The sequence below is a fragment of the Triturus cristatus genome, chromosome 2_2 (assembly GCF_964204655.1).
Source record: "Triturus cristatus chromosome 2_2, aTriCri1.1, whole genome shotgun sequence".
Classification (NCBI taxonomy): Eukaryota; Metazoa; Chordata; class Amphibia; order Caudata; family Salamandridae; genus Triturus; species Triturus cristatus.
The window spans coordinates 1234676474-1235253189 of NC_140582.1; the positions used below are offsets into that span (position 1 = coordinate 1234676474).

General features: G+C 50.9%; 2 protein-coding genes across 5 annotated transcripts in view; both read left to right on the plus strand.

The window, feature by feature from the left end:
• Nucleotides 1-88600, plus strand: part of LOC146863473 (uncharacterized) — a 336901-nt gene extending 248301 nt beyond the window's left edge. For all 3 annotated transcript variants that reach the window (XM_085642897.1, XM_085642899.1, XM_085642898.1), the window contains exons 12-13: nucleotides 75226-75300; nucleotides 86369-88600. In XM_085642897.1, coding sequence (XP_085499023.1) covers nucleotides 75226-75300; nucleotides 86369-86422 — 129 coding nt within the window. In that variant the 3' untranslated portion in view covers nucleotides 86423-88600. The remainder of the gene's footprint in view (nucleotides 1-75225; nucleotides 75301-86368) is intronic.
• Nucleotides 88601-154650: 66050 nt separating this feature from the next.
• Nucleotides 154651-393647, plus strand: LOC146863474 (fibroblast growth factor 18-like). Of its 2 annotated transcripts, none has more exons than XM_085643377.1 (5): nucleotides 154651-154799; nucleotides 340668-340698; nucleotides 360603-360780; nucleotides 366072-366178; nucleotides 393168-393647. In XM_085643377.1, the coding sequence occupies exons 1-5, from the start codon at nucleotides 154735-154737 to the stop codon at nucleotides 393465-393467; spliced, it is 681 nt and encodes a 226-aa protein (XP_085499503.1). In that variant the 5' UTR covers nucleotides 154651-154734; the 3' UTR covers nucleotides 393468-393647. The 2 variants fall into 2 exon arrangements, with proteins under 2 accessions (XP_085499503.1, XP_085499504.1); XM_085643378.1 differs by lacking the exon at nucleotides 154651-154799 and adding an exon at nucleotides 187448-189312.
• Nucleotides 393648-576716: the final 183069 nt, after the last annotated feature.

Consider the following 576716-nt stretch of genomic DNA (forward strand, 5'->3'; position numbering starts at 1 on the left):
AGGTCTCCCCAGGGGTCCTACCTTGCTATATTACTGTGTCGGCCTAAGGATGATGTCGGGAATGAACTTTGTACATCAATTTTTTACAGGAGATGGCAGTCCTGCTGTGCTTCCAAGAACCCTCATGCATAATGTATGAGATTTTGAACCAGGGAAAACCCGCGTCCTGAATGCAGTGTAATATTTAGGTAAAAGGTCAGTCCCTGTAAACCATGACAGGTGTAATGTAGGGAGTGAATATAGGTGAAGGGTAGCAAATTTACTGAGGCCTATATTATAGTACCTATATGGAATAAAACACTATTTCCCCTTGTTAAAGCCAGTCTACTCATGAAAGAGTAGGTTCTCTCCAGTTGCCACGTTTCCCCAGAAACATTTATTTTTTTGGTTTGCTAATAACTTTGGCACCGTTTGACAAATCTTAACAAAACTGTCCCCAAAAAAGGCTCATCCATCAGCTACTTCCTGGAAAGTTTTAGGGTGATCTATCAAGTTGGGGCCGGGAACAAAGCGGGGGTCTCAAAACATGTTTTTCGTATGCAATTTTCTATAGGAAAATAGAAGGGCAATACAAAAACGAAAAAAAGATGAACTAAATTACACAAAATTTGGCCAAAAGCTAGATCTTTACCCAGAAAGTGGAGGAGCTGCGGTAAAATAACAAAAACCAATGTGCTCTTACCCTTTTTAAATGCCTTTTGAGGTGTTCTAGGGCTCCGGGCCGGAGGCAGGGGGGTCTCACATTGTTTTTTGGGGGGAGATGGGGGCCTGTGGCCCCAAGCCATACAGTGACTCCTTCCCTGGCACTGTAGTTTGCTCCAGCTGAGACTGAAAGAAAAGCAGTTTTGAGCCGGGCAGTAGCAAACACTAGATTGCCCTCACCCGTAAGGAGCAAAAGAAAAGCTTCTCCCAGGTGGGAACAAACTAGTGAAGCTGGCTCCTGGGATGGGTGCTGGATGGGGGGGGGGGCACGGTGGCCATGGGCCTCCCCCGGTGGCCCCAAGGGCAGTAAAGCTTGTGGTTGCTCTGGATGATACTGGGCCACTCACTTAAAAAAAAAAAAAAAGGTTGCCAGCTCCTGCCACACCCTGGATAGATGTTGGCAGAGTGCTACAGTTCCATAAAAACATTTTATTAAAAATCTGGCAGTAAGTCGCCTGGGTCATTGAATACTTGACCCCCAGGAGAGCTTCCAATATATTTAAAACACTCCTAACTGAAGTTGGGGTATCAAATCCAAAAAAACAAGCTAGATGGAATGCTTTAATTAATCTCAGCCACTGACAATCGCTCAGGCAGCATCCCGGATCATTGTATTTTGCTCACCATGGATCCAGCCATATGCAAATCAATTTTGACCCTGCTCCTCGTGGGAACAGTCTAGCCCGAACTGTGAGGCCAGGCCCACCCTGTTCACAAGCAACCCAGGACCAGTTTTGTACTTATTAGAGCTCTTTTGTCAGGTATATCTTGTTTGCAATGGGTCAGTGAGCTCAGGACCCAAGACCTGTGTGGGCCCCACTCCCATTTAAAAAATACACTTCCCTGGGGGATGGGGTCCCTCCTCCCCTTCTTAGGATGCTTTCGCCCCCTGGGTAGGCTCCCTGGGGCCTATAATGTCTTGGGGAGGTGGGCCAGTGGTGCACGTTGCCCCTTCAACTTTAAATTAAATAAATAGCCCTGGGTGATGGGGTTCCCAGGGTCATAATAGACTAGGTGGCCCCCTTATCTTTAAAAAACAGCCTTTAGGGGATGGGATCCCTAGGACCTAAAGAGGAACCTTCCACTTTAATATATATATTGCCCTGGGGATGGGGTCCTCAGGGCCATAATAGGCATAATTAACCTTTTGGTTTTTTTCATCGAAACCTTCCAAAAAAGGCCTACTTTTTGCCTAATTTGGAAAGTTTTGGTGGAACCATCAAGTGGGGGCTGATAAAAAGGAGTCATCTCAAAACACGTTTTCCACATTAATGTTTTGGGGATTTTCCTAGAAGGGGCAGGGACAGCAGAAACGCACAAAAAACTGTAAGTGTTCCGGGTCATTGAAACCATGACCCCAGAAGAACTTAGCATATTTTTTTAAAGCATTTTGTAACCTGGAGCTTTTGTTCTACAGCTGGGACTGCAGTGCCACCTAGGAGCCGGTTGTATGGATGCATTTTATGTGATAGTGTATCCCATAAACTACAAGCACTTTATGTGGTCATTTTTGTGATTGCATTTTTTTTTGTGTAAAATGTTGAAAGGAAGACAGAGACCTACATGTTTTATATTTTGTTTCTTAAAGAACATAATAATACATCTCTGACTAATTATTTTACCATTTTTCACCGCCAAAATACAATAATAAAAACTATGTAAAAAGAAAGAGTCGGAGACGTAGTTTAATTAAACTTTTGTAAATACTTTTTATGTAATACATAATTGTAAACATTGCATTGTGTGCATTATTGAAATATACATTTGATTAAAATAATTGGTAATCTTTGGAGAAATATGATGTATATGGTATTGGATGCGAAGGGGGGGGGGGGAGGATTTGTCTGCCTGCGAGGGTGGGGACAGTAGGCCACGCACTGCTAATTATCTCACATATTACATTACTGATGACATCTTATATGACAACAATAATAATATCACTGCAACATTTGCAATAAAATTATTGATGAGAAAACCCGCATGGGTTGGGGTTGCGAGTTATAGTTATCTTAGGGCATGTATATAGTTTCTTGAGAAGTTTGACTGGTGAATTTCTATGGTTTGTAGGTTTGTAGTTGCGTTTCTACTGAACATTTCACCTAACTATAACGTAACTGTGAAAAAGTGCCTCTTTTGCATGGTTAGCCCCCCAATTTTTTGCCTGGTTTTGATGTAGTTTCAAATATAGTGCACAGGGATCCTGCCTACCAGGGCCCCTGTGCCAGTGCTTCTTCCCTAAAAGCAAACCCCCAATGGGCACTTCTACCCTCTGTAAGTCCCTAGTAAATGGTACCCTGAGCACCTAGGGCTTGGAGCTGTAGGGGGTCCCTTAGGACCCCGCCCTCACTGGGACCGTGCCACTGCCATTGAAGTTTGTCCTTTTTCGCCTTTACAGGGGCATTCAAAGTCAACATGGCACTCTGCATGGGTGCCATCCCAACTAAACACTGCCTGGAGGCATTTGTAAGTCACCCCTCTAGGAGGCCTCATGGCCCTAAGGCATAGCGCACTATACCACAGGTGAGGGTTGTAATGAATGTGCTTTTCGCTAAAAGGACACACCCAAACCCTGCACTCCCACTTTTGAGGCAAATATACCACTGCCCCTTTAAATAATGCATTTTGAGCAGCACTCCCTAAAGACGAGGAAAGGACGCAGCACTCCCTTTAGGCGCGACAAGAAAACAAATTCAGGTGCATTTAAAATAACACACACATGTTTATTAATGTAGAATGGTAATTGCAGACTCCCAAATGTCAAGTGACTAGAATTTACAATTAGAATAAAATTCAGTATATACAAGTAGCAAAGAGTAGAAAATATATACAAAATGCTTAGGAACACCTCACCGATTAAATTTGCATCATCCTTGCCAACTCAAGCTGGGGAAGCCCTTCAACAGCCCAGGAAGGAGTTCAATCAGGACTCCAGGTCCATCACCTCTACAGCAATAAGTCTATTCTGTGGTGAGCTTCCACCTGGCCCTCGAATGTTCCCAGCTTAAATACCATTACTAAACGTGAGGCGAAGCTTCTAGAAAACCTCGCCCCCTTCTCATTAGAAAAGAACCGAGCTGGCTGTACCAGTCTACATCGAGGCCAAGATAGAGGCTGGCCAAGCTCCCGTATTTTGACTCCGAGACAGAGTTGTACATTCTCACATCTTCCAGCCTCTATCTTGACGAAGCTTCCACAAGGCCTTCCAGAGTACATTAAACAAAAGCAATCACTCAGAAAAACAGAGACCTTGAATGTGAATAACCCAAACAACTTGCAAGCACTGTTGTGCATGCAGAAAAACTGCAGCAAGGCAAAGCCAGGGAAAAAAGATTACATGAGGCCATGTCAAAGCCAATAGTAAGCACTTATAATCCTCATAACCCAAACAACTCGCAAGCACTGCTGTGCACACAGAAAGACTGCAGCAAGGCAAAGCCAGGAAAAAAGGATGACATGAGGCCATGTCAAAGCCAATAGTAAGACCTTCATAATTCTCACCAATGTACAACACAATGCACATTTCCGCACAACTGCTTATAGCATCACATACTTTATCTCTCAATGTCCTATAGCATCACACACTTTATCTCTCAATATACAACACCGAGCACGTGTGCACCACCGCTCACAACACTGCACTTCGAGACCGAAAAGAACATTCCACACCTCTCTCTTCCTCTCACGCTTTCAAATGCACATCCCACACCTTCTATTCTTGGCAAGACTATTCTACTCAGTGACAGCTCCCACTGAAAGACAGCACAATTACAAGAAAGAGGAGGAGCAGGCATATGCAGGACCGTCTCATATATTCAGGCTAGGCTAAAATAACACACTAAAGTCAGTTAAAATGATGGTAGTCGAAGGTCATCATAGGGTGCCAAATCACAAGAGTGCTTCTTTCACTACAAGGGTATATCTGTCTGCGCAGTTATGCCTCTACAATATTGGGGCCCATTTCCTAATATTGTAAGTGCCAGTGAAGCCATAGAAGTTACATGGGCTGGAAACTCAACATCTCTATTTCCCCAGTACCATAAGGGCTTTGCTTGAACATAGGAGTGTTTAGTACCAGTCTACTCCTTACAATAACCCCACACTGGTGCCAGTATTAGATTTATTGTACCATGTACTCAGAGGGCCCCTGAACACCTATCAACCCTGGTGTAGTCAGCCAGCCACCACCAGACATGTTTCTGCACCACTGGATAGAGACCCCCTGCTCTCTGGGACCAGAAACAATGCACACCCTGAGCAGAGGTGCTATGCCTCCTCTCCCAGGATGGACCAGTAGTGGAGTAGTGTGGCTCACTGGTTAGAGGCAGCAGACCCGGAAGCAGAGGACGGCCCGGGACCAGGGTTCAATTCCCGACGCGGCAGGGTCGTGGACCAGGGCCAGCGGACCGATAATTCTCGCCTCGGTGCCTACTCTAACCAGGGATCACACTCTGCAACTCTGGGCATTAGCTTGCCTCATCTCCACAACGGCCCCCCACATTCGTCGGGGATGCCTGGTTTCACCTTGGAGATACCCAGGAGGGACCATCTCACAGGGATAGCCAGGACGGGTTCCCCAGCGGTCTACAGCGCCACGACGCCTCGGCAGCAGTGCGCTTTACAAAAAACACATACATTTACATACACACATACATACCAGTGCTCAAAGAAGGGAGTTTCAAAGGCCTGCTTCCTTTGTAATGCGACCCCCAGCCTCTCTGCTAGCAGCAGATTGCATTCCCTAGTTTACACCCCCACCTTGGGCGAGAAAATCGTCAGGAAACATTCAAAAGAATAGTAGGTGTGCCCACCCCTAAGGTGGGGGAGGCGAGGTGAAGCACAACTTTCAGTCCCTTCCATCTTGAAGATGGGGAGACCCCCTCCAATCAGGGCTAGGTCTATGCCCTCTTTCCACAGGAGGGTGGAATTATAGAGGGTGTAGTCACTCCAGGTAAGGTGCCCATTGGCCCTACCTGCTACTCCCCTTAAACGCCTCCTAAATAAATATAGTATTTAGGTGGCACCTCCAGACCTAGAAACTAGATCTGCGATGACGTAAGAAGAAAAGACGACCTTGCTAAGAAAACTGAATATGCCGACTACTCCGGATCAAGGCGGATCCGCGACTCCTGTCCACTCTGCACCCGATGCTCACAACCCAAATCTGAGTAGCCCACCTGTGCAGTAAAGTCTCCCCGGCAATCCTGACCTCATGTCCAGTATTGGCTGACCTCTTCTGCCCTCCACAACGGCACCTGCAATCCCGAGGCTCCCCCCGACCGCGACCGACTCCAGTAAGAAGACTCCGACATCGAGAGGCACCCCTGCACCCAAACCCCCTGGGTCATGGTGAGCTGAACAGACGGTGCCCCTCTGACCCCCTACATCCTAATTTACCTCTGCTGTCATTGGCCTTCCTTCTGCAACCTCCCCTTGCCAGAAGAAGAAACCCCATTGAAACGCATTAGGTGCTCAGCATCAAAATTGCACCCGGCCGCCGCTGGTGGTGTGTGTTTGGTACTGTTCCCCCACCCCTGTGCTTACCCAACTCCCAAAGCCTGGCCCCTGCTAAGGATCTACATACCTGCAAGCAGTGTGGCTCCAGGCACCTCCTGTCTCCATTGGAAATCATTGGGTCGAACTCAGATTTTGACCTCTGCACCCAGCCTCCTCTGTGCCTCTAGTGGTGCAGTCTTGGTACTTACCTGACCCCTGGCTCTTGCTGTCTTTTGGCTCTGTAGACTGGGATTGTACACTTACCTGTTTTATCACTATATTGTTGTTCCCATAGTATAACCTTGGGCTGTGTTGAAAAGTTTCTAAGTGTCAATTTTTGAAAGTGAAAATTGTTTTAATTGAAAACGTACTTACATGTTTATGAAGACCTTGGTCTTAAAATAAAATACAAAGTATAATTTTCTAAAATTGGTCTGGATCTCCTTCTTGAGTCGTGTGTCCATTATGGATCACTGTTGTGCAATATGTCTTACTCTCCTCTGTGCAAGACCACTGACTCATTGTCAGTGAAATTGCTCTCCCTCGCTCGCAGCTCCACCATTAAGTGAGGCCTTCCCCCGAGCCCCTGCACTCTCGAGTGTTGGTGTTCGAGGCCCTCCTCCACCCGCAGGTTTCACCTGCGCCTCATCCCTGGTGGTCCAGTGGACCTCTGTCTCCATTCTCTCGCTCCGCTTTTTCTGTTCTTTTTCACTAGTTTTTTTCCCTCACTTCTATGTCACCCCCCTTCACTCTCCTTCTGTGTCTTTCCTCCGTTTTTCATTCGTTTTTTACCCTCATCTCAATCTCCTCCTTTCACTCTCCTTCTGTGTCCTCTGTCTCTTTCCTCAACTCTTTGTTGCACTTTTGCTGCCTTATTTGCACTTTTCTCTCTTTTTGCCTTTTTCCTTTTGCCTTTTTCAGCCTGTTTTTCCCCACTGCTGCTGCCCCCGCGGCCCTTCCCCCCCCCCCCAGCATGACTAGTGCAATCGGCCCAATCCAGCTCCCCTCCCTACTCCGGCCTCCCAGCTGTCCAGCCCTCCCCGACCCCTACTTATTGGCTGCCAATGTGCGGCCGAGCCACCGGCGCTTCAAAGGCAAGCCCGTCTGCGCCCCGACTTTGACCAGCGCCAGGAATCTTGGATCTCTGCACCGCCAACACTACGACCCAGCGGCACTCCGCGCTCTCAACCCAGGCTGCAACAACAACTGCAAGCTAGCATCCCCAGCTGACACCCATGGACCCTTCAGCTGTCACCGCTGCCGGCACACATGCAGCACCGCCAAGACCAAGGAGCCAGCGCAATCCGCCTGTAAGAACACAACCGAACCGAAGACCCTGCAATGTATCCTCAATGTCCGATCCCTCCACAAACACGCCACCGAAATCTGGGACCTCCTCAACAGCACCACCGCGGATGTAGCATTCTTTACGGAAACCTGGACCAACACCACCTCTGGACTGGACATCGCCATTCCCAAGGAAACAAAATCTCCAGGAAGGACTGCCCGGGAGGAGGTATCGCCATTGTACAGAAATCCACCCTCCGCCTGAGCACACTCCCCGAAGAGCCCACAGACCTGATGGAACACCATCACTTCAAGATACTGGCCAGCCCTACCTCCACCCTCCGAGGAACCCTCATCTACTGACCCGTGGACTTTTCGCCAACTCCTTCACGGATATCATCAACCTGCATGCCATCGCGTCCACCAACTACACCCTACTGGGAGACCTCAACTTCCACCTCGACAACCAACTCGACCCCAGCACCACATCCCTCCTGGACAACCTCCACAACATTGGACTCTGCCAGATCGTGACCGAACCCACGCACTCAGCAGGACACACCCTCGACCCCCTCTTCACAACAGGAAACTCCATCACCTTCAGCCACGCTACCGAACTCCCATGGACTGACCATCGATGCGTCCACTTCACCTTCAGAACACCCACCATCCACAGACACCAGCACCTGCTCCCACGAAGAAACTGGACCAGAATCACCGACAACCAGATAACCTCATCACTCAGCACCTCCACCCCAACCATTGCGGAAAACGGCGACCCCAGCACCACAGCCCGAACCCTGCACAGATGGATCTCCGACAGCGCCAACACCATTTCCCCCCTCAAGAAAAACAACAACACCCACGCCAAGAAAGCTAGATAGTTTACCACCGAACTTCGAGAGTCCAGACGCACTTGCCGCCACCTCGAAAAGGCCTGGAGGAACACCGAATCCACAGAACCCCACAGCAGCTTCAGAGCTGCCACCAAAGCCCACCACCAACTCATCAGAAAAACGAGGAAAAAAGCGATTGAAGACAGAATCTCCACTCATACACACAGCAGCAAAAAACTCTTCCAACATCATCAAGGAGTTCGCCCAACCCACCAGCGAGTCCACCGACATCCCTCCCTCACAAGACCTCTGCGACAAACTCAGCACCTTTTTCCACCACAAAATCAAGAGCATCTACAATCACTTCGACGAAGATAACCAACACATTGAACCCTCACCAACCACCCCCGACACCCTGAAGCCAGCGATCGACCACTGGACAGCCCTCACCACCGAAGACACACTGAAGACGATGAAGTCAATCTACCCCGTGGCCCCCACGGACCCCTGCCCCAACCACATTTTTAACAGAGAAGCCGACACCATCGCACCCATGCTCTGCCTCACCATCAACCACTCCCTGGCAACCGCCTCGTTCCCCGATGACTGGAAACGCGCTGAGATCAACCCCCTCCTGAAGAAACCCTCAGCGGACCCCACCGACCTCAAAAACTACAGACCCATCTCCCTGCTCCCGTTCCCAGCTAAAGTCATCGAGAAAGCCATCAACAGCCAACTCGTCGCATTCATCGAGCACAACATCCTCGACTCCTCCCAATCCGAATTCAGAAAACACCACAGTATGGAAACCGCCCTCCTCGCCGCAACAGATGACATCCGCACCTTACTGGACAAAGGCGAAACAGCAGCCCTCATCCTCCTCGATCTCTCAGCGGTGTTTGACACAGTCTCTCACTGCACTCTAATACGCAGACTCCACGACGCAGGGATCCTAGACAAGATTGTTGTGGAGAGTGCCAGCGCTTTGAAATCCCGGCTTCCTGTTCGCTGGGGACTTCAGGGGGCGGAGCAGGGTTGCTTACATAAGTCACATACCTTATTCGACGTGCAGCGGACGCGTTCATTCACCAGTCAGACAGTGATCCTGACTCTGCCTCTGGAGTGTTTTTAAAACTACTTGCACAATCCTTGCTTTCTGTTTTGCTTTTACGATTTCTTTTGCTTTTAAAATTGTGTGCTGTGGATCCCCTACCTGCACTTGTACCTCAGCTGGTTTGTTGTTTCCGCGCCGCACTCCGGTCTACCACGTAGTTTCCCCGATTGTTTTGGAGAGTGCTGGCGCTTTGAAATTCCAGCTTCCTGTTCGCTTGGGACTGCTGGGGGCGTAGCCGGGCTGCCTACATAAGTCACATGCCTTATTCGACACGCAGCGGGCCCACCGAAGGTAAGCCCGTCCGCGCCCGGCAGACCGGGGCTACGGGCCAGTCATTATGCCCGTTTCACTACTTATTGGGCTGCTGAACTGAGACAATTACAGGGGACTTGGACTTTAGATCCTAAGACTGACTACCCTTCACAAATTAGGGATTTCGGCACATGGGGATACAATGTTAGGCGTCACCTATGGTGGGGAAACTCATACATACAACAATCCCTTCAGTTACTGAGGCGATGGATATCACAATTAGCTATTTGAACACTCGTTCAATGGTGAAACATCAGCTCGAATTATTTCAGCTTATCGACTCTGATAAACCTAATATCCTCCCACTCTCAGAAACTTGGCTCTCTGATGAATCTGCCCCCGACATCTTAGCAGCAGTTCCCGATAATTATTACATTCTTCAGTCAAACAGGCCCGCAGGTAAAGCTGGGGGAGGGGTCGCAGCTATTATACATCAGAAACTTCAGTTTACTGTACTGGGGATTGCAGGTATCCCTTCAGTTGACAGTTTAATACTGAAATTTTAATCATCCCAGTCTCCTTTTATCTGCTGCTTATTTTATAGACCTCCCTATAATATGCCCAGATTCCCTCAACTGTTGAATGAAATGATCTCACACTTAGCCATAAACCATGCCAGACTCCTAATAATTGGAGATTTTAATTATTGGCCCAGCGATGTACGGTAAAGCACTGATTTCCAGAAAGTCACTGACCTCCTTTCTGGAATGAACTGCATCCAACATATAAAGGTATCCACCCACATAAAGGGGCATATTTTAGATCAAGCCTGGTCCTCTAACCTAGAAATTTCCAAGCCTACAATGTCCCCAAGCACCTGGTCGAACCACCAAATTATCTCATTCACGATATCTAGTATTTCCCCTCCTAAAAATCTACAGGAAAGAAATCACTTTGCCAGAAACTGGAACTGCGTCCACATTAGCGACTCTGTTCACTACTAACTGCCTTTACGGCACAGGAATCCTTAGACACTCAGCCTAAAAACATCGAGACGTGGCTCGAATCCGCAAGCTATCAACTCGCCCCTCCTTAAGAAAATCAGAATAAAGCGACCTCATGATGCCCAAGGTTGGTTTTCCATTGATTTGAAATATTAAAAAACGGCATTACGGCAAGCCAAACGTCAGTGGAGGCAAGATTATTCCCTAGATAAAAAAGCTCTTTATATAACTCAACTAAAAGTATATAAAAAAGCCATTCTCCGGACTAAAGTACACTATTTCTCCTTAAAAATCACTTCGGCCAACAAGTCCAAAGATATCTTCTCTATAGTGGACAAACTCACCAATCCATGTGACTCTCTCAATTCTTATTTCATTGAACAATTCTTCACTCTACTTAAGAGTCAGTTCTGGCTCCCCTACTGACTGCTGCCCGCCTCATATCCTACGTGAAGCTTTTCTTACCTCCCCTTTTATTTCCCAACACCGCCCGCAAATTCTGTATTGTCCCCGGCACTCTTAAAACTGCTGAAATTGTTCCCATCCTGAAGAAACCCAATTCGGATCCTTTGGTCCTCAGCAATTATCGTCCCATTTCTTTGTTGCCTTACTTAGGTAAAATCTTAGAAGCCCACGTGACAGACTGCCTTTGTTCCTTTATCGAACAATCTCACTTTCTTTACTCTCGCCAGGCGGGATTTAGACCTGCCCACTCAACAGAGTCAGTCATCCTTGCCGTCATGGATGAGCTCAGAGGGGGAGCTGACAAGGGCCTCACCTAGGCTCTGGTACACCAGGATCTATCGGCCACGTTTGACGCGGTCGATCATGGTCTCCTGATCGACCGTGTCAGTAACGCCGGGATCCAGGACCTGGAACTAAAGTGGATCTCTTCCTACCTCAGCGACCGATTCCAAGCAGTTCGCCTCGCTCGTTTTTCCTCTCACAAAAGGAAATTGACTTGTGGGGTTCCCCAAGGGTCTTCCCTTCCGCCCCTTTTATTTAACTTGTACCTTTTGCCTCTGATTCGGTCCTTACGTGGAAAAATTGTCGAAACTTTTAATTACGCTGACGACCTACAGTTAGTGTTTGAGATTAACTCTTCCGCCTCCTCAGTGTTTAATTTCCAATCTATCATGAGTTTTATCAGTGTTTGGATGAATGATAATCACCTGAAATTAAACCTTGATAAAACTGAGCTTATTCTTACAGGTGGAACTGCCAACCCATGGAATTCCAACTTTTGGCCCTCTATACCGGCATTCCCCCACTCCCTGGTAGGTCTGTCAAGAGCCTGGGTGTTTTGATCAGCAGCGATTTATCCATCAAGGCCCAAATCAGCACGGTGGTCTCCTCTTGTTTTTACCACCTTCGAAGAATCCGCAAGATCAGTAGATTCTTGACCACTGTGGCCTTGACTCTGGTCATGTTAGCACTGGTAATCTCACGCATCGACTATGCTAACTCACTATATGCCGGTATTCCGGCTTACCAACTGCATCGCTTACAGTTCGTGCAAAATCAGTCAGCAAGGCTGATAGCCCGTCAGCCTATGCGACATCATGTCAAACCCCTTATAAAGAGTCTACACTGGCTCTCGGTGGCCAAACACTGTACCTTCAAGCTAGGATGTACCATCTTTAATGCCTTAGCCGGGAATGACCCAGATTTCATTTCCTCTAGGATCCAGCACCATGCTCCTTCCGGCAATTTACGCTCCTCCAACTCAAATTTCCTGATCACCCCCTCATTTAAACGTAAAAAACATGGAGGGATCAGATTTGCGGTCCTGGCCCAGCAATTTTGGAACTTGCTCCCTATGGAAGTGAGGCTGGCAACCCCTTATGTGCATTTCAGAAAATTGCTGAAGATCTTTTTATTTTCTCAGTCATATCAGTAAGCCTTCCGTGCTGTAAATGCCGCTTTGTAAATGCCGATTGACCTCAGCGCCATGAAACTGCCTGGTGTACTTGCGCTTTATAAGCAGTTTTAGCATAACATAACAAGGCCCTCGACTGGAACCGCTCCTTCCTCTCTGGCAGAACGCAGCGGGTCTGACCCCCCCCCCCTTTTCCTCTTGGACCCTACACTTACCACCTGCGGAGTCCCCCAGGGGTCCTCCCTCAGCCCTACTCTCTTCAACATCTACATGGCTCCGCTCGCCTCATCGTCAGAACCTACGGACTCAACATTGTGTCATACGCAGACGACACCCAACTCATCCTCTCCCTATCCAACGAACCCAACACCGCCAGACACAACTTTCGAGAAGGCATGGAAGCCGTCACCAAATGGATGAAAAACCGCTTCCTACAACTAAACACCAACAAAACGGAAGTACTCATCATGGGCCCAAACCCCGATGCTTGGGATGACACCTGGTGGCTCCCCGCTCTCGGAAGCCCGCCCACCCCGACGGACCACACACGCAACCTGGGAATCATCCTGGACTTAGAGCTCAAAATGGACCGCCAGATCAATTCCGTCTCGTCCTCCTGCTTCCACACCCTCCGCCTCCTACGTAAGACCTTCAAATGGATCCCCCTCGAACGCAGAAAGACAGTCACTCACGCCCTAGTCACCAGCAGGCTCAACTACGGCAACACACTCTATGCCGGAATAAACCAAAACCTCACATGCAAGCTACAGAACATCCAAAACGCCGCCGCAAGACTGGTCCTCAACCTGCCAAGACACTGCCACATCTCCCAGCACCAGCTCACACTCCACTGGCTCCCCATCGAAGCTAGAGTCACCTTCAAGATGCTAACCCACACTCAAAAGGCCCTCCACAACACCGGACCAGATACCTGAACAGCCGACTCAAATTCCATGCACCCCAAAAGACCCTACGATCAACCCACCCCTTCTACGCTGTGGTTCCCCGCACCAGAAAGACCAGATCGGGAGGCTGATCCTTCTCCTTCCGCGCGGCCTGGAATGACCTTCCGCTCCACCTCAGACATCGCTCCCCATCTTTGCAAGAAAGCTCAAAACCTGGCTCTGCAACAGATCCCCTCCTTGATGGACGGGAACCTGCGACCCCCCCCCCCCCCCCCCTACCCCCAGTGCCTTGAGACCATTACGGTTGAGTAGTCGCGCTTAACAAACACCTGATTGATTGATTGATTGTGTTAGGCCTAAGGCTGCTTGCCCACACTACCACTAATAGAGCACTTTGGGTTTTACATTGAGCCTGGTACACTTTTGGGTAAACCCTGGAGTCTCTGCACAGTATTACCGCTTAGTGGCAACATCATATACAGAGACAGCTTTCTACAGTTACTTTATCCTTTGTTTTTTTTCAGTGAAAATATATATTCATATGCATACATATGCACTTTAAAAATATGGTTATATGAGCATGTCAGTTACAACATAACATGTTAACCTAAAAAAAAAAACAACACTGAAATTCACTAGTTATGGTTAACTGAAATAACTATAACTCGAGCCCCTGCCATGCACATGGTTGTCATGAATGATATAATTTCTGATATCATCAGTGATGTTATAAATACTGTTATTGAACATGCCATGATTTATGTAATATGTGAGGGTATAAGCAGTGTATGGCGAGACCGCGGGGTATAGTTACTTCATGGTGTGAGTTAGTTACTTCAGTTAACTATAACTAGTAAATTTCAGTGTTTTGTTTCAGTTAAAATCTTATGTTCTATACCACATTTACACATCGCTAAAACAACACTTTAACCTTTTTTCCAGTGAATTTTAGTTTACATTTTTTTTTAATGTAAAGTAGGATGCAATTTCATTACCTTTAACCCAAAGTAGCAATATAAAAGCTGTCATTTTAATTAAAGCAGACCTACTAACTTCCAAAGGGTTAAAAGTTCAAAATCTAAATGACTGGCCTATGGCTTTATCAGGAGATCAGCACATCAACATATATAAACCAGACCTATTGCCTTTGTCATTAAATCACCACAATAAATTGTTAACCATTATAATCCAATGCATTCCCATGTACATACTTATTGTTTTTCAAAAATAATTTACATAAATCATTCTAACCCAAATAGGCTATAAACTTGTCTTGCAGTCTTACTTTCACACTCTTCAGGCCCCAAAATGCATCAATACAGCGAACTGCAAGGGTCCCTGTACTCTGGCCGAAAAGCATACAGCTGCAGCTCAAAGTGCTTTATATAAATATGGTAAACTCTCCTGGGGTCATATATTTTATAACCCTAGAGACTTCCTACAACGTTTTTTATAAACCTTTCTACGGGACTGCTGCACTACCTGCAGCCCCAATCAATATTTAAAAAAATGCTGGTACCCCTGCCCCTTTTAGCGGCACCAGGAGGCTCACATTATGCAGATATACTGATATACAGCCCTCGCAGGATGGTGGGGCAATGAATGTGAAATGATCGAGCTTTTTTCGCAGCTTTCTGTTTTTTAAATGTTTTATTACATCTATTTTTATATTCTGGTGTCCCACCCAGGGCGCTCAACAACTTAAAATTGTTGTGGGCTGCGGTTGGAGGCCCATAGCCCTCACTGCACAGTTTGCTCCCCTGCCAGCAGCCTCCTGGGTGCCAGGGGGAGCCGACAATTTTCTTTTTTTACAGGGTGCTTCAGTCCCATGCGGGGCAGGCACACAACATTGCCAGGTCTAGTGCTGTGCGGGGAGACCCATGTCCCCGCCAGCCAGTACTCATCCAGGTTGCCATTGTAAGCCGGCTTCACTGGTTTGCTCCCACCCGGCTTGGGGCAGGTCTTTTTTCTGCTCCCGCCTGGCAGGAGCAATCTACAGTGTCCTGAGCATATGGTCCCAGGGCACACTCCCTCATGGAGCCCCAGGGAATGGTTCTCCTGGGCCGTTGTATGACTCAGACAGGAGGGCTCCACGCCGCCTCTCATAAATAAGACATTAATCCCAAGGGATGGGGTCTCCGGGTCTTTTAAAAGGCTTGGAGAGGGCGACCACATACACCTATCCATATAAATTATATCTGCTCAGAGAGTGGGGTCCCTGGGGCCTTCAAAGGGTTCAGGGGGGAGCAGGCCACACACCCCTCTCATGGTGTCCCTCCATTGCTACTATATGGTTTTTTAATATATTTTTCAGGATGGGGAGGGACTGATACTCCGAGTCCTAAAATGGCTGCTACAACATCCTTGTTTGTTTTGGCAGCCTATCAGATCTCATCTTTTGATCAGCCAGGTCATGGATCCTCTGCTGCTTGAAATATACTTAAATTTTAACCTTAATTTCTCAAAAAATATTGAACCGATTTACGCCATTCCCAAAAAAGTATGCTTTCTGGGTAAATATGTAGCCACATTTTGTGTCCTCCTATTCAGCTGTTTTAGCTGTAGTTGCTTCCACAGTTCGTATGGGAAATTGCACAGGGAAAATGCGTTTTGTGAGCCCATCCCCTCCTCAGCCCCATTCGACAAATTACCCCAAAACTTTCCTGGAAGGAGCTGAGGTGGATGAGACTTTTTAAAATAAAGTTTCTGTCAGGTCACCCATTCGGTTGAAGTCACGGCCGATTGCCAACTCCCCATTTTGAAAAGATGCCTTAGCTATTGTAGCAAGTATATTAAGAACATATATTGGCCTGTTTCTGGTGCATATTAGTGGGGTATGGTTTCTGGTACATATATGTGGGGTATTGTCATCTTGTGCTTCCTATGCTCTAGTTGCGTCAAGACATATATGCCTTTGCTTTTTTTTTTTTTACAATATTACTTTGATTGGCATAGTATATTTAGGCAAGAGTGCCACTCCTGCTGTTTGAGAGCCTGCTGGTTAATCGATTTTTATTGGGTAATTTCTGTGCCTCAGTCTCTTCCAATCTCCTACTGTCCAATTTGTTTCCTGTAAAATAATGAGGCCTAGTTGGATGTCTTTTATATGATTCTGCAGTCACCGACACTTATTCGGTGTGTTTAGGCCCTCACATTAATTGAAAATATTGTAGACATATCTTACCTTGGTTTTATAAAGTGTTGTTAATTTAATGCCAGTTCTCAGCGATGGCAGCCATCATTTTGGTTTCTTCAGCTACTCCTTTTCTTCGAATCTTTTGCTATACTCACTGCACCATTTGGTCATCTCTGATGTTGATTAAGGTTAGGGAATTGTTTGCTAGTTTTATTGATTGTGCTGATTTGGGAGGCATTTTTCAGTTGTGTTTTAAAGAGCGTTGCCTCTGAGATTTTACTGTGACTCCATCTTGGCTTCTACTCCCCCTGTGTATTTTAAAGCAGAGTTGTCCAAAGATAATCTGTGATGTGTCGATATATGTGGTGTTTCTCCAATGTTGTATCTTTCATAGATTCACATGCTTGTATCTTTCATAAATTCATATGAGGAATCATGTCCGTGTTCAAGCTAGGAATCCGACTGCAACATTACAACAGCAGCTTCATTTTAAATATAGCCCGAAAGCTATAAGGAATATGCTACTTACCAGTATGCATCTGTTCTTGGCATGTAGAGCTGCAGAGTCACACACTGAGGATAAGATCGCCATCTGGTGTTGGGCTCGGATGATTGCAGGTTGTTGTGGTCTTCGGAGAAGTCTTTGGTCACGAGGTTGGTGACTCCTCCCCTGGACAACAGTGCGCATGGGCATCCACTCCATCGGCAGATTGTTTTTCGCCATGATGGGAAAAGATGGAGTATATAGAAAAGAAAGAAAGGATGTCCATGTGTAATGTCTAAGTAAGACGGATGCTGGAACAGATACAGGTCCCGGGGAGGCGGGCGGGCGTGTGTGACTCTGCAGCTCTACATGCCAAGAACAGATGCATACTGGTAAGTAGCATATTCCGTTCGAGGCATATGAGCTGCAGATCACACACTGAGGATAGATTATACAGCAGTGCTCCCCTTAGCGGTGGTCGCCTGTATCCGTTGCAGCAGTTTGAAATAAATTTTTTAGGACAGCCTGGCCCACGGAGGCCTGTTGTTTGGCCTGCACGTCAACACAATAGTGTTTAGTGAAGGTATGCGTGGTAGACCATGTGGCTGCCTTGCAAATGTCTTCTAAGGGAATATTGCCTAAGAAGGCCATAGAAGCCCCTATTTTACGCGTGGAGTGCGCCCTAGGGGGAACTGTGAGTGTACGTTTAGCCTTGAGGTAGCATATTTGGATGCATTTAACTATCCACCTGGCTATTACTGATTTGGAGATCGGGTTGCCTTTGTGTGGTGGCGCGAAAGCAACAAAGAGTTGTTTTGTCTTTCGAAAAGGTTTTGTTCTGTCGATGTAATAAAGCAATGCTCTTTTAACATCTAGGGTATGTAGGGCCCTTTCAGCTACCGAGTCTGGATTTGGGAAAAAGACCGGTAGTTCTACTGATTGGTTAAGGTGGAAAGGGGAAATCACTTTTGGAAGAAATTTAGGGTTTGTCCTAAGAACCACTTTGTTACGGTGTAGTTGTAAGAAAGGTTCTTCAAGTGTAAGGGCTTGTATTTCACTTACTCTGCGCAGGGAAGTGATTGCGATAAGGAAGGCTACCTTCCATGTTAGGAATTGCAATTCACATTTGTGCATAGGTTCAAATGGGGGGCCCATGAGTCTTGTTAGAACCACATTGAGATTCCACACTGGGGCAGGTGGCAATCTTGGGGGAAGAATCCTTTTGAGACCTTCCATAAACGCTTTGATGGCTGGTACCTTAAAAAGGGACAGGTGTTGCCTATTTTGCAAGTAGGCTGCCAAGGCTGCTAGGTGTAATCGTATAGAGGAATACGCTAGATTGCATCTTTGCAAGTGTAGTAGATAGCAAATGATGTTTTGGATGGAAGCATCCAATGGATGTATGTCATTATTAGCGCAGTAGATGGCAAATCGTTTCCATTTAGCGGCATAACACGCTCTAGTAGTAGGGCGTCTGGCTTCTTTTATGATATTCATACAGTCTGGAGGGAGATTGAGGTAACCGAACTCTAAGACCTCAGGAGCCAGATCGCTAGGTTCAGTGTTTGAGGATCTGGGTGTCTGATTTCTCCATGGTTCTGGGTTAACAGATCCGGGGAGAGGCGTAGCTTTTGATGTGGAACTAAAGATAGTTCCAGAAGTGTGGTGAACCACGGTTGACGTGCCCAAGTGGGAGCCACTAGTATTAGTGTTAGTGACTGTTGTTTCAGTTTGCGTACCACAAATGGAACTAGTGGGAGAGGCGGAAAGGCGTACGCAAATCTGCCTGACCAGTTCATCCATAGGGCATTGCCCTTCGACTGTGGGTGTGGAAACCTGGCGGCGAAGGTTGGGCATTTTGTGTTTTCGGGAGTGGCGAACAGGTCTATGTCTGGTTGTCCCCACTTTTGGAAGAAGGGGAGTAGAACCTTGGGGTGTAGTTCCCATTCGTGGATCTGTTGTGTGTGGCGACTTAGGAGGTCGGCCACTTGATTGTGGATCCCTGGGAGATGTTCTGCTAACAGGTAGATGTTTTGGGGAATTGCCCATCTCCAGATTTGCTGTGCCAGTTGGGACAGTTGGAGAGAGTGTGTCCCTCCCTGTTTCTGTATATAATACATTGTCGTCATGTTGTCTGTGCGTATGAGGACAGTTTTGTTCTTTAGGTGAATTTGAAAGGATTTTAGTGCTAGGAACACTGCTAAGAGTTCTAGGTGGTTGATGTGGAGCAGTTTTTGTTGACTGGTCCATCTGCCCTGAGTGGTATGGTGAAGGAGGTGGGCTCCCCACCCCGTGAGAGATGCGTCTGTAGTTAGCACAACTTGTGGAAGAGGCTCTAAGAACGGTCTCCCTTTGGACAGGTTGATGGTGTTCCACCATTTCAGTGATCGAAGTGAGCGACTGTCCACCAACACCAGATCGGTAAGTTGTCCGTGAGCTTGGTTCCACTGTTGTGCTAAGCATTCTTGTAAGGGACGCATTTGAAGTCGTGCGTGTGGGACTATGGAGATGCACGACGCCATCATGCCTAGGAGCTGCATGAACACTCTTGCTGGAAGAGATGGATGAGTTTGAAATTGAGAGATGAGATTTTGTATATTGGCTATCCTGGCTGTGCTGGGATAGGCAATGGCTTTGGATGTATCTATGGTTGCTCCTAGATACTGATGTAAGTGGGAAGGTTGTAGGTGGGATTTGGGGTAGTTGATAGTGAATCCCAAATCGTGGAGAGTTTGAATCGTGCGATGAGTGTGGAGAACGCATTTTTGGTATGTATTGGCTTTTATGAGCCAATCGTCCAGATAGGGGAAGACATGGATCTGTTGTCTTCTGAGATGCGCTGCCACGACTGCTAGGCACTTGGTGAACACTCTGGGTGCTGTTGTTACTCCGAATGGGAGAACTGTAAATTGATAGTGTTGCCCATCTACCACAAATCGTAGATATTTTCTGTGAGCGGGATGCATAGGGATGTGAAAGTATGCGTCCTTGAGGTCCAATGTGGCGAGGAAGTCTCCCTGTTGTAAAAGTGGGAGGACTTGTTGGAGAGTGGTCATGTGAAAATGATCCGAATGTATATACTGGTTTAGTAGTCTGAGATCCAGTATGGGCCTTAGTGTTTTGTCCTTTTTGGGAATGAGGAAGTATAGAGAATATACCCCTTTTCCCTGATGTTGAAGGGGGACTGGTTCTATCGCATGTTTTTGTAACAGGGATTGAACTTCTTGTTTGAGGAGAGAGAGATGATGCGAGGACATTGGACGTTGTTTGGGCGGTATGTTTGGGGGGGATTGTATGAGTTCGAGGCAGTAGCCAGACTGGATAATTTGTCTTACCCACCTGTCTGTGGTGATGGAAGTCCAGACAGGCAGGAATTGTTGGAGTCGCCCCCCGACCGGAGTGGAATGGTCTGGGGGGAGTGGTGGCAAGTCACTGTTTGGTGGCTGGTGAGGTGCGGGTGTTGTTGTTGTTGCCCCGTCCTCGACCTTTGTTATTGTTTCCCCTATAACCTCCCCGGAAGTAACCTCTGTTAGGGGATGTTTGTCCAGAATTTTTAAAGGTGGACGTGGTCTCAGTTGATGTGTTTTTGGAGCCTCCTCTATAAAAGGAGCGACGAAAGGAACCCCGGTTTTGATGAGACTGCAGTGCTCCCATAGACTTGGCAGTTTCATTATCCTTTTTCATTTTTTCTAATGCAGTATCCACTGCAGGGCCAAATAGCTGCTCTTGGTTGAAAGGTTGAGCTAGAATTGCGGTTTGAACCTCCGGTTTAAAACCGGAAATACGGAGCCAGGCATGTCGTCTGAGTAAGACGCCAGTATTGACCGCTCTAGAAGCAGTGTCTGCTGCATCTAAGGCGCATTTAATGGAGGCATTAGATATTAATTTGCCTTCTTGGATGAGGTCAGAGGCCTGGGACTTAAAAGGTTCAGGCAGATGTTGCATAAGGTCCTCAAGTTGGTCATAATGCGCTCTATCATACCTGGCTAACAGGGCCTGGGTATTCGCAATACGCCAATGGTTAGCCGCCTGCGCGGCGACCCGTTTGCCCGAGGCTTCTAAAAGCTTAGACTCCTTGTCTGGGGGAGGCGTTTCTCCAGTTGTCTGTGAGTTAGCGCGCTTCCTGGCATTTGATACGACTAGGGAGTCTAAAGGGAGCTGGGCCTTAATGTATGCAGGGTCTTGCGGGGCTGGTCGGTACTTTTTTTCGATGCGTGGGTTGAGAACCCTAGCTCGAACAGGGTCCTTAAAGACTTCAGTAGCATGCTTTATGACCCCTTTGATCATGGGCAGTATGTGAACAGTCTTTTGTGACTGCTCAAAGGTATCAAGGAGGAAGTCCTCTTCAATGGCGTCTGTGTGCATAGTAACGCCGTGGAATGTTGCTGCCCTATTTATAAGTTGGCCGTACCCTAGGTGGTCATCAGGAGGGGAGGGCTTGGAAGGGTAGGTAGTGGGGTCAGGCATGTCAGGTATAGGATAAGACCAGTCATCCATGGGTGCTGGGTCTGGGAACGTAAAAGGGTCGTTTGGGTCAACAGGATCATCAAATAAATCAGGGTCCGCCCCTCCCCCTAAGTCATCATTATCATCCTGTGGAGGAGGTGAATGATAGGGAGATGGTAAAGGTAAAGGTAAAGGTAAAGGAGAATCAGGAGGAGGAGGGGGGGACGGGTTAGGAGGTAAAACAGGAGAGGAAGGACGAAGTGGTGAAGTAGCACAGTCCTTTTTCCGTATGGGAGCTGGGGGAGGTGTAGTGTCCAGCTTCCGCTTTTTATATGGGATGGCAGTCACATGTCCCGTTTTAGGATTGATATAGATCCGCTTCTGAGTAGGATCTGGTCGAAAAAGATCATCTGGCTCCGAAGGTGGTGTCTGTGACGTCCGCTTCGGGTCTTTATGAGCTTGTTTCGGCGGGGACGCAGTTTTCGGCTCCGATGATTTTTTCGGTGTCGACTGATTTTTCGGTGCCGACTGATTTTTCGGTGCCGACTGATTTTTCGGTGCCGACTGATTTTTCGGTGCCGACTGATTTTTCGGTGCCGACTGAGGTTTCGGTGCCGACTGAGGTTTCGGTGCCGATGGACTTTCAGGCATCGATGTTGAAGAACGTTTCGGTGCCGGTGGAGACTTCGGTGCCGAGGAACGTTTCTGTGCCGAAGGAGATTTCGGTCTTGGAGCCTGTTTCGGTGCCGACAATGGGTGTTTGGGTGCCGAGGGTGTTAAAGGCACAATTAGGTGAGGTTTGCTCGAGCCCGAGCCACCCACAGGCTTAGTTGTGTTCGGAGCCGGGCCCGAGGGCGGGGCTTCTGAAGAGGATTTCCGGTCGCGACTGGGCCCAACTGGCGGAGTCTTGACCAATGCTTTTTTGGATGGGGCAGGGGCAGGGGGGGTGGTACTCACACGCTGCCCTGGAGTGATGAGGTCATCGGAATCGTCGGCTTCGGACACGATCTCGAGATCTTCGGTGTCGTCTTCGGGAACATCTTGAGCAAAGATGTCCTCCGGTTCTGGAGCTGGTTTGGCCATAATATGGCGTCGAGCTCTTCGGTCCCGGAGGGTCTTCTTCGAACGGAAAGCGGAACAAGCTGGACAGGTGGACTCGTTGTGTTCCGGCGACAGGCAGAGGTTGCAAACCTCGTGGTGGTCACTGTGGGGGAACTTCGCTCCACACTGGGGGCATTTTTTGAAGGGTGTCCTGTCCATCAGCCGCTTCCGGAACCGGTCCGAGTTGATGTCGACGTCGATGAAATGAAGATTAAAGAGTTAAATTGATTGCTGGAAGTTTTCTGCTGGAGCGGAAAAAAGTTCATCCGAACCCAATGGCGGAAAAAAACAATCTGCCGATGGAGTGGATGCCCATGCGCACTGTTGTCCAGGGGAGGAGTCACCAACCTCGTGACCAAAGACTTCTCCGAAGACAACAACAACCTGCAATCATCCGAGCCCAACACCAGATGGCGATCTTATCCTCAGTGTGTGATCTGCAGCTCATATGCCTCGAACTAGCTCTTTAGTTGCCTAGTCACATGATTTAAATTGAACTAAACTTCACCAATCAGAAACAATCATTGACAGATGACCATCCTTCATATCTCTTCTCCACGTCGCGCGTGAAGTCCTCCTGAGCTCTGCTCAGTTCTCCTCAGATAAGACCTTTGTTTCATTTGTCTCTGTTCTAACTGGTTGTTAGCTGTAGTTGCTAAAGAAGCTTTCATCCTCTGTCATATTTCAGCATGTCAAATACCACCAAAAAAGTATTTTTAGACCCTTTAGCTGTTGTGGCAGAAAGCGACTACATTCAGATGATCCTCGGAAGTATTATATTTATCGCCTCCATCCGCACTGCTTATCTCTGAGAGAAGCTGCGTCTGTTCCCATTTACCTCATGGGCGGCTGAGGAACCTTGGTGGCTTCAAGTCCTTTGGAAGAAATCACTGGGCTGGCATCTTGATAGCTGATTTACGCCCAAAGACTGACGCTGGCCTGCACTACATCGTAACCTTTCCGGTGCCTACTCCTGGGTTTATACTACCAGTTCCCCTTTGAAAGATTGGGAGTAGATTGCTTACCTTCATAACTCGCACTGCTACAGCACATCCACCCCCCCCCCGCACTTGGTTTTTAGCCTTTTTTTCTGACGTCGTAGCGCTCCCCCGCGACAAGATGGGGCGCAGTGGGGCCTTAAGCAGCGCCAGCTCTACTTTGATACGGAAACGGCGCCTCGGTGTGAGGAGAGTGACCCTTCGCGTGGCGACCCACTGGGTCATGCTGTGGCGGAGCCCTCTCCCTCGGATGGCACCACAGCCATTATGGCAGAGCTGCGAGCTGGTTTCAAGATTCGACATATTGGCTGCACGTCTGGATGACACGTGTGGTCGCATTAAGCAGCATGAGACCCGTATTGAGGCCACCGAACAGCGCTTGTCTGAACTGGAGGATGCCCACCCTGCTGTGGCCAAGAGATTCGAACAAGCTACTTATGAAAACGGTTGCCGCCAAGGCGGAGGACTTGGAGGCGCGGTCACGCCGGAATAATATCCGTATAGCCAGAGTGGCGGAATCCACCAACACGGGCTCCATAGGTGCCTATGTAGAACAGCTCCTGGAGGATTTGTTTGGCAGGGATGCTTTTTCATCGACATTTGCAGTTAAGGGTGCCCATAGATCACTTGTCCCGAGGTTGGCTCCTGGCACCCCTCCACGATTGATCATAGCCCGGCTCCTCAATTACCACGATCGAGACATCGCTCTTCACCTGGCACGAGAGAAAGGGCATGACACTCACCTTCTTCCCAGACTTCTCTCCCCTTGTGCAGGATGTGGTAAATAAAATACCGGACTGAATTTCATACGGAATCTTAAAATAAAGTAAATAGCTCAAAATAACAAGAGGCAGAATCCGTGGTATAAGAGGTTTTCTAAATGGGCTTTATTCCATTCAAAATGGCCGACTCGAGTCGCGGCCTTCAGGTTCCGTCACCACGAGGGTTCAGGAAGTGAAGTACAATAATTTATTGACAGACATGTATTTTTATAATAAGTACATTACAATGAAACGAATGTAGAAGGCGTAACATTTGATAAGGAAAGTGACAAAACAGGTACGTAATCGAAACTAGGCGTAATAAGGAATAAAAGAAACATGATTGGTTAGGATTATCAGACATAGGTGGATCTATAAGATAATACTTGGCATAGATGCGCGCGCAGCAGTATGACGTGTAATTGACGTGCAACTAGGGGGTGAAGGGGACTTGACATTTAGCTCTACATGTGGAGACGAGAAGTCTGAGGGGTCAAGTCAACCTAATCCCAAATCATATCTAACATCCTATGTTTAAAGAACTATGTTATCCACAAGGAAGGACTCTCGGACAGAATCTATTCTATACTAACTGTGTGTGCGTGTACAAGCGTCTGAGTGTCTATATGAGATGCGAGGGGCAGAAAACTTTCCATGGCAGCAGGGCTATGAATCACTTGCAGGAGGACGGAAAGGCTGAGTCCTTTGCTTGTGAGCTAAAGGAAATGTTTACCTAAATCACTAGACAGGAATGCATCGGCTGAAGAGCAAAATAGATAATTCGAAGGTGAAATACAGCTTCTTGGCAGGCAGGCGTAAACTGGCCGAGGCAGGCACCGTTAGCTGCACAGGGAGTAGGACAAAGTTCATGGATACAGATGCGAGCTCAAGCTGAAGCTGTCAAAGACAGAGAGCAGGGAAAGGCTTTGAGGACAGAATCGGGCCTACTTGCCTGAACTGTAAAAATGAAGTAACTTAGCCATATAAAGTCGGTGACCTTTCATACCTAGGAATCGAATATCCAGCCCATCGATGGCGGATCTGACAGAGAACATGTCGACGGTAGACACACATATGTTTGCGTCTTAGAAACTTGAACTGGAGGGAACATACATGTACTTGTAACATGCATATAGAACCGTTGGGGTCCAAGATAGGGGACATAACTGACCAGGAAAATCCACATTTCCACATTCCCTCCTTGTCCCCTACTTGCCCTTCAAGAGATATCAATCTTCATCATTCCATCGATTTGCTCATGGAGCATCATTTCTTCTTCCTTCTTCTTCCGGCATTTTGAACGAGAACTGTGATATGGAATGCATGATGTGGCACACAGACCACAAATCGCTGGTCCACATTGTAGGCATAAACAACAACTGAAGAGCATAAGAAGGCCAATACCTAGGAAGGATAGAACTCTCCATCCCCAGGCTGATATCACACTCCAAAACCACCCGGACCACGTCCAAGTGCCTGGATTCTCGTGTATCTGGCTTACAATCTTATGAAGGCGTGTTATAGCTTTATATACAGATGGCGAATTTTCTGGTATGAATATGCAGCAGCTGGATCCGATGACCCTGCAAGCTCCGCCCCTATCGGCCAGGATGACGTCAAGGACAAGACGATTCTGGAGAACAACAATTCTCATCACTGATTGTTCCTCTGTCAGATTGCCTAGGGCGGCTATAGTCTCGTTTACTACAGCTTCAAGAGTCTTGGTGAGTCTGCGTATCAGCTTACTATTTGATATAGTACCTATATAGGGAAAGATACCTTTATTGAAATCTACATACTTGTCCCATGCCGTCTCAGTATAATCGACAACTGGGAGATCTCTCCGCTCTCTTTTGTGTACTAAATGAACATTTCGATAATAATCAGGAGGAGCTAGGAAAACAGGTGGCAAAAGGAATGCTATGTAACAGGTACCATCCCAATCTAGAGGCAGACGCATATATGCCGTCTGACCACATATAAAGTAAGAATGGCGAGAAGCTCTAAATGAAGATTTACCTTGATCACTATATTCTACTACAGTAACGCATTGGCTATGGCCCATATGTATGGAACCAACTTTTCTCACACATAATTCACCCTTTACTGGAAATACTGACATAGTAGGCAGAATTAGTTCAACTTCGGATTTGACATTTAAAATCATAAGATTAGGCGTAAAATTACCTAATTTATACACTTCATTTTCTAAATCAGTTCCTGTTCTACTGGGGTGACCCTCCTTATTAGGGTGACAGACTTTGAATAAAACTATATTCAGATTTCCCCATATCCAATGTTGTTGATAAACGGCTGTGTCTGGGTCTATGGAATTTAATAAACTAAACCATGCTCCACAGGAGCCATTGTGTGTGAACGGATGTGGAAAGAAAGGCAGAACTCCTTTGTTATTCTGATAGGGAGGAAGTCGGCCACACACCCAACAATTGGTGGCATTACTAGTCTGATGGGAATGATGTAACATACTAATGAATGTGTTATTACGCAGCGCAAGTCTATAGGACAACTCATGTGGGGGTAAGTCACTAAAAGAATGTTCATCAGTTATATTGAAAGCACGTTTAGAAACAGGATAATACATATGCAACAATATACTTGCAGTAACTATTAAACTCAAGGAAAACAAAATTAATAAAGTCACAATACAATGGTTACGCAGTAATTTACAATAAGCATGTCGTTTCACTATGATTCTGGACTCTACATCATTCAGACCTAAGGGATACATGTCGGGACAGATTCAACCGCTTCACCTTGGAGAGGACTTAAACAATCAAATCGTCCGACAGCTTGGATCTGGACCTGAGTTTCTGTTTATAGAGTTCGGTGCTACTGGCCTCAGCCAAGGGTAGCTTTGAGTCAATGGGGAAAGACACACGGGAAGTACTGTTTGTGTCAGGAGGAAGTCCATGAAATTTCTTTATATGGCTGGAATGCACCCATCCTTTTCTTCCTTCGATCTTCACAGCTGTTCTGGTCGTCAGCAGGACCAACTTAGGAAGCCTCCACCTTGGCTCCAGTTGGGTTTTCCGATCAAAATTCCTGACGAGGACATAATCACCGGGAATTACGTCATGAGGTTTCACCTCGGTGTTGTCGGGAAAAGCTGCGACTACCTGTGAACGACAAGATTGTAGTGCAGACATCAAGGAAGCCAGGTAATCTGTCAGCATATTACAGTCAACATCAGTTATTTTACGGGGTATAGGCGTCCCCCACATATTCGGTGGTCTACCAAAGATCACTTCATAAGGGGATAGCCCTGTTCGAGAGTGTGCTACCATTCTCATGTAGAATAGCGCAACTGGTAAGGCTACTATCCAGTCCACACCTTTTTCCTGACATATTTTAGACAATCTGATTTTTAAAAGTTGATTATGTCGTTCCACGAGACCTGCTGCCTCGGGGTGTCGGACACAGTGGAATTTCCACTGATATCCCAACAAAAGTGAGACATGTTTCATTAATTCGGATGAGAAAGGCTGGCCGTTATCTGAATATACAACACGTGGTAAACCGTACCGTGGGAAGAATTCTCGAACTAGCTGCTTGGCAGTAGTCGGGGCCGTGTAATCTGATACGGGATACGCCTCTGTCCAACGGGAGAGAGCGCAAACAACTACAAGAACATATTTGAATCCTCGACAACGTTCCATCTGAATATAATCCATCTGGAGAACTTCAAAAGGATGGTCAGGAGGCTGAAATCCACCCTGCTCTACGGGAACACTCTTTCCTGGATTAAACTGACAACATATCATACAGGTACGAACTTTTTGTTTAGCTGCTGCTCGTAAATGTTTGTTGAACCAAATGTGCTGAATGCTGTCTAGCATAGCCTTCTCTCCTAAATGTGCTGGACTGTGAACTGTAGCTATAATGGCTTGAACCATGGAATCAGGGAGAAACCATACAGATTTCTCCTTCGTCATCCATCCTTGATCTGTCTGGATCCCTCCTAGTTCAGTCCACTTCTTTATTTCTTCTGCTGTGGCATGTGTCTGTATGTCAATTACGTCAAGTGCGGGATCCTTAATTGTCATACACTGTGTTGGTGTCTGAACTATTGGCTTTGTCATGTCTAATGTGCGATTCTGAGCAGTCTGTTTAGCTGTTCTGTCAGCTAAATCATTGCCTTGAGAAATGGTATCAGTAACCTTCGTGTGTGCTTTACATTTCATAATCGATATAGCAGTGGGTAGATGTATTGCGTCTAACAAGGCATGAATGAGGGGTCCGTGCTGAATGTGGGCACCATGGGACGTTAAATAACCTCTCTCTCGCCACAGCACGCCGAAGTCGTGTACAACTCCGAATGCATAACGTGAGTCAGTGTATACATTAACTTTCTTATTTGTGGCTTGAATACAGGCTTGCGTTAGAGCAATAAGTTCTGCTGCTTGGGCTGACAGAGTATCTATATAATGTGTCTCAATAACTTCAGTGTCTGTTGTGACTGCATACGCGGCCACTAAATCTCCTGTACTTGTTCTCATGCACGATCCGTCTACATACAACGTCAGGTCTGGATCTAACAATGGAACGTCTGTCAAGTCTTGTCTAGGTTTCGTCTTTATTTCAATGATTTCAACACAATCATGAGCTAGTGGGTCTGTTCCAATTACAGGTAATAGTGTAGCAGGATTCAATGTATTACACCGTCGGATCTCTATGTGTGGTTGAAACAATGTCAGTTCATAACCGGTAAGTCTTGCTATGGTCAAGTGTTGTGTTTGTGTTCGGTTCACAAGAACCTCTACTGCATGTGGTACTTGTACTGTCAATGGGTGTCCTAATACTATGGCATCGCTTTGTCTGATTGCTAAAGCTGTCGCTGCCACTGATTTCAGGCATGCAGGCAAAGCCTGAGCTACGGGATCTAATGTACTGGAAAAATAAGCACATGGCTTGCGTGATCCTGCTTGATCCTGAGTGAGTACTGACAAGGCAGTACCTTCGCGTTCTGTAACAAAGAGTGTAAAATGTTTGCTATAACATGGTGTTGCTAAAACAGGTGCTTGACATAAAGCTTTCTTTAGGCTTTCAAAGGCTTGTGTATGTTCCTGAGTCCAAGGGAGAACAGTCGATGTGGCTGCCTCCTGTGTGGTTAACTGAATGAGTGGTTTTGCTAGAAATGCGTACTGAGGGATCCACTGCCTACAATATGAAGTGAGGCCTATGAAAGCCCGCACCTCCTTCTGTGTCTGGGGTATTGACATGTTAGCAATTAACTGGATGCGATCTGGTGTAAGCTGCCTTCCCTCCTTGGACAGCGAGTGACCAAGATAAATAACTCGCTGGACACAGAATTGCAGCTTAGAAGGAGACACCTTGTGCCCCTTGTCGGCTAGAAAATGTAAAACTGTCAGAGAAGCTTTTTCACATTCTGGCTCGCTTCTCGCGGTGATCAGCAGATCATCGACATATTGAAGCAGTGCTGTATTGACTGGCATGTGGATACTGTCAAGTTCTCGTTTCAGTGCTTGGCTGTAGATGCTGGGGCTTTCTGTGAATCCTTGGGGAGCGCGTGAGAATTTAAAGCTGCGCCCATTTAAACTGAATCCGAACAAGTATTGGCTTTCCGGATCTATTGGGACGCTGAAAAAGGCATTCTTGAGATCAATTACAGTAAAGAATGTTGCTTCGGAATCAATTGCTGTCAATAATGATGATATATCAGGGACCACAGGGAATTGTGGTACAATGCACTTGTTTAGTTCACGCAAATCAATAACCAATCGGTACACTGGTGGGGCAGTAGGATCAGTTCGTTTAAGAATCGGAATTATCGGTGAATTACATACATTGGAGTCTGTTTCTATAACTACTCCCTGGGCAATCAGCTCATCAATGATTTTCAACAAAGCCACTACAGCATCATGCGGTAACTTGTATTGTCGCATTCGTGGTAGTACCACTCCTGTTTTTAGTGTGACTCGATAGGGTGTAATGTTCATGCAGCCAACATCCGTAGGGCCTTGTGCCCATAGATGTACTGGTAAAGTCTGTAGTCGGGGATCCATGTCTCTAGACACATAGTGACCTTTAAAATCACGCAAAAACAACCTTACTCCTTCCGGAGAACAACATATTATGGCTCCTAGTGCTTTCAGAGTTTTAATTCCTAACAGATTTTCTGGGCATGATTTAGTAAGCAATAAATCTGTAGTTCGTGTCAAAGGTCCTATCGTAAGTGGTAGAGGCTGTGATACTTCATTAACAATAGGTTTTCCCGAAAAACCAAGGGAAACATTTTGAGAGCCTGAGAGGGGTGCCCCTGGAACTTCACTACGTTTTATGGTTGTTCGACTTGCCCCTGTATCGAGTAAGAATTTTCTATTTTGACCTAATAATTCACTATGTACATAAGGTCCTTCTTGATCTACAGGAATCTCGATGAGCGGTAAGTCAACTTCCCTCTCTAGGCTGGTTCATGCGTAATGCTGATATTCAGGGTATTCATACTGTGCAGTCTGATACATTTGTCGTGTTGTGGTTTGTGTGGCAGTAGCAGGCAACGGTGGTGCAGCTGGCACAAACTGTATGGGTTGCTGTGAGGCTGGCATGGACTGTTGCTGAACTGGCATGGACTGTCCATGCTGCATCGCTCCTTGTTCATTCTGATCTTGTCTAACTAATCGTGGTCTCTCTTTTGCCATACCTGTAGCTATATTACGTTTCAGGACTGGACAATCATGTACATAATGGCCTAGTTGTTTACAGTAATTGCAGGTTCCTTTTACAGGAACTGCAGAATCACCAGAATGTGTCACACCCTTTTTGTGACCATCTGCTGGTACTGTCTGAGAAACTAGCATTTTCATTTTTGTATCCTTCATGCGTCTATGCTCGTGTTCTTGTTCATCCCTAATTCTATTGTGATGATACTGTAACATTTGTAGCATTTGCGACGGAGTGTTACTTTGCCAGGTACTCTCGAATTTCAATATTCTATTCTTCACTGGGGGCAATGCATTTTCCACTAATTTTGTCACAAATAGATGTGGATATGAGTCACTACTTGCTTTTATACCACTATTTATACCAAAACATTTTTCAAATCGAGCATAATAATCGCTTGTGTCTTCATCTTGCTTTTGTTTACAGGCTGTGATTGCACCCCAATCTTCCTTTTTTGTAGTTAATAAACGTGGCAGTACCTGTACTAGTAAACCTGGTAACAGTTTAACTTTATCCCCGAGCCCCGAACCTGCAGTTCGGCTCCTTTCTTCCTCTGCTAATGCTGTCCAGTCTATCTTTTGGTCTCCTACTTCCCACTCTTTTTCTTTCAGTTTTTCATAAATGCCAGCAGGCAAAAGCACCTTTAATATCGTCATAATATCAGGAAAGGTGTACTCTCCCATCAGTAACATGTCTTTAATTTCTCGGTGGAAACCCGCTGGGTCTTTGTCATGACTAGGTACTACTTTCTTCATTTCTAATAATTCCATTTTTGATATGGGTGTGTAAACAAATACACGGTGAAACTCATTGTCTTCGTCTTTTATTGGGTGCACTTCTCGTAAAGGATTTTGTCTATCCATATAGTACGGTGCTCTTTCTCTGCGGGGCAGGGAGAGAGAATCTGGATTTACAAAAAGGACATACTGCTTACGTGACACTAATATCTCTTTAATTAGCTTGTTACTAGAACCTCTCCATCTGTTTGTGAGTAGTTCCGTTAATATATCAGGTAAAGGACCAGGGTCAGCATGTTGGCTCTTATATAATATGAGGAGTTGCTGAATCATATAGATTCCAGCTAAGCGTTGTTCATCTGTACTGAGATTAAAAAACGTGTGTGCTACGGTCTCATCACCGTATTTTTCAGGACTGTCAATCCAGTGAACGGCTGATCTGGCTAATTCTTGCTCATTCATGGAATCGAGGAGGTGGTAACCCCTTCGTTCTCGTAGTATCTTATCTGCGGCTTGAAACAAATGTTCAGGAGATTTCAGATTTATTACAGGCGTCGGATACGTTCTGCTATTATTTGGGTATACAGAGTGTATTGGATCAGAAAAACATCTAGTATTTTCACAGGATCTTCCTCTGCCTACATAGGCTATGGTCTCTGACTGTCTTGCGGAATTCCCTGATTCGAACACTTCATCTTGCTCAAACTCGTCTGTTCCCAATCTTTCTTCATGAATACGCTCTATTTCTTTACGTATTTTTCGGCACATGGCTATTATACAATTTTGTTTATCGTGTCTCCCTTCCGATATATTCTGACTCCATCTTGTAAGAATAAGCATTGCATTCGGGTCTACCCCCGGACGATCTTGATTTCTGATCACACAGTTTATGAGGAAACGTAACAGTTCCCCCTGTATTTCTACTTTCTGGAATTCCATAGCTCTGTTAATACATCCTGGATCTCGTCCTGTTTGAACAAAATGATATATGTTATCCAGATGCGTAGTCATTCCTGGTAACCTTGCTAAATACTCTGCGGCTCGTCTGATACGTAATGATGCCAGGACCATTTCGTCCTCTTTACCGACCACGGGGTCATATCTACAATTAACAAGGAGTTCCTTAAGCGTACGTTCATTTACGAATTTTGGTGTACGTGAATGTGCTGACTCTTGAAAGACAAGTTTATTTATTCTAGGTGGTGTAAAAGTACTGCTAGCACCTCCCGTGGCCCTATCTGGGGCGTCGGGTGTGAATGGGTTCGTTGAACGTGACACAGCAACTATGGGTGTCGATACCTCTGTAGAGTCGACTGCGGAGACAGATGCGGAAACAGATGTGCTTGCCGACGCTTGTGTCGGAACTTGCTGTTGCACGGGGACAGATACCTGATCCTGACGTTGAACCCCTCCGCCAGACGGTCTATGTGGTGTGGCGTTAGCATACTCGGGGGCTGCATCGTCTAGATATGAGGAAAGAAAAACATCTTCTGCGGTTCTGGGATGCCCTTTTGGATGTACCTTAATTGGAAATAATGGGGGTGGCAAGTCTTTTGGCATCTGGCGAGCAGCCTTAGGTAGTCCTTCGGCTAGAAGGGGATACATACCATTCATAAGAGCATTTCTTTGTCTATTTACTTGTTCTGATTTCACTCGGATACCTTCCTCAATTAATAGATTTTCTTGAACTTTATTTGAACTTTCTTTACTCCTCTCTTCTTGTCTACGTGCTTTTTCTGTTCGTCTATGAGATTCTTTACGCCATAACTCAACAGCGTCTTTCTGTGACTGTCTGACCTTTCTTTTCCATAACTCTTCCTCCACTTTCATGATGCACTCTGCATCCCAGGTTCCCGCTACGGGCCACCTTTGACTTTCCGGCAATCCCTTGGTATAATCTACCCATAGATCAAGAAACAATATGGCATCTAAGCCATGTTTATGGTACATAAAATGCCCTGGGGTGTCCCTAGGAGGAATAGGAACTGCTTCTTCAAGCACCCCTTTTCTAGTAGTAATCTGTCTTAACTTCGAGAAGAGCGGCATATTTACAACTGATCTGATGCTTACTCTTGAATTTTCTTAATACGAAAAACACAATAAATGAACAGTGAACAATGAACAGTCATTCATACCACAATATGCAAGACATTTCTGAATACTTTAAACATTAAACATTAAACATTATAACAATGATCGACAATGATGACAGTCTGCCTAACTAATCACCACGCTGAATTCTTGACAATAACTGAATACTTCGGAATACTTGATATACTGCTAAACAGTACATATACACTGCTAAACAGTGCAGACCGGATTTGTGTACCCAAATCCGTCTTGACCGGCACAACCTATGTGCGCGTCAACACGCCTCCCCGGCGATGGTACTCACCGAGTAGCTCCTTGAAACGAAAGGCCTCAGAGAATGGACAGGACTCGATAACTGCGGACAGCGGACCCTCTGGACGTCGGGATTTCGGAAAACCTGGTGGGCCTCAGTATACCTCGGATCTTGCTCTCTCAGCTAGGCTCTGGTCGGGATACTTCGCACTTCTCACCGCCTCGTCTGGGTTGATCGCAGCCTCAGTCGCCCCCGCTTGACCGGAGGGAGCTTACAGGAAATCCTGCTGGTACGCGTTTATGGTCCGTCCAGCTGTGGCAGGAGACCGGGCCTGCAACGCACCGCCGGCGCGTGAGATGAGAAAGTGTCCCTGTTCGGGCGCCATTATGTGGTAAATAAAATACCGGACTGAATTTCATACGGAATCTTAAAATAAAGTAAATAGCTCAAAATAACAAGAGGCAGAATCCGTGGTATAAGAGGTTTTCTAAATGGGCTTTATTCCATTCAAAATGGCCGACTCGAGTCGCGGCCTTCAGGTTCCGTCACCACGAGGGTTCAGGAAGTGAAGTACAATAATTTATTGACAGACATGTATTTTTATAATAAGTACATTACAATGAAACGAATGTAGAAGGCGTAACATTTGATAAGGAAAGTGACAAAACAGGTACGTAATCGAAACTAGGCGTAATAAGGAATAAAAGAAACATGATTGGTTAGGATTATCAGACATAGGTGGATCTATAAGATAATACTTGGCATAGATGCGCGCGCAGCAGTATGACGTGTAATTGACGTGCAACTAGGGGGTGAAGGGGACTTGACATTTAGCTCTACATGTGGAGACGAGAAGTCTGAGGGGTCAAGTCAACCTAATCCCAAATCATATCTAACATCCTATGTTTAAAGAACTATGTTATCCACAAGGAAGGACTCTCGGACAGAATCTATTCTATACTAACTGTGTGTGCGTGTACAAGCGTCTGAGTGTCTATATGAGATGCGAGGGGCAGAAAACTTTCCATGGCAGCAGGGCTATGAATCACTTGCAGGAGGACGGAAAGGCTGAGTCCTTTGCTTGTGAGCTAAAGGAAATGTTTACCTAAATCACTAGACAGGAATGCATCGGCTGAAGAGCAAAATAGATAATTCGAAGGTGAAATACAGCTTCTTGGCAGGCAGGCGTAAACTGGCCGAGGCAGGCACCGTTAGCTGCACAGGGAGTAGGACAAAGTTCATGGATACAGATGCGAGCTCAAGCTGAAGCTGTCAAAGACAGAGAGCAGGGAAAGGCTTTGAGGACAGAATCGGGCCTACTTGCCTGAACTGTAAAAATGAAGTAACTTAGCCATATAAAGTCGGTGACCTTTCATACCTAGGAATCGAATATCCAGCCCATCGATGGCGGATCTGACAGAGAACATGTCGACGGTAGACACACATATGTTTGCGTCTTAGAAACTTGAACTGGAGGGAACATACATGTACTTGTAACATGCATATAGAACCGTTGGGGTCCAAGATAGGGGACATAACTGACCAGGAAAATCCACATTTCCACAAGGAGGCTCGCCGCAAATTCCTGGACAGAAAGCGAACATTGAAAAGGCAAACGTCCGATATGCGATGCTTTACCTGGCGCGGTTATGCATTCACCTAAATGGCAAAAATCATGTTTTCGACTTGCCCACTGATGCAGCTAACTTTTGGAGGCAGCATCAACTCGTTTCGGTTTGCCTTATGGATGGAAGGGCAGCTGCCTCCTCACAGACTCCCCACAGACTCATAAACGCTAAATAACGCTTTAACCACTGTTGTTTTCCCTTCTCTCTTCTTACCGCTGGACTGTTTACCACCTTTCATGTTAAATGTCCATTGATTGACGCTGTGCTCTCTTGTTGTAAAATGTGGGATCCTCCATCGTACCCTTTTAGTATTTTGATAGATTTTATCTAAAGCTACAAGTGTTTTTTGGTGGTCTCTTTTAAGCGTTACCTCTCCCCAAGGAGTTCTCCTACTGTTTGATGGGAAAATTATGGGATTCACGGGAGACTGGTTGGTTTATCTGATGTGGGTGGAGGGCTTTGGGTTGTTTTGTGTTTCATGCTTAGTGATTGTTTTATAGAGGGCATTGATTATCCTATTGTTCGGCTTGGGGCTCTTCTGTGCACTGTTCCACGTTCACACATCTATCCATGGTCCCAATGACAATGCCAGTTAAGGACACTGGGGCGATGGAGCTGAAATGTATTCAATGGAATGTGAGAGGGCTGTCCAACCCACGAAAGGGACATGTGTTATCTTACCTTGCCCGACATACTGTCCAAGTGTCATTTGTACAAGAGACTCACTACGCCCCGAATTCAACATATCGGCTTGCATCAAATCGGGGAGCTAATCGTTATTTTGCAAATTATTGTACTTACTCCTGAGTTGTGTGTATCCTGGTCCACAAAGCAGTACCATTTCAAGTACACAATGTTAACCCTGGGCGTAGTTCGCGAAGTAGCACTTCGAGAAGCTACGCAAAGTGCAGTTCGCACTACGCGAGCTACGCGTAGCACTTCGCGAACTGCGTAGTACCTTGTTCGCACTGTGCCAGATGTCGTTTTCAATGATTGCACAGTGCGGACAAGCAACTGGCACTGTGCAATCATTGAAAATGGCATCTTGCACAGTGCGAGCTGTAGTTTTCTGCACTATCCGGACCCGGCAGCAAGAGGCTGTTTAGGCATATCGCGGGTTGAGAGCAGCAAGGGCGGTGTGCCATTTTGCTCCCACCCCCCTACCGGGATCCATGAGGCTTCTAACGGACAGGCCTCGCCAGTAAACTCGTTCCTCTCCCCATATTTAATTATTTTATTTGGCGGAGTTCACACTACTCAGTGTATTTTGATTTTTTCACACATTAGCCCTCGGTTGGGTGGACCTTAGCGAGTGCACACCACCGGGGCTACGCACATCCCCCTCTGGTCCTGACGAATGCCCGATTAACAATCCATGAGGCAGAAACATGTTGACCGCCACGGAGTGAACCAGGTCTTTTATTTTTTTGACCCTCACTCCTTTTTACTTCTTTCCATTTAAGCAAAATTAATAAAGTTTCTTTTTGACTTGATTGGTTATTTTAAATTCACTTTCCCCACACAACCAACCCAGCTCCGCAGTAACCTGGCGTCGCAGCACACTGGGATGACATTCGGTCGTCCCAGTGGAAGCCCAATGATGAAGCATGTCACAAACCAGGTTGGTGAGTGAGGGCTTTTTTCATACCCACTGGGTATTGTTCCAAAGTGGCCAAGCTTACTTCCTATGAACATAACGGTTCACAGGGAATCTGAGGCTCGTTGCTCGATTGATTGATGTATTACATTGACTAGAGTGCCCCCTACTTCATATTGTTGTACACTGGCTTCATTGTTTATTGATATTCTACTGAGGGGACTAGCCGTGTTGATCCCTTCCTCTCCTGTTGTTTTTGATGATTTGTACAAGAGACTCACTACGCCCCGAATTCAACATATCGGCTTGCATCAAATCGGGGAGCTAATCGTTATTTTGCAAATTATTGTACTTACTCCTGAGTTGTGTGTATCCTGGTCCACAAAGCAGTACCATTTCAAGTACACAATGTTAACCCTGGGCGTAGTTCGCGAAGTAGCACTTCGCGAAGCTACGCAAAGTGCAGTTCGCACTACGCGAGCTACGCGTAGCACTTCGCGAACTGCGTAGTACCTTGTTCGCACTGTGCCAGATGTCGTTTTCAATGATTGCACAGTGCGGACAAGCAACTGGCACTGTGCAATCATTGAAAATGGCATCTTGCACAGTGCGAGCTGTAGTTTTCTGCTGCTCGAGTAGATTTTTACTCGAGCGGCAGCTTTCTCAACGCGAACTGGTAGTTTCTCATCGCGAGCATACGCGACCACTCGCAATGAGAAACCTGACCTCCTCGCGTTGGGAATCTCGCCGGGATGTCATTTTGCTTGCTCGCGGTCGCCAACTTGACGTTGAGGACCGCGAGCAAGCAAAAAATGACCGCAGCACTACGCAACACTACGCTACGCGTGTTCGCACTGTGCTACGTGCAGTTCGCGTAGTGCGAAGTAGCTCGAACTTCGCAAACTACGCGAGCGTAGCGTAGTGCTTTGCCCAGGCTTACACAATGTGGTTGCGGACCCTAAAGGCCAATATCTACTAGTGGCCAGTGTCCTTGTTACCTAGAGCTCCTGGTTAACATTTATGCACCAAATGCAAACTCACCAGAGTTTGTACCTAGCATAGTCACACATCTCTCAACTTTCAGTCGATACTGTTTTAGTGGTGGCGATTTCAATCTTACAATAAACCCAACTCTAGACACAAGGGGCTCTGGACAGGCCACCGAACCTCACTCTGCGAAGGCTCGCGCTACTCTTTTGCAATCCTTTATCCTCGCGGATGCTTGGCGTACTCAACCCACCCTTGCTAGGGAATATTCTGTCTACTCAGCCCCACATGGTACTTGGTCACATATAGAGCACTGGTATCTTTCCCCAAAACTTTTGTTAACTGTTCTCTCTATGGAACATCTCCCCTGTACTCTATCAGATCACTCGCCGGTGCGGTCTCTGTTCCCAGGGCTACACGATCATGAGCACCTTGGTGCGTCCCAGTGGAAGCTCTGCTAGATAGCATGTTCAGAAGCGAGGTTAGGGACGCCTAGAGGAATACTTTCAGTTAAAAACCGGCATGGTGTCTGATTAGGCCATACTTTGGGAGGCTTTTAAAGTTTATATAAGGGGGAATATATATTGCTAAACATTCTGGGGTCCTTCGTTCCATCCGCCGGGAGCTCAAGACTGCTGAAACTGCACTGAAGGAGCTTGATGCATGTGCTCTGACAGACAACCCCCCTCCTCCGTTGCACCAGAGGGCGAAGCTTCTCTCAGATTTTCAAGAACTCGCTGCTCTCAAGGTCAACTATCTCGGTAAACATGCACAAGCACGGATATATGGCAATGGCGAGAGACCGGGTCGAACATTAGCTAGGCTGCTTCGCCCTCCTTACCAGTCCTCTTTCATCACACAGCTTCAATTAGACGACTGTACGTTGTAGGAGAGTAGGATCTGCACTTATGTTGCCCCCACTTTTTTTCTGATGTATACACTGGTTTCTGACTCTAGTCTAGCTCGGTCCCTGCTAATCAGGGCCCCAGTCTCACTGATCTCTCTAAAACAACTTAGTGTGCATATTAGATGCACTAGTGATTGGATACTGTGGTACCTTATGAGCCCCTAGTATATGGTACCTTAGGTACCTAGGGCATTGGTACTTCACAGGCCTACCAGGGGCTGCAGCATGTATTATGCCACCTCTGGGAAGCATTCACAATCTGACACCAGGTATAGGTTCCTATATCTCACCATACACACACATATAAACCTATCCGTCACCCCTCTTGCAGGCCCGAACAATCCTGAGGGCAGGGTGCTTGGTTTACTATGTGAGAGGGTGCTTCTGCCTGAGCAGGACCCCTCTGCAGCTGGCAGAGTCTATTCTCTGCTGCTGTTTGTGGATGCGGTTAAACCATATACTCTTAAGTGCATTATAACCTCGCGGTAAATGCTAACTTTGGAATGACTGCATCAAAACATGTTGTGTTTGGTGTCAAACAACTTGGAATCATACCCCCACACCAGTAACTGGTGTGGGAGTATGATCCCACCCTTCTAGAGGGGACGACATGTACCCACTGTACTAAACGGTAGAAATCTTCTAGAGCCCTGGCATCACAAAATGGATGCCACCAGCACAGACACCGGGCTGCCCTCCTGCTGCTGACCGAAACTCGCAGTGGAGGAAGCCCAACAAAAGGTATCCTGTCACAGGGAGGTGATACCACCTCCCAGACAGGATTTAGTGTATTGGAGCTGGGTGGGTGCACTCTTAAAGTGCTTTGAAGTCCTGCACTGGGGGAGCAGTAGGCTCCTCTGTGCATATGCCAGCTCAAACCGGTTCAGGGGCTACCTGCCCCTGCTCTGGCGTGAAACTGGACAAAGGGAAGTGGGTGTAACCACCCACTACCCTGAACCTCCTAGAGGAGTGGTCATAGAGCTAGTCCCTCCCCTATCTTCACTATAAGATACCAAGCATTGCCAATGCAATTCAGATTATCCCTGGACGACGCTCTACAAAGAAGAATCCTGGCCCTTCGACGTTCCACTATCTCTGGAAGACTGAAGAATCTCCCTTGGAGTCAAGGAGTGACTCCCCTGCTTGGCAGGCACCAGTAACTTGATCAACGGTTGCAAACTTCACCGCTCCCGCCGGAGTCCGAAGTCCCTGCGTCCCTTGAAGCGGATTTCCTGACCTCTCGACGGCCATTTTGAGTCCCCAGCGAAGCTGTGGCATCTGGACCCCACGAGTGACGAGGAACAGCAATACCAGGGAACCGTGCACTGATTTCGAGTGCAAACCCTAAACAACGTTCTACAAACTTGTGCTTTGGACCATCTGTAGTCCAAGTCCCTAGCAGGTCTGGTACCGAAAATCAGCGGCCTACCCCGTCCCGAGTGACCGTGGGCTCCTGTGGAACTTTTCCTGCAAAGGCGTCTTCGTGGTTGCTTGCCCGTTGGCTAGTGACTCACCCGAAGACTTTCTCATCGACTTCAAGGGCTCTCCTGGTTGCTCCGGGTCTGCCCTCACTTACCCTCGCTGGGTAAGTCCATCAGACCTTGCTGGTCTGCATCACCGTCAATCTTCACTCCACACGAGGCTTGCAGTTGCCAAGGTTTGTTGGCTCCAATCCGGTTGCCGACACCGTCATCAGCTGCAGACGTCGTGGGACCCTCCGAAAACCAGCTGCTGGTCATCGTCGATCCCTCCTGGACCTCGTGAGCGAAGAGACAAATCACCGTTGACGACCTGAAGCGACGCGACATCAGTGGTCATCCATCCTGCTGGCCACCGGTCACTGGCAAGTGACTTTGAACTCTGTCCCCTCAATTTTCAGGTCCTCTTCAACTCCAATCCATCTTCGGATTCCAGCGGACACCTCTCCAGTCGTCACAAGCAGCAAGTCTTCAGTGATCTCCATTGAAAACAGCATCGCGACCCAACACCAAAAGACACCTATGCACCCGGCTTCCGTGGGTGAGGTAACTCGTGCACTCCGGTGTCCAAGTGTGTGTCGGCCCTCGAAATACTTACCCTGTAAGTGGCTTGCTTGTTGACTTCTTCGAAGTGCCCTAAAACTTTAAATTACAAACCGCGACTTGTGCCATTGAAACCAATAGGAAACCCGCAGCTGTGTTTAGACACTGCACGCGTCTCCCGTGGGCTGATTACTTACCTGCTAACACTGCAGAAGTGAAGCCCCAGCGATGCCCTAGGCCTTTTCATTTTGCAAGTCGAGTTTGTTAAACCATTTTCTTAGTATATGGTCTGGTACGCCCCTAGGGCTCCAGCCATATTTGTGCTTAATTTATTGAGAAGTGTTGACATTTGAATGTGTATCTGGGTTCTAATCTCATAAGATTAGTAGAGTGTATCTAAGAATAAATACATATATATTTGATATATATACCTGTGTGGTGTCCTTTTCATTTGGTAATTCAAGAGATTATAAGGTAAAACAAGCTGCTTTACATTCCTCAGAGACTTAGCCTGAAGGCTGCTCTCCACAACTACCACTAGGATAGCTTTCTTTAAAAGGTTGCCTTAAACCTATCTACCATAAGAGTCGAATTGGATTGGTGCAAGTTGGCCACTATAACTAGTGACCCGCATATGCCAGGCCAACTTCTCACATACGTCGATCACCCGCAGTGCTTATATTACTTTTGCCTTTCTCTCCTACTATTCTCGCGTGTATGCCACTTGTTCTCCCCCCTCCGATGACGTCCTTGCCGATTATCTCTCTGAAGTAGCTATGGTCTGGCTTGAGGATGGTCAGCGGGAGGTCTTGGACGCACCCATTATTGCGGATGAGGTTTCTCAGGCCATAGACTGCCTTAGCTGGACCCGTGCCCCTGGCATGGACGGGCTATCCAGAATATTCTACAAAACATACAAGCCATTACTAGTTCCTTATCTGTTGGAGGTATATGCAGAATCGAGAGAGAGCGGATCGCTCCCTCTTACGATACAGGGCAAACCCTCTTGTGGATGTGCCTCCTACAGACCCTTGTCTCTGCTAAATCAGGACTATAAGATCTTAGCTAAGGTCCTTGTGACTCGTATTTCGCTCCTGGTGGACAAAATAATATCCCCGTTTCAAACTGAGTTTGTCCTGAATTGATCTAGATCCGTAAACGTTTGCACGGTGTTTGCGATTATTAACCAAATTACTCCTGAATATTCCGCCGCTGCGATATTGACGCTGAAAAAGCCTTTGATCCACTAGAATGTTCTTTTTTTTTTATATGCCACATTACAGAAATTGGGTACTAACTGACGGCATGGCTCCCTTCACTCTAGACTGCTGTCTGCACTGCTGCGACGATCCCTCCCCCTCCCCCCTCAATCTCTCTCTGATAACTGACTCCGAAATAAGCCCTTCCCCATTAATGTCTTTGTTAGGTTATGTTCAATCATTGAGTGCTAGTGTTCGTCGATTCGCTCCCATTGCTTTGCTCCTTGCTAAGCGGCAAGTCTCTAAACACTGGGGCGCATCCACCGTCCTAAGAGTTGAGGCTTGGATGAAGGATTTAATGCACTGTGACACTACTAACTACACGTACGCTGTATTGCAACCACCCACCTCCAGACCCAAACAAAATTATTTGACAGCCATTTCGATTTTATTTGCTACTTTACCCTGAGGAGACGGAGTTAACGGATGATGTCTCGACCTGTTGTGTTGGCCCGTATATACATGTTAAAGAAGAGTATTGTTCAAGCTATGAAATGCCACGCTTATACTGTATGACGTGATAATTCTGCTTTGATACACACTCCTTCCTTCATTGGTTATGTCTCCTGGCTTGTCCTCGCCTCTCTATTCTTGTAGAATCACCTCTATGCTGACAGTGATGTGATTTGGACGAGTAATGGCACCACAGTTGATGCACTAAAGTGACATTTTAGATATCCCTGTATGTTTTTTTCTTTGTTTCCCCTCCCTTTCTTTTGTTGTTCCTCACCTGTTATTTGTTGGGAAAATTCAATAAATCAAATGGAAAATATATATATTTGTATTGCCTCCACCAGTCTCACAAGCATGAAGACTGCAAGATACACTGAATGTTTCCGGCAAAAACCTTAACCCCTTCTGTGCCCATGACGAGATGGCGCACTACGTTTAGGACCCTTGCCTGTTGAGGCGCACTACGTTTTGGACCCTTGCCTGTCGCGGGTACTTGGGCCTCCCACACAAGTGAGGCACCATTTTTATCGGGAGACCCGGGGGAACGCTGGGTGGTAGGAAATTTGTGTCAGCCCGGTGATGCCACAACTTTGCCACACAAAAATGTGTGAAAAAGGTGATTTTTTTTTTCAGCTAAATTTGAGGTTTGCAGGGCATTCTGGGTAAGGAAACGTTGGGGGATCCACGCAAGCCATACCTCCCTGGAATCCCCCGGGTGTCTAGTTTTCAAAAATGTGTGGGTTTGGTAGGTTTCCCTAGGTGGCCGCCGAGCACCGGGCCAAAAACCCAAGTGACCCCTCTTGCAAAACCAGGTCGTTTTGAGATAGGCAATTTTCATGTCGCCTCACTACGTTTTGGGTCCTTGCCTGTCGCGGGTACTTGGGCCTCCCACACGAGTGAGGCACCGTTTTTATTTGGAGACCCGGGGGAACGCTGGGTGGTAGGAAATTTGTGTCAGCCCGGTGATGACACAACTTTCTCACACAAAAATGTATGAAAAATGTGATTTTTTTTCAGCTAAATTTGAGGTTTGCAGGGCATTCTGGGTAAGGGAACGTTGGGGGATCCACGGAAGCCATACCTCCCTGGAATCCCCCGGGTGTCTAGTTTTCAGAAATGTGTGGGTTTGGTAGGTTTCCCTAGATAGCCGCCAAGCCCGGGGCCAAAAACTCATGGGACCCCCTTTGCAAAACCAAGTTGTTTTGTGATGGGTAATTTTGATGTCTCCTCAATTGGTTTTGGGCCCTTGCCTGACGCGGACACTAGGCCTACCCACGCAAGTGAGGTACCATTTTTCTCGTAAGACTTTGGGGAACGCGAGGTGGGTGGAAATTTGTGGATCCACGCAGATTCCGGAACTTTCCACCACAGAAATGTGGGGAAAATGTGTTTCTTTTGACAATTTTTTAGGTTTGCAAGGGATTCTGGGTAACAGACCCTGGTGGGAGGCAGTCAAGTCACCCCATCCTGGATTCCCCTGGGTGTCTAGTTTTCAAAAATGTATAGGTTTGATAGGTTTCCCAAGGTGCCCGCAGAGCTAGGGTTCAAAAACTACAGCTAGACATTTTGCCAAAAAAGGGTCATTTTTCACTGCGAAATTGAGGTGTGACCACGTTGCGTTTTGCGCCGTTTCCTGTCGCGGGCACTAGGCCGACCCACACAAGTGAGGTACCGTTTTTCTCGTAAGACTTTGGGGAACGCGGGGTGGGTGGAAATTTGTGGATCCACGCAGATTCCGGAACTTTCCACCACAGAAATGTGGGGAAAATGTGTTTTTTTTGACAATTTTTTAGGTTTGCAAGGTATTCTGGGTAACAGACCCTGGTGGGAGGCAGTCAAGTCACCCCATCCTGGATTCCCCTGGGTGTCTAGTTTTCAAAAATGTATAGGTTTGCTAGGTTTCCCAAGGTGCCCGCAGAGCTAGGGTTCAAAAACTAGAGCTAGGCACTTTGCCAAAAAAGGGTAAATTTTCACTGAGATATTGAGTTGTGACCATGTTGCGTTTTGCGCCGTTTCCTGTCGCGGGCACTATGCCTACCCACACAAGTGAGGTACCATTTTTATCGGGAGACTTAGGGTAATTCAGATTTGTAAAGGAACTGTTATTATCTATTGACTTTCGATGCATTTCTGCCTTCCAAATGAAAGATATTGTGTAGAAAAGAAGTCATTCTAAAAAATGACTGATAATTCTCATGCTAGTATGAGTATTCCCAGTTTCAGAAATGTGCAAATATCTATTGTTTCTAAACTCTATATTTTGTTCCCATTTCAGAAATACATAGGTGTCTTTCATACCGATTTTTCCATGTACACATTTTTACAGAATAATTGCTATATACCCGGTACATAATAAAAAACCATTGCAAGTTGCTGCTCAGTTTTTGGCTCTGGGTTCGTCGGGTTCTTGGTGAACCTACAAGTCCTATATATCCCCACAACCAGTAATGTCCAGCGGATGTAATGGTATATTGCTTTCAAAGAGCTGTCATAATTAGACGAAGTTACAGGTGAAAACGTTGACACAAAATGCTGTTTTTTTCAACTAATTTTCAATTTATCCTATATTTAACTGTTAGTTTCTATAAGAAAACCTTGATGGATCTACACAAATGACCCCTTGCTGAATTCAGAATGTTGTCTTCTTTTTGAAAATGTATAGCTTTCCAGGATCCATTATTGCTTTTGTACCCATTTCTGCCATTAACTGGAAGGAGGTCAAAAGCAGAAAAAATAGCAAAAATAGGCTGTGTCCCAGAAAAATGCCAAAACTGTGTAAAAAATGTTGGGTTTCTGACAAAAGTCTGGTATACCCGAAAAGCTGGGAAAATGGTGATTTCAACCCCACAAACCCTTTTTTGATAACATTTGCACGGAAAAACCCAGATGCTTTCATTTGCAGCCCGTTTTTCCCATTTTTCCGAAAATAAACAAAGTTTTGCTGTATTTTGGCTCATTTCTGTAACCCCTCTAGGAGAATCCACAAACCCTGAGTACCTTTAGAATCCCCATGATGTTGGAAGAAAAGGACGCAAATTTGGCGTGGATACCTAATGTGGTCAAAAAGTTACAGGGGCCTAAGCGTGCACTACCCCAAATAGCCAAAAAAAGGCTTGGCACAGGAGGGGGAAAAGGCCTGGCAGCGAAAGGGTTAAAGAACAGGAAGGCAAGGCTCTTGTTATAGCTTCAAAAATTGAGAGGAACGTTCCTCAGATGAGAAATCAAGCTGCCCTTCAAAGACATCAGAAAAGGTCCATAAGAGATCTCACTCTAGGGAAACAACTGTCTGAAATGGTTCAAAGAGCAGAAGATCCATCATCTACCTCAAAGCAAGCTATGAAGGAATCCAAGAAGCGCAGCGACTCTCCGAGGGTAACTCGGAGACACAAGAAGCCTAAGCGTCAACTACAGTAGTCTTTTCAAAGGAAGATGTATACTCATTCAAAAGTTCTGTTTCCAAAGCCTCAGAACAGACAGTTTTTGTGTTTATCTTTCCTCTCACCTTCATTGAGAAGCATAGCCCCAAGGAAGGTACACTGGTCAATGACAACTGTGCTGTCAACGACCAGAAAGCATCCACCATCGACGTCTCCATCGACAGCAATGGCATCGACTAAGCAATTAAAAGGGAAGGCCAAAGAAAAGTCTACAGCAACAAAACCTCCTGTCAAGAAAACAGGATAGTTGTTGGGATATTGTCCGATGACCTCTTCACAGAGAACTCTGTTGCCTTTACAATTGACAAGACACTCATTACCTGCACGCCCGATTGCGATGCCTCTGTTGGCAACATTTCCATTGACGATGGTAAAATCTTAGACTCCGTTCGAAGAGAAGAATCTATAAGCCGCTAAAGAAACCCCCAAATCTTTGATATCTTGCGAGAAATTTTCCTCCTTCTTCTCCGACAAGATCATTGCCCTAGGAAATGAACTTAGATCCACCACTCGCTCCCAAACCCCACCGGCTCTGCCTCTGCTCTCCGCGTTGACGCCCCAGGCATCACCCAAAAACTAAGCGCATTGGTCGAACTTCAAAGGTTACGACGAACATTCCGTCTCAAATTCTATCCTCCCTTAACCCGAACAACCACATCAATGACCCTCTCCCCTCCAACTGCTTAGCCGCCGCCTCTCAGGCCATCATCCCTTCTTGGACTGCAATAATCAACACCTCCCTCCTACAAGGATCGATACCTGACTCTTAAAGCCGGCCAAGTCACCCGCATCTTAAAAAAAAAAAAAAAACCTACGCTGGATCCTGCTTCCCCTGTCAACTATAGACCTATATCTAATATCCCACTCCTTGCTAAAGTTCTGGAGAAATTTGTTCAATAGCAGATGAGCCAGCACATCACCAACTTCCACTTACTGGACGACTTCCAATCCGGGTTCAGACCTGGTCACAGCACTGAAACCACCCTCCTCCACATCGTGGATGATGCTCTCGAAGCCCTTGACCAAGGCAAAACCTGTCTCCTGATCCTCTCCTCCTAGACCTATCCTCGGCTTTCGATACGGTCAACCATGAAAATCTCCTTGAACACCTCAAAACCAGGATGGGACTGGATGGCCCTGTTCTTGAATGGTTTAGGTCCTTCCTCCAGAATCGCTCTGAGATTGCTATCAACGGCACCCTACCCGCTCCCTCTCCGATCACGGTTGGGGTCCCCCATGGATCAACCCTGTCCCCCACCCTCTTCAATCTCTACCTTGAACCGCTTTCAGAAGTACTACACACCACCAATATCTCCTACCACATGTATGCCGACGACACCCAGATCTACATAAAATCTCTTCTCTCAAGGACATTCTTTCCCTGAATGAGGCCTTGAAGATGACTGTCCATTGGCTCACCTTCAACCAGCTCAAGCTTAACGCAAATAAAAACTGAATTTCTTTTAATCTCCCCACCTAAAACCAACCGTGACATCCAGGAATGGATCAAGGCGATCTCAGCGCTCAACTGCCCACCAACCATTGTGGACTGTGCTAAATCTCTTGGTATTACCCTAGACTGCAGCTTGAACATGGGCGGCCACATTTACTCGATGGCCAAAACAGCCAGATATCACCTGAGCTACCTCAGAAACCTAAAACCTTTCCTTGACACTCCTGATCTGAAAATGGTAATCCAGGCTCTAGTCATCTCCAGACTGGAATATGGATGCTCTACCCTCGCAGGTCTACCCAAGACCTCCTGGCACCATTTAACCCCATCGCTGCTAGGCCTTTTCCCCCCTGTGCTAAGCCTTTTTTTGGCTATTTGGGGTAGTTTGCGCTTAGGCCCCTGTAACGTTTTGACCACATAAGGTATCCACGCCAAATTTGCATCCTTTTTTCCCAACATCATGGGGATTCTAAAGGTACCCAGGGTTTGTGGATTCCCCTGGAGGGGACCCAAATATTAGCCTAAATACAGCTAAATTTTGTTTTTTGGGGGGGAAAAATCCGAAAAAAGGGCTACAGATGAAAGCGTCTGGTTTTATTCCCTGCAAATGGAATTAAAAAAGGGGTTGTGGTGCTGAAATCACCATCTTCCCTGCTTTCAGGGACAAGCAGACTTTTGTCAGAAAACCAAAAAATTTTACACAGTTTTGGCTTTTTCTGGTACATTGCCTATTTTCGCTATTTTTGGTGCTTTCAACCTCCTTACAGTTAATGGTAGAAATGGGTATGAAAGCAATGATGGATCCAGGAAAGCTATACATTTTGGATAAGTAGACAAAATTCTGAATTCAGTAAGGGGTCATTTGTGTAGATCCTTCAAGATTTCTTTATAGAAACTAACAGTTAAATATAGGAAAAATTGAAAATTAGTTGAAAAAAACAGCCTTTTGTGTCAACGTTTTCACATGTAACTTCTTCTAATTATGACAACTGTTTGAAAGCAATATGCCGTTACACCCGTTGGACCTTCCTGGTTTTGGGGATATATAGGACACGTAGGTTCACCAAGAACCCGACGAACCCAGAGCCAAAAACTGAGCAGCGACTTGCAATGGTTTTTTATTATGTACCGGGTATATAGCAATTATTCTGGGAAAATGTATACATGGAAAAATCGGTATGAAAGACACCTATGTATTTCTGAAATGGGAACAAAATATAGAGTTTAGAAACAGTATATATTTGCACATTTCCGAAATTGGGAATACTCATACTAGCATGAGAATTATCGATCATTTTTCAAAATTACTTCTTTTTTACACATGGTCTTTCATTTGGAAGGCAGAAATGTATCGAAAGTCAATAGGTAATCACAGTTGCTTTACAAATCTGAATTACCCTAAATCTTCCGAGAAAAACTGTACCTCACTTGTGTGGGTAGGCCTAGTGCCCGCGACAGGAAACGGCGCAAAACGCAACGTAGACACACCACAATTTCACAGTGAAAAATGACCCTTTTTTGGCAAAGTGCCTAGCTGTAGTTTTTGAACCCTAGCTCTGCTGGCACCTAGGGAAACCTAGCAAACCTATACATTTTTGAAAACTATACACCCAGAGGAATACAGGATGGTGTGACTTGACTGCCTCTCACCAGATTCTGTTACCCAGAATCCCTTGCAAACCTAAAGAATTGTCAAAAAAAACACATTTTCCTCACCTTTCTGTGGTGCAAGGTTCTGGAATCTGCGTGGATCCACAAATTTACACTCACCGCGTTCCCCAAAGTCTTCTGAGAAAAATGGTACCTCACTTGGTGGGTCAGGGACCCGTGACAGGCAAGGGCCCAAAACCTATTGAGGCGACATCAAAATTACCCATCACAAACCAGCCTGGTTTTGGAAGGGGGGGTCCCATGAGTTTTTGGCCCTGGGCTCGGCGACTATCTAGGGAAACCTACCAAACCCACACATTTCTGGAAACTAGACACCCGGGGGAGTCCAGCAAGGTATGGCTTGCGTGGGTCCCCTAACGTTTTCCTACCCAGAATCCCCTGCAAACCTCAAATTTAGCTGAAAAAAGCACTTTTTTTTGGTCAAATTTCAGTGTGGGAAAGTTCTGGATTCTACGTGGATCCACAAATTTCCTCCCACCCAGTGTTCCCCCAGGTCTCCCGATAAAAATGATACCTCACTCGCGTGGGTGGGTAAAGTACCCGCGACAGGCAAGGGCCCAAAACCTATTGAGGCAACATCAAAATTACCCTTCACAAAACAACCTAGTTTTGCAAGGGGTTTCCCATGAGTTTTTGCCCCGGGCTCCGCTGCCATCTTGGAAAACTACCAAACCCAAACATTTCTGAAAACTAGACACCTGGGGGAGTCCAGCGAGGTATGACTTACGTGGATCCCCCAACGTTTTCCTACCCAGAATCCCCTGCAAACCTCAAATTTAGCTGAAAAAATCACTTTTTCCATACATTTTTGCGTGGGATCACAGTGCCCAACGTTCCCCTTGTTCTCCCGAGTAAAATGATACCTCACTTATGTGGGTGGGCCAAAGGCCTGTGGCTAGGAAGAGCCCAAAACATAGGGATTTGGAGTATAGCACCGAGAATTCTAAGTGCAATATTTTTTTTAAAAACACGTTTTTAGCCAGTTCTGCTTTGGACACCAACACAAGTGAGGTATCATTCTACTCGGGAGAACAAGGGGAACGCTGGGTGGTAGGACATTTGTGCCAGCACGGTGATTCTACGCAAAAATGGGACATACTCTTTATGGGCAGCCCCTCCCTAATAAAGTATGCGGCAAAAAATAAAATCCCTGACGTCTAGTGAGCTTTTTGTCCCCCCCGCCCCCCCACACCGCCTCCCCCCCAGGGGGGGCAAAAAGACTAAATCACACCAAATAAATTTGGGGGGGGAGCAAAAGCCCTTGCCCAAGGGGCCGCTCCCCCCTCCCTGGTGTCTAGTGAGTGGATCCCTGCTTGGGGATCAGCCTCCTAGGGCGATCCCCAAGCAGGGATCCACTGGGGAGGGGTACCATTGGGAAAGGGAGATTCTCCCCTTTTCAATGATACCTCTCCCGTCTTTCTACGTGCCGGGGGGGGGGGGGGCTGAGATAGCCCCCTGAGCACATAGAAAGTGAAACAGTTTCGGTTTCTGTGCAATGGCGACAGCGCGACGTGCACAGAAACCAGGGAGGAGGCTTGGGGAGCTCGGGAAGCTCTTCCCCAGCTCCCGAGGCTTTGGGGGAGAGAAGGAAATCCCTCTGCTGTCTGTAGCAGAGGTATTTCCTGCCCCTGTCCTCATGACGGAATGGTTCTGTCATGAGCACAGGGGCACCGATGCTCATGACGGAACCATTCCGTCATGAGCATCGAAGGGGTTAAAGCCTGCCTCAAAGCTGCCGCCAGACTCCTAACAGGCTCAAAGAAATTAGACCACATATCCCCTCACCTTAAAACGCTCAACTGGCTTCCGTTCGAGGCCAGAATCAAACTTGCGCTGGCTTGCATCACTCACAAGGCGCTACACTCGAACTCACTGGCATTCCTCGCCCAAACACCTGTAGTATACGGAGGAGCCAGAATGTCCCGATCCACCAGAGACCTTTTGCTCCAACCTGCACGATTGCGGGGGGAAAAAAACGTACAATCGGGCCTTCTCCGGGGCCGCACCAAGAATTTGGAATTCACTTCCGCCCGCCATTTCGAAAAATTCCGTCCCTGGCACGCTTTAAAATGGAGGCCAAAACTTTCCTTATGGGCAAATTCCTCTCCTACCGCTTCATCACAATCACCTCAGCCACTTTGTGCTACCCTCCTGTTGGCTCTCATGATGTCCGGATGACACCCACCTGACCCTTCTGGACATCCCACCCTGGATCTGAGACCGCCTGTCTCTTGCAAAATGTATCTACCTGTTTTATCCTAACTGTTTCATCTGTTATCCCAAATGTATCCACCTTCTAAGTCCCTTGTATACTACCTGTCATTCCTGTAAAGCGCTCTGATACCCTTACGGGTCTGGTTCGCGCTTTATCAAACACTAAATAAAATAAATAGAAGCAGTGCCACAGCCCACATCTCCACTCAAGATATAATAACCTACACCTTCCAGGCTGCTAGATTCTGATGGTTCTGCTGATGGTCACTGATTCTTCTCGACCTCTCTGCCACTTTTGATACAGTGAGTCACTCACTGTTAATCAGCTGGCTAGAGGGGATCAGGGTTTAGAGGCGCAGCCCTTGCCATTCTTAGTTCCTTTCTTTCAGGAGGAAAACATAGCTTGGCCTGCAGTGATTTTACCTCTGCTCCTTTTAATGTGCCATGTGGGGTGCCTCAGGGCTCCTCAATATCCCCTACACTCTCCAACATCTGTGTCACTCCATTGGCTAAACTTATTAGATCTTACGGCTTTGACATTGTGTCATATGCAGATGACACGCACATTGCAGTGTCCATCTCCTGTGATGTTGATGCTCTATCCTCCAAGTTTAAGGATTGCCTGTCCAAAATTGTCACGTGGATGTAAGGAAATTGTCTAAAACTGAATTCTGAAAAAAACTGAAGTCAAACTCTTTGGTTCTAATAACTCCTTTTGGAATTCGTCTTGGTGGCCTCCTACCTTAGGCACCCCTGTCTGTCCAGTCCAAAATGTAAAAACTCTTGGGGTGTGGTTTGATGAACAGCTCTGTTTTTCAGACCAAATAAATAACGTTACATCTTCCTACTTACAACTTCTTAGGATACTGAAGAAAGACTTTCCTTTTATTCCTGTAGCTATGCAGAAGTTGGTTATTGTTGCATTTGTTCTTTCTCGTATTGACTACTGCAGTGCCCTATATATGACCATACAGAAAATGTTGCAGTGGAAACTTCAGTCATTTCAAAATGCGGCTGTACGTCTGCTTCTGAAGATTCCTAAGTTTGATCCAATTTCCAAGGGCTTTCATGACCTTCACTGGTTGCTGGTGACCAAAAGAGTCAAATTTGTGGCCCTTTGTATTATCCTCAAAGCTTTGTACAGTGGAGGTCCGGCATTTTTTCGGAAATCGTTCTCTTGGCATGTGCCTAACCGGAATTTAAGATCTGGCACTGCAAAGCCAATAGTTGTACCCAAAATCGGGAAAGCAAGATGGGGAGGGTGAAGCTTCTCTTTTCTGTCCTGCAAGCTGTGGAACTCCTTGCCCCTTGTGCTGAGATCTCAATCTAATATATCCTCCTTTAGAAAACTGTAGAAGATGCTACCTTTTTTCATTCATCTTTAATAGATTGTATTTTTGGCTCTTTTTTCTGTGGCAGGAACTCAAGCGATAAGACGCCTTAGTAAAAGCTAGCTTTAAAAAAAATCTTACTTACTATATAGCCCTGGTCAGTTAAGGGTTGAATGCCAAGAATATGATGATAATCGGAAGTATACTGTCGCTGAGCCTCTTGATTGACCAGGTGATGAGTCGGTTCAGCCAAGGGGTTTTGAACTCTTTGGTAAAAATTCACAAGTACCTCATTTGCAATCACACCAAGATTATGAACCCTACTGTAGAGACCATCACTATTCTAGTCAAAAGCTGATTCAAATCCCAGAGCATTGGTGAGAGTCTTAAGATTAATGATGGTGAACTATAACCAGTGATTTCCAGATAAGAATCAACCACAAGGTACTTCACGTCAGACTCCGTAAACGGCAATAGCTAGTTCTCAACTGACTGAGCCAGTTGCACGTGTCATATCTGCAGCTAAAATACCTCATCCTTCTGCTTTGGCTCTTATACCTACCCACACAAGTTTCACATCAGATGATGGCCAGGAAGACGCAAGACACTCCTCACCAAGAACAGATGAATAAAATGATTATGTGGCTCCGTCTTTCTCATAAAAAGAAGAGACAAGGGAATGAGCCTTCTCTGACTCCCCTACCAAAACTGCAACTCACTCAGAAGAGAGGGACTGAAAGTAACAAAGTGGCACCCACAGAGGAAGGGGAAGGAAATCCGTCCATTGTTAGACCTTCCAATAGGATAACTACAAAATTAAATATAAGATGCAAAAGGGGAAGGAAAAGACATATCTTTTCTTAATACTGCCTTCACACACTTTACAGTGTCACGCTTCCTCATAGGGCTGCATCAAACGTCCAGGCGCAGACCAACACACTGGATGGAGCATGTTTGTTTTTATGAAGAAGAGTGGTGAGGGAAGTAAGTGAGAAAGGAGAAAGGATACAAAACAGAGGAAAAAGTATTCCCTCAAGAAGGGACCAAAAGGTGCAGATGCATATGGTTAAAACTATCTAAGGGGATAACCACAATTTGCCTTTATTCATGTGTCCCCTTGATAGGATTAAAACATTAGAATTGGGATATTCAGTGGAGGGAAGTGCCTCTATATCCCCACTGCAGGAACCAATATGTTTTGGCCAGTGCTACGTGCCCATCCGGGTCATAATGGCCTTCATCAGGGTAGGGATCCCTTATCTTTCTGGTCTTCACTCCTGCTCGGGTGTTTACCTCAATTAAAAGATGGAAATTCTCCAGTTACTTGCTCTCCAATAATTGCAGAGAGGAATCCTTTTTACGAGTTCAAAAGTACTTCTCTGAACCCGGGACCTTTGTGGAAACGTGGTCTTGTAGTCACACTTACTCCAAAGAACCACCAATGGCCGTTTCCGCACGTCATCCATCAAAGTGGCTCAGTCGCCTGTTTCTCCAACTACACCACCTGTGGACATTCCACCTGCCATTTCATGCCATTATCGAAAAAGCCTTTAAACAATTTGATTTGCCACTACCTTTGAAATATGTAGGCTGTTTTCTGTGCGACTTCACTGATACACCTACAAAGTCAATGAGATCAATTCTTTTTATCAGTCATACATGGAATGAAAGCCTTAAAGTTATGCAGATTCCAGCTGCACTATCAGCAATGGTCCCTAGATTGGACAAGAAATACAAAGCACCAGACCTTACACTGCGCTGAATGTTTAATAGGACATCCTGAAGTGGACTCGCTAGTAGTGCAAGCAGCACAAAGAAGGTTGAGAAAATCTTCCACAGCCCCCCTGAAGGAGAAACTATACAATATTGGGGAAAGAGTTCCTGTTACAGCCGCGACAACCATCAGAGCTGAAAATGCCCTTGCAATTTTAGGTTGCTTTGACAGATAGATTTGGTCTGACCTAGCCCCGATTACCACAGGCACTAAGTATTCTGAGAGCTTGAGAACAAACATCAGTTGCAATTATAGATGCGTCTATGAACTTAGCAGCTGGGACAAGGAGAGCTATTGAATAAGAAGCAAGCAAATGAGTGACCGTAATGCCAACCAATGATAAGTGATGGGTGGGCTATAAGCCCCCTAAATTCTTGATAATCGCAGAATAGGTCTTTGCAAACGGACAACTTATGTTTTCTGGTAGGCCTCGACCTAAAATACAGAATACTAAATGCCATGCACACCATATGTATTTGGTAGGGTGTGGCAGGGTGATACCTCATGGAGGTATATCTAATTTACAAATTAGACGTAGGATTTGCGGTATTCAACTGCTGCAAACTAAAGACTCCCATAGAGAGGAAAAAGATGAGTTTGATTTTTGTTTTGGCAATTTAATGAATGTATACCTCATGTATTTTGTTGGACAATTAGTGTAAAAAATAAGTCTTATAAATAGGAATGCTGAAATGGCACACCCTAAGAAATGGAAAAATTACAAACACGTATAATATCCAATAGGACAATCTAGGAAGTATGTGGAGAGAAACAAAGCAAAAAACCCCAAAAGTATTTTGTAAGGATACATGCGGTAACTTGGAAGGAAGTTTTCCATCCAGATGTTCACTGTAGGAGACTGGCTTAGTGTATGGTGCACACTTTTTCAAGTGGTGCACCTTGCACTAACCCAGCCAACCCTTATGGTGGTTTTAGTGGTCTTAGATAACCATAGAAAGCTCTCGAAGTGGTAGCTGTGGAGAGCAGCCTTCAGGCTTATCTTGAAGGAGTGTGAAGCAGCTTGTTTTACCAATTTAACCTTTAGTGTAAGTTAGATGAAAGGAAACCACACGGTGTTTAGCAAAAATAAGTCTATTTATTACAACTGTCAGGCTCCTCAGTTCTTCGGGGTCGTGCTGATGCTCAATGGGGGCCCACCTCTGAACCGCCCCAAGTCTGGAATATATATATGCACACAGACTATTGGGGCAATTGAGCGGGGGAAGGAAAGGGAAGGAACTGCGGGGAGGGAGATCTGTGAAGGAGAAAAAGACAATGTGAAGTCTCTATTGTCTACTCCCCTTACAGCCGTAACATACATCTACACATTTCGCCCCTCTATACTTCAACCCCTACCTGAAACAAATAAAGGTGAAGAGAAGACCTCAGAAGAGAGCAGAGGGCGGTGGCACGTTCAGATCATTGCTCTATCGAGAAATACAAAACGGGAGAGACCACATGAGGGAAGACTTCTGGTTACCCCTGACCCTCACTGAACGCTCTACGTGGCCATTGAAAACACCTACCAAGGATGCTTGTCATGTACACTGTGCTTTGCCAGGTTGTGCCTTCAGAACCCCCTCTAAGCGACCTCTCTCCTGGGATAAAAAGAAGAAAGAATAACCAAAAACGTGTAAGAGTTTTCTCTGGACCCTGGAACAATGAGTCTATTCCTGAACCATAAGCATGGGTTGCTAGGATCCATTACTAGTCACAATGCCCCCAGCAACCATTCAAATTATAGTGCTAGTCTTGTCGTGGGTTTAAGCAGCGATTAACACAGCCAGGTATTGGCCTGTGTAGTGCTTCAAAACATCACTCCAAGTACAAACAAAAGCAAGGTGTCTCTCGATACTCCAGCGGTATTACTTAAAATGACCGGGACCTATCGCGGGTGCTTTACATCTACCTGTATGAAACCGGAACGGTCCCTCGGTTTCTCCAACAGGGAGAGAGCAATCCCAAGCGCCTCAAAGGGCACATAAGCTCCTCTGCAAGAGACAGCGAAGACTGCGTGTCTCATCCAACAGAGGAGTCTCGAGGAAATAGTGAACCCGTCACCTTTCCTGAGCAGCAAATGGCGGTTCGTAAGGGTTGTGCTCTCGCACTCTTACCGCCCAACGATTAGGAGGTTGTCGGAGGGGTCCAACTTCAGCGATTCTGGTCGAATAATCGGCAGGGCTATCAGGCTTCCTTCGCTCTTATTTCCTTCTCCGGCGTTGCGTCCGAGTCACGTGATGCGTGACTCGCGTTGCACGCCGGTATGTGTAGTTCTGGCGTGGTACTCTTTATTTGGATTCGCGCAAGGAGGGCAGATAGGGTGCAACCGGCTGCATCCCGACAACAACACAATCACTAATCATATTGGTATATCTCATACCAAGAGATATCAATACAATACACAAACATACCTCAAAGGCAATCGGGTATATAGCACACAATACAGTGGTCTCCGGGGGAGACCAAACCATATATGAAGAAAGTGGAATGCAAACCGCTGACAGTCGGACTTGAACCAGAAGACTTCAAGGAACTGGCGACACCAGGATCCACCCAAGGTAAGTACCCAGGAACCCCACAGAGGCAATGTGCAAAGTGGAAACACAGCCGCATGTCTAATAGAAGTAAACGGAGAAGTTGCAGTTTGGAAGAAAAAGGACCCTTTCCAGAGGAACCCGAAGAAACCCTGTGGAAAACAGAAGGTTGGAGAGTCACCTCACCTGTGGATTCCCAAGGAACCAGGTTACCTACACTAGGGAAGCCGGGTGCATGGGGGTGAAGTGACGTCCGAACCTGCCGTAGACAGTAGTGGATGACTTTGTGGAAGATGCCTCTGGAGAAGACTGTAAAAGTGTCCGCTGGAATCCAAGAGTGGACTCTGGAGGTGAACAACCTGCAAGCAGAGGGGACAGAGTCTATACCAATCGGAGGTGACCACGAGGCACGGAGACACAATGCCTACAGATGTTGAGAGGGTCTGGAGAGACAATGGTGACCTTGTCCAGCAGCTGTGAGAGCAGGCGACGCGGGGGTAGACCGGGAGCCGTGTTCAAGCTGTCCCACGTTGCATGTCGGTGACTAGGTTGTCCGTGTCCGGCGGGAGCACCAACAAGAGTTGGAAGCCGCAACTGGCATAGAAGACGAAAAAGGAGCAACGTTGGGGCCAGCAAGGTCCAAGGGACACACCAACAACAGGAGTCAGAGAAGGCCCTGAGCAAGCAGGGGGGCCCATTGAAGCAAGATAAGACCCTCAGCAGGATCCACAGGTCGAAGACATAAGAGTCGCAAGAGGACCTCAAGCAGCTCACCAAAGAAGACGGCCCACAGTGCAGGGGATGCAGTGAGGATGCTGTTCTTGGAGGTAATTCATTCTGGAGGCTGGAGCTTCTTGTAGCCTGAAGATCTGTGGAGAGCAGAGCCAACAAGCCTTGGCAACGGCAAGTTGACACTGTGCACAGGGGTTTGGTCCCATCGGATCCGATAAGGGATGCTGGCCTCAACTTTGCAGAGAGGACAGGTCAGGCCTCAAGGGAGTTGCAGAACCACCACCTGTGTTGCTGGGCCTCAGGATGTCCGCAGGACCAGCAGACTGGTCAGCTTTGTTGCGGTGACTGAAGATGCTGGGGAGTGACTCCTTCACTTCAAGTGACATTACTTCGGGTGTCCTTGATGCCTACAGGTCAGTTTAAGAACCTGGATGGAGCACAGAAGACTGAAAAGACTTGAAGAACAGCCCGCCCAGGAGCAGCAGGAGTCTTCCGGTTGCAGTCTCTGTTGTAGTCGAAGTCAAACAAAATCCAAGTGTCCAGACGATCGAAGAGCGACGTAGATTCAGGGTTGAGTCTTGTCCCATGACTAATCTGAGGTAATACCCACAGGTAAGACCTTAGATACCCTAAGGAGGAGCTGGACAGAGGGGAGGATACTCCTGTGTGTCCAGTTTCGCACCAGAGCAGGAGCGCAGGGCTCCCAGAACTGGTTCCAACTGGAGTATGCTAGGAGGGTACCAAATGTGACATTCAAAGCAGTCTGGTGGCATTTGCAAGAGCCCCGCCCCAGCTCAATACACTAAGTCTTGTCTGGGAGGTGGTCCCACCTTCCTGTGACAGGAAACCTATGGTTGTACCTTACCCTGCTCGAGCTTAGCTCAGCCGCAGGAGGGCAGAACCCTGGCCTTTATTCTGCAACAGCACTAGCTTGCTGGCAGACCCTGAAAGGCTGTTACTGGAAGTACAGGGGGCACCCATGGGAGCCCCCAGTACATGGGATCATACTTCCAACACTGGAATCGGTGTGGGGATAGGATTCCAACATGTTTGATACCAAACCGGACCGGGTTTGGTGCAGCCACTATGCAGCTAGACATCTAGTAATGACTGATGCCCACTATATGTCTAAAAATGGCTGACTGCACTTACAAAGCCTGGAGAATCGACTCCAGGGTTTGTAGGGGTGTCCAGCTCATGCAGGGACACCCCCACACTCATAACAAAGCATGACTGAAGAGCTTGCCATAGGGGTGACTTAGAGGTTCTAAGTGCAGTTATCTCGGATATAAGGAAACATTTATCTGTCATGAGAGGTGCAAGCACCAACTCACACAGGCTGCTGCAGTGGCAGGCCTGTAGTCACAGTTTAAGTGGGCCTCCCATCAGTGGCACAATACACGCTGCTGCCTATGGGGGACCCCTGGTGTACCTATGCCCTGGGTACCTCAGTACCATATACTAGGGGCTTAAATGGGGACACCAGCAGCAAATTGTAGAGGTACCAAAGCTCTTACCAGAGCCAATTTAGGAAAGAGAGCACAGTTGCTGGTTAGCAGGATCCCAGCAGGCCACGTCAAAAGCACACTGACACCCGGCAAAAAGTGGGGGTGACCTACTTTCCTACAGCCCCCTTGACTTTTCCTTGAAACTTTAAGAGCAACAGATAAAGGATGCTTTCCATGAAAGCCAGATGTAAGATTTTCCAGATGAAGAGAATCATGAGAAGGTGGAGCTGTGTTTATGACTACTGACAGGATTACTGCATAAATATTAGGGGAACTCTTCTACATCTGATTTTCTTGAACACAAAGAGATCAACAATCAAAGATTGAAGCATCCTAAGCAGGGGCTCTGGATGTGTAAGAGCTGGGGACCTTGCTGATAGCAGTGAACTATCGCGATACACCAGCCAGAGTCACACTTAGTGAACTTTTCAACACATCCAACTATGTAAACATTTAGGACCAGTTATTGGTAATAGACCTTCCACTTTGGAATAACATGGGGCTCACATTGAAATGAGGGGGAGGTGGGGAGTGAAGGGAGAGCACATTATCCTTTATCAGAGCTCCTTATTCTGAGAACTGTTTGCACTGTGCACTCGGCATCTAACCGCCCGCGCCTGTCCTTGCGAACATTTAATTGACAGCCTCTTCCTACTTCATATTTCCAGCTCTTAAAATACGTGATTTTATTTTATTTTTAATCGTATTACTGTATTATGGTGTCTTATCTTTTGTAATGTACGACGTTCTGCAGGAATACTGATGTAGATAGTGTCAAATATACAAAATGTTATATATTGCTGCACCCACGTAGGTTGATTCAGAGGGCAAAACAAATCATGGTGGTCCTTTAGTCATGAGAAGTTTCTAAATAAATATATAAATGCAGGATTCACAAGACTGACGGATACAAGACATGTACCAGTTTCAAAGTCTAAAACTCCCCTCTAAACCATGTAGGATTTTGTTTCCGCGAAGCACCATCAATGTGGAAATGAGCAACAAAGTTGCCTATGTAGGTTTTACTATGGCGGTCCTTCAATTCTGTTTTGTTGTAACCCGGTTAAGCCAAGCCTTTGATACCAAAACAGTACCCAACTTTTGGGTGGTGTTCTCATACCATTTCTACAAAACGTAATCAAATATAGCATACCTAAGGGATTTCGGTCGGTAGACCCCTCTTTAAACCAGTGTGAATGAAAACAAAGCAGGGCACTAAAGGGACAGAATTAAAATGGCATGTCAACGCTACAGCAATATTCTGTTCTTAGAAGCATTTCAAAATAGCATGTCCAGCTCCAATTAAAACGTACTGCCTACATGTCAGCAATCAGTGCCTCAAGCCACCTTCTGCTCGTCTCCCCTAAATGCATTGGACAGGGTGAGTATTTGGGGAATGGAAGCAGGAAAATAACAAAAGCCTGTCCCTTCAAACAAAGTGCAGGGGCTTCTTTTCTATTCACATTTTTCTCTTCACGTAAACGTAGAGAGAAACCCAAACCAGTGTGGAAAGAAGGGTTGGGTCGAAAGGCAGTGAATAAAGAGCTCAGGTTGGTTGGCTCACCAGCCTCGCTGCCGTCAACAGAGGCCAGCTACAAAATGCCGAATGCCTCAGCCGCAGGCCCAGCTGTGTTTTTTAGGAGACTGGTGATAGGAAAAATCTTTGTTCGTGGCATGTGTGGCTGTAGATACACATGCTGTACACACTCCTGCCTTTTAGTGTTGGGCTTCGATATTTACAACTTGGTTTTCGAGTGACAAGATCCAGGGACGATTGTTATTTGAGGTAATGTGTTTATTCATTGGTTCCATCTTCAGATTGCTTTTCTCTGCCATTGGGCTTGGATGTGTGCAACAAAGCTTGCTCTCAGCGCCCTTTGTTGATGCCTTCTTTACCCGGAAAAGCTGACGCCGTCATCTATAATTCACCCCAAGCCTCGGCTAAGACAATGGTGATAAGTCTTCGAAGAACCGTCTTGACGACCTCTTTGCACCTTCCTTCCGGAGCAGAGAATGTTTTAGGAGGGGTGATAGAACAGACCCCGTTTCAGAGGTGCCCTCAGTGCAATGCCAAACAGCCACACAACGTTCAACACCTGGTCTTCAACTTGTATCTTACACTGTAACACAACGACCAGGACTGTACTGTGTCAACAGTTAAAATCAAAAAGACTTTAAAATACCGTCAGGCACGACGACTTGCCCACAGTACGAGACCACCACTGAATAGAAGGTTTCAGAGTGAGAAGAGATCATAAACGCTGACGAAGAGGGCGAGTATGTGGGAGATGAGTGGACAGGTACCCTAGACTACGTCTTATCTGGAGACTCTGAGGTAACACTAGAGCCAGCTATGACGAGGGACAGTCATCGGTCTCCTTCCGAAGGGATCCGACAAGCTCTCATTTTAGAGGAACTGTTCTTTCAAATACATCAGGACGGAGTAGTCCTAAGACCCAATGCAAACTTTTTGGCCCAATTTGTGTCGTCCTTTCATCCCAGCCAGACTATTGAGCTGTTAGTTTTCTTTCCCAATCTGGAATCCCTAGCTGAAAGGACACTTCACACTTTATATGTTAAAAGAGCACTATTATACTACAGTGACCGAACTAAATCACTCAGGAAAACACAGCACCTGTCCTTAGGGTTTTCCAACCATAGAAAGGGTTGCACTATACCAAAGCAGTGATTGCTAGATGGATTGTCAGGTGCATTCAAACTTGCTTTGCCAAAGCCAAGAGGACCTTAATCCCACCTCACCCCAATCCCCTTTGTTAGCTAAGAAATTACAACTCTTGACCAAAGAGATAATGCAAATCGCCACCCGCTCCAAAGAGGACAGATCATTAACTATACAGAAAAGGTATCTCTAAGAATTTGTTGAGACCTCAATTTTCTAGGTGTAAAATGCTCTGCGTGTGTTGCGTATATGCTTATGATAGTGTTTAAGCTCCGCTTTATACTTAATCTTACTTTTGGCGCTGTACTCCTTCCACCATAACCGCTCCAGGCGTTTAGAAGACTTCAAAAGTACCAACTCATCGTTAAGTCATATCGCAGTTGGTAGCGCATGTGTCACCCATATCTGGGCCCTATGTGCCACTCTATCCAGGGCTGCAATTATCCAACTCTCAATGCCAGCGTTGACCGTATCCACATCTTTGCTTGCCACTGGTTCAGTTAGCAAGAGTGCGTTCGTAAGGCGTTAGATGATATTTTGGCCCAGTTGCGAGATTCAAAGGATGCTTTTCCTTTAAACACAGTAGCAGGCTTTGATAGAAGTACTCGGAATGGTATGATAAAATGATCCGACCAGATGACGGGAATGGGATCTTTCACAGTATTTGAGGCAAAGTTTGAAATAAAACAGGTTCAAAGTGAGCCCTGACCGATGAGGGGGCCACCAACTAACTGGGTCAATTTTAATGACCCCGATCCTCAAGAGTTAGCCATACTACAAGCTTGTTATCTAAGTGCAAATTAAAATCATCTAACACTAATAAGTGTTTCTATCGTAGTGAAAAAGACTAGAAGATCTGCTAGTGCCGAAATAAAATTCATGGCTCTAAGAAACCAGCTACAATAAAATACTGGACAGGGTAAGAGTAACAAGAGGCTCTTCATAGTCGGCTACTTCCATATCCATAAGTAAACACTGGAAAGATGGTTTAAAAATAATTGCCATTCTGTCACCTCTCTGAACGACACAGTTGCATCCGACTATCCCATACCCCATGAGAATAACATTTAGAATATCGGGAGCCAAAATGTCGGAAAGCCAAGTTCCGATTAAAGATAACTGGTCTGGTGTCTGTTCGGAGAGGCAGTCAATGATCCCCATCTTGTGTTTAGGCTGCGAGCTGCAATTTTTTGCCAAATAATGCAACGCTTGCGCTGCCAGCCCACTTACTCCTTCATTTGAAAGGCCTGTGAGCGGTCCCTTCAAGTGGCAAAAAACAATTTGTAGATGTCCGAACCCAAAACTAGATGACATGTGTGCACAGCATGTGAATCTACAGCACTACATGCAACAAATAGATGCTTAAAAAGAAAGTAACATAATCCTTGTTCATGCTGTACGGCACTAGCAAAAGAAAAGAAAAAAAGACAGTGACACAGCCATGGTCACCATGTTTTGACGTGTATGCACATGTATGTGCCACTTCTGCCATTTTAGTTCTTTATTATTTGTATAAAAATATTAAAGACAATTAAATATTGTACTGCAGTGGTGAGAATAGTGGAGGAATGGAGGGCAAGGGACAGCAGGGAGTCAACAAGAGAGGGGAAAAAACAATATGGGAGACCCATGGTAGAAGCATACAAGTGAGACAGCATCATGAAGCATGGAAGTGGAAGGGGGTGGGCACATGGGCGAGAGAGAGAAACATTGTGAGTACACAGATAACAACACAGAGCGCACGAGGGAGACAGCTGGAAAACACATATAGTTTAATGAACTGTTAAATCAAAAAGAAAAAAGAAGTGCATGAAAAGTAACCAGTGGAAGTACTTAAGCAATAAGGCTATGCTCTAGTGGCCGGAGAAAGAAAAGAAGAGGAAGGAAAACTTACACAAGTTAACAAATAAAGATCAAGCAAAAGAAAGTGACAATAAACCCAATCGATGGTAATCAGTGGTCAACATCTAATCCCACTCTAAGCTGGCAATAGGTTTTTCGCAACCACACAGCTTGTGCTGTGTGATACTAAAGACCTAAAAAGGGTGCGCTAGAAAGAGTTCCCAAATCCCAGCAAAATTTTGGATTCTATTCACATTTTATTTTAATCCGGAAAATTCAGGCGAATGGAGGGAAGTTTTAGATCTACAGCAGCTTAATGCTTTGCTCAGTAACCAAAATGTGAGAATAATCTCCCTGCAGGAAACTGCAGCTGTTAAGAGAATCAGAATTTATGACCATCTTAGACCTGCAAGTTCACTTTTTCCAGAATGCTGTTCATCTCAGCCAGCGGAAATATCTGTGTTTCTAGGTGGCTGGTTGCCAGTATCAGTTCAAGTCATCAGCACCAAGGATCTTTACAAAGTGCATGGCACCAACCTCAGTACATTAAAGCACACACAGCAATCAAGCTTTCCCATATTTGGACAACTGGCTATATAATACACCGTATAATTTGGTCTAAAAATACGTTTGAGCTTATTGTAAAAATTAGGGCTGACTGTCAACATGCAGAAGTCCTAATAGATTCTTGTACCAAAGTTAATTTCTGAGTTTTGAATGTAAGAAAAGGTAAATAATTCCCCTCAAAGGAAAGGTTACACAAATTACAAAACCTAGGGACAGAAGGCCGTTTTGTAGTGTAGTTCCTATATCCTTGATAGGCTCTGCGCATTGGAATAATATACACTATAGTTTTGACATAGGACTGAGGTCAGTATGTCTCGATCGAGTACATTAAACTTAATTACTTGTGTGTGCCAGCTAACTCAGAGGTCACTAGAAACTTCTTGAATAAACAAGAAGGGATTAGTTTCTGACAACCGCATAAACATGACAACTTTGTTTCCCTTAGAATCGGAACAATCTTAGAACCATGGAAACAATAGATAACTTTCACTCAGTCAATCGTGCATGCTTCGTTTCTACAGAGTTGCACAGAAATGGAGAGACTGGCGTTGCAATAAAAAGGGTTTATTGCGCAGTCTTATTTCTGGTGCAAGAGATATGAACTGCTACAATCGTAAGACAGGCTGCGAAGTACAATATGTACAGAGTTAGCAGTAAGATAAAATAACACTGCAATAGCATGGTTTGTAGCTATGGCATATATTAATTAAAATACATACATAAATAACACAGGCTAAAATGTGAATACTCATCTGATGCTTCTAAATAGTTCTACTCCAGTGTACCTAACCTAAGTGTAGTACGAGGTAAGAAGTAGGTGCTGTTTTCTAAAGTATAGCTAGCTATAGTTTAGTTTTGCCAAGAGTTGCCAAAAGTTTCTCTAAGTTCTAGACTGCTCCATACCTTAGAATGTGCGAGGTTGGAATCTCTTTCTGGGACTCGATATCTAAGGGGGTCAGAAACACTGGAGCTGGATTCTTTGTGAGGAGGATGACCGCATCTGGTCAGTGCATCAGGCTGGAACTGGATCTCCTTCTGAACTTGCCGTGGCGAACCGCAAGTAGGCGGTCGAGCTGGATCATACCGGAACCGTGGTTTGCCAGGGCAAGTGCAGGTATATTTATACCTTGAAGGTGTTTAGGAATGCCTGTATTGAGTTGGGCATCGGAACGTCATGAATGAACCCCTAAGGAATAGATGTTCATGCATAATAATGAGTTCTTGGAGAAATCAATATCCAAGCAAGGTAAATTCCTGAAGGCTTAAGAGTCTGGTTTTCCAAGAACTCGTTGTGACTTTTTAATTATCGCCTCTTGAGTACCGGATCTTTTCCTAGGACAAGGAGAGTACCGGTACTCATGGGGGCGCCTTACCTTGACACAGGTGGTGCGCTTCATGGTCTCGTGCCTCGGCAGTACTTTAAACACTCAGCTCTGATTTTGAAATCCTGAGCTGAGTTCGCACAGCAGCGCCAGAACAGCAGCTCTTCTCACCTTGACACTCTGCAATCTTGTCATGCGTCTCTGCAATTCCTCCAGCAGGGGTGAGGCGGCTGGGTGTTTTGTTTACCCTTTGATCCTGCACAGTAGGAGTTGGGTCGACCATAATTCTAGTGGAGATGGTGTGGGGCGTATTCTTCAGGGCAGTACAGCGTTTCAGCATGCCATTGTTTTAAATGACTTTAAATGTTAGTTCATAAGCAATTTAAATTATGCATTTTCACTTGAATGCACATCCCTGCCCTTGCCGCCAATTTTCTGATTACTCTCAAACAAAAAACACTTTAAAGGCAACATAATTTTTTTTTGGGTTTGGTGCATTTAAACTGCTTGTCTTGTATGGGAAACCACGTTTAACCCAAATGCGAGAGACAGCTCCATGGAATGCTTTAGACTTTCAGACAGTTATGGATTTTAGCTCGCAATGCTTTTGCATGCTGGGACTTGTAGTTCTCCTTTCTCATTATAAGTAAGGGTTTCTAAAAATTCCAGCATGCAAAGCTTTGATGGCAAAATTCAGAGACCGTTTTGAACCTACCCTTATTATTAGGGCCATAACCATAGGACAGATACTTCAGATTTTTTTTACTTTGCACTTGGATTTCTTGCATATAAAGTTTGGCAAGGTTGAAAACCTAGTCCTGCCCCTGGCTCCGCCCCTAGTCCCGCCCCATACTCCTCCCCCCAGTCCACCGCACCTTTTGGTGAGTACCTGCACTTTTTTTTTTCCATTTAAAGCACTGGTTGGCATGGACAATGCCTAAATAAGGACTGGATTTTTTCTATGCCTAAATAAGGGAAATATGAATTGTACCTATATATGGGCATAAATCGGGAAACCTATATACGGAATCTGAATCTACACACAACAGTTTGTAGAGGTGTAGCTTCAGGTGGAGTTTTGGGGCGTTACACCCCCTGAAACATGTATTCTGTAGTAAATAGTTGGGTACAACTACTTTCTGTTGCACAATGTGCAGTCTGTTGAATTTCACCTGGGATTTTTACATGCCCATACCGACAAAAAAAGCACACACTCTCTTTTGTCTATGTTTTGAAGGCCTTAAACATTTTGATGTGTTTGGAAAATATTGCATTTTATGTACCCCTAACAATCCTCACTCCTCTTTCTTTCCACTGCCCCTTAAGTCCCCTTCATTTCCTACTTCTCATACAATGTGTTTTTATCAAGAAATACCCCTGTGATTGTTGGGAAATCTAAACCTCACCCCCACTCTGTCACCCCCAATCAAATTAACCGAGCTACAACCCTGGCCGTTTGCGACTATGTTCAAATTGAGATTCGATAAATTGTTACCAAATCACAATTTCTATTTGGGATTCGCTATTTGGAAAGGGTGTGTTTTGGGCATCTCTTCCAAAACGGTATGGTATGTATTACTGTTTTGCGACAGAATCCTGGACGCAAAACAGTACTACTTTACCACCAGTTTAAAACTGGTAGTAGCTAAACTGGTAGTAGCCCGTTTGCAAAGGGAAAGGGCTCCCAGTGGGGTCCTCTTCCCCTTTGAGAATGTTAAAAAATGAAACTTCAAATTTGAATATTTTCTTTTTTTTTTTTTTTTAAACCTATGACGTTCTCCTTTAAGGAAACTGGCCTGCATTTATAATTTATTGAACGAAAGAAGACAGTTTTCTTTATTAAAAGCAATCGCATACATGATGGTCTGCTAACCTCAGCAGGCCACCATCCCTGTAAAGCTGCGATTCCTATTAGGTTGCAGATTGTGATCTACCTCATTAATATTCATGAGTTAGGTTGATTTGTGACCTACTGTGAAGCGATATTTAGAAATAAAATATTTTATACATTAGGAATACTGATTTCCTAATTGTAATTCAGATATAATCGCAATTAGGTTATGGGTATTCCTAATGTTAGTACATTGGCCCTTAGTGACTCAAATACAATCCAAGAGACAGATTATGGTTTGACATGTCAATTGTATTTTGGGCATGGTCTCCTCCTGGGTACCATTCCATTCTGTTAGCATATGAGACCGCTCCAGGAAAAATTGAGCCATCAATGAAATCAGAGAGATGGGCACTTCAAGGACAAGATCGAAATAACAGCAAAGATTAAAGATGGATTGACGAGGTGGAAGAAAAGGTCCAACAAATGGAAGAGCCTCAGTTTCCAGATAGAGCCAGCAAATCTTGTTATGATGGCGGACATGTCCATCGAAGGATGGAGACCATGAAAGGATTGGAACCTCTTCTCTAGGAGTTAGCTAATAATGGCAAGTGGATCCAGGAAGAAAGTCGCCTGCGTATAAACTTGCTAGAGTTTCGACCAGTGCGATTAGATCTTCAGCCCTTCCACATGATGTTGTATATAGTGAAGCCAGGAAGAACCAGATTACAGGTGTTTCCGAAGGAAACACAGGCCCCGTGGAACTGGGCAATATGCAGAACACGTACAGGTGTAGGAGAAGGAGTTTGCTGATTCCCTCAGTTGCTGTGCACATCATTGTCACAAATGAGGATTAAATCATTCCCAGATTGACAAGGTGTTTGGAATGTCGGGCGAACCTAAGATTGATCTTTTTGCAAAAGATGCAATTTGAAAATGCCAATTCAACCTAGGCTGGTGTAGGTTACTAGGGTCAAGGGTCCCTTAATTCTGCAGGTGCTAAGGAAAATGAGAATGGACCCTTGTCGGCTAAGTCTAATTGCACCAGCATGGCCAAGACCATTTTGGTTCGCGTATCTTTTTCTGCTCTCCGATGTCCTGAAAATTCAGTTGATGCTGCTGCACGACCTCCTAATCAGAGCCCGTGCTCCGACGCATCATTCAGACTCGCATCCCTGAAGCTTTATGCTTGGCTCCTGAACACATTGAATTTTCAGACATCCCAAAAGAATGCATAGAACTTCTGGTGCAGGCAACTGCATCAACTAATAAGACTTTGCCAAATGGCAGAGGTTTTGTAACTGGTATCCACAACAAAGTTTGCCATGTCAGATCTTTCCTCGCTTTTAACTCTTGCTCACTCTGGGTTAGCCAATGCCTTGATTAAAGTTCATATGGCTATAATCTCCTGTTCCAGAAAGAACTCCACATTTTCCTTTTGTAGTAGAGGGATAATAAAAGAATTCATAAAAGTCCTGCTCAGGTCTTTTTCCTCGGTAGGAAAGACCCCAAGTGGTTTGGCAGATCAATGTAGTTCTGTCACAGCTTATGCAAGCATCATTTGAGCTATTTCATGGGCCTGCGATAAGGTTAGTCTTCTGGAAGGTAACCAATTTCTCTAGTTTGACAGCGACAGAGTAATATTGAGAACTAAACTGAAATGTATACCTTAAGTATCTTCACACCTCCACCTGAATGAGGCAATTATAAAGACATATCTTTTTCTAAATCAAACAACTGCTCCAGAGCGATCCTTGCATGTTTCTGATAGAAGATGTTTGATAATCTGCCTGGGCAGAACAGAGTTTTAGGAAGTTGGATCAGCTTTTGGTCACCATTGGCAACCTACATATCGAAGCTATTTCTGAGCAGGGCACAGCCCGATCGTTTGCCGCTGTAATTTCATTTTGCCACATAATCTTGGTCAAGCCACGACAAAGCAAAGTGACTTCTCATTCTGCCGTAATGGAGTGGAGGTGTGTCCAGTTGAACTGCTGTACTATCTTGAGTGTTATTGCCGAACATATAGAAAGAGGCAACGTGGAGGAATGCACACATCTTTACATCACATTACTGACTAGCATAGACAGTACAAAAGGTTGTGTCAGTGAACCAGGCACTGTTACATCAGATTTAATAAGGTGAGCCACTCTGAGGTTTTTTTCTCTCCTCCGTCTGCCGTGTTCTTTCAGTGGTGCATGATGGATACTGCAGTTTTTCTGGTTTAAGCATGTGAATCTATAAAAGATCCCATACTAGAGAAGAATAAAGTGGCTTGTCTATAATTGTGGTTCTTTACTATTGGTGTCTTGCGTAGATTCTCTTCTGACCCACTGTCGTCCCTGCGAGAAGCCCGTCTACTTGTATTATTGCTTCAACATGTGTGGTAAACCAAATGGGAAGGATGGTGGCCTCTCAGGCTGCGGTCTTCAGGCTGATTGCCTCCGGTTGCTTGAAGTTTGTTCATTTTAAATGATTTAACTAGGCTACTAAAGACCCAATGTTCTAGCTTTAATGCTGTGTTTAAAATGGAACTGCTCTTGTAATGTTTTTGTGGAACTCACAGCTCGAAGACAGGAAAGGAAAAATGTAAGCATGGGATTATATGAAAGATAGCAATACTGGAGAACAACTTTTACAGGCAGGTAACTTTTTCCTTCTGCAGAGTGAACGTAACAAAAAGGCAGTGCAGCCTGTAAAGAAACAAAGCATAAACACTGCCATGTTAGAGACCATATTGGTGCGCTGCAAGGTAGTCGCGTACGTGTCCTGCACAGTAACATAGGCGTATACATGCTGTTGGGTAACAGACAATGCATTCTGTGAGGTAACTGTAGTGTAACAAGAGCATATGCACTGTAGGGTAACAGAGTATATGCGCTGTAAGATATAAGGTGGTTTGTGTTGTGACGTAGCAGTATGTTTGCAGCATGTGCTTCTGTAGTGTCATGCCATCTAGAGTTGGGTTCGGATAAGGACTGCTTGTTTTTCTTCGATTTGCTTAGTGGGGAGTCGTGATACATTTTCTAAACCAGGGACCTCTAACCTTTTCTTTAATAAGCGTTACATGTATTAAATGAGCTACTTTTGTCATTAGCGATGTAGTAGTTACCATATCAGACTGGATCACATTAGTGGCCGCTATGTGTAGATTATTAGCAGTGATCACCTTCATGCATCGGGCTCGGTTGCCAGCAGTAATGTGAAGAGGTTTTATTGAGTTGGAATGCTTGCACGTGGGTAATCTATAACCGCCATAGCTGCAGTGCCCTTGGCACCAAGTTAATAATATTAGTAACAGTCTCCCCAACAGCATTACATTTGCTCTTTCGTGGAGGAACTTAACTTTCCTGACCCCAACCACGTGGACTTTCAGCCGACCCATTCCACTGAGACAGTTCTTTTCACTGTGTTGGACAATTTACGTGAGGCAGTCGACAGGGACACGAACCGGGCACTGGTGCTTCTTGACCTGTCGGCGGCGTTTGCCTTGGTCGACCACGACATCCTGGTGGACTGAGCCAAGGCTTCGGGCCTTCAGGGCTCTGCACAGGACTTAATCATTTCTTTTTTGAAAGATCGGTCCCAGGCAGTTAGGCTCTCCGCCTTCTGCTCCCCTAAGGTTAGGTTGTCCTGTGGTGTCCCTCAGGGATCTTCTCTGTCCCCATACCTTTTTCACCTATAAATTCGTCCAGTGGTGCATTCCCTGAACCAAATGAAAGTCAAAGTTTTTAATTATGCAGATGATTTGCAATTGATCTTCACTATATACAACTTCCGCGAATGCAAACTCTCTTTTCAAAACACAATGTTATTGATCCGCGCCTGGATGAATGACAACCAACTTAAATTGAATTCTGACAAGACGGAGATTGTCATCACCAGAGATAAACATGGCCTGTGGAGGTCTACACTCTCACCATGGGTTCTCCCCCATGCCCAAGAACTCAGTTAAGAAAACTTGGAGAACTGATCGATGCCAAATTATCTATGAAACCTTAATTAGAAACTGTAATCTCCTTGTGCTATCTACAGTTCTGAAAAAAATAAAAAAAGATCTGTAAATTCCTTTCCTTTGAGGCTATTATTGCTTTGGTCACCTCGAGGTTAGACTGTGTAATCCCTCTATTTGGGCCTTCCTAAATGTCTGCCCTGAAGACTCCAAGTGGTTCAAAATCAAACCGTCAGATTACTGTACCAACAACCTCGAAGCTGTCACACCACTCTCCTGCTGAAGAGATTACACTGGCTGCCCAGAGAACAGCGCTCTATTTTTAAGGCTGTCTCCCTCATTTCTAAATCTCTGCAGACTGGTAATCCTGGTTTTATCTCTGCTTGAATAAAAAAAATACATCCTCTCGCAATCTGGGGTCTGTGTACTTGAATTTACTCATCATTCCTACTTTTAAAAATACGACTCTTTGCAGTTCCAGATTCTCGATACTTGCCCCCTGCATCTACGCCCCGTCACTCTTGTGTTCAGAAAACCTTTACAGGCTTTTCTGGCAAGCATATGTGTAATGATCAGTTGCGAACTATGTTTCTGCTATTTTAGCGCCATGAAACCGCTTTGGGAATGTGCGCTGTAGAAATGCACGTAACATAACATCACTCCAATATCCGCTTTAAATGTATTTTGGGAATCCTACCGTTTTTCTCCACACGTCAGCTTATGAATTCTGAAAATACACACCTTTTCATTTCAAATATACATGTTTGAAATTAGGTATTCGTATATTAATTCAAACAAGTGGGTCTTCTAATCTGGTAGCCTGGGCTGCACAGAGAAGAGCTCATTACAAGTAGCTGGGGGGGTACCAGTAGCTCACGCACTACTTATTGGGGAATACTGCCGTGAATCCATAACGCACCGAGGCACAGACTCCCCATCAGCCCACCAACCCCCAGCCCACCCATCTACACAGCCACATCCCGGGTGAATGTATGTGCAGAGATGCTAAGCATAAGGAAGTCTGGGCCTTATTTATATCAGGCAGATTGCATACTCCGTCATGAGTATGGGCCCTACACCATGAGTGCGGGCCTCTCCAATGAGTGCGGGGCTACGCCACGAGTGCGGACCTCCCCAACGAGTGCCAGGCCTATGCAACGAGTGCGTGGCCTCCCCAACGAGTGCAGGCCCTATGCCATGAGCTCGGGCCTCCCCAACAAGTGCGGGGCGTAAGCCACAAGCGTGAGGCCTTCCCAATGAGTGCAGGCCCTACGCCATGAGTGTGGGGCCTCCCCAATGAGCGTGGGGCCTACGCCACGAGTGTGGTGGCCCTTTGTGAATCAGGCCCTTGGTGTGTAACTTGTCACTCATGAGATCAGACGAACGGTGTGTGAGACTATAGATGTTTTATTCCAGGACTTCACGGCAGGCTCTGGTGATGCTCAGGTCCACACACCGGAATGCCCTTCATGTGCACCCATCAGTCACCCTCCTGCACTGGTTGGCCACGTTGCAGTAAAAATGTGTGATTTCTGTTAAACTGTTGTCTTGTGTCTGCGGAACGTGTTGGGCGGCTTTGCCCCAGTGGTTCTGCAGTCTAGACGCAGGTGCTGCCTCTTTTTGTTGTTCATTCTTAGCTGAGACATGTGAGCTGCTTTCTAGGTGTTGGATTTTCAGTGCTCTCTGCAGTGTTGTCTTCTGCGGCTGATATTAGTAGTTACTTTACAAGTCCTACTCTCCTGCTTACTGTTTCTCTTATACATGAGGTGCCCCTACAGTGGCAGCTTTACCGACTCCGTGCATCCCACCCTAGGGGACGGATCCTTTCCCATCGCATTCATTGTAAGCATGACCTTGGCTTGTACAACAAACAGCCTGAAGACAGTCATTGGCTTTATTCTCCTTGTTTCACCAAGCTCCTCGTCTTTTAATTTTGCCTGTTTGGCATTCGTTTCCGCCTTTGTATTCTTATTACTAGATAGATTGTGCCATTTAAAACGCACAAATGTATAATATTCTCAGCATTGTTCAAGAGAAGCAGTTGAATAAAACACATACTCCTAACACTTTTATGAAAGGTAAGTAACAAACACGCGGTGCCAAGAAGGGGAGTATGGTCAGTCTTCATTGCTGTCTGGTGAAGTGATAGCCGCACTTCATAAACTCTGAGAGGATTAGAAGCCGGCCTCGGTTGCACAACCACAGTGTGCAGTAACACCCACCCGCTGAGAAAGCCACGCCAGGGTGCTCAGTGGACCGATTTGAAAGCCTCATCTATGTCTGTCGGCTGCACCCTCTTCCCATAAAGCTCCTAGCAGCACCACCCTGTGTCATGTGTGGGTCTGTCCACTGTGTTGCAGTCTCCGTTTCGCAGAGCCTGGAGCACAAGCAGGTTCCTTGATCTCCAGCGTTTGCAGCTCCTCTGCTCGGCACTTCACAACTTGTCTGAGAAGAACAGGATCCTGTTATTGTCTTGCGGTAACTCTTTAACAAATGGCGTTTTCAAGAGTTCATTCCTCTTTCATTCTTCTTGTAGAGGACTCAACATTCTTCCTAGCTTACCTGTCCTATTTCCTCTCTTATGACTAAAATATTCATAAATTATTTTTGTGGTTTTCACAGTTTATTGAAATGGAACTTTGCCAGTCTAGTTTATTTGTCTGACTTTCTCAAACTTTTTTGTCACAGACACCTAGTTGGGTTTTCTTTTTCCATTGAGTTGAATATTGTCATGTGCCTTATCTGCAGTTCAGGCTATACCCATTTCTTCTCTGTTCCTATACCCTGATGTATAGTACCAGAGTATCAAATATATATGCACAGATACATGGATGAGGCGTTAAGATTGATAAAGTTATGCTTTCCTTTATATATTTAGCTTGGCACTATTTTTGTTGTCGAACTTTGTGTAGCACAGTTGTCTTATGAGTGATTTCTTGACATGCAATCTTCCCTGAAGCCCCAGGAAAATGTACCCCATTTGTTTGATACAAATTGAGAGCACATGGTGCCCGGCTTGTTATTTCAGATTCTGCAGGGAGGCACTTAGGTCACACCATCCTATTACATGTTTACAAGATAATATCTTCTCTACTCCCTCGTTAGGATTTGTAGGACCCAAAGATTACTGTAGCACAGAGAACAGAAAAGCTGCTTAGGTTTTTCTAAATCATACCTTCTGTCTAGCCCTCAGTGGTTTCATTCAGGGCGGACTCTCCCTGACTACTGGTGTTTACTGGTGCCTGGCTGCTAGCATGAGTGTATTTATGTTTGCTGCATCACAACTGAAAACCTGAAGGGACTGAACAGAGCAAAGCTTTTTACACTTTATTCCTTGTTTTCAGAGTGAACCAGTACCAGATACCTTTCCAGCATTCAGAATGTTCTTGTGGAATTCCTACAACTTGAAAGATAAAGCGGTAACTAACCTACATTTTTATTTTATTTCATCAAATGTACTTTTTGTTATTTAATATGCTGTCTAATTTGCCATGCTTATCCTACTGGCCATCATTTAAATTACCAAATGGACTAAGCAACATTGATACTGCCTCACCTCTCCTGCCTTCATTGCGGTGCCTAATTTGTGAAAACGTTAGTGCAAGGGCCCATAATTCTTCTCGGGAGCTTGTCGGAGCTACAGCCAAATGCTATGGTGTGAATTACTAGGCTTTCTAGTTTTTATTCAACTTTGTACTTTTTTCTTGCACTACCCTACTTATCCTGTCTCTTGGTCTCACTCTTGCAGATGCTGTCATACCTATTAAATATAGTTGCCACAATTCTCCTGTCTTTCGCTGCCTCTTCCTTTCTCCTTTTTCTGCCTTTCTTACTTGCTCTAAGTCTCTTGAGGAATAAAAAGGAATGGCCTTACCCACCATGTGCAACCACTATCATAAATCGGGCAGCCACTGCTACTGATCAGTCAATTAACCTCTCTCATTGCGCGATTGCTCGTGTTACGAATACCATTATTTGTCACTCATTCTGCCTTCGTTAAAACAACCAACTACACGGTCTCCTTCACTGCTAACCAATGACACTGCCTCAGCCAGGCTCTCACTGCTGCGGTCAGTCCTGCTCCCTCTAATACTGCCTCTGAATAGCACTCCTTGCGGATAACGTTACTTCTATTTATAGTCTTGAATCATAGGGCCTGATTACAATCTCTCTCTGTTACAAACCTGACGACTGTCCCATCCACCAAATTACCATTCCATTATATTCTGTGGAACTTGTAATTTTGCGGACGGTTAATTCTTCACGTTTGTGACAGAGTATCCCATCCACCAAGATCTTAATTGTGCTCTTAGTCTAATTCCCCTCTGAATGTTGGGCTCTTGAAGCACTAAAGCCGTATAACTTAATTGCAAATTAGGTGCAGTTTTCCGTGAGAGTGGGGACATCATAACACCTTAAAGGCACAGGCTGCCTATTCATTCTCCCTGAGCTCTGATAATGTTTGGCCTACCAGGCCTCCTTTTCCCTTTAATTGTTCATACTTAAGCAGCTATTTCTGGCCAGCTGCAGTGCTACAGTTTGCAAAAGGGTTAACATTGGATTTTTTTTCATTAAAGGAATAAATCTGGCCTGTGATGCACTAAGGAAGGTGCTTTATATCATTAATGATGCTGATTCTTTGCAATGAAGTGATGCGGCTTTAGTGCTTCAAGAGCCCAACATGATGTTCAGCAGGAGCACTAAGTGTAGTGTGGTTTTCAGACCATTTTGGGGTTTTGTGCAGTTCATCCTTGTTTATCTTCATCCAATGTCTCCTGTGACAGTGTAACAAAATCGGGCGTCTCTTCATTTGTCTTCTCTAGCCAGATTTGTACAGTCAGGATGACGGCCTCATTTGTAATGTGCCCTTCTTATCATAGGAAGGAAGCAGCATCCGGCTCTCATCCGGTGGTGTGCCGTCCCGACTCTCATTCCATGAAGGAAAGGTGGATTCTGCTCCAAAATATCCAACCCCCCCACTTCAATGATCAAGAGGGCATCAGGTTAAGAGAAATTATGTCTCTAGAGAAGCATCTGTCTCCACTAGGATGTCTCCATGACTCCAAAGGACTCTCACAGAAAGAGCAAGAGATCAAAGCAGAGAAGGTTGAGGAAAGGAATAGGCACCACCATTCGAGCCATGCCACACCTGCCTAACATCGAAAGTGTCAGTGTTGGCAAAGGGGAATGCACTTATCTTCTAGAAGCACGAAGAGTCAGTGGTGAAATAATCCAGCTATTCAGGGAAGTTATAGATATTGAAGCATTCCCACTAGTGTCACTCAACGTCAAAACATAATTTTGCTTAGAAGCATTCAGTGTCACGTCACTCGACGTTAAACTAGTTCGATCATCGCTCGATGTTGTAGAGATCAATGTGATGGAGACTAATGCAGGGATGCTGTTCAGTGAATGAATTCTCTGCTAAAAAGGGATTACATCACTTTCTTCACCGGTAGGCTCTGCTGTGTAGGAGATCCTGCCATTCGAATTCTCACCCGCTCGAGTCAGCACCCTGACGCCCAAGGGTCTGGGTGTGGGGGGTGACAGTCAGTAGCCAGGGCAGAGCGGCTGCAGAGCAGGGAGGACTACCTAGCTCCCACTGTCTCTGGGGCTAGGAGTGGCAGGAGGTCAGCCCTGCGTGAAAGGGGGGCCAAGATGGAGCTGGAGCTCCTGGAGAGCTTGTAGAAGCCCTGAGCAAGGGACGCTTGGGCCCGGTCTGAGATGGTGCGACTTGCAGATGTCCCACGCCGCCCAGGGGGGTCCACCGGGGCCCGGGGAGGCTCTCCCCAGCCTGGCTAGGGTTCAGAAGCTGGGACGGGGCCCGGGGCTTGAGTTCCATCCAGCGGGCCCCGGGGTGAGGGAGCCACCAGTCCTGCAAGCCAGCCGAGGGTCCGGGTGCTGTGGACTGTTCTCCATCTGGGCTCTCCCCAGCCTGGCTATGGTTCGGAAGCTGGGACCAGGCCCAGGGCTTGACATCCAGCTGGCCTGGCCCCGGGGTGTAGGAGCCCCCCGTCCTGCAAGCCAGCCAAGGGTCCAGATGCTGGGGACAGGGGGTCCATCGGGGCCCGGGGAGGCTGTCCCTGGCCTGGCTAGGGTTTGGAAGCTGGGACCGATCCCGGGGCTTGAGCACTGTCCCGCGGGCCCCGGGGTGCGGGAGCTCCCTGTCCTACAAGCCAGCCGAGGGTCCGAGCGCTGAGGACAGGGGTCCATCAGGGCCCGGGGAGGCTCTCCCCGCCCTGGCTAGGGTTCGGAAGCTGGGACCGGGCCCGGGGCTTGAGTCCTGTCTGGCGGGCCCTGGGGTACGGGAGCCCCCCGGTCCTGCAAGCCATCTGGGGGCCGGGCGCTGTGGACGCGGGTCCATAGGGGCCAGGGCAGACTCACCCGACCTGGCTGGGTTCAGAAGCAGGGACCGGGCCAGGGGGTGGGGGTGGATGGCTAACTCCGCTCCGCTGGTGGAGCAGAGTTCTCTGCCCACCCCTATTTTAGATGTTTGGCTTACCCATTCTGGGTTGCACCATAAGAGCGTCTCCTTTTACCTAGGACAATTGTCTCTCCTACTTCAGTGGATCCAACTATTTGGTCCTGCAGTGACCAAAGAAGTTACCTCTGATGCCCTGGTGTTCAAGGTCAAGTGACTGTTGGATACCGAGCATATTTATAATTTAATCAGAGTTGTCACAGAGGTGCCTTCAAAGGTCCAGTTTTCGACTGGAAACGCATGTCTTATTTGATGCTGATCCTCTGTTAACATCACAAATAGAAGTCTCTTACACCTCCTGGACTCGGATCTTTGTGCCGCGAACTCTGCCAACGTCCATAAGTTCTTTTTGGCTCATATGAGGTCCTTTGTAGAGGCCTCAACCAATAGCAGCAGCAAGCATTTGTCTTCTACATCAAACACTTCTTTCTGCCTTTAGCCCATGTTGGTCCATCTAGAAGAGAAAGAAGATGGGTATATCCATACTAGTGTTGGTCTATGCTCTCATTTTGTGCTACAGAATTGTACAGCCGTTGCGCCTAATCCTTGATGAAATGTCAGACTGTTGCTAGACATGTGAATGACATGCTATCCTCGTCAAATCAATAGGCAAAAGTTTCAGACTCCATTGAATGACTGAGCTGTATGTGGGATCACCGATCTTGTAAAGATGCAACTGGGGAAGCCGACTGATGTGATAGGTAAGACATTTTACTGGAACTCAGCATCTGCCTCGTGCCAACTCAACACTTGAGCTATTTAGCAAGCTGCTTTTTCCCAGGTATTTTTAACTTGCACATCCTCAAAGATTGCATCTCCCAAGCACAGCAGATTGTTTGTTAACTGGTTGTTAGATGTAATGTGCCATATTTTCAGCAAGGTAGCAATAACCGATGTTGTATTACTTTAAGTCTCAATACCTAACGCCAGACATACTTCAGGTGTGTCCGTGCATTAGGGTTGTGGGCTTACCGTTTGATGGCTAGTTCCTCATCCGTCCGACCATGAAACAAGTTCTTGTTCAATGTAGCATGAATGGGAGAAAGTCAGTGTCTGAGTGAATCATCACTGTTAAAATGCCCAGGAAGCCCCTACTTGTTTACCTTGTTTCTTTTTTCCAGAATGGGGGCAACCATGTTATAGTTGTTCAGACCTTTTCAGAAGGGATTTGAAGCATAAATGTTTCTCCGGTGGACCCTCAGTTTACTAAGGGGGACTTTTTTCTATTCATATTTTCGTATATCCCAAAAAAGCAAAACTGAATACATAATCAGTCGGAGATTTATATATTCCTGTCTGGAAGTACTGGACACAGGGATTGCAATTTGAGTAGACCTATCAATTCTGTCTGTGATGAAACATGGATTCACATCTCCGTATTTCCTTTTCCCAGTTTTTATTTGTATTACTATCTGCACAAGATGAACATATTAAGCACATGTGTTAAGTAACTCTGCATTCTTTCATGGGAAGTATGTATTCATACAAGGTCATCGGCACATTAGCCACCCTGTGTAAGGTCATCACTCCAACGAGTTCCGAATCCCTTCACAGCAAATGTTAGCCTTCCTCATAAGGTGTATCATGCATACTCCTAGACTGCGATTGGCAGTCTTCTCAGTCCATTTTGATTTCATGCATACTCCTAGACTGCGATTGGCAGTCTTCTCAGTCCATTTTGATTTCATGCATACTCCTAGACTGCGATTGGCAGACTTCTCAGTCCTTTTTGATTTCATGCATACTCCTAGACCCGATTGGGAGTCTTCTCAGTCCTTTTTGATTTCATGCATACTCCTAGACTGCGATTGGCATGCTTCTCAGTCCATTTTGATTTCATGCATACTCCTAGACTGCGATTGGCATGCTTCTCAGTCCATTTTGATTTCATGCATACTCCTAGACTGCGATTGGCAGTCTTCTTAGTCCTTTTTGATTTCATGCATACTCCTAGACTGCGATTGGCAGTCTTCTCAGTCCTTTTTGATTTCATGCATACTCCTAGACTGCGATTGGCAGTCTTCTCAGTCCTTTTTGATTTCATGCATACTCCTAGACTGCGATTGGCAGTCTTCTCAGTCCATTTTGATTTCATGCATACTCCTAGACTGCGATTGGCAGTCTTCTCAGTCCTTTTTGATTTCATGCATACTCCTAGACTGCGATTGGCAGTCTTCTCAGTCCTTTTTGATTTCATGCATACTCCTAGACTGCGATTGGCAGTCTTCTCAGTCCTTTTTGATTTCATGCATACTCCTAGACTGTGAGTGGCAGTTTTCTTAGTCCTTTTTCTCCCAGGTTCTCTTGGTCAGGCCTCATGTGGGGAATATTTCAGTATAATGTTCATGAAAGTAAGCGATCTACTTCATTGTGCCAACATGTTCTTTGCAGAAATGGATTTGTCTATGGTTATCCATTGGAGACATCTGTTCAGTGACTTCCTTTCGGTGATTTGGAAACCAAAGTGGAAAGACTCACAGATTTTTCAAACTGCAGTAGAGCACATTTTGCCTCTATGAAGTATCCCGGCCAGCCATCATCAAAGGGAGCTTCTCTGTGCCAGTGCTCTGGCACTCAGGGCAGTATGTTTGACAAGGCCTTTATGTGCCCTTCAGGGAAGAGGACGTTTTGATGTACAGGAACTTTACAGTGATGTTTGGGGGCGCACAAGAGCCCAGCAGCAAGAGGGGCCACCACATAGTGAGACTCTGCCAGCCGAAGGTGGTTATCTGGCACTTGTCCACTTAATTTGGGGCATCGTATCGGGGTGCATCTACGGGGGTTTGAGCTGCCCTTTTTTAGGGCTGTTGGCAGCAACTTTTATTTTTGACATTGCAGCACTGCACATTTTAACCCCCATACGTGCTTCTTTAAGGCTAGCGGCGTGATTCAGCCTGCCTCGTGGACGCGGCCTGCCTGGTGCGGGGTGGTGTCTTGCTGGCGAGCTGGAATCCTGCTACCCTACATGGGAGACGTGAACGCCCAGACCTGGCTGTGATGTGATGTGGTGGGTGGGGGTGCCCATCCCCCACATCCCCCGGTGACCTCTGTGATCAGTGGATGGGCCCGCGCGGGATACGAGAAGGGAGGCCTGCTACAAAGAGGTGGTCCTCGAGCATACACTGGGCTCATGCCATGTTTTTACGGTGGCATGATTGGTTGGCCTGATTTGAGTTGTGGGAGGAGGGGTCAGCGTGGGTGGAGGGAGGTGTATTGGGAGGTTGCTAATTTACAGTTCTGCGCGTTACATTTTTCATCCCCCCCTTAATCTCCCTGTTCTCTGCACTCAGACTAACTTAGACTGTTGCATCTATTCATGAAGGCAATTAGGTGTTTCACGTGGAATGTTTGGGGCTCAACCATGCGCCCAAAGCGAGGCACGTTTTTGTTCATCTGCAGCACCACAGTGTAGCCATATGTTTGCTCCAAGAGATTTACCTTACCAAGGGTGATTCAGCTGCACGTGTGGTCGTTGGGGAATAGTTACGCAGCTTGTTACTCTAATTATGCTTGCGGAATGGCTATTATTGTGCTGAAAGGGCTACCCTGGTTTACTCGTCGGGTATTGTGCGACAATCGGGGCCCCTATGTGTTGCTGGCTGGTACCCTATGCGGACATCCTCTCCGGATATGGCCCGAACCAGATAGTCCTGACTTTTTCTCCATTCTCTAGTGGCTGGTTGGTAAACTTGGACCTCGTGCTATTTTATGGACTGGGAGATTTCAATGTGTTCTTGGACGCTAGGTTGGATCAGTGCAGCAATGCTAGGCAACCTAATCCTGGTGCGGCTGAGCAGCTATGTGTTATCATGATACATACCCAGCTGACAGACTTGTGGTGTACCCGCCATGGGGCAGGCACATAGGGCACCTTTATAACACCTATGACCAATACTCGGTCTTGCAGAGATGATTGATTTGCTACGCAGGACGTTGACTCATGGATCCTTAGCAATGACCACCTGCCTTTCAGATCACTCCCCAGTTCTTTTGGTACTGCGCCCTCCGGAGGCAGTCCTGTGTGCCTTCACTTGATGTTTCCCTGCTGGAGCTCTAAGGAATCAGGTATTCCAGAAAGAGATTAGGGAAGCCATAGTTGCCTACTCTGAGCACAGCATGTCATCTTCACAGGCCCCCTCCACACTCTTGGAAGCTTTTAAGGCTGTTATCAGAAATGTTTGCATGGTGAAACAGGCCAGGATTTTGGCTTGTGCTGCTTGTGCTGTGAAAGGACCTTGCTGATCTGCAATCTGAGATGCGTGAGCTGGAACAGCAGCACTATGCAAATGGTGATCTCTCCACTCTTATAGATATTTGAATTAAACTCTGTGAATATGACGAGGCAGCGCAAAGGGAAGTACATTTTCTAGGAAATGAAGTCTAGAAGATGTGGGGAGGGCGTAATAGCTTGGAAAATCCTTGGACATCTCTGGCTCAAACCATGGGCTGGCGATTACATTGTTGAATTAGAGGATGATGAGGCACAAGTCCGTACTGGGATGGAGGCTGTGCAGCTCGATGACTAGTTTCTTCTCACTCTACACCTTGGCATATTCTAGGCTCCCCGAAGCCTACACGGTCCATTTCAACACAATTCAATTAGTTTGGCTAGAAGATGGCCATTGGTGATTCTTGGATGAGCGCTTTACTCTTGAGGAAATAGTGCAGGTGATTCATGCTCTGCCCTGCGATATGGCACCAGGACTAGATTGCTTTAGAGCGGCCTTTTCCAAGGAATATGCACCCTGGCTAGCCCCCATCTGCTTAAAATGTTTGCTGAGTCCCTGGAGCTGGGACTCCTTCCAACGTGCATTCGCGAGGCTTTGCTTGTTACCTTCCTGAAACCAGGTAAAGATCCTTGCAAATGTGAATCGTATCAGCCCCTATCAATGATTACTATTGACAATAAACTTTGAGCAAAATGTATTTCTTCTCGGTTGCTGCCTCTCTTGCCAGCCATCGTGCGGCCCAACCAGTCCGGTTTCATCCCTGGTAGGTCGACCGCACATAACCTGTGTATTTTTTTTGATGTGATGCAGGAGATAGACCCGACCCTGCCTGCCGTGGTGGTGTTTCTTGACGCCACCAAGGCGTTCGATTCGCTTGAATGCCCTTACCTTTTTGCTTTGCTGACGTGCCTCGGTCTGAGTCCTGGGTTCCTTCGTCTCGTTGGTTTATTGTATGCGGAACCTGTTGCTCACCTGCGCTTGAATGGCACGATCTCCGCTCCAGTCTCAGTGACGAGGTGCAACTGCCGGGTGTGTCCTCTCACCTATAGTGTTTGCTATTGCGATGAAACTCTTAGCGGGAAGGTTACAACAACACCATTCTCATAGGTGGCTGGGGTTTTTGCCGTGGACAATGTTGGTCCCCATGTATGCAGACAATGTCACACTATATGTAAAGCACCCCCAGGAGAACTCAGGCTTTCTGATACAGGAATTTATTTGATTTGGGGCCTGTCTGGGATTACAATAAATTGGGCCAAATTTGTACACAGCAACTTCCGCAGTTACGTTGGTATACATTCTATCCCAGGTGGACACCCTGAAGATCTGCATTGCACACAGCAGTTTCAGCAGTTACGTGGATATACATTCTATCCCAGGTGGACATCCTGAAGATCTGCATTGCACACAGCACCTTCAGCAGCTGCGTGGGTATACATTCTATCCCAGGTGGACATCCTGAAGATCTGCATTCAACACAGCACCTTCAGCAGTTGCGTGGGTATACATTCTATCCCAGGTGGACATCCTGAAGATCTGCATTGCACACAGCACCTTCAGCAGTTGCGTGGGTATACATTCTATCCCAGGTGGACATCCTGAAGATCTGCATTGCACACAGCACCTTCAGCAGTTGCGTGGGTATACATTTTATCCCAGGTGGACATCCTGAAGATCTGCATTCAACACAGCACCTTCAGCAGTTACGTGGGTATACATTCTATCCCAGGTGGACATCCTGAAGATCTGCATTGCACACAGCAGTTTCAGCAGTTACGTGGTATACATTCTATCCCAGTTACACATCCTGAAGATCTGCATTGCACACAGCACCTTCAGCAGTTACGTGGGTATACATTCTATCCCAGGTAGACATCCTGAAGATCTGCATTGCACACAGCACCTTCAGCAGTTACGTGGGTATACATTCTATCCCAGGTGGACATCCTGAAGATCTGCATTGCACACAGCACCTTCAGCAGTTACGTGGGTATACATTCTATCCCAGGTGGACATCCTGAAGATCTGCATTGCACACAGCACCTTCAGCAGTTGCGTGGGTATACATTTTATCCCAGGTGGATATCCTGAAGATCTGCATTGCACACAGCACCTTCAGCAGTTGCGTGGGTATACATTTTATCCCAGGTGGACATCCTGAAGATCTGCATTCAACACAGCACCTTCAGCAGTTACGTGGGTATACATTCTATCCCAGGTGGACATCCTGAAGATCTGCATTGCACACAGCAGTTTCAGCAGTTACGTGGTATACATTCTATCCCAGTTACACATCCTGAAGATCTGCATTGCACACAGCACCTTCAGCAGTTACGTGGGTATACATTCTATCCCAGGTAGACATCCTGAAGATCTGCATTGCACACAGCACCTTCAGCAGTTACGTGGGTATACATTCTATCCCAGGTGGACATCCTGAAGATCTGCATTGCACACAGCACCTTCAGCAGTTACGTGGGTATACATTCTATCCCAGGTGGACATCCTGAAGATCTGCATTGCACACAGCACCTTCAGCAGTTGCGTGGGTATACATTCTATCCCAGGTGGACATCCTGAAGATCTGCATTGCACACAGCACCTTCAGCAGTTACGTGGGTATACATTCTTTCCCAGGTGGACATCCTGAAGATCTGCATTGCACACAGCACCTTCAGCAGTTATGTGGGTATACATTCTATGGTAGGTGGACATCCTGCTTGGGTGAAAGCCTGTGGTAAACCAGTACTTCTTTGCATTTTAAGTCCGAGCTGCCATGGCTGACCCCGCTCACTCATCGATCATACAGCGTGGGGCTGCAGTCTCTTTTTTTTTGCCTCGAGAAAGCGCAGCCTCACACAAAGTCAACCGTTTTTGGTTACCACAATACTTTTGAGGGGGAAAAACTGGCCACTTTTTAAATCTCCCGTTTTTGGGTGTGAGCGAGAACCGCCACAAGAAATGTATCCGCATGGTCTAGCCCGCCATGTGACTTTTCTTGAATAAGTCTGTCGTTATGTTTTTTAGTGACCAAAAAGAAAATGAATTCAAATAATCGGGTGTCTTGGTTACCTTCTTTGAATTGTGCTTCTGTTCCCGAGCAGTGTTACAGGGATGTTGACACCTCATGGATGTGCAGTGGGCAGCTCTATGTTTTTGTACCTGGACCGAATGTGGCCAGTTTGTTGAACAGGCACAGAGTGAGCTCATGCCTTGCATACCTTCTAATGTGTGTGGTTGTGCTCAATCTTTTCCAACTTTTTGTGACAAAAGCTCTCCAAGTGGGTCTCTTGGAAATTGTACTCTTGGGTCCGCCCTCCCAACCAATCTCCCAACACATGTGACAAAATGTAAGGGGGATACCGTAATATTTTACAACTGGTGTCTCTTTAATGTGATAGTACTTATGGTAACAATATTATTAAATTGTTTTATTGCTAACCATTGTATTTCTTATTAACAGTAAAAGAACTGATGACGCCTCTGTGCTATGTGTATAAAAGAAGTGCAACTGCCACATCTGCAGTACATACACACACATACACACACCACATATTCTCTCACACACACACCACTCACACTCACCACACACACATCTTAACACGCCACACACACACCACACAGATCTGCGCACACACACTCGCTCACACACACACACCAGACACACACACACACCGTTCCCCCAGCTTTTACAAATATCTGACATTGATCTATGCTGCACCTGTAGTTGTTTTGAATGTGAGCACTTACTATCACCATCTTTTGCTTCTATTTCAGACTGTGACTCAGCTGTGGCACTACAAAGAACATTTAAGTAAACTGGTTCGGTAAATTGATTTTCCTCGAGGACTGAGACTTCCTTGCGAAGTATCCTACGCCCTGGAAGAAGCGTTGTTCAATACCATGTACTCTACGTATGCCCAGAATCTGTCATCTGATGACTGGATCTGTCCTCTGGTCCATGATCTTGGATCGGTCGCTTACACAGCTCTTCATCTGTGTCTTGTCCTCTCTCAGGCATACTCCTAACCATAGCCTCCATCGCAGGATTCATTCTTTGACCTTCAGGGTTGGGTGATTGTCCCACTACCCACAGATGCTCGAGTGGCCCACTCACTTTGGAAACCGCCTACAGACTTGTAGAACTTAGAATTGATTATTAAATAGTAACATAAGGGTTTGTCCCCTCTGAACAACCCTTTAGAGCTTCTCAGTTTGGCAAGACTTTTTCTCCTCTTTCTTTTTCTTATACCTCTCTACTTACAGCAATCACTCGTTTTTCTTTGATTGTCATTTTTTTTAAACGTTTGCAGTTCACCTGAACTCTGCCCTCTTTGCTATTATCTTGATTTTTTAAATTGTTTAACAGTAGTAGTAGTCTGTACTGTAATAATAAATACAGGCTACAGTTCCCATGTCACAAGACCGACGGCTTTCCCTCAACGGTAACTCTAGGCAACGTCTCGGTCAGCGACATGTCCTCGGAATTGTAGCTAGTTATATTGCTCACCATAGGCATGATTACGATGTGGTGGATGGGATGCTCCTCACAAACGTGACGGGTATACCCTCTGCTGTATCACATGTTCCATAGGATATAATGGAATTGTAATTGAGCAGATGAGAGATGTCACGTTTGTGATGGAGTAACCCTGTCTCCAAACTCGTAATCAGACCCTATATCCCCACATATGTAACATGAGACGGAGGTGAATGTTGAGCGTTCCTCCTGTTGTATATTCCCTCTTTTGCTAAGCTCCTATTACGGGATATCTTCTGTTGGGTGCTTGTGTTTTCTCACTGCCTCTTACGATGGTCCTTTTACAGCCAGGAAGCAGCTTCCCTTCCATCCTGGTGCGTCTCACTTGCATGTGGAAGGTGTCTGCAGCATTAAAAAGCTGCCCCCTTCATTGTGGTCTGCAGAACCATTCCGCTCCTGGTTGGTACTTCACCCTAGCTCCTCTGGCTTTCGTGCCATTCACATGTCAAAGGCTCTGAATATATGTTGTCTCTTTGAGAGTCTGGTGGGAGCCAATATAAGTCTTAAAGATTGCACTATTATTCGATCCAAGGTGCATTGTAAAAGTTGCAACGCACATCCTGCTTTACATCCTCACACAGGTCATTGCAAACCAGACGCATCGTGCCATATGTCCAAAACATCACAATGCACGGTTGCCTTCTCGTACACCATGGATAAACGTTGGACTCCTCCAGGACAGGCTCCGACTCTGCTCTACTCAGTGAACGTATAGGGAATATGTTTGAAAAGGTGCCACTCTACTGCTAGCAGCAAGATGTACTAGAAATTCAGTTTACATTACCACTGTGCAAAGACTTGCTTATCAAAAACTTAAATTCAAAGACTTCAAAGGGGCATTCCAGAAAAATAAGATGGCCGCTCCCAGAAACATAAGGATTCCTTGGTTTCATGTGACGCTCTTTAGATGCACAAAAGGTAGGGCACTTTGGCAGGAAAGGGACGTTTTTCTCCATACTGAACTGTGGTGAGGAGGCTGTGTGTGCCTTTGAAGGAACAGCACCAGCCATGTGGGAAGGAAGTACAAGTTATTATGTGCATAGAAGGTGAGAGGATGGGAAACCGCAGAAACAAAGTGTTAAAATGGAGCTTTCTAGGTGATGGTGGGAGGTGGTAGTTCCTCTGCAAAAGGTAAATACGTCAATAATAGGGTACACTATAACCCCCTCTCCCCCAACCCCCCATTTAAAAAAACAAAACATTCTGAGGTTTTGTAACTGAATGCCTTGCTGTTTTCTGGTTGCCCTAATTTTCATATGTAGGCTGTGCCAAATGCCACCATACCAGAAATGTGTCCAAGAGAGGGCTTCCTGTAAACAGTCCCTTCGCGGCAAGCATTTCATGCAGGCAGTTCACAGGGAGCCTCTGTCCTCTGACGACACTGAGAAAATGGAAGGAGTCCTTCTCACTGTTTCTTTAGATACTTTAATATGACATTTTAAATAAAATAGTGTTTTGGGTTGATGGTACTGGGCTCCTGTCTGCTGTGCTGGATGGTATGTGACAAGTGCTAGTTTTGTGCGTTTTCCATCAGTCGCGGAAGGCTCAGAATGGGACGAAGAGACCGGACACCACATCAGCGCATGCCCTCTTGCTGCACACGACACCGCTTACTCCCCACGCCTGCGAAGCGAGTCAACCCACACGTCTTGAAAAGATGGTAAATCACTGATAATGTTGCAATGATGAAAATGTACACCGCCGACCTCCTGCCGCCCAGCTCTTGGATTTGTAGGAGGCCAAGAGAAGGTGGCCACAGCTGTGGTTATTTGTGGCACTGAGCTCACCAGACCTCTTTCCCCATCGTTCATTGTTAGCCATCAGTGGCTCATACACTTAGGCCACGGTGGATCTGGTGTGCTGGAGGGCTTCGATTAGGATGTTGTGAGAAAGCACCACTTGCTTGGTGTTTAAACAGATTTATGGATTTAATGTTGTCATTTGCATTATTTCGTACACTCTTTTCAGTTTTCTTAATGTATGCCCGTTTTCTTGTTTTTAGTTTCTTTCTTTCATGGATTTCTGCTGTGCCTGGTTTTAGGTTTACCCTCAAAGTCATCTCCACTGGTTAGGAAGAAGGGGGCGCTGTGCCTCAAGTGTGGAGTGCCCAGAGCCTGGATAGAAATGGTCATTGACATTGCACTAGTAGAGACAGTTTGTAACTGACGCACCCTGCCCTGGTGGAGTCAGCAGCAGCACCCCTCTACAATGTACGGAATTTACCATTGATGCAACCTTACTCTTCATACTGGTAGCGTAGAGCCACTGAATGAAGCGGTGTTGTTAAGTACAGCTTCGAAATCTACATTCTGGTCGTGCTGCTGCTGGCTTCTATCTGCTATCTTGTGGGGTGGGTCTGTCGGGCACCCCTAGTCTGTCCTTTGATCGCTGGAAGCATTCAGGGCTCTCTCCATGTTTTATGTAGGTTAGATTAGTTTGGTCCACCTCTTACTGTCCTCTGACACCCGACAAGGGTCTGAACTGGTTGCTACAGGTACCATTCCAAGATACACCGGTGACCATTACTGGAACGGCTGTGGCATCTCGGAGGCGGCCCTGCGGGCTTGGCTCACTCCTGAGAGCGAGTGTTTCTTGGAAAGTGGCACCGATGAATCATTAGGGGAGCAGAGCTCGCACCCCCGGGTTTCACTGCCTGACTTTACTTCTTCATGCTGGGCCTGGTGTTTTCTGGGTCATGACTGACCCTAAGGAAGCCTAGTGTCAAGGTGGCCAAGAAATCTACCTAGCTTACATGTCACCAAAGTACACCCCAGCATCTGGAGCCATCTATCAGCACCAACCCACTGGCTGCCATTTTCTTGCCTTACTTGCATGTTTGCCAGTTTGCCTTTTTCCGTTACTTGCAGGTGCGCTCCAGTTACTGTATGCTACTCTAGCTGTTTTTTCCACATCCAGTATTAACAGTTCCTCATTAGTAATTAAATCTTAATTTATTTTTCACTAATCGTGTTAGCTTCTTGCTGGATGGAGCCTGGTGAGACGCTGCTGGTATTTTCCGTGTGCTTCCAACTCCTCCAGTGCACGGAGAACACAGATTATTTGTGTGTGGCATGATGTGGACCAGTCTTGTTGGACCAGGAGGGACACCCAAAGCTCATAGTGGTGAAAGGCCGCTGCCTTTGCCAAGTAACAGGAGCGAGGTGGTGGCAGCATACTGTGTACAGAGCAGTAGAAGTGAACAGGCGTTTTTACCTGTGCTGCTAGAGTCAGACCTACAGGCTCAGTCATGTAAAGTTCCGTTGCTGTGTGCTCAACACACCCTGCGTCTACATCAAGTTAGTATGCATCGCTGTGCAGCATGCGTGAGTTGTGTGCATGTGTTGTGTGTTTGAATGCCTGTAAATGGTACAGTACGTGGAAGATTCTACCTTCCATTTTAGGAGACCAAGGACTGACTAGAGGGTCATGAGGAAGTAAAGGAATCCCCCCAAACATATTTGTGGATTGCTGCATTCCTGGGAGCTGATTGGCACACACACAGAAAGGAGAGCCAGGCTCTTCGGTACACTTCAGAGGGTGCTCTTTGATTCAGAGATAGGTCACTGGAGAGGGGCCCGGGCACATCTCAGGAAGGAAATGGGCTTGATAAGAGTCATAAAGAATAGGCTGGGGCCATGGGTCAACCTTTTGACGCACATACCACTGTGGCTGACATGCAGGTGTGAACCTCTACCACTCCCATGGCCTGTATTTTGGGGCCACCAGATTTGGAGTCGCTCCTGCTGTGACAGACTGCTTTTTAGAAGAGATGCAGGGCAGTGGCGATTCAAACCTTAAATCACATTTGGTGTCTGGGAATGGACTATAAGACGGGGAGCTCAAGAGCCCAAAATGGTCTTCTGTCCAGCAGCCAGATGAGCAGTGTGAGGAGGAGAAGCGATGCAAGACTTCTGTCGGTGACCAGTAGTGGGGCTGAAAACTGCCAGTCTTCCAGCTGGATGAGATGATATCACTTATGCAAATCCAATACCACCTGCCCCTGAGCATCAGTGCCTGCCTGCTTGCCAAGACCAGTGTGCCCTGTGAGGAAGTAAGGAGCGTTTGGTGGGAGTGCGGCACAGTGGGGGGAATTCTGGTGAATGGAAACCTGTGGCTTGGTGTGAGGAAACAGCTGCTGGACCGATTGAGGCATCGCCCGTTTGCAGGTTCAAGTCTGCGACCAAATATGTAAAAGGTGATCCCTGTGAAGTTAACCATGGTTGGCTCTAGCCGGTGTGTGAAGTGACGTCAGAGACCCTGTATGCTAGAGGGAGCTGCCGTGAAGGTTAGCGCCATGCTGATCAGGATGTAGCTTATGTGCGAAGTGAAGACGGCCACCCCATATGTCAGGGGTCAGCCATGAAGGGGACGTTACTGCTGTGCCAATCAGGCCGCTGCCCATCTGCGGAGTAAGATCGATGACCCCATATGCCAGAGAGGGCCACCGGAAAGGACAAGGACTGTTGCTTGGTTTAAGCGGTCTTACACAAGAGCCCCGACCTCGGGACTGTGTGTTTCGTTTGTGTATGCCGTATTTTACTTTGTGTTTGTATAGAATTACTCCTTTTTTTTTCATATAAGCAATTATTTGACAGGACAATCATTTATTGCTGCTAATGAACCTGTTTTGAGTTGTGAGCCTGTGTTCACCCCTCTGTATCTACCTCCTGCTTTGCTCGGGACCCATAGTAGATCGGGCTCCGGACATCAGAAGTAAAAGGCTTCCAACCTATGGGTGGGCCCGGTAGCTTCTGCTTGGCCTGTTGCCCTCTGAAAGGGGCTCTGACAATGTGATTGGAGAGCACACCCCACATGGAATGTTTGGAGTGATGCCGTCTCTTATGTATCCAAGTGTGGGATGTGTTGGGAATGTTTGGAGTGATGCCGTCTCTTGTGTATCCTAGTGTGGGATGTGTTTGGGAATGTTTGGAGTGATGTTGTCTCTTGTGTATCCTAGTGTGGGATGTGTTTGGGAATGTTTGGAGTGATGCTGTCTCTTATGTATCCTAGTGTGGGATGTGTTTGGGAATGTTTGGAGTGATGTTGTCTCTTGTGTATCCTAGTGTGGGATGTGTTTGGGAATGTTTGGAGTGATGCTGTCTCTTATGTATCCTAGTGTGGGATGTGTTTGGGAATGTTTGGAGTGATGCTGTCTCTTCTGTATCCTAGTGTGGGATGTGTTTGGAGTGATGCTGTCTCTTGTGTATCCTAGTGTAGGATGTGTTTGGAGTGATGCTGTCTCTTGTGTATCCTAGTGTAGGATGTGTTTGGGAATGTTTGTAGTGATGCCGTCTCTTATGTATCCTAGTGTGGGATGTGTTTGGGAATGTTTGTAGTGATGCCGTCTCTTATGTATCCTAGAGAGGGATGTGGAGTGATGCTTTCTCTTCTGTATCCTAGTGTGGGATGTGTTTGGGAATGTTTGGAGTGATGCCGTCTCTTGTTTATCCTAGTGTGGAATGTGTTTAGGAATGTTTGGAGTGATGCTGTCTCTTATGTATCCTACTGTGGGATGTGTTTGAGAATGTTTGGAATGCTGCTGTCTCTTGTGTATCCTAGTGTAGGATGTGTTTGGGAATGTTTGTAGTGATGCTGTCTCTTATGTATCCTAGTGTGAGATGTGTTTGGAGTGATGCTGTCTCTTCTGTATCCTAGTGTGGGATGTGTTTGGGAATGTTTGGAGTGATGCTGTCTCTTGTGTATCCTATTGTGGGATGTGTTTGGGAATGTTTGGAGTGATGCTGTCTCTTGTGTATCCTAGTGTGGGATGTGTTTGGGGATGTTTGGAGTGATGCTGTCTCTTGTGTATCCTAGTGTGGGATGTGTTTGGGAATGTTTGGAGTGATGCTGTCTCTTCTGTATCCTAGTGTGGGATGTGTTTGGGGATGTTTGGCGTGATGCTGTCTCTTGTGTATCCTAGTGTGGGATGTGTTTGGGAATGTTTGGAGTGATGTTGTCTCTTGTGTATCCTAGTGTGGGATGTGTTTGGGAATGTTTGGAGTGATGCTGTCTCTTCTGTATCCTAGTGTAGGATGTGTTTGGGAATGTTTGGAGTGATGCTGTCTCTTATGTATCCTAGTGTGGGATGTGTTTGGGGATGTTTGGAGTGATGCTGTCTCTTGTGTATCCTAGTGTGGGATGTGTTTGGGGATGTTTGGAGTGATGCTGTCTCTTGTGTATCCTAGTGTGGGGTGTGTTTGGAGTGATGCTGTCTCTCATGTATCCTAGTGTGGGGTGTGTTTGGAGTGATGCTGTCTCTTGTGTATCCTAGTGTGGGATGTGTTTGGGGATGTTTGGAGTGATGCTGTCTCTTGTGTATCCTAGTGTGGGATGTGTTTGGGAATGTTTGGAGTGATGCTGTCTCTTATGTATCCTAGTGTGGGATGTGTTTGGGGATGTTTGGAGTGATGCTGTCTCTTGTGTATCCTAGTGTGGGATGTGTTTGGGGATGTTTGGAGTGATGCTGTCTCTTGTGTATCCTAGTGTGGGGTGTGTTTGGAGTGATGCTGTGTCTTGTGTATCCTAGTGTGGGGTGTGTTTGGAGTGATGCTGTCTCTCATGTATCCTAGTGTGGGGTGTGTTTGGAGTGATGCTGTCTCTTGTGTATCCTAGTGTGGGGTGTGTTTGGAGTGATGCTGTCTCTCATGTATCCTAGTGTGGGGTGTGTTTGGAGTGATGCTGTCTCTCATGTATCCTAGTGTGGGGTGTGTTTGGAGTGATGCTGTCTCTTATGTATCCTAGTGTAGGATGTGTTGGGGAATGTTTGGAGTGATGCTGTCTCTTATGTATCCTAGTGTGGGGTGTGTTTGGAGTGATGCTGTGTCTTGTGTATCCTAGTGTGGGGTGTGTTTGGAGTGATGCGGTCTCTTGTGTATCCTAGTGTGGGGTGTGTTTGGAGTGATGCTGTCTCTCATGTATCCTAGTGTGGGGTGTGTTTGGAGTGATGCTGTCTCTCATGTATCCTAGTGTGGGATGTGTTTGGAGTGATGTTGTCTCTTGTGTATCCTAGTGTGGGATGTGTTTGGGAATGTTTGGAGTGATGCTGTCTCTTCTGTATCCTAGTGTAGGATGTGTTTGGGAATGTTTGGAGTGATGCTGTCTCTTATGTATCCTAGTGTGGGATGTGTTTGGGGATGTTTGGAGTGATGCTGTCTCTTGTGTATCCTAGTGTGGGATGTGTTTGGGGATGTTTGGAGTGATGCTGTCTCTTGTGTATCCTAGTGTGGGGTGTGTTTGGAGTGATGCTGTCTCTCATGTATCCTAGTGTGGGGTGTGTTTGGAGTGATGCTGTCTCTTGTGTATCCTAGTGTGGGATGTGTTTGGGGATGTTTGGAGTGATGCTGTCTCTTGTGTATCCTAGTGTGGGATGTGTTTGGGAATGTTTGGAGTGATGCTGTCTCTTATGTATCCTAGTGTGGGATGTGTTTGGGGATGTTTGGAGTGATGCTGTCTCTTGTGTATCCTAGTGTGGGATGTGTTTGGGGATGTTTGGAGTGATGCTGTCTCTTGTGTATCCTAGTGTGGGGTGTGTTTGGAGTGATGCTGTGTCTTGTGTATCCTAGTGTGGGGTGTGTTTGGAGTGATGCTGTCTCTCATGTATCCTAGTGTGGGGTGTGTTTGGAGTGATGCTGTCTCTTGTGTATCCTAGTGTGGGGTGTGTTTGGAGTGATGCTGTCTCTCATGTATCCTAGTGTGGGGTGTGTTTGGAGTGATGCTGTCTCTTATGTATCCTAGTGTGGGGTGTGTTTGGAGTGATGCTGTGTCTTGTGTATCCTAGTGTGGGGTGTGTTTGGAGTGATGCGGTCTCTTGTGTATCCTAGTGTGGGGTGTGTTTGGAGTGATGCTGTCTCTCATGTATCCTAGTGTGGGATGTGTTTGGAGTGATGCTGTCTCTTGTGTATCCTAGTGTGGGGTGTGTTTGGAGTGATGCTGTCTCTTGTGTATCCTAGTGTGGGGTGTGTTTGGAGTGATGCTGTCTCTTGTGTATCCTAGTGTGGGATGTGTTTGGGGATGTTTGGAGTGATGCTGTCTCTTGTGTATCCTAGTGTGGGATGTGTTTGGGAATGTTTGGAGTGATGCTGTCTCTTATGTATCCTAGTGTGGGATGTGTTTGGGGATGTTTGGAGTGATGCTGTCTCTTGTGTATCCTAGTGTGGGATGTGTTTGGGGATGTTTGGAGTGATGCTGTCTCTTGTGTATCCTAGTGTGGGGTGTGTTTGGAGTGATGCTGTGTCTTGTGTATCCTAGTGTGGGGTGTGTTTGGAGTGATGCTGTCTCTTGTGTATCCTAGTGTGGGGTGTGTTTGGAGTGATGCTGTCTCTCATGTATCCTAGTGTGGGGTGTGTTTGGAGTGATGCTGTCTCTTGTGTATCCTAGTGTGGGGTGTGTTTGGAGTGATGCTGTCTCTCATGTATCCTAGTGTGGGGTGTGTTTGGAGTGATGCTGTCTCTTGTGTATCCTAGTGTGGGGTGTGTTTGGAGTGATGCTGTCTCTCATGTATCCTAGTGTGGGGTGTGTTTGGAGTGATGCGGTCTCTTGTGTATCCTAGTGTGGGGTGTGTTTGGAGTGATGCTGTCTCTCATGTATCCTAGTGTGGGATGTGTTTGGAGTGATGCTGTCTCTTGTGTATCCTAGTGTGGGGTGTGTTTGGAGTGATGCTGTCTCTTGTGTATCCTAGTTTGGGAATGTTTAGCTTTAGGATTAGGCAGGAGACGCTGATGGGGCTGTGAAGAAGGCTAGCCTGCTGTAGGTATCAGTGAAGGACATACCTCAATCTATGAGTGGTTTCCTTTTAATATCTACCCCAGAAATGTGCGGCGAACATCTTTGCTGAGGCTCCCCGTTTAGGAGAAAGGACAACTGTAGGGAAAAATAACATTTGCCATAAAATAATGTAGAAGTGACTGTATGATCATGATGCAAGCCCTTTAAAGGCCAAAAATGCACTCATTGTGGTATGTGACCAACCTCAACTCCTCTGATGCAGGTAACATGCTCGATGACATACTGAAGACATGCCACAGATACCTCACACATGACATCATCAGTAACTATGTAGGTGCATTGTGGGCATCTGGTTCATCATGTGTGAGGTGCTGAGCACTGCACCGGGGTGCATTCTGGGGGCAAGTGGGATGAAACGTCACTGGATAAAGAGACCGGGATTAAGTAAAAAATGGTAATGTGAGAACAGGACAGTAAGAAAAAGAGAAAATACTCTTCTTTCTCAAAAGCATCCATGTCCCTGCTCGGATGAAGTGAGAGGTGGAGGGGAGGGGCACTTAGATTAGCGAGGCTGGAGGAGAGGAGTGCGGGGTACGGAGTGAGATGGGGAGAGAGGTATGAGAGGCGCAGGGTACGGAGTGAGATGGGGAGAGAGGTATGAGGGGTGCAGGGTACGGAGTGAGATGGGGAGAGAGGTATGAGGGGTGCAGGGTACGGAGTGAGATGGGGAGAGAGGTATGAGAGGTGCAGGGAGTGTCCACAGGTGAAACATGAAACTGGTCCAGTGAGGACAGGTGGGAGGTGAAATACACTCGCAAGTGCATGAAACAATATAGTGCCCGCGAGTACGCATCACAAGTAGCTATTGACTATTGGATAGAAATTCAGCTTTATTCATTGTTCATAGTTTAGATGAGGGCGGCCCTCCTTGTTGGTGGCACTTAGCACTGTCAGCCCTTCCCTTCTCAGGTTTTTACATGGTTCTGTCCTCTTTCTTCCCACCCATTAGGTGAATCCAAGTGGACTCCGCAGCCAGTGTTATAGATGGGATGCGCTGTCCCCGTTAGCTAGGTCCGTCTGGGGCAAATGGGGGCGGATCACAGTATTCCCGCTGCTGTGCTCCTCTTGGGGTCGGCGTAAACCCGCGCTCCCACCAGGGCAGCGCGTTGGTGAAAGGCGGAGCGGCTCTTTCAAGCAGCGGGTCCACCTTTCATGGTGCAGACGGCACTTCACACGGAGGGAAGAGATCGCCCTGCAGACGGGTGCAGCGACCTGTTTGTGGTGCGCAGTCAGCGCGCCACCTTACGGCCGCTTTACCTCTGCAGATGGGTGCAGTGACCTGTTTGTGGTGCACAGTCAGCGCGCCACGTTACGGCTGCTTTACCTCTGCAGACAGGTGCAGTGACCTGTTTGTGGTCCAATCAGCTTGCCAACATACGTCCGCTTTACCTCTGCAGACGGGTGCAGTGACCGCCACCTTACGGCCGCTTTACCTCTGCAGACAGGTGCAGTGGCCGCCACCTTATGTCCGCTTTAGCTCTGCAGACGGGTGCAGTGACCTGTTTGTGGTGCGCAGTCAGCGCGCCACCTTACGGCCGCTTTACCTCTGCAGACGGGTGCAGTGACCGCCACCTTACGGCTGCTTTACCTCTGCAGACAGGTGCAGTGACCGCCACCTTATGTCCGCTTTACCTCTGCAGACGGGTGCAGTGACCTGTTTGTGGTGCACAGTCAGCGTGCCACCTTACGGCCGATTTACCTCTGCAGACGGGTGCAGTGACCTGTTTGTGGTGCACAGTCAGTGCGCCACCTTACGGCCGATTTACCTCTGCAGATGGGTGCAGTGACCTGTTTGTGGTGCACAGTCAGTGCGCCACCTTACGGCCGATTTACCTCTGCAGACTGGTGCAGTGACCGCCACCTTACGGCTGCTTTACCTCTGCAGACAGGTGCAGTGACCTGTTTGTGGTGCGCAGTCAGCGCGCCACCTTACGGCCGCTATACCTCTGCAGACGGGTGCAGTGACCGCCACCTTAATAATATAATAATAATAATACTGGATTTTGTAAAGCGCGAACAGCTACCTCACGAGGAGGTGTCCCGGCGCTAGAGGAACCACAGAAGTCCTGGGGCGGAGATAGAAGACCTAGCGTGGCTGGGAGAAGAGCCAGGTCTTAAGCATCTTCTTAAAGCAGGGTTCAGATGGAACCTGCTGGATTGCTTGAGGGAGAGAGTTCCACAGAACGGAGACGTTTGCTGAGAAGGTACGACCGCCAAGGCGGGCCTTTTTTGCTCGTGGGACAGCCAATAGGACACGGTCATTAGACCGTAATGCACGGCTTTGGGAATATCTTGGAAGGCGTTCTTTTAGATAAAGTGGGCAGGAGCCATGCAAAGATCTGAACGCAAGCGTCAGAGCTTTGAATTTTATCCGGTTGACCACGGGAAGCCAGTGCAGGGTTCGAAGATGCGGAGAGACTGACTGCTTGAAAGGAATTCGCAGTAGCAGCCTCGCAGCCGCGTTTTGAACTACCTGCAGTTTATGGGTTAGGAATTTTGGGAGGCCCAGGTAAAGACCATTAGCATAGTCAAGCCGTGAGGTGACCGTTGCATGGACTACCATTTTTCTACAGCTCTCTGGCAGAAGTTTAAGAAATTTTCGGAGGTTTCTGAGTTTACTTAAACAGCAACCAGCCACTTGTTGGATATGGGAAATGAAAGACATTTTATTATCCCATCTCACTCCAAGGTTTTTTGCCGAGTGACTGGGCAAAGGGGGGGGGCCCATCTCCACCGGCCACCATAGCTCTGGGGCGGGGGTGGGACCCTTACTGAAAAAGATAACTTCGGTTTTATTGGCATTTAGTTTTAGTTTGTTAATATTCATCCAGTGAGCAATGTCCTGGAGACAGCCTTTAAAGTTTGCGAAGGATTCCTGTGTCATCTCAGAGTATGGAAATACCAACTGGGTGTCGTCGGCATAAGAAATTGCCTTAACACCCCAGTTGGCAATTAGCGTAAAAAGGGGGGCCAGATAGATATTGAACAAGAGAGGGCTGACGTCCGCTTTACCTCTGCAGACGGGTGCGGTGACCTGTTTGGGGTCCTCAGTCAGCGCGCCACCTTACGGCCGCTTTACCTCTGCAGACGGGTGCAGTGACCGCCACATTACGGCCGCTTTACCTCTGCAGACGGGTGCGGTGACCTGTTTGGGGTCCTCATTCAGCTTGCCAACGTACGTCCGCTTTACCTCTGCAGATGGGTGCAGTGACCGCCACCTTACGGCCGCTTTACCTCTGCAGACGGGTGCGGTGGCCTGTTTGGGGTCCTCGGTCAGCGTGCCACCTTACGGCCGCTTTACCTCTGCAGACAGGTGCAGTGACCGCCACCTTATATCCGCTTTAGCTCTGCAGACAGGTGCAGTGACCTGTTTGTGGTCCAGTCAGCGTGCCACCTTACGGCTGCTTTACCTCTGCAGATGGGTGCAGTGACCTGTTTGTTGTCCAGTCAGCTTGCCAACGTACGTCCGCTTTACCTCTGCAGACTGGTGTAGTGACCTGTTTGTGGTGCACAGTCAGCGTGCCACCTTATGGCCGCTTTACCTCTGCAGACAGGTGCAGTGACCTGTTTGTGGTGCGCAGTCAGTGCGCCACCTTACGGCCGCTTTACCTCTGCAGACGGGTGCAGTGACCGCCACCTTACGGCCGCTTCACCTCTGCAGACGGGTGCGGTGACCTGTTTGGGGTCCTCAGTCAGCGCGCCACCTTACGGCCGCTTTACCTCTGCAGACAGGTGCAGTGACCGCCACCTTACGGCCGCTTTACCTCTGCAGACGGGTGCGGTGACCTGTTTGGGGTCCTCAGTCAGCGCGCCACCTTATGGCCGCTTTACCTCTGCAGACAGGTGCAGTGACCGCCACCTTACGGCTGCTTTACCTCTGCAGACAGGTGCAGTGACCGCCACCTTATGTCCGCTTTAGCTCTGCAGACGGGTGCAGTGACCTGTTTGTGGTGCACAGTCAGCGTGCCACCTTACGGCTGCTTTACCTCTGCAGATGGGTGCAGTGACCTGTTTGTGGTGCGCAGTCAGCGCGCCACCTTACGGCTGCTTTACCTCTGCAGATGGGTGCAGTGACGTGTTTGTGGTGTGCAGTCAGCGCGCCACCTTACGGCCGCTTTACCTCTGCAGATGGGTGCAGTGACCTGTTTGTTGTCCAGTCAGCTTGCCAACGTATGTCCGCTTTACCTCTGCAGATGGGTGCAGTGACCTGTTTGTGGTGCACAGTCAGCGCACCACCTTATGGCCACTTTACCTCTGCAGACAGGTGCAGTGACCTGTTTGTGGTCCAGTCAGCTTGCCAACGTACGTCCGCTTTACCTCTGCAGATGGGTGTAGTGACCTGTTTGTGGTGCACAGTCAGCGTGCCACCTTACGGCCGCTTTACCTCTGCAGATGGGTGCAGTGACCTGTTTGTGGTGCACAGTCAGCGCGCCACGTTACGGCTGCTTTACCTCTGCGGACAGGTGCAGTGGCCTGTTTGTGGTCCAGTCAGCTTGCCACCTTACGTCCGCTTTACCTCTGCAGACGGGTGCAGTGACCTGTTTGTGGTGCACAGTCAGCGCACCACCTTGCGGCCGCTTTACCTCTGCAGATGGGTGCAGTGACCTGTTTGTGGTGCGCAGTCAGCGCGCCACCTTACGGCCGCTTTACCTCTGCAGACGGGTGCACTGACCGGTTTGTGGTGCACAGTCAGCGCACCACCTTACGGCCGCTTTACCTCTGCAGATGGGTGCAGTGACCTGTTTGTGGTGCGCAGTCAGCGCGCCACCTTACGGCCACTTTACCTCTGCAGATGGGTGCAGTGACCTGTTTGTGGTGCACAGTCAGCGCACCACCTTACGGCCGCTTTACCTCTGCAGACAGGTGCAGTGACCTGTTTGTGGTCCAGTCAGCTTGCCAACGTACGTCCGCTTTACCTCTGCAGACGGGTGCAGTGACCTGTTTGTGGTGCACAGTCAGCGTGCCACCTTACGGCCGCTTTACCTCTGCAGACGGGTGCGGTGACCTGTTTGGGGTGCACAGCCAGTGTGCCACCTTACGGCCGCTTTACCTCTGCAGACGGGTGCAGTGACCGCCACCTTACGGCTCCTTTACCTCTGCAGACGGGTGCAGTGACCGCCACCTTACGGCTGCTTTACCTCTGCAGACAGGTGCAGTGACCTGTTTGTGGTCCAGTCAGCGTGCCACCTTACGTCGCTTTACCTCTGCAGACGGGTGCAGTGACCTGTTTGTGGTGCACAGTCAACGCACCACCTTACGGCCGCTTTACCTCTGCAGACAGGTGCAGTGACCTGTTTGTGGTCCAATCAGCTTGCCAACGTACGTCCGCTTTACCTCTGCAGACGGGTGCAGTGACCGCCACCTTACGGCTGCTTTACCTCTGCAGAGAGGTGCAGTGACCGCCACCTTATGTCCGCTTTACCTCTGCAGACGGGTGCAGTGACCTGTTTGTGGTGCACAGTCAGCGTGTCACCTTACGGCCGCTTTACCTCTGCAGACAGGTGCAGTGACCTGTTTGTGGTGCACAGTCAGCGCGCCACCTTACGGCCGCTTTACCTCTGCAGACAGGTGCATTGACTGCCACCTTACGGCTGCTTTACCTCTGCAGACAGGTGAAGTGACCGCCACCTTATGTCCGCTTTACCTCTGCAGACGGGTGCAGTGACTGCCACCTTACGGCTGCTTTATCTCTGCAGACAGGTGCAGTGACCTGTTTGTGGTCCAGTCAGCGTGCCACCTTACGTCCGCTTTACCTCTGCAGACAGGTGCAGTGACCAGTTTGTGGTCCAGTCAGCTTGCCAACGTACGTCCGCTTTACCTCTGCAGATGGGTGCAGTGACCGCCACCTTACGGCCGCTTTACCTCTGCAGACGGGTGCGGTGACCTGTTTGGGGTCCTCAGTCAGCGCGCCAGCTTACGGCCGCTTTACCTCTGCAGACAGGTGCAGTGACCGCCACCTTACGGCCGCTTTACCTCTGCAGACGGGTGCGGTGACCTGTTTGGGGTCCTCAGTCAGCGCGCCACCTTACGGCCGCTTTAGCTCTGCAGACGGGTGCAGTGACCGCCACATTACGGCCGCTTTACCTCTGCAGACGGGTGCGGTGACCTGTTTGGGGTCCTCATTCAGCGCGCCACCTTACGGCCGCTTTACCTCTGCAGACAGGTGCAGTGACCGCCACCTTACGGCCGCTTTACCTCTGCAGACGGGTGCGGTGACCTGTTTGGGGTCCTCAGTCAGCGTGCCACCTTACGGCCGCTTTACCTCTGCAGACAGGTGCAGTGACCGCCACCTTATATCCGCTTTAGCTCTGCAGACAGGTGCAGTGACCTGTTTGTGGTCCAGTCAGCGTGCCACCTTACGTCCGCTTTACCTCTGCAGACAGGTGCAGTGACCTGTTTGTGGTGCACAGTCAGCGTGCCACCTTACGGCTGCTTTACCTCTGCAGATGGGTGCAGTGACCTGTTTGTTGTCCAGTCAGCTTGCCAACGTACGTCCGCTTTACCTCTGCAGACTGGTGTAGTGACCTGTTTGTGGTGCACAGTCAGCGTGCCACCTTATGGCCGCTTTACCTCTGCAGACAGGTGCAGTGACCTGTTTGTGGTGCGCAGTCAGCGCGCCACCTTACAGCCGCTTTACCTCTGCAGACGGGTGCAGTGACCGCCACCTTACGGCCGCTTTACCTCTGCAGACGGGTGCGGTGACCTGTTTGGGGTCCTCAGTCAGCGCGCCACCTTACGGCCGCTTTACCTCTGCAGACAGGTGCAGTGACCGCCACCTTACGGCCGCTTTACCTCTGCAGACGGGTGCGGTGACCTGTTTGGGGTCCTCAGTCAGCGCGCCACCTTACGGCCGCTTTACCTCTGCAGACAGGTGCAGTGACCGCCACCTTACGGCTGCTTTACCTCTGCAGACAGGTGCAGTGACCGCCACCTTACGTCCGCTTTACCTCTGCAGACGGGTGCAGGGACCTGTTTGTGGTGCACAGTCAGCGTGCCACCTTACGGCTGCTTTACCTCTGCAGATGGGTGCAGTGACCTGTTTGTGGTGCGCAGTCAGCGCGCCACCTTACGGCTGCTTTACCTCTGCAGATGGGTGCAGTGACGTGTTTGTGGTGTGCAGTCAGCGTGCCACCTTACGGCCGCTTTACCTCTGCAGATGGGTGCAGTGACCTGTTTGTTGTCCAGTCAGCTTGCCAACGTACGTCCGCTTTACCTCTGCAGATGGGTGTAGTGACCTGTTTGTGGTGCACAGTCAGCGTGCCACCTTACGGCCGCTTTACCTCTGCAGATGGGTGCAGTGACCTGTTTGTGGTGCACAGTCAGCGCGCCACGTTACGGCTGCTTTACCTCTGCGGACAGGTGCAGTGACCTGTTTGTGGTCCAGTCAGCGCGCCACCTTACGGCTGCTTTAGCTCTGCAGACAGGTGCAGTGACCGCCACCTTACGGCCGCTTTACCTCTGCAGATGGGTGCAGTGACCTGTTTGTGGTGCGCAGTCAGCGCGCCACCTTACGGCCACTTTACCTCTGCAGATGGGTGCAGTGACCTGTTTGTGGTCCAGTCAGCTTGCCAACGTACGTCCGCTTTACCTCTGCAGACGGGTGCAGTGACCTGTTTGTGGTGCACAGTCAGCGTGCCACCTTACGGCCGCTTTACCTCTGCAGACGGGTGCGGTGACCTGTTTGGGTTGCACAGCCAGTGTGCCACCTTACGGCCGCTTTACCTCTGCAGACGGGTGCAGTGACCGCCATCTTACGGCTGCTTTACCTCTGCAGACGGGTGCAGTGACCGCCACCTTACGGCTGCTTTACCTCTGCAGACAGGTGCAGTGACCTGTTTGTGGTCCAGTCAGCGTGCCACCTTACGTCGCTTTACCTCTGCAGACGGGTGCAGTGACCTGTTTGTGGTGCACAGTCAGCGCACCACCTTACGGCCGCTTTACCTCTGCAGACAGGTGCAGTGACCTGTTTGTGGTCCAATCAGCTTGCCAACGTACGTCCGCTTTACCTCTGCAGACGGGTGCAGTGACCGCCACCTTACGGCTGCTTTACCTCTGCAGACAGGTGCAGTGACTGCCACCTTATGTCCGCTTTACCTCTGCAGACGGGTGCAGTGACCTGTTTGTGGTGCACAGTCAGCGTGCCACCTTACGGCCGCTTTACCTCTGCAGACAGGTGCAGTGACCTGTTTGTGGTGCACAGTCAGCGCGCCACCTTACGGCCGCTTTACCTCTGCAGACAGGTGCATTGACTGCCACCATACGGCTGCTTTACCTCTGCAGACAGGTGCAGTGACCGCCACCTTATGTCCGCTTTACCTCTGCAGACGGGTGCAGTGACCGCCACCTTACGGCTGCTTTACCTCTGCAGACAGGTGCAGTGACCTGTTTGTGGTCCAGTCAGCGTGCCACCTTACGTCCGCTTTACCTCTGCAGACGGGTGCAGTGACCTGTTTGTGGTGCACAGTCAACGCGCCACCTTACGCCCGCTTTACCTCTGCAGACAGGTGCAGTGACCAGTTTGTGGTCCAGTCAGCTTGCCAACGTACGTCCGCTTTACCTCTGCAGATGGGTGCAGTGACCGCCACCTTACGGCCGCTTTACCTCTGCAGACGGGTGCGGTGACCTGTTTGGGGTCCTCAGTCAGCGCGCCACCTTACGGCCGCTTTACCTCTGCAGACAGGTGCAGTGACCGCCACCTTACGGCCGCTTTACCTCTGCAGACGGGTGCGGTGACCTGTTTGGGGTCCTCAGTCAGCGCGCCACCTTACGGCCGCTTTACCTCTGCAGACAGGTGCAGTGACTGCCACCTTACGGCTGCTTTACCTCTGCAGTCAGGTGCAGTGACCGCCACCTTATGTCCGCTTTAGCTCTGCAGACGGGTGCAGTGACCTGTTTGTGGTGCACAGTCAGCGTGCCACCTTACGGCTGCTTTACCTCTGCAGATGGGTGCAGTGACCTGTTTGTTGTGCGCAGTCAGCGCGCCACCTTACGGCTGCTTTACCTCTGCAGATGGGTGCAGTGACCTGTTTGTGGTCCAGTCAGCGCGCCACCTTACGGCCGCTTTAGCTCTGCAGACGGGTGCAGTGACCTGTTTGTGGTGCACAGTCAGCGCACCACCTTGCGGCCGCTTTACCTCTGCAGATGGGTGCAGTGACCTGTTTGTGGTGCGCAGTCAGCGCGCCACCTTACGGCCGCTTTACCTCTGCAGACGGGTGCACTGACCGGTTTGTGGTGCACAGTCAGCGCACCACCTTACGGCCGCTTTACCTCTGCAGATGGGTGCAGTGACCTGTTTGTGGTGCGCAGTCAGCGCGCCACCTTACGGCCACTTTACCTCTGCAGATGGGTGCAGTGACCTGTTTGTGGTGCACAGTCAGCGCACCACCTTACGGCCGCTTTACCTCTGCAGACAGGTGCAGTGACCTGTTTGTGGTCCAGTCAGCTTGCCAACGTACGTCCGCTTTACCTCTGCAGACGGGTGCAGTGACCTGTTTGTGGTGCACAGTCAGCGTGCCACCTTATGGCCGCTTTACCTCTGCAGACGGGTGCGGTGACCTGTTTGGGGTGCACAGCCAGTGTGCCACCTTACGGCCGCTTTACCTCTGCAGACGGGTGCAGTGACCGCCACCTTACGGCTGCTTTACCTCTGCAGACGAGTGCAGTGACCGCCACCTTACGGCTGCTTTACCTCTGCAGACAGGTGCAGTGACCTGTTTGTGGTCCAGTCAGCGTGCCACCTTACGTCGCTTTACCTATGTTAGAAAGGCTAGACGGACCTGGAGGGTCGGCCGGGGTCAGGAGGAGAGGTCTCCGGGGAGAGCCGTCTCCAGCGATCGTACAGATAAGTAACTCCCCCCCCCCCCCACAGACAGATACCACACAAGGATAAGGTTCAGTGTTCTTTATAAGCACTTCTTATGGTACGGTCGAATGGTACAAGGAGGTCTGGACTCCGGGGTCCCCTCGATTCAAGTCTCTCAAAGCAGGGTAAGGGGTAGCGGGACAGTCTGTCTACCAGTCAGGTAGTTTGGATGAGATGATGATTAGCTCACAATCCTCGAGCTTAGTTGGTGCGGGCCGCGGCAGCGCCAGCAGGTCCCGGAACGATGGTCGATGTACGGTCCGCGGCGGCGCCAGCAGGTCCCGGTGAGGGTGGTCGTTACAACGGGCCGCGGCAGCGCCAGCAGGTCCCGACGAGGATGGTCGTTACAACGGGCCGCGGCAGCGCCAGCAGGTCCCGACGAGGATGGATGTTGTAGAAGGCCGCGGCAGCGCCAGCAGGCAGGACGATGGTTCACAAGAGTGGGCTACGGCAGCGCCAGTAGTCCGTCAAGGCTGAGTTCTCTCGGTGTCTCTCGACTCCAGGATACAACTGCCTTCCTGCTCCGGAGTTGCCCCAGTTATAGGGCAGGCGCCCTTTGATGTCCGGACCCTCGCACTTGGAGGTCGGAGGGCCCGGGATGAAGGTGTCCAGACACCCAGCAGGGGGTGGAGCCAGCGCCTGGGGGAGCTGGGGGCGATCGACACCTGGCGGGGGAAGAGCTCTTGACACTGCGTCCTCCCATTGACCTGCCAAGTGGTCCGCTCACCTCCTGGGTGGATGGTGGTGCCGGGATGTCGGGGCCGGTCAGGCCCGGGGTTAGGGTCGGGGTGAGGCCACGCGGCCTCGTGGTGCAGGGCCCAAGATGGCGGCTTGAACCGGCCGGGGAAGCCGGTGGGGCTGGGCCTCGTGATGAGCAGAGGTCCGAGGGCAGAAGATCCGTCGGGAGACGGGGTACGGGTGCTTTTCGTGGGTTATACCTGGTGGGCCGGAGCTCGGGCCCTGTCGTGCGGGGAGGGAGCAAGCCCTTCGTGTGGCCTGTCCAACACCTCTGCAGACGGGTGCAGTGACCTGTTTGTGGTGCACAGTCAGCGCACCACCTTACGGCCGCTTTACCTCTGCAGACAGGTGCAGTGACCTGTTTGTGGTCCAATCAGCTTGCCAACGTACGTCCGCTTTACCTCTGCAGACGGGTGCAGTGACCGCCACCTTACGGCTGCTTTACCTCTGCAGACAGGTGCAGTGACCGCCACCTTATGTCCGCTTTACCTCTGCAGACGGGTGCAGTGACCTGTTTGTGGTGCACAGTCAGCGTGCCACCTTGCGGCCGCTTTACCTCTGCAGACAGGTGCAGTGACCTGTTTGTGGTGCACAGTCAGCGCGCCACCTTACGGCCGCTTTACCTCTGCAGACAGGTGCATTGACTGCCACCTTACGGCTGCTTTACCTCTGCAGACAGGTGCAGTGACCGCCACCTTATGTCAGCTTTACCTCTGCAGACGGGTGCAGTGACCGCCACCTTACGGCTGCTTTACCTCTGCAGACAGGTGCAGTGACCTGTTTGTGGTCCAGTCAGCGTGCCACCTTACGTCCGCTTTACCTCTGCAGACAGGTGCAGTGACCTGTTTGTGGTGCACAGTCAGCGCGCCACCTTACTGCCGCTTTACCTCTGCAGACGGGTGCAGTGACCTGTTTGTGGTGCACAGTCAGCGTGCCACCTTATGGCCGCTTTACCTCTGCAGACGGGTGCATTGACCGCCACCTTACGGCTGCTTTACCTCTGCAGACAGGTGCAGTGACCTGTTTGTGGTCCAGTCAGCGTGCCACCTTACGTCCGCTTTACCTCTGCAGACGGGTGCAGTGACCTGTTTGTGGTGCACAGTCAGCGCACCACCTTACGGCCGCTTTACCTCTGCAGACAGGTGCAGTGACCAGTTTGTGGTCCAGTCAGCTTGCCAACGTACGTCCGCTTTACCTCTGCAGATGGGTGCAGTGACCGCCACCTTACGGCCGCTTTACCTCTGCAGACGGGTGCGGTGACCTGTTTGGGGTCCTCAGTCAGCGCGCCACCTTACGGCCGCTTTACCTCTGCAGACAGGTGCAGTGACTGCCACCTTACGGCTGCTTTACCTCTGCAGACAGGTGCAGTGACCGCCACCTTATGTCCGCTTTAGCTCTGCAGACGGGTGCAGTGACCTGTTTGTGGTGCACAGTCAGCGTGCCACCTTACAGCTGCTTTACCTCTGCAGATGGGTGCAGTGACCTGTTTGTTGTGCGCAGTCAGCGCGCCACCTTACGGCTGCTTTACCTCTGCAGATGGGTGCAGTGACGTGTTTGTGGTGTGCAGTCAGCGCGCCACCTTACGGCCGCTTTACCTCTGCAGATGGGTGCAGTGACCTGTTTGTGGTCCAGTCAGCTTGCCAACGTACGTCCGCTTTACCTCTGCAGATGGGTGCAGTGACCTGTTTGTGGTGCACAGTCAGCGCACAACCTTACGGCCGCTTTACCTCTGCAGACAGGTGCAGTGACCTGTTTGTGGTCCAGTCAGCTTGCCAACCTACGTCCGCTTTACCTCTGCAGATGGGTGTAGTGACCTGTTTGTGGTGCACAGTTAGCGTGCCACCTCACGGCCGCTTTACCTCTGCAGATGGGTGCAGTGACCTGTTTGTGGTGCACAGTCAGCGCACCACGTTACGGCTGCTTTACCTCTGCGGACAGGTGCAGTGACCTGTTTGTGGTCCAGTCAGCTTGCCACCTTACGTCCGCTTTACCTCTGCAGACGGGTGCAGTGACCTGTTTGCGGTGCACAGTCAGCGCGCCACCTTACGGCTCCTTTAACTCTGCGGACAGGTGCAGTGACCTGTTTGTGGTGCACAGTCAGCGCACCACCTTGCGGCCGCTTTACCTCTCCAGATGGGTGCAGTGACCTGTTTGTGGTGCGCAGTCAGCGCGCCACCTTACGGCCGCTTTACCTCTGCAGACGGGTGCACTGACCTGTTTGTGGTGCACAGTCAGCGCACCACCTTAAGGCCGCTTTACCTCTGCAGATGGGTGCAGTGACCTGTTTGTGGTGCGCAGTCAGCGTGCCACCTTACGGCCACTTTACCTCTGCAGATGGGTGCAGTGACCTGTTTGTGGTCCAGTCAGCGCACCACCTTACGGCCGCTTTACCTCTGCAGACAGGTGCAGTGACCTGTTTGTGGTCCAGTCAGCTTGCCAACGTACGTCCGCTTTACCTCTGCAGACGGGTGTAGTGACCTGTTTGTGGTGCACAGTCAGCGTGCCACCTTACGGCCGCTTTACCTCTGCAGACGGGTGCGGTGACCTGTTTGGGGTGCACAGCCAGTGTGCCACCTTACGGCCGCATTACCTCTGCAGATGGGTGCAGTGACCGCCACCTTACGGCTGCTTTACCTCTGCAGACAGGTGCAGTGACCGCCACATTATGTCCGCTTTACCTCTGCAGACGGGTGCAGTGACCTGTTTGTGGTGCACAGTCAGCGTACCACCTTACGGCCGCTTTACCTCTGCAGACAGGTGCAGTGACCTGTTTGTGGTGCACAGTCTGCGTGCCACCTTACGGCCGCTTTACCTCTGCAGACGGGTGCGGTGACCTGTTTGGGGTCCTCAGTCAGCGCGGCACCTTACGGCCGCTTTACCTCTGCAGACAGGTGCATTGACTGCCACCTTACGGCTGCTTTACCTCTGAAGACAGGTGCAGTGACCGCCACCTTATGTCCCCTTTACCTCTGCAGACGGGTGCAGTGACCGCCACCTTACGGCTGCTTTACCTCTGCAGACAGGTGCAGTGACCTGTTTGTGGTCCAGTCAGCGTGCCACCTTACATCCGCTTTACCTCTGCAGACAGGTGCAGTGACCTGTTTGTGGTGCACAGTCAGCGTGCCACCTTACGGCCGCTTTACCTCTGCAGACGGGTGCAGTGACCTGTTTGTGGTGCACAGTCAGCGTGCCACCTTACGTCCGCTTTACCACTGCAGACGGGTGCAGTGACCTGTTTGTGGTGCACAGTCAGCGCACCACCTTACGGCCGCTTTACCTCTGCAGACAGGTGCAGTGACCTGTTTGTGGTCCAGTCAGCTTGCCAACGTACGTCCGCTTTACCTCTGCAGATGGGTGTAGTGACCGGTTTGTGGTGCACAGTCAGCGTGCCACCTTACGGCCGCTTTACCTCTGCAGATGGGTGCAGTGACCTGTTTGTGGTGCACAGTCAGCGCGCCACGTTACGGCTGCTTTACCTCTGCGGACAGGTGCAGTGACCTGTTTGTGGTCCAGTCAGCTTGCCACCTTACGTCCGCTTTACCTCTGCAGACGGGTGCCGTGACCTGTTTGGGGTCCTCAGTCAGCGCGGCACCTTACGGCCGCTTTACTTCTGCAGACAGGTGCATTGACTGCCACCTTACGGCTGCTTTACCTCTGAAGACAGGTGCAGTGACCGCCACCTTATGTCCCCTTTACCTCTGCAGACGGGTGCAGTGACCGCCACCTTACGGCTGCTTTACCTCTGCAGACAGGTGCAGTAACCTGTTTGTGGTCCAGTCAGCGTGCCACCTTACATCCGCTTTACCTCTGCAGACAGGTGCAGTGACCTGTTTGTGGTGCACAGTCAGCGTGCCACCTTACGGCCGCTTTACCTCTGCAGACGGGTGCAGTGACCTGTTTGTGGTGCACAGTCAGCGTGCCACCTTACGTCCGCTTTACCACTGCAGACGGGTGCAGTGACCTGTTTGTGGTGCACAGTCAGCGCACCACCTTACGGCCGCTTTACCTCTGCAGACAGGTGCAGTGACCTGTTTGTGGTCCAGTCAGCTTGCCAACGTACGTCCGCTTTACCTCTGCAGATGGGTGTAGTGACCGGTTTGTGGTGCACAGTCAGCGTGCCACCTTACGGCCGCTTTACCTCTGCAGATGGGTTCAGTGACCTGTTTGTGGTGCACAGTCAGCGCACCACCTTACGGCCACTTTACCTCTGCAGACAGGTGCAGTGACCTGTTTGTGGTCCAGTCAGCTTGCCAACGTACGTCCGCTTTACCTCTGCAGATGGGTGTAGTGACCTGTTTGTGGTGCACAGTCAGCGTGCCACCTTACGGCCGCTTTACCTCTGCAGATGGGTGCAGTGACCTGTTTGTGGTGCACAGTCAGCGCGCCACGTTACGGCTGCTTTACCTCTGCGGACAGGTGCAGTGGCCTGTTTGTGGTCCAGTCAGCTTGCCACCTTACGTCCGCTTTACCTCTGCAGACGGGTGCAGTGACCTGTTTGCGGTGCACAGTCAGCGCGCCACCTTACGGCTCCTTTAACTCTGCGGACAGGTGCAGTGACCTGTTTGTGGTCCAGTCAGCGCGCCACCTTACGGCCGCTTTAGCTCTGCAGACGGGTGCAGTGACCTGTTTGTGGTGCACAGTCAGCGCACCACCTTGCGGCCGCTTTACCTCTGCAGATGGGTGCAGTGACCTGTTTGTGGTGCGCAGTCAGCGCGCCACCTTACGGCCGCTTTACCTCTGCAGACGGGTGCACTGACCGGTTTGTGGTGCACAGTCAGCGCACCACCTTACGGCCGCTTTACCTCTGCAGATGGGTGCAGTGACCTGTTTGTGGGGCGCAGTCAGCGCGCCACCTTACGGCCACTTTACCTCTGCAGATGGGTGCAGTGACCTGTTTGTGGTCCAGTCAGCTTGCCAACGTACGTCCGCTTTACCTCTGCAGACGGGTGCAGTGACCTGTTTGTGGTGCACAGTCAGCGTGCCACCTTACGGCCGCTTTACCTCTGCAGACGGGTGCGGTGACCTGTTTGGGGTGCACAGCCAGTGTGCCACCTTACGGCCGCTTTACCTCTGCAGACGGGTGCAGTGATTGCCATCTTACGGCTGCTTTACCTCTGCAGACGGGTGCAGTGACCGCCACCTTACGGCTGCTTTACCTCTGCAGACAGGTGCAGTGACCTGTTTGTGGTCCAGTCAGCGTGCCACCTTACGTCGCTTTACCTCTGCAGACGGGTGCAGTGACCTGTTTGTGGTGCACAGTCAGCGCACCACCTTACGGCCGCTTTACCTCTGCAGACAGGTGCAGTGACCTGTTTGTGGTCCAATCAGCTTGCCAACGTACGTCCGCTTTACCTCTGCAGACGGGTGCAGTGACCGCCACCTTACGGCTGCTTTACCTCTGCAGACAGGTGCAGTGACCGCCACCTTATGTCCGCTTTACCTCTGCAGACGGGTGCAGTGACCTGTTTGTGGTGCACAGTCAGCGTGCCACCTTACGGCCGCTTTACCTCTGCAGACAGGTGCAGTGACCTGTTTGTGGTGCACAGTCAGCGCGCCACCTTACGGCCGCTTTACCTCTGCAGACAGGTGCATTGACTGCCACCATACGGCTGCTTTACCTCTGCAGACAGGTGCAGTGACCGCCACCTTATGTCCGCTTTACCTCTGCAGACGGGTGCAGTGACCGCCACCTTACGGCTGCTTTACCTCTGCAGACAGGTGCAGTGACCTGTTTGTGGTCCAGTCAGCGTGCCACCTTACGGCCGCTTTACCTCTGCAGACAGGTGCAGTGACCAGTTTGTGGTCCAGTCAGCTTGCCAACGTACGTCCGCTTTACCTCTGCAGATGGGTGCAGTGACCGCCACCTTACGGCCGCTTTACCTCTGCAGACGGGTGCGGTGACCTGTTTGGGGTCCTCAGTCAGCGCGCCACCTTACGGCCGCTTTACCTCTGCAGACAGGTGCAGTGACCGCCACCTTACGGCCGCTTTACCTCTGCAGACGGGTGCGGTGACCTGTTTGGGGTCCTCAGTCAGCGCGCCACCTTGCGGCCGCTTTACCTCTGCAGACAGGTGCAGTGACTGCCACCTTACGGCTGCTTTACCTCTGCAGTCAGGTGCAGTGACCGCCACCTTATGTCCGCTTTAGCTCTGCAGACGGGTGCAGTGACCTGTTTGTGGTGCACAGTCAGCGTGCCACCTTACGGCTGCTTTACCTCTGCAGATGGGTGCAGTGACCTGTTTGTTGTGCGCAGTCAGCGCGCCACCTTACGGCTGCTTTACCTCTGCAGATGGGTGCAGTGACCTGTTTGTGGTCCAGTCAGCGCGCCACCTTACGGCCGCTTTAGCTCTGCAGACGGGTGCAGTGACCTGTTTGTGGTGCACAGTCAGCGCACCACCTTGCGGCCGCTTTACCTCTGCAGATGGGTGCAGTGACCTGTTTGTGGTGCGCAGTCAGCGCGCCACCTTACGGCCGCTTTACCTCTGCAGACGGGTGCACTGACCGGTTTGTGGTGCACAGTCAGCGCACCACCTTACGGCCGCTTTACCTCTGCAGATGGGTGCAGTGACCTTGTTAGGAAGGATAGACGGACCGGGAGGGTCGGCCGGGGTCAGGAAGAGAGGTCTCCGGGGAGAGCCGTCTCCAGCGATCGTACAGACAAGTAACTTCCCCCCCACAGACAGATACCACACACGGATAAGGTTCAGTGTTCTTTATAAGCACTTCTTAAGGTACGGTTGAATGGTACAAGGAGGTCTGGACTCAGGGGTCCCCTCGATTCAAGTCTCTCAAAGCAGGGTAAGGGGTAGCGGGACAGTCTGTCTACCAGTCAGGTAGTTTGGATGAGATGATGATTAGCTCACAATCCTCGAGCTTAGTTGGTACGGGCCGCGGCAGCGCCAGCAGGTCCCGGAAAGATGGTCGATGTACGGTCCGCGGCAGCGCCAGCAGGTCCCGGTGAGGATGGTCGTTACAACGGGCCGCGGCAGCGCCAGCAGGTCCCGGAAAGATGGTCGATGTACGGTCCGCGGCAGCGCCAGCAGGTCCCGGTGAGGATGGTCGTTACAACGGGCCGCGGCAGCGCCAGCAGGTCCCGACGAGGATGGATGTTGTAGAAGGCCGCGGCAGCGCCAGCAGGCAGGACGATGGTTCACAAGAGCGGGCTACGGCAGCGCCAGTAGTCCGTCAAGGCTGAGTTCTCTCGGTGTCTCTCGACTCCAGGATACAACTGCCTTCCTGCTCCGGAGTTGCCCCAGTTATAGGGCAGGCGCCCTTTGATGTCCGGACCCTCGCACTTGGAGGTCGGAGGGCCCGGGATGAAGGTGTCCAGACACCCAGCAGGGGGTTGGAGCCAGCGCCTGGGGGAGCTGGGGGCGATCGGCACCTGGCGGGGGAAGAGCTCTTGACACTTCGTCCTCCCATTGACCTGCCAAGTGGTCCGCTCACCTCCCGGGTGGATGGTGGTGCCGGGATGTCGGGGCCGGCCAGGCCCGGGGTTAGGGTCGGGGCGAGGCCACGCGGCCTCGTGGTGCAGGGCCCAAGATGGCGGCTTGAACCGGCCGGGGGAGCCGGTGGGGCTGGGCCCCGTGATGAGTAGAGGTCCGAGGGCAGAAGATCCGTCGGGAGACGGGGTACAGGTGCTTTTCGTGGATTATGCCTGGTGGGCCGGAGCTCGGGCCCTGTCGTGCGGGGAGGGAGCAAGCCCTTCGTGTGGCCTGTCCAACATGCGTCCCCCCCAGCTGAAGGCGGGGAGAGTCACCCATCTCCTTGGGGACTCTCTTCGTCGAGGCGGAAAAAGCGGGACAGGCCATCAGCGTTGGCGTGGTCTTGGCCTGGTCGGTGCTCCACAGTGAAGTCCATTCCCTGCAGGGAAATGGACCAGCGCAAGAGTTTTGGGTTCTCCCCCCGCATCTGCATCAGCCACTGCAGGGGTCGATGGTCGGTTTGTACCCGGAAGTGGGTACCGAAGAGATAGGGCCGGAGCTTTTTGAGGGCCCACACCACTGCGAAGGCCTCCCTCTCGATGGTGCTCCAGCGCTGTTCTCGGGCCAGGAGACGTCGACTTATGAAGGCCACCGGCTGGTCATGACCTTCGGGGTTTAACTGAGAAAGGACGGCTCCGATGCCGTGGTCGGAGGCGTCGGTCTGTACCACGAATTCCCGACCGTAATCGGGGGCCTGGAGCACAGGGGCGGTGCACAGGGCGGCCTTCAGCTTCTCGAAGGCCGCTTGACAATCGGGGGTCCAGTTAATCCGCTTCGGTTGGTTCTTGGACGTGAGACCCGTGAGGGGCCCCACGATGCTGCCGTAGTCCTTCACGAACCGCCGGTAGTAGCCGGTGAGCCCCAAGAAGGCTCGGACCTCGGTCTGGGTGACGGGGGGCTGCCAGGACTGGATGGCAGCAATCTTAAGTTGTAGCGGGGCCACCAGCCCGCTTCCCACTTGGTGCCCAAGGTAGGTCACAGACCCTTGGCCAATTTGGCACTTGCCGGCCTTAATCTTGAGGCCGGCCCGCTGGAGGGCCTGTAGGACCTCTTGGAGGTGACGGAGGTGGTCGGGCCAGTGGCGGCTGTATACAGCGATATCGTCCAGGTAGGCAGCGCTGAACTCTTCGAGCCCCGCCAAGACCTGGTTCACGAGGCGTTGAAACGTGGCGGGGGCATTCTTCATGCCGAAGGGCATGACCTTGAATTGGTAGTGGCCATCGGGGGTAGAGAAGGCTGACCGTTCCTGAGCCCTGGGTGTGAGGCCGATCTGCCAGTAGCCCGCTGTTAGGTCGAAGATACTGAGGTAGCGGGCGGCCCCCAGCCGGTCGATCAGCTCGTCTGCTCGGGGGATCGGATGAGCGTCGGTCCGGGTGACAGCGTTCAAGCCCCGGTAGTCGACGCAGAATCTCAGTTCAGGTGCGGTGCCGGGGGCAGCGGCTTTGGGGACCAATACAACCGGACTGGCCCAGGGACTGTCCGAGGGCTCGATGACCCCGATTGTGAGCATCTTGGCCACCTCCTCCTGTATGCAGGCCCGTACCCGATCTGGTACGCGGTAGGCCCGGTGTCGGACAGGGGGACTGTCCCCGGTGTCCACGTCGTGCAAACACCAAGGGGTGACCCCGGGGGTGAGGGAGAACAGGGTAGCGAACTGCAGCAGGAGGTTCCGGCAGCCCTGGCGTTGCTCCGAAGTGAGGCGTCAGAGAGCCGGACCCCGTCCACGGAGCCGTCATTCTCCTGAGTCTTCAGAAGATCCGGGAGGGGTTCGGAGTCTTCCTCTGCCCCACTGTCCGTAGCCATCAGGAGGCTGAGTTCTGAGCGCACAAAGTGTGGTTTGAGTCGGTTGGTGTGGAAGGATAGACGGACCGGGAGGGTCGGCCGGGGTCAGGAGGAGAGGTCTCCGGGGAGAGCCGTCTCCAGCGATCGTACAGACAAGTAACTTCCCCCCCACAGACAGATACCACACACGGATAAGGTTCAGTGTTCTTTATAAGCACTTCTTAAGGTACGGTTGAATGGTACAAGGAGGTCTGGACTCAGGGGTCCCCTCGATTCAAGTCTCTCAAAGCAGGGTAAGGGGTAGCGGGACAGTCTGTCTACCAGTCAGGTAGTTTGGATGAGATGATGATTAGCTCACAATCCTCGAGCTTAGTTGGTACGGGCCGCGGCAGCGCCAGCAGGTCCCGGAAAGATGGTCGATGTACGGTCCGCGGCAGCGCCAGCAGGTCCCGGTGAGGATGGTCGTTACAACGGGCCGCGGCAGCGCCAGCAGGTCCCGGAAAGATGGTCGATGTACGGTCCGCGGCAGCGCCAGCAGGTCCCGGTGAGGATGGTCGTTACAACGGGCCGCGGCAGCGCCAGCAGGTCCCGACGAGGATGGATGTTGTAGAAGGCCGCGGCAGCGCCAGCAGGCAGGACGATGGTTCACAAGAGCGGGCTACGGCAGCGCCAGTAGTCCGTCAAGGCTGAGTTCTCTCGGTGTCTCTCGACTCCAGGATACAACTGCCTTCCTGCTCCGGAGTTGCCCCAGTTATAGGGCAGGCGCCCTTTGATGTCCGGACCCTCGCACTTGGAGGTCGGAGGGCCCGGGATGAAGGTGTCCAGACACCCAGCAGGGGGTTGGAGCCAGCGCCTGGGGGAGCTGGGGGCGATCGGCACCTGGCGGGGGAAGAGCTCTTGACACTTCGTCCTCCCATTGACCTGCCAAGTGGTCCGCTCACCTCCCGGGTGGATGGTGGTGCCGGGATGTCGGGGCCGGCCAGGCCCGGGGATAGGGTCGGGGCGAGGCCACGCGGCCTCGTGGTGCAGGGCCCAAGATGGCGGCTTGAACCGGCCGGGGGAGCCGGTGGGGCTGGGCCCCGTGATGAGTAGAGGTCCGAGGGCAGAAGATCCGTCGGGAGACGGGGTACAGGTGCTTTTCGTGGATTATGCCTGGTGGGCCGGAGCTCGGGCCCTGTCGTGCGGGGAGGGAGCAAGCCCTTCGTGTGGCCTGTCCAACAGACCTGTTTGTGGTGCGCAGTCAGCGCGCCACCTTACGGCCACTTTACCTCTGCAGATGGGTGCAGTGACCTGTTTGTGGTGCACAGTCAGCGCACCACCTTACGGCCGCTTTACCTCTGCAGACAGGTGCAGTGACCTGTTTGTGGTCCAGTCAGCTTGCCAACGTACGTCCGCTTTACCTCTGCAGACGGGTGCAGTGACCTGTTTGTGGTGCACAGTCAGTGTGCCACCTTACGGCCGCTTTACCTCTGCAGACGGGTGCAGTGACCGCCACCTTACGGCTGCTTTACCTCTGCAGACGGGTGCAGTGACCGCCACCTTACGGCCGCTTTACCTCTGCAGACGGGTGCGGTGACCTGTTTGGGGTGCACAGCCAGTGTGCCACCTTACGGCCGCATTACCTCTGCAGACGGGTGCAGTGACCGCCACCTTACGGCTGCTTTACCTCTGCAGACAGGTGCAGTGACCGCCACATTATGTCCGCTTTACCTCTGCAGACGGGTGCAGTGACCTGTTTGTGGTGCACAGTCAGCGTGCCACCTTACGGCCGCTTTACCTCTGCAGACCGGTGCAGTGACCTGTTTGTGGTGCACAGTCTGCGTGCCACCTTACGGCCGCTTTACCTCTGCAGACGGGTGCGGTGACCTGTTTGGGGTCCTCAGTCAGCGTGCCACCTTACGGCCGCTTTACCTCTGCAGACAGGTGCGGTGACCTGTTTGGGGTGCACAGCCAGTGTGCCACCTTACGGCCGCATTACCTCTGCAGACGGGTGCAGTGACCGCCACCTTATGTCCCCTTTACCTCTGCAGACGGGTGCAGTGACCGCCACCTTACGGCTGCTTTACCTCTGCAGACAGGTGCAGTGACCTGTTTGTGGTGCACAGTCAACGTGCCACCTTACGGCCGCTTTACTTCTGCAGACAGGTGCATTGACTGCCACCTTACGGCTGCTTTACCTCTGAAGACAGGTGCAGTGACCGCCACCTTATGTCCCCTTTACCTCTGCAGACGGGTGCAGTGACCGCCACCTTACGGCTGCTTTACCTCTGCAGACAGGTGCAGTGACCTGTTTGTGGTCCAGTCAGCGTGCCACCTTACATCCGCTTTACCTCTGCAGACAGGTGCAGTGACCTGTTTGTGGTGCACAGTCAACGTGCCACCTTACGGCCGCTTTACCTCTGCAGACGGGTGCAGTGACCTGTTTGTGGTGCACAGTCAGCGCACCACCTTACGGCCGCTTTACCTCTGCAGACAGGTGCAGTGACCTGTTTGTGGTCCAGTCAGCTTGCCAACGTACGTCCGCTTTACCTCTGCAGATGGGTGTAGTGACCGGTTTGTGGTGCACAGTCAGCGTGCCACCTTATGGCCGCTTTACCTCTGCAGATGGGTGCAGTGACCTGTTTGTGGTGCACAGTCAGCGCGCCACGTTACGGCTGCTTTAACTCTGCGGACAGGTGCAGTGACCTGTTTGTGGTCCAGTCAGCTTGCCACCTTACGTCCGCTTCGCCTCTGCAGACGGGTGCCGTGACCTGTTTGCGGTGCACAGTCAGCGCGCCACCTTACGGCTCTGCAGACGGGTGCAGTGACCTGTTTGTGGTGCACAGTCAGCGCACCACCTTACGGCTGCTTTACCTCTGCAGACGGGTGCACTGACCTGTTTGTGGTGCACAGTCAGCGTGCCACCTTACGGCCGCTTTACCTCTGCAGACGGGTGCGGTGACCTGTTTGGGGTGCACAGCCAGTGTGCCACCTTACGGCCGCTTTACCTCTGCAGACGGGTTCAGTGACCGCCACCTTATGGCTGCTTTACCTCTGCAGACTGGTGCAGTGACCCCACCTTATGTCCGCTTTACCTCTGCAGACGGGTGCAGTGACCTGTTTGTGGTGCACAGCCAGTGTGCCACCTTACGGCCGCTTTACCTCTGCAGACGGGTTCAGTGACCGCCACCTTACGGCTGCTTTACCTCTGCAGACAGGTGCAGTGACCGCCACCTTATGTCCGCTTTACCTCTGCAGACGGGTGCAGTGACCGCCACCTTACGGCTGCTTTACCTCTGCAGACAGGTGCAGTGACCTATTTGTGGTCCAGTCAGCGTGCCACCTTACGTCCGCTTTACCTCTGCAGACAGGTGCAGTGACCTGTTTGTGGTGCACAGTCAGCGCGCCACCTTACGGCTGCTTTACCTCTGCAGACGGGTGCAGTGACCTGTTTGTGGTGCACAGTCAGCGTGCCACCTTATGGCCGCTTTACCTCTGCAGACGGGTGCAGTGACCGCCACCTTACGGCTGCTTTACCTCTGAAGACAGGTGCAGTGACCTGTTTGTGGTCCAGTTAGCGTGCCACCTTACGTCCGCTTTACCTCTGCAGACAGGTGCAGTGACCTGTTTGTGGTGCACAGTCAGCGAGCCGCCTTACGGCCGCTTTACCTCTGCAGACAGGTGCAGTGACCTGTTTGTCGTCCAGTCAGCGTGCCACCTTACGTCCGCTTTACCTCTGCAGACCGGTGCAGTGACCTGTTTGTGGTGCACAGTTAGTGCGCCACCTTACGGCCGCTTTACCTCTGCAGACGGGTGCAGTGACCTTTTTGTGGTGCACAGTCAGCGTGCCACCTTACGGCCGCTTTACCTCTGCAGACGGGTGCGGTGACCTGTTTGGGGTCCTCAGTCAGCGCGCCACTTTACGGCCGCTTTACCTCTGCAGACAGGTGCATTGACCGCCACCTTACGGCCGCTTTACCTCTGCAGACAGGTGCAGTGACTGCCAACTTATGTCCGCTTTACCTCTGCAGACGGGTGCAGTGACCGCCACCTTACGGCTGCTTTACCTCTGCAGACAGGTGCAGTGACCTGTTTGTGGTGCACAGTCAGCGTGCCACCTTATGGCCGCTTTACCTCTGCAGACGGGTGCAGTGACCGCCACCTTACGGCTGCTTTACCTCTGAAGACAGGTGCAGTGACCTGTTTGTGGTGCACAGTCAGCGCGCCACCTTACGGCCGCTTTACCTCTGCAGACGGGTGCAGTGACCTGTTTGTGCTGCACAGTCAGCGTGCCACCTTACGTCCGCTCTACCTCTGCAGACAGGACCTGTTTGTGGTCCAGTCAGCGTGCCACCTTACGTCCGCTTTACCTCTGCAGACAGGACCTGTTTGTGGTCCAGTCAGCGTGCCACCTTACGTCCGCTTTACCTCTGCAGACAGGTGCAGTGACCTGTTTGTGGTGTACAGTCAGTGCGCCACCTTACGGCCGATTTACCTCTGCAGACGGGTGCAGTGACCTGTTTGTGGCGCACAGTCAGCGCGCCACCTTACGGCTGCTTTACCTCTGCAGACGGGTGCAGTGACCTGTTTGTGGTGCACAGTCAGCGCGCCACCTTATGGCCGCTTTACCTCTGCATATGGGTGCAGTGACCAGTTTGTGGTGTGCAGTTAGCACGCCACCTTACGGCCGCTTTAACTCTGCAGACGGGGCTGTAGGAGAGTAGGATCTGCACTTATGTTGCCCCCAATTTTTTTCTGATGTTAACACTGGTTTCTGGCTATAGTCTGGCTGGGTCCCTGCTAATCAGGGCCCCAGTCTCTCTGTTCTCTCTAAACGACTTGGAGTGCATATTAGATGCACTAGTGATTGGATACTGTGGTACCTTATGAGCCCCTAGTATATTGTACCTTAGGTACCAAGGGCATAGGTACTTCACAGGCCTACCAGGGGCTGAAGCATGTATTATGCCACCCCTGGGAAGCAGACTAAATCTGACACCACAGGCCTGCTACTGCAGCCTGGGTGAGGTAGTGTAAGCACTCCTCACTGAGATATAGGTCCCCTATATATCACCTTGCACACACATATAAGCCAATCAGTCACCCCTAAGGCAGGCCCTACCAATCCTGAGGGCAGGGTGCTTGGTTTCCATGTGAGGGGGTGCCCCTGCCTGAGCAGGGCCTCTCTACAGCTGGCAGAGTCTATTCTCTGTGGCTGTTTGTGGATGCGGTTAAACCATATACTCTTAAGTGCATTATAACCTATCTGTAAATGCTAACTTTGGGATGGCTGCATCAAAACATGTCGTGTTTGGTGTCAACCGCCTTGGAATCATACCCCCACACCAGTAACTGGTGTGGGTGTATTATGCCACCCTTCTAGAGGGGAAGACATGTACCTACTGTGGAAACACGGTAGAATCCTGAAAGAGCCCTGGCATCACAAAATGGATGCCACCAGCACAGACACTGGGCTGCCCTCCTGCTGCTGACCGAAACTCACAGTGGAGGAGGCCCAACAATGGGCATCCTGTCACAGGGAGGTGTCACCACCTTCCAGACAGGATTTAGTGTATTGGGGCTGGGTGGGTGCACTCCTAGAGTGCTTTGAAGTCCTGCACTGGGGGAGCAGTAGGCTCATCTGTGCACATGCCAGCTCAAACCGGTTCAGGGGCTACCTGCCCCTGCGCTGGCATGAAACTGGACAAAGGGAAGTGGGTGTAACCACCCACTCCCCTGACCCTCCCATAGGAGTGGTCATAGACCTAGTCCCTCCCTTTCCTTTAGTATAAGATAGGGAACCCTTGCCATTGCAAACTAGATATCCCTGGACGACGCTCTACAAGAAGAATCCTGGATCTTCGGTGTTCCACTACCTTTGGAAGACTGAAGAATCTCCCTTGGAGTCAAGGAGTGACTCCCCTGCTTGGCAGGCACCAAAACTTTGAATCAACGGTCGCAAACTTTCCCGCTCCCGCCGGAGTCTGAAGTCCCTGCAGCCCCGGAAGTGGATTTCCTGACTTCTCGACGGCCATCATGAATCCCCAGTAGAGCTGAGGCGAGTGGACCCCACGAGTGACGAGGAACAGTAATACCTGGGTACCGTGCACTATTTTCGAGTGCAATCCCTTTACGACGTTCTACGAACTTGTACATTGGACCACGTGTGGTCCAAGCCTCCAGCAGGATTTCCACCGAAGATCAGAGGCCTACCTCGTCCCGAGTGACCGTGAGCTCCTGTGAAGTGCATCCTCCCGAGGCGTCTTCGCGATCCCTTGCCGGCTGGCTTGTGCGTCCTCTGAAGACTTTTCTATTGAACCAAAGGGCTCCCCTGGTTGCTCCAGGCCTGCCCTGACTTACCCTTGCTGGGTGAGTCCCTCAGACTTTCTTCACTTCCCATGAGACTTGCTGTTGCCAAGGCTTGTTGGCTCCAATCCGGTTGCCGACACTTCAGTAAGCTGCAGACATCGTGGGACACTCCGAATCCATCTCCCGGTCGTCGTCGACGCCTCCTGGACCCCGTGGCTGAAGAGTCAAGACACCCGCGAATCACCTGAAATCACCCGACTACCGTGGCCATCCATCTTCCTGGCCCCGGGTCACTGGCAAGTGACTGTGAACACTGTCCTTTCTGCTTTCAGGTCTTTCTTCTTCTGAATCCAGCCTTGGATTCCACCGGACACTTCTCCAGTCTTCACAGGCAGCAAATCTTCTTTGGCTCCCATTGAAAACGACGCAGCGACCCGACACCAAAAGACACCTATGCACCCGGCTTCCCTGGGTGAGGTAACTCGTGCACTCCAGTGCTCCTGTGTGTGTTGGCCCTCGTACTACTTACCTTGTAAGTGACTTGCTTGTAGACTCTCCCGAAGTACCCTAGAACTCTAAAATTCTAACCGCGACTTACTCCATTGAAGTCAATAGGGAACCCGCGGCTGTGTTCTAACACTGAACGCGTCTCCCGTGGATCCTTTACTTACCAGCCTTGGGTGGATTAGTGAGGCCCCAGCGATTCTGAAGGCCCTAGGCCTTGTCCCCTTGCAAGTCGATATTCCTAAACCTCTTTTTTAGTATATGGTCTGGTACGCCCTAGTGTCACGATTCCGTCCCAGTCCAACACTCCTCAGGATTCGAGCGATGCTATAGGGGGTCCACCTCTTGACATCCCCAACTCCTGCACTTATGGCACGGAAGGTTAGGGCGATCAAGTGAGGGAAGGGAAGGAAGGGAACAGCGGGGAGTAGAACCTGTAAAAGAAAGACACACCAAAACAACGAAACAATTAAACATGTAAGGCTGCACTCATTAATTCTCGCTAGGACTAATGCTCCTTATGACTTGCCCTTAGAAACATCACTCCTTCTACATATCTTATTTCTCGTGCAACCTTCCTGGATGCCCCTAGAAGCTAGATTCAACCAACGCAACACACAAACACACCCTTCAGGTGAGTGAGGGAAGTAAACACTTCTCCCCCCAAAACAGAGCACTGATAGTGTGGTCGTTAGTCGTGTAGTAAACCCCAGACACTCTATCGTCTTGGTTTATTCGTGATGGGCTGAGTACTGACTTAATACAAGTCTCGGGAGAGGGCTCCTCTCCTAATGCTAACTGTAGCTTCCTATTGTCTTTCTGCGGTAATTCACCGCTGAGGGGACACTGGGTCTCCTAGTTCGTATCAATCAGTGTTGGCGGGGCTCCAGCGGTTCCATCACCGCTTCTTGGCCAGCATACCCCTCCACACTGGGACTAGATTGTTAAGGCGGGCTCCCACGGTTACTTCACCGCTTGCAGACTACAAAGCCCCACACAAAGTCAAGAATTCCCTCGGAACCCGTGCTCTCCTCTTCTGAGTTACTGGAGAGTCCGGAGGGAGACCGAAACAACAACGCTCATTACACGCCCACACTCGTACCAAGGACACAGCACTTAACTTGCCGCTGAAGCTCACGGCCTCGGAGTGCTCCTGTCGTCTTCCTCTGGCTGCCGAACACCTGCGGCTTCGGTTGGGGAGAGTCTCAGCGTCACCCGTTGTCTAACGGCTCGCGTGTATATCCGCTGCGTGCTTCGGATCATCGGAACGCTTCCTGCTATGGATGAACATAGATGACGGACTAGGTCTAGGAATTACGCATGTCTTGCTGTGCGTTGCGCGTCGTCTTATACTCGCGGCTCCTCCTCTAGTCCCGTGGCCTACTGGGAGCTGTGGTACTGGTAGGCGCACAAACCTGATTCCTGACACCTAGGGCCCCAGCCATATTTGTGCTTAACTTCTTGTGAAACGTTGATGTTTGCATATGTTCCTGACTTCTAATCTCATAAAGAGATTAGTAGAGTGTGTTAGTAATAAATAAATATATATTTTATATATATACCTGTGTGGTGTCCTTTCGTTTGGTAATTCAAGAGATTATAAGGTAAAACAAGCTACTTTACATTCCTCAGAGACTTAGCCTGAAGGCTGCTCTCCACAGCTACCACTAGGATAGCTTTCTTTAAAAGGTTGTCTTAAACCTATCTACCATAAGAGTCGAATTGGACTGGTGCAAGGTGGCCACTATAACTAGTGACCAGCATATGCCAGGCCAGCTTCTCACATTGGTGGGCAGCGTGTGGGATTACAGCTTGCCATTGTTTTACCAGAAAATCTCTTTTGAATTACTAACTGAAAACCACTAAAGGTACTCATGGTACATATAAAGTCAAGCTTAGTATCAATAAGTTCTACTGAACTTAGAGCTGTGAGTGAAGGGATAGCACACCCTTGCTACAGCTCAAGCTAGGATCAGTAGGCCACAAACTAGTGCATGTAGTACAACACTGGAATGTCCTCAAAGGGTGGACCCAGTGGGTCAACTCAGTTTCAGTATAAGGACATGACCTTCTTTGACCTGAAGGCCATGTGTGTTGCAAGGCACCTGAAGCTAGGACAGAGTCCCTCCACACTAGGCCTGATAGATCTGCTGACAGCAGATGATCTGAGGTTGGCCCTAGGAACTAACAGATCTGAATCAGGGGGTGGGTCAATTACAGTGTCTGGGTCAGATGATGAGAATCAAGATGACCTGGACTCTGTGGTTCAAGGGCCAGACCCACATGGGTCTGAAAAGGACAGAGGAATTCTCCCTAAGAGAACTGACAGAGTGGTGGAGAGACCTAGGTCCCTTTCTAGGGAATCTGACCACTCATATCACTCTGGCAGGGAATCTGTCCAGCAGAGGAGCTCATACTTTAATAGAAGAGAGACCTCCACTGAAAGAATGTACAAACTTCTGCAGTATGAGGAAGCAAGAGTTGCCCTCAAGGCCAAACAGTTGGCATTAGACAAAGAAGCCTTTGAGCTCCAGAGAGCCTCTAGAAGAGAGGGCTTAGAAACCCCTGGTGGCAGCAACAGTGTCCCTAGAGTCAGAGATTACATTCCAGACCATAGGAACCTGTCCAAGGTTGTTCCTCCCTACCAGAGTGGGGATGATATCCACAAATGGATAACTGCTATGGAGAGGGCCTGTAGAGTACAACAGGTCCCCCAGAAGCAGAGGGCAGCAATCTTGTGGCTCTCCATTTTTGATAAAGGTAGGGACAAGCTCCTCACTGTTAGAGACGAGGATGCTGATGACTATGAAGTCCTGAAGAGTGCACTGATAGATGGGTTTGGCTTAACCACTGAGCAGTACAGGTTGAAGTTCAGAGACACCCAGAAAGCAGACTCAGGACTGGACAGACTTTGTAGATTGTGCAACCAAGGCTCTGGAGGGTTGGCTGGTTGGTAGTAGAGTTACTGATTTTAAGGGATTGTATAATCTGATGATGAGAGAACCGATCCTTAATAATTGTCAAAACCAGTTGTTGCATTAATACTTGGTAGACTCTGATCTGACCTCTCCCCAAGAATTGAAGGCAGACAAATGGGTCAGAACCAGGGTGAGGCAGAAAACCCAGAACCAAGGGGGTGACACTAAGAAGCAGGATCCTAAAGGCCCAGAGAAAGGTGGGCATAAGACAAAAGACCAGAAGTCTTCACAAGGGCCCCATAAATCTGCATCTGGTGGGGATTCACAGTCTAACAAGGGAAAAGACCAAAAGAAGCCCTGGTGCAAATTCTGTAAACAGAAAGGGCACTGGACCTCTGACTGTAACAAGTCCAAAGACCAAACCACCACCACTCCTGCCCCTAAGGCAACTGTTCCCCCTAGTACAGCTACTGGTGGAGGTGGTAACCAGAATAAGGGTGTAGTAGGGTTGACCCTGGGTTCTGAAGTGGACTTTGGCCTAGTAAGAGTAACCACTTAGGCATTGCTGATTTGTGATGGAGACATTGATATGTCCTTCCTAGTGAGCCCCAGTAATCTGGGCAAATACAAACAGCAGCCAGTAATAAATGGCAAACAGGCTTGGCATTTAGGGACACAGGTGCTAGTGTCACCATGGTGGCAGAGGATCTTGTGGACCCTGGACAGATCATCCTGGGTGAAATGTACCAGGTTACCAATGCAAGCAATGTCAGGACCAACCATAGTCTGGCAGTTGTGAATTTCTCCTGGGGAGGGGTAACTGGCCTTAAGAAGGTTGTAGTCAGTGCAGACCTCCCTGTCGAATGTCTATTGGGCAATGATCTACAGACTTCAGCCTGGTCTGAAGTAGAGTTATGGACTCATGCTGAGATGTTGGGCATACCTGCAGATGTATTTGCTGTGACCAAGTCACAGGCCAAAATGCATAACACTGAACAAGCTCTGGATCCTGAAAGTATGGACTAGGGGCTACCCAAGAGGAGGAGCAGTAGGGTTAAGGCAGTGCCTTCCCCTCTGTCTCAGATCTCAGATTCCCCTCCTGAGGGAGGAGAAGCAGATCCTGAAGAAGGAACTGCCCCAGAGGTACTTGAGCCTGATCAGGTTGAGTTCTTGGGGGCAGGGGGACCTTCCAGGGAAGATCTGAGTAAGGAGCAACAGTGCTGCCCCTCTCTTGAACCCCTCAGACAGCAGGCTGCTGCTGAGGCTGCTGGGAGTGCTAGTGGGTCCCATAAAGTTTATTGGGATGAGGGTCTCCTATATTCTGAGGCTAGAGATCCTACCCATGGAGCCACCAGGAGGTTGGTAATACCTCAGAAGTTTAGGGGGTTCCGCTTGACCCTAGCACATGACATCCCTTTAGTAGGACACTTGGGCCAAAACAAGACCTGGGATAGGCTTGTTCAACATTTTCATTGGCCACATATGTCAGAGGAGACCAAGGAGTTTTGTCGCTCCTGTGTCACTTGCCAAGCCAGTGGCAAGTCAGGTGGCACAACAAAGGCCCCCCTGATATCACTACCTGTGCTGGGGGCTCCCTTTGAAAGGGTAGGGATTAACATTGTTGGTCCCCTTGACCCTCCAACAGCATCTGGGCACAGGTTTATCCTGGTGGTAGTGTATCATGCCATCAGGTACCCAGAGGCAATTCCCCTCAGGACCACCACAGCCCCTGTGGTGGCAAGAGCCCTCATTGGAGTTTTCTCCAGAGTGGGTTTCCCTAAGGAGGTTATATCTGACAGAGACACAGACTTCATATCAGGGTATCTAAAAGCAATGTGGAAGGAGTGTGGTGTAAACTACAAATTCACTACTCCCTATTACCCACAATGGAATGGGTTAGTTGAAAGGTTCAACTAGACCCTAAAGGGAATGATTAAAGGCCTCCCAGAAAAGCTTAGGCGAAAATGGGACCTTTTACTTCGCTGCCTTCTGTTTGCATACAGGGAGGTTCCACAGAAGGGGGTTGGCTACAGCCCTTTTGAACTTCTGTTTGGGCACCCTGTAAGAGGTCTCTTATGTTTGGTGAAGAAGGGCTGGGAGTTACCTCTCAAACCTCCCAAACAGAATGTGATGGACTATGTGCTTGGTCTCCGCTCCTGGATGTCCGAATACATGAAGAAGGCAACCAAAAACCTTGAGGCTAGCCAAGAATTACAAAAAGCTTGGCATGACCAAAAGGCTGTCCTGACTGTTTATCAGCCAGGCCAGAAAGTGTGGGTGTTGGAGCCTGTGGCCCGAGCAGCTCTCCAAGACAAGTGGAGTGGCCCCCATACAATTGTTGAGCAAAAGGGAGAAGTCACCTATTTGGTGAATCTTGGAACTCCCAGGAGCCCCATTAGGTTGCTTCATGTCAACAGATTAAAGCCATATGTTGACAGGGCTGACATGGGCTTGCTCATGGCAACTGATGAGGAACAGGAGGAGGAGAGTGACCTTCTCCCTGACCTGCTCTCACAGAACCCTGATGATGGGTCAGTTGATGGTGTTGCTTTGGCAAGCTGCCTCACTGATCATCAGCAAACTGAATGCAGACAAGTTCTGCAACAGTTCAGACATATGTTTAGCCTGACCCCTAGTCAGACTACCTGGTGCACCCATGAGGTGGACACTGGGGACAGTCTGCCTGTCAAGAGTAAAATCTACCGGCAACCTGACTGTAGGAGAGTAGGATCTGCACTTATGTTGCCCCCACTTTTTTCTGATGTTAACACTGGTTTCTGGCTATAGTCTGGCTGGGTCCCTGCTAATCAGGGCCCCAGTCTCTCTGTTCTCTCTAAACAACTTGGAGTGCATATTAGATGCACTAGTGATTGGATACTGTGGTACCTTATGAGCCCCTAGAATATTGTACCTTAGGTACCTAGGGCATAGGTACTTCACAGGCCTACCTGGGGCTGAAGCATGTATTATGCGACCCCTGGGAAGCAGACTAAATCTGACACCACAGGCCTGCTACTGCAGCCTGGGTGAGGTAGTGTTAGCACTCCTCACGGAGGTATAGGTTCCCTATATCTCACCTTACACACACATATAAACCTATCAGTCACCCCTAAGGCAGGCCCTATCAATCCTGAGGGCAGGGTGCTTGGTTTCTATGTGAGGGGGTGCCTCTGCCTGAGCAGGGCCCCTCTGCAGCTGGCAGAGTCTATTCTTTGTGGTTGTTTGTGGATGCAGTTAAACCATATACTCTTAAGTGCATTATAAGCTTGCGGTAAATGCTAACTCTTGCATGGCTGCATCAAAACATGTCATGTTTGATGTCAAACGCTTTGGAATCATACCCCCACACCAGTAACTGCTGTGGGAGTATGATCCCACCCTTCTAGAGGGATAGACATGTCCCCACTGTGGAAACACGGTAGAAATCTGAAGGAGCCTGTCATCACAAAATGGATGCCACCAGCACAGACACTGGGCTGCGCTCCTGCTGCTGACCGAAACTTGCAGTGGAGGAGGCCCAACAATAGGCATCCTGTCACAGGGAGGTGTAACCTCCTCCAAGACAGGATTTAGTGTCTTGGGGCTGGGTGGGTGCATTCCTAGAGTGCTTTGAAGTCCTGCACTGGGGGAGCAGTAGGCTCCTCTGTGCATATGCCAGCTCAAACCGGTTCAGGGGCTACCTGCCCCTGCTCTGGCGCGAAACTGGACAAAGGGAAGTGGGTGTAGCCACCCACTCCCCTGACCCTCCCGTAGGTGGGGTCATAGAGCTAGTCCCTCCCTTCCTTGTAGTATAAGTTAGGGAACCGTTGCCATTGCAAACTAGATATCCCTGGACGACGCTCTGAAGAAGAATCCTGGACCTTCGACGTTCCACTACCTCTGGAAGACTGCAGAATCTCCCTTGGAGTCAAGGAGTGACTCTCCTGCTTGGCAGGCACCAAAACTTTGAATCAACGGTCGCAAACTTTCCCGCCGGAGTCCGAAGTCCCTGCAGCCCTGGAAGTGGATTTCCTGACTTCTCCAAGGCCATCGTGAGTCCCCAGCGACGCTGAGGCAAGTGGACCCCACGAGTGACGAGGAACTGCAATACCTGGGTACCGTGCACTATTGTCGAGTGCAATCCCTTCACGACGTTCTACGAACTTGTGCATTGGACCACGTGTGGTCCAACCTTCCAGCAGGACTTCCTCTGAAGATCAGAGGCCTACCACGTCCCGAGTGACCGTGGGCTCCTGGTGAGTGAATCCTCCTGAGGCGTCTTCGCGATCCCTTGCTGGCTGGCTTGTGAGTCCCCAGAAGACTTTTCTACAAATCCAAAGGGCTCCCCTGGTTGCTCCAGGCCTGCCCTGACTTACCCTCGCTGGGTGAGTCCCTCAGACCTTGCTGGTCTGCACCGCTGATTTTTTATCCTTTCTTTGAGACTTGCTGTTACCAAGGCTTGTTGGCTCCAATCTGGTCACCGACACTGCACTAAGCTGCAGACTTCGTGGGACACGCTGAATGCAGCTCCTGGTTGTCGTCGATGCCTCCTGGACCTCTTGGCTGAAGAGTCAAGACACCCGCGAATCACCTGAAATCACCCAACGACTGTGGGCATCCATCTTCCTTGCCCCGGGTCACTGGCAAGTGACTTTGAACACGGTCTCCTCTGCTTTCATGTCTTCCTTCTCCTGAATTCCACCGGACACTTCTCCTGTCTTCACAAGCAGCAAGTCTTCTTTGGCTGCCATTGAAAACGACGCCGCGACCCGACACCAAAAGACACATATGCACCTGGCTTCCCTGGGTGAGGTAACTCTAGCACTACGGTGCTCCTGTGTGTGTTGGCTCTAGAACTACTTACCCTGTAAGTGACTTGCTTGTAGACTCTCCCGGAGTATCCTAAAACTCTAAAATTCCAACCGCGACTTGCTCCATTGAAGTCAATTGGGATCCGCGGCTGTGTTCTCACACTGCATGCTTCTCCCGTGGGTCCTTTACTTACCTGCCTTGGGTGGATTAGTGAGGCCCCAGCGCTTCTGAAGGCCCTAGGCATTGTCCCTTCTCAAGTCGTTATTCCTAAGTCTCTTTTTTAGCATATGGTCTGGTACGCCCCTAGGGCCCCAGCCATATAAGTGCTTAACTTGTTGTGAAATGTTGATTTGTGCATATGTTCCTGACAAGACGGAACTTATGTTTTTAGGAAACCACTCTCCTTGTACAATAGCCTCTTCCTGGCCTAATTGTCTCGGTCTCCCACCCACTCCCAAAGTGGAAATTAAGAGTCTGGGAGTGTGGGTAGACCATAACCTGGACTTTAAGAAGCAGGCGAGTAAGGTAGCCGCTGGCTGCTATGGAGTACTTAGAATGCTTAGGAAGATCCTCCCCTGCTCCCATTTACTGTAAGAAGAGTATTGGTCCAGGCACTTATTCTTTCACGCCTGGACTATAGGCCAATGCCCTTTATCTGGGAGCTCCCCTGGCAGCTATTATGAGGCTCCAGGTCATTCAGAATTGTGCAGCATGGTTACTTACTAACTCTTCTAAGCGCATTTCAGCTAAACCGTCGCTTTCAGCACTTCGTTGGCTGCCGATCTCCCAAAGAGTTCATTTTAAGGCATTGTGCATTACTCATAAAGCCTTTTCTAACAAAAGTCCCCTTATTATCAGATCTCTTATCCAGCCCTACTGCCCGGCCAGATCGCTTAGATCGGATAAAAAGCAACTAGCTATAGTTCCGATTATAAAGCGAATGCGCAGCGGAGGACGCTGTTTTGGGTACAATGCTGCGAAACTTTGGAATAACTTGCCACTATCGATCCGTTGTGAATCAAACTATCTTTCGTTTCGTAAGCTTTTAAATACCTTTTTGTGCCCTTAAGTCCTCTACCTGCTCAAAGGGTTGCTGTAGCGCTGGGATGCTCTCGGGTAGGTATACGCTCTAGAAATGCCTTTTCAATTCAATTCAATTCAACTCCTAATCTCATAAAGAGATTAGTAGAGTGTGTTAGTAATAAATAAATATATATTTTATATATATACCTGTGTGGTGTCCTTTCATTTAGTAATTCAGGAGATTATAAGTTAAAACAAGCTGCTTTACATTCCTCTAAAGACTTAGCCTGAAGGCTGCTCTCAACAGCTACCACTAGGATAGCTTTCTTTAAAAGGTTGTCTTAAACCTATCTACCATAGGAGTCGAATTGTACTGGTGCAAGGTGGCCACTTTAACTAGTGACCAGCATATACCAGGCCAACTTCTCACACAGGACATCAGGTATTACCGCAATAGATGGAACACCATGTGTTGTAGTATAGATGGCAGCAAAGATTGTGCCCCAAGAGGTGCAGTCTTCCAGATGTGGTGTGATCCCATTGGTAAACAGATTGTTAGGATTCTGTGTTTCCCATAAGGGCTTGTATTAGGAAATACTGCTTCGATTTGAGTAATTTTTTGAGCGATCCAGAATGGAATTTGTTCATGTTTAGTGGGCATTTTACCCATGACTATGTGTAACGTCTGTAGAGTAATTTTTAGTGTATTCCCCTGATGAGGGGTTTGGTTTGGAATGGTTATTGGTGGTTGGACTGTAAAAGTACGTATGACATATTGTACTAACTGTCTGTAAATTTTTATCAACTCTTTGAGTTGAGTGAGAAATTTATCGTCTGACATTGCTTCAATGTCAGGATGTGTTGTGTAGCCGGCTAAAATCGGCCATGTTGCTCCTGGTCTACCTAGTGGACCGAGCCTGGTAATGTGATTGTAATGTTTTAGGGCGCCTTTAAACCAGAGCTGATGCTCCTGGTATGTGAGTGGAATTTCAGCATCCTCGAAGGGAATGTATTCCCCAGGTGGTTCATCTTCTTGGAAGAAGTGAAACATTTTTGTTACTGGATTTGATTCTGGGAATACAATCCATCAATAGAATACCTCTGTCTAAAAAGATTCATGTGCCTCTATCACAAACACTGCTCTACCACCTCTTGGTGTTAGGTCATGTTTTATAAGTTTTAGAGTGATGGCTCTCCTTAAATTTGGATGGATGTTTATAACACCCTCATCAGTTTCATTTAAACCTGTAGTATCAAAGGTTGCTACAACTTGGTCAGCCGCAGCCTCTGTATCAGACATTTTGTTTCATGAAAAATGTAGAACAAGTTTCATGGAAACAAAGATAAGGTGCACAATATTTTGGAACACTGTATCCTTCAACGTTGAATAATCCAAACAGCTAATACATAGGATTTTCGTCCTACTCAGCTATGGCGGATATTATCCCTACCCACTCCAGACGTCTCATGGATTGTTATGAGTAGGGGTCTCTGAGAAAAGCACAACTGAGTTACTTCAGTATCTAGCGTTAAATTAGTGTCTTACCAAACGTTGGGCGCCATGTAGTGTAGTTCCTATTTCCCTTATAGGCTCTGCACATTGGAATAATATACACTATAGTTTTTGCATAGGACTAAGGTCAGTATGGTCCTATCAAGTACATTAAACTTAATTAATTGTGTGTGCTAGCTAACTCAGAGGTCACTAGGAAACTTCTTGAATGAACAATAAGGGATTCGTTTCTGACAACCGCATAAACATGACAACTTTGTTTCCCTTAGAATCGGAACGTGTCTCGGAATCGTGGAATCAATAGATAACAGTTTCACTGCTTAGTTTCTCCAGAGTTACACAGAAATAGATAGATGGGCGTTTCGATAAAAGGATTTATTGAACTGTCTTGTTTCTCGTGTAAGAGATATGAGCTATTACAATCATTAGACAGTAAGCAAGATATAATATGCACAGTGTAAGCAGTAAGAAGAAATAATACTGCAATAGCATTGTCTTCTATCTATGACATATTTTCATATATACATACATAAATAACACTGGCTAAAAAGTGAATACTCGTCTGATGCTTCTAAATAGTTCTACCCCAGTGTACCTAACCTAAGTGTAGTACGAGGTAAGAAGTAGGTGCTGTTTTCTATAGTATGGTATATACTAAGTTTATAAGCCAAGAGTCCCTCTAGGTTCTAGTTAGCTCCATACCTTAGAATGAGAGAGGTGGGAATCTCTTTCCGGGTCTCAAACTCCAACACCCCGCGAAGGGAGTCAGAACACTGGAAGCTGGATTCTCTGCGAGCAGGGATGACAGCGTCTGGTCAGTGCGTCAGGCCGGGATATGGTCTCTGCCGAACTTGCCGTGGCGAACCGTGCAGTCAAGTCGTGCTGAGTTGTGCCGTGGTTTGCCATGGTAAGGGAAGGTATATTTATACCTGGAAGGTGCTTAGGAATGCTAGCATTGACGTAAAGTCGGGCAGAGGAGGACGCCATGGATGAACCCCTAGGGAATAGTCGTTCATGCATAATAGATGAGTTCTTGGAGAAATCAATAATCCTAGCTAGGGAAAGTCCCGTCGGCTTAAGGGTCTGGTTTCTAAGAACTAGTTGTGACGTGGGATGGACGGATGTAGGTGACCATGCCTGTATTTAGATAGCATGTCCAATGCTTAAATAAGGACTGGGATTCTTATGCCTAAATAAGGGCAATACGAATTGTGCCTATATAAGGACATGATGCAGGGAACCCTAGATATACGGGTCTCTAAATTGAAACACAACAGTGACAGCACTCTATGGGGGGCAGGCGATAGCACTCCATGGTGGCAGGTGACAGCACTCCATCGGGGTGCAGGCGACTACACTCCATGGGGGTGCAGGTGACAGCACTCCATGGGTGGGCAGGTGACAGCACTCCATGGGGGGCAGGTGACAGCACTCCATGGGGGGCAGGTGACAACACTCCAATGGGGGGCAGGTGACAGCACTCCAATGGGGGGCAGGTGACAGCACTCCGTGGGAGCAAAGGTGACAGCACTCCATGAAAGGACAGGTGACAGCCCTCCATGGGGGGCAGGTGACAGCACTCTATCAGGGTAGGACAGGTGACAGCACTCAGTGGGAGGGCAGGTGACAGAACTCCATGGGAGGGCAGGTGACAGCACTCCATAGGGGGGCAGGTGACAGCACTCCATGGGGGCAGGTGATCGCACTCCATGGGGCAGGTGACAGCACTCCATGGGGGAGGGCAGGTGAAAGCACTCCGTGAGGGGAGGGCAGGTGACAGCACTCCATGGGGGGCAGGTGACAGCACTCCACGGGGGCAGGTGACATGGTGGGCAGGTGATGACACTCCATGGGGGGGTGCTGGTGACAGCCTCCATGGGGGACAGGTGACAGCACTCCATGGGGGACAGGTGACAGCACTCCATGGTAGGGCAGGTGATAGCACTCCATGGGGGCAGGTGACAGCACTCCATGGGGGGCAGGTGACAGCACTCCATGGGGGGCAGGTGACAGCACTCCATGGGGGCAGGTGACAGCACTCCATGGAGGGGAGATGACAGCACTCCATGGAGGGCAGGTGACAGCACTCCATGGGGGGCAGGTGACAGCACTCCATGGGGGGCAGGTGACAGCACTCCATGGGGGGCAGGTGACAGCACTCCATGGGGGAGGGCAGGTGACAGCACTCCATGAGAGGGCAGGTGACAGCACTCCATGAGAGGGCAGGTGACAGCACTCAGTGGGAGGGCAGATGACAGCACTGCCTGAGGGGGCAGGTGACAGCACTCCGGGGCGGGCACATGACAGCACTCCATGGGGGGCAGTTGACAGCACTCCATGGGGGGCATTTGACAGCACTCCATGGGGAGGGCAGGTGACAGCACTCCATAAGAGGGCAGGTGACAGCACTCCATGAGAGGGCAGGTGATAGCACTGCATGGGGGTAGGTGACAGCACTCCATGGGGGTAGGTGACAGCACTCCATGGGGGGGGCACATCACAGCACTCCATGGGGGGGCAGGTGACCGCACTCCATGAGGGGGGCAGGTGACAACACTCCATGGGTGGTCAAGTGACAGCACTCCATGGGGTAGGTGACAGCACTCCATGGGTGGCATGTGACAGCACTCTATGAGGGGCAGGTGACAGCACTCCATGGGGGCAAGTGACAGCACTCCATGGGGGTCAAGTGACAGCACTCCATGGGGGTCAAGTGACAACACTCCATGGGTGGTCAAGTGACAGCACTCCATGGGGGCAGGTGACAGCACTCTATGGAGTGGCAGGTGACAACACTCCATGGTGGGAAGGTGACAGCGCTCCATGGGGGCAGGTGACAGCACTCTATGGAGGGGCAGGTGACAGCACTCCATGGGGGCAGGTGACAGCACTCCATGGGGGTGTTGGAGAGAGATATTTGAAGGGTCAAGAGGGCAGGGGGCTGAGCACAGGGCTCAGGGAACCTTCACCGTATGATCGAGGGAGGGAGTTAGGGACTAAAGGGGCACCTTAATTTGAGCTGGGGTGTCTGGGAACGCTCGCTCTAAAAATGAAGGAAACAGATATGTGAGCCATGGAAACTGAGGCTGAAAGTTTAACAGTTTTAATAAGAAGATGCAACTTCAAGAAACTTTCATAAAAAGACATAAAAATCAAAAATACAAATATAGTGACCTTGCATGAATCAGAAGGCATTGAACTCGTTTGGAGAGAGACACTTCAGAAAACCTCAAAGACACATTTATAAATGCATTATGAAAAACATGAGTTAAATCAAGGAAAATGTTCTCAGAATGCAAAACACACTTGATCTAAAATACTGAGAATATTCACGTACCTACCTAAAACCAAAAAGAAAGGAGCCTTGCAAATGTAATGCAAGCTTTAAATTGTCAATAAGAAAACACCAATTTAGAGACAACATAGCATAGAAAAATAGCATACATAGCATATACAGCAAATATTTTGGCAAGTAAATTGTATCTTAAAAACAAAAAACAAGAGCTCTTGGGGAGCACCCACACCCACCTGCCATCTACTAACAGACGGGTGGGGTAGTCCGCCGAGGACTGTGTGAGCTCCCTTTTTATACTGTTTTAGGCTATGAGAAGCGCCTACAGTAACCTCATCTCACGCCACTTCTACCTACGTCAATTACTTAAAGCTTGGTCTGCAACTTTTATCAGACGTGTCGTGTCTATCCCACTAAATGCGGAACGTAGACTACGTGAAAGGTTATTTTCTCAGACCAAGCGCTCGTCGTAAATTGCATAGCGCTAGCAGAAAATATGAAATGCAACGGAATAATACATATATATATATATATATATATATATGTGTCTGGGTTGCCACATTCATCACGCCGGTCTGACGGGGCCGACGGTTGCTGCGGTGGGAACTTCTCTATTTCTCATGTACAGACCCAGGATGTGATGTGCTATATGTCGACAGAATAGAGAAACGGTGAACTCCGCGCTAGTGAACTTCGCACACGGGTAGGGTGGGGGCTCTATTGTTTGGAGCAGGAGGCCTCACAGAGAGAGAGGCTGGCAGTGATTTTTGGTCAGACAAGCCTAGGGCCTGCTGTTCAGTAAAGATGGGTGCAGGACTTTGGTCAACTTAACAGAAGGCCTACAAATTGGGCTGGCAGGGCCTACATAGGGGTTCATGCTTTGCTGAGTGACAAGGATGGCCCAGGGTATTTGTTATATAGTAACACAGGACCCTCCGGTCAATTTAACACGGCCTACAAATTAGTCTGGCAGGGCAAGGACAAGGGTCTTATACCTCAGGTGTGGACAGAACGGGCCTAGGGTACCCTATGATAAAAAATAGACCCTCTCTCAGGGGCAGGTGACAGCACTCCATGGGGGCAGGTGACAGCACTCCATGAGAGGGCAGGAGACGGCACTCCATGGGGGGGGCAGGTGACAGCACTCCATGAGAGTGCAGGTGACGGCACTCCATGGCGTTGTAGGTGACAGCACTCAGTGGGGGGGCAGGTGACAGCACTCCATGAGAGGGGCAGGTGACAGCACTCCAAGGGAGGGCAGGTGACAGCACTCCATCAGGGAGGCAGGTGACAGCACTCCATGAGGGGCAGGTGACAGCACTCCATGGGGGGCAAGTGACAGCACTCCATGGGGGGGGCAAGTGACAGCACTACATGGAGGGGCAGGTGACAGCACTCCATAGTGGCAGGTGACAGCACCCCATGGGGGCAGATGACAGCACTCCATGGGGGGCAAGTGACAGCACTCCATGGGGGGGCAAGTGACAGCACTACATGGAGGGGCAGGTGACAGCACTCCATAGTGGCAGGTGACAGCACCCCATGGGGGCAGATGACAACACTCCATGGGGGAAGGTGACAGCACTCCATGGAGGGGCAGGTGACAGCACTCCATGGAGGGGCAAGGGACAAAACTCCATGGTGGGCAGGTGACAGCACTGCATGGTGGCAGGTGACAGAACTCCATGGGGGGCAGGTGACAGAACTCCATGGAGGGGCAGGTGAAAACACTGAATGGGAGGGCAGGTGACAGCAATCTATGGTGGCAGGTGACAGCACTCCATGGGGGGCAGGTGACAACACTCCATGGGGGCAGGTGAAAGCACTCCATGGGGGCCGGGGGCAGGTAACAGCACTCCATGGTGGGACAGGTGACAGCACTCCATGAGGGGCAGGTGACAGCACTCCATGGGGGGCAGGAGAAAGAAGTACATGGAGGGGCAGGTGACAGCACTCCGTGGTGGTAGGTGACAGCACCCCATGGGGGCAGATGACAACCCTCCACACACGGGTAGGTTGGGGGCTCTATTGTTTGGAGCAGGAGGCCTCGCAGAGAGAGAGGCTGGCAGAGATTTTTGGTCAGACAAGCCTAGGGCCTGCTGTTCAGTAAAGATGGGTGCAGGACTTTGGTCAACTTAACAGAAGGCCTACAAATTGGGATGGCAGGGCCTACGTAGGGGTTCATGCTTTGCTGAATGACAAGGATGGCCCAGGGTATTTGTTATATAGTAACACAGGACCCTCCGGTCAATTTAACGCGGCCTACAAATTAGTCTAGCAGGCCAAGGACAAGGGTCTCATACCTCAGGTGTGGACTGAACGGGCCTGGGATACCCTATGATAAAAAATAGACCCTCTCTCAGGGGCAGGTGATAGCACTCCATTGTGGCAGGTGATAGCACTCCATTGTGGCAGGTGACAGAACTCCATGGAGGGGCAGGTGAAAACACTGAATGGGAGGGCAGGTGACAGCAATCCATGGTGGCAGGTGACAGCACTCCATGGGGGCAGGTGACAGCACTCCATGGGGGCCGGGGGGGGGCAGGTGACAGCACTCCATGGTGGGACAGGTGACAGCACTCCATGAGGGGCAGGTGACAGCACTCCATGGGGGGCAATTGACAGCACTACATGGAGGGGCAGGTGACAGCACTCCATGGTGGCAGGTGACAGCACCCCATGGGGCAGCTGACAGCACTCCATGGGGGCAGCTGACAGCACTCCATGGAGGGGCAGGTGACAGCACTCCATGGAGGGGCAGGTGACAACACTCCATGGTGGGCAGCTGACAGCACTCCATGGTGGGCAGCTGACAGCACTCCATGGCGGCAGGTGACAGCACTCCATGGGGGGCAGCTGACAGCACTCCATTGTGTCAGGTGACCTCACTCCATGGGGGGCAGGTGACAGAACTCCTTGGAGGGGCAGGCGAAAACACTGAATGGGAGGGCAGGTGACAGCACTCCATGGGGGCTGGGGGGGGGGCAGGTGACAGCACTCCATAGTGGGACAGGTGACAGCACTCCATGAGGGGCAGTTGACAGCACTCCATGGGGCAAGTGAAAGCACTCCATGGGGGGGCAAGTGACAGCAGTACATGGAGGGGCAGGTGACAGCACTCCATGGTGCCAGGTGACAGCACCCCATGGGGCAGATAACCACACTCCATGGGGGCAGCTGACAGCACTCCATGGAGGGGCAGGTGACAGCACTCCATGAAGGGGCAGGTGACAGCACTCCATGGTGGGCAGTTGGCAGCACTCCATGGTGGCAGGTGATAGCACTCCATTGTGGCAGGTGACAGCACTCCATGGGGGCAGCTGACAGCACTCCATGGGGGCAGCTGACAGCACTCCATGGAGGGGCAGGTGACAGCACTCCATGGAGGGGCAGGTGACAACACTCCATGGTGGGCAGCTGACAGCACTCCATGGTGGGCAGCTGACAGCACTCCATGGCGGCAGGTGACAGCACTCCATGGGGGGCAGCTGACAGCACTCCATTGTGTCAGGTGACCTCACTCCATGGGGGGCAGGTGACAGAACTCCTTGGAGGGGCAGGTGAAAACACTGAATGGGAGGGCAGGTGACAGCACTCCATGGGGGCTGGGGGGGGCAGGTGACAGCACTCCATAGTGGGACAGGTGACAGCACTCCATGAGGGGCAGTTGACAGCACTCCATGGGGCAAGTGAAAGCACTCCATGGGGGGGCAAGTGACAGCAGTACATGGAGGGGCAGGTGACAGCACTCCATGGTGCCAGGTGACAGCACCCCAGGGGGCAGATAACCACACTCCATGGGGGCAGCTGACAGCACTCCATGGAGGGGCAGGTGACAGCACTCCATGAAGGGGCAGGTGACAGCACTCCATGGTGGGCAGTTGGCAGCACTCCATGGTGGCAGGTGATAGCACTCCATTGTGGCAGGTGACAGCACTCCATGGGGGCAGGTGACAGAACTCCATGGAGGGGCAGGTGACAGCACTCCATGGGGGGCAGGTGAAAGAACTCCATGGAGGGGCAGGTGACAACACTCCATGGTGGGCAGCTGACAGCACTCCATGGTGGGCAGCTGACAGCACTCCATGGTGGCAGGTGATAGCACTCCATTGTGGCAGGTGACAGCACTCCATGGGGGGCAGGTGACAGAATTCCATGGAGGGGCAGGTGACAACACTCCATGGTGGGCAGCTGACAGCACTCCATGGTGGGCAGCTGACAGCACTCCATGGTGGCAGGTGATAGCACTCCATTGTGGCAGGTGACAACACTCCATGGTGGGCAGCTGACAGCACTCCATTGTGGCAGGTGACCTCACTCCATGGGGGGCAGGTGACAGCACTCCATGGTGGGCAGCTGACAACACTCCATGGTGGGCAGCTGACAGCACTCCATGGTGGGCAGCTGACAGCACTCCATGGTGGCAGGTGATAGCACTCCATGGGGGGCAGCTGACAGCACTCCATTGTGGCAGGTGACAGCACTCCATGGGGGGCAGCTGACAGCACTCCATTGTGTCAGGTGACCTCACTCCATGGGGGGCAGGTGACAGAACTCCTTGGAGGGGCAGGTGAAAACACTGAATGGGAGGGCAGGTGACAGCACTCCATGGGGGCTGGGGGGGGCAGGTGACAGCACTCCATAGTGGGACAGGTGACAGCACTCCATGAGGGGCAGTTGACAGCACTCCATGGGGCAAGTGAAAGCACTCCATGGGGGGGCAAGTGACAGCAGTACATGGAGGGGCAGGTGACAGCATTCCATGGTGCCAGGTGACAGCACCCCATGGGGCAGATAACCACACTCCATGGGGGCAGCTGACAGCACTCCATGGAGGGGCAGGTGACAGCACTCCATGAGGGGCAGTTGACAGCACTCCATGGGGCAAGTGAAAGCACTCCATGGGGGGGCAAGTGACAGCAGTACATGGAGGGGCAGGTGACAGCACTCCATGGTGCCAGGTGACAGCACCCCATGGGGCAGATAACCACACTCCATGGGGGCAGCTGACAGCACTCCATGGAGGGGCAGGTGACAACACTCCATGGTGGGCAGCTGACAGCACTCCATGGTGGGCAGCTGACAGCACTCCATGGTGGCAGGTGATAGCACTCCATTGTGGCAGGTGACAGCACTCCATGGGGGGCAGGTGACAGAATTCCATGGAGGGGCAGGTGACAACACTCCATGGTGGGCAGCTGACAGCACTCCATGGTGGGCAGCTGACAGCACTCCATGGTGGCAGGTGATAGCACTCCATTGTGGCAGGTGACAACACTCCATGGTGGGCAGCTGACAGCACTCCATTGTGGCAGGTGACCTCACTCCATGGGGGGCAGGTGACAGAACTCTTTGGAGGGGCAGGTGAAAACACTGAATGGGAGGGCAGGTGACAGCAATCCATGGTGGCAGGTGACAGCACTCCATGGGGGCAGGTGACAGCACTCCATGGGGGCTGGGGGGGCAGGTGACAGCACTCCATAGTGGGACAGGTGACAGCACTCCATGAGGGGCAGTTGACAGCACTCCATGGGGCAAGTGAAAGCACTCCATGGGGGGGCAAGTGACAGCAGTACATGGTGGGGCAGGTGACAGCACTCCATGGTTCCAGGTGACAGCCCCCCATGGGGCAGATAACCACACTCCATGGGGGCAGCTGACAGCACTCCATGGAGGGGCAGGTGACAGCACTCCATGAAGGGGCAGGTGACAGCACTCCATGGTGGGCAGTTGGCAGCACTCCATGGTGGCAGGTGATAGCACTCCATTGTGGCAGGTGACAGCACTCCGTGGGGGGGCAGGTGACAGAACTCCATGGAGGGGCAGGTGACAGCACTCCATGGGGGGCAGGTGACAGCACTCCATGGGGGGGCAGGTGACAGCACTCCATAGGGAGGGCTGGTGACAGCACTCCATAGGGGGGGGCAGGTGACAGCACTCCATGGTGGGACAGGTGACAGCACTCCATGGTGGGACAGGTGACAGCACTCCATGGGGGGCAAGGGACAGCACTCCATGGGGGCCGGGGGGGCAGGTGACAGCACTCCATGGTGGGACAGGTGACAGCACTCCATGAGGGGCAGATGACAACCCTCCACACACGGGTAGGTTGGGGGCTCTATTGTTTGGAGCAGGAGGCCTCGCAGAGAGAGAGGCTGGCAGAGATTTCTGGTCAGACAAGTCTAGGGCCTGCTGTTCAGTAAAGATGGGTGCAGGACTTTGGTCAACTTAACAGAAGGCCTACAAATTGGGCAGGCAGGGCCTACGTAGGGGTTCATGCTTTGCTGAGTGACAAGGATGGCCCAGGGTATTTGTTATATAGTAACACAGGACCCTCCGGTCAATTTAACACGGCCTACAAATTAGGCTGGCAGGGCAAGGACAAGGGTCTCATACCTCAGGTGTGGACAGAACGGACCCTGGGTACCCTATGATAAAAAATAGACCCTCTCTCAGGGGCAGGTGACAGCACTCCATGGGGGCAGGTGACAGCACTCCATGGGGGCAAGCGACAGCACTCCATGGGGGGCAAGGGACAGCAGTACATGGAGGGGCAGCTGACAGCACTCCATGGTGCCAGGTGATAGCACTCCATGGCGGTGCAGGTGACAGCACTCCATGGCGGTGCAGGTGACAGCACTCCATGGCGGTGCAGGTGACAGCACTCCATGGGGGCAGGTGACAGCACTCCATGGGGGCAGGTGACAGCACTCCATGGCGGTGCAGGTGACAGCACTCCATGGCGGTGCAGGTGACAGCACTCCATGGGGGCAGGTGACAGCACTCCATGGGGAGGGCAGGTGACAGCACTCCATGGGGAGGGTAGGTGACAGCACTCCATGGGGGCCGGGGGGCAGGTGACAGCACTCCATGGGGGGGCAGGTGACAGCACTCTATGGGAGGGTGCCCAGGTAACAGCACTCCATGGGGGTAACAGCACTCCATGGGAGAGAGGGGCAGGTGACAGCACTATGGTGGGCAGGTGTCAGCACCCCATGGGTCCGGGGTAGGTGACCGCACCCCATGGGGGGGCAAGTGACAGCACCCCATGGGGGGCAAGTGACAGCACTACATGGAGGGGCAGGTGACAGCACTCCATGGTGGCAGGTGACAGCACTCCATGGGGGCAGTAGACAGCACTCCATGGGGGCAGTAGACAGCACTCCATGGAGGGCAGGTGACAGTACTCCATGGAGGGGCAGGTGACAGCACTCCATGGAGGGGCAGGTGACAGCACTCCATGAGGGGCAGGTGACAGCACTCCATGAGGGGCAGGTGACAGCACTCCATGGGGGGCAAGTGACAGCACTCCATGGGGGGGCAAGGGACAGCAGTACATGGGGGGGCAGGTGACAGCACTCCATGAGGGGCAGGTGACAGCACTCCATGAGGGGCAGGTGACAGCACTCCATGGGGGGCAAGTGACAGCACTCCATGGGGGGGCAAGGGACAGCAGTACATGGGGGGGCAGGTGACAGCACTCCATGAGGGGCAGGTGACAGCACTCCGTGGTGGTAGGTGACAGCACCCCATGGGGGCAGATGACAACCCTCCACACACGGGTAGGTTGGGGGCTCTATTGTTTGGAGCAGGAGGCCTCGCAGAGAGAGAGGCTGGCAGAGATTTCTGGTCAGACAAGTCTAGGGCCTGCTGTTCAGTAAAGATGGGTGCAGGACTTTGGTCAACTTAACAGAAGGCCTACAAATTGGGCAGGCAGGGCCTACGTAGGGGTTCATGCTTTGCTGAGTGACAAGGATGGCCCAGGGTATTTGTTATATAGTAACACAGGACCCTCCGGTCAATTTAACACGGCCTACAAATTAGGCTGGCAGGGCAAGGACAAGGGTCTCATACCTCAGGTGTGGACAGAACGGACCCTGGGTACCCTATGATAAAAAATAGACCCTCTCTCAGGGGCAGGTGACAGCACTCCATGGGGGCAGGTGACAGCACTCCATGGGGGCAAGCGACAGCACTCCATGGGGGGCAAGGGACAGCAGTACATGGAGGGGCAGCTGACAGCACTCCATGGTGCCAGGTGATAGCACTCCATGGCGGTGCAGGTGACAGCACTCCATGGCGGTGCAGGTGACAGCACTCCATGGCGGTGCAGGTGACAGCACTCCATGGGGGCAGGTGACAGCACTCCATGGGGGCAGGTGACAGCACTCCATGGCGGTGCAGGTGACAGCACTCCATGGCGGTGCAGGTGACAGCACTCCATGGGGGCAGGTGACAGCACTCCATGGGGAGGGCAGGTGACAGCACTCCATGGGGAGGGTAGGTGACAGCACTCCATGGGGGCCGGGGGGCAGGTGACAGCACTCCATGGGGGGGCAGGTGACAGCACTCTATGGGAGGGTGCCCAGGTAACAGCACTCCATGGGGGTAACAGCACTCCATGGGAGAGAGGGGCAGGTGACAGCACTATGGTGGGCAGGTGTCAGCACCCCATGGGTCCGGGGTAGGTGACCGCACCCCATGGGGGGCAAGTGACAGCACCCCATGGGGGCAAGTGACAGCACTACATGGAGGGGCAGGTGACAGCACTCCATGGTGGCAGGTGACAGCACTCCATGGGGGCAGTAGACAGCACTCCATGGGGGCAGTAGACAGCACTCCATGGAGGGCAGGTGACAGTACTCCATGGAGGGGCAGGTGACAGCACTCCGTGGGGGGGCAGGTGACAGAACTCCATGGAGGGGCAGGTGACAGCACTCCATGGGGGGCAGGTGACAGCACTCCATGGGGGGCAGGTGACAGCACTCCATAGGGAGGGCTGGTGACAGCACTCCATAGGGGGGGGCAGGTGACAGCACTCCATGGTGGGACAGGTGACAGCACTCCATGGTGGGACAGGTGACAGCACTCCATGGGGGGCAAGGGACAGCACTCCATGGGGGCCGGGGGGGCAGGTGACAGCACTCCATGGTGGGACAGGTGACAGCACTCCATGAGGGGCAGGTGAAAACACTGAATGGGAGGGCAGGTGACAGCAATCTATGGTGGCAGGTGATAGCACTCCATGGGGGGCAGGTGACAACACTCCATGGGGGGCAGGTGAAAGCACTCCATGAGGGGCAGGTGACAGCACTCCATGAGGGGCAGGTGACAGCACTCCATGGGGGGCAAGTGACAGCACTCCATGGGGGGGCAAGGGACAGCAGTACATGGGGGGGCAGGTGACAGCACTCCATGAGGGGCAGGTGACAGCACTCCGTGGTGGTAGGTGACAGCACCCCATGGGGGCAGATGACAACCCTCCACACACGGGTAGGTTGGGGGCTCTATTGTTTGGAGCAGGAGGCCTCGCAGAGAGAGAGGCTGGCAGAGATTTCTGGTCAGACAAGTCTAGGGCCTGCTGTTCAGTAAAGATGGGTGCAGGACTTTGGTCAACTTAACAGAAGGCCTACAAATTGGGCAGGCAGGGCCTACGTAGGGGTTCATGCTTTGCTGAGTGACAAGGATGGCCCAGGGTATTTGTTATATAGTAACACAGGACCCTCCGGTCAATTTAACACGGCCTACAAATTAGGCTGGCAGGGCAAGGACAAGGGTCTCATACCTCAGGTGTGGACAGAACGGACCCTGGGTACCCTATGATAAAAAATAGACCCTCTCTCAGGGGCAGGTGACAGCACTCCATGGGGGCAGGTGACAGCACTCCATGGGGGCAAGCGACAGCACTCCATGGGGGCAAGGGACAGCAGTACATGGAGGGGCAGCTGACAGCACTCCATGGTGCCAGGTGATAGCACTCCATGGCGGTGCAGGTGACAGCACTCCATGGCGGTGCAGGTGACAGCACTCCATGGCGGTGCAGGTGACAGCACTCCATGGCGGTGCAGGTGACAGCACTCCATGGGGGCAGGTGACAGCACTCCATGGGGGCAGGTGACAGCACTCCATGGCGGTGCAGGTGACAGCACTCCATGGCGGTGCAGGTGACAGCACTCCATGGGGGCAGGTGACAGCACTCCATGGGGAGGGCAGGTGACAGCACTCCATGGGGAGGGTAGGTGACAGCACTCCATGGGGGCCGGGGGGCAGGTGACAGCACTCCATGGGGGGGCAGGTGACAGCACTCTATGGGAGGGTGCCCAGGTAACAGCACTCCATGGGGGTAACAGCACTCCATGGGAGAGAGGGGCAGGTGACAGCACTATGGTGGGCAGGTGTCAGCACCCCATGGGTCCGGGGTAGGTGACCGCACCCCATGGGGGGGCAAGTGACAGCACCCCATGGGGGGCAAGTGACAGCACTACATGGAGGGGCAGGTGACAGCACTCCATGGTGGCAGGTGACAGCACTCCATGGGGGCAGTAGACAGCACTCCATGGGGGCAGTAGACAGCACTCCATGGAGGGCAGGTGACAGTACTCCATGGAGGGGCAGGTGACAGCACTCCATGGAGGGGCAGGTGACAGCACTCCATGGTGGGCAGCTGACAGCACTCCATGGTGGCAGGTGACAGCATTCCATGAAGGGGCAGGTGAAAGCAATCGATGGTGGCAGTTGACAACACTTCATGGGGGCAGGTGACAGCACTCCATGGGGGCCGGGGGGCAGGTGACAGCACTCCATGGTGGGACAGGTGACAGCACTCCATGAGGGGCAGGTGACAGCACTCCATGGGGGGGCAAGTGACAGCACTACATGGAGGGGCAGGTGACAGAACCCCATGGTGGCAGGTGACAGCACCCCATGGGGGCAGATGACAACACTCCATGGAGGGGCAGCTGACAGCACTCCATGGAGGGGCAGGTGGCAGCACTCCATGGAGGGGCAGGTGACAACCCTCCATGGTGGGCAGCTGACAGCACTCCATTGTGGCAGGTGACCTCACTCCATGGGGGGCAGGTGACAGAACTCCATGGAGGGGCAGGTGAAAACACTGAATGGGAGGGCAGGTGACAGCACTCCATGGGGGGCAGGTGACAGCACTACATGGAGGGGCAGGTGCCAGCACTCCATGGTGACAGATGACAGCACCCCATGGGGGCAGATGACCACACTCCATGGGGGCAGCTGACAGCACTCCATGGAGGGGCAGGTGACAGCACTCCATGAAGGGGCAGGTGACCGCACTCCATGAGGGCAGGTCACAGCACTCCATGGTGGCAGGTGACAGCACTCCAGGGGGGGCAAGTGACAGCACTACATGGAGGGGCAGGTGACAGCACTCCATGGTGACAGGTGACAGCACCCCATGGGGGCAGCTGACAGCACTCCATGGAGGGGCAGGTGACAGCACTCCATGGTGGCAGGTGATAGCACTCCATGGTGGCAGGTGACAGCACTCCATGGGGGGCAGGTGACAGCACTCCATGGGGAGGGCAAGTGACACTCCATGGGGGCCGGGGGCAGGTGACAGCACTCCATGGGGGCAAGTGACAGCACTCCATGGGGGCATGTGACAGCACTACATGGAGGGGCAGGTGACAGCACTCCATGGTGGCAGGTGACAGCACTCCATGGTGGCAGCTGACAGCACTCCATGGAGGGGCAGGTGACAGCACTCCATGGAGGGGCAGGTGACAGCACTCCATGGAGGGGCAGGTGACAGCACTCCATGGAAGGGCAGGTGACAACACTCCATGGTGGGCAGCTGACAGCACTCCATGGTGGCAGGTGACAGAACTCCATGGAGGGGCAGGTGAAAACACTGAATGGGAGGGCAGGTGACAGCAATCCATGGTGGCAGGTGACAGCACTCCATGGGGAGGGCAAGTGACAGCACTCCATGGGGGCCGGGGGGGCAGGTGACAGCACTCCATGGGGGGCAAGTGACAGCACTACATGGAGGGGCAGGTGACAGCACTACATGGAGGGGCAGGTGACAGCACTGCATGGTGGCAGGTGACAGCACCCCATGGGGGCAGATGACAACACTCCATGGGGGCAGCTGACAGCACTCCATAGTGGCAGGTGATAGCACTCCATGGGGGCAACTGACAGCACTCCATGGGGGGCAGGTGACAGCGCTCCATGGGGGCAGGTGACAGCACTCCATGGTGGCAGGTGACAGCACTCCAGGGGGGGCAAGTGACAGCACTACATGGAGGGGCAGGTGACAGCACTCCATGGTGACAGGTGACAGCACCCCATGGGGGCAGCTGACAGCACTCCATGGAGGGGCAGGTGACAGCACTCCATGGTGGCAGGTGATAGCACTCCATGGTGGCAGGTGACAGCACTCCATGGGGGGCAGGTGACAGCACTCCATGGGGAGGGCAAGTGACACTCCATGGAGGCCGCGGGCAGGTGACAGCACTCCATGGGGGCAAGTGACAGCACTCCATGGGGGCATGTGTCAGCACTACATGGAGGGGCAGGTGACAGCACTCCATGGTGGCAGGTGACAGCACTCCATGGTGGCAGCTGACAGCACTCCATGGAGGGGCAGGTGACAGCACTCCATGGAGGGGCAGGTGACAGCACTCCATGGAGGGGCAGGTGACAGCACTCCATGGAAGGGCAGGTGACAACACTCCATGGTGGGCAGCTGACAGCACTCCATGGTGGCAGGTGACAGAACTCCATGGAGGGGCAGGTGAAAACACTGAATGGGAGGGCAGGTGACAGCAATCCATGGTGGCAGGTGACAGCACTCCATGGGGAGGGCAAGTGACAGCACTCCATGGGGGCCGGGGGGGCAGGTGACAGCACTCCATGAGGGGCAAGTGACAGCACTCCATGGGGGGCAAGGGACAGCAGTACATGGAGGGGCAGGTGACAGCACTCCATGGTGGTAGGTGACAGCACCCCATGGGGGCAGATGACAGAACTCCATGGAGGGGCAGGTGAAATCACTGAATGGGAGGGCAGGTGACAGCACTCCATGGGGAGGGCAGGTGACAGCACTCCATGGGGAGGGCAGGTGACAGCACTCCATGGGGAGGGCAGATGACAGCACTCCATGGGGAGGGCAGGTGACAGCACTCCATGGGGAGGGCAAGTGACAGCACTTCATGGGGGGCAGGTGACAATTCCTTTTTTTTTTTAAACAATGTCCGATGTGAAATGATACCGCCTGTGCTTTTGTGGTGACGCGTGCGCACATGTTCGTCATCACGCTGTGGCTTTTCTTTGCTGATACCCTTCTGAACTGGCAGACCGGCATGTCTTGGCCTCCTTGTTCTCTGTGCGAGCTGGAGAGCGCATCCATGGCCAGACTCAGTCCGCTCTTTTATCCCTCTTTACCATCAAGTTTCCAGTGCTTGACATTTTACATAAATAATAAAAAACAGATTTACAACGCCAATAGCTCTAACTCGCACTTTATAATCACTCCACTGCAAACAAAAAAAAGCATAAGTAAAAAAATGGTCATTTACAACGCTACTAGCTCTCGCTTGTTTGGTTTTGGGTCTTGGCTGACAGGAGGCTGTCCACTCCACCCCACCTTCCTGCTGACACAGCTAGAAAAAGATTATGGCTGGACCAGTCTGGGGGAAATGCGCCGAAGGGATGAGCTGCTTGCCAGCAGCCCCAGAGTGGAGCCTTGGCATACTGAGCCCCTGTCTGCAGGTGTGGGGCAGACACTACCAGCCAGTGTAGCGGGATTCCTCTACCAGGTTCCAGGGTCCCACAGAGGTGGTGACTGAGAGACTCTTTGGTGTCCTGGGACTGTTTTATTTCCCTTCACCAGGCTCAGGACCAGGCACCTGGGAAGCTCTACAGCCTGCCAGGCAGAGATGCTGTGTGCCTGACTTTAAGGCACGAGCTGACTGCCCACTTACTAAGGGGGCTGGAAGTGCCCGTGCATGAGGAGGATAGCGTCTAGAAGAGGAGTCTTCAAGGTGCGGAGTTACAATGGACAGAAGCTCCCAGCTGCGACTAGTGGGAGGGCCGGCATCGCTAGCCGTAGTGTGAAGTTTTGGAGCTCAATTTTGCCCGTGTGGTGCTCAGAAGTGCTTGTGACTGTTTAGTGCTGAGAAACTGTGACGGCTGTTGTGTAGGCACTAACCTTTTGCAGTTTTAAATAGCACAGACTTGACCCAAGGGTATTGGAGCGGTTCACATGAGCACCACTTACATTAATTACACAAGGAAATATTAATTCCTTGTAGGCACGGAGAGATTACGTGATTTGTCCAGAATCACAAGATGTTGAAACAACGCTGAGACTCAAATCCTCCCCAGTTCCAAAGTTGGCAGCTCTGACCATTAAGCCACATCCTTTCCTTTCACAACTGGATCTTCGCTACAACTTTCGGTGGGGCTGTCGCTACATCCCGCGGCTGAGCTGTCGCTACATCCCACGGGGCGGCTGACGCTACATCCCACAGTGGGGCTGTCGCTACATCCCACGGCAAGATCCGCCGGTCCACAAGTGGTGTGGCTCGCCGGCTGCTTCTTCTCGGCTGGTGCTAGGATTGCATCCAGCAGATCATGCCCACTAGACTCAGACCGGTGCAGCGTCGGACTCGTATTGTGCAACTGTTCGATACCTGTCCTAGGGTGCAGCGAGTGTCTTCCACTCCACAGTGATTGCTACCATGGTACATGTGTGCCTGTGTAAGTGCCCTCTGTGGATTAGATACAATATGGTGGTGGTGAGGGAAAGAACCCTGGCTGGGCCCGTGGTATTCATTCATTTCGGATGGTTCGTTGAGTTCTGAGATTATGACCCGCACCACCTCCCGGAGTAAGTCTTGGACTTCTTGGCCTCACTTGCCTGAGGGTCGAGGGTGAAAGCGGTGTACTTGGGGCTCAGTTTTGGGCTCAATAGTAGGGTAAAGCTCCAGACCTCAGTAGTAAAAGGCTGTAGTTGCTGTGTAAGTCCATTAACCCCGGTCTACCCTGGATCTCCTGAATAGGTTCCTCCACTCCCTGTGCCTTCATCGAATGCAGCCTAGAGCCTGAGACCACCATGGAGAAAACATGCTCCGGATGTGTGGTCTCTAAAAGTGCATTGAGGTGCGGTTCAGTAGGTGATAATGTGCCCCCATATACAATACCAATACTGGCCATATATACAGCGCACACTGCAAACACCTCGTGCTTCACTCTTGGCAGTTTTCGTCAGAGCATTGGACGTGGGGGACCGTTCATGTTTGAGCTATCCGTATTAATACATGTCCATTCAGTGCTGTAATTGAAGGTACTAAAGTGAAACACAGGCGTTCAAGAAATGACTTGTTTATGTCTCGCCTGTGAAATCAAATGCGATGCATGCCCCCTCGCTTGGGATACACACATTTACACCAAAGGGCTTGAAGCCCGCCCATTGCTTATCATTTGCTGGCTTCACTGTCACTCTTCTTTGCTGCCTCCACATTGGCCAATGCAGGCCAGGGGTCACTTCTGTTCCTTTCTGTGGACCATGGACCAAGCACAGGCCAAGTGTCACTTAAGCACAGGCCAAGTGTCACTTCTGTTACTGTCTGTGGAGCATGGACCAAGCACAGGCCAGGCTTCACTTCTGTTCCTGTCTGTGGAGCATGGACCAAGCACAGGCCAGGCATCACTTCTGTTCCTGTCTGTGGAGCATGGACCAAGCACACGCCAAGCTTTACTTCTGTTCCTTTCTGTGGAGCATGGACCAAGCACAGGCCAAGCTTCACTTCTGTTCCTGTCTGTGGAGCATGGACCAAGCACAGGCCAGGCGTCACTTCTGTTCCTGTCTGTGGAGCATGGACCAAGCACAGGCCAGGCGTCACTTCTGTTCCTTTCTGTGGAGCATGGACCAAGCACAGGCTATGCATCACTTCTGTTCCTGTCTGTGGAGCATGGACCAAGCACAGGCCAAGCTTCACTTCTGTTCCTTTCTGTGGAGCATGGACCAAGCACAGGCCAAGCTTCACTTCTGTTCCTGTCTGTGGAGCATGGACCAAGCACAGGCCAGGCGTCACTTCTGTTCCTGTCTGTGGAGCATGGACCAAGCACAGGCCAGGCGTCACTTCTGTTCCTTTCTGTGGAGCATGGACCAAACACAGGATTTGCATCACTTCTGTTCCTGTCTGTGGAGCATGGACCAAGCACAGGACAAGCTTCACTTCTGTTCCTTTCTGTGGAGCATGGATCAAGCACAGGTGGATTCAACTTAGTTCCCCTCTGCTGCTCACTCTGTGATTGAGGCACTATTTCTTCTTCCCCCTCCCACCCATTCCTTCTCCGTGTTGCAGCCCCATCTGGTCCTCACTCCTATTTGTTGCTTCTTCCATCTCCTGTTGTTGCTACTGCCTCCCTCCTCCCCTGCACCCCTTCTTTTCACTGCGCCTTTCTCGTGTTGCTACTCCCACTCCGTGCCCCTTCCCCAGCTTTTTGTAACATGTTGCACAGCAGCTATGACACAGTCAATGCTGGCCGAGTCATAGCTCTTTTTTTTTTCTTGACTTCAAGCCATCTTGCACAAAAGCTTGTGGTGCTGTGCAACATGTCTAAAAAACATTGAGAAATCCAATTGATCTTATATAGGTGAGACCTATTGGCTTTACCAATGCTTGTTTTAATCTGAAAGACTCTTTAGCTTGTTTTGAAGAGAACTTTCTGTACCATTAACATGCTCCATTTCGGATGGCTCGGCTCATGTCAGGCCTCTGGCTCTAAGCTGGCTCGGCTTTCTCTCCCTATGAATTCCCGACTAACCCGCCTCTTTGAACCCGCTGTTTCCTGATGTGACAAACAGTATCTTGAAGACCCTTAAATAAAAATGTTTGCCTCCTGACAGTCTGCAAAAAACAGCCATCCAGGCCTTGGTTATGTCCAGGCTGGAGTACTGTAATGTCCTTACCTGGGAGTGTCTAAACCCAGCGGAAAAGACTTCAGCGAGTGCAGAATCCAAAAACAGCAAGACGGGCAGCAGACAAGAGGCTGCACTGTGGGCGGGGGAAGGTATTTGGAACCCTTGACCTCCCCCACCACGGCCGGAAGTGATGCGGCCGACTGACCCCCTGGTCCCTAGACCGGGGGCACTAGTGTGCTGACTAGTGTGCCTTCCTGTGGCACTAAGGCGGCCGCCCTGTTGGAGGGTCCCCTTCGTGGCCCCCCGGGCAACCTTGGCATTCTCTAAACTTCACTGGTTGCCACCGAAACATAGAGGGTCGGATGTAGATCTCGAAGGGGGTTACTCTGTCACAACAGGGACTTAGATCTCGGCGGAGGGGTTACTCTGTCACAACAGGGACTTAGATCTCGGCGGATGGGTTACTCTGTCACAACAGGGACTTAGATCCCGGCGGATGGGTTACTCTGTCACAACAGGGACTTCGATCTCGGCGGAGGGGTTACTCCGTCACAACGGGGATGGATATCCCAAATGCTGAAATACAAATCCCATTGTATGCTTTGGGATTTATATCTACACCCGGCCCTGGGCCTCCTTCAAAGCCCCGTGCATCTGCTATAGGCCTTTGACAAACAAGGGTCCTCGCTTTACACTCCCTCATCGAGCCTTGCCTCCCAGCCAGGGGTCTCGATTCTTTGGGGCTTTACTGGCCGCGATCCCCACTGTATCAGGGGCTCCTCGTTTAGTTACTTATCGCCTAAGCTGTGGCACTCCCGCCCCTGCGGCTCGGGCAGGCCCAGCCGGACTCTCTTTCATGACATGTTTCCAAAGTACCCTTCCTGTTTCGCTTGGGCTGATTTTAGGCTACATCAGATGTGCTCTGGACCCCAGCGCTGCGACGCTTCGCCTGAAGTAGCCAGGCGCTTTATAAGTCACATCAGGCGCGCAACACCCATTGGACTCAAAGGGCTTCAGCCCCCCCCCCCCCCGTCGTGTGTGGCAGCCCGGGATGAGACAGCTTCCCGGGCAGCCACACAGCCGCACCCGAGCACTTCACAGGTCTTTAAAAGACCATTTGCATGTTAATGAGGCCTCGCTGTTGTTTCACCCCTTCTAAGAGCCCCTGCAGCTCCACTCTGCCAATTGCTTAAAGATTCAGCCCCCCCCCCCCAATTTTTTTCTTAGCACCCCCCCCCCCCCCCCCGAAATGTGGTTCTAGTTGCGCCTCTGAGTCACATTGTTATTATTATTATCTGAAGCTACCCGCCTACTTCACGACGAGCTCCGCCGGACTGTGGTCCCTCAGGGAGAGGCCTCTCCTGAGCCGCATCTGAAGCCATCAGTGTCAGCATTAGCCAATCACATCCCTTCTCACTTGTCTGTCTTCCCCCCTCACTTTCAGGAATATTTTATTATAATTATCTCTTTTAATATAGTTCATCCTAGTTTACGATGTAACTTCTAAGGTTTCTTGTAAAGCCTCAAATATGTTAAATAAAATAAAAAAAACATAAAACATATTTTAAAATGTGTTCTTCTGCATTTCTTCTTTCAGGCGCGATGCTACTCTCTTTTCCACTATGCAGATGTTTCAGCCAGCGCCTTGAGGCACGCTGAACTAGGCTCTGCAAGGTCCTCGATTAATGTGGTCATTGAATTTAAATGACATTACAAAGGTGCTTAGCACTGAACTGTAGACTGCAATCAATCCCCCTCCCCCTCAGACACGCCCCCCCGGATGAGGGCCAGGCTCCGGGCTCGAGGCGGCCCGCTAATTACAGAGCTAGACGCTAATTGGAAGAGGGCTTCCTGTCTGGAGGGGCGGGTCTGCTCAGGTGTGCAGTGCAGGCGGGAGGGCTCGGCACTGCAGATGAAAGGCGTACACACTTAGGAATGGACGGCGACGGGGCTTTCATCCTCACCTGCCCCCCACTTCCGTTCTGTGAACGCACACATAGGTGAGATAGCTCAGCGGGCTGAACACCTGCGATTCCAGTGCGGCAAAATACCTCTCTGTAGAATATATCGACTGCTGCGCTGACGTGAGCACGTCCTGCAGGGTCCAGAGCCCCCTGGGGTCATGGGACTGCTGCTCGGTGGTGCAATCCCAGTGAGGTACCTCGGTGGGTTCATGCAAGTAACTGATCTGTGTGTTAGCTGAAGAAGGCACGTTCAGCTGCCGCTTTCATCCTTCAACTTTACATGCTTCCCCCCGCCCCGTCATGTCCTGGTTTCAGACATATGGACAGCGCTCACTCGGTACTGTTTGTTCCCTGGGCGGTAGGTTTGCTCCGGGGACTCACTTGCTGCTCTCAGTTCTGACCTTGGAGTGAGTATCGTCAGTCGAGGACAGGCTTGCCAAGCTAATGCCATTGAGGGTTAGCCCAGCCCCATGGCTTTAACAACACTTCCGACCATTCACTCATCCTGTAGAACCAAGAATTCATAGAGGGCCAGGACACAGGAGTTTGGGCTCCAAGGAAGTGTAGACTCGATGTAATATTCACTCTTCTGCAGTCCCAAGCATTCATGGAGGGTCAGGTCACAGGAGGAGGACTGGGAGACGAGGGAGTCTAGAGTCAATGTAATATTCACTCATCCTGTAGTACCAAGCATTCATGAAGGGTCAAGCCACAGGAGGAGAACTGGGAGAAGAGGAAGTCTAGAGTCAATGTAATATTCACTCATCCTTTAGTACCAAGTATTCATGGAGGGTCAAGCCACAGGAGGAAGGACCCCAAAGACTGGGAGACGAGGAAGTCTATAGTCAATGTAAAATTCACTCATCCTGTAGAGCCAACCATTCATGGAGGGTCAAGCCACAGGAGCAGGACTGGAAGACAAGGAAGTCTAGAGTCAATGTACTATTCACTCATCCTGTAGTACCAAGCATTCATTGAGGGTCAAGCCACAGGAGGAAGGGCCCCAAAGACTGGGAGCCGAGGCAGTCTATAGTCAATGTAAAATTCACTCATCCTGTAGAGCCAACCATTCATGGAGGGTCGAGCCACAGGAGCTGGACTGGAAGACAAGGAAGTCTAGAGTCAATGTACTATTCACTCATCCTGTAGTACCAAGCATTCATGGAGGGTCGAGCCACAGGAGCAGGACTGGAAGACAAGGAAGTCTAGAGTCAATGTACTATTCACTCATCCTGTAGTACCAAGCATTCATGGAGGGTCAAGCCACAGGAGGAGAACTGGGAGTCGAGGAAGTCTATAGTCAATGTAATTTTCACTCATCCTGTAGAACCAACCATTCATGGAGGGTTAAGTTACAGGACGAGGGGCCCAAAAGACTGGGTAATGAGGAAGTCTATAGTCAATGTAAAATTCACTCATCCTGTAGTACCAAGCATTCATGAAGGGTCAAGCCACAGGAGGAGGACTGGGAGGCGAGAAAGTCTAGAGTCAATGTAATATTCACTCATCCTTTAGTACCAAGTATTCATGGAGGGTCAAGCCACAGGAGGAGGGACCCCAAAGACTGGGAGATGAGGAAGTCTATAGTCAATGTAAAATTAACTCATCCTGTAGAGCCAACCATTCATGGAGGGTCAAGCCACAGGAGCAGAACTGGGAGATGAGGAAGTCTATAGTCAATGTAATATTCACTCATCCTGTAGTACCATGCATTCATGGAGGGTCAAGCCCCACAGGAGGAGGACTGGGAGACAAATAAGTTGAGAGTCGTTGTAATATTCACTCACCCTGTAATGCCAAGCATTCATGGTGGCTCAAGTCCTAGGAGGTTGAGGTACAAAGACTGTGGCAAGGAAGTCTAGAGTAGATGTAATATTCACTCATCCCGTAGTTCCAACCATTCATGGAGGGTCAAGCCACAGGAGTAGGACTGGGAGACGAGGAAGTCCATAGTCCATGTAATATTCACTCATCCTGTAGTACCAAGCATTCATGAAGGGTCAAGCCACAAGAGGAGTACTGGGAGACGAGGAAGTCTATAGTCAATGTAATGTAATATTCACTCATCCTTTAGTACCAAGCCTTCATGAAGGGTCAAGCCACAGGAAGAGGACTGGGAGACGAGGAAGCCTAGAGTCAATGTAATATTCACTCATCCTGTAGTACCAAGCATTCATGGAGGGTCAAGTCACAGGACGAGGGGCTCCAAAGACTATGATGAGGAAGTGTGGAGTCGATGTAATATTCACTCATCCCGTAGACCCAACCATTCATGGAAGCTCAAGCCACAGGTGGAGGACTGGGAGACGAAGAAGCCTAGACTTGATGTAATATTCACTCATACTGCAGTACCAGTCATTCATGAAGTGTCAAGCCACAGGAGGAAGAGCTCCAAAGACTATGATGAGGAAGTGTGGAGTTGATGTAATATTCACTCATCCTGTAGAGCCAACCATTCATGAAGGGTCGAGCCACGGGAGGAGGACTGGGAGACGAGGAAGTCTAGAGTCAATGTAATACTCACTCATCCTGTAGAGCCAACCATTCATGAAGGGTCGAGCCACAGGAGGAGGACTGTCAGATGAGGAAGTCTAGAGTCAATGTAATACTCACTCATCCTGTAGAGCAAACCATTCATGAAGGGTCGAGCCACAGGAGGAGTACTGGGAGACGAGGAAGTCTATAGTCAATGTAATATTCACTCATCCTGTAGTACCAAGCCTTCATGAAGGGTCAAGCCACAGGAAGAGGACTGGGAGACGAGGAAGTCTAGAGTCAATGTAATATTCACTCATCCTGTAGTACGAAGCATTCATGGAGGGTCAAGTCACAGGACCAGGGTCTCCAAAGACTATGGTGAGGAAGTCTATAATCAATGTAATGTAATATTCACTCATCCTTTAGTACCAAGCCTTCATGAAGGGTCAAGCCACAGGAAGAGGACTGGGAGACGAGGAAGTCTAGAGTCAATGTAATATTCACTCATCCTGTAGTACCAAGCATTCATGGAGGGTCGAGCCACAGGAGGAGGACTGGGAGACGAGGAAGTCTAGAGTCAATGTACTATTCCCTCATCCTGTAGTACCAAGCATTCATGGAGGGTCAAGCCTCAGGAAGAGGACTGGGAGACGAGGAATTCTAGAGTCAATGTAACATTCACTCATCCTGTAGTACCAAGCCTTCATGGAGGGTCAAGTCACAGGAACAGGGTCTCCAAATACTATGGTGAGGAAGTCTATAGTCAATGTAATGTAATATTCACTCATCCTTTAGTACCAAGCCTTCATGAAGGGTCAAGCCACAGGAGGAGGACTGGGAGACGAGGAAGTCTAGAGTCAATGTAATACTCACTCATCCTGTAGTACCAAGTATTCATGGAGGGTCAAGCCACAGGAGGAGGACTGGGAGACGAGGAAGTCTAGAGTAGATGTAATACTCACTCATCCTGTAGTACCAAGCATTCATGGAGGGTCAAGCCACAGTAGGAGGACTGGGAGACGAGGAAGTCTAGAGTCAATGTAATATTCACTCATCCCGTAGAGCCACGTGTTCATGGAGGGTCAAGTCCCAGAAGGTTGGGCTCTAAAGACTGTGACGAGGAAGCCTAGCCAGGCAGTCTATGCCGGATAACCGAAGAAACACAGAGTGCGAGGGGCGGTACAGAAGAAAAACAAAAGATAAAAAGTGCACCGGTCGAGCGCTCCCTTTAAGAACTAGTACATAAGTCGGCTCAGTGCATCTGCAGTAATTGCATAAAGCACTAAGTGCCTTCCCGGCGCTATCTCCACACAAACAGGCATTTTGACATTTACCAAACCCAAATCGCGATTCAGTCAGTATTGGGAAGAGCGTGTTGAGGGCGTCCCTTCCTAATACTGAATCGCAGTGTTATGTATGAAGGTTTCACGACCAAAGTGCGGTCGCAAACCATTTGAGGTTACCACCAAATTCAATTTGGTGGTAAACCATTTTCAAATGAGAATTGGTCCTCAGGGGACCCCTTCACCTTTTTGAATGGTGCACAAATGTTTGTTAAGAGCAGGTGGTGATCCCACATACCACTACCTGTTCTCAAAAAATGAAAATAAAACTTTTCATTGTTTTCCTTTAGGGAAAATGGGATGCATTTAAAAAACAGAAAGAGTTGCTTTATTTAAAAGCAAACACAGACTTCGTGGTCTGCTGTCCCCAGCAGGCCACCATCCATGTGTTTTTAGTGATTCCTAATGTGTCGCAAATTGTCACCTGCCTCGTGAATATTAATGAGGTAGGTCAAGTGCGGCCCACTGGGAATCACAAACAGTGAAAAACAGATTGTTTTACATAGGTGTGTCCAATTTCCTAATAACAAATTGCAAAAATATGCTATTAGGTAATCGCAAACGGAAGTCTATGTACATCTACCCCAAGTCCTTAACTTTAAGACAAGTGACTGGAGAAATCTGCTGAAACGTGTCGCACCAGCGGGAGGACCAGTTCAGTGCATGAACTAATGGGTGGGGTCACACCGAATGTTCTCAGCCCCAGGCTTAACTTCTTGGCCACTAGGGCCACGAACATAACAAATCGAATGTTTAGGAGGGTATTGCCAGGGTTCATCTGTGGATGTGCCCTTTGTGAAAGAGCAGAATGCTGTCACTCACAGTGAAGATAGCCAATGGCTGAAGTGGGCTTGACTCTATGCCGTACGCTGAGGTGGGCGGAAGACAAATGTGAATGACACAAAAACTGACCAATGGATGAAGGGGGCTGGTAGCCCCTGTGAACAAGTATAGAATGTATATCATTTTAGTGAAAAGGACTGCTCTAATGCCAGACCTGGAAATGGCCTTTCGTGGTATTTGGCACCTGTCGCTGGTGCCATCCTAAGGCGGTTGTCTTGCCTCCCTTTATGAGGCGCTGACCCTGGAGGGGGACCGATGGACAATGGGGTTGGAACACATTACTTGGGCAGCAGTGGTTGTGCCCAGTAGGACTGGAGCAGAGGGTGACGTTTTCAGAGGTGTCTGACATCCCTTGCCCGGGTAGTATGCTGGCACACGCATTCCGCAGCCTTCCTGCCTCCATGAACAAGTTCTGCACCCTCCTTCCCTCAATTCCTCCCAAAGGGTGCCACGTTTTGCAAATGATATAAACCAGGCACAGAGAGGAGCGATGGCTTCCGTCCTCGTCAGACATCGGACATGCTTAAGACATTTTTTTAAGTAACCAACAAGCTACCCATCGCCTCCTATTCCTAGGCTAGCATTGGGCCCCTAGGGAACCGTGCCCAAGTGTTGCACGCCCCAGAGGCGCAGGAACAGAATTATACGTACATTTTTTATGTGAAAAATGATTTACACCAATGATGGTCGTGATCTTCCACCAGACTGATGACGTGACAGCGCCGACGGCAGCAGTGAGAGCTGTGTGAACAGAGTGCCGTGTCCCTCCATCAGCCTGGTCTGTGCATTGGTGAAGTCTGTGAAGCATCTGCCTGTTCCACGGAAGTCCACAAGATGGCGCCAAGACATAAGCTTCTTCACTCCGGGGTTCTCCAGCGTGGTGCGATCACGGATGCAATCCCGAGGCCCTTCAACCCTTTTATACACTTTTCATTTGTCTTTCCCTTTGCTTTTTTTAGCAATAGTTTTTCATTTTTTCATTTTTTATTTCCATTATTTTTGGAGCCACTATTTCCTCATGTTCTTCCGTCTTCCCCCTCCCATGAACACTTACTCCACGTTAAATGGAGATCACCTTTAGCTACGTCAGTGAGTTAATACCCGTCGCTGTCATCTGTTGTGAGCCACATCTCTGCAGGGCCAACTCAAGCTTTCATCGTCCCAAAGTCATTTGAATGAGTCCCATTGCAATGGGTAACAGGAACGTCTGTCATTAGCAGAAACAGATCAGAAACAGCGGTTTAGCATGATCCGCCAACAATATCGATATTTTTGGTGCTAAATTAAGGTACCAGTCAGTATGGGGGGGCGGAGTGGGGACAGCGAATTAGTCACCTCAACTAGAATATGTAGTGCGCCCCTTCTCTCACTCAAAGATGGTGAGACTCTCAGACATAAGATAAAAGAATCCTTTATTATTCGATTAATTAAAATAATTACATATTTCCATCCTAATTACAATCCAATAAACCCATACAGTGTTTTTTTGTTGTAAGATTAGATAGACGTAAAAAATGGATTGGGGTAAATCGTAAAAGGGAGGAAAGCAGTAGCTAGCTACCTTACTCCAAAAATGTTAGTAAAGTGATGCAAGTTTATTCCAGGTGTGAAGTGGCCATTCATGCTTGAGATTGGAATGTGTCCAGAATAGCACAGACATGAGTCGAGGTCCGGCTGTCATATAATGTTGCCCTCTGCTCCAGTCCCGGTAGCTGCTGCCCTCGTGAGTTCCAGAAGCTCGCCGCTCGCCTGGGTCTGGTGGCCCTCCAGACTCTGCAGCTGTGAGTCTCCGGTGTTTGTAGACCTGGTCGGAGACTCAAAGATCTACGAGCCCCGGGCATGTACACAGAGTGTGCAGTATTGTTCCTTTAGGTCTCGGCAGGACAGGGGCATACGATGTCTCCAAGAGCTGTGTTGTGTTCTATCTGTGGGCTTACAGGCCGCCCATCCCTACCATTGGTAAACCTCCGCGTCACTCTCCTTTTCTTTGATGCCATTCGTCATGGCATGCACGCGTCATGTCCTCTTCCTGTGTTTGGCCCTCCCATAGCGCCTGGACAAAGTACATGCCTCCTTACACTACTCCCGGTTTGCGCAGTTATTTTTTTCTTTGTTTTCAAGCACTCCACAGGAGTACTTATCTTTTCAGGCCGTCTCCCTTGCACAGATGCACACATACCACTAACATGCATGTGTATGTACATAAACAAATGCATTTCTTAAAAAATTGTTAAAACACCAACAGCGCTTGTTTATTCTTTGTGCATGTTCCGTCCTCTGTCTTGCCATAGCGTGAACACAAGCCAATGACATTGGAGTGATTCCTCCCGCCCTCTCCCGTCGTTGTTTGTCCGTCTCTCCATCCCCTCCTGCTGTCCTTCTTGACCCATCTTCCCACTATCTCCCTCGTCACTGCTGCCTTTATTTATTTTTTTGCACGATCCAATGGTATCGGAGCGCTTGTTCCCTCCTCCATCTTGACATAGTGATAACACAGGTCGATGGTATTGGAGATCTTTAAGTGCTCACCAGTTACATTACACAATGACGCATCCGTCGTCCTAGGCAGAGGGAAGCGTAAGTGATTTGCACAGAATCACCAATTGTTCAACCGACCCAGAGATTCGAACCTGGTTCCCCAGTTCCCCTGTTGGCAGCTCTGGCCATTATGCCACATCCTCACATTGACTTCAGAGTTTCTCAATATCACTTCCACATTTGTTCAGCAAGACCACGTCAACACCGAACAAGCATTGGCAAAGCCAATAGATCTTGGCAATGCCAGAGCTAATCGCCTTATTAATGTGAATGTCTTTTAGCCATGTTGTCTTCGTCACGCCTGCTGTGCAGCTTGGCTGAAAGTCACTGGAAAAAGTGCTGTGATAGGCCAGCACATGCCAGAGCTCTTTGTGTTAGGAAGGGCAGGACAATAAACTCAACATGGGGGTGAAGAGGCTCAGCATCGGCTCAACATCCTGTGATTCTGGGCTTTCAGTAGCTTTCAGGCATGATGAACAGCAGATGTGCAGCTAGACAACATGGCTAATAGGCATTCACATTGAGGAGGCCAATAGCTCGGGCATGGCGGACGACCTTTACAACGCGGTCAGTACACAGTGATAAATTTACATCGCGGTCATTACAACGCAAGTCGTTACAATGACTTGCGCTGGATGGCGCTGTACATTAAGGAATAGTATGATTTACTATTCCAACACCTTCCATTCTGTTACGTAGGCTGGAGTTGGAATAGTAAATCACACTATTCCTAAGTCCAGTGCCCTCCAGCGCAAGTCGTTGTACCGACTTGCATTGTAATAACTGCGACGTAACGTACCGCGTTGTAACGACCACCGTTGTAACGTCACATATTCCTCGGGCATTGCTTAGACCTATTGGCTTTGCCAATGCTTGTTTTTATCGCCACAGGGTTAACACGTTTTAGTTGCCCAGGTCTGTTCCCATTCTGGGGTTAGACATTTGGTGGGGGAGATGCCCCCAGCTAGAAACTTCAGTCTGAAATGTTCAGATCATCAAGTCCTCAGGTGAGCTCGCAGCCGAATCTCTTTGTACATGTTTATCTCCTCCAGGCGTGCGGCTCTTCAGCACATTCATCTGTGTCTTGCAGATGTGATATTAAGTTCACTGTTTTGTTAACTAATCTTTTAAATTCTGCTCTTATAGTTGTGAATGCTCACAGATCATGTTATTGGAGTTTATCTAAAGCTGCTTTTACATTCTTGCGCCATGCATTGTTTCACTTGGGTCCAATCATTTCTTGCCAAATTAGGTCAATTAGTGTATTTTTGGAGGCCTCGTTCAGTTTCTTATTTAGTGTGATGAATGCTAGTTGCTGTGTCTTCAAGCCAAATTCGATTTGAATGTGTGACTGTGGCGTGTATTTACAAAGCTTGGATATATTTCTTGTTTTTTATCCCATATTCTGCCTTCTTTCCCACATAAAATCTCTGTTCCATGTGGCCATTTTGATTTTACAAAAGACACACAATTGATGGACGGAATGCAGAACAAATCAAAACATTCACCCCCAGTCAAGAGATCTGGGTTAAATCCATCATTCTTTTTCTCACCATGCCACCCCAGCTTAGACCTGGCCATATGCAAATCAGTCTTGACCCACATTTTGATTTTACATCCTTTAAAAGTGCTTTAAATGATAGCGGCCAGTTTTACTCTTTGTGATGTGGTTTTAAAGCCTTATGTAAACATGAAGCTCTACTACATTTATATGAAAAACAGAAACACATTGGTAAGGAGGTCCTTCTTTCCTTGCTCTTCAAATCCCTCGTACCTTAAATCATGTGGGGGCTCATCTATGAGAGCCCTGCGCCACTTTTGCCCCAACTAAAAGTGGTCCATGCGTGATGCAGGGCTCTCGATCCGATTTATGAGGCCACGCAAAGCCACTCTGCATGGCTTTGAGTGGCCTCATAAATCATGAACAAAGCGACACTGCGCAAACACTGCGCTGCTTTATTCTGCGCCCAGGAGGTGTTCCATGGGCGTTGCGGTGGGGTTTCCCACGCAAAACCCGTGGACTTTGATGCTGCCCCAGATTTACACAATCATGTAACGGTGAGGTGAGGCATAGCAAGGAGAAATATGTTTATTCCTCCCATTTTTTTCCTCTTTTGATATTCAGCAGCACACATAGAAAGAGGAAATTGCCTTGTCGGATTGTTTTTGTGCAGAAAGTTGCCCCTTCCTGCACAAAAACAATCCTGCCTGCAACCAGGGCACCCTTACCCCATGGCACAAGGGTGCCCACATTGGGGCTAGGTTGCCAAAACGGCACCAACGCAGGAGAAAGGACAGGAATGCATAATATTGCTTAAACACGGTGCATTGCTGCCCTTTCACTTTGCCTTAGGGCAGCGCAGCAAAGTGCCTCGCTGCGCTGCCCTACACCAAAGCGCCATAAATGAGGCGCGGGCTGACTGTTTACTTGTTATTAATTGTGTCCCAAGCATTTAGATGTTGCTTAAAAATAAAAGATGCAGCCTCACTCCTGGCTTCACATCCTGTATTAAAAGCCCTGCTGAAAACATTATAAACAATCTTTTCATTCTAATTTAGTGTATTAGTAACACATTTAGTTTTCTGGAGTGCTTGTGTGGGAGTCACTGAAGGTCTTGTGGGTTCATGGTGGGGTGTGGAGAAGTTGGGTTTTTGCAGCAGTTCTTCCAAGAAGGGGCGTGTCTTCTTTGTACGCATGCACCATTGTGTTATGTTATGTTAGTTTATTTTTATAATGCGCGCAGCTACCCAAAAAGGGTTTCCCAGCGCAAAGCTAAAAAGGGAACTCAGAAAAAGAAAAGCACAACAGATTAGGCAGATTATTGATTACACAGCCAGGTTTTTAGCTGTTTACGAAAATTTAAATACAAAGATTCCTTGCGCATCGACAAAGGGAGAGAATTCCAAAGACGTGGGCCCAGATAGGAAAAGGAGCGACCACCCATTCTTTCAAGCTTGATCCGAGGAATCTCGAAAAATTCCTGGACATAGGAGCGCAACAAGCGAGCCGGTTGGTAGAGGTGTACCAGGTCTAGCAAATATTTAGGTGCCAGTCCGTTATTGATTTTAAACATGTAGCTCAGGGCCTTGAACTTTGTTCGATTTTCCATCCTGAGCCAATGCAAGTCTCTCAAGGCCTTAGAGACAGAAGACATTCTAGGAATTTGGCAAAGCAGTCGAGCAGCAGCATTCTGCACCGTTTGAAGCTTGCGCATTATATCCTTGTTGATGCCCAAATAAAGGATGTTTCCATAATCCAGGCGTGAAATTACCAGTGCCTGGACTACAGTCTTCTGGGCATCAGCAGGGAGCATCTAAATTATTTTTCTTAACCACTTTAAAATGGTAAAGCATGTGGCAGCAGTTTTTACTACATGTTGTCTCATTGATAATTTATTGTCAATGATAAAACCAAGATTATGGACGTGGGAAGAGGGTACAGGTAGGGGTCCCATTTCAACAGGCCAGTGTTGGGTGCCCCAGAGGTCTGCATTTTTGCCAAAAATAAGAACCTCCGGTTTTTCCCCGTTAAGTTTTAGCAATTTAGATTGCATCCAGGTTGCTATTTTGCGCAAGCCCGCCTGCAGGGTAGATGGTCCAGAACTACTTTCAGTCGCTAAGGAAAAGATGATCTGAGTATCATCGGCATAAGAGAACAATGACAGCTCCGCTTCTTCTGCAATTGCTGCCAAAGGTTGTTCATAAATATTAAAGAGAAGCGGGCTCAGAACAGAACCCAGTGTCCAGTGGCGGAGCAGACAGTGAGATGAGTGCGCCTGCTGGTGGACATGCAGTATAAGCCATAAACATTTTAGATTCATGCCTCTCCATCTCCTACAATGGTTTTAGATATATCTGGGAGGGAGAGGATGAGGGGGGGCTGATGCCCCCAGGACACTGCAACGCTGCTCTTAGCAAGCAGGGGCACCAGAAGGGCTTAATTTGAATGAAAAAAAAAAAGTAAATAAGTGACGGGGCTCTCGTCAGGAGGCCACAGCAGCCTGCACCTCACATTATCCCTGGCGTGCTACCAATGATAGTAACAACACAACTACTAACCATCACACTCCTACAAGTGTGACAATTCGGACTGTCGCAGGCCCCTAAGCTATAAATGGCTTGGGCGGGATATGATAGACATTTTGAATGTATAATTGAACTAATAATTAATTGTTGTTGTGGTCATCTCTAAATTAGCCAGACAGCGCCACCTTGTGGCAGACGTTCCAGACGTGTCTCAAGTGCCAGTGTTGACAATTAATTGCCGTGTCCGAGCACCACAAACACCGGCTCAAATTAAGCACTGGTGCCAGGTCTGCAAATTTAAAGTCGCCATATGAATTGCATAGCGAGATATTAGGCAAAGAAGATTTTTTTTATCATTCCAATGCATACAAATATAGACATAGAGCATTGTTAGGACAGTGCTGCGATGCCCTCTGTGCCAGGTGCCTGCAGGGCTCTGTTAGGACAGTGCTGCAATGCCCTCTGTTCCAGGAGCCTGCATGGCTCTGTTAGGACAGTCCTGCGATGCCCTCCATGCCAGAAGCCCGCACAGCTCTGTTAGGACAGTGCTGTGATGCCGTCTGTGCCAGGAGCCTGCAGGGCATTGTTAGGACAGTACTGTGATGCCCTCTCTGCAAGGAGCCGTCAGGGTTCAGTTAGGACAGTGCTGCGATGCCATCTGTGCCAGGATCCTGCAGGGCTCTGTTAGGACAGTGCTGCGATGCCGTCTATGCCAGGAACCTGCCGAGCTCTGTTAGGACAGTACTGCGATGCCCTCTCCGCCTGGAGCCTGCATGGCTATGTTAGGACAGTGCTGCGATGCCCTCTCTGCCAGGAGCCTGCAGGGCTCTGTTAGGACAGTGCTGCGATGCTGTCTGTGCCAGTAGCCTGTAGAGTTCTGTTAGGACAGTGCTGCAGTGCCCTCTGTGCCAGGAGCTTGCAGGGCTCTTTTAGGACATTGCTGCGGAGCCTGCATGGCTCTGTTAGGACAGTGCTGCAGAGCCTGCATGGCTCTGTTAGGACAGTGTTGCGGTGCCCTCTGTGCCAGGAGCTTGCAGTGCTGTGTTAGGACAGTGCTGCGGTGCCCTCTGTGCCAAGAGCCTGCAGGGCTCTGTTAGGACAGTGCTGAGATGCCCTCCATGCCAGAAGCCCGCACAGCTCTGTTAGGATAGTGCTGTGATGCCCTCTGTGCCAGGAGCCTGCAGGGCTCTGTTAGGTCAGTGCTGCGGTGCCCCCAGTGCGAAGAGCCCGTAGGGCTCTGTTAGGACAGTGCTGCGATGCCGTCTGTGCCAGGAGCCTGCACGGCTTTGTTAGGACAGTGCTGTGATGCCCTCTGTGCCAGGAGCCTTCTGGGCTCTGGTAGGACAGTACTGCGGAGCCTGCAGGGCTCTGTTAGGACAGTGCTGCAGAGCCTGCATGGCTCTGTTAGGACAGTGCTGCGAAGCCTGCAGGGCTCTTTTAGGACAGTGCTGCAGAGCCCTGTGTGCCAGGAGCCCGCAGGGCTCTGTTAGGACAGTGCTGCAGTGGTCTCTGTGCCAAGACCCTGCAGGGCTCTGTTAGGACAGTGCTGAGATGCCCTATGTGCCAAGAGCCTCCAGGGCTTTGTATGGACAGTGCTGCGATGCCCTCTGTGCCAGGAGCCCGCAGGGCTCTGTTAGGTCAGTGCTGCGGTGCCCCCAGTGCGAAGAGCCCGTAGGGCTCTGTTAGGACAGTGCTGCCGTGCCCTCTGTGCCAGGAGCCTGCAGGGCTCTGTTAGGACAGTGCTGTGATGCCCTCTGTGCCAGGAGCCTGAAGGGTTCTGTTAGGACAGTGCTGCGATGCAGTCTGTGCCAGGAGCCTGCAGATCTCTGTTAGGACAGTGCTGCGATGCCCTCTGTGCCATGAGCCTGAACGGCTCTGTTAGGACAGTGCTGTTGAGTCTGCAGGGCTCTGTTAGGACAGTGCTGCGGAGCCTGCATGGCTCTGTTAGGACAGTGCTGCGGAGCCTGCATGGCTCTGTTAGGACAGTGCTGCGATGCCCTCCTTGCCAGGAGGCTGCCTGGCTATGTTAGGACAGTGCTGTTATGTCTTCTGTGCCAGGAGCTTGCAGGGCTCTGTTGGGACAGTGCTGCGGTGCCCTCTGAGCCAAGAGCCCATAGGGCATTGTTAGGACAGTGCTGCGATGCCCTCTGTGCCAGGAGCCTGCAGGGCTCTGTTAGGACAGTGCTGCGATGACCTCTGTGCCAGGAGCCAGCAGGGCTCTGTTAGGACAGTGCTGCGATGCCCTCTGTGCCAGGAGCCTGCAGGGCTCTTTTAGGACAGTGCTGCAATGCCCTCTGTGCCAGGAGCTTGCTGGGCTCTGTTAGGCCAGTGCTGTGATGACCTCTGTGCCAGGAGGCTGCTGGGCTCTGTTAGGACAGTGCTGCGATGCCCTCTGTGCCAGGAGCCTGCAGGGCTCTTTTAGGACAGTGCTGCAATGCCCTCTGTGCCAGGAGCCTGCTGGGCTCTGTTAGGACAGTGCTACGGTGGTCTCTGTGCCAGGAGCTTGCAGGGCTCTGTTAGGACAGTGCTGTGGTGCCCTCTGTGCCAAGAGCCTGCAGGGCTCTGTTAGGACAGTGCTGCGATGCCCTCTGTGCCAGGAGCCTGCAGGGCTCTGTTAGGACAGTGCTACGGTGGTCTCTGTGCCAGGAGCTTGCAGGGCTCTGTTAGGACAGTGCTGCGGTGCCCTCTGTGCCAAGAGCCTGCAGGGCTCTGTTAGGACAGTGCTGCGATGCCATCTGTGCCAGGAGCCTGCACTGCTCTGTTAGGACAGTGTTGCGATGCCTTCTGTTTTTCGACCTTAGTCTGGCTGTGGCCCTGCTAATCAGGACCCCAGCCTAGCTGCTTCCTCTCTAAAATGGTTTGCATGTACATTAGGTACATACCTGTGAGAAGTTAGCCTGGTATCTGCTGGTCACTGGTTAAAGTGGCCACCTTGCACCAGCACAATTCGACTCTTATGGTAGATAGGTTTAAGACAACCTTTTAAAGAAAGCTATCCTAGTGGTAGCTGTGGAGAGCAGCCTTCAGGCTAAGTCTCAGAGGAAGGTAAAGCAGCTTGTTTTACCTTATAATCTCTTGAATCACTAAATGAAAGGACACCACACAGGTATATATATCAAATATATATGTATTTATTTCTAACACACACTACTAATCCCTTTATGAGATTAGAAGTCAGGAACATGTGCACAAATCAATGTTTCACAACAAATTAAGCACTTATATGGCTGGGGCCCTAGGGGCGTACCATACCCTATACTAAAAAAGAGGTATATGAAGAACGACTTGAGAGGGAAAAGGCCTAGAGCCTTCAGAAGCGCTGGGGCCTCACTAATCCACCCAAGGCAGGTAAGTAAAGGACCCACGGGAGACGCATGCAGTGTGAGAACACAGACGCGGATCCCAATAGACTTCAATGGAGCAAGTCGCGGTTGGAATTTTAAAGTTTTAGGATACTTCGGGAGAGTGTACAAGCAAGTCACTTACAGGGTAAGTAGTTCTAGAGCCAACACACACAGGAGCACCGTAGTGCACGAGTTACCTCACCCAGGGAAGCCGGGTGCATAGGTGTCTTTTGGTGTCGGGTCGCGGCATCGATTTCAATGGAAGCCAAAGACGACTTGCTGCTTGTGAAGACAGGAGAAGTGTCTTGTGGAATCCAAGGCTGGATTCAGAAGAAAGAAGACCTGAAAGCAGAGGAGACAGTGTTCAAAGTCACTTGCCAGTGACCCGGGGCCAGGAAGCTGGATGCCCACAGTAGTCAGGTGATTTCAGGTGATCACGGGTGTCTTGACTCTTCAGCCACGAGGTCCAGGAGGCGTCAACGACAACCAGGAGCTGGATTCGGTGTGTCCCACAAAGTCTGCAGCTTACTGCAGTGTTGGCACTCGGATTGGAGCCAACAAGCTTTGGTAACAGCAAGTCTTGTGAAGAGTGTGAAAAGTCAGCGGTGCAGACCAGCAAGGTCTGAGGGACTCACCCAGCAAGGGTAAGTCAGGGGAGGCCTGGAGCAACCAGGGGAGCCCTTTGGTTCTATAGAAAAGTCTTCTGGGGACCCACAAGCCAGCCGGCAAGGGATCGCGAAGACGCCTCGGGAGGATTCACTCACCAGGAGCCCACGGTCAATTGGGACAAGGTAGGCCTCTGATCTTTGGAGGAATTCCTGCTGGAGGCTTGGACCATATGTGGCCCAATGCACAAGTTTGTAGAACATCGTGAAGGGACTGCACTCCACAATTGTGAACGGTACCCGGGTATTGCTGTTCCTCGTCACTCGTGGGGTCCACTTGCCTCAGCTTCGCTGGGGACTCAGGATGGCTTTGGAGAAGTCAGGAAATCTACTTCCGGGGCTGCAGGGACTTCGGACTCCGGCAGGAGAGGTAAAGTTTGCGACTGTTGATTCAAAGTTTTGGTGCCAGGGGAGTCACTCCTTGACTCCAAGGGAGATTCTTCAGTCTTCCAGAGGTAGTGGAACGTCGAAGGTCCAGGATTCTTCTTCAGAGCGTCGTCCAGGGATATCTAGTTTGCAATGGCAAGGGTTCCCTAACTTATACTACAAGGAAGGGAGGGACTAGCTCTATGACCCCTCCTATGGGAGGGTCAGGGGAGTGGGTGGCTACACCCACGTCCCTTTGTCTAGTTTCATGCCAGAGAAGGGGCAGGTATCCCCTGAACCGGTTTGAGCTGGTATATGCACAGAGGAGCCTACTGCTCCCCCAGTGCAGGACTTCAAAGCACTCCATGAGTGCACCCTCCCAGCCCCAATAAACTAAATCCTGTCTGGGAGGTGGTTACACCTCCCTGTGACAGGATGCCTATTGTTGGGCCTCCTCCTCTGCGAGTTTCAGTCAGCAGCAGGAGGGCAGCCCAGTGTCTGTGCTGGTGGCATCCATTTTGTGATGCCAGGGCTCTTTCAGGATTCTACCGTGTTTCCACAGTAGGTACATGTTTACCCCTCTAGAAGGGTGGGATCATACTCCCACACCAGTTACTGGTGTGGGGTTATGATTCCAAAGCGTTTGACACCAAAAACGACATGTTTTGATGCAGTCATCCCAGAGTTAGCATTTACCGCGAGGTTATAATACTCTTAAGAGTATATGTTTTAACCGCATCCACATACAGCCACAGAGAATAGACTCTGAGAGCTGCAGAGGGGCCCTGCTCAGGCAGAGGCACCCCCTCACATGGAAACCAAGCACCCTGCCCTCAGGATTGATAGGGCCTGCCTTAGGGGTAACTGATTTATATGTGTGTGTAAGGTGAGATATAGGGGACCTATATCTCAGTGAGGATTGCTAACACTACCTCACCCAGGCTGCAGTAGCAGGCCTGTGGTGTCAGATTTAGTCTGCTTCCCAGGGGTGGCATAATACATGCTTCAGCCCCTGGTAGGCCTGTGAAGTACCTATGCCCTTGGTACCTAAGGTACCATATACTAGGGGCTCATAAGGTACCACAGTATCCAACCACTAGTGCATCTAATATGCACTCCAAGTTGTTTAGAGAGAACAGAGAGACTGGGTCCCTGATTAGCAGAGACCCAGCCAGACTATAGTCAGAAACCAGTGTTAACATCAGAAAAAAAGTGGGGGCAACATAAGGTGCAGATCCAACTCTCCTACAATATCTAATTGGATTCTGGAGTGCCTTATAAGCCCCTAGTATATGGTATACTATGTACCTAGGGCATAGGTACCTCAGAGGCCTACCAGGGGCTGCAGCATGTATTATGCCACCCCTGGGAAGCACTCCAAAATGGCACCACAGGTCTGCTACTGCAGCCTGGGTAAGGGTGTGCTTGCACCCCTTACAGTGGTATAGGCTACCTATATCTCTACCCTATACAGACACATATAAACCTATAAGCCATTCCTATGGCAGGCCTTAACAATCCTGAATGCAGAGTACTTGGTTTTATGTGAGAGGGTGCCCAAGCATGAGCTGAGCCCCTCTGCAGCATTCGGAAATACTTCCTTATGGCTGTTCTGTGATACAGTCATACCATATGCTCTTAAGTGCATTATAACCTCGCGGTAAATGCTAACTTTGGAATGGCTGCATCAAAACATGTGGTGTTTGGTGTCAAACGCTTTGGAATGCTAACCCCCCGCCAGTCCTGGCAGCGGGGGTAGCATTCTACCCTTCTAGAGGGAGAGACATATTCACACTGGCTCAACTCGGTTAAATCCTTTCAAAGCCCTGTCATCACAAAATGGATGCCACTGCCACAGACACGGGTCTGGCTTCCTGCTGCTGGGGGAAACTCTGGCAGGGGAGGCCTGGACAATAGGTTTCCTGTCACAGGGAGGTGTAACCACCTCCCCAGACAGGCAGATGTGTATTGGGGCAGGGTGGGTGGCCTCGAGCCGTCGCACTGGAAGCTGGCCCACGGGTCACTCGTGGAATGGAAGCCAACAATCTTCGGTGCAGGAGGTGCTCAAGGCTGGGGCTACTCAGAGCCCAAAGCACAACTTCGAGGATGACCAGGAAAGTGTTGTTGCTGCAAAAGTTCACAGTGTCCAGGGGTCACTGTTCCACATTACCCACGATAGCCACGGGTCTCAGCTTTGCTGTGGACTCAGGGTAGCCTCGGGGAAGTCTGGAAATCCACCTCTGGGGATGCAGAGACTTCGGTGTCCAGTGGGAGCTTCAGTAATGCAGACCGGTCAGTTGCTTCTTTGGTGCCTGCCAAGCAGGGGAGTCACTCCTTGACCCCCAAGGGAGATCTCTTCAGTCTTCTCGTCAGGATAGAACGTCGAAGGTCCAGGATGTACGTTGCAGAGTTTTGCCCAGGGTAATCTAAAGTCCTAGGGACTGGATTCCTTTACTTATACTAAGTTTAGGGGATAAACTAACTCTAAGGCCCCACCTTTGGGTGGGCCAGGAAAGAGGGCTGGTTACACCCATTTCCTTTGTCCAGTTTCGCGCTAGAATAGGGGCAGGTAGCCCCTGCAACCGGTTTGAACTGAAGTATGCACAGGCACACCAAGTGTGCCCCCAGTGCATGACTTCAAAGCACCAGAGAGTGCTCCCGCCCAGCCCCAATACACATCAGCCTGTCTGGGGAGGTGGGGACACCTCCCCTCGACAGGAAACCTATTGTCCAGGCCTCCCCTGCCAGAGTTTCGGTCAGCAGCAGGAGGCCAGACCCGTGTCTGTGGCAGAGGCATCCATTTTGTGATGCCAGGGCTCAGGAAAGTCCTACCGGGTTTAGCCAGTGTGAACATGTCTCCCCCTCTAGAAGGGTGGAATGCTACCCCCGCCACCAGAACTGGCGGGGGGGGGGCTAGTATTCCAAAGCGTTTGACACCAAACACAACATGTTTTGATGCAGCCATTCCAAAGTTAGCATTTACCGCAAGGTTATAATGCACTTAAGAGTATATGGTATGGCTGTATCACAGAACAGCCATAAGGAAGTATTTCCGAAAGCTGCAGAGGGGCGCAGTCCGTGCTTGGGCACCCTCTCACATAAAACCAAGCAATCTGCCTTCAGGATTGTCAAGGCCTGCCATAGGAATGGCTTATAGGTTTAGATGTGTCTGTATATAGGTGTGGATATAGGTAGCCTATACCACTGTAAGGGGTGCAAGCACACCCTTACCCAGGCTGCAATAGCAGACCTGCGGTGCCATTTTGAGTGCTTCCCAGGGGTGGCATAATATATGCTGCAGCCCCTGGTAGGCCTCTGAGGTACCTATGCCCTAGGTACATAGTATACCATATGCTAGGGGCTTATAAGGCACTCCAGAATCCAATTAGATATGTACCTAATGTACATAAATACCATTATAGAGAGGAAGCAGCTAGGCTGTGGTCCTGATTAGCAGGGCCACAGCCAGACTAATGTCGAAAAACAGTGAAACACCAGCAAAAAGTGGGGGTACCCATGTGAAGCAGATCCTACTCTTCTACAGTCTCTGTTCCAGAAGCCTGCATGGGTCATCTATACTTTCACCTTCCATATCTTCCTCACTTCTGTCAGGGCCTTGAATCCTCAGAGTCGTACGATGCTCGACTTGGGTTCCGCCCCTTGATAGCCCCAAGGTCTGAGTGAACTAACAGACTCGTTGAAGTGATCAAGTGAGGGAAGGAAAGGAAGGGGACAGCGGGGAGGGAGACCTGTAACGAGAGTAAAAGCACTATGAATATACACCACTCAATCTACAACACAGGGAAACTGCAATATATGTATATCCATATGTAACTGTAAGCTACGCCTTGCGCTATACCTGTAAAGGAAAAGAACAGCGCGGATATCCGTGATCCGCAATACCAGTGGAGAGTGCAGCACCTAGCCACCTATAAAGGAACATGTACGTTAGGGAACAGTTTGCAACATCTCTCTCAGCTAGTACTGTAGCGGAACCTTAGATCTCATATACCTATGTGCTCAAAGGTGGTGTTAAAATAGGGGAGGAGGCGCAGAGTGACCAACTGGACCTGCTACGCTTTTCCCCTGATGTGAAATACAAAAGAAAACAAGCCACCGCAATGACACTTCACTACATGCAGAACATGAACCTTTTTGACATGCGCCATCTGAGTTACGGTTTACCAACAATGGCTTGATCCATACATAGGTGTGTTGTCACACGAAGACGTTTGGTGCACCCAAAGGACATAACATTACTAGCACTCTTAACCTCACAGGCAAAGGACAAGTGAAGCTTCGCACAAAAGAAAACAAGAAGTTCTCCACCCCAAGGAGGCCAATGTTCCCCCCTTCGATTAACAATGTCAAGCAGAGGCAATGAGGCTTGTCGGAGGTTTTTTCCCAGCAGCCTCTGGGTATTGTAGCGCCCGGGGCTTGGGAGCGGAGTTATCGCAGTGGGCAAAGCCGCTGCGAAACGACAGTCAATAGTAATGAACACAGTCTCAACACGTCACTTGGAACGCCCCATAAGAGCCGAATCGGCTCGTCCAACAGGGCGTAGTTCATGACCATTACTTCCTTACACCCTCCTTTTATATTTCCACATTCCCTTTCTTCCTCCATCTCTCCTTCCTTTCTTCCTTCTATACTTCCACATTCCCTTACTGCTTCAATATTTCCCTCTCCTATATTCCCACATTCCATTTCTTCTGAACTCACTCCTGCGTTCTATGCCTCCTCATTCGCGCTGGTGAATTTCTTCTCTATTTGAGGCATTTCCCTTGACTTTAACTTTCTCTGCCTGGGTCGCGGACTGCCCTACTTCACTCTTGCTGCCGGAGTGACTTCCCCTGTGCCCACTTCCTGGTGGGACTCGGAGTCCCAGGGTGCATCACACCATCCTAATCACCACCAGCTGCCATGGGGGGAGGCGTGACCATCGCGCTATAAAGCGCTGCCTAAACCCCCGCGGCACGGGACGCGCCCTGGTGAAGCCCGGGCAAAGGGCGGGCCCGTCTGTGCCCGTCAGGGACCGACAGAGGCCGGGCCAAGCAACCCCCCCTAAGAACTGGGCCACAAGGACACTCATGTGTGTTGTAGCGCTTGTTTGGCGTTGTCTGGTTAACATTATATTGCTTTGACTACACACCGCTACCATGAGTAAATGCACTTTCTGTATAGGCAAGGGTGTTGTAGGGAGGTTAGATGCCTTCTTACTGAGGGCAGAATCGGCCCTCATTAATGAGATTAAGCTTACAGAACGAAGGCTTTCTCTCGAGCCACTACCCTCTCAGAACAGACTTTCTTTGACCCCTGCACCCACTGGGCAGAAAGTCACATTTGAGTTGGCTCGTAGCACCGAACCTCCACTAAACAAAAGAAAGAGCAGAGGGGTACAAAAGCAGAATAAACCCGCCCAAAGAACAAATGGGAAGAAAGCGTAATCAGCCTTAATTGTAAATGCACCTAACGAGGGTCCAATTAATCCACCCCCCCCCCCCCCCCCATCACGCCAGAGAAGCTTGCCGATAGTGTACAACAGGGGAATTTTTAGGGTAGACTTGAAACCCTGATGTCAACACTGCTGGAACCCATTTTGCAAAAAATGAGTACTGTTGAAACTAGACTGAGCAAACTGGGGGATCTGATTAGTCGTAACTTATCAGCCATCCCGGCAATGAATCCTAAAAACAATGTAGAACGGCCAAATATCATGAGGACGGACACGAGGGCCGGCCACCCAGTTCGCATTATTGGAAATAGGCAGGCACAAGGTAAGAGCGGTTCGGATACCACTACACCTAGTGAAATAAATATACCTACTTGTACTGGTCAGATTTCCCCCGGTGCAGGACTTTCACCGATGAAAACTAATAACATGGCCAGCTCTAAGAGAGGTGCTCCAGGGGCTGGAATACAGGGAAGAAACGAGGAGCGGGAGAGAGGACAAACACCCTTGAACAACCAGATAAGTCTCCTAATTCCCCACGTTATTTAAATCTGCCCCCAGAAGCAGCCCCAGATACCGTCGTTTTGGCTAATGTCCCTTCCCTGCCCCGCAATGCTTTCGAACATTGGTCGACTTTAAGGAACAAATCATTACACTATCTAAGTACAAAGACCGGCATCCAGAACTCCCTTTTCTCAGAATTTAAAATAGCACGGAGAATAGGGTGGGTGGGCACCTCACTTAAATCACTCCTCGGTGATTGTGTAGTTTTAACGTTTAGCTCCCCCTTTTTGGTGCACAGAATCTTAGAGAGGGGAAATAATGGGTACATTAACTTTAACGAGATAAACGTACTTCCACTCGGTTATTTTTATCAACCACTTAATCCCCCCAATCTCCCAGGTCACTTGTACACAGGAGGCAACTCCATGAGCACCAGAGAGCTTAGATTTTCGGTCCCCGTGCGTAACCGTTTCGATGTCCTGAATCCCTTGGAAGACATCGATTGACTAAATTTAAAGATGTTTGCTTGCCCCTGCCCTGAAGCTAGCAGGCCAAATGATGAGGGCCACTCTGGACTGACCTTAACTGATAATGCCGATCTATTGCCAATATACTATAGTAACAGAGATACAGATGAGGACCCTAAGACATCCGACCTAGAGTTGGCAGCTTACGCTGTACCCCTAGATCAACTAACTAATTCATCTGCACAATGCAATATAATTTGGGCTGGCTCATTAATTGTTCCTTCCCCATGCAGCAATGTAATCGAGGAGCCATTCGGGACCGTATCCACTACTAGCTCTTTGGATACTGGCAAGCCCGCCCTTTGTAAATTAGTTTCATGGAATATTGCAGGTATCTCCTCCAAATTAGGCAGCTACCAATGGCGGGATTTTATTTCGAGGTACGACGTTATGTGTTTTCAAGAAACATAGACCAAGGAGGCCACCCATCTAAATGGGTTCAGGACGTTCCGTACCCCAGCAATTGATGGTCTGAGCGGTAGGGCTAAGGGTGGATTGAGCACATATATATCGTGCTCCATGAATGTAAAATCATATCGTTGCTTGCTAGCGAACATTATTTCCAACTAGTCAGATTGGATATTGATGCTAAACACGCTATTGTCTTGACCAACTTTTATAGTAACATTCCGGCAGAGCAAATAGGAATTGTTGTTCATAATATGTTGCAGTTGCTGAAATCTGTGGGGAGCAATTTGGTACGAGACACTATGTTAATATTAGCAGGGGACTTTAACTGTGCGCAATGCGCCAATGCCGGGGATGTGGAGCTGTAAATGTAGAAGGGGCATGTGTTTCACACTTTCGGCACACAACTTTAGGGGAGCATTTTAATGAATTAATTTTTAGTCTTGATCTGGGTTTTGCCAACGAACTATGCCCAGCACCTATCCCTATGCCCTGGACATTCAATGGCAGAGGTTTTTACTCGACAATCGATTATGTTTTAATATCTAGTTGTCAAGCACATAGGCTATTCTCCTTTTACCTCTCAGATAATTCGCTCAGTGATCATTTTCCCCTATGCTTGGCCATCAAACTACCCTCCGGCAAAATAAATGTGTCTAAAAATAGGGATCAATTGTTAGAAAGCTTAGCAATTGGGAGTGTTAATGGGTATTCCCTGCGCTGGAACACGACAGATCAAGCCGCATTAATCTCGAGAGTGGTGGGTAAGTGTAAACCAGCCATAGAGACTTGTCTGAGTGAAACAGCCGCACCAGCTCACATGTTAGCCTCTTTCTCTAGGATCCAAAGGGATGGTTTGACTCTGGGTGTACTCACGCCTACTCCCACCTAAAGAAAGAATTGCACGAGATCCCGAGAAATCTGACTGCGATAAGGTTGGCCAGAGTGCAATATAAGCAAGCAATCGGGGACAGAAAAACCACGCTGAAAAAGGAGGCGTGGGAGGCATTACACACGGCCTCTTTGGCCAAAGACAGCGCTGCCTTTTGGAAAGCTGTCAAGGCACCACTTCTGCCTAGTGAGGAGGGCCCCTCCTTGACATTGCTATTAGTGAGGAACTATGGATTAATCATTTCTCACGAGTATATACGGGTGAGGTAAACCCGGGAGAGATGGATAACCATATTAGTGAGGTTAATAGCTTGGAGTCCTCACCCCAACATCACAACCTACTGTTTACTCTGGATGAGGTGGAGCGGGCACTTTCCGTCAGCAAAGGGGGCAAGGCCCCTGGACCAGACGGAATCCCGGTAGACTTGCTCAAACCAAATTCTTCTCTGTGGGGGCCTTTTATAGTTCAGCTGCTTGACGCTAACTGTAGCACTGCTTTTTACCTACCTGGGTTGAATATACGATTATCGCCATTTTTAAAAAGGGGGATAGACAGGACCCGGGCTGCTATAGGCCAATATCCCTATTAGATGCGATAACTAAGGTAGCGGGCCGAATAATTTTAGAACGCCTCCAGGATTGGGCCGAGGAGAACTCTGTTCTTTCTGACCTCCAATATGGCTTTCGAGCCGGATTGGGGACGGTGCAGCAGGGTTTAAACCTGTCCATCCTGGTGGGGAAATACACGAGGGCTAAAAAGGGGAACCTGTTTTTAGCATTTGTTGACCTTACGGCCGTGTTTGACTGCGTGGCCCATAGTAAGCTCTGGTCAATTTTAGATGATGTGGGAGTTGATGCTCAGATTATTATTTTTTTTAACGGTTTTATAGTGATGCCAAGGCACGCGTGCGCTGTGGCCTGAAGGGTGAGTGCTCGGCCACCTTTCCGATCAGGAGGGGAGTCAGGCAAGGCTGTGTCCTGGCTCCGTTCCTTTTTAACCTTTATATTAATGGTTTGGGGGAGGCCCTTCTGCAGGATAACCACCACTCCCCCAAGTGGCCGGACGCCCAATACCTGCACTCCTGTATTCGGACGGCGCGGTGCTGATGCCCCGCACACAAGTAGGCCTTCAGAGAGTGCTTGATAGTTTTTCCTTATTCATGAATGATCTTGGTTTAAGGATAAATTCCTCCCAGACTTTCATTATGCGTTGTGGCCCCGAAATCAAAAAATCTAGAGATATGTTTGTGTCAGGACAGAAGATTGGGGTAACCAAGAGGCTTTCATATCTGGTATCTTGTTTGCCCACAATGATAAATGGGCTCACACAGTTGCAGCTAAAAAACTAGCACTCCTACGTTCAAAATCAGCCATTACTACCTTTGCCAGGAAACTGGGTAAAAGACCACCGGAGTAGCTCATTGATATTTATAAGGCAAGGTGTGTCTCAGTGGTAGTGCTAGGGGCAGGAGTCTGGGGGTTCGCTGACTCGCTCCCTATGCCACGAGCAGAAAACTCTTTCCTAAGACGCATTCTTACCGTTCCTAATGGTACTTCAGCGAGTATCTGCCATGCGGAGTCGGGGCTCCCCTTCATCTCTGATTTAATTACACTTGAGCCCGTGCGGTTATGGCACAGGCTCTGGACCAAAGAAGAGGCAAACTTGAACAGAGATATCCTCCTGGAAACTCTGAAACTAGAAGGGGCTTTGAAGATTCCCATGGATGAGCTATGTCCGCAACTTTTTGAAAAGACTTCGGCTATCTTGAGTATTTTACTAATCCGAGTACCATTCGGTCAATAACTAGGAAGGGATTAAGAAAAGAGGGTATTCTGCTGCTGGACTCCATTAGAATGTCAACTGAAATATTAAAACCCACAGTCCTGCACAACCAACTGATTTTAACTTCATTTAACATTCAACCCTTTTTAATCTTTGTACCAGGAGCTCACGACAGGTTCCTATTAACCCGATTTAGGTTGGGGTTTTTCACAGACTAGTTACCCATCCTAAGATGAACGACTGGGCCCATGATCTCCAACCATGCCCCTGCGATAATATTTCTGCCCAATCTACGATTCGTGTTGTCCTTTTTTGTAAATGTTATTCCCACATGAGGAGTATCTATTTAGTACCCATCTTAAAGTGGTTCGGTCTTCGGCAGTGTCGACCTGCTTTTTTGGCACTACAACATTTGGACAATGAGCAGAGCGTTTTTAGGGTAGCAACTTTCTTGAGAAAAGTGCTGAGTCAAAGGAAATGTCTGCTCAGCTAATGTTATATGAAAGAGGGCTATGTGAGCTTATCGCGTCCCAATTCATATTTTTATTGAACTGCGTGTAGCGAAAAAATGCATTTTGAATTTCCGTGATGCGCTTTAAGATTGTCAGCTACGAGGAAAAGGATGAGCAAAAGGAAATTCACGCTAATTTAATTGTTCTATATGAAAGAGGGCTCTGTTAGTTTAATACTGTTTTAATTAATATCTTAACTGAATTTTATATCGAATGTAACAAAAAATGTTTCTTTTATTTTTAACTTGCTTTTATGATTTTCTGTCATAGCAATCGAATAAAGCCTTCTTTTGACTTTGGCTTCCTCATTCCCTTTCTTCCTCCATCTCTCCCTTTCTGCCTTCTGTATTTCCACATTTCCCTCCCTCCCTCTTTTCTTCTCTTCTATACTTCCACATTACCTCCCTCTCCCTCTTTTCCTCCTGTGTATACTTCCACATTCCCTCCATTTTTTCCCTCTTCTTTACTTCCACATTCCCTCCCTTCCTCTTTTACTCTCTTCTGTACTTACACATTCCCCCCTCCCTCTTTTCCTCCTGTGTATACTTCCACATTCCCTCCATTTTTTCTCTCTTCTTTACTTCCACATTCCCTCCCTTCCTCTTTTACTCTCTTCTGTACTTACACATTCCCTCCCTCCCTCTTTTCCTCTCTTCTGTACTTACACATTCCCCCCTCCCTCTTTTCCTCTCTTCTGTACTTACACATTCCCTCCCTTCTGTTCTTACACATTCCCTCCCTCCCTCTTTACCTCTACCCTGTTCTTTCACATTCCCTCCCTCCCTCTTTTCCTCTAGTCTGTACTTGCACATTCCCTCCCTTCTGTACTTACACATTCCCTCCCTCCCTCTTTTCCTCTCTTCTGTTCTTTCACATTCCCTCCCTTCCTCTTTTACTCTCTTCTGTACTTACACATTCCCTCCCTCCCTCCCTTCCTCTCTTCTGTACTTACACATTCCCTCCCTCCCTCTTTTCCTCTCGTCTGTACTTACACATTCCCTCCCTCCCTTCCTCTCTGCTGTACTAACACATTCCCTCCCTTCCTCTTTTCCTCTCCTCTGTTCTTACACATTCCCTCCCTTCTGTACTTACACATTCCCTCCCTCCCTCTTTACCTCTACCCTGTTCTTTCACATTCCCTCCCTCCCTCTTTTCCTCTCTTCTGTTCTTACACATTCCTTTTCTTCATATTTTCCTCTCTTCTATCCTTACACATTTACTCCCTCTCTCTTGTCTTCTCTTCTATATTTCCACACTTCATCCCTCTCTCCTTCTTTTCCTCTCTTCTATACTTGCACATTCCCTCTCTCCCCCTCCCTTTTTTATTTCTTCTTTCATTTCTGTATTCCTTCGTTTCCTCCTTCTGTGTTTCTTACTTTCAGTGTGATTCTCTCTTTCTATTTTCTGTGTATTTTCCTTCTGTTTTTCCTGTTCCCCTCCTCCTTCCCACCTCTCTCGCCCACTGGTCTGTTCACCCTCCCTTTACCCATCTCGTTTCCTCCCTCTCCCCTTTCATCACCCACCGTCCAAATTACAGGCTGCCCCGTGGCTCGGAAGACCCTGGCAGGAAGTCGGAAGACACACACACCTTGGAGCCTTGCACCTGCCCACCACTGGGCACTGCCACATGAAAGCTGGGAGGGGACCGAGCCAGTGAAGGGGAAGTGAACTCCCAGGGGGCAGACAGCATCAAGTGCCTGGGATGACCCAGGGAAGAGGCGCGGCGCCATAGGTGGACAGCCCGGGTGCCTGGCATGGCAACCAGGAGCCCTCCCCCAGCTGGGATCGGAGAGGATTCCCCAGGCAGAGGCTGGCACTTAAAGAGATTCCTGCTGGCTCAGACAGAGTCAGGGAGAGGCCTGGAGCTGTGCAGGCGAGGAGAGAGGCCGGTGCCCTGCAGGGAGAGAGGCTGGTGCCCACATTGCAGAAAGAGAGACGCGAGCCTGCTCTCCACACTGAGGTGGAGGACTGTTCCCTGCAGGGAGAGAGACTGGTGCCCTGCAGGGAGAGAGGTGCTGTCCACAATGCAGTGAGAGGACTGCGCCCCTCCAGGAGAGAGCCTGGTGCTGCCCACATCGAAGGACAGGACGGTGCCCAGACAGCAGGGTGAGCGGACGGTGCCCACAGTGCAGGAGGAGGGCACGGCAACCACTCTACAGGCAGACGACAGTGCGTCCTCAGCAGAGAGGCCTGGTGCTCGTCGGGGAGAGAGGCCTGGTGCCCACTCTGCAGGTGAAGAGGACGGCGCCCACTCTGCAGAGAGACACTGCTGGTGTTCATATTTCAGGAGGAGAGGCGGGTTCCCATTCGGTGGAGAAAGTTTGATGCCCTGCAAGGAAGCTGGCACCCACACTGCATGCCCAGTGCCCACGACCCATCCGTGCCCACACGGCAGGAGGTGTGCAGGGAGATACACCCATGCCCACACCGCAGGACGAGTGCAAGGAGTACCACCTGTGCCCACACCGCAGGAGGAGTGCAGGGAGTACCACCCGTGCCCACACTGCAGGGGGAGTGCATTGAGACCCACACCGCAGGGGGAGTGGACGGGGCACTGGTGTCCAGTCTGCTGGGAGACCCATCCGTGACAACACCGCAGGAGGAGTGCAGTGAGACCCACCTGTGCCCAGGCTGCAGGTGGAGTGCAGTGAGACCCACCCGTGCCCAGGCTGCAGGTGGAGTGCAGTGAGACCCACCCGTGCCCAGGCTGCAGGTGGAGTGCAGTGAGACCCACCCGTGCCCACACCGCAGGAGGATGGCAGGGAGATCCACCCATGACAACACCGCAATAAGATTGTAAGGAAACCCACTTGTGCCCACACCGCAGGAGGAGTGCACGGGGCACTGGTCTCCAAACTGCAGAGGTACCCACGTGCCCACTCTGCTTATAGCTGAGCCGGGATACCGACAGTTCAAACGCTGCAAGCTGCCCAGCGTACAGCAGAGCAGGGATACCCAACGTGCCCACACTGCAAGGATATTCAACCGTGCCCGCCTCAGAGGCAGAGCCACCGGTGCCAACAATGGTAAAGCCACAGATGCCCGCACTGGAGTAAAGTGAAAGGATGGCCGGGGCAGAGTTTCCTTTTTATGGGCGCCCTGGCTTCCACTGGCCCGGAGGGATGGAGGGCTGCGATGCCTGCACCTGAGAGGGCTGCACCCTCTCAGCTCGAGGGGACTGTGCCCACTGGTACCAAGGGACGGGGAAGAGACCTGAGGGTTTAGCAGGGAGAGGGCAAGCATCTCTCCTCTCCTGCCCCATGCTGTGATACTCGACCTCTCCATCGACTGAGATACCCGACAAGTGCCCTCTCCCCCACCTGTCCTCCCACTTAGATACCCGACAAGTACCCTCTCCCCCACCTGTCTTCCCGCTTAGATACCCGACAAGTACCCTCTCCCCCACCTGTCCTCCCGCTTAGATACCTGACAAGTACCCTCTACCCCACCTGTTCTCCCGCTTAGATACCCGACAAGTACCCTCTCCCCACCTGTCCTTCCACTTAGATACCTGACAAGTACCCTCTACCCCACCTGTTCTCCCGCTTAGATACCCGACAAGTACCCTCTCCCCCACCTGTCCTCCCACTTAGATACCCAACAAGTACCCTCTACCCCACCTGTCCTCCCGCTTAGATACCTGACAAGTACCCTCTCCCCCACCTGTCCTCCCGCTTAGATACCCGACAAGTACCCTCTCCCCCACCTGTCCTCCCGCTTAGATACCCGACAAGTACCCTCTACCCCACCTGTCCTCCCGCTTAGATACCCGACAAGTACCCTCTCCCCCACCTGTCCTCCCGCTTAGATTCCTGACAAGTACCCTCCCCCGCCTGTCCTCCCGCTTAGATACCCGACAAGTACCCTCTACCCCACCTGTCCTCCCACTTAGATACCCGACAAGTACCCTCTCCCCCACCTGTCCTCCCGCTTAGATACCCGACAAGTACCCTCTCCCCCACCTGTCCTCCCACTTAGATACCTGACAAGTACCCTCTACCCCACCTGTCCTCCCTCTTAGATACCTGACAAGTACCCTCTACCCCACCTGTCCTCCCGCTTAGATACCCGACAAGTACCCTCTACCCCACCTGTCCTACCGCTTAGATACCCGACAAGTACCCTCCCCCGCCTGTCCTCCCGCTTAAATACCTGGCAAGTACCCTCTCCCCCAGCTGTCCTCCCGCTTAGATACCTGACAAGTACCCTCTACCCCACCTGTCCTCCCACTTAGATACCCGGCAAGTACCCTTTACCCCACCTTTCCTCCTGCTTAGATACCCGACAAGTACCCTCTACCCCACCTGTCCTCCCGCTTAGATACCCGACAAGTACCCTCTCCCCCAACTGTCCTCCCGCTTAGATACCTGACAAGTACCCTCCCCCGCCTGTCCTCCCGCTTAAGTACCTGGCAAGTACCCTCTCCCCCAACTGTCCTCCCGCTTAGATACCTGACAAGTACCCTCGCTTCCACCTGTTCTACCACTTAGATACCTGACAAGTACCCTCCCTCTTCACTTGTGCTCCCGCTTAGATACCTGGCAAGTACCCTCAACCCCACCTGTCCTCCTGCTTGGATACCTGACAAGTACCTTCTCTGCACCTGTCCTCCCGCTTAGATACCTGAGAAGTACCCTCTCCCCCACCTGTCCTTCCGCTTAGATACCTGACAAGTACCCTCTACCCCACCTGTTCTCCCGCTTAGATATCTGACAAGTACCCTCTACCCCACCTGTCCTCCCACTTAGATACCTGACAATTACCCTCGCTCCCAACTGTTCTACCACTTAGATACCTGACAAGTACTTTCTCCCCCACCTGTTCTACCACTTAGATACCTAACAAGTACCCTCTACCCCACCTGTCCTCCCACTTAGATACCCGACAAGTACCCTCTCACCCACCTGTCCTCCCGCTTAGATACTTGGCAAGTACCCTCTACCCCACCTGTCCTCCTGCTTGGATACCTGACAAATACTCTCTCCCCCACCTGTCCTCCCGCTTAGATACCTGACAAGTACTCTCCCCCCACCTGTCCTCCCGCTTAGATACCTGACAAGTACTCTCTCCCCAACCTGTTCTCCCGCTTAGATACCTGGCAAGTACTGTCTCCCCCACCTGTCTTACCGCTTAAATACCCAACCGGTACCCTCTACCCCATGTCTCCTGTCACTGAGATACTTGACAAGAACCTTCTACTCCACCTGTTCTCCCACTTAGATACCTGACAAGTACCCTCGCTCCCACCTGTTCTACCACTTAGATACCTGACAAGTACCCTCTCCCCCACCTGTCCTCCTGCTTAGATACCTGACAAGCACCCTCTACCCCACCTGTCTTCCTGCTTAGATACCTGACAAGTATCCTCTCCCCCACCTGTCCTCCCACTTAGATACCTGGCAAGTACCCTTTCCCCCACCTGTCCTACCGCTTAGATGCCCAACCGGTACCCTCTACCCCATGTCTCCTGTCACTGAGATACTTCACAAGTACCCTCTACTCCACCTGTTCTCCCTCTTAAATACCTGACAAATACCCTCTACCCCACCTATCCTCCCACTTAGATACCTGACAAGTAACCTCTACCCCCACCTGTCCTGTCACTTAGATACCTGACTGAAAAGTTCCCTCTACCCCACCTTTCCTCCCACGTAGATACCTGACAAGCACCTTCTCTCCCACCTGTCCTCCCGCTTAGATACATGACAAGTACCCTCTACCCCACCTGTCCTCCCGCTTAGATACCCGATCGGTACCCTCAACCCCATCACACCTGTCGCTGAGATACCTGACAAGTACCCTCTACCCCCACTGTCCTCCCGCTGAGATACCTGACAAGTACCCTCTCCTTTACCTGACTTCCCATTTAGATACCTAGCAATTACCCTCTACCCCACCTGTCTTCCTGCTTAGATACCCGACAAGTACCCTCTCTCCCACCTCTTCTCCCACTAAGACACCTGACAAGTACTCTCTATCCCACCTGTCCTCCTGCTTAGATTCCTGACAAGTACCCTCTACCCCACCTGTCCTGCCACTTAGACACCTGACAAGTACTCTCTCCCCCACATGTACTCTAGCTTAGATACCTGGCAAGTACCCTCTCCCCCACCTGTCCTCCCGCTTAGATACCTGACAAGTACTCTCTACCCCACCTGTCCTCCCGCTTAGATACCTGACAAGTACCATCTACCCCACCTGTCCTCCCGCTTAGATTCCTGACAAGTACCCTCTACCCCACCTGTCCTTCCGCTTAGATACCACCTGACAAGTACCCTCTACCCCACCTCTCCTCCCGCTTAGATACCGGACAACTACCTTCTACCCCACCTCTCCTCTTATTGAGATACCTGGCAAGTACCCTCTCCCGCACCTATCCTCCCACTTAGATACCTGACAAGTACTCTCTACCCCACCTGTCCTCCCGCTTAGATACCTGACAAGTACCATCTACCCCACCTGTTCTCCTGCTTAGATACCTGACAAGTACCCTCTACCCCACCTGTCCTTCCGCTTAGATACCACCTGACAAGTACCCTCTACCCCACCTCTCCTCCCGCTTAGATACCGGACAACTACCTTCTACCCCACCTCTCCTCTTATTGAGATACCTGACAAGTACCCTCTCTCCCACCTGTCCTACTGCTAAGATACCTAGCAAGTACTATTTCCCCCACCTGTCCTACCGCTGAGATACCTGGCAAGTACCCTCTCCCCCACCTGTCCTACCGCTGAGATACCTGGCATGTACCCTCTCCCCCACCTGTCCTACCACTGAGATACCTGGCAAGTACCCTCCCCCGCCTGTCCTCTCGCTGAGATACCTGGCAATTGCTGCGGTACCTCACAAGTGTTCTCTCTCCTCACGTCCCCCCCCCCCCCCTGTGCTACCGGCCAAGTACTCTCTCCCCTCAACTATCCACGCAGTGAGGTACCCGAGAAGTGCCCTCTCGCCTCCCCTGTCCTCCTGTTTAGATACCTGACAAGTACCCTCTCCCCTCACTTGTCATCTCACTGAGATACCTGACAAGTACCCTCTCCCCTCACTTGTCATCTCACTGAGATACCTGACAAGTACCTCTCTCCTTACCTGCCCTCCTGCTTAGATACCTGGCAAGTATCCTCCCCGTTAACTAACCCTCCGCACTGATACCTGCCAAGGGGCGCCTCTCCTTACATGACCTCTTGGTGTGGTACTTGACAAGTTACTGCCCTCTCCCCTCACTGCAACTCCCTCGCCGTCTGTCATGTACTCTCCCTCGCGGTGATACCTGTCGAACACTCCCACACCTCACCCTCCATCCCTCTGTGATATGTGGCTAGCACTCTCTCTCGCGTGAAACCTGCCGCTCTCTCCCCTCATATCTAAAACGGACTCTCTGCGCCCCGCCTTCCTGCTGCGACTGTATTTACCTTTATACCTCACCTTGCTGCTGAGATACTCACCGCGTTTCTCCTCCTCGTCTACTTTTGTTGCATGTGCCATTACCTGTCTGACCAAGGGGCAGGCTGTCTCTCAATTACCTGTCTGACCCAGGGGCAGGCTGTCTCTCAATTACCTGTCTGACCCAGGGGCAGGCTGTCTCTCTTTCACCAGTCTGACGCCAAGGGCAAGTTTTCTCTCAATCCACCTGTCTGACAGGTTCCTGTCCACACGAGGCAGGTTTCTGTCCTCAGTAGGAGGTCTCTTGTCCTATTCTAATGAGTCACAGAAGATTCTCATCAGAACTAGAGAATTTGCCCTGATTAAAACCCCAATAAGTCCCTACTCGCCCCCTCCCAGCCCACCTGCCTTCTTCTTCCGTGAGTTTGCACCTGAGAACCGTGGACGCTGCCAACAGATTCCGTTTGCCCTGTACTTTAGTCACACGCCTTTAGGGGTCTCCAACGTTACCTTTAATGTCTGCCCATGTTCTGTCCACTAAAGTTTGATCGTAGAAAGTGACAGCAGATTCATTCTGCCCACGCTTTGCCTGCTCTTTACTCTCACATCCTATGGGGTCTCCAACTTTACCTTTAAAGTCTGTCTATATTCTTCTCCACTAAAGTTTTATCTTCGAATCATAGACATTGGCAACAGAATCGCTTTACCCTACTGTGTCCGCTCTTTGCCCACACGCCTGGCATGGTCCGCAGCTTTACCTCGTCTGCGGCTTCATTTCTGCCTATTTTTGTGAAACATTACTGACGTTTCACGTAAGTAAAACAGACTTGGGCTTCCGGGCCCCCCAAACAGGTGCACTCTGCCCCCTTTCCTACCTGACATTTACTCCCAGTTTATACATGGTCTCCAGCCTTACACCAACCCTCTTTCTCCTCTGCCACCCTTCCTCGTGGCAGGCATGGCCGCCCAAGCCTCGCCGTGCCCTCTAGGCTGAGGTGATACCCCTCAGGTGCCCCCCCCCCCCCCGCGGAACTGGGACAGCTGACATCCTCCTTGAAGACTGGGCAGTAGTGGGCAGGCGCTCTCAGAACAAGCTGCCGGCTGGCACGGACTCCTCGCCGTGCCCTCAAGGCTAAGGTGAGGCCTGCAGCCCTCACCTGGTACCCCTGAACCCCTCCTCCCCCCTCCGGATCTGGGACAGCTGACATCCTCCTTGAAGAGCGGGCAGTAGTGGGCAAGCGCTCTCAGAACAGGCTGCTGGCTGGCACGCACTTCTCGCCATGCCCTCAAGGCCTGCAGCCTTCACCTGGTACCCCTGAGTTGCCCCCCAGAGCTGGGACAGCTGACATATAACTTGAAGACTGAGCATTGGGCAGGCGGTGCCCAGGTTCTCTCCGGACAGGCTGCCGGCTGGCACGGACTCCTCTCCGCTGGACCTAGAGCCGGGCACAGGATGCAGCTGCGGACGTCCCCCCTCCTCGGCATGTAAGCTTTTCCACTTCAGCCTTTTTCCCTCTGGTGTAAGTGTGAGTTGGAGTTTGTCTAATCGAGGTGACATGTGCGCCCCTCCCTCTTGGGCACGGCAGCGCTGCCAGTCTGGGGGCAGTCTGGGCGTTGGGGGTCTTGCTCTGCCCCGTCCTGTGGCACAGAGCAGTGGTCTGTAGTCCCCCCCGCCCCTCCCCGGTCAGCTTCCTCCTCTTGGGGATTTTGTGTGGGTAATGCACCTGCCTCAGGTGTTTGTCTGCAGCCTGGTGGCGCAGGGTCCGGCCCCTGATCCTAGCTGGCACCTAGGGGGCGCTGTGCCTGCCTGTGACCTGCAGACCTGAGGCTCTGATCCTAGCTGGCACCTAGGGGGCGCTGTGCCTGCCTGTGACCCGCAGGCTCGAGGCTCTGATTTTAGCTGGCACCTAGTGGGCGCTGTGCCTGCCTGTGAGATCTGCATGTGACGGTGACCTGCAGGCCCGGGGCTCTGATCCTAGCTGATACCTTGGGGGAGCTGTGCCTGCTTGTGAGACCCGCCTGTGACCTGCAGGCCCGGGGCTCTGATCCTAGCTGGCACTTAGGGGACGCTGTGCCTGCCTGTGAGACCCACCTGTGACCTGCAGGCCAGAGGCTCTGATCCTAGCTGACACCTTGGGGGCGTTGTGTCTGCCTGTGAGATCCGTCTGTGACCTGCAGGCCTGAGGTTCCGATCCTAGCTGGCACCTAGGGGGCGCTGTGTCTGCCTGTGAGACCCACCTGTGACTTGCAGGCCAGAGGCTCTGATCTTAGCTGGCACCTAGGGTGCGCTGTGTCTGCCTGTGAGATTTGCCTGTGACCTGCAGGCCCGAGGCTTCGATTCTAGCTGGCACCTAGGGGGCGTTTTGTCTGCCTGTGACCTGCAGGCCTGAGGCTCTGATCCTAGCTGGTACCTAGGGGGCGCTGTTATCGTTTGTGTGCAGTAAAACTGTGTGTATATATGTTTAAATGTAATGGGCATTTCAACTGAAAATGCGTTGTCTGTAATAGCAGTGCGCTACCATACCAAGCATAATCCACACTACGCCACTCCACTTTACAACACTCGACTCCACTCTATGCTCTCCCACTCTACGCCACCCCATTCCGTGCTACCACGCTCTGTTCCACTGTATAACATGCCATTCCCTTCTCTTCACGCTCCACTCTGACACGCCACTCCTCTCTAAAACACTCAACTCCTCTCTACGCCCCTCCACTCTACACCACTCAACTCTACAACCCTCGACTCCACTCTATGCCCTTCCACTCTACGCCAGGCCACTCTGCACCCCTCCACTCTAAAACACTCTACAACATGCCACTCAACTCCACTCCACACCACTTTACTCTACACCCCTCATCTCTTCACCCCTCCTCTCTACGCCCCTCCACTCTACACCACTCAACTCTACAACCCTCAACTCCACTCTATGCCCTTCCACTCTACGCCATGCCACTCTGCACCCCTCCACTCTAAAACACTCTACAACATGCCACTCAACTCCACTCCACACCACTTTACTCTACACCCCTCATCTCTTCACCCCTCCTCTCTGCGCCCCTCCACTCTACACCACTCGACTCTACAACCCTCAACTCCAGTCTATGCCCTTCCACTCTCTGCCACTCCACGCCACACCACACCACACCACACCACACCACCCACTCCATTCTACAGCACTCCACTCCATGAAATTCCACTCCACCCTAAGACACTCTGCTCCCCTCTCTAAGGGCCTGATTACGACTTTGGCGGTGTGGCGCCAGCTCCTCTCTGCTGCAGTGTCAAAGCCGCGGTTAGACCGCCTGCCAGATTAGGAGTCTTCTCCTGTCTGGCGGTGTTTGTTTTTGACGTTCCCACGACAGTGCCCTGAAAATAGGCAATGCAAAGTCCAAAAACAGTCCCTGCATGGCATGGACTGAAATGTCCATGCCGTTCAAGAGCTGTTGTGCAAGCACACAGGGGGGCACATGATGAGCCTTTGTGCATCCACAGGGCGTGAAGCACCAGGGGGGCCCCCTTTGTTTTCTCTCTGCCACAGTTTTCTTGGCGGTTCCACTGCCAAGAAAACCATGGTGGAGAGGAAACTTGTAATATGCTTGGCAGGACCGCAGTGGTCCCACCAAGCATAATACTACCTCCTGACTTCTGCAACACTGCCAGGGAACCGCTATTCTGCGGCAGGGCTGTGACCATCCCACTGCCTATATTGTAATAGAGCGGTCAGAAGACTGCCACCGCCGCGTCCCCGCGACTCTTATGATCCGTGGACTGCCAGACTCATAATCGGGGTCTAAGACTTTCTGAGCCCCTCCACTTTAAGACACTCTGCGCCCCTCCACTCTAAGACACTCGACTCCACGCCACTTTACTCTACACCTCTCCTCTCTACGCCCCTTCACTCTACACCAATCTACCCCACTCGACTCTACCCCAATCTACCCCACTCTACTCCAGTCTACCCCAATCAATCCCATTCTGTTCCAGTATAACCCACTCCACTCCAGCACTTTTTGGTTTTTTGCACACTTTATTAATCAGCGAGAACACATTTTTGACTTCCTCTTCTGCGCTCATGCAGTTTCAGCTCTTTTCAGTAAGGTTTTAGATTTTGCCAGCACTTGGACTTGCCAGAGATTTGCCATGCTGTTAGCAGCTTCATCAGAGGGTCACTTAATATCAGAAAAAGATTTTAGTTGGGGTGGGTTTTGGTCTTGGCGTTGGGATCTTCTATTGTCATTGATATTTCTAACCCATGTTCTATATGTTGAGATTTTAAATGTTTTTACTTGTTTACCTTATGAAATTTAACTGTGTTTGTAATATGCTTGTAATTTGTCCTTTCAGGGTTTTTCTATGTCAAATAACATTTTCTGACTGACTGTGGGTGTCGGTGGTGTCAGCACTGTCTGTTCTTGTGGGTGACGGTGGTGTGAGGATCGTCTGTTCTTATGGGTGTCAGTGGTGTGAGGACCGTCTGATTTTGTGGGTGTCAGGGTGTGAGCACCATGTGTTCTTGTGGGTGTTGGTGATGTCCTGACCGTATGTTCTTGTGGATGTCAGAGGTGTGAGCACCTAGTTTTCTTGCGGGTGTCATTTGTGTGCATGTCAGTGGTGTGAGTTCTGTGTGTTCTTGTGGGTGTTGTTGGTGTGGTCACCGTCTTTTCTTGTTGGTGTCAGTGGTGTGAGCACCATCTGTTCTTGTGGGCGTTGGTGGTGTGAGGACCGTCTGTTCTTGTGGGTGTTGGTGGTGTGAGAACCGTGTGTTTTTTTGGGTGTCGGTGGTGTGAGCACAGTCTGTATTTTGGGAGGCGGTGGTGTGAGCACTTGTGGTCTTGTGGGTGGCAGTGGTGTGAGCACTGTGTGTTCTTGTAGGTGATGGTGGTGTGAGCACCATGCATTCTTGTGGGTGTCCGTGGTGTGAGCACAATGTCATACATGCCAACATTTCAGAGGAGCAAAGTGGGAGATTTAAAAAAAAAAAAAAAGCGGGAGAATGGGACCTTCAATCGGGTTTCTGTCATGTATGGGCTTTGGAAGTGGCTGCTGCAGGATCGGACATTTGAAAGCAAATTCACGTGTTTTTTTTTATCACCTTTCAGAAGCATGGAGCGCAATGGCAGGCAGAGAAAGAGGGGGATGCAAGAGTTGGTCACTGGCCTGGCAGGTTGCGGTCAGTGCATACAACCCCCCTCCCTCCCCCGTCAGCCCGGGCTGAAACAGCTTCCGGGCACACACACAGCCGCCCCCCTCCCCCCAGTACTTCACAGGTGTTTAAAAGACCATTCGGATGTTAATGGGGCTTTGTTGGTTTTTCACCCCTTCTAGAGCCCCTGCACCGCCATTCTGACTATTGCTGGAAGAATTAGCACGTTACACATTACCAAGCCCTGTCAGCTGGAACCCCGAGGAATCGGGTTTTTGCTTGCAGGAATCGGGAGGCGGGAGACTAGCCTTCAAATCGGTAGTCTCACGCCGGAATCGGGAGTGTTGGCATGTATGCAATGTGTTCTTGTGGGTGTCAGTGGTGTGAGCACAGTGTGTTCCTGTGGGTGTCGGTGATGGGAGCACCGCGTGTTCTTGTGAGTTTTGGTTGTGTGAGCACCATTTGTTCTTGTTAGTGTCGGGGTGTGAGCACCGTGTGTTCTTGTGGGTGATGTTGATGCCTCGACCGTATGTTCTTGTGGGTGTCAGTGGTGTGAGCACTGTGTGTTCTTGTGGGTGATGGTGGTGTGAGCACCATGTGTTCCTGTGGGTGTCGGTGGTGTGAGTACCGTCTGTTCTTGTGGGTGTCATTGGTGTGAATACCGTCTGTTCTTGTGGGTGTCGGTCGTGTGAATACCGTCTGTTCTTGTGGGTGTCGGTCGTGTGAGGATCGTCTGTTCTTGTGGGTGTCAGTCATGTGAGGATCGTCTGTTCTTGTGGGTGTCAGTGCTGTGAGGACCGTCTGTTCTTGTGGGGGTCAGTGGTGTGAGCACCATGTGTTATTGTGGGTGTCAGTGGTATGTGCACCATGTGTTCGTGTGGTTTTCGGTAGTGAGCACCATGTATTCTTTTAGGTGTCGATGGTGTAAGGACCATCTGTTATTGTGGGTGTCAGTAGTGTGAGCACTGTTTGTTCTTGCGGGTGTCGGCGGTGTGAGGACCGTTTGTTTATTTGTGATACTCTGTGTATTTTACCTCACTCTTGAAACATCTTTAGCACCCTTGGCACCTGAACAGCGGTAGCGCTGCAACGAAACCCCCCAAAACTTCTTTGCCATTTTCGAGGGCGAGGCGCGTCCTGAGACACGCCCCCTCTGCTGGCCACGCCCCCCTACAGGCATATAAATAAAGCGCCGTCGCTTTACTTCACATGACATCGGTCTCCTGAGGCGGAAGCCGGGAGCGCCAAGACGTAATTTTTTTAAAAAACTTTATTTGTGATACTCTGTGTATTTTACCTCACTCTTGAAACATCTTTAGCACCCTTGGCACCTGAACAGCGGTAGCGCTGCAACGAAATCCCCCAAAACTTCTTTGCCATTTTCGAGGGCGAGGCGCGTCCTGAGACACGCCCCCTCTGCTGGCCACGCCCCCCTACAGGCATATAAATAAAGCGCCGTCGCTTTACTTCACATGACATCGGTCTCCTGAGGCGGAAGCCGGGAGCGCCAAGACGTAATTTTTTTAAAAAACTTTATTTGTGATACTCTGTGTATTTTACCTCACTCTTGAAACATCTTTAGCACCCTTGGCACCTGAACAGCGGTAGCGCTGCAACGAAATCCCCCAAAACTTCTTTGCCATTTTCGAGGGCGAGGCGCGTCCTGAGACACGCCCCCTCTGCTGGCCACGCCCCCCTACAGGCATATAAATAAAGCGCCGTCGCTTTACTTCACATGACATCGGTCTCCTGAGGCGGAAGCCGGGAGCGCCAAGACGTAATTTTTTTAAAAAACTTTATTTGTGATACTCTGTGTATTTTACCTCACTCTTGAAACATCTTTAGCACCCTTGGCACCTGAACAGCGGTAGCGCTGCAACGAAATCCCCCAAAACTTCTTTGCCATTTTCGAGGGCGAGGCGCGTCCTGAGACACGCCCCCTCTGCTGGCCACGCCCCCCTACAGGCATATAAATAAAGCGCCGTCGCTTTACTTCACATGACATCGGTCTCCTGAGGCGGAAGCCGGGAGCGCCAAGACGTAATTTTTTTAAAAAACTTTATTTGTGATACTCTGTGTATTTTACCTCACTCTTGAAACATCTTTAGCACCCTTGGCACCTGAACAGCGGTAGCGCTGCAACGAAATCCCCCAAAACTTCTTTGCCATTTTCGAGGGCGAGGCGCGTCCTGAGACACGCCCCCTCTGCTGGCCACGCCCCCCTACAGGCATATAAATAAAGCGCCGTCGCTTTACTTCACATGACATCGGTCTCCTGAGGCGGAAGCCGGGAGCGCCAAGACGTAATTTTTTTAAAAAACTTTATTTGTGATACTCTGTGTATTTTACCTCACTCTTGAAACATCTTTAGCACCCTTGGCACCTGAACAGCGGTAGCGCTGCAACGAAATCCCCCAAAACTTCTTTGCCATTTTCGAGGGCGAGGCGCGTCCTGAGACACGCCCCCTCTGCTGGCCACGCCCCCTCAACGCCTTGACTCCCCTGTACAAAGCATGTGCCTGGGTAGGACGCGCAGCGGACGAGCGCAGCGGGAGCGCCGTTTGCGCGCCGAAGGCGCGACTAAGGCAAGCCCGTCTGTGCCCGTCCGTGCCACGGCCGGGCCCAGGGCCGGACACGCTGCCCAACCGAAGGTACGTACTGATTTACCATCTACCTATACCCGAGCTGATTTGCTTGCTCTAAATCACAACAATAAGAACTGCCTCAACATTATTAAGGCTGAGACATGGTTAGGACCCGTATGCTGTCACTACTGCAGGACCCTTCTTACCCCGGTAAAACAGTTACCAAACAGGATTAACGCAACATCGCCTCGAGGAGCCTTGATCAATGCAAGGTCCATGTGCAAGAATAGCGAGCACATTCATGATCTCATTACGGAGAATGACTTGGACATGCTCTTCATAACTGAAACATGGCTTAAACCATGGTGCAACCCGATCATTGCCCAAACTGTCCCCCAAGGATACCTCATTCAGAGGATCGACAGACAAGAAATTAGAGGTGGTGGATTGGCCATCATCCATCGAGACTCACTGAAATGTACCATCACCGAACTCCCGGACGTAAAAGGGGCAGAAAGCATGGCTTTCTGCATCCAATTAACCGAGGAAACTACCTTTGCGGGAGCCCTCATTTACCGCCCCCCAGGACCCCAAAACGGTTTCTTCGAAAGCTTCGAAGAGGCTCTCAGCACGCTCACTCTAAAATATGCAAACTTCACCGTCTTGGGTGACCTAAATTTCCACCTAGATAACCCAACGACCCCAACACCATGTGGCTCAACGAGCTGACAAGCATTCTAGGAATGAAAATACTGACCAAACTGCCCACGCATAAAGCAGGCCACATATTGGACTGCATCTGCACCAATACCCAAACCTTAACCGTCGAAGACCCACTGATCCAAACATGGACCGACCACTGTCTAATCCCTTTTTCTCTAACCACCAATAACAAAAGGTCTAACTCCGTCAATCAAAAAATCGTAGTCCCTATGCAAAGAGACTGGAAAAAGCTTGCGAACTCACCAAATCTCCTGCTTACCGCAGAAAAATCTACACCTTCACTGTCTGGAGACACAGAATCCGATTATAAATTATTTTGCAACTGGATCTCGGAGTGCTGTGGTACGGCCAACTCAGAGAAAGTCAGGAAAAAGCAGAACAGAAAATCAGCACCCTGGTTCTCCCCCGAAATTAAAGCAAAACGTACAGAGATCAGATCTCTCGAAAAGAAATGGCGTTGTAACTATGATCCAAAGGAAGCTCTAACCTATAAAACCGCGAGGAAAATATACCACTCTATGATAAAAAACGCCAAAAAAGACCACTTTCTTCAAAGAATTAACCGGTCCAACAATAACCAGAAACAAATCTTTAAAATTGTTGACGAATTCATGAACCCCAGAATCCTCAGGCAAGAAATACCACCCTCTCTAGCTCTCTGTAACGATATAGCTGATTATTTCGAACAAAAAATACTTAAACTCACCGCAGACTTCCCTGACCTTTCTGAACATCCCCCCTACTATGAAACATTACGAACCAACAACAAACCCCAGCTGAAAAATTTCACTCCTATCAGTCTCGATGAAACCCGACAAGCTATCCTCTCAAATAAATCTGGTTCCCCGTTCGATCCATGCCCCCCAATGCTGCTCCACTCTCTGGTGGACACGGTAAATCCTACCATAAACTCCATTATAAATTCCTCCCTATCTACTGCAGCCATTCCGGCTGAATGGAAGCTCGCGGCAGTCAAGCCTCTGCAGAAGAAACCCCTACCTGACCCCACCACGCTCTCCAACCTTCGCCCCATATCACTGCTCCCGCTACTGTTTAAATTGACCGAAGCGGCAGTCAATAAACAGTTGACAAAACATCTAGAGGAAAACCACCTACTCCACCCCAACCAGGCTGGTTTTAGGGCAAAACACTCCACAGAGTCAGCCCTCCTACATACTGTAGAAACCCTCAAGATGGCACTGGACCACGGGAAAAAGGCCGTCCTGATCCTACTTGACATGTCGGCGGCCTTCGACACGGTCTCACACGCCGTGTTGATAGGCCGCCTGACAGAGTCAGGATTAGCAGGAACCACCCTCGAATGGCTGAAAAACTTTTTAAGCCATAGGAGACAAGTAACCGTGCTAGGAAACTACTGCTCGGATGAAAAAACGATAAAAACAGGGGTACCGCAAGGCTCAAGCTTGCGCCCGGTGTTGTTCAACCTCTATATGACCCCCCTGATATAACTCATCACATCCTTTAACATCAGCACGATATCTTACGCTGACGACACCCAGCTTATCCTAGTACTGGATAACAACTCCTCTATAGCAGAGGAAAACTTACGAAACTGCCTGACGGCAACCTTTGACTGGATGCGAACAAACCACCTCAAATGTAACTCAGGTAAAACTGAAATCCTCCCGTTCGGCCAAAACAACCTTTTTTCCCCCTCAAACTGGTGGCCTCAAGACGCCGAAGTTCCCCCCAACACCATCACGTCGGCGCGTAATCTAGGCATAAGGTTCGATGAAGCACTATCTTTTAAGCAACAAGCAGGTACTGTGGCAGGGTCCTGTTTTAATATCATTAAAAGTCTTAGAAGATTTTTTGATTTCCTTCCCCTAACAGCTAGAAAGACTGTGGCAGTAGCCCTTATCACATCTCGCTTAGACTACTGCAACAGCATCTATGCAGGCGCAAACAGAGCTATTCTGCACAAATTACAGATAGTTCAAAACGCCGCTGCTCGCCTGGTGCTACGACTACCCAGGAAATCATCTGCTTCAAAAGCACTCAAAACCCTGCACTGGTTGCCCATCCACAAAAGAGTGCTATTTAAAATCCTGCTCATTACGTTCAGAGCCTACCACCAATCAGGACCGATATACCTGTCCCAAAGGTTTGGAAGATACACTCCCTCACGATCACTCAGATCATCCAACCTCAACCTACTTGCAGTCCCCAAATTCAGACTAACCACAAAAGGTGGAAAATCCATCGGAGTACTGGGAGCTAAGGCTTGGAATAAGCTCCCATCACAAATGCGCCTGATTCAGTCCGAAAAACTGTTTCGTAAAATGCTCAAAACCTGGATTTTCAACACCGAAGATTCAATCTGCTTAGCGCTAGTATAAATCCACTCTCTTACTCACTGACCAGGATCTATGAGTAGGATCTACCTTAGCAGCTGCCCTATTCTTTCTCTGTCGAGACAGTGATGTCTAGCGCCAAGATGCTCCTTGGAGTGTAAGCGCGCTCTACAAAAGCCCATTCACATTCACATTGTTCATGTGGGTGTCGGAGGTGTGAGGACCATCAGTTCCTGTGGGTGTTGTTGGTGTGAGCTCCTGTCTGTTCTTGTGGGTGTCGCTAGTGTGGGCACTGTGTGTTCTTCTGAGTGTTAGTGGTGTGAGCACCTTCTGTTCTTGTGGGTGTCGTTGGTGTGAGGACCATCTGTTCTTGTTGGTGTCAGTGGTGTGAGCACCGTCTGTGCTTATGGGTCTTCTGGTGTGAGCACTATCTGTTCTTGTGGGTGTTAGTGGTGTGCACACTGTGTGTTCTTGTTGGTGTCGGTGGTGAGAGCACACTGTGTTCTTGTGAGTGTCTGTGGTGTGAGCACTGTCTGCTGTTGTGGGGTGTCGGTGGTGTGGGAACCGTCAGTTGTTATGGGTGTCGGTGGTTTGAGCTCTGTGCGTTGCTGTGGGGGTCGGATGTGTGAGCATTGTGTGTTCTTGTGAGTGTTGTGTGAAGAAAGTGTGTTCTTGTGGGTGTCGGTGGTGTGAGAACCGTTTGTTCATGTGGGTGTCGGAGGTGTGAGGACCATCAGTTCCTGTGAGTGTTGTTGGTGTGAGCTCCTGTCTGTTCTTGTGGGTGTCGCTAGTGTGGGCACTGTGTGTTCTTCTGAATGTTAGTGGTGTGAGCACCTTCTGTTCTTGTGGGTGTCATTGGGGTGAGGACCATCTGTTCTTGTTGGTGTCAGTGGTGTGAGCACCGTCTGTTCTTATGGGTCTTCTGGTGTGAGCACTATCTGTTCTTGTGGGTGTTAGTGGTGTGCACACTGTGTGTTCTTGTGTGTGTGGGTGATGTGAGGACCATGTGTTCTTGTGGGTGTCCATGGTGTGAGCACTGTCTGTTCTTCTGGGTGTCAGTGGTGTGGGCACCGTCTGTTCATGTGGGTGTCTGTGGTGTGAGCACTTTGTGTTCTTGTTGGTGTCGGTGGTGAGAGCACACTGTGTTCTTGTGAGTGTCTGTGGTGTGAGCACTGTCTGTTGCTGTGGGGTGTCGGTGGTGTGGGAACCGTCAGTTGTTGTGGGTGTCGGTGGTTTGAGCTCTGTGCGTTGCTGTGGGGGTCGGATGTGTGAGCATTGTGTGTTCTTGTGAGTGTTGTGTGAAGAAAGTGTGTTCTTGTGGGTGTCGGTGGTGTGAGCACCTTCTGTTCTTGTGGGTGTCGGTGGTGCGAGGACTGTCTGTTCTTGTGGATGTTGGTGGTGGGAGCACCGTGTGTTCTTGTGGGTGTTGTTTGTGTGGTCACTGTCTGTTCTTGTGTGTTGGACCCGGCCTCGTGGCGTGGTCCTTAAACCCCTGGATTGTGCCCGTTCCCCGCCCCGGCCGTCACGGGCCACCCGTCTGAACTGCACCAAGGCCCTTCACCCGGAGCTGCACGTGGTCGCATGCTCCTCATGGCTCCGCCATCTTGTTGGCATCTACGTCACCCCGTACACCAGCCGGCGTGAACCCCGCTCAACCCGGCCTCGACCCCAGCGAAGCCCCGACATCGAGGCACCACGAACTGGCCAGGGGGTGCCGCAGGAACCATTCATCGCCCCCGGCGGAGGACAGTATCGATGGGACCCCCAACTGTCCTCCCCTCTCGAGGTGTGATCGCCCTGCAACTCCCTTGGGCCTGGCGCCTCTCCTGCTGGGCGTCTGGCCACCTCCACCCGGCCACTCCGCCCCCTCGGGCGCAAGGGTCCGGACATCAAAGGGCTCCAGACCTATATCTGGGGCGACCCCACCACAGCTCGGCAGTTGTATCCCGGAGTCCAGAGCCCTGCTGATCGAATCGCGGCTGACCCTACGGAGAAGAACTCTTGTCGGAACCATCACGAGCCCTGCTGACTGCGTCGCGGCTCCCTCTTGTGAACCTTTCCTGAACCACCTGGAACATCGGAGCCCTGCTGACGCCGTCGCGGCCCAACCTCGCTGAAACCTCCCTCGGAGCCCTGCTGACGACGTCGCGGCTCGAGCTGAGCAGAAACCATCTTGAGAGCCCTGCTGATTGAATCGCGGCTCTCCACGAACTGTACGCCGGAGCCCTGCTGACGCCGTCGCGGCTCGACCCCTCCGAGATCGGAGGTCCTCCAGCTTGAGGATAAGAACTGGGCCCCAGGTACCCTCGTACCACATTCCTACCAAAGACTGTCCCGCTACCCCTACCCTTCCAAAGAGACATTGAGACTTTTGGTGGATCCCTCGATCCCTTCGTGTAAATATTGAACTCGTAACCTTTTATTGATGATAAAGAATTGCTTGTCTTGAGACAACCCCCTTGAGTCCGGTGTGGTGGTGTTACTGTGCTAGTACGTGATAGGAGAAGGATCTCTCAGGAGACTTCTCGGCAGCGCTCGGCTACTTCGTGCAGTGCGAGGGCCCCCCCCTTGGTGGTCTCACCGACTCCTCGGGGTTCGCCTTCCAACATTTTGGTGGCCAGCGACGGGATCCGAGCCGAACGCAGTACGTACCAGCCAGTACCCACTAGCTACCCATCCAAACGAATAGCATCATGAGCAGCCAGGAAAACAACGCGACAATGGAGTTCCAGCCCGAACGGCTGGAAGAATATACGCACAAGGAATTAAAACAGTTCTGCAGAGACAAAGGCATTGCAACCACCAGCCTCGGTACCAAGGAAGAGATGCAGAAAGCTCTGAGGACATGGCTGGAGGCCAGGGCAGGCCCCTCCCAGGAAGAAGGGCCCTTGCCCCTGACGGAGACCACAGCAACCGCACTGACCCCGGCAACCGAAGGACGAAAGAGCCTAGAAACCGGCCTCTCCGAAGAAGAAATACGAGAGCGGGAAAAGGTCCGGAGCCACGAGCTAGAGCTCGCCCGACTGCGACTGGACGGCGAACTCCAGCTGGCAGAAAAGAAACTGGCCCTCGAGCAGCTACGCCTTCAAGAAGAGATAGAAGAGAAGAGACGACACCGGGAGTTGGAGGAAAAGAAGCTCACCCTGGAGCACGAGCGCAGCCTCAAGGAGCTCGAGATCAAGGCCAAGAACGGAGGGACCAACACCCCCAGTACGAGAGACACTCTACCGCCTGCAGAGGCCAAAGTACATATCCCGAAGGAGGTCGTCAAGGAGTATTACAAAAATGACGATATCCAACAATGGTTCAAGGCCTATGAGGTGGCCATGACCTCCCATCGAGTGCCCCGAAAAGACTGGGGCGCAGGCCTGTGGGGGCGATTCCTGAGTGAAGGGCGGGACACGCTGCTCCAGCTACCGGAGGAGGTGATGACCTCCTACGATCACATGAAGGAGGCCCTGCTCACCCGCTACGGGCTAACAGCGGAGATGTACCGCCAGCGGTTCCGAGACTGCAAGAAAATCCCGGGTACCACATGGGTGGAATATGTGGACTTTTTTAGTCGGGCCCTAGAAGGGTGGATCAAAGGCAGCAAAGTAACCACCTACGGGCAGCTGGTCGACCTCATCGTGTGGGAACATCTTTCCAACAATTGCTTCGTGGAGCTGAGACAGCACCTCCTCGACAGCAAAATGACCGACCCGCGGAAACTGGCCGTCGAGGCCGATCGATGGGTCAACTCCCGGGTCCCCCGGAGCTCAATGAGGGAGTACCAGAGGAACCCCAGCGGACCCCCACGCCAGCGCGGTGGGGGGGGAGGGCCGAACAGGAACCGAGACCCTCCCGCTGGGGCCCCCAGGAGCCCCCCTCGAGGGCCACCGCAGCCACATCTCTCCCCGAGCCTAGCACGAAGGGTGGGCCCGGCCCGACCCGGACCACGGCCACCAGTGACCTGCTATGGCTGCCAACAAACCGGACACTTTGCCAGCGACCCGGCCTGCCCTCTGAACCGAAGAAACGGGGCCGGCGGGCCCCCGCCCCGGCAGCTGACAGCCGCCGCCTTGGGGGGAGGAGAAGAGGAAGAAGAGGCCCTCGACCGAGAAAACACTGAGTGGGAGCCGGCAGCCATGTCCCTGGTCTGCCTGGGTAGCCGGGAGATGGTACCCTGCACCCCCATCCCAACCAACACCCAGAAGTACCGGCAGCAGGTCACGGTCAACGGACAACGGGCCGAAGCCCTTCGCGACACCGGCGCCAGTATCACCGCTGTCCGCTGCCACCTGGTGACCCCTGAACAGATTCTCCCGAATGTGCTGTGCCCTGTCCGGACGGCCGACAACAGTGAAAGCCTATGCCAGATGGCCCTGGTCCCCTTCGAGTGGGGAGGGGTGACGGGCCTGCTGAAGGTGACAGTGCGCGACGACGCCCCGGTCGACTGCCTCCTGGGGAACGACTTGGAGAGTTCCCCCTGGGCTCAAGTAGAACGACGAGAGCACCTCCGAATGTTGGGACTGGCTGATTGGGCCTGCGCCATCACCCGGTCCATGACCGCCCAGGCCCCCCGCTCATCCTCGACCTCCGGGACCGGCCGACCCGAGGGGCTCACACCCCCTCCCGCCAGCAGCGAGGAGGAGGCGGACACCGACCCTGGGTCCAGCGAATCCTCCCCCGAAGAGATGACTTCTCCGAGCGCCCTACCAGAGCTGACGCAATGGCAACCCGAAGGGGGCCCCACCCGAGAGCAGTTCCAGCAAGAGCAACAGTCCTGTCCCTCTCTCGAAGGGGTCCGGCAGCAGGCGACCGCGCAAGCCAACGGTGACCAGACCGGCACCCACTGGATCTACTGGGCCGAGGGCCTGTTGTACAGTGAACAGAAAGTAGCAGAACTCGGGGCCAGCCGCGTGTTGGTGGTCCCCCTCCGCTTCCGGGAGTTTCTTCTCAACCTGGCCCATGATGTGCCCCTCGCCGGACACTTGGGGCAAGACAAAACGTACAGTCGTCTGGTGACCCACTTCTACTGGCCCCGGATGCGGAGAGATGTGGACAACCACTGCCGGTCCTGCCAGACCTGCCAAGCCAGCGGAAAGACGGGGGGTCGGGTCAAGGCCCCCCTCCAGCCCTTTCCCGCCGTCAGCACCCCGTTTGAACGGGTCGGAATCGACATTGTGGGACCCCTGGACCCTCAAACCGCCCTGGGCCACCGCTTCATCCTGGTCCTCGTGGACCACGCCACCAGGTACCCGGAGGCGGTCCCGCTCAGAACCATAACGGCCCCTGTGGTAGGCCGGGCCTTGATGGGGATCTTCTCCCGAGTGGGATTCCCCAGCGAAGTGGTGAGCGACCGCGGTACGAACTTTATCTCCAGGTACATGCGGTCCCTGTGGCAACAGTGCGGGGTCACATACAAGTTCACGACCCCATATCACCCTCAGGGGAACGGACTGGTTGAGCGATTCAACCGAACATTGAAAGGGATGATCCAGGGCCTAGAAGAACCACTCCGGCGGAAATGGGATGTCCTGCTGCCCTGCCTCCTGTTCGCCTATCGGGAGGTCCCGCAGAAATCCCTGGGGTTCAGCCCGTTTGAACTATTGTATGGACACCCGGTCCGCGGACCGCTCAGTCTGGTCAAGGAGGGCTGGGAGATGAAGCCCCGAGGCGGCCCTCCTGACGTCTACCGATACCTCCTGACCCTCCGAAACCAGACCCGCAAGTTCCGAGCCCTTGCCGAAGCCAACCTCGAGGCCAGCCAGGAGGACATGAAGCGGTGGTACGATCGCAACACTTCTACCGTAGAATTCGAGCCAGGTCAGAAAGTATGGGTCATGGCCCCGGTCAAACCCGGCGCCCTCCAGGACAAGTGGACCGGGCCCTTCAAGGTGGTGGAGAAGAAAAGTCCCGTCACCTACTTGGTCGATCTGGAGTCCCCCCGGAACCCCCTCCGGGTCCTACATGCTAACAGGCTAAAACCCCACTTCGCCCGGACCGAACTGAGCCTGCTGCTGGCGACCGACGAGGGGGGCGAGGACGACTCCGAGCCCCTGCCCGACCTCTTGCAAGCCAACATTCACGATGGATCGATCGAAGGGGTCCAACTCGCCTCGTCCCTGACCCCGGAACAGCGCAACGACTGCCAGCGATTACTGCGGGACTACGCAGCCCTCTTCTCTCTCACCCCGGGGGTGACCCACTGGTGCGTCCACGACGTCGACACCGGGGAGAACCCCCCCATACGACACAGAGCCTACCGGGTGCCTGACCGAGTGCGGGCCTGCATCCAGGCCGAAGTAGCGAAGATGCTGGCCCTGGGGGTCATCGAGCCTTCCGACAGCCCGTGGGCCAGCCCTGTCGTCCTGGTGCCCAAGGCCGCAGCTCCCGGCCACCCCCCGGAGTTGCGATTCTGCGTGGACTACCGAGCCCTGAATGTAGTAACCAAGACGGACGCACACCCGATACCCCGGGCCGACGAACTCATCGACCGCCTAGGGGCCGCTCGCTACCTGAGCACGCTGGACCTCACCGCCGGGTACTGGCAAATCCAGCTCACCCCCGGCGCCCAAGAAAGATCCGCCTTTTCGACTCCGGATGGGCATTACCACTTTCGGGTGATGCCCTTCGGAATGAAGAACGCCCCGGCCACCTTCCAGCGACTGGTGAACAAAGTTTTGGCCGGGCTTGAGGCCTTCAGCGCGGCCTACTTAGATGACATTGCCGTGTACAGCAACCACTGGGCCGAGCACCTCCTCCACCTAAAGGCCGTCCTGGCCGCCCTCCAGCGGGCCGGGCTCACAATCAAGGCCAGCAAATGCCAAATCGGCCACGGATCCGTGACCTACCTGGGCCATCAAGTGGGGAGCGGGCAGGTGGCCCCCCTCCAAGCAAAGATAGAGGCCATCCAGACCTGGGAACCCCCCACTACCCAGACCGCTGTCCGGGCCTTCCTGGGCCTCACCGGATACTACCGACGGTTTATCCGGGACTATGGGAGCATTGTCGGCCCCCTCACAGAGTTAACGTCCAAAAAGCAGCCCAAGAAGGTACACTGGACACCCCGCTGCCAAAAAGCCTTCGACACCCTCAAAACGGCCATGTGTACTGCTCCGGTGCTGCAGGCCCCGGACTACCAGAAGGAGTTCGTGGTACAGACGGACGCCTCCGAGTATGGGATCGGGGCCGTTCTCTCCCAAACTGACGAAAAGGGGCTCGACCGACCAGTGGCCTTCATCAGCCGGCGACTACTGCCCCGGGAGCAACGCTGGAGCACTATTGAGCGCGAGGCCTTCGCTGTGGTGTGGGCCCTCAAGAAGCTCCGGCCCTACCTCTTTGGCGCCCACTTCCGGGTCCAGACCGACCACCGGCCCTTGCAATGGTTAATGCGAATGCGGGGCGAGAACCCCAAACTGCTGCGATGGTCCATCTCGCTACAAGGGATGGACTTTGACGTCGAACACCGGCCCGGCAATGACCACGCCAACGCCGACGGCCTGTCCCGCTTCTTCCGCCTTGACGAGGAGAATCCCCAAGGAGATGGGTGACTCTCCATGCCTTCGGCTGGGGGGGACGCCTGTTGGACCCGGCCTCGTGGCGTGGTCCTTAAACCCCTGGATTGTGCCCGTTCCCCGCCCCGGCCGTCACGGGCCACCCGTCTGAACTGCACCAAGGCCCTTCACCCGGAGCTGCACGTGGTCGCATGCTCCTCATGGCTCCGCCATCTTGTTGGCATCTACGTCACCCCGTACACCAGCCGGCGTGAACCCCGCTCAACCCGGCCTCGACCCCAGCGAAGCCCCGACATCGAGGCACCACGAACTGGCCAGGGGGTGCCGCAGGAACCATTCATCGCCCCCGGCGGAGGACAGTATCGATGGGACCCCCAACTGTCCTCCCCTCTCGAGGTGTGATCGCCCTGCAACTCCCTTGGGCCTGGCGCCTCTCCTGCTGGGCGTCTGGCCACCTCCACCCGGCCACTCCGCCCCCTCGGGCGCAAGGGTCCGGACATCAAAGGGCTCCAGACCTATATCTGGGGCGACCCCACCACAGCTCGGCAGTTGTATCCCGGAGTCCAGAGCCCTGCTGATCGAATCGCGGCTGACCCTACGGAGAAGAACTCTTGTCGGAACCATCACGAGCCCTGCTGACTGCGTCGCGGCTCCCTCTTGTGAACCTTTCCTGAACCACCTGGAACATCGGAGCCCTGCTGACGCCGTCGCGGCCCAACCTCGCTGAAACCTCCCTCGGAGCCCTGCTGACGACGTCGCGGCTCGAGCTGAGCAGAAACCATCTTGAGAGCCCTGCTGATTGAATCGCGGCTCTCCACGAACTGTACGCCGGAGCCCTGCTGACGCCGTCGCGGCTCGACCCCTCCGAGATCGGAGGTCCTCCAGCTTGAGGATAAGAACTGGGCCCCAGGTACCCTCGTACCACATTCCTACCAAAGACTGTCCCGCTACCCCTACCCTTCCAAAGAGACATTGAGACTTTTGGTGGATCCCTCGATCCCTTCGTGTAAATATTGAACTCGTAACCTTTTATTGATGATAAAGAATTGCTTGTCTTGAGACAACCCCCTTGAGTCCGGTGTGGTGGTGTTACTGTGCTAGTACGTGATAGGAGAAGGATCTCTCAGGAGACTTCTCGGCAGCGCTCGGCTACTTCGTGCAGTGCGAGGGCCCCCCCCTTGGTGGTCTCACCGACTCCTCGGGGTTCGCCTTCCAACATTGTGGGTGTTGGTGGTTTGAGCACCGTCTGTTCTTGTGGGTGTCGGTGGTCTGAGCACCATCTGTTCTTATGTGTGTCGGTGGTGTGGGCACCACATGTTCTTGTAGGTGTCAGTGGTATGTGGATTGTCTCTTCTTGTTGGTGTCGGTGGTGTGAGGACCGTATGTTCTTGTGGGTGTCAGTGGTGTGAGGATTGTCTGGTCTTGTGGTCTTGTGGGTGTCGGTGGTGTGAGCACCGTCTGTTCTTGTGGGTGTCAGTGGTGTGAGCACCGTCTGTTCTTATGGGTCTTCGGGTGTGAGCACTATCTGTTCTTGTGGGTGTTAGTGGTGTGCACACTGTGTGTTCTTGTGTGTGTGGGTGATATGAGGACCGTGTGTTCTTGTGGGTGTCCATGGTGTGAGCACTGTCTGTTCTTCTCGGTGTCAGTGGTGTGGGCACCGTCTGTTCTTGTGGGTGTCTGTGGTGTGAGCACTTTGTGTTCTTGTTGGTGTCGGTGGTGAGAGCACACTGTGTTCTAGTGAGTGTCTGTGGTGTGAGCACTGTCTGTTGTTGTGGGGTGTCGGTGGTGTGGGAACCGTCAGTTGTTATGGGTGTCGGTGGTTTGAGCTCTGTGCGTTGCTGTGGGGGTCGGATGTGTGAGCATTGTGTGTTCTTGTGAGTGTTGTGTGAAGAAAGTGTGTTCTTGTGGGTGTCGGTGGTGTGAGGATCATTTGTTCATGCGGGTGTCGGAGGTGTGAGGACCATCAGTTCCTGTGGGTGTTGTTTGTGTGAGCTCCTGTCTGTTCTTGTGGGTGTCGCCAGTGTGGGCACTGTGTGTTAGTGGTGTGAGCACCTTCTGTTCTTGTGGGTGTCCTTGGTGTGAGGACCATCTGTTCTTGTTGGTGTCAGTGGTGTGAGCACCGTCTGTTCTTATGGGTCTTCTGGTGTGAGCACTATCTGTTCTTGTGGGTGTTAGTGGTGTGCACACTGTGTGTTCTTGTGTGTGTGGGTGATGTGAGGACCGTGTGTTCTTGTGGGTGTCCATGGTGTGAGCAGTGTCTGTTCATCTGGGTGTCAGTAGTGTGGGCACCGTCTGTTCTTGTGGGTGTCTGTGGTGTGAGCACTTTGTGTTCTTGTTGGTGTCGGTGGTGAGAGCACACTGTGTTCTTGTGAGTGTCTGTGGTGTGAGCACTGTCTGTTGTTGTGGGGTGTCGGTGGTGTGAGAACCGTCAGTTGTTATGGGTGTCGGTGGTTTGAGCTCTGTGCGTTGCTGTGGGGGTCGGATGTGTGAGCATTGTGTGTTCTTGTGAGTGTTGTGTGAAGAAAGTGTGTTCTTGTGGGTGTCGGTGGTGTGAGGACCGTTTGTTCATGTGGGTGTCGGAGGTGTGAGGACCATCAGTTCCTGTGGGTGTTGTTGGTGTGAGCTCCTGTCTGTTCTTGTGGGTGTCGCTAGTGTGGGCACTGTGTGTTCTTCTGAGTGTTAGTGGTGTGAGCACCTTCTGTTCTTGTGGGTGTCGTTGGAATGAGGACCATCTGTTCTTGTTGGTGTCAGTGGTGTGAGCACCGTCTGTTCTTATGGGTCTTCTGGTGTGAACACTATCTGTTCTTGTGGGTGTTAGTGGTGTGCACACTGTGTGTTCTTGTGTGTGTGGGTGATGTGAGGACCGTGTGTTCTTGTGGGTGTCCATGGTGTGAGCACTGTCTGTTCTTCTGGGTGTCAGTGGTGTGGGCACCGTCTGTTCATGTGGGTGTCTGTGGTGTGAGCACTTTGTGTTCTTGTTGGTGTCGGTGGTGAGAGCACACTGTGTTCTTGTGAGTGTCTGTGGTGTGAGCACTGTCTGTTGTTGTGGGGTGTCGGTGGTGTGGGAACCGTCAGTTGTTGTGGGTGTCGGTGGTTTGAGCTCTGTGCGTTGCTGTGGGGGTCGGATGTGTGAGCATTGTGTGTTCTTGTGAGTGTTGTGTGAAGAAAGTGTGTTCTTGTGGGTGTCGGTGGTGTGAGCACCTTCTGTTCTTGTGGGTGTCAGTGGTGCGATGACTGTCTGTTCTTGTGGATGTTGGTGGTGGGAGCACCATGTGTTCTTGTGGGTGTTGTTTGTGTGGTCACTGTCTGTTCTTGTGGGTGTTGGTGGTTTGAGCACCGTCTGTTCTTGTGGGTGTCGGTGGTCTGAGCACCATCTGTTCTTATGTGTGTCGGTGGTGTGGGCACCACGTGTTCTTGTAGGTGTCAGTGGTATGTGGATCGTCTCTTCTTGTTGGTGTCGGTGGTGTGAGGACCGTATGTTCTTGTGGGTGTCAGTGGTGTGAGGATTGTCTGGTCTTGTGGTCTTGTGGGTGTCGGTGGTGTGAGCACCGTCTGTTCTTGTGGGTGTCAGTGGTGTGAGCACCGTCTGTTCTTGTGTGTGTCAGTGGTGTGAGCTCCGTGTGTTCTTTTGGGTGTCAATGGTGTGATCACCTAGTGCTCTTGTGGGTGTCGGTGGTGTGAACACTGTCTGTTCTTGTGAGTGTCGGTGTTGTGAGGACCGTTTGTTCTTGTGGGTGTCAGTGCTGTGAGGACCGTCTGTTCTTGTGGGTGTCAGTGTTATGAGCACCGTGTGTTCTTGTGGTTTTCTGTGGTGAGCACCATGTAATTTTTAGGTGTCGATGGTGTAAGGATAATCTGTTATTGTGGGTGTCAGTGGTGTGAGCACTGTTTGTTCTTGTGGGTGTCGGTGGTGTGAGGACCGTTTGTTCATGTAGGTGTCGGTGGTTTGAGGACAATCAGTTCCTGTGGGTGTTGTTGGTGTGAGCTCCTGTCTGTTCTTGCAGGTGTCGATGGTGTGAGGACCATCTGTTCTTGTGGGTGTCGGTAATGTGGGCACTGTTTGTTCTTCTGGGTGTTAGTGGTGTGAGCACATTCTGTTCTTGTGGGTGTCGATGGTTTGAGCACCGTGTGTACTTGTGGGTTTTGGTGGTGTGATGATGAACGGTTCTTAAGGATGTCATGGTGTGAGCACTGTGTGCTTGTGGGTGTCGTTGGTGTGAGCAGTGTGTATTCTTGTGGGTGTCAGTAGTGTGAGGACCATCGGTTCTTGTGGGTGTCAGTGGTGTGAGCACCGTCTATTCTTTTGGGTCTTCTGGTGTGAGCACTATCTGTTCTTGTGTTTGTCGGTGGTGTGAGGACCGTGTGTTCTTGTGTTTGTCGGTGGTGTGCGGACCGTGTGTTCTTGTGGGTGTCGGTAGTGTGGGCACCGTCTGATCTTCTGGGTGTTAGTGGTGTGAGCACTTTCTGTTTTTGTGGGGAGCGTTGGTGTGAGGACCATCTGTTCTTGTTGGTGTCAGTGGTGTGAGCACCGTCTGTTCTTATGGGTCTTCTGGTGTGAGCACTATCTGTTCTTGTGGGTGTTAGTGGTGTGCACACTGTGTGTTCTTGTGTGTGTGGGTGATGTGAGGACCATGTGTTCTTGTGGGTGTCCATGGTGTGAGCACTGTCTGTTCTTCTGGGTGTCAGTGGAGTGGGCACCGTCTGTTCTTGTGGGTGTCTGTGGTGTGAGCACTTTGTGTTCTTGTTGGTGTCGGTGGTGAGAGCACAGTGTGTTCTTGTGAGTGTCTGTGGTGTGAGCACTGTCTGTTGTTGTGGGGTGTCGGTGGTGTGGGAACCGTCTGTTGTTGTGGGTGTTGGTGGTTTGAGCTCTGTGCGTTGCTGTGGGGGTCAGATGTGTGAGCATTGTGTGTTCTTGTGAGTGTTGTGTGAAGAAAGTGTGTTCTTGTGGATGTTGGTGGTGGGAGCACCGTGTGTTCTTGTGGGTGTTGTTTGTGTGGTCACTGTCTGTTCTTGTGGGTGTTGGTAGTTTGAGCACCGTCTGTTCTTGTGGGTGTCGGTGGTCTGAGCACCATCTGTTCTTATGTGTGTCTGTGGTGTGGGCACCACGTATTCTTGAAGGTGTCAGTGGTATGAAGATCGTCTCTTCATGTTGGTGTCGGTGGTGTGAGGACCGTCTGTTCTTGTGGGTGTCAGTGGTGTGAGGATTGTCTGGTCTTGTGGTCTTGTGGGTGTCGGTGGTGTGAGCACCGTCCGTTCTTGTGGGTGTCAGTGGTGTGAGCACCGTGTGTTCTTTTGCGTGTCAATGGTGTGATCACCTAGTGTTCTTGTGGGTGTCAGTGGTGTGAGCTCCGTGTGTTCTTTTGGGTGTCAATGGTGTGATCACCTAGTGTTCTTGTGGGTGTCGGTGGTGTGAACACTGTCTGTTCTTGTGGATGTCGGTGTTGTGAGGAGCGTTTGTTCTTGTGGGTGCCAGTGCTGTGAGGACCGTCTGTTCTTGTGGGTGTCAGTGTTATGAGCACCGTGTGTTCTTGTGGTTTTCTGTGGTGAGCACCATGTAATCTTTTAGGTGTCGATGGTGTAAGGATCATCTGTTATTGTGGGTGTCAGTGGTGTGAGCACTGTTTGTTCTTGTGGGTGTCGGTGGTGTGAGGACCGTTTGTTCATGTAGGTGTCGGTGGTTTGAGGACCATCAGTTCCTGTGGGTGTTGTTGGTGTTAGCTCCTGTCTGTTCTTGCGGGTGTCGGTGGTGTGAGGACCATCTGTTCTTGTGGGTGTCGGTAATATGGGTACTGTTTGTTCTTCTGGGTGTTAGTGGTGTGAGCACCTTCTGTTTTTGTGGGTGTCGTTGGTGTGAGGACCATCTGTTCTTGTTGGTGTCAGTGGTGTGAGCTCCGTCTGTTCTTATGGGTCTTCTGGTGTGAGCACTATCTGTTCTTGTGGGTGTTAGTGGTGTGCACACTGTGTGTTCTTGTGTGTGTGGGTGATGTGAGGACCATGTGTTCTTGTGGGTGTCCATGGTGTGAGCACTGTCTGTTCTTCTGGGTGTCAGTGGTGTGGGCACCGTCTGTTCTTGTGGGTGTCTCTGGTGTGAGCACTTAGTGTTCTTGTTGATGTCGGTGGTGAGAGCACACTGTGTTCTTGTGAGTGTCTGTGGTGTGAGCACTGTCTGTTGTTGTGGGGTGTCGGTGGTGTGGGAACCATCTGTTGTTGTGGGTGTCGGTGGTTTGAGCTCTGTGCGTTGCTGTGGTGGTCGGATGTGTGAGCATTGTGTGTTCTTGTGAGTGTTGTGTGAAGAAAGTGTGTTCTTGTGGATGTTGGTGGTGGGAGCACCGTGTGTTCTTGTGGGTGTTGTTTGTGTGGTCACTGTCTGTTCTTGTGGGTGTTGGTAGTTTGAGCACCGTCTGTTCTTGTGGGTGTCGGTGGTCTGAGAAGCATCTGTTCTTATGTGTGTCTGTGGTGTGGGCACCACGTGTTCTTGTAGGTGTCAGTGGTATGAAGATCGTCTCTTCTTGTTGGTGTCGGTAGTCACTGGGTGACCGTCTGTTCTTGTGGGTGTCAGTGGTGTGAGGATTGTCTGGTCTTGTGGTCTTGTGGGTGTCGGTGGTGTGAGCACCGTCCGTTCTTGTGGGTGTCAGTGGTGTGAGCACCGTATGTTCTTTTGGGTGTCAATGGTGTGATCACCTAGTGTTCTTGTGGGTGTCAGTGGTGTGAGCTCCGTGTGTTCTTTTGGGTGTCAATGGTGTGATCACCTAGTGTTCTTGTGGGTGTCGGTGGTGTGAACACTGTCTGTTCTTGTGGATGTCGGTGTTGTGAGGAGCGTTTGTTCTTGTGGGTGTCAGTGCTGTGAGGACCGTCTGTTCTTGTGGGTGTCAGTGTTATGAGCACCATGTGTTCTTGTGGTTTTCTGTGGTGAGCACCATAAAATCTTTTAGGTGTCGATGGTGTAAGGATCATCTGTTATTGTGGGTGTCAGTGGTGTGAGCACTGTTTGTTCTTGTGGGTGTCGGTGGTGTGAGGACCGTTTGTTCATGTAGGTGTCGGTGGTTTGAGGACCATCAGTTCCTGTGGGTGTTGTTGGTGTTAGCTCCTGTCTGTTCTTGCGGGTGTCGGTGGTGTGACGACCATCTGTTCTTGTGGGTGTCGGTAATGTCGGTACTGTTTGTTCTTCTGGGTGTTAGTGGTGTGAGCACCTTCTGTTCTTGTGGGTGTCGATGGTTTGAGCACCGTGTGTACTTGTGGGTTTTGGTGGTGTGATGACTAACGGTTCTATTGGATGTCGTGGTGTGAGCACTGTGTGCTTGTGGGTGTCGCTGGTGTGAGCAGTGTGTATTCTTGTGGGTGTCAGTGGTGTGAGGACCATCGGTTCTTGCGGGTGTCAGTGGTGTGAGCACCGTCTATTCTTTTGGGTCTTCTGGTGTGAGCACTATCTGTTCTTGTGTTTGTCGGTGGTTTGAGGACCATCAGTTCCTGTGGGTGTTGTTGGTGTGAGCTCCTGTCTGTTCTTGCGGGTGTCAGTCGTTTGAGGACCATCTGTTCTTGTGAGTGTCGGTAATGTGGGCACTGTTTGTTTTTCTGGGTGTCAGTGGTGTGAGCACCGTGTGTTCTTGTGGGTGTCTGTGTTGTGAGCACTGTCTGTTCTTGTGGGGTGTCGGTGGTGTGGGCACCGTCTGTTGTTGTGTGTGTCGGTGGTTTGAGCACTGTGTGTTGTTGTGGGAGTCAGATGTGTGAGCATTGTGTGTTCTTGTGGATGTTGTTGGTGTGAGGAAAGTGTGTTCTTGTGGGTGTCATTGGTGTGAGGACCGTGTGTTCTTGTGGGTGTTGGGGGTGTGAACACCGTGTGTTCTTGTGGGTGTCAGTGGTGTGAGCACCGTGTGTTCTTGTGGGTGTCGGTGGCTTGAGCAGCATGTTTTCTTGTGGGGGTCGGATGTGTGAGAATTGTGTGTTCTTGTGGGTGGCGTTGGTGTGAGGACCGTGTGTTCTTGTGGGTGTCGTTGGTGTGGGCACCGTGTGTTCTTGTGGGTGTCGGTGGTGTGAGGACTGTGTGTTCTTGTGGGTGTCCATGGTTTGAGCGCTGTCTGTTCTTGTGGGTGTCAGCGGTGTGGTCACCGTCTGTTCTTGTGGGTGTCAGTGGTGTGGGTACTGTCTGTTCTTGTGGGGGTCGGATGTGTGAGCATTGTTTGTTCTTGTGGGTGTCTTTGGTGTGAGGACCATGTGTTCTTGTTGGTGTCAGTGGTGTGAGCACCGTCTGTTCTTATGGGTCTTCTTGTGTGAGCACTATCTGTTCTTGTGGGTGTTGGTGGTGTGCACACTGTGTGTTCTATTGTGTGTGGGTGATGTGAGGACCGTGTGTTCTTGTGGGTGTCCATGGTGTGAGCACTGTCTGTTCTTCTGGGTGTCAGTGGTGTGGGCACCGTCTGTTCTTGTGGGTGTCTGTGGTGTGAGCCCTTTGTGTTCTTGTTGGTGGCGGTGGTGAGAGCACACTGTGTTCTTGTGAGTGTCTGTGGTGTGAGCACTGTCTGTTGTTGTGGGGTGTCGGTGGTGTGGGAACCGTCTGTTGTTGTGGGTGTCGGTGGTTTGAGCTCTGTGCGTTGCTGTGGGGGTCGGATGTGTGAGCATTGTGTGTTCTTGTGAGTGTTGTGTGAAGAAAGTGTGTTCTTGTGGGTGTCGGTGGTGTGAGCATCTTCTGTTCTTGTGGGTGTCGGTGGTGCGAGGACTGTCTGTTCTTGTGGATGTTGGTGGTGGGAGCACCGTGTGTTCTTGTGGGTGTTGTTTGTGTGGTCACTGTCTGTTCTTGTGGGTGTTGGTAGTTTGAGCACCGTTTGTTCTTGTGGGTGTCGGTGGTCCGAGCACCATCTGTTCTTATGTGTGTCGGTGGTGTCGGCACCACGTGTTCTTTTAGGTGTCAGTGGTATGAGGATCGTCTCTTCTTGTTGGTGTCGGTGGTGTGAGGACCGTCTGTTCTTGTGGGTGTCAGTGGTGTGAGGATTGTCTGGTCTTGTGGTCTTGTGGGTGTCGGTGGTGTGAGCACCGTCCGTTCTTGTGGGTGTCAGTGGTGTGAGCACCGTGTGTTCCTTTGGGTGTCAATGGTGTGATCACCTAGTGTTCTTGTGGGTGTCAGTGGTGTGAGCTCTGTGTGTTCTTTTGGGTGTCAATGGTGTGATCACCTAGTGTTCTTGTGGGTGTCGGTGGTTTGAACACTGTCTGTTCTTGTGGATGTCGGTGTTGTGAGGAGCGTTTGTTCTTGTGGGTGTCAGTGCTGTGAGGACCGTCTGTTCTTGTGGGTGTCAGTGTTATGAGCACCGTGTGTTCTTGTGGTTTTCTGTGGTGAGCACCATGTAATCTTTTAGGTGTCGATGGTGTAAGGATCATCTGTTATTGTGGGTGTCAGTGGTGTGAGCACTGTTCGTTCTTGTGGGTGTCGGTGGTGTGAGGACCGTTTGTTCATGTAGGTGTCGGTGGTTTGAGGACCATCAGTTCCTGTGGGTGTTGTTGATGTTAGCTCCTGTCTGTTCTTGCGGGTGTCGGTGGTGTGAGGACCATCTGTTCTTGTGGGTGTCGGTAATGTGGGCACTGTTTGTTCTTCTGGGTGTTAGTGGTGTGAGCACCTTCTGTTCTTGTGGGTGTCGATGGTTTGAGCACCGTGTGTACTTGTGGGTTTTGGTGGTGTGATGACTAACGGTTCTTGTGGATGTCGTGGTGTGAGCACTGTGTGCTTGTGGGTGTCGTTGGTGTGAGCAGTGTGTATTCTTGTGGGTGTCAGTGGTGTGAGGACTATCGGTTCTTGTGGGTGTCAGTGGTGTGAGCACCGTCTATTCTTTTGGGTCTTCTGGTGTGAGCACTATCTGTTCTTGTGTTTGTCGGTGGTTTGAGGACCATCAGTTCCTGTGGGTGTTGTTGGTGTGAGCTCCTGTCTGTTCTTGCGGGTGTCGGTGGTGTAAGGACCATCTGTTCTTGTGGGTGTCGGTAATGTGGGCACTGTTTGTTCTTCTGGGTGTCAGTGGTGTGAGCACCGTGTGTTCTTGTGGGTGTCTGTGTTGTGAGCACTGTCTGTTCTTGTGGGGTGTCGGTGGTGTGGGCACCGTCTGTTGTTGTGTGTGTCAGTGGTTGGAGCACTGTGTGTTGTTGTGGGAGTCAGATGTGTGAGCATTGTGTGTTCTTGTGGATGTTGTTGGTGTGAGGAAAGTGTGTTCATGTGGGTGTCGTTGGTGTGAGGACCGTGTGTTCTTGTGGGTGTTGGTGGTGTGAACACCGTGTGTTCTTGTGGGTGTCAGTGGTGTGAGCACCGTGTGTTCTTGTGGGTGTCGGTGGCTTGAGTAGCGTGTTTTCTTGTGGGGGTCGGATGTGTGAGCATTGTGTGTTCTTGTGGGTGGCGTTGGTGTGAGGACCATGTGTTCTTGTGGGTATCGGTGGTGTGAGGACTGTGTGTTCTTGTGGGTGTCCATGGTTTGAGCGCTGTCTGTTCTTGTGGGTGTCAGCGGTGTGGTCACCGTCTGTTCTTGTGGGTTTCAGTGGTGTGGGTACTGTCTGTTCGTGTGGGGGTTGGATGTGTGAGCATTGTTTGTTCTTATGGGTGTCTTTGGTGTGAGGACCGTGTGTTCTTGTGGGTGTCGGTGGTGTGGGCACCGTCTGTTCTTGTGGGTGTCGGTGGTGTGAGCACTTTGTGTTCTTGTTGGTGTCGGTGGTGTGGTGAGAGCACAGTGTGTTCTTGTGAGTGTCTGTGGTGTGAGCACTGTCTGTTGTTGTGGGGTGTCGGTGGTGTGGGAACCGTCTGTTGTTGTGGGTGTCGGTGGTTTGAGCTCTGTGCATTGCTGTGGGGGTCGGATGTGTGAGCATTGTGTGTTCTTGTGAGTGTTGTGTGAAGAAAGTGTGTTCTTGTGGGTGTTGGTGGTGTGAGCACCTTCTGTTCTTGTGGGTGTCGGTGGTGCGAGGACTGTGTTCTTGTGGATGTTGGTGGTGGGAGCACCGTGTGTTCTTGTGGGTGTTGTTTGTGTGGTCACTGTCTTTTCTTGTGGGTGTTGGTGGTTTGAGCACCGTCTGTTCTTATGTGTGTCGGTGATGTGGGCACCACGTGTTCTTGTAGGTGTCAGTGGTATGAGGATCGTCTCTTCTAGTTGGTGTCGGTGGTGTGAGGACCGTCTGTTGTTGTGGATGTCAGTGGTGTGAGGATTGTCTGGTCTTGTGGTCTTGTGGGTGTCGGTGGTGTGAGCACCATCCGTTCTTGTGGGTGTCAGTGGTGTGAGCAGGGTCTGTTCTTGTGGGTGTCAGTGGTGTGAGCTCCATGTGTTCTTTTGGGTGTCAATGGTGTGATCACCTAGTGCTCTTGTGGGTGTCGGTGGTGTGAACACTGTCTGTTCTTGTGGGTGTCGGTGTTGTGAGGAGCGTTTGTTCTTGTGGGTGTCAGTGTTATGAGCACCGTGTTTTCTTGTGGTTTTCTGTGGTGAGCATCATGTAATCTTTTAGGTGTCAATGGTGTAAGGATCATCTGTTATTGTGGGTGTCAGTGGTATGAGCACTGTTTGTTCTTGTGGGTGTCGGTGGTGTGAGGACCGTTTGTTCATGTAGGTGCCAGTGGTTTGAGGGCCATCAGTTCCTGTGGGTGTTGTTGGTGTGAGCTCCTGTCTGTTCTTGCGGGTGTCGGTGGTGTGAGGACCATCTGTTCTTGTGGGTGTCTGTAATGTGGGCACTGTTTGTTCTTCTGGGTGTTAGTGGTGTGAGCACCTTCTGTTCTTGTGGGTGTCGATGGTTTGAGCACCGTGTGTACTTGTGGGTTTTGGTGGTGTGATGACTAACGGTTCTTGTGGATGTCGTGATGTGAGCACTGTGTGCTTGTGGGTGTCGTTGGTGTGAGCAGTGTGTATTCTTGTGGGTGTCAGTGGTGTGAGGACCATCGGTTCTTGTGGGTGTCAGTGGTGTGAGCACAGTCTATTCTTTTGGGTCTTCTGGTGAGAGCACTATCTGTTCTTGTATTTGTCGGTGGTGTGAGGACCGTGTGTTCTTGTGTTTGTCGGTGGTGTGAGGACCGTGTGTTCTTGTGGGTGTCGGTAGTGTGGGCACCGTGTGATCACCTGGGGGTGTTAGTGGTGTGAGCACCTTCTGTTCTTGTGGGTGTCGTTGGTGTGAGGACCATCTGTTCATGTTGGTGTCAGTGGTGTGAACACCGTCTGTTCTTATGGGTCTTCTGGTGTGAGCACTATCTGTTCTTGTGGGTGTTAGTGGTGTGCACACTGTGTGTTCTTGTGTGTTTGGGTGATGTGAGGACTGTGTGTTCTTGTGGGTGTCCATGGTGTGAGCACTGTCTGTTCTTCTGGGAGTCAGTGGTGTGGGCACCGTCTGTTCTTGTGGGTGTCTGTGGTGTGAGCACTTTGTGTTCTTGTTGGTGTCGGTGGTGAGAGCACACTGTGTTCTTGTGAGTGTCTGTGGTGTGAGCACTGTCTGTTGTTGTGGGGTGTCGGTGGTGTGGGAACCATCTGTTGTTGTGGGTGTCGGTGGTTTGAGCACTGTGCATTGCTGTGGGGGTCGGATGTGTGAGCATTGTGTGTTCTTGTGAGTGTTGTGTGAAGAATTTGTGTTCTTGTGGGTGTCCGTGGTGTGAGCACCTTCTGTTCTTGTGGGTGTCGGTGGTGCGAGGACTGTCTGTTCTTGTGGATGTTGGCGGTGGGAGCACCGTGTGTTCTTGTGGGTTTTGTTTGTGTGGTCACTGTCTGTTCTTGTGGGTGTTGGTGGTTTGAGCACCGTCTGTTCTTGTGGGTGTCGGTGGTCTGAGCACCATCTGTTCTTATGTGTGTCGGGGGTGTGGGCACCATGTGTTCTTGTAGGTGTCAGTGGTATGAGGATCGTCTCTTCTTGTTGGTGTCGGTGGTGTGAGGACCGTCCGTTCTTGTGGGTGTCAGTGGTGTGAGCACTGTTTGTTCTTTTGGGTATCAGTGGTGTGAGCTCCGTGTGTTCTTTTGGGTGTCAATGGTGTGATCACCTAGTGTTCTTGTGGGTGTCGGTGGTGTGAACACTGTCTGTACTTGTGGGTGTCGGTGTTGTGAGGAGCGTTTGTTCTTATGGGTGTCAGTGCTGTGAGGACTGTCTGTTCTTGTGGGTGTCAGTGTTATGAGCACCGTGTGTTCTTGTGGTTTTCTGTGGTGAGCACTGTTGGACCTGGCCCATCTGGCAGGTCCGCCCCTGAAGTTTTTATGCTATATGTAACCTGGGGATGGTGATTCCCCCTCTGAGTGAGTGTGAGGAGAGAGCGACCTCCCCTTCCATAGGAATACATGGGGAATGGATGAGTCCTCAGTAGTTCCCGGTGCGTAGGGTGTGCAGGGTCAAGTCTGGTATGGATGAACTCGGGAGGTTGAATGCTGCGCAACGGTATATGAGGTATGAGTGTGTCTAGTGCAGAAGTCCCTCTTTTGGAAGTTGGCATATTTGTGGAATATGTGCCTGGCGTATGATTGGCCGGGGCTGGCTGGTGAGCCTGGCTCCCAGGATCTGGGAGGGTCTGCCCGGTGGTGAATGGGGTGTTTAGCATACTGATGTGAGGGGAGGAGTGAGCCTGGGTCTGCTTGTGGATTGACCGTCTGGTTTGAGTGTCATGAATGAGGCTGGGTTTTCCCCAGACACTGCTGGCTCCACCCCCTGGGGTGCGGCTGATGTTCCTAGCCTGGCCAGTGTAAAGAATCCCCCATAACCAGTTCCAGCTGGTTCTCCCCCTGCCTGCCCCTTCAGACCAAGAATGTGTGTATAAAAAGGGTGCTGGGACACCCTGGACTTGTTCTTGTTCTCCAACTTGAATCTACCCGGAGCTGCTGCTGCTGGGGCTCAGGGGTGGCGTGCCTCCCTGGGCCCTGCCCTACTCCTGGACTAAGGATGGCCCCTTCCCCTCTTTGGCGCTGTTGGGCCCCCCTGAGGTCCTGGACTACCGACGGACTTTGGTAGCCTGCATCTAGCGCTGGGGGAGCGCTGTCCCTTCTGCCCAGCGCCTGGAAGCGCTGCTCCCTGCCCCTGCCGCTTTGGGGTCCTTCACTCCTGCACCAGCGCTGGTAGCGCTACATTCAACGAGCCGGTGCCCACCCGGCGTCTACCCCGTGCTCCCAGTGTTCGATACCCCCAGCGAGTGCCTACCTCGCTTTATTCTCTGCCCGTGTGCCTTACGAGGGAGCCCACTCCTCGTCGATTTCTCCCCGAGTTCACCGCCGCCGCCCGGGACCCTAGTGACGTCATCCCCGGGCCGCGCTGGTATTGGCTGCCGGCCCGGGATTCCCCACTGGCGTCATCCCCCAGGCCGCGCCGTGATTGGCTGCCGGCCCGGGAGAAGGAGGAGAGGCCGGCCGAAGGAAAACGACGTAGCAGGAGCGGCGGGAGCTCACTCCGCGCCCCTGCGATACCCCCGTGAAACTGCTGACCTTCCCCGGGGCTCCCGAGAGAGAGAGAGCCCCGGAGCACAAGGAGAAGGCTGGCGCAGCGAAGGAGACCGGCGCACCAAAACCGGTGAGTGCTGCTGCGAGCCCCAGGGAGGAGGGGCGTCGGGACACGTTGTCGGTGTCCGCCCCCCCCCTCGAGTGAATCTCCGGTTGTGCCCGAGGCCCAGGAGGCCTCCCACGAAGCCCAGTCCCCCGAGAGGGACTCCGCGTGCCCCCCAATGGTCTGAGCCCTGCGAGGCTCCACCTGTGGCATTGCCCCCAGAGCCCAAGAGGCTCCACCGTATCATTGCCCCCAGAGCCCGAGTGGCCCCACCCGTTGGCACCCTTTTCCCCAGGGCCGGTAAGGCTCCCACGGGGTCCCTCAGTGGCCCAGCACTTAGTGGGCCACTGCTACGTTTAGCTTTGCCCCGGGCTCCCTGCCATGAACATCGAGACACTTGGGCACCTTGCCCCAGAAAGGCCCGCTGGCCTGTGGATTGCCATGGACCAGGTCTAATGTGATCCCTACACGTATTCTGTGTTGCACCTCTACGGGTGCTCCTGTTGTTGTGTACCTTGTCCTATTTTCCCCCCTTGAATACCAGATGTCCCCTATGTGATTCCTGGCCGTGGTCCCTTGGCCCTGTGCTGTACCTTCTTCCCCGAAGCCCCTACCCGTGCCCCTGGCACCTTGTACGATGTGTGTTCCTATGTGTCCTGCTTAATACAGAATCTATTTTTCATATATATATACTTGGTGTGGAGTTCCTTTGTGGGAGGCCCGGGAGGTTGTTGTTGGTGGGTGCGTGCGCAAATGCTTCACACGTCCTCCGAGATAGGCCTGGCTGCCCGCGCCGCGTTGCCTAGAGGGCGAGCAGGGGTCGACCTTTCATAGGAGTGGTGGTCTCTGACTGGCTGTGGCGCAAGCCCTGGCCGGCCGGGGGTCCCATTTCCTACACTGGTGTCAGAAGTGGGATCCGGACTTGTGTTTGCGCAGTACCCCAACGATAACTGGCCTCCCTGCAAAACTCTGTATTGTACATGGTCGCAAAGAAAGGAGATTATTGTTTTAAGGGGTTACGTAAATGTCCTCTCTGTGAAAGATGTGTTCGAGTCAGGTGTCCCCCCCGTACCCCGCTGAATATGGTTTAGGCGTCAGGTGTCGCCCTGGCTGAATTGACGTTACCCCGCTGAATGTGTTGGAGGCATCATGTGTTCCGTGCACCGCTGAATGTGTCTGATGCGTCAGGTGTCCTTCCTTACCCCGCTGAATGTGTTGGAGGCATCATGTGTTCCGTGCACCGCTGAATGTGTCTGATGCGTCAGGTGTCCCCCCCGTACCCCGCTGAATATGGTTTAGGCGTCAGGTGTCGCCCTGGCTGAATTTACGTTACCGCGCTGAATGTGTTGGAGGCATCATGTGTTCCGTGCACCGCTGAATGTGTCTGATGCGTCAGGGTCCTTCCTTACCCCGCTGAATGTGTTGGAGGCATCATGTGTTCCGTGCACCGCTGAATGTGTCTGATGCGTCAGGTGTCCCCCCCGTACCCCGCTGAATATGGTTTAGGCGTCAGGTGTCGCCCTGGCTGAATTTACGTTAAGTTGTATCCTGGACAAGGAAGACCTGCTGGCTCGGCCGCGGCTTGCCTTGGGGAGAGCTGAACATTGAGACCTGCTGGCGCTGCCGCGGCTCGTTTTGTGAAAGTTATGGTAGTTGTATCCCGGACAAGGAAGCCCTGCTGGCTCGGCCGCGGCTTGCCTTGGGGAGAGCTGAACCTTGAGACCTGCTGGCGCTGCCGCGGCTCGTTTTGTGAAAGTTATGGTAGTTGTATCCCGGACAAGGAAGACCTGCTGGCTCGGCCGCGGCTTGCCTTGGGGAGAGCTGAACCTTGAGACCGGCTAGTGCTGCCGCGGCTCGTTTTATTGAATTTATGTTAAGTTGTATCCTGGACAAGGGAGACCGCTGGCGCTGCTGCGGCTTGCCTTGGGGAGAGCTGAACGCTTAGTTCCCAGGTGGAAGACCAGTGGAGGGAGGAAGTTCCAAAACTGATAGGAAGGTGTGTTCTGAGGGTGTTCCCCCTGGGAGGACGCGGAACCTCAGAAGTAGAGGTAGGGTGGGGCATTCTTGCCCGTGACCTCTGGCAAGCCTGAGGGTGCGGACCCTAGGTGGAAGGAACAGTGGTAGGCGTGGCTACCCTGAGAAAGGGAGTGGAGAAGGGCTATTGTGGGCCCGGGGTTACCACCCCCCACTCCGGATTAGCAGGGACCAGTGGTATCTGGGGAGCCCAGGGCCTGGTCCTAGTCACAGACAACTAAGGCGTACCAGTAGGATAGCCTGGTTGGGCCTATGTCTTTATTGTTTTTCATTTTTTTCACATTTTTAGCCTGTGTGTGTCTATCGGTCCAGGTAGGCGTTGAACTGGAGGGTGGCTCGGTAGCGCGGGCCACGTCCATGTTCTATCGCCCTGCAAGCAGGGAAGTCCATCACGGTAGTGATTGGTCTACCCTGCCTTTGGGCTGGGAGGGACGTGTGTTGGACCTGGCCCATCTGGCAGGTCCGCCCCTGAAGTTTTTATGCTATATGTAACCTGGGGATGGTGATTCCCCCTCTGAGTGAGTGTGAGGAGAGAGCGACCTCCCCTTCCATAGGAATACATGGGGAATGGATGAGTCCTCAGTAGTTCCCGGTGCGTAGGGTGTGCAGGGTCAAGTCTGGTATGGATGAACTCGGGAGGTTGAATGCTGCGCAACGGTATATGAGGTATGAGTGTGTCTAGTGCAGAAGTCCCTCTTTTGGAAGTTGGCATATTTGTGGAATATGTGCCTGGCGTATGATTGGCCGGGGCTGGCTGGTGAGCCTGGCTCCCAGGATCTGGGAGGGTCTGCCCGGTGGTGAATGGGGTGTTTAGCATACTGATGTGAGGGGAGGAGTGAGCCTGGGTCTGCTTGTGGATTGACCGTCTGGTTTGAGTGTCATGAATGAGGCTGGGTTTTCCCCAGACACTGCTGGCTCCACCCCCTGGGGTGCGGCTGATGTTCCTAGCCTGGCCAGTGTAAAGAATCCCCCATAACCAGTTCCAGCTGGTTCTCCCCCTGCCTGCCCCTTCAGACCAAGAATGTGTGTATAAAAAGGGTGCTGGGACACCCTGGACTTGTTCTTGTTCTCCAACTTGAATCTACCCGGAGCTGCTGCTGCTGGGGCTCAGGGGTGGCGTGCCTCCCTGGGCCCTGCCCTACTCCTGGACTAAGGATGGCCCCTTCCCCTCTTTGGCGCTGTTGGGCCCCCCTGAGGTCCTGGACTACCGACGGACTTTGGTAGCCTTCATCTAGCGCTGGGGGAGCGCTGTCCCTTCTGCCCAGCGCCTGGAAGCGCTGCTCCCTGCCCCTGCCGCTTTGGGGTCCTTCACTCCTGCACCAGCGCTGGTAGCGCTACATTCAACGAGCCGGTGCCCACCCGGCGTCTACCCCGTGCTCCCAGTGTTCGATACCCCCAGCGAGTGCCTACCTCGCTTTATTCTCTGCCCGTGTGCCTTACGAGGGAGCCCACTCCTCGTCGATTTCTCCCCGAGTTCACCGCCGCCGCCCGGGACCCTAGTGATGTCATCCCCGGGCCGCGCTGGTATTGGCTGCCGGCCCGGGATTCCCCACTGGCGTCATCCCCCAGGCCGCGCCGTGATTGGCTGCCGGCCCGGGAGAAGGAGGAGAGGCCGGCCGAAGGAAAACGACGTAGCAGGAGCGGCGGGAGCTCACTCCGCGCCCCTGCGATACCCCCGTGAAACTGCTGACCTTCCCCGGGGCTCCCGAGAGAGAGAGAGCCCCGGAGCACAAGGAGAAGGCTGGCGCAGCGAAGGAGACCGGCGCACCAAAACCGGTGAGTGCTGCTGCGAGCCCCAGGGAGGAGGGGCGTCGGGACACGTTGTCGGTGTCCGCCCCCCCCCTCGAGTGAATCTCCGGTTGTGCCCGAGGCCCAGGAGGCCTCCCACGAAGCCCAGTCCCCCGAGAGGGACTCCGCGTGCCCCCCAATGGTCTGAGCCCTGCGAGGCTCCACCTGTGGCATTGCCCCCAGAGCCCAAGAGGCTCCACCGTATCATTGCCCCCAGAGCCCGAGTGGCCCCACCCGTTGGCACCCTTTTCCCCAGGGCCGGTAAGGCTCCCACGGGGTCCCTCAGTGGCCCAGCACTTAGTGGGCCACTGCTACGTTTAGCTTTGCCCCGGGCTCCCTGCCATGAACATCGAGACACTTGGGCACCTTGCCCCAGAAAGGCCCGCTGGCCTGTGGATTGCCATGGACCAGGTCTAATGTGATCCCTACACGTATTCTGTGTTGCACCTCTACGGGTGCTCCTGTTGTTGTGTACCTTGTCCTATTTTCCCCCCTTGAATACCAGATGTCCCCTATGTGATTCCTGGCCGTGGTCCCTTGGCCCTGTGCTGTACCTTCTTCCCCGAAGCCCCTACCCGTGCCCCTGGCACCTTGTACGATGTGTGTTCCTATGTGTCCTGCTTAATACAGAATCTATTTTTCATATATATATACTTGGTGTGGAGTTCCTTTGTGGGAGGCCCGGGAGGTTGTTGTTGGTGGGTGCGTGCGCAAATGCTTCACACGTCCTCCGAGATAGGCCTGGCTGCCCGCGCCGCGTTGCCTAGAGGGCGAGCAGGGGTCGACCTTTCATAGGAGTGGTGGTCTCTGACTGGCTGTGGCGCAAGCCCTGGCCGGCCGGGGGTCCCATTTCCTACAAGCACCATGTAATCTTTTAGGTGTCGATGGTGTAAGGATCATCTGTTATTGTGGGTGTCAGTGGTGTGAGCACTGTTTGTTCTTGTGGGTGTCGGTGGTGTGAGGACCGTTTGTTCATGTAGGTGTCGGTGGTTTGAGGACCATCAGTTCCTGTGAGTGTTGTTGGTGTTCGCTCCTGTCTGTTCTTGCGGGTGTCGGTGGTGTGAGGACCAACTGTTCTTGTGGCTGTCGGTAATGTGGGCACTGTTTGTTCTTCTGGGTGTTAGTGGTGTGAGCACTTTCTGTTCTTGTGGGTGTCGATGGTTTGAGCACCGTGTGTACTTGTGGGTTTTGGTGGTGTGATGACTAACGGTTCTTGTGGATTTCGTGGTGTGAGCACTGTGTGCTTGTGGGTGTCGTTGGTGTGAGCAGTGTGTATTCTTGTGGGTGTCAGTGGTGTGAGGACCATCGGTTCTTGTGGGTGCCAGTGGTGTGAGCACCGTCTATTCTTTTGGGTCTACTGGTGTGAGCACTGTCTGTTCTTGTGGGTGTCAGTGGTGTGCACACTGTGTGTTCTTGTGTTTGTCGGTGGTGTGAGGACCGTGTGTTCTTGTGGGTGTCGGTGGTGTGGGCACCGTCTGTTTTTGTGTGTGTCTGTGGTTTGAGCACCTTGTGTTCTTGTGGGAGTCTTTGTTGTGAGCACTGTCTGTTCTTGTGAGGTGTCGGTGGTGTGGGCACCGTATGTTGTTGTGTGTGTTGGTGGTTTGAGCACTGTGTGTTGTTGTGGGAGTCAGATGTGTGAGCATTTTGTGTTCTTGTGAATATTGTTGGTGTGAGGAAAGTGTGTTCTTGTGGGTGTCGTTGGTGTGGGGACCGTTTGTTCTTGTGGGTGTTGGTGGTGTGAACACCGTGTGTTCTTGTGGGTGTCAGTGGTGTGAGCACCGTGTGTTCTTGTGGGTGTCGGTGGCTTGAGCAGCGTGTTTTCTTGTGGGGGTCGGATTTGTGAGCATTTTGTGTTCTTGCGGGTGGCGTTGGTGTGAGGACCGTGTGTTCTTGTGGGTGTCGTTGGTGTGGGCACCGTGTTTTCTTGTGGGTGTCGGTGGTGTGAGGACTGTGTGTTCTTGTGGGTGTACATGGTTTGAGCGCTGTCTGTTCTTGTGGGTGTCAGCGGTGTGGTCACCGTCTGTTCTTGTGGGTGTCAGTGGTGTGGGTACCGTCTGTTCTTGTGGGGGTCGGATGTGTGAACATTGTTTGTTCTTGTGGGTGTCTTTGGTGTGAGGACCGTGTGTTCTTGTGGGTGTCAGTGGTGTGGGCATCGTCTGTTCTTGTGGGTGTCGGTGGTTTTAGCACTGTGTATTGTTGTGGGGGTCGGATGTGTTAACCTTGTATGTTCTTGTGGGTGTCGTCAGTGTGAAGACCGTGTGTTCTTGTGGGTGACGGTGGTGTGGGCACTGTCTGTTCTTGTGGGTGTTGGTGGTTTGAGCACTGCGTGTTGTTGTGGGGGTTGGAGGTGTGAACATTGTGTGTTCTTGTGGGTGTCGGTGGTGTGGGGACCGTGTCTTCTTGTGGGTGTCGTTGTTGTGAGCATTGTGTGTTCTTGTGGGTGTCGGTAGTGTGGGCACCGTGTGTTCTTGTGGGCGTCGGTGGTGTGGGCACCGTGTGCCACTGATGGGGCAGGAGAAGGTCTCAAGTACATGTCTAGGTTTCTCTGTTGTGGTCGTGAGTGTGTGGGGTGGTTTGGTGCACACATTCAGTTGTTTGTGTGTGTGTGAAGAGTGTACGCCAAGTGTGCTGTGATGGTATGGCGTCAGTTCTTGTCCAACCGCTTGGCTCGGGTGCCATGTGCACGCAAGGATGGGGCCTGGTCTGTGTAACATGTTCAGCTTGTTTTCAGAATCACACGTGTGTCATGGGTGGCGGGGGCACAACGGGCTAACGAGTTGCAAAGGCGGGGGGGGAGGGGGGGCGGGTGACATCAGCAAACTTCACTTAAAGGAGAGGTTTTCCGCTCACAGCACTACTTGTGCTGGTACATTTCTTGTCACAACGTTTGGCCTGGCAATTCTTATTTTAAACGCCGGCTGGGACGTTTTTGGAACTTTTTCTTCCATTTTGTTCAGACCGTTGCAAACATTAAGTTATTTCCAGAAGTTGCAGTTGAAAAAAGCCTCCTGTCGACCACCCTGTTAGAGTTAAATAATGCATGTGAGCTCTTGCTTTGCGAAACAGCGTGTTAGGGGACACTGTACGCCATGTTGTGTTACACTATAACTAAGACTGCCAGTTTTCCATTTTTACTGGTCTTTACAGAGAAATACTGACAGAAAAACATCTATTTTCCTGATTATATTTATTTTTAGGTCTCGCCTGACCCAGCGCATGCGCTGGTCTGGCGAGACTTATTGAGAGGGCTCCAAAAAGTGCTACCAGGCCAGCCTAGAGCTACAGTGCATGTGCGCGGGTGCGCGCGCCTGCTTTACCGCGATTACTTTCACTATCGCGGCCGCACGGCCGCTTTGATGTTTGATCGTGATCGCGATCACTATTGCATAGCCAATAGGTCTCGCTTTTGGGACCTTATAAGTATTTAGTTATGCAATTGTTGCATAGCTGAACACTTATAAGGTCCCAAAGGCGAGACCTATTGGCTATGCCAATGCTTGTTCAATTTGTAAAAAGCCCGTAGAATATGTCTTCGTTTGGACGATGATCACGGCTGTCAATCATGGGCGGCAGGCCAGTGCGTGCACAGTGACAGGCAGTCAACCATGGGCGGCAGGCCAGTGCGTGCACAGTGACAGGCAGTCAATCATGGGCGGCAGGCCAGTGCGTGCACAGTGACAGGCAGTCAATGATGGGCGGCAGGCCAGTATGTGCACAGTGACAGGCAGTCAATCATCGGCGGCAGGCCAGTGCGTGCACAGTGACAGGCAGTCAATCATGGACGGCAGGCCAGTATGTGCACAGTGACAGGCTGTCAACCATGGGCGGCAGGCCAGTGCGTACACAGTGACAGGCAGTCAATCATGGGCGGCAGGCCAGTATGTGCACAGTGACAGGCAGTCAATCATGGGCGGCAGGCCGGTGCGTGCACAGTGACAGGCAGTCAATCATGGGCGGCAGGCCAGTATGTGCACAGTGACAGGCTGTCAACCATGGGCGGCAGTCCAGTGCGGGGACAGTGACAGGCAGTCAATCATGGGCGGCAGGCCAGTATGTGCACAGTGACAGGCAGTCAATCATGGGCGGCAGGCCGGTGCGTGCACAGTGACAGGCAGTCAATCATGGGCGGCAGGCCAGTGCGTGCACAGTGACAGGCAGTCAATGATGGGCGGCAGGCCAGTGCGTGCACAGTGACAGGCAGTCAATCATGGGCGGCAGGCCAGTATGTGCACAGTGACAGGCTGTCGACCATGGACGGCAGGCCACTGCGTGCACAGTGACAGGCAGTCAATCACGGGCGGCAGGCCAGTGCGTGCACAGTGACAGGCAGTCAACCATGGGCGGCAGGCCAGTGCGTGCACAGTGACAGGCAGTCAATCATGGGCGGCAGGCCAGTGTGTGCACAGTGACAGGCAGTGGAGTTACAAAAGAACAGAGATTCCCTAATGGAGATTAAATGTTTGTTGATGTGTCGATTATTTTCACTATTCTGCAATGTAAATGGTTTAAGGGGATTGCATTGTACTGGAAATGGTTAAAACCTGCAACATTCAAACATGAGTATATATTTACTGGTTAAATAAACGGTGAAATATACCAATTGCGGTTTCATTACAAAATAAATATAAATAAATACATATAAAATGATCAAAAAAGAAACATGGATAACTACAAACGGAAAAATCGAAAAAATAAACACCATAAAACCGGGAGCCCCACATATAATTCATTATTGTCGCATATGATAGTTCGTTGTGCGTGAGGGGTTGAATCTGGAAACTGTTGCTGACCAATACCCCTCGCGCGTGACATCGGGTTGCTCCATTTGGTTCCGCATGACGTCGTCGGCATCGTTAGCATTGGTTATGATGTCGCAGTGCTAACATAGGAGCCACTCAGTTCTTTTCTTTCCGCGCCAGTTAAGCGCCGATCTGGGAAGAGCTACTGCTCTGTCGCTTTTTGGTAGACTTTTTCTTGCAGTCTTTTGGATTTTTTGAGTTTGTGTGCGAGGGATGTCTTCGAGGAAGAAAGGTTTCAAGCTGTGCGTGACTTGTTCCCACATGATGTCACTCACCGATCCCCACCGCGTATGTCTGTGGTGTCCCGAGTGCTACCACAATACGAAGTCGTGCTCCAACTGTCGGACGATGGCTTCGAAGACCTTGAGGGAGCAGGCGATGAAGTTACACATGGCCGGCAGTCGACACCGTCAAGCGAGACTGCAAGGAGGTCACGGTCCAGATCGAAGAAGAGGAGGTTGCGGGACTGCTAACGGAGCCCTAAGTCCTCTTACTCCCATTCAAGGTCCTCTGGACACTCGGGTAAGAGGCATAAGAAGAAGAAGAAGTCCAAGCGGACTTCGTCTTCACCTCAACTGGCATCTGTCGTCAAGAGGGGTAAGGAGCACCAAAGCTCTATGCACGGTTCTGCGGAGTTGGAGTCTAGGTCGACTGCGCGTCTCCCCCCTTTCCGGGAGCCGGAGCGACTCCTGCTCACATAAAACAATTGTACGAGGCCATGCACCATGTATTTGAGCGGAACGACCCCGCTGGCAAGCCTGCGAGCCCCGCAGAGTTGGAAGGGGCCCCACTGGGTTGGTGCTATCCACGACGCCTGTGGGGCCTCAGGGATCCAATCCCGGATCCGGTTTGATGCCAGTCGTGCCAACGTGACCTTCCCCGGCATCGACTCCAAAGTCAGTGCCTGCGACGTCACCGATGTCCGTCCGTGGTGCAAGCCCCATCCTCATTGCCAATGACACGGAGCCGGAACGACATCAACAGAATCCAGAGGTTCTATGTTGTCCCCTGAGCACTTTGAGAATGTGCTAGGCTCAGGAGAGGAATGGAAGGTGTCTGGGGACCCTCTTGAAGACGAGAAAGTCTCTGAGGAGAATTTGGACTGATATGAGGAACCTGGAGAGGTCAGTGGTCTGGATACTTCTCCAGATACTGGCATGCTCTCCCTGCCAACAGTGGCTAAGGAGGAGGTAGCATCCTATGCCGTGGTGGTTAAGAGTATAGTAAACGACAACAGGAGTATAACCCATAGACCAGGTTGAGATCTGGGTAAGTAAGTGTAATTTACAACAATGTCTCAACCGGATTCAATGAGGAAGGCAGATACATATGTATGTACACGACATTACAAGGCAGAAGCAAAAAGGGGAGACCCCGGTATTCTTTCAAAAGTGCTCATGGCATCATAGATTTAAAATCTCGGTTTATACAAAACAGTTATAGCGGCACTGTGAGCATAAATTGCGAAGGCAACCCAAAAGGACTTTGTGCACGTTGTGCTCGTGATGCAACGAGTGACTGCGCAAGTGACAAGTGAAAAACACAGCGAAAGACGCAAGGTGATGAAAAAATATGTACAAGGATCAATGGTTCAATAGATTTAGTTCTTTTCAGTAATTAGACAAGATATATATCTTTTTATGAACCAAAGTTGAGAATGCGCCGTGAGTTGCTCTGTAAGATCGGTCCACGGCATTTCAATCCTATTTAGTCAGGATCATCTTCAGGACCGGGTTGCCAAATTTTTGGGAGCTCCGTAAGAGAGGAAAGGAAGAGTTCAGGGAGGGAACAGAGAAAGGGAAGTAGCGCAGGGGCAAGGATATTAGTGGGGTTGGAGGAAACCAGCCTACCTGTACGGTGACAAGGAGAGGCTGACAGGTATGTCCACTGGTTGGTCAATGGACTCGTGTGGAAGGTGGCACCGTGCATACGGTATGTCCGAGGTCAGTAGAGGCTGAGTACAATCCTATGAATTAAAACGAATGATCAAGAAGGGTGGAGGGGAGACGAACGGGCTGAAGTGCTGGCAAAGATCGAGGAAAACTCACATCGAGTGGGGGGTATGCCGACATGAAAGAGAGGAAATCACAGGTCCAGTGTGGCATCAAGGCGCGTCTGCTATATTGAATCGAATAGCCTGAAAGGAAGAAGGGAGAGGGGTGTGGGAAGGGGGTTAGGTGGGAGACAGGGAAGGATGTCAGCGGAATAAAGTAGCACGTGATAGCTGAATGCGCGCCGGAGAGAAGTGAACTCACGTGGTGTCCTCTGCAGTGGAGCGCAAGGAAGTTGGTGGCAGGGTCAGGTCCCCGATCCACTGCGCAGGTCCTGGAGAGGGTACCTGGGTGTAGGGGAAGGCACGCGTTGGAGCTGGCAGGCTCCTGGTGTGACGGCAAGGCGGCCGTAGTCATGATCAAAGCGATTGTGAGTTTACCTTGATAGAGAAGGATGTGGGTGGCAGGGTCCGGACCCCGATCCACTGCACTGGTCCCGGAGAGGGTACCCGGAAGTAGGGGAATGCATGCATTAGAGCTGTGGGGCTCGGGATGTGATGGCATCAGCGGCAGTTGTCAAGATCAAGGCGATCGAGAGTTTACCTTAGAGGAGAAGGAATCAGTCCAGGGAATGAATCCAGAGGTCGCAGAGACGTGGTGATTAGGTCCTGGCCGCCACGGTCGTGTGCGGTCTCGGCCGGTAATTCGAGTGGGAGCCGATCAGGGTGGAAATGCCATGCTCAAGGGGGCGGGGCCTGTGCATATCACGTGACCGAGAGGGCATGGTGGTTAAGAGGGCAGCTGAGGTCCTTGGACTGGAGCTTCCCTCGGTGCAGGTCAGGACTAATGTCCTGATTGAGGTGCTTCAACCTGGGGCTTCCACGTCCAAACCCCTGTTGCGCTTTAATAAGGCACTTACAGATGTCCTTCTAGGGACATGGTCCAAACCTAGCACAGGGGCTCCTGTGAATAGGACGATTGCACGCTGCCATCAACCAGCTCCTAGTGACCCAAAGTTCCTCAGCCAACCCCCACCCCAGAGAATTTATTGGTGCAGACCACTACGTCCCAAGGCACATTCCCTTTTGCCCCTACGAATAGGGAATCCAAGAGGTTGGATTTATTCAGAAAGAAGCTGTTTTCTTCCTCCAGCCAGGCATTGTGGTTGGTGAATACCGCATGCTTATTGGGCCGTTTCTCCCATCCCTTTGGGAGACGGTTGCGCAAGTGCTGCCATAGGTCCCAGAGGAGGCCCAGGCTGTGCTCTACCAAGCTGTAAAGAATAGGAGAGACGCAGCAAAATTCACCATACGGTGTGGCCTAAATATGACCGGTTCGCTGGGCAGATCGATTTCAACAACGGTTGCCTTGAGACACCACACCTGGCTTCGTACAACTGGCTTCTCGGACGATATCCAAGCCAATCTGATGGACTTGCTCTTTGATGGAACCCGCCTTTTTGGGGAAAAGGCAGACTCGGCCTTGGTCAGGTTCAAGGACTCTTGAGCTACAGCCAGATTCTTGGGCCTCTCCTCCACCCCTCATGGCCAGTCTTCCTTTCGCCCCTTTAGTGTCAACGGAAGGGGTTTCCAGCCGCATCGCCATATCACAGCCACCGTCCTGCCCAGACTGTACAAGCCCTGCAAGGTCGAAGATGCGGTGCATTATGATCTCGGAATGGAGGGCAAAAGTTATCGACCACACTGCCCCCAGGAGCCGCAGCCTCCAAGCGCCCCTAGGCTGATTCTGCAGGACCACACTACTCCAGCTGGTAGGGGTCAGGTTTTTCCCGATGGAATCCTCAGGATTGTGCTTATGCTTAATGGGGTCCACCTCTCGACTGCCCCAAGTCCGGAAAAATATCCACACGGACTAGTGAGATAGTCAAGCGAGGGAAGGAAAGGGTAGGACCAGCAGGGAGCGAGATCTGAGGATGACACAATAGGAGCACTGAAAGTATGCGGTCCCTCACTAAATAACACAGACAGTTTCTATGGTACTAATCATTGAAGTAGTAGGACTGACTGTTTCACACTACCTGTAAAGGAAAGAAGGAGTTGTATCAGGAGAGAGAAGAGGGTGTTTTGCTGATTCCCAACACAAATACTAATATAAAGAGAAAACAATCAAGGTGAGTTCTGTATGCAAAAATAATTTGCTTACCAAAGAAAAGAGGTATAAGACATATTCCCACCTACCCATCTAGGTGTTGAAAAGCCTGGTGTGCAAAGGCAGTTATCTTCCTGGACACCCTCTACTAAACTCTCCTACAATCAAATAAATAAAAAGACCGTGTAAAAGAAAAGACCAAAGCGCAATCTCCTTCTTGCACTTCTACCAATATAATGAGAATTTGTCTGCATTCCTGTTCCATGACACAGGAGAAGGGATGATTCATACGATATGCCTTATGTACATATACTCAGTCAAAAGATTGCCTGGTTAGAATTCAGCCTTCCACTCTTGGTGGCATCACAGGATGATAACTGGTCTGTAGGGCAAGGTAAACACACGAATTCAGTGAAACCTGATGTACAGCTCACCACATGAACAACAAGCGTATCCGGAAGGCTTCCCTAGATACTTGACGCAGACCAAGCAGTAATGCCTGCCCTATACCAAGAAGACTGGATGGTAGTGTTGGCCCTGCAGGACACGTATTTTCATTTTCCCATTCTGCCGGGCCACAGGCGTTACCTGCAGTTCAAGGTAGGCCGTGAGCAATTTCAGTTTACCTTGCTCCCCTTCAGCCATACCGTGCCCCTCTGGTGTTCACCAAGGTGATGGCGGTGGTCACAGCTCATCCGCGCAGGTTAGGCGTGCCAGTCACACCTACCTCACCAACTGGCTGTTGAAGGTGACCTTGCCCCAGGCTGTCGTCTCCCACCTCCAGACTGCAGCAAACCTTCTGCACTCGCTGGGGTTCTCTATCAACGTGCTGAAGACACTCCTGAGTCCTTCTCAGATGCTCCATTTCATAGGAGCTGTACTGGACGCAGTGCAGTTTTTGGTTTATCCTTCCGATCAGCGAGTCCAGAATGTTCAGGCTATGATTCTGATGTATCAGCCTCTATCCTGGATTTTGGTGAGACTGACTCAGAGGTTATTGGGCCTCATGGCCCCCTGCACCCTGTTGGTAAAGCATGCCAGGTGGCGTATGCAGGCTCTGCAGTGGGGCTTGAAGTTCCAATGGGCACAGCATTGGGGAAATCTCACCGATGTGGTTCAGATCTCAGACGGAACTGCAAAATATCAGCAGTGGTGGTTAAAGAATGCGATTGGGTCAACGGTAGACCCCTCTTCCTTCCCCAACCAGATCTCACAGTCGCGACAGATGCACCGTTTCTGGGATGTGGCGGCCACCTGGGAGAGGTGGAGATCAGGGGTCACTGGTCTCCGGTGGAGACAGGGCTCCACATAAATTTGTTGGAGCTTCGAGGGATTCGGTTGGCACTGAAGGCATTTCTTCCCTCTGTCAAAGGGAGGCTAGTGCAGGTGTTCATGGACTGCAACAAGCAGGGCGGGGTGGGGTCGTGGCCCCTTTGTCGCGAGGCCCTGCGTCTCTAAACATGGCTGCAACAGCAGGGCATTGACCTGGTGGTTCAACACCTGGCAGGTTCCCTGAACCAGATAATGCTGGAGCCTTGTCAGGTTCCCTGAACACCAAGGCAGATGAACTCAGCCGTCTATGCCTAGCGGATCATGAATGGCGTCTCTAGTCGGAGGTGGCGCAAGGTTTCTTAAAGCAGTAGGGAGAACCTTGGTTACATTTGTTTGCCTCTGAAGAGAATGCACAGTGCCAGCGGTACTGCACGTTGGAGTTTCCGAGGCGCATAATGCTCTGCGACGCTTTTTGTCGTGAGTGGAGCTCAGGCCTGTTGTACACGTTTCGGCCCATACCTCTCCCGCCCTGGGTCCTGAAGAAGAGCAGGAGCAACCGGGCCCAAGTCATTCTTGTGGCTCTGGACTGAGCGTGGAGAGTCTGTTATCCAGAGCTTCTGAGAATGAGTGTTGATCCTCCGATCAAGCGGCCCCTTCGGGAGGATCTTCTGTCGCAGCAGCAGGGGAGGGTTCTCCACCCGAACCTTTCGACTCTGCCCCTCCATGCATGGAGATTGAGCGGCAACAGTTAATAGCTTTTGACCTTCCTCCTGAAGTTTGCAACGTTATTTTGGCAGCTAGGTGGCCCTACACTAAAACGATATACGCCTGCTGTTGGCAGAAATTTGAATTATACTGTACAGGAAAGTCCATTGAACCTCTTACTGCTTCTCTTTCTACAGTCCTTTTATTCACTCTAACTCTTGCCCAGCAGGGCTCTGCTTTGGGAACTCTCAAGGGTTACCTCTCTGCTCTGTCTGCTCTTTTGCAGCTGCCAGACCAGCCCTCACTGTTCAAGTCTCCCATTGTAAATAGACTTCTAAAAGGGCTGCCTCAGTTGTTTCCACCGACGCCCTTTGTTATGCCACAGTGGGACCTTAATTTGGTCCCTACCTATCTAATGTGCGCTCCCTTTGAGCCTTTTCACAATTGTCCCCTCCGGCTGTTGACTATCAAAACAGCCTTCTTCTTGGCGATTACATCTGCCTGGTGGGTGAGTAAGTTGCAGGCGTTATCTTGCTCGACTTCTTATCTTATGTCCTCTCCGGACAAGGTGGTGCTTTGCACCAGGGCATCCTTCTTGCCAAAGGTTGTGACCCCATTCCATCTGGGTCAGTCCATCACTTTGCCCACCTTCTTTGCTCCCCCACATCCCTCTAAGGGAGAGGTGCGTCTCCACCGCATGGTCCCTAAAATAGCATTGTCATTCTACCTTGACCACACAAAAGAGTTCTGGGTGGATGACCAACTCTTTGTGGGGTACGGGGGGGGCAAAGAAGGGAAGGGCAGTGCAGAAAAGGACCATCTCTCGCTGGGTCGTTCTCTGCATCAAGATTTGTTATGCCTTGGCCAAGAAGCAGCCCACTGGCGGATTAAGGGCCCATTCCACCCGGGGAAAGGCTGCTACTACGGCCTTGGCGTGGGGTGTCCCAGCCCAAGACATCTGTCAGGCAGCGACGTGGGCTTCTTTGCACACGTTCGCAAAACATGAGTGGCTTGGTGGTCAGGTGCACAGGGACGGACATTTTGCCTATTCAGTCCTGCAAGACATCTTATTTTAAGATGTGAATCCGCAACCCACCGCCGGGATGGTATGGCTTGGGTATCTGATTCAAAGGTAAGGAATCTGCAGCTAGAAGTCTCTATCAGAGGAACAAGTTACCTACCTTCAGTAACGCATTATCTGGTAGAGACTCTATATAGCTGCAGATTCCTTACAGCCCCACCTATGCCTCCCCGCGTTGCGGACTGATATTGTAGGGCTAGGGTTACTCCCCTTTTCAGGGTCCTCGTTTGCACACACCTACGTCAGTTACTTTGTGGCTCTGCTCTTCTGGCATGGAAAAAAACGAAGAGTACTGACATACGCGCACCTGGGTGGCGCCTATATAGGTACCGCGACGTGATAACCGATGCTAACGACCCCGACAAAGTTACGCGGAGCCGAATGGAGCCATCAGATGTCACGCCCAAGGGATATTGCTCAGCAAAAGTTTCCGGATCCAGCCTGACGCCTGGGAAATTCAAAGGTAAGGAATCTGCAGCTAGTTAGAGTCTCTACCAGATAATGCTTTACCGATGGTAAGTAACTTGTTCCTTTTTACCATTTTGAGCGTGTTCACACCTCTGCCAATGGGCTTTTGATCTCCCTAGGAAAATGCATATGGAAAATTATTAAAGTTTATTAATTCTTTAAAAAACATAGTTTAAAAAAATGTAATTTTAAATTAATTTAAAATAATTATTACTAACCTAAAACAAATACAATAAAATGTTACCGCATTTTAAAATATGCTAAACATCTTATCCTGTGGGATGATCACATCATTCACTGCACTCACCCCCCCCCTCCCCCCCCACTCCCAGAGCCGGTACCCAACAGGACTGTGGTCAGATATATCTGAAGCCTTTTTATTTCTCCAACTTGAGTCAAAAATCACCATCAATGAAAAAGTAAAGACAAGACTATTGAACGCAGAAGAGTAATCAACATATTTCAAACCTGATGTGATTTGAGCAGGATTTATAGAGCGCGACAAATGCCCGTAGGCGTCAAGGCGCTAGAGCCTGCGTAAAGCGATTCAGCCAAAAAGCGGTTTAACAAGTTCCAAAGTGAGCTGGTGGACGGGATCCCTGTAAGCGTTCATCTTTGTAAAAGCAGAGTTAAAGGCAATCCGATCTTACTGGGATCAAAGTATTTACTATTTCGATGCCGATGTGGTTTAAAAAGCACAGTTGGTCACTGTGGAAGCGTTCTGCAGAAACAAACGGTCCAAAAAGCGCTCTTCGGCAGCGCTCTATGGAGCCTGGACATTGGCTGCGAGGGCAAACTGCGAATGTATTTATTCTCGGTTTGGAGCCGAGACACAGCCGTCTGATGAGCGCTGTCGAGGACTTTGGTTCACTGATGAATTGTTAAAAAGACTTTTAACTATGGAATTTTACCAATATCATGGAACATTACCATGAAGTTTCGGCCGTGCCAAAGATTGTTTCTGCAGAATCATGTTTGCATAATCACATTGCGTTTCTGAGTTCAACAGTCATCAGTAAATGTAAATTGATACTTGTATAGCGCACTACTCACCCGCAAGGGTCTCAAGGCGCTTGTACGAATACCGCTGTGGAACCCATCCTGGGTTTCCCTGTGAGGCGTCCACTCCTGGGCACCCCCAAGGTGGAGGCCAGGCATCCTTAGCGTTGTGGGGGCCGTTGTGGAGATTAAGCAAGCTATTGCCCAGAGTTGCAGAGTGGGACTCCATGATTGGAATGGCACCGAGGCGAGAATTATCAGGTCCGTGGAATTTTTGACCCCAAGACCCACCGAGGCGGGGAATTGAACCCTGGTCCCGGGCTAGACCTCTGCATCAGGGTCTGCCTCTCTAATCATTGAGCCACACTTCTCCACTCAAATCCAAATCAGTGAATTTGGAGAAATAAAAAGGCTTAAACACATCTGGGCGGCCTGGTCCTTTCGGATTCCTCCCTCCGGGCTCTGAGTGCAGCCCAGACCTGATTATCTGGGAGGATGGGGCGTTGCGGACACTTGCTTTGTGGTTTCCCCTGATCCACAGCTCTCGCTGCCCCCCCCCTTCGAATCCTTGGTAATACCAGAAGGGGGCGCACTGCTAACCCAGTGCAGACATATGGGTTTCTCGGTTTTAAAGACATTTATATTCATAATAATGTATTTTATAAATATTTAATCAAAATTAAAAACACATTCCCTAGCATTTTAATTTTAATATTTATTACATTGAACTAAAAGTTATGTTTATAACATTTATTTGAAATTATTTACATTTACATCTCCATGCCACTGGAATCAAGCTATCCTGGCTGAAGAGGGGTGAAACCCCGAAACTGGTCCTTGGATGCTTGTTTCCAGTCCAGGGAGGACCTGGCCTGGCAGTTCGGGCTGGACTGTTCCCATTGGGCACGGGGTCAAGACTGATTTGCATATGGCTGGGTCCAAACTGGAATGGCATGGTAAGCAATAAAACGATGAATTTAGGCCCAGATCTCTGTACTGGGGTGAATGTATGACAATGTTCTGCATTCTGTCCATCAATTATTGTTTTTGCATTTTTGTTAAAGGGACATTTAAAAAAAATCTTTTTATGACTAACAATTCAATCACGATCAAGAAACACAATGGACCGCTGTGCACTTTTGTTTCCGTAAACTGCTGTTCCCCCTCAATGTTCATCTTTCACTGTGCCCCCTTCCCCTCTGGCTGTAATGTCATTGACATTAGAATCCAAACCAGATTGATTAGGGATCGATACCTCATGGCCAATGTGAGTGAGAAGAGGTCAAGGATCGCCTCTGTATTCATTCCACTTCCCCCAGATCTTCGCCCACCTTTGGGGGCGCCACAACCTTCATCAATCACCTTCTCAGCCAACATGCACCGGTCCATGTCCCACTCCCATCTCCCAGCTGTGGTGTCTGCTCCGCCCTCACAGTCCTGCAATGTTTCGCTAGGCTACCACCAGTCCCAGGGTCATCCGTGTATGGCTCATGCGGTTTAGATCTGTCTCGTCCCAGATGTTCATTGAGTTCCACTTTGCAGAGGTGCTCATTTTGCTCCCGCCAGCTCATTCATACAAGTGACCACTGAGTCCCAGAACCGTTGTTCCTCCGGATAGTCCCATATAATATAAAAGAACTTGGCCGCACTGTCTTGCACTTCTCAGTTTCCTTACCAATTCCTCCATAGTAGTCTGAGCATAATCGGAACGGGGAGAATTTGTAGCTTCATTAAGCGGCACCCGTCTGTATAGCCACCTCTCTTGGAGACACCAGGGCTTCAGGCCATTCACCATCGTCTAGGCCCTTGAGGTCTTGCACCCACTGTACGCGTAAATGCTGCAGCCCATCTAGTGAGTTGTTTATTAGTTTTTGATATGTGAGGGATGTGGCCTTCTGGGGCACATGTTCATCCGGCAATCTGTCCTCCAGGGGCGAAGCCTCAGGGAGCTCCGTACCCTTTGGCAGTGCCGCTTGGAGTGTGTGGCGCATCCGTAAATGATGGTATGTTTTGGTGGGGGCTAGCTGGTATTCGTGTTCTAAATCTGCAAGGGGGGTCACATCTCCTTCTGTCCATGGAGCTCCTACTGGAGAGGCTCTTGAGGTCCCATTCATCAAACCCTGGTTGCGTTCTAGTGTACCCAGTTTTGCCATGTCCCATAGGGGGGTGGCCTCTGTTATCTCGATCCCGCAGCTGAGTGCATGTGCAGCTGTGTGCCAGCCGTTGAACGTTACTGCTGTTGTACCTCAAAGCTTTGTGTGCCTGGTTCCGCCGTATATGGCCCAAGGTGTCCCCTGGCTGCAAGTCCTGCCTATTTATCCAGAATGCAGGTTCTCTCGGGTGAGAAAGATCCAGTTGTTAATGGCGGTTAGTTGCGCCACCCAGTAGTATTTCTGGATGTCAGGTAGGGCTATCCCTCCGTCAGACCACACATTCGTGAGTTTATGTATTGCTATGTGCGTCCTCCCACTGGGTTTTTTTTATAGGCCAGGCTTTATACAACCCTTACGGGATAACTGTAATTTTCCAATAATTCCCGTTAGGTTAGATAAGCCGATTGTGCCCTTTAATCGTTTCGAAATTCTTTCTACATTGGAGGATAATGATTGACATATGGATGGTTCCTTACACATCTCAGTGCCTGCTCCAGGGTTGATGGGTCCGATTTGTCATCTGAGCCAGGATATTATCATTATGACACCCTCCCCTAAAGATCGCTTCTGTTTGATTAATTCATCTGGTCTTAACTTGCTACCATCTGTTGAAACGATCGTCCCCCAGTCTGTCCCAGGTCAATCAGCTGAAACCAGGGCTGAAAAGTCTTTACTAAAAATGGGCTCCTGGAACATAGCAGGGCTGGGGGTCAAGGCTTGATATTCCTGATTGGGCTGACTTTGTTGATGAGTTTGGGCACTGTCTCCCCACTTTCGTACAGGGTTCCTGAACTTCTACAAACCTGCTATTAAGAGTCACAGAGGCAGACCCATGGGGGGCCTAACCACCTGGGTCCGTCAATGCGAAGGTGTCACTGTGACAGAGGTTCCAATTGATAGTCCTGATATTCTGATTATTAGGGTTAAATCCCGTAGCGGCCTCAACCTCCTTATTATTAATATCTATGTAAGAGGTCTTCCGGGAGGCAAATGCTTTCCCACATGCCATCTATTGGAGAATTATTTAGAGACCGCTCCTATGTTCACTAATAAGATTGTGGCCGGAGATTTTAATGTTTGTTTCGAGCCTTTGGGGGTCGACTATGGGGACTTCACCGAGGAAGAAGACTCAACTTGGGGTGTTCCCATGTTGGAGTTGGAACCAGTAAGCAAATGGTCTCATGCTGCCCTTTTCATGAAGGGCTTATGTTTAAATCAGGGCATGAGAGCAGTCAATGGTCGAACCAAATCCGATAGGATGGGGAAGATGACTTTTGACAATGGGAGATAAGGGAGCCGAATTGACTACATATTAGTCGGTTTGGATTTGTGGCCGCTCATAGACGACATGGAGGTAGTAAGCAGAGTCGAGAGCGACCACAACCCCCTTGTACTGTGTATCAAGGATAACAGCTTTGCAGCCTCCCCCACCTCCTCTGATGGTTGTTCCCCTATAGATGTCATCCTTACCAATGATCTCAGAAGGGTGAGATGGCCGAAAATCGCCACTTGTGAACTTTCACGAGCGGCCATTAGAAAATTAATTAATAGTACCCTGGCCTCACTTAATCAAATGGAATCTCAAAATCTGATCAAGGATAATATCTGGGACACCCACAACAAACTCTTTGCTGAGCTTAAATCCTTTTTCGTGAAAAGTCTTCCCGCCTCTGGCAGGGGTAAAGAGTTGAGGCCTTGTACATGGTACAACAAGGATTGTAGATTGGCCCAATGTGCTCTGAAAGAGGCCATTAAATCTAGCTCTCTTTCTACCATCCAAAAATGTAGACTTGCTTACAAAACCGCCCAATCCAAGGCCAAGCAAAACTGGGATGAAGATCGTTGGAGGGACTTATATCAAGCATGCCACGACCATAACATGGTCCAATTTTGGCACCTCCTTAAATGGGGTAATTCCCCCTCAGATATTCGCCCCTCTAATGAAGTAGAACCACAACAGTGGGTAGCGTATTTTGAGGAACAGTTTAAGGTTGGTACTCCGTCGGACAAGCAGATCTTCTGTCCTCCAGGTGTTGAAAACACATTAAAATTCTCCCCTGGTGAAGTTAAGCTAGTCTTACGATCAATCAAGAGCGCCAAAGCCCCAGGACCAGACTGTATCCCTGCCGATTTATTTATTCAGGAGCAAGATGCATGGATCCCATATCTGACCCTGCTGGCTAATGCCCTTGCGGGTGGTGCTGCTGTCCCTGATTCGTGGCTCGGGGCAGAGATACTGCCGATCTATAAGAAAGGCGATCGCTCTGCCCCGGGCAATTATAGACCTATTAGTTTAATAGACGCAGTACAAAAAATTATAGCCCGACTTGTTCTGGGTCGTATCCAAATCTGGATGTCCGATTCGGATGTGTTGTCTCCTCTTCAGGCAGGTTTTCGGTCACATACTGGGACCCTGGACCAAGTATTCAGGGTAGTACATCTGTACTGGAAGGTTGTTTTTCTGGGGGGAGGCAAGCTGTATGCGTTTGACCTTGTGCCGAGGGACAAGCTATGGAAAGTACTCTTGGATATGGGCATGCCAAAAGAACTGGTTTCTTTTCTGGTCACCATTCACAAAAATACGTACGCCCGTGTCCGCTGGGGTAAACCCGGGGAGCTGACTGACAGATTTAAAGTATCCAAAGGTGTACGACAAGGGTGTGTACTCGCACCCACCCTGTTTTCATTATTTATCAATGGGGTTGTAGATTACTTCTTAAATAGCCCTACTGATGCACCTACCTTGGCAGGAATGAAGATTCCCCTGCTCATGTTCGCGGATGACACCCTTTTGGTCTCGAAGACGAGACAGGGTCTGCAGTTGGCCCTGTCTCGCTTCGAGACCTTTTGCCGCGAGCATGAGCTGGAGATAAACGTTGGGAAGACCAAGTTTATGGTGTTTCGCGGCCCCCGGCGGGTTAAGGCGGAGGTGTGTCTGGGTGATGTCAACTTATCCCAAACGGCAGTGTTTACTTATCTTGGGGTCACTTTTAGCGAGACATGCAGCTGGTCCCACCAGCTGGATCTCCTCGCTCTCAAGCATGCTCAATTGGGAGGAGCTTTGCTGAAAGAGCACAAACACTCATTAACAAAACCAATAGCTCCTCTCATGAAGATTTATGGCTCGAAGATTTTACCTGCAATTTTATATGGAGCCGAGATTTGGGGTTTCAATAACTTGTCTAAGCTGATGACCGCCCAGAATAAATTCCTTTGGTCAGCTATCGGGCTTCCCCAATCTACCCCGCGCATCCCCCTATTATATGATCTGGGAATTCAACCTATAGAGGATTGGGCAGGGTATAGACCCCTGGCGTTTTGGCGTCGTCTGTGGACGACACCAGAACTAACTAACTATGCAAAAGCCCTCCTGGAGATCAAAGGGTTGGAGGGGTCGCATAGGATTCCCTGGTTGTCTAGCATCAAAACTCTGTTGTTTGATCTCGGGATGCGTGACCTATGGGCTAACCCCGAGACAGAAGTCTTCCCGGCAAAAAAGGTCCTTAAGGATGCGTACTGGAATTATATTAAGAACAGGAGATGTGCTTCCCCTATAGGTTCCACGATGACTGTTACTTTCCTAGCTTTTAAGGACGAGTCTGTCTACGAAAGCTACTGGGATACTATCCTGAAGTTTCTCGATCGTAAACTGTATCACCAGTTCAGAGTGGGTGCCCTACCACTGCGAGGACTCACCAAAAGTTGGAGTCCTCTTGGTAGTGACAAATGCCCCTTTTGTCCAGACATGACGGAAACTATGGATCACTTCCTTTTCTGTTGCCCAATTTACCATCTCCCCAGACGTATCTGGCTTCGACCTGTCTGCAGATTAATGAGTACCCGTTCTGCACAGGTTGCTAGTAGAATCTTGAAAACAGATACTTCAAAACCTATAGTAATTGGTGTTGCCAAATTTATCAGTTGGGCATGGATCCTTAGGGCCAGGAAACTTAAATCGTGAACTGCGTTGTTAGCTGTCATAAATTAGCATTCTCTTTGGTCCTTGGGCTAAAAGGCGCGTCCCTATTTGCATTTTATTGTATTTTTTAACTTGCAGCGATTATTTTTAGTGTATTATTTTATGTAACATTTTAAAGGTTTTATAGTCTGTTTTGTATTGTATATGAATTGTATTGTAGTTGAAATTTTTTAATATGTGTAGAATGTCTTTTATGATGTGAATCGAATAAAGACTTTTTTGACTGACTGACTGACTGCTATGTGCGTCGGGCACCCATCCCAGAGCAATGTCCTAATTTCGCCTTCGATTGCTTTGAAGTATGAATTGTGGATCGGATAGGGTGTGTTTTGCAGGGTGTAGAGGTAGGGAGGCAAGGACATTATTTTAAGCGAGCACCTCTGCCGAGGAGTGATAGTCGCAGGGACTTCCAAACATTTTGTTTCAATCTTTCCAGTGCCAGATTACTGCTATAGAACAAGTCAGGGTCATATAGATTCCGAGACAGCAGAACCCACCCTTGGCGTTTGTTGCCTCACAGTTGCCGGGCAGTCATGGTATATGTCCGTATAGGATAAATATAAGGCATTACCGCCAGTTGATGGTGTAGCCCGAGTAACGGCTGAGCAGGGTAAGTATTCGCATTCGTCTATCTAATGTAAAGATGGGGTCTGTCACGTAGAGCGGAATGTCATCTGCATAAAGCAATATTACGTCGTCCCAGTGCTCGGTCCAGTGCAGGCTGTGGACCTAAAAGGCCAATTTAATTATTTCTTTTTAAAAAGTTTAATTATCCTAAAGTAATTATTCCCCGTTTTCTAACTATTACACCTTGTTCCTCGCACATTTACACCTAATATCAGGATTACGTCCACCGGATCTCCGGCACTATGGCAGAGATGGGTGCTTAAGGGCAAGACGAAGGTCTTCACATATATTGTTTTACATTTTTTTACATTTTAAAACGTTTTATATAGCGCGAACATGACCCTAGTGGGTATCAGAGCGCTTTACATACGAGTTGAGTAACACATAGGTAGATAACTGTGGCAGAAAAGCAATGATATACATCAAGAACAGCGGGCACAAAATGACACAAGAGAGGCAGGCAATGGGGCCATACAGTTGCCAAGTAGGCCATTAATCATCGGTACATGATAGGAGACAAGAGGACAAACGTTTCTAGCTCAGTGCCGTGTTCATCAGTAAAGTTTTCACTTTCCTTTTGAAGGCAAGTGTAGAAGGAATCAGTCTAGTGTCCGGAGGAAGGGAGTTCCAGATTTTTGGGGCAATACCTGAGAGTGTATGATTGTGTTAAATGTAGGTTTGTGAATAGCGTTTTCTCGTACTGCAATGCCGCTTGTGAACAGACCCCACAGACTGGAGGTCGGCAATGGTTAACTGATGGGAAATGATTCTTAGAATGAGGTCCAGGCTTCTATTTTCCCAAAAAGGGCCTCTGGGAAACTGCATGCCACAGGTTAAAATTTTAGTAATACATGCAAAGGGTTTACGGACCTTATTTAGGTCGAGCCTGGAGTCAGCGCGCATGCGCTGCTCTGCAGGACTTATTGTAGAGGAGTACGGAATAGAAGCCCCACCCACTCTCCACCCATATTTGCCATTGGCTTGTGTCATTGCCCTTTGTAAATGCTGGCTTCTGATTTGTCAATGGGTTTGTTAGTCCCTCCTTAGTACCGCCTTCTCTGCATTTGTCACCTCACATGGCGACTGGCCCCTTTTCTTCGGTTGTTACACAGTACCTGTTATTTGGACTGTGAGCACTATTTTATTTAATGAGATTCTCCTACTGCACCCAGGACATGCTTTGCTGCCTTCTTTCCCCTGCCCCGCCCTCCCTCCCATTGTCCGTGCCACGCATGAATGCGAGACCTATTGCATTGCAAATGCTTGTTTTTTATATAGCGCTGTTCTACCCCAAGGGTTGTCAGTGCACTTTACAATCAGCAATAACCAAGGTTCGCAGCCTCAATAAATATTTAGAACTTGGTGAAAGCAGCAAGAAAGCATGAACCCTTTGAGAGAATTAAAACAATATGGATGGAGGAGATGAGGAGGGTAAGGGAAGGAGACAGGAATAAAGGCAAGAGGAAAGTGAGAGAGACACATGGAAGTGCCGAGGGGGAGACGGGCTGGCTAATACATGGAGATGGTGTCCTTCCACGAGTGTGACTGTCCTGATCGCGCGCAGTCCGTGGAGGCTGTGATGATTGTGGCACATCTAAAACATGATGCCGCAGCAGTCAGAATTTATGAAATGAAAACATTAACTCCTATTTCTAGTCAAAATGCAGCATGACGTGCAGTCTGTGGAGCTCTGAGCGCTAAACTCGGCATTTACCCGCATGTACCCGGAGTTTTTCCCAGTAAATTGCAGAGTAGGTAGTAATTACCACAGAACTCGTACTTGTGATCCCTGTGCAAACAGGATTTGGTGCTGTGGCCCAGAAAAGAAAGGGCCACTGGAAACGAGGGCCTTTGAGGGGAGCTGAGGGTTCAGCTGGGTGCCGAGGGCAGCGTTACGAGGTGTTTAAAGGCAGGTCGGGTGGAGAGAGAGCCAGAGAGGAGGCAGCCACGGCTCAGAGGGATTTGAAATATGGATTCACCAATTCTACGCTCATAGAGGTAGCCCGAGGGGTTAATGTCCGTGATGCAGAGATTGTGTGTAAGCTGCAGGAACAGTTTTCAAGTGCAGCTGGCCAGCCTCCGGCGCCTGTACGCCACACTCATGGCCTCTGTTCGTTGTTGTGTTTAGTGATGAATTACTTCCAGGCTGGTGTAGACACCCGTCTGCAGATGGCTTTGGAGGGCACATGTAGGAGAGTAGGGTCTGCTATCCTATGGTCACCCCAAATTTTTGCTTTTTGCTTCACTGGTTTTTGACATATTGAGGCTGTGGGCCTGCTAATCAGACCCCCAGCCTGCTGTTGTCTCTACTAAATTGACACTATGCACTCTAGGTGCATAACCAATTGGAATTGGATCACCCTGTGAGCCCCTGTACCAGTGTACACTAGGTACCCAGGGCATTGGTGTATCTAAGGCCTACCAGGGGCTGAAGCATGTATTGTGCCACCCCTGGCCTGGCCTAGCAATTTGACACAACTGGCTGATCACTCAGCTGGGGTAAGTTGGTGTAACCACCTCTTACTTAGGTGTAGTATACCTATACCTAACCTTAAATGGGACACATGTTAACCTATGAGTCACTCCTATGGCAGGCCTTAACAATCCTGAAGGCAGAGTGCTTGGTTCCATGTGAGATGGTGCTCTGGCATGAGCTGAGCCTGTCTGCAGTGGTCGGAACAACTTCCTTCTACCGTTTCCAGATATCGCCATACCATATACTCTTAAGTACATTATGAACCTCGCGGTTAAATGCTATCTTTGGTTTGGCTTTATCAAAACATGTCGAGTAAGGTGTCATACGAATTGGAATACTAACCCCTCGCCAATTCTGGCGACGGGGTTAGCATTCCACCCTTCTAGAGGGACACGACATGTACAGATCCTGAAACCCGGGTAAAATCAGATATAGCCTCAGCTCCACAAAATGGACGCTGCCACCACAGACACAAGTCTGCCCTCCTGCTGCTGGGAGTCCTTCCAGCTTGGGAGACGTGGACAAAGGGTTTCCTGCCAGGGGAGGTGCGTGCACCACCCCAGACAGGATTTTGTGTATTGGTCAGGTAGGGCTTGAATAGAATCAGACATGCCTGAGGCTCACAAGGAGCCTCGGTGCATATGCCAGTTCAAACCGGTCCTGGGGCACACCAGCCCCAGACCTGGGGCGAGCTGGACAAAGGATTGGGGGTGTAACCACCCCCCTTCCTGGTCCCACCCTTAGGGAGGGACCTAGCAGGTAGTCCGGCCCCTAGAATCCGCTTAAAGGTAGGAGCTGTGTCCTAAGACTTCAGACATCCTGGAATCAACTTGAAACTAAGAAGAAGACGGGAACTTCGACGCTCTGCTGCACAGAGGACAGAAGGAAATCTCCCCTATGGTCAGGGAGTGACCATCTTGCTAACACAAGCACCAACCAGCGAATCGACGTCTGCTTTGCCGCCGTCTCCTGCCGGAGCCCGAGCCCAGAGACCAACAAGAACTGGACCGCCAGACCTCTCACAGCCCGATCCACAGTCCCTGTAAAGAAGGAACCCGTGGAGCCACTGAGACACGTGAAGCCAGCCATCTTGGAAGACACTCGACAAGCTGCAAGCGCGACAACAGAGGCTCCCTCCAAGTTGTGCTTTGGGTCCTGAGAAGCCCAACATCCAAGCAGCATTTTCACCAAAGGTGAGCCCTCTAGCATCTCCACGATCTGCGTGGGGCCCCTCTGCACTTTGCAGCTCGACGCGCCTGCCCGGTCCCTGGCCCGTTGGCTAGTGGCCATTTTAGTGATTAACTTTGAAAACTATGATGCTGGTCTGGTTGCTCCAGACTGGTCCCTGCTTCCGTCCAAAGGAGCAGCCCCTCTGACCTTGCTGGTCAGAGTAAACAGCTTTCTTCAATTCCTGCAACTCCTGCTTTTGCCAAGGCTTGTTTGCTTCCTTCGAGTCGCCGACACCGCCGACAGCGAGAGCCTGCGTGGGATAGCTCGTGAATCGACTCCTGGATGTCGTCGACCTTCAGGGACCACGTGGCTGCAGAGACAAGCTACACCTCTTCACCTGTTTGCACCCGACATCGCCTGGTACCTACCTGGTGCCACGCCGGTCACTGGCTAGTGACTGTGAACACTGTCCCCTCTGCTTTCAGGTCTTCTACACTTCCGATCCACCCTTGGATCCACCGCATCTCTTCTGGACCGGCCGCCTGCAGCATCTTTGTCGTCAGGCTCCATTGAACAGATAGACGAAACCCGAGGCACTTCGAGACCTATGCACCCGCTTCCTGTGGGTGAGGTAAAGCTGGCACTCCGGTGCACAAGTGTAGAGTAACATCTCTAATGTCTAGATCTGATGTCTTGATTTCGTAGTTCAACCAGAAGACCCTTTTAGCAGTAACTTTTGAACTTTTACGCACCCATTGAGAACCTATGGGAGCCCGCGTGTAACTTTTCTCACTGCACACGCGACCCGTGGACCTCCTGGTCACTAACTGAAGTTAGCTCCTTGTAGGCCCAGCGATTCTAGAGGCCCTAGGCCTTGTTCCTTTCTTAGACGTGGTACTTATACCACTATTTTAGTATATGGTTTGAGTGGCCACCAGGGCCCATCCATATAAAGTGCAACTTCTGTATATTGTGATACTTTCTTGTTTAACGATTTGTGCTCCTGTGCTCATAAAGAGTCTAGGGGATACTTTGAGTAATAAATGCATATATATTTTGAATATATATCTGTGTGGTGTCCTTTCATTAGTATAAAGGGGGGTTACATATGGTAAAACAGCTACCACTCGGGCAGCTAGTCCGAAAAGGTTGACTTACAACCACACCATAAGGGTTGCTTGGCATGGTACAAGGTGGTCACTTTAACTAGTGAACATCATATACCAGGCCAACTTCTCACAGCACATGTTGCCGTTATTTCACTCGAGCGTGCAATAGTGTTGAGGGTGACCTGATGCGCGCTTGTGGGGTGACATCCTATTGCCATAAAACGGGGTGGTCCGTCTTTGATCGTGGCATTGATGCCCCGTAGGTCGCCTGGCTTTGCCAGCGGGTGGTTTAATGTGTTATTGCGGAGGTGAGACCAGAAGGCGCTGTGAAATCCTTCAGTCCAGAGGACCAAGCGGCAAAGTGAGAGAAAGCGCGGGCTTTTATGTTTTTTCATTTTATATTATTTTATTTACATTATATAGCGCAAACTAGACCCGGTATCGGGTATCAGAGCGCTTTACATCGCGCCAGTTGCGTTACACGAAGAGACATTTATATTTTATTTTTTGTTAGGCACCGGCTGATTAAGTGATTTTCAGCGTTGTTGCCGAGACTCGAACCCGGTTCCCCAGGTTAGAGGTCGACCAGCCGTTAGGTCAACTCGTCTCCCCTTTAGGTGTGCCGGGGCTCTCCGGGTCTCAGACTCGGGAGTAATTAAAACCGACATTGAAACGGGCCCCTATCGGGCCCTATATTCATGACCTTAATTTAACCTTATTGGCGACAATGATGATGGATTTCTGATCAATGAGTGCAGCAGGGGCCGAGCTGAGGCCGAAGGCAGGGCCAGTTCTCACAGTGCCTGTCAAGGGTCATGAGGTGTTCGGAATACATGCCCATCCGATCCTTGGCCTCTTGTAGAGCGCACAGAGCACTAGTCACCTATTCAAATCACCCTTGTGGTTCTGTGCAGGAGTCTGTGTGTGAAGGAGCTAAGCAGTTGTCAATATATTGACATGAGGTAAGTAATACAAAAGGCAGCGCTTATATTTGCAGGTGGACGAGATGTCCAGAGAGGGGAAGGAGTCTAACTGAGTAAACATAGCGGAAGGGATTGAGGCATTCTGAAGACCACAGTCCAAAGGAATCTTTAATTCACACTCTCATAGTTTCAGAATTAAAACATTTTCGATATTAATTAACAAAATGATTGTTATCACTCCCTTATCTTAACCAGCTGATAACCAATAGTCTTGGCTGGTTTTAGGTGAATGGTAAGGGATGGATCCCTCACAGTGGGGGCGGCCACACTGCGGAACTCGCTGCCCTCTCACGTGCGCCTCATCAACACCGAGCGTGAGGTCAGGAGAACCTTAAAGACCGGCGCGCCTTCTCCTCATTATTATTATTATTATTATTATTATGTGTATTATTATTATCATTTATTATTATCATTATCATTATTATTATTATTAATAATAATAATTATTATTGTTGTCATCATCATTATTATTATCATTATTATTATTATCATCATCATTATTATTATTAATAATAATATCATTATAATTATTATCATCATCATCATCATTGTTATTATTATTGTTATTGTTATTGTTATTGTTATTATTGTTATTGTTGGACCCGGCCCTCGTAACATAGTCAGACCTGACCCCTGCACCTCACACCACCCCGAGCCCCTGGCCTAGCCGATCCTTCCCACCAGAACACACGCACCCGACCCGGACTTCCCCCGTCCATAGGCCTTCCTCCTTCGGCCACCCCGGGCCTGCGTGCCCACTGCATGCACCAAGATGGCCGCCCGGCCCCAGCGCGACCCTAGCCTACAGGCGCCACTCCGGCTGGAGGACATCGCGCCCCCCTTGGGATGAGAGAGGGAGGAGCAGTTTCCATCACACCTCTGCGCTTCCCTGGGACGGTGGGGTTCGATCGACCTGCCGGCCTCCCTGAGGGCTGGCTCCACGCCTGCTGGGTGTCTGGGGCTTCTCCCGACCCGGCCCTGAAAGGATCAAAGGACAATGGCAGGAAACCCCCAACAAGCGACCCCCAGGTGACAAGACCCCTGCCTGCACAGACTCCGGACATCAAAGAGGAGTCGCCCTATAACAAGGGGTGCTCTGGGACTGTCCGGCAGATTCGCCTTGGAACCACCTGAGCCCTGCTGAGTGACTCGCGGCTCCCTGAAAAGATCGTAAGACCTCCGAACTCATGCTTGAGCCCTGCTGAGTGACTCGCGGCTCCCTGAAGATCGGAAGACCTCCGAACTTGTGCTTGAGCCCTGCTGAGTGACTCGCGGCTCCCTGAAGATCGTAAGACCTCCGAACTTGTGCTTGAGCCCTGCTGAGTGACTCGCGGCTCCCTGAAGATCGTAAGACCTCCAAACTTGTACTCGAGCCTGCTGAGTACCTCGCAGTGCCCACAGACTCCCTTGGTCCCGCCGGACCCCACGACGACAAACGTATCCCCCAGCTCGAGGATTGTGAGCTGTGCGCCGGATACGCTCCTGCATTTGATCCATTCCCCCCAAAGACTGTCCCGCTACCTCCGAACCCCCCTCCAAGACTTTGTGAGCCCGCGCTCCACTTGTATATATATTGCCTTGCGGATCATAAAGATCTTACCACTCCGATCTGATAAAGATTTGCTCTTAAGAACTCTCGGTGTTGTGTCTCTTTGTCGTGTGGTGCCGAGTGTACGATCCTAGATACGAGATTCCTCCCCTGAGGAGTCTCCCGCCAGTGCCCGGCTACGATACCTCGAGGGTTGGTCTCAGGCCAGTCAGGGCCCCCTCCGGGCCCCTCTGAGGTCACCTTCTAACAGTTATTATTATTATTCTGGTAGTTGTTGTGTTGTATAGCTGGGTGCGATAACAGAAAGCTCAGAGAGGCACCAAAGTTAAGGCCGGGTGATAGAAATCACATACGTTGAATCTACTTGTTTAAGCCATACCTTTAGTTACATAGGCCACACCCCTTTTAGAGTCCCCCCTCTTTTTTTTTATCCCACTTAAAGCCCTGATGAAGGGGGCAGGGTGCGGTGATGCCACATGTGTTGCTTTACCAGAAAGAGATGGATAGGGTACAAACTGCTGTGTTAGATCTTCGTAGCTGTCAAGCAGCCACCCTAGGAGAATGTTCTTTAACAGACTCCTCATAAGTGCCAAGACGCCCTCTGGGCAGCTGCATGCGCTTTATACAGGCAAGCATCAGGGCAGAGGGCAGGCTGGGATTTTGAGAAGGGCTAATCCTGCCTGCCAGTGAACAAGAGGGATCCAATGAACGAGGAGAGAAAGAGAGCACAAAACAAAGGGTGTCGTTTACAAGGCCCCGTGCGCCGCCGGAACGTCACTTTTAGTGATGCTCCGGTGGCGAACACTGCAGGGCCATATCTACAAGGCCATGCAGAGCCACCATGTGTGGCGTTTCCTGGTCTTGTAGATATGGACTGAGTCAATGCAGCGCAAGCCGCTGCATTGCCTCACACTGCGATGGGGAGGCGGGCCATGGGCGTTAAGGTGGATCTTTCCACGTAACACCCATGGAACTTGACACATTCCCAGATTTACGAGATTTCACACACCTGGAAATGCGTCAAAAACCTGCGCCTCACCAGGAGAGGGGTAGGAGTGGTGTAACGAGGAGAAATACCTTTATTTCTCCTCGTTACGCCACTAGCATTAGCAAGTCTTAACACTCTGGCCCCAATGTTAATAATATACAGTTTAACAAAGAAAAATATAAGAGTAGAGAAAACAATGGATATGAGGCAGAATTCACCGGCCCATCTGGTCTGCATAAGGACGTCATCTGTGACGGCGATGTATGTCGTGGTTTCCCGGCCGCCCGGGAGATGGAGGCGCCCGTAGAGTGCGAACGACACCATGAGCGTGATGTTTGGCTTGGTTTCCCTTGACGCTTGAGAGGCTGGCGCACGGCCTCCCCAGAGGATGATTTAGAGGCAAAGCGTGGCGGAGTGTGTGATTTGAGTTTCTGTCTTTCATACGTCCAGGCGAAGACCTACTCGGGGGTATCAAAGAAAAGTGTACGGGAGTTGGAGAGAACTCTCATCCGGGCCGGAAAAAGCGATGCATACTGGAGTTTAAGATCACACAGCCAGGCTTTAGCCGCCATGAACGATTGCCGGCGTTGCTGTACCAGTCTAGTATAGTCGGGAAAGATTAGGATGTGATGGGAGTCGTGCTGGAGTTTGCCGATCGATCTGGCCTGTGTGAGGATCGCATCCCGGTCGTGAAAATTTAAAAACCGGGCTATAATGGGTCAAGGACAGACTCCTGGAGGAGGTTTTTGCGTCAAGGCACGCTCAATAATAAAGCACTTAGACAGTGACACCTGAGGGATACAGCCCATAATCCACGTGAAAAGGAATTTTTCGACATCATTGTCCTCACAGCCCTCAGGAAAGCCAACAAAGCGAAGGTTATTCCTTCGGGCTCCGCCCTCGGCATCTTCTGCCCTAAGTGCCAGTCCCTTGGTGAAGGATTCCAGAGCAGTCACCCTCTTGTGGAGGGATGCAACCGTATCTTCTGTGGTTGAAAACCGGGTCTCGGCCTCCGTAATTCTGTCCACCGCCTTGCGGAGATCTTGGTGGATCAGCATCACGTCCAATCCCACTGTTCCGATTTTGGCCTCCAGTGCATCTGGGGACTGCGTAATTGCCGACATCAGTGCAGCGTTGTCTGGACCAGGAGACTGCGCCCCCGCGCCGGCATAGCTATCGAGAGAGCTCTGCATGGAGTTTTGTGGTTTGTCGCGAGTCATGATTGGCAAGAATGGGGAAGTTCACACAGCGCTAGCCAACACCATTAGAGGCCAGTATATGGTACATCTCACTCCAAACTGGTGTTCGCGAAAGCAAGAGCACTGGAGGGGTCAAGGAGGGGAAGGGCTGCTCACCAGGAGCAAGCAATCCAGGTATAGTTCGACTACAGTATAGGCAAGGAAGCAGGCGTGGAGCCGACCCACGCACAAGCAGCACCGGGGCCTAGCTCGGCCGCCTCCTCACGTAGGCGACTCCTCACCCCCCCTAATGGGTTCCACTGCCGGGCCGTACCTCTGCAGCGCTGTGTAGATTGTAGGTGAAAGGCACTCCACAGGGATCGCAGCGAGGATATAGTGTCCCCCAACGCACACCGGTGACAGCACTCCCCTACGCCAGCGGCAGCGAGCGGAACCTCCACAGGATCGTTGGTAGGAGGCGGTCACAGCCTGAGCGCAGCACGGGTTGATGATCTACTCCGTCCCCACAGATACACCACAGAGTCACATAGGGGCCCAGGCCGCAGATGCCACCGCCAGCCCTAGTAATAGTGCAGGTCAGGAGTCCCAATTAAGGACCAGGCTGTGCAGCTCCGTTGCTGACCCAACATAGCACAAGCTGTGCCACAGCTCTGCTTCGCCTGTAGGGAACAATTCAGGAGGGGGCTCTAGTGGGTGTGGTAAACACTGATTCCGCACGTTATGCCTCATTTTTGCCTGGATAATTCGGAATAGGAGGTATTCACTACACCTGGTAAAAACCCCATCCTAGGGCCAAAGCATTTACCTAGTGTGGTTAAAACCAGACCCTAGTCCACAGAATTTGCAATCGAGGTCTCTTTTGAAAACACATATTGAACCACAGTTTGCGAATGTGCGGTCTGTTTCTGCCACAATCCGACGGTGGAGACATTATACCGTCCAGGAGAGGGAAACGGCGACTGTAGATTACCACATACGCAAGCATGAAAGGTAAGGGCGGGGAGGACATTCCTTAGGGCTCTAATATGGCTACTAATCTCTAGTACAGCAGATCAATGATTAGAGGGCTTAGGAAGATCAGTGAGAGGTAGAACAAGACACCCCCAAAACGAAATGTAAACTGCAATGTTATTAGCACTACCCAATGTGGCTGATAGAACACCCTCAGGAGGGTAGCACTGTGTATAAATACCATTTTATGATATATCATAACATAACTGTGGCACAAAGAAATGAGTTGCTAACAGCCACACAATGTCTCCAAGCAGAGAGACGCCAGGATTCAATGGAAAGCCAGTAAATGAGAAGCCCTGTCTGTTACAATACCAGGCTTCGGAGGTTCCTGCACCCAGGCTCTATCGTCGCAAGCGTGCCACCCCCAAATAACACATTCAGCTTTAGTGCCGGTGGAGTTCTGCCCTGTTGTCTTTGCTAGCGGGATTCTGTTTTTAGTGGCGCTGTGGCTCTTGGTGGCTGCCGGCAGGGTCGGACTGAGACAGAAAATAGGCCCAGGCACCAACATAAAAGTGGCCCACATTAGCTAATTAGATAGCTAAACAAGCATTTGCAAAGCAATAGGTCTCGCATTAGTGAAAGTTTGAACTATTGGTGTTGCAAATGTTAATGTTTGTTGGATTTTGTTTTGTTCAAAAATATACCAGCAGTATTATCAGTAAGAAAGTAAAATCCAGGAAGCAAGGAAAGGGTGCAGTTCCAAAGGCTGTCACTAGGTGTCCCTGTGGAGTTGTAAAGGGACCTCTATTAGCCATATAAGGTACTGCACCCTTTATAATTGCATTAAGGTTGCCTTACCTTATGTGGCTAACACGGGTCCTTTTGGGAAGAAGGATTAATAAACGGAAGGACTGACCTGATGCTGTGACCCGGGTATGATGGGGGCCACTATTTGAAGCAGGGGAAGTTTGGCCAGTGGCATGGGAAGGATGGCAGCAATAAACAACGGGGGCACTAAAGTTAAAATGTAAATGCACCGGCCACGGGGAGGAGGTGCTGGGAGGACATCATGGCAGTTTAAGGGATGATTTTATTATTGTGAAAACAGGGCATGATGTGCTTGCAAAATGAAACACGTATGTTTTCCAATGTGAATACTGCAAGCTGTGCATAAAGAAAGGCGCGCTGCCTCCCATTGTTAAAGGGAAAGGGCGGCAATGGGCGCTTCCAAAAATAAAGACTTTGTTTTCAAACGTGAATATGGTGAACTGCACATAAAGAAAGGTGAATGGCCGCCATTTTATAAGTGAAAACACGGCATGGGACGCTTGAAAAAATAAAGACTTTCCGTTTTTATATTGTAAAATGAAAAAACAGAGCTGCCACTATATTTAAAGATAACGTGTAAAATCCAGGGCATCTGTAACCAAGGATAGGGAGCGAGCTTTGACAAATATTATGAGCAGCTGTTCATAATTACAAGGAGAGGGAGCAAGCGCCGGCGCGAATGAGTTCCTGAGCCTAAAAAGCCTAAACGAAGAAAGAGTGCTCAGACAGTACTAAATAACATGGCGAGTAACACCACATGTAAGAGTGAAAGTGCTCATGAGAGGTTACAAAAGAAAAAGAGGAGGGACTAGTGACCATAATAACCAATTAAAAGCAGCCATTTACAAAGGATAGTAAAAGGAGCCAATTGCAAAGAGGGGTGTTGCTTAATGCCCGTATCCTGAATACAGCATGTCTCGAAGAGACAGCGCAAGCGCTGCCTAGGCAAGACCTAAACAGTAGTCCTGGTTTGCAAATCGGGGCAGTTTTGAACTGTAAAGGCAGCTATATAAGTGTTTTGCAAGGTGTGGGGGACTGTATGCATTTGTGCTTGCTATAGTCGATGTTTGTTTTAATATCAGGAAAATCAACAGTAAAAACCTGCCCAGCAGAACATAAACAGGCCCACAAACAGCCAAAAAAACGACCCATAAAGTGACCTCTCAGGCCAGCAACTTGGGCACTGCCAGTTAACCAGCCTGACCTTGAGTATGCAGCCCTCCTTTTAAATGAGAGTGGCGCTGGGTGTGTCTGGGCCATCTGTCCTACTGACAGCTGCTGCCCATTCTGGGGCCCTCAGTTTTCACACCAAGGTCAGGGGCTGTCACTCTCCATGTCTGGACGGCAGCGATTGTGACTTTTTGCAAAAGCCAGGGTTAATCGGGGTTAAGGTGTTGGCCTTGTGCAAGTGGGGTCTTCAGGTCTTATGCCAGGGGTCTTCAGGCTTGCCGCCATTGCTTGGCTATATCTAGCATAATGGGGTGACCCAGTGCCCCTCAGAACCTGGGTGTGCCAGAATGTGGAGAAAGTTGGTTCTGTCGGGTAACAGAATTGATTCTTTGTATACTCAATAATAACCATGCAAAACAACAGTTCTCAAACTTTTCAGTTATAATCAAAAAAGGAGAAAGAACATGAATCAACGGCACACCAAATTTTAATCAATCACAGTCTGTATTTAAGGAAAGGTTCATATATTCTTTTACATTTTATGGTGTCAAACTGACATTACACGGCTGTCAGGGTTCATGAACATACACTTTGTTCCAACGAGGAAAGTACAATGGTGAAAAAAGTGTGAAAAAAGGGTGGTAAATGTGAACAGGATATATACAGTGCCATATAAATTGTTGAAAATTATCATTCTGAGGAAAACCATTCCTAAGTACCTGAAGCTCCGAACCGCTTGAGTTTTAAATTTCTATTTCATTTGCGGCGAACAGAGTAGGGTCAGGATTATCCCAAGCACATTGACGTTTCAACCCCAAAGGTGCGTGATTTGTTAATAAGCACGGCGGGTCTTCCTCAGGACAAGGCGATACAAGGGACAGCCAGAGTGAATGGAAGAAAGTTCTTCATGAAATGGTCCACCGTGGGTTGGACTCAAGGGGCAATAAATCAAGCAGGTTCCTTGATGGTGATAAATCACGCCGGAGAGTGACAGAACCATGCTGCCATTTTTTATGTGATTTATCAAGGAAACTGCTTCATTTATTGCCCCATAAGTCCAACCCACAGTGGAACATTCCATGAAGAACTTTCTTCCATTCATTCTGGCCATTGCTTGGGGCCCTCACTATTACCAACCATGAAGTCCTGGCCTGTTGTCTTTGTCAATGACCGCATGGCTCTGCCGGTATCTTGGGCCCTGAGTTTTAAAGGGGGCATTTACACTGCTTGTGAGGGTGAAGCCTCCAGAGTTGTTAACTTGGTGGTCCTGGCCTGTGATTGGTTCTTCGAGACTCTAGTACTCCTTTTCAATACCAGGCGAGATCTTGGCCCAGATGGGGTCCTGAGTCTCAGTGAGAGTGGGCCTCCATCTGGGATCCTGAGTCTCTGTGAGGGTGGGGCCTCCATCTGGGGTCCTGGGTCTCAGTGAGGGTGGGGCCTCCATCTGGGGTCCTGGGTTTCAGTGAGGGTGGGGCTGCCATCTGGGTCCTGAATCTCAGTGAGGGTGGGGCCTCCATCTGGGTCCTGAATCTCAGTAAGGGTGGGCCTACATCTGGGGTCTTGAGTCTCAGTGAGGGTGGGGCCTCCATCTGAGGTCCTGGGTCTCAGTGAGGGTGGGGCCTGTATCTGGAGTCCTGAGTCTCAGTGAGGGTGGGCCTTCATCTGGGTCCTGAGTCTCAGTGAGGGTGGGGCCTCCATCTGGGGTCCTGAGTCTCAGTGAGGGGGGCCTGCATCTGGGGTCCTGAGTCTCAGAGAGGGTGGGACTCTCATCTGGGGTCCTGAGCCTCAGTGAGGGTGGGGCCTCCATCTGGGGTCCTGGGTCTCAGTGAGGGGGGCCTCTATCTGGGTCCTGAGTCTCAATGAGGATGGGGCCTCCATCCGGGGTCCTGAGTCTCAATGAGGGAGGGGCTCTCATCTGGGGTCCTGAGTCTGAGTGAGGGTGGAGCCTCCATCCGGGGTCCTGAGTCTGAGTGAGGGTGGGGCCTCCATCTGGGGTCCTGAGTCTCATTGAGGGAGGGGCCTCCATCCGGGGTCCTGAGTCTCAACAAGGGTGGGGTCTGCATCTGGGGTCCTGAGTTTCAGTGAGGGTGGGGCTCTCATCTGGGGTCCTGAGTCTCAACGAGGGTGGGGACTCCAACTGGTATCCTGAGTCTCAGTGAGGGTGGGGCTCTCATCTGGGGTGCTGAGTCTCAGCAAGGGTGGGGCCTCCATCTGGGGCCCTGAGTCTCAACGAGGGTGGGGCCTCCATCTGGGGTCCTGAGTCTCAGTGAGGGTGGGGCTCTCATCTGGGGTCCTGCGCCTCAGTGAGGGTGGGGCCTCCATCAGGGGTCCTGAGTCTCAGTGAGGGTGGGGCTCTCATCTGCTTTCAGTGCCTCGAGCCATTGGTTTTAATGGCAATCTGGCTCTTACCTGAGGTCAGTGTCTGGAGCTCTCAGTTTGTTGATGACAAGCCTGCCATCACCTGCTATTCATATCTTGAGTTCCTCAGAGTTCATGACAATGTGCTTCAGGTCTGCTGCCAAAACATGAAGTTTTATTGACAGTGTGATTCTTCTGACCTGCTGCCAATATTTGAGGCCCTCAGTTTTCATTGTTCAGGCCTGCAGCCAGTGTCTTCTTGAGCCCTCATTTCAATGATGCCTTTTGACCCACTCCGAGGGTGGAGCCCTCAGTTTAATGACAGTGTGGTTCTGTTCTTCCTCAGTTAGTGAGGCTCTGCGGAGAGACAGGGGCGACTCCTCCACTAGGGCTGAGGAGCGTCGCCCCACTGCTTTCTCGCAGTGCGAGAAAGCCAAAACATAAAATGGTGATAACTTTTAGTTATTACCATTTTATGTTTGCTTTACGCATTGCGGGTGGGCGGGGCTGCTCTGCTCTCCGAGCAGGGCACGGGAGGAGTGGTTTGCCCACTCCTGAGTGCTCAAAGATTGTTTGGTCGGCCCTCTCGGGCCACCCAAACCAGTCATGCGCACTCTGCCTTTCTCCAAGCAGGCTGCAGCCTGCATGGAGAACATGCCCATTCCACTAGCCCCTGGCTGGGCGCTGTCCCGACCCATCACAATGCTGCACTGCAGCGTTGCGGTTGGCTTAGGGGAGGGAGCCTGACTGCCTGCTTCCTGTTCCTGTCAGAGGCAGGAGAGCAGGAGAGCAAGAGCAGAGAGACGCGTGACCCGGTGGAACGGTACGTTTAATTTTCTTTCTTTATGTTTCCCCGCGACACCCCCCACTAGCCCCCACGACACCCCCCATGAATCCCACCCCCCCGGGACCCCAAGTGCCTGCCGCCCCACCCGCGAGCATTGCGGGCCGCTACTGCGGAGAGACTTCCAAACAAGGTGCTATGAGACCCCCCCTTACACTGCAGAGGCGTCCAGTGCACTTTAAGCCACCTGCTCACCATGTGAAGTTATCGCCCCTCCTTACTCAATGGGCATTTTTTGCCATCTGTAGGGGTGCAACAGCACATACCAAGTGGCAGCTGCAGAAGCTGTTCATTGAGCACGGCAGGCAGAATAGTAAATTAGTTGTCCTAAAATGGTGGTCTAGGGAACTATTGTAGGAAATCCATATTTTCACTCCAGATTTCTCGCCTTTTCTTGGCTCCTTTATTTTTGCTGGCTCTAAAATGTTGTGCCCTTTACCCCCCCATCAGTAGGGCAGTGCCTATGCTTGACCTTTTACCATAGGTAAGTTAACTTATTCCCGATTGGTGCATTTAACGTGCCTGTAAGTATTTGGGGCTCCATTTAGGAGGCCCCTTGTGCTGCCGGAACGTTACTTTTTGTGACGTTCCATGGGGTAGGAGCCTGCTCCATATTTACGAGGCTGCATTAAAGCCACTTTTTTGGGCATAATGCTGCCTCGTCAATATTGTTCCCTTTAACACAGTTTTCTGCGTTAAAGCCTTCAAGGGGCGTGCAATGGGTGTTGCTGGGGGAGTTGCCATCAACATCAATGGCTTTTTGACACTGACCCAGATTTACAAGAAATAGTAACTCTGAGAAAGCACCAAAAACATATGCCTCCCCAAGGGAAAAATAAGTGAGGCATAGCGAGGAGAAATATCTTTATTTCTCCTCATCTTTCCTTTTTTCTATGTGTTCTTCATTCTGCAGCACACATAGAAATAGGAAAAAGCCTCCTGTGATTTTTTTTGTGCAGGAAGGTTTCTCTTCCTGCACAAAAACAATCATCCCTGCAACGCAGGTACCCTTGCACCATGGTGAAAAGGTGCCTGCGTTGGCACACGGTAGCCCATAGTGCACAGGCAGAGGGGTAAAGGAAGGGACGCTCTACTTCACCTTAATAAAAAGGTACAAGACTCATGCCTACATAGCGTATCCGGGGATCACCCCCTTAACCGATGCTCCCATTGCCCGTACAGATTCACCCTCACTGTACATAAAAACTCTTCCCCCATCCCAATACGCATGGCCCTAATCAACTGTAGATCCCTTCCCAAGAACTCCATAGAAATCTACCAACTACTGGAAAACTACGGCCTTGAAGTTCTCTTCTTAACAGAAACATGGTTAGGACCGGACTCTGATCCCGACATTGTAAACTCCTTACCTCCAGGCTTCCTTATCCACCACATGGACCGTCCTAAGGGAAAAGGTGGGGGTATTACCATAATTCACAAAGACCATTTCTCATGCCGTTTTCAAGGCAGTCCCCTCTTAGACTGTGAAAACGTCATGTTTTCTATCCAGGTCTCCCCTTGTCAATCTATATCAGGCTTTCTCATCTACCGCCCTCCAGGACCCCTAGGTCAATTCTGCGAATCCCTTATGGAGCATTCATACACACTGGCTGCGACTAACCCCACCTGCTTGATCCTGGGTGACCTGAACATCCATTTTGATAAAAAGGAAGCCAAACCAACCGCCGACCTAATAGCAGATCTCGAAACTCTACAACTAAAGTTACTAGGCCATCTTCCCACCCATACAAGGGGACATTTGTTGGATCCGGTATTTACCAACATCATCGATCTCACTGTCCTCGATCCCATCCCAGTACCCTGGACAGACCATCTCCTAGTCCCAATTAACTGGCAGCTAACTCTCACTCCGCGTCCTACTGCCCCACCTAGCAAGCCTTCCCGTTCCTGGTCCAAATTAGATGTTGAAATCTGGAAACATCACTTAGAGAGCTCCCCCCCCTGAACTTGATACTAACCCCATTCGCGCTGACGCAGAATTCTCAGCTTGGATAAGCGATACTCTGGACAAAACTCTCCCGAAAAAAAATCTCCAGCAACCCACGGAGCAAAGCCACCTCCCCCTGGTTCACGGGTGAAATGCGGCTTTTAAAAAAAGCTTGCAAGAGATCAGAAAGAGACTGGGGGAAAAACTTTGATCCCACAAAAAAAACCGAATACAAAATAACCCTCCTTATCTACAAAAAAGCAGTTAAAGCCGCTCAAGTCAACTACTTCGAGGAGAAAATAAGATCATCTACCAACTCATCACGAGAAACGTTTCAAATAGCCAAGAAACTCCTCAAAGTGCCGGAGCCCCCTCCCCTGGTAGAACCCTCAGCCACTCGCTGCAACGAACTTGCAGAATTCTTTAATTTGAAAATCATCAACATCATCAAATCCCTTCCCCCCTACTACTTTGGACGCCTACTCAGCCCCCCCCGACGCCGATCAGCCCTTTCATCCACAAATAGCAACAACTGTTCAGCTGTCAGCCCTCACTCCTCTGACAACTGACACCACTCTTCTCATACTCAATTCCATCAAAAGTGGTAGCCCCACTGACTCTGCTCCACTTAACATTCTGAAACTAGTCGGACCCACTATTCTACCCTATCTGACCAAATTAATCAACAGCTCACTCACCCTTGGCATCGTCCCTCCTAGCTGGAAAAGAGCAATGGTGAAAGCACTGCTCAAAAAACCTCATCTTGACCCGCTGGAACTAGGTAACTGCAGACCGATCTCCCTGCTCCCAGGCATTAGTAAAATAGCCGAGAAGCACGTCAACCACAGTCTATCCCATCATCTCGAAACTAATGGACTACTGGAACCCTCTCAAACGGGATTCAGGCCACGCCAGAGCACAGAAACTGCAATATTGGCGGTAGTCGAAGAGGCAAGGAAAATCATGGATTCAGGAGGATCAGTGGCAGTGATCCTCCTGGACCTCAGCGCTGCCTTCGACACCGTCAACCACTCAATGCTGATCCAAAGGCTCAGTAACCTTGGTATTGCATGAACGGCCTTGGCCTGGCTAGAATCCTTCCTCGAGAACAGATCCTTCCAGGTGGCCGATGGCACCTTTACGTCCAGATCCACGGCCATCAGCTGCGGGGTCCCTCAGGGCTCATCTTTGAGCCCGACTCTTTTTAATGTTTATATGTCCCCCCTTGAGAAAGTCGTCGCTCCTTTTGGAATTAAGCTTCTGACCTACGCCGACGACACTCAACTGGTGGTATCCTTAAGCCAGCAAGACCATTCCCTCCCCACCTCCAAACCTGTCTTATCGAAATAACAAAGTGGATGAACACTTCCCACCTCAAACTAAATAACGATAAAACAGAGATAATGATTCTAGGCAATAAATCCCTCTATCACTCCACATCCTTATGGCCTCCAACCATGGGTCCTCCCCCTGTTCCTAAACAAGAAATTAAGAGCCTGGGTATTTGGCTAGACGAAGGCCTCAACTTCTCAGCCCAGGCAAGGAAAACGGCTGGAACATGCCACGGCCTCCTAAAGTCAGCTAGGAAAATCCTACCCCTACTCCCGGCACAGTCCCGCAAACTCCTTGTTCACGGCCTTGTGCTGTCCCGCCTGGACTTCGGGAATGCCCTGTATCTGGGTGCCCCCAAAAAAGTACTGTCAAAACTTCAGACAGTACAAAACGCCGCAGCCCGCATTCTCACAGGAACCCATCGTCGCTGCTCAGCCAAACCCTCCTTGAGTGTCTTACACTGGCTTCCCATCCAGGAAAGAATACAATTTAAGGCTCTCTGCACTACCTACAAAATTATGCACGGTAAGGCCCCCCCTATACTACAAAACCTCATCTCACCTCACACCACCACAAGAACGCTTCGATCCTCCAACTGCAATCTAGCCTCTGTACCTAGAATTAGGAAAGCTCGCTCTGGCGGTCGACTGTTCTCATACAACGCGTCCAAACTATGGAACACTCTTCCCCCAAACCTCAGAGCTCAACCCAACCTTCTCTCATTCCGCAGAGCACTCAAAACATGGCTATTTCCATGAGGTTCGCCCTCAGCAGGTTCTTGTCACTTAGCGCTGGGACGCTCACGGGCAGCCATGCGCTCTACAAATCAGTAAAATAAATAAATAAAATAAATAATGCGCCATATCTGATAGGTACCAATGCCTACCATCATTTTTTACTAACAAGATTTGGTTTTAACCTAATTCATTGTTTTTTAGCTGTCCCCAAAGGATTCTTTTACTTTGGGTGGTTTAAAACCATGCCCCTATGATAAGTTTTCCAAACAAGACATTTTACACTTTGTTCTTTTGTGATTTTTACCAGCCAGTAAGGTCCAGATATATCATATCGCTGGTAAGGAATAACCAATTTGCTCAAGTAAGTCTAGCCTTGATGTACCTACAAATGTTGTCTCCCCTCATAGTCTGCTATGGGGTAGCAAGTTTTCTTCCTGGAGCAGTGAGACTCAGGAAAAAACTATTTACTGACTAGAAGCCATCTTTTAACTGCAATAGATCCCGTCAAATATGGCTAGCATAAGGGATGTCATTTTTATTTGCACTTTGTGTGTACTGGTATTGTAACGATGTGTTTGCACTTTATAAGGCTGTATCTTACTGCCATGTTTAGTGCCATATTGACATTTTTAAATAGTTGGATCATAATCTAATGTAAACAAACTAATGGTTTAAGGTGGCCCCGATTGTTTCCTGCTAACATAGCGGGCCCTAAATAAGAGGTTTTTGTTGACGGGTTTTAGTAGGATGAGGATACCTTCCTATTTTTTTGTTGTTTCCTTTTTGAATTGCGCTTGGAGCACTTTGAATATAATTTTATGGGATGTTCCGTATTTATGTCAGTAATGAATTTGGATATGTTCTTGTCTCGCGCTGCATCTGTGTTTTTATACTAGTTTTATACACATATGATAAGATATGTTTGTATGTATGGTTGTGATAAGATTATATTTATTGTTTTTTTGTGTGCGCTTTTATGGCCTACATTGGCCGAATAAAGAGATAAAGACTGACTGACTGTTCGGTACGGCACATCCCTGCTCTTTTCTTTTGCCGTAGGGCAGCACAGCAGGAAGGCCTGTGGCACCGCCCTACGGCAAAACCTCATGAATGAGGCCCATGGTATCAAAAGTGCTCCCAGGATCTGGAAGTGAAATGCCACCTGTGGACTGCAGCACCTGTTGTGCCAGACACTGTAGTGGCGGTGCAAGCCTGGCTTCAGACCCATCACTGTGTAGCCTGAGTGTAAGCATTCACTGCAACCAGTCAAGATCAAAGCTTTTTGACAGGTAAAAACATGGGTGTCGATTCATCAAAATGCCTAGGGTAGCGGAAGAGACATCACATACCCGTTGACCTTAATGACATCACAGTAAGTGACATCATATGACCCCGACCATCATGGCCCTAATATCACAACAATTGAGGATTTGCGGTGGACAGGATCGCAAAGTAATGCAAAGTGGGGCTACGCGGGGAAATACCCAATACAACGGTGGCAATTCGACGCGGTGCCATCGCAACGCAACTTTTACATCGCAGAGTCCTTTGCGTCGCATGCCTTTACAACGCATGCTATAGCTGAGCCCAGCAGGCCACCATCCCTAGCAGGTCCTATCATTCCCAATGGGCTTGAAAATAGAAAGTGGCTCATTAATATTCATGAGCCTCATATTTTGCGACCCCATTGGGAATCGCAATCAGTGTGTCTGACACTGTAGTACATTGTAAATTGCACCTTGCAATTTGCGACTCGCAATCGTTCGCAAATTGCGAGACACAATTTACAAGGATCGTACATCTGTGCCTCAATCTCATGCACTAGCTGTCACAGACTCACCCACTTTAACACACTCACACACACACTCATGCTTACATATATAGAAGCATTTTCTCACACATGCGTGTCTCTCACTTAGGCACATCCATACAAGCACACATGCAACATACATTTAAAATCATTTTTAGTTGCTACAGCTGCAACCGTAGGTCCTAAGTGTGCTCCACTTTTTATTACATTAATAGTAAATAATAGAATATTATTCACTATTAGTATCATGAAAAACAGGCAGACAATAAGGAATGAGGAGGCCAGGGGTCGCAAAAGCACAGACAGTGGTCACAAGGGGCAAGCCAGGGGTTGCAGCTGCAACCCCTGCAGACCCCATAGAGACCCCCATGGTAAAAACCTCCCTTTTAAATATTAATAAGTCACCCCTATTTAAGCCTTGTAGCCCCCAAGGCTGGGTGCATAGTATTTAAAAGTAGGACATGAAGAAATTCAATGTTAGCATGCCCTTACTGTGACTTGCACCCAAAAGGATATTTCACTGTAGAGAGGACGCTGGCCCACAGAAAAATAATGGGAATCAATATTAAATAATGATACTGTATCCTGGAAATGGGACTGGGACTGGCTTGAAAAATAAAAATACCACTATTTTTAATAGTTATAAAAAATCCAAGTCAATGGCGAAGGGAGATTTTTAATAAATATGAACAAAAAGTAACTTTTAGAAAGTTACCCTCTACCCGTTATTAAACCTCTTGATCAGTTCGGGAATGGTCCCATTAGACTGGAAATCTGCCCAGGTTATTCCTATCTGCAAGAAGGATAATCTCCCAGCCTCTGACGTGTCCAATTATTGTCTCATCTCACTGCTCCCCCTACTGAGTAAATGACTGGAAGGACATGTCAATAGACAACTTATTGAAGTTCTAGAATCGAATACGATTCTGGACTCCTCCCAGTCTGGGTTTAGACCCATGCATAGTACTGAAACTGCACTCATTGCGGCCACAGACTACATCAGATGCTCTCCAGATGACAATCAGCCCTCACTGTTGGTGCTGCTTGACTTGTCGGCAGCATTCAACACGGTGTCTCATCTCAGATTGCTCCAGAGACTAGAGGAGAGAGGTATTCCTGGCACAGCTCTGCAATCGTTCACGGTCTCCCTATCACATAGAACCTAGACCATCAATCTAGGACCGTTTAGATCCAGTACCATAGAGCTCACCTAGGGGTGCATCAAGGCTCCTGTCTTAGCCCCACCATATTTAACATATATGTAGCTCCCTGTGCTGAAACCATGAGAGCTTCTAGGTTCACACCACTTTCATATGCAGATTACACCTGACTTCTTATTTCTTTTGATAAAGACCTCCACAATATGAAAGCACGTTTTGCAGATGGGATGAAGCCATCTCTGCTTGGATGACAGAGAACTTTCTCCAGTTGAATGCCAGCAAAACGGAGATCATGCTCTTCGGCAGAGCCCAACTACTCTGGTCCCCGGACCGGTGGCCGGCAGAATTAGGCGCAGCAACTACCCCCAAATCTACAGTAAAAAAACCTGGGCGTTCACCTAGAACAGACTCTACCCATGAAAGGCCAGGTAGTGACTCCCACTGGCACCTGCGTTCATATGATGAGTCTGCTGTGCAGAGTCTTTCCTCTACTTCCACTCTCAGTGCACAAAACTTTAGTACAAGCACTGGTGATAAGCCCCTGGGCTAATGCAATGTCCTCCTAGCCGCCACAAATGAGTCTTTGCTTACTGTAGTTCAAATGGTCTAAAACACAGCAGCCCGCCTCATCCAAGATCTGCCTGCCAGAATGCCCTCCACTCCCCTCTTACGTTCGCTTCATTGGCTTACAGTGCGCAAAAGAATATTTTTCAATAACTATGCATAGCGCATAAATCACTGAACGGCAGAGGACCTAGTTACCTGCACGAGCAGCTAATCCCTTACCAACCGGGCAGACCTTTAAGATCCACGGTCAAATAATTTCTTCCCATTTATGGAATAAGCTACCCATTCACATACAGATGTGCACAGATCACCTTCGCTTTAGAAAGCTTCTTAAGACCAAGCTGTTTCTAAACTAGTGCTGCCTTCTTTGCTCGAGGTCACTGTGGCACTGAGATACCTCTCCCGGGGTGATTCATGTGCACTATGAGTTAAATTAACATAACAAAATATTACTTCAGTGAGGGGTGTTGGTCGTCTAGGAAGTGATGGCGCCCTGCTGCGTATGTGTGTGGAAGGCCAGGTTTCTAGTGTGTACGGTGCCAATAGGTAGGGAAAACACCCTATAACCCCTAAATATGTAAAGGAAAGGATCCTCCACAGGACAGTGAGCCAAGGTCCTGTGCACACGTATAGCCATTGATAATGAGAGTTCATAAAGTCATATCAGCAGGAGGATCAATAAAGTCCAAGCGGATCTGTTCTTTGTCTTTTATTCCATGTGACATCAGAAAGCAACCAACCCTCGCTGGAGTTGGGAGTTTTGGTGTAATTGTGTTTATTAAATATTACTCTAGGTTTCTAATTCGGTTTGGGATATTTGTTGTTTTGCATTTTTACTTTATTGCTGTTTTGGTTCTGCACACATACTTGACACATTGTCCTAAGTTGAGCCTGTCTGCTGGGTACCACGGCTACCAAGAGGCTGAGCTGAGGGTTCATTTATTGACTTTGAAGGCTCACCCTGGCAAGGGCTGTGATTATTTCTTGAGGTGTGCAGTCGCCCATCCCAAACAATAATCCAATTTCTCACAGCAGTTAGTAATACTTCTAGCACATCTAAGATTCCACCCCTAAAATATTTGAAGAAAATGGATTTAGCTGCTTCTGGGAACAGACACATTCTAGAAGCTGGAGATATCAGAGCTTGGGTGTGGGCAAGTTAGTTTAGGTGTGACCAGGAGGATCTGGTGGCGAATTGCGAACTCCTGATAGGTGTGTAGATGGTCGGAATGCAAATGTTGGTGCGCTAGCCCTGGGACAGGCGTTGGGCCACTGGTGGGTTGGATTGTACCCTGCATGACTCAGTAGAGCTCCCATCCTGACCCATAGTCACACCTTCCATCAAGCCTCTGTAGCTAAGAATATCCAGTCGCATTGGAAGGAGCGCGTCGATAATCAACCAAATTATGTACATTTACTTGAACACTTGAAACACCTGGTACCATTGTGGTAAATAATTTAATTACCGGGACTTAATTTGATACAGAACATAATAAAAATAGCTCAATAAATAAGAGGCAGAATCCGTGGTATTAGAGGTTAGGAACGGGCTTTATTCCAATGGACGATTTCGAAATCGTGGACTCCAGGTTCCATCACCACGGAGGTTCAGGAAGTGAAGTACATACATTATTGATAATTAATCACTTTTATACAATAGGCATTACAGTGAAGCAAATGCGAGAGGCGTAACAATTGATAAGGAAGATAACATTATACATGCGTAATGAAAAATGGGCGTGATTGAGCGTAACAAAGGAACGTCATCAGGCATGATGTCATAATGGGGTGGTTCCATGAAAGAATTTCGCAATGTCAGCAGAAATACTTGGCAGAAATGCGCGCACAGCAGCATGACGTGTGATTGACGTGCGACTAGGGGGTGAAGGGGACTTGACATTTAGCTCTACATGTGGCGACAGATGTCTGGAGGGTCAAGTCAACCTAATCCCAAATCATATCTAACATCCTATGTTTAAAGAACTATGTTATCCAAAAGAGAGGTCTTTTAGAGTAGAATCTTATTCTATACTGACTATACTGACTGTTAGTGCGTGTACAAGCGTCTAAGTGTCTACACTAGATGCGAGGGCAGAAGTCTTCCATGGTAATAGGGCTATGAATTACTTGTATAAAGACAGAGAAGCCGGGCCTCTGCTCTGTAGCTGGCAGAATGTTTACTTAAACTACTAGACAGGAATGCATTGGGCAGGGAACGGAGCAGATAATTTCGAAGGTGAAATACAGTTCTTGGCAGGCAGCAAGCTGATGTCAGGCACTGTGAGCCGCGCAGAGGATGAGACAAAGTTCATGGTCACAGATGCAGGCTCAGACTGGAGCTTTCAGAGGCAGAAAGCAGAAAAGCTTGATGACAGAATCAGGGCCTACTTGCCTGGACTGTAAAATGGCATAAGTGAACCATATAAAGGCGGTGGCCTTTCGTACTTAGGAATGGAATATCCGGCCCATTCATGGCAGGTCTGAAAGAGGACATGTTAACGGTGGACGCACATGTATTTGCGTCTTCATAACTGGAACTGGAGGGAACATACATGTACTTGTAACATGCGAATAGAACCGTTGGGGTCCAAGATAGGGGACATAACTGACCAGAAAAATCCATATTTCCACATTCCCTCCTTGTCCCCTACTTGCCCGTCAAGAGATATCAATCTTCATCAATCCATTGATCTGTTCATATAGCATCATTTGTTCTTCTTTCTTCTTCCGGGATCTTGAACGAAAATCTTGATGTGGAATACACGATGTGGCACACAGACCACAAATCGCTGGTCCACATTGTAGGCATAAGCAGCAACTGAATAGTATGAGAAGGCCAATACCTAGGAAGGATAGAACTCTCCATCCCCAGGCTGATAACACGCTCCAAAACCACCCGGACCAAGTCCAAGTGCCTGGATTCTGGTGTATCTGGCTCACAATCTTATGAAGGCGCGTTATAGCTTTATATACAGATGGCGAATTTTCTGGTATGAATACGCAACAACTTGATCCGATGACCCTACAAGCTCCGCCCCTATCGGCCAGGATGACGTCAAGGACAAGACGATTTTGAAGTACAACAATCCGCACAGCAGACTGCTCTTCTGTTAAATTGCCTAAGGCGGAAATAGTTTCGTTCACTACTGCTTCAAGGGTTCTAGTTAATCTACGTATCAGCTTACTATTAGTAACGGTACCTATATAGGGAAAGAGACCTTTATTGAAATCTGTGTATTTTTCCCATGCTGTTTCAGTGTAATCGACTATTGGGAGATCTCTCCTTTCTCTATTGTGTACTAAATGAGTATTTCTGTGATAATCAGGAGGAGCTAGAAAAACAGGTGGCAAAAGGAATCCAATGTAGCAGGTACCATCCCAGTCTAGAGGCAAACGTACATATGCCGTCTGACCACATATAAAATAGGAATGGCGGGAAGCTCTAAATGTCGACTTGCCTTGATCACTGAATTCTATTACAATGGTGCATCTACTATGGCCCATATGTATGGAACCATTCTTTCTTACACATAATTCACCTTTTACTGGAAATACTGACATGGCGGGCAAACTTGGATTAGCTTCGGATTCGACATTCAAGATCAGGAGATTAAGCGTAAAATTACCTAATCCATATACTTCATTTTCTAGATCAGTTCCTGTTCTTTTGGGAAGTCCCTCCTTGTTGGGGTGGCAGACTTTAAGTAAAACTAAGTTCAGATTTCCCCATACCCCGTTGTCTTGATAAACTGTGGAGTTCGAATCTTGGGAATTAAGTAAACTAAACCATGCTCCACAGGAGCCGTTGTGTGTGAACGGGTATGGAAAAAGAGGTAGAATTCCTTTATAGTTCTGATAGGGAGGGAGTCGGCCACATATCCAACAATTTGTAGCATTGCTAACCTGATGGGAATGATGTAACATACTAATAAAAGTGTTATTGCGCAGCGCAAATCTGTATGACAATTCATGCGGAGGTAATTCACTAAAAGAATGTTCAGCAGTAACATTATAAACATGTCTAAAAATAGGATAACATATGTGCAACAATATACTTGCAGTAATTATTAAAAGACTTAGGAAAAACAAAATCAATAACGTCACTGTGCAATGACTACGCAGTGATTTACAGTATGCATGTCGTTTCAACATTTTTCGGGTTCTTTCTCTATTCAGATCTAAGGGATACATGTCAGAGACAAATTCAACCGCTTCACCTTGGAGAGGACTTAAACAATCAAATTGCCCGACTGGTTAGATCTGAGTTTTAGTTTATATTGTTCGTGACTGCTTGAGTCAACCAAAGGAAGTTTTGAGTCAATGGGTGCAGACACGCGAGGTGTGGTTTTTACATCCGATGGTAGTCCATAAAATTTCTTGATATGACTTGAATGTACCCAGCCTTTTCTGCCTTCGATCTTCACGGCTGTCCTTGTGGTGAGCAAGACCAATTGCGGCGACCTCCACCTAGGATCCAGCTGAGTCTTTCGATCAAAGTTCCTCACTAAAACGAGATCCCCCGGAATTACGTCGTGGGGTTTCACCTCAGTGTTGTCAGGAAAAGCTGCAGCTACCTGTGAACGACAAGATTGTAGTGCAGACATCAAGGAAGCCAAATAATCTGTCAGCATATTACAGTCAATATCAGTTATTTTACGTGGTATAGGCGTCCCCCACATATTTGGTGGTCTGCCAAAGATCACCTCATACGGGGATAGCCCTGTTCGAGAGTGTGCTACCATTCTCATGTAAAAGAGTGCAACTGGTAATGCTACTACCCAGTCGACACCTTTCTCCCTGCATATTTTGGACAATCTAATTTTCAGGGTCTGATTATGTCTTTCCACGAGACCTGCTGCCTCGGGGTGTCGGACACAGTGGAATTTCCACTGATAACCTAACAAAAGTGAAACGTGTTTCATTAGTTCGGATGAGAACGGCTGGCCGTTATCTGAGTAGACAGCACGTGGTAAACCGTATCGTGGGAAGAATTCTCGAACTAACTGTTTGGCAGTAGTCGGGGCAGTGTAATCTGAAACCGGGTATGCCTCTGTCCAACGGGAAAGAGCACAGACAACTACGAGAACATATTTGAATCCTCGACATCGTTCCATCTGGATATAATCCATCTGGAGAATTTCAAAAGGGTGATCAGGAGGCTGAAATCCACCCTGCTCTACGGGAATGCTTTTTCCTGGGTTGAACTGACAACAGATCATACAGGTACGAACTTTTTGTTTGGCTGCTGCTCGTAAATGTTTGTTGAACCAAATGTGTTGAATGCTGTCTAGCATAGCTTTTTCTCCTAGATGTGCTGGACTATGGACAGTGTTAATAATGACTTGGACCATTGAATCAGGAAGGAACCACACAGATTTTTCCTTTGTCATCCATCCTTGATCCGTTTGGATCCCTCCTAATTCAGTCCATTTCCTTATTTCGTCTGGAGTAGCATGTGTCTGTATGTCAATTACATCAAGAGCGGGATCCTTAACCATCATGCAATGTGTTGGTGTCTGGACTATTGTCTTTGTCATGTCGGATGTTTGAGTTTGAGCAGTCTGTTTAGCTGTTCTGTCAGCTAGATCATTGCCTTGAGAAATGATATCAGTAACTTTCGTATGAGCTTTGCATTTCATAATCGATATTGCAGTGGGTAAATGTATTGCATCTAATAAGGCATGAATAAGGGGTCCGTGCTGAATGTGGGCACCGTGAGAAGTTAAATAACCTCTCTCTTGCCACAGCACGCCGAAGTCATGTACAACTCCGAATGCATAACGTGAATCAGTGTATATGTTGACTCTTTTATTTGTGGCTTGAATACAGGCTTGTGTCAGAGCGATGAGCTCTGCTGCTTGAGCGGACAAGGTATTTATACACTTTGTTTCAATAATTTCAGTGTCTGTTGTGACTGCATAAGCGGCCACTAACTCTCCTGTACCTGTTCTCATACATGAACCATCTACATACAACGTCAGGTCTGGATCTGACAATGGGACATCTGTCAAGTCTTGTCTGGGTTTCGTCGTTATTGTAATAACTTCAATACAGTCATGAGCTAATGGGTCTGTACCGTTTACAGGTAAAAGTGTGGCAGGATTCAATGTGTTACAACGTCTGATTTCTATATGTGGCTGAAACAATGTTAATTCGTAACCTGTAAGTCGCGCTATAGTCAAATGTTGTGTTTGCGTTCGATTCACAAGAACCTCTACTGCATGTGGTACTTGTACTGTCAATGGATGTCCTAACACTATGGCATCGCTTTGTCTGATTGCTAAAGCTGTCGCTGCCACTGATTTCAGGCACGCAGGCAGAGCCTGAGGTACGGGATCTAATGTACTAGAAAAATAAGCACACGGTTTGTGTGATCCTGCTTGTTCCTGTGTGAGTACTGACAAGGCAGTACCTTCTCGTTCTGTAACAAAGAGTGTAAAATGTTTTCTGTAACATGGTGTTGCTAAAACAGGTGCTTGGCATAGAGCTTTCTTTAAGCTTTCAAAAGCTAGTGTGTGTTCCTGAGTCCAAGGGAGGACAGTCGATGTGGCTGCCTCCTGTGTTGTTAATTTAATGAGTGGTTTTGCTAGAAATGCATACTGAGGGATCCACTGCCTACAATATGAAGTGAGGCCTATAAAAGCCCGCACCTCCTTTTGTGTCTTGGGTATTGGCATATTTGCAATTAGCTGGATGCGATCTGGTGTAAGCTGCCTTCCCTCCTTGGACAGCGAGTGACCAAGGTAAATAACTCGCTGGACACAGAATTGCAGCTTAGAAGGGGACACCTTGTGTCCTTTTGCGGCTAGAACTTGTAAAACCGTCAGTGATGCTTTTTCACATTCAGGTTCGCTTCGGGCGCTGATCAGCAGATCATCGACATATTGAAGCAGAGCGGTGTTGACTGGCATGTGTATACTGTCAAGTTCTCGTTTCAGTGCTTGGCTATAGATGCTGGGGCTTTCTGTAAATCCTTGAGGTGCGCGTGTGAATTTAAAGCTACGTCCATTTAAACTGAATCCGAACAAGTATTGACTTTCTGGATCTTTTGGGACGCTGAAAAAGGCATTCTTGAGATCAATTACAGTAAAGAATGTTGCTTCGGAATCAATGGCTGTCAGTAATGAAGAGATGTCTGGAACTACGGGGTATTGTGGTACAATACATTTATTTAATTCGCGCAGATCAATAACCAATCGATATACTGGGGGAGCCTTTGGATCAGTTCGTTTAAGAATCGGAATTATCGGTGAATTACATATATTGGAGTCGGTCTCCACAACCACTCCTTGGCCAATAAGCTCGTCAATGATTTGCAGTAAAGCCATTACAGCATCTGGGGGTAACTTATATTGTCGCATTCGTGGTAGTACCACTCCTGCCTTTAGTGTGACTCGATATGGTGTAATGTTCATGCAACCAACATCTGTAGGGCCTTGTGCCCATAAATGTGTGGGTAAAGTCTGCAGTCGGGAATCCATATCTCGAGACACATAGTGACCTTTGAAATCACGTAAAAACAATCTTACTCCTTCCGGAGAACAACATATTATAGCTCCTAGAGCTTTCAGTGTTTTTATACCTAACAAGTTTTCTGGACATGATTTAGTAAGCAATAAATCTGTAGTTCTGGTCAAGGGTCCTATCGTAAGTGGAAGAGGCTGTGATACTTCATTAACAATAGGTTTTCCTGAAAAACCAAGGGAAATATTCTGTGAGCCTGAGAGGGGTGCCCCTGGAACTTCACTACGTTTTATAGTTGTTCGACTTGCCCCTGTATCAAGTAAAAATTTTCTATCTTGACCTAATAATTCACTATGTACATAAGGTCCTTCTTGGTCTACAGGGACCTCGATAAGGGGTAAGTCAACTTCCCTCTCTAGGCTGGTTCATGCGTATCGTTGATAATCAGGATAGTCATACTGTGCGGTCTGGTACAGCTGTCGTGTCGTGGTTTGTGTGGCAGCAGCCGGCAGCGCTGGTGCGGCTGGCACAAACTGTATAGACTGTTGTGGAGCTGGCATGGCCTGTGCATGCTGCGGTGCTCCTTGTTCATTCTGATCCTGTCTAGGTGGCCGTGGTCTTTCTTTTGTAATACCTGTGGCGATATTACGCTTCAGGACTGGGCAGTCGTGTATGTAATGACCTGGTTGTTTACAATAGTTGCATGTCCCTTTTACAGGTCCTGCTGGATCACCGGACTGTGTCGTACCCTTTTTATGACCTTCAGCTGGAACTGTCTGGGAGACTAGCATTTTCATTTTTGTGTCTTTCATGCGTCTTTGTTCATGTTCTTGTTCTTCTCTAATTCTATTGTAATGATACTGTAACATTTGTAACATTTGTGATGGGGTATTCCCTTGCCAGGTACTCTCGAATTTTAATACTCTATTCTTCACTTGGGGCAAGGAATTTTCAACTAATTTTGTCACAAACAGATGTGGGTATGACTCGCTACTTGCTTTTATACCACTATTTATACCAAAACATTTTTCGAATCGGGCATAGAAATCACTAGTATCTTCATCTTGCTTTTGTTTACAGGCTGAGATTGCACCCCAGTCTTCCTTTTTCGTAGTTAATAAACGTGGCAGTACCTGTACTAGTAAACCTGGTAGTGCTTTAGTTTTGTCCCCAAGCCCCGAACCTGGACCTCGGGCCTTTTCTTCATTTTCTAATGCTGTCCAATCTATCTTTTGGTCTCCTACCTCCCACTCTTTTTCCTTGAGTTTTTCATAAATGCCAGCAGGCATTAATACCTTTAATATTGTCATAATGTCGGGATAGGTATACTCTCCCATGAGTAACATGTCTTTAATTTCTCGGTGGAAACCCGCTGGGTCTTTGTCATGACTGGGTACCACTTTCTTCATTTCTAACAATTCTATTTTCGATATGGGCGTATATACATATACACGTTTAAACTGATTGTCCTCGCCCTTTATTGGGTGCACTTCTCGTAAGGGATTCTGTCTGTCCATGTAATACATCGGTCTTTCCTTGATGGGCAGTGAAACATGTTCTGGACATACAAAAAGAATGTACTGCTTTCTGGATTCTAGTATTTCCTTAATTAACTTAGTACCTGAACCTCTCCATCTATTCGTGAGTAATTCAGTCAATATATCAGGTAAGGGACCAGGATCTGAATGTTGGCTTTTATATAGTATAAGAAGTTGTTGAATCATATAAATCCCAGCTAAACGCTGTTCATCTGGGGTGAGGTTCAAAAATGTGTGTGCTACTGTATCATCACCATATTTTCCGGGACTGTCAACCCAATGAACGGCTGACCTGGCTAATTCTTGTTCATCCATAGAATCGAGTAAATGATAACCCCTTCGTTCTCGCAGTAATTTGTCAGCGGCTTGGAACGAATGCTCGGGGGACCTCATATTTATTATAGGTGTTTGGAAATTCCTGTTATTATCTGGACATATCGGACGTATCGGGTCAGTAAAACATCTAGTACTATTACAAGATCTTCCTCTACCTACGTAGGCTATGGTTTCTGACTGTCCTGTGGACGGTCCTGATCCTTCCTCCTCCTCATTTTGTTCAAACTGGTCTACCGCTAATCTTTCTTCGTGTAGGCGTTCTATTTCTTTTCGGATCTTTCTGCACATGGCTATTATACATTTTTGCCTATCATGTCTCCCTTCTGATATATTCTGGCTCCATCTGGTAAGAGTTTGCATTATTTCCGGATCTACCCCCGGTCGGTCTTGATTTCTGATCACACAATTTATGAGGAAACGTAGCAGTTCCCCCTGTACCTCCACTTTCTGGTATTCCATAGCTCTGTTAATACATTCAGGATCTCGCCCTGTTTGGACATAATGATATATATTATCTAGATGCACAGTCATTCCTGGTAACTTCCCTAAATACACCGCGGCTCGTCTGATACGTAATGATGCCATGATCATTTCGTCCTCTTTGCCGGGCACAGGGTCATATCTACAATCTACTAGAAGTTCCTTAAGCGTGCGGGAATTTATGAGTTTGGGGGTACGTGGATGTGCTGACTCTTGAAAAGTAAGTTTATTTACTCTGGGTGGCGTAGAAAAAATGTTGGTAGCACCTCCAGTAGCCCCGTCTGGAGTATCGGGCGTGAAAGGATTCGTAGAACGCGATACAGCAACTATAGGTGTGGACACAGCTATAGAAGTAGCTGTAGGAACAGATGTGGAAACGGACATGCTTGCCGGATTTTGTGTCAGGTTTTGTTGTTGTAGAGATACAGATACAGGATCTTGGCGTTGAACCTCCCCGGCCGACGGTCTATGTGGGGCGGGGTTAGCATACTCGGGAGCTGCGTCATCTAAATATGAGGAAAGAAAAACATCTTCTGCGGTTCTAGGATGCCCCTTAGAATGTACTTTTATTGGAAATAATGGGGGTGGCAAGTCTTTTGGTATCCCCGGAGTAGCCTTAGGTAATCCCTCGGCCAGAAGGGGATACATACCCTTCATAAGGGCATTTCTTTGTCTGTCTACTTGTTCTGATTTCACTCGTGCACCTTCTTCAATTAATAGATTTTCTCGGACTTTATTTGAATTCTCTTTACTCTTCTCTTCCTGTCTACGTGCTTTTTCTGTTCGTCTATACGATTCTTTACGCCATAATTCAATGGCGTCTTTCTGTGACTGTCTGGCTTTCCTTTTCCATAATTCTTCCTCTACTTTCACGATGCAATCTGCATCCCAGGTCCCAGCTGCGGGCCACCTCTGACTTTCTGGTAATTCCTTAGTGTAGTCTACCCATAGGTCAAGAAATAATATAGCGTCTAAGCCGTGTTTATGATACATGAAATACCCTGGAGTGTCCCTAGGAGGGATGGGAACAGCTTCTTCGAGTACCCCTTTTCTAGTTGTGATCTGTCTTAGTTTCGAAAAGAGCGGCATATTGAGAACTGGTCTGATACTTGGTCTTGAACAAACATAATACAATAAACCACGATAATGAACAGTCATTCATACCACAATATGCAGGACGTATTAGTACATTTAACATTTAACATTTTTAAATGAGCATCAATGAAGATGACGATCTAAGAAAACTTAATCACAAAACATAATTCTCGACATTAACGGAATTTTCTGAATTTATATACTTGATATACTAGATATACTGCTAAACAGTACAGATACACTGCTAAAACAGTGCAGACCGGATTTGTGTACCCAAACCCGTCTGGATCGGCACAACTTATGTGCACGCCAGAACGCCTCCCCAGTAATGGTACTCACCGGGTAGCTCGGAACGGAAGGCCTCGGAACGGAACTGAACTGAACTGGACCGGACTGGACTCGACTCGAAAACCTCGGACACGTCGGGACATCGGAAACCTGGTGGGCCTCTGTATACCTCGGATCTTGCTCTCTCAGCTAGGCTCTGGTCGGGATACTTCGCACTTCTCACCGCCTCGTCTGGGTGTTGATCGCAGCCTCAGTCGCCCCCGCTTGACCGGAGGGAGATACAGGAAATCCTGCTGGTACGCGTTGTTGTCCGTCCAGCTGTGGCAGGAGACCGGGCCTGCAACGCACCGCCGGCGCGTGAGATGAGAAAGTGTCCCTGTTCGGGCGCCATTCATGTGGTAAATAATTTAATTACCGGGACTTAATTTGATACAGAACATAATAAAAATAGCTCAATAAATAAGAGGCAGAATCCGTGGTATTAGAGGTTAGGAACGGGCTTTATTCCAATGGACGATTTCGAAATCGTGGACTCCAGGTTCCATCACCACGGAGGTTCAGGAAGTGAAGTACATACATTATTGATAATTAATCACTTTTATACAATAGGCATTACAGTGAAGCAAATGCGAGAGGCGTAACAATTGATAAGGAAGATAACATTATACATGCGTAATGAAAAATGGGCGTGATTGAGCGTAACAAAGGAACGTCATCAGGCATGATGTCATAATGGGGTGGTTCCATGAAAGAATTTCGCAATGTCAGCAGAAATACTTGGCAGAAATGCGCGCACAGCAGCATGACGTGTGATTGACGTGCGACTAGGGGGTGAAGGGGACTTGACATTTAGCTCTACATGTGGCGACAGATGTCTGGAGGGTCAAGTCAACCTAATCCCAAATCATATCTAACATCCTATGTTTAAAGAACTATGTTATCCAAAAGAGAGGTCTTTTAGAGTAGAATCTTATTCTATACTGACTATACTGACTGTTAGTGCGTGTACAAGCGTCTAAGTGTCTACACTAGATGCGAGGGCAGAAGTCTTCCATGGTAATAGGGCTATGAATTACTTGTATAAAGACAGAGAAGCCGGGCCTCTGCTCTGTAGCTGGCAGAATGTTTACTTAAACTACTAGACAGGAGTGCATTGGGCAGGGAACGGAGCAGATAATTTCGAAGGTGAAATACAGTTCTTGGCAGGCAGCAAGCTGATGTCAGGCACTGTGAGCCGCGCAGAGGATGAGACAAAGTTCATGGTCACAGATGCAGGCTCAGACTGGAGCTTTCAGAGGCAGAAAGCAGAAAAGCTTGATGACAGAATCAGGGCCTACTTGCCTGGACTGTAAAATGGCATAAGTGAACCATATAAAGGCGGTGGCCTTTCGTACTTAGGAATGGAATATCCGGCCCATTCATGGCAGGTCTGAAAGAGGACATGTTAACGGTGGACGCACATGTATTTGCGTCTTCATAACTGGAACTGGAGGGAACATACATGTACTTGTAACATGCGAATAGAACCGTTGGGGTCCAAGATAGGGGACATAACTGACCAGAAAAATCCATATTTCCACACCATCAGGACTTGTCAGGCACCCGGGCAACTGGGAATCCTTTAGGATGGGTTGGCACTGTGGGCGGCAGTGCCAGTGACTCCAGTAAAGTCACTTTGTCAATGCTTTTTGAACAACTTTCTGCCCCACTACAGTCCCTCTTTAGGGATTTGCACTTTGGTATGTTCACATTCTGTGCTGCGCCTTGAGCTATCTTTACTGGCAGCTTTCCATTTTTGGGGGGTTATTTACCCAAACAAATAAACCAAGGCCCCTTGAGGAGAGGAGACCCCACAGCAAGAGCCTCAGGTTAGGAGGAGCAGCCGATTCCCACTTGAAATCGATTACTTGCCAATATCAGAAGAAAGTGTCAGCTGAGGGGGTCATGTGCAATCTGCACCACAAAGGATTTAAAAGGAGTGAGGGCAGAAATCGCCACACCTCTTCCTGATTGGTGAGCTGCTTTGCAGGAAAAATTACAAAATCTGCCCCATATTGCACAGATTTATGTCAAATTTAAAATGACAGAAAACACCATAACTGTAAAGATGTAGTGTTCTCATTTTCTCTCCCGTAACACTGTCAGGGTATTTACTGCCCAGCATGAGTGCAAATACCCTCGCACCATAGTGCGAGAGGGTGTATTGTGTTAAGCGCATGGAGTTCTACTGCAATGTGACCCTTTTACTACAATGCTTTAACATTTTTCCAAGTTTGTGTGTGGCATTAGGAAGTGTCATTGTACTGCATTGCTATTATATGGCAGTGAAAAACTCACCTTGGACTCTATTTCACTTGCCCTGTATGTCTCGCATACAAGTGGGCATAGTGTATTTATGCGTACCACTATACCTATTATGAGACTCCTATGTGTGTGTGGATACAAATCATTAATGTTGTATAATGTGTTCCCTACCTTATGTGTGCACTTACCTTTGAGGGAACGTGATTTCCTAGCAGATTAAAAGTGACCTCAGCTGCCACTGCCGATGAGTCATTCCTATGCCGGGGTTTTAGAGACGTAGGAATTGTGACGCATTGCAAGCTCAGCGGCCCGCTTCCTGACAATGCGTCACTTTTCCAAAAAGTCATAAATACCACTGAATCCGTTTTATGGGGGATTTTACGTGGGAATGCCTACCTTGCATGTATTCATTCTAACACGACGCATCTAATTCCGCCGAAGGTAAAAACCGATGCAGTCCGACGAAAAGTGACGCATCTTCCTAGATATTGAGCAAAGAAAGCACTGCCAGTACATCAAAAATAATGGCGCATCGGCGGCGCACGCTCCTTGTAAATATGCCTCATAATATGTAAATGTACATATCTGTTGCAGCTACGTAGAGCCTACTATGTCCCTGCTTCCTTAGACTAGGCGTTTGAACAATTAAAGGTGCTGTTTTTAAATGCCTGCAGGCTACAAATGGCCAGCTTATCAGCAGGCTAGCAACGTTTCTAGATCTGGCAGTTGGGAAGTTGCATAAAACAAAAGTTGGCTGCACTCTGTAAATTGGCTGGAGAGATCATCTTTTAGGTGTCGATAAGATTCCAGTCATTGGCTAATGGGCAGCCTTTTGTTTGGTTTGCGCACCTAACATTTTGTGGCCCAGGAATTTTATGAACGCCTACAGGGAATAGATCGTCAAACCGTTTTAAAGCTGCATAAAGATTTAGAAGTGGGTATTGGTGAGCTGGACAATAACGAATGTAGGCGCATATTAACAATGGCCTTATCTGCGCTTTTTTTGCTTTAAAAGCCAAAAAGGCGGAGATAAGATTATCACCCTATCTGCAAGGGGATGCTAACATGCAATAGCACACATTAGCACCCATTTTCCAGACGCCTCGCATCTCTAATGAGATGTAAATGGGGGGTCACTGGCAGTGGCGTAGCTAGAGCTTGTGGCGCCCGGGGCTATCCCTCAGATTGCCGCCCCCCCCCCCCACGGGGGAGGGCATGCACTTCAAAGAGGTCCGAGAGACACGTAGTATGGGCGCTAATAGTTACCTTTATCATGCAAGTTACATGCACATACATGACACGGTCCAAGGCTACACAGTTGAAAACACCGGTGACTGGCAGTACAAAAGAGACACACAGACTGCATGATCTATCTGGGGACTCAGAAAAACTGCATGTGACATCCATCAGAGAGCTGCGTGAACAATTACCTGGTAATCCCCTCAACACAATGCAAACATGCACATTCATGACACTGTTCATGTAACCTTCATCTACAGCTTACATTAAATGACCATTCATCATGGTCCCCCCCCCATTAAAGCAGTGGGGACCTGCACAAACGTGATGTGCTCTGTGGACCCAAAACCAACTTAACAGTATCGAAGCCTGTGATTCTTTATCTTTCAAAAACAGCAAATTAATTATTCACAGGGAATGACTCACTGTGTGCCCTTAAAACTAAACGCAGCACAAAGGGGTCAGTCAGCTCCACCTTGCCAACACAGACCGGATACAAAGCCCACTCTGGTGGCCCAAAGGCAACAACCAGGGGTCACTCCCTGTCATTACTTCCAAGCAGCAGCAACCAACTCCCTGGGAATGAAAAGACATGTGCTCTTGGTACCCAAAACAAGCTTGTAATAGTGCATCTCTCCTTCACAGCAGCCTCAGCACACACATGGTGCACAGCCTGCCTGGGGGCCCAAAGCTAAAATACAGGGAGGGGCGACACATTATGATCACAATCCTTAAACACAGTTGTGGGGGCCATGGGAACTTGTTCAACTCTATCCAAGACCCGGGACCAACTGTTCCGGCGCTGCGGCGCTCCTTGAATATTCAGAAGAAACCAGAAAAATAGGACCAGTAAAACTCACTCTTTTCCAAATCTCTTTCTAAATATTATCACTTTCCATGTAATGTTCCTTTGATGGGAAGAGGAGGTTTCTGAGGTGGGAGTATCAGGCAAGTGATACTACTCGGGCTCCATCTGTTCGAGCCTTCATGGAGGATCCCTCTTCATTACTACCTCCACCTGACCACGGACTCTGCAACGCACTCCCTTACGGGCTCCCTCTGTGCGAGCCTTCAGGGAGAATCCCTCTTCATTACTACCTCCACCTGACCCCGGACTCGGCAACGCTCTCCCTTACAGGCTTGATTATCCACTACTCCTCTCTCCAGTGCACCTTATCTCACAGCTGACCTTGGGCCCCCAGCCCCATATCAGGCCCCATCGGGCTCCACTTTGCTTTTTCCCGGTAAAAACATTAGTAAAATCACCTTCAAACTTAAAACATTGAATATAGCAGTAAATATAATTAGCATGCACTTTAAAGTATGTTCCACAGTAGCCCTTATGACCCGACTGCTAATTAAATAAACAAAAACAGAAAGGCCATAACAGGGCCGGCTTTAGCGCTGATGCGAAAGTCTTTTTTGGCGCCACACTAATAACCTCTTTCTCCATAAATACCTTTACTACCACCTTCCAACAGTGCCCCTCATCCCTCTATGGCCCCCCTAGTGATCTCCTCCTCAGATTCCCTCACTCCCTCACGCCACAAGTGCCCCTCTTCTCCCCATAGCCCCTCCCCCTCATGACCTCCTCCTTGGACTCCCTCACTGCCACCATCCACCAGTGCCCCTTATCTCTCTGTAGCCTCTCCCCCTCATGACCTCCTCCTCAGACTCCCTCACTACCACCCTCCACCAGTGCTCCTCATCTCACCCTAGCTCCCCCTCCACACCATGACCTCTTCCTCGGATTCCCTCACTGTCACCCAGGGCACAAGTCCTAAAAAAAGAAGTGGGGGGACGCTGACGTCACAACAGCAAATGATGTCACGAAAGGTGGCTTGCACCATCAGACTCATTGCCTCCCCTCGCTCACCCCTTAGATGCCATTGCATCAGAAAAGCCAGCGCGTGAGCAGAGAATGGAGATTCCTAGCCAGACAGGCATATAAGGATAAAGTGGTCAACTGTGTCTTTCATGTGAAATATGATGCGAGACACAAGCTGCTCATCAAGATGCTGAAAGCGCCTAGAGGCAGCCATCCCATCTGAGGCAGGTGTTTGCAGGGTCGCCCTACAAAAACATATAATTACCTGACGCCTCCTTTTCTCATGGCCTTCAGCCGATCATGCATGCATCCCGGCTGCTTTTCCAGTGCCAGGTCAATGACAGCAGGTCTTTGTGACACTGCACACTGGCATCCTGGAAATAGTAATGTGGCTGGACACAGAGCTTTACACTAAACCTAGAACTGGCAGGAACCCCGCAGGAAAAATACAGACATGACGTACATCTGCAACCTCATTGACGGGGTTCGAGGTTCAGAGCGCATAGACCCAGGCACCACGTCATTGCCATAGTAAAGTTTGAACCCTTGCCTTGTGTTTACTCTGTAACACACAAAAGTATTTTAATACCAGGGCATGCTGAGCCAGGTAATCACTGCTTGAAAGAAGGACTATAGGGAACAACGCATCCTACCCAAGAGTAGGCTCGAGCGAGATTTAAGTTATGGTCAATTTCACTTTATACACGGAATCCTTCACAATCCTCAAGGAAACCTTCTGAACTGCAAGTAACACAAGGATCTCTGTGGCAAAGGCAGCAACCCACTGAGCATCCACACAAAATACAGTTCATCTGCATTTAAAAACTACTGTCAGACAAATAATTGGTCTCAAGCGAATCATTAATCACCAGCGTTATTGGGGCACCTTTTATTGTCTTATTGTTGTCCTGCATCGGCCATGATAATGATAAAAACTGTTTAAATGAAGCGCACACGAAGTACGTGTCCTGCTGGACCTGCGCATATTTAAAAAAAGAAATGAAACACATTCTCTTACCTACTACTGCAGTCTGCACTAAAACGAATTATCCACGCAGCAGGCTCAGCAGACTGCCCCAGGCCACAAGGTCCTCACGAGAGTGCGTAGTGGTGAAGCGCGTGACGCGTCACCGCTACGTTCTCATCGCGAGGGCCGGGCAAAAATGTAGCCCAGGGCCGTCATTGGTAGTGCTGGCGCGCGCTCTCCATGATTGACGGCCCTGGAGCAGGCTGGAATGGGCGGCGCCGCGGGCAGAGAGATTAACGGTCATCATGGCACTCATAGCACTACAGGTTAGTGCGCGCTGCTTTCCCGGCCGCGGCGGACTTTATAATTTATTTAGTGACACCGTGTCCCTAAATAAATTAAAAGGCCGCCGCCGCCCTAAATATAGTGCCGCCTGGGGCGGTCCGCCCCCACCGCCCCCCCCTAGCTACGCGCCTGGTCACTGGGCGTACCCCTGACGGACTACCTTGTAAATTATTGCTACATACACATCGCGATATTTACAAGGAGGCCCTCATAATTTTAGCAGACGTTAGTTTTTGGCGAAAACCGCGTTTTTCGCCAAAAACTAACGTCTGCTAAAATCCTGACTTAGATATACTTACCATTGGGGGTGGATTATGCTGATACGACCACAGGGTCGTATCAGCAAGGTTATCACCATTTTCCATGGAACATCACTGGAAAACCAGCGTTGTTCCATGGGAAACGGCGATATCCCCTATATGGCTGGAATTTTTATCGCCTCGGTGATACGCGTTGTTAATAACGCGCTAACCGGGCGAAAAATTCCAGCGATAGACGGTGATAAGTAAAAAAGCGCTAATCGCACTTTGCGATATTTATCGCCGTCTATTGCTAATAGGGAGTACTCTGAGAATTGTCCAGAGAATAGTAGTGGCTAATGTTAGGGAAATATGTTTGGGCAGCCCAGGGGGGGAAAGGCTGTTCTGGGGTGCGGGGGGCTGCACGAAGGGGCAGAGATAATAATAAAAAGAAATGTACCTGCCGATCATCTGCTCGCTGTTCTTCTCCTCCTGTGGGCACAGGCTGAAGCTCCCAGCTTCCCCTGTGGCCAATCCCGAGGCTACTCTCGCCGTGAGAGCAGCGTAGGGATTGTGTAGAGCGCACTGGTTTTGTGCTCCATTGGGAGCTGGGAGCCTGTGCCTGCTGATCTCTCTAGCTGGGTTGGAGAGATGTCAGTGCGCATGACGGTTTGTCCGTTCGAAGACAGCCGGCCAAACCATCATGCGCACTTACAGCAGGGCCCATCATTCCTCCTCCCCCTGCTGTAGTGCAGTGGCCCCCATCATCAAGACTCAGCCGCAGGATGAAAAGTGAAATGATCTGCATTTAGATCATTTTGTTTTTCGTTTGACTCTGCGGGCAGTGGTGCGACGCTCGTCCACGACAGCGAAGGAGCCGCCGCTGCCGGAGAAGATAAATACTCCGAGGTGGGCAAGGCTCCAGCTCTAGGACAAAGGTCAGTTGTACAAAAGCAGTTGAATCTTATGAAATCTTCTTCGTCGATTAAATTATTTTCTCTGATCCAATAGTTAATGTATTTTGCACTTTTTGTCCAGCTGACCCATAATTACATAACAAGATATTTGCCAGGCAGTTAGTCATTTGGACAGGGATGACGTCAAGTTGGATAAAATAGTATTTAAGTTGCGCCCTTAGAGTATCCATGGAAGGGCGCCGTCGAGGGGTCAAGGAACCCGAACATTTTTGGTCCAATCACTTAATTATTATTGCACATGCACTTTATTCTTTACACATTTTAATTATTAGTATTTTATTCTAACCAAATGAATTTGAGTCTCGAACCAAAGCAGATTTGTTAACTTGGGAACCAATTTCAGTTTTGAGTTCCATGGTGCTTTGATCATTTGTTATTGATTAATTGTACGTTTTTAGCTTTCTAATATGTTCATAACGCGGAGTGCTGCGTATTGAATTAATAATCAGTACTGTGTGTAATGATTTTAATTAATCGAACAAATAAAGTATCACCTACTTATAACAATTCTAAAGTGGAAGGGAGAAAGTGTGGGCTAAGGGTCCAGGATTGTAGATGGCATGATGGCAATGTATAGGAACACCACACATTTCATACAAGACCTCGATGCCCCACAACATCCAGTCGTGGCCGCCACAATCAAGAGGTGGTGGGGTGAGTGTAGGGAGAGTGGGAGGGGGAGCGCTTGGAGGTGGTAATGGGGTTATAATAATGTGTTCTTCCTGTTCCCAGCAAGCACTGGGGCCAAGTCGCGGACTCCCTCCATCCCCGCGCTGCTCTCACGTGAGAGCAGTGCAGGATTGGTCTGAGCAGGCAGGAGAGACGCCCTGCTCAGACCAGGGAGTCTGTGGGGTTTCTTCAGCCTGGCTGCTCCATGCACCTGAGCTGGAGAAAACCTAAGTGCGCATGTGTGTTTTGGCCGGCCAAAACACATATGCGCACTTTGGGAGTGGAGTGCATGCCGCACTCCTCCTCCCAATGCCCCGCCCCTCCCATCACACGCTGGCTCAGAGGCGCAAAGCGAAAAATAAAACAATGTGATTGTTTTATTTTTCATTTACTGGCTCTGAGCCAGACAGTGGGGCGGCGCTCCTCCGCCATCGAGGAGGAGCCGTCGCTGACAACATCATCGGTAAACGCAGCCACCACCAGCTAAGACTCCTCCAATAACTTCCAATGAAGATCTAGAAGAGGTGGTAAAGCTGCGGGTGACATTGAGACTAGTACATGCACGGCCTTCATCCTCTCGCCTCCCTCTGAAAGCAGCAAGATTGACAAGTCCACAAACCAGCCACCTGGCCTCTCACTCCAGTGCTTAATTTGAGCCGTGGTTTCCGGTGCTCGGCACCGGCAGCTATTTCTCAACACCGGTCCTACGGCAGTCTGCAACATGGCGGCGTTGTTAGGCTAATGTAGAAATGAGCACAATCACAGGTATTTTTTCATTCATTACACATTAAAAATGACTAATACCTGCCGCCCAAACCATTCTCATAGCTTTGGGGACCTGGAATAGCCCTAATTGTCGCCCTTGCTGGAGTGTGATGGCTAGTAGTTGTGTTGATTGTCACTGGCAGCGTTGGCGGGTGCAATGATTGGTGCAAGCTGCAGTGGCCTCCTGACGAGCGACCCTGGCCCTTATTTATTTTCAAATTAAGCACTGTCTCATTCGTTGACTCTCGCTTGTCTTTGACCCGGTGCAGTGCTCTGCTGCCTTTGGGCTAGGTTTGCACTATAGAAATACCATATACAGTCATAAATGCATACATATATGCACACTGACACATGGATGTTTGCCCACAGTGCTGACCACTTGGTGCAGATCCACATTTCGATCTGCCCGCTCTATCTTCAAAGCTTTGACCTCCTCCCCCGACCCCCCCCCATCCGAAGGAGATGCGCACGATCTCAGCCCGAATGAGAGACATCCGCGGCGCCAGCCGCCTCCCCCTGCACACAGTCTGTGGCGGGGAACTTCCGTCTAAACCAGACCCTGTGGGTGTGCAGCTTCTGGGGTCTGGCTAGACGTCACATCAGGTGTAAGACATGCCCCGCCTTTCACACCTTTCTGGAAACAATAGTATTACTAAAGCTACAAGTCACCAGCAGAGAAGCTCTTACACGCTCCCACGTGATTCCCAGCCCCTCGTCTAGACAGACCTCTTACTACACCTAACACTGACACCCCACACATTTAGGGGCATATGTACAAGCCCCATGGCCACCACAACGTCACTTGTTCCGACGTTGTGCTGGCGATAGAGGCTTAGCCTTATTTACAATGCAGCGTTAAGCCACTTAGCGTGGCTAAGCTCTGCCTTGTAAATAAGACCCCCTTCACGCTATGGTTAGCATGAAAGGGGTGGGCAGTGGGTGTTGCGGTGGGCGTTCCACCGCAACACCCATTGAATTGACTCTGCCCACTATGTACAAGGGCAGTGTACATAGGAGGCAGCGCCAACATTAAGACCAGGGAAAACGTTGTTGTAAGTTGGCGAAACGAGGAGAAACATTTACTTTCTCGTCATTTTTGCTTTTTCCATGGGTGCTGCCTTGTGCAGCACACATGGAAAAAGCAAACTGCCATGGATAGTTTATGTGCAGGAAGGTGCCCCTTCCTGCACATAAACAATCCTTTAAAAAAGCCATTTTGTGACTTCCATGTGTGCTGCAAGAAACAGCACACATGACAGTGATAGAATGGCATTCTAGGATTGGTTATGTGCAGGAAGGGGCACCTTCCTGCACATAAACAATCCTCCCCTGCACGCAGGCACCCTTGCACTCTGGTGCAAGGGTGCCTGCGTGGGCGCTACGCTGCTAAGTGTAGCACCAGTGCAGGGGGCAAATGCAGGACTGCACTACATTCTTGTAAATATGGTGCAGCCTTGCGTCTTGGAAGTGGCGGAGTGCAGCGTTTAAGCCAGGAAGGCTGACGCCTCACTCCGCCACTTCCTTGTCCGTATGCCCCTTACTCTCTCTGACCCACGCACTCTTAAACTGCCCTGTTCTTCACTCTGCGCGCGCCTTGTCCTGCTAAAATATCAAATGTTGGGAACTCTTTCCCTCCGCTTGCCCATTGTTTACTGTGCTCATCATGTTCACGTGCTCTGTGTACATTGCGCCTTTATCTTGTCCACGCTATAGAAAACCCCAAATAAAAAGTGTTGGACCTGGCCCTTTTTGAAGGGTCATCCCTAAACTTTTTGCCTTCCTCCTGTATTTTTTCTGACCTGGTGTTGGCTGATTTATGACTCTGGGCACCTTACCACTGCTGACCAGTGCTAAGGTGCATATGCTCTCCCTATGGTAAAATGTATACATTGATTGGTGTCCATGATTGGTTCATTTGGTTTACTGTCAGCCCCTAGTAGAGTGCACCAGGAGTGCCAGGGCTTGTAAATACAAATGCCGCTAGTGGGCTTGCAGCACTGGTTGTGCCACCCACAGAAGCGGCCTAGTAAAATGTGTCTAGGATCTGCCACTGCAGAACCTGCGTGCGGTCTGGTACCGTCGCGCTGACTGCGCAAGTGCACCCACTTGCCAGTCCCTAAACCTTCCCTTAACTACATATTAGTCACCCCTCTGGTAGGCCCAAGGGCAGGGTGCATTGTAGGCATAAGGTAGGACATGCCCTGATGTGTGTGGCATGTCTTAATAGTGAATTACAGCCATTTTCGTTTTTCACTATTGAAGGCTACCTGCTCTCCATAGGCCAGAATGGGCTGCTGGAGTCACTACACGCTGTGACCCCAGTGGACTCATAGAGCATGGTAGAAAGTCATGTTTAGTATGCCTGGACTCAGAATAATAAAATACTTCTTTTAGTAAAGTTTATTTTAATATCCTGTGTTTGTAAATACTACTTTTAGAAAGTTAGTATTTACTGATCTGGCCATTCAGTCCGCCTCTGCGCTGTGTGTGTGTTCTGCCTAGCAACAGTAAGGAGCAGGGTTGGGGAAACCCCAGAGACAGGTTGGCTGCCAGGTGGTGGGTAGAGAGATTACACCAGGATGGGTGGGAGGAGTACACCTTTGACTCTGAATAGACCTGTGCTCTGCCAGCACAAAGCCGGCACCGCCCCCTGTGGAGCGGCTGATGTCTCTGCCCTGCTGCTGAAAAGAAAGCGCAGAGTCACCACAACAAAGTGCTCCAAAAACTGGACTGAGCCAGGCCCAGGCCCCCTGGCGCTAAAGAACAAAAGAATTGGTGTATAAAAGTAGGAGCCTGGCTCCTAAGAAATCAGATCCTGTTTACACAACGACGAACCTCTGCCCGAAGAGAAGGACCTGGGAAAGCTGAAGGAGGACTACTGTCTCTGACCTGTGAGACTGGCCTGCAGTGGGTGCCTTGCTGCAAGAAGGAGAGGAAAAGACTTAAAGAAAAGACTTTGCATCAACTTGTGCTGAACTATCTCCAAGGGCTTGCTAGAGAACTTGCCTCCTGAACTGCGCCCCAGGAACATTGGGCGCTACCCCCCCCTTGAAGGAGAAGAGACTGCTGTGGGTGATTCTACACCGCTGACCCCGGAGAAGCTTGTGCCTTAACTCTCCCTGAGCAACGCGACCTCTGCGCCGGAGTAGCTGTGAGCATCGTGAGGGCCCACAAGCCTAAACACAGTAAGCAACTGCCCCCTCGAGCCGTGCTCGCAAAGTAAGGAGGAGATCCCTGTCCAAACATCGAGCCCTGCGACCCCCCCCCGGGCTGCAGAAATCACCGTGAGGACCTGTGTGCACTGTTCGCCCCAACCGGACGAAGCCGACAGCGCGCTGCGCTGAGATCTCGCCCCCAGGCTGCCCCCTCTGCTTCTGCCCTCGCTGGTGTGCTGTGGAACTAAGGAGTGCCCCCCACGAAGCATCCGCGTCCACGGAGGAGCCGGGACCAAGACGCGACGTGGGACACTCGTGGCTGACTTCTGCAGGCCGCCGCGAACACTTGCAGTGAAAGAACCAAGGTATTTGTGGCTCTGCGCGCAGAAATACGGCCCGTACTAACCTGCGTACGGCCGTAACTGCTTTTGAACTGCTGCTGGGTTCGCACTGTACTGCCTTCGTAAATCCTGAGTTCGAGACGTACTGTGCCTGAGTGTACCGCTGTTCGCACCGTACATTTGCACCGTACTGAGGAGTCAGCCCAGTTCGCCCCGTAACTGCTTTTGAACTGCTGCTGGGTTCGCACTGTACTGCCTTCGTAAATCCTGGGTTCGGGACGTACTGTGCCTGAGTGTACCGCTGTTCGCACCGTACAGCTGCACCGTACTAAGAAGTCAGCCCAGTTCGCCCCGTAACTGCTTTGGAACTGCTCCTGGGTTCGAGACATACTTGTGCCTGGTTCGCATCGTACTGCTAGCTGAAATAATGGCGCTTTGAAAAGTGCTCCTTTTGGCTGAGTTCGAGCCGTAACAGCCTTGGTTCGACCCGTACTTACCCTGGGAACAGCAAGGTTCGAACCGTACCTACGTTTTAACCGTACTGCATTGAAAAGCATTACCGGTGCTCACTCGAGAAGAGTGAGACTCGGCAAGCGTACTCCGGCTCACGCGAGAAGCGTGGGAAACGGCAAGGCACTGTAAAAACCTTGCCAAAGGCACCCCAAAGGCGCTACGAAGTGCCCAGAAGACCTAAGAAACCTATTTTAAAGAGAACTGTGCCATTTTTACAACTGTGGACTGCCCGTAAAGCATTTTGAGAGTAACTGGATTATTTTACCAAGAGAACTGTATTTATGCAACCTGCCTGAAAGAAAACCTTTTATATAAAGAATTATATTTTGGACATAAATACAGCCTTGTGTCTTTGTGTGGTGGGGTGGTGATTATTGTGTGGGACAACTTGAACGCTTAACCTATATGCCCTCTGGAAATTTAGCCTGACTGCTCGCGCCACGTTACCTAGAGGGTGAGCAGGGGTTATTTTTAAAGAGGTGATCCTTTGCCCTGACTTAGATGAAAAGGGTCCCTGCTTGTCGCAAGTGCATACCTGCGCCAACCAGAGACCCCGGATTCTAACATTGGTGGCAGCGGTGAGGATTTACGGATTTGCGTTCTTGGTGTCTGCACAGTGATTACTAACCGTTGCACAGTAGACAGTCCAGTAGCTTGAGCCACAGAACTTTTTATTTTTGCTTGCCAAGAGAAGACGATCCCTTGTGTTTGGAGTCATGCCGGGCCCAAACAGCATAGAGAAAACCGCGCTGAAAGCCTGGATTGAATCAAGGGGTGCAACCAAGGAAGTTACACCATTGAAACCAGCGGGAAGCGTTCGCAGTTTTGGCAGAGGCCTGTCGCCAGAGGAGCTGGCAGACAGACAGGCCACCAGGGATCACGAAGTATTGTTGGCAAAGCTGGAAGTAAATGCCCAATTGGAGCTAGAGAGCAAGAAGCTGGCTCTGGAAGAAAAGAAAATGCAAATGGAGCATGACTTCCTAATGAAGAAATATGATATGGAGCTCGAGAGGCTTGAGGCCATGAGTGTCTCAGCCCAGCAACATGAAAGGTGCGTAGCTCAGAGATTGAGCTTGTCTGAGTTGGAGGAGGAATCCAGCTCAGATGGTGGCAGCAGTATTGAATTCTCTAGTGCTGAAAGAGTAGTACGCACACCCAGAGATGTGGCGCCTGACTTGAAGGAGGGGGTTAACACACACCAGGAGGTTCAAGGGCATGAGGTAGCTCCAGTAGTGCGCACTATCCCTGAAGGGAATAGGGTAACTGGCGCAGGGGTTCATAGTCCTAGTGGCGGGAGGGACACTCTACTGGCTCTAGATGAGAGGCGCAGGGCGAGGGGTTCCCCCAACATTGAAGTCCTGGTAGGTGAGTGTGAAGACCGCCCAGAAGAGTGTGGGTTGTGTGACAGAGACAGTCAGATACTGTCTTGCCAGTCTCAGGAGAGTGGTGTGGAGTACGTGTGTGAGGCACTGGATGGTAAGGTGAAGGCTAGTTTGGTTAACCCTGCTAGGGGGCTGTGTGATCCAATTGTGGGAGAGCATATTTTAAGTCCCTGTTTTCCAGAGCTATGTCAACACCTGTTGGAGACCGAGTTCTCTGACCGCAGAGAGCTCACATTGGAGGTAGACCTTTTGGTGGATTCCAGAGGGTCTGGAGAGGCATTGGGGAATGACCCTGTGGGGAGTGGCTCAGGTATCTTCCAACCCAGAGTGGTGGAAGTGGTGCAGAGTAGCCCAGCTAGGTCCCATGGTAGTGGGAGGGGTGTAGGGGCTCACGTCCTGTCTCAGTGGAGAAGGAGTGAGTGTGGGGCTGCGTGCCCCCAGGTGCCCGAAACCCAGTCTCAGAGCCTGGATGGTTCTTTAAGGGAACACCAGGCGGGGAGCCTAGGCTGTCCTGATGGGCCACCCGTTGAGGGGGATCCCCTAGTGTCTGGTGAGCTGGGAGTGTCTGTAAGCAGGCCTCCATCAGTTCTGGTGTCTGGCAGTACCGCTCCAGTTGGGAGGGTGCAGAGGTCCAGATTGAGGGGTGAGAGGGGGAAAGAGTCCCCAGTGGAAGAACCAGTGGGTCAGGGGCCAGCCAGAAGGGCTGCGTCCCCCGTGAGTGACCATGGTGACACCACTTCTGTCCTGGGGGATCTTCAGGCACTGTCAGATGGACAGGGGTCTGGAGATCAGCGCCAGGCAGACTGTCACACGACACATGAGTTATGTGTCACCCTCAGGGGGGGCATGCGTGCTCCCCGGGAAGTCCTGGTGCGCCAGGCGAGCGTTCAACCGCATGGGTTGGACCCAGGGTTGGGAAGCCAGGTTCAGGTGTTGTCTGACCTGGAGGGTGGGACCACTGTAATCAGTGTCCTGACCCATGTTGCTTCTAGGGGTACCACGCCAGTTGGGAGTGGGCAGTACTCTGGAAGGGGGTGCAGAGGGAGGGAGTCCTCGCCTCTGACCCCGGCTCAACTGAAGGGTTTAGACCCTAGGTTGAAGGGCCAGGTTCAGGGTGTCCCCCCTGACCTGGGCACCCAGTTGCAGGATAGAACCCCTGAACTGGTGGGCGAATTGCGCAGGACACCTGCCACAGGTGCCGTGGCAATTCTGGAAGGGGGTGCCACTCCAGGTGGGAGGGTACAGAGCCCCAAGGAGGAGGACCGGGTGTGGGAGAGGCCACCCCAGTCTTTGGTCCAGCCGCTGGGTACAGTCCCGGGGCTGGTGGGTCAGTGCCAGGATGTCATACCTGACCTGACAAGGGGGAGAATGGACAAAGGGTGCCAAGCACCTGGGGCTACTGGCCCCTGCTCCCTGGCACCACAGAGGATTGAGAGCCCTGAGAGGCATACGGCCTGGGTCTCATCCCTGACTACTGTCAGTGGCCACTGTAGCATTTTGCTGTCTCTCTGGTGGGACACACCTGTGGGCCAGTTAAGGTTAGGTGCTGCACAGGTGGTGTCCACAGGCAAGGAGAAGGGTTCCCCATGGATTGGCTTGGTGGGCCCTGAGAGTATGGACAGAGGGAGTCCGATAGGTTCAGATTGGCATAGAAATGGAGTCTGCCCCTGCAGTTGCGGGCCAGGTCCTTGTTCTATCGCCCCAAGCAGGGAAGACCATCACGGTGGTGATTGGTCTACCCTGCGTTTTGGCTGGAAGGGGGTTGTGTTGGACCTGGCCCTTTTTGAAGGGTCATCCCTAAACTTTTTGCCTTCCTCCTGTATTTTTTCTGACCTGGTGTTGGCTGATTTATGACTCTGGGCACCTTACCACTGCTGACCAGTGCTAAGGTGCATATGCTCTCCCTATGGTAAAATGTATACATTGATTGGTGTCCATGATTGGTTCATTTGGTTTACTGTCAGCCCCTAGTAGAGTGCACCAGGAGTGCCAGGGCTTGTAAATACAAATGCCGCTAGTGGGCTTGCAGCACTGGTTGTGCCACCCACAGAAGCGGCCTAGTAAAATGTGTCTAGGATCTGCCACTGCAGAACCTGCGTGCGGTCTGGTACCGTCGCGCTGACTGCGCAAGTGCACCCACTTGCCAGTCCCTAAACCTTCCCTTAACTACATATTAGTCACCCCTCTGGTAGGCCCAAGGGCAGGGTGCATTGTAGGCATAAGGTAGGACATGCCCTGATGTGTGTGGCATGTCTTAATAGTGAATTACAGCCATTTTCGTTTTTCACTATTGAAGGCTACCTGCTCTCCATAGGCCAGAATGGGCTGCTGGAGTCACTACACGCTGTGACCCCAGTGGACTCATAGAGCATGGTAGAAAGTCATGTTTAGTATGCCTGGACTCAGAATAATAAAATACTTCTTTTAGTAAAGTTTATTTTAATATCCTGTGTTTGTAAATACTACTTTTAGAAAGTTAGTATTTACTGATCTGGCCATTCAGTCCGCCTCTGCGCTGTGTGTGTGTTCTGCCTAGCAACAGTAAGGAGCAGGGTTGGGGAAACCCCAGAGACAGGTTGGCTGCCAGGTGGTGGGTAGAGAGATTACACCAGGATGGGTGGGAGGAGTACACCTTTGACTCTGAATAGACCTGTGCTCTGCCAGCACAAAGCCGGCACCGCCCCCTGTGGAGCGGCTGATGTCTCTGCCCTGCTGCTGAAAAGAAAGCGCAGAGTCACCACAACAAAGTGCTCCAAAAACTGGACTGAGCCAGGCCCAGGCCCCCTGGCGCTAAAGAACAAAAGAATTGGTGTATAAAAGTAGGAGCCTGGCTCCTAAGAAATCAGATCCTGTTTACACAACGACGAACCTCTGCCCGAAGAGAAGGACCTGGGAAAGCTGAAGGAGGACTACTGTCTCTGACCTGTGAGACTGGCCTGCAGTGGGTGCCTTGCTGCAAGAAGGAGAGGAAAAGACTTAAAGAAAAGACTTTGCATCACCTTGTGCTGAACTATCTCCAAGGGCTTGCTAGAGAACTTGCCTCCTGAACTGCGCCCCAGGAACATTGGGCGCTACCCCCCCCTTGAAGGAGAAGAGACTGCTGTGGGTGATTCTACACCGCTGACCCCGGAGAAGCTTGTGCCTTAACTCTCCCTGAGCAACGCGACCTCTGCGCCGGAGTTGCTGTGAGCATCGTGAGGGCCCACAAGCCTAAACACAGTAAGCAACTGCCCCCTCGAGCCGTGCTCGCAAAGTAAGGAGGAGATCCCTGTCCAAACATCGAGCCCTGCGACCCCCCCCCGGGCTGCAGAAATCACCGTGAGGACCTGTGTGCACTGTTCGCCCCAACCGGACGAAGCCGACAGCGCGCTGCGCTGAGATCTCGCCCCCAGGCTGCCCCCTCTGCTTCTGCCCTCGCTGGTGTGCTGTGGAACTAAGGAGTGCCCCCCACGAAGCATCCGCGTCCACGGAGGAGCCGGGACCAAGACGCGACGTGGGACACTCGTGGCTGACTTCTGCAGGCCGCCGCGAACACTTGCAGTGAAAGAACCAAGGTATTTGTGGCTCTGCGCGCAGAAATACGGCCCGTACTAACCTGCGTACGGCCGTAACTGCTTTTGAACTGCTGCTGGGTTCGCACTGTACTGCCTTCGTAAATCCTGAGTTCGAGACGTACTGTGCCTGAGTGTACCGCTGTTCGCACCGTACATTTGCACCGTACTGAGGAGTCAGCCCAGTTCGCCCCGTAACTGCTTTTGAACTGCTGCTGGGTTCGCACTGTACTGCCTTCGTAAATCCTGGGTTCGGGACGTACTGTGCCTGAGTGTACCGCTGTTCGCACCGTACAGCTGCACCGTACTAAGAAGTCAGCCCAGTTCGCCCCGTAACTGCTTTGGAACTGCTCCTGGGTTCGAGACATACTTGTGCCTGGTTCGCATCGTACTGCTAGCTGAAATAATGGCGCTTTGAAAAGTGCTCCTTTTGGCTGAGTTCGAGCCGTAACAGCCTTGGTTCGACCCGTACTTACCCTGGGAACAGCAAGGTTCGAACCGTACCTACGTTTTAACCGTACTGCATTGAAAAGCATTACCGGTGCTCACTCGAGAAGAGTGAGACTCGGCAAGCGTACTCCGGCTCACGCGAGAAGCGTGGGAAACGGCAAGGCACTGTAAAAACCTTGCCAAAGGCACCCCAAAGGCGCTACGAAGTGCCCAGAAGACCTAAGAAACCTATTTTAAAGAGAACTGTGCCATTTTTACAACTGTGGACTGCCCGTAAAGCATTTTGAGAGTAACTGGATTATTTTACCAAGAGAACTGTATTTATGCAACCTGCCTGAAAGAAAACCTTTTATATAAAGAATTATATTTTGGACATAAATACAGCCTTGTGTCTTTGTGTGGTGGGGTGGTGATTATTGTGTGGGACAACTTGAATGCTTAACCTATATGCCCTCTGGAAATTTAGCCTGACTGCTCGCGCCACGTTACCTAGAGGGTGAGCAGGGGTTATTTTTAAAGAGGTGATCCTTTGCCCTGACTTAGATGAAAAGGGTCCCTGCTTGTCGCAAGTGCATACCTGCGCCAACCAGAGACCCCGGATTCTAACAAAAAGAGACTTCAGAACAGTGTCCAACTGTGAAAAAGAGAGAGTCTGAGGCTGCGCGGATGTCACCGGCCAGGTGTCATGTGCGGCTCCATGCGGCAGGCCTGGAGTTTTCACCAGCTGCACTACAACTCCCACAATGCAGCGCGCTGTTGCCTGGAAAGCCAGGACAGGCCGACGGTGTCATAAGTGCATGGGGCCGTTCATCAGATATAGGAGTGCGCTTGCTGAGTTCTTGGTTTGACTCCGGTACCGTTTTTTAAAATTAATAAGAAAGAGTGATTTAGGCATTCATAGGTCACTTGCATTATTTAAAATGAGTTAATTTAAGTCATTTGAGAGAGGGAGACGTACTTTAAAGACAACATTGAATAGATGTGTGTGGTGGAAACCCATGAAGGGTGAGGGTTTGAGGCCTCGAGGGGAGAACGGTGCGTGTCAGAGTTACAGTGTAAAACGAGTGAAAATGAGGATTATTGAAGCCCCTGAAAGAACGGAGGATTTCTCTGAATTCACGCTGTCCCTTGCACTCGAAAAAGCCTCCCAGTAAACAAACACAAGACCAATGATTTAATTTCCCCGACAGGTCAGAGTTTGGGAAACAACGACATCACCTGGGCAGCTGCGGCCCATATGGTTTGACCGCAGATTCGTCACTTGGGCGCCGCACCCAGTGCTGCACCCGGTGAGTGCTGTAAACTTCCATCCCTGGAGCTGACACTGGCGGCCTGTACCCTTCCCGTGGCACCTGCGGGTCAGCATCACACGGCGGTGGCACCGGGCGCCACACCCAGTCCTGCACCCGGTGAGTGCTGTAAACTTCCATCCCTGGAGCTGGCACCGGCGGCCTGTGCCCTCCCCGTGGCACCTGCGGGTCAGCATCACACAGCGGTGGCACCGGGCGCCACACCCAGTCCTGCACCCGGTGAGTGCTGTAAACTTCCATCCCTGGAGCTGGCACCGGCGGCCTGTGCCCTCCCCGTGGCACCTGCGGGTCAGCATCACACAGCGGTGGCACCGGGCGCCACACCCAGTCCTGCACCCGGTGAGTGCTGTAAACTTCCATCCCTGGAGCTGGCACCGGCGGCCTGTGCCCTCCCCGTGGCACCTGCGGGTCAGCATCACACAGCGGTGGCACCGGGCGCCACACCCAGCCCTGCACCCGGTGAGTGCTGTAAACTTCCATCCCTGGAGCTGGCACCAGCGGCCTGTGCCCTCCCCGTGGCACCTGCGGGTCAGCATCACACGGCGGTGGCACCGAGCGCCACACCCAGTCCTGCACCCGGTGAGTGCTGTAAACTTCCATCCCTGGAGCTGGCACCGGCGGCCTGTGCCCTCCCCGTGGCACCTGCGGGTCAGCATCACACAGCGGTGGCACCGGGCGCCACACCCAGCCCTGCACCCGGTGAGTGCTGTAAACTTCCATCCCTGGAGCTGGCACCAGCGGCCTGTGCCCTCCCCGTGGCACCTGCGGGTCAGCATCACACGGCGGTGGCACCGAGCGCCACACCCAGTCCTGCACCCGGTGAGTGCTGTAAACTTCCATCCCTGGAGCTGGCACCGGCGGCCTGTGCCCTCCCCGTGGCACCTGCGGGTCAGCATCACACGGCGGTGGCACCGGGCGCCACACCCAGTCCTGCACCCGGTGAGTGCTGTAAACTTCCATCCCTGGAGCTCGCACCGGCGGCCTGTGCCCTCCCCGTGGCCCCTGCGGGTCAGCATCACACGGCGGTGGCACCGGGCGCCACACCCAGTCCTGCACCCGGTGAGTGCTGTAAACTTCCATCCCTGGAGCTGGCACCGGCGACTTGTGCCCTCCCTGTGGCACCTGCGGGTCAGCATCACAAGGCGGTGGCACCAGGTGCCACGCCCAGTCCTGCACCCGGTGAGTGCTGTAAACTTCCCTCCCTGGAGCTGGCACCGGTGGCCTGTGCCCTCCCCGTGGCACTTGTGGGTCAGCATCACACGGCGGTGGCACCGGGTGCCTCGCCCAGTCCTGCACCCGGTGAGTGCTGTAAACTTCCATCCCTGGAGCTGGCACCGGCGGCCTGTGCCCTCCCCGTGGCACCTGCGGGTCAGCATCACACGGCGGTGGCACCGAGCGCCACACCCAGTCCTGCACCCGGTGAGTGCTGTAAACTTCCATCCCTGGAGCTGGCACCGGCGGCCTGTGCCCTCCCCTTGGCACCTGCGGGTCAGCATCACATGGCGGTGGCACCGGGCGCCACACCCAGTCCTGCACCCGGTGAGTGCTGTAAACTTCCATCCCTGGAGCTGGCACCGGCGGCCTGTGCCCTCCCCGTGGCACCTGCGGGTCAGCATCACACGGTAGTGGCACCGGGCGCCACACCCAGTCCTGCACCCGGTGAGTGCTGTAAACTTCCATCCCTGGAGCTGGCACTGGCGGCCTGTGCCCTCCCCGTGGCACCTGCGGGTCAGCATCACACGGCGGTGGGACCGGGCGCCTCGCCCAGTCCTGCACCCGGTGAGTGCTGTAAACTTCCATCCCTGGAGCTAGCACCGGCGGCCTGTGCCCTCCCCGTGGCACCTGCGGGTCAGCATCACACGGCGGTGGCACCGAGTGCCACACCCAGTCCTGCACCCGGTGAGTGCTGTAAACTTCCATCCCTGGAGCTGGCACCGGCGGCCTGTGCCCTCCCCGTGGCACCTGCGGGTCAGCATCACACGGCGGTGGCACCGGGCGCCACACCTAGTCCTGCACCCGGTGAGTGCTGTAAACTTCCATCCCTGGAGCTGGCACCGGCGGCCTGTGCCCTCCCCGTGGCACCTGCGGGTCAGCATCACACGACGGTGGCACCGGGCGCCTCGCCCAGTCCTGCACCCGGTGAGTGCTGTAAACTTCCATCCCTGGAGCTGGCACCGGCGGCCTGTGCCCTCCCCGTGGCACCTGCGGGTCAGCATCACACGGCGGTGGCACCGAGCGCCACACCCAGTCCTGCACCCGGTGAGTGCTGTAAACTTCCATCCCTGGAGCTGGCACCGGCGGCCTGTGCCCTCCCCGTGGCACCTGCGGGTCAGCATCACACGGCGGTGGCACCGGGCGCCACACCCAGTCCTGCACCCGGTGAGTGCTGTAAACTTCCATCCCTGGAGCTGGCACCGGCAGCCTGTGCCCTCCCCGTGGCACCTGCGGGTCAGGATCACATGGCGGTGGCACCTGGCGCCACACCCTGTCCTGCACCCGGTGAGTGCTGTAAACTTCCATCCCTGGAGCTGGCACCGGCGGCCTGTGCCCTGCCCGTGGCACCTGCGGGTCAGCATCACACAGCGGTGGCCCCGGGCGCCACACCCAGTCCTGCACACGGTAAGTGCTGTAAACTTCCATCCCTGGAGCTGGCACCGGTGGCCTGTGCCCTCCCCGTGGCACCTGCGGGTCAGCATCACACGGCGGTGGCACCGGGCGCCTCGCCCAGTCCTGCACCCAGTGAGTGCTGTAAACTTCCATCTCTGGAGCTGGCACCAGCGGCCTGTGCCCTCCCCGTGGCACCTGCGGGTCAGCATCACACGGCGGTGGCACCGAGCGCCACACCCAGTCCTGCACCCGGTGAGTGCTGTAAACTTCCATCCCTGGAGCTGGCACCGGCGGCCTGTGCCCTCCCCGTGGCACCTGCGGGTCAGCATCACACGGTGGTGGCACCGGGCGCCACACCCAGTCCTGCACCCGGTGAGTGCTGTAAACTTCCATCCCTGGAGCTGGCACCGGCGGCCTGTGCCCTCCCCGTGGCACCTGCGGGTCAGCATCACATGGCGGTGGCACCGGGCACCACACCCAGTCCTGCACCCGGTGAGTGCTGTAAACTTCCATCCCTGGAGCTGGCACCGGCGGCCTGTGCCCTCCCCGTGGCACCTGCGGGTCAGCATCACACGGCGGTGGCACCGGGCGCCTCGCCCAGTCCTGCACCCGGTGAGTGCTGTAAACTTCCATCCCTGGAGCTGGCACCGGCGGCCTGTGCCCTCCCCGTGGCACCTGCGGGTCAGCATCACACGGCGCTGGCACCGAGCGCCACACCCAGTCCTGCACCCGGTGAGTGCTGTAAACTTCCATCCCTGGAGCTGGCACCGGTGGCCTGTGCCCTCCCCGTGGCACGTGCGGGTCAGCATCACACGGCGGTGGCACCGGGCGCCACACCCAGTCCTGCACCCGGTGAGTGCTGTAAACTTCCATCCCTGGAGCTGGCACCGGCGGCCTGTGCCCTCCCCGTGGCACCTGCGGGTCAGGATCACACGGCAGTGGCACTGGGCGCCATACCCTGTCCTGCACCCGGTGAGTGCTGTAAACTTCCATCCCTGGAGCTGACACCGGTGGCCTGTGCCCTTCCCGTGGCACCTGCGGGTCAGCATCACACGGCGGTGGCACCGGGCGCCACACCCAGTCCTGCACCTGCTGAGTGCTGTAAACTTCCATCCCTGGAGCTGGCACCGGTGGCCTGTGCCCTCCGCGTGGCACCTGCAGGTCAGCATCACACGGCGGTGGCACCGGGCGCCTCGCCCAGTCCTGCACCCGGTGAGTGCTGTAAACTTCCATCCCTGGAGCTGGCACCAGCGGCCTGTGCCCTCCCCGTGGCACCTGCGGGTCAGCATCACACGGCGGTGGCACCGGGCGCCTCGCCCAGTCCTGCACCCGGTGAGTGCTGTAAACTTCCATCCCTGGATCTGGCACCGGCGGCCTGTGCCCTCCCCGTGGCACCTGCGGGTCAGCATCAAACGGCGGTGGCACCGAGCGCCACACCCAGTCCTGCACCCGGTGAGTACTGTAAACTTCCATCCCTGGAGCTGGCACCGGCGGCCTGTGCCCTCCCCGTGGCACCTGCGGGTCAGCATCACACGGCGGTGGCACCGGGCGCCACACCCAGTCCTGCACCCGGTGAGTGCTGTAAACTTCCATCCCTGGAGCTGGCACCGGCGGCCTGTGCCCTCCCCGTGGCACCTGCGGGTCAGCATTACACGGCGGTGGCACCGGGCGCCTCGCCCAGTCCTGCACCCGGTGAGTGCTGTAAACTTCCATCCCTGGAGCTGGCACTGGCGGCCTGTGCCCTCCCCGTGGCACCTGCGGGTCAGCATCACACGGCGGTGGCACCGAGCGCCACACCCAGTCCTGCACCCGGTGAGTGCTGTAAACTTCCATCCCTGGAGCTGGCACCGGCAGCCTGTGCCCTCCCCGTGGCACCTGCGGGTCAGCATCACACAGCGGTGGCACCGGGCGCCACACCCAGTCCTGCACCCGGTGAGTGCTGTAAACTTCCATCCCTGGAGCTGGCACCGGCGGCCTGTGCCCTCCCCGTGGCACCTGCGGGTCAGCATCACACGGCGGTGGCACCGGGCGCCACACCAAGTCCTGCACCCGGTGAGTGCTGTAAACTTCCATCCCTGGAGCTGGCACCGGCGGCCGGTGCCCTCCCCCGTGGCTTCTGCGGGTCAGCATCACACGGCGGTGGCACCGGGCGCCACACCCAGTCCTGCACCCGGTGAGTGCTGTAAACTTCCATCCCTGGAGCTGGCACCGGCGGCCTGTGCCCTGCCCGTGGCACCTGCGGGTCAGCATCACACAGCGGTGGCCCCGGGCGCCACACCCAGTCCTGCACACGGTAAGTGCTGTAAACTTCCATCCCTGGAGCTGGAGCTGGCACTGGTGGCCTGTGCCCTTCCCGTGGCACCTGCGGGTCAGCATCACACGGCGGTGGCACCGGGCGCCACACCCAGTCCTGCACCTGCTGAGTGCTGTAAACTTCCATCCCTGGAGCTGGCACTGGTGGCCTGTGCCCTCCGCGTGGCACCTGCGGGTCAGCATCACACTGCGGTGGCACCCGTCTATCCACACTCTCCAGGGGGCACACGCTGAGGCCCACATTTACAATATTTTGAAGCAGAGCATTGCAGCAAAACTTCCTGCTGTGCTGCCCTGCATCAAAATAAAAGGGCAGGAACGCACCGTATCTACTAGCACACTCCTGTCCTTCTCCCCTGCGCCGGCGCACAAACAGCAGCCAAATAAAAGGGCAGGAACGCACCGTATCTACAAGCACACTCCTGTCCTTCTCCTCTGCGCCGGCGCACAAACAGCAGCCAAATAAAAGGGCAGGAATGCACCGTATCTACAAGAACACACTCCTGTCCTTCTCCCCTGCGCCGGCGCACAAACAGTAGCCAAATAAAAGGGCAGGAACGCACCGTATCTACAGGAACACACTCCTGTCCTTCTCCCCTGCGCCGGCGCACAAACAGCAGCCAAATAAAAGGGCAGGAACGCACCGTATCTACAAGAACACACTCCTGTCCTTCTCCCCTGCGCCGGCGCACAAACAGCAGCCAAATAAAAGGGCAGGAACGCACCATATCTACAAGAACACACTCCTGTCCTTCTCCCCTGTGCCGGCGCACACCCAGCAGCCCTGCACCAGCGAGCACACCCTTGTATTATTTTGCAATGGTGTCTGAGCTGAGGGGATAATTGTTTTTGTTCCGAGGTGGGACACCTTCCTGCACAAAAACAACCATTAAAGGCATTGTCCTCGAGAGGAAACAAGCATTTGCAATGCAATAGGTCTCGCATTTGTGAGAGTTAAAGCTATTGGCATTGTAAATTACAATGCCTTTTATTTATCTGTTTTGATAATTAACAAATAAATAAAAGGTATTTATTGGAAGGCGTTCACCGGGGAGGCTGCGGCATGCGTTCCTGACCACCCGGGGACCCACCTCTCCCAGAGTTAGGCCGAGCAAGAGCGGGGAGGCCCTTCCTGGAAGGGTCTCGTACCTAGGATCGCACACGCGGCGCGTACACTCTTCTGATAGAGGGACACCACACAGTAGTTCTTCGTAAGACAATATACTTTATCGTTAGTTGTAAGGGATCTTTATGATCCGGAAGGCAGGTACAGAATTAGTGCCACAAGCGGCGGCGATCTCGTGAGGTGGGTATGGGGGTAGCGGGACAGTCTTTTGAGTCAGTGTCTCGGCGGAGTATCCTGCGCACAGCTCTCAATCCTCGAGCTGAGGGGATGTTGCTTCTCTCGGCAATCTCTGCCGATTCTCTTGGAGGAGGGTGCCGCGAGTCACTCAGCAGGCACAGGAGGTTCGTAGTTCGGGGAGCCGCGACAGCGTCAGCAGGGCTCAGATGGTTCAGAGTTCGGGGAGCCGCGACAGCGTCAGCAGGGCTCAGATGGTTCAGAGTTCGGGGAGCCGCGACAGCGTCAGCAGGGCTCAGATGGTCCAGAGTTCGGGTAGCGTTCTTCGGTTCGGGGAGCGATCGAGCCGCGACCAGGTCAGCAGGCTCTCGTCAGTCCAGGTCTTCCCTGCCTCCCGTCCCTTCCGCACCCCTTGTTATACTTCCCCTCCTCTTTGAAGTCCGGAGTCCTCGCCGAGAGGGATCTTGGTGCCTGGGGGCGGTGTGTCGAGGCTTCCTGTCGCTCGGCCCTTTGATCTGTTCAGGTGGGTCTGGGAGGGACTCCAGACACCCAGCAGGCGAGGCGGCCGCTCACCGGGGGCCTGGTGGTCGATCGAAACCGTCCTTGGGGAAGAGACCAGAGGTGTGACAGGGTCGGCGCCTCTCGGTCTGGCCTGGGGGGTTCCTCTCTCCCTCGGCCGGGCATGCGTGTTGGGGTCTGGCCGGCCAGCGGGATGTTGGGCCGGGGTGGCCGGAAGTCTTTGACATCGTGGATCGGTGCGGTTGCAGGGTGGCTTGCTGGTCGGGAGGGCCCACGCCACGAGGCCGGTCTCACACGCGCCCCCCCCCAGCTGAAAGGCCCACGCCACGAGGCCGGTCTCACACGCGCCCCCCCCCAGCTGAAAGGCGGGGAGAACTACCCATCTACTTGGGAGTTCTCCTCGCTGAAGCGGAAGAATCAGGATAGGCCGTCCGCGTTGGCGTGGTCCGTCCCGGGGCGATGCTCCACAGTGAAATCCATCCCCTGGAGGGAGATTGACCATCGTAGCAGCTTGTGGGTTTCTCCTCGCATCTGCATCAACCACCGCAAGGGTCGGTGATCTGTTTGAACTCGGAAGTGTGTTCCAAACAGGTAGGGCCGTAGCTTTTTGAGGGCCCAGACTACTGCGAAGGTCTCCCTTTCAATGGTGCTCCACCGCTGTTCTCGGGGCAGCAACCTTCGGCTGATGAAGGCTATGGGCCGATCTATGCCTTTGTCGTCGAACTGGGAGAGGACTGCCCCGATGCCGTGTTCCGAGGCGTCCGTCTGGACCACAAACTCCTGGGCGTAGTCGGGGGCTTTAAGTACCGGAGCAGTACATATCGCGGCTTTCAAGGCGTCGAACGCTTTCTGGCATGGGGGAGTCCATTGTACTTTCTTGGGGTGTTTTTTGGAGGTTAGCTCTGTGAGGGGGCCTGCGATGCTGCCATAGTTCTTAATAAACCTACGGTAGTAACCGGTGAGGCCCAGGAAGGCCCGGACTTCCGTTTGGGTCGTTGGGGGTTCCCAGGACAAGATGGCGTCGATCTTTGGCTGGAGGGGGGCGACCTGCCCGCTTCCCACCTGGTGCCCCAGATAGGTTACGGAGCCTTGTCCAATTTGACATTTGCTGGCTTTGATGGTGAGGCCGGCCTGGCGCAGAGCCAGCAGGACTTGTCGGAGGTGCTGGAGGTGCTCGGTCCATTGAGAGCTGAATACCGCTATATCGTCGAGGTACGCTGTGCTGAACCCCTCTAGTCCGGACAGGACCCTGTTCACCAGCCGCTGGAAGGTGGCCGGGGCATTCTTCATTCCAAACGGCATCACCCTAAAGCGGTAGTGCCCATCCGGGGTGGAGAAGGCGGAGCGCTCCTTGGCTCCCTCGGTGAGGGCAATCTGCCAGTATCCGCAGGTTAGGTCGAAGGTTCTGAGGTAGCGAGCGGCCCGAGGCGGTCGATGAGCTCGTCGGCGCGGGGGATAGGGTGAGCGTCCGCTCGGGTGACCGCATTGAGTCCTCGGTAGTCCACGCAAAACCTCAGCTCGGGGGCGACACCAGGGGCAGCCGCTTTCGGGACCAGGACTACCGGGCTAGCCCAGGGGCTGTCGGAGGGTTCAATCACCCCGAGGGTCAACAGCTTCGCCACCTCGGTCTCCGGTGTTCACGTCGTGGACACACCAGTCGGTGACCCCAGGGGTTAGGGAGAAGAGGTCCGTGAACTGCCTTAGTAGCTGGCGGCAGTCGTCGGCCTGTTGGACTGTGAGGGCGGTTGACAGTCTCACCCCCTCCACGGAACAATCGGTCTCTTTAGCCCCCAGGGGGTCTGGAAGGGGCTCGGTGTCTTCTTCAGCCCCATCGTCGGTGGCCAGGAGTAAACTCAACTCCGTCCTCACAAAGTGGGGTTTGAGGCGGTTCACGTGGAGGACCCGGAGGGGGTTCCGCGGGGACTGCACATCGACGAGATAGGTGACTTGGCTCTTCCGCTCGACCACCTTGAAGGGACCAGTCCATTTATCTTGGAGGGCGCAAGGTTTCACCGGGGCCATGACCCAGACTTGTTGGCCCGGCTGAAACTCGACCAGTGTGGCATTCTGGTCTTACCAGCGCTTCATCTCTTCCTGGCTAGCCTCGAGGTTCACCTCGGCGAGTTCTCTGAATTTCCGGGTCTGATTGCGGAGCGCCAAGATGTATCGGAACACATCCGGAGGGGTCCACCGGGGAGTTGTTTCCCAACCCTCCTTGACCAGGCTCAGGGGTCCCCGGACGGGGTGTCCGTATAGTAGTTCGAACGGGCTGAACCCCAGAGATTTTTGTGGAACCTCTCGGTAGGCGAACAGGAGGCAAGGGAGGAGGACGTCCCATCTCCGGCGTAGGGGTTCTTCGAGGCCCATGATCATTCCTTTCAGTGTCCTGTTAAATCACTCGACTAGGCCATTCCCTTGGGGGTGGTATGGGGTGGTGAATTTGTACGATACTCCGCACTGCTGCCATAGGGACTTCATGTATTTGGAGATAAAGTTCGTGCCACGATCACTCACGACTTCGCGAGGGAACCCCACGCGGGAGAAGATCCCCATCAAGGCCCGGCCTACCACGGGGGCCGTCACGGTGCGGAGGGGAATGGCTTCGGGGTAGCGGGTGGCATGGTCCACCAGGACGAGGATGAACCGGTGGCCCTGGGCGGTCTTGGGGTCCAGCGGTCCCGCGATGTCGATTCCCACCCACTCAAAAGGGGTACTGACGACGGGGAAGGGTTGTAGCAGAGCCTTGCGCTTCCCCCCACTTTTTCCGCTGGCCTGGCACGTGAGGCAGGACCTGCAGTGGGCCTCCACATTTGCTCGCATCTTGGGCCAATAGAAGTGGGTGACGAGTCGCTGGTAGGTCTTATCTTGGCCTAAGTGTCCGGCCAGGGGTACATCATGGGCCAGGCCCAGGAGGAGATTTCGGAAGCGCAGGGGTACCACCAGTACTCGGGCCGATCCCAACTCGGCCGCCTTCTGTTCGCTGTACAGGAGGCCGTTTTCCCAGTATACCCAGTGGGTTCCGGTCCGGTCGCCTGCTGCTTGGGCCTCGGCCTGCTGTCGGGGTCCAGTGAGAGAAGGGCAGGTGGATTGTTCTTGGCAGAATTGTTCTCGGGAGGGACCTCCCTCGCAGTGCCACTGGGCCATCTCTGGCAGGTCCCCGAGCTCGGTCAGGGGTTCGGGATCTGGAGGCACCGTCCCATCGGCGGGATTGGTCGTTTCTTCCGGAAGAGGGTCGTCGGGCTCGGGCAGTGCGTCCCGGACTTCAGGGACGGTGAGTGTGTTCAGCGGCATGGCCTCACCTCCCTCGGAGGAAGGCAATCTGAGAGTCATAGAGCGCGTGGTGGCGCATACCCATTCGGGTAGGCCCATCATCTCTAGATGGGCTCTTCGTTCCACTTGTCCCCACGGGGAATTCTCTAGGTCGTTACCCAGGAGGCAGTCTACGGGCTGGGAGGTTCGGACTGCCACCCTCAACTTGCCGGTGACTCCCCCCCATTCGAAGGGGACCAGGCCATCCGGCATAGGCTCTCGGAATTGTCTGACGATATGACCGGACAAAAGGCTTCGGGTAGGATCTGGTCTTCGGAGACCAGGTGACAGTGGACCGCGGTGACACTCGCCCCCGTGTCCCGGAGGCCCTCGATGCGGTGACCGTTGACCGTCACCTGCTGTCGGTACTTCTTCGTGTTGGCGGGCAGGGACGTTCCGGGGACCATCTCTCGGTCCCCTAGGGAGACCAAGGCCATGGCGGCTGGTTCCCATTCTTCGGAGTCTTCCAGCTCTTCCCCCAGGGCTACGGAGGCCATTTGTCGAGCCGGCGGGGTTGTCGTGGCGGGTCGTTGGTACATGGGACATTGAGGGTCACTGGCATAGTGTCCGGTCTGTTGGCAGTGAAAACAGGTGATCCTCACTCGGGGCCCCGACCTCCCCGGTGGCCCGTTGCTGGCCGGAGGTGGGGCTGGAAAGGGTGGAGGTAGTCCTCTGGGGGGACTGTGCTGGGATCCCCCCGGGAGTCCTCTTGGTCAGCCTTGATTCCCTCCGCCCCTCTGGCGGGGGGGTCCCTGACTGTGGCGACCGTAGTCTCCTACGGGACCCCGTGAGGCCCGGGTGTTCACCCATCGGTCAGCCTCGACGGCCAGTTTTCGAGGGTCCGTGAGTTTGCTGTCCAGGAGGTGCTGGCGTAACTCCACAAAGCAATTGGCGGACAAGTGTTCCCATGCGATTAGGTCGAACAGCTCCTCAATGGTGGAGACCTTGCTGCCCTTGATCCACCCGTCCAAGGCCCGGCTGTAAAAGTTCACGTACTCCACCCATGTGGTACCGGGTATCTTCTTGCAGTCTCTAAACCGTTGCCGGTACATTTCAGGGGTGAGCCCATATCTGGCTACTAAGGCCTCCTTCATGTGACTGTAGGAGTTCAGCACCGAGGAGGGTAGATCTAGTAGGGTATCTCTCCCCTCGCTCAGGAACCGGCACCACAGCCCAGCCCCCCAGTCTTTCTGCTGGACTTGGTGGGAGGTCATGGCGACTTCGTAGGCCTTGAACCATTGCTGGATGTCGTCGTTCTTATAGTATTCCTTCACCACATCCTTGGGGATGTGGACCTTTGGTTCCACGATGGAGGAGAGGGGTTGAGTTCCCGAGGGTCTGGCCTCCGCACTCTTAGCCTTGAGCTCGATCTCTTTCAGGCTGCGTTCGTGTTCTAGTTGGAGTTTTCTTTCTTCGTGCTCTCTCTGTCGTTTCTTTTCCTCGAGTTCTCCTTGTAGGCGTAATTGTTCTACCGCCAGTTTCTTTTCGGCCAGTTTTAGCTCTCCCTCAATTTTTAATTTTGCTAGCTCTAGTTCGTGGTTGCGACCCCTTTCTCGGTCCGCTAGCTCCTCTGGGGATAGGCCCCCTTCGGGGGCACCGTTCCTCCCCGGGGTGCTTCGTGGTTCGTTTGGCGGCTCTCCTTCTGTTAGTGCCCGGGAAGCTCCTGCCTCGACCCAGGTTTTTAATGCTCCCTGGAAGTCCTCTTTCGTGCTTAATCCGGTGGTAGCGATTCCAAGGTCTTTGCAAAATTGTTTCAGTTCTCGGTGCGTATAAGATTCCAACTGGTCCTCTCGGAATGTCGTGCTCGTGTTGGTACCTGCGGCACCTAGGGAGGTTTCTCCTTCCATTTCTTCTTGGTAGTGCGTCAGCCGTTTACTGCACGATCTCTAGGTGTTGGCTCGGATCCCGTCGTCTGCCACCAAATGTTGGAAGGCGTTCACCGGGGAGGCTGCGGCATGCGTTCCTGACCACCCGGGGACCCACCTCTCCCAGAGTTAGGCCGAGCAAGAGCGGGGAGGCCCTTCCTGGAAGAGTCTCGTACCTAGGATCGCACACGCGGCGCTTACACTCTTCTGATAGAGGGACACCACACAGTAGTTCTTCGTAAGACAATATACGTTATCGTTAGTTGTAATGGATCTTTATGATCCGGAAGGCAGGTATAGAATTAGTGCCACAAGCAGCGGCGATCTCGTGAGGGGGGTATGGGGGTAGCGGGACAGTCTTTTGAGTCAGTGTCTCGGCGGAGTATCCTGTGCACAGCTCTCAATCCTCGAGCTGAGGGGATGTTGCTTCTCTCGGCAATCTCTGCCGATTCTCTTGGAGGAGGGTGCCGCGAGTCACTCAGCAGGCACAGGAGGTTCGTAGTTCGGGGAGCCGCGACAGCGTCAGCAGGGCTCAGATGGTTCAGAGTTCGGGGAGCCGCGACAGCGTCAACAGGGCTCAGATGGTTCAGAGTTCGGGGAGCCGCGACAGCGTCAGCAGGGCTCAGATGGTTCAGAGTTCGGGGAGCCGCGACAGCGTCAGCAGGGCTCAGATGGTTCAGAGTTCGGATAGCGTTCTTCGGTTCGGGGAGCGATCGAGCCGCGACCAGGTCAGCAGGCTCTCGTCAGTCCAGGTCTTCCCTGCCTCCCGCCCCTTCCGCACCCCTTGTTATACTTCCCCTCCTCTTTGAAGTCCGGAGTCCTCGCCGAGAGGGGTCTTGGTGCCTGGGGGCGGTGTGTCGGGGCTGCCTGTCGCTCGACCCTTTGATCTGTTCAGGTGGGTCCGGGAGGGACTCCAGACACCCAGCAGGCGAGGCGGCCGCTCACCGGGGGCCTGGTGGCCGATCGAAACCTCCCTCAGTGCACCTCCTTACGCCTCCCCTGGTAAGACGTAGGATTCTGACGCATTCCCAGGTTTACAAAATGTTGTAAATCTGAAAATGCTTCAGATTCCATGGGTGCTGCATGGGAACACCACAGCAACACCCATGAAAAGCCCCTTTCGCGCAGAGTTATGCGTGAAAGGGGTCTATGTTTACAAGGCCATGAAAAGTCCCACAGGGTGACTTTACATGCCCTTGTAAATATGGGGAAGCCCATTACACCACTGGTGCGTCAATAAAAGTGATGCACTGGTGTGCAAGGGACTTGTAAATAAGCCTCAGAGTGTCTGTTTGTGCCATGTTGAACTCCCAAACATCCTTCTCAAACTTTCACCTCTTCATTTTGGCCATGCCACCCAACTAACTAGCATGCACAACCATTACTTACAGAAAAACTTGCAACTTCCCCTTTTCGATTCCTTTCCTAACATTTGGTCCCTACTCCAATGTCTACTAAACACACATGAAATCAAGAGCACAAACCCACACAACTAATGCACAAGAAAAACAAACAAAAACATTTGTACTGACCTATTAACTACTGGTCTTGGGTTTGAGAGTAGTGTGCCGAAAAAGAGAGACACACACACACACACACACACACACACACACACACACACGCACGCACACACTCCATCTCTCTTTCCCTCTCTCTCCCCCCCTCTATCACTCTCTTGCTCTTTCTTACTCTTCCTGTCTGTACTCACCTTTTGGCAGCAGTTGCCTAAATGCACCCGATGACACTGGTCCCACAGTCTTATCCTGTCAGGATATTACAATGCATGCCTTTGCAACACAGGTAAGTACCACACAGGCTTGTTTTTTTTGGTATTTTAGAAAATGGCAGGGATATATATATATTGTGTTTCCAACCATTATGATATAGTTAATATGTAGTATAGCCAACATCAGCGCAATTTGCACAATCCAAAATACCTTTGTTTACATAATTTATTTGCGTTATGTTGCACATGTATATGTTTACTTATTGCGTATTTTGCACATTGTTGAAAAAATATATTTATTTGCAAATTTTGCACTAGAAAAAGTGGTTAAAAAAAGCGATTTTTGCACATGGTTATAAATACAGGCTATATATACATATATGACTAGGTTGCAGGTTTCTCACAAAAATAGTGGGAAAGGAACATAAAGTCAACACTATCATGATATCGATATGATTGATGGTTAAAAAACTGATGCTCATCTACAAGAGAATATTGCATTGATGCAGATAAAAAGTTCACATGTTTTCTCTTGAAAATAACGCAAACAGAAAATCTTCTTAACATCACAGGTCAGATGATATCTGACTAGGTAGAAGAAAGACTCACCCTTTGAAAATACAAAAAAGTGGTTAATAGTGTGTTGTCTATGTTTAGTATCACGTGTGATGTTTACACAGTGTTTGTATATATAAATAAAAAAAAAGAGTCATGGCCGAAAACCAACAATCTGTGAGCAAGGGCATCCGCCCGAAACGCGTCAGATTTTGCAGCTCGAAGAATAAAATAATCGTGCCTAAAGATTTTGGGACTCGTGCTGTCGTGAGGAGGTACTAAGACAGCCCGCTTTTCGTTGATATATATATATATATATATATATATATATATATATATATATATATATATATATATTACCTACTGGCGGTCGCCAGTAGGTAGTTATAGTTAGGACCCTGTTTCCATAGGAAAACCGCAACATTCTATTTGGAATAACTTTGGCGCCGGTCAACGAATCCTCGCCACATTTTCAAAATAGGTGGGGCGCTACGCTCCGCTCCTACCCTGAAAGTCTCGGGGGGATTTGTCAAGCGGGGGCTGAGAAAAAAGGGGGGTCCCAAAACGCGTTTTTCCCATGCATTTTTCCATAGGACCTTTAGACACAGCTACAGCCCGAACGGCTGAACAGAGTTACTTGAAATTTGGCAGAGAGGTAGTCCTCAGGTCAAGGAAGTGCCTTTTGTAGGTCTGGTGTAAATCTGTTCAGTAGTTCCTGAGAAAATAGCATTTAAATCAATATATATATCTGTGGCAGCTTACGGTGCGCTTACCGTGCGCTTACGGTAAGCTTACCGTACGCGTACGGTGCCGTGCACGAGCGCGATTCTGATTGGCTGTTAGATCTTAGTAAACATTCGAATCGGTCGAAACCAGGAAGCGGCGGCCGCCATTTTCTCTCTCGCACTCTGAGGGGGGATGGAAAAAGAATGGCAAAAAACATGTAAAGGTGCTGTTTAGACAGCTCCTAACCACCTAGCCTTGATGAAGGTGTCCCCAAAGACCCCCCACGGGCAAAAAGTAAATTTTATTTTTTTTGAAAAATTCGCCGATTACGCTTACCGTACGCGTACGGTAAAATAATAATAAAAAAAAAAAATTATCCATACTCTCCCCACCCCGTGTGCAAATGGTGCCTGAAGGTGCACCATTTGCGCATGGCAAATTTGCTTTAAAGAAAAGTTAAAAGATTACCTTTCACAACGAAGCACATAATATGTCCTCCATGTGCGCACGGTGCGCGAAGCGCATCGTGCGTACATGGCCCATCTAGCGTAACGTGGGCACACGGTGCGCGTAGCGCACCGCGTGCCCACCGTGCGTGCACGGCACTAACTGCGTAAAGTGGGCGCGCGGTGCGCAAAGCGCACCGCATGCTCACTGTGCGCGCACGGTGCGCGCACGGAACGAACTGCGTTAAGTGGGCGCGCACGCCACGTATGGCGTAAAGTAACTTAGCATTTAAAAAAACGTACAAATTCACTGAAAAAACCATAGGTTTCACACACGTTATAGTTAGGAATTAGCATTTAAAAAACCTTGCAAATTCACTGAAAAAACCATAGGTTTCACACATGTTATAGTTAGCTGGACATTTTACTGATAAAAAAACTATTGAAATTCCCCCGTTATAGTTAGTGCAGGCAACTATAACTCACGCGACCGCAATCCTCTGCTGATGACATATGTGTCTTTATGAAAAAAAAATATTTGTAATATATGTATAGCTAAAATTTAATGGAAGAAGACATGGGCAAATAAGTGTCTAAATACAGTATTAGCATCAGCAGAGGATTGCGGTCGCGTGAGTTATAGTTGCCTGCACTAACTATAACGGGGGAATTTCAATAGTTTTTTTTATCAGTAAAATGTCCAGCTAACTATAACATGTGTGAAACCTATGTTTTTTTCAGTGAATATATATATACACACATATATATATATTAAATGACATTATTATGTAATAAAAAAACGGGGGTTAAGTGTTATGGGATGGGCGAGGTTTCAGGGTGGTAAGGCTCTTAGAGGGTTTTTCGTGTTCAGGGATGGGTAAGGTTAAATGGTAGTAAGAGTTTAAGAGTAAGGGTATGGGTTATTAAGGGTTTTACAGGGTTTTTTTAGGGTTCAGGAATGGCTCTGGGTATGGAGTAGATTTGTTGCCTTAGGGTCACTCTCTACTGCTCACTATGGAGGCATCTCCCACTCCTTGTCACTTTAACTAGTCTTGAATCCTGCCTGGTGTAGTGTGACACCATACACACTTTATCGGATCCATCGACCTGCTGGCCTTTGGTGAGGGATATATTCTATGACACATGCGCTGTCAGCGGACACTCAACCTTGTACATGGGGTCTTCCTTAGAAAGGATTGTCCATGACACCTGTACCTGTGTGCGTGCTCCATCTTCTAGTAACAATTGACTCGACACAGCAACCTCAATGGCCATTTCTGTTTCCCATCAAAGACTCTTATTCCCAGACCATGTACCTCACGTCGTCATTAGAAGGAGGTTTGAATAAGTTACTCTCGCACATTTTCTACTTAGCGTACAATGTACCATGTTTTTCATCCTGCGTGGTTGGGTCAAAAGACCTGAAATTTGGGACGGGCAGTTTCACATTAATGGTGAGTCCTGCACCTCATGATCTGCTGACCCTGTGAATAAAGATGACCTGTATCTGTGTGTGCATTAAATGTCACTCACAGAAAATTCACAGTAATTAGACTGAGCATGCTAACCAACAATGTCCTCCTTTGTCCGCAGCTAGGGTAAGGGGCACTGAACTGGTTGCAAGCGAACATGTGTGCACGTGTGTGTGTGTGTGTGTGTGTGTGTAAGTGTGCGGGCTGGTGCGTGGAAGACTGCCATTGCTCATAGCCTGGTACAGCGAAAGGTAGCCTGTCCCAGAAGGGACTCTTTAAGGATTTGTGCTGACCTGGGGAAGACCTTATAATATTATTGAGCATTTATAGATCGGTCTGTAGGGCTTACTAAAAAATCTGTAGTCTTTAACTGTAGTAAACAAGTATGTGAAATCTGCCCTTAAGTGCAGTTTCGCTCCACTTATTCCTACAGGGTGAAGCAAGGCGTCAAATTGCGGTAAACCATGCACGCCATGTTTCAAATTGCAGTTCTCAATATGCTAAATCCATATCCTTTGGTACTTCAGGGATTCCCATATTTTTCTGGCTCAGCTCATCATCAGATTCCAGGCCTTTGTCTCACCTACTGGGTCAAGGTAATGACACTGCTCCCCGGTAGAGGGAACAAAGGCTTCTCCACACAAACGGCGCAATTATCATTGATTGACCCAGTGCTTGGGAGAAGAAAGGGATGTGGGGAGAAATCAACATCTTGGGCTGAGACAGCCCAGACCCATGAGACGAAACGGGAGGGCCAGCCCTCTGGAGCCAACACATATTGGGCTAGTTTTTGAAGTTGTGGTGGGAAGAATTCTGCCAGTGATGTCAGCAAGGGGTGGAACATATGCCCTCATAGGAGCTCATTCCAGAGAAAACTGGAAGTTGTCATATTGAATTGGAGGGTTGGGACAGAGATGGAGGGAAGATGTGGCATCATCATATTGGCCAACGGCAACTGGCATCTAGAACCTTCCACCCCCATGAGAAAATTCCCTGACCAAGGGAGACACCGTTGAGAGGATCCTGAACCTGGGAGGCAACAACAGCGAAAGGATGCCCAGCTGGAAAGAGAAGCCGCGTAATGATCTGAAAATATGGATTAAGGACTTTGACTCCCAAGTTGACCCCTAGGAGTAGGATTAAACAAAAGTAAATGGATTGCTGTTTCCTGATTTGGGGAGATGCTAATATAATATTCATGTATTCTTGCAATGAGGGCCAGAGGCACCACCAAAGTGATTATCAGGTGTCCTGGGGGCTCCAGGGAGTGTAGCAACCACCGAGGAGAATGTTTTGAAAATGTCCACCTATGTCTCCTGGGACCATGCGTCCATGATCCCAGGAGAAGCTTCCACGCCCAGAGCTGTGGCCTTTGGGGTTTGGAGTGGAGGGAACGCTTGGGTTTGGTCCTAGAGCTGCATTATGTGGCCAGTGGAGTGTATAAGAAAGACTCTGACACATGTTTGTGGTTGTTTTCAATACAAATGTTTTATTGGCAATTCTTTTGAGAGTGCTACAATGCTTATGCTTCTAATGGCGGTGCATGAATATGCTTAGTGTCCCCATCAGTCTTAATGATGCTGCACTGGTACATCATAACGTGTGGTCACTGCTGTTAATTTGATGAAGCCAGTAGACTTATATATTCATGTGGTAAGCCCTTCACAAAGCCAGTAGACCTGCTTTATAAATGATGACACCCCCTTATAGTGTGATGTTACATCTGGTATAGGTGGGGGTATCGTAATTATGGGGTTCAGAACCCACTGGAGCTTTAATGTGATATAAGAGTGCCAATAAGGGTATTTCCATCTACCTGATGCACATATTTGTAATTTAATGTATTAGTAGCGTGGGTGTAATAAAAGCAATTTTCCTTTTTTAACAAAAACGCAGCGGCTGAAGAATAATGCATTGAGTGTTGTTGTTGTGTGCCAGTGAACGGAGTTCACCACCCCACACCACCTCCTCTGAGTAGGCCTCAGACTGCTCTCCTTCACTGCCCTGAGAGAGTCAAATGCTACTAGGGTACTTGGTTGTCAGTTTAAAGAAAATTGCAGAACTATTACTCGTTCGGGACTAACATCCTTCACAACTAATAATCCAATTTCTTACATTGGTTGCCAGCGGTGGGATCAATAGTATCCAGTTCCAGTAGTCATTGATAACATTTGATAAGTTCAGTTTTGGAACGGATTACCTGCGCTTTAATGCATAAATCTGAGAGTGTAGGGCTTAAAGAGGGGTTAAAAAGTTTGGTTGTGCGGACTCAAGATATGGAAAAGGAAAGCCAGGGATCATATTCCATGTGAAGACACTGATGGTTAATTTATTAACTGTGTTTAATTTGACTGGTTTGAATTTTTGAAATGATGTTGTGGTGGAGTGGGCTTTCACAAAGTGTTTCCACTAAAGAGATCCCAGGCTACTGTGTCCTCTGAACCCCAACATCACACACTAAGCCTGTTTAAGCGGGAAACAACCTTTACAACGCAGTCATTACATGGCACGACCTTTACATAGCAGTCATTACATCGCAACTTCCTTTACATCGCATGTCATTACAGCGCAGCCATTACATCGCATGTCACTACAACGCATGTCATTACAATGCATGTCACTAAAACGCAGGCATTACATCACAAGTCATTACAATGCATACCATTACGACGCATAGTACCCATACACTATTCAACACTTACCCTACTGTTGCACTCACTGGAGTTAGAATAGTAATTCTTACCCCTACACTATCCAACACGTCCCTACTGTTGCACTCACTGGAGTTAGAATAGTAATTATTACCCCTATATTATCCAACACTTACCTTAAATGCGATGCATTGGTATGCATTGTAATGGTATGTGTTGTAAAGGTATAATGCGATGGAATTGAATGCATTGCAAAGGCAGTTTCTGAAAATGCGATGTAATGGCATGCGATGTAAAAGAATGCGTTGTAAAGGATGTTGCGATGTAAAAACTGCGTTGTAAAGGCATGCATTGTAAATGTATGCATTGTAACGTCATACATTCGTTTAAGGAGGGGCCTTCTTAGGTTCTAGGAGGTAGTTGGAGGGCTCCAGGATATTCTCGTGTTTTTCATGAGCAAGGCAGATTTCCCGTGAGGGAGCGCACATTGTGTCATTCTTTTTACAGAGATTTTGATGCCACTGGTGCAGGCCAAAAACCGCGGGAAGGGTGGGGCAGGGGAGCACCCAGAAGTAATGGCAATCCTAGGGGTTCTTGGCAGGAGGGTGGGGTGCGGTGGGCCACAAGAAAGTTTCCTATTGTGGAGGGCCAGAGAAAACGTTGTGGGTCCCACAGTCTTTATATATTTTCTGGAGGGTGGGGCGCTGTCCATGTTTGGCCCAGGGTATGGGTGGTCCAGTTAGGAGATAGTTTCCAAGGTAGTGGGTGCAGTGGTAGCCCCTGAGGACCTGGAGGATGTGTAATGAGTGCTTTAGTTCTCCAGGTGGGCTAGTGACGGACCCAGGTGAGATCTAAGAGGGGGTGGTAGACTCCCTCAGTTCCTGAGATGGGTTAGTGGTGGACCCTGAGATGTCAGGTTAGGTGAATTGTCCGAGTACAGTGAAGGATATCATCCTAGAGACTATCACTCAGAACCTGCGCTAGCGGGTAATACTGAGCCCGGCGTCCAATCTGACCCCAGGACAAGAGGCAGACCTGTAGATGGAGTAGGCCATAAAGTGAAGTTTTGCTCCACTTCCACCTAAAGGGTCCAACAAGGTGTCAAACTGTGATGTAACATGCACTATGATTTTGAACTTGCGGTTCCCAACCTACTATATTCACATCTTTTGTTACTTCAGGAATTGCCATAATTCTTGGCCTCAGCTCCCAGGCCTTTGTCCCCCACACCGGGTCAAGTTAAGCTCCCCAGCAGAAGAAACAAAGGGCTCACCGCACAAAAGAAGCAATTATCAGCGATTGACCCAGTTCCTGAGAGAGGAAAGGAAGATGGGAGAAATCTGCAACTGATAATTAGCCACTAGTCACACTGCACCTGGGTTGGGACAGCCCAGGCCTACTCGAACAAAAGGTGGAGGGCCAGCCCCAGATCTCTGCAGCCAACACAGTTCGAGCTTGCCTGGAGGTCTTGGTGGGAAGGAGTGAGGCAGTGATGTCAGCAAGGGGTAGAGCTGAGACCCTAAGAGGAGCTCTCTCCAGAGAAAACTTGAAGTCATCATGTTGAATTCTCACAGAATGCTGTAAAGGAGCGTTGGTAGAGGAGTGGAGGGATGATGTTATGTTATGTTATGTTATCAGTTTTGTAAAGCGCAAACAGCTGCCCTCGCAACGGGGCGTCCCGGCGCTGGAACCATAACACAACCAACTGAAACAAGGGGAAGGGAGGGACCTAACAGGGGGGGAAGAGATAGGTTTTAATAGTTCTGCGGAAAGCTAGAATGTTGTCCATGCATCGGATATTGAGGGGAAGGGAGTTCCATAGTTTGGCCCCCAGTAGTTTGAAGGAGCGCCCTCCGATGCAGCAAAACTTAGTGTAGGGCACCATAGCTAGGTGTTGCCCCATGGACCTGAGGTTCCGTTTGGGAGAGTAGGGGGTCAGCAGTGAGCGGAGTAGCTCCGGGCCTTCGTTCCTCATGATTTTAAAGGCGAATATGAGGGCTTTGAACTGGATGCGGGCTTCCATGGGTAACCAATGTAGTCTGTGAATGGTCGCTCTCGCCGAGCATCTTTTAGGGAGACCTACTATGGCCCTTGCCGCCGAATTTTGTATCCGTTGGAGTCTCTTAACTTCAATTTTATTAGCTCCTAACAACAATACACTCGCGTAGTCCAGTCTGGACAGAATGGTAGATTGTACGATGAGTTGTCGAGTTTTGGAATCAAAATAGCCTAAGATGGGGGTGAGGCTTCTCAGTAGGCCAATGCAGGTTGCGGCAACTTTTTTTGTGTGCGACTGGAAGCTAAGCGCAGAGTCTAGCCATACTCCCAGGTTTTTCGCTAGAGTCTTAGGGGGGGGTGCTGGGCCCAGTGATTGGGGCCACCAGAGGTCATTCCAGTTGTTACTATTTTTCCCCATTATCAGCACCTCTGTTTTGCCGCCGTTGAGTTGAAGGCAATTAGCCGTCATCCATTTAGCAACGGCGGTCAGACCATCCCTGAATCTAGTGGCATCGGGGGAGGGGGCATGGTTGATGCTGATGACCAGCTGTGTGTCGTCGGCGTACGACACCATTGTGAGGCCCCATTTTTTGGCAACCTCCGCCAGGGGTTGCATGTATAGGTTAAACAAGGAGGGACTGAGGGCAGAGCCCTGTGGAACTCCTTGTCCTATGTTTTGGGGTTGGGAGATAAACGGGGGGGCGGATACCCTAAACGATCTGTTGGTTAGGAATGATCTGAACCATTGGAGTGCCGCGTCTCTGATACCTATGTATTCTAGGCGTTTCAATAGGATGGCATGGGAGACCGTATCAAAGGCCGCGCTGAGATCGAGTAGAATCAGCGCGGCACTTTTGCCGGAATCCATAATTTCCCGTAAACTTTCTGTGGAAGTTAGGAGCGCGGATTCCGTGCTGTGGCCCGGCCTGAACCCGTGCTGGGAGGGGTCCAGGATGTTGTTTTTCGCCATGTGCTCACTTAGGATTTTGTTAGCGTGGGCTTCCGCCAGTTTCGCGACCCATGGGAGCAGCGAAACGGGCCGGTAGTTTTCCGGTTTAGCTGGGTCTAGGGAGGTTTTTTTTATGATCGGTGTTACCCAAGCCTGTTTCCAACAGGTGGGGACCGTAGCCGTGGCAAAAGAAAGATTAAGGAGTGAGGTCAAGGGTGGGAGGAAGAGTTCCAAGGCTTCCAGAAAATGAGTAGGCCTCATCGGATCTGTGGGAGCGCCCGATTTCACCTTCCTACAGAGTTTAGAGAGTTCTTCACCGGAGATGGCGGGTATGCGTGTGAGACTAGAGTCTCCGAGGATGGTAGTGGGAGGGTTGATGTCCTCTGGGCTATCCTGGGTGAATGCGTTGTAAATTTTTTTCACTTTCTCCGTGAAGAAGGTGGCTAGGTCTTCACATTGTTGCGTGGAGGTAATGTGAGACGCCGGCTTGTTTCCTAGTTGTAGTTTTTGCACGATTTGGAAGAGTGGTCAAATATGCATCTTTATCTTCCTGCTTGTACTCCTTTCTCCATTGTCGCTCCATTTTTTTTACAGCCTTTCCTCATTATTTTGAGGTTCTCATTGTACCAGGGATTGGAAGGGGTGCTACGCCCTTTGGTCCACTTCGCTGGTATAATGACGTCCAGTCCCTTGGTAATCCAGTTCTGGAAGGATATATATGATTTCTCAATATCATCTATATCCTCCAGGTTAGGTCTCCCCAAACTCGCTGCAAGGTCATATTGTTGGAGTTTGTGCCAAGGTCGTTTTAGGCAGGAAGTTGGAGGCTTTTTTATGACATAGTGGTTATTAGGGATGGAGAAGGTTACTAGTGAGTGGTCCGTCCAGGCCATGGGTGTAGGATCATCCGCACTGGCTTCCGGAATGTTCGTAAACACTGGGTCCAGCAGATGGCCCGCAACGTGTGTAGGGGTTCGGATCAGCTGAATTAGCTGAAGAGCGGCTAGGTCTGCTGTCAAATTGCTGATTTTAGCATCTGATGAGTTGTCTATATGGAGATTGAGATCTCCTAAGATTGTGAAGTTGGCCGAGTCAGTAATCATAGCGTGTGTTACCTCAATGAGCTCTTCCGTGAATTTCGCGGAAGGCCCCGGCGGTCTGTAGATAAACAGGCCTGAAAGAGTGCAATTAGGATTAGTGGCAATTTTGAAGCGCGCGCATTCACAGTCCGCAATGCTTTCCTTTAGAAAGGAGCAGGTGAAGGAGGATCTGTGGATGGCGGCGATGCCCCCTCCTCTTGAATTTCTGTTAATACAGGTCATGGCAAACCCATCCGGTATAGCAAGATTGGGAATACTGGTTAGATCATCTTTAAGCCAGGTTTCACTCAGAAACATTATGTCTGGGTTCTCATCCATTAATAGCATTCTTACCTCCGCATGGTGTTTGACCAGGGATCTAACATTCAGCTGCATGATGGTAAGTGACGTTTCCTTCCTTTTGTTCTCTTTCTGGCTGATATGGCGTGGTGCAGGTAAGACCAGATTACAGCTTTTACAGTGGAGGGCGGTACGACCAATGCAGCCCTCTAGCTTATCGCATCTCAGGCCAGGGTTGAGTGCCCACAGTGTATCACTGTCGTATACGTGTGACTTTTGGGCAGGGGGTCTGGCGAGAGGCGAGGACTTGGCGAGGACGGGCGAAGACGGGCTTGCCTTTGGCGCGCCTTCGGCGCGCAAACGGCGCGCCCGCTGCGCCCGTCCGCTGCGCGTCCGGTGAATGCACATCTTTAAAGGCGGGAGAGGGGGAGGGTGGGCGTGGCCTGCAGGTAGGCGTGGCCTCTGTTCCTCGCCGGTAATGGCGGCAGAACTGTCTGTTTGGGCGGAATCGGTGCAGCGAAGGGGTCGCTGTTTAAGCGTACTTTTGGCCCAAAAGGAGGTGCCTGAAGGGTGAGTGCGCAGATAAAATACAAATAGTTATTGGTGACACAGAATACAATTTTAAAAATAATTCGTCCTCTCCCGGCTTCCGCCTCAGGAGATTGTGGAGTTCTGTCTTGGTCGAGCTGTCAGCAGCGTTATATACCAAGGTGAGTGGGCGTGGCCTGCAGGTAGGCGTGGCCTCTGTTCCTCGCCGGTAATGGCGGCAGAACTGTCTGTTTGGGCGGAATCGGTGCAGCGAAGGGGTCGCTGTTTAAGCGTACTTTTGGCCCAAAAGGAGGTGCCTGAAGGGTGAGTGCGCAGATAAAATACAAATAGTTATTGGTGACACAGAATACAATTTTAAAAATAATTCGTCCTCTCCCGGCTTCCGCCTCAGGAGATTGTGGAGTTCTGTCTTGGTCGAGCTGTCAGCAGCGTTATATACCAAGGTGAGTGGGCGTGGCCTGCAGGTAGGCGTGGCCTCTGTTCCTCGCCGGTAATGGCGGCAGAACTGTCTGTTTGGGCGGAATCGGTGCAGCGAAGGGGTCGCTGTTTAAGCGTACTTTTGGCCCAAAAGGAGGTGCCTGAAGGGTGAGTGCGCAGATAAAATACAAATAGTTATTGGTGACACAGAATACAATTTTAAAAATAATTCGTCCTCTCCCGGCTTCCGCCTCAGGAGATTGTGGCATCCTAGGCTTGGCAAGGGTCGCTGGCATCAGAACTGTCTACCCCAACTTAAAATCTCCTTCACTAGTTGACCCTGAACCTGGGAGGGTACAACAGTGAAAGGACGTCCAGCTGGAAAGAGAAGTTATCTGATGCCCAGCAAAAATGTACAAAAGACTAAGGGGCATATTTACAAGGGCTTTATCTCCACTTTTTTGGCTTACAAAGCCAAAAAAGCGGAGATAAAACCAGCGGCCTTTTAAAAGCGGGTGCTAACATGCATAATCGCATGTTAGCACCCTTTTTCCCAACGCCTCACTTTGCATCTCCAATGAGATGCAAAGTGGGCGTTACTGGGCGTACCCAAGATGGACTACCTTGCAAATATCGCTGATGTTTACATCGCGATATTTACAAGGCAGCCCACATGATTTTAGCACACATTAGATTTTGGCGAAAACTGTCGTTTTCGCCAAAACCTAACATCTGCTAAAATCCTGATTTAGCCATTCCTAACATAGGGGGTGGATTATGCTGATACGACCCTGTGGGTCGTATCAGCAAGGTTATTGCCCTTTTGCAGGGAACATCGCTGGAAAACCAGCGATGTTCCCTGCAAAAGGGCGATAACCTCGCTATCTCTGGAATTTTTATCACCCTGGAGTAACGCAATGTTAATAACGCGCTACCAGGGCGATAAATACCAGAGATAGCCTGTTAATATGCCCCTTTGACTCCAGCTGTCCCCAGGACTAGATGGGTCTCTCCAGGGCAAGTGGCATTGCCCCTTAGTAGCCCCTAAGGACCAGTTGGGGAAGATCTGGACTCCATTGTCAGGTGGCCTGTTGAAAATGCTCATGGTGGCTAGCACTCACCACTAGGAGTAAATCAAGCCAAAGATGTTCAAAACTGGCCCAACAAGGCCTCAGATATGTGCTTGGGAAGGTTTCATCTTTGACCCGAGAACGGAGATCTTTGTGTGTGTTGCTCCACTGTATTTTTAACAAATACCCACAGGGTGGGCCAGGGACCAGGGCTCGGTGCAGAATAATTTACTTATTTCTCTGGGGGAGGTGTGAGTAGAGCCCCCTCCCCCGAATGCTTAATGTCCCTAAGGACCCCATCTCCCAGAAGGGAGTTGAACAGGAAAACTAAAGGTGCCACTGTGAACAAACCTCACTGGTCCCAAAGGCCCCAGGTTCCTGGGGACTGAAGACAAACCTGGACAGGTGCGCCCGGCACCTCAAGATGGCTGGAGTAATGGACTGCACTGCTCCTGACACAGAAGAACAAGGCAAGTTGCTCCAGCGCAGCGGGTGCAGAAACAAAGATGCTGACTCCCGTATTACTGCAATAGAGGAGCCTGCTAGGGTTGCGGGTTCATTAGGGCTCCCCCTGCTGCTTCCAAATGACCACTGCCAATGTGGGATTCCTGGGTAGGACCGGGACACTCAGGATAAAAGAAAACAAAGCCAAGAGAACGTGGAGCTATGCCCCAAAGTGCAGAAAAAAACGATGTTGCAATGATTCTGCTGATAAAGTAATTGTGATATCAGAATGTAGGGGCTGACTCTCTCTACAACGTCGGTATCTGTCGGCCCAAATCTTGGCTAGCTCATAATGGCTCGCCTGAACTTCTAACCTTCACAGAGTAGCAGGTGATTCTGGCAACTTAGAAAATGATCCTCTAGTCCCTAAGGGATCTATGGAGACAGATCCTCACCTTTCGTCACTCACTCATGCATGTCCGTAGTAAACAAATGAAAGACAAGAAGAAAGTTAACAATGCATTTATTGAAACTATTGTGGTCTATTATGAAGCAAAGTTGCTGTGATCACTGGTCAGATGAGACTAAACAAGGTAATTAGCACTACTGCCGCGGTGTATAAAATAAACATCCCCATTATGGCAAATTATAAACTTGTCGAAGCCGACCCTTACTGCATAAGCACAGGTATATACAAGAGACCTCTGGAATCAGCAATAGACCCCATACCTGGTGTACATAGTTAGGTGGTCCTCGTCATTAGTGTAAGTTCATTTTACTCAAGTCTGCATGTCAGGCTCTGCGTACGTTCGTTCCAGGACAAGTCTCTCTGCATGAATTCTCCTCTCTGCCCCCAAGGGGATGAGACACAGTTTGTAGGATAAAAACTACTGTCTAGGAAAGCTGCAGCTCTGCTACTGTGTTATGTCTAAAACGTTAGGAGCTGTTTCTGAATGAGCAAAGAAAACTGAATGCCATGTTATGTATTCGGGCGACCTTGGACAAAATGTACAGCTTGAATCCCGAGAAGAATCACTGAATAATAAACTACATGTACAGCATATTCCTAAAATAATGTCACAAAACAAATGTGTGGCAGCCTAATACGCAAAAGTAAGAGAGAACCAAAGTGGGCCCAGAAGGGAAAGCACTACAGTGGCAGGAGCCACTCATTAAACATTCACTCCTCAATGAAGGGAATGCCACATAATACCTTGCAAGGGCATATTTTGGCCTGATTTCTTCCTCCTGGTGTCCCTAAGGGAGGCAGGGGGCACCACCAACAAATTGTGCACGTGTTGTGGGGTGTGTTGCAAGGAACGCAGCACCCCCCTAGAAATGTTTACAACATGCCCTTAGTCTCCTGGGGCATTGAAAGCATTACCCAATGAGAAGTCTAATATTATTTAAGCATTCTTTGATCTGGGGCGCCGTGCTTTTTAGCTTGGAAATGCAGTAATCCCTTGTGGTTGGTTCTTTGGCTATATTATCTGACCTTAAGGTGTAAAAGAAAGCTTTGACACATGATTTCAAGTTGAAAATGGTTTGACAGTTTTATCTTTTTATTAATAATGAGCACCTTTAATCATTGTTATTTACCCCAGTGACAGTCTTCACTGGGTGGTTATAGTTTGGCAAATACATCAGGATGATGGACAGAGCGCTGAAACTTTTCAACCCTCAGTTGAGAGATCTGGGTTCAATCCATTGTTCTTTATTTCACTTTGTCAACCCAATTTGGAATCAGTCAGATGCAAATCAGTCTTGACCCTGCTCCTCATGGGAACAGTCCAGCCCGAACTGCCAGGCCAGGCCCTCTATGGAATGGAAACAAGTATTCTGGGACCGATTTTGGGGTATTACCCCTCGTCAGCCAAGCTAGCTTGAATCCAATTTGGTTATAGGTTGTTGGACCATATGTTTCCATAGGAAATAGATTTTTTTTGTTTACTAATAACTTTGGCACCATTAAATGAATCTTCACAAAACTTTCCAAAAAAAGGTCTCATCCACCTCAGCTCCTTCCTGGAAAGTTTCGGGGTGATCCGTCAGACAGGAGCTGAAAAAAAGGGGGGATCGAAAACACATTTTCCCCATGGAGTTTTCCATAATTAAACATAGCTACAGACAAAACAGCTGAACAGAATTACACCATATTTGGCAACAAGGTAGATACTGGTTCAGAAAGACTGCTTTTTGGGATTTGGTGTAAATTCGTTCAGTAGGGTATGAGAAATTAAGGTTCCAACTTTATGTATATATCACGCTGCGAAGGATAAATGTAACAGGAAGATCTAAAGATAAGATCTTATTGGCTGTCACCACATAAACAAAGATGTGGCAGCAGCCATTTTAGGACTCGGGGACTCTAAGTAACCTGTCCTAGAAAAAGAATTAAAAAAATATAGGGGGCAGCATAAGGATATCTCTGCTCCCTTTGGCCTAGTGGGTTGGGGGGAGCACCAGAGGGACCCCTTCCCACCAGCCGAAAACATTTATTTTAGTGGTGTCATGGAGGATTCACCGGAACCGGTACAAAACAGGGCTGGCTCCTGCCCTTTTTAGCCAGGGGTAGGGGTTGGCAGAGTTAGTGTTTCTGGGCAGGGAGCATGCACCCCCTTTCTCTCTGAGCCGTTAAAAAGCCCTAGGGGCCCCATCAACTAGGGGCCTAAATTGATATTTTGGGGAGGGGGGTGCACCACCTTCCTCCCCAAGCTTCAGAGAGGCCCCGGAGAACCCTCCCCCCTAGGGCCGACTTTTAAATATAGGGAAAGGGGACATGAAGGTTCCTGCCCCAAGCCTCGACCCCAACTCTAGGACTCTACGGGGAGGGAATACAACTTTTATTCCCTGCCCACACTCTCCTGGGCTGGGAACACAACTTGAATCGCACCTGGTGGGATCACATTAAAAAGCTGCTTCTGCCCAGGCAGGCGCAAAGGAATGAAGGCTGCAACTGCCAGCAGGGGCTGGGGGCCTTGCATCTACCCTGCACTCCTGAAGTCAGTATATAGTGTCCCGGGGTGGACAGGGAACCACCAAAACAAGAATAATAAACGAGCGGCAGGAGCCTCTCGTTTATTATTCAATGATCCAAGTAAGGAGTGCCCTGTGATGCCCTGCAAGGGCTTTTAATTGAGGTTTTTTAACCCTCTCAGGCTCATAGAAGGGGCAGGGGTATCACCAAGCATTTTTATAATTCTGTGGGGCTGCAGGGAGCGCTGCAGCCTTCCCGGCAATATTTAAAAAAACATTGAATTCACGCCCCCAAGAGAGCTTACCATATTTTTTGTAACAATCCGAGCTGAGCTGTGTGCTCTTCAGCTAAAGCGCCGGGACCCGTTGTGGTTGATTCTGTGGCTCCACTTTGTAGTCTGAAAAAAAGTTTTTAAAAAAGACTCAAAGACACGTTAATGTTTATTTTTAAAAAAATGCTTTATTCGAAATATTTTATGACAGTCACTATTATAAAAGATTGCAATGCGTAAATGTGTAAAATAGGCATTTGATTATAGTTGATTACTTTTTGACAAAGCCAATAGGTCTGATTTATGTGCATGGATTTGCTGATCCCTTAATATACTAAACAGGCCTGAAATGACATCATGGATGACAACACTTAGCCCTTGGGAGGTCCCAGCTACAGACCCAGAGAGAGGGGCCATGTGCCCCTCCTCCCCTTATATTAATGCTGGACTCCATGGGATGGGGTCCCTGGGGCCGAAATCGGTGTTTGGAGGTTGGCCGCATGCCCCCACCCCCTTCTAAATGGGGCCGGGCCCCTAAGGATGGGAACCCCGGGGATGAAATCAGCCCAGGGAAGGGGGCCATGCGCACCCCCAACCCCCTAAAAATGCTGCCAGGCCCCAAGGGATGGAGTACCTGGGGCTTAACTGTTTCGGTGCTCATGACGGCTCCCGGCCATCATGAGTCACAGTAGACGTGTGCTCATGACGGTCGGGAGCCGTCAGAACGTTGCCGCTCCGCCCACGCGCGGTTAATTCCCCGCCTGTGCGGGAGAATTAATCAGTGGGCGAAGTTCTGACGGCTCCCGGCCGTCATGAGCACACGCCCATCGTGATTTATGACAGCCGGGAGCCGTCATGAGTACCTGAGTGCCACGCCCAACCCCCCCCCCCGCACCGCAGCAAAATTCACGCCGCGTCGAAGGGGTTAAATGGGCCAAGGGAGGGGGGCTGCATGCCCCCTCCCCCTGAAAAGTGTACTGGGCCTACGGAATAGGGGCTGCTGTGCTGCAATTGGCACGGGAAGGGGGCAGTATGCCTACCACACTCATAATACCGAACCCCGGATGGGGTCCTTGGGGCCTAAATAAACCCACGAGAGGGGTCACGCACAACCTCTCTCTTTTTTATGTGGCTACGGAACACGCAGCCCCCCATCCCCTTTAATTAAAAAGAAACAGCCCTGCAGGATGAGGTCCCCAGGGCCAAGCCCTATGGCCAACCCCCTACTGCCGTGCACAGCCTGGGGTTGGCTGTATGGGAGGTGTGTTGGGTATAGGTCGTGGCCGCAGGCAGGTGTTTGCTCCAAATATGGTCATTAAGAATTACTTTACGTTTAAAAAAACGTAGAAATTCACTGAGAAAACCAAACCGTATAGTTAGGTGAATAAGTCAGTGATAACATTAACATTTTGAACAAAAAGAAACAACATAGTTTCACCAGTTATAGTAATTCACCAATTATAGTTAGCAGCTCTTCAATGCTTACGACCTCAAATATGATATCACTCATGACATGTTCTATGACAACATTTATGACATCATTTTTGCCATCACTGATGAAATCTCAAATGACATCATTGATGACATCACTGATGACATCAAGCTTAATTTTCCTGCATATTGGTGTGTAGATTACTGTGGCACTATAGGTTTGACAGTGAGGACAAAACCGCTCAGGAGAAGATCAGGCGTCATTACTACCAACACAGAAAGAACTCTCTTAGGTGTTGAAAACATGCATTATGTGCAGCATTGACCCTATAGCATTCACTTCACCGGTAGCCTCGTTCACATGAACACTCGACCACAGATATATGGGAAACCCTCATTGAGTACAGTGTTCAATCTGTACCCACCTGTTCAGAAAAAGCTAAAATAGCGAATAAATGCCCTACTACGGACAGCTTTTATCTGTACGAAACCCCTGACACACGCTGGACATTAAGAAATGAAATTGATATCAGTAGAGAATTGAGTGCTGTAAACAGAGGGCCATATATGTACCCAGTTTTGCTGCTCTTGCGGCACGCAACGTGGTGCAACAGCGGCGCAAGCCGTAAGTCTTATTTTTGAAGCCACTCAAAACCACTTTGCGTCATTCCAAAAATATGGAGTAAGGCAACTCAGCGCAAGTCACTGCATTGCGTTACTCAATCAATCAATCAATCAATCAGTGACATTTATAGAGCGCGCTACATACCCGTAGGGTCTCAAGGCGCTGGGGGGGGGGGGTGCCGCTACTGCTCGAACAGCCAGGTCTTCAGCTTCTTCCTGAAGGAGAGGTGGTCTTGGGTCAGGCGCAGGTCGGTCGGGAGGGAGTTCCAGGTCTTGGCGGCCAGGTAGGAGAAGGACCTTCCTCCTGTAGTCGCTCTTCGGATGCGGGGGACGGCGGCGAGGGCGTGGTTGGCTGATCGGAGGTGGCGTTTGGGAGCGTAGAAGTCGATCCGGCTGTTGAGGTAGCTCGGGCCTTGGTCGTGTAGGGCTTTGTGTGCGTGGGTGAGGAGGCGGAAGGTGATTCTTTTGTTGACGGGGAGCCAGTGAAGGTCTCTCAGGTGTCCGGTGATGTGGCTGGTTCGTGGGATGTCGAGGATGAGTCTGGCCGAGGCGTTCTGGATCCGCTGGAGTCTCTTCTGGAGCTTGGCGGTGGTACCGGCGTAGAGGGCGTTGCCGTAGTCCAGTCGGCTGGTGACGAGGGCCTGGGTGACGGTCTTCCTGGTCTCGGTGGGGATCCACCGGAAGATCTTCCGTAGCATGCGTAGGATGTTGAAGCACGCCGAGGAGACGTTGTTGACTTGCCTGGTCATGGAGAGGGAGGAGTCCAGGATGAAGCCCAGGTTGCGTGCATGGTCTGTTGGTTTGGGTGCGGTGCCCAGGGCTGGAGGCCACCAGGAGTCGTCCCAGGCGGAGGGGGAAGAGCCCAGGATGAGGACCTCCGTCTTGTCAGAGTTCAGTTTCAGGCGGCTGGTCGTCATCCACTCGGCTACCTCTTTCATCCCTTCGTGCAGGTTGGCTCTGGCGGAGGCGGGGTCGTTGGTCAGGGAGAGGATCAGCTGGGTGTCGTCGGCGTAGGAGATGATGCTGAGGTTGTGTTTGCGTACGATGGCCGCGAGGGGGCTCATGTAGACGTTGAAGAGGGTGGGGCTCAGAGATGATCCTTGAGGGACGCCGCAGATGACTTCGGAGGCTTCTGATTTGTATGGTGGTAGGCGGACTCTCTGTGTCCTTCCGTCGAGGAAGGAGATGATCCATTCCAGCGCCTTGTCCTGGATTCCGATGTTACTGAGGCGCTGTACTAGGGTGCGGTGGCAGACCGTGTCGAATGCCGCGGAGAGGTCTAGGAGGATGAGGGCCGCTGTTTCTCCATTGTCCATCAGGGCTCGGATGTCATCGGTGGCGGCGATGAGGGCGGTCTCGGTGCTGTGATTGGCTCGGAAGCCAGACTGTGAGGGGTCGAGGGATCCGTTCGTCTCGAGGAAGGCGGCCATCTGCTTGTTGACGGTCTTCTCGATGACTTTGGCTGGAAACGGGAGGAGCGAGATGGGGCGGTAGTTCTTGAGTTCGGTGGGGTCCGCTGTTGGTTTCTTGAGTAAGGCGCTGAGTTCGGCGTGTTTCCAGCTCTCAGGGAAGGTGGCGGTGTTGAATGATGTGTTGATGATGTCTCGCAGGTGGGGTGCGATGACAGCGTCGGCCTTGTTGAAAACGTGGTGAGGGCAGGGGTCGGTCGGTGATCCGGAGTGGATGGAGTTCATCGTGCGGATGGTGTCTTCGGTGCTGATCGGGGTCCAGGCGTGGAGGGTGGTGGTGGGGGGTGATTGTTCGGTCATGGTGTGCGTTGGTTGGTTGTTGAAGCTGTTGTGTATGTCCGTGATCTTGTTGTGGAAGTATGAAGCGAGGGAGTTGCAGAGGTCTTGTGATGGGGTGATGTCGTTGTTTCCTGCGCTGGGGTTGGAGAGCTCTTTCACGATGTTGAAGAGTTCCTTGCAGTTGTGTGCGTTGTTGTCCAACCGTTCCTTGAATGCTGTTTTCTTGGCGGCGCGGATAAGCTGGTGGTGCTTCCGGGTGGCAAGCTTGAAGGAGGTCCTGTTGTCCGGTGTAGGTTCCCTTCTCCAGACTTTCTCGAGGGCTCGGCAGTTCTTCTTGGAGCTCTTGAGTTCGTCGGTGAACCATGGGGCTTTCTTGCTTCCGGGTCTGCTGGGCGGGGTCCTCAGCGGGGCGAGCTCGTCCGCGCAGATGCTGATCCACTTCGTGAGGTTGACGGCGGCCTGGCTGGGGTTCGCTGAGCTGGCAGGAGGGTGCTGGCTCAGGGAGGTGGCGAGCTGGTCTGCTGTGATCTTGTTCCAGCTTCTGCGGGCGGCCTGTTGCTGGTGGTGGTGGGTCGTCGTTCTCTTGAAGGTGAAGTGGATGCAGCTGTGGTCCGTCCATTGGAGCTCTGTGGCGTGGCTGAAGTCGATGTCTGTGCTGGAAGAGAAGACTGCGTCGAGTGTGTGTCCGGCGAGGTGGGTGGGGGTGGACACCAGTTGCTTGAGTCCCAGGTTGGCGAGGTTGTCCAGCAGGGTGCTGGTGTTGCGGTCGTTGTTGTTCTCCAGGTGGAAGTTGAGGTCCCCCAGGAGGATGTAGTCAGCGGAGGGGAGGGCATGCGGGCTGACGAAGTCGGCGATGTCCTCGCTGAATTGCGTGCGTGGTCCAGGGGGTCGGTAGATCAGGGTGCCTCTGAGGGTGGTGTTCGGGTTGGTGTGGATCTGGAAATGCAGGTGTTCGGCAGTGGTCAGGGTGTTCTCGGTGCTGGTCGTGAGACGGATGGTGTTCTTGTGGATGATGGCGATGCCTCCTCCCATCTGGTTGGCGTTGCGGTCCCTCCGGACGATCTTGTAGCCCTCTGGGATAGCGATGGCGATGTCGGGAGCTGAAGAGGCGTTCATCCAGGTCTCTGTGAGGAAGGCAACGTCAGGGGCTGTGGCGTCTAGGAGGTTCCAGAGTTCGATGGCGTGTCTGTGGACGGAGCGGGTGTTGAGCAGGATGCACTTGAGGTGGGTGCTGCTGCTGTTCGACTTGACGGGGGCTGGTGTGCGGCAGGTCCGGATGCAGGTGAATTTGCAGGCGTGGCAGCTGAAAGGTCCGTGGGTGCGTCGTGGTGTGGCTTGATGGCATTCTGGGAGTCGGCCAGAGTTGAGAGCGATGAGGGTGGCGGCGGAGTACGTCAGGCGGGTCGGTCGGCGGCATCGGGGGCCAGGGGTCCTGGCGCTGGTCGCGATCCGGTCGCGGACGGGCTTACCTTTGGCGAGCCTTCGGCGCACAATCGGCGCGCCCGCTGCGCGTGACCGCTGCGCGTTCGCACGGTCGCCATATAAAGGCGAAGTGCGCGGGTGGGCGGAGCAGCTGGGAGGCGGGAGCGGGGCGGGAACAGAATGAAAAAAGGGGCGGGGCTTGCGGTGGTGGCGGGAAGCGGGGAGCGGGGAGGGAAGGCGGCGATGTAGGCGGGCTAACAGGAAGGACACAAGCTGGACAGATAAACAGGCAAATGTACTTTATTAAGCACAAATGGCGAACAAAACAAGGGAAAAAGAAACTCAAACACGGGCAGGGAATACAGATGACAAGCACAAATGGCGAGAGAAACAAAGGCAAAACAAACGGCAACGGAGTCAGCCGGCGGCGAGGCAGGCAGCGCGGCAGGGACAAGGCTGAGGGGCACACGCAGCAGCTGGTGGCCGTGCGGCGCGGGGGTGTCCCACAAGTGGGTCACACTTACCTGTGTCGCACGGTCGCCATATAAAGGCCAAGTGCGCGGGTGGGCGGAGCAGCTGGGAGGCGGGAGCGGGGCGGGAACAGAATGAAAAAAGGGGCGGGGCTTGCGGTGGTGGCGGGAAGCGGGGAGCGGGGAGGGAAGGCGGCGATGTAGGCGGGCTAACAGGAAGGACACAAGCTGGACAGATACTCTGCCTTGGGTAGGCCTTCCGTGAGCATTACGTGGGTGTTCCCACACAATTCCCATTGTTTTGATGCATTCCCAGATTTACAAGACCATGTAAACCTGGGAATGCTCCAAAAAGATACGCCTCCCCAGGGGACGCGTAACAAGAAGAAACATCTTTATTTCTCCTTGTTTTTTCTACTTTCTGTGCATGTCCCATTCTGCAGCACACAGCGAAAGAGGAAAAAGCCTCCCAGGATATTTTTGGGAAGGAAGGTGTCCCTTCCTGCACAAAAGCAATCCTGACCACAACACAGGCACCCTTGCACCATGGTGCCTGCATAGGCACTAGGCTGCCAACATTGACGCAGCGAGGTGGCTTGGTTTCTAGACTTTATGCAGAATCTCAGGTGAGAGCAGGCGAGTGGGTGAAGTACCAGCGCTTTTTCACACAAGCAGTCTGATCCTCTGTTCATGCTAAGTCACGTGTGCTACTAATATGAACTGACTTATGTGCAAAAACAAGATATGAGCTTTTATTATGTTCCTGGCCTACTCTTTAGGGACCTTCATATCCCTATATTAGCAGTATTACAGGCCAGAGTGGTCCTAAACTCCCCGGACAGCTGTAGGTGAAAACACCAGTAACAGGAAAGGAAAATTATAGGCAGCATTGCTTTTAAAATAAAGGGAAACCAAGCACACCTCGGCTAGCGCTGATCTACAGCCAGAGGTACACAGGGCCAGCACAAATGGCCACAAGAGAGCCCCAGAATGCAACAACTCTACACAAATATACAAATCTAAACAAGCATTTGTAATGCAATAGGTCTCACGTTAGTGAAAGTTTGTGCTAGTGACGTTGCTAATAATAATGCAATGCCAATACAGTAATGCAAGAGTTATTGCAGTGCAAATCAATCGCGGCACTCGCGCTTTAAACATCTTAAGCTAAAGCGCGGGTTCCGCAATTGCTTCAAAAGTAAAGAAATAGAAAAACCACCTTTTTCCATTACTTTCCTTCTGAAGCACTCACGGCACCTGCGCTTTAGCGTGAGGTGTTTAAAGTTGAAGCGGGAAAGCTACCATTTTACCCAAAGTAAATAAACAGAAAAAAAGGTCATGCAGCTGCTTTCGGCACTGCAAATAAAAGAAAGGTGCGGCCGCCATTGTGGTCGCTGAGGTGTGGCGCACTGGGTACATGACAAAGCAAAAAAGCATTGCGGGAGACTGAGTCCGAGAAAGCCATGTAAGAAAATAGCGCTCGGAGGCTGTAATTAAAACGTACAGAGCAACAACACTTGTACCAGGGGGTGTCCTCATGGGACGGACCATGAACTTTTTTGACCAATGAAAAGGTACGATTTACAAAGGACAGTGACAGGAGCCAATTAAAAAGATGGGCTGAAAGTGAGAGCTTCATGCTGAATACAGCATGTCTCAAGGAGACAGAGCAAGCGCTGCCTCGGCAAGACCTAAAAACACAAACCAATCTAATCTTGTGAGGGAAATGGGTAATGGTTAGACAAGAAACACTAGCAGTCCTACCTTTGTGTCTGGTGTACTGGGAATAACTTGCACTACTCAGACGGGAAACGGCAACAGCCATGATGGCGCTCACAGTCACAGTGCGAACAGAGTACTTGTCTAGCGAGGTAAACACACAGGGTGTGATGTGCTTAGTTTGGTACCTGGGATCGTTAACACACAGAGCCACGTGCACAAAAATGATGGACTTGCGATTTCCAAATTACGATTCTCACCTAATCGCAATTAGAAAATAACAATTCCTAATGTACAAATGAATATATTTAAAAATAGTGAATCCTAGTGGCATCGCAAATCAACTTACCTCATGAATATTTTTGAGGTAGGTTGCAGTTTGAGCCTTACTAGGATTCGCAGCCATCATAGGGATAGTGGCCTGCTGGGGTCTGCAGACCACCATGTATGTGAAGCCATTTTATTTAAATGCACCTGTTTTCCTTAAAGGTGAACGGGCTACATTTAAAAAAAAACAATAAACCTTAGCAGTTTCATGTTTGTAAAAGTAGGCAGTGGTCCTTGAAAAATATTTTTTGTACATTTTTAAGAAGAAAGAGGTACCTTGGAGACGTCTTCCCATTTGTGAATGGGGTACACCCTCCTTCGAGGAGGTGGTAAAACATGAATGTTTCCCAACCGGAATTCGGTCACAAAACATTGATACCTATCACTACAATTCGGTATTTGGCATGGATGCTCTAAACACGCCCCTTCCATATATCCTATCCCTTAACCAAATTGCAATTCGGTAAGACGTTACTGAATCACAATTTGATTTTTGTACTCTACAAAATGCTTTTTTTGCAGTCAGGGCTGTTTGCAACCTCAAAAAAGATTTGTCCATATGGCCCATTGAGACTCATCTGATGCTCAGGTTTGAAACGATGATCACACAGAAAGAACTCGAAGATCTTCCCGAGCTGGATAGCACCAGAGATGCTGTTGACAGAGCCGTGGGTTCTAGTCAAGGTTGTACTGAAGAGATACTGACTGGGGGTGGGTGCAAAACTCAGCAGAGTTGCTGAAAACGCCACAAGATTCCGCGGAGTTCCCAAGTTCGTGCGGAAATCGGCACATTGTGCAGCTTATGCTGACTTTTAGCACCGTCAGCTTGTTTCGCGCTGCAAAATCAGCGCAAACGACACCACGCAGTGTATTGGAGGGCGTGGCTTCTTCGCTGCAGCTCGAGTAGAACTTCTAGTCGAGCAGCATCGGTCTCACTGCAAATGGTCACAAACACCCGTGTTACAAAAATCTTGCTGGGTGCCCTCCTAGTATCTGAAAATGGCGCTAGAGGTCGCCAATGCTCGCTCACGCTTGCCAACTTACTGTTGGCGAGCCGTACGTGCGTAAAGGCTCTGCCTCGCGGCGGTTGGTGAGAATTTAGCTGGAAATTTATCGCCCACCCCTAATTGCTGACCCAGGAGACATCATCCAGGTAAATACTAACAAGAGGAAGGGACATCACAGAGAGAGAAACAGAGTTGCTCAGTGATTGAACGAGACAAATTGAACCAAAGCGGTCGTGAGGCAACTTGTTCCCCCCACTGCCTCTGCTTCTTGGATTGTCCTGGAAGCGCCTGTCCTTGGGTCCTGATTGGTCCAATGTAAGAGAGTGTTCTGTACGGAGAGGGATGGAGAGGGTAGATGGTTGGAGGAGTCCTGGAGTGTCAGTGTGAGGGGACCGGATATTATGAAAAGTAAACTTTTGTGAAACCTTTCAAGTTTACCAAGCAATAAACCTGACGCTGGTGGGCAGGGGGGCATTTCACCGACAACATATTAATGCCAGCGGGGCGCCTCACACATGGAGCGCTGAGTACGGAATACTATTGTGTGGAACCCACTGAACTCAAATTAAAAAACAAAAATACGAAGACAAGGGAGGGATAGCACCAGGTATTTTATTATCCAAAACACATAAAGTACTTTCACTTCAAGGGATCAGCTCTGAAAACTTTTCAGAGTATTTCTCGACATTAACAGTCCTTCCTCTATTTCCGCTCTTCCATTGCACTATGGTCTTTCTAGTTCTGTATTTAGCAGTTCATCGACTGCTTCACAAGTTCACTGAGCTCTTGTCTCAGTATCTTTTATGCTGAAGTCCCAATGCATTATGGCCATTGTGGTAGTGACTGCTGCTTCCTGCCATCTTGCTTCAGTACAACTGGTTTCTCTCTGCGCCATTATTCATGTGGTAACACCTTCTCATGTTCTGCTTCAAGGCCCCTGCAGAACCAGAAGCCTCCTGTTTGTCTCACTAATTATAAAAGGCTTCACCGGGAATAATTTTACTTTTGAGGTTTGGTTTCTCTTTGAGGCGGACCCAACTGATTCCTCAGATCCTTTTCTTTAGAGAAAGACCTTGAAAGTCAGAAGATCCGCCCCGCAAGGAGCTTAGAGCCTCGAATCGGTGTTGCCTTAGGTCTGGGGAAGAACGCTGAGAAGGTGTTAGTCTGGTATTGTCTCTTGTAGAGACCCCCTGACCAACCAAGGGGCATATCAGCAAGGGCCGGCGATAATTATCGCTCAGCGCTCTTAGCGTGAGGATAATTATCGCCGGCTAGCGCGGATTTTTATCGCTGAGATAGCGTGCTATTAGCAACGCTTATCTCAAAAGCGATAAAAGTCCTACCGCTTACTGACTAACGTGAGATTATCGCTGGAAACCCAGCGATAATCTCACGAAGTGTGGCGTTAGCTTGCTGATAGGGACTCACAAACTTAGCCATGATATCCACCTTCCATAGGATATCATGGCTAAGTCAGTCCTGAAGCAGGCGTAAGGAAAGTAGCGATAACAGGGGTTATCGCTACTTTTCCTGCCGCTATGCTTCATAGCGTGGGGCTTGATGATAGGAAGAGACATTTCTCCTGTCATTAGAGATGCAAAGCTGGGCGTTGGAAATCCCGACGCTAAAGCAAGGTTTCACACGTTACCGTGGCCTTGCTAATTAGGCGATAATATTATCGCCGCTTTTCGGCAGAAAACGGCCGCAAAAGCAGCGATAATTTTGTATCGCCGGCTTGTTGATATGCCCCCAACTTTTTTGCTTGGGGAAATTCAGAGACAGACCCACTGGTCTGATGTCACTCAGTCAATCAATCAATCAGGCGTTTGTGAAGTGCGCTACTCACCTGTGAGGGTCTCAAGGCGCTGGGGTGTGGGAGGGACTTCGGGCAGCTCCAGCTCATCCGAAGAGCCAGGTCTTGAGGTCCTTCCTGGATGCTTGCAGTGAGGGGATCGTATGATATTGAGTGGGAGTTCGTTTCATGTCTTGGCCGGGATGCAGGAGAAGGCCCTTCCTCCCATTCTGGATCTCCGGATGCGCGGGGGTTCGGCTAGGGCCAGGTCAGTGGAGCAGAGGTTCCTTTTGGGGGTGTAGAAGGAGATTCTTTCGTTGAGGTATTGGGGACCAGTGTTGTGGAGGGCTTGTAGTGAGCAGCTTGAAAGTCACTCTTTTTTTCGACTCACGGGCCATTTTGCAATAAATGGCTGTAAAGACCCCGTCCTGATAATGTTATGCTAACAGAAGTTTGTAAAGCGCTGTATTGTTAGTAGCAGGACCTCGCAGTGCTATGTGCTATAAAGGGACAACGGTGCTGATGTTCAAAGCTAAAACTATTTCAGATGTTTCTAAAATAAGGTTTATGTTGAAAAACTGTTGACTTATAGACAATATTGTGCAATGTATGCTGTGGGAGTGTGGTAAGACGTGTGACTTTGAAGGCTGCATGGCACGCGTGTGCATCTATCACATGTTTTAGAAGTCGGCTCGTGCGGGCACTCTCGGCGTCTGGGAGCTGGACTTGAACTCAAGTCGGATCTATGGCGGGGGAGGCAGGTCAGCTTGTTGTTATTGATTGTGTATTGACTGTGTGGCACTGTACTACACAAGACGTTGTCTTTTGCCACCTACATCCGTCGGAAGCGGGTACCTGGCACCCCGAGGGTGGCACCGGCTTTGATCAGCTCTAAAGAGAAGAGCGTCACTCGTGTGTCTGACCATGGTCAGAGGGCAGTGCGAGAAACTGTTGACATGGTTCATTCATACACAATAAATGATATAACATCTAACTTGAAATTGAACACCTTTGACTTGTCCCATCATACCATGGTAAATCCAGGTTCTACTACCGGGATACAGTTAACTTGGTGAAGCCATGCCTACTTCCTCCAGCCCAGAGCCCTACATCAAGTAGAGTTCAGGCAGCCCACACGTTGTATCATTTACTAGGCATACCCAGGCCTACTTCCTGCAGCCCCCCTCCCTCAGCCGTACGTTAAGTAGAGTTCAGTGCAGCCCGCACTTGGTACCATTTACTAGGCATAGCCAGGCCTACTTTCTGCTTCCTCAGCCCTGCATCCGGTAGAGTTCAGCGCAGGCCATATTGGGGAGAGGATGTGGTTTAACGGCTATGGCGGTCGATCCAAAATCTGGGGAACTGGGTTTGACTCTCAGCAATGACGCTCAAAATCGACGCTCAACATCCAGTGATTCTGGGCAAATCACTTAATTTCCTTGTGCCTAATAAAAATTTAAGTGTCCTTGTGTAACACAACTGGTGCTCATGTAAAGTGCTCTGTTACCTTCGGGTCAAGTTTGCGCGATATAAAACTCTGAAGAAAAAAAAAATACTGTTCCTGCCTCTTTTCACCTCATGGCCTCCGTTGATCGTTTCTTTCTTCTCTTCCAGATGCCTGCAGTTCCTGGTCCTTTACTTGCCGGTAAGTGGTAAGAGACAGATCTGCGTGAGCATCAATTGCTACTCAGGTGTGTCCACTTCCTCTTTGAGAATGTGAGAGTTCTCTTTCATGGCTGCTTCCTAAAGCTTGGGGTTGTTGTGGTGGTATTCCTACAGGTGACTTAGCTCCATGTAGACCTTTGGCCTCCGTCTGTAGTCTTGGTGTCTGGTGCCCAGACCTAGGGAGCAGCACATGGCTCTGCCATGACCCCTGTAGTGGTCCTCTGAAGAGTGGACAACCATGCCTGTTCTTTTATCATTCACAGTTATGGCGACCAGGAGGGTTGTAGCAGTTTCTGGTGACTGTTCACCTATTGTGGCTGTTTCTGGTGACTGTGCTACTGGACGCGGTATCAGTGTGTGCCCAGCGAGAATCCTACTTATTATCAAGAATGGTGCTAATATTAAAGGCAGGAAACTGCCGCTAAAGCGACGATAATGGGCTTGATAATATGCCCGTGTGAATTTCCATAGAAGCCCAGGTTCACACCAGAACATGGGCTTCTATTGGAATTCTCAAGGGCATATTATCAAGCCCATTATCGCCGCTTTAGCGGCAGTTTTCTGCCGCTAAAGCGGCGATAATTTTAACGCCGTTCTTGATAATATGCCCCTGAGTCGGGTTCTGTTGAGTTATGATGTGCTAGGGTTGTGTTCTGTTGAGTTGTGCCTAGTTATCCTGAGTTTGATTGTTTTTAGTTCTGTTGTGCTAATCTGTGATGTGTTGAGGTTATGTTGTGGATGGTTGTGTTGGGTTTGATTGTATTGGGTTGTGTTGAGTGGCGTTGTGCTAGGCAGAATTGTGTTTTTTCAGTTGGTTTAATTTGAGTTGTGTTCTCTTGTCTTGCACAGTTTTACGATGTGTTGTGATATGTTGAGGTTTGTTGTTAAGTTGAATTGTGCTGAGCTGCTAAGTGTCATGGTTTGTGCTACACTGAAGTTGTGCGTTGTTATATTTTATTGTAAGGCTCTTAATAGAGTGTGTTACGCAGCACACAGAGTCGTAATTGCTCATACCAGAGGGGGCGTTCCACCAGGTGTCCGTCCACTCCCCCGCCGGGCATTGTATCTGATTCCATTGACCGCAGCTCCCAAGACTCAGGGCCGTAGTTTCAGGGGACGTGTTTGGGGTGTTACACCCCCTAAACATGTATCCTGTAGTAAATAGTTGGCTACAAGTGCTTTTGGTCGGGTATTGTGAGGAATTTGTTGGATTTCACCTGGATTTTTACATGCCCACAGTGACAGAAACACACACTTTCTCTCGTTTGTTTGAAAGGCCTTTAAAAATGTTGATAAGTTTGCAGATGATTGTGTTTCCAGTACCTCTAACAATCCACACTCCTTTTCCATTCCACTGCCTCTTAAGCCCCCTCCTGTCCTGCTTCTCATATAATGTATTCTAAGACGATATGCCAGAGAGATTGGTGGCTATGCCCCTGCATGACTGCTTCTGCACATCCCTTGACATCACTCAATCAATCACTCAGGATTTATAAAGCGCTGCAAATCACCTGTGAGGGTCTCAAGGCGCTGTATACACATCACTTGCAGGGACTTGTAGGCTCAGTCAGCTGACATTGCACATCCGCACGGCGCCGGATGTGCGGAGTAAGCACTGTGCCGCGCCATGCGTCATTCCACTGGTGGGCATGACTCGGCATGGCACTCTGCATGGTGCCAATCCCATGAATATATGGCACCCCTCAAAATTTCCGCAAGCATTGAGGACTCGTCTGCAAGGCTAGCACTTGTTTTTAGTATCACAAGGTGTGTGGGGGGAGAACCTTCCAGGAGACAAAGAATTAAATACAGGTTGGAGAACCAGAAGACACTCAATAACACACATTAGCTCGCACCACAGGCGGGAGGTGGGCACAGAGCTTATGGAGGAATACCAGCCCGTGCCCAAGAATCCCACAGGTAGCAAGTGATAATCACAGAAGTTGTCATTACCATGACTGCTGCTGGTTATTATAACACGTGCTGCACTCAGCATCCTCCAAGCATCAAGGATGCTGTTTCCCGGGGCACAGCTCTGGGGTGGCAAGGCTCCTCTGGGCTCACGGTGCCCGCAACAAGGATGCTGTCTATCTGGGCACAGCTCAGTGGGGGGGGGGAGCAAGGCTACTCTGGGCTCACGGTGCCAGCATCAAGGATGCTGTCTGCCTTGGCACAGCTCAGAGGTGGCACGGTTCCTCTGGGTCATGGTGCCCATATCAAGGATCCTGTCTGCCTGGGCACAGCTCAGGGGTGGGCAGGCTCCTCTGGGCTCATGGTCCCCCGCATCAAGGATGCTCTCTGCCTTGGCACAGCTCAGGTGTGGGCAGGCCACTCTGAGCTCACAGTGGCAGCATCAAGGATGCTGTCTGCCTCGGAACAGCTCTGGTTGGCAAGGCTCCCCTAGGCTCATGGTGCCCGCATCAAGGATTCTGTCTGCCTGGGCACAGCTCAGAGGTGGCAAGGTTCCTCTGGGCTCACTGTGTCCACATAAAAAATTCTGTCTGCCTGGGCACAGTTCAGGAGTACCTCGGCTCCTCTGGGCTCATGTGTAAATATTAGGCACTGATACTGTTTCGCTGGTCTATAGTCTCACCAGTGGTGAAAAGAGATGATATGGGACAAGTTAAGAAAGGTACAGAAAGATCTTGTAGGACAAGAGAATCAAGAGAAAAACCACAAAGAATAGATAAAAAGAAATAAAATAAAAAGTCAGGGCCTCATTTACTCGTTTTTGACGCAGCGCTGCATGCAGGCACCATGGCGCAAGTGTGTCTGTGTTGTAGGAATGATTGCTTTTGTGCAGGAAGGGGTTTTCCTCCTTCTGTATGTGCAGCAGAATGCGGCAGAGGTAGAAAGAGGACACGATTTCTCATTGTTTCGCCTCCCCTGGGGAGGAGCAGGCTTTTTTTTTAATATTTCTTTTTATTGGCATTTTGAAAATAAAATATATAATCATAAACAAAACAACAAACCAGTCTACTAGCGATGCATGTCCGGGAGTACAATCTGCACATTCAGATCATTGCAAATGTTGTACATTATGCACCCATCCCCCTAACACTAAACAGAAAGATGTAAACGACAACCCCATTGCGATGCCAATCAAGGAAAAATCATATGAGGAACATGTTCACAAGTCCAGAGCCTCGTCTCGTATCACATGCACTGCAGACAGGTAAACTGTACAGAGAGACAGCGTCAACATTTCACACTAGCCCATCAGTTGACCCCGTGTATGTCGAGGTGTCCCCATCTGACCCCTGCTTCTCCCGGGCCCAAGTGATGAATGGTTCCCAAATGTCCCTAGGTCTTGAAGTGGGGGGGCATTAGTTCCCAGAAGGTGGTTAATTGGGAATGACCATACGTGACGTCCCTGATCCACTCCTTAATGGAAGGCATCCTCCTCCTCCCCCAGTGCACGGCAACCTGGCGCTTGGCAAACAGGAGAAGTAGTGCGTGTAGTTTGCGTACCTTAACTGGCGCGTCTTTGACACAGCTCAGCAAACCCAACAGAAGGGTGAGTGAAATAGATATACCAATGATCTGGTCGATCAGTGTGAAGATTGTGGACCAGAATGCCATTAGCTGTGGACAATCCCATGCCATGTGGGGAGGAGCAGGCTTTTGACGCATTCCCAGGTTTACAAGTCCTTGTATATCTGGGAATGCGCCAAAATTCATGGGTGCTGAGTGGGAACACCCACCGGAACGCCATAGACTGCCTCTTTGATGCAGAGTAAGGTAACGCAACAACTTCAGCTGCTTTGCCTCACTCCATGTGTACGAGGCCATGAAAAGCCACGCAAAGTGGCTTTGCTTGGCAGCATAGATCTGGGTCTGCACTCTCCGCTGCCGGTGCCAGTGACGCAACGACAGTACAATGGGCTTGTAATAATCCCCACAGTGTGATACGAAAGTGAGATAAGTGGACACGTGAGAAATAAGTCCGGCAAGTGAAGATAAAGAGATAGAAAGAGGAAATAAGGATTGAAAGAGGGACAGAGGGAGGTAGGGGGTTATTTACAAGAGGCCTGCGCTGCCGGAGCATCACTTTATTGATGCTCCAGTGGTGCAGGCCTCTCAATCATATCTATGAGACGACGCAAAACCACTCGGGGGAGCTTTGCAGGGCCTCATAGACATGAGCAGGGCAAGGCAGCGCAAAGTGCTGCGTTGTCTTACTCTGCATCGGGGGGCCCTCCATAGGCATTGCGATGGGTGTTGCTATGCAACACCCATGGATTTTGACGCATCCCCAGATTTACAAGATCATGTAAAGCTGGGGCGGCGCCAAAACCTTAAGCCTCCCCAGAGCAGGCGTAACGAGGAGAAATGTTTTCATTCCTCCTCGTTTTTTTTCCCTCTTTCCATGTGTGCTGCATTCTGCACACAGAGAACGAGGAAAAAGCCAACATGGATTGTGTCTGTTCAGGAAGGTGCACCTCCCTTCCTGCACAAAAACAATGCTGCCAACAACACAGACACCGTTGCACCATGGTGCCAGGGTGCCTGCATTGGCGCTAGACAGCAAATTGTGTTCCAGTGCAGGGAGAAAGGACAAGAATGCACCGTATCTTGTAAATATGGTGTAATCCTGCACTTTCGAATTGGCCTAGGGCAGCGCCACACAAAGACTTGCGGCACTGCCGTATGCCAATTCTTAGTAAATGAGGCCCTTAAGGCCTCATTTACTGCGCCCCTTGTGCCACCGGAGTATCACTTTTTTTGACGCTTCAATTGCGCACTGTGCTGGACTATATTTACAAGGCCACGCAAAGTCACTCTGTGTGGCTTTTCATGGCCTTGTAAATATGGTCTCTTTTCACGCAGTACTCTGCCTGAAAGGGGTGTTGCTGTGGGTGTTCCCATGCAACACTCATGGAACCTGACACATTCCCAGCTTTACAATGACTTGGACACCTGAGAATGAGTCAGAATCCTACACCTCCACAGGAGAGGCGTAGGGGAGGCACAACGAGGAGAAATACCTTTATTTCTCCTCCTTTTTCCCTCTTTCCATGTGTGTTGCATTCTGCAGCACACATAGAAAGATGAAAGCACCTTTCGTGATTGGTTATGTGCAGAAAGGTGTCTCTTCCTGCACAAAAACAATCCTGTCTGCAACGCAGACACGCTAGCACCATGGCGCAAGGGTGCCTGCGTTGGCGCATGGCAGCCCATTGTGCTCCAGCACAGGGGAGAAGGACAAGAATCACAGAGATACTGCGTATTCCTGCCTTTTTCATTTGACGTAAGGCAGTGCATCAAGATTCCTTGCGGCGCTACCCTGTGCCCAAACTTCCTATATGATGCCTTTAGACCCTTATTTATGAGTGCTTGCGCCGCTGTTGCATCACTTTTTTTAGGACGCTGCAGTGGCGTACACAATGCGCCACACTGCGCCCTATGTACAAAGTGATGCAGCTAGACAGATGCATGACTTTGTAAAGCCCTGCGCTGCATTATGCCTGTATCAGGTATAATGTATGCAGGGTGGGCGTTCCCACGAAAAAAAGCCTTGTAGGAAGGGGCACAGTGAAATCTATGAGATTTCACTGCGCCACTCCTATGACTAGACTGCGTCACAATCCTTATGCCTGCTTCATACAGGCATAAGGAGTGACACAGGGCCTTTCATATGGGACTCACCCATGTGTAATGGCACATTGCTGGAGTTGCGTCCATTTACCTACACACTCCAGCAATGCGTCATTACTGCGCCACCAGACACATCAGGATATCTGACGTTATCTGTGCTATCCTTGCGACATGGAGCGCCGTAGTGTAAATGCGGCGCTTCCATGGTGTCACAATGATTGTTCAACGAAATGTGTCCACTCGCTGTTTTTCCCCAGCGATGCAACACTTTTCGTAAATGTGGCCCTATATGTTTTAAGGGCTGAATTAACGAGGGGACCTGGGAATTAGGGATGGCGGCCGAGAGGAGGAGACTGCCTGCTCCAAAGGTTAGGCTGTGAGGATTCACGATTGAAAGAGAGAAGGGCGTTCATTCAGGGCCAAAGGGGGAGATTCTGAACTGAGGGAGGGAATTCTGGAATTAAGAATAGATCTGGAGGGTTCAGGACAGAAAGAGGGAAGACGGGTCTAGTAGGGGGATGAAGCAGGGAAGAGGAGTTGAAGTAAGGATAGTAACAATTCAGGACTGAAGAACGGTTAGAGGGAATTAAGGGTTAAAGAGGAGATTTCCTGGTGAAATTCTTGATCGAAAGAGAAAATTCAGGATTGAAGAAGAAATCGAAGGGATTATGGTGGAAAGAGGGAAGGAATAAACTCAGGAATAAAGAAGAGGTACAATCAATCAATCAATCAGGGATTTATAAAGCGCGCTACTCACCCAAGAGGGTCTCAAGGCGCTGCGGCTGAGGTCATTTAGGAATGGAATTTAGAACTGGTGGTGGGAGTTCTGGATTTAAGGAGGGAAATCTAGATTGAAGAAGAGATGGAGAGGATTCAGGAGGAAAGGAGGGAAGTAGGAAATGTATGATTAAATGAGGGAGTTCAAAATGGAAGATATGAATTCAAAGCCTTGTGTTACTGTCACAAAGCAAACACAAAGAGCTGATGGACGGAGCGCTGAAACGTTTCAGACACTCAGCCCCAGTCACAGATCTGGGTTGAATCCATCATCGTTCTTTACCTCACTTCGCCACCCCAGTTCAGACCCAGCTATATGCAAATCAGTCTTGACCCTGTGCCTCATGGGAACAGTCCAGCCCGCACTGCCAAGCCAGGTCTTCCCTGGACAGGAAATAAGCTTCCTGGGACCAGTTTTGGGGTAACATCCTCATCAGCCAGGATAGCTTGAATCCAGTGGTATGCCCAGACGTGGGTCCCTTGCTCACTTTGCCAACTTGCTTGAGGGAGCTCTTGCCTGCATTGAACCAGTGCCTTTCGTGCCCCAGCACTAGAGTAGGCCCCGATACTACCACTAACCGCTGGTGCTCTAGATGCCTCACAGGCAGTGCTTGAAATGGAAAAATAAAAGTGCAGGTACTCTATAACAGAGTACCTGCTTGTTTTGAAAAGTGCTGGTACTCTCCAATTAAAAGTGTTGCATTTCTCTTGAGAAGTGCCGGTACTCTCCCTCTCAAAATAAAAAAGTGCCGGTACTCCGTACCGGAGAGTTCCGACCCATTTAAAGCACTGCTCACAGGACAACACAGCTGGCCAGCAGATGTGACGACGGTCAACACCAATCCCACAGGAGCATTCTTTCACCTCCAAGACCAACTCTACCTCACGGAGGACAAACAGAGCCCTGATTCACAGTGTGAGTGAGTATTCTGGGCTGGCAATACCTCAGCAGGCAGTATAAGTAAGGACAGCAAGTATTGTGGGCAGGCAGAAACTCAGCACGCAGTATGAGGCAAACTACCAGACTGCCAATACAGCCCCAGGAAATGTAGCTCAGCCTCCAGCCTCCACCCTCAACCAAAGACCATAAATGGCGGACAAGCCATCAACCATTCCTAAAGTTTCAAAGGTTATGATAACTCACCAATCAATCAATCAATCAATCAATCAATCAATCAATCAATCAAACATTTGTAGAGCGTAAAAAATCACCGGTGAGGGTTTTGAGGCACTGGAGAACTTGGTTGCAGCTCGGTGGTTTACTCAGTCAAAGTGGCTTTACAACCTCAGGCTTTTCCAACAAACTGTATGGCTGGCTTTCATCTAGGAATGAATTCACACAATCATACAGTAGGAGTGATTGAACTGGTGACAACCAGAATCTGACACTTCCACCGATAAGTGAATGACACTGTCAAGCAGGGACTTAAAAAACGATTCAAGTCAAGTAGATTCTCATTGCCCAGTTGCTAAGTTCTAGAAATATCCTTGAAATATCCTAGAAGTATCCTTGGCACACTGGCACTGCAGGAGAACAGTCAAACCACTGATCTTCACCTGCTCTCCCTGCCACAATGTCACAACCTTGATCTACCTGAACAGGAGTGTCCTGTCATGGAAACGGCATTGGCTCAGCGACGGTGTCGCAGTGGTCCAGCAATGACTCACCTGCAACCCCATCACAGCCCACACACAATCCAGTGGTTGTGCATCAAAGAACCCTCTTTATGCGAGAGTTGGACTCACTGCTGCTCCACTAAAGGATGAGAGGTCTCAATGAGGCCCAGAGGAAGACTCAAGAAACTTGAAGTGTGTCGCCACGTTTCCAGACCTCTTGAACGGTGTCTTTGGAAGCCAAGCATCTCCACTAATACCACACATGTACCATGCTACCTAGAGTCTTCTTAGGTACGGATGTAGCTCCAGTCTCATTCATTGTCCAGTGCACAACTTGTGTCGGTGGACAATGACCCCAAACAGTCACATGCTACAGTGAGGTGGACTGACCTCAAACTCTCCCGGTAGTATCCTGCCATATATGCAGTAGCCCTTCTGTCGCTGTTGTCCATATTCTGGGAAGGTCCATGCTAGTCTGTGTGTCCTGAGTCACCAGACAGGGTGAGTGACCGCTCCTAGTTGAACGGGTCGCCTTCAGCCTCCACGGGTTCCCTGTGGGTGACCTTGGCGCAATCATAAACTCGTCCCTGTGTTCTCTTGGCGTTAAGTTCTCACCTGTTGAACTCTAGGAACTCATTGGTTTTAGGAGGAATGTAATGTCCATGAGGACAGGCTTGATGGGTGGTTGATCAAAAATTGGTTTCTGTTTAGCAGCCTCCCACCTGAGACTGCCTCTGCTTTAATGAAAGTCCATGGGGAAAATACAGTTTCCCTGAGTTATGTTTTCAAAATCTCCCTCTTTGTAATTTAAAAATGTTGGCATGTACGGTTCCTGTTTTGCCACTGTTACACGCCGCATTTACAGGTCTCTTGTCCCCCCCCCCCCCCCATCCCGTGAGTAAGTTGTATTTTATAACTGAGAGCGCTCTTTTGCTGTTCCATAGCATTTGCACAGCGTGCAGTGTGCCAACGGTCTGTATCAAAGACAGTACTAAGGGGCATATCAACAAGGGCTTTATCTCTGCTTTTTTAGCTTTAAAAGCCAAAAAAGCAGAGATAAAACTGGCACCCTATCAACAACAGGGTGCTAACACGCAAATTTGCATGTTAGCACCCTTTTACTCTACGCTTCCCCTTGCATCTCTAATGAGATGCAAAGGGGGCGTTCCAGAGTAAAATAATAGGAGAAATGTCACTAAGTGACATTTCTCCTATTATCAAGAATGTCGCTAACCCTGTTAGAGACAAAAAAAGCAGCGCTAACCGCGGTTAACGCTGCTTTTTTAGGTCTGCTAATTTTCAGACTTAGCCATGATATCCTATGGAAGGAGGATATCATGGCTAAGTTTGCCTGTCCCTATCAACAAGGTAACGTGTGATTATCGCTGGGTTTCCAGCGATAATCTCACGTTAGCCTGTTAGCGTGTAGATTTTTATCGCTATTGAGATAAGCGTTGCTAATAGCACGCTATCTCAGCGATAAAAATTCACGCTAGCCGGCGATAATTATCCTCACGCTAAGAGCGCTGAGCGATAATTATCGCCGGTTGTTGTTGATATGCCCCTTAGTTTGTGCCGGTGGTTGCAGGTGGTGGGCACCAGTGCATGCTTTGGGTGTCGGGAACTGTGCTTAATTTGAGCCAGTGGTTTCCAGTACTGGGTACCGGCACTTAATTGTGAAAAACAGCATTTATGACACTCTCCCACATGCTGGCGCTGTCTGTAATTTAGAGATGAGCAGAACAACAGTTGTTTATTAATTCAATCTACATTGAAAGAGACTAATACCTGCCGCCCAGTCATGCTTATAACTTTGGGGGCCTGGAACCGTCTGAATTGTCACATTTACAGGCGTGTCGCGGTTCGTAGTTGCATAGGCACTGTCGCTGGCAGCGCTGGTGGGGGCAATGTCTGGTTCAAGCTGCGGTGGCCGCATGGCAAGGGCCCTGGCTCTTATTGTATGACAAATTAAGCCCTGCTGGTGCTTCCTTTTCAACGTCGGACTCCCACAGCAGCGTCAGTGACAGGCTCCTACGGGAGTTTGGCTCCTGTGCTTACTTATTCGTCATATCATTTTTACATACGAAGCACTAATTCACCACTAAGCATTATTGGTTGGGTTCCGCAGTAGTGTGCTATTCAACGAAAAGCACTTCGACGCCTCGCCAGGGGTAGTAAGCGCTGTATAAAAGTAATTACAATACAATTCCAATACCCCGGTGGTCGGCCGACAGGATGGTTGAGGCTCGTCTGCCCCCAGGCTAGTCCTTCTTCTGTTTCCATTGAGCGAGCCTGTAGACGCCTTGGCATCCTGCCACCCCTGCCAGCGTCTCAACCATAGAATCACCGGAGTAAAGTAAACAGGAATCATCTCGCCACAGATAAGCTGCCACATTAAGCCTCGTGCCCATCGCTGCCTAAAGCGACCACTGCCAGGGCTGCTGTGGGCCTGGCCAGGCAGGCGCTGCACGAGGGCGGCATTCAAATGGCAAGAAATAATTCTGCAACAGTGGGGTTCACATAAATTAATCCCTGCACAAACTGCCTTTAGGGAGGGACTCTGAGAACAGTCTTCTGCAAACGAAGTTTTGCAACGTGCAAAGTTGTTAAACTTAAAAAAAATGACAGGTGAAATTAACATTTCATCAATCCCGAAAAGGTGGGTGATCGTAGACGGCGTGGGTCCAGTTATCCACGTGAGGGGCTCGCTTGTTACAGGGTTATCACGGGAGACGTGATCACGTGGCCGGACGTGCAAACACTGCCCCAGAGATCAGACTGTCTAGTGCCACAAAGCCCACAGTGGACAGGCAGTTTCCAGGTGTTTCCTGAGCCCCAGCCACGATGTGCCTGTCAAGTTTGGCTTCAGGACATTTCTTTCTGTGGCCTTTGACCCCACCAGGTCTGCCTCGTTGGTTCAGTTGTTTAAAGTGTCATTGGTTGATTAAGTGTGCAGACACTGAGCACAGCTTTCTGGGCGAGGCACAGTGGGGTCAAGGGACTGCAAGTATTCTGGGCTGGCTGTTACTCAGCAAGCAGGCAGTATGTGTAAGGATGGCAAAGTATTCTGAACAGGCTGTAACACAGCAGGTGACATATGTAAGGACAGCAAAGTATTCTGCGAAGGTGGTAACTCAGCGTGGAGTATGTGTAAGAACAGCAAAGTATTCTGCGAAGGACGTTACTCAGCGTGGGGTATGTGTAAGAACAGCAAACTATTCTGCGAAGGTGGTAACTCAGCTTTTAGTATGTGTAAGAACAGCAAAGTATTCTGCGAAGGTGGTAACTCAGCTCGTAGTATGTGTAAGAACAGCAAAGTATTCTGCGAAGGACGTAACTCAGCGTGGAGTATGTGTAAGAACAGCAAAGTATTCTGCGAAGGACGTAACTCAGCATGGAGTATGTGTAAGAACAGCAAAGTATTCTGCTAAGGACGTAACTCAGCGTGGAGTATGTGTAAGAACAGCAAAGTATTCTGCGAAGGACGTAACTCAGCGTGGAGTATGTGTAAGAACAGCAAAGTATTCTGCGAAGGACGTAACTCAGCGTGGAGTATGTGTAAGAACAGCAAAGTATTCTGCGAAGGACGTAACTCAGCGTGGAGTATGTGTAAGAACAGCAAAATATTCTGCGAAGGTGGTAACTCAGCTCGTAGTATGTGTAAGAACAGCAAAGTAATCTGCGAAGGACGTAACTCAGCGTGGAGTATGTGTAAGAACAGCAAAGTATTCTGCGAAGGACGTAACTCAGCGTGGAGTATGTGTAAGAACAGCAAAGTATTCTGCGAAGGACGTAACTCAGCGTGGAGTATGTGTAAGAACAGCAAAGTATTCTGCGAAGGACGTAACTCAGCATGGAGTATGTGTAAGAACAGCAAAGTATTCTGCGAAGGACGTAACTCAGCGTGGAGTATGTGTAAGAACAGCAAAGTATTCTGCGAAGGACGTAACTCAGCATGGAGTATGTGTAAGAACAGCAAAGTATTCTGCGAAGGACGTAACTCAGAGTGGAGTATGTGTAAGAACAGCAAAGTATTCTGCGAAGGACGTAACTCAGCATGGAGTATGTGTAAGAACAGCAAAGTATTCTGTGAAGGTGGTAACTCAGCTCGTAGTATGTGTAAGAACAGCAAAGTAATCTGCGAAAAACGTAACTCAGCGTGGAGTATGTGTAAGAACAGCAAAGTATTCTGCGAAGGTGGTAACTCAGCTTGTAGTATGTGTAAGAACAGCAAAGTATTCTGCGCAGGACGTAACTCAGCGTGGAGTATGTGCAAGAACAGCAAAGTATTCTGCGAAGGACGTAACTCAGCGTGGAGTATGTGTAAGGACAGCAAAGTATTCTGCGAAGGACGTAACTCAGCGTGGAGTATGTGTAAGAACAGCAAAGTATTCTGCGAAGGTGGTAACTCAGCTCGTAGTATGTGTAAGAACAGCAAAGTATTCTGCGAAGGACGTAACTCAGAGTGGAGTATGTGCAAGAACAGCAAAGTATTCTGCGAAGGACGTAACTCAGCATGGAGTATGTGTTAGAACAGCAAAGTATTCTGTGAAGGTGGTAACTCAGCGTGGAGTATGTGTAAGAACAGCAAAGTATTCTGCGAAGGACGTAACTCAGCGTTGAGTATGTGTAAGAACAGCAAAGTATTCTGTGAAGGTGGTAACTCAGCTCATAGTATGTGTAAGAACAGCAAAGTATTCTGCGAAGGACGTAACTCAGCGTTGCGTATGTGTAAGAACAGCAAAGTATTCTGTGAAGGTGGTAACTCAGCTCATAGTATGTGTAAGAACAGCAAAGTATTCTGCGAAGGTGGTAACTCAGCGTTTAATAGGTGTAAGAACAGCAAAGTAATCTGCGAAGATGGTAACTCAGCGTGGAGTATGTGTAAGAACAGCAAAGTATTCTGCGAAGGACGTAACTCAGCGTGGAGTATGTGTAAGAACAACAAAGTATTTTGCGAAGGTGGTAACTCAGCATGGAGTATGTGTAAGAACAGCAAAGTATTCTGCGAAGGTGGTAACTCAGCGTGGAGTATGTGTAAGAACAGCAAAGTATTCTGCGAAGGACGTAACTCAGCGTGGAGTATGTGTAAGAACAACAAAGTATTCTGCGAAGGTGGTAACTCAGCGTTTAATAGGTGTAAGAACAGCAAAGTAATCAGCGAAGATGGTAACTCAGCTTGTAGTATGTGTAAGAACAGCAAATTAATCTGCGAAGGTGATAACTCAGTGTGTAGTATGTGTAAGAACAGCAAAGTATTCTGCGAAGGTGATAACTCAGTGTGTAGTATGTGTAAGAACAGCAAAGTATTCTGCGAAGGTGATAACTCAGTGTGTAGTATGTGTAAGAACAGCAAAGTATTCTGCGAAGGACGTAACAGCGTGGAGTATGTGTAAGAACAGCAAAGTATTCTGCGAAGGACGTAACTCAGCGTGGAGTATGTGTAAGAACAACAAAGTATTCTGCGAAGGTGGTAACTCAGCGTGGAGTATGTGTAAGAACAGCAAAGTATTCTGCGAAGGACGTAACTCAGCGTGGAGTATGTGTAAGAACACCAAAGTATTCTGCGAAGGTGGTAACTCAGAGTTTAATAGGTGTAAGAACAGCAAAGTAATCTGCGAAGATGGTAACTCAGCATGTAGTATGTGTAAAAACAGCAAAGTAATCTGCGAAGGTGGTAACTCAGCTTGTAGTATGTGTAAGAACAGCAAAGTAATCTGCGAAGGTGATAACTCAGTGTGTAGTATGTGTAAGAACAGCAAAGTATTCTGCGAAGGTGATAACTCAGTGTGTAGTATGTGTAAGAACAGCAAAGTATTCTGCGAAGGTGATAACTCAGTGTGTAGTATGTGTAAGAACAGCAAAGTATTCTGCGAAGGTGATAACTCAGTGTGTAGTATGTGTAAGAACAGCAAAGTATTCTGCGAAGGTGATAACTCAGTGTGTAGTATGTGTAAGAACAGCAAAGTATTCTGCGAAGGACGTAACTCAGTGTGGAGTATGTGTAAGAACAGCAAAGTATTCTGCGAAGGTGATAACTCAGTGTGTAGTATGTGTAAGAACAGCAAAGTATTCTGCGAAGGACGTAACTCAGTGTGGAGTATGTGTAAGCACAGCAAAGTAATCAGGGCAGGTAGTAACTCAGCAGACAGTATGAGTAGGGACAGCAAAGTATTCTGCTACAAAGAAGGAAATTATTGATCAATTTGTCCTCACTGAAGTAGGACTATCAATTAATGATGCATGAAAACACACAACTGACCATAAACATTAACACAAAACACAAATGTCAAAAACTCAATTTAACTAGAAACATTGTGTACAAAATATTAGAAAATCATATATCGTATGTGATTTATAATCATAACAATAATAATGAATGACAGTACTAAGACATTGTACAAATTCAGAACAGAATAACAGGAAATATAAAAATACATAGTCGCGACATAAAAAAGTGACTGAAAAATTACACAAATATCAACGAAAACGGAAAATCAAAATATTATAAATAAATAACACATAAACAAAGACCCATTTCTGCGTCCATATACACTAGATCACCCTAGATAGACAGGCAATTTTCCTTCCAAGCATAAATGTGTCTATGTGGGCCAAAAATGCTTGTGCAGTTAATGTCGACGTTTTGACCCCCTATAGACCAGTGTGGGTAGGCAACATCAGCGCGGGGTCTTCTTCAGTTCTATAAACCAGGCGTGTACAGCCTGTTTGAGAACATTTCTCCTGGAGAGATGATCAAAATAGATTGTGCACTCTCCCTCAGAGTCAATCAAAACCTCAATGCCTGGAGTCTTCACACCATGGACAAGTCAAGAAAGGAGCCAATCAAAGGCATTCCTCTACCGAAGACCTCTTCTGCTTCACAGAATTACTCAAAGGAGAAACCAGCGCTTCCTTGAATCCTTCGGCGTTACGTTAGCTCAGAAATACCTGCAGCGGGCCATAACGCCGGAGGATTAAGGTATGTGTAAGGAAAGTGAAACAATCTCCTACTACTAACAGGGGGGCATATTATCGAGGACGGCGTTAAAATTATCGCCGTTTAGCGGCAGAAAACTGCCGCTAAAGCGGCGATAATGGGCTTGATAATATGCTCTATGGAATTCCAATTGAAGCTCAGGTGAGATGTGAAGGACATCTAACATGGCCTTCTATTGGAATTCTCCAGGGCATATTATCAAGCCCATTATCGCTGCTTTATCGGCAGTTTTCTGCCGCTAAACCGGCGATAATTTTTAACGCCGTCCTTGATAATATAACCCTAAGTCGGGCTCTCCTAATGATCCGTGCCCCCTGCCACTCTACATCTGGACTCAGAAAAGATTAGCGCCCATTGAGTTCCACTCCTATACGAAGTAATCAAGTCAGGGGTTTTTCCTCGGTCCTGGAAGAAGGCGTGTATCAGGCCGTTTCTGAAAACACTCACCCTGGATCTGACTGAGGTTAAAAACTACAGACCGATATCGTGCCTGCCAATAGCAGCTAAAATACTTGAAAAATCACTAAATAGTGAGCTAAACCAACATCTTGATTCCAATAATCTTCTAGATCCCAGCCAACATGGCTTTAGACCAGGGCTGGACTGGGAACCAAAACCGGCCCTGGCAAAGTGCTCGGCTGCCCCCCCCTTCCCCGCGGGGGGGTTGGGGGTGCCACCGAGCTCTTTGCCAGGGCCGGTTTTTGGCCTATTTTGTTACAGGGCCGATTTTGCAGCTATGCTGCAAAAACGGCCCTGTAACAAAAACGGCCCCCAGGGTGCCCAAAACCGGCCCCCACCCGTGCAGTGCACTGGGCGATTGCCCGGTGCCCGCTACGGCCTGTCCGGCCCTGCTTTAGACCACGTCATTCTACCGAGTCTGCCCTGTTAATGCCCACAGAGGAGATTCGCAGGCAGATGGATGGGGAGGCAGAGTCCTTATCCTACTAGACCTATCAGCAGCATTTTACACTGTGATTCATGCGGTGTTAGTGCGGCGGCTGGAGGCCGTGGGGATTACAGAGACGGCTCTGACCCTCCTCTCCTCCTTTCTAGCGTCTAGAGCGCAGAGGAGACATTGGGAGGATCTCAAATCGGACATTTTCCATCCTCCTTGCGGGGTGCCACAGGGATCGGCCCTATCACCGACCCTATTTAACATTTGTCCCCCCGCTGGCCAGACTTATCAGAGACTTGGCTTCACTCTGGTCTCATACGCTGATGACGCTCAGTTAGTCGTATCTGTATCACAAAACTCGGAGGTCACAGCTATCAGCTTCCATATCTGCCTGACTGACGTCATGAGCTGGATGAACCAAACCTTTCATAAAATCAACACCGATAAAACAGAGGTTATGGTTCGGTAAGGGCATAACCCTGCGGAACCGAGCATGGTGGTCAACGGAGGCAGGCGAGTGTCCGTCTCCGACAACTTAGGCAAGGAACCTGGGAGTAATGTTCGACAAGCAGCTAGACGTCGCAGGTCAGATTAATCGCCTGATGTCCCCAGGAAGTTACTCTGCAGGTGACTTCTCTATACAGGGAGGAAAAATACACCTACTTCCTGCTGTCCTGTCTCACAAGTCTGCCGTACGATAGATCAAGGCAGGATCAAATGCTAAGTACAAATGCCCTGAAAGGTATATTTTTTCAATTTCACTTGTATTTGCCAAGTTTGATTTCTGCCTAAATTGGTGATATAAACATCTTAAAACTGCAAATTATTATAACAAATAAAATCTGTTTCACAAATATCCATCATTTTTCATTCATTTTTCAAACATTGTAAGAAATGTTCACAACATAAAATGTAAAAATATCAAACTATGTGAGCAGTAGCTGTGATAATAATAGCTGTTATCACTTTGTTGAGGTCATGATATATACATACATACATACATACACTCCAGCAGGTTGGTGGGGCTCCGCCCGTCAGATCTAGGGTTCCCCGCTCTAACCTTCACCTGGCGACCAGTGTGCTGTATGTGATGGTTGCCACGCCCTAAGCAGGGTCACCTGCGAGACATGGTGGGTCTGGGTAGGGAAAACACACAAAGGCCCCACATCCAGGAAGAAAACACCCCCTGTGTCATGGCCATTGCTTTTTGTTTTCATAAAACAAACTCATACTTTGGGAGATTCTTTATTTCAAGCAATTAACGGTGCCGAGTGCGGGCAACAAGCATGGCACGTCCTCGGCAAGGCTTCTGTGCCCACACCCGCTGCGCTGCTGAAAGCACCAGGATCCCTCCGCCGGGTGGTGGTCTCTGAATGTGGCAAACGCTCCTCCACCAGGGAGTGCAGGCCATGGACTCCACGACCTGGTGAGCTGGCGGGACACCCGCCATGGTCTACTTCACCCCCTCTGCGTGTACATTAGGGCCCCTCATTTACGAGGATTTTGCGTAGGGCAGCGCAGCAAGTCAGCTATCTGCGCTGCCCTACGCCAAAGTGAAAGGGCACAAATGCACCGTATTTATGAAATATGGTGCATACCTGTCCCTCCCCCTGCGCTGGTGCCATTTCGGAAGCCTAGCATCAACGTAAGTACCCTTATGCCATGGTGCAAGTGTGCCTAGCAGGCAGGATTGTTTTTGTGCCGGGAGGGGCGCTTTCCTGCACAAAATCAATCCATGGAGGCATTTGTCTCTTTCTATGTGTAAAGCGGAATGCAGCGCACAGGGAAAGATGAAAAAATAAGGAAAAATAACGTTATTTCTCCTTATTACGCCTGCCCTCTGGCGGCGTTAGGTGTTGGCACCTCCCCAGGTTTCCATGCTCTCTCGTAAATCTAGGGGTGTCAAGATCCATGGGTGTTGCGCGGGAGCGCCCACTGCAACGCCCATGGAACGCCTCCTTGGCGCAGGTTAAGGCAACGCAGCGACTTGCGCTGCTCTGCATTACGCCATATCTCTGAGGCCATTCAAGGCCACGCCGAGTGACTTTGCGTCGCTTTATAGATATGAGTTTGTCATTTGCGCAGCCAAGGCGTCACAGAAAGGGACCCTCGGGCGGAGCAAGGGTCTCGTAAATAAACCCCTCAGGTCACGAGTGCTAGACACGCCTCTCCTGGGCAAAAGAGCAAAGACCCCAGGGCGTAAGGGCTACCTCCGAGAGAGCGACCCCTTTCGGCCAACACTCCCAAAGTTTCTAGGCAACTGGGCAACATACACAAACTGCACAAGCCACACTTTTTGTATTTTCAGAAATTAGTATAATTTGAAGCATTTTTGTCAACTGATTTACCAGCAATTATGCATTTTCAACACAATTGAGGGCAATTTGGGGCTGATTGGTGGAGTTTAGCTTTCGATCGTTAGGCCCTGAATGGGCTGCTTTGGAAGACCAGGTTGAGCCGCAGATTGGACTGTGAAGGGACTGTCTCTTTTGTGAAGTGTGGCACAGGGAAACAGGGTCACTACATTCAGCGTTTACTTTAAAATCTACATTTAAATTCATCATTCGGTGTTTCTAAATATTGGACGTTGCTCAGAAATAGTTTGTAGGAGTTTCGTGTTTTATTCTATGAAGTAACATTTTCGGTGAAACTGCCTCTTCAGCAAGGCTTTTCGAACTGCTTCTGTCAGCCCCCCCTTTGTATTTTCAGCGCACCCCCCTTGCATCTCCTTGACTCTATGAAGTTCTGTGCGAGGCTGTGACATTGTGTAGGCACGCAGGATGACGTGTGTGTGGACTTCTATATGATGCATCTTTTTGAAGTCCTCTGGCCTCTGATTGGAATGGAGTGACCAGTAAAGTTTGCAAACGTCACTCAATTATTCTGAAGCGCGTCTGTCAAAATATCTAGAAAATACAACCTTTGAAGCCCACCCAACACCCTGGAAACATCTCCAAAACTGCTGAAGGATTCACACAACTACAAATACTTAGGAGCTGATTACGATGGCGGGCGGACTAGTTCCCACCACTGCGATTAGGATGTGCCCGCCATCCAGGGCTTTTAACATTGCGGGCGGTGCTGTTGGCTGCAGCACCGCCCGCATTGTTAAAAGTGCTTGCACTGCATTTCCCTGCACTACGTGGCAGGCACCACGTGGTGCCTGCCACTTGGTGCATGGCGACACCCCCCAAAAAAGGGGGCCCGCAACGGGCCCCAAACCCAATCGCCGCCAGCCTTTCACATGGAAAGGCCTTTACTATGCCCACATTCTAATTTGGTGGACAGTGCCTGCTAGGCACTGCCACCATTTTAGGGGCCCTGCACCGTCCGCCAGGCAATCGGTGCGATTGCCATTGGCAGTGAAGTCCCCACGCCATCCTAATTTGGCGGTGAGTAATACGCTTGGTGATGGGGGAAGGACCGCCACCGCCGGCCTGTCAGTGGCGGTCCTTCCGCCATCATAATGACCCCCTTCATTTTGATTACGGTTCTACTTTTACAGCAGGTCTCACTTAATAACGCACCTTAGTTTTAGCTGGAGCGGAGAGCTCGCTAAATAACTCTGTATACCTGTCCTAATCTATCTCTACAAAATTTGAAATAAACAAATTGACCTGAAAGTCACTCACTGTGTGCAGATTGGTGCAAATCAGCCATTACCTGGAAAGGGAGACCTATCCATAAGCACAGAGTGAGGGTTGCAGACTTCGGTACAATTATAGTACGGATAGTGGGTGACACACAACCAGGACCTTTTCAAAGGTAGCCTAAGGGCGGTCAGAGTATTAAAGTGCTCCCCAAGGTACAGCATCAACGCTAGTGAAAAAGTATGCAACAATCCTCTTGACTGCAAACGAGAGAGAGACAAAAGGAATGCCTTTGGGGGACAAGATAGCTATAGTGGGGGGTGAGGCTGTGTGTGTGTGTGTGGTGGCTCTCTAGGAGGTCTTGTGTTCTCCTCTCACACTTATCATTCTTCTCACTCCTCCTGCAGGGATCCCACCAGACCCTGGCAGACTTCAGGGTCTATGTGGAGAACCGAACTCGGAACCCGGATGAACTGAGCCGGAAACAGATCCGGATGTACCAGCTCTACAGCCGTACCACCAGCAAGCATGTGCAGGTCCTTGGCAAGAAGGTGAATGCCAACGGCGAGGATGGCAGCAAGCATGGTGAGCACCGAGATGACGCTTAAGAAGGGGTCAGTTGAAGCCTGGCACCCTCAGGCAAAGTGTTCCTGGCTAAGACCAAAGGGAAATGCAACCCTAACTGCAAAACATTACGCTTGTTGTAAAACTAGCAGAGACCAAAAGGTAGAGCACTAAAATATTTTACGTAATCCGCTCACTAATCCTAACTCAAATGCCAGTGTGGTGCAATCAATCAATCAATCAATCAATCAGGGGAATGGTAAGCGCTCTACTTACCCATGAGGGTCTCAATGCGCTGAGGCTCGGGTCCATAGGTCTGTTAGCCGATGAGCCAGGTCTTGAGGGTCTTCCTCATGGTGTTCAGGGAGGGGGCGCGTCTGAAGTCTGCTGGTATCTTGTTCCAGGTCTTGGCTGCAATGTGAGAGAATGATCTTCCACCTGCTCTGGCTCTGTGGATGCGCGGCGTTTCAGCCAATGCGAGGTTGGAGGATCGGAGGGTTCTTTTGGGTACGTGGAAGTTAATTCTGTCGTTGAGGTATTTAGGTCCGTTGTTGTGTAGGCATTTGTAGGCGTGAGTGAGGATTTTGAAGGGGACTCTTTTGTCCACGGGGAGCCAGTAGAGACTTCGTAGGTGTTGGCTGATGTGTTCGTGCCGGGGATGCCGAGGACGAGTCTGGCTGCGGGGCTCTGTATGGTCTGGAGTTTGTGGAGTAGGGACTTGTTGATGCCGGCGTAGAGTGCGTTTCCATAGTCCAGTCTGCTGGTGATGAGTGAGTGAGTGACCATCTTCCTTGACTCGGGGCGGGGGGATCCATTTGAAGGTCTTGCGGAGGATGCGGAGGGTGTTGAAACAGCTGGAGGTGACGGCATTGACCTGTTAGTTCATGGTGAGTGATGAGTCGAGTACGATGCCGAGGTTTCTGGCGTGGTCTGAGGGGTAGGTGGTAGGTGAGCTTCTGAGGGCGGTCAGCCACCAGATGTTGTCCCATGCTGAAAGGGTGTCTTCTTGGCGTTGAGCTTCAGGCAGCTGTTACGACGTCTTGAATTTCTTTCTGGAAGTTGAGTTTGGCGGTGGTGGGGTCTTTGGTGAGGGAGAGGATGAGCTGGGTGTCATCGGCGTAGGATCCGATGTTGAGGCCGTGTTGTTAGACGATGGCTGTAGATGTTGAAGAGGGTCGGGCTCAGTGATGACCCCTGTGGGACTCTGCAGGTGATTTTCGTGGGATCGGAGAGGAAGGGTGGCAGTCTGATCCTTTGGCTTCTTCCAATGAGAAATGATCGGATCCAGTCCAGGGCTGTTCCTTGTATGCCGGCATTGTGTAGTCTGGTAGGTTGAGTGCGATGAGGACTGCAGAATGGCCTTGGTCCAAGAGGGTGTGGATGTCATCTGTGGTGGCGAGTAGGGCGGTCTCGCTGCTGTGGTTGCTTCAGAATCCGGATTGGGATGGGTCGAGGACGGCGTTCTCTTCGATTAATCGTGTCAGATCCCTGTTAACTGTTTTCTCTACAACTTTGGCTGCGAAGGGGAGGAGCGAGATGGTCCAGTAGTTCTTGAGGTCGGTGGGTCGGGGGTGGTGCAGAATCCAGGATACACCACCTCTCTTTCCTTCGCCTCGGACTGAGGGGGTTTGTGCCCCCACTCTAAAACCTGTGGTGGTGCCTTCTCCCTTTGCCCACCATCCACTCATGCCCGGCATGGAGGGCCGCAGGGCTGGGCGCACACACCTGCACAGCACCATGATGCCCTCACGGGTGGTAGAGCGCTTGACAGCTACACATAACACACCAGAGCTTTCATCAGACGTGTCTGCTGGCAGTAGCATGTGTCAGGCATGTGTCCGGCATGTATTAGGCATGTATTAGGCGTAACCTGACATTTTAAAAGCCCAGTCGTCAATTTTTAAGGAACAGGAGTCTAAAAGGAAACCAGTGCACCCGTTTTCCTAAGTTTCCCTCACTCCAGCGCCTAGAGACCCTCACGGGTGAATAGTCCGCGCTTTACAAATCCTTTTACATTAAATCACTGCAGCCAAATCTTTATGAATCAGCCCTCCTCTCTTCATCCTCGAATAATCCGATATCTCTTGTCTTCATCCCCTCTCCTCAGTCACTCTTTTCTCTCTCATGACTTTACATTTCCTGTGTTCTAACTCGTTTACTCCTCTTTCTCTCTTTTGCCACTCCTTTCCTCCCTTCTTTCTCCCTCTTCTCTGCTTGATATTTTCTCCTTGCCCCTCTTTTTTTCCTTCTGACCCCATTTCAATTCTTTTACCTTTGGTTCCTTTCCCCTTTCTGTGTCTGGTCTCTTCTTTTACTGATTTTTTCTTTGCCTCTACCTTTCCGTCGCCCTCTTCTACCTCTCTCACCCATGTCACCTGTTTCCCCTCCTTACACATTAGTCTTCCATGTTCTCTTGTTTTCTCACTCGCCCTCGTCCAGACCTCGGCATTCCCCCTCGAACACGTCCGTCTTTGTTTTCACTCCGGCCAGTGCCGCTCTGCCTCCTCTTCTTTCTTGCTCTCTTCTCTCCCTCCCCTCTTCTCACCTGACCCCCCCACTGTGAGCAGGTCTTCTCCCTCCCTTCTCTCCCAGGGGTGGACTGGCCTCTGCACCGTCACTGTTGATGAAAGGCCAGTGAAGGTGGGGAGCATTTCCAGGGTCGGCCTGGGATGGGGCATAGACCCGGGTACCAAAGTACAAGTGCCCACATTAACCAATCAGAGAGCTAAGAAGGAGGCCCACATTTGCACACTGAGACAGTTTTGAACTTTTAAAGACAGCTGTGCAGGTGCTTTACAAGGTGAGGGGAGAGGAGTTGACCTAACGGCTAGGGAGGTCGCCCTCGAATCTGGGGAACTGGGTTCGAGTCTCAGCAATGACACTGAGCATCCTGTGATTCTGGGCAAATCACTTAATCTGATTGTGCCTAACAAAAATGAATGTGTGTCGTAATGTAACGTAACTGGTGCTATGTAAAGCGCTCTGATAACTGATTTGGGTCAAGTTTGTGCTATATAAAACTCTTTTAAAAAAAAGGTATGGAAGGCTGCACGGATTTGTGCTTGCTGCAGGCAGGGCCGGCCTTGGACATGGACGAGCTGGGCCCAGGCGGGGGGTCCCAGTATCAGAGGGGCACAGGGAGCTGCCTGACGTAATGCCACGCAAACAAGAGCTCATCCAGCCCACTTGGTCTCAATAATGTACCTCGTGTAATTGTTCGCACCCCATCCATCCCCTGCCCTTACCCCATCTTCCTCACGCCTCCCGCCATCACACCGCAACTACCTTGCCCCCACAACAAACACCCAATGTTCTTTCCACACAGGGGGCTGTCCCGGCCAGTCCGATTTAGGGCCGGCCCTGGCTGCAGGCCATGTTTGTGATAATATCAGAATCATCAACAGTAAAAACTGGCCCAGAAGACCCTCAAACATCAAAAAACACCTCATACACTGACCTGTCAGACCAGCCCATCGGGCCCTGTTGTCCTATAGGCCAGTCCGGCCCTGAGCATGCCACATGTGAGTCAGAGCCCCACTCGCGGCTTGACTGGGGAATCATTCTGCTGTGGGCAGGCTTGCAAGGGGCCCACCGTGGCGGTGGTCTCAGATGGGGTCTGCCATCGCCCACGGCCCTGCTCTGACGGAAAGATAAGCCATGATAGCGCTGTGTATGAATCTCTCTTATGACACCAGTGCTGTCCTCTTGCACACCTCATCTCGTACCGCTCGCACTATTGCGGCCAGAGTTTGGGGTTTGCTTTAGGAATGACTGTGCACAAGCCTGGTCTGGCCTGGTGAAGCGAGCCATGATGTGAAATCTAGGGGGTTTATTTACAATGAATTGGAGTAGGGCAGCGCAACAAGGCATTTTGCTGCGCTGCTCTACGCCAATTAGAAAGGGCGGGAATGCGCTGTATTTACAAGTTATGGTGCATTCCCGTGCTTTCAGCCGGCGCACAATTTGCAGCCGAGCGCCAACACAGGCACCTTGCACCATGGTGCAAGGGTGTCTGTTTTGTTGGCATGCTTGTTTTTGTGCAGGAAGGGGCACCTTCCTGCACAAAAACATTCACAAGAGGCATTTTATTCTGCAGCACACGTGGAAAGAGAAAAAAACTAGGAGAAATGTAAACATTTCTCCTCATTTCTCCTCATTATGCCTGCTCTAGGGAGGCGCAAGGTTTTGGTGCTCTCCCTGGTTTTCGAGATATTGTAAATCTGGGTCAGCGTCAAAGTCCATGGGTGTTGTGGGGCAACACCCATCACAACGTCTCTTTGACACAGAGTAAGGCAAGGCAGGACTTGCGCTGCGTTGCCTTACTCCAGATCAACGAGGCCATGAAAAGCCACACAGAGTGGCATTTCATGGCCTTGTTCGTATGGTTCTGCATACTGCGCCTCTGGAGCATCCCAAAAGTGACGCTATGGCGGCACATGTGTGTCGCAAGGGACTTGTAAATAAGCCCCTTGGGTCTAGAGATTCTAGACAGCACCAGCACTCTCCCATTGTGTCTGTCCATTTAAAGCAGAGCTTCCGGTGGTTCCGTGCACAAGGGAAGGGAGGCGGCCATCTTGCAGAGCCCAGACAGAACACAGGCTATAAGATGGCGCTAGGCTGCTTGTCTGGGCCGTGCCTTTGACACAATCAGCGCTAAACTGTGTGTGGAGGGTGTACCTACCAGCTGCAGGAATCCGGAGTGTGATTACAGAGTGCTCTGGGCTGGTCTGCATGAATGTGGTTCATCCGTGCGATGTGTAGGAGAAGGTGGGTGTCATGCGCACTGCAGAGCATGGTGCAAGAGTTCTAGGAACTCGGGTGACCAGATGATATGGATGCACTGGGGCAGTGCCAGGTTTTAGACCTTTGTCCCAGCGTCCCAGTTTTTTCCAAGTTTACTAATTGTGGGGTTTGCATGGTGCTATGTGTTGCGTTTGCCTAGTGCTATGTGTTGCCTTTCAGTAACTTTAGAGCGCTTGCAGGTCGGAGGAACGGTTGCATATGAATCTTTCTTGCTCTCTCCCTGTCACGCAATGCAGCACAGAAACTTTGGGCATGGCGCTGGGGGCAGGAGGTGTTAGTGCCAGAGGGGTGGGTTGAGTTGTTTCTAGGGTGAGGGGGTTTAGAATATTTATTCTAGTCCGATGGGAGGGCTCTTCAGTTTGTGCGGCAAGAAAGGAAGATGTGTTCTTGAGCTCTTCCTGCTTCGAACCAAAAAAAGCAACCTTTCCTCGCGCTTTGGTGTTGAACATGTTCGCCCCTACCTCTAGCACCTCACTAACCCTCTCCCTCTGTCCCTCTGTCCTATGCAGCGCTTCTCATGGTGGAGACCGACACGTTTGGGAGCCACGTCCGCATCAAGGGCAAGGAAAGCGGTTACTACATCTGCATGAACAGGAGCGGCAAAGTCCTGGGAAAGGTGGGTATCCCTCCTCCCCCTCAACTCCTCCCCCAAATGCATCAAATGAAACAATGGTTAGTGTGTGCCCTCGTATCAGTCTAACCAGATCTTTACTGTAAATCCAAGGGCGTGGGATGTTATTGATCAGAGAAAGACAAGCAGCCCACACACCCACTTTTTAAAACTATCAAATGACAAATCTACTTATAAAAAGGTCAGTACATAGAATTCTTAAATCGCAGGGGAAGTAAAACATTTCAAGGGAATTGTACACAGCGGCGAAGATGAAGCTGTTGCCACCTTTAGCTGTCACAGAACTCTTTGACCCCTAGTGACATCACATGGTGGACCCCTAGTGACATCACATGGTAGACCCTAGTGACATCACATGGTAGACCCTAGTGAAATCACATGGTGGACAACTAGTGACATCACATGGTAGATCCCAGTGACATCACATGTTGGACCCCTAATGGCATCACATGGTGGACCACTAGTGGCATCACATGGTAGACCCCTAGTGGCATCACATGGTGGACCCCTAGTGCCATCACATGGTGGACCACTAGTGACATCACATGGTAGACCCTAGTGGCATCACATGGTAGACCCCTGGTGGCATCACATAGTAGATCCCTAGTGGCATCACATGGTTGATCCCTAGTGGCATCACACGGTAGACCCCTAGTGACATCACACGGTTGATTCCTAGTGGCATCATATGGTAGAACACTAGTGACATCACATGGTAGACCCCTAGTGACATCACACGGTTGACCCCTAGTGGCATCACATGGTTGACCCTTTGCCCCACCCACTGTCTCTCCCCAGAATCCTCTGTGCTTCAACAGTGTCAGGGTGAGACAGGTCATGGGAAGTAGGGACACTTCCCTTCCTCTTCCTGCTTCCTCCTTCATGGCATGGGCGGAGGAAAAACCATTAATACCAATAACGCAAACTGGATTTCGCTTAGGGTGTTCGACCCTTGATACAATTGTTTCACTGGCCATGATGGGAAAAAAGGCAAGCTTGCGGAAAATAACATTATAGGCCTGCCTTGTGGACTATTCCACAGCATTCGACAAGGTCAACAGGCACAGGTTGTGGAATAAATTAACAGCATGGGAGGTCGATTTGAACCTTTTACATTTTATTATTGCCCTGCACTCGGATACAGGGGTCAGGGTGAAGCTGGCTCATGATAATACACTATCTCCAAAAATGGATACCACTAACGGTCTTAAACAAGGCTGTGTCCTTGCGCCTTTATTATTCTCCTTGAACATTGCAGATATCGACTCGTGTTAAGTTCAGATATGGGTGTGGCACCTAACTTGGGGGACAAACAAATACCATACCTAGCAGATGCCGATGATTTAGTCATTTTATCCTTAACTCCTAATGGATTACAGCATCAACTGAACCAACTAGACACGTACAACAAAGTGAATGGTCCGATAGCTAACTTATCTAAAACAAAAATTGTTACGTTTGGACGGCCTACACAATCAAAAACGTGGACTCTAGGAGATAATACAATCGAGGTAGTGGATCAATATAACTACCTCGGCGTATCAAAGTTATCATGGTTAAACCATACGGTCTGCAAAAGTGTAAAATCTATAACTATTACAAAATCAATTGTGAGATTTATGAAACTGTGCGGAGGGAATGCAATTATCCCATCTCTGAAAGCGTTACAGATGAAAATGATTCCGTTTTTATGTACGCATCTCCTGCCATGGACAAGAAAGTCTTTTTTGATTTTGAAAAACGCTTCATGAAATGCGTACGCACCATACTCCATTTACGACAGGCTACTCCACATGGTATGATACGGGTGGAATTTGGCCTAAAATCTCTGGAAATGCTCCATAAGATCAGTTGTGTTAACAACATTATCGATTGTGCTAAGGCCGATTCATGCACATTGAAACATCTAATAATGGAGGAACTCCGGAGTAAAAAAGTAAGAGATCTGCAACTTTCTACTATAATGATGGAAATAGACTCTTATGAACTGCCTGATATACAGGAGATGGGACGAATAACCAGGGATGTGCGGAAAAAACTAATATGTAAAACGTTAAAGTTAACACAGTGGAATTCAGATCGTCTACAAGCGGGAAATATAAACACACAGACTTAATAATTGATACATATACCTTGCAGGCTCAAGAATTTTGGGGATGGAATTTGACCAGCTACATTAAATGGAAATACGTAAGGTTCAGACAATTCTGTATTCTGATAGGGAAGTTTGAAGGGACTTAAAGATACTCAGGGATGACGGCTTTGTGGAACCGGCAAGGAAACTCTTGAACATTTAATATGTGTTAGAATCCGGTGTCTCTGGTTGGCGCAGGTATGCACTTGCGACAAGCAGGGACACTTTCCTCTATGTCAGGGCAAAGGATCACCTCTTTAAAAATAACCCCTGCTCACCCTCTAGGTAACGCGGCGCGAGCAATCAGGCTAGGTCTCCAGAGGGCATTAGGTTAAGCGTTCAAGTTGTCCCACACAATAATCACCACCCCACCACACAAAGACACAAGGCTGTATTTATCAAAAATAGAAGTCTTTATATAAAAGGTTTCTTGCAGGCAGGTTGCACAAATACAGTTCTCTTGGTGAATACTACTAATCCAGTTACTCTTTACAGGCTTAAAGGCAGTCCACAGTTGTAAAAATGGCACAGTTCTATTTGAAATAAGTTCCTTTGGGGGCTTGTGCGCTTCGTAGCGCTTCAGATACGCTTCGTACTGCTATTTCCGTACGTCGTGCCGTTTCTCACGCTTCTCGCGTAAGGTACGCGTCGACCGGCCTTGAACCAGACGGGCCGTACCTAGTAGAGACGCGTCGAACTTGCTCTCGGCTTCGCTTGCCAAGTCTCACGCTTCCCGCGTGAGCGCCGGCAATGCTTTTTACTACTGTACGGACCGTACAGTGATGAGGACACGCCGTACACGGACGGCAACACGGGTACGATTCAAACAGAGGCAGGTACGGCTCAAAGCAGGATACTCCAAATGCAAGTACGGTGCGAACTGCTATACTTCGAAGGCAGGTGCGGCTCGTACAAGGCACGTACGGGCCGGACAATGCACACAAAATACTTCAAATGCAGGTACGGCTCGTACGAAGGTCAGTACGGGCCGTATCTCAGCGCTACAAGTCACAAATACCTTTCTTATTGACGGGGAAAGGTCACGGCAGCTTACAGATGTCGAACACGAGTGTCCCACGTCACGTCTCGGTCCCGGCTCCTCCGTGAATGGTGATGCTTCGTGGGGGCACTCCTCAACTTCCCAGCACACCAACGAGGGCAGAAGCAGGAGGGGCAGCCGGGGGGCGATATCTCAGTGCCGCGCGCTGTCGGCTTCATCCGGTTGGGGCGAACAGTGCGCACAGGTCCTTACGGTGATTTCTACGGCCCGGGGGGGTCGCAGGGCTCGATGCTCGGACACAGGGATCTCCTCCTTACTTTGCGAGCTACGGCTCGAGGGGGCAGTTGCTTACTTTGTTTAGGCTTGCGGGCCGTCACGATGCTCACAGCTACTCCAGCAGCAGAAGTCGCGTTGCACAGCGAGATTAAGGCACAAGGTTCTCCGGGGTCAGCGGTGTAGAATCACCCACGGCAGTCTCTTCTCCTTCAAGGGAGGGTAGCGCCCAATGTTCCTGGGGTGCAGTTCAGGAGGCAAGTTCTCTAGCAAGCCCTTGGAGATAGTTCAGCACAAGTTGAATCAAAGTCTTTTCCTTAAGTCTTTTCCTCTCCTTCCAGCAGACAGGCACCCACTGCAGGCCAGTCTCTCAGGCAGAGAGACAGTACTCCTCCTTCAGCTTCTCCAGGTCCTTCTCCTTCAGGCAGAGGTTCGTCGTTGCGTAAACAGGATCTGATTTCTTAGGAGCAGGGCTCCTTCTTTTATAGTACAATTCTTTTGTTCTTTAGCGCCAGGGGGCCTGGGCCTAGCTCAGTCCAGTTTTGGAGCACTTTGTTGTGGTGACTCTGCTCTTTCCTTTCAGTGCACAGAGCAGAGACATCAGCCGCTACACAGGGGGCGGAGCCGGCATTGTGGTGGCAGAGCACAGGTCTATTCAGAGTCAAAGGTGTACTCCTCCCACCCATCCTGGTGTAATCTCTCTACCCACCACCTGGCAGCCAGCCTGTCTCCTGGAATTCCCCAGCCCTGCTCCTTACTGTTGCTAGGCAGAACACACACACACAGCAGAGGCGGACTGAAATGGCCAGGTCAGTAAATACTAACTTTCTAAAAGTAGTATTTACAAACGCAGGATATTAAAATAAACTTTACTAAAAGAAGTATTTTATTATTCTGAGTTCAGGCATACTAAACTTGACATTCTACCATGCTCTATGAGTCCACTGGGGTCGCAGGGTGTAGTGACTCCAGCAGCCCATTCTGGCCTATGGAGAGCAGGTAGCCTTCAATAGTGAAAAACGAAAATGGCTGTAATTCACTATTAGGACATGCCACACACATCAGGGCATGTCCTACCTTATGCCTACAATGCACCCTGCCCATGGGCCTACCAGAGGGGTGACTAATATGTAGTTAAGGGAAGGCTTAGGGACTGGCAAGTGGGTGCACTTGCGCAGTCAGCATGACAGTACCAGACTGCACGCAGGTTCTGCAATGGCAGACCTTAGACACATTTTGCTAGGCCGCTTGTGTGGGTGGCACAACCAGCGCTGCAAGCCCACCAGCAGGATTTGTATTTACAAGCCCTGGCACTCCTGGTGCACTTTACTAGGGGCTGATAGCAAACCAAATAAGCCAAACATGGAAACCAATCAATGTCAACATTTTACCATAGGGAGAGCATAAGCACCTTAGCACTGGTCAGCAGTGGTAAAGTGCCCAGAGTCATAAATCAGCCAAAACCAGGTCAGAAAAAATACAGGAGGAAGGCAAAAAGGTTAGGGATGACCCTGCAAAAAGGGCCAAGTCCAACAATATGCATCTGCCCGAGACTTTTGCCCACACGGAGGTTATATTTCGCCCCATTTTTAATAATGCCAAGATAAGAACAACTACAGAGGCTATACGTTGCTGTTTTAGGCTCACAGGGGAAAGTGCAATCAGAAGGATGGTACAGTTTTTAGAACATGCTTATAAAACATTACTTGACTAGATGGTTTTTATTGGATCTGTATATAGATGCAAAGACAGGTATCACAACCAATGTATAGCTTCCTTATATGATATTACGTATGGTAACTATGTGATTGTTTTATTCTATTTTTATGCTGCTTATTTTCTATTTATTGTAATCAAATGATTAATGCAATAAAGTATTTTTTACTACTAGTGGCATCATATGGTCGACCCTTTGCCCCACCCACTGTCTCTCCTCAGAATCCCCTGTGCTTCAACGGTGTCAGGGTGAGACAGGCCATGGGAAGTAGGGACACTTCACTTCCTCTTCCTGCTACCTACTTCATGGTCGCAACGGACAGTGCCAGGTGTACCAGCGGCAATGCTAGGGGTAGAAAAAGCAGTGCCTGTGTTACCAAGGGCAGTCAGTGCTAGGGGTGGCAAGGGCAGTGGCAGTGGTACCAAGTGCAGTGCCAGGGGTACCAAGTGCAGTGCAAGGGGTACCAAGGGTAGTGGCAGGGTTGCCAAGGGCAATACTAGGGATTCAAAGGGCAGTGCCAAGGGCATGAAGGGCAGTACCAGGGGTATCAAGGGTAGTGCCAGGGATAGCAAGGGGAGTGCCAGAAGTACCAAGTGCAGTTCCAGGGGCAGGAAGGCCAGTGCCAGGGATACCGTCTCCCAAATCATATAATGTCAACCACATGTATCCTGTACCCTTACGACTGGATGAATGTTCAGATTTTTCTGAATAACTTTAAAGTTGTTTATTTTTGCCCCTCACCCGCGATTCTTGTGTCATGCTTCATCAACTGGGCTCATCCTAGTCCCTTTAAACCTGGGTGGGTTCAACCGCATTCAAGGGAGCACTTCTGATCTTCTCACCTTCGGGGTCTAGCTGTTGTAAGATAAAAATACCTCATAGACACCCCAATTTCTCTTTAATGTTGGGTGCACCTGGTATGTTTAAAGACTAGGTGACGAGGGTGTTCTGAAAGGGATAAAATGTCCTCACACCCTATCTGTGTCGATGTGTTTCGGCCCACTCCTGGAGCTTTTTGTCAGGAGTGATGTTAGTACCAGTCTGTCCGTGCGTTTCAGTGTCCTGTTCCTCTAGTTCTACCAGTCAGGGGGTGGGGGTGGGGTGCAGGGGTGATGCCAGCCAGACAGAGCAGAGCACTAGTAGGGGCAAGTAAGGCCCGGTACATTTGGAGTCCATCTGGCTATGGGCGTGCCACCAGGCCTTTCCTTTAAAGAGAATCACTGAATACTACCCCGGGCATTATTAAATGCCCCAACAGAAGGCAAGTAAGCCTGCTCCATTTTGTTTGATTTATGTTGTACGTCCTGGTTTGTCTTAGGAGACCCTGACTGTATCAACCTGACAGTGCACCTCACACCCTCATATCAGCCTCACAGTGCACCTCACACCCTCGTACAAGCCTGACAGTGCACCTCACACCCTTGTATGAGCCTGACAGTGCACCTCACCCCCTCGTACAAGCCTGACAGTGCACCTCACACCCTTGTATGAGCCTTCCAGTGCACCTCACACCCTAGTATCAGCCTGACAGTGCACCTCACACCCTCGTATCAGCCTCACAGTGCACCTCACACCCTCGTATCACCCTGACAGTGCACCTCACACCCTCGTATTACCCTGACAGTGCACCTCACACCCTCGTACAAGCCTGACAGTGCACCTCACACCCTTGTATGAGCCTGACAGTGCACCTCACCCCCTCGTACAAGCCTGACAGTGCACCTCACACCCTTGTATGAGCCTGACAGTGCACCTCACACCCTCGTACAAGCCTGACAGTGCACCTCACACCCTTGTATGAGCCTGACAGTGCACCTCACCCCCTCGTACAAGCATGACAGTGCACCTCACACCCTTGTATGAGCCTTACAGTGCACTCACACCCTAGTAACAGCATGACAGTGCACCTCACACCCTTGTATGAGCCTGACAGTGCACCTCACACCCTTGTATCAGCCTTACAGTGCACCTTACACCCTCATATCAGCCTGACAGTGCATCTCACACCCTCTTACAAGCCTGACAGTGCACCTCACACCCTTGTATGAGCCTGACAGTGCACCTCACACCCTTGTATGAGCCTGACAGTGCACCTCACACCCATGTATGAGCCTGACAGTCCACCTCACACCCTTGTATCAGCCTTACAGTGTACCTCACACCCTAGTATCAGCCTGACTGTGCACCTCACACCCTTGTATGAGCCTGACAGTCCATCTCACACCCTTGTATCAGCCTTACAGTGCACCTCACACCCTAGTATCAGCCTGACTGTACACCTCACACCCTTGTATGAGCCTGACAGTGCACCTCACACCCTTGTATCAGCCTTACAGTGCACCTCACACCCTAGTATTAACCTGACAGTGCACCTCACACCCTTGTATGAGCCTGACAATGCACCTCACACCCTCATATCACCCTGACAGTGCACCACACACCCTCTTATCAGCCTGAGAGAGCACCTCACACCCTTGTATGAGCCTGACAGTGCACCTCACACCCTTGTATGAGCCTGATAGTGCACACACCCTTGTATCAGCCTGACAGTGCACCTCACACCCTCGTGTCAGCCTTACAGTGCACCTCACACCCAAGGGTAGCCTGACAGTGCTCCTCACACCCTCGTATCACCCTGACAGTTCACCTCACATCCTCGTATCAGCCTGACAGTGCACCTCACACCCGTGTGCAGCCTGACAGTGCACCTCACCCCCTTGTATCAGCATGATAGTGCACCTCACACCCTAGTATGAGCCTGACAGTGCACTGCACACCCTCTTATCAGCCTTACAGTGCACCTCACACTCTCATATCAGCCTAGCAGTGCACCTCACACCCTAATATCAGCCCGACTGTGCACCTCACACCCTCATGCGGCCTGACAGTGCACCTCACACCCTCTTATCACCCTGACAGTGCACCTCACAACCTCGCGTAGCCTGAGAGTGCACCTCACACCCTCGTGCAGCCTGACAGTGCACCTCACACCCTCATGTAGCCTGACAGTGCACCTCACACCCTTGTATCACCCTGACAGTGCACCTCACACCCTCGCGTAGCCTGAGAGTGCACCTCACACCCTCGTGCAGCCTGACAGTGCACCTCACACCCTCATGTAGCCTGACAGTGCACCTCACACCCTTGTATCAGCCTGACAGTGCACTTCACAACCTTGTATCTGCCTGATAGTGCACCTCACACACTCCTATCAGCCTAACAGTGCACCTCACACCCTCGTATCAGCCTGACGGTGCAACTCACACCCTCGTATCAGCCTGACGGTGCAACTCACACCCTCGTATCAGCCTGACGGTGCAACTCACACCCTCGTATCAGCCTGACAGTGTGCCGCACACCCTCGTAGCAGCCTTACAGTGCAGTTAAAAGGAGGAAGTGGAGCCTGGCATAACAAGCATTTACAATGCAATAGGTCTCGAAACTGCGAGTTTTAGAGCTATTGGTATTGTAAATAGCAAAGCCTTTTGAAAAATTAACAGGTATTGTAATTTATAATAGTAATTTTCCACCAGTACCATAACTACCACTATTATTATTGCTATCACCACAGAGTAGTAATAGTAATAATTGTAGTGGTGGTTATGGTACTTGTGGTTGTTGTAGCGGTGGTGGTAGTGGTGGTGGTATTGGTACTGGTAGTGGTAGTACTGGTGGTGTTAGTGGTGGTGGTACTGGTGGTCTACGTGGATTTTATTTCATTACTTATGCTACTGCTGTAATATTTTGTAACAAAAACGAACAAACATTATTATTTGCAATGCCAATAGCTCACACTTTTAATAATGCCAGCCCTATTGCATTGCAAAGGCTTGTTTTATGTTGCAGGCATGAGGTGCATCATATACTTCCCAAAATACAATCTTAGATTTGTAGACACTCGTAACAGTCCTATAGTAAGAGGTAGTTGTTCAGCCAGTGTAAGGCTAATAGCTCACACAACTTTGCATTTTGATACCTGAAGTTTTAAATTACAATAAATGTAGTAGACCTCAGGCAGGAGACTTGAGTTACCAGTAACTGTGGAAAGAGCAATAACTTTAGAAACTGGTGCTGTATTTCACCTTTTCCGTGGTGTGAAGGTTACGTAACTGTTTTATTGCATTCAAATGGGCAGAATGGGGCTTATTTACCAGTCCCTTGCACTGCCGGTGCTTCACTTTTGTGTGGGAAAAAGTGACACAGCGGCGATGTAAGGGGCTTGTAAATAAGCCCCAATGTCCTGTTTCTCTGTCTCTAAAGCATCTTTGCTGACCTGGTTCTCTGGCTGTACAACGGCTCTGCTGACCTGGTTCTCTGGCTCTACAGCAGCTCTGCTGACCTGGTTCTCTGGCTCTACAGCGGCTCTGTTGACCTGGTTCTCTGGCTCTAAAGCAGCTCTGCTGACCTGGTTCTGTGGCTCTAAAGCAGCTCTGCTGACCTGGCTTTCTGACTCTACAGCAGCTCTGTTGACCTAGTTCTCTGGCTCTAGAGCAGCTCTGCTGAACTGGTTCTATGGCTCTACAACAGCTCTGCTGACCTGGTTCTGTGGCTCTCAAACAGCTCTGCTGACCTGGTTCTCTGCCTTTAAAGCAGCTCTGCTGACCTGGTTCTCTGGCTCTAAAGCAGCTCTGCTGACCTGGTTCTCTGGCTCTAAAGCAGCTCTGCTGACCTGGTTCTCTGGCTCTAACGTAGCTCTGCTGACCTGGTTCTCTGGCTCTAAAGCAGCTCTGCTGACCTTGTTCTCTGGCTCTAACGTAGCTCTGCTGACCTGGTTCTCTGGCTCTAAAAGCAGCTCTGCTGACCTAGTTCTCTCCTTCTAAAGCAGCTCTGATTACCTGGTTTCTCTGGCTCTACAGCAGCTATGCTGACCTGGTTCTCTGACTCTAGAGCAGCTCTGCTGACCTGGTTCTTAGGCTCTAGAGCAGCTCTGCTGACCTGGTTTCTCTGGCTCTACAGCAGCTCTGCTGACCTGGTTCTCTGGCTCTAGAGCAGCTCTGCTGACCTGGTTCTTAGGCTCTAGAGTAGCTCTGCTGACCTGATTCTCTGGCTCTACAACGGCTCTGCTGACTTGGTTCTCTGGCACTACAGCAGCTCTGTTGACCTGGTTCTCTCCCTCTAAAGCAGCTCTGCTGACCTGGTTTCTCTGGCTCTACAGCAGCTCTGCTGACCTGGTTCTCTGGCTCTAGAGCAGCTCTGCTGACCTGGTTTTCTGACTCTACAGCAGCTCTGTTGACCTAGTTCTCTGGCTCTAGAGCAGCTCTGCTGAACTGGTTCTCTGGCTCTACAATGGCTCTGCTGACCTGGTTCTCTGGCTCTACAGCAGCTCTGATGACCTGGTTCTATGGCTCTACAGCAGCTCTGCTGACCTGGTTCTGTGGCTCTAAAACAGCTCTGTTGACCTGGTTCTCTGCCTTTAAAGCAGCTCTGCTGACCTGGTTCTCTGGCTCTAAAGTAGCTCTGCTGACCTGGTTCCCTGGCTCTAGAGCAGCTCTGCTGACCTGGTTCTTAGGCTCTAGAGCAGCTCTGCTGACCTGGTTCTCTGGCTCTACAACGGCTCTGCTGACCTGGTTCTCTGGCTCTACAGCAGATCTGCTGACCTGGTTCTTAGGCTCTAGAGTAGCTCTGCTGACCTGGTTCTCTGGCTCCACAACGGCTCTGCTGACCTGGTTCTCTGGCTCTACAGCAGCTCTGCTGACCTGATTCTCTGGCTCTGGAGCAGCTCTGCTGACCGGGTTCTCAGGCTCTAAAGCAGCTATGCTGACCTGGTTCTATGGCTCTAAAGCAGCTTTGCTGACCTGGTTCTCTCCCTCTAAAGCAACTCTACTGACCTGGTTCTCTCCCTCTAAAGCAGCACTGCTGACCTGGTTCTCTGGCTCTAAAGCAGCTCTGCTGACCTGGTTCTCTGGCTGTAGAGCAGCTCCGCTGACCTGGTTCTCAGGCTCTAGAGCAGCTCTGCTGACCTGATTGTCTGACTCTACAACGGCTCTGCTGACCTGGTTCTCTGGCTCTAATGCAGCTCTGCTGACCTGGTTCTATGGCTCTAAAGCAGCTCTGCTGACCTGGTTCTCTGGCTCTACAGCAGCTCTGCTGACCTGGTTCTCTGCCTCTAGAGCAGCTCTGCTGACCTGGTTCTTAGGCTATAGAGCAGCTCTGCTGACCTGGTTCTTAGGCGCTAGAGCAGCTCTGCTGACCTGATTCTCTGGCTCTAAAGCAGTTCTGCTGACTTGGTTCTCTGGCTCTAAAGCAGCTCTGCTGACCTGGTTCTCTGGCTCTAGAGCAGCTCTGCTCACCTGGTTCTCAGGCTCTAGAGCAGCTCTGCTCACCTGATTTCTCTGGCTCTTCAGCAGCTCTGCTGACCGGGTTCTCTGGCTCTAGAGCAGCTCTACTGACCTGGTTCTGAGGCTCTAGAGCAGCTCTGCTGACCTGGTTCTCTGGCTCTAATCAGCTGTGCTGACCTGGTTCTCTGGCTCTAGAGCAGCTCTGCTGACCTGGCTCTTAGGCTCTAGAGCAGATCTGTTGACCTGGTTCTCTGGCTTTGCAACGGCTCTGCTGACCTGGTTCTCTGGCTATAAAGCAGCTATGCTGACCTGGTTCTATGGCTCTAAAGCAGCTCTGCTGGCCTGGGTCTCTGGCTCTAGAGCAGCTCTGCTGACCTGGTTCTCTGGTTCTAGAGCAGCTCTGCTGACCTGGTTCTCTCCCTCTAAAGCAGCTCTGCTGACCTGGTTCTCTGGCTCTAAAGCAACTCTGCTGACCTGGTTCTCTCCCTCTAAAGCAGCTCCGCTGACCTGGTTTCTCTGGCTCTACAGCAGCTCTGCTGACCTGGTTCTCTGGCTCTAAAGCAGCTTTGCTGACCTGGTTGTCAGGCACTAGAGCAGCTCTGCTGACCTGGTTCTCTGGCTCTACAAAGGCTCTGCTGACCTGGTTCTCTGGCTTTGAAGCAGCTCTGCTGACCTGGTTCTCTGGCTCTAAAGCAGCTCTGCTGACCTGGTTCTATGGCTCTAAAGCAGCTCTGCTGACCTGGTTCTCTGGCTCTAAAGCAACTCTGCTGACCTGGTTCTCTCCCTCTAAAGCAGCTCCGCTGACCTGGTTTCTCTGGCTCTACAGCAGCTCTGCTGACCTGGTTCTCTGGCTCTAAAGCAGCTTTGCTGACCTGGTTGTCAGGCACTAGAGCAGCTCTGCTGACCTGGTTCTCTGGCTCTACAAAGGCTCTGCTGACCTGGTTCTCTGACTTAGAAGCAGCTCTGCTGACCTGGTTCTTTGGCTTTAGAGCAGCTCTGCTGACCTGGTTCTCTCCCTCTAAAGCAGCTCTGCTGACCTGGTTCTCTCCCTCTAAAGCAGCCCTGCTGACCTGGTTTCTCTGGCTCTACAGCAGCTCTGCTGACCTGGTTCTCTGGCTCTAGAGCAGCTCTGCTGACCTGGTTCTTAGGCTCTAGAGCAGCTCTGCTGACCTGGTTCTCTGGCTCTACAACGGCTCTGCTGACCTGGTTCTCTGGCTCTACAGCAGCTCTGCTGACCTGGCTCTTAGGCTCTAGAGCAGATCTGTTGACCTGGTTCTCTGGCTTTGCAACGGCTCTGCTGACCTGGTTCTCTGGCTATAAAGCAGCTATGCTGACCTGGTTCTATGGCTCTAAAGCAGCTCTGCTGGCCTGGGTCTCTGGCTCTAGAGCAGCTCTGCTGACCTGGTTCTCTGGTTCTAGAGCAGCTCTGCTGACCTGGTTCTCTCCCTCTAAAGCAGCTCTGCTGCCCTGGTTCTCTGGCTCTAAAGCAACTCTGCTGACCTGGTTCTCTCCCTCTAAAGCAGCTCTGCCGACCTGTTTTTTTGGCTCTAAAGCATCTCTGCTGACCTGGTTCTCTCCCTCTAAAGCAGCTCTGATGACCTGGTTCTCTGGCTCTAAAGCAGCTCTGCTGTCCTGGTTCTCTGGCTCTAGAGCAGCTCTGCTGACCTGGTTCTCAGGCTCTAGAGCAGCTCTGCTGACCTGGTTGTCTGGCTCTACAACGGCTCTGCTGACCTGGTTCTCTGGCTCTAATGCAGCTCTGCTGACCTGGTTCTATGGCTCTAAAGCAGCTCTGCTTACCTGGTTCTCTGGCTCTACAGCAGCTCTGCTGACCTGGTTCTCTGCCTCTAGAGCAGCTCTGCTGACCTGGTTCTTAGGCTCTAGAGCAGCTCTGCTGACCTGGGTCTCTGGCTCTAGAGCAGCTCTGCTGACTTGGTTCTCTGGCTCTAAAGCAGCTCTGCTGACCTGGTTCTCTGGCTTTGAAGCAGCTCTGCTGACCTGGTTCTCTGGCTCTAAAGCATCTCTGCTGACCTGGTTCTATGGCTCTAAAGCATCTCTGCTGACCTGGTTCTCTGGCTTTGAAGCAGCTCTGCTGACCTGGTTCTCTGGCTCTAGAGCAGCTCTGCTGACCTGGCTCTTAGGCTCTAGAGCAGATCTGTTGACCTGGTTCTCTGGCTCTGCAACGGCTCTGCTGATCTGGTTCTCTGGCTATAAAGCAGCTATTCTGACCTGGTTCTATGGCTCTAGAGCAGCTCTGCTGACCTGGTTCTCTCCCTCTAAAGCAGCTCTGCTGACCTGGTTCTCTGGCTCTAAAGCAGCTCTGCTGACCTGGTTTCTCTGGCTCTACAGCAGCTCTGCTGAACTGTTTTCTCTGGCTCTAGAGCAGCTCTGCTGACCTGGTTCTCTCCCTCTAAAGCAGCTCTGCAGACCAGGTTCTCTGGCTCTAAAGCAATTCTGCTGACCTGGTTCTCTGGCTCTAAAGCAGCTCTACTGACCTGGTTCTCTGGCTCTACAGCAGCTCTGCCGACCTGTTTTTTTGGCTCTAAAGCATCTCTGCTGACCTGGTTCTCTCCCGCTAAAGCAGCTCTGATGACCTGGTTCTCTGGCTCTAAAGCAGCTCTGCTGTCCTGGTTCTCTGGCTCTAGAGCAGCTCTGCTGACCTGGTTCTCAGGCTCTAGAGCAGCTCTGCTGACCTGGTTGTCTGGCTCTACAACGGCTCTGCTGACCTGGTTCTCTGGCTCTAATGCAGCTCTGCTGACCTGGTTCTATGGCTCTAAAGCAGCTCTGCTTACCTGGTTCTCTGGCTCTACAGCAGCTCTGCTGGCCTGGTTCTCTGCCCCTAGAGCAGCTCTGCTGACCTGGTTCTTAGGCTCTAGAGCAGCTCTGCTGACCTGGGTCTCTGGCTCTAGAGCAGCTCTGCTGACTTGGTTCTCTGGCTCTAAAGCAGCTCTGCTGACCTGGTTCTCTGGCTTTGAAGCAGCTCTGCTGACCTGGTTCTCTGGCTCTAAAGCATCTCTGCTGACCTGGTTCTATGGCTCTAAAGCATCTCTGCTGACCTGGTTCTCTGGCTTTGAAGCAGCTCTGCTGACCTGGTTCTCTGGCTCTAGAGCAGCTCTGCTGACCTGGCTCTTAGGCTCTAGAGCAGATCTGTTGACCTGGTTCTCTGGCTCTGCAACGGCTCTGCTGACCTGGTTCTCTGGCTATAAAGCAGCTATTCTGACCTGGTTCTATGGCTCTAGAGCAGCTCTGCTGACCTGGTTCTCTCCCTCTAAAGCAGCTCTGCTGACCTGGTTCTCTGGCTCTAAAGCAGCTCTGCTGACCTGGTTTCTCTGGCTCTACAGCAGCTCTGCTGACCTGGTTTCTCTGGCTCTAGAGCAGCTCTGCTGACCTGGTTCTCTCCCTCTAAAGCAGCTCTGCAGACTAGGTTCTCTGGCTCTAAAGCAATTCTGCTGACCTGGTTCTCTGGCTCTAAAGCAGCTCTGCTGACCTGGTTCTCTGGCTTAGAAGCAGCTCTGCTGACCTGGTTCTCCGGCTCGAGAGCAGCTCTGCTGACCTGGTTCTCTCCCTCTAAAGCAGCTCTGCGGACCTGGTTCTCTACCTCTAAAGCAGCTCTGCTGACCTGGTTTCTCTGGCTCTACACCAGCTCTGCTGACATGGTTCTCTGGCTCTAGAGCAGCTCTGCTGACCTGGTTCTTAGGCTCTAGAGCAGCTCTGCTGACCTGGTTCTCTGGCTTTGCAGCAGCTCTGCTGGCCTGGTTCTCCGGCTCTAGAGCAGCTCTGCTGACCTGGTTCTCTCCCTCTAAAGCAGCTCTGCTGACCTGGTTCTCTGGCTCTACAAAGGCTCTGCTGACCTGGTTCTCTGGCTTTGAAGCAGCTCTGCTGACCTGGTTCTCTGGCTCTAAAGCAGCTCTGCTGACTTGGTTCTCTGGCTCTAAAGCAGCTCTGCTGACCTGGTTCTATGGCTCTAAAGCAGCTCTGCTGACCTGGTTCTCTGGCTTAGAAGTAGCTCTGCTGACCTGGTTCTCCGGCTCTAGAGCAGCTCTGCTGACCTAGTTCTCTACCTCTAAAGCAGCTCTGCTGACCTGGTTTCTCTGGCTCTACAGCAGCTCTGCTGACCTGGTTCTCTGGTTCTAAAGCAGCTCTGCTGACCTGGTTCTCGGGCTTAGAAGCAGCTCTGTTGACCTGGCTCTCCGGCTCTAGAGCAGCTCTACTGACCTGGTTCTATCCCTCTAAAGCAGCTCTGCGGACCTGGTTCTCTACCTCTAAAGCAGCTCTGCTGACCTGGTTTCTCTGGCTCTACACCAGCTCTGCTGACATGGTTCTCTGGCTCTAGAGCAGCTCTGCTGACCTGGTTCTTAGGCTCTAGAGCAGCTCTGCTGACCTGGTTCTCTGGCTTTGCAGCAGCTCTGCTGACCTGGTTCTCCGGCTCTAGATCAGCTCTGCTGACCTGGTTCTCTCCCTCTAAAGCAGCTCTGCTGACCTGGTTCTCTCCCTCTAAAGCAGCTCTGCTGACCTGGTTTCTCTGGCTCTACAGCAGCTCTGCTGACCTGGTTTCTCTGGCTCTACAGCAGCTCTGCTGACCTGGTTCTTTGGCTCTAGAGCATCTCTGCTGACCTGGTTCTCTGGCTTTGAAGCAGCTCTGCTGACCTGGTTCTCTGGCTCTAGAGCAGCTCTGCTGACCTGGCTCTTAGGCTCTAGAGCAGATCTGTTGACCTGGTTCTCTGGCTCTGCAACGGCTCTGCTGACCTGGTTCTCTGGCTATAAAGCAGCTATTCTGACCTGGTTCTATGGCTCTAGAGCAGCTCTGCTGACCTGGTTCTCTCCCTCTAAAGCAGCTCTGCTGACCTGGTTCTCTGGCTCTAAAGCAGCTCTGCTGACCTGGTTTCTCTGGCTCTACAGCAGCTCTGCTGAACTGTTTTCTCTGGCTCTAGAGCAGCTCTGCTGACCTGGTTCTCTCCCTCTAAAGCAGCTCTGCAGACCAGGTTCTCTGGCTCTAAAGCAATTCTGCTGACCTGGTTCTCTGGCTCTAAAGCAGCTCTACTGACCTGGTTCTCTGGCTCTACAGCAGCTCTGCCGACCTGTTTTTTTGGCTCTAAAGCATCTCTGCTGACCTGGTTCTCTCCCGCTAAAGCAGCTCTGATGACCTGGTTCTCTGGCTCTAAAGCAGCTCTGCTGTCCTGGTTCTCTGGCTCTAGAGCAGCTCTGCTGACCTGGTTCTCAGGCTCTAGAGCAGCTCTGCTGACCTGGTTGTCTGGCTCTACAACGGCTCTGCTGACCTGGTTCTCTGGCTCTAATGCAGCTCTGCTGACCTGGTTCTATGGCTCTAAAGCAGCTCTGCTTACCTGGTTCTCTGGCTCTACAGCAGCTCTGCTGGCCTGGTTCTCTGCCCCTAGAGCAGCTCTGCTGACCTGGTTCTTAGGCTCTAGAGCAGCTCTGCTGACCTGGGTCTCTGGCTCTAGAGCAGCTCTGCTGACTTGGTTCTCTGGCTCTAAAGCAGCTCTGCTGACCTGGTTCTCTGGCTTTGAAGCAGCTCTGCTGACCTGGTTCTCTGGCTCTAAAGCATCTCTGCTGACCTGGTTCTATGGCTCTAAAGCATCTCTGCTGACCTGGTTCTCTGGCTTTGAAGCAGCTCTGCTGACCTGGTTCTCTGGCTCTAGAGCAGCTCTGCTGACCTGGCTCTTAGGCTCTAGAGCAGATCTGTTGACCTGGTTCTCTGGCTCTGCAACGGCTCTGCTGACCTGGTTCTCTGGCTATAAAGCAGCTATTCTGACCTGGTTCTATGGCTCTAGAGCAGCTCTGCTGACCTGGTTCTCTCCCTCTAAAGCAGCTCTGCTGACCTGGTTCTCTGGCTCTAAAGCAGCTCTGCTGACCTGGTTTCTCTGGCTCTACAGCAGCTCTGCTGACCTGGTTTCTCTGGCTCTAGAGCAGCTCTGCTGACCTGGTTCTCTCCCTCTAAAGCAGCTCTGCAGACTAGGTTCTCTGGCTCTAAAGCAATTCTGCTGACCTGGTTCTCTGGCTCTAAAGCAGCTCTGCTGACCTGGTTCTCTGGCTTAGAAGCAGCTCTGCTGACCTGGTTCTCCGGCTCGAGAGCAGCTCTGCTGACCTGGTTCTCTCCCTCTAAAGCAGCTCTGCGGACCTGGTTCTCTACCTCTAAAGCAGCTCTGCTGACCTGGTTTCTCTGGCTCTACACCAGCTCTGCTGACATGGTTCTCTGGCTCTAGAGCAGCTCTGCTGACCTGGTTCTTAGGCTCTAGAGCAGCTCTGCTGACCTGGTTCTCTGGCTTTGCAGCAGCTCTGCTGGCCTGGTTCTCCGGCTCTAGAGCAGCTCTGCTGACCTGGTTCTCTCCCTCTAAAGCAGCTCTGCTGACCTGGTTCTCTGGCTCTACAAAGGCTCTGCTGACCTGGTTCTCTGGCTTTGAAGCAGCTCTGCTGACCTGGTTCTCTGGCTCTAAAGCAGCTCTGCTGACTTGGTTCTCTGGCTCTAAAGCAGCTCTGCTGACCTGGTTCTATGGCTCTAAAGCAGCTCTGCTGACCTGGTTCTCTGGCTTAGAAGTAGCTCTGCTGACCTGGTTCTCCGGCTCTAGAGCAGCTCTGCTGACCTAGTTCTCTACCTCTAAAGCAGCTCTGCTGACCTGGTTTCTCTGGCTCTACAGCAGCTCTGCTGACCTGGTTCTCTGGTTCTAAAGCAGCTCTGCTGACCTGGTTCTCGGGCTTAGAAGCAGCTCTGTTGACCTGGCTCTCCGGCTCTAGAGCAGCTCTACTGACCTGGTTCTATCCCTCTAAAGCAGCTCTGCGGACCTGGTTCTCTACCTCTAAAGCAGCTCTGCTGACCTGGTTTCTCTGGCTCTACACCAGCTCTGCTGACATGGTTCTCTGGCTCTAGAGCAGCTCTGCTGACCTGGTTCTTAGGCTCTAGAGCAGCTCTGCTGACCTGGTTCTCTGGCTTTGCAGCAGCTCTGCTGACCTGGTTCTCCGGCTCTAGATCAGCTCTGCTGACCTGGTTCTCTCCCTCTAAAGCAGCTCTGCTGACCTGGTTCTCTGGCTCTAAAGCAGCTCTGCTGACCTGGTTTCTCTGGCTCTACAGCAGCTCTGCTGACCTGGTTTCTCTGGCTCTACAGCAGCTCTGCTGACCTGGTTCTTTGGCTCTAGAGCATCTCTGCTGACCTGGTTCTCTGGCTTTGAAGCAGCTCTGCTGACCTGGTTCTCTGGCTCTAGAGCAGCTCTGCTGACCTGGCTCTTAGGCTCTAGAGCAGATCTGTTGACCTGGTTCTCTGGCTCTGCAACGGCTCTGCTGACCTGGTTCTCTGGCTATAAAGCAGCTATTCTGACCTGGTTCTATGGCTCTAGAGCAGCTCTGCTGACCTGGTTCTCTCCCTCTAAAGCAGCTCTGCTGACCTGGTTCTCTGGCTCTAAAGCAGCTCTGCTGACCTGGTTTCTCTGGCTCTACAGCAGCTCTGCTGAACTGTTTTCTCTGGCTCTAGAGCAGCTCTGCTGACCTGGTTCTCTCCCTCTAAAGCAGCTCTGCAGACCAGGTTCTCTGGCTCTAAAGCAATTCTGCTGACCTGGTTCTCTCCCTCTAAAGCAGCTCTGCTGACCTGGTTCTCTGGCTCTAAAGCAGCTCTGCTGACCTGGTTTCTCTGGCTCTACAGCAGCTCTGCTGACCTGGTTTCTCTGGCTCTAGAGCAGCTCTGCTGACCTGGTTCTCTCCCTCTAAAGCAGCTCTGCAGACTAGGTTCTCTGGCTCTAAAGCAATTCTGCTGACCTGGTTCTCTGGCTCTAAAGCAGCTCTGCTGACCTGGTTCTCTGGCTTAGAAGCAGCTCTGCTGACCTGGTTCTCCGGCTCGAGAGCAGCTCTGCTGACCTGGTTCTCTCCCTCTAAAGCAGCTCTGCGGACCTGGTTCTCTACCTCTAAAGCAGCTCTGCTGACCTGGTTTCTCTGGCTCTACACCAGCTCTGCTGACATGGTTCTCTGGCTCTAGAGCAGCTCTGCTGACCTGGTTCTTAGGCTCTAGAGCAGCTCTGCTGACCTGGTTCTCTGGCTTTGCAGCAGCTCTGCTGGCCTGGTTCTCCGGCTCTAGAGCAGCTCTGCTGACCTGGTTCTCTCCCTCTAAAGCAGCTCTGCTGACCTGGTTCTCTGGCTCTACAAAGGCTCTGCTGACCTGGTTCTCTGGCTTTGAAGCAGCTCTGCTGACCTGGTTCTCTGGCTCTAAAGCAGCTCTGCTGACTTGGTTCTCTGGCTCTAAAGCAGCTCTGCTGACCTGGTTCTATGGCTCTAAAGCAGCTCTGCTGACCTGGTTCTCTGGCTTAGAAGTAGCTCTGCTGACCTGGTTCTCCGGCTCTAGAGCAGCTCTGCTGACCTAGTTCTCTACCTCTAAAGCAGCTCTGCTGACCTGGTTTCTCTGGCTCTACAGCAGCTCTGCTGACCTGGTTCTCTGGTTCTAAAGCAGCTCTGCTGACCTGGTTCTCGGGCTTAGAAGCAGCTCTGTTGACCTGGCTCTCCGGCTCTAGAGCAGCTCTACTGACCTGGTTCTATCCCTCTAAAGCAGCTCTGCGGACCTGGTTCTCTACCTCTAAAGCAGCTCTGCTGACCTGGTTTCTCTGGCTCTACACCAGCTCTGCTGACATGGTTCTCTGGCTCTAGAGCAGCTCTGCTGACCTGGTTCTTAGGCTCTAGAGCAGCTCTGCTGACCTGGTTCTCTGGCTTTGCAGCAGCTCTGCTGACCTGGTTCTCCGGCTCTAGATCAGCTCTGCTGACCTGGTTCTCTCCCTCTAAAGCAGCTCTGCTGACCTGGTTCTCTGGCTCTAAAGCAGCTCTGCTGACCTGGTTTCTCTGGCTCTACAGCAGCTCTGCTGACCTGGTTTCTCTGGCTCTACAGCAGCTCTGCTGACCTGGTTCTTTGGCTCTAGAGCATCTCTGCTGACCTGGTTCTCTGGCTTTGAAGCAGCTCTGCTGACCTGGTTCTCTGGCTCTAGAGCAGCTCTGCTGACCTGGCTCTTAGGCTCTAGAGCAGATCTGTTGACCTGGTTCTCTGGCTCTGCAACGGCTCTGCTGACCTGGTTCTCTGGCTATAAAGCAGCTATTCTGACCTGGTTCTATGGCTCTAGAGCAGCTCTGCTGACCTGGTTCTCTCCCTCTAAAGCAGCTCTGCTGACCTGGTTCTCTGGCTCTAAAGCAGCTCTGCTGACCTGGTTTCTCTGGCTCTACAGCAGCTCTGCTGAACTGTTTTCTCTGGCTCTAGAGCAGCTCTGCTGACCTGGTTCTCTCCCTCTAAAGCAGCTCTGCAGACCAGGTTCTCTGGCTCTAAAGCAATTCTGCTGACCTGGTTCTCTGGCTCTAAAGCAGCTCTACTGACCTGGTTCTCTGGCTCTACAGCAGCTCTGCCGACCTGTTTTTTTGGCTCTAAAGCATCTCTGCTGACCTGGTTCTCTCCCGCTAAAGCAGCTCTGATGACCTGGTTCTCTGGCTCTAAAGCAGCTCTGCTGTCCTGGTTCTCTGGCTCTAGAGCAGCTCTGCTGACCTGGTTCTCAGGCTCTAGAGCAGCTCTGCTGACCTGGTTGTCTGGCTCTACAACGGCTCTGCTGACCTGGTTCTCTGGCTCTAATGCAGCTCTGCTGACCTGGTTCTATGGCTCTAAAGCAGCTCTGCTTACCTGGTTCTCTGGCTCTACAGCAGCTCTGCTGGCCTGGTTCTCTGCCCCTAGAGCAGCTCTGCTGACCTGGTTCTTAGGCTCTAGAGCAGCTCTGCTGACCTGGGTCTCTGGCTCTAGAGCAGCTCTGCTGACTTGGTTCTCTGGCTCTAAAGCAGCTCTGCTGACCTGGTTCTCTGGCTTTGAAGCAGCTCTGCTGACCTGGTTCTCTGGCTCTAAAGCATCTCTGCTGACCTGGTTCTATGGCTCTAAAGCATCTCTGCTGACCTGGTTCTCTGGCTTTGAAGCAGCTCTGCTGACCTGGTTCTCTGGCTCTAGAGCAGCTCTGCTGACCTGGCTCTTAGGCTCTAGAGCAGATCTGTTGACCTGGTTCTCTGGCTCTGCAACGGCTCTGCTGACCTGGTTCTCTGGCTATAAAGCAGCTATTCTGACCTGGTTCTATGGCTCTAGAGCAGCTCTGCTGATCTGGTTCTCTCCCTCTAAAGCAGCTCTGCTGACCTGGTTCTCTGGCTCTAAAGCAGCTCTGCTGACCTGGTTTCTCTGGCTCTACAGCAGCTCTGCTGACCTGGTTTCTCTGGCTCTAGAGCAGCTCTGCTGACCTGGTTCTCTCCCTCTAAAGCAGCTCTGCAGACTAGGTTCTCTGGCTCTAAAGCAATTCTGCTGACCTGGTTCTCTGGCTCTAAAGCAGCTCTGCTGACCTGGTTCTCTGGCTTAGAAGCAGCTCTGCTGACCTGGTTCTCCGGCTCGAGAGCAGCTCTGCTGACCTGGTTCTCTCCCTCTAAAGCAGCTCTGCGGACCTGGTTCTCTACCTCTAAAGCAGCTCTGCTGACCTGGTTTCTCTGGCTCTACACCAGCTCTGCTGACATGGTTCTCTGGCTCTAGAGCAGCTCTGCTGACCTGGTTCTTAGGCTCTAGAGCAGCTCTGCTGACCTGGTTCTCTGGCTTTGCAGCAGCTCTGCTGGCCTGGTTCTCCGGCTCTAGAGCAGCTCTGCTGACCTGGTTCTCTCCCTCTAAAGCAGCTCTGCTGACCTGGTTCTCTGGCTCTACAAAGGCTCTGCTGACCTGGTTCTCTGGCTTTGAAGCAGCTCTGCTGACCTGGTTCTCTGGCTCTAAAGCAGCTCTGCTGACTTGGTTCTCTGGCTCTAAAGCAGCTCTGCTGACCTGGTTCTATGGCTCTAAAGCAGCTCTGCTGACCTGGTTCTCTGGCTTAGAAGCAGCTCTGCTGACCTGGTTCTCCGGCTCTAGAGCAGCTCTGCTGACCTAGTTCTCTACCTCTAAAGCAGCTCTGCTGACCTGGTTTCTCTGGCTCTACAGCAGCTCTGCTGACCTGGTTCTCTGGTTCTAAAGCAGCTCTGCTGACCTGGTTCTCGGGCTTAGAAGCAGCTCTGTTGACCTGGCTCTCCGGCTCTAGAGCAGCTCTACTGACCTGGTTCTATCCCTCTAAAGCAGCTCTGCGGACCTGGTTCTCTACCTCTAAAGCAGCTCTGCTGACCTGGTTTCTCTGGCTCTAGAGCAGCTCTGCTGACCTGGTTCTTAGGCTCTAGAGCAGCTCTGCTGACCTGGTTCTCTGGCTTTGCAGCAGCTCTGCTGACCTGGTTCTCCGGCTCTAGATCAGCTCTGCTGACCTGGTTCTCTCCCTCTAAAGCAGCTCTGCTGACCTGGTTCTCTGGCTCTAAAGCAGCTCTGCTGACCTGGTTTCTCTGGCTCTACAGCAGCTCTGCTGACCTGGTTTCTCTGGCTCTACAGCAGCTCTGCTGACCTGGTTCTTTGGCTCTAGAGCATCTCTGCTGACCTGGTTCTCTGGCTTTGAAGCAGCTCTGCTGACCTGGTTCTCTGGCTCTAGAGCAGCTCTGCTGACCTGGCTCTTAGGCTCTAGAGCAGATCTGTTGACCTGGTTCTCTGGCTCTGCAACGGCTCTGCTGACCTGGTTCTCTGGCTATAAAGCAGCTATTCTGACCTGGTTCTATGGCTCTAGAGCAGCTCTGCTGACCTGGTTCTCTCCCTCTAAAGCAGCTCTGCTGACCTGGTTCTCTGGCTCTAAAGCAGCTCTGCTGACCTGGTTTCTCTGGCTCTACAGCAGCTCTGCTGAACTGTTTTCTCTGGCTCTAGAGCAGCTCTGCTGACCTGGTTCTCTCCCTCTAAAGCAGCTCTGCAGACCAGGTTCTCTGGCTCTAAAGCAATTCTGCTGACCTGGTTCTCTGGCTCTAAAGCAGCTCTACTGACCTGGTTCTCTGGCTCTACAGCAGCTCTGCCGACCTGTTTTTTTGGCTCTAAAGCATCTCTGCTGACCTGGTTCTCTCCCGCTAAAGCAGCTCTGATGACCTGGTTCTCTGGCTCTAAAGCAGCTCTGCTGTCCTGGTTCTCTGGCTCTAGAGCAGCTCTGCTGACCTGGTTCTCAGGCTCTAGAGCAGCTCTGCTGACCTGGTTGTCTGGCTCTACAACGGCTCTGCTGACCTGGTTCTCTGGCTCTAATGCAGCTCTGCTGACCTGGTTCTATGGCTCTAAAGCAGCTCTGCTTACCTGGTTCTCTGGCTCTACAGCAGCTCTGCTGGCCTGGTTCTCTGCCCCTAGAGCAGCTCTGCTGACCTGGTTCTTAGGCTCTAGAGCAGCTCTGCTGACCTGGGTCTCTGGCTCTAGAGCAGCTCTGCTGACTTGGTTCTCTGGCTCTAAAGCAGCTCTGCTGACCTGGTTCTCTGGCTTTGAAGCAGCTCTGCTGACCTGGTTCTCTGGCTCTAAAGCATCTCTGCTGACCTGGTTCTATGGCTCTAAAGCATCTCTGCTGACCTGGTTCTCTGGCTTTGAAGCAGCTCTGCTGACCTGGTTCTCTGGCTCTAGAGCAGCTCTGCTGACCTGGCTCTTAGGCTCTAGAGCAGATCTGTTGACCTGGTTCTCTGGCTCTGCAACGGCTCTGCTGACCTGGTTCTCTGGCTATAAAGCAGCTATTCTGACCTGGTTCTATGGCTCTAGAGCAGCTCTGCTGACCTGGTTCTCTCCCTCTAAAGCAGCTCTGCTGACCTGGTTCTCTGGCTCTAAAGCAGCTCTGCTGACCTGGTTTCTCTGGCTCTACAGCAGCTCTGCTGACCTGGTTTCTCTGGCTCTAGAGCAGCTCTGCTGACCTGGTTCTCTCCCTCTAAAGCAGCTCTGCAGACTAGGTTCTCTGGCTCTAAAGCAATTCTGCTGACCTGGTTCTCTGGCTCTAAAGCAGCTCTGCTGACCTGGTTCTCTGGCTTAGAAGCAGCTCTGCTGACCTGGTTCTCCGGCTCGAGAGCAGCTCTGCTGACCTGGTTCTCTCCCTCTAAAGCAGCTCTGCGGACCTGGTTCTCTACCTCTAAAGCAGCTCTGCTGACCTGGTTTCTCTGGCTCTACACCAGCTCTGCTGACATGGTTCTCTGGCTCTAGAGCAGCTCTGCTGACCTGGTTCTTAGGCTCTAGAGCAGCTCTGCTGACCTGGTTCTCTGGCTTTGCAGCAGCTCTGCTGGCCTGGTTCTCCGGCTCTAGAGCAGCTCTGCTGACCTGGTTCTCTCCCTCTAAAGCAGCTCTGCTGACCTGGTTCTCTGGCTCTACAAAGGCTCTGCTGACCTGGTTCTCTGGCTTTGAAGCAGCTCTGCTGACCTGGTTCTCTGGCTCTAAAGCAGCTCTGCTGACTTGGTTCTCTGGCTCTAAAGCAGCTCTGCTGACCTGGTTCTATGGCTCTAAAGCAGCTCTGCTGACCTGGTTCTCTGGCTTAGAAGCAGCTCTGCTGACCTGGTTCTCCGGCTCTAGAGCAGCTCTGCTGACCTAGTTCTCTACCTCTAAAGCAGCTCTGCTGACCTGGTTTCTCTGGCTCTACAGCAGCTCTGCTGACCTGGTTCTCTGGTTCTAAAGCAGCTCTGCTGACCTGGTTCTCGGGCTTAGAAGCAGCTCTGTTGACCTGGCTCTCCGGCTCTAGAGCAGCTCTACTGACCTGGTTCTATCCCTCTAAAGCAGCTCTGCGGACCTGGTTCTCTACCTCTAAAGCAGCTCTGCTGACCTGGTTTCTCTGGCTCTAGAGCAGCTCTGCTGACCTGGTTCTTAGGCTCTAGAGCAGCTCTGCTGACCTGGTTCTCTGGCTTTGCAGCAGCTCTGCTGACCTGGTTCTCCGGCTCTAGATCAGCTCTGCTGACCTGGTTCTCTCCCTCTAAAGCAGCTCTGCTGACCTGGTTCTCTGGCTCTAAAGCAGCTCTGCTGACCTGGTTTCTCTGGCTCTACAGCAGCTCTGCTGACCTGGTTTCTCTGGCTCTACAGCAGCTCTGCTGACCTGGTTCTTTGGCTCTAGAGCAGCTCTGCTGGCCTGGTTCTTAGGCTCTAGAGCAGCTCTCCTGACCTCTTTCTCTGGCTCTACAACGGCTCTGCTGACCTGGTTCTCTGGCTCTTAAGCAGTTCTGCTGACCTGGTTCTCTGGCTCTACAACGGCTCTGCTGACCTGGTTCTCTGGCTCCAAAGCAGCTCTGCTGACCTGATTCTCTGCCTCTAGAGCAGCTCTGCTGACCTGGTTCTTAGGCTCTAGAGCAGCTCTGCTGACCTGGTTCTCTGGCTCTAAAGCAACTCTGCTGACCTGGCTCTCTGGCTCTGAAGCAGCTCTGCTGACCTGGTTCTCTGGCTGTAAAGCGGCTCTGCTGACCTGGTTCTCTCCCTCTAAAGCAGCTCTGCTGACCAGGTTCTCTCCCTCTAAAGCAGCTCTGCTGACCTGGTTCTCTGCCTCTAGAGCAGCTCTGCTGACCTGGTTCGCACGGCGAGTTAAAAACCTGAGGATAAGTGCCAGGATAGACTGTGGGGCAGATAAAAAAGCACGGCGAGGCAAGAACAATACTGTTTTGTGTTGAGGCTACAAAAGCGAAAATAACTAAAGTAAATACCATGCTGAAGCGCTGAAATTTATGTGTCTGCCTTATATAATTGTATTGTGCAGTGAAACTGAAACCTAAATCAAGGTGGAAGCGTGTGAAAGCTTACATCGCTAGAGAGGAGATGCCATGCGCGTGCACATAGCCTGTCCATGCGCAGACATGGTTTGTTTCCCTTCGCGCACCAAACCCACAACAATAGGCTAGCCAAGGCGATGCAGCGCATGCGCTGCGTTCGCTAGGCGAGACCTAAAAAGGAGATTGCTCAAGGTAAAAGCAGGAGTGAGAAATGAATACGAGGCGGGGAAGAGAAGACCCCAAAGTGGGAGATACAAAGGGGAACAAAGGAACAAACAGTGGAGGAGCATTGGGGGATGGAGAGAGTGTTGAGGAAGAAAGGAAGCCAGACATGAGAACTGGAAGGGGAAACTGATGGTGAGTGGGTGCGATCTGAAGAAAAGAGGAGTAGCCAGGACAAGAGATGAGGTAAATCCATGGTGGAGATGAGAATAGAGAGGGAGAGGAGCCATGGGGGTGTGATTCTAAAATGATGCCACAGCTGCAACGAAAGAGCATGTTCTCGCTAGCCAATGGAGACCCCAAAGTTCACTCAACGCCCCGCAGTCCAAGTTGTTTACATTCTGTCACTTGTAGTCCTTGATTTATATGGTGTAAGCAGGACTACAAGTACCAGAATGCAAAGTAAAAACCTGGACTGCATGAGCTGCTTGCATATGGACCTGGCTATCTGTATATCAGGACATAATGTGATTATTCAGTATATTGTGCCTGATTAGGAGTTAACGGACAGGGTTACTCCATCATAAATGTGACAGATACCCCATCAGCCAAATTACAATTCTATTATATCCTACGGAACTTGTAGTACGGTGGACGGAATATCCATTGGTTACCCTGTCTGCCAAGCTCGTAATCAGACCCTATGTCTCTCTAGACCCATTTTCAATCACACCTGGAGTGGCTCGAAGACAGAGGTTCCCACCATGGGTCTAACAGCTTTTCTTCTGTCTTCCTCTCTGTCCGTCTTTCCACAACCTTATTGTAGATGAACGGAAGGAGTGCGGAGTGCGTCTTCGTCGAAGAGGTCCTAGAGAACAATTACACTGCCTTCATGTCTGCCAAGTACAAGGGCTGGTACCTGGGCTTCACCCGTGTGGGCCGGCCCAGGAAGGGCCCTCGGACCCAACAGAACCAGCGGGAGGTCCACTTCATGAAGCGCCTTCCCAAGGGCAAGGGGCATGCCCACCACCCCTTCCGCTTCACCACTGTCACCAAAAGGACTAAGAGGGCCTTCCGGGCCAGGCCGGGGCCCCGGTGGCAGAGCAGCCCCGCTTCCAGGCCGTAGGCTGGCAAGGACGCTGCCCGCTGCACTGTACATATCTGTGGACCATGTGACTTGTGAAGAAGCTCTATTTTTATATTTTTCAAGGATGGACTGCCGAGCTGCCGACCCTTATTTATAACTCTATTCAGAGCCAGATGCCTTGTCAACAAACAAGAAGATTAAAAACATTCCCCCATCAGAGTCTTTCTTTACTGTTCTTTTTCTTTTATGAAGTCATAGCACACACTGTATGGGAGTAAAATGAAACAAGCTTTGGCAAAGCCAATACGAAAAACAAGATTTGGTAAAGTCAATAGGTCTCACCTTTCTAATGTGAGTGACGAGCTATTGGCTTTGCCAGTGTTTTGTCTGTAAAGCAGTGTTTAATAAAGTAAAAGAAAAAAAATCAAAATAAAGCAGGAAAAGCAAACACATATCTCATGGTATCTCAGAAGTGTACATTGATTTCAATCTTTATGATTGGATTATCTTATTTTTCAAAAAGTTTTGACCCAGGAAACGCTCAACAGAATTAAAAAAGAAAAATAAAGTGTAATTGGAAATGCTTGCACAGGCCATTTGTCCACTGTAGTAGCCCAGGAAGTAGAATTACAGTCCTCTAGAGAAGTGTCATACTAAGTACACCTTGTGCCTCATATACCAGCTGAATGAGTCCAGCAGGTGACACTTTGCCCCAGCGCCATGTTATGTTATTTTATGGTGACATATTGAGTGCAAACAGTTACCCGAAGGTGTCAAGGCGCTAGCTCTGAGTTAGAAAAATATGAGCCCCAATCTTAGTTCTACTTGGGAAAAAGCCAGGGGGCTTATTTACAAGTCCATTACACCGTCGGTACATCACTTTTTGTGACGCACTGGCGGCTCATTTTGCTGCCCCATATTTACAAGGATAGGTAAAGCCTCCCTGTGTGGCTTTTCGTGACTTTGTAAATCCGGCCTCGTTTCATGTGGCACTTTGGGTGAAAGGGGCGAGCCATGGGTGCTGCTATGGGTGTTCCCACGTAACGCCCATGGCTTGTGCCGCATTCCCAGATTTACAACCTTTCGTGAACCTGGGAATGCGTCAAATGCTACGCCTCCCAGGGGAGGTGCAGGGAGGTGCAGCAAGGAGAAATCTTTCATTTCTCCACGTTTCTTCCTCTTTCTATGCAGGCTGCATTCTGCAGCATATATAGAAAGAGGAAATCACCTCTCAGGATTGTTTTTGTGCAGGAAGGTGCCCCTTCCTGCACCAAAACAATCTCTCCAAAAAAGCTGACACCCTGGCACCATGGTGCAAGGGTGCCTGCGCTGATCATTGAATTTTTCATGATAAAATGAACTCTTAAAATGAAATAAAAGAAATTAAAACGCATGTTTTTCAGTCACATCAAGTGCCATGTGTGATCTAATTAAATGATGATAAACCAATATCAGTACTGGCATGTGTGTTGTTGTGTGCTTGTACTTGCAATGGAATTAAAGTGCTTGTGTGCCAAAGTTCAGCCTCTCATGTGATATGTGGAATGCAGCAGATAAAACATAAACATACTTTAAAGTCTGCTCTTCAGCCATGCCCCAGTGAAAATATCTCTGGTGCTCTGCTTTTACCGACAAACTGGAAGGGGTAGGGAGCAACACAGCACAAGGGAGAGGGTTGGATATCCGAGGTGGGAAAACAGAACACTAGGGAGAGAGCCTGAAAACACATGCTCTCTCATGGAGTGATGAATGGAAAATAAAAAAGTAGTTCTCTAGGTCTGAGCAGCGGAAGGATACAAGCCAGCCAATCAAAAGGATCATAAAGGAGCTATGCTCCATGTAAGAAGATTTGGAGAAAAAAAATAGTATGTTAAAGAGGGATCCAGGAAAAGATGTGCTCCAGCGGAAAAAGGCAGATTGACATATTCTCCCTATGTCACAGACTTGTCATCACACTAACTCATACATTCATTCATTGGTAGGTCCCATAACACCAACACTCATACGTCTCACTCAAATCTGTGCACAGGAGAAAAAGCGCTGGACATGTGGGGCTGACTTGTTATATGTTACATTATATACATTATATACATCTCCACCTATAGAATCCTGATTTTGACATCAAGGCACTCCACCACTTGGTCGACGGACCAATTAGTTGGACTGGTTGATGGTGATTTAGAACCAGCTAAAACACAGTTTAAAGCCTAGGAAACATTTATTTAAATTCCAGTACTCAGTTAAAGAATCACAAACTCATTTCTTATTATTCTGAATTTTGTTTATCTAGTATTAGTTTGCTCTGCATTAGCATTTAGGCGCTACAGAATATAACATAATTCGATTTATTTCAAAAGGACATCAAATCTTTAGAGTATAAGCATAGATTTGCATTGCATTATATTTACCGAAATCTCGAAAGTGGCGACCCTCTGATCACACAGAGGATTGTTCAAGTCTCTGCGACAATCTCCAGGATAAACTGTCCAACCCACGACAATAATCAAACCATCAGATGGAATCGCTCTCTCGAATTTAAAGAAACCCAAGGTAAACCATGGAAAGCTTCATCAGCTCAACGCAGACTCAACGCCACAGACGATCATCCCAGTGAACCACCCCCCTTTGCAGATCAGAGTCTTTTATATCCTTTTTCCCGCTGACTTCAGATCAATGTGCAACAATTTCAGGGGTAAACTGTTCCGATTGGCTAATCCAATTCAATTTGTAAGTTCTCCGAGTTTTCTCATGTCCGACTGGTTTCCCATGAGACCTGGCATGGCAGAGAACAAATGTATATCCTTTTCTGCATTTCACAGGCAAAAGTTCCAGAGTTAGAATGGACTATTGTCCCCTTGGTAGTTCACACCGTTCATCACTTGGCAACCCTCCATGCTCCTATCCTTGACAAGGAACATGCCGGTACATGAACTAAGGTCACTTGGAGATCTCCCGAGCCATCCGATTCTGCGCAGTAGACATCGCGCTCACATAACGGCAGCATCCTCGGAGCTCCATATTAAGTACTGCGGCCTAGCAGGCCCGAATGCCAACTTAAGCAAAAACAGACATAACAGTAATTAGAATATAGAAATGAAGATTCTAATGTTTAATCCCACACTAATCCCAATATATATTAGTATTTTCCTAGCTTGTAGCAACATTTAAAGCAATAATACTCACCATTCTGCATGTCTAAAAGCACAAACATCACAAAAGCAACATGAATCATGTAATTCTCTATTTCACCACAATCTAAAGTTAGTTTGCATACCATAGTTAATTAATTTAGTTGTTCTGCCATGCAATTAGAATTTTAGTCCCATGTTTATCTTGTGTTTATCAACGTGTAAGGATTGATTAGTTGTTCCACTTCAAACTAATTAGTACGTGTTAACCTCTTCGATGCCGATGACGGAACGGTTCCGTCATGCACGCCGGTTGGGCTGTGCTTATGACGGAACCGTTCCGTCATGGCCCCGCCCGCGCTCAGATCTTTCAGCACTGCGCGGGAATCCGCGCAGCGCTGAAGAGGTTAATGCTTAGAATGATTACGTAATTAATTTCATGCAAAATAGAGGAGGTATACAACATTTTGTTTTACCTGCTCCATCAATCCCCCCTTTGGTGATTTTTAACATCACCACTAATTACAAAAAACAATGTCAAATTTTTCTATGGGAATGGTTACTCAGTTCCCTTGCATTTGGTAGGTTACATCATAGTGTTTCCCATATCATTCTCTCTTGTTTTCTTGTACATGTTTTCTTTCAATTCTTCTAGTTCTATATCTTCTACCTCTCTTTCTCTTATTTCCTTCTCTTTTCTTTTCTTAATATCTCGTTTTATCTTATTGTGTTATTTTCTTCTTTTTATACACACACATCCTAGTCTCAATAATAACAAGAATATAATCACAAAGGTCACAGGTATCAGTATTTTACCCACAAAATAACTAACTAATTTAGTTAGTAAGGGCCATATTATCAAGGAACGGCGATAACATTATCGCCGCTTTAGCGGCAGGAAACTGCCACTAAAGTGGCGATAGTGGGCTTGATAATATGCCCTTGTGAATTCCCATAGAAGCCCAGGTTCTGGTGTGAACCTGGGCTTCTATGAGAATTCACAAGGGCATATTATCAAGCCCATTATCGCCGCTTTAGTGGCAGTTTCCTGCCGCTAAAGCGGCGATAATGTTATCGCCTTCCTTGAGAATATGGCCCTAATTTCTTAATAGTAGAAAAACTTTTACCAAGTTTCTCCCAAACACTTTCATCCTCCAGTGGAACAATTTCTTCATGCAAATCAGTTATATTCTTAATGCATTTCTTTAAGTTTTAACTTTTGTCAGGAATATAAGTACAACAATGTTGTACCTTCAGAATTTCACAGACTCCTCCCTCTTTGGCCAATATAATATCAAGGGCAAGTCGATTTTGCATAATCATAGCTCTCATGGCAACCATTTCGGTATTTACCATTAAGAACCCTCCAGCTGTGCTTGTTGATAAACAATCTACAACTGTGGACAATTTTCTAATTTTATGTGGATTCAGAGATATTCCAACTGCTGGTATCAGTGCTCCAAAAATATCCCCTATAATCTCTGACCAACTCTCCCTCCTTCTACGTGTTAGTTGTCTACCTATTTCGTGCAAACCAACCTTTCCCCTTTCCACATGAAATATTTTTGGGAAGACCAGGCCTAGGTACAAGTGCCATACCAGTGATCCGCTAACCCATAATAAGCTCTGTTCCCACAAATGTAATATATTCCAGGGAATACCGGATCATTTCCTCCTTTAAATCCCCATCCTCCCATGATTTTATATAAGTCATGGCATTCACTTGCACCTACAAAGTAATTATCATAGACAGTATTATCTCTACTGATGCACAACTTCCCTTTCTGGGGCCAATCTAAAGCCATTGCTAGATTAGTTTCTCCCTTTAAATGACTTTCCTTTCCAACATCCCGAAATGTTGTTTCCGTTTTTTTCCTCAGACACTTTCCTTTGCATCTTAATTCTCCTCTCCTCAACCATGTTCAAGAAGGTTTTCTCTTCTTTTCTCAAACTACAAGTAAGATTATTCTTAAACACTTCTTCTAAAGTTAATTCCCTTGTTTCCAAGAAAAATTCACCTAAGAGTCTACCAGGAATCACCTTGTTTAGTTCAGGAACTACAGGTATTTGTGAGAAAACATTATCAACATCAGTGTAATAGTATTCTAATTTCCCAGTTATATAAAACAAGCTCGCTAAAACACTACAAGTTATCCCATATGTCAAAAGAAGATGATGATAAGTGACACCTTCTGACTCGGACGCAGGTAACTGCATGCAGACGTAGCAGTCCCTAACCTCCATGGTCTTTACATACTCGTACAGCAACTTTGAAAAAACATTATTAGAAAAATCACTTATGGACTTATCTTTGTGAAGTTCTGTTCTGTCTACCAGTTTTATAACATGACTCTCATCAATCTTTCCCTTGTTAGTCCTGTTCTCGGTGTGTTTTTCTATATCTTCAAATGTTACTCTAAATGAAACCGTTATTGCTAATATGATCCAGACAAGCATTAGTAATCCTGTACAACAAAAACACATTTTACTCCATCTGCGGAGAAACCCACATGTAGGTTTTCTACCTTCTGTGTTTGCCATTTCGGTAATGAACAGTGTCTTTTGAATTAGCCTCTCTTCATCAACAATTTTCCTTTGTCTAAACCCAAGGCTCTGACTGCCTACTGGGTTATTTTTCTGGTCGTGTGTCTCGTCTGGAGTTTTAATTCCTTGCGATTTACTTTGTTATTTCAATCCATGCATGAATTGTCTTTGTCTTTAAGTTCACAATCATTGTTCAGAACTTCCTGATCATCCGTTTCTTCTCTGATGTCAGACAAAATAACTCTCAGGATTTCCGAATCTTCTTCCTTTTCAACCACTTCCTGCACAATCACTCCTAGACTTTCTTGGCTATCTGCTTCCTCTTGCATATCAGGAAGTGCCACATACGTCCACTCTGGTGACTTGTACTTCTGATTTCTCCTGACTAGATACTTCATTCACTTGTTCAGCATTAGAAGATTTTACTCTCGTTAATCGGTATCTCAATCTTTTGAGTTTGTTGGGCCAAATTTCTTCTTTTGACGGCCTCTTTAATTTTGTTCCTTTCCCTTCTCGCTCCGTTTGCCAAGCTCTTTTCTAAAGTTCTTCCTCCTTTATCTTCTTCTTCACTCTCTTCAGATTCTGTATCGGTCTGACTTTTACTGTCTTTGGATTTTATCCTCAGGACTTCAGGTTCACTCTCTACATCTATCCCTCCTCGTGTTTCTTCCACGCAATCTTCCTGCTGACTAACTGTCCATTCTTCTACTTGAGGGTGTGTTGTCCCTACACCTCCTCGGGGGTCTTCCGCAATGATCTTACCCTCACTCTCTGTATCTAATTCCTCACCTTCTATTTCTATGATTTCGGGCGTAATTTCTCTTACTCGGGACTTCTTTACCAAAGATTTCTTGTTCAGTTTCTCCAGTATTCTCATTTATTCTTTCTTGTATTCCCACTTGTTCTGTCTCTGATTCAGAGCTAGTATCAGAAATTTCAAGTCATCTCCTTAGCGGTATATTCTCCTGTCCTACAATTAGGCTCAAATCCGCTTCTCCTGCTCTTGGGGTTTGTCTTGTTCTTGTTTCTTCTGATTCTGATTCAGAGCTGGTATCTGACACTTCCAGATGCTCTTCTTCAGACCGATTTTCAGGACCAGGGACTCGAAGAGTGTGACTGGCATGAATCCAATTCTTTACCTTTGCACACTTCACAGCAGTCGTTGTGGTCATAATCACTTGACGTGGTTTCCCCCAGCGTGGAACCAGACAATTTCTCCTTCTGTGTCCTTTGATGCATACCCAATCTCCAGGACTCAAGTCATGAGCTGGCTTCTTTTCGAGAGTGGTCGCATCTGGTCCAACCTGATAAAACACAGAATGAACTGTATCAGCCAACCCCTTGCAATAATCCAAGACAAAGTCATCAGATATAGGCAGCAGTTTGTTGACAGGAATGAAAACCTGTCTCATTGCTCTACCCATGATAATTTCATGGGGGCTCAGACCAGTGCTCCTATCAGGTATTGACCTAATAGTTATAAGCACAAGAGGCAAGACATCTGGCCATTTTACACCTGTGGCCAAACACATTTTTCCCAATCTGTTCTTTATGGTGCCATTTACCTGTTCAACCAATCCAGAAGCTTCTAGTCAGTAACCACAAGGCAATTGTTGTTGTACAAGCAATGCTTCACAAATCAATTTTATAATTTCATTTGGGAAATGCGTTCCTCTATCTGCTTCTGGGAAACGAAATCTTGGAATGAACTCTCTCAGTAGGAGTTTTGCTACAGTAACTCCATCATTCCTTCTAGTCGGGTAAGCATCCACCCAACATGAAAACAGACAAACAATCACCAGTACATATCTTAGCCTGTTACATGGGGGCGTTTCAATGAAATCAAGCTGCATACGAGTGAAAGGACCTCCCTCCCGTCCTATGGTTCCCCAGTTTACCACAGTTATTCTTCCTGGATTATATTGCTGGCATATAAGACATCTCTGACAAAGACTCTCAGCTACAAGCCGGAACTTTGCATTATACCAGGTCTGTTTGAAGAGTCTGATCATGGCATCCCTACCTATATGAGCCTGCCCATGGTACATCCGTGCCATGGTAGAGCTCATGCTATCAGGCATCACTGGTCTTCCATCGCGATAAACCCAATCTCTGTCTACCTCTCGTGGTGCACACCCTGACTTTATCCACTGTTTCTTTTCCTCTTCTCCTGCCTCTTCCTGTAAGTGCCTCACCTCATCCCATGTATTCACAGTGTTAGTAAAAAGCAAGGGACATGACTCCATTTCCCTCTCCCGATTACGATTCACTAAGGTTTGGTTTTGCGCACAATATTGTGCTATGTCATTGGCAAACTCGTTTCCCGCTGACACATAGTCAGTTCCCTTGACATGCGCTGCGCATTTTATAACTGCAATTTGTTTAAGCAGCTGTATCGCCTCAAGTAATTTTCCAACCATATCTGCATTTCTGATTGAAGTTCCATTCGACGTCAAGAAACCTCTTTGGGACCAAATCTGCCCAAAATCATGCACCACTCCAAACCCATACTGACTATCAGTAACCACGGTGACTCACAGATTCTTTCCTAACTTGCATGCTCTAATCAGTGCAAACAACTCAGCAACTTGAGCAGATCGTACTCCTCTCAAACAAGATGCTTCCAATAAAGCAGCTACAGTACATACAGCATATACAGCACTCAAAATCCCTTCTCCAGTTCGCAGACATGACCCATCCACAAACATCACATAGTCATTCTCTTTCAGGGGCACATCTTTTATGTCCGGACGCGGTTTGGTGCAAAAATCAAGCACTTCCAAACAGTCGTGATCAACATCATCCTTCACCTCCAAATTCATGGCATCAGGTAGTAAGGTCGATGGGTTCACATTAGTGCATCTTACAAGACTCACATTTGTAGCACCCAAAATGACCTTTTCATATTTAGTCAGACGACTATGCGTCATGAACTGTGTTTTGCCTCTTGTCAAAAGGATTGCAACATCATGGGGCACAAACACTCTCACAGGATATCCCATCACAATTCCTTCACTCTGTTCCAAACTTTTACACGTGGCTACCACAGCTTTCAAACAACCAGGCAAAGCTACGGCTACGGGATCTAGTATAGCCGAAAAATATGCAATCGGTCATCTTAGTTTTCCATGCCTTTGTACCAACACAGAAAGTGCACATCCATCTCTCTCACTGCAATAGAGCTCGAATTCCTTCTCGTAATCAGGCATTCCAAGAGCTGGTGCTTCACACAAGCTGTCTCTCAATTGTCTAAAAGCTTTCATCCCTTCTTTATTCAGCTCAAGTGGATCTTTCACATCACTTTTTGTCAAGCATACCATTGGCTTCGCAATCAACGAAAAGTTGCTGATCCACTGGTGACAATATCCTACCATCCCAAGAAACATTCGGACTTCTCTTTGTGTCATTGGTGCTCTCATTCCTTTTATTATTCTAATTCTGTCCACAGTCACTTTTCTCAGACCCTTTTCAATCTTATGACCTAAGTATTGTACTTCTTTTTGACAAAACTGTAATTTCGATGGGGATACTTTTAGTCCTCCATCCGCCAAATGATTTAACAGTTCAACTGTGTCCACCACACATGCCTCTCGTGTCTTCGATGCCACCAATAGGTCCTCGATATACTGCACGAGCACCGAACTTTCAGGCATTTTAAAATCTTCCAGGGACTTCTTTAAAATATGATTAAATATTGATGGACTTTCTGTATACCCTTGAGGGATACGGCACCATGCCAAGATACGCTCACCGAACCGGAACGCAAAAATTGGCTGGCTATCTGGGTGCAATGGGATAGAAAAGAAAGCATAACACAAGTCAATGACTGTGTACTATTCCGCATCATGGGGAATCTGATATAGGATTACCGAAGAGTTTGGTACAATGAAACAACATGGAACAACGATTTTATTCACTTTTCTCAAATCCTGTACTATCCTAAAAGTCCTATTCGGTTTTTTTAAACCCATGATCGGAGAATTACATGGACTATTCAGTATTTCTCTCAGAAGTCCTTGCTCAATCATTCTGTCAATTACAGGCGTTACTCCTGCAATTATTTCTGGTGTCAGTTTATACTGAGGAATATTCGGGTAATTTACTCCTTCCTTTAAAATTATTTTCACAGGATCTACTCTTTTCATCAATCCAATATCTTCTCCTGTGAAATCCCATACTTCAGGTTTTACGGTTTTCTTCAACTCTTGAGGCAATCCTTCCGGATCAAATACAACGAATGCCTCGGTGATTTCAGGTTCTAAGTTTGCCATGGTCATTCTATACCATACGTCTTCGTCAGAGGTTTCAAAAGTAATGCCATCAGGGGTACAGAAAATAGTGCAATTCATCTTGCACAACAAGTCTCTCCCCAATAGATTTACGGTGCTAGTGTCACACATGACAAATCCCTATTTTAACCTTAACAGGATCCGTAAGATAAGTTTTTATCTGTCTGTTTGAGTCTCCAACTACTTGGATTGTTTCACCAGAGAGAGGAAGATTTTTAACGTCAGCTGATCTAACAGTTGAACGAGTAGCACCAGTATCTAGTAGGAAAGTGATGTTCTCTTCATTCACCTTTCCATCCACAAAAGGTCCAGTCTGGTCTCCCTCTAGAGTTGCGCCAAGTACGCTCTCCTCTTCCTCTCCTAGGCACCGTCAATAACTCTCTTCTGACTCACTCTCATTGCATTGCAGCCAATACTGCGAAACAGCACTAGCGCGTGGTAACTTCGGTGTAGAATCCTGTCTCATTGCTGTATCTCTGAGGATTTACGTGCTGTGGAAAAGTTGGCTTTGGCACCTGACACTGTTAGGTAACAACCTGCTGCTGTCGCGGCGGTTGGCAACTCACCTCATTCTGCACCTGTGGATTCAATGATGCATTATCACCATTAGCCCTCGGTGGCAATTTACACTCGGATTTCCCATGCCCTAATTTTCCGCAATTATGACATGGCCACTTCTTTTTAGCTTCTTCTATGCTGGCCTGTCCTTTTCCCTTTCCAATATTAGGCTTCTGTTTAACTTGGCCCATACCATTAGCTTGTTCGATCAACTGGGCTTCTTGTCATTCAGCTACCTTAACCTGTGCCCACATCACTTTGTCTTTCAGTTTACGCTGTTTAGCTTCAATTTCATCACTAAAATATTTTGCATGTCGTAACACCTAATCTATCTTTTTATTCTGCCAATCTACTGTATGTTGTTTGATCATTTCACTAACCTCAGGTTTTAAACCATAAACAAATCTATACACAAAATGACTCAAATCCTTTTTGCTTAATTTCTCATCTCCACTGTATTGCTTAAAAGCTAACAACAACCTTTCATAGTATGCATGAACAGATTCTTTAGCCTCTTTGTGAGTCCTATCAATTTTTACCCAATCAGTTTCCTTTGGAGGTACTTTATTTTTCAAAAAGGTAATTACCTGATCATATTTTTTCATTACTTCTGGATCAGGGGCTCCCGTCTAAGGATCCTTAGGATACTCTTGCGTTGGCCAATCTATTGTAATTTTACATTCTGCCCATAAATCTGCAGGTACAATTATATCAAAAAGATCATTCAGATCTATCCACAACACCTTTGACAGTTTGACAAACCTTTCTACCTGCCGGTACGATTCAACAGGTTTTTCTCTTAACCTTGGGAAATCATTGGTAAATGACAAAATATCCTGTCTAGTCCAAGGAACATGTACATAACCTCCTCCTGGGATTTCCCTCATGGGACATTCGGTTACTACTGGCTCCTTTTCTCTCACCGGGAATGCTGATAAAGCCTTATCTGTAGTTTCCTCTCTTTTTTGGAACCATCTACTCTTCCACCGATCTACATCTCCCCATTTCCTCAGCAAGGCAATCAGTTCTTTAATTTGAGTCAATCTTCCTGTCGTATTCAAGTTCTCAATGCCCTTTTCAGAAAAATCTACTCTATATGGTTTCTGTAATGACCTTATTTTCTCAAAATCAATTCCCATTTCACTCGCTGTCTCTTCTAATTTTTTGTGCAAAGTTCTCGCTCTCCAAGTTATACTTTTGCAGAGGAACATTAGCTCCTCATCCTGATATGCTTTTAACTTTTCAGTTGGAATGGTTTCTACAATTAATTCTTCTAACGTTATCTTTTATTTTGCTACATCTAAAGGTTGTCGTTCTGTATCTTTTCTCTGTAAACTTCTTAACCAATCACTTAGGGGCATATCAACAAGGGCTTTATCTCTGCTTTTTTGGCTTTTAAAGCCAAAAAAGCAGAGATAAAACTAGCGCCCTATCAACAACAGGGTGCTAACACGCAAATTTGCATGTTAGCACCCTTTTACTCTACGCTTCCCCTTACATCTCTAATGAGATGCAAAAGGGGCGTTCCAGAGTAAAATAATAGGAGAAATGTCGCTAAGCGACATTTCTCCTATTATCAAGAATGTCGCTAACCCTGTTAGAGAAAAAAAAAGCAGCGCTAACCGCGGTTAACGCTGCTTTTTTACGTCTGCTAATTTTCAGACTTAGCCATGATATCCTATGGAAGGAGGATATCATGGCTAAGTTTGCCTGTCCCTATCAACAAGGTAACGTGTGATTATCGCTGGGTTTCCAGCGATAATCTCACGTTAGCCTGTTAGCGTGTAGATTTTTATCGCTATTGAGATAAGCGTTGCTAATAGCACGCTATCTCAGCGATAAAAATTCACGCTAGCCGGCGATAATTATCCTCACGCTAAGAGCGCTGAGCGATAATTATCGCCGGATGTTGTTGATATGCCCCTTAATTCTTCAGAAGTGGGTCCTACAGGGGTTGACTTGCTTCTTATTTTATCCGTATTTCCGGGTTTCTGTTGCAGATTCCGTTGTCATAAGGGTCTTACTTGCTGGGCTTTGATTTACAGTCAAATTTTTAGGAGTACTCAAACCTGATGTTTCTGCCACATTTTTCCATTCATTTCCTCCACAACCACTTCTTTCTGTCTCTATTTGTCTACCACCAGTGTAGGGAACTGTTAAACAATGCTCACTATCTTTCTGTTTATCAAAGACAGGCATTACCGGACCTATAGTTACAGGTACGGTCACTGCTTCCATATTCTTAGTTAACTCTCTAATTTTCTCAGTTAATTCCATGGTAGTTCTAGCTAACTCGGCTGAATTCTCGTTTCCAGTTCTAACGGGTAGTGGCATCTCAGAATCGTTAAATGGATTAATTTTTCCCAAATTAGGAGGTGTTTGCTCAAATTCTTTATTCCTCATAGCTTCTTTTACCGGCGCACTCAGCGTCAGTAAAGTAGAATTCGGTTGATACATCTCTTCTTCCCACTCCGTCAAAGCCTAAAATTGGGTAGGTCTGGGTTTCGGTTCTAACCTCATCATTCTTTCTCTCAAATTTCGCAATACCGCCAAGCTAAATGAGCCACTTTCTGGAAACGCCAGTACTCCATCATCTTTGGTATACTTTGCCCAATTCTCTAACCAGATACATGTATGGTACCCATATTTCTCTACCATAAAAGATGCAGGCGATTTCGGTGGAGGAAGTATCTGACCTTCCCTAGTCATAATCGGCATATCCTTCTTAAATAAGTTTTAAATTTTCCTAAATCATGATTTTTTCTCTTTCTCAGGTGGATCATAGTACATCATTTTCAAATTTCAAAGTTCTTAATCACTAGGCTTTGTAAATCATTTCTTTTCACAGCTTCTCCGTATTCTGTCCAATCTCAGCGTGACTCACACTAACGCACCAATCCTGGGCGTCTACGTCACTCCTGAAGCCCTCCAATCCTAGCCCGACTCACACTAACGCACCAATCCTGGGCGTCTACGTCACTCCTGAAGCCCTCCAATCCTAGCGCGACTCACGCTAACGCACCAATCCTGGGCATCTACGTCACTCCTGAAGCTCTCCAATCCCAGCGCTACTCACACTAACGCACCAATCAGTGAAAGCTTTGTCTCTCTACAGCTGACCAATCCCAGCGTGGTCTTTCTGACGTCAGCCTTTCTCGCTACTCCTGCTTCTGCTGACCCCTCCTTTACAAAATTTTATTGGCAACCGTTTTCTTACGTTTTCTTTACTCAATATCTGTTAGTAACAACATAAAACATCTCCACTGCCTGTTTCGCTAAACCAAAGAGATAGTTTTGTCCATTTACACAAGAATTCTGTATTTCCAGTAGGCAGCGCATACCTCTACCCTACCACAGAATTTTTCAGTTTCGTCGATTAAGTAGCACTTCCCTCTACCTTACCCTTCTAACGAGCAAAAGGCAAACTGTTTCTCTGGGGATAAAACACATGTGGAGACTACAATGCTCCTGAGAATTAAGGCCAGAGTTTCACAAGAGTACCTATTGCTATTTTCACTCACAAACGTTCATACGGAAAATATCCCTAAAGATAACACACGACGATGTTACCACCTTGAAACCAGACAATGAGCTGTGCGACTTCACTTGCCACACATTTCCCCTGCCTGCATACAGGGCAACCAACTTCCTACTTTTTTTTTAACACTTTATTTTTATTGAATATAAAAAAAACAAAAGCACATGTTCAAGTATGGACATTCATCTTTGGTAAGTACATCATAGATTTCAAATTATCCTGAAGAGGTCACATTGTCAAAGGTACAGTTGTCTCATAATATCTGCCAAGAGGTACAATATAAAACACAATGCAGGTCTATGCCCGTCCATCTGATTGTCCCGTTACAAAATGGCCCTCTCGCATTTGCTAATATATCCTAGGTCTGGGCAATCGCCTCCTGCAACAGAAAGTGCTGTTTTGACAAAAATAAGAAAAAACGAAAACCAGCAATATCATATAAAGCCTCCTCTTTCCCACAAAGGTGTATTCTATACAATCTATCCTATACCCATGGGGACTATCCCAGAGTTAGATTGGGAGGCAGAGGAGTTGCATAAATTCTCAATATAGGTCTTATATGGGCCCCAGATATCCTTATGGCGGGCAGTGCTGGGCAATAGACTAGAGTAAATCTCGCTATGTGTACTACAATGAGCTAGGCTATTCAACCAGTTTTGCAACGTGGGAGAGACTTTGCTGCCCCAGTGCAATGCTATCTCTCGTTTTGCTAGGAGAAAGCCAAGCGAAGCCAGCTTCCTGACTGTTTTAGGAAAGTTAATCGTGTAACCCATCAGTGCAACTTCCGGTAGAAGAGCAAGTGTGAGCCCAAGAATATCTCCTAGTGTTTTGTGCACCTGTACCCAATAGGAGTGTATGTGTGGGCATGACCAAGTTAGGTGAGCAAAATCTGCGAACTGAGTGCCACATTTCCTGCATGTATGGGGCCTGTCAGGGTCAATTTTATGCAATTTGGCCAGTGTCATATATATTCTTCGGAGAAATTTAAAGTGTAATACTTTATGGCGACTATTTAGCGAAATGTCCTTTGTTGCTTTACAGCATGCAGCCCACTGGTCATCTAAAATCGGACGCCCTAAATCGGCCTCCCACTATACTTGGAGTCTGTTATCCATGACAGGGACCTGTGCTATGCACCGTTTATAAAGTTTGGAAATTATATGTGTTTCACTCTTATTCTCAATCAGGAGGGACAGTGGTTCGAAGGAGACGTGTTCCAGCGGGAAGCCAACTACTGTGGCTCTTAATGCCAAATATAGTCTCTTTAGAACAAATTTGTCCATGAACGTGGCTTCTTGGAAGTGAGAGTCCTCAGTAGCCGAGAAGAAATGCCCGCCTGGATACAAATCTCCTACTGTGTTAATGTCGAATTTAGTCAATGTACGTTGCACTAGTCTCTCTCCTGCAATGGGAAGCCAACGTGCATTCGGCAGCGGAAGGGCAGAGGAATATAAAACTGAGGGGCCCGTGTAGCGAATGAGCCTGTTCCAAGCCCAGCTGGTGGTTGACACCGTTTGTATGTCTACTGGATCCCTGGGTTCACCCTTGGGTAAAACAGCTGCTGATCTCTCCGGGAGGACGAAGTCGGCCTCTGGGCGCAGAAATGGGATCCTCGCATCCGGGTGGTACCAGGCAAAGGCATAACTGCACTGCGCAATTAAATAATATAGATAAAAGTCCGGAACCCCAAAACCTCCCCTATCATACGGTAATGTGAGGATCGTCCATCGTACACGCGGTCTCCCACCTCCACATACCAGACTGATAAGGTGAGATCGCAGTGTTCGAAAGCAACTGTGTGTGGGGGCATGGGGATATTATTAAAAAGATATAAAAATTTGGGTAGGACCATCATTTTAATTATGGCGATTCTGCCTGCCATGGACAAAGAGATTTGCAACCACTTCTCCACCTGAGTCTCCAGTTTCGCAACCGCCGCACCATAATTAAGGCGCAAAATCTGGTCTGGATCTAAGTGTACATGTATGCCCAAATATTTGACAGAACCCGAGCACTATTCCAGAGGGAACTCACATTCCCAAGGGATTGTACTTCTAGTCAAGGGAAAAATAATCGATTTGTGCCAATTAATGCCTAAACCAGAGTGTCGCCCAAAGCAAAGGATTTCCCGGATGAGAGGAGCGAGGTTAAGTTGTGGTTCTCTGACATAAAGAATAGTGTTGTCAGCGTATAATGAGGCCAAAAGGGGACCTGTGCAAAATTGCAGTCCTCTATGAAGATGACTCTCCTGAAAGTGCCGTATCAGAGGGTCCATTGTCAAAATGAACAGAAGGGGCGACAGAGGGCAGCCTTAACACGTGCCTCGAGTGAGCGGGAATGAGCCCGAAAGAGTGCCATTTATGCGAAGCCTCGCTGTGGGGCGACTATATAGTAAGCCTACAGGATCTATGAAACCTGCTGGAATACCCATACGACGCATTATGGATAAAAAACAAGGGCCACTCGAGCGTGTCAAAGGCTTTTTCGGTGTCTAGGAGAATAGCCGCAGCAGGAGTTTCGGGATTAATCCTATGCAACACTGCAAACAAGGTCCTCAAATTTAGTGAGGTCGAGCGATGTGGGACGAAGCCGATTGCGCTGGGGAGATAATGAACTCCATTAGCTGTGACAGCCTGTTGGGAACTATTTTAGCTAATATTTTATAATCTATATTTAAGAGCGAGAGGGGCCTATATGATCCGCATAGGGAGGGGTCTGTACCGGGCTTCGGCAGAAAAATTATAACTGCTTCGGTTAACGTAGGAGGCAGGGTTTGCTTTTCCAGGGCCTCAGCATACACCTCAATCAATTTCGGCGCTAGAAGGTCTGAGAAGGCCTTATAGAAATCTCCTGTGAATCCAACTAGCGCCGGGGCGGATGAGCCACGGAGTACTTTAATCGCCCCACGCACTTCAGTCTCTGTGATTGGGTCTGCCATGACTTCCTGCATGTTCTTTTCCAGGTACACTAAGACGATCTCCGAGAGATAATCCTCCTGTGCGGACACATCAGCGCTGTGTCTGGTTGTGTATAGCGAAGTGTAGTAAGATAGGAATTTGTCTCTGATGTCTGTGGGAGACGTAAGTAGTGTCCCCTCATTGTTACGGATCTCTGCGATGCAGGCTTTACTGTAGGGTGGCCTAAGGGTCTGAGCCAGTGTGCGGCCTGGACGATCGCCCTCACCGTATCTACGAGCTGTTTGATATTTACCTAAATACAGGATCTCGCGGTCTGCTGTGTCTCGCTATTCTGACAAGAGGGTCGATCTCCTAGCACGCAGCGCGTCCGGAGCCGCGAGGCGTGCCTCATTGTCCAGCGCTGTCAGGTCACTCTCTAATCTAGCAAGAGTTGCATGTAGTGCCTTGAGTACCCCTGCGTGCTTAGAGATACATACCCCGCGAATGTAGGCTTTGAACCCTTCCCACAGTACGGCCCAGGAGTCCACCGACCCAGTGTTAATAGTGAAATAATCCTCAATCGCTTCCTGGACCTCATGACAAAACAAGTCGTCTAGGAGAGCGCGTCCGGGAAAGCACCACTGTCTCTCAAACCCCTCAGGACGTGGGACTCGGAGACAGAGTTGAACCGGCGAATTATCTGAATATGTTCTGGGAAGTGTGTGTATCGCATGGTGCCATGAGAAAACTCCCGGGGAAACCAGCCAGAAATCGATCCTGTGTTGTGTTACCCCGAATAATGTGTATAAGTAGCAGCGGTAGGATTGCACCTGCGCCAAATATCTGTCAACAAAAACTGGTCGCAGAGCTCTTTAACTGCGCGCCACGCTTTAGGTTTGGAGTTGGAAGCGGTGGATGTACTGTCCAGGTCTGCGTTGAAAATGAGATTGAAGTCCCCCCCCAATCATAATCAAAGCCGGTTCTAATTTAGAAAGTTGGGTGTGGACTACATGAAAAAAGTCCCGGAAATCAGTGTTAGGGGCATAGACACACATCAAAGTGACCCTGTGTCCCATCAGAGACCCTACTTCAATAATATACCAGCCCTCCTTATCGTTGATGACCTGTTGGCAACTAAACGGGACTCTCTTATGTATCAGAATGGCAGTACCTCTAGCATAATTATTGAAATTAGAGAAATACCGATGAGCCCCCCAACTAGAGGCGAAACGTGCCGCATCTGAAACTGGTAAATGTGTTTCTTGTAAGAAAGCGACGTCAATGTTATGTCTATCTAGATAATGCACTATCTGCCGCTGTTTGCGCTGGTTATTCAGACCTCTGGCATTCCACGTCAACAGGGACAAATTGGAGGGACCTGTATTTAAACCTGACTGTACCATCTAAGAGCTTTGAAAAGCATAGTGCGAGCAAACTGCAATATGAAAACAGTAAACCAATACCAACGACAATCCTTACGATAATCAATAAGAAAAACATATGACCCTTCCCAAACCCCCCGCCCACCACCCAGCCTTACTACGGAAATGGCAAGGCCTACCCCATCCTGTAGGCAAAAAACAGAGTACCAATCATCTTTACAATGCAAAAACTCAACCTTGTATAGGTACATCAAAAGCAACCAACACAAACCCATGGTTTCCAACCAGGGGGGTGGCAACACCACGCCAGCCGACCAACTGTAAAATATATTTGAATCAAAGTATAGTGCGTCCCCATGTAGTACAAAAAATTTGAAAGAAGGCAGATACATAGCAATATCACCCAATGCAGGAGCCTGAAAATAGTTCCACACTTGCAACGGAGCCGCTGTGTGGGGGTGACGGGTCGTCTCTATCATCTCGTGGCTGATTATTGTCGACCTTATATGTGCAACAGAAGTCTTGTACCTCATTAGGACTGTCAAAAAACCGCACACGGCCACCGGCTTCAACCCTAAGCTGTGCAGGATATAACATGCCATATTTGAGGCCAAGGTTCCGGAGGGTAGCCTTCACCCCAGTGAACTTGTGTCTGGCTTCCTGTACCATCACTGTGAAGTCTGGGTATAGCGCAATCTTTGAGCCCTGCCAGGTAGTGTCCCCATGCTCTCTGGCCAAGCGCAGAGCTGTGTCTCTGTCCTGGAAGTTCATAATCCGGGCTACCAGCGGACGCGGGGGAGGCCCGGGTTAGGCCAAGGCCCCAGAGTGTGGTGGGCTCTCTCTACTACAAAGCCTGGTGTGAAAGCCTCCCTCCCAAACATATCCGTCAGCAGGGACTCCACAAAGAGGTCAAGACGGCCTGTAGCTGTCAACTTCGGGACCCCAAGTATGCGCACATTATTGCGGCGACTGCGTGCTTCAAGGTCCTCATTCTTAATGGCCACCTGCTTCAGAATGCGTTCCATCCGGTCCAATCTTTTGGTAGCCTGTGCAGTTCCATCTTCGATGTCCGAGATCCGTGCTTCTGCCACGTCCAGACGTCTGTCGTGGGCCTGGATCTTGGCGCCCATGGATTAGAGCTTTTTGTCTAAAGAATCAAAATGATTGTCCAGTGACCTAAAGCCAGCTCTCATCTCCTGTAACCAATCGGCTGGAGGGGCCACGGTGGTAGCATCAGAAACAGCGCTTTCGGCTTGCTCAGGCATGTCTGGGCCCACCTCCGTTGTCTTCTCCGCAGCCCTCTCGAACGGCAGTGTCTTTTGCTTCAGGTCCTTACGACCCATGCTACTGTATGATGTTAAAGGACTAATCAGTTGCCGCTGTCCACGCAAATATGACGTTGATCTTGCACTGGAAGGCGAGGCTAAGAGGTATCCACTGAGCCAACCAACATACGCTTAGTTTTCCAAGCTCTACCCTGGAGAAAGCGGCGCTACTTATGACAGAATCACCCACGTTGCTATCAGGAACCTTGAAGTTGGTCTGAGCGATCTCTACACTAGGCTTGCCGACTGGGGTGTGCCCACACCTTGCTATCGGACCAGGCTGTGTCTCTTAGGGGAGGCAGCAATGGTAGTCATCCCTGCTCATAGCCCAGCTCTTCACCCCGAATCAGCAAGCTCACAAGATGGGGAATGTTGCAGGATCCACACAGGCTCCTATTGGTGTCTAAAGCGCTTCACTCATGGCGAAGGTGAACTAAGGTTCAGGCTGCTCCCATCATCAGCGTCGCAATGCCTGCATCTGTTTAGGCCCAAGAAGCCGGGGCCCGCCCGGGAGATACACCAGGCACCGGGGGCAACAGGCCTCCTCCAGCCTACCCCCTCCTTTGACATATGATATTGCCAGTACTTTCAACAGTGCAATCTACACTGTGTTCTTCTGTTCGTACATGGGTTTTGTAAATAATCTACATTCAAACTAATGAATTTCATCCGGACTGTGTGGCATAAAATTGTTTTGCCTTACAATTAATTTGTGACAGTGTCATAAAAGTTATATGTCACTTCCCCTTTTACCTCACTATACTCACTACCCCCCTCCCTCCTTGTGGCACCCCACACTGTTTGATTAGTGTCAATCTATTCATGAAAAATGTGTATTCTGCCAATGTGTGATTAAATAACACTTTGACATTATTTACTTGTTTAAGTATCCTTTGATATCGATTTTGTGTTAGTTCTTAACAAGCTTGTATACTCTGGGACCATATTTCCCTTATACTACCCCCTCCAAGAAACTCACGCGGTGCCCCCTCTACGGCCGTATCGACGACCAGCACTCCGGTAGGGGCCACGGAACTCTGGAGACACCGCGGGTCCGCAACGGGGCCAAGCAGGCTCTGCGTCAGCCGTGGCACCCGAGATTCAGATAGGAGTGCGGGATGGAGGGGTGCAGGCCGCCAAAAACCCAACCGGCACCCGGGCACTCGCCGGAATTAGGGAACCCCGCTCAGGGTGTGCGACCGCTCCAGCGCTGGCAATGACTGGGCTTCGCCGCGATCCACATTTCGTCCGCCATTTGCTTTTCCTCCATCATGCCAGTGAAGTGCCTATTAAGATCCGATATCCGTGCCCCGCGCCACTATAGAAGCTCGCGATGTGCTCCCTGCTGCTTCACGGGTGCATCGATGTATCCACCTCCCTCACAGCCATACTGGATGCAGGGGAATACGCCTTCTTCGTCGGTCGGCTGTCAGAGCTTCAAGTCAGCGCAGCCATTTCAGACCGCGGCTTGGCCACGTCCAACCAACTTCCTACTTCCCGGAAGTCTTTAAACCATTTGACAACATAAAACGCAACACAAACTCAACATAATGTGTTAGGCATAAATCAATAATCACCAAACCAATGCAATAAAACCATCAATCTGCTACCAGGAAAAATACTCCAGCGGAAAAAGGCTGATTTACATATTCTCCCTATGTCACAGACTCGTCGTCCCACTAACTCAGTCATACATTCATTCATTGGTGGAACCCATAACACCAACACTCATACATCTCACTCGAATCTGTGCACAGGAGAAAAAGCGCTGGACATGTGGGGGTACCTTGTTACCTTTCAGGGGTAATTCCTTTACATTATATACATTATATACATCTCCACCTATAGAATCCTGACTTTGACATCAAGGCACTCCACCACTTGGTCGACGGACCAATTAGTTGGACTGGTTGATGGTGATTTAGAACCAGCTAAAACACAGTTTAAAGCCTAGGAAACATTTATTTAAATTCCAGTACTCAGTTAAAGAATCACAAACTCATTTCTTATTATTCTGAATTTTGTTTATCTAGTATTAGTTTGCTCTGCATTAGCATTTAGGCGCTACAGAATATAACATAATTCGATTTATTTCAAAAGGACATCAAATCTTTAGAGCATAAGCATAGATTTGCATTGAATTATATTTACCAAAATCTCGAAATTGGCGACCCTCTGATCACACAGAGGATTGTTCAAGTCTCTGCGACAATCTCCAGGATAAACTGTCCAACCCACGACAATAATCAAACCATCAGATGGAATCGCTCTCTTGAATTTAAAGAAACCCAAGGTAAACCATGGAAAGCTTCATCAGCTCAACGCAGACTCAACGCCACAGACGATCATCCCAGTGAACCACCCCCCTTTGCAGATCAGAGTCTTTTATATCCTTTTTCCCGCTGACTTCAGATCAATGTGCAACAATTTTAGGGGTAAACTGTTCCGATTGGCTAATCCAATTCAATTTGTAAGTTCTCCGAGTTTTCTCATGTCCGACTGGTTTCCCATGAGACCTGGCATGGCAGAGAACAAATGTATATCCTTTTCTGCATTTCACAGGCAAAAGTTCCAGAGTTAGAATGGACTATTGTCCCCTTGGTAGTTCACACCGTTCATCACTTGGCAACCCTCCATGCTCCTATCCTTGACAAGGAACATGCCGGTACATGAACTAAGGTCACTTGGAGATCTCCCGAGCCATCCGATTCTGCGCAGTAGACATCGCGCTCACATAACGGCAGCATCCTCGGAGCTCCATATTAAGTACTGCGGCCTAGCAGGCCCGAATGCCAACTTAAGCAAAAACAGACATAACAGTAATTAGAATATAGAAATGAAGATTCTAATGTTTAATCCCACACTAATCCCAATATATATTAGTATTTTCCTAGCTTGTAGCAACATTCAAAGGAATAATACTCACCATTCTGCATGTCTAAAAGCACAAACATCACAAAAGCAACATGAATCATGTAATTCTCTATTTCACCACAATCTAAAGTTAGTTTGCGTACCATAGTTAATTAATTTAGTTATTCTGCCATGCAATTAGCATTTTAGTCCCACGTGTATCTTGTGTTTATCAACGTGTAAGCATTGATTAGTTGTTCCACTTCAAACTAATTAGTACGTGTTAATGCTTAGAATGATTACGTAATTAACTTCATGCAAAATAGAGGAGGTATACAAACGTTTGTTTTACCTGCTCCATCAGATGCACAATGGAACGAAGACTCTGAATATGATTCAGCGCGATGGAACGAAGACTCTGAATATGATTCAGCACGATGGAACGAAGACTCTGAATATGATTCAGCGCGATGGAACGAAGACTCTGAATATGATTCAGCACGATGGAAGGAGACTCTGAATATGATTCAGCACGATGGAAGGAGACTCTGAATATGATTCAGCACGATGGAAGGAGACTCTGAATATGATTCAGCACGATGGAAGGAGACTCTGAATATGATTCAGCACGATGGAAGGAAGACTCTGAATATGATTCAGCACGATGGAAGGAGACTCTGAATATGATTCAGCACGATGGAAGGAGACTCTGAATATGATTCAGCACGATGGAAGGAGAGTCTTGGATCAAAAGAATGGCACAATGGAGGAAATGGGTCGGAAAATAGAACTGGCTTCCAAGAACTGAGGGGTCCTACCAAGGATTGGGATTATGAGAAAGAGGGATTGAAGCAAGGATTGGTATAGTGTAAAACAGAGACTCAAGAATGCATTGGCATGATTGAATAATGTAATTAAAGATTGGAATGATGGAAGAACTGGATTAAGGACAAGCATGATGGGAGAGAAGGATTGGATTAAAACTTGGCATGATGGAGGAAGGCTTGGTCCAATGGTCGGAAGGTATTGGTAGAAAAGATTCACATGGGCGGTATTAGAGTAAAGATTAGTACAATGAAAGGATGGAATTGGAGAAAGGATTCACATGATCAAAGAGGACTTGTGCAATAAATGGCACGATGGAAGAGATGGTTTGGAGAAAGGATTGTTATGATGGAACTGGGGGATTCACGGAAGGATAGGTATGACGGAAGAAAAGGATTTGAGAAAGAATAGACAGGATGCAAAGGAGGGAATATAGAAAGGATTGGCATGATGGAAAGGAGAGACTGGAGTAAGGTTTGTGACATAAGGACTGGCCAAAAGATCATCCCTCAAGAGCCGCCTGGAAAACAACGCACACGACAGCAAAGAGCTCTTCAGCATCGTGAAGGAACTCTCCAACCCCAGCGCCAACACCAACGACGTCCCACCCTCCCAAGAACTGTGCGACTCACTGGCCGCCTTCTTCCACCAGAAAATCGCAGACATCCACGCCAGCTTTGACAACACGACCGCGCCCACCACACGGGACCCCACTGCCCCAGCGAACACCACCCACAGCAACCTCCTAACCTCCTGGACCAACGTCAATGACGACGAGACACACAAGATCATGAACTCCATCCACTCCGGATCACCGTCAGACCCCTGCCCACACCACATCTTCAACAAAGCCGACACTGCCATCGCCCCCCAACTGCGGAAGATCATCAACATCTCCCTGGAGACTGACACCTTCCCGGAAAGCTGGAAACACGCCCAAATCAACGCACTCCTGAAGAAACCCAAAGCGGATCCCAAGGACCTCAAGAACTTCCGGCCCATCTCACTGCTCCCATTCCCGGCAAAGGTCATCGAGAAAGTCATCAACGCACAGCTGACCCACTACCTCGAAGACAACAGCATCCTAGACTCGTCCCAGTCTGGATTCCGAAGAAACCGCAGTACTGAGACAGCCCTCATCGCAGCCACAGACGACATCAGGACTCAACTAGACAATGGAGAAACATCGGCCCTCATCCTCCTGGACCTATCAGCCGCATTCGACACAGTCTGCCACCGCACACTAAAGGAACGCCTCCAAGAAGCCGGAATCCAGGGAAAAGCCCTGGACTGGATCATTTCCTTCCTCTCGGGCAGAACACAGAGCGTACGCCTCCCCCCCTTCCGCTCCAAGGCCACCGACATCATCTGCGGGTACCCCAGGGATCATCCCTCAGCCCGACGTTGTTCAACGTCTACATGGCCCCCCTCGCACAGGTCGTCCGCCGACACCACCTCAAAATCATCTCCTACGCCGATGACACCCAGCTGATCCTCTCCCTCACCAAGGACCCGACCACCGCCAAAACAAACCTCCACGAGGGATTGAAAGCCATCGCCGAATGGATGAGGAACAGACGACTGAAGCTGAACTCGGACAAGACGGAGGTCCTCATCCTCTGACCCACACCCTCAGCCTGGGACGACTCCTGGTGGCCGACCGCGCTAGGAACAACACCTACCCCCACCGACCACGCTCGCAACCTGGAAATCATCCTCGACTCCTCCCTCACCATGGAGAAGCAGGTCAACGCCGTCTCCTCGGCCTGCTACAACGCCCTCTGAATGCTCCGCAGGATCTACAAGTGGATCCCGACTGAAACAAGAAGGACTGTGACCCAGGCCCTCGTCAGCAGCAGGCTAGACTATGGCAACGCACTCTGCGCAGGCATCCCGGCCAAACACCTACGACGACTACAACGCATTCAAAACGCCTCCGCCCGACTGATCCTCAATATCCCCCACCGCAACCACATCACCCCCGACCTGAGGGATCTTCACTGGCTCCCCATCCAAAAGGATTGATTGGAGAAAGGATTGGCATGCTGGAAGCGAGAAATTGGAGAAACGATTGGCATGTTGGAAGAGAGGGATTGGAGAAAGGATTGACATGCTGGAAAGGAGGGATTGGAGTAAGGTTTGTTACAATGGGAGAGATTAGAGAACAGATTAGAATGATGTAATGGTGGGATCGATAATTGAATTGATATTCTGGAAGAGAGGGATTGGAGAAAGGATTGGCATGCAGGAGAGGAGGGATTGGAGTAAGGTTTGTTACAATGGGAGAGATTAGAGAACAGAATAGCATGATGTAATAGTGGGATCGATAATTGAATTGATATTCTGGAAGAGAGGGATTGGAGAAAGGATTGGCATGCAGGAGAGGAGGGATTGGAGTAGGGTTTGTTATGATGGGAGGCATTGGAAAACAGATTAACATTTAATTGGGGGATTGAGAAAACAATTTGCTAGATGGAAGGTAGGAATTAGGGAAAGGATAGACATACTGGAAGGGATGGAGTGGAGAAAGGATTGGCATGCTGGAAAGGAGGGACTAGTATGGTTTGTTTTGATGGGAGGAACTGGAGAATAGAGTGGCATGATGCCATGGCAAGATAGAGAAAAGGATTGATATTTTGGATACTGTAGTAAACTGGGCTGCTTGCAGATGCCCCTCACTGTTTCCCCCACTTGAACTGCTAGATGCTGTGCTAGGCCCTGCTAACCAGGCCCCAGCACCAGCGCACTATCCCTTAAACTGCGAATATGTGAATTGGTACTCTCAATTGGCAAGTACCTTTACACCCCTGTAAGGCCCTAGTATATGGTGCCAGTGGTACCCTGGGCAGGGATGTAAAAGGGGCATCAGGGCTGCAGCACTTATTGTGCCACCCTGAGTGACCCGAGTAAAACCAAAGGCTGCAGGCCTGCCATGTCAGTCCTGCACAAGCAGCTTGTCTGCACAAGTTCGACCCAGCACACATCATGTGCGACAGGGTCACCTCACTGCATTTAATATGTCAGTCACCGCTAAGGCAGGCATTCTATAGCCCAGGAGGCAGGAGGCAGTATGTTATATGTGTGGAAATATATGTGCAAGCATATATTGTTCTGTGGTATCATTCTAAACTTAATTCTACCGCAAGTGACCCACCCTCCATAGGATAACATGGGCTAGACATTGAACATCCCCAGATGTCTAGCTCCATTATGGAACGGTCAATTTTCTTCGTGCTTGGTGCCAAACACAATGCTTTTTAACCCCCGACATGCTCGTGGTGTTGAGGTTTAACCAACATGTACCTAGGTGGCAGTTTAGACAGTGCCCACCAAAGCTGGAGACTCTGTGCCGCTTCCAGAGGCCAAAGACCTGGGTGTGCAGGAGGTAACACCTCAGCCCAGCCAGGATGGCTAGTGATTAGATGGGTGTGGTGGTGAGCATCAAAGGCTTCACTGCCGCCACTGGACAAAGGAATGTGACCTCCACTTGAGGACAAAGGCACTTGAGGACTTCCCCAGGCACTGATTTCCACAGGCAGGTGGGAAATTAGCTATGCAGGAGGCATCCACCTCCACAAGGCTGACCACACCTCTTGGATGTTGCAGCTGAGGTGAACAGTCGAGGATGGTTCTGGCCAACTTGAATGTAGGCTAGAAATCAGGTTCTGGCTAATTTTAGTGACATACACCCACAGGATGCATCACTACTGGGGTGGATTAGCTGCAGGACTAGATGCCCATTGGCTCTACTCTTTACACTCAGTAACATCTCCTAAATCCAGGATTTAAGGGGCACCCCAGAAACCAAAACTTGAGATTTGACATGAAACAAGAAGATACCCATGTCTGCACAAGAGCAGGATTGCACAAACGGAAAGGCGCAAAGTACTGGTCCTGTGACTGCCACCCTGCATCTTCTGGACTATGACTCAACCAGGACCAGAGATTAGTTCTAAACAGCAGGGGAACCTCTCCGTACCCTAAAAACTTCACAAGAACTCCCTAGGACTAGAGGTACTTGTCACCTGCAGTCAGAGGGCACAAACCACAAAGTCCACGACCTTGAAGTCCTGTTCCCAGAACGGTCCTGCGTGGCTGCTCAAAGTCGTTGGGCAGGTGGCTTCTGGGAACTGTAGTCCTGACCCTCTGTGTGGCTCAGCTTTCTACACCGTTCCCCTGGATAAAGATTTCCTCAACAGGAATGCTTGCAGTTACAAAGGCTTCTTGGTGGTCAGTCCGACTGCAACTTGTTTTGTTCAACACTTCAAGAGAAGAAAATCACCTGCACAAATGACCAACCACCCCTGTGGCTCCATCGCAAAGATCTTGCATTTGTTTTCACCCTCTCTTGGCACGCGTGCTTGCTCCTCTGGCCGCGGATCCAGTTCAGCACCACGGATAGCCAAGAGCACCTCGGCACCTGAGTCCCCTGAACCAGGTATATCAGATCTGGCTGGAGACTCCTGGTCAAGGGCCAGCTTCTTGCTTAAGTTCCAAAGGGTCTTGTTCAAGTCACCCTGCAAGTACCTTTTCGCTAAGGTAACCTTCCCAATACCATGAGCCTGACTGGCAGCTCAGTTTAACAGCTAAAGTGCACCTCTGCACCCCGCTCTCCTGAGCCAGATAAAATGGTGCCAGTTGTCGTGAACTAGTCTAGGGACTCACAAGACCTTAACTTTAAGTGCCTCCTTTGAACTCACTCTCTAAGTGACCGATTGCATATATTTGTTTTTCCCATTGACCGCAATGTTAATGTTTTCCATATTGAATAGTACTCTCATTATATTGTATGTATTGATTTTGTATTGGTGTCTAAAATATATACAAATCAGAGCTAGTTTTATAAATTGGTGTCGGATTTCTCTCGAGTTGTGTCAATACTTATCGTCCATGTTGTTGATGTGAAATTCTTAACACATGTTCCTCTAAGTGGCCTGTCTGCTCTTTGCCTCGCTACCAGGACTCAGAGAAGGTGCTTTTAGAGAAGTACCAGGGGTCCATGTTTGTGTATTGTGCTAGTATTACATGGTACCCCTGCCGTACCGCATAATACTTTAATCTTGCAACAGATAGCAGAATGGAATGGATGGAAACTCTGGAGAAAGTATTGGTGTGAAGTATGGGAGGGATAGGAAAAGGACTGGCATGATGCAAAAGAGGTCCAGTGGAAATGGTGCTTGATAAAAGAGGGGGGTAAAATGGTTAGCATGGCGAGTAATTGGAAATCTGGTTGGCATGAAGAGAATTCGCAAAAGGATGGGTGTGGTGAATCAAAGCACTTGGAGAAAAAAATGGCATGAGTCAGAATAGGGATAGGAGAAAACAGTGGCAAGATGGATTGATAAACAAAATTGGGCATGGTGGAAGACAGGGTTGGAGAATGGTTTATAGTGATGAAAGAGAAATTAGAGAATGGATTAGCATGATTGAAAAGAAATAAAGAAAGTGTTGATTTGAAGTATATTTTGGAACAGTGGGTCATATTTGTAAGACAATGGCACAGCACGTTGCCTCAAAACATTTTTTGCGCTGAGCTGCATCTGTACAGGAATGCACCGTATTTACAATAATATGGCACATTCCTGTATTCACCCCTGCACCGGTACAAATAAAGCAGCCTAGAATCAGCGCAGGCACCCTGTGTAGGAGAGTAGGATCTGCTTCAAATGTTTACCCCCACTTTTTGCTGGTGTTTCACTGTTTTTCGACTTTAGTCTGGCTGGGACCCTGCTATTCAGGGCCACAGCCTAGCTGCTTCCTCTCTAAATTGGTTGCAAGTACTTTAGGTACACCACAGATTGGACCCTGAGGTACCCTTGTGAGTTCCTAGTATATGGTATACTATGTACCCAGGGCATAGGTACCCCAGAGGCCTACCAGGGGCTGAAGCATGTATTATGCCACCCCTGGAAAGCCACCCAAAATGACCACACAGGTCTGCTACTGCAGCCTGGGTAAGGTGGTGCATGCACCCCTTACTGAGGTATAGGTTCACTATACCTCACCTATCACTGCACATACAAACCTATCAGTCACTCCTATGGCAGGCCTTAACACTCCTGAAGGGAGAGTGCTTGGTTATATGTGAGGGGTGCCCAGGCATGAGCTGAGCCCCTCTGCAGCCTTCGGAATCTCTTCTCCGGGGTTGTCAGTGGTGCAGCCTGACCATATAATCTTAAATGCATTATAAACCAACGGTAAATGCTAACTTTGGACTGGCTGCACGGAAGCATGTCGTGTTTGGTGTCAAACACCTTGGAATCATACCCCCACACCAGTAACTGGTGTGGGAGTATGATCCCACCTTTCTAGAGGGAGAGACATGTGCATTGTCCAGCTCAAATCGATTCAGGTGCTTCCAGCCCCTGTTCTGGCGCGAAACTGGAAAAAGGAAATGGGTGTAGCCACCCCTCTTTCCAAACCCTCCCATAGGTGGGTACCCAGAGCTAGTCCAACCCCTTCCTTAGGTATAAGTAAGGAACCTCTGTAACCAGAACTTTAGATATCCCTGGACAAAACTCTGAAGCTGAATCCTGGAACTTCGGCGCTCTACTCAAGATAAGAGGACTGAAGAAATCTCCCTTGGGGTCAAGGAGTGACTCCCCTGCTTGGCAGGCACCAACAAAGCAATTTGCTGGTCTGCATTTCCGAAGCTCCCGCCGGACTCCGAAGTATTTGCAGCCCAGGAAGAGGATTTCCAGACATCTCACAGGCCGACCCGAGTCCCCAGCAAAGCTGAGACCCGCAGCCCTGTGAGTAGCATGGAACCGGAACTCCTGGTCACCGTGCACTTTTGCAAGTGCATTGACTTCTCAACGTCTCCTGAAGTCGTGCTTGGGCTGACTTGTAGCCCCCACCTCGAGCACAGAATCCACTGAAGATTGTCGGCCTAGTCACCCCGAGTGACCCGTGGGCCGCCATTTTTTCGTCTTGAGGTCCCTTTGCGATCCCTGGTCCGTCGACTGGTGGGTCCCTGAGGGGGTAACTTTGATTTTCCTTGGGCTTCCCTGGTTGCTCCAGAAGTGCTCCGACTGTCTACCAAGTGGTGAGTCCCACAGACCTTGCTGGTTTGCACCGAAGCAACTTTCTTGTTTCTGCGTGGGTTGCTGTTGCCAAGGCTTGTTGTGTCCAATCTGGGCATCGACACTGCAGCACTCGACATCCTTTGTGGGTCAGCTCGAATCCAGCTCCTGGTTGTCCTTGACACCTCCTGGTCCTCGTGGCTGAAGAGTCAAGCTTCACCTCCTTCACCTGAAATCACCCAACATTGGTGGGCATCGGCCTATCACCTTCCTGGTCACTGGCTAGTGACCAGACTCTGTCCCCTCTGCTTTCAGGTTTTTCTCATCTTCGATCCAGGCTTGGATCTCTCCGAACACTTCGCATCTTCCAGGCAGCAGCACTTCTTCGCCAACTTCCATTGAAATCGATGACGCTACCCGACACCATTTGACACCTATGCACCCGGCTACCTTGGGTGAGGTAACACGAGTACTCCAATGCTCCCATGGGTATTGACTCTAGAACTTCCTAAGTCCCAAAGGGTTTGATCATGACTCACTTCTAAGTGTCCCTAATCTTTAAAAATCTAACAGTGACTTTCCCCATAGAAGCTAATGGGAGCTCGGGACTGTGTTCACACACTGCACACGGCCCCCGTGGGTCCCCTGTGTCACTACTTTGGGTGGTTCCTTGGTCCCAGCGATTCTACAGGCTCTAGGCCTTGTGTCTAGTTAAGTCGTGGTTCTTATACCACTATTTTAGTATATGGTTTGGCTCGCCCCTAGGGCCTGACATGTATTTGTGTTATTTTACTGTAATATTTGAAGTGTAACTTATGTGTTTTGACCTCTAGTCTCATAAAGAGACTAGGAGGGTGTGTTTAGTATTACATACATATATTTTATATATATACCTGGTGTGGATTTCTTTCATTTAGGCACTCAAGAGATTATAGACTGGTAAAACAAGCTGCTTTACATTCCTTCAAGACTTAGCCTGAAGGCTGCTCTCAATAGCTACCACTAGGATAGCTTTCAATAAAGGTTGTCTTTAACCTATAACCAATAAGGGGTTGTTTCCAGATAATCTCAATTGAGTGACTAACTGAAAACCACTAAAGGTAACATAGGTACATATAATACAAACTGTAGAATTCAGTAAGTTCTACTGAACTTAGAGTTGTGTGTTAAGGGCTTAGCACAACCTTTCTACAACTCAAGAGAGTTTAGTAGGCCACACTAGAGTAGGTAGTGCAATACACCACACCACACTAATATTGTCTTCAAGGCCAGGAACCAGTAGGTCCCTGCCAGAAGCCAATGGGCTTCTAGATTCCCAGTATGATAACCTCCCATTCACGGAACTGAGAGCATTATGTACAACTAGGAAACTGAAGACAGGCAAAGTCCAACCATTCACCATCACATAGAGGTACCTAGGCTGGATGACACCAGTAGATCTTTAGGATCTGAAGAGTTAGGCAGAGGGGGTGGGACAGTACCCGAGGAATGGCCTAGGGGTGCAACTCCCCAAGATCTGACCTCTGAGGCTGGCCAGGCAGATGACAATGATCTGGACCTGGAAAATCCAATTCCCAAAGAAGGTGATGGAGAGGACCACAATGGACCCCTCTTTGTCCCTCCTGGGAGAGTTGGTGGTGGGCCTAGAAGGTCAAGATCTCCCTCAGTGGAGTCTAACCATTCTAACTCATCTGTAGGGACCTCTATCTCGTCTCATAGGAGGGAAACCTCTCAGGAGAGGAGGGAGAGACTGCTCAAGTATGAGGAAGCTCAGCTTGAAATCAGAAGAAAGCAGGTAGCCCTAGATAAGGAGGCCCCAGATCTCTACAGAGCTAGAAAAAAGTTGGGACTAGAGTCCCATGGTGACAGCAACATCCCTAGAGATAGAGAGAGGTCTCATGGCCATAGAAACCTGAATAAGATTGTCCCTCCCTACCAGAGTGGGGATGACATCCACAAATGGATAACTGCACTGGAAAGGGCCTGTAAAGTACAAAGGGTCTCCCAGGAGCAGTGGGCAGCAATTTTATGACTCTCCTTTGCAGACAAAGGTAGATATAAGCTTCTCACTGTTAGAGGGGAGGAGGCAGATGATTCCAACAGTCTGAAGAATGCCTTGATTGATGGGTTTGGCCTAACCACTGAACAATACAGGTTAAAGTTCAGGGATACCCAAAAGGTACAGAATCAAGACTGGGTGGACTTTGTAGATTGTGCAACTAAGGCTCTGGAAGGTTGATTACTTGGCTGCAAAGTGCATGACTATCAAGGATTGTACAATTTGATTATGAGGGAGCAGATCCTTAATAATTGTCAGAATCAGCTGTTGCACCAGTACCTGGTAGACTCAGATCTGACCTCTCTCCAAGAATTGGGAAAGAAGGCAGACAAGTGGGTCAGAGCCAGGGTGAGGCAGAAGGTACAGAACCAAGGTGGTGAACCCAAGAAGCAAGATCCTAAAAACTCCGACAAGGGTGGGGAGAAGGGTAAAGACATAGGGCCCGATTCACAGAACAAACTTAAGACTAAATCCTAAACTTGCTACCATTCTGGTATTCACAGAATGCACCTACTACTTCTGGTATTCACAGAATGAACTTACAACTTTTGCTATTCACAGAAGGCATTTACGACCACTAAACTTACGTCCGCACTCGGGCCGGAATTTCCGCCCCCGGAGCGGAATTTCCGCACTCGGAGCGGAAAGTCCGCTCACGGGCCGTAGAGTCCGCCTATGGGCCGGAAAGTCCGCATACGGGCTGGAAACTCCGCTCTTGGGCCGGAAATTCCGCTCTCGGGCCGGAAAGTCTGATTTGGGGCCAGACTACATTAACTGTGGCCATTGATCATTTGAGCCAAGGGTAAACACCTGTCCAAGTCCCTACCATCCCCCACCATGCATCAGCTGACACACTCCAGCCAATCCCAGCCAACAGCTCCAGTTAGCCATCATGTTGCTAGTGCCTACCATCCCCCACCATGATCCAGCTGAACCAATTAACACTCATTGACCAGCAGCAAAAAACATTTAAAAGCAGCACACAGTGAAGGAACAGGTTTGGCCACACAGAGTTTGTCTTTGCAAGCTGACACAGGCTGAGAACAATGGATCTACTGAAAAGAAAGAGGAATTTCACAGCAGAGGAGACCACCATGCTTGTGGAGTTCATTGTCAGGCACCACAAACGCCTCTATGGACTCCCACCCTACTGCACCAGTGGGACACAGAAGGCAGCCCTGTGGCAGCAATTATCCACTGCTGTCACAGCATTGGGGGAGGAGAGGCGCACTGTCCAGGACCTAAAAGAAAAATGGCAGGATGAGCGGATGAGGGTAAAGGAGAAATACTCCCGGATTGAATTACAACGGATCCTCCCAGCCGCATACTCTGGACCACGCATCCGCCTCACCCCACTGGAGGAGAATATCCTGACAACCATACACCCCCACTTGGTCCATGGGCTGCCTGTCAGTGACGTCCGCTACGTGGTACCAGGTAAGTGGGATGAAAAGATAAAGTGCATGAATAGAATGTCTGTGTTGCACTGTCAGTGTGAATAAGGAAGTAGTCCAAAGTGTATAAATAAATCCGTCAGTCAGAGACTCCTGTGTCACCCTCTGTATGTAGCACTACAAGTCCCACAATCCTTAGCGATGGAAATGGCAAATCCCTCCCCCACTTCAGAAAACATGGGCACTGTCCAGTTGCAGTAATACACCAGCCCGCTAAGTAGCAATTGACAAATATCAGCAGAGATGCGCCAGTAACAATGCCACACGCAATCCAACTCATGTGCAACCGCGGATGCGTCACATTGACAATGCGGTGAACTGTGGCGCTGGGATAGACAGATGGGTGTCGCAACTGATGGCATTAGGGGGGTGCTCTGCTGGAGTAGTGTCGCAAGTGTGACGCAATTCCAACAATGTCCATGGACCGCCTACACCTAACGTTCAGGGCCACTCATTACATGTGCCTCAAGCTGGTTTAAGTTTGCATGGCACCACCCTATGAAAAGTGACTACGTGAAATGCCGTCGATTACAATGCATCACTTGTATGAGGCATAACCAAATAAACTCACACCCTGCTTACATCACAGCTGATGCATGTTTAATGTTGCGCAGGACCGCACACCGTGAGGCATCCCCATAGATGCATAACATTGTGAATAAGTCTACATGTGTCACCTGTATTACCCCACCGCTGTGTCACAGAAGTGACGCAACTGCGGTGTCAATGTATTACAAGGGGCGTGGAAACATGCCACTAAATCTCTAAGAAGTAAATCACCCCGTGCAAGCTGAAAGCACAAAGCAGAAGGTGAGAGAATCATCAGATCCAAAAGTCAGACACCTATTCTGTTGTACATTTCCCACCCTGCCACGCCATTACGTCCCCAATGCACCACTGCTCCTACCTGCCCAGTCAGCGGCAGTACTGCATAACACTGTTAGCATGCAGAAGAAATGGGGAAATCACAGAAATGTTCCACAAGCACATATTCCATATGTTTAGTTTTCTCTCTTCTCACCCATTGACACATTCAGCCAGAGCACAGACAACTGTCGCAGCAGAGGTCCCTGCATCGACTGGGAGGAATCGCCACCGTACAGTGATAGGCATACCACCCTCACCGACTGGTAAGTCAAAGTGGCCAGGAGATGGTCAAAATGCATACATTGTCAGGAGTGACCGAGGGACATATAGTGCCCACATATGAAACTCAACCAGAGATGAACAAATAGCTGCATTACAATTGGAGTTGTCAATGGACATCCACCTTTAGCTAATTATAATTGTGAACAGCTGAAGACAATATATTACATGTCTTGGCTCATCAAACCTTCGTAATTGCGGAACATGACATGTTTTACAGCAACAGGCCCAGACCTGGGAATCCAATCCTGTTATCGAGTGCCACAACTACTCAAAAGGGTGCCCCCACGATGTTGTAATGGTGTCTGTAGACGTAATCAATCAAAGTAATTGACTGAAATATGGCAATGATCAACAAGTGAGATCCCAGGGTCATTAGTATTGACAATGCATACACTGTCCAACTTTGAATGTTTCCAATATAGATCAAATTCCCAGTCCACACAGCTGGTCATGTACCACTTACATTGTCTGGCTTTTGTGTTGCCCATCAACAAAACACGATAGTGGACCTCACATCATGATCCGTAGACATGTCATTGTGATATAGGTTGCATCCAGGTAGTGGGCCCATTCGAAGTTATGTGGGAGCAATCATGATATTAAGTATAACACACTTCAGCAACGCTGGTGCCCACAACTGCTTGTGCTCATCCTTTGTGCCAGAAATCTAGTGCATCACATGTGGCTGCAGGAATGTAAAGTAGCAAAACATACTTATCATTGTAGGTACAACGAGGTCCTCCCAGAATCTAAGACACACACTGACTTCTGCTACAAGGTTGGCTAAGTAGTACCATGATCTGGGAAATAGAGTACGCAAAGAGAGGACACTCAAAGGATGGACATAAGACATCTGTGTTCTCTCATACAAATATGTGTGACTTCATGCGTGGGGAAGCACAATTGAGCAACATCATGTCCCTGACTATTGCAAATCTCACACATGAAACCCTTTCTGACTAGTCAACAAACAACATGAGACTCTGGAAATATGTAAGTCTGAATGGCAAAGGTGAAAGCAGTGTAATGGGAAGGATTCCGGGTCATTTATCCCTTCCTATCAGTAACCTTCTCATACATGTGTGTCTGTTGATGTGTCATCTTATTGATGTCAGTGCTGTGTGGAGGAAACGGCTGGCAACTGCTGCATGTGAGCAGGTGCCCAAATGTAAAGTTCAGGAGCTAAACATGCTGCACATTGTTCTGGATTACCCACAAATGGACATTGAGAATGACATGTTGGCTCAGAGCTACCATCTGTGGTTGAAAAATATAGACCTGTATGTCTCATCACAGCTGCTGACAGGATGAGACCACAGCAGCGTGCACCATCCCGGGGACTGCATGACAGCCTGGCTGCAGCGTTGAAACACTCACGCACCTGTCCTTCAGGTAATTCTGGCATGAGGTGTGTCACTGGCTTCGACTCCAAAGCCATGACAGAGATCCTGATTCCCCTCTGCATGTAATCAGCAGTTGTGTACAAAGTGAAATACAAATCAGGAGTGTCATGTGCATGACAATTAGTGATGCAGATCATTGAGAATGTTGTCACTTCCCTCTACAGCTGCTGGTTCAGGGACAGCTAGGCCTACAAATGCCGTGAGGAGACAGGTCCAGCAGGTGAAACTAGGGGGGAACACCAAGGGACAGAGAGTTGTGGCTGGAGCTGGTGAGTTTGCCTGTATCTGTGTAACACCTCAGTGCTATGGTGTGAGCTGTCATTTGTGGTGGTACCCTACACAGGTCACATGATCCTCATCTGTTGATGCAATGTACAGTTAATACAAACCCTTGTGTTGTACCACTTGTTATACCAGGTCAATCCCTAATACGGTTGCAACCTCTGTTCCAGGGGATGCTGAGGACGAGGATGACAGGCCTATGACCAGTGCGGGCCGACGGGGAATCAGAGGGGAGAATCCCCTGATCCTCCAAGCTGTGATGTCGGCTGCAAGTACTGCTCAAGAGGAGGAGGATGAATTTCCTGAGGACCTCTACTTGGTGGATGATGAGGACTACATGTCTGATGACGATGAAGATGCCAATGCGCGCTATCGTGCCAGATTGGCTAAATCGGTCAGGGCATCACATCCTCTGCCAAGCAACGTTCGTCAGCCTCCTCCCAAGCATAGCATGGCCTGTCCCCAGCCTCGAGCAAACCAGCCACAGCACCCACGCATCACAACACAGACATCACTCCCTCACAGTCCTCACGTCCAGGACCAACATGGTGGTTCCCCTACCCGCTCTTCCCTAGACAGTGTATCCCTGCCATCCTCTCCACCATCTGGGGGTAGTACCAGCCCTGTTGTGCTGCCGGTATCCCCTGGGCACCATTCACCTGCCCACAGGCTCCCACCTGCCCCCCCCCCCCCCCCCCCGCTGCTGTTGGACCTGCTCGTCCCATCCATGGCAGACAGCTGCAGAGAGGGCCTGCACCTGGCTGTGATGGCCAGTGGGAGCAGGACTTCTACCAACAGCAGAGCGATGTGAGGCAGGACATTTGTGCCATAGGGGCTACCCTGTCCGACATGTCAGAGTCCCTGCAGGACATGGTCCACTTCCCTCAGGTGGTGGAGAGGCTGAGCCAAGTGTTGGATAGGATGGATAGGACTTGGCAGGACATGTCCAGAAATATGCGAGACATGCTATCCATCCAAAGGGAAGAGAGTGCAAGACACCATGCCTTGGCCATGAAGATGATGGAGGGCATATTGAAAGTGAGCCAAACTTTCCCTTCACGGTCAACGCAGGGAGGGGAGCCATCATATCTGCCCACAGGACAGCACATCCCCACACCTGTACCAACTGCACAGCAACAGAGCAAAGGGAGACATCCACACCAGCGGGCTGAACTGGCACTCCCACCACCAACCCCTGTACAGGCACTCCCGCCACCTGCACAACCACCACCAACCCCTGTACAGGCACTCCCGCCACCTGCACAACCACCACCAACCCCTGTACAGGCACTCCCACCTCCTGCACAACCACCACCAACCCCTGTACAGGCACTCCTGCCACCTGCACAACCACCACCAACCCCTGTACAGGCACTCCCGCCACCTGCACAACCACCACCAACACCTGTACAGGCACTCCCGCCACCTGCACAACCACCACCAACCCCTGTACAGGCACTCCCACCACCTGCACAACCACCACCAACCCCTGTACAGGCACTGCCACCATCTGCACAACCACCACCAACCTCTGTACAGGCACTCCCACCACCTGCACAACCACCACCAACCCCTGTACAGGCACTCCCACCACGTGCACAACCGGCCCTTGTCCAGGCACAACCATCAAGTGTGCATACACCATCTGCCCCAGCACATGTAGATGACCCTGGACAGTCCCTTGGACAGTACCCACCTCCACGTAGGCGGCAAGCCAGACCTGAGCACTCCGAGCGGTCCTCCCCCCCCAAATTGCGATGTCGCAAGCACGATCGCCAGTGACAGGAACCCAGGACAATGTAACCACGTGATTGTGTGTTCACCAAATAAAGACCTAAAAAAAAAGAAATCTGTTGTGTCTCATGTCCTGTGTAACGATGTAGGTGGCCTCGAGATGTGAGAAGGTATGTGTGTGTGTGACACAGTTACAAGTGTAACCCATCATTGCAACAAGCCATTATGTGCATAGCAGATGACTCACCAAATATGTGTCCTTATTCAGAACCCGACATTCTAAATGAAGTCAAACAAGTAGAAGTAATTAGAATTCCTCAAATATATTTAGGTATGAACAGAACAACCGTCCGTTTGGAAGGGAGGAAGGAAAACAAATGATGGTCTTGATGCAGAGGGAGAAGGGAACCTGGATTGGGGTAACAAAAATATAACACGTCAGGGAGCGTCAGGGAAAACAGTCTATTTACAAGGGGAAAATGAAATAATTGTTCACGTCAATGTCTCCATCAAAAGTCAAGTATCCTTCTGGTCATCCTCTAGGACCACAAAGTCCAGATCCTCGGAGTCCGATGCAGGCACACGTCTGGCAGGTGCAGTAACAGGCACCACATGTGTTCGTGACACACGAGGAGTACGGGGGGAAACAGTGTGGGGCAACGAACAGGGGGAGACATTGACGGTGGTATGGGAAGGGATTGGGGAGACAACAGACGACTTGGCTGTGGTCAGTGAATTGATGCTGGTGGCGAGGGTGGCCATAGATCGGAGCATGTTATGTTATGTTATGTTAATTTATTTCTTCTATAGCGCTCGGCTACTCCCGGGAGCATCCCGGCGCTTTGCTGAAGAACATTGGCAGACACAACAGAACGCAACCACAGAAAGGAGATAGAGAGAAGACCAGATTATCTGAAGAAATAAAGTTTATTTAGTGAAAAGCCACGTTTTAAGCTCCTTTCTAAAGGCGAGGAGACTGGGAGCCTGTTTAAGAGAAAATGGTAGTTCATTCCACTCCTTCGGGACCAGGTAGCGGAAGGAGCGACCACCCATCCTTGTGCGCCTAATGACCGGGACTGTCATTTTGGATAGCAAAGATGATCGCAAGGCCCTACCCGGTCCATATCGGGAGAGACGTTTCCTTAAGTACTTAGGGCCAGAGCCTTGTAGAGCCTTAAAGGCAAGAGTCAGGCACTTAAAGAGAATTCTTTTAGCGATCGGCAGCCAGTGTAAAGCATTTAATAGGGCCGTAGCGCCAGTTCTTCTTGGGAGCCCGTAGATAGCACGGGCTGCCGAATTCTGGACCACTTGCAAACGGGTCAAAAGATATTTTGGTAGACCCAAAAGAAGCGCGTTTGCTTAATCCAATCGCGATCCGATCAGAGCCTGAACAATAGTCTTCCTATGCTGAATAGACAAAAGAGGAAGGAACTTTCTCAGCATCCGTAAGATGCCAAAACATTTACCTGAAAGGCACGAAACATGTGGCCCAAAGGACAATTCACTGTCCACAATCACTCCCAGGTTTTTAGCCTTAAGGGACACACTGTCAGGTGGAAACAAATCTTGAGGCCACCAGGCTTTCCAGTCTGGCTCAGAGGTGCAACCAAAAAAAAGCAGTTCCGACTTGTCGGAATTGCACTTTAACCCGTTGCGCCTAAACCACTCGAAGACCGCCCCCAGACAATCCTTGATCTGTGCGCCATCGAAAGTCCCGCCCCTGTCACAAGTGAAAAGGAGCTGGGTATCATCGGCGTAAGATATGATCTGGGCGCCAAAAGACTCCGCGACTGCCGCTAGAGGGGCCATAAAGATGTTAAATAGCAAGGGGCTGAGGATGGAGCCCTGCGGTACCCCTACCTCTAGCGGAGCCATATCCGCGGAAAAAGGGGGCGCCCAGATCGTTTGTCGGCGGCCGCCTAAAAAGGATTTAAGCCAACTCCACACAGTCCCCCGAATGCCGCACTCCCAGAGTCTTACAAGGAGGCGGTCATGAGGGACTGTGTCGAAGGCCGCCGATAGATCTAACATTACCAGCATGGCCCTTCCTCCAGCGTCGAGCACTTCCCTGATGGCATCCGTGACCTCTAAGAGGGCAGACTCTGTGCTAAAATTAGCACGGAATCCAGATTGCGTGTCATGCAGCAAATCGTGCTCCTCGATGAAATTAGAAATCATCCGATGTGCAAATTTCTCGGCCACTTTCGCCAGAGCAGGGAGAAGGGAGATGGGCCTATAGTTGGCATGGATGAGGGGGTCCAAGGTGGGCTTCTTGATCAGTGGCAGGATCAGAGCATGTTTCCACGCTTGTGGGACTACTCCCGTTAGCAGTGAAGAATTCAAGAGTGGATTCAGCAGGGCATTTAAAGCAGGTGCCACTTTCCCCAGATGTTTAGCTGGGCACGGATCAAGTGGGGAGCCTGATTTCAAGCCTGACAAAAGCTCCAAAGAAGTGTCAAGGCAAAGGTGTGGAAAAAGTGAAAGAGAAGGACCTAAACTCTCCCTAAGTACAGGGGGGGATGAAGGACCCGTGGCCAACTGAGAGCTAGAGTGGAGAAGGGAGGCTTGAATAGTTGTCATTTTGCTAGTAAAGAAAGTTGCAAGCTGTTTTATCCACTCTTCAGAATGAGTATGAGATACAGTACAGATAGCAGGTGACGTAAAATCCAAAACTACTTGAAAGATTTCCTTGCAGCCATTTTCGGCCTCATCAATTCGTCGCTCAAAATAAGCTTTTTTTTCCTTCCAAATTGACTGATGATAAGCTTTAGTTATTGCTCGGAATTTTGCTTTCTCAGTCAAGTCGTAGGCCCGTCGCCAGACTCTCTCCGCCCTTTTACAGCCCTGCCGCTGCTCCCTTAACTGAGAGGTGAACCAAGGGGCAGACGCTCTACGTTCACCTTGTTTGATCTTAGTTTCGGGAATTAGGGTCTGGAGTCTGGCTGTCAGCCAATTCTGAAAGAGACTGAGATTCTCTTCCAAAGAACCCAAAAGAGGACATGGAAAGATAGCAAGGGCCTCAGATAGCATTTCCGCCGAAAGTAGATGGAAAGGGCGCGAGGTTCGCATGGTCTCTTTGGATTCTCTCACCCGAATAAGAGCAGTGGCAGGTACCGAGAAAGAGACCAAAAAATGATCCGACCACAGTACAGGTTGTATAGATTTAATCACAATAGCTTTTGTAGAAAAAATCTGGTCAAGAATATGGCCTTTATTGTGCGTCGGCTTCAGTAGAAACGGAGATAGTCCTAATGTAGTTGTGATGTCACTTAATTTTATTGCATCGGGGTCCTCTACAATATCCATATGGACATTGAGGTCCCCCAGAAGGATACAGTGCTCTGATCTAAGACAAGGGACAGAGAGAGCGACTTGTAGTTCATCAAAAAAAGACCCTACCGACCCCGGGGCTCTATACAAGAGGATCCCGGTACAAGCCTGGAGGGGGGAGAGCTGAAGGGTGAAGCCCAAGGCTTCGCAACCCTGAATATTTTCAACCGGAAAGGTTGAGCAGGGAATGTTTTTATTAACCACAAGAGCAACCCCTCCCCCTCTGCCAGATATTCTGTCCCTCCTGAATATGTTATATTCCGGAGGGATGGCATTGGCTAAGTCAGGTACAGAGCAATCACTCAGCCATGTCTCCGTAAGAAATAGGCAAGATATATCGGAATTATGTAATAAATTCCAAATATCAAGAGAGTGACCGATCATGGATCAAGTATTGAGAAGAAGGCATTGGTACGGGGGCGGAATATTGTCCGGCACAGTTCTAGTAATGTGTGGAAGCCGCCACCCACAAGCAAGACAGCCTTTCCGAAAAGCACGGCTGCCCGGAAATGAGGGATGACATTGGCCACTAGGGGGGCGTAAGGCAAGTAAATCGACCGTACTGTAACCTAACATATCCGCAACATAACACAGACGTATTACCTGCAAATACAGCTATAGACACCTCACCGTCCTGCCCCTGACACTCCCGAGACGCGGACGAGCGCAGACGGGCAGGACTCTGGCACGACTCCGGCGCAGGGAGGCGCACACCGCTGCGCGTCACCGCTGCGCGTGCAGAAGGCTGGTTTAAATACACCGTCGGAGCCTGCACTGCCCGCCTACTCCCCCAAAATGGCGCCCAACATACACTTGGCAGTTCCCAAACCAAGATGGCTGTAAAGATCTCCCACACTTCCTAATGACGTGATCCGCCAAAGAGCGGTGTAATGCAAGATTTTTATAGTGCAGGTAAGCGGGTTCAGAATATGAATAAAATCAGGGAATAACAAAGAATATCAAATCAAATAGAGTACAAAGGGATTTGTATTTTAAAATAGCGCTAACGCGTTCAAATCTGCAACAGGTATTGGTTCTGTCAGCTAATCAGCTGACGCGTGCAGCTGCCCGGTTTAAATACACCGTCGGAGCCTGCACTGCCCGCCTACTCCCCCAAAATGGCGCCCAACATACACTTGGCAGTTCCCAAACCAAGATGGCTGTAAAGATCTCCCACACTTCCTAATGACGTGATCCGCCAAAGAGCGGTGTAATGCAAGATTTTTATAGTGCAGGTAAGCGGGTTCAGAATATGAATAAAATCAGGGAATAACAAAGAATATCAAATCAAATAGAGTACAAAGGGATTTGTATTTTAAAATAGCGCTAACGCGTTCAAATCTGCAACAGGTATTGGTTCTGTCAGCTAATCCTCTCGCATCATGCGTACCTCCATACACACTTGTAGCATGATACGAGCGGACATGTCTGGCTGACCCTCACACATCCACATCAAGTCCACTGGCACAGCCACAGGAGGAACAACACCGGAAGGGGCCTGGGGGGGGACAGGAGGGATGTGGTGCCTGAGGTCCGGAGCCAATGATGTTGTGGAGCTGGCGGCGACGATGAGGGGGACTTGTTGCAGGGGATGCAGCTGGAGCCCCCGATGGAATGGGGGACTCTAGAGATAGGGAGGGGCTGATGGCAGGCCCAGGTTGTGTGTTGGCCTGCCCCGAGGACACCTCTTCAGGGCCCACAGGTGAAGAGTCATGGGGAGAGTAGCTCTCCAACACATCATGGTCCGAGGTGTCGTGTTCACCCACCCCACTTCAATGTCCGCAGCCTCCACCCGGGATGTAGCACCAGCATCAGGGTGTCCCTTGTCAGTTCGGGTGGGCACAATCCCCTTGCCTCTTGATGTTGAGGGTCCCTCCTCATCCTCCTCTTCCTCGCTGGTGGAAAGAGGGTGTAGCCGCCGCCGCACTGGTGGCCTCGCGCTCCGGACCTGGTCCTGCTGCCCTTCCGTTTCGCCAGCTGTGCCTGCAGAAATGTAAGCAAAATCCTAATGTTATGGTTGTGTCATGCAGGACGAGACACATACATAGAGGAGCCAAGCTCAGACTTATTTTCCTCTGATCACACTCTATAGTTGACAGTGTCTATGAGCTGACATTACGTGTAGGTTCACTGTCATATACTGGATTGAGTCTGACATGGCCATCTCACGTGGATGTTTGTGGCTTACACAACTGTATTGGCCAACCCTCAACCTGGCATTCTGGTGATCTTTGTGTCCTGCCACTGCTACATGTGCAGGTTCCAAAAGCAGTCCACCAATAGAGAACATGAAGAGTCCTGATTTCTCGGATTTTGGCCATTCATAGGGAGTCGCAGCTATTTAAGGTCTGGACAAGTGTCATCTGCTTTGTGTCATTGTATGGGACAAGACAAGTGGCGAATGGGGTCACACATCCACTGAGGCTCTGGGCTATTTGTGTAGCTACATTGTGAGTCTAGCCTTGGGCTGTCCCCACACATGATCTGACAATCCAGTGGCACATATTGGCTTTGGTGACTGATATGGTAGTGCAGTACACCGCTGAACACTGGGGGATTGTTGTGACAGCTACCTGTACATGTGAAATGTTAAACAGCCCACTGAGGGTGAGACGTCTGTCAGTGGACACCCCTTGCAAATTTAGAAGCGCTTAAGAGTGATGCAAGGATGTCAAAGTCTGTCTTGACTCCATGGCACATGATGATTTGTCACAATTGGAACCCAAACTCTACAAATGCAATGCAAGTCATAGCATCCAATGCCCTTTGGTCTGCCATGCTCACACTGGACAGTGTCTGTACCATTGCTCATCCAATGCACACATGATTTCCTAGTGCCAATTGTAGTGGTGAGGGAGGAGCAGATTTCAGTATAAATGCACTATTATGGCTCATTTTGCCAGTTTATGAAGAAACGTGGTATGGAGGAAAGGATATACAAATATTTTCGAACAAGGACACTTTGAATTATCCATTCACCTGTGATTAAATTCACTTCTCATTTTCTTTGTATTTGTGCTGAGCATATACAAAAACATATATTTACAAGACAAAACCTCTGTACATATAACAAAACTACGCTACTGTCCTAAACATTAATTTTCAATTGTGGGTCTACCCTTCAATAGTGTGGACAACCCCAGAGGGCATATACATTGCATGAGAAGTATCAATGTCCCCATAAATTGTAAGGCAATGCAAGGTTGTTGAATCCCAACACAATCAAAATCTTTTGGGTCCCTCTGTAAAACCAAAATGTCGACGCGGTCGCGTTTCAGCCAATCAATTCCTTTTGGCCTCTTCAGGACAAGGAAAACCGCAGCAATCTTAGGCTGGTCCCTCTACTCAGCATACCAAGCGTAAGTACTGTACAATAGCCAGGAGTGGGACACAGGGGATCCACCCCCTATTCCATCTCTTTATTGAAAAGTCAGCTGGGCCCCCTGTTCGTGTTCTAAAGTCAAGATTTCTTCCGTCGTGATTACACGCTTGCTTCTCTAGCCTCTCCTTGATAGCTCTTCCGCATCTATCGGTGCTAACTCTCGCTAAGCGAGTTTGTTCAGGAGAGCACTATCTGCAGCGTATGCTGCAGATAGTGCTCTCCTGAACAAACTCGCGTAGCCTTAGCATTGCATTGCCTTAGAATTTATGGGGACATTGATACTTCTCATGCAATGTATATGCCCTCTGGGGTTGTCCACACTATTGAAGGGGGGAGCCACAATTGAAAATTAATGTTTAGGACAGTAGCGTACTTGTGTTATATGTGCAGAGGTTATGTTTTGTAAATATATGTTTTTGTATATGCTCAGCACAAATAGAAAGAAAATGGGAAGTGAATTTAATCACATGTGAAAGGATCATTAAAAGTGTCCTTGTTCACAAATAGGGTTATATCTTTCCCTCCATACCACGTTTCTTCATATATTGTGTTCTCTTTACCCAGGTAATGGTAGGGTAATTGTTGGGTATACCCCTAGCTATCAGAATCATTTAGCCAGTTGTCATGACGAAACTACAACTCCCAAAATGCACTCTGCCCTGTACAGTCCATATGCCACAGTGTGCCTTTTTACGCTTGGTGACTGCTGCATGGACACAGAATCTGTGAATGGAGGCATCGGACACACAATGGTACAGCACTGTTTCACTCACATCATACTCCCAGACACATTTAGCATATGATGCACTTACAATGTCCCTGCTGCTCATGCTCCTCCAGCTGAGCATGGAGGGTCGGCCAAGCTGATCGCAGGACCCTCCTGTACAGTGGGGATAGGCGAGGACGATGCACATGGTGCTGGGAAGACTGGCCCACCATCTCCTCAGCCTTGTGCCGGGACCACCGTTTCAGGTCCTCCCAGCGCTAGCGGCATGCCCTCGCACTCCTGGTGTGGACTCCCACTGCACTGCAGCGCTCCCCGATGTTGGCCCACAGCCTGGCCCGGGCTGCATTGCTCAGCTGGTGTTCAGGGTCCCCATATAGCTGAGGATATTTGGCCAGCACCCCCTCAGCCAAGATGTCTAACTCACTTTCAGTGAAAGGGGGTGCCTTCTCTTCGTAACCCTCAGCCATTATGGGGATAATAAGAATGATGAGAGCAGCAGGATGTCAGAGGATCTGATCTGTGAGTGAGGATGACTCAGAATGAACACAAAATGGCTGCCAACTATTTCCTGTGATGTATCTCCTGCCTCCAACTTCCTGTAAAACATTTCCTGAATGAAATAATGTGTTCCGGGTCATTTTCGGAGTTTACGGCCCGTAAGCGCAGTTTCCGGTTCCGGAGCGGAGGGTCCGCACACGCGCCGTACGCTCCGTAATCGGGACTTCCGCTTTTGTGCCGTAAACTCCGAAAATGACCCGGAACATATTATTTTATACAGGATATGTTTGACAGGGAGTGGGAGGCAGGAAATACATCACAGGAAATAGTTGGCAGCCATTTTGTATTCATCCAGATCCATCCACAATCATGAATCTAATCTACTGCCATCCTGCTGTTCTGTTGTGGATAAAAAAGAAAAGACAGTGCATGTGAGAGTTATTAAAATGTAACAAGAGAGGGAAGAGACCATTTAAAGACATTTCTGTACTTATGGGCGGGGGGGGGCTGACACAACATCAAACCCCTGTTTCACTTTCTCATGCTTTGCATCATGGTACATGTAGTCCATATTGGGTGCTCAGTAGCAGAGTTGTGTGATGTGTTACGTAACATTGGGGTGGAGAAGTGTGGATATATCACAGACACATGGGGGCAGATTTATGTTCCCTGGCACATCCCTGCAAATCAGCAGGGATGCGCCATGGGAGATGCGTCACGCAAGTTTGCCCTTGGACCACCGCAGATGCGCCGCATTCACAATGCCGTGCATCGTGGCGCAAGGACAAGCAGATGCGTGACGCATCTGCCGGCGTAAGGTTGGCACATTGCTGGAGTTGCATCGCAACCGCCACGCAGCTCCAGCAAGGATCGGGGTACCCCTATCCCTGACATGCTGCGTCAATCCTTAAGCCTGCTTCAATCAGGCGCAGGGCTTTGACGCATCATGGCCGGAAAAGTGACTGAGTGAAATCTTGTGGATTTCACTCAGCCACTTTTCGGAGGCGTTCCTGCGCCAGAAGGCCCCCCCCCCCCGTGCAGGTACGCCCACATGTGGCGCAAGCTTGACAACGTGACGCATCTCCCTAGATGCCTCACGTTGTAAATAGCCCGCAGCATGGCGCTGGCTTCGCACCGCCGCTGCGTCACTAAAGTGACGCAACGGCGGCGCAAAAGTGGTGCACGGGGCGTATTCATCTGCCCCATGGTGTCTGATTCACCCATGACATCACTCACGTTGTAGGCGCATCTTTTGTGGGTGAGTCACATCTGTTGATTACACAGGCCCGACAATGCTATGGTTATGGCCTTTTCTGATTAAGGGACCCATCCTCAGAGGTCCGGCTGGGTCTCTCAGTACATGTATCATTTTCCATCAGCGTCAATAGATTCTTTCGGGACATCCACTACACTGATCGCTGACATGGGCACATGAGCTGAAGCACGCTCAACCTTTTGACTACTGTCACCAGCTGTGATGAACATGCAGTTAGTGTGGCTTGCAAAGTTGTCTCAGGAAGGAATATATTTACACAGTCGTGTATATCCAAGTTTCATCATTGGCAACAGACAGCAATCCACATTTTGTCCATTCCACTACAGGTTGCTCATGTGAAAAATGTGGCAACTAGCTGCTCACGGACTTGCATGCCCTGACCTCGGTTATGTGCCATGGCCCGGTTTCCCAGATTCAGAGCTAGCCGAGGTTCCAGCGGTATGTGTAAGCCATGCGTTAAGGCAATGTTGTGCAAGACACAACAGGCTAATATGATCTTGCACACGACTTCTGGGGAGTACTGCAGCACCCCCCCTGTACGGTCGAGACATCTGAATCGCGACTTCAACAGACCAAAAGTGCGCTCTATGATGGCTCGAGTCCGTATGTGTGCCCTATTGTACCTACGCTGCGGTACAGTGTTTGCACGCCTGTAAGGGGTGAGGAGATGTGGGGTGAGTGCATACCCAGCGTCACCTGAGGAGAGGGGAAAGGGCAGTTGGTTACATTTCCCTCTTTGACTTGCACAGGACATGATCTATACTGTATTACATGCAGTATCTGTTGGGCCATGTATGTAGCTTTATGATTCTTATAGTACAATGGTTAATGTTGGGGGGCATTCAGACATTTGCAAAACACATTTCCCTCATTTCTAACGCTTGGTACTTACCCAGTAGCCACATGTTGTCAAATTCTCCCGCAGCCATCCGCCGGGCAAGAGGTGACATGCGGAATATGAAGCTGTCATGGGTACTGCCTGGGAACACCGCATGCACATTAATGAACCTCCCCCTGGCATCACAGACAGCTTGCACGTTGATGGAATGCCATCGGTGTCTGTTGCAGAAGATGTGTGAAATGTGGCGGGGTGGCTGAAGGGCCACATGGGTACAATCAATTGCACCCAGCACACGTAGGAATTGTGCAATGAGATAGAAATCTCGTGCTGCCCTTTGTCTCAGGGCCAGTGTACGTGGCATTTGTATGTGGTTGTGGGATCTTACAGTGATGCATCTCAGTACCTGATGCAGGCACCGCGACTGGCTCGCCTGGGATATGCCCACATGGTCACTGGAGACCCTTTGGAAAGAGCCAGTGGCAAAGAAATGGAGCGCAGAGAGGATCTTGAGATATGCTGGGATTGCATGAGAGCAGCAGGTCACAGAGTCAAGTTCCTGCTCCCACTCACATACCATATCCAAGATGACTTCTGGAGGGAAACGGTACCTGGCCCTTACATCTTGACTGGAAATTCCAAATAGGTTGATCCTCTGTCTGTAGATCCTCTCTGCTCTCCTCCTCCTCCTCAAGTGGTTTTGCCGCATGGCAAGGGGCAGTGCAACAAACAAATTCAGTGATATGTTGTAAGGGTTTGTGTGTGTGTCTGCTCTGCAGTTATACGTGCTGCCGAGCTAGGATTGGCTGGAGTGTGTCAGCTGATGCATGGTGGGGGATGGTAGGGTCTTGGACAGGTGTTTACCCTTGGCTCAAATGATCAATGGCCACAGTTAATGTAGTCTTGCCCAAAATCGGAATTTCCGGCCCGAGAGCGGACTTTCCGGCCCGTAGGCGGATTTTACGGCCCGTAGGCGGACTTTCCGGCCCGTAGGCGGACTTTCCGGCCCGTAGGCGGACTATCCGCCCCGTGAGCGAACTTTCCGCTCCGGGGGCGGAAATTCCGGCCCGAGTGCAGACATAAGTTTAGTGGTCGTAAATCCATTCTGTGAATAGCAAAAGTTCTAAGTTCATTCTGTGAATAGCAAAAGTAGTAAGTTCATTCTGTGAATACCAGAAGTAGTAGGTGCATTCTGTGAATACCAGAATGGTAGTAAGTTTAGGATTTAGTCTTAAGTTTGTTCTGTGAATCGGGCCCCAGAAGTCTTCGCAAGGCCCCCAAAAATCTTCTAAAGGTGGGGATTCACAGTCTAACCAGGGAAAAGGCCAAAAGAAACTATGATGCAAGATTTGTAAACAGAAAACTCACTGGACCAGTGATTGCACCAAGTCCAAAGAATCTACTCCAGCCACCACCAATGCCCCAAAGGCAACAATTCCCCCTAGTACAGCTACAATTGGTGGTGGTAATGTCCAGAATAAGGGTGTAGTAGGGTTGACCCTGGGTTCTGAGATGGACTTTGGCCTAGTCAGAGTTCCAACTCAGCCTGTGTTCGTCTGTGATGGGGGCATGGATATGTCCCCCTTTGTGGGTCCCAGTAATTTGGGAAAATACAGACAGCAGCCTTTAATAAATGGAAGAGAGGCTTTGGCATTCAGGGACACAGGAGCAAGTGTCACAATGGTGACAAAAGATCTTGTGGATCCTGGGCAGATTATACTTGGTGAAATGTACCAAGTGAACAATGCTAGCAATGTCAGAACAGACCATTCTCTGGCAGTTGGTAACTTCTCCTGGGGAGGGGTAACTGGCCTTAAGAAGGTTATGGTAAGTGCAGACCTACCAGTACAGTGCTTGCTTGGCAATTATCTTGAATCTTCTGATTGGGCTAAAGTGAAGCTCAGGACACATGCAGAAATGTTAGGGATCCCTGCTTATGTCTTTGCTGTGACTAGGTCACAGGCCAAAATGTCTAACACTGTACAGGCCCTGGATTCTGGAATAATGGACCAGGTCCCTCACAAGAGGAGGAGCAGTAGGGTTAAGGCATAGCCTTCCCACCTGACTCAGAATGCAGATCAGTCTCCTCAGGGAGATGATCTAGAGCCTGAAGAAGGAACTGTCCCAGAGGAGCTTGAACCTGACCGGGTTGAGTTCTTGGGGACAGGGGGCCCTTCCAGGTCTGATCTGAGCCAGGAGCAGAAAACCTGCCCCTCTCTTGAACCCCTCAGAAAGCAAGCTGCGGATGAGGCTGCTGGGAATGGTAGTGGCACCCATAAGATATATTGGGATGATGGACTCCTTTACTCAGAGAGTAGAGACCCCAAGCCTGGTGTATCCAGGAGGTTGGTTATACCTCTGAAGTTTAGGGGCTTCCTATTGACACTAGCCCGTGATATTCCCCTAGCAGGACACCAGGGCCAGAACAAGACTTGGAACAGAATTGTCCCTCACTTTCACTGGCCCCACATGTCTGAAGACACTAAGGAGTTTTGTCGCTCCTGTGTGACCTGCCAAGCCAGTGGAAAGGCAGGTGGAACCACAAAGGCCCCCCTGATACCACTACCTGTGGTGGAGGTTCCCTTTGAAAGGGTTGGGATTGACATTGTTGGTCCCATGGATCCTCAGACAGCATCTGGGCACAGGTTTATGCTAGTGGTGGTGGACCATACCACCAGGGACCCAGAAGCCATTCCCCTAAGGACCACTACAGCACCTGTGGTGGCAAGAGCTCTCTTGGGTGTATTCTCAAGAGTAGGCTTTCCTAAGGAGGTAGTATCTGACAGGGATACAAACTCCATGTCTAGTTACTTGACTGCTATATGGAAGGAGTGTAGAGTGAACTATAAGTTCACCACACCCTATCACCCACAATGCAATGGTTTAGTTGAAAGATTCAAAAAAACCTTAAAGGGCATGATCAAAGGTCTCCCAGAGAAGCTTAGGCGCAGATGGGACATCCTTTTGCCCTAGCTTTTGTTTGCCTACAGGGAGGTGCCACAAAAGGGGGTTGGTTACAGCCCTTTTGAACTTTATTTGGCCATCCTGTTAGGGGTCCTTTGTGTCTGGTGAAGGAGGCATGGGAGTTACCTCTCAAACCCCCTAAACAGGACATAGCGGACTATGTACTTGGTCTCCGCTCCAGGATGGCTATGTATATGAAAAAGGCAACCAAAAGCCTTGAGGCTAGCCAGGAATTACAAAAGGTCTGGCATGACCAAAAAGCTGTACTGACTGTTTACCAGCCAGGACAGAAAGTGTGGGTGTTGGAGCCTATTGCCCCAGCAGCCCTCCAGCACAAATGGAGTGGCCCCCATACAATTGTTGAACTTCTTGGTTTTTTATTTGAGTTGTCTAGTTGCGCTTGTGTCTTAATTCTAAACAACCTATAGTTTAAATAATGTCTGTCCGTGAAACTAGGAGTAAGTCTACCAAATCCGTGAAAAAGGCTACAGGGACCCTGGATGATTTTATCACAAGGACTAGCCTTTCAATTGATAATGAGATTACTAAACTCCAGCACAGAGTATCGTTGGAGCTGGAGTCTGCAAGGAGGCTCTCTACCGAACTAGCATTAGGGAAAAAATCCTCTCTAGGTAGTATTGCCTCCTCAAAAACCCCTGAGCGCACTACTGGCCCCACACCAATTATCACCTTGGTCGAGGTTCACTCTACTGCTGAGGAAACAACTCCCTCTATTAATCAAGACTTTGTTCCCTCGGGCCCCTCTGTCAGTGTTGTATCTGAAAGCTTTCCATCTTCGGACCCACTGATAGGGAATATCGTGGGCAGTAAAAATGGTGAGAAGCAAAAGGCATTGGTGGAAACAGACCCGATTAAAAGCCAGGTGCCTGTTAAGACATCATTAAAACATAAGAGAAAACGGAAACATATATCTGCGTATGCTAGAAAAAAGGCGAAGGTAGCCTTTAGCCAAAATATTATAGGGGGGGCCCCGCAAACACTCAATGTAAGTATTGCTAATAATATGTCTGACCAAGCGCCTCTAATTGTTCAAAGCGTCAATGCTAGTACAGATGAGCAAAACTCGGTCATAATGACTGACCACTCTGTCAATGAGGGCCAGAGAAATTCTTTGAACATGGTAGGACAGGAAGAGGGAAGGGAAGAGTTTTTAAAACTGGTATGGGATACGCTTAAGAAACTACTCAGGCCATTAGAAGTGAGGTTAACTGGCATTGAGAATCAGTTGCTTGAGGTAGAAAAAAGTGTTATTACACTATCTAGCTTAAGTCTCAATTGCACTGATGTACCCATAGTGTCTATGCAAGCACCAGCTACTGCTCCTGTGATACCTCTGAATAAAAATTCAACTAGCATACAGCAGCAAAAAGAGGAAATAGTTAAAAGAACAAATAAAACATCGATAACAAATACATTAGTCACATCAAATATAATTCCCTCGACCTCGTCATCTGCAAATACCTCTAACAAATCTCTGCTGAAGGGTCATGTTCAAAGCAAAACGCCTCAATTACCAAATGTTGCTACTACCCATTCTCCTATCCCCAACACCCCTGTTCCACAGAAATCCACATCTAATCTACCTGTCAGCAATAAATCCTTGACTGATAGATCTTTTGCCAATGTTCCTAATAAGCCAAACTATCAATCTGGCCATGCTTATAACAACTTTAAAGGAGGGTATATAGATTTACCACCTGACGCAAGCCCATTTGTAATTGTTCTTACAGGGGTACCTGAATTAGAAAACCAATATGAGGAGAACTTTCAATCTCTAAAAAATAAAGTGATCTATTGGTTAAATTCGAATAAACCCATTCCGAATCATATGAAAAGTAAAATCCTCATGGTTCGTAGGGTGCCGTGGGTAGGACCCAAGGCTAAATCAATTATGGGTGACTGCATAGTCATTTCTTTTGAGGAACCCCATAGTGTTGAACAGATTTGCAAATGGAAATCATATGGAGATACACCACCCATTGAAGCCAGGCCTCTATCGTTTTTTTACCCCCCACCTAGGCCCATACAATATGGGTCCAATTGGAACACTGTCAAACAGTGTCACGGCTATGTACCCAACTTGGCTAGACAGGCAGATCGAAATATGTGGTCTGGTATTCCCACCTTTAACAGGTTCAGTTGTCTAGATGCTGTTGATTGACTTGGGACTATGCCAGATTGTATTCCCAAGTTATATGACACCTACTGTACACTAGGTAATAAGTCTTATTACCACCAGAGCAAGGAAAGGTCTCTAGCAGCTGATAAAGTATGTCACGATCTGGATGTGGGTTGCCTAGATGGGGGAACCAATACTATAGTAAGAGATGTGGTCATTGAGACAGAGAATCAAACTGCCGATATACAGTTAGGTAATGTTCATCATCAGCCGGTACTTATGCCGGCTTTTGATGACCAAACCTGTTCCAGTAATAGACTGACCCCACGTTTTCTCATTTTGTCTTGGAACATTGCTGGTGTTGGTAAAAATCTTAAGGATCCTGAATGGGCTGATTATGTTGATACTAGTGACCTTTGTTTATTGCAAGAAACATGGGCAATAGATGTTCCACATAGAGTCGGATACAAAACCTATGGTACTGAGGCAGTTCAGTCTGATAGGGGGAGACCGTCAGGGGGGTTGATCATATGGCTTAAAATCACCTTGGTTATGAGGGTTGAAATTATAGAGACAGGAACACCCGATATTCTGGCCCTAAAAATTGTACCCCCAAATGGAAATGAATGTTACATTGTCATTGTCTATAATAGACCACTTGTCCATTCCAAAGTCTCACCTACTTTGGAAACACTGGATCTCTTTTTGAAAAAGGTAGTTGGAGATACCCCGGTAATTTTGGGAGGCGACCTAAACTGTAATTTCGAACCGGTTTCTGGTATTAATGACGTCTTTGAGGATGAGGACCAGGTGTACAAAATTCCCCAGCTTGAAACCTCAAACTTTGTTAAGTGTTCCACTTTGGCCGTTCAATTGCTTAGGCTAATGGCAGATCATGGTCTTAGAGGATGTAACGGCCGCCTCCCTTCGGACCTGACAAAACAACCAACTTTTGCGAAATCCAATAGTAATCTAGATTTCATACTTGTTTCACTTAACCTTTGGCATTATTTGATTGATTTAAAAGTGGCAAGTAGGGAGGAAAGTGATCACTACCCTTTAGAACTTTACATTGATGTGCAAATGTTTAGTGATATTACTACCAACCTAGCTACTCTATCATCTGAGACCACCAATGGCAAAATGTGTGAGGATGTACACATAAATAATAATAGACGTGCAGTAAAATGGCCCTATATTTTGTCTGATGGCAAGGCCCTAGCATCGGTGTACTCTCTCTTTGGGGAAATGTTTGGACCTACAGCTGGACAATCTTTTCTACCTGTCCACTTTGATCACTTTATCGAACTACACAATGTTTTCTTCAGTGAACTAAAAACTTGCTTGTCAAAAATGCCAAGGAAAAAGCAACAAAATATAAGAGTGGGAAGTCACGGAAAACTATGGTACGATCACTCATGCAGGTTGGCCAAGAGAAACCTCTTGCTTGCTATTAAAAGCAAATCAAAAGAAGGAGTCAAACTTGCAAGGGAGGTATATAAGTGTGCCCAAAAAACATCAAAAAAACTATGGGAAGAGTCGATTTGGTCAGAAATGCTAGTTGCTGCAAAAACTAATGATAATGTTGGGTTTTGGAGGTTGGTGGCAAATGAGGGGCATGCAGGCAGAGCTGTAAAAGACACGTTTTTGGATGAAATGACATGGGTGATCCATTTCACATCCCTTTATAAACAATATGATGTTGATGACAACAAGATATTATGGTGCCCCCCTCCTATTGAACCTCTTGACTTCACACTGGAGGAAACAATAAGGGCGATTAATGAACTAAAAAATAGCAAAGCACCAGGCCCTGACAAAATACCGGGGGATCTTTATAAACACGACATCGAAGTATGGGCTCCTTATGTAAATCGTTTATTTAATGTTCTGTCTACAAGCTGTCGCTTTCCAGATAGTTGGCGTGCAGCGGAAGTTGTGTTAATCTTTAAAAAGGGGAACAGATCGGTACCTTCAAACTATAGACCAATTAGTCTAATGGACACCCTGCAAAAACTCTATGCCAAACTTTTACTGTATCGGATTAATGATTGGCTGGAGGACTCAAAAATAATCTCTAAATTTCAAGCCGGCTTTAGGAGCAAGACTAGTACCATAGATCAAATATTCAGATTCTGTTGTTTGATCTGGAAGTACGTGCATATTAGGAAAGGTCATTTGTATGTAGCTTTCGTAGATCTGAGAGCCGCATTCGACCTTGTCCCTCGCAACTTGCTCTGGAGGACCTTAAGTGAAGTAGGCTTGCCAGGGTGTCTTTTGGCTCAAATAGTTGAGCTGCATGCTGGAAATTATGCAAACATCAGGTGGGGTCCAAATGGCGAACTGACACGTAACATCCCCATTGAACGTGGGGTTCGCCAAGGGTGTGTCTTGGCCCCTACCTTGTTTTCCTTGTTTGTTAATGATGCTCCCAACTATTTGAATGGTTGTACTAATGATTCCCCGCAGCTTAATGGAGAGAGGGTGCCTGCGTTGCTCTTTGCGGACGACACCATTCTTATATCCCAGACCAAGAAAGGACTCCAGGCACTCTTAAACTCCTTTAGCTGTTATTGCATGACCAAGGGTCTGGAAATAAATGCTGATAAAACGAAATGTATGGCATTAAACCCCAGCAAACCGGACAGAGGGTTTTTGACTTTGAATGGCCAGAAATTAGGAACTGTGGAAAACTTTTCCTATTTGGGCGTTGCACTTGATTCAAAACTAAGTTGGAAGGCCCAAGTTGAGAAAAGTAAGGTATCATATGCCCACAACGTTAAACCTATTATACGTAGACTGAACGCTAGCACAAGCAAGAGTGTAACCCCTGTCTTAGAGCTTTTTAAATTTAAAATTCAATCTGCTGTGTTGTATGGAGCAGAGATATGGGGACCTTGGGCCAGAGACAGCTTTCAGGGCTTGGACAATAAATTCATGAGAGCTATTGTTAGGGTCCCGAATAGTACACCTTTAATACCCCTCCAGCTCGATTTGAATTTTAAAAGAACAGATTACTTTGCCATTATAAGACCATTAATGTTTTGGGTTAGGTTATGGTCCACCCCAGAACTGCTCGAATACAGAAATGGCCTTCAAGAATTGTTGATTCTTGATTCTTTTAACTCTATTCAGTGGCTTGTGCATATTAAAAAATGGTTCATGCTTTTGGGATTGTACTCAATGTGGGAGAATCCTGACAATTTACCGGCTTCTTCTAAATCTATAGTAAAACGAGCCTTTTGGTCCTACATGAGTGACAGGCTCGTACATGAAAGTAGAGTTGGGTCTCTAATTCAAGGTTTTTTATCCTTTAAGGACGAACCCCGCTTCGAATCCTTTTTGGATGAAATTGAGCCACCTATTGCAAAGTCCCTTTACTTGAAGTTTAGATATGGGATCCTTATGCTGAACTATAATACAGAACGCTGGTCACAGAAAAGACTGGGAGGCCTGAATGACAAAAGCGGGTGTTGTCCTATGTGCTTAAACTCCTGTACGGAGAATGAGGTTCACATGTTGTTTGGATGTAGTGCCTACCTGAAGGCTCGAAAGAAATGGCTAAAACCCATGTGTACTCTCCTAGGAACCAGATCCTGTTCTACAGCATACAGGATTATAAAAAGCAATACAACCCAGTTTATTGTATTTAGCATAAGCAGGTTCCTTTACTCTGTGTATATTATTCGCAGGAAACTTGGTCAGATACTCTGAGTAGGACCTCTGTATATGCTTATAAAAATCTGTTCCTAAAATGAAATGTGTTTTAAATTGAGGAGATGAAAATGTATTCTTGTATTACATTTTTAAACTTACTGTTTTAAAGTGTTGCTGCATGTATGCTATTATGATTCTTTGTCTTTTTTATATACATGTGTCTTTTATGGCCAAATTGGCCGAAATAAAGAAATAAATATTGTAATTGTTGAACAGAAAGGGGAGGTCACCTACTTGGTAGACCTTGGAACACCTAGGAGTCCCCAAACGGTACTTCATGTCAACAGATTTAAACCATATGTTGACAGGGCAGACATGGGCTTGCTCATGGCTACTGATGAAGGACAGAAGGAAGAGAGTGACCCACTCCCTGACCTGCTTTCTCAGACCCCTGATGATGGGTCAGTTGATGGAGTAGCCTTGGCAGGCAGCCTCACTGCCCAGCAGCAAACTGACTGCAGAAACCTTCTCAGCCAGTTTAGACATATGTTTTCTCTGACTCCGAGTCAGACCACCTGGTGCACTCATGAAGTGGACAGTCTGCCTGTGAAGAATAAGATCTACAGCCAACCTGACCATGTCAGGGACTGTATAAGGACAGAAGTCCAAAAGATGTTGGATTTGGGTGTGATTGAACCCGCAGCTAGCCCTTGGGCTAGTCCAGGAGTCCTGGAACCTAAACCTCACACCAAAGATGGCAAGAGAGAAATTAGGTTTTGTGTGGACTACAGGGGTCTCAATGCAGTCACTAGGACTGATGCCCATCCCATCCCCAGGGCAGATGAGCCAATAGATACTTTGGCCTCAGCCAAGTTTCTAAGCACATTTGACCTGACAGCTGGCTACTGGCAGATCAGACTAGCTGATGATGCAAAGACAGCATTTTCTACCCCTAGTGGGCACTATCAATTTGTGGTAATGCCCTGTGGTTTGAAGAATGCACCTGACAATTTCCAAAGGTTGGTGAATCAAGTCCTTACAGGCCTGGAAGACTATAGTGCAGCATATCTAGATGATATTACTGTCTTTAGCTCCACCTGGGAGGATCACCTGGTCCACCTGAGGAATGTTTTGGAGACCCTGCAAAAATCAGGCCTAACTATCGAGGCTACTAAGTGCCAGATAGGGCATAGTCAGCTTGTGTACCTGAGCCACCTTGTAGGTGGAGGCCAGGTTCAACCATTGCAGAGCAAAATCCAGACCATAATGGACTGGGTTGCTCCCACTACCCAGACTCAGGTGAGAGCTTTCTTAGGCCTGACTGAGTACTATAAGGGGTATTGATCAAACGTGACACCCCTGAATGACTTAACCTCTAAGAAAATGCCCAAAAAGGTTTAGTGGACAGCTAGCTGTCAAAAGGCATTTGATGACCTGAAGCAGGCCATGTGCACTGCTCCCATTCTGCAAAGTCCTGACTACTCCAAAAAGTTAATTGTCCAAACAGATGCATCTGAGTTGGGGGTAGGGGCTGTACTGTCACAGTTGAATGATGAAGGTCAGGAAAAACCAGTAGCTGTCATAAGCAGAAGGTTGACCCCGGAGAGAAACGTTGGTCAGCCATCGAGAGGGAGGCCTTTGCTGTGGTTTGGGCTCTGAAGAAGTTGAGGCCATACTTGTTTGGTACTCACTTCATTGTTCAGACAGACCATAAGCCCCTCTTTTGGCTAAAACAGATGAAGGGTGAAATCTCCAAACTTCTCAGGTGGTCCATTTCCCTACAGGGGATGGACTATACAGTGGAGCATAGACCTGGGAGTAACCATGCCAATGCAGATGGACTCTACAGATATTTCCACTTAGAACATGAAGACTCAACTGGTCAAGGTTAGTTTAATGTTCCTGCGTTGGGGGGGGGGGGGGTATGGGAGAGTAGGATCTGCTTCACATGTTTACCCCCACTTTGTGATGGTGTTTCACTGTTTTTCGACTTTAGTCTGGCTGGGACCCGGCTATTCAGGGCCCCAGCTTAGCTGCTTTCTCTCTAAATTGATTGCATGTACCTTAGGTACATTTCAGATTGTATCTGGAGTGCCCTTATAAGTCCCTAGTATATGGTATACTATGTACCCAGGGCATAGGTACCCCAGAGGCCTGCCAGGGGCTGAAGCATGTATTATGCTACCCCTGGAAAGCCACCCAAAACTACACCACAGGTCTGCTACTGCAGCCTGGGTAGGTGGTGCATGCACCCCTTACTGTGATATAGATTACCTGTATCACTATATATATACACACATACAAACCTATAAGTCACTCCTATGGCAGGCCTTGCCAATCCTGAAGGCAGAGTGCTTGGTTCATATGTGAGAGGGTGCCCCTGCATGAGCAGAGCCCCTCTGCAGCGTTCGGAGTCCCTTCTCTGATGCTGTTTGTAGTGCAGCCTGACCATATACTCTTAAGTGCATTATAACCCAACGGTAAATGCTAACTTTGGACTGGCTGCACGGAAACATGTTGTGTTTGGTGTCAAACACCTTGGAATCATACCCCCACACCAGTAACTGGTGTGGGAGTATGATCCCACCCTTATAGAGGGAGAGACATGGCAGCACTGGGTTACCCGGTAGAAACTTAATAGAACCCTGGCATCACAAAATGGATGCTGCAGCCACAGACACGGGTCTGGCCTCCTACTGCTGACCGAAACTCCGGCAGGGGAGGCCTGGACAATAGTTTTCCTGTCACAGGGAGGTGTAACCACCTCCCAGACAGGTTTATTTGTATTGGGGCTGGGTGGGAGCACTCTCTGAGTGCTTTGAAGTCCTGCACTGGGGGCACATTTGGTGTCCCTGTGCATAGTCCAGCTCAAATCGATTCAGGTGCTTCCAGCCCCTGTTCTGGCGTGAAACTGGACAAAGGAAATGGGTGTAGCCACCCCTCTTTCCAAACCCTTCCATAGGTGCGTCCCCAGAGCTAGTCCAACCCCTTCCTTAGGTATAAGTAAGGAACCTCTGTAATCAGAACTTTAGATATCCCTGGCCAAAACTCTGAAGCTGAATCCTGGAACTTCGACGCTCTACTCAAGACGAGAGGACTGAAGAAATCTCGCTTGGGGTCAAGGAGTGACCAGCAATTTGCTGGTCTGCATTTCCGAAGCTCCTGCCGGTCTCCGAAGTATTTGCAGCCCAGGCAGAGGATTTCAAGACATCTCACAGGCCGACCCGAGTCCCCAGTAAAGCTGAGACCTGCAGCCCTCATGAGTAGCGTGGAACCGGAACTCCTGGTCACCATGCACTTTTGCAAGTGAATTGACTTCTCTAAGTCTTCTGAAGTTGTGCTTGGGCTAACTTGTAGCCCCTACCTCGGGCACAGAATACACTGAAGATTGTCCGCCTAGTCACCCCGAGTGACCCGTGGGTCGCCATTTTGTGTTTCGTCTTGAGGTCCCTTTGCAATCCCTGGTCCATTGACTGTTTGGTCCCTGAGGGGGTAACTTTGCATTTCCTTGGGCTTTCCTGATTGCTCCAGATGGGCCCTAACTCCCATCTAAGTGGTGTGTCCCACAGACCTTGCTGGTCTGCACCGAAGCATCTTTCTCGTTTCTGTGTGGGTTGCTGTTGCCAAGGCTTGTTGTGTCCAATCTGGGCACCGATGCTGCAGTACTCGACATCCTTTGTGGATCAGCTCAAATTTGGCTCCTAGTTGTCCTCGACGCCTCCTGGTCCTCGTGGCTGAAGAGTCAAGCCTCACCTCTTTCACCTGAAATCACCCGACATCGGTGGGCCTCTGCCTATCGCCTTCCTGGTCACTGGCTAGTGACCCAGACTCTGTTCCCTTTGCTTTCAGGTTCTTCTCATCTTCGATCCAGGCTTGGATCTCTCCGTACACTTTGCATCTTCCAGGCAGCAGCACTTCTTCGCCAGCTTCCATTGAAAACGACGACGTAACCCGACACCATTTGAGACCTATGCACCCAGCTTCCCTGGGTGAGGTAACTCAAGTACTCCGGTGCTCCCGTGGGTGTTGACCCTAGAACTTCCTAAGTCCCAAAGGGTTTGGTCCTGACTCACTTCTAAGTGTTCCTAATCTTTAAAAATCTAACCGTGACTTTCCCCATAGAAACTAACGGGAGCTCGTTGCTGTGTTCACACACTACACACGGCCCCCGTGAGTCCCCTGTGTCACTACCTTGGGTGGTTCCTTGGGGTCCCAGCGATTCTACAGGCTCTAGGCCTTGTGTCTAGTTAAGTCGTGGTTCTTATACCACTATTTTAGTATATGGTTTGGCTCGCCCCTAGGGCCTGATGTGTATTTGTGCTATTTCACTGTAATATTTGAAGTGTAACTTATGTGTTTTGACCTCTAGTCTCATAAAGAGACTAGGAGGGTGTGTTTAGTAATAAATACATATATTTTATATATATACCTGGTGTGGATATCTTTCATTTAGGCATTCAGGAGATTATAGACTGGTAAAACAAGCTGCTTTACATTCCTTCAAGACTTAGCCTGAAGGCTGCCTCTTAGATCGGCCAATCAGGCCTTAGTAAGTGTCCCTCGTGTTGTGAGAGCGAGAGCTAGGGGCTGCTCGTTCCGTTGTCTTGCGGCGCAACTCTGGAATCTGCTTCCTGTTTTGATCAGAGAGATCCAGAGTCATCTGGTTTTCCGAAAAGCTATCAAGACCTGGCTTTTCCCTACTTTTGCATAACTGCCCTCTCACTAGCCACCCTCATTGTCTTTGGTCGCACTGGGACGCCCCATTGCTGGGGCAGCTATGTGCTATACAAGTCCGACAAATAAATAAATAAATAAGGCTGCTCTCCATAGCTACCACTAGGATAGCTTTCAATAAAGGTTGTCTTTAACCTATAACCAATAAGGGGTTGTTTGGACGGGTACAGGGTGCCCACTATAACTAGTGGACAGCATATACCAGACCAACTTCTCACACCAATCACAAAAGAGAAGGGTTCCCCTGAGGACCCCTTCCCGTTTTCAACTTGTTTACAACCTACTGGAAGTTGGTGGTAAGCTGTGATTGTTTTGCAACTGCATTCTGGTCGCCAAACAATCGTACATCCCCCAGAGACTCGCTATTAGGAAATTACCCCATTGGCATGCCCCTTCCTAATAGCGACTCACAAACGCTATTTTGCAAGTCAGAAACAGGTTACCGACTCACAAAATAGGGTTGATACATGCTACAGGCCGTTTCAGCAGTCGCAAATGGTCCTATTCACCTTATGCGACTGCTAAAAACGGTTGTACATGTGGCCTTAAAGGCCACATGTATGATTATTTCCTTTTGGGAGTCACCATAGGAAATGTACTAATGTCTCAGAGCACATTTTGCGATCAGTGGCGGCTGGCATCAACGGGGGGAGGGGCAGGCAAATATATTTTTTTAAATTAAAAAGCTTACCTGAACCGACATCCTCCACTCCAGGCCTCTTCTCAACTGGATGCTGCGTTGCGGGTAGCCATCCTGGCGCTGCTTTCATGCTGCTCTCCTGCAGCGCCCTGACTGTAAAGAGCGGCCTCACTGCACTCCCAAAGACACTGGAGCCCTGCACTTACTCTGACCCAGCTGTCTTAAGACAGCTGGGTTAGAGATTTCAAAGTGCGCATGTCTGGCTAACCGTTGCCAGCCGGCCGACTAAAGGGTCATGCGCACTTTGAAAAGTGCAAACACAGCCATCCTCCTCCCAGCTGCTGAAATTCAGCAGTGGCCGCCCCCGTCTTGACCCTCGGTTCGGGATGGGAGGATGAAAAAGAAAATGGTAATGTATCACCATTTTGTTTTTCATCTTTGGGAAAGTAACTTTAAGTACGGCGATGCGCCGCCGCTCCAACGGAGGAGCCACCCCTGCTTGCAATTCCTAAACGGGTCACAAATGACCTGCCTCATCAACACTAATCAGGCAGGTCGCAATTTGCGACCCACTGGGCATGGGCAATAACACAGGAACGGAGGCCTACTGGGGACAGCAGACCCCCATGTCTGTGTTAGCTTTTTTTTAGTTATTTTTTTATATTTTGTATTGCATTTTTAAACCAAAACCAAACACAATCCACTTGTTTTATGTTCACAACACTTCTTAAAGCGCATTCGGTTCTTTTTATACAGTACAATGTCCATATTCGTTGCTCATACATACACATAAAAAGCATTTGATTTTGTGACATTTTCAGCTGTGTTTTTTAAACAAATCAACTTTTCTTTTAAATGCAGTCGGTTTTCCCTTAAGGAAAATGGGATGTGTTTCAAAAACATAAAGAATATTTTTCTGTTTCATTTTGTAAGAGTAGGCAGCGGTCCGTGGAATGCCTGCCTGCTCTTGAAAAACATTTTAGCATACATTCACGAAGGGGTCCCCTGGACACCCCTTCCTGTTTGCGAGTGGCTTACCACTTACTTGAAGTAGGTGTTAAACTGATATAGTTTTGCGACCGCATTCCGATCGCAAAGCAATCGTACATCGCCTTGTGACTCGCTATTAGGAAGGGACTCTTGTGGCACGCTCCTTCCTAATAGCGACTCGCAAACCCTATTTTGTGAGTCAGTAGTTATCAACTCGCAAAATTGGGTCGATACATGCTACAACCCTTTTTAGAGGTTGCAAACGGCCCAAATCTCCGTTTGCGACTGCTAAAAATAGTCGTACATATGGCCCTAAAGATCACTAATTTGAAAAAAATTGTATTGTAACTTTGTATTGGATTTTTTTAAAAAACCTAAACCATAATTGCAATAAAATTCTAGCTAACGAGTTAGAATAATTCATTTCCCTTTTTTAGAAAAATCTAATTCATCCGGGATCCTGTTGGTGTGTGGCTACTGCAGTATTTTGTTCCTGGTGGGCTACAGAGGTCACTTGGAAAAGGAGAATTGCAAAGAGACTTTTGAGCACAAGTTGGCGCTAACAAAACAATTAAATACATATATTTTGCCATGGCCCCCTGACTCCTGTGGAAGGCGTTCTCCAGAAAGGTGGCCCATGGTGGCCAATTTTAAGTTAATGATACCCTGCCAAACCAAGGACGCGGCGGATGTGACGAGCCGGGGGAGGCTGCCTACATTTGATTGACAGCTGCCACACACCATTAAGCTTCGCTCTTGATGGCCAGCGCCAGAGCTGGGCCGGAGCCACGCGCCATTGTGAGCCCGAGAGGGGCCTTTGTTAGCCAGAAGAACTCCTCTGCAATGAAACCCGCAGCTCGTGATTAACACAACTCACCGGAAGGGTTGGGCTTTCTTTCTCATAGGAAAAAACAGAAACAATAAAATCAGCATTTTTCTCATCCATGTATGTGGCGCGAGTGTGGGGGTGAAGGGAGGTTTGGAGGAAACCGGGTCAAAAGCTAATAGGAATGCCGCTGCCCGCGTCCCACGCAGAGGGACATCAGCACGGCAGCCTTCTAGTGGCCGCCCGTCGGAGCCTCCCCCCCCCCCCTGCTCCGCCTCGCTAGCGAGGCCGTGCCTCGGGGAGGGGAGGCCCCCAATGGGTTTGCCTTAGGGAGGCGTGCCAATAGGGTGGGCGAGGCTAGACCCCCCTTTTTAGGGCCTCACCCCCTCAGTTCTTCCTCTGCTTCCCGCGCCGCTCCTCCTGGCCACGCGAATTCGGGAGGTCGTCGTCCTCATGGTCGTCGTCCTCGTGTGCGCGAGATGTCCTCCCGTTCGCCTTGCGGTGTGTCGTCGTCGGGTCCGGCTGTTTGCGGTGAGTACGGGCCATTGCCGAGTGCTGCCTTCCTCACTATTGGTGCTCCCACTTTGGCCGGGCCCGGCGTGGCGATCCGGGTGTTTCCGTTTTGGGGTTCGAGAGCGGGTCTCATTGCCGGCTCGCCACGTGGTTCTGGACGTGTCCTGCCTCTGCTGTTGGAGGGGGGGGGTTGGTGGGGCAGTGTTTTGCGGCGTGGTTTGTGCCGTGTTGCGAGGCGTGGAGCCTCTCCTTTGATTTTGGGAGCGGGCCGTGGGGGTAGGTACGGATGGTCAGATTTGCTTTATTAGCATTTTGGCATTTTAACTTACTAGTGGCTTACATGTGGTTGTTTCGGCCTCACTCGCTGAGAGCTCGCCGACTGGTTTGCCAGCCTTCGTAGGACCGCAGCGCAAGCCCGCCTTTCCCCCCCCCCCCACCTGGTCCCTGCTGTTTTATGCGGTAAATACGGGGATGCAGAGTTGCGATGCCACTGAGTTTTCTCTGTTCCCTATGCCCTGCGCACTGATTCTGGCACACTAGGCTGCGGGCCTGAGCTACGCGCTCCGAGCCTTCTTCGCCGCACTTCTCTCAGTCACATCTTACGTAGCACGTCGTCTCAAGTATATCTATAATTGGTCCGAAACTCAACAGGACAACAAAACTGAGGCATGCAGTCACTAATCTACCAGAAATTATGTTGGTTAGTAACGAATGATACATCCAAGCAAAGCTTTGTGTGGTTCGTTCCCTGTGATTTTAAATGTATTTTAACCCTGCATTTCACACTGCTCGCTGATTTTTTAATTGGTGTCTATACCCTGGCTCTTAGTTGTTTGCTATGTCCCTTACCTCCTAATCTTTTGTTTACGAGGAGATTTATCAAGGGTGTCACTTGCTCCTTTCAGGGCCCGCTTTGAATTTGAATGTGCCCTGAATTTGAATTGTTGTTGCAGTTTCATGTAACCGAACTCGACCGGAAGGTATTGGAGCGCTTTACTTAAGCACCAGTTACACAACAGAGGCACTCCCCACATGGTCGCTCCACCTGAATCCATTGTCTTCATGGAGAGCGAGCGGGATTTGTATATTTGAGGTTTCGTCTTCGGTGGAGTTCGGGCAGAGGGTTAATGGGCGGTATCCTCGGGCAGGCTGGGTGCAGACATGCCGCTGCGAGCAGCAGGCTCAGTGCAGCAGACATGATTGGTTTCCATGGCACAGAACTGGCGACTGCCGTTTGTTTCCCAGCGTTTCCCAATCATTACTTTGATGAGTTGTTTGGCAGTGTGATTGCTCTCGGGCTCGTTTGGAGCCATATTGGTATAACGTGGTTTTCTTGTGTGCCTCTAGTATGGAAGGATGGTGCTGTTGCTGCGGATGAATGCTCCAACGTTGAATGGATATGCTACACCACACATTTGGTTTCTATCAAAAAAAAAAAAGGCGTTTACCAGAAGGTGCATTAGGAGTGCATCGGGACTTCTACATTGATAGTTGTGTGGCGTCAGAAAGTGCGAGAAAGCAAACGAGGAGCGTTGTTGTGTGGTTGTCCCCAGTGCTGCACCGGGTTTCTGGTGCCAGACTTTCCTTTTGCAGACGGCTGTGGTCCGGAACTTCGGTCCAGCGTGGGAATGCATGGTTGCTGAACGAGGGGCTGGGAGAAGGGGTGAAACCAGGGAATTGGCACCTGTCTACTCGCGAGACGGACGGGCGGAGGTGTCGGGAGGCACAAGATGCGTGTGGGTCGGCGGTGTGCTGTCTTCAAAAGAGGCATCCTTCTTGTTACTTGCAATTTATAACGGGGAGTCTGGATATTCCAGAACTGCATGCACTCCGCTAGCAGACATTATTATAACGTTCCAGTTGTTGATCTGCATTGTAGTTCCACATCGCTACACAATTGCTCTTGCCACGTGATGGAAAAGGGAGCATCCGCATAGTAACTGTATTTGCAATCGGTAATGTAGCTGTGGGCGAAAATGTTATGGCCCTAGTTCCTCCGTCACTTACCAACCCTTTTATTCGGCTTACTATTCAGGATGTAGAGCATAAACAAAAATGACGCTTGGCTCTTAATATAGCTGCTTTGTTTCGCAACGTGAGGGTACTAATGTTATTGGCCTTTGAATAATGAAGTACAAACCCTGCCGAGATTACGTTCGTTATGAGGGTGCGGGGGGGGTAGGAACCAGTCATTATCGTAGAAAGGGTTGCGTCTTCTAGCTCACGGTCATACGTCACTGCCCCGGTGCCGCTGAGTGTACCTCGCTCTAATATGTCCACCCTTCCATAACGTTACTGCTAACCCCCCTACACTGTTCGGACAGGATCCATTCGAGGGCAGGCTGCACACTGCCCTTCACGCCCAGCAGGCGCTGCTCTCATAAGGCAGTTATTCCTTTCAGGGTCACCACCGATCTCTGTTTTCTTGACATGCCACCATGTTCAGTTATCTTGTCCCCCGTCGCGGTTCCCTGCCGTCTCCTCCTGGCGGGTTTTTGAAGTTTATAATGCTTAAGCACCGGATGCTGCGTTTCTTCCCGTGGCAATTCCAGGCCTCACATTAATGTCTAGATAACTCGGGGGATTCGTTATCTTCTTGGAGAGAGATCAGGAATTTGTATAGTGGGGGGGGTTTGACTTCGGTGTAGTTAGGGCAGAGGGTTTATATGCCGGCTGCAAAGAACGTGTGCCAAGTAGATTTCAGAGTGCGTATGATGTAAATAGGTCAGCGGGTTACTGTGTTCAAAAGAGGCATCCTTTTGTTACTTGTAAGGTATATCTTAAAGCCCTAATATTCAACAGTGAGCTACGAACGCTCATCCTAGGGCTGCACACACACCGCAAAACATTCATTATTAGACCATTGATTAATGTTGCAAAGAGGGTTATTTTGGCTAGAAATCGCCTGAGCTTGTGCTTCTCCACACCAAGCAACCTGAAACTATACTGGGTGATCTATGATGAGTCTGTACTCATTACGGTTGATGGTGAGCGTTTTGAGAAACATAGGGCTAGCTAGGGCTGCAGGCAGACGGCATTTCTCGTCCTAGAGCATTTCCAGTGTGCATCTCCTGTGCAATTCTTCCTTGTGGATGGCCAGGAACATTCAGGCAATGTGGTTGGGCTCTCGCATAATTATACAGTGAATGGCGGCCGCTTTCTATCGTCTGCTGTTGCAATTTAGGCATGACAAGCGTTGGGAAGCACAATGGGTCTAGTTTTACTAGCTTTAGCCAATGGTAGTTTTCGTTAGCCAGCTTCGGAATAGATGACATGGCAGGACACTAGAAGTGGATGTTGGTATGTCCAAGTTGGGGAAGGTTTCTTGTGATACAGGCAAGCTTGCATTGTGGTGCACCCGGCAGCATTGTGCATAGGCACGCATTTAATAGGAATAAAAACCCACATTGCTTATGCCCTTATGCAGTGTCTTATGCAGACGCCTGCGCCGCTGGCAATACGGCAGCTTTTCCGTAGGTACACATGTAGGGCTTCATCTTTGTGTTGTCAGTTAAAATACATTTTGAGGGCCAGTCGTACCTGCGCTGCACGGTCACAAAAGTCGTGAGGCCGCTTCACTCAGCCATGTCTCTGGAACCATGCAATGCCGTGGCTCATTTTGTATATCCTTGGGCCGGCCACATATTCCTTCATCTCCAGCATGCTTTGCTGATTATTGGTTTAAATGAGTAAAGTCGCATGTTCTAGCTCAAACAGAGCAACAGTTACTAATCGAAATGACATGGGTTCACATGCACTGGAGAGCCCCTTTGCATTTATTCCCTGGTATCTTTGTCCAAAAATCCAGGATTTATTAGGGTTATCAGGTACTAGGGGGGAATCTCGGTGGCATTAGTTCCATGCCTGTAGGTACGAAGGGACGAAGTTATGTGTCCCAAGTGGTGCATCAGGATAAGGGAGGGTATATATATATATAGATATGTTACCTTGTTCCACAGGGAGACCAGGGAAAGCACAGAGTGACATGGTTTACCGAGACTTAGCCTGGCTTGCCGCTTCTGCGACCTTGTGATGTTTGTTTATGTATTGTAGGAAGGTGACAGAGGCTGTCACTGTTGTTTGATAGGCACCAGGGCCAGATGACATTTAAGTGCATTGTGTGCTGGAAACTTAGGAGCGGGTCCATTTAGTAAGCAGAAGGAGCACGGGGGGCGTTTCTAGCTCTAATAGGAAAGTTGAGACAACCGAGTTAAGTTCCAGTGCAAGGCCACATTTGGTAGGGCAATTCCAGGCGTAAAGCATTAAGCCAGCCAGCCCAGGGAATTAGGCAGGCGTACGATTAGCTAAGATTTTTGTTCAAACTGAGGGAGAGCATATCGGTGATATTGGGCCGCATATACACAGCCCAGCAGCAGGCCCCTGGGGTTGTCAGTGTCGTGAATTACTAAATTCTACTGCACTGGAGGTGTGACCGGGTTTTACACTAGCAGAAGTTTGGGAGTGCAAGCCTCCACCTAGGGGGGTGGCTGGCTGAATTGATGAACTACTTCAAACATTTCACAGCACTGCACGTGGGAGAGTGTCAACCAGACACCCCAGAATGAGTGTCAATTACCTGTGCATACTTCAACCTGACACCCCGAATGGCAGGCCCTCATCTACATGGTAATAATTGAGAGAGCAGAGAGCGACCATACCTCTTGAATTTTGCACTTAAACTTTCTAGTAATGGAAAGGGCTTAACACCTTCTGAAATGAGCATGACCAGAGATGTGCTGCCTTCCACTGACATTTGACAGGTTAATGGGCAAGGCTAGCGGAAAAGCCAGATGTATTGTCATCATTAAAGGCAGACGTGACCCAGGTATTGGCAAGATAGAGACACTGCCAACTATGAAGATGTGAACGAAATCATAACTGGGGCTCACAACATATTATTTGATAAAATAAGAAGTTTCTTTTTCAAGCCACTATGTCGGTGCCACGAATTACCTATAGCACAGCAACACCGGTATAACAAGGACTGTAGGCAAACCTATTAGCTCCTTTCAGCAGCAATAAAGTCTAAAAGCTAGCTTCTATTCAACAAGCAAGGAAATTGGATACGCTGTCCCAGTGGAGAGCTAGAAAAGATTGGGATGAACAGCGGGACGAGTATAAGACTCTATCGTCCAATTTAATGTAACTTAATTTGCAAGTAGAAAGGCTAAAACGAGGATATGTTGCTAAGATATGGGTCAGTTTGTAGTAAACAATAGGATGATACAATGCGAAAGGAAGCAAACTTAGGGAGTCAAGGGCCGAAAAGGTAAACATGGCAGTTAGCAGTTTTATCGATTGTTCATTTATTTGGACTGGCATGCTGTAGGAAGGTGGGATTGTCTCAGCGATTCACTTGCCAACAATGCTGTCACCAGCTAAGGTTGTAGCAGTAACCATTCAGAGACAGTGACATGAAGCAGCCAGGGACAGTGAGCATATGTTTCCCGTGTGCTGGGTGAGAGCACATAGACAGAGGCTGTTGCCCCCCATACTTTCTGATGCTCACAGCGTTTAAGGGCCCATCCCCTCATTAGATACCCGTGATGTCAGCTTGTGTTTATATACGTAGGGAAAGCGGTGAACTCACACGTTACCTTCACCCTGCTTATTGTGCTGTAGCTGTTGGGAACACAATTTTAAGCCAGAAAGGCCCCATATTTGGCCAATTGGAAATTCTTAACAGGATTGCAGGTCCATAAGCGCCTATTTCACCAATGCCTTGTTACCGGTGCCATATTTTGCAGCCTGAGAAACAGATTTAGGTGTTGCTCTTCTCGCTCAGCCTTTCCTTGGAGCCAGGGAGTTGGGAAACGTTCACAAATTTGGGTCCTCGAGCTGAGAGATATATTCTTCGGCAGCTCAGTCAGTCATATTGGCTTTATCGGGAGTCATGATAAAAGGCGCCCATATAGCAGTTACGTTCAATGTTTTGCCCTGCCGAGAAATCATGCAATCTTCGCAGCAGTAGCAATCCGGGAACCATGACGCTATCAATACATCACCTTTGTAGGCGAAGTGGAAATTAAAACTTTCTTCGTGCTAGGATATGATGGGAATCGATGGAATGAAGAATTTCAGCTATGGTTCAATTCTGGCTCCATATGTAGGTGCCAGATCTTCCCATAATTACGTTAGGAAGATCTGCAGTGGCATCGCTAAGAAGGTTAGGAACACCATTCACGTCTAAGCTTACGGCAGTGGGGCCAAAAGACATCCTTTGTTAGTCTGCCCTGGGCTTCTGAGTAATGTTGCAAATTAATGCCGTCATTTACGGGTTACAGAACAGGACCCATAATTTAGCCCGTTATAAGCTAGCCCGCAGGGCAGGGCACCTATAACAGCGAAGGGAGGAAGGGGGGCTCTGGCAGCGACGGAAGCATCCCCAGAGCTGTGGCGGAGTTACAGGGCGATCTGGAGGCAGAAGGGTACAGTAAGGGTACCTCTGCGACAGGCGGTACAGTAAGGGTACCCCTGTCCGGCACAGTAAGGGTGCCCGAGCCAAGGTCCGGGAGCCGAAGGAGGTTCTGGGAAGACCGCGACGGCGCCTCGTTAGTCCTTCGGGCGGTTGGGGGGCCTGACCAACCGGGGGTGTGCCACAACACGCTCCGCCCCCGTCAAAAGGGGCGGGAGTAGTAAACAGATCACGTGACCCAGTGGATGATCTGAAAATATGTGCCGCACTGCCGGGCATCGACCCACCGTGCGTGCTGGCTCGCCAGGCGGGCGGAGCAGCAAGGGCTGCTTGCCCTGGATCGCCCGTAAGATAACCCACTTATCGTCATACTTATGTTGTATGAAATAAACCTGCAGCAGTTCTTCACCCACAATGAAAGTGTCAGTGTAATCCTTGGGTGACGTCTGTGCATGCGTGTTGAGTGGAGCGGATGACGGTGTGGTCACTATGAACGAATCCGGAAAAAGAAGGAACGCAAACAATGTAATCAATGGAGTGCCCTAGAGTTGCTGAGGAGAACTACCCGACCACCCTGCGGAGCCTGGCTGGCATTTCTGCCTAACAGTGAACGTTGGCACCGCGACCAGTGTAGAGGAGAGCAGGCCTGGCCGAAGGTTGGACTTATGCCCTGGGTGGCCCTGCCAGCAGAGGTGAATATAATATAAGAGATTGTGAGCGAGCCCAAGGCACGTGTGGTGGGCACAGGGCGGAGCTGTGAAGCCTTCTGGCTTATTGCTGTGTCCACGTTTGCAGGCCAAGACAAGAAACGTAACCTGGCCCAAGGCCTGGGGCACTGCGTGGAGGAAGCACTGATGAACCGGGCTGGGTGCTGACCTGGGTCCAGAGACATAAGACCTCTGGGGGCACCACGAGAGATAAAGGAAAGATAGGAAGCACTGAGACCCCCAAATCAATCATGCCATAGATTGGACGCCTGAACTACACTGTCCTGCAGCAGTGAGTGCTGGGGTCCTGGGAAAGCCTGGTGCTGTACCCCCTATGAGAAGCGACTGAGAGCGGTGCAGACGGCACCAGGAATAGTGGCGTTCCCAATGCATGGACGGGAATCATACTATGCATGACGCTGCAGGGCGGTAACATCATGGAGGTGCATGCTTGGCTGGCACGCAGCACAGCAACTTCATATGTGCTCTCTGGTGAATACGATCCCGCTGTAGAAGCGGGGGAGCAGGGGCTACCAAACTCTGGCGGAGCACCCGACCGTTATTAGCAGTCAAAGGAGGGAAAGATGCAGCGGTCTCCCTGAAAGGGTGGATCTGGGGGGTCCTGGCCCAGGAGCGGACTGACTAATTCACAGTAGAAAATGTGCAAAAAGTTCTGGGAGAGCCACCCAGGAGAATCAGAGCCAGATATCTACACTGCAGAGGTCACAATGACATTCTTCGAAAGGGCAGGTCTCTACGCTCTATTGCAGTGGACAGATCGAGGCAGTAGCAGAGCGCCTCCTTCACAGTCAAAGCAAAGTTGAGCATGCTGGGGCTGAAATACACGCGTCTTCTCAATTTGGAACTAAAGAGTTACGGCTGATGAGGAAACTCTGTTTTTTCACTGACCCAGGAGAGGTGTGGACTAAGCAGAAAAGAAGGAAGAGCTGGGTCCCTTTGGCTGTTCCGATCCAAAGTTCAAGCACGCTGGGCGGACTCACTCTGGGCCGACTCACACTGGGGAGACTCACTCTGGGGAGACTCACTCTGGGCAGACTCACTCTGGGCAGACTCACTCTGGGGAGACTCACTCTGGGGCGACTCATTCTGGGGAGGCTCACTGTGAGAAGTTGGCCTGGTATATGATGCTCACTAGTTAAAGTGATCACCTTGTACGATGCCAAGCAACCCTTATGGTGTGGTTGTAAGTCAACCTTTTCGGACCAGCTGCCCTAGTGGTAGCGTAGGCTAAGCAGTCTTTGAGGCTAAACTCGTGAAACGTGTTAAGCAAGCTGTTTTACCAAATGCAACCCCCTTTTATACCAATGAAAGGACACCACACAGATATATATTCAAAATATATATGTATTTATTTCTCAAAGTAACCCCTAGTCTCTTTATGAGCACAGGAGCACAAATCGTCAAACAAGATTACAGTAGAATACACAGAAGTTGCACTTTATATGGATAGGCCCTGGTGGCCGCTCAAACCATATACTAAAATAGTGGTATAAGTACCACGAATAGAAAAGGGAAAAGGCCTAGGGCCTCTAGAATCGCTGGGCCTACAAGGAGCTAACGTTAGTTAGTGACCAGGAGGTCCACGGGTGGCGTGTGCAGAGCAAATAGTCACACGCGTGCTCCCATAGGTTTCATTGGGTGCGTAAAAAGTACCAAGTTACTGCAAAGGGGATCTTCCGGATGGACTAGGAACTCAAGAGTTGGAACACAGGCACTAGAGATGTAATACTACACTTGGGCACAGGTGTGCCAGCTTTACCTCACCCACAGGAAGCGGGTGCATAGGCCTCGAAGTGCGTCGGGTTTCTTCTATCTGTTCAGTGGAGCTTGAAGACAAAGATGCTGCAGGCGGTCGGTCCGGGAGAGATGCAGTGGATCCAAGAGTTGATCGGAGATGTTGAAGGCCTGTAAGCAGAGGGGACAGTGTTCACAGTCACTAGCCAGTGACCAGCGTGGCACCAGGTGGGTACCAGGCAATGTCGGGTGCAAACAGGAAGAAAGGTGTAGCTTGTCTCTGCAGCCACGTGGTCCCTGGAGGTCGACGACGTCCAGGAGTCGAGTCACGAGCTGTCCCACGCAGGCTCTCGCTGTCGGCGGTGTCGGCGACTTGATCGAAGCAAACAAGCCTTGGCAAAAGCAATTGTTGTAGGAAAAGGAAATAAGCTGATGGTTCTGACCAGCAAGGTCAGAAGGACTGCTCCTTTGGAGGGGAGCAAGGGCCAGTCTGGAGCAACCAGACCAGCGGTGTATTTCTTGAAGTTCGTCGCCAAGATGGCTACTAGCCAGCGGGCCAGCAACCGGTTAGGCGCGTCGAGTGGCAAAATGCAGAAGGGCCCCACGCAGATCGTGGAGATGCTGGAGGGCTCACCTTTGGTGCAGATGCTGCTCGGGTGTTGGGCTTCTCAGATCCCAAAGCACAACTTGGAGGGAGCCTTGGTTGTTGCACTTGTCAGCTTGTCGTAGTCGTTCCAAGATGGCTGGCTCCACGTGTCTCGGTGCCTCCACGGGTCTCCTCTTTTCAGGGACTGTGGATCGGGCGGTGAGAGGTCTGGAGGTCGAGGTCTTGTCAGTCTCTGGGCTCGGGCTCCGGCGGGAGGCGGCGGCAAAGCAGACGTTGATTCGCTGGATGGTGCTTGCGTTAGCAAGGTGGTCACTCCCTGACCACAGGGGAGATTGGCTTCAGTCCTCTGTGCAGCAGAGCGTCGAAGTTCCCGTCTTCTTCTTAGTATTAAGTTGATTCCAGGATGTCTGAAGTCTTAGGACACAGCTCCTACCTTTAAGCGGATTCTAGGGGCCGGACTACCTGCTAGGTCCCTCCCTATGGGTGGGACCAGGAAGGGGGGTGGTTACACCCCCAATCCTTTGTCCAGCTCGCCCCAGGCCCGGGACTGGTGTGCCCCAGGACCGGTTTGAACTGGCATATGCACCGAGGCTCCTTGTGAGCCACAGGCATGTCTGGTTTCTTTCAAGCCCTACCTGACCAATACACAAAATCCTGTCTGGGGTGGTGCACGCACCTCCCCTGGCAGGAAACCCTTTGTCCACACCTCCCAAGCTGGAAGGACTCCCAGCAGCAGGAGGGCAGACTTGTGTCTGTGGTGGCAGCATCCATTTTGTGGAGCTGAGGCTATGTCTGATTTTACCCGGGTTTCAGGCACTGTACATGTCGTGTCCCTCTAGAAGGGTGGAATGCTAACCCCGTCGCCAGAATTGGCGAGGGGTTAGTATTCCAATTCGTATGACACCTTACTCGACATGTTTTGATAAAGCCAAACCAAAGATAGCATTTAACCGCGAGGTTCATAATGCACTTAAGAGTATATGGTATGACGATATCTGGAAACAGTAGAAGGAAGTTGTTCCGACCACTGCAGACAGGCTCAGCTCATGCCAGAGCACCATCTCACATGGAACCAAGCACTCTGCCTTCAGGATTGTTAAGGCCTGCCATAGGAGTGACTTATAGGTTACCAGGTGTCCCATTTAAGGTTAGGTATAGGTATACTACACCTAAGTAAGAGGTGATTACACCAACTTACCCCAGCTGAGTGATCAGCCAGTTGTGTCAGATTGTTAGGCCAAGCCTGGGGTGGCATAATGCATGCTTCAGCCCCTGGCAGGCCTTGGGTACACCAATGCCCTGGGTACCTAGTGTACACTGGTACAGGGGCTGACAGGGTGATCCACTTCCAATTGGTTATGCACCTAGGGTGCATAGTTTTAATTTAGTAGAGAGAACAGCAGGCTGAGATCCTGAATAGCAGGATCTCAGGCCAACTAAGTCGAAAAACCAGCTAGACACTAGGCAAAAATTTGGGGGTAACCATAGTCAGATATCCACCTTCCTACACTCACTCTGCGCAGACTCACTTTGGGGAGACTCACTCTGGGGAGACTCACTCTGGGCCGACTAACTCTGGGCAGACTCACTCTGGGGAGACTCACTCTAGGAAGACTCACTCTGGAGAGACTCACTCTGGGAAGACTCACTCTGGGGAGACTCACTATGGGCAGACTCACTCTGGGGAGACTCACCCTGGGCAGACTCACTCTGGGGAGACTCATTCTGGGGAGGCTCACTCTGCGCAGACTCACTCTGGGGAGACTCACTCTGGGGAAACTCGCTCTGGGCCAACTCACCCTGGGCCGACTCACTCTGGGGAGACTCACTCTGGGGAGACTCACCCTGGGCAGACTCACTGTGGGCAGACTCACTCTGGGCACACTCACTCTGGGCACACTCACTCTGGGCAGACTCACTCTGGGGAGACTCACTCTGGGGAGACTCACTCTGGAGAGACTCACTCTGGGGAGACTCACTCTGGGGAGACTCACTATGGGCAGACTCACTCTGGGGAGACTCACCCTGGGCAGACTCACTCTGGGGAGACTCACTCTGGGCAGACTCACTGTGGGCAGACTCACTCTGGGGAGATTCACTCTGGGCACACTCACTGTTGGACCCGGCCGCGTGGCGTGGTCCTTAACCCCCTGGATTGTGCCCGTTCCCCACCCCGGCCTTCACGGGCCACCCGTCTGAACTGCACCAAGGCCCTTCACCCGGAGCTGCACGTGGTCGCATACTCCTCGTGGCTCCGCCATCTTGTTGGCATCCACGTCACACCGTGCACCCCCGCTCAACCCGGCCTCGACCCCAGCGAAGCCCCGACATCGAGGCACCACGAACTAGCCAGGGGGTGCCGCAGGACCCATTCATCGCCCCCGGCGGAGGACAGTATCGATGGGACCCCCAACTGTCCTCCCCTCTCGAGGTGTGATCGCCCTGCAACTCCCATGGGCCTGGCGCCTCTCCTGCTGGGCGTCTGGCCACCTCCACCCGGCCACTCCGCCCCCTCGGGCGCATAGGTCCGGACATCAAAGGGCTCCAGACCTATATCTGGGGCGACCCCACCACAGCTGGGCAGTTGTATCCCGGAGTCGAGAGCCCTGCTGATTGAATCGCGGCTGACCCTACGGAGAAGAACTCTTGTCGGAACCATCACGAGCCCTGCTGACTGCGTCGCGGCTCCTTCTTGTGAACCCGTTCTGAACCACCTGGAACATCGGAGCCCTGCTGACGCCGTCGCGGCCCAACCTCGCTGAAACCTCCCTCGGAGCCCTGCTGACGACGTCGCGGCTCGAGCTGAGCAGAAACCATCTTGAGAGCCCTGCTGATTTGATCGCGGCTCTCCACGAACTGTACGCCAGAGCCCTGCTGGCGCCGTCGCGGCTCGACCCATCCGAGATCCGGAGGTCCTCCAGCTTGAGGATAAGAACTGGGCCCCAGGTACCCTCGTACCGCATTCCTGCCAAAGACTGTCCCGCTACCCCGACCCTTCCAAAGAGACACTGAGACTTTTGGTGGATCCCTCGATCCCTTCGTGTAAATATTGACCTCGTAACCTTTTTATTGCTGATAAAGAATTGCTTGTCACAAGACAACCTCCTTGAGTCCTGTGTGGTGGTGTTACTGTGCTAGTACGTGATAGGAGAAGGATCTCTCAGGAGACTTCTCGGCAGCGCTCGGCTACTTCGTGCAGTGTGAGGGCCCCCCTTGGTGGTCGTACCGACTCCTCGGGGTCCGCCTTCCAACACTCACTCTGGGCAGACTCACTCTGGGGAGACTCACTCTGGGAAGACTCACTCTGGAGAGTCTCACTCTGGGAAGACTCACTCTGGGGAGACTCACTATGGGCAGACTCACTCTGGGGAGACTCACCCTGGGCAGACTCACTCTGGGGAGACTCATTCTGGGGAGGCTCACTCTGCGCAGACTCACTCTGGGGAGACTCACTCTGGGGAAACTCGCTCTGGGCAGACTCACCCTGGGCCGACTCACTCTGGGGAGACTCACTCTGGGAAGACTCACCCTGGGCAGATTCACTCTGAGGAGACTCACTCTGGGCAGACTCACTGTGGGCAGACTCACTCTGGGGAGATTCACTCTGGGCACACTCACTCTGGGCAGACTCACTCTGGGGAGACTCACTCTGGGGATACTCACTCTGGGCCGACTCACTCTGGGGAGATTCACTCTGGGCACACTCACTCTGGGCAGACTCACTCTGGGGAGACTCACTCTGGGGAGACTCATTCTGGGCAGACTCACTCTGGGCCGACTCACTCTGGGGAGACTCATTCTGGGCAGGCTCGCTCTGGGCAGACTCTAGGGAGACTCACTCTGGGCCGACTCCCTCTGGGCCGACTCACTCTGGGGAGACTCACTCTGGGCAGACTCTAGGGAGACTCACCTGGGGAGACTCACTCTGGGCAGACTCACTCTGGGGAGACTCAGTCTGGGCACACTCACTCTGGGGAGACTCACTCTGGGCAGACTCACTCTGGGGAGACTCACTCTGGGCAGGCTCACTCTGGGCAGACTCTAGGGAGACTCACCTGGGGAGACTCACTCTGGGCAGACTCACTCTGGGGAGACTCACTCTGGGCAGACTCTAGGGAGACTCACCTGGGGAGACTCACTCTGGGCCGACTCACACTGGGGAGACTCACTCTGGGGAGACTCACTCTGGGGAGACTCACTCTGGGCAGACTCTAGGGAGACTCACCTGGGGAGACTCACTCTGGGCCGACTCACACTGGGGAGACTCACTCTGGGGAGACTCACTCTGGGGAGACTCACTCTGGGCAGACTCACTCTGGGGAGACTCACTCTGGGCAGGCTCACTCTGGGAGACTCACTCTGGGCAGACTCACTCTGGGGAAACTCACTCTGGGCACACTCACTCTGGGCCGACTCACACTGGGGAGACTCACTCTGGGGAGACTCACTCTGGGCAGGCTCACTCTGGGCAGGCTCACTCTGGGCAGACTCTAGGGAGACTCACTCTGGGGAGTCTCACTCTGGGCATACTCACTCTGGGCAGACTCACTCTGGGGAGACTCACTCTGGGGAGATTCACTCTGGGCAGACTCATTCTGGGGAGCCTCACTCTGGGGAGACTCACTCTGGGCAGACTCACTCTGGGGAGACTCACTCTGGGGAGACTCACTCTGGGGAGACTCACTCTGGGCAGACTCACTCTGGGGAGACTCACTCTGGGCAGACTCACTCTGGGTAGACTCACTCTGGTGAGACTCACTCTGGGCCGACTCACTCTGGGGAGACTCATTCTGGGCAGACTCACTCTGGGCCGACTCACTCTGGGGAGACTCATTCTGGGCAGGCTCGCTCTGGGCAGACTCTAGGGAGACTCACTCTGGGCTGACTCACTCTGGGGAGACTCTAGGGAGACTCACCTGGGGAGACTCACTCTGGGCAGACTCACTCTGGGGAGACTCACTATGGGCAGACTCACTCTGGGGAGACTCACCCTGGGCAGACTCACTCTGGGGAGACTCACTCTGGGCAGACTCACTGTGGGCAGACTCACTCTGGGGAGATTCACTCTGGGCACACTCACTCTGGGCAGACTCACTCTGGGGAGACTCACTCTGGGAAGACTCACTCTGGAGAGTCTCACTCTGGGAAGACTCACTCTGGGGAGACTCACTATGGGCAGGCTCACTCTGGGGAGACTCACCCTGGGCAGACTCACTCTGGGGAGACTCATTCTGGGGAGGCTCACTCTGTGCAGACTCACTCTGGGGAGACTCACTCTGGGGAAACTCGCTCTGGGCAGACTCACCCTGGGCCGACTCACTATGGGGAGACTCACCCTGGGCAGACTCACTCTGAGGAGACTCACTCTGGGCAGACTCACTGTGGGCAGACTCACTCTGGGGAGATTCACTCTGGGCACACTCACTCTGGGCAGACTCACTCTGGGGAGACTCACTCTGGGGATACTCACTCTGGGCCGACTCACTCTGGGGAGATTCACTCTGGGCACACTCACTCTGGGCAGACTCACTCTGGGGAGACTCACTCTGGGGAGACTCACTCTGGGCCGACTCACTCTGGGCCGACTCACTCTGGGGAGACTCATTCTGGGCAGACTCACTCTGGGCCGACTCACTCTGGGGAGACTCATTCTGGGCAGGCTCGCTCTGGGCAGACTCTAGGGAGACTCACTCTGGGCCGACTCACTCTGGGCCGACTCACTCTGGGGAGACTCACTCTGGGCAGACTCTAGGGAGACTCACCTGGGGAGACTCACTCTGGGCAGACTCACTCTGGGGAGACTCAGTCTGGGCACACTCACTCTGGGGAGACTCACTCTGGGCAGACTCACTCTGGGGAGACTCACTCTGGGCAGGCTCACTCTGGGCAGACTCTAGGGAGACTCACCTGGGATGACTCACTCTGGGCAGACTCACTCTGGGGAGACTCACTCTGGAGAGACTCACTCTGGGCAGACTCTAGGGAGACTCACCTGGGGAGACTCACTCTGGGCCGACTCACACTGGGGAGACTCACTCTGGGGAGACTCACTCTGGGGAGACTCACTCTGGGCAGACTCTAGGGAGACTCACCTGGGGAGACTCACTCTGGGCCAACTCACACTGGGGAGACTCACTCTGGGGAGACTCACTCTGGGGAGACTCACTCTGGGCAGACTCACTCTGGGGAGACTCACTCTGGGCAGGCTCACTCTGGGAGACTCACTCTGGGCAGACTCACTCTGGGGAAACTCACTCTGGGCACACTCACTCTGGGCCGACTCACACTGGGGAGACTCACTCTGGGGAGACTCACTCTGGGCAGGCTCACTCTGGGCAGACTCTAGGGAGACTCACTCTGGGGAGTCTCACTCTGGGCAGACTCACTCTGGGTAGACTCACTCTGGGGAGACTCACTCTGGGGAGATTCACTCTGGGCAGACTCATTCTGGGGAGCCTCACTCTGGGGAGACTCACTCTGGGCAGACTCACTCTGGGGAGACTCACTCTGGGGAGACTCACTCTGGGCAGACTCACTCTGGGGAGACTCACTCTGGGGAGACTCACTCTGGGCAGACTCACTCTGGGGAGACTCACTCTGGGCAGACTCACTCTGGGGAGACTCACTCTGGGGAGACTCACTCTGGGCCGACTCACTCTGGGGAGACTCATTCTGGGCAGACTCACTCTGGGCCGACTCACTCTGGGGAGACTCATTCTGGGCAGGCTCGCTCTGGGCAGACTCTAGGGAGACTCACTCTGGGCCGACTCACTCTGGGCCGACTCACTCTGGGGAGACTCACTCTGGGCAGACTCTAGGTAGACTCACCTGGGGAGACTCACTCTGGGCAGACTCACTCTGGGGAGACTCAGTCTGGGCACACTCACTCTGGGGAGACTCACTCTGGGCAGACTCACTCTGGGGAGACTCACTCTGGTCAGGCTCACTCTGGGCAGACTCTAGGGAGACTCACCTGGGGAGACTCACTCTGGGCAGACTCACTCTGGGGAGACTCACTCACTCTGGGCAGACTCTAGGGAGACTCACCTGGGGAGACTCACTCTGGGCCGACTCACACTGGGGAGACTCACTCTGGGGAGACTCACTCTGGGGAGACTCACTCTGGGGAGACTCACTCTGGGCAGACTCTAGGGAGACTCACCTGGGGAGACTCACTCTGGGCCGACTCACACTGGGGAGACTCACTCTGGGGAGACTCACTCTGGGGAGACTCACTCTGGGCAGACTCACTCTGGGGAGACTCACTCTGGGCAGGCTCACTCTGGGAGACTCACTCTGGGCAGACTCACTCTGGGGAAACTCACTCTGGGCACACTCACTCTGGGCCGACTCACACTGGGGAGACTCACTCTGGGGAGACTCACTCTGGGCAGGCTCACTCTGGGCAGACTCTAGGGAGACTCACTCTGGGGAGTCTCACTCTGGGCAGACTCACTCTGGGCAGACTCACTCTGGGGAGACTCACTCTGGGGAGATTCACTCTGGGCAGACTCATTCTGGGGAGCCTCACTCTGGGGAGCCTCACTCTGGGGAGCCTCACTCTGGGCAGACTCACTCTGGGGAGACTCACTCTGGGGAGACTCACTCTGGGCAGACTCACTCTGGGCAGACTCACTCTGGGCAGACTCACTCTGGGGAGACTCACTCTGGGGAGACTCACTCTGGGCCGACTCACTCTGGGGAGACTCATTCTGGGCAGACTCACTCTGGGCCGACTCACTCTGGGGAGGCTCATTCTGGGCAGGCTCGCTCTGGGCAGACTCTAGGGAGACTCACTCTGGGCCGACTCACTCTGGGCCGACTCACTCTGGGGAGACTCACTCTGGGCAGACTCTAGGGAGACTCACCTGGGGAGACTCACTCTGGGCAGACTCACTCTGGGGAGACTCAGTCTGGGCACACTCACTCTGGGGAGACTCACTCTGGGCAGACTCACTCTGGGGAGACTCACTCTGGGCAGGCTCACTCTGGGCAGACTCTAGGGAGACTCACCTGGGGAGACTCTTTCTGGGCAGACTCACTCTGGGGAGACTCACTCTGGGGAGACTCACTCTGGGCAGACTCTAGGGAGACTCACCTGGGGACACTCACTCTGGGCCGACTCACACTGGGGAGACTCACTCTGGGGAGACTCACTCTGGGGAGACTCACTCTGGGGAGACTCAATCTGGGCAGACTCTAGGGAGACTCACCTGGGGAGACTCACTCTGGGCCGACTCACACTGGGGAGACTCACTCTGGGGAGACTCACTCTGGGGAGACTCACTCTGGGCAGACTCACTCTGGGGAGACTCACTCTGGGCAGGCTCACTCTGGGAGACCCACTCTGAGCAGACTCACTCTGGGGAAACTCACTCTGGGCACACTCACTCTGGGCCGACTCACACTGGGGAGACTCACTCTGGGGAGACTCACTCTGGGCAGGCTCACTCTGGGCCAACTCACTCTGGGGAGACTCACTCTGGGGATACTCACTTTGGGCCGACTCACTCTGGGGAGATTCACTCTGGGCACACTCACTCTGGGCAGACTCACTCTGGGGAGACTCACTCTGGGGAGACTCATTCTGGGCAGACTCACTCTGGGCCGACTCACTCTGGGGAGACTCATTCTGGGCAGGCTCGCTCTGGGCAGACTCTAGGGAGACTCACTCTGGGCCGACTCACTCTGGGCCGACTCACTCTGGGGAGACTCACTCTGGGCAGACTCTAGGGAGACTCACCTGGGGAGACTCACTCTGGGCAGACTCACTCTGGGGAGACTCAGTCTGGGCACACTCACTCTGGGGAGACTCACTCTGGGCAGACTCACTCTGGGGAGACTCACTCTGGGCAGGCTCACTCTGGGCAGACTCTAGGGAGACTCACCTGGGGAGACTCACTCTGGGCAGACTCACTCTGGGGAGACTCACTCTGGGCAGACTCTAGGGAGACTCACCTGGGGAGACTCACTCTGGGCCGACTCACACTGGGGAGACTCACTCTGGGGAGACTCACTCTGGGGAGACTCACTCTGGGCAGACTCTAGGGAGACTCACCTGGGGAGACTCACTCTGGGCCGACTCACACTGGGGAGACTCACTCTGGGGAGACTCACTCTGGGGAGACTCACTCTGGGCAGACTCACTCTGGGGAGACTCACTCTGGGCAGGCTCACTCTGGGAGACTCACTCTGGGCAGACTCACTCTGGGGAAACTCACTCTGGGCACACTCACTCTGGGCCGACTCACACTGGGGAGACTCACTCTGGGGAGACTCACTCTGGGCAGGCTCACTCTGGGCAGACTCTAGGGAGACTCACTCTGGGGAGTCTCACTCTGGGCATACTCACTCTGGGCAGACTCACTCTGGGGAGACTCACTCTGGGGAGATTCACTCTGGGCAGACTCATTCTGGGGAGCCTCACTCTGGGGAGACTCACTCTGGGCAGACTCACTCTGGGGAGACTCACTCTGGGGAGACTCACTCTGGGCAGACTCACTCTGGGGAGACTCACTCTGGGGAGACTCACTCTGGGCAGACTCACTCTGGGGAGACTCACTCTGGGCAGACTCACTCTGGGGAGACTCACTCTGGGGAGACTCACTCTGGGCCGACTCACTCTGGGGAGACTCATTCTTGCAGACTCACTCTGGGCCGACTCACTCTGGGGAGACTCATTCTGGGCAGGCTCGCTCTGGGCAGACTCTAGGGAGACTCACTCTGGGCTGACTCACTCTGGGGAGACTCTAGAGAGACTCACCTGGGGAGACTCACTCTGGGCAGACTCACTCTGGGGAGACTCACTATGGGCAGACTCACTCTGGGGAGACTCACCCTGGGCAGACTCACTCTGGGGAGACTCACTCTGGGCAGACTCACTGTGGGCAGACTCACTCTGGGGAGATTCACTCTGGGCACACTCACTCTGGGCAGACTCACTCTGGGGAGACTCACTCTGGGAAGACTCACTCTGGAGAGTCTCACTCTGGGAAGACTCACTCTGGGGAGACTCACTATGGGCAGGCTCACTCTGGGGAGACTCACCCTGGGCAGACTCACTCTGGGGAGACTCATTCTGGGGAGGCTCACTCTGCGCAGACTCACTCTGGGGAGACTCACTCTGGGGAAACTCGCTCTGGGCAGACTCACCCTGGGCCGACTCACTATGGGGAGACTCACCCTGGGCAGACTCACTCTGAGGAGACTCACTCTGGGCAGACTCACTGTGGGCAGACTCACTCTGGGGAGATTCACTCTGGGCACACTCACTCTGGGCAGACTCACTCTGGGGAGACTCACTCTGGGGATACTCACTCTGGGCCGACTCACTCTGGGGAGATTCACTCTGGGCACACTCACTCTGGGCAGACTCACTCTGGGGACACTCACTCTGGGGAGACTCACTCTGGGCCGACTCACTCTGGGCCGACTCACTCTGGGGAGACTCATTCTGGGCAGACTCACTCTGGGCCGACTCACTCTGGGGAGACTCATTCTGGACAGGCTCGCTCTGGGCAGACTCTAGGGAGACTCACTCTGGGCCGACTCACTCTGGGCCGACTCACTCTGGGGAGACTCACTCTGGGCAGACTCTAGGGAGACTCACCTGGGGAGACTCACTCTGGGCAGACTCACTCTGGGGAGACTCAGTCTGGGCACACTCACTCTGGGGAGACTCACTCTGGGCAGACTCACTCTGGGGAGACTCACTCTGGGCAGGCTCACTCTGGGCAGACTCTAGGGAGACTCACCTGGGGAGACTCACTCTGGGCAGACTCACTCTGGGGAGACTCACTCTGGAGAGACTCACTCTGGGCAGACTCTAGGGAGACTCACCTGGGGAAACTCACTCTGGGCCGACTCACACTGGGGAGACTCACTCTGGGGAGACTCACTCTGGGGAGACTCACTCTGGGCAGACTCTAGGGAGACTCACCTGGGGAGACTCACTCTGGGCCAACTCACACTGGGGAGACTCACTCTGGGGAGACTCACTCTGGGGAGACTCACTCTGGGCAGACTCACTCTGGGGAGACTCACTCTGGGCAGGCTCACTCTGGGAGATTCACTCTGGGCAGACTCACTCTGGGGAAACTCACTCTGGGCACACTCACTCTGGGCCGACTCACACTGGGGAGACTCACTCTGGGGAGACTCACTCTGGGCAGGCTCACTCTGGGCAGACTCTAGGGAGACTCACTCTGGGGAGTCTCACTCTGGGCAGACTCACTCTGGGCAGACTCACTCTGGGGAGACTCACTCTGGGGAGATTCACTCTGGGCAGACTCATTCTGGGGAGCCTCACTCTGGGGAGACTCACTCTGGGCAGACTCACTCTGGGGAGACTCACTCTGGGGAGACTCACTCTGGGCAGACTCACTCTGGGGAGACTCACTCTGGGGAGACTCACTCTGGGCAGACTCACTCTGGGGAGACTCACTCTGGGGAGACTCACTCTGGGCCGACTCACTCTGGGGAGACTCATTCTGGGCAGACTCACTCTGGGCCGACTCACTCTGGGGAGACTCATTCTGGGCAGGCTCGCTCTGGGCAGACTCTAGGGAGACTCAATCTGGGCCGACTCACTCTGGGCCGACTCACTCTGGGGAGACTCACTCTGGGCTGACTCTAGGGAGACTCACCTGGGGAGACTCACTCTGGGCAGACTCACTCTGGGGAGACTCAGTCTGGGCACACTCACTCTGGGGAGACTCACTCTGGGCAGACTCACTCTGGGGAGACTCACTCTGGTCAGGCTCACTCTGGGCAGACTCTAGGGAGACTCACCTGGGGAGACTCACTCTGGGGAGACTCACTCTGGGGAGACTCACTCTGGGCAGACTCTAGGGAGACTCACCTGGGGAGACTCACTCTGGGCCGACTCACACTGGGGAGACTCACTCTGGGGAGACTCACTCTGGGGAGACTCACTCTGGGGAGACTCACTCTGGGCAGACTTTAGGGAGACTCACCTGGGGAGACTCACTCTGGGCCGACTCACACTGGGGAGACTCACTCTGGGGAGACTCACTGTGGGGAGACTCACTCTGGGCAGACTCACTCTGGGGAGACTCACTCTGGGCAGGCTCACTCTGGGAGACTCACTCTGGGCAGACTCACTCTGGGGAAACTCACTCTGGGCACACTCACTCTGGGCCGACTCACACTGGGGAGACTCACTCTGGGGAGACTCACTCTGGGCAGGCTCACTCTCGGCAGACTCTAGGGAGACTCACTCTGGGGAGTCTCACTCTGGGCAGACTCACTCTGGGCAGACTCACTCTGGGGAGACTCACTCTGGGGAGACTCACTCTGGGCAGACTCATTCTGGGGAGCCTCACTCTGGGGAGACTCACTCTGGGCAGACTCACTCTGGGGAGACTCACTCTGGGGAGACTCACTCTGGGCAGACTCACTCTGGGGAGACTCACTCTGGGCAGACTCACTCTGGGCAGACTCACTCTGGGCAGACTCACTCTGGGGAGACTCACTCTGGGGAGACTCACTCTGGGCCAACTCACTCTGGGGAGACTCATTCTGGGCAGACTCACTCTGGGCCGACTCACTCTGGGGAGGCTCATTCTGGGCAGGCTCGCTCTGGGCAGACTCTAGGGAGACTCACTCTGGGCCGACTCACTCTGGGCCGACTCACTCTGGGGAGACTCACTCTGGGCAGACTCTAGGGAGACTCACCTGGGGAGACTCACTCTGGGCAGACTCACTCTGGGGAGACTCAGTCTGGGCACACTCACTCTGGGAAGACTCACTCTGGGCAGACTCACTCTGGGGAGACTCACTCTGGGCAGGCTCACTCTGGGCAGACTCTAGGGAGACTCACCTGGGGAGACTCTTTCTGGGCAGACTCACTCTGGGGAGACTCACTCTGGGGAGACTCACTCTGGGCAGACTCTAGGGAGACTCACCTGGGGATACTCACTCTGGGCCGACTCACACTGGGTAGACTCACTCTGGGGAGACTCACTCTGGGGAGACTCACTCTGGGGAGACTCACTCTGGGCAGACTCTAGGGAGACTCACCTGGGGAGACTCACTCTGGGCCGACTCACACTGGGGAGACTCACTCTGGGGAGACTCACTCTGGGGAGACTCACTCTGGGCAGACTCACTCTGGGGAGACTCACTCTGGGCAGGCTCACTCTGGGAGACCCACTCTGAGCAGACTCACTCTGGGGAAACTCACTCTGGGCACACTCACTCTGGGCCGACTCACACTGGGGAGACTCACTCTGGGGAGACTCACTCTGGGCAGGCTCACTCTGGGCAGACTCTAGGGAGACTCACTCTGGGGAGTCTCACTCTGGGCAGACTCACTCTGGGCAGACTCACTCTGGGGAGACTCACTCTGGGGAGATTCACTCTGGGCAGACTCATTCTGGGGAGCCTCACTCTGGGGAGACTCACTCTGGGCAGACTCACTCTGGGGAGACTCACTCTGGGGATACTCACTCTGGGCCGACTCACTCTGGGGAGATTCACTCTGGGCACACTCACTCTGGGCAGACTCACTCTGGGGAGACTCACTCTGGGGAGACTCACTCTGGGCCGACTCACTCTGGGCCGACTCACTCTGGGGAGACTCATTCTGGGCAGACTCACTCTGGGCCGACTCACTCTGGGGAGACTCATTCTGGGCAGGCTCGCTCTGGGCAGACTCTAGGGAGACTCACTCTGGGCCGACTCACTCTGGGCCCACTCACTCTGGGGAGACTCACTCTGGGCAGACTCTAGGGAGACTCACCTGGGGAGACTCACTCTGGGCAGACTCACTCTGGGGAGACTCAGTCTGGGCACACTCACTCTGGGGAGACTCACTCTGGGCAGACTCACTCTGGGGAGACTCACTCTGGGCAGGCTCACTCTGGGCAGACTCTAGGGAGACTCACCTGGGGAGACTCACTCTGGGCAGACTCACTCTGGGGAGACTCACTCTGGGGAGACTCACTCTGGGCAGACTCTAGGGAGACTCACCTGGGGAGGCTCACTCTGGGCCGACTCACACTAGGGAGACTCCCTCTGGGGAGACTCACTCTGGGGAGACTCACTCTGGGCAGACTCTAGGGAGACTCACCTGGGGAGACTCACTCTGGGCCAACTCACACTGGGGAGACTCACTCTGGGGAGACTCACTCTGGGGAGACTCACTCTGGGCAGACTCACTCTGGGGAGACTCACTCTGGGCAGGCTCACTCTGGGTGACTCACTCTGGGCAGACTCTCTCTGGGGAAACTCACTCTGGGCACACTCACTCTGGGCCGACTCACCCTGGGGAGACTCACTCTGGGGAGACTCACTCTGGGCAGGCTCACTCTGGGCAGACTCTTGGGAGACTCACTCTGGGGAGTCTCACTCTGGGCAGACTCACTCTGGGCAGACTCACTCTGGGGAGACTCACTCTGGGGAGATTCACTCTGGGCAGACTCATTCTGGGGAGCCTCACTCTGGGGAGACTCACTCTGGGCAGACTCACTCTGGGGAGACTCACTCTGGGGAGACTCACTCTGGGCAGACTCACTCTGGGGAGACTCACTCTGGGGAGACTCACTCTGGGCAGACTCACTCTGGGGAGACTCACTCTGGGCAGACTCACTCTGGGGAGACTCACTCTGGGCCGACTCACTCTGGGGAGACTCATTCTGGGCAGACTCACTCTGGGCCGATTCACTCTGGGGAGACTCATTCTGGGCAGGCTCGCTCTGGGCAGACTCTAGGGAGACTCACTCTGGGCCGACTCACTCTGGGCCGACTCACTCTGGGGAGACTCACTCTGGGCAGACTCTAGGGAGACTCACCTGGGGAGACTCACTCTGGGCAGACTCACTCTGGGGAGACTCAGTCTGGGCACACTCACTCTGGGGAGACTCACTCTGGGCAGACTCACTCTGGGGAGACTCACTCTGGTCAGGCTCACTCTGGGCAGACTCTAGGGAGACTCACCTGGGGAGACTCACTCTGGGCAGACTCACTCTGGGGAGACTCACTCTGGGGAGACTCACTCTGGGCAGACTCTAGGGAGACTCACCTGGGGAGACTCACTCTGGGCCGACTCACACTGGGGAGACTCACTCTGGGGAGACTCACTCTGGGGAGACTCACTCTGGGGAGACTCACTCTGGGCAGACTCTAGGGAGACTCACCTGGGGAGACTCACTCTGGGCCGACTCACACTGGGGAGACTCACTCTGGGGAGACTCACTCTGGGGAGACTCACTCTGGGCAGACTCACTCTGGGGAGACTCACTCTGGGCAGGCTCACTCTGGGAGACTCACTCTGGGCAGACTCACTCTGGGGAAACTCACTCTGGGCACACTCACTCTGGGCCGACTCACACTGGGGAGACTCACTCTGGGGAGACTCACTCTGGGCAGGCTCACTCTGGGCAGACTCTAGGGAAACTCACTCTGGGGAGTCTCACTCTGGGCAGACTCACTCTGGGCAGACTCACTCTGGGGAGACTCACTCTGGGGAGATTCACTCTGGGCAGACTCATTCTGGGGAGCCTCACTCTGGGGAGACTCACTGTTGGAAGGTGGACCCCGAGGAGTCGGTGCGACCACCAAGGGGGGGCCCTCACACTGCACGAAGTAGCCGAGCGCTGCCGAGAAGTCTCCTGAGAGATCCTTCTCCTATCACGTACTAGCACAGTAACACCACCACACAGGACTCAAGGAGGTTGTCTTGTGACAAGTAATTCTTTATCAGCAATAAAAGGGTTACGAGGGCAATATTTACACGAAGGGATCGAGGGATCCACCAAAAGTCTCAGTGTCTCTTTGGAAGGGTCGGGGTAGCGGGACAGTCTTTGGCAGGAATGCGGTACGAGGGTACCTGGGGCCCAGTTCTTATCCTCAAGCTGGAGGACCTCCGGATCTCGGAGGGGTCGAGCCGCGACGGCGTCAGCAGGGCTCTGGCGTACAGTTCGTGGAGAGCCGCGATCCAATCAGCAGGGCTCTCAAGATGGTTTCTGCTCAGCTCGAGCCGCGACGTCGTCAGCAGGGCTCCGAGGGAGGCTTCAGCGAGGTTGGGCCGCGACAGCGTCAGCAGGGCTCCGATGTTTCAGGTGGTTCAGAAAGGGTTCACAGGAAGGAGCCGCGACGCAGTCAGCAGGGCTCGTGATGGTTCCGACAAGAGTTCTTCTCCGTAGGGTCAGCCGCGATTCAATCAGCAGGGCTCTCGACTCCGGGATACAACTGCCGAGCTGTGGTGGGGTCGCCCCAGATATAGGTCTGGAGCCCTTTGATGTCCGGACCTATGCGCCCGAGGGGGCGGAGTGGCCGGGTGGAGGTGGCCAGACGCCCAGCAGGAGAGGCGCCAGGCCCATGGGAGTTGCAGGGCGATCACACCTCGAGAGGGGAGGACAGTTGGGGGTCCCATCGATACTGTCCTCCGCCGGGGGCGATGAATGGTTCCTGCGGCACCCCCTGGCTAGTTCGTGGTGCCTCGATGTCGGGGCTTCGCTGGGGTCGAGGCCGGGTTGAGCGGGGGTGCACGGTGTGACGTGGATGCCAACAAGATGGCGGAGCCACGAGGAGTATGCGACCACGTGCAGCTCCGGGTGAAGGGCCTTGGTGCAGTTCAGACGGGTGGCCCGTGAAGGCCGGGGCGGGGAACGGGCACAATCCAGGGGGTTAAGGACCACGCCACGCGGCCGGGTCCAACAGGCGTCCCCCCCAGCCGAAGGCATGGAGAGTCACCCATCTCCTTGGGGATTCTCCTCGTCAAGGCGGAAGAAGCGGGACAGGCCGTCGGCGTTGGCGTGGTCATTGCCGGGCCGGTGTTCGACGTCAAAGTCCATTCCTTGTAGCGAGATGGACCACCGCAGCAGCTTGGGGTTCTCGCCCCGCATTTGCATTAGCCATTGCAAGGGCCGGTGGTCGGTCTGGACCCGGAAGTGGGTGCCAAAGAGGTAGGGCCGGAGCTTCTTGAGGGCCCACACCACAGCGAAGGCCTCACGCTCAATAGTGCTCCAGCGTTGCTCTCGGGGCAGTAGTCGTCGGCTGAGGAAGGCCACTGGTCGGTCGAGCCCCTTTTCGTCGGCTTGGGATAGGACGGCCCCGATCCCATACTCGGAGGCGTCCGTCTGTACCACGAACTCCTTCTGGTAGTCCGGGGCCTGCAGCACCGGAGCCGTACACATGGCTGTTTTTAGGGTGTCGAAGGCTGTTTGGCAGCGGGGTGTCCAGTGTACCTTCTTGGGCTGCTTTTTGGACGTTAACTCTGTGAGGGGGCCAACAATGCTCCCATAGTCCTTGATAAACCGCCGGTAGTATCCGGTGAGGCCCAGGAAGGCCCGGACAGCGGTCTGGGTAGTGGGGGGTTCCCAGGTCTGGATGGCATCTATCTTTGCTTGGAGGGGGGCCACCTGCCCGCTCCCCACTTGATGGCCCAGGTAGGTCACGGATCCGTGGCCGATTTGGCATTTGCTGGCCTTGATTGTGAGCCCGGCCCGCTGAAGGGCGGCCAGGACGGCCTTCAGGTGGAGAAGGTGCTCGGCCCAGTGGTTGCTGTACACGGCAATGTCATCTAAGTAGGCCGCGCTGAAGGCCTCAAGCCCGGCCAAAACCTTGTTTACTAGTCTTTGGAAGGTGGCCGGGGCGTTCTTCATTCCGAAGGGCATCACCCGAAAGTGGTAATGCCCATCCGGGGTCGAAAAGGCGGATCTTTCTTGGGCGCCGGGGGTGAGCTGGATCTGCCAGTACCCGGCGGTGAGGTCCAGCGTGCTCAAGTAGCGAGCGGCCCCTAGGCGGTCGATGAGTGCGTCGGCCCGGGGTATCGGGTGTGCGTCTGTCTTGGTTACCGCATTCAGGGCTCGGTAGTCCACGCAGAATCGCAACTCCGGGGGGTGACCGGGAGCTGCGGCCTTGGGCACCAGGACGACAGGGCTGGCCCACGGGCTGTCGGAAGGCTCGATGACCCCCAGGGCCAGCATCTTTGCTACTTCAGCCTGGATGCAGGCCCGCACTCGGTCAGGCACCCGGTAGGCTCTGTGCCGTATGGGGGGGCTCTCCCCGGTGTCGACGTCGTGGACGCACCAGTGGGTCACCCCCGGGGTGAGAGAGAAGAGGGCTGCGTAGTCCCGCAGTAATTGCTGGCAGTCGTTGCGCTGTTCCGGGGTCAGGGACGAGGCGAGTTGGACCCCTTCGATCGATCCATCGTGAATGTCGGATTGCAAGAGGTCGGGTAAGGGCTCGGAGTCGGCCTCGCCCCCTTCGTCAGTCGCCAGCAGCAGGCTCAGTTCGGTCCGGGCGAAGTGGGGTTTTAGCCTGTTAGCATGTAGGACCCGGAGGGGGTTCCGGGGGGACTCCAGATCGACCAGGTAGGTGACGGGACTTTTCTTCTCCACCACCTTGAAGGGCCCGGTCCACTTGTCCTGGAGGGCGCCGGGTTCGACCGGGGCCATGACCCATACTTTCTGTCCTGGCTCGAATTCTATAGTAGAGGTGTTGCGATCGTACCACCGCTTCATGTCCTCCTGGCTGGCCTCGAGGTTGGCTTCGGCCATGGCTCGGAACTTGCGGGTCTGGTTTCGGAGGGTCAGGAGGTATCGGTAGACGTCAGGAGGGGCGCCTCGGGGTTTCATCTCCCAGCCCTCCTTGACCAGGCTGAGCGGTCCGCGGACCGGGTGCCCATACAATAGTTCAAACGGGCTGAACCCCAGGGACTTCTGCGGGACCTCCCGATAGGCAAACAGGAGGCAGGGCAGCAGGACATCCCATTTCCGCCTGAGGGGTTCTTCCAGTCCCTGGATCATCCCTTTTAATGTTCGGTTGAACCGCTCAACCAGGCCGTTCCCCTGAGGGTGATAGGGGGTCGTGAACTTGTATGTGACCCCGCACTGTTGCCACAGAGACCGCATGTACCTGGAGATAAAGTTCGTGCCGCGGTCGCTCACCACTTCGCTGGGGAATCCCACTCGGGAGAAGATCCCCATCAAGGCCCGGCCTACCACAGGGGCCGTTATAGTTCTTAGCGGGACCGCCTCCGGGTACCTGGTGGCGTGGTCCACGAGGACCAGGATGAAGCGGTGGCCCAGGGCGGTTTGGGGGTCCAGGGGTCCCACGATATCGATTCCGACCCGTTCGAACGGGGTGCTGACGGCGGGAAAGGGCTGGAGGGGGGCCTTGACCCGACCCCCCGTCTTTCCGCTGGCTTGGCAGGTCTGGCAGGACCGGCAGTGGTTGTCCACATCTCTCCGCATCCGGGGCCAGTAGAAGTGGGTCACCAGACGACTGTACGTTTTGTCTTGCCCCAAGTGTCCGGCGAGGGGCACATCATGGGCCAGGTGGAGAAGGAACTCCCGGAAGCGGAGGGGGACCACCAACACGCGGCTGGCCCCGAGTTCTGCTACTTTCTGTTCACTGTACAACAGGCCCTCGGTCCAGTAGATCCAGTGGGTGCCGGTCTGGTCACCGTTGGCTTGCGCGGTCGCCTGTTGTCGGACCCCTTCGAGAGAGGGACAGGACTGTTGTTCTTGCTGGAACTGCTCTCGGGTGGGGCCCCCTTCGTGTCGCCATTGTGTCAGCCCTGGGAGGGCGCTCGGAGAAGCCATCTCTTCGGGGGAGGATCCGCTGGGTCCAGGGTCGGTGTCCGCCTCCTCCTCGCTGCTGGCGGGAGGGGGTGTGAGCCCCTCGGGCTGGGCGGTCCCGGAGGTCGAGGAGGAGCGGGGGGCCTGGGCGGTCATGGACCGGGTGATGGCGCAGGCCCAATCAGCCAGTCCCAACATTCGGAGGTGTTCTCGTCGCTCTACTTGAGCCCAGGGGGAACTTTCCAAGTCGTTCCCCAGGAGGCAGTCGACCGGGGCGTCGTCGCGCACTGTCACCTTCAGCAGGCCCGTCACCCCTCCCCACTCGAAGGGGACCAGGGCCATCTGGCATAGGCTTTCACTGTTGTCGGCCGTCCGTACGGGGCACAGCACATTCGGTAGAATCTGCCCAGGGGTCACCAGGTGGCAGCGGACAGCGGTGATACTGGCGCCTGTGTCACGAAGGGCTTCGGCCCGTTGTCCATTGACCGTGACCTGCTGCCGCTACTTCTGGGTGTTGGTTGGGATGGGGGTGCAGGGTACCATCTCTCGGCTACCCAGGCAGACCAGGGACATGGCTGCCGGCTCCCACTCAGTGTTCTCTCGGTCGAGGGCCTCCTCTTCCTCTTCTTCTGTCACGGGTATCTGCGAGCTCCTCCTCGGGATGGCACTGATGCTAAATAAGGCCCCCCTCCCATCCGTCCCCAGCCCGGAGTATGTATGAGACACGCGGACTAGGGGGACGGGTGAGCGAGGGAAAACGGGACAGGAACAGCCGGGAAAGCGAGACCTAGAAGAGAAGATGCACAGAGTGAGAAGAGGAACGTGGAACCCCGCACCCTTCCCGACGGCTCTTGAATAGTGGAATAACCCCGGTACCTTCGTGCTGTAGGCGGAAGTCTCGAGGGTCCCTTCAACCAGAAGATACTGGGAACCGAGTGGCGCTACCACTTCCACGCTCGGAACTCCGTGAGCGGAGGAGCGCCAGCCAGGAAGGTTCTCTCCTCCTCACTTTTCCCAAGGAGGAAGGAAGTGGGGCGAAAGCTCGGTTTTCACTCGTTGGTTGAGAGGGGTGGACAAACAGTAAACAAAAGTAACCAGAAGGAGTTGCGGGTATTTCCCGATAGAGATGTTCGCGCTGCTACTCACATACTCACGATTCTGCCGTGAGTAGAGGAGCGCACTCTGAGGAGTTGACAAGCCCGGAAATCCGTGGGCGTAGAGGTAGAACGGGGAGTCCGTCTGGTTGTTAGCCGTTAAGGTAACGGCGGAGTGTGGATTCGGAAGAGGGGCGTCTACAAGGGTTGAAGATAGAACCGGAGACGCACACCTCTCCACGAAGGCGTCGAGATGTCGTCGGCACTGGAGGGCAAAGGCTGCAAGGGCCGCGGGGAGCTCAGGAACTCTGTAGAGGAGTGCGGGCTGGGAACCGCGTAGGTCGGCAGCCGGGGAGCCGTAGATGAATGTAGGAATCATAGGCAACGCCCCCGGGATGTTTGCGGTCTTTTATAGGCCGACAGGAGATTACGTGATCGGGTGGCCGCGTTGCCTCTGGGACCTGTAGTTCTTCCGGGCCCGCTGTGGCGGGGTCGGTGCGCTCGGATCGTGACAGCACATCCCCCTTTACCCCGTCACCGCCGCCCCCGGGCCCCCGGGCTTGGTTGGACAGCGACGGTGAAAGGCAGCCACCAGGCGGTCGGCATGCACCGCTGAGGCGGGCTCCCAAGAGTCTTCTTCAGGACCGTACCCCTTCCAGGACAAGAGGTACCATAACTTCCCCCTCAACAGTTTGGAGTCCAAAACTCGGCGAACCACGTACTCACGATCATGGTTGATCCACACCGGAGCAGGAGCCCTCCGCGCCAGACAGCGCGAGGGTTTGAGGAGAGAGACGTGGAACACCGGGTGAATGTGCATGTGCGGTGGGAGGCGTAGTTGCACCGCTACGGGGTTGATGTGTTTAACCACCGGGTAGGGTCCTATGTATTTCGGATTGAAAACACTGGGTTTTCGAAATCGGAGGTTCTTAGTGGACAGCCACACTCTGTCCCCCTTGTGATACACCGGCGGGGGTCTGCGGTGTTTATCCGCCTGCGCTTTGTATCGGGCCTTGGCTAACAGGAGATGGGACCGGGCCTTTTTCAGGGCCGAGCGTATGGAATGAAGCCGGCTCTGGAGATCAGGAAGGCAGCTGTTGTCTCGCGGGAGAAAGAAGGGGAGAAAGCGTGGATGGAACCCCGTGGCGAGAAAGAACGGAGACTGCTGGGTTGAGGAGTGTTGTGCGTTGTTGTATGCCACCTCAGCCACCCAAAGTAAGTCCACCCAGGTGTCTGCGGCTTGGTCAACGTAGCATCGCAGGTACTGCTTGAGCGTCTGATTCAATCTCTCCGTTTGTCCGTCTGTCTGTGGGTGGAAGCTCGTAGAGAGGGAGGAGTGAATACCCAGCGCTTCACACCACACCTTCCAAAACCGTGCAGTAAACTGCGACCCTCTGTCTGAAACAATCCCCGTCGGTAATCCATGAAGTCTCACCACGTGTTGCAAGAGGAGTTTCGCTAACGCTCCCGCTGTGGGCACTTGCTTGCAGGCTATAAAATGTCCCATCTTCGTCAGATAGTCGACGACGACAATGATGGCTGTGCACCCTTGATCTTTCGGCAGCCCTACCACAAAGTCTATGGATATGCGTTCCCAGGGGTTCAGAGGAGTGGGTAGTGGCATCAGAAGACCTTGGGGCTTTTGGTGGTCGCTCTTCATCTGGGCGCAAACAGCACATTCCTTCACCCACTGCAACACGTCCGGTCGAACGGAGGGCCACCAGAATTGACGCATCACTTTCTCCAGCGTCTTGGTGCCTCCTGTATGACCAGCACATGGCAGGTCGTGACACCAGGAAAAGACGAGTTTGCGGAGTTTGAGCGTAGGAATCAGTATCCGAGATCCGTTTACCGGGAGACCACGGTGCAGTCGCCATTCTCTATGTCCTTTTAACCATGTGGACCATGCACATGTCCGTATCCCTCGCTTCACTCCTTGCAGGAAGGATTCGGTGTGCGTGTTGCCGATGACCTGTTCCGGAGATAAGATGGGCTGATCTGGTGTTGTTAACGGAAGGTGCGAAAGGGTTTGTCTTGAGAGGGCATCGGCCTTTTTGTTTTGCGTCCCTGGTCGGTAGGTGACCACGAAGTGGTATTCCGCAAAAAAGAGTACCCATCGCTTCTGCCTGGGAGAGAGGTGTCGGGCTGACCGCAGGAACTGGAGGTTGCGGTGGTCCGTGAACACCGTTACCTGATGTTGGGCCCCCAGTAGCCAATGGCGCCATTCCAAGAATGCGTCTTTGATGGCAAGTAGCTCCTTCTCGGAGACGGTATAATTACGTTCCGCTGGATTCAACTTCCTGGACATAAAGGCCACTGGGTGTAGTTGGCCCGTGTCGGGCTGGCGTTGGGAAAGAATGGCTCCCACTGCTTCATCTGATGCGTCGGCTTCCACTATGAACGGAAGGTCGGGTTGTGCGTGGCGCAAGATGGGAGCGGTGGTGAAGGCGTCTTTGAGTTGGTCGAACGCTGTCTGGGCTTCTGGTGACCAAAGGAAGGGGATGCCTTTCCTTGTTAGTTTTGTGAGTGGTGTCACCATTTGAGAGAAGTGGTGTATAAAACGCCGATAAAAGTTTGAAAACCCAAGAAAGCTTTGGACCTCTTTCACTGTCTTCGGCGGAGGCCATCTGGTTACCGCCTGGACTTTGCGGTCTGTCATGACTTGTCCATCGGGGGTAAGCAGGACACCAAGGAACTCCACCGTGGTGACATGGAATTCGCATTTCGTAAGTTTACAAAACAGGTGGTGTTTTTCTAAGGCCTGCAATACCGATGTTACATGGCCCACGTGTTCTTCTTCCGAGGATGAAAAGATGAGGATGTCGTCTATGTACACCACTACATAGAGATCTAGAAAATCCCTCAAGACTTCGTTCAAAAAGAATTGGAAGGCGGCTGGGGCGTTGCAGAGCCCGAAGGGCATTACCAGATATTCGAACAGGCCGAATCTTGTTTTGAAAGCCGTCTTCCACTCATCCCCCTCTCGCATTCGCACCAGGTGATATGCCCCCCTGAGGTCTAGCTTGGTGTATATTCGCGCTCCTCGCACCTGTTCCAGCAATACCGGGATCAGAGGTAGCGGGTATTGATTTTTGATGGTCATGGCATTGAGGGCACGATAGTCTATGCAACAGCGTAGTTCCCCATTGGCCTTCGGTATAAAGAAGAGGGGGGATGCTGCGGGCGATCTGGAAGGGCGAATGAACCCCAACCGAAGGTAGGTATCAAGATAGTCCCGGAGATGACTGGTTTCTGGGCCCGTGAGAGCGTACACCCGGCTACACGGAACAGCGGCTCCCGGGGTGAGGTCGATCCTACAGTCGTATTCGCGATGTGGAGGGAGAACCTCGGCTTTCTGCTTATCAAACACTCCTTTGTAGTGGTGGTAACAAGGAGGGAGCTCCACGTCCTTCTCTGCAGCTGTAGCTACATGGTGAGCCTGTGGTTCGTTGAAATCTGGAGTGGCCTCACGGCGTTGACACCGTGTGCGGCAAAAGAGGGAGCAGAAGGTTACAGAGTTGGAAGCCCAATGTATCTGGGGCTCGTGACGACGTAACCAAGGCAATCCAAGGATAAGATGGCATCGGGGTGCTTGGATGATGTTAAACGCGAGTCTCTCGCTATGGTCTTCTCCTATGGACACCTTTAAGGAGGGCGTGGTATACCTTATGGGGCCGGATTCCAGCTCCTTGCCGTCCACTGCATAGACGAGTTCAGGGGTGTCTTTCGCCACCAGCGGTATCCCCAACCGGTGGGCTTCGTGGTCATCCATGAAACAGCCCGTTGCTCCAGAGTCAATCATGGCCCGTACATGGTGGGTTTTGGGACCTATAGCGAGGAGCACGGTTAGATAGAAGTGGTCTGGCTCTATGGAGGTGTTTGCGTCCAGAGAAGGGATGTAATGACAGCTCGAAGGGGCCCCTTCTTGCTCCTTCAAGCGTTCAGGTTTCCCACCGGTCCAGTGTTGGTTACGGTGGCTGTTTGTCCCACCTGAGGCCGGCGGTTCTTTGGGCGGACGGGGCATTCCCTCAGGAAATGGCCTTTCTTGCCACAATACAAACAGAGACCCTGTGTGCGCCGGTGGTCTCTTTCGCTGAGGGTCAGGGACGCTCTCACCGCTCCGATGTCCATGGGTACGGGTCTCGGGGAGGTTGGTTCCAGCAAGCGAGGGTGTTCGAAGGACAGGGGTGTTTTATCCTTGCGCTTGTTTTCCCCTTTTCGTACTCTGAGCCGGTATTCCAATCGAGAGGCCAGTTCGATCATGGCCGAGCATGTGCTGGGCTGGGGATCTATCTGTGCGATAACATCCTTCAGGTCCTCGGTGAGACCTCGATAGAAGATAGCAGTCTGCTTCTGTTCGGGCCAATCCGTTTCCGCCACCAATCGTCGGAAGCTATTGACGTACCCCAGAAAATCCGAACTCTGTTGGCGTAGCTCAAGGAGGTCTCGATCCGCAGAGAAGGTATCCGCCCGACGGTCGAAGGTCTTCTCAAACTCCTGACGAAAGGTGTCCCAGTCATACAGGAGTGCGTCGTCCCGGCGAACGATGGGGACAGCCCATTGCGCCGCTTCTCCTGTCAAGTAGGAAATCAGAAACGCCACTCTGGCCTGGTTCGTGAGGAACAATTTGGGCTTGCAGTGGAAGTGCAAGAGCACCTGGGTCAGGAAGACTTGGACCTTCTGGATATCTCCCTGGAATCTCTCCGGAGGGGCCAACGGAACGTGTGAAGGCATTTCCACCACTACTGGCGGGGTCGAGGACGGGAGTACCGGCCCAGCGTCAAACGGGTTTCGTTGGAGGCGGTCCAGTCGTGTATGCAAGGCTGCGGTTTCCGCTCGTGACGTTGCTAACTCCAGCTGGATTTGCGCTAAAGCAGCCAACACGTCGTCCAATGTGGACATTGTAAGCGATCAGTGCTATCAAGAGGAGAGGTAATTTCGTGGGCCTATGATTCTGTCACGGGTATCTGCGAGCTCCTCCTCGGGATGGCACTGATGCTAAATAAGGCCCCCCTCCCATCCGTCCCCAGCCCGGAGTATGTATGAGACACGCGGACTAGGGGGACGGGTGAGCGAGGGAAAACGGGACAGGAACAGCCGGGAAAGCGAGACCTAGAAGAGAAGATGCACAGAGTGAGAAGAGGAACGTGGAACCCCGCACCCTTCCCGACGGCTCTTGAATAGTGGAATAACCCCGGTACCTTCGTGCTGTAGGCGGAAGTCTCGAGGGTCCCTTCAACCAGAAGATACTGGGAACCGAGTGGCGCTACCACTTCCACGCTCGGAACTCCGTGAGCGGAGGAGCGCCAGCCAGGAAGGTTCTCTCCTCCTCACTTTTCCCAAGGAGGAAGGAAGTGGGGCGAAAGCTCGGTTTTCACTCGTTGGTTGAGAGGGGTGGACAAACAGTAAACAAAAGTAACCAGAAGGAGTTGCGGGTATTTCCCGATAGAGATGTTCGCGCTGCTACTCACATACTCACGATTCTGCCGTGAGTAGAGGAGCGCACTCTGAGGAGTTGACAAGCCCGGAAATCCGTGGGCGTAGAGGTAGAACGGGGAGTCCGTCTGGTTGTTAGCCGTTAAGGTAACGGCGGAGTGTGGATTCGGAAGAGGGGCGTCTACAAGGGTTGAAGATAGAACCGGAGACGCACACCTCTCCACGAAGGCGTCGAGATGTCGTCGGCACTGGAGGGCAAAGGCTGCAAGGGCCGCGGGGAGCTCAGGAACTCTGTAGAGGAGTGCGGGCTGGGAACCGCGTAGGTCGGCAGCCGGGGAGCCGTAGATGAATGTAGGAATCATAGGCAACGCCCCCGGGATGTTTGCGGTCTTTTATAGGCCGACAGGAGATTACGTGATCGGGTGGCCGCGTTGCCTCTGGGACCTGTAGTTCTTCCGGGCCCGCTGTGGCGGGGTCGGTGCGCTCGGATCGTGACATCTTCTCCCCCCAAGGCGGCGGCTGTCAGCTGCCGGGGCGGGTGCCCGCCGGACCCGTTTCTTCGGTTCAGAGGGCAGGCCGGATCGCTGGCAAAGTGTCCTGTTTGTTGGCAGCCGTAGCAGGTCACTGGCGGCCGTGGTCCGGGTCGGGCCGGGCCCACCTTTCGGGCTAGGCTCGGTGAGAGATGTGGCTGCGGTGGCCCTCGAGGGGGGCTCCTGGGGGCCCCGGCGGGAGGGTCTCGGTTCCGGTTCGGCCCTCCCCCCCCACCGCGCTGGCAGGGGGGCCCGTTGGGGTTCCTCTGGTACTCCCCCATTGAGTTCCGGGGGACCCGGGAGTTGACCCATCGATCGGCTTCGACGGCAAGTTTTCGCGGGTCGGTCATTTTGCTGTCGAGGAGGTGCTGCCTCAGTTCCACGAAGCAATTGTTGGAAAGGTGTTCCCATACGATGAGGTCGACCAGCTGCCCGTAGGTGGTTGCTTTGCTCCCTTTGATCCACCCTTCTAGGGCCCGACTGAAAAAGTCCACATATTCCACCCATGTGGTACCCGGGATTTTCTTGCAGTCTCTGAACCGCTGGCGGTACATTTCCGCTGTTAGCCCGTAGCGGGTGAGCAGGGCCTCCTTCATGTGATCGTAGGAGGTCATCACCTCCTCCGGTAGCTGGAGCAGCGTGTCCCGCCCCTCACTCAGGAACCGTCCCCACAGGCCCGCGCCCCAGTCCTTTCGGGGCACCCGATGAGAGGTCATGGCCACCTCGTAGGCCTTGAACCATTGTTGGATGTCGTCATTTTTGTAATACTCCTTGACGACTTCTTTCGGGATATGCACCTTGGCCTCGGAAGGCGGTAGAGTGTCTCTGGGGGTGTCAGTCCCTCCGTTCTTGGCCTTGATCTCGAGCTCCTTGAGACTGCGCTCGTGCTCAAGAGTTAGTTTCTTTTCCTCCAACTCCCGGTGTCGTCTCTTCTCCTCTATCTCTTCTTGAAGGCGCAGCTGCTCTAGGGCCAGTTTCTTTTCTGCCAGCTGGAGTTCACCGTCCAGCCGCAGTCGGGCGAGCTCTAGCTCGTGGCTCCGGACCTTTTCCCGCTCTCGTATCTCTTCTTCGGAGAGGCCGGTTTCTAGGCTCTTTCTTCCTCCGGTTGCCGGAGTCCGTGCGGTTGCTGCGGTCTCAGTCAGGGGCAAGGGCCCTTCCTCCTGGGAGGGGCCTGCCCCGGCCTCCAACCATGCCCTCAGAGCTTTCTGCATCTCCTCTTTGGTACCCAGGCTGGTGGTTGCAATGCCTTTGTCTTTGCAGAACTGTTTCAATTCTTTGTGCGTATATTCTTCCAGCCGTTCGGGCTGGAACTCCATTGTCGCGTTGTTTTCCTGGCTGCTCATGATGCTGTTCGTTTGGATGGGTAGCTAGTGGGTACTGGCTGGTACGTACTGCAGTCGGCTCGGATCCCGTCGCTGGCCACCAAATGTTGGAAGGCGGACCCCGAGGAGTCGGTGCGACCACCAAGGGGGGGCCCTCACACTGCACGAAGTAGCCGAGCGCTGCCGAGAAGTCTCCTGAGAGATCCTTCTCCTATCACGTACTAGCACAGTAACACCACCACACAGGACTCAAGGAGGTTGTCTTGTGACAAGTAATTCTTTATCAGCAATAAAAGGGTTACGAGGGCAATATTTACACGAAGGGATCGAGGGATCCACCAAAAGTCTCAGTGTCTCTTTGGAAGGGTCGGGGTAGCGGGACAGTCTTTGGCAGGAATGCGGTACGAGGGTACCTGGGGCCCAGTTCTTATCCTCAAGCTGGAGGACCTCCGGATCTCGGAGGGGTCGAGCCGCGACGGCGTCAGCAGGGCTCTGGCGTACAGTTCGTGGAGAGCCGCGATCCAATCAGCAGGGCTCTCAAGATGGTTTCTGCTCAGCTCGAGCCGCGACGTCGTCAGCAGGGCTCCGAGGGAGGCTTCAGCGAGGTTGGGCCGCGACAGCGTCAGCAGGGCTCCGATGTTTCAGGTGGTTCAGAAAGGGTTCACAGGAAGGAGCCGCGACGCAGTCAGCAGGGCTCGTGATGGTTCCGACAAGAGTTCTTCTCCGTAGGGTCAGCCGCGATTCAATCAGCAGGGCTCTCGACTCCGGGATACAACTGCCGAGCTGTGGTGGGGTCGCCCCAGATATAGGTCTGGAGCCCTTTGATGTCCGGACCTATGCGCCCGAGGGGGCGGAGTGGCCGGGTGGAGGTGGCCAGACGCCCAGCAGGAGAGGCGCCAGGCCCATGGGAGTTGCAGGGCGATCACACCTCGAGAGGGGAGGACAGTTGGGGGTCCCATCGATACTGTCCTCCGCCGGGGGCGATGAATGGTTCCTGCGGCACCCCCTGGCTAGTTCGTGGTGCCTCGATGTCGGGGCTTCGCTGGGGTCGAGGCCGGGTTGAGCGGGGGTGCACGGTGTGACGTGGATGCCAACAAGATGGCGGAGCCACGAGGAGTATGCGACCACGTGCAGCTCCGGGTGAAGGGCCTTGGTGCAGTTCAGACGGGTGGCCCGTGAAGGCCGGGGCGGGGAACGGGCACAATCCAGGGGGTTAAGGACCACGCCACGCGGCCGGGTCCAACACTCACTCTGGGCAGACTCACTCTGGGGAGACTCATTCTGGGGAGACTCACTCTGGGCAGACTCACTCTGGGGAGACTCACTCTGGGGAGACTCACTCTGGGCAGACTCACTCTGGGGAGACTCACTCTGGGCAGACTCACTCTGGGGAGACTCACTCTGGGGAGACTCACTCTGGGCCGACTCACTCTGGGGAGACTCATTCTGGGCAGACTCACTCTGGGCCGACTCACTCTGGGGAGACTCATTCTGGGCAGGCTCGCTCTGGGCAGACTCTAGGGAGACTCACTCTGGGCCGACTCACTCTGGGCCGACTCACTCTGGGGAGACTCACTCTGGGCAGACTCTAGGGAGACTCACCTGGGGAGACTCACTCTGGGCAGACTCACTCTGGGGAGACTCAGTCTGGGCACACTCACTCTGGGGAGACTCACTCTAGGCAGACTCACTCTGGGGAGACTCATTCTGGGCAGGCTCACTCTGGGCAGACTCTAGGGAGACTCACCTGGGGAGACTCACTCTGGGCAGACTCACTCTGGGGAGACTCACTCTGGGGAGACTCACTCTGGGCAGACTCTAGGGAGACTCACCTGGGGAGACTCACTCTGGGCCGACTCACACTGGGGAGACTCACTCTGGGGAGACTCACTCTGGGGAGACTCACTCTGGGGAGACTCACTCTGGGCAGACTCTAGGGAGACTCACCTGGGGAGACTCACTCTGGGCCGACTCACACTGGGGAGACTCACTCTGGGGAGACTCACTCTGGGGAGACTCACTCTGGGCAGACTCACTCTGGGGAGACTCACTCTGGGCAGGCTCACTCTGGGAGACTCACTCTGGGCAGACTCTCTGGGCCGACTCATGTGAGAAAGTGGCTCTGTATATACTGTTCCCTAATAGGTACAGGGTGTACAGAGTCCACAGTCCCCCAGAGGCTGATAGAGGTCAAAGTTAGGTATGACCTTACTCTCAAAAGTGGTAGCTTGGTCGAGCAGTAAGGCAGTACCAGAGGACAGTGCAAAGCATTTATTGTACACACTCAGTGAGCAAATGGTTTCACACACTCAATAACTGAACTCCAGGCCAATGGTTTGTATATATAAAATATATGCTTGTTTTATTTTTAGAACCACAAAGGGGGTAAAAATATACTTTCTCAGAATGAGAGGTTGAATATAAATACTTTTGTCTTAAGCAATAAATTTGTGTAAACAGTCACAGTTGGTTGCAATAAACAATCCTATTTCCTAAACATAACAATGCATTGAGCTCAATGGTAAATTCAGGTTATTGGTAATAAATTACTTTTCAGATTACTTTTGGAATTCCAGGTCTGGCTCCTAGAACCAGCCTTGGGTCAGTATTCAGAATCAAGTGATGAAAGTCGACTTAATAACTGTCATGATTTTTAAATAATATTTAGCTATTTCAAAAGTTAGCACTTAGAAAATATTTCAAAGAAAACATTCAATGGATCTCTATGGCAAGAAATTCACATTGCAGGTAGAGTACTTTATCGTTACTTTAGTAATCCAGGACTGGGTGCCTAGACCCAGGACTGGGGTCCTTATCAAAAGCAGGTAAGTAATTTCGTTTTCAGAAATGGTACGATTGTTGGACCTGGCCTCGTGGCGTGGTCCTTAACCCCCTGGATTGTGGCCGTTCCCCGCCCCGGCCGTCACGGGCCACCCGTCTGGACTGCACCAAGGCCCTTCACCCGGAGCTGCACGTGGTCGCATACTCCTCGTGGCTCCGCCATCTTGTTGGCATCCACGTCACACCGTGCCCCAGCCGGCGCGACCCCGCTCAACCCAGCCTCGACCCCAGCGAAGCCCCGACATCGAGGCACCACGAACTGGCCAGGGGGTGCCGCAGGAACCCTTCATCGCCCCGGCGGAGGACAGTATCGATGGGACCCCCAACCGTCCTCCCCTCTCGAGGTGTGATCACCCTGCAAACTCCCATGGGCCTGGCGCCTCTCCTGCTGGGCGTCTGGCCACCTCCACCCGGCCACTCCGCCCCCTCGGGCGCATAGGTCCGGACATCAAAGGGCTCCAGACCTATATCTGGGGCGACCCCACCACAGCTCGGCAGTTGTATCCCGGAGTCGAGAGCCCTGCTGATTGAATCGCGGCTGACCCTACGGAGAAGAACTCTTGTCGGAACCATCACGAGCCCTGCTGACTGCGTCGCGGCTCCTTCTTGTGAACCCTTTCTGAACCACCTGGAACATCGGAGCCCTGCTGACGCTGTCGCGGCCCAACCTCGCTGAAACCTTCCTCGGAGCCCTGCTGACGACGTCGCGGCTCGAGCTGAGCAGAAACCATCTTGAGAGCCCTGCTGATTGAATCGCGGCTCTCCACGAACTGTACGCCAGAGCCCTGCTGACGCCGTCGCGGCTCGACCCCTCCGAGATCGGAGGTCCTCCAGCGTGAGGATAAGAACTGGGCCCCAGGTACCCTCGTACCACATTCCTGCCAAAGACTGTCCCGCTACCCCTACCCTTCCAAAGAGACATTGAGACTTTTGGTGGATCCCTCGATCCCTTCGTGTAAATATTGAACTCGTAACCTTTTATTGATGATAAAGAATTGCTTGTCTTGAGACAACCTCCTTGAGTCCGGTGTGGTGGTGTTACTGTGCTAGTACGGGATAGGAGAAGGATCTCTCCGGAGACTTCTCGGCAGCGCTCGGCTACTTCGTGCAGTGAGAGGGCCCCCCCCTTGGTGGTCTCACCGACTCCTCGGGGTCCGCCTTCCAACATTTGGTGGCCAGCGACGGGATCCGAGCCGAACGCAGTACGTACCAGCCAGTACCCACTAGCTACCCATCCAAACGAATAGCATCATGAGCAGCCAGGAAAACAACGCGACAATGGAGTTCCAGCCCGAACGGCTGGAAGAATATACGCACAAAGAATTAAAACAGTTCTGCAGAGACAAAGGCATTGCAACCACCAGCCTCGGTACCAAGGAAGAGATGCAGAAAGCTCTGAGGGCATGGTTGGAGGCTGGGGCAGGCCCCTCCCAGGAAGAAGGGCCCTTGCCCCTGACGGAAACCACAGCAACCGCACTGACCCCGGCAACCGGAGGAAGAAAGAGCCTAGAAACCGGCCTCTCCGAGGAAGAAATACGAGAGCGGGAAAAGGTCCGGAGCCACGAACTAGAGCTCGCCCGACTGCGACTGGACGGCGAACTCCAGCTGGCAGAAAAGAAACTGGCCCTCGAGCAGCTACGCCTTCAAGAAGAAATAGAAGAGAAGAGACGACACCGGGAGTTGGAGGAAAAGAAACTAACTCTTGAGCACGAGCGCAGCCTCAAGGAGCTCGAGATCAAGGCCAACAACGGAGGGACCAACACCTCCAGTACTAGAGACACTCTACCGCCCCCCGAGGCCAAGGTGCATATCCCGAAGGAGGTCGTCAAGGAGTATTACAAGAATGACGATATCCAACAATGGTTCAAGGCCTACGAGGTGGCCATGACCTCCCATCGAGTGCCCCGAAAAGACTGGGGCGCAGGCCTGTGGGGGCGATTCCTGAGTGAAGGGCGGGACACGCTGCTCCAGCTACCGGAGGAGGTGATGACCTCCTACGATCACATGAAGGAGGCCCTGCTCACCCGCTACGGGCTAACAGCGGAGATGTACCGCCAGCGGTTCCGAGACTGCAAGAAAATCCCGGGTACCACATGGGTGGAATATGTGGACTTTTTCAGTCGGGCCCTAGAAGGGTGGATCAAAGGCAGCAAAGTAACCACCTACGGGTAACTGGTCGACCTCATCGTCTGGGAACATCTTTCCAACAATTGCTTCGTGGAACTGAGACAGCACCTCCTCGACAGCAAAATGACCGACCCGCGAAAACTTGCCGTCGAGGCCGATCGATGGGTCAACTCCCGGGTCCCCCGGAGCTCAATGGGGGAGTACCAGAGGAACCCCAACGGACCCCCACGCCAGCGCGGTGGGGGGGGAGGGCCGAACAGGAACCGAGACCCTCCCGCTGGGGCCCCCAGGAGCCCCCCTCGAGGGCCACCGCAGCCACATCTCTCCCCGAGCCTAGCGCGAAGGGTGGGCCCGGCCCGACCCGGACCACGGCCACCAGTGACCTGCTATGGCTGCCAACAAACCGGACACTTTGCCAGCGACCCGGCCTGCCCCCTGAACCGAAGAAACGGGGCCGGCGGGCCCCCGCCCCGGCAGCTGACAGCCGCCGCCTTGGGGGGAGAAGAGGAAGAAGAGGCCCTCGACCGAGAAAACACTGAGTGGGAGCCGGCAGCCATGTCCCTGGTCTGCCTGGGTAGCCGAGAGATGGTACCCTGCACCCCCATCCCAACCAACACCCAGAAGTACCGGCAGCAGGTCACGGTCAACGGACAACGGGCCGAAGCCCTTCGCAACACCGGCGCCAGTATCACCGCTGTCCGCTGCCACCTGGTGACCCCTGAACAGATTCTACCGAATGTGCTGTGCCCTGTACGGACGGCCGACAACAGTGAAAGCCTATGCCAGATGGCCCTGGTCCCCTTCGAGTGGGGAGGGGTGACGGGCCTGCTGAAGGTGACAGTGCGCGACGACGCCCCGGTCGACTGCCTCCTGGGGAACGACTTGGAGAGTTCCCCCTGGGCTCAAGTAGAACGACGAGAGCACCTCCGAATGTTGGGACTGGCTGATTGGGCCTGCGCCATCACCCGGTCCATGACCGCCCAGGCCCCCCGCTCATCCTCGACCTCCGGGACTGCCCGACCCGAGGGGCTCACACCCCCTCCCGCCAGCAGCGAGGAGGAGGCAGACACCGACCCCGGGCCCAGCCAATCCTCCCCCGAAGAGATGGCTTCTCCGAGCGCCCTACCAGAACTGACGCAATGGCAACATGAAGGGGGCCCCACCCGAGAGCAGTTCCAGCAAGAGCAACAGTCCTGTCCCTCTCTCGAAGGGGTCCGACAGCAGGCGACCGCGCAAGCCAACGGTGACCAGACCGGCACCCACTGGATCTACTGGGCCGAGGGCCTGTTGTACAGTGAACAGAAAGTGGCAGAACTCGGGGCCGGCCGCGTGTTGGTGGTCCCCCTCCGCTTCCGGGAGTTCCTTCTCAACCTGGCCCATGATGTGCCCCTCGCCGGACACTTGGGGCAAGACAAAACGTACAGTCGTCTGGTGACCCACTTCTACTGGCCCCGGATGCGGAGAGATGTGGACAACCACTGCCGGTCCTGCCAGACCTGCCAAGCCAGCGGAAAGACGGGGGGTCGGGTCAAGGCCCCCCTCCAGCCCTTTCCCGCCGTCAGCACCCCGTTTGAACGAGTCGGAATCGACATTGTGGGACCCCTGGACCCCCAAACCGCCCTGGGCCACCGCTTCATCCTGGTCCTCGTGGACCACGCCACCAGGTACCCGGAGGCGGTCCCGCTCAGAACTATAACGGCCCCTGTGGTAGGCCGGGCCTTGATGGGGATCTTTTCCCGAGTGGGATTCCCCAGCGAAGTGGTGAGCGACCGTGGCACGAACTTTATCTCCAGGTACATGCGGTCCCTGTGGCAACAATGCGGGGTCACATACAAGTTCACGACACCATATCACCCTCAGGGGAACGGACTGGTTGAGCGGTTCAACCGAACATTGAAAGGGATGATCCAGGGCCTGGAAGAACCCCTCAGGCGGAAATGGGATGTCCTGCTGCCCTGCCTCCTGTTTGCCTATCGGGAGGTCCCGCAGAAGTCCCTGGGGTTCAGCCCGTTTGAACTATTGTATGGACACCCGGTCCGCGGACCACTCAGCCTGGTCAAGGAGGGCTGGGAGATGAAGCCCCGAGGCGCCCCTCCTGACGTCTACCGATACCTCCTGACCCTCCGAAACCAGACCCGCAAGTTCCGAGCCATGGCCGAAGCCAACCTCGAGGCCAGCCAGGAGGACATGAAGCGGTGGTACGATCGCAACACTTCTACGGTAGAATTCGAGCCAGGTCAGAAAGTATGGGTCATGGCCCCGGTCGAACCCGGCGCCCTCCAGGACAAGTGGACCGGGCCCTTCAAGGTGGTGGAGAAGAAAAGTCCCGTCACCTACCTGGTCGATCTGGAGTCCCCCCGGAACCCCCTCCGGGTCCTACATGCTAACCGGCTAAAACCCCACTTCGCCCGGACCGAACTGAGCCTGCTGCTGGCGACCGACGAGGGGGGCGAGGACGACTCCGAGCCCTTGCCCGACCTCTTGCAATCCGACAGTCACGATGGATCGATCGAAGGGGTCCAACTCGCCTCGTCCCTGACCCCGGAGCAGCGCAACGACTGCCAGCGATTACTGCGGGACTACGCAGCCCTCTTCTCTCTCACCCCGGGGGTGACCCACTGGTGCGTCCACGACGTCGACACCGGGGAGAACCCCCCCATACGACAGAGCCTACCGGGTGCCTGACCGAGTGCGGGCCTGCATCCAGGCCGAAGTAGCGAAGATGCTGGCCCTGGGGGTCATCGAGCCTTCCGACAGCCCGTGGGCCAGCCCTGTCGTCCTGGTGCCCAAGGCCGCAGCTCCCGGTCACCCCCCGGAGTTGCGATTCTGCGTGGACTACCGAGCCCTGAATGTAGTAACCAAGACGGACGCACACCCGATACCCCGGGCCGACGAACTGATCGACCGCCTAGGGGCCGCTCGCTACTTGAGCACGCTGGACCTCACCGCCGGGTACTGGCAAATCCAGCTCACCCCCGGCGCCCAAGAAAGATCCGCCTTTTCGACTCCGGATGGGCATTACCACTTTCGGGTGATGCCCTTCGGAATGAAGAACGCCCCGGCCACCTTCCAAAGACTGGTGAACAAGGTTTTGGCCGGGCTTGAGGCCTTCAGCGCGGCCTACTTAGATGACATTGCCGTGTACAGCAACCACTGGGCCGAGCACCTCCTCCACCTGGAGGCCGTCCTGGCCGCCCTCCAGCGGGCCGGGCTCACAATCAAGGCCAGCAAATGCCAAATCGGCCACGGATCCGTGACCTACCTGGGCCATCAAGTGGGGAGCGGGCGGGTGGCCCCCCTCCAAGCGAAGATAGATGCCATCCAGACCTGGGAACCCCCCACTACCCAGACCGCTGTCCGGGCCTTCCTGGGCCTCACCGGATACTACCGGCGGTTTATCCGGGACTATGGGAGCATTGTTGGCCCCCTCACAGAGTTAACGTCCAAAAGACAGCCCAAGAAGGTACACTGGACACCCCGCTGCCAAACAGCCTTCGACACCCTCAAAACGGCCATGTGTACTGCTCCGGTGCTGCAAGCCCCGGACTACCAGAAGGAGTTCGTGGTACAGACGGACGCCTCCGAGTATGGGATCGGGGCCGTCCTCTCCCAAACTGACGAAAGGGGGCTCGACAGACCAGTGGCCTTCATCAGCCGGCGACTACTGCCCCGGGAGCAACGCTGGAGCACTATTGAGCGCGAGGCCTTCGCTGTGGTGTGGGCCCTCAAGAAGCTCCGGCCCTACCTCTTTGGCGCCCACTTCCGGGTCCAGACCGACCACCGGCCCTTGCAATGGTTAATGCGAATGCGGGGCGAGAACCCCAAGCTGCTGCGATGGTCCATCTCGCTACAAGGGATGGACTTTGACGTCGAACACCGGCCCGGCAATGACCACGCCAACGCCGACGGCCTGTCCCGCTTCTTCCGCCTTGACGAGGAGAATCCCCAAGGAAATGGGTGACTCTCCATGCCTTCGGCTGGGGGGGACGCCTGTTGGACCTGGCCTCGTGGCGTGGTCCTTAACCCCCTGGATTGTGGCCGTTCCCCGCCCCGGCCGTCACGGGCCACCCGTCTGGACTGCACCAAGGCCCTTCACCCGGAGCTGCACGTGGTCGCATACTCCTCGTGGCTCCGCCATCTTGTTGGCATCCACGTCACACCGTGCCCCAGCCGGCGCGACCCCGCTCAACCCAGCCTCGACCCCAGCGAAGCCCCGACATCGAGGCACCACGAACTGGCCAGGGGGTGCCGCAGGAACCCTTCATCGCCCCGGCGGAGGACAGTATCGATGGGACCCCCAACCGTCCTCCCCTCTCGAGGTGTGATCACCCTGCAAACTCCCATGGGCCTGGCGCCTCTCCTGCTGGGCGTCTGGCCACCTCCACCCGGCCACTCCGCCCCCTCGGGCGCATAGGTCCGGACATCAAAGGGCTCCAGACCTATATCTGGGGCGACCCCACCACAGCTCGGCAGTTGTATCCCGGAGTCGAGAGCCCTGCTGATTGAATCGCGGCTGACCCTACGGAGAAGAACTCTTGTCGGAACCATCACGAGCCCTGCTGACTGCGTCGCGGCTCCTTTTTGTGAACCCTTTCTGAACCACCTGGAACATCGGAGCCCTGCTGACGCTGTCGCGGCCCAACCTCGCTGAAACCTTCCTCGGAGACCTGCTGACGACGTCGCGGCTCGAGCTGAGCAGAAACCATCTTGAGAGCCCTGCTGATTGAATCGCGGCTCTCCACGAACTGTACGCCAGAGCCCTGCTGACGCCGTCGCGGCTCGACCCCTCCGAGATCGGAGGTCCTCCAGCGTGAGGATAAGAACTGGGCCCCAGGTACCCTCGTACCACATTCCTGCCAAAGACTGTCCCGCTACCCCTACCCTTCCAAAGAGACATTGAGACTTTTGGTGGATCCCTCGATCCCTTCGTGTAAATATTGAACTCGTAACCTTTTATTGATGATAAAGAATTGCTTGTCTTGAGACAACCTCCTTGAGTCCGGTGTGGTGGTGTTACTGTGCTAGTACGGGATAGGAGAAGGATCTCTCCGGAGACTTCTCGGCAGCGCTCGGCTACTTCGTGCAGTGAGAGGGCCCCCCCCTTGGTGGTCTCACCGACTCCTCGGGGTCCGCCTTCCAACATTTGGTGGCCAGCGACGGGATCCGAGCCGAACGCAGTACGTACCAGCCAGTACCCACTAGCTACCCATCCAAACGAATAGCATCATGAGCAGCCAGGAAAACAACGCGACAATGGAGTTCCAGCCCGAACGGCTGGAAGAATATACGCACAAAGAATTAAAACAGTTCTGCAGAGACAAAGGCATTGCAACCACCAGCCTCGGTACCAAGGAAGAGATGCAGAAAGCTCTGAGGGCATGGTTGGAGGCTGGGGCAGGCCCCTCCCAGGAAGAAGGGCCCTTGCCCCTGACGGAAACCACAGCAACCGCACTGACCCCGGCAACCGGAGGAAGAAAGAGCCTAGAAACCGGCCTCTCCGAGGAAGAAATACGAGAGCGGGAAAAGGTCCGGAGCCACGAACTAGAGCTCGCCCGACTGCGACTGGACGGCGAACTCCAGCTGGCAGAAAAGAAACTGGCCCTCGAGCAGCTACGCCTTCAAGAAGAAATAGAAGAGAAGAGACGACACCGGGAGTTGGAGGAAAAGAAACTAACTCTTGAGCACGAGCGCAGCCTCAAGGAGCTCGAGATCAAGGCCAACAACGGAGGGACCAACACCTCCAGTACTAGAGACACTCTACCGCCCCCCGAGGCCAAGGTGCATATCCCGAAGGAGGTCGTCAAGGAGTATTACAAGAATGACGATATCCAACAATGGTTCAAGGCCTACGAGGTGGCCATGACCTCCCATCGAGTGCCCCGAAAAGACTGGGGCGCAGGCCTGTGGGGGCGATTCCTGAGTGAAGGGCGGGACACGCTGCTCCAGCTACCGGAGGAGGTGATGACCTCCTACGATCACATGAAGGAGGCCCTGCTCACCCGCTACGGGCTAACAGCGGAGATGTACCGCCAGCGGTTCCGAGACTGCAAGAAAATCCCGGGTACCACATGGGTGGAATATGTGGACTTTTTCAGTCGGGCCCTAGAAGGGTGGATCAAAGGCAGCAAAGTAACCACCTACGGGCAACTGGTCGACCTCATCGTCTGGGAACATCTTTCCAACAATTGCTTCGTGGAACTGAGACAGCACCTCCTCGACAGCAAAATGACCGACCCGCGAAAACTTGCCGTCGAGGCCGATCGATGGGTCAACTCCCGGGTCCCCCGGAGCTCAATGGGGGAGTACCAGAGGAACCCCAACGGACCCCCACGCCAGCGCGGTGGGGGGGGAGGGTCGAACAGGAACCGAGACCCTCCCGCTGGGGCCCCCAGGAGCCCCCCTCGAGGGCCACCGCAGCCACATCTCTCCCCGAGCCTAGCGCGAAGGGTGGGCCCGGCCCGACCCGGACCACGGCCACCAGTGACCTGCTATGGCTGCCAACAAACCGGACACTTTGCCAGCGACCCGGCCTGCCCCCTGAACCGAAGAAACGGGGCCGGCGGGCCCCCGCCCCGGCAGCTGACAGCCGCCGCCTTGGGGGGAGAAGAGGAAGAAGAGGCCCTCGACCGAGAAAACACTGAGTGGGAGCCGGCAGCCATGTCCCTGGTCTGCCTGGGTAGCCGAGAGATGGTACCCTGCACCCCCATCCCAACCAACACCCAGAAGTACCGGCAGCAGGTCACGGTCAACGGACAACGGGCCGAAGCCCTTCGCGACACCGGCGCCAGTATCACCGCTGTCCGCTGGCACCTGGTGACCCCTGAACAGATTCTACCGAATGTGCTGTGCCCTGTACGGACGGCCGACAACAGTGAAAGCCTATGCTAGATGGCCCTGGTCCCCTTCGAGTGGGGAGGGGTGACGGGCCTGCTGAAGGTGACAGTGCGCGACGACGCCCCGGTCGACTGCCTCCTGGGCAACGACTTGGAGAGTTCCCCCTGGGCTCAAGTAGAACGACGAGAGCACCTCCGAATGTTGGGACTGGCTGATTGGGCCTGCGCCATCACCCGGTCCATGACCGCCCAGGCCCCCCGCTCATCCTCGACCTCCGGGACTGCCCGACCCGAGGGGCTCACACCCCCTCCCGCCAGCAGCGAGGAGGAGGCAGACACCGACCCCGGGCCCAGCCAATCCTCCCCCGAAGAGATGGCTTCTCCGAGCGCCCTACCAGAACTGACGCAATGGCAACATGAAGGGGGCCCCACCCGAGAGCAGTTCCAGCAAGAGCAACAGTCCTGTCCCTCTCTCGAAGGGGTCCGACAGCAGGCGACCGCGCAAGCCAACGGTGACCAGACCGGCACCCACTGGATCTACTGGGCCGAGGGCCTGTTGTACAGTGAACAGAAAGTGGCAGAACTCGGGGCCGGCCGCGTGTTGGTGGTCCCCCTCCGCTTCCGGGAGTTCCTTCTCAACCTGGCCCATGATGTGCCCCTCGCCGGACACTTGGGGCAAGACAAAACGTACAGTCGTCTGGTGACCCACTTCTACTGGCCCCGGATGCGGAGAGATGTGGACAACCACTGCCGGTCCTGCCAGACCTGCCAAGCCAGCGGAAAGACGGGGGGTCGGGTCAAGGCCCCCCTCCAGCCCTTTCCCGCCGTCAGCACCCCGTTTGAACGAGTCGGAATCGACATTGTGGGACCCCTGGACCCCCAAACCGCCCTGGGCCACCGCTTCATCCTGGTCCTCGTGGACCACGCCACCAGGTACCCGGAGGCGGTCCCGCTCAGAACTATAACGGCCCCTGTGGTAGGCCGGGCCTTGATGGGGATCTTTTCCCGAGTGGGATTCCCCAGCGAAGTGGTGAGCGACCGTGGCACGAACTTTATCTCCAGGTACATGCGGTCCCTGTGGCAACAATGCGGGGTCACATACAAGTTCACGACACCATATCACCCTCAGGGGAACGGACTGGTTGAGCGGTTCAACCGAACATTGAAAGGGATGATCCAGGGCCTGGAAGAACCCCTCAGGCGGAAATGGGATGTCCTGCTGCCCTGCCTCCTGTTTGCCTATCGGGAGGTCCCGCAGAAGTCCCTGGGGTTCAGCCCGTTTGAACTATTGTATGGACACCCGGTCCGCGGACCACTCAGCCTGGTCAAGGAGGGCTGGGAGATGAAGCCCCGAGGCGCCCCTCCTGACGTCTACCGATACCTCCTGACCCTCCGAAACCAGACCCGCAAGTTCCGAGCCATGGCCGAAGCCAACCTCGAGGCCAGCCAGGAGGACATGAAGCGGTGGTACGATCGCAACACTTCTACGGTAGAATTCGAGCCAGGTCAGAAAGTATGGGTCATGGCCCCGGTCGAACCCGGCGCCCTCCAGGACAAGTGGACCGGGCCCTTCAAGGTGGTGGAGAAGAAAAGTCCCGTCACCTACCTGGTCGATCTGGAGTCCCCCCGGAACCCCCTCCGGGTCCTACATGCTAACCGGCTAAAACCCCACTTCGCCCGGACCGAACTGAGCCTGCTGCTGGCGACCGACGAGGGGGGCGAGGACGACTCCGAGCCCTTGCCCGACCTCTTGCAATCCGACAGTCACGATGGATCGATCGAAGGGGTCCAACTCGCCTCGTCCCTGACCCCGGAGCAGCGCAACGACTGCCAGCGATTACTGCGGGACTACGCAGCCCTCTTCTCTCTCACCCCGGGGGTGACCCACTGGTGCGTCCACGACGTCGACACCGGGGAGAACCCCCCCATACGACAGAGCCTACCGGGTGCCTGACCGAGTGCGGGCCTGCATCCAGGCCGAAGCAGCGAAGATGCTGGCCCTGGGGGTCATCGAGCCTTCCGACAGCCCGTGGGCCAGCCCTGTCGTCCTGGTGCCCAAGGCCGCAGCTCCCGGTCACCCCCCGGAGTTGCGATTCTGCGTGGACTACCGAGCCCTGAATGTAGTAACCAAGACGGACGCACACCCGATACCCCGGGCCGACGAACTGATCGACCGCCTAGGGGCCGCTCGCTACTTGAGCACGCTGGACCTCACCGCCGGGTACTGGCAAATCCAGCTCACCCCCGGCGCCCAAGAAAGATCCGCCTTTTCGACTCCGGATGGGCATTACCACTTTCGGGTGATGCCCTTCGGAATGAAGAACGCCCCGGCCACCTTCCAAAGACTGGTGAACAAGGTTTTGGCCGGGCTTGAGGCCTTCAGCGCGGCCTACTTAGATGACATTGCCGTGTACAGCAACCACTGGGCCGAGCACCTCCTCCACCTGGAGGCCGTCCTGGCCGCCCTCCAGCGGGCCGGGCTCACAATCAAGGCCAGCAAATGCCAAATCGGCCACGGATCCGTGACCTACCTGGGCCATCAAGTGGGGAGCGGGCGGGTGGCCCCCCTCCAAGCGAAGATAGATGCCATCCAGACCTGGGAACCCCCCACTACCCAGACCGCTGTCCGGGCCTTCCTGGGCCTCACCGGATACTACCGGCGGTTTATCCGGGACTATGGGAGCATTGTTGGCCCCCTCACAGAGTTAACGTCCAAAAGACAGCCCAAGAAGGTACACTGGACACCCCGCTGCCAAACAGCCTTCGACACCCTCAAAACGGCCATGTGTACTGCTCCGGTGCTGCAAGCCCCGGACTACCAGAAGGAGTTCGTGGTACAGACGGACGCCTCCGAGTATGGGATCGGGGCCGTCCTCTCCCAAACTGACGAAAGGGGGCTCGACAGACCAGTGGCCTTCATCAGCCGGCGACTACTGCCCCGGGAGCAACGCTGGAGCACTATTGAGCGCGAGGCCTTCGCTGTGGTGTGGGCCCTCAAGAAGCTCCGGCCCTACCTCTTTGGCGCCCACTTCCGGGTCCAGACCGACCACCGGCCCTTGCAATGGTTAATGCGAATGCGGGGCGAGAACCCCAAGCTGCTGCGATGGTCCATCTCGCTACAAGGGATGGACTTTGACGTCGAACACCGGCCCGGCAATGACCACGCCAACGCCGACGGCCTGTCCCGCTTCTTCCGCCTTGACGAGGAGAATCCCCAAGGAAATGGGTGACTCTCCATGCCTTCGGCTGGGGGGGACGCCTGTTGGACCTGGCCTCGTGGCGTGGTCCTTAACCCCCTGGATTGTGGCCGTTCCCCGCCCCGGCCGTCACGGGCCACCCGTCTGGACTGCACCAAGGCCCTTCACCCGGAGCTGCACGTGGTCGCATACTCCTCGTGGCTCCGCCATCTTGTTGGCATCCACGTCACACCGTGCCCCAGCCGGCGCGACCCCGCTCAACCCAGCCTCGACCCCAGCGAAGCCCCGACATCGAGGCACCACGAACTGGCCAGGGGGTGCCGCAGGAACCCTTCATCGCCCCGGCGGAGGACAGTATCGATGGGACCCCCAACCGTCCTCCCCTCTCGAGGTGTGATCACCCTGCAAACTCCCATGGGCCTGGCGCCTCTCCTGCTGGGCATCTGGCCACCTCCACCCGGCCACTCCGCCCCCTCGGGCGCATAGGTCCGGACATCAAAGGGCTCCAGACCTATATCTGGGGCGACCCCACCACAGCTCGGCAGTTGTATCCCGGAGTCGAGAGCCCTGCTGATTGAATCGCGGCTGACCCTACGGAGAAGAACTCTTGTCGGAACCATCACGAGCCCTGCTGACTGCGTCGCGGCTCCTTCTTGTGAACCCTTTCTGAACCACCTGGAACATCGGAGCCCTGCTGACGCTGTCGCGGCCCAACCTCGCTGAAACCTTCCTCGGAGCCCTGCTGACGACGTCGCGGCTCGAGCTGAGCAGAAACCATCTTGAGAGCCCTGCTGATTGAATCGCGGCTCTCCACGAACTGTACGCCAGAGCCCTGCTGACGCCGTCGCGGCTCGACCCCTCCGAGATCGGAGGTCCTCCAGCGTGAGGATAAGAACTGGGCCCCAGGTACCCTCGTACCACATTCCTGCCAAAGACTGTCCCGCTACCCCTACCCTTCCAAAGAGACATTGAGACTTTTGGTGGATCCCTCGATCCCTTCGTGTAAATATTGAACTCGTAACCTTTTATTGATGATAAAGAATTGCTTGTCTTGAGACAACCTCCTTGAGTCCGGTGTGGTGGTGTTACTGTGCTAGTACGGGATAGGAGAAGGATCTCTCCGGAGACTTCTCGGCAGCGCTCGGCTACTTCGTGCAGTGAGAGGGCCCCCCCCTTGGTGGTCTCACCGACTCCTCGGGGTCCGCCTTCCAACAACGATTTTAAAAAGAATATTTCAAATTTGCAAAAATAGACACTTAGAAGAAATTTCACAGAAAAGCAGACAATGGTTTCCTATGGGAGAAAAATGAGTTAGAGGTAAGTATAGTTGTGAACACTTTTCAGGGTCAGGGCTGGGCACCAAGATCCAGCACTGGGAACTCACCTAGGAGCAGGTGAGTAAATTCGTTTTTGTCACTTGGCTGATTTTTGGTGAATTTTTGCAGTTTTGAAAAGTTCACACTTAGAAGATTTTTGAAGAAAAAGTCAGTCAATGTTACCCTATGAGGAAAATGAAGTTAGCGGTTTAAGGGTAAGTACTCGACTGGCAGAGTTGAAATTCCGGGCATGGACTCAGGGGTCCCCCAGTGTCAGGTAGGTACAGTTGGTTCACCCTCAGCGGTTTCAGGACGGCCGGGTGCAGAGAGAGTTAGGCCCAATGTTATCCTATGAGGGATAGGGGGGCCTTGGTTGGTGGCTGCTGTCTGGCAAGCCACGCGGCTGTGGGAGCTGGGCTCCTGGTCACTTACTCAGGGCAAGTGGGGAAGTAGGTTAGTGTAGAGAGGGCACTGCCAGGGCCACTCGGGCGGCTGGGTGCAGGGTGCTTTTGAGCCTTCGGGCGCTCAATGGAAATCAATGGGAATGTTCCGGTTTGGAAAAAGGCTGCAGGCTCGGGGACGAGGATGTTTCAGGTGCCACCACCACTTCGAGAGGTAAGTTGGGTAGTTGTAGGTTAGGTGGGTACCCCGGGATTGGGCACAGGGGGCAGCAGGGCGCCGGGTGCAGGGGTGCCTTTTGACGTCGGGAATCTTACCCTCTGGTTGATCGCGGCTGGGGTGGCACTTGGTTCTGAGGCTGCAGGCTTCTTCCGGGATGTCGAGGGGGGTCCTTGGGTGCCGGACTCTGGGTCACAGTCGCCGTGGGGTCGTCCTCTGGGTCTTTGTCCACTCCGGCACTGGCCAGGCTTGGCTGGTGCAGAGTGTGTTGGGTCCGCGGTCCCGGGCTGGTGCCAGGGATAGCAAATAGGTTTCTTGAGTAGAGCCTCTACTCGTGGGAGTCCCAGGGGCTTAGAGCTAAAAGGTAGCCAGGTCCTCCGGGGTTGGTGAGGTTGCTGGCCACGAGGGATGCCGCGCTGGTGCAGGTTCGAGAGTCGGCAGGCCGGTAGGGCTGGGGCCAAAGCAGTTGGTGTCTTCTTCTCTTTTTAGCAGCTGCAGGGCAGGTCCTTGTTCTTCTTGCTCTTCTTGTAGTTTTCTATCTGGAATCTCCGGAGGGAAGGTTCAGGGTGCCCCTAAATACTAGATTTAGGGGCGTTACAGGTAGGTGAAGGCCAGGGACCAATGGGTCCTTGTCCTGGGGTGGGTACACCCCCTATCCTGCCTCTCTCCTGTGGGAGGGGGGCAATAGCCTAATCCTGATAGGGTAGGGCCTCCCATCTTCAAGATGGCGAGAGCCCGGAGATGTGCTTCACCTCGCCTCCCCCACCTGAGGGGTGGGGTGGGCAGGCTGGCACATCCCCTGTCCTTGTATGGGGTTTCCGGCCCAGCTTCCCGCCAGAGTGGGAGGTTGCAGTGGCCTGGGGAAACTCCAAATGGCGGCCTGCCTTTGAAGCTTCCCTTTGCTCATCCTGGGGGAGGAGATTTTTCACCTCACCCAGGATGTGCATTGTTGCAGGCCCGGGAGAGCAGGGGCTCTCCCACCCAGGGGTCCAGCAACGTGTCTGCTGTGTGGCAGCCTGGGCAGCCTCAGAGCAGACGTGGATTGTAAGTTAGCTGTAAGGGGGCATCTCTAAGATGCCCTCTGGGGTGCTTAGTACATTAAATCCTACACTGGCATCAGTGTGGGTTCAATGTGCTGAGAAGTTTGATACCAAACTTCCCAGGCTTCAGTGGTGCCAATATGGTGCTGTGGAGCTCGTATTTGACAAGCTCTCAGCACCATGTACTCTTAAATGACAGCACTGCACTTACAGTGCCCAGGAATGGACCCGGGTACTGTAGGGGCACAGGGCTCCTGCTCCTGTGCCCACACCATAGGCGTAATGCACCCAGCTAGAGGGGTGGCTGACATATGCCTTGGCAGTGTAGGTGATGGGCATGGTACACAGTGATGTGTGCCATGTCGACTCTTTGTTTTGTCCTGCACCCAGACACTCAGCCTGCAAGGGCAGTGTGTGTGTAAGGGTACAGGGCCTCTGAGGGTGGCACAATGAGTGCTGCAGCCCTTAGAGGCCTTCCCTGGCCACAAGGCCCTGGGTACCTAGGGTACCATTTACTAGGGGCTGACATGTGGCTAGGGTTTGCCAATTTGGAGTTTGTGTGGTTTAAGGAAGGAACATAGGCCCTGGGCACCTGATTGGCAGGAACCCAGGGTACACTCAATCGAAGTTCATTCAGCAATTTAGCAAAAAGTGGGGGCATACCATGCAAGAAAGATGGCACTTTCTCACAACTCACACTGGGGAGACTCACTCTGGGGAGACTCACTCTGGGCAGGCTCACTCTGGGCAGACTCTAGGGAGACTCACTCTGGGGAGTCTCACTCTGGGCAGACTCACTCTGGGCAGACTCACTCTGGGGAGACTCACTCTGGGGAGATTCACTCTGTGCAGACTCATTCTGGGGAGCCTCACTCTGGGGAGACTCACTCTGGGCAGACTCACTCTGGGGAGACTCACTCTGGGGAGACTCACTCTGGGCAGACTCATTCTGGGGAGACTCACTCTGGGGAGACTCACTCTGGGCAGACTCACTCTGGGGAGACTCACTCTGGGCAGACTCACTCTGGGGAGACTCACTCTGGGGAGACTCACTCTGGGCCGATTCACTCTGGGGAGACTCATTCTGGGCAGACTCACTCTGGGCCGACTCACTCTGGGGAGACTCATTCTGGGCAGGCTCGCTCTGGGCAGACTCTAGGGAGACTCACTCTGGGCCGACTCACTCTGGGCCGACTCACTCTGGGGAGACTCATTCTGGGCAGGCTCACTCTGGGAGACTCACTCTGGGCAGACTCACTCTGGGCAGGCTCACTCTGGGCAGACTCTAGGGAGACTCACTCTGGGGAGTCTCACTCTGGGCAGACTCACTCTGGGCAGACTCACTCTGGGCAGACTCACTCTGGGGAGACTCACTCTGGGCAGACTCACTCTGGGGAGACTCACTCTGGGGAGACTCACTCTGGGCCGACTCACTCTGGGGAGACTCACCCTGGGCAGACTCACTCTGAGGAGACTCACCCTGGGCAGACTCACTCTGGGCAGACTCACTCTGGGCAGACTCACTCTGGGGAGACTCACTCTGGGCAGAGTCACTCTGGGGAGACTCACTCTGGGGAGACTCACTCTGGGCAGACTCACTCTGGGGAGACTCACTTTGGGCAGACTCACTCTGGGGAGACTCACTCTGGGGAGACTCACTCTGGGCCGACTCACTCTGGGGAGACTCATTCTGGGCAGACTCACTCTGGGCCGACTCACTCTGGGGAGACTCATTCTGGGCAGGCTCGCTCTGGGCAGACTCTAGGGAGACTCACTCTGGGCCGACTCACTCTGGGCCGACTCACTCTGGGGAGACTCACTCTGGGCAGACTCTAGGGAGACTCACCTGGGGAGACTCACTCTGGGCAGACTCACTCTGGGCAGACTCACTCTGGGGAGACTCAGTCTGGGCACACTCACTCTGGGGAGACTCACTCTGGGCAGACTCACTCTGGGGAGACTCACTCTGGGCAGGCTCACTCTGGGCAGACTCTAGGGAGACTCACCTGGGGAGACTCACTCTGGGCAGACTCACTCTGGGGAGACTCACTCTGGGGAGACTCACTCTGGGCAGACTCTAGGGAGACTCACCTGGGGAGACTCACTCTGGGCCGACTCACACTGGGGAGACTCACTCTGGGGAGACTCACTCTGGGGAGACTCACTCTGGGGAGACTCACTCTGGGCAGACTCTAGGGAGACTCACCTGGGGAGACTCACTCTGGGCCGACTCACACTGGGGAGACTCACTCTGGGGAGACTCACTCTGGGGAGACTCACTCTGGGGAGACTCACACTGGGGAGACTCACTCTGGGGAGACTCACTCTGGGGAGACTCACTCTGGGCCGACTCACTCTGGGGAGACTCATTCTGGGCAGACTCACTCTGGGCCGACTCACTCTGGGGAGACTCATTCTGGGCAGGCCCCGCTCTGGGCAGACTCTAGGGGGACTCACTCTGGGCCGACTCACTCTGGGCCGACTCACTCTGGGGAGACTCACTCTGGGCAGATTCTAGGGATACTCACCTGGGGAGACTCACTCTGGGCAGACTCACTCTGGGGAGACTCAGTCTGGGCACACTCACTCTGGGGAGACTCACTCTGGGCAGACTCACTCTGGGGAGACTCACTCTGGGCAGGCTCACTCTGGGCAGACTCTAGGGAGACTCACCTGGGGAGACTCACTCTGGGCAGACTCACTCTGGGGAGACTCACTCTGGGGAGACTCACTCTGGGCAGACTCTAGGGAGACTCACCTGGGGAGACTCACTCTGGGCCGACTCACACTGGGGAGACTCACTCTGGGGAGACACACTCTGGAGAGACTCACTCTGGGGAGACTCACTCTGGGCAGACTCTAGGGAGACTCACCTGGGGAGACTCACTCTGGGCCGACTCACACTGGGGAGACTCACTCTGGGGAGACTCACTCTGGGGAGACTCACTCTGGGCAGACTCACTCTGGGGAGACTCACTCTGGGCAGGCTCACTCTGGGAGACTCACTCTGGGCAGACTCACTCTGGGGAAACTCACTCTGGGCACACTCACTCTGGGCCGACTCACACTGGGGAGACTCACTCTGGGGAGACTCACTCTGGGCAGGCTCCCTCTGGGCAGACTCTAGGGAGACTCACTCTGGGGAGTCTCACTCTGGGCAGACTCACTCTGGGCAGACTCACTCTGGGGAGACTCACTCTGGGGAGATTCACTCTGGGCAGACTCATTCTGGGGAGCCTCACTCTGGGGAGACTCACTCTGGGCAGACTCACTCTGGGGAGACTCACTCTGGGGAGACTCACTCTGGGGAGACTCACTCTGGGGAGACTCACTCTGGGCAGACTCACTCTGGGGAGACTCACTCTGGGGAGACTCACTCTGGGCAGACTCACTCGTCATCAAGCAGATGCAGGCGAGAACAGCAGATGCTGTGTCTGCTGAACATTGGTTCTATAGTTCAGTCCAGGTATGCGGGGGTGAACCATCTCTGAAACTCACAGCAGGCCTCTGTTGGTGCTAAGTTTAGCTGAGTTAACAAAGGGAAAGTGAGGCGGGAGGTATTGATATAAAACATCTTTATTGTTCGCCCTTCTGATGGGTTTCATTGCCAATAGTTTGCTTGTTTCTATAATAGTTTCTATTCATGTTGTTTGCATGAGGATGGGATTTTGATTTTAAATACATCTTGAACATATATGTCAATGATCCTGTTGTTGTTGAGTGTGTCTGTCCATGATGAAAGAGGGTTTGGGTTTCACCAACCATCCTGGTGACATCGCCCATGACTGATCGTTACCTGGAAAGCATTTCACTCAAGGAATGATCAGTGGGTTGCTGATCACATTTTCTGCCTCCTGTTGGTACATCGAATGCGTGCTTGGCACCATGGGCTGTGTTCTGGCAACAAATGCAGAAGCGTCTCGTGCTCATAGCCAGTGCTGAGGACTATGGACACTGGATGCAGACAGTGATGCAATATTCAGAAACTCACTGAAGAAGGGATCACTTTGTTTTTCAAAATTAATATTTGCTGTCTAGAGAATCCATTAGTCCAATGGGACAAGTTGAAGCGTACATGAGGGTACAAGCTTCAAAAATGTAGCAGGAGTGAGCAAGGTTTGAATACTGATGTCCAGAGTCTAGAACATGGCTTCAGGCATTGAAGCGTGAAAGGGTAAGACAGCCTGGGGCCCTCCAAAGTATGGCTGACAAGCCGGGTCCCTGGATCCTAGAGGTGAATATAGGAGAGACTCAGTCTATTTAACTACAAGGAGTATCTGGCACCGTGGCACTCTGAGGACGACACAAGTGGCCTCTTCCAGTTGTCTGGTGTGGGGATGGCCAACTGGTACATTTTCTGTTGGACATTTCGCCATGCGCTATAAGAACTACATGCAAGATGTGCCGAGCAGAAGGAGGTACTGGTGGACTGGCACCTATGGGATGCTGCCTGCTGCTGGTAATATTGGCCCAGGAGACGAATCGAGAGGTGCAGGTTTCCCTGGATGAAATCAAACGAGCCACAGCACAGCTCATCATCAAATGCTCAAAGATGAGATCATCCCAACTTTTCTCCACCTGGCCTAAGCCAAGAAACATTCCCAGATGCCCTTAAGACGGGTCAGAGCCTTGCCATGCTAAACAATCCATCCATGGACCCAGCTGACCTCACTGGCGTCTGCCCTATTACCCACCCTCCATCCAGAGGGAAAACATTGCAGACACAGTTGCACCCAGCTACAAGAGCACATTAGCAAAACCAATCTTCTGCTGTTCCACCAAGACTTCAGACCACACTATCGCACAGAGACGGCCACACTACAAGTAGTCGATGAAACCGTTCTCCTGGGCAACAAGAATGAGCCCTGCCTCCTTCTCCTGCTGGACCTCTCTGCAGCCTTTGACACAGACAATCATCATGCTCCGATGAACACCCTGAAAATATGAATAGGATTTCAAGCATTATCTGGAAATGGTTCAGCTTTGAATTCCCCAAATGGTGCAGATTGTGCCAATAGTTTGTACAAGATCACTGGTAATCCGCATCGCGGGCATTGTTGCGGGGCCTTTACCCCCACACTTAACTTTTCAACAAGCCCCTATTTGATTGTGAGGATGGGGGAACGAAGACTTTGGTGAGTAAACGAGCAGAATAAAATCCTGGTGCAGACCATCTGTCTGGACTGCTGAGCTCTCCAAGCAAAACCTGCTGCTACATACCATCTTAGGTCCTTGGAAACGCTGTTATTGCCGCCCTTCCAGACCGCCCTGAACATGCAGCGTCATCATGTCTATGAAGAAAGATCATTCTGCACCCTCAGTGGCACCCTTCTAACCCTACAATCATTGGGCGTCTCAAGTCAAACTTCTTGACACACTTCAAGAGGAAAATCCACCAGGGCATCCCACAGATGGGCAAAGAGTGCGCCTCATCACTTTAGAGCGATAGCATGAATAAATCTACCAATAGAAAGCCAGCGATTACACTGCTCCGCTGTAATTGTTGGTAATCATGAAATGTAATGCGTTTCATGGCTGTCTCCTTCCTGAGTACAGACATTGGAACCGTCTTTTACGACTCATAATCCTTCTCATGATCCCAGAAAAAATGTATCTTTCCATTTCAGTCACATTGAAAAACAAACACTCTGGTTTTTAATTTCCTAGATATTTGCATGGCTTTCTTCTTGTTAATGCTAAATATGGTTAGATTAGCTTAACCTCTAAAATCGCTTCCAGATCAAGGAAACCCTCTCAGAGTCTCTTCCGGATCACCTAAATGCTCTAGGAATCACTTCCAGATCAAGGAAACCCTCTCAGAGTCTCTTCAGGATCACTTAAATGCTCTAGGAATCGCTTCCAGATCAAGGAAACCCTCTCAGAGTCTCTTCCGGATCACTCAAACACTCTAGGAATCGCTTCCAGATCAAGGAAACCCTCTCAGAGTCTCTTCCGGATCACTCAAACACTCTAATAATCGCTTCCAGATCAAGGAAACCCTCTCAGAGTCTCTTACGGATCACCTAAATGCTCTAGGAATCACTTCCAGATCAAGGAAACTCTCTCAGAGTCTCTTCAGGATCACTTAAACGCTCTAGGAATCGCTTCCAGATCAAGGAAACCCTCTCAGAGTCTCTTCCAGATCACTTAAATGCTCTAGGAATCGCTTCCAGATCAAGGAAACCCTCTCAGAGTCTCTTCCGGATCACTCAAACACTCTAGGAATCGCTTCCAGGTCAAGGAAACCCTCTTACAGTCTCTTCCGGATCACCTAAACGCTCTAGGAATCACTTCCATATTGTGAGGAAATGGGGTGTATTATATGGTGTGGTTGTGCAACCTCACCATGAAATACACGTATTAACCCCTTTAGGACCCTCAAGGTTTGTTGTCAAACTTTCAGCTCAACCCTGGGTAGCTGTTGCTCTGAGAAGCAAGGAACAAGTATGTGTAAAGCATTTAAACTGCACCTAAACAATTGAAGAAATCAACAAGACACCAAAAAAATCCAACACCAATTTAAAAAATAGACTGTGTTTTTATGTATTTTATACATCACAAAGAAAAAGATCCACCGGAGGGTTCTGGAGGTATAGACGTTACAAGGTGTGGTAAATCAAAGCATTTCACTCAACCGTGAACAAGCACTGATAAGTTAAACGATCTTGACACTTAGAAACGTTTTCACCAAAAATTTGGGCTAGTTGTATTGCGGTCACTTAGAGTCACTTAGGCAATCATCTCCAGTGGGGAGCCAGACAAGGGGACCAGCAAGGTTCTCAGAATGAGATACTTTTACAGGCGAGGGAGTCTTCAGGCAGTTCCAGCAACTTTATCCTCTTTACAATTGATCCCTATAGAAGTGGTCCTGATGCAAGGGATGAAGAATGCTGAAGATGCCCAAAGATGCTGTGGATTCGATGTGCTCGACCTGCAAATATTCCTCGGTCCAGGAAGGGAGTGAGGCAGTTCTGGTCACATGTTAGATTACCCGAAAGAGCTTTCGATGCTGGTAGAAGTTCAGTCTCCACTGGGCTACCAGTTGGCCAGTATCGCAGTCATAGCTAAATCCTTCCCTGGGGGACAACTCAATTTCTGGGCAACAATGCTGCAGTAAAACAACTCTCCTGGGCTCAGCGAGCTCTGGTGCAACTTTGAGCAACAGGTCGTGGGCCCTGGTGCTGTACGGTGGCGGGTGGCGGTAACTTGAATGTTCTAGACTACCGACTTCCCCCAGCAGGGTTCTCAGCTGTTGTGATCCTGTGCTGTGAACAGGCGGTCAGCTAACTCAACCATGGGGGCATATTTACAAACCCCTATCCCCACCACAACATCACTGTCAGTGACGTTGTGATAGCGATAGGGGCTTTGCCTTATTTACAAGGCACCGTGAAGCCACTTAACGTGGCTTGACGCTGCCTTGTAAATAAGCCCCCCTTTCACGCTACACTTAGCGTGAAAGGGGAGGGCAATGGGTGTTGCGGAGGGCGTTCCACCGCAACACCCAATGGTTTTGACATTGCCACCTATTTACAAGAGCAATGTAAATAGGAGGCAGCGGCAAAATTAAGACCAAGGATAACCTGGTCTTAAACAGGCGAAAGGAGGAGAAATGCTTTATTTCTCCTCGTTTTTGCTGTTCCCATGTGTGCCGCATTGTGCCACATTGTACAGCAAAACGCCAGTGATTGTTTATGTGTAGGAAGGTCCCCCTTCCTGCACATAAACAATCATTTAAAAACAAAATCAGTTTTGCAACTTCTATGTGTGCTGCGTTAAGCAGCACACATAGAAGTTACAAACAGCATTTAGAGATTGTATATGCACAGGAAGGGAGACCTTCCTGCACATAAACAACCTTCCCCTCAAAACAGGCACCTTGCACTATGGTGCAAGGGGGGCTGTATTGGCACTAGGCAGCTAAATTAAGCGCCAGTGCAGGGGGAAATGCAGGGTTGCACCATATTCTTAGAAATATGGTGCATCCCTGCATTTATAAAGTGGCAAAGCGTGTCGTTAGCCTTCCTGGCTTAATGACACGCTTCGCCACTTTATTGTAAATATGCCCCTTGGAGTCTCTTGGCTTTGGCTGGGCTCTGTGGATGACTTCTCCTTGAGCAGGACACAGCAGGCACAGTCTCTTTCCTGTGCTAGCCTAGCCACCAGGTTCAGCAAGTGCAGTCCACACTGGTGCAGCCTCTCTTTGTCGGTTCCACACTGCAGCCGGTCAGTTCTTCTCTGGTCCTTCTGAAAGAAGTGACCCGATTAGGGCCACCCGGCTCACTCACAACCACCTCTCAGCCTTCCTCACAAATGAAGAGTCGGTCAGATAGTAGAGAATACAACCAAAGGTATTTATTGAAAGTACACTCGAGTGGAGTCCGGTCTGACCAGCCTCCTTAGATTGCTGCAGAGGGACTGACTTCTACCAACAGGATAACATGTAATGTACATTTTCAGAACCACTAAAGACACGCGCAGACTGGAAATTTCCACTTGGTAGCTGGTGAACAATGGAGATACAGAAGGATAAGTTGCAATCCCAAGACAGGGTACATGTTATCTCAGTGTCAAGGTCACTCTGCCTGCACCCTGCCGCTCAGGGTGGGAGCAGGCCTATCTAGTGAGAAAGGCATGTGATGACAAAAACAGTCTTTTCATTAGCACAGAAAAGCTCAACCTTGGAGAAATACAAGAAAAGGAAAAAGATAATATAGCAGCTGCTTTCGCTGAGGCAGACATGAAAGAGAGACAGAAATTAGTTTCGGTCATGGCTAAAAGAATGCATGACGTTACAACGCTGTCTTTACACCGTGATATGTTTACAATGCAGTCATTACAATGCAAGTCATTACAACGACTTGCGCTAGAGGCGATGGACTTAGAAATAGTATGATTTACTATTCCAACTCCAGCCTACGTAGCAGTAGGGAAGGTGTTGGAATAGTAAATGACACTATTCCTTAGTTTATAGTGCCATCCAGCGCAAGTCGTTATAACGACTTGCGTTTTACTGGCCATGTTGTAAACGTATCGCGGTGTAAAGACCGCGTTGTTATGGATGTCTCTTGGCTCAAAATGGCGGCTCAACTTAAAATGGTGTATCGAATGCTAACTTTACATAGAGCAATACACTAGCAAAATGAATGCATAACATTTACATTTCAATAGACCATCCTTTTAGCAAGAGCAAACCATTTGAATTTGAGAGAATAGATAGCGCAGCATAGCATGTATACAACATATAATCTTCAAAATTCAGACCACTCCATGTATTCAGCATCAAGGGAAAAGGAGTCCTCAAATATACCCTCATCTATTTGCATAAAGCTATCTATCTCCTTCTGAGTCATGATTACAGCATTAGTATCATGGATGGGCACCTTCTGCTTTGGGGTGAGGAATGTAATACAATAAGAGCAACAGGCTGGGAGACATTGTATACTGAGACAACAGGTGAGGAAAATACCAGCGACTACTGCTAGGAAAGCAAGGATCTTCCAACCCCAGGACGCAAATATGCCCCAGAAGCATCCGGAGAGTGTCCAAGTACCATTTTCTTGGTGTATTTCGGATGAAAGCCTAAGCAACTTCTGTATGGCAGTATATACATTGGGGGCATGGTCTTGGATGTACACACATCAGCTACTGCCTGTGACGCGACAGGCCCCTCCCCGGTCAGCAAGGATGACGTCCAACACCATCCGGTTTTGTAAGGCAACAAGCCTCGTAGCCTTGAGCTCAGCTGTGATATTCGTCAGAATCCCTGCTGTCATATTAATAACTCCTTCTACAACTCTTGTGAGTCAACAAATATTAAGGCTGTTGAACGTGGGGCCCCAAAAGGGTATGATACCTTTCATGGCATCTGTGAAATGTTGCAAAGTGGTATCTGTCTGATTTATATTTTCTGTATTAAGAACCCTTCTAATTCTGGGCAGGGATGCACTCCTACGCTGCAATCGATGGTCCTTATGGTAATTGTATGGTGCTATATACACTGGGGGAAGGAGGAAAGAGAGATAGCCTATATCTGACAACCCCCTAGGGAGCCAAACATAAGCTTGGGATCCACAAACAAAATAGACATTATATGGTGGGAGCAAAGGCGGGCTACTTATCGTACTCAACGTATATGTGTAATTGCAATTACTCTCTCCCACTTTCACCATCCCAATTCCCTGAACACAGAAACCAGCTGTTGTGTTGACTACTGGCACTGGCATCGCTTTATCCTTTGTAATATTGCGGGTTTGGAAAGATCAGAAATATTCAGTAGCATTGAAGCCCTGGAAATGTAACATTTCATTTCGAAGCCATGTTTCGTTCTTTACATGCTCATATACATTCATGCAAGCAGTTGGAGACAATGTACCAGGGGTCCCTTGTTCTCCTATTCCCGTGGGACTAAACCCTTGATGGAAACGTATATATTCTGTCATAGTGCGAGAGTCAGCAGTTGCCATATTTATAGCAGAGAATCAAAAATTATAATGCACAATAAAAAAACAGTTCAAACCACCCCTCACAACTTCCGAGATAGCATAATGACATCGATAATAAAATATCACTCTTATGTGTAACTGAGGGGAGCAATCCACAGACCCAGCAATTAGTAGCATTGGACGTATCATGGGACTGATGCAACATTTGTATAAATACATTGTCTGCATATGTTCTTCGATGTTCTCCTTTGTGAGGGGCCAAAGTTATAAACATGTTGTAGTATCTTCATGTTATGTTTATAATGTTCCCCTTTACCTTGTTCCTAGCTGCTCAGCCGGTTTGAGTGTTCTGTGTGGAATGTTGGTGTGATGGACATGAGTGGAATGCTTGCGGGCCTGGTGTGAGTGTTGACAGTTGAAGATGGGCTGAGCAGCTAGCAGGCTGCTCCTGGTGGGGCTGTTACCACAGATCTAATGAACTCAATAAATATCCTTCAAAGACACTACTTGGCTACGTCTACTATGTCACCTCTACGCACGGGACGATACCACTACCCATGTGTTCAGGGGGACGGGTGTTGTCCCAATCAAAGAACATGTAGGATACTTTTCCTCCAAAAACCAAGATATCCCCAACACAAATATCAATGCAATTGCAATTATGGATGCGAAAACTATTTTACTTTTTGTGGACCCACCCCACTCTGGACGCGGAGGTGCAAATGGCTGTTCTTCCTCAGTAATGGGCTGACCAAATGGATACATAGTGGAACCAGAGACAAAAAAGGCATGCAATAAGACTAATAGCAAAGGCAAGAATCCCAGTGTCCGTTAGAGCCTTACTGGTAGACTCCTATTGTTTATCAACATTGGCGCTCTTTAGCACCGGCGGTGGAGCTGTACGATCCTAGCTCTTGAAGAAAATCCCACGTCGTCCAGGATACCATACCCCGCTCCAGGGAAGCACGTTCAATCTATCCTGTCCAATGTCCGAACAATGCACCAATTTCGCCTCTTCCTATTAATCTGACTTCTTCTTTGGTGCACTGTTCCTCTGTCGGGGGTGCACATTGTACCTAGCTACTCCAGGCAAAGAGGGGTCAGGAAAAAGGGGTTCAGACACAGAGGGGCCAGTGGAAAGGTATTCTCGAATTGCCCTTATCTCTGGGGCACTGCCTCATTTAGCACCTAATCGTTCTCAGCCTCTGTTTGGGTTCACGTGAGCTTGGCAACCGAAAAGGGGAAAAATCATGGGACTTGCTCCCACTCCAAGTCCCTGATTCCCTCGCTGACAGACTGATCGTAAAGTAAGGGAAGAGGCACTCTGCAGCAATGCTGGCAATGAACCCAGTTCTTTCGGCCGGTGACTTTGATGGCTGTGCGTGTTGCAAGGAGCACCTGGACCGGCCCCTTTCACCTCGGCTCGATGTTCTTCTTTCTCTGAAAATTATGAATCCAAGAAACTTTATTTCAGTCAATATAGACCATAAAAAGTACATGCTAAAACAGTTAAGATAAAAACACATAACAAAAACCAATAAATTACAGATAAATAAAAGTACGAATCAACACGAAGTCACCAGGCCGAATGTCATGTCCTGGCCCCTCGGATACTGGTGAAAGTGACTCCTGAACCTATTGGTGAATAGAACACAAACTTTAACCAACTCATAAAAAGAGTCCACCAAAGACGATATTCAATTTCTGAGAACCGACGAGGACATGGGACGCCCCAGACATTTGCCGGGTGTCCAAACACGACCTCGTAGGGTGACAATCCTGTTCTAGAATGTGCTGTTGTTTGTGTAGACAAAAGGGCTAATGGTAAAGCATCTGGCCACTGCAACCCCGTGCTCACCTGAATCTTTGCCAATTTCAGTCTGAGAGTACCATTGTACTTCTCAACCAAATCCGCAGACTGGGGGTGGCTATCAGCATGACATTTTTGTCTGATATGTAGTCCTTTGCAAACTAGCTGGATGACTCTCACATTAAAGTGACCTCCATTATCACTCCAAATCAAATGGTACAAGCCGAAGCGAGGCAAGAATTCCTTCAGAAGTACTTTTTCAGTCGCTATGGCTGTATTTTCTTTGGTGGGGTAGGCCTCAACCCATTTACTGAATGCACAAACAACCACCAACACATATTTCAAATTGTTGATGATACACTTCTGTAAAATCAATCTGAGGGACCTCAAAAGGGAAAGTGGGAGGTGCAAAATTAACACGGAGCGTAGGTGTACCTTTTCCTGGATTGTGCATCATACACACCATACAATATTTAACCAAATGAGTAGGCCTGGGCGGTGAACTTCGCTCCGTTCGCAGAGTTTGCAGAGTTTTCTGCACTCCGCACGCCGCGGAGCTCGCAGAGTGCAGAAAACTCTGTTTCGCGATGTGCAGCAGAGTTGTCTCCCCGCTCGCGAGCAAGACCTGCCGCTCGGGTAGAATTTCTACCCGAGTGGCAGGAATACCAAAACAAACTGAAGTTTGCACTGCACTCCGCCACCCGCAGAACTTCGCAGAGTTCCATGTAGCAAAACTCTGTGAACTACGCCCAGGCCTGCAAATGAGCAGCGGTCTTCAGGATGTTATCATTTTGCCATACAGGGTCTAACAACTTACAAATACCTTTAGCACTGACATGAGCTGGCCCGTGCGCCATGGTGACTACGGGAAGAACATATGCATCTGGTAACAGCCATCTCTGTTTCCCTGACTTATCAGTCCAACACCCTTTCTCATCCAAACGTGCTGTGCTTTCCTGCCATATTGCTAATTTCTCACTCTGTATCTCCTTGACATTTTCCAGCGTATCCTCAAACATGGTGACCTTGGGCACCCACTTAGCGGGACCTGCTACAAACATCCTTTTCATCTTTGTTCGGGATGTCTCCTTAGCTGTCTGGTCTGCAAATGCATTCCCCTTATGTACATTATCAGTAATTTTCTTGTGTGCGCTGCACTTCACTATCGCTAATTTCTTGCGGAATGTCAAAACCGACAAAAGCCTATGTATAATGGGGCCATGCTGAATTTTCATCCCATGGGCCGTCCAAAATTATGGGTGACTCCAAAGGCATACTGACTGTCAGTATAGATATTAACAGCCAGTCCCTCACTCAATTCACAAGCTCGAATAAGGGCAATGCGCTCTGCAGCTTGAGACAACTGATAAGGAACTTGCGACATCTCAAATACCGTGTGCAGTGTTGTTATTGCATATGCAGCTGCTGTAGTGCCATCTGGTAACTTAAAACAAGAGCCATCGATATATTGTGAGGTTCCGTGAATCCTGAACCCGTTCAAATAAGATTGTCGTATCGTGACGATTTTGGTATCAGCGCACCGCAAATGACGAGTGCGGTATGCATGAGTGTTTTCATCATGTCACACCGATGGATTCACTGTGTATTTAACGATCTAGTCTGAACCCTTGGGTTTCATTCTGTGCATAGCAGCCATTTTGTGGTTGCCCTCACATAGGCTGATGACTACAGCATGACCGTGGCCAAACTAGTCTCTAGTCTCTAGGGACACATATACCTTAGCTTGAATTCGTGTTGACTTCTGTTTGACCTGAGTGAACTGACCCTGCTGCCCGAGGCTAAACTTGTTGAGCCTCCTCCTTGTTAAGCAGCTGGTCAGATAGAGATCAGAGAGCAGGACATTGCTGATTTTATGACACACGCACACACCCCTCTATCTTGCTTCTCATCTGTTTCTGTTTCTTCCTTTATGGCCTAATTATTGACTTGGGTTGAGGTCTTTTATGGTGGGCCCGTCCGGCCTGTTTGAGTAAGAATGCTGGATTTTTCCTTGTCATTCTTGGTGGGCTGGACAACTGAAAGTGGGTTTGTCGTTATGTGATACTTCGGTAATGTCATCCTTTGATTGGTCAATTTGTAAGTAATTGATGCTAGCCAGGAACGTGATTTTTGGCATAAAAGACGATGCTCCGCCCTATGAATTTGAGCAGTCTCATGCGAACATACACCGTGTTGTACTTCTAGGACCTCTGTTACTGGCTGCAGCTAATAAAATTGATCTTTGGCGTCACCAAGAAGAATCCCGTGTCTCTGTACTCTAAGACAGGTGGACCCGAAGACTTCGGGCGTGTCCCCTGCGCCGCTGGGTTTAAATCCCGGTTCTTCAGTTGGCGCCCAACTCTGAGGCGACTTCAGCGGTACCGGTCTAAGCCTGAAGATCGTGAGGAGCTTCGTGTGAAAATTCTGGAGGGAGGCCTACCACTTCATCGACCCCTGTATGTCGTTGTGGTCCGAAAGTCTTTGCCGCGAAGTTCCCCGCTTTCCGACGGCTGCGAAGGACTGCTGCCCTGACTGTCGCCCTGTCTTGGAGCCCTTTGATGATTTGCAAAGCGAGACGATAGACGGGTCTTCTGGCGACGTCATCGATATTTCAGTTAAGTATGCGTGGAGCGTCTCCCAGTCCTTAGTTTGTTTTGGTATCCTTCGGAATCGCTTTGATTTGGTACCTGCAGGCCCCAAAGCCGAGGGACTCGTGTATTCACGAGGCTATCGTTTTGATATTCCCTTGAAGTTTGAAGCTAGACTAGTGAGCGAAGATGCGTGGTCTTAGCAGACTTGGAAAGATATTTTGTTGTGGTTGTAATAGGGGTTCCCGATTGGAGGACTCGTGTCCGGTGCCTCCGATTGGAACTCCGACCTATGAGCTCTATTTAAAACATGGCGTGGGCCCCATTGCGTATAATGATGATTAGGTATACTAGGAAGGATGGTGTCCTAAAATGGCCCCAATATGGTAGTTATGACACGGAGATTTTAGATAATTTAGAAGTTAGACTCTTCAAAAAGAAAGCCCGGACGGCAATGTTTGACTCTTTCCGCCTTTGGCGAAAGGAAGCCAAACAGAAGGAAATTAAGTTAGTGAAACGAAATAAGCGTGAACGAGGTATGTCAATGGTGCAAGCTGCTATACAGTTTAGGGATAATGAGGAAGAACAAGAAAGCGAACAGATGCTTAGGCAACGTAAATTAGCGGTAGACAAATGTTATCCAGCTTTGCCGCCTCAACAGCAAGAAAAAATGAAAGATCTTGTGAAAGATCCTTTAATGTCGCATCTACGAAGTTCGCCACCCCCTTATGTTCAGAGTGCTACCGCACCTCCGCCACTTGTAGTTGTGCAACCTCCGGTTGTTTTACCTCCAGTGGTTCCTCAACAGCCAGCTCTTCTTCCACTGGCTACTACTGCTTTGGCGCAGCCTCCTCAAGGGCCGCCGTCTTTGCTACCTCCTTTGTCTGCTACTCCTATACCTGTGTTGTCTGTTCCTTCTGTTACTGTTCCGACTTCGGTTCCTTCTCATTCCGCTTTGTCTCCTGTTCTTTTGTCGCGTTCTCCTTTTGCTCGACGGAGAATGACTGATGCGGTTGCTAGTCTCTTTTCTCCTCTGATGGGTTCATTGGGTATGTCTCCTGTTGTAGAGCGTAAGCAATTGCGTAGTCAATTGCCTGGTCCTGATGAACGGACAGTGCTGGATCACTTGGTGCGTAAATGGGTTACATATCCTTCGTACTATGATCTTGAGGGTGTTATGGATGTTTTCCATCAATGGGAAGCACCGAAACAAAGATATGTATTTGATATGATGTGTTCTTTCCTTCGTGAACAATGGGAAGATAGTGCGGTAGGACAGACTCCGCCTGAGTCGTTCCGTGTGCGGTCTGAGTTTGCGAAAGGAACTATAGTGGGTTTTGATGTCGGAAAAGCAGTCGCGACATTGTTGTCGTTTAGGAGTGAGTCTCCTTCTAGGTCATTATTTCAGCCTGATTCTTCAGTTAGGAGAAAGGCGCATCAATAGCCAATGTGTGAGGTTCCTCCCGTTTAGAGACCTGGTGTTTTGCAAGCTAATCCACAGGTTCTGCCACATTTCCAGCGCGTTTGGGTACATGTTCCATGGAAGCGTGCCGAAGTCCTAGCTCTAAAGCAGACGCTGCCTGATCCACGTAAAAATCCTGCGGGGTTTTATAAGGAGCTATCTCAAACTGCGGGTTCATGTATTATGAATTTGGCTGATATAGATATGTTATTTGGGAATGTTGTTCCACAGCCTATATGGGGTATGATTCGTCATACGGATCATGCGCAGGAATTAGGTGATACATGGAATAATCTTAGAACTGCAGATGAAAGACAGGTAGGTGGTGCTAAACCCGAGGCTGTGATTGCTGACCTCCCTGGCAGAATTATTGATTATATGAAGACCCTGATGCCTGCTATGTGCGTCAATTGGGACAAGTTGTCTGCATGCAAGCAGAAGAAAGACGAAACTGTGTCCGACTTTTTCACTAGATTTGAAGAGACATTTGTAGACCACAGTGGTCAAGACATGAGTACAGAAGGTGGTCAACGGTTGTTCGTTGACAAGTTTGTGCATAATTTGTTTCCCGAGTTGTGTAATAGGTTGAAGGATTCTGAGAGTGCTTGGGCTGTTTCTTCATCAGCACAGATATTGGCTACTGCCCAGTACTATGAGAATAGAAATAAGGATGAGATAGAGAAAGCGGATAAAAAGACTAAAGAATTGAAGACTAAGGTTCTTTTGCAGCAAGCATATCTGCCTCGCAATACCCAGCGTGATTATCAGCAACCCCAACAATATCAGAGAAACTCGCAAAGGTTCGAGTCTTCTCAACAGCGTTTTTCTGTAGGCCCCAATCAGTGTGTGTATTGCAAAGAAGAGGGTCACTTCAAGAATACTTGTCCGATTTTGCTACAACGCACGAATGGTGCTTCTGGTGTGAGAGGTCGAGGTGTTCAACAAGCTCCGCGAGGTAGAGGACGTGGTATGTCCCAGATTGCGCGTTCCTTGCCTCTACAGAATTCGATTAATTGTTTTGATCAGCAGAATAGTGTGTCTGGTAGGACGGCTCAGTATTATGCAGACGATTATTACGTTGAAGGTGAGAATATGGAAGGTAATGATTGCTAGGACAGCCACAGACAAAGAGAGGTAGTTGTTTCAGTTCCAGTAGATCAGAGTGGACCTTATGTTGAAGTGATTGCATCAGGTGTGTCAGAGCCTTTTCTGTTGGATACTGGTGCTGCGAAGAGTTCTATCATGCACTCTAAACTCCCTGGCGCACCTTTGTCTGGCTTAACGAATGTTTCAGTAGGTTTTTCTGGCGCCCCGGTTAGTAATCCGATTTCTAGTCCTTTGTCTCTTTCTGTTGGACCTTGTGAATTCAAAGCACCCCTCATTTTGACGACAGGTTGTGGTGAGAACTTGTTGGGATTGGACTTGTTGAAGAGATTGTATGCGACGCTTTATTGTTCTCCTTCAGGAGTACAGCTTACATTGGGAAAGAGAGTGATCTCTCCGAAGTATTTGTCTAAAGATCGACTTCCAGCTGAGTTGTCTTCTCTCCCTGATTCTCTTTGAGCTACTGGTCCTAATGATGTGGGTCTTTTGGAGATTCCGCCATATGTTGTGACGTTGAAGGCGAATGCTAGATTGCCACGCATTCCACAGTATCGTATCTCAAGTGATGGTGAAAGAGCACTTTTGGCGATCATCTATGATCTGATTGAGAAAGGTGTGATTGAGGAAACGAGAGGTAATGTGTGCAATAGTCCGGTTTTGCCTGTTCTGAAAAGAACCGATTCTTCACAGCCTCCTGTATATAGGTTTGTGATCGATCTTCGCGAGGTGAATAAGATCGTTGTTCCGCAATTTCCTGTTGTGCCTGATATCACCGCTTTACTGACTTTGATTCCGGCTACAGCCACGTGGTTTTCGGTGATTGATTTGAAGAATGCTTTCTTCAGCATCCCGATTGCCGTGGAGAGTAGAGATATCTTTGGCTTCTCTTTAGGAGGCCGTAGTTTCCGGTTTAAACGCGCTCCTCAAGGCTATTGTGAGAGTCCATCGATCTATAGTCAAGCTTTGAAGACGCAACTTGATTTGTTGGTTTTACCTGATGGTGCTGCTCTTATTCAGTATGTTGACGATCTGTTAGTTGCTGCTGACAATGAAGAGATTTGTAGAGAGGCTACTCTGTCGTTGTTACGTCACTTGTCTGATTTCCATCATAAGGTTTCTCTTTCGAAGTTGCAGTATTGTCGACAAGAAGTTACCTACTTAGGTCACCTCTTATCGAAGGAGGGAAGAAGATTGACCCCAGAAAGAATTCAAGCGATTGCGAAAATGAGTGTGCCTACGACACAGAGAGAAGTGCGTGCGTTTCTGGGTATTACATCATACTGTAGACAGTGGATTCCTAATTTTTCGTTGCTTGCGAAGCCTTTGATAGCTCTTACTGTTAAGGATACTCCGAATCCTATTCCTTGGACTGACGAATGTCAGAAGAGTTTCTCAGAATTACGTGATGCGCTGTGTTCAGCTCCTGTGTTGGGTACTCCCGATTACAGTAAGCCTTTCACACTGTATGTCAACGAGAGAGAGGGATGTGCATTGACAGTTTTGACTCAACAGTTTGGCGATAAGCAACGTCCATGTGCTTATTTTTCGTCGACTTTGGATCCGGTAGCTAGAGCGTTGCCGAGTTGTTTGAGAGCTACAGCGGCAGCGGCTGTTTCAATCCGACAGTCTGCGGTTTGGTGATGGACAATACACTGACTGTGATGGTTCCACATGCAGTGGATACCTTGTTGAACCGTACCAAGACACAGCACTTAACTAGTGCTCGGTTGTCAGGTTACGAATTGACCTTGCTAGCAAGTCATGTGCATATAAAGAGATGCAACACGTTGAATCCAGCCACGTTCTTGCCGATTTCAACTGAGACAGATGATACCGAACAGCATGATTATTTCCTTAGGACTGAGGAAGAAACGAAAGGAAGGATAGACCTTAGGGACACTCCTCTTGCAGAATGTGATGGTACTTTATGGGTTGATGGTTCGTGTTTCAAGCTTCCGAATGGTGATACGACTGCGGCATATGCTGTTACGACTTTGCACACGGTTGTTGAAGCTGCACGTATCCCACATAACTCAGCGCAAGCGGCAGAGTTGATTGCATTGACAAGAGCGTGTGTGTTGTCAAAAGGGAAAAGAGTGACTGTGTACAATGACAGCCAGTATGCGTTCGGTGTTGCTTATAGCTTTGGGCGATTGTGGAGAGAACGTGGGTTTCTGACTTCGCATGGGACCAAGATCCAACATGGTCAATTGGTGAATGAACTTCTTGAATCTCTTACTTTGCCGTTGCAAGTTGCAATCGTGAAATGCAGTGCGCATAAGAAAGTTACACATGATGTTGGTCGTGGTAATGCGTTTGCAGATGAAGTCGCGAAAGAGACTGCGAGAGATGTGATGAGTCGAATGTATGTTGCGGGTCCAGCGAGATGGGTTCCAGATAGAAGTATGTGTGAAGATACGATTGAGAGTGTGAAATCCATCCAAGCTGAAGCTACAGAGAAAGAGTTGAATGAATGGAGAGAAATTGGACTCGAATGGTTGTTGGGTTGAGTTGTAGGAGAATCAGCGATGGTTATTGCCTGATGCGTATGTACTTCCAGTGGTTACGATGGCACATGGAATGGCTCATATCAGTGTGAAAGGGATTTGTAAGTTGTTGGCTCCAGTATGGCAAAATGCTGGAATTCCTAAGTGTGCAGAGAATTTGGTCAAGAACTGTATGGTTTGTTTAATGTACAATCCTGGTAAGGGAACTCCAACTCCAGCTGGTCATTTTGCTCCTCCAATGTATCCGTTTGAGGCTTTGCAGCTAGATTTCATCCACATGGAGAGGTGCGACAACCTGAAAAATGTCTTAGTGGTTGTTTGCTCTTTTTCTAGATGGGTGGAAGCCTACCCTTTGAAGGACAATACTGCCTTGTCCACAGCTAAAGCCCTTATTAAGGAATTTTTCCCTAGGTATGGTTTGCCGAGAATGGTCTGGAGTGACAATGGGAGTGAATTTGTGGGTCAAGTGATGAAGAGAGTGTGTGATGGATTAGGAATCCAGCAGAATTTCCACGCTGCAAATCATCCCCAGTCAGCTGGTCTAGTTGAGTGCTACAATGGCACGTTAAAATTGAAATTGGCCAAAATTCAAACGAGCTCTGGTCTACAATGGCCTGATGCTTTGCCGTTAGCCCTTCTATCCACAAGAATGACTGTGCATTCGCGAATGGGTCTGAGTCCTTATGAGGTTGTGTTTGGTCGCCCGGCAAATATTTGGGGAGTGCCACGGCCGACAAAATTTAGTGAGATAGAGCACCCTGTATTGCTTGACTGCCTGTACGAATTGACGGCTAAATTGCGCGTTCTGCATCAACAGGTTCATGATACTTTGCCACAGGCTTCTGGAGATCCAGGGCACGCCATTGAACCTGGCGCGCGGGGTGCTCGTGAAGAATTTTCAGCGAACCAAGAACGAGCAGCCCCGCTGGACAGGACCTTACCTGGTGTTGTTATCTACCCGTTCTGCAGTACGAGTGCACGGTAAAAAGAACTGGATTCACGGCGTACATTGTAAGAGGGCCCCTTTGCCTCTGCCGTACGACCGGTGGGTCCAAAAAGGACTTCCCGATTCTGACGCTGAGACCGTGCCTCGTTTTCTGCCTTTCAGCGATGCCCGTTTGATTGGAACAAACACTGAGCAAGAAAGTGACGATCTTCTTCAAGAAGCTGTGCCTCCATTGAACCGTTTGAACACTGTTGAACCTGAGCTACTTTTCCGAGAACAGACATTGCCTGGCAAAAAGCGTTATAATTTGCGACCGAGAGTCGCGGGACAAATTAAAAATTAAGTTCTTTCTTTGCTATTTTTAAGGTTAGCTCTCCCCCGAGAAATTATTTTGATTTTTGTTTTTTCGAACAGCCATCCGGGTTCAGCTGTAGGGTCGCGGTGCCAAGTCCTTGGAGTGCAAGCCGAAGACGTTAGGTCGACGGTTCTGGTTGGTCTAAGGGCGTTCCCTGGACCGACAGGCTCATTCTTTATCACGGAACACCCATCCGCCGCGAGCAGCACGATTAGAGGATGGAGTTTTTCGGGATGGAGAGACCTGCTAAAAGAATGAGCTTCAAGGGCAAAATGTGTATAGTAATGAGTAGAAAACGTTTTTTACTATTATGTCTGTTTATGCTGTTTAGTTTAATGATGTTTTTAATTGGTTATGTGACATTCTCTTTTTCAGTAACATTCATGCCCACCACGCAACCTATGCCTCCTCCTACTGTTTCTTCGCATTCTTTTCACCCTCTGCCCGAACATGAGTCCATTAGGAGAATGGAATTCGCTAATAATTCCTTTGTTCAGCTTCTGCACCAACACCAACTAGTAGTGAATACAACTAATTGTTGGGTGTGTGGCCTTATGCCCCATACTACCGATAAAGGTATTCCTTACCTGGTCCTGCCATTTAGCTACAATGGTTCTGTGTGGGCATACAGAACAATGTTCATTTATGCCCGTGAATTTAACCCCCTACGTTCTGTGAAGGATAATCTGAAGAATAGTGCTCTGGTCAAGGGAATAGTCGACATGATTAGAGGAATAGTTTCCTATGAGGCTATCCCGAGAGATGAGTCGCTAGCGTATATTGGATGGAACGTTACTGGATATGGAGTTAGTCTGAGTGGGAACCAGCGAGCGAAAAGATCCTCTCCGATTTGGATAGTGCCACATCAGGGTCATTACTGTCTGCAAGGTAATGGCAAGAATCCGAGAGCTCAGTTAGGGAAGAGTGTTTGCACTGAGACGTATGTTTTTGCGTCCCAGACTTCCCCATCGTTTCTAGCAGCTAAGGGTACCTACTTCATTTGTCATGACAGAGCGTATACATGGTTGCCCCCCGATTTCTCGGGCACATGTTTTGTCTCGTTCCTGTTGCCTCCTACCTTTACAGCTGCGGCAGATTATCACAAAATGAGAGTTGTTAGAGGTGTCTTCAGGAAGGAAGATACCGCAGAACAAGAAGTGGGAGATTTCCTGAAGGGTTTTCTGCCGTTTTGGGGACCTATGGTTAACAGCAGGAACATACAGCAATTGACGAAAGTGGTTGAGTCCACCATAGTCGAAACTGCCGGTGCCCTTGGTAACTTGACTGCTGAGCTCCAGTCGGATCGCCTTATGACTCTTCAGAACAGAGTGGTGTTAGATGTCATACTTGCAGATAGAGGAGGGGTATGTAAATTGATTCAATCGAGCTGCTGTGTTTTCATTCCAGACAACGCTCCAACAGTTTTCCAAGCCATTTCCAAGCTACATAAGATTTCCGAGTCTGTACATGTGGACGAAGGAGATTGGTCGTTAATGGGATGGTTCTGGGGATTGTTATCCACCTGGGGATGGAAGATTCTGATGGTCATTGGGATGATATTAGCTATCCTTTTCCTGTTCTGTCTTTGTGTACAGTGTTCTCCTGCTATATGTGGCCTTTGTGACACTTCGTGTTCGAGGAGACCTGTCCAGAGAGAGTTACTAAGTACTAGGATGATGCTACAGCAACATCTTAATGATCTGATGAATATAGACCTGGATTCAGATTGACGTGAGTTTAGGTTGTTGCCTATGTAAGGGCAAAAGGAGGGTCTGAGGTTCCGTGAATCCTGAACCCGTTCAAATAAGATTGTCGTATCGTGACGATTTTGGTATCAGCGCACCGCAAATGACGAGTGCGGTATGCATGAGTGTTTTCATCATGTCACACCGATGGATTCACTGTGTATTTAACGATCTAGTCTGAACCCTTGGGTTTCATTCTGTGCATAGCAGCCATTTTGTGGTTGCCCTCACATAGGCTGATGACTACAGCATGACCGTGGCCAAACTAGTCTCTAGGGACACATACACCTTAGCTTGAATTCGTGTTGACTTCTGTTTGACCTGGGTGAACTGACCCTGCTGCCCGAGGCTAAACTTGTTGAGCCTCCTCCTTGTTAATCAGCTGGTCAGATAGAGATCAGAGAGCAGGACATTGCTGATTTTATGACACACACACACACCCCTCTATCTTGCTTCTCATCTGTTTCTGTTTCTTCCTTTATGGCCTAATTATTGACTTGGGTTGAGGTCTTTTATGATGGGCTCGTCCGGCCTGTTCGAGTAAGAATGCTGGATTTTTCCTTGTCATTCTTGGTGGGCTGGACAACTGAAAGTGGGTTTGTCGTTATGTGATACTTCGGTAATGTCATCCTTTGATTGGTCAATTTGTAAGTAATTGATGCTAGCCAGGAACGTGATTTTTGGCATAAAAGACGATGCTCCGCCCTATGAATTTGAGCAGTCTCCTGAGAACATACACCGTGTTGTACTTCTATGACCTCTGTTACTGGCTGCAGCTAATAAAATTGATCTTTGGCGTCACCAAGAAGAATCCCGTGTCTCTGTACTCTAAGACAGGTGGCCCCGAAGACTTCGGGCGTGTCCCCTGCGCCGCTGGGTTTAAATCCCGGTTCTTCAATTGTTCCCCTTGAGGGTCAGATAAGAGAACATCAGTTATGTCTAACCGTCCTTTCGTCTCTTCCTCTGTCCGGAAGATACAATCATGTATGTCAATTTCCTCACTTTAAGAAGGGAGAAGTAGCAACATAGCTGGATTCAGAGTGGCAAATATTTTGATTGTGACATGCGGGGCACAGAGAGTAAGCTCATAACCGGTCAGGCATGCACTTGTGAGGTGCTGCATCTTTGTTTTATTCAAAAGGGTATCCACAGCATGGGGCACCATGACTGTGGGGTCAGTATCAAGTACGAGCCCAGCCGATTGTCGTATTGAGATGACCACAGCCGCGACCGCTCTTAGACAGCTTGGGAGGGCTCTTGCGACAGGTTCAAAATAAGCATACAGCTGTTGCTTACCTCCAAAGGCCTGTGTTAAAACAGAGAGCGCACAACCAGCCGCCTCGTGTATGTACAGCACGAACGGCTTTGCGTAGTCAAGCGTATCAAGCACAGGCGCAGAGCAAAGCACAACATTTAATTGGTCAAAAGACTGCTGAAATTCAGGCGTCCAAGGCAAGGGTTCATGCACATCTTTAGTGGTTAATATTAGCAAAAGCTTTGTTAGTAATGAATAGTTAGGGATCCAGTGGAGACATTAGGAAGTAATACCAATAAAAGCGCGTACATCCTTTTGAGTTTGAGGGATAGGCATTTTAACAATGGTACTGATGAGGCCAGGAGTCAATATTCTACACTCCTTTGACAGTAGGTGACCTCCTGTCGACAATATTGAAATTTGGAAAGGGACACTTTATGTCTGTGGTGTGCCAAATGCAGCAACAATTTAACCGTACTCTCTTTGCAACCCTTTTCAGTGTCAGAAGCGATGAGAAGGTCATCTACATATTGAAGCAATACGTTACCTGAGGGAAGCGTGAGGCAGTCCAATTGGGCTTTTAAGGCTTGACTATATATGCTAGGGCTCTCATTTTAGCCCTGAGGAGCTCGACTGAATCTAAAGCTTCTGCCAGCTAGTGTAAAACCGAACAAGTACCAGCTGTCTGGATGGATCGGGATACTAAAGAATGCATTTTTCAGATCAATGACAGAATTCTTTTTAGCAGAGGAGGGAATCATTGTTAAAAGAGCAGTAATGTCAGGTACCACCGGGAACTGAGGAACCACTATTTTATTAATTTTGTGCAAGTCAATCACAAAATGATAAACATCAGGATGATCATCAGAGGAGCCCGAAGGTGCCCTCTTAAGAATAGGAAGAATAGGGCTATAGCATACTTTCACATTCGTCTCTTCAACAGCTTCTGAGTGCAACAAGTCTTGTATAATTTGCAACAAGGCTCGTTCCCCTGCTTGTGGTATTTTGTACTGAGGAATACAGGGCAAAATGGCATTGTCTTTAACTTTAATAGAAACTGGGGATATCTGTAATAGTCCTACGTCCATGTCACCCGTTGCCCACAATGTGGCAACACATCCTTAAATTCAGCAGGGAGGGGCGCATATTTGGACAGACATTTCTTAGTGCTGACCACATTCGGGCCCATTATCGTGTAAACAACTTCCGGGGAACAATAAATGGTAGCATGCAACTTTTTCATACATCCAAGCCCATCAAATTTTCTCCACAATTAGATGTCGAATCCACAGTAAAAGGACCTATAGTCAGTGTAAGAGGTTTGGAAATGGGGCTTACAACAAGTACACCAGAAAATCCTACCGAAACATCATTATGGCCAGACAGAGCTGCACTGGGGACCAGTGAACAAGAGATAGAGCTATTCCTTGCACTTGTATCCACCAAAGATTCCTTAGTTGAGCCATGCAAATCTGCAGTAACATAAGGACCGCGCTGATCTACAGGTATCTGAACTTGTCCCTCACTCTGTCCCTGGCTGTCCTAGCTGTGAGACAGTCCCGCCACCTCGTCCACATCATAGTCATCATGATAATACTGTCCGCCTCTATTGCCATCAAAGTAATTACTGCCGGGACGATCCTTTGAGGCTGCGCCATGCTGAGCTCTGTCCTGTCCACCAGCTCCAAGACCCCGTCCACGAGAACCACATCCTTTAGGGGCTGCGACTTTCTGCAACAGCACCAGACACTGACTACGCCAATGTCCCTCCTCTTTACAATACGCACACTGATTCGGCCCTACAGATGTAGTATTCCAGCTGGTATGTGGAAGCTGCCAGTCCGAACCACCCCGTCCTCTACCATTCCCCCAGAAGCCTGCTGCAACAACACCTTCGTCTTCAATTCCTTATGCTTTTTCTCCACCTTCTCCTTCTCCTCATTCTCTCTATGTTCATAATACTGCGCCTTACTCAATATAACAGAAGGGGGGGATGTAGTCTGTTGGAAGGCGGACCCCGAGGAGTCGGTGAGACCACCAAGGGGGGGCCCTCACACTGCACGAAGTAGCCGAGCGCTGCCGAGAAGTCTCCTGAGAGATCCTTCTCCTATCACGTCCTAGCACAGTAACACCACCACACAGGACTCAAGGAGGTTGTCTTGTGACAAGCAATTCTTTATCAGCAATAAAAAGGTTACGAGGTCAATATTTACACGAAGGGATCGAGGGATCCACCAAAAGTCTCAGTGTCTCTTTGGAAGGGTCGGGGTAGCGGGACAGTCTTTGGCAGGAATGCGGTACGAGGGTACCTGGGGCCCAGTTCTTATCCTCAAGCTGGAGGACCTCCGGATCTCGGAGGGGTTGAGCCGCGACGGCGTCAGCAGGGCTCTGGCGTACAGTTCGTGGAGAGCCGCGATCCAATCAGCAGGGCTCTCAAGATGGTTTCTGCTCAGCTCGAGCCGCGACGTCGTCAGCAGGGCTCCGAGGGAGGTTTCAGCGAGGTTGGGCCGCGACGGCGTCAGCAGGGCTCCGATGTTCCAGGTGGTTCAGAAAGGGTTCACAGGAAGGAGCCGCGACGCAGTCAGCAGGGCTCGTGATGGTTCCGACAAGAGTTCTTCTCCGTAGGGTCAGCCGCGATTCAATCAGCAGGGCTCTCGACTCCGGGATACAACTGCCGAGCTGTGGTGGGGTCGCCCCAGATATAGGTCTGGAGCCCTTTGATGTCCGGACCTATGCGCCCGAGGGGGCGGAGTGGCCGGGTGGAGGTGGCCAGACGCCCAGCAGGAGAGGCGCCAGGCCCATGGGAGTTGCAGGGCGATCACACCTTGAGAGGGGAGGACAGTTGGGGGTCCCATCGATACTGTCCTCCGCCGGGGCGATGAATGGTTCCTGCGGCACCCCCTGGCTAGTTCGTGGTGCCTCGATGTCGGGGCTTCGCTGGGGTCGAGGCCGGGTTGAGCGGGGTCGCGCCGGCTGGTGCACGGTGTGACGTGGATGCCAACAAGATGGCGGAGCCACGAGGAGTATGCGTCCACGTGCAGCTCCGGGTGAAGGGCCTTGGTGCAGTTCAGACGGGTGGCCCGTGACGGCCGGGGCGGGGAACGGGCACAATCCAGGGGGTTAAGGACCACGCCACGAGGCCGGGTCCAACAGGCGTCCCCCCCAGCCGAAGGCATGGAGAGTCACCCATCTCCTTGGGGATTCTCCTCGTCAAGGCGGAAGAAGCGGGACAGGCCGTCGGCGTTGGCGTGGTCATTGCCGGGCCGGTGTTCGACGTCAAAGTCCATCCCTTGTAGCGAGATGGACCACCGCAGCAGCTTGGGGTTCTCGCCCCGCATTTGCATTAGCCATTGCAAGGGCCGGTGGTCGGTCTGGACCCGGAAGTGGGTGCCAAAGAGGTAGGGCCGGAGCTTCTTGAGGGCCCACACCACAGCGAAGGCCTCACGCTCAATAGTGCTCCAGCGTTGCTCTCGGGGCAGTAGTCGTCGGCTGATGAAGGCCACTGGTCGGTCGAGCCCCTTTTCGTCGGCTTGGGATAGGACGGCCCCGATCCCATACTCGGAGGCGTCCGTCTGTACCACGAACTCCTTCTGGTAGTCCGGGGCCTGCAGCACCAGAGCAGTACACATGGCTGTCTTTACGGTGTCGAAGGCTGTTTGGCAGCGGGGTGTCCAGTGTACCTTCTTGGGCTGCTTTTTGGACGTTAACTCTGTGAGGGGGCCAACAATGCTCCCATAGTCCCGGATAAACCGCCGGTAGTATCCGGTGAGGCCCAGGAAGGCCCGGACAGCGGTCTGGGTAGTGGGGGGTTCCCAGGTCTGGATGGCATCTATCTTTGCTTGGGGGGGGGCCACCTGCCCGCTCCCCACTTGATGGCCCAGGTAGGTCACGGATCCGTGGCCGATTTGGCATTTGCTGGCCTTGATTGTGAGCCCGGCCCGCTGAAGGGCGGCCAGGACGGCCTTCAGGTGGAGAAGGTGCTCGGCCCAGTGGTTGCTGTACACGGCAATGTCATCTAAGTAGGCCGCGCTGAAGGCCTCAAGCCCGGCCAAAACCTTGTTCACCAGTCTTTGGAAGGTGGCCGGGGCGTTCTTCATTCCGAAGGGCATCACCCGAAAGTGGTAATGCCCATCCGGGGTCGAAAAGGCGGATCTTTCTTGGGCGCCGGGGGTGAGCTGGATTTGCCAGTACCCGGCGGTGAGGTCCAGCGTGCTCAAGTAGCGAGCGGCCCCTAGGCGGTCGATCAGTTCGTCGGCCCGGGGTATCGGGTGTGCGTCTGTCTTGGTTACTACATTCAGGGCTCGGTAGTCCACGCAGAATCGCAACTCCGGGGGGTGACCGGGAGCTGCGGCCTTGGGCACCAGGACGACAGGGCTGGCCCACGGGCTGTCGGAAGGCTCGATGACCCCCAGGGCCAGCATCTTCGCTACTTCGGCCTGGATGCAGGCCCGCACTCGGTCAGGCACCCGGTAGGCTCTGTGTCGTATGGGGGGGTTCTCCCCGGTGTCGACGTCGTGGACGCACCAGTGGGTCACCCCCGGGGTGAGAGAGAAGAGGGCTGCGTAGTCCCGCAGTAATCGCTGGCAGTCGTTGCGCTGCTCCGGGGTCAGGGACGAGGCGAGTTGGACCCCTTCGATCGATCCATCGTGACTGTCGGATTGCAAGAGGTCGGGCAAGGGCTCGGAGTCGTCCTCGCTCCCCTCGTCGGTCGCCAGCAGCAGGCTCAGTTCGGTCCGGGCGAAGTGGGGTTTTAGCCTGTTCGCATGTAGGACCCGGAGGGGGTTCCGGGGGGACTCCAGATCGACCAGGTAGGTGACGGGACTTTTCTTCTCCACCACCTTGAAGGGCCCGGTCCACTTGTCCTGGAGGGCGCCGGGTTCGACCGGGGCCATGACCCATACTTTCTGACCTGGCTCGAATTCTACCGTAGAAGTGTTGCGATCGTACCACCGCTTCATGTCCTCCTGGCTGGCCTCGAGGTTGGCTTCGGCTATGGCTCGGAACTTGCGGGTCTGGTTTCGGAGGGTCAGGAGGTATCGGTAGACGTCAGGAGGGGCGCCTTGGGGCTTCATCTCCCAGCCCTCCTTGACCAGGCTGAGGGGTCCGCGGACCGGGTGCCCATACAATAGTTCAAACGGGCTGAACCCCAGGGACTTCTGCGGGACCTCCCGATAGGCAAACAGGAGGCAGGGCAGCAGGACATCCCATTTCCGCCTGAGGGGTTCTTCCAGGCCCTGGATCATCCCTTTCAATGTTCGGTTGAACTGCTCAACCAGCCCGTTCCCCTGAGGGTGATATGGGGTCGTGAACTTGTATGTGACCCCGCATTGTTGCCACAGGGACCGCATGTACCTGGAGATAAAGTTCGTGCCACGGTCGCTCACCACTTCGCTGGGGAATCCCACTCGGGAGAAGATCCCCATCAAGGCCCGGCCTACCACAGGGGCCGTTATAGTTCTGAGCGGGACCGCCTCCGGGTACCTGGTGGCGTGGTCCACGAGGACCAGGATGAAGCGGTGGCCCAGGGCGGTTTGGGGGTCCAGGGGTCCCACAATGTCGATTCCGACTCGTTCAAACGGGGTGCTGACGGCGGGAAAGGGCTGGAGGGGGGCCTTGACCCGACCCTCCGTCTTCCCGCTGGCTTGGCAGGTCTGGCAGGACCGGCAGTGGTTGTCCACATCTCTCCGCATCCGAGGCCAGTAGAAGTGGGTCACCAGACGACTGTACGTTTTGTCTTGCCCCAAGTGTCCGGCGAGGGGCACATCATGGGCCAGGTTGAGAAGGAACTCCCGGAAGCGGAGGGGGACCACCAACACGCGGCCGGCCCCGAGTTCTGCCACTTTCTGTTCACTGTACAACAGGCCCTCGGCCCAGTAGATCCAGTGGGTGCCGGTCTGGTCACCGTTGGCTTGCGCGGTCGCCTGCTGTCGGACCCCTTCGAGAGAGGGACAGGACTGCTGCTCTTGCTGGAACTGCTCTCGGGTGGGGCCCCCTTCATGTTGCCATTGCGTCAGTTCTGGTAGGGCGCTCGGAGAAGCCATCTCTTCGGGGGAGGATTCGCTGGGCCCGGGGTCGGTGTCCGCCTCCTCCTCGCTGCTGGCGGGAGGGGGTGTGAGCCCCTCGGGTCGGGTCGGGCCGTCCCGGAGGTCGAGGAGGAGCGGGGGGCCTGGGCGGTCATGGACCGGGTGATGGCGCAGGCCCAATCAGCCAGTCCCAACATTCGGAGGTGCTCTCGTCGTTCTACTTGAGCCCAGGGGGAACTCTCCAAGTCGTTCCCCAGGAGGCAGTCAACCGGGGCGTCGTCGCGCACCGTCACCTTCAGCAGGCCCGTCACCCCTCCCCACTCGAAGGGGACCAGGGCCATCTGGCATAGGCTTTCACTGTTGTCGGCCGTCCGCACCGGGCACAGCACATTCGGTAGAATCTGTTCAGGGGTCACCAGGTGGCAGCGGACAGCGGTGATACTGGCGCCGGTGTCGCGAAGGGCTTCGGCCCGTTGTCCGTTGACCGTGACCTGCTGCCGGTACTTCTGGGTGTTGGTTGGGATGGGGGTGCAGGGTACCATCTCTCGGCTACCCAGGCAGACCAGGGACATGGCTGCCGGCTCCCACTCAGTGTTGTCTCGGTCGAGGGCCTCTTCTTCCTCCTCTCCCCCCAAGGCGGCGGCTGTCAGCTGCCGGGGCGGGGGCCCGCCGGCCCCGTTTCTTCGGGTCAGGGGGCAGGCCGGGTCGCTGGCAAAGTGTCCGGTTTGTTGGCAGCCATAGCAGGTCACGGGTGGCCGTGGTCCGGGTCGGGCCGGGCCCATCCTTCGCGCTAGGCTCGGGGAGAGATGTGGCTGCGGTGGCCCTCGAGGGGGGCTCCTGGGGGCCCCAGCGGGAGGGTCTCGGTTCCTGTTCGGCCCTCCCCCCCCACCGCGCTGGCGTGGGGGTCCGTTGGGGTTCCTCTGGTACTCCCCCATTGAGCTCCGGGGGACCCGGGAGTTGACCCATCGATCGGCCTCGACGGCAAGTTTTCGCGGGTCGGTCATTTTGCTGTCGAGGAGGTGCTGCCTCAGTTCCACGAAGCAATTATTGGAAAGGTGTTCCCAGACGATGAGGTCGACCAGTTGTCCGTAGGTGGTTACTTTGCTGCCTTTGATCCACCCTTCTAGGGCCCGACTGAAAAAGTCCACATATTCCACCCATGTGGTACCCGGGATTTTCTTGCAGTCTCGGAACCGCTGGCGGTACATCTCCGCTGTTAGCCCGTATCGGGTGAGCAGGGCCTCCTTCATGTGATCGTAGGAGGTCATCACTTCCTCCGGTAGCTGGAGCAGCGTGTCCCGCCCTTCACTCAGGAATCGCCCCCACAGGCCTGCGCCCCAGTCTTTTCGGGGCACCCGATGGGAGGTCATGGCCACCTCGTAGGCCTTGAACCATTGTTGGATATCGTCATTCTTGTAATACTCCTTGACGACCTCCTTCGGGATATGCACCTTGGCCGCGGGGGGCGGTAGAGTGTCTCTAGTACTGGGGGTGTTGGTCCCTCCGTTCTTGGCCTTGATCTCGAGCTCCTTGAGACTGCGCTCGTGCTCAAGAGTTAGTTTCTTTTCCTCCAACTCCCGGTGTCGTCTCTTCTCTTCTATTTCTTCTTGAAGGCGTAGCTGCTCGAGGGCCAGTTTCTTTTCTGCCAGCTGGAGTTCGCCGTCCAGCCGCAGTCGGGCGAGCTCTAGTTCGTGGCTCCGGACCTTTTCCCGCTCTCGTATTTCTTCCTCGGAGAGGCCGGTTTCTAGGCTCTTTCTTCCTCCGGTTGCCGGGGTCAGTGCGGTTGCTGTGGTCTCCGTCAGGGGCAAGGGCCCTTCTTCCTGGGAGGGGCCTGCCCCAGCCTCCAACCATGCCCTCAGAGCTTTCTGCATCTCTTCCTTGGTACCGAGGCTGGTGGTTGCAATGCCTTTGTCTCTGCAGAACTGTTTTAATTCTTTGTGCGTATATTCTTCCAGCCGTTCGGGCTGGAACTCCATTGTCGCGTTGTTTTCCTGGCTGCTCATGATGCTATTCGTTTGGATGGGTAGCTAGTGGGTACTGGCTGGTACGTACTGCGTTCGGCTCGGATCCCGTCGCTGGCCACCAAATGTTGGAAGGCGGAGCCCGAGGAGTCGGTGAGACCACCAAGGGGGGGCCCTCACACTGCACGAAGTAGCCGAGCGCTGCCGAGAAGTCTCCTGAGAGATCCTTCTCCTATCACGTCCTAGCACAGTAACACCACCACACAGGACTCAAGGAGGTTGTCTTGTGACAAGCAATTCTTTATCAGCAATAAAAAGGTTACGAGGTCAATATTTACACGAAGGGATCGAGGGATCCACCAAAAGTCTCAGTGTCTCTTTGGAAGGGTCGGGGTAGCGGGACAGTCTTTGGCAGGAATGCGGTACGAGGGTACCTGGGGCCCAGTTCTTATCCTCAAGCTGGAGGACCTCCGGATCTCGGAGGGGTTGAGCCGCGACGGCGTCAGCAGGGCTCTGGCGTACAGTTCGTGGAGAGCCGCGATCCAATCAGCAGGGCTCTCAAGATGGTTTCTGCTCAGCTCGAGCCGCGACGTCGTCAGCAGGGCTCCGAGGGAGGTTTCAGCGAGGTTGGGCCGCGACGGCGTCAGCAGGGCTCCGATGTTCCAGGTGGTTCAGAAAGGGTTCACAGGAAGGAGCCGCGACGCAGTCAGCAGGGCTCGTGATGGTTCCGACAAGAGTTCTTCTCCGTAGGGTCAGCCGCGATTCAATCAGCAGGGCTCTCGACTCCGGGATACAACTGCCGAGCTGTGGTGGGGTCGCCCCAGATATAGGTCTGGAGCCCTTTGATGTCCGGACCTATGCGCCCGAGAGGGCGGAGTGGCCGGGTGGAGGTGGCCAGACGCCCAGCAGGAGAGGCGCCAGGCCCATGGGAGTTGCAGGGCGATCACACCTTGAGAGGGGAGGACAGTTGGGGGTCCCATCGATACTGTCCTCCGCCGGGGCGATGAATGGTTCCTGCGGCACCCCCTGGCTAGTTCGTGGTGCCTCGATGTCGGGGCTTCGCTGGGGTCGAGGCCGGGTTGAGCGGGGTCGCGCCGGCTGGTGCACGGTGTGACGTGGATGCCAACAAGATGGCGGAGCCACGAGGAGTATGCGTCCACGTGCAGCTCCGGGTGAAGGGCCTTGGTGCAGTTCAGACGGGTGGCCCGTGACGGCCGGGGCGGGGAACGGGCACAATCCAGGGGGGTTAAGGACCACGCCACGAGGCCGGGTCCAACATAGTCCAAGTGCTCTCCGATGCCTGTGACCTAGGCTCAATCTCGGGAAGCAAGTTCGTAACAAATCTATTAACAAACAATCGGACACCTCCTTCCACCGACAAATCCTGTCCGCTAAAATCCAGAAACACCCCTTCAAACCGAGTGAAAAAATCAGACACACTCTTATCTTTCTTCTCACAACATGCCGTGAACTTGTCCCAATCTACCCTTCTCGGTGGAATAAGAGAGTGCATATGCGGAATAATTCGACCAGGCAAAGATAGTATATCAGCCTTAGGCTTCTCTCCAAGCTTCCTCTCCTGGTCCCACCTTCCTGCACATAAACAATCATTCCTCCCGACGTAGGCCCCCATGCACTGTGGTGCAAGGGTGTCTGCGTTGGTACTAGACAGCTTAGTTTAGCGCCAGTGCAAGGGGAAACAGATGGGTGTGCTGTATCTTTGTAAATACAGGCATCCCTGCGGTTATAAAATGATGGAGTGCTGCGCTAAGATTTTTGGAGGTAACCCGCGCTCCGCCAGTTCATTGTACATAGGCCCCTTTGTTTCTTACCCATCGCTACAACTTTTGAGGGGTGGGCCTAGTGACGATGATGACTGCTGGACTCGTGCCATGCCAGTGTGATACGTCATAAAGGAGGGTGGGGTGTTCTGCCAGGGTTGTCCAAAAAAACGTTGAACTGGTGGAGTTTTGAGAACTCATATCTTTTAATGTGATGTCATCATCTCACACAGGTTTGTTTTTAACATGCCGCAGGGGCAGTACGCGTGGACGTCAATTCATCAAACTGATGCCAACACTGCCAGGGGTAGCGGAAGTGAAGTCTGTGCCCTCTTCCGCCCTCTTTATCTCCACCCACAGACTCCTATTTCCTGTGGTCTGCAGGTGGACCTACTGAAGTAAACATTGCTTTTACTTCCTGTTCCCGCCCCCGCCTCGATTAGCTCTGAGGGCAGGGGTTGTAAGAACACTGCTTGCCAGGTGTGCCCCTAAGTGCCAACCAGGGGTGCCAGCTGCAGGGCCTCGTCATTCATCAGGGGTAGTAAGCGCTTTATAAATTCAATACAATAAAATCGCACACTGACGTCCATGACAGTGGGGTCACGAGGCGTTCACAGCAGGGCACTGGTTCCAGTGACATCACTGGGGCGGCGGATGCTCATATATGACATTCCTCTCCTCAGATACTTACGCTGGCACTTGAATGACAGAATCAAACAACCAAATACCAAATATAAAGAGATAAAAAGTGTGAAAGGACTTGGGCACCTTGATAAATACTGCAGGTGTGGGAAGAAGGAGGAAATGCGGCTGCCCGCAGCCCATGCAGGGGGTCACCCTAAAAGGGTGGCCCTCTTAGTGCCAATTAGGCATGTACACCACCCCTCTAGTGGTGGGACTCGGAGAGGAGTCCCCTTGCCTTGGCGCGCTAGGTGCGTCACTTCCGGCACACAGAGGTCGGGGGAGGGTACATATACCTCCTCCCGCCTTTCTGGCGTCCTCTTTGCGCCGGACACGTCATGGCGGTTGAACTTTCTTTTCAATGGAATTGAAACATTTAATTTATTGTTCAACACAAGAAGGTGACAGTCCCACCATTTCAGAATGGAAGCATTACCAATATGCTATGCAAGGAAGCCAAAATTGTGGCTTATTTACCTTATACAACTAACAAGCATTGTCAAAGCCTAGGTACTGGCCTGTTGCAGGTGTAGTGTGGTTTTGTAGTATAAACCCGGAGGCAGGGACAGAAGCTGCGAAATACCAGCCGGCTTAGCACACTAAGATTAGCACAAAATGCCAGCGGACAAGTCAGCCACACCCACAATGCATTGACCACGCATCCAGGAGGTTGCCTCGGGTGCACTGCGCCGCATTAGGACCAAAACAGAGGTAGTAACCCAGGCCTTGTGTGAGACAACCGCTGCCCATTTACAGTGCGCAACACCTGCTGGGCGTGCTTATCACTGACAGTTCTGATGGCTTAGGGAGCAATGTATGCTTGGTCCGCTCGCAGTGGCAGGCGATGTCTGCGTGGGCTTAGCTTTGCAGGCTACCCTGCAGTGGTTTTAATGACTAGGGTGATGGAATGGATAGTGTGGCAAGCATGCGCTGAGATGGGTCCTTCGATGCCATTAATAATCTTACTCGATGGTATGCAGGCCAAGGAATGGCGGTATGGCTCCCGGGGGCTGTGGATGGTTTGTTGGTTGGCAAGCTTTCTGTTTGTCGCAACTTTGCACATGCTGTTTCTGCAAAGTTTGGGGCAGGTTAGCATCCCCACCTTGTCTCGGCGGGTCTGATGTGTCTTTCGGGTCATTATGACCAAGTAGAGCCTGTATCTAGGGGTATAGCTGGTCAAGGAATGCCAGGCACGAATGCAGGGGATGATATAGCAAGTGTTCCCTGTTCTGATCCTAGTATATGCAGGCGTGAATAAGATCGGTAGCCCCCAGTTCAATCTGGCATCATTCTCCTTCAAGAGAGTAGGCATTCCCGGGGGCAGATAGGGAGCATATTAGCCTCACAGCAGATGTGTTTACACAGCCAAATCAAATCAAGGTACTCAGTGGCAGATGCACAACAGACATACAGTCACAGAAACTAGTGACACCATTCATTTGTTCACCATAGTTTATCAGCAAAACTGCCTGCGCATACGTCTGGTCCATGCCGCAGAGCAGGCGCGCTCTGTCAACAAGGGCATGTCACAGGTTGCTGCAGTTATGCTAAATTCACCCGCCCAATAGCCATGGTAGCGGGTTACGGAAGTTGTCATCCAACAAGTGGGCTGCGGTTCAGTAAGTGGGGGAACACTGGGTCAGAAAGGGCAGGTATTCGTACATAATGCTCCCCTCCAGTTCACACTGACTCGTCTGCTCCCTGGTTCACATTAGCAGAAGTTTGGGAGTGCAACACTTCACCTAGGGTGGTGACGGGCTTAATTTTGATGGGCTAGTCCAAAATTTTTCACATCTACTGAACGTGTGAAAGTTAAAATTGCCTGTGCATAGTTTATTCATATACACGGTATCATATTAATTTAAGTCGCTGTATTGACTAGTGCGACCGGTGGACTCTCACGCACCGAGGCACCTGCAGCGGTGAGTGTTGCTATGCTGTAAGGATATAGGTTACATACGACTGCCAGGTCCCGCTGGGGTGTCAGCCACATGGCCACCTGGACTGATTTACCTTTTGGGTCTGGTGGTGGGTTCGACCTCAAGGTCATAGGATCTAAACCCCGTTGTGCTCAATCAAACTTTCATCCTTCTTTGGTTGTTTAAATCAATTTCAGTGGGCAGGGTAACAAATGTCTCTTATTCAACGGCATCATGCTTACGGCAGCACTCGACAAATACACAAGCGTCTTGTTATGCTCCAACGAGCGCTATACACAGATAACCCGGTGAGAGGAAGGTAAGGTGGGCTGGATATAGCGCTCGCTTCTACCTGCGTTGGCACATCTTGTCAGGTGGGTTTTTCAAAGGTATTGCACTTCCTGCCAGGCAACGCTAACAACCCATCCACACCACGCCTATTGTTTAAGCTCATCCAGGGCAGCATACACACAGCCCATCATTAGGCCCCTGCGGTTGCCAGCGCCATGAATTACTAAATTACATCGGTGCAGTGTGCGTGACTTGCTGACCGTGCAGTATTGCTAAGGCCGTCATGGCCGATTCGTCCGACACCAGTAGCTGTAAGTGGCTTGCCCTCAGTGCAGTTGTTAGGAGAATGATAATACCATTTACAGGTTACACTGGGCTTGCCACCAGCTGGTCTCTAGTGTGAGCGGGTTAACTGCATTGAAAAAGGCATAAAAGGAGTATGGCAGAACACAGACTACTAGGAATTAAATCAGGGACCAGCTACCCATACACATGGATTTCGGTGGAGGGCAATTAATTGCGGGGTAACCAAGTGTACCAGGTCTAGTGCTCAAGCATCTTGGGCCACTGGTGGTTAGCAAGCAGTGTGTAGCTAAGATCAGTCCAGGCACACTCTGCAGTGAATGCGAAAGAGCTGCACATTGCCACAATTTGGAGTGCGACAGAAGCAACAATTCTGTCCCAGCCAAAACAATCCATGGTACTTGCTGTCAGATGCACAACATACAACCGTTCACTCCAGCCTCACAGAGGTAGTCCTTTCACAGAAGTATAGAACGAGACGTCTTGCGCCAGGGTGCCATGTTTTGGCAATTAAAAAGGTCGTGCAAATGTCTGTTCAACTTCAACGAAGTAGGTGCACTCTGCTACGAGGGCAGGTTACGGGTGACTTCAGTTAAGCACTAAAGTCCCCACCTGGATAGCCATAGTAGATAAGCTGGTTGTGGAAGTGGTCATATAACAAGGGTGCTGATGTCCCATAGAGTGGGGAGACAGGTGTTAAGGCACTTAGAGTGCTAGAAGGATTGCAACTACAGGTTGCAGGAGGTGGGAGCCTACAGTAGCGTGAAGGGTAATATAGCTATGGTAAGAGTAGAGCTCCCTCCTGGGAGGCCGTCACATTCCTACAGGTCATGTGAGGCAGTTGAACTTCCCGGGGAAGAATGAACAGCGTCATGCGCAAGTACACAGACCAAAGGGGTGTGAGCAATAAGGGACCAATGTGTCACGTGATCCTGCAGAGGATCACCCCATAAGGTGTAGCACTGATTGGGCTCACCACAGTGCAAGTTGGCTCATCAGGCGGGCAGGGGAGCAGAGGTCGGATACCGCTGCCTGCCCTTGGATCGCCCGTAAGATAACCCACCATATTGCATACTTTTGTATGGAATAAACCTGCAGAAATATTTTCCCAAACAAAAGTTGTGTTGTGTATTTATTTATGTCATCATGCATGCTCTGACAGTGGGTGGGGAGTGTTGCCTATAATGGCACTATGCGGCTGCCCGTGGCCCACACAGGGGGCCACCCTAAAAGGGCGGCTCTCTTAGTGCCAATTAGGCATGTACACCACCCCTCTAGTGGTGGGACTCGGGGAGGAGTCCCTTTGCCTTGCCGTGCTAGGTGCGTCACTTCCAGCGCAAAGAGGTCGGGGGAGGGTACTTATACCTGCCCCCACCTTTCTGTCATGCTCTTTGCGCCGGACACGCCGTCTCACAGCCTACCGCTTACCCGGCGTGGGCTGGCAGGCAAAGTACACAGAACGTTGTAATGTTTTCTTTTGTGTTGCAGGCGGAGTTACAGGGCAATCTGGAAGCATATGGATACTGAAGGGTACCTCTGCAGGAGCACAATAGGGGTGCCAGAGCCAAATCTCAGAAGTCCTCATGGCAGGTTCCTGGAAGAAGTCCGTCAGCGCCCCGCTAGTCCTTCGGGCAGTTATGGGCCTGAACAACTGGGGGTTTGCCTTGATACGCTCCGCCCTGAAAGGGGCGTGAGAAATAAGGGACCAATGTGTCACGTGATCCTGCAAAGAGGATCACCCCATAAGGTGCAGCACGGATTTGGTTCGCCACAGTGCAAGTTGGCTCATCAGGCGGGCAGGCAGCATAGGCCGGTTACCGCTGCCTGCCCTTGGATCGCCCGTAAGATAACCCACCATATTGCATACTTTTGTATGAAATAAACCTGCAGCAATATTTTCCCAAACAAAAGTTGTGTTGTGTATTTATTTATTGTATTTAACCACAGGAGTATAACCCACAAACCACGTTGAGATTAGGGTAGGTACATGAAGACAAAATAACAATATCTCAACTGGTATCACTCTAAAGGACAATTAGACATGTATGTATAAAACATTACGTGAAAAGAAAACTGGAGACTCTGGAATGATTTTGAAATGTGCACATGGCATCATATAATTGTGAAAGAAAATTCAAAATAAGAAAGTTACAGCGGTAGCAGCACTGTAGGCAAATAAATGCAAAAACAACCCGAATTGGAGTTGGTGCTCGAAATGTGTACGTGACACAAAAGGTGGCGACGCCAGTGATAATTGTGAGGTCAGCGAAAACCGCGCATGGTAAAGATGTGAATAATTATATACAGTGAAAGTTGAGGCTCTGAGCAATGATTTACAATTTTGAATATGAACGATTGAGAGTAATTTCAGTAGAGCCTCAGAAGGAAGCGCGCCATCACTTGCGCTGAGGGGTCGACGACGTTTCGATCCTATCAATCAAGATCATCTCCAGGACCGGGTTGTGAGTAATTGCGGTGCTGGAAGGAAAGGAAGTTATCTGGAAGGGCACGAGTCCACAAAGGCGTGTGACAGGGAGGGGCGTCAACGGTCTCTAAAGATAACGTGGCGAGTCTGTGATTGACTGCCCCACCGCTGGATTCAGTCCACCGCTTACGGTCTCCCTGCCACAGTGCCCTTCACACGGTACACCAAGGAGCCGCAATTAATTACCCCGCTGATCCCCTCCCTTACACGGCGTACAAATTTAACCATGTCCTGAAGTTTTCTGCAAACAGGATCTCCGGTTATCTTTAGAGACCGTTGACGCCCCTCCCGGTCACACGCCTTTGTGGACTATTGCCCTTCCAGATAACTTCCTTTCCTTCCAGCACCGCAATTACTCACAACCCGGTCCTGAAGATGATCCTGATTGATAGGATCGAAACGTCGTCGACCCCTCAGCGCAAGTGATGGCGCACTTCCTTCTGTGGCCCTACTGAAATTACTCTCAATCGTTCATATTCAAAATTGTAAATCATTGCTTAGAGCCTCAAATTTCACTGTATATAATTATTCACATCTTTACCATGCGCCGTTTTCGCTGACCTCACAATTTTCACTTGCGCCGCCACCTTTTGTGTCACTTCAACATTTCGAGCACCAACTCCAATTCGGGTTGTTTTCGCATTTATTTGCCTACAGTGCTGCTACCGCTGTATCTTTCTAATTTTGAATTTTCTTTCACAGTTATATGATGCCATGTGCACATTTCAAAATCATTCCAGAGTCTCCCGTTTTCTTTTCACGTAATGTTTTATACATACATGTCTAATTGTCCTTTAGAGTGATACCAGTTGAGATATTGTTATTTTGTCTTCGGGTATTTATTTATGTCATCATGCACGCTCTGACAGTGGGTGGGGAGTGTTGCCTATAATGGCACTAAGAGGAGAGTGACAGGTGGGAGGGGAAACGAGGCACGAGGAAGAACAGGAGCTCTAAGTGAGAAAGGAGGGAGTGAGGGGAAACGGGGACAGGAAGTGAGAGACAAGAAGGAAGAGCCTGAGTGGGAGGAAAGGAGGAAAGACGGCAGGAAGGAATGAGGCAGGAGCGTGGCAGGAAGGAGGCAAGGACGTAGGGAGAGAGAGGAAAAGAAGAGAGCTAGAGAGGAAGCCAAGGAGGGAGGGACGCAGGGAGTGAGTAAGGGAGTGAGGGAGCAAGAAGGGGGAGGAATGTTTGGAGGGATGGGGAAAGGAAAAATGGAGAAACTTTCCTTGAGAGGCTGGGCTTCTGAGGTGTTTGAGAAGCGCATGCAACGCAGCTGGCGTCTAAAGCGCCTTGAGGCTGGGCTTCTGAGGTGTTTGAGGAGCGCAAGCAGCGCTGCTGGCATCTAAAGCGCACTGAGGCTGGGCTTCTGAGGCGTTTGAGGAGCGCAAGCATCGCCGCTGGCCCCTATAGGGCTCTAGGCACCCTGTAATGGGAGCCATGGTGGAGAGCAGAGGCTGGCTGCTTGCAGCTGCCCCCGGTGCCAGCCATCGGTCCCAGAGACCCCCCTGGTGTTGATGCCCGGAAGGGAGCTTCCTGAAGCCGGATTTAATGACTCTGCCTTGGTCTGTTTCCCCTGATCCCAGCAGGAGCTGAAGAGGAGCAGCCGAAGGCGGGGTGCTCCGGGCGGCACCGCAGACAATGGCGCAGGGCACAGAGTGGGTACATCGGGTTCAGAATGCCAGGGTTGGGGAATCAAACACAAGTGCCTAATGAAGTGAGAGGACCGCTGGCAGCCCGGAGGGGGAGAGGGGCCGCACAATGCTGACATTCAGCTGTTTGTCGACCTCCTGGCTTTGTGGCAGCATTACTGTTTGCCCAACACTAATTAGGGTGCCGTCCAATCAGTTCTACTCAGGAGGTTTCACAGAGGGAAGGCGTGTTGAGATGGCATGTCCCTGAGCACAAACAAATGCCCCCTTGTGAGTCGAGGGGCTAGTGAGCCCCGCAGGCCCGGATAATTGGTATCGCTTGCGCCACGTCACCTCACAGGGCAGCCATTGTGTCCAGCCTTGGCACAGGCGCGCGGAATCAAGGATTTAATGGGGTTCTGGTGCGCATTAAACAAACAGAGAGGTGGACCCCTGCAGCTGAGCGCGCGCGCGCAGGGTGGAGCAGACCCTCATGGGAGGTACCAACATGGCCGCTCAGTCATGATAAACCATACTGGAAATGGATGCCCAGGCTAAGACCCCAAGGTGATTCATGGTATACACCTAGACCAGACACACTTGAGAGGCACCAACATGGCGCCCCATGATGACAAACCACACCGCCAATAGGTACGAACCCCAAGGCGATTCAACGAGGTATACACCTAGACCAGACACACTTGGGAGGCACCAACATGGCCGCCCCATGATGACAAACCACACCGCCAATAGGTACGAACCCCAAGGCGATTCAACGAGGTATACACCTAGATCAGACACACTTGAGAGGCACCAACATGGCCGCCCCATGATGACGAAGCATACCGCCAATAGGTACGAACCCCAAGGCGATTCAACGAGGTATACACCTAGATCAGACACACTTGAGAGGCACCAACATGGCCGCCCCATGATGACGAAGCATACCGCCAATAGGTACGAACCCCAAGGCAATTCAACGAGGTATACACCTAGATCAGACACACTTGAGAGGCACCAACATGGCCGCCCCATGATGACATACCACACCGCCAATAGGTACGAACCCCAAGGTGATTCAAGGTATTCACCTAGACCAGACACACTTGAGAGGCACCAACATGGCCGCCCCATGATGACGAAGCATACCGCCAATAGGTACGAACCCCAAGGCGATTCAAGAAGGTATACACCTAGACCAGAAACACTTGGGAGGCACCAACATGGCCGCCCCATGATGACATACCACACCGCCAATAGGAACGAACCCCAAGGCGATTAAACGAGGTAGACACCTGGGGCAGACCCACATGAGAGGTACCATCATAGCCGCCCAGTCATGATAAACCATACTGGCAATGGATGACCAGGGTACGAATCCCAAGGCGATTCAAGGTATACACCTTGACCAGACACACTTGGGAGGCACCAACGTCGCCACCCAGTGATAACAAACCATAACGCCAATAGATGTCTGGGGTACGAACCCGAAGTCGTTTCAACAAGGTGTACAGATAGAGTAGACACACACGAGAGGCACCAATATGGCTGCCCAATGATGACAAACCACACGTTCAATAAATGCCTGGAGTTTGATCGCCAAGGCTCTTCAACAGAGCGTACAAGTATGGCAGACCACACATGGGGGAAACCCACATGGTGGCCAAATAATGACAAACCTTACAGCCAATAGAAGCCTGGATACATTCCTCAAGGAGATTCAATAAGGCATGCACACAGAGCAGACACACATGGGAGACCCATACATGACGGGCAAATAATGAAAAATCATATAACCAATTAAAGCCTGGGATCGCACCTCAAGGAGATTCAATAAGGCGTACACATAGAGCAGATACACATGGGAGGCACCAACATGGTCGCCAAATGATGATAAACCATACCATCAATAGAGGCCTGATTACGAACCCCAAGGCGTTTCAACAAGGCGTACACATGGGAGGCATTAACATGGCCGCCCAATGAAATAAACCATAGCTCCAATAGATGCCTGGGGTACGAACCCCAAGGTGATTCAACAAGGCGTACACATGAGAGGCATTAACATGGCCGCCCAATGAAATAAACTATACCACCAATAGAGGTCTGGGGTACGAACCCCAAGGTGATTCAACAAGACGCACACATGGGAGGCATTAACATGGCCGCCCAATGAAATAAACCATAGCTCCAATAAATGCCTGGGGTACGAACCCCAAGGTGATTCAACAAGACGCACACATGGGAGGCATTAACATGGCCGCCCAATTAAATAAACCATACCACCAATAGAGGCCTGAGTACGAACCCCAAGGTAATTCAACAAGACGCACACATGGGAGGCATTAACATAGCCGCCCAATGAAATCAACCATAGCTCCAATAGATGCCTGGGGTACGAACCCCAAGGTGTTTCAACAAGGCGTACACATGGGAGGCATTAACATGACCGCCCAATGAAATAAACTATACCACCAATAGAGGCCTAGGGTACAAACCCCAAGGTGATTCAACAAGACGCACACATGAAAGGCATTAACATGGCCGCCCAATGAAATAAACCATACCACCAATAGAGGCCTGAGTACGAACCCCAAGGTGATTCAACAAGACGCACACATGGGAGGCATTAACATGGCCGCCCAATGAAATAAACCATAGCTCCAATAGATGCCTGGGGTACGAACCCCAAGGTGATTCAACAAGGCGTACACATGGGAGGCATTAACATGGCCGCCCAATTAAATAAACTATACCACCAATAGAGGCCTGGGGTACGAACCCCAAGGTGATTCAACAAGACACATATGGGAGGCATTAACATGGCCGCCCAATGAAATAAACCATAGCTCCAATAGATGCCTGGAGTACGAACCCCAAGGTGATTCAACAAGACGCACACATGGGAGGCATTAACATGGCCGCCCAATGAAATAAACTATACCACCAATAGAGGCCTGGGGAACGAACCCAAAGGTGATTCAACAAGACGCACACATGGGAGGCATTAACATGGCCGCCCAATGAAATAAACCATACCACCAATAGAGGCCTGAGTACGAACCCCAAGGTGATTCAACAAGACGCACACATGGGAGTCATTAACATGGCCGCCCAATGAAATAAACCATAGCTCCAATAGATGCCTGGGGTACGAACCCCAAGGTGATTCAACAAGACGCACACATGGGAGGCATTAACATGGCCGCCCAATGAAATAAACCATACCACCAATAGAGGCCTGAGTACGAACCCGAAGGTGATTCAACAAGACGCACACATGGGAGGCATTAACATGGCCGCCCAATGAAATAAACCATAGCTCCAATAGATGCATGGGGTACGAACCCCAAGGTGATTCAACAAGACGCACACATGGGAGGCATTAACATGGCTGCCCAATGAAATAAACCATACCACCAATAGATGCCTGTGGCATGATGCACAGGGTGATCCAATGAGGCGTAAATGTAGAGCAGTTACACATGAGAAGCATCCACATGGTCACTCAATCATGCTAAACCACGTAGCCAATCGATGCTTGTGGCGCAGTGCAGGTGGTATTAAGAACGCACTCCCACTGACGTCACTCGGATTTAGGGACCGGTCAGAGGACCTTTGCCGGGCCCGTGGACATTAAGGTTGATGTGCTTTGAAAGAGCAACGATCAGCTACCTAAAAGGGTTTTGTGTGACACCCCAAACCTAATGACATCCAGGCAAAAACTTAAAACACCCCTTGTTCAGCAGCAGCCCACCCAACGACTGCAACCACCACCTGCCCTGGGAAGCTCGGCCTGGTACCTTCATTCCGTGCCACGTGGCACCTGCAGCAGTGGTTTGATGCTCTCCCACATCTGTGTGCCGCTTCAATGAGCTAGAAGACTGAGCAATATTGGTACTTAGGGTGGACGTCAGATCTACCACAGCGCCTTGTTACCGCGGGGGCCAAAACTGTGAAGCACGACAGGAATCCGCAACTTACAATGACGTAAATAATTAGTGATTGGCAGCGCACCTTGAAGTGGTAAAGTGATTCAACTTTAAAAAAAGAGCCTCAGTCCGATCGAATGTGCAAAGAGATGTCTCTTTATGTAGAGTTTCAGCAGGGATAATTGTTCAAATGCATAGGTGGGATGAAGCAAACTGGGCAGCCGACACGTGTTTCGCCCTTTCACTGGGACTTTATCAAGGCAACATCTCTTGTTAAATGATGAGCATAGTAGAACATCAACAATGAGTGGACTTCGTTAAGGCTGTCACCTGCTGTAGACTTTAAGAATCGAAGTTCAGCTGGTGCTTTGTGTCCGGCCGTGTCGTAAGTAAAGTGATGAGTCCGTGCACCAGTATGGATTGTGGTAAGACGCTTTGTGAGGAACAGGTTGGACGGACTCAACCTTGACGTCAATAGTCCAGAAGAGGTCAGCACCCCATGAAAGATCAGAAGAAGGTGAATAGTTTAGGACTCCAATCTGAATGGACATGGTGTAGTTTGGGGAACAGGTAGTGAGTGATCTGCAGTGAGTCCTCTGTAACTAACAGATTCCAATCCAGGAAGGCAACTCAAGCACCTAGAAGCAAATACGTTGTGTTGTTTGCGAAATACAAACATATATATCTAAGGATGCCAGTGAGTACCAGTGAATTCTAAATCTGGCCCTGTCGAGGTGAAGCCTTTGAGAAGCCCCCAGGATAAGCCTTTACACTAGTCAAGATGGGACTTGATGATGGCACAGACTGTTGAACCTGGGGGTTTTGCGCCGTCCATGTGCCACGCAAGCTACGCAAGGCCGTTGAAAAACCTAATTGAGATTCCTCAAGCCACGCAAGGCCCCCTTGCATGGACCTGCATGGCTTGAACATTTAAAGTAACACAAGGCAGCGCAGATCGCTGCGTTGCGTTACTTTGCCCCAAGGAGACATTCCATGGTTGGTGAGTGGGTGTTCCCATGCAACTCCCATGGATTGTGGTGCATTACCAGATTTACCAACATTGGTAAACCTGGGAATGTATCGAAATGCTACGCCGCCTCAGGTTTATTTCTCCTTGTTCTTTGTACATTTGCAAACGCCTCTGAGTACTGCCCGGTGCAGGAAGGTGCCCCTTCCTGCGCAAAAACAATCCTGCTACAACACAGGTACCCTTGCACCATGACGGAAGGGTGCCTGCGTTGGCGCTAGGCAGCCAAAAGTGCGACAGGAATGCACCATATAAAGTTAAATACAGTGCATTTCTGCCCTTTCATGAAGAGCAGCGCAGAAAGGTGGCTTGCTGCGTTGCACTGAGTAAAAAATTATAAATATGGGCCTGGAGGAGGAAGTACGAACTGATGAGTGATGCATTTCAAGACTCAGACAGGGATACATTTGCACCATCTCTGTTTTTCACAGTAGCGACAAATGGCAGAGGTGGTCCCACGAGTGTAGGTGAAGATGATGCGCCCAGAAAGATGGAGCCAAATATTCGTTTTACTCAATCAGTTTTCTTTGGTTGTGGCACATGCACGACTCAATGACGAAACAGCAACCTTGACATTGACAGTGGTGGGTCCCAGACACTTTCCCACTGGTGCTTAATTTGTAAAAAAAAAAAAACAAGCGCCAGGGCCCTCGTCAGGAGGCCAGTGCAGCTTGCACCAACTATTGCACCTGACTGTGCTGACAATGACAGTACAAAAAAAACTACTAACCATCCTCCTCCTAAAAGTGCGAGAACTGAGACTATTCCAGGCTCCCAAAGCTATAAGAAGGGCTTGGGTGAGAGGAATTAGTTATTTTTATAATACTTATTTTTAACATATATTGAATTAATAAACAGCTATTGTATTGCTCATCTCTAAATAAAACAAACAGTGCCACCATGTGGCAGGCTGTCATAAGTGTCAGTGTTAGCAATGAAGCTCTGGTGCAGAGCACTGGAAACCACCGGCTCAATTTACGCCCTGTTTACCACTCGAGAAGCAACTCAATGGAGACACGAGTGCAACAAAGCTTGACATAGGTAGACCACCTCACCCCACTGCTGTATCCCTGTACCCCGATCTTAGACTGGCAGACATCAGCTCATTCATGACCGCTGTCTGAAGACACCTCTATATTGGTGACCATTCGGAAGTGTCCGGGCCTGAGAAGGTGGCGTGTGATTGGAGAGCGCTCAAGACACTGTTGGTGTAAAGCAGAGTTCTTCAATCTGTGGGGGGCGCACGACACCATCCTAGGGGAGACACGCACTCCACTCTAATATTACCTTTGATCCCTGCCTCGCAAGTCTTCTTAGAGAACTCCCGTATGGTTGGAGGGAGGGGAAATCGATGGGGCACGAAGTGCCCATGGTTTTGTTATGTTAACCGTCCCAGGAGGGAGTTAATTCATAGAGCTGACATGCTTCAGCTGCAATGAGGAGGCAACAAGTCTCCTCTGCTAAAACCAAAGGTCAAGGAACACACAGGCCTGTTCCTTCCCATTCAAAATTATAGCAAAGGAGACTCCTAGCCTCCCACTGCAGCTGAAATGACTGTCTGTTCCTTTGCTTTCAGTTTAAGCAGTGGAGGCATCCTGCCTACCACTGCAGCTGAAGCATTTCAGCTCTATGAATGAACCCCCTCCTGGGAGGGTTAACTCTTCCCAGAAAGGAGACAATTTATTTTTTAAAACTACACAGGCAGGCGGCATAATGCCAGCCAGCCACGTGTTGTTTAAACAGACTGCAAATTGCTTGTCTTGACATTTAATATTGTTATAAATAAAGAAGCATGTTCCCTTTTATTATCAGCCGTAGATTATTCAGGCAGCTCTCGAACACAAGTAAAAGTTATTTCTATTTATATTTGGTGTTCGAAGTATGTACAGACAAGTACTGACAATACAGCTTTAGGTGACTGCTTATGCCTGGGACATCAAAAGAATGAGCTAGAAACCCTAATATCAAGACTGGGAGTTTGTTGCAGGATCACCACATGATTTATTTCCTCCACCCTGATCCCTGGTTACTGCCATATCAGCAATAGTTTAACACATTTGAAACCCAACGCTGTCGTCAATAACATTCTGAGTAACTTCAAGTGTCTGGGAACGCACCCTGCATTCAGACAACTCGCTCCTCATTCTCGCCCTTCACTTTCTCGCTCACCCTGCACTCACGCTGATCCTCATGCACTCACACCATTCACCCACTTACCCTGCAGTCACAGTGATCACTCTGCACTCACAATGCACTTGCACTGTTCACCCTGTACCTCCCCCTGCAGTTACACAAGCACACTACTCACCCTGCGCTCAAGTTACACTTCACTCAACTGTCCCCCTCACTGCTCAATCTGCAATCTCACTCAAATAAATCCACTGCTAACCATACATTCATTCGTCCCACTCTGCACTTATATCTGCACCCAAATTCATATGGTCACCTCGCTCACCCTGCAGTCACTCCTCTTACCCTACTCCCAAACTGTCGCATGGCTCACCGTCCACTCACATGAGCACTCCTGCCACCCACACAGCGCAGAGGGTTAATGTGCCTGCTCCATAGAATGTGCACCATGCAGATCACAGAACTGAGTGTGAGTAAACAATGAGTAGCGCTATAACAAAATGAAGAGAGATGAGGTGCATCGTTGGTGAGTGGTAGTGAAGGAGTTCATGGAGAAGGAGGAAATGTGGGAGGGGCGCCAAAAAAGACTGTTGCACTGTGTGCAACAAGTGCTTGGGCCAGCCCTGGCTGGGAGTGTTAGCCCCCACCCGAAGTTCGGGTCTAGTCGCGCCCCTGTACACGAGTATGGGCATGTCGTCCTAAATTACAAAAGGACACATTAACATGCACCTCAATCCAGCCTTCCAGGGGGCTCCTTGATGGAGACAGCTCTGTTTTTGCCCTGAGGGCCTGGAATAATTCCTAAACAGATTCTTGTAAATACCGTTTTGTTTAATTTCTTTTTAATGTGATTGATGTAAGGAGTCTATTACTATTTGCAGAGAAATGTGTTTGTTTCATGCAACAACCATAAAAAAGTTTCTTTTAGATCCAAGAGGGGTCCTCACATATGAGACATTGGAGGATATCACAGATATTATTCGCTATAAAATTAGTGGGCTGCTGCTTTGTTACAACAGTGAAAACACACATCACTATCTATGAATATTAGATGTAAACGCTTTTAGAATTTCAACCTTAGTGCCTGTTGGACAGGCCACATGAAGGGCTTGCTCCCTCCCCGCATGACAGGGCCCGAGCCCCGGCCCTCCAGGTGTTACCCACAGAAGCAACACGCACCCCGTCTCATACGGGACTCCTGCCCCCGGACATCTCTGTATCATGGGGCCGAACCACTACCGGCTCCCTCGCCCGGCCCGGCCGCCATCTTGGACACTGCACCACGAGGCCGCGTGGCCTCAACTCGACCCTAACCCTGGGCCTGGCCAGGCCCCGACATCCCGGCACCCCCATCCACCCAGGAGGTGAACGGACCACTTGGCAGGTCAATGGGAGAAAGAAGTGTCGAATGGCTCTCCCCTGCCAGGTGCCGATCGCCCCCAGCTCCCCAGGGCGCTGGCTCCACCCCCCTGCTGGGTGTCTGGACTCCCTCATCCCGGACCTCCCAACCTCCAAGTGCGAGGGTCCGGACATCAAAGGGGGCCAGACCTATAACTGGGGCAGCTCCAGAGCAGGAAGGCAGTTGTATCCTGGAGTCGAGAGACACCGTGAAGAACTCATCCTTGACGGACTACTGGCGCTGCCGTAGCCCCGCCTTGTGAACTATCGTCCTGCCTGCTGGCGCTGCCGCAACCTTCTGCATCCTTCATCCTCGTCGGGACCGGCTGGCGCTGCCGCGGACCGTTGTAACTACCACCTTCACCGGGACCTGCTGGCACCGCCGCGGACCGTCGCTACCACGATCATCTCGGGACCTGCTGGCGCTGCCGCGGACCGTTGTAACTACCACCTTCTCCGGGACCTGCCGGCGCTGCCGCGGCCCGTCCATCTAGAACGCCAAGCTCGAGGATTGTGAGCTATCCATCATATCACCGCATCTACCTGATTGGTAACAAGACTGTCCCGCTACCCCCTTTCCCAACCAAGAGACTAGAAGCGAGGGGACCCCTGAGTCCAGACCTCCTTGTACCATACTATCGTACCTAAAGATTGCTTATAAAGAACGTTGAACCTTATCTTTGTGTGGTGTACATCTGTGGGGGGGAAGTTACTCATCTGTACGATCGCTGGAGACGGCTCTCCCCGGAGACCTCTCCCCTTGTCCTCGGCCGACCCTCCCGGTCCGTCTAACATTGGTGGCCAGCGGCGCGATCCAAATCAACGCGTAATCGTACAGAGAGTAGCTCACCCCACGACGAAACCACAATGACAACCAAAGAGAGCGGATCCACCAAGAAATTCCAGATGGAGAAATTGGAAGAGTACAGCCATCGTGAGCTGAAACAATTCTGCATTGAACTAGGCATTGCTACCACCGGTCTGAGTACCAAAGACGATTTCAAGCACGCCATTGAGTCGTGGGCAGAAACCGGGGCCGTCAGACCCCCGGACCAAGACATTGCAGCATCAGAGAGGAACACCACGGCTCCCGAGGAGCGAAGAACGGGTCTCTCGCAGGAAGAGATCCAAGAGAGAGAAAAAAGCAGACTACATGAGTTACAAATGGCACGGCTCAAAATGGACGGTGAACTAAAATTAGCCGAACAAAAACTGAACCTAGAACATCTGCGGCTCAGAGAAGAACGGGAAGAAAAACAGAGGCAGAGAGAGCTCGAGGAAAAGAGATTAGCGTACGAACACGAGCGCAAACTGGCAGAAATAGACCTACGGAAGCAGAGCAAAGAACCGGGGGTGCCCGAGCAACCGCGCACCCCAGGAGCGACAGAAAAGAAAGTCCACATCCCCAAGGATGTCGTTCGAGAGTATTTCCGAGATGACGACATACAACAGTGGTTCAAGGCCTACGAGATCGCCATGACCTCCCACCGGATCGATCGTAGTGACTGGGGAGCCGGTCTATGGGGGAGGTTCGTCAATGAAGGCCGCGATGCCCTGTTACAGCTCCCAGACCATCTGATGACATCCTATGACCACATGAAGGCTGCCCTCCTCACCCGATATGGGCTCACACCCGAAATGTACCGCCAGCGGTTCGGAGACTGCACCCGGATCCCGGGTACAACTTGGGTGGAATATGTAAACTATTTCAGCCGAGCCTTCGAGGGTTGGATCAAGGGAAGCCACGTAACGACCTACGAGCAACTTTTTAATCTCATGGTGTGGGAGCACCTCTCTAACAACTGCTTCGTCGAGCTCAGGCAGCACCTCCTCGACAGTAAATTGACTGACCCACAGCAGCTCGCCGCCGAAGCTGACCGGTGGGAAAGCACCCGAGTAGGCCGGAGTGGGCCGCACGAACGGAACCGGAACAACCAAGGTCAGCACCGTCCCCGAGGAGGAGGAGGATGCCAGGGACGAGGAAGAGACACCGACCCGGCCGCTCCCGCTGCCAGCACCCCGCCCCCGGCCAGCCGGGGCAACACCCCGATGCGCCCGGGGTTCCGAGCCAATGTCACGTGTCACCGATGCCAGCGAGTCGGTCACTACGCCAATGACCCGAACTGTCCACAGAACCAAACTCCGAGACCCCGCCAGGTAGCTGCCGCCGCCCTGGGGGGAGAACAAATCTCCGAAGAACAGGAAGAATGCGAACAAGAACAACAAGAGTGGGAACCGGCCGCCATGGTTCTAGCGTGCCTAGGGGGAAGAGACATGGTCCCGCGGGCTCCCCTACCCGCCAACACCAGAAAATATAGTCAGTGGGTGAACATTAATGGACGCAGGGCCGAAGCACTACGTGACACGGGGGCCAGTGTGACGGCCGTCCGCTGTCACCTGGTAACCCCAGATCAGATTCTGCCGAACATTCTCTGCCCCGTTCGTTCAGCCGACAATTCGGAGAGCCTATGTCGGATGGCCTGCGTCCCCTTCGAATGGGGAGGAGTCTCCGGCATGTTGAAGGTGACGGTCCGAGATGATGCCCCCGTGGACTGTCTCCTGGGGAATGATCTTGAGAGTTCCCCGTGGGCCGCCGAAGAAAGAAGAGAGCACCTGGGGATGTTGGGCCTCCCGGACTGGGCATGCGTAACCACCCGGTCCATGGCCGCCCGTGCCATCCCCCGACCAGAAGAACCAGAATGGCCAGCACCTCCTCCCCTGATCGCTCCAGTAGAGGACACCGACCATACCGACCCCCCAGAGCAAACCCCCGAAGGGCTCGCTCAGCCCCAGGACCTTCCCGACCTGGCTCAGTGGCGTCAAGAAGGGGGTCCCACCCAGGAACAGTTCCGTCAAGAGCAGAAGACCTGTCCCTCCCTCGAGGGACTCCGCCAGCAAGCCCTCGCCCAGAGCGCAGGGGACACCACCGGAGCCCATTGGATCTATTGGGACAACGACCTGTTGTACAGTGAACAGAGAATCGCGGAGTTAGGGGCCAGTCGAGTGCTGGTGGTGCCCCTCCGTTTTAGAGACTTCTTGTTAAATTTGGCCCACGATGTCCCTCTGGCTGGACACCTGGGCCAGGACAAAACCTACAGTCGCCTGGTGACACACTTTTTCTGGCCAAGGATGAGAAACGACGTCCTCAACCACTGCCGGTCCTGCCCCACGTGCCAGGCCAGCGGGAAGAGCGGCCGCAAACTTAAAGCACCTCTGCAACCCTTCCCAGTTGTCACCACCCCGTTCGAGAGGGTGGGAATAGACATTGTGGGGCCCCTGGACCCCCGTACAGCACAAGGACATCGGTTCATCCTGGTACTGGTGGACCACGCCACCCGCTACCCCGAGGCTGTTCCCCTGCGAACTGTAACAGCCCCGGTGGTCGGCCGGGCCTTAATGGGGATCTTCTCCCGGGTGGGCTTCCCCCGAGAAGTCGTCAGCGACAGAGGCACAAACTTTATTTCAAAATATATGAAGTCCCTCTGGCAACAGTGCGGGGTCACCTACCGATTCACGACCCCCTATCACCCTCAAGGAAACGGACTAGTCGAGCGGTTCAACCGCACGCTCAAGGGAATGATTGGGGGGTTGGAAGAGCCCCTCCGTCGCCAGTGGGATGTGCTACTTCCGTGCCTCCTCTTCGCATATCGAGAAGTCCCCCAGAAGTCCCTCGGCTTCAGCCCTTTCGAACTCTTGTACGGACACCCTGTGCGAGGGCCCCTCAGCCTAGTCAAAGAAGGTTGGGAGATGGCCCCCCTAAAGACCCCTCCAGACGTCTTCAAGTACCTCCTGACCCTACGCAATCAGACCAGGCGATTCAGAGAAATGGCGAAAGCGAACCTTGAGGCCAGTCAGGAGGACATGAAAAAATGGTACGATCAAAATGCCTCCTCCATCGAATTCGAACCTGGCCAACAAGTGTGGGTGATGTCCCCCACCGAACCATGTGCCTTGCAGGACAAGTGGACGGGGCCCTTCAAAGTGGTCGAGCGCAAGAGCCCCGTCACCTATCTCATCGATATGGAATCTCCACGGAACCCCCTCCGGGTCCTCCACACCAACAGACTCAAGCCCCACTTTGTGCGCTCGGAGCTCAGCCTCCTGATGGCTACCGACAGTGGAGCGGAAGAAGACTCCGAACCTCTCCCTGATCTCCTAAAGACTCGTGAGAAAGATGGTTCCGTGGACGGGGTCCGACTCTCAGATGCCCTCACCCCGGAACAGCGCCAAGGCTGCCGGGACCTCCTGCTGCAGTTTGCGACCCTGTTTTCCCTCACCCCAGGGGTCACCCCCTGGTGCTTGCACGACGTGGACACTGGGGACAGTCCCCCTATCAGACATCGGGCGTACCGCATACCAGATCGGGTACGGGCCTGCATCCAAGAGGAGGTGTCAAAGATGCTCACGCTCGGGGTCATCGAGCCCTCGGACAGCCCCTGGGCCAGCCCGGTCGTGCTGGTCCCCAAAGCTGCTGCCCCCGGCACCACTCCTGAGCTCCGATTCTGCGTCGACTATCGGGGCTTGAATGCTGTCACCAGAACCGACGCTCATCCCATCCCCCGAGCGGATGAACTGATCGACCGCATGGGGGCTGCCCGCTACCTCAGCATCTTCGACCTGACAGCGGGCTACTGGCAGATCGGTCTCACACCCCGGGCTCAAGAACGATCCGCCTTTTCCACCCCCGATGGCCACTACCACTTCAAGGTCATGCCATTCGGCATGAAGAATGCCCCAGCTACTTTTCAGCGACTGGTGAACCAGGTCTTGGCGGGACTCGAGGAGTTCAGCGCCGCCTACCTGGACGATATCGCTGTGTACAGCCGCCACTGGTCCGACCACCTCCACCACCTCCGAGAGGTCCTGCAGGCCCTCCAACGGGCCGGCCTCACAATCAAGGCCAGCAAGTGCCAAATTGGTCAGGGGTCCGTGACCTATCTCGGACACCAGGTGGGAAGCGGTCTGGTGGCCCCTCTACAACTCAAGATCGCTGCCATCCAGTCCTGGCAGCCCCCAGTCACGCAGACCGAGGTCCGAGCCTTCTTGGGGCTCACCGGCTACTACCGGCGGTTCGTGAGGGACTATGGCAGCATTGTGGGGCCCCTCACGGAACTCACATCCAAAAACTACCCGAAGAAGGTCAACTGGACCCCAGATTGTCAAGCAGCCTTCGAGAAGCTGAAGGCCGCCATGTGCACTGCCCCTGTGCTCCAGGCCCCCGACTACAGTCGGGAGTTCATCGTACAAACAGATGCCTCCGACCATGGCATCGGGGCGGTCCTCTCCCAGTTGAACTCCGAGGGCCTTGACCAACCAGTGGTCTTCATCAGCAGACGCCTCCTGGCCCGAGAACAGTGCTGGAGCACCATCGAGAGGGAGGCCTTCGCAGTGGTGTGGGCCCTCAAAAAGCTCCGGCCCTATCTCTTCGGTACCCACTTCCGGGTGCAAACAGATCATCGGCCCCTGCAGTGGCTAATGCAGATGCGGGGGAAAACCCCAAACTATTGCGTTGGTCCATCTCCCTGCAGGGGATGGACTTCACTGTGGAACATCGACCTGGCCAAGACCACGCCAACGCGGATGGCCTCTCACGCTTTTTCCGCCTCGACGAGGAGAGTCCCCAAGAGGATGGGTGACTCTCCCCGCCTTCAGCTGGGGGGGACGCATGTTGGACAGGCCACATGAAGGGCTTGCTCCCTCCCCGCATGACAGGGCCCGAGCCCCGGCCCTCCAGGTGTTACCCACAGAAGCAACATGCACCCTGTCTCATACGGGACTCCTGCCCCCGGACATCTCTGTATCATGGGGCCGAACCACTACCGGCTCCCTCGCCCGGCCCGGCCGCCATCTTGGACACTGCACCACGAGGCCGCGTGTCCTCAACTCGACCCTAACCCTGGGCCTGGCCAGGCCCCGACATCCCGGCACCCCCATCCACCCAGGAGGTGAACGGACCACTTGGCAGGTCAATGGGAGAAAGAAGTGTCGAATGGCTCTCCCCCGCCAGGTGCCGATCGCCCCCAGCTCCCCCGGGCGCTGGCTCCACCCCCCTGCTGGGTGTCTGGACTCCCTCATCCCGGACCTCCCGACCTCCAAGTGCGAGGGTCCGGACATCAAAGGGGGCCAGACCTATAACTGGGGCAGCTCCAGAGCAGGAAGGCAGTTGTATCCTGGAGTCGAGAGACACCGTGAAGAACTCATCCTTGACGGACTACTGGCGCTGCCGTAGCCCTGCCTTGTGAACTATCGTCCTGCCTGCTGGCGCTGCCGCAACCTTCTGCATCCTTCATCCTCGTCGGGACCGGCTGGCGCTGCCGCGGACCGTTGTAACTACCACCTTCACCGGGACCTGCTGGCACCGCCGCGGACCGTCGCTACCACGATCATCTCGGGACCTGCTGGCGCTGCCGCGGACCGTTGTAACTACCACCTTCTCCGGACTGTCCCGCTACCCCCTTTCCCAACCAAGAGACTAGAAGCGAGGGGACCCCTGAGTCCAGACCTCCTTGTACCATACTATCGTACCTAAAGATTGCTTATAAAGAACGTTGAACCTTATCTTTGTGTGGTGTACATCTGTGGGGGGGAAGTTACTCGTCTGTACGATCGCTGGAGACGGCTCTCCCCGGAGACCTCTCCCCTTGTCCTCGGCCGACCCTCCCGGTCCGTCTAACAGTGCCTGTGCACCGGTAGTAGCCTGGCTAAAGAGGGTAAGGCAGAGCTGAAAGTAAATCATTTAGACTCAAAGCTGTACTGAACAGGGGCCCCCAAAATAGTTTTGGCCCAGGGCACCCAAAATCCTTAACATGTCCCTGCCACCACAAAGTCTGTCAGACAACATTGCTCTGAAGTAAAATAGACAACATCATTCATTTATTATTAGTTCTATTTTTCTTAAACAGAAGCCCGATGTGTCCTTAACCCCAACTGCTTCAGGCAAGCAACTTATCGTACCACTAAGGAATTCTCAATTAGGTGTGCGTACCACGCCCTCTCTGTGGACTTTCAACTTTGTCTTCGGGTTCATAACAGGTTGCTGAGCAATTATCCCATTATAATGCTGCCTAAAACGTTTGTTAATGATTTCTAGAGAAGATTTGTTTCTCGTGTACCAGCTCTGAGCTAGGGAGTGCTCGAAAAATCTGACAACACTGTCTCCCTTACAGTCCCTGTCTTGGCTGAAAATGTCTGCAGAATATTCAGCTTTGAGAGAAACTGCTATCAAAACTCTCTTGCTTTTCAGCTCATCCTATTAATGTGAGATTGGGTTCTCAGCACTTGCGGTATTAAAGACTAGGGGGCAGATTTACAAGCGCCCTGCGCCATCCGTACTTCCCTTTTTGTGACGTACTGGTGGTGCAGGGGGCTGCTCCATATTTACAAGGACGGGAAAAGCCACCCTGCGTGACTTTTCCTCTCCTTGTAAATACGGCCCCTTCACACGCAGCACTTTGTGTTGAAGGGTTGTTCCATGGGTATTGCTGTGGGTGTTCCCACGCAACACCCATGGAACAAGACACATCTCCAGAGTTACGAGGAACAGTAAATCTGGAAATGCGTCTGAATGCTACGCCACCCTAGAGGTGGTGTAGCGAGGCGCAACAAGGAGAAATGTTTTCATTTCTCCTCATTTTTCCCTCTTTCAATGCGTGCTGCATTCTACAGCATGCATTGATAGAGGGAAATGGCTGTAGTGATTGTTTATATGCAGGTAGGTGCCCCTTCCTGCACAAAAACAATCTCCCCACGACGCAGGCATCCTTGCACCATGGTGCAAGGATGCCTACGCCAGCGCATGGCTGCAGTTTGTGTGTCAGTGCTGGGGGAAGCACAGAGATGAGTCATATTCTTGTAAATATGTCGCTTCCCTGTGCTTCAGAAGTGCCACAGCGTGGCGCAGCTAAAGGGCTTGTGGTGTCATGCTGTGGCACTTCCTTGTAGATGTGCCCCTGGATGTGGAACACAACCTGAGGATGGCAGTAGCAAAAATCCATCCACAGATTGACCGTCTGTGGCGAAAAACAGGCACACCCGTCACATTTATGTTGGTGGTGTTAATATCAATCAATGTCATGTGTAAAACAAAGCATTCTAGTAAAAACTATTTGCGCACATTTTATCTAGGAAAATGGTGGTTTGAGCTGTGTAATAAGCCTCTGTCATTTCAGCACACCCACTCACAAACCTGCACTTTACTAAACACTCTTATTGTGTTGAACATTATTTGCTGGATATGGCCCGGGATATGCGCGCGGCGGTCGATTATGTAGTGTACCAGATTCCAGAAATCTCTGTCGAATTGTGGAGGGACCAACAGCTAAAAAAATTGAGCTGGGGGGGCTCAACCTATAAAAGTTTGAAGACCTCTGCATTAGAAGCTACAGCGGCTAAACCATAGAGTCCGAGGATGCTCGAGCGGATAGAGCCCACGAAGGGGCTAGAGTGTCTCAACCAACTGTGTCTCAGGATACCAGAGTGAATAGAGCCCGGTAGGGGGCTAGAGCGTCTCACCCAACGGAGTCTCAGGTTGCCAATGCTGATAGAGATGAGGTTGAGGCTACAACCGCTTACACCAGAGAGACAAGAAATATGATAGAGCGGCTTATCTCAGAAATAGACACACAGAACAGACTGTTTTGGGGAGGGACAGCAGAGAGAGTGGGGTTGAGGAGCTACGAGAGGGAAAACAAAACAAGCCTCGATCTCTTGTCTTTATGGGGCCATGTGTCTAAAGCGGTACAAAAGGGGGTGGTGATGGACGGAGCATCAGAACCAATCAAACACTCACACCCAGTCAACAGATCCGGGTTTGATCCATCACCGTTCTTTAGCCCACTCTGCCACCCGAGTTCAGACATGGCCATATGCAAATCAGTATGACCCTGTGCCTCATGGGAACAGTCCAGCCCGAACTGCCAAGCCATGCCTTCCCTGGACCGGAAACAAGCTTCCTAGGACTGGTTTCTGGTATTTCAGCCGTCTTCAGCCAGGCTTGCTTGAATCCAGTGGCAAAGTGAGCAAGGGACTCACGTCTGAGCATACCCTGCCAACTTATGGCGAACAAAGCGGTACAAAAGGGGGTGGTGATGGACGGAGCATCAGAACCAATCAAACACTCACACCCAGTCAACAGATCTGGGTTTGATCCATCACCGTTCTTTAGCCCACTCTGCCACCCCAGATCAGACAAGGCCATATGCAAATCAGTATGACCCTGTGCCTCATGGGAACAGTCCAGCCCGAACTGCCAAGCCATGCCTTCCCTGGACCGGAAACAAGCTTCCTAGGACCGGTTTCTGGTATTTCAGCCGTCTTCAGCCAGGCTTGCTTGAATCCAGTGGCAAAGTGAGCAAGGGACTCACGTCTGAACATACCCTGCCAACTTATGGCGAACAAAGCGGTACAAAAGGGAAGACATGGCTTGGCAGTTCGGGCTGGACTGTTCCCATGAGGCACAGGGTCAGACTGATTTGCATATGGCCATGTCTGAACTCGGGTGGCAGAGTGGGCTAAAGAACGGTGATGGATTAAACCCAGATCAGTTGACTGGGGGTGAGTGTTTGCACTGTTCAACACTCCGTCCATCATTTCCTTTGGTTTCTGCTTTGTTCGCCATAAGTTGGCAGGGTATGCTCAGACGTGAGTCCCTTGCTCACTTTGCCAGTGGATTCAAGCAAGCCTGGCTGAAGACGGCTGAAATGCCAGAAACCGGTCCTAGGAAGCTTGTTTCCGGTCCAGGGAAGACATGGCTTGGCAGTTCGGGCTGGACTGTTCCCATGAGGCACAGGGTCAGACTGATTTGCATATGGCCATGTCTGAACTGGGGTGGCAGAGTGGGCTAAAGAACGGTGATGGATTAAACCCAGATCAGTTGACTGGGGGTGAGTGCTTGCAATGTTCAACACTCCGTCCATCATTTCCTTTGGTTTCTGCCATGTGTCTAAACACATGGCCCCATAAAGAGAAGAAACCTTTCACGGCAGAAGGAAAGCAGGCGAGGCCATCCAAGTGGGCCGGCCGAAAAAGCCTAAAGTATACGTCATAAAGAGCTCTTTTCCAATGGCTGGCCACCGTTTAGCGTAAACGGTGATGCCAGTCAATGGAAAAGAGGGGCGGGGTTAAAGCCCTTCACAGAAGTTACTCTAAATCATTAAATCTCGCTGAGCGAGCTGCGCATGTGCGCAGCCACGCTAGCCGAGACCTAAAAACCTTTAGACCTGTCTGGAGGGCAGGAGACGAGCTGGCCCCTCAGCAACCTTTCCGTAACAAAGAAACGGGTTCCAGAGTAGTGTAGAGGACTCCATTGTGATGGCTTTGGGTTGACAAAGAAGCCGTCAATCAGTAGACCTCACTGTAAGTGCACCACAAGACGAATAATTTTCCAAAACATCTTAAACAATACTTATGAAATTCAGCACATAACAAACCAGCTCTCTCTTGTTTGAAAGTGTATGCCTCCGTAGTGAGCGCTTTCTAGTCATTGTCAGGTGTTTTACTTTTGTCAAACATAATCAGAAGTCCGCAAACAGCACTTTTAGGACGTTTTAGCACCCCCAGGCAGCTGTTGGAGTGCATCTACCCAGAACCTGACTGCTCAGCAGGAAGTAGTGGCAGGCTGATCATAAATTTCTTATTACAATTCGTCAGATATGCTTATCTTCCGAGATAGTGCTGTATGCTGCTGTGCGCACTGATCATCTTTACACAAATGGTCGCTTCACCATCTTGTAGCCGTAGACACTGTAAACGAACGGCTTGCTCTGTCAGAAATGATGCTGTCAGTATCCCTTGCATCACACCCAGACACCCGCACACTGAAGATGCGGATGGAGTTTGATGGTGCCCTGTTCCCTCTCATCTGCACCCTTGTTTGTGTGCCATCCTGCCACCAAGGTGCTCGTGTGTACTCGTGTGTACTCTTCGGCACCCGCCACTTGCTGCCTGCCATCTCACTACACCACCCAGTCAGGGTCGCACTTGGCCCACACTCGTGTCCCTTTCTGCTACCTTTCCGTCGCCTTATGCGTTCCTAGCACCTGAGCCTTGCCAGCATTCCCGCTGACCCCTGCCACACTCCTTCCCTAGTCAGGGGATGGGAGAGCCGTATCAGCCCCCACGAAATCTACTTTGACAGACTCGCAGACAGCAAGTGCTGCTGCCTTTCCATGGTGTCTGAATCAGACGCCATGGAAAGGCAGCAGCATTTGCTGTCTGTGAGTCTGTCAAAGTAGATTTCGGGGTGGCTGATAAAAATTTCGGTGGGGCCTAATTCATCCAGTCAAAGCGATACACAGAGTGGAGATGCAGGGGCTCTAAGTAGGGGTGAAAACACAACAAAGCCTCGTTAGCAAGTAAATGGTCTTTTAAAGACCTGTGTGAAGTACTTGGGTGCAGCTGTGTGTGCCCAGGAAGCTGTCTCAGCCAGGCACACACATTCTTATAACATTCACACCCCTCAGAATGACAAATAACCACTTCCAGCTGCCTCGTCATGGGGTGGGAGTGGGACGATGTGCACAGCAGGGGGAAAGGAATGGCCAGTGCAGGTGAAGCTTTTCTTTTGTATAGGAATTTCTGCTGGCATCATAGCCCAGGGTTTACTGTCTGTGCACTTGAATAGATGTGTATTCCATACAGTGCACAGACAGCAAACCCTGGGCTATCACGCCAGCAGGAATTACTTTACAAAGGGAAAGCATCACCTGCACTGCCATCCCTTCCCCCTGCTGTCTGTGCACTTGTATGGAATACACATCCACGGCGCTACTCACCAGATGAATGGTGAACAGTGCCATGGATCTGTCTCTTTTTGCATCCAAGTGCACCGACGAAGAAGCAGAGGAGGCCCAGGCATGGAGAAACCAGGAGACATTTGACCCACATCTATCTACACAGTGAGACCTTCGGGAGGGGCTGAATGCCGGGACGACAGTGCTGCTGATCAGCCCGACTCCACTGAATAGTATCAGAAGAGCAGGCAGCAGTTTTTATGTAAGTTCCAGTAACTTTAATGCATTCTACAGCATCAGCATTACCTACTGGCTACATATCTAGGTTTCTCTAAGTGAATGGTGTTCTAGCCTTACATGCATGGAAACGTCAAGGAGGAAAGTACCCTCCGAATATGCAAATGTAGTGTAAGCTTGAAGGGGCAGATTTACAAGCCCCTTGGGCCACTTTTGCATCACTTTACCCATGTTAAAAGAGACGCACAAGTGGCGCAAGGGGCTTGTAAATCTGCCCCATAGCGTTCAGCTTTTGGGGTGCCAGTGGGGTAATTTTAGGGTTCAGGGTGGGTATGGGTTTTGGGGTAGCAGGGATAATTTTAGGGTTCAGGGTGGGTATGGGTTTTGGGGTGCCAGGGGTAATTTTATGGTTCAGGGTGGGTATGGGTTTTGGGGTGCCAGGGGGTAATTTTAGGGTTTAGGGTGGTAATGAGTTTTGGGGTGCCAGGGGGTAATTTTATGGTTCAGGGTGGGTATGGGTTTTGGGGTGTCGGGGGGTAATTTTAGGGTTCAGGGTGGTAATGAGTTTTGGGGTGCCAGGGGGTAATTTTAGGGTTCAGGGAGGATTTGGGTTTTGGTGTTCCAGGGGTAATTTTAGGGTTCAGGGCTGTTTTGCTTGTCCTTAATTTCAGATTACTCATCAAGATTGGAATCTGTAAGCCAGGCTCTCCAAGCTGTTCAGCTTGATATCCTCAAGGTGCGTAATCACGTACAAGACCTTCTGACTGTGTTCCGCAATCACAGACAAAAAGCAAAAGAGCAATTTAAGGACATTTTTACAAACGTTCAAACTCTGGCAGAAGAACTGAACATCGAACTTTGTGTTCCCCGACAGTGTGGCCGGCAAGTATTTCGTTCTAATTTTGGTTCCTCTTCTGTGGAATAATACTATTGCCAGTCTATCTATGTGCCATACATGGACTCTATCATCGCATCATTAGAAAGCCGGTTTGGCAATGAAAACAAGAAAAATTTGAGTTTGTTCTCACTTTACCCAAAACATATGGCAAAAATGACACTTGAGCAATACAAATGCCATATTGCAAACATCAGAGAAATTTACGACATTGAAAACCTGGAAGCCGAAGAAGTCACATGGTTTCAGATCTGGTCAACGAAGGATGAGCAGTTAGACAATGGATTTCTGGATTTGCTAAACCAC

Bases quoted from the DNA above. Each gene is read 5' to 3' on its own strand.
- LOC146863474 (XM_085643377.1), top strand. From the start codon at position 154,735: ATGGACGGCGACGGGGCTTTCATCCTCACCTGCCCCCCACTTCCGTTC. The intron at 340,699-360,602 runs GTAAGTGGTAAG...CTCCTCCTGCAG, and splicing joins TCCTGGTCCTTTACTTGCCG to GGATCCCACCAGACCCTGGC. The intron at 366,179-393,167 runs GTGGGTATCCCT...ACCTTATTGTAG, and splicing joins GCGGCAAAGTCCTGGGAAAG to ATGAACGGAAGGAGTGCGGA.